This window comes from Ochlerotatus camptorhynchus, unplaced genomic scaffold, assembly GCF_037179485.1.
Source record: "Ochlerotatus camptorhynchus isolate MF236.1 unplaced genomic scaffold, CSIRO-AGI_Acam_v1.1 ptg000313l, whole genome shotgun sequence".
Classification (NCBI taxonomy): Eukaryota; Metazoa; Arthropoda; class Insecta; order Diptera; family Culicidae; genus Ochlerotatus; species Ochlerotatus camptorhynchus.
The window spans coordinates 1,547,230-2,123,945 of record NW_027040801.1 but is presented as its reverse complement, the minus strand read 5'-3'; the positions used below and the strand labels follow the sequence as shown (position 1 = coordinate 2,123,945).

Genomic DNA, 576,716 nt, shown 5'->3' with positions numbered 1-576,716 from the left:
GTTCATTGATTCAATCCAGTGTTAAGAGAGCTTGCCACGGCCTCACTGTCTTCAGGCAGGGGAAGGATAATTAGTTAGATAATCTTTGTACCTAGAGCAAAGGCATCGGATTTCTCTAGATATAACTTTGTAAGCTTCTAATGCGCTTCTGTAGATCAGTTCGGTAAAGAAACTATACTCTTCCAATAGTGGCAGAGGTGTCGGTAGAATCAATACCAAGAATTACCGCCGATACTATATTTTGCCAATCAGGAAAGTCAAAAGGAACTTGAATTGACTGATCTGTTTTTATACGACCACTTTTGATTGAAATAACCTCTCTCGAGCAGGAGGTTTTGCTATACGTGTTGCTTCACCAGTGTTCAAGATAGTCAAGTTGAAATCGTCGAACAAATTATAGAAAATACCCACTCTATTGTCATCCCAACCCGTACCGTGTGAGTTCATATTGCCCAGTATTAGAACTGGAGATGGAAGGATGTTAACTGAACTCCAAAGCTGACGGTGGTTTATAGAAGTCCTTGGAGGGACATATACAGAAGCTATGCAAAGATCTTTGCCCTTCACATTTATTTGGCAAGCGACAATTCCAATGCCTGAATTTGTTGGGATTGAGCTATTATAGAACGGGTAGCACTTTTTGATCCCCAAAAAATACGCCACCATATGAATCATCTCGGTCCAGGCGGATTATGTTAAAATCGTGGAAGTTTCGATCATCTTCAGAAGAAAGCCCTGTTTCACAGAGTGCAAATATATCACAATCAGAATTGTGAATCAAATATTTGAACGAGTCTAATTTAGGTATTAAACTACGACAGTTCCATTGTTATACAGTGATCATATATTGATCATCACTCGACGAATTATCCATCGAAGGATATGAATTCACCAATGTGGGGCCATAATACAGTCAATTGCTTGAAGTAGTTTGTAATGGGCAGCAGAGTAAAAGTAAAACGCGTGTGTTATCTTGAACGGTTAAATCACAAGTGAAAGAATTTATTTTCCCTTCGTAGTAACAGACAGTCATAGGTTGCTTCGATTTACTTCATCACTCCTCCTCAACCCATTGGTGTTTGAATTCCCATCGCTTCACGGCATGCAATCAATTTAGCAGCTGGTAACGGCTTCGTAAGCCCATCAGCAGTCTACTCCTTCGTACTAACATACGCCACGTTGATATCTCCTCTTTCAAAAGCATCGTGAATATGGTGACGTATGCCAATATGTTTTGTCCTCGGGTGGTATCCTCCGTTCTTGGCTACAGCTATGGCACTTTGGTTGTCGCAGTGGATCAAAATCTGCTTTTTGTCCTCGAACAAGCCTTGCAATCGTTTCCACCAGAGCGCCTCCTGTACTGCAGCCGACAGCGCCATGTACTCGGCTTCGCAAGTTGAAAGAGCAACGGTTTGTTGCCGACTGCAGCTCCATGATATAGCTCCTCCTTGAGCGGTGAACACGATGATTTTCTGTCCTCGTGGTCAGATGCCCAATCAGCATCGGAAAAGCCTTGTATCGTCGAATTTTCATTTTTGCGGTACGCCAAACGACATTGCGATGTGCGCAATAAGTGTTTCACCGCGTTCCAGTGCCTGTCAACTGGGTTGGAATTGAAACGGCTCAAAACGTTCACTGCGTAACATAATTTGGGGCGTGTAATTTGGGCCAAGGACATGAGGCATCCGACAGCTTCTCGGTACGGTACATCCTTCATTGCTTCAGTCTCCTCCGCAGTAGACGGACACATGTTCTTCGTCAACTTCTTGCTAACGTTCATCGGTGCGCTCACCGATTTGCAGTTGGTCATGTTGAATCTGCTTAATACTGCCTCAACGTACGACTCTTGATCCAGGGCAACCATCGCGTCGGTCTTTGTGATGCGGATTCCCAAAGCGTGTTTGGCCGGACCCATGTCCTTCATCTTGAACTCCTGGCTCTATCTTGTTTTCATCTCTTTCTTCCAGCGCTTGCAGTTTGTAAAGATGAGAACGTCTTCCACGTACTCCGCCACGAAGAGCACTTTATCTCCGACGATCTTGTAGTATACGCAAGATTCATACACGGTGCACGCGAGTCTAAATTTTCGAAGTGCGGCATCCACCTTCATATTCCAGACCCGGCTAGATTGTTTCAGGCCGTATAGGGCCTTATTGAGACGGCATACCTTGGCTTGATTCTTCCCATCCACGAAGCAAGGGGGTTACTCCATGTATATTTCCTCCGAAAGCTCACCTTGGAGGAAAGCTGTGATAGCATCCATTTGGTCCATCTGCAAATTCCATCGTGCCGCCAAGGCAAACAGATACCGCAAGGAACTATGACGGACAACCGGGGCATAGGTGTCCTCGTAATCCACTCCCTTTCGTTGCGAGTATCCTTTCACGACCAGTCTCGCCTTGTATCGGTCGATGTTACCACTACCGTTTAGTTTCGTTAGCGTCCTTCTGGCAAATCAGCGAGTGTCCAAGTACCGTTGGAGATGAGGGCCTCATACTCCTCCTTCATGGCCTGTTTCCATGGTTCCACATCGTCACAGGATAGTGCTTCCTGATGGGTTGTTGGATCATCCAGGACTGACTGTTGAAAATCGGCACCAGTATCTGAACATTCAACAATATCATTCAAATACTTGCCTTGGGGCAGGCGGCCCCTATTGCAGAGCATCAACCCTCCTTGCATTTCATCGCTAGTAGGTCTTGGATTTGAAGACGACGGGGTGCAGCGGTTTCCTCGGTAATGGGTGCAGGCTGAATTGTATAACGCCTCCGATCATCTGAAAATTTCAAAGACGGCAATCCTTTGGTCTCTAAACGATAATCTTGGTACTTGCCTGCGAGAACGCGCTCCCTACAACTTTGCCTTAACGCCTGTGACTGGGGCGGATTTGAAACTGTGCGCGGTGGGAGCGCAGGATCTGACACGGTGTCAGCAGCATCCACAAAGGATTCATCACTTGAAGTCGTTTCTTCGTTGTCCGTCACGTCGTGTTCATCGTTTGCCGGTACATCTGGGTTGGCTTCGACGTCTACCTCCGAAGTCGTAAAATCCAGCCGAACAAAGCTGCGCTCTGGACCGTTGAACTTCACTGCTACTACCACTTCATGCTCACTGGATACCTCGTCAATGAAAGTTACGTCACGGCTTCTGAAGATTGTGGCTGTCTTCAGATTGTACAAGCGGTACGCTTTCGTTTCGTCGTCGTACCCAGTCAACACGCACTGTTCAACGTGCGCCAGTCAAGCCAAAGATTCTAATGTGGGAAATATTCGGCTTTCGTTTCGTCCACGCTTCCTCTGGTGTCGTATCAATACCCTTGGTTGCCGATCTATAGACTTCTCTGACGTTTGTGAAATGCACAAGTGTTAGTGCAGAACTTTGGGTAAATTCAAAGGATTTCTTGCACTAATACTTACAATTTACCCAAAGTTCTGCACTAATACTTATGCATTTCCCAAATGTCAGAGAAGTCTATTGATGAGGTAGATTGCTGCTGCTACGGCTTCTGCCCAAAACGGTTTTGGCAGCTTCGCTTCGTACCGCATGCACCTCGCTCGCTCCACTACCGTCCGGTTGACACGCTCGGCAAGGCCGTTTCCTAACTGCTTCAGGAAGATTTCGAAGTTTCTGTTTTTGAACTCTCAGCCATTATCCGTCCTAAGTACCTCCAACTTCTTGCCACTCTGTCTCTCGACCATGCAATGGAATTCCTTGAACTTTTGCAGCACTTCCTCCTGTGATTTGGTGCGTAAAAAGTAGACGAAAATTTTTCGGGTCTTATCGTCGGTTAACGACAAGTAATAACGGGCTCCTCCCAACGATATTTCTTCCATCGGACCGCAAATGTCCGAGTGGACCAGCTCCAGTTCTTCATTGGCCCGTGAACCAACATGTTTGAATGGAAATCTCGTTTGCTTCCCGACGGCACAAATTTTGCAGCCTCCGCAGTCCGTGCCATCGTAGTTGACCCCAGTCGCTAGCACATTTTTGAGTTTCGCCAAACTTTCGGAGCTCAGATGTCTCATCCGCTGATGCCACAGCTTCGCTGTTATTCGGGGTGAGCACGCATATGCCTGGGAGCTCTTCTGCTCCAGCTTGTATAACTCATTGGAACGGCTTCCGGTAGCAATAACCTTTCCGCTGGGATTCACCATCTCGCAACCAGTCTTTCTGGAAACAACAGTGTGGCCTTGGTCAGCTATCTAGGTTTACTGCCAGCGCCGGAATCAGCTCGACGTTTTGCACTTCTATCGCATCGGGGTTGCAGGTGGGCTGTAGCTTGGTAGATCCTTGCACTGACAACACGGTGCAAAAGGCGTCTCCTTTCCGATCCGATCCGCTTCGTTTCGATGGTTCTTGATCCCTGGTCCTGGTTTGACAATTCTTCGCAATGTGACCAAATTTCACACACCGCCGGCATTTCGGTCCTTTGCCTTTCGAATTTGTGTTCGCGTTGCTTTGGTAATCATTTGAATTTTTTCTTGCATAAATAAACGCCGGTCCCGTAGTAGGCGCTGATAAATCCGTCTCCTGGAGCAACTTGGTTTTGATGATGTCACCCGTGATTTCGATTCCCAAATTTTCAAGGCCCATCACCATAGAACGATACTTCTGGGGCAAGCCTGGAATCTGATTCCAATTAGCTGATGCGCTGTTGAAACCATCCGATTCACGTACGCTTCCATTGTTCCATTGATGAGCTTGTGTAGAAGTGCCCACTGGCGTGTCAGTCCCGTGTCTTCGAAGGTATTGGTTAGCTTTTTCCACACTTCCGCTGCCGTTTTCACCTCCTCAACGTGAATATAATTCACCCGATCGATCAGCAAAATAATTTTACCTCGTGCAATCCTGTCCTTTCGCGCATCCACCTCAGGGAAAGTTCCGTCGTCATTCGGGGTAGGCTGCACCACATCCCAAAAGTCTCCCACTTCCAGAAAAGTCTTCGCTGCAAACTTCCAAGTTCTCCATTTTTCACGACCAACCAGCCGCTCAATCGCCGGATAGTTCTGTGTGGAATAATTCTGTGTGGCTGCACGCGCTTGAGTTCCCGCCGGGTCTCCGGATCCATTTCCTCCAGGGTTCGCTGGAGGATTCTGCATTTTTCTGGCTTCACAAAACTATCTGGGCCAATAGCCTAATGGGCAGCAGAGTAAAAGTAAAACGCGTGTGTTATCTTGAACGGTTAGATCACAAGTGAAAGAATTTAGTTTCCCTTCGTAGTAACAGACTGTCATGGGTTGCTTCGATTTATTTCATCAGTTTGCAACCGTGGGAACAAGCAGGTCAATAAGCCCTCGGAGTGGCGATTCGTCGGGAAAGCCGAGGGCATTCAAAATATTATCCACAATGTCCTTGAGTTTAATCTTTCCTCGCTTGAACGGGAGACTTTTCTTTGAATTGCGAGTAGACGTGGCGTTTATTTATGGTAACCTCTTACGGTTACCTTTATTAGGTAGCGGCGGGTTGGAATGACTGCAGCAAGGATCAGAAGGAGCAGCAATTACCGATTTGTTCGGCTTTTTCAATGAATCTCCGCTACCTGCAGATTTTTGCAAGCTTTTGAGAGTGGGTTTTATCTAATGAAATGTATTGTTACCATACAATAGAATTTAATGTATTTACAATATATCATATTGTACACAACGATACAATAAACATAGAATTTATTTGAAGATGCTAATTTCAAATAACAGACTGTAGTGGCAGTGGTGGCGGGGGGGGGGGGACACCCCTCACCATCCCTCTCCAAAGGGGGAGTTTGGTAAAGAGAGATGAAAAAACCGATTTGTGCCTTCCTTAAAAGTTGTCCTAGCTCGCTTGTCTAATATCTATATACAATCTTCACACTGCCGTACTCTAACGGAACTATCAACTCTATGCTTTCATCTACTCCATCTATCGTATAAAAATTACCACTACAGTCTGTTATTTGAAATTAGCATCTTCAACTATGTAAATCGTTGACTTCACGTAGAAGTAATACTAAAAACATATAGTCAAAAAAATAGAATTTATTGTTATGTTTCCACAATAGAATCTATGGTAAATGGGGAAACCTTCAAAAGAACAAGGGTTTGTTATGTATCTTAACCGTAAAAAAATCACTTTTTCCCGAACAACCTTGAGCCATTTACCATTAATTTTATTTTTTTCTATTGCTGAAACTTCATACTATACGGAGATTTGAAAAATGGTCAAAATTTTATTGTTTCAATTTCATTCGACAGGAAATTATCGAACTTTCAATAAACCATTGGAAAGCTTCCATCGCTTGGAATTTTATTGAGGGTAATTTTTTGTTTTTTTCCTGATACTAGAAGGAATTTTGAATTCACTGGTTGCAAAAGATCCAAGATCGGTTAAGAAACAACCGAGATCTGGCCATTTCCATGAAATCGGTTTCGGTAATGCGAACAGTAATTTCAATCTCTTGAATAACGTCAACACAGGTATCGATCCTCCCAGAAGCATTTTCAGAATCACGAGTTGCAATGGCCATCTAGAAGCAGGTTCTGGGTCCCCCGGGGAAGTAGCCAATTGGGGTCATGACCGGAACCCGTATCGATATGGATGTCAAACTTCATGATTTTGCTTGCCTATGACAATGGAAGTTCAATCAGATCCACAGCTTGCTCTGGTTATCTTGGTGCGGGTTATGGGTGCCCCGAAGGATGTGGTCAATTTTGACCATGACCGGAACAATATCAATATGGGTGTCATATTTAATGAATTTGCAAACCCAGGCCAATTGAAATTCGATCGGGTATTTGATAGTACTGACAACCAGGACTTGTCACGCATCGGGTCGTCAGGCATCAACATATAGTATCCGGATAGTATCCGCACAATATCGGTTACCGCATCCGGATTATATGCAGTAATAATATATTATTTTATATTGACCGAACATTTAATTAACGAGGCCATTCTGGAGTCCAATATGGCGGCCACCAGGTTACAGAAAAAGTGTCAAATACCCTACATTAGAGTATTTTTGGAACGGGAACAACGCCTAGATGCTGAAAATCGATACTCGACGCCATTTTGGAATTCAAGATAGTGGCCATTGGTTTCATGAAGTGTCAAATACCCTAAGATATGGATATTTTCGGAACGAGAACAACCCGTAGATCAGAGATTCAGAAGTATGGGTATTTTCGGAACGGGGACGACTCGTAGATGCCAAAATCGATATCCGATGCCATTTTGGAATTCAATATGGCAACCATCGGGTTTCACAAAAAGTGTCAAATACTCTAAAATCTGGATATTTTCGGAACGGGTACGACGCGTAGATGCTGAAAATCGATATTCGATGCCATTTGTAGGCTATTTGACGCTTCTTCTGAAATTGCAAGCCACCATATTGAATTTTAAGATGGCGTCGAACATCGATTTCTGGCTTCTAGATGTCACCCCGATTAAAAAAAAAAAACACATTGATCGTTTGACAGTATTTAAATTTTTCTGGACAAAAGCCGCCATCTTGGATTTAAAGACGGCGTGAAATCAATTTTAGGCATCTACGTCTCATACCCATTCTGAAAATAACCATATTTTAGGGTATTTGACACTTTTCCGCAAATCGGAAGCCGCCGTCTTGGATTTCAAAATGGCGTCGGATAGACGTTACCGTGCTTCTAGACGTTACCGTGATTTCAAAAAAACCGTTTGTATGAGAATTTGATAGAATTTACAACTTTCTCTTAAACCGGAAGCCGAGATCATGAATTTTAAAATGGCGTCCGATATTGATTTCCAATCTCCAGACGTCACCCCGATTCCAAAAATACCCATATTGATGGGACAGCATCAGCATTTCCCATTTTTTTTCTGAAGTAGGAAGCCACCATATTGGATTTCAAAATGGCGTCGGAAACCGATTTCCGGCCTCTAGACGCCATCCCGATACCAAAAATACAAATATTGATGGGTATTTGACAATATTTATCACTTATTCTGAAATCGGCAGCCGCCATCTTGGATTTCGAAATAGCGTTGCATATCAATTTTCGATCTGTAGACTTCATACCGATTATAAAAAAAATACCCATATTGATGGGCAAACAAACCACCCGACAATGATTAATTTGACATCCACGTGCACAGATCTAACGGGTGTACAATAAAAAATGAGAATTGTTTCAGTCATACTTACTTACTTGATGGGCTACGAATCGTCAGGTTGATTCAACGCCGAACGAAGTACTCTTCTCCATTGGACTCGGTCCTGAGCCAATCGCTTCCAGTCGCCATGAACGTTTAACGACCTGATGTCCTCCTCAACTGCAAATAGCCAACGTGTCCGAGGTCTACCCCGGAGTCGACGACCTCTACCGGGTTCTCTGCTGAATATAATATTTGCTTGTCGTTCTTCCGGCATCCGCACTACATGCCCAGCCCACCGTAGTCTGCCGTGTTTTATAAGCTTCACTATATCCGTACCGTTATGCACTTGGTACAACTCGTGATTCATGCGACACCGCCAGATGCCATTCTCCTGTTTACCGCCGAGTATTGTTCGCAGCACCTTACGCTCGAAGACACCAAATGCTCTCCGGTCAGACTCTTTTAACGTCCACGATTCGTGGCCGTAGAGGGCTACCGGAAGTATCAGCGTCTTATACAGAGCGAATTTCGTTTTCGTTTGCAGGCTACGGGACTTCAGCTGGCTACGTAATCCGTAAAAGGCCCTGTTTGCAGCTGCAATACGTCTCTTCACCTCGCGGGTAACATCATTATCGCATGTCACTAGTGTTCCAAGATACACAAATTCTTCCACTACCTCAAATTGTTCACCATCTAACAACACTACACTACCAACACCACTATTGCTCCCACGCTGTCTACCGGCTACCATGTACTTCGTTTTGGTAGAACTTATCGTGAGCCCAATCCTCGCCGTCTCCCTCTTAAAAGGCACAAACGCCTCTTCCACTGCTCTACGGTCAATTCCGATGATATCGATGTCGTCCGCAAAGGCAAGGAGCATGTACGATCGTGTGATGATGGTACCGTTCCTCTGCACACCAGCTCTCCTAATCGCTCCTTCAAGAGCAATGTTGAACAGTAAGTTTGAAAGTGCATCACCCTGCTTCAATCCATCTAAGGTCACGAACGAGGTCGAAATCTCATCTGCAACCCTTACACTTGATTTCGATCCATCTAGCGTTGCGCGAATCAGTCTAATTAGTTTCGCCGGAAAACCATGTTCTAGCATAATCTGCCAAAGCTCATTTCTCTTCACTGAATCGTATGCTGCTTTGAAATCAATAAACAGATGGTGAGTCTGCAAGTTGTACTCCCGGAATTTATCAAGGATTTGACGCAGGGTAAACATTTGATCCGTCGTTGATCGGCCCTCACGAAAACCAGCCTGGTATTCACCGACGAAGGACTCCTCAAGCGGTCTCAATCTGTTAAACAGAACGCGTGACAGTATTTTGTACGCCAAATTCAGAAGAGTTATTCCTCGATAATTGGCGCACTCGAGTCTGTGCACTTTTTTGAATAATGGGCAAATGAGGCCATCCAACCAGCTAGCAGGTAGTTCTTCGTCCCCCATATCTTCGTTAGAATACGGTGGATTGCTTGATGCAGCTGCTCACTTCCGTGTTTGAAAAGTTCGGCCGGGAGCTCGTCCTTCCCAGCAGCCTTATTGTTTTTCAGCCCACGTATTGCCTTTTCAACCTCGTCTAGCGTTGGAGGCTCCACAGCTTGATCGTCGTCTGCGATGTTTACTCTGTTCCTCGATACTCCCTCACTCTCTCCATTCAACAATGTCTCAAAATGTTCTTTCCACCTGGCAGCCACCATTGTTTTATCTGTCAGCAAATTCCCCTCAAGGTCATTGCACATGGCGGGAGATGGCGCTGTTTTACTCCGCACACCATTGACAGTCGCGTAGAACCTTCGCATATCGTTCTGTTCCATACTTTCTTGCGCCTCAGCAATCACGCGTTCTTCGTATTGCCTTTTCTTTCTGCGGTGGGTTCGTTTCTCAGCTGCCCTTGCTACCTTGTACCGCTCTCTGTTCAGCCGGGTACCAGACACTAACATCCGGCTTCTGGCAACGTTCTTCTCATCCGTCAACCTCTGGCACTCCTCATCAAACCAGCCATTACGTGGTCGTCTTTGAGCTGTACCTATCACTTCTTGTGCTGTTGTGTTCACCGCTCCGTGGATTGTGTTCCACAGATTGTTGAGGTCCTCGTTCACGTTGATTTCGCTAATCCGCTCATCAAGCTTCTGGCGGTACTCTGCAGCAACACCTTCTACTGACAAGCGATGGATATTGAAACGCATCGATCTCCGGTTCGTTGAATTCGCAACGAATTTTGCAGACAACAAGATAATGATCTGAGTCAATGTTAGGCCCCCTAAAAGTCCTTACATCAATGACATCTGAGAAGTGCCGGCCATCCACCAACATGTGATCGATCTGGGTGCAAGTTTCGCCATTTGGGTGTCTCCAGGTGTGCTTTCGGATATTCTTGCGTGCAAAGTAGGTGCTACTGATGGCCATACCTTTAGCAGCGGCGAAGTTTATCAGTTTCAGGCCGTTATCATTGGTTACTGTATGTAGGCTCTCTGTACCAATGATTGGACGAAAGAAATCTTCCCTCCCGACCTGCGCATTTGCATCTCCGATTACAATCTTCACGTCGTGTTTTGGGCACTCATCATAAGTTTTATCGAGACTGTCATAAAACGCGTCCTTCACGTCATCGGATTTATCGTTGGTTGGCGCATAGATGTTGATCAGGCTGTAGTTGAAGAATTTGCCCCGAATCCTTAATACACATATGCGGTCGCTTACCGGTCTCCACCGCATAACACGCTTCATCTGCTTCCCGATCACTATGAACCCTACTCCATGTTCTGCCCTATCGCCACCGCTGTGATAGATATGATACTTGAAGGAAGTGTTGGCGATGGGATCCACCGCCCGGAATTCACGTTCTCCGGATCTAGGCCACCGTACTTCCTGAGTAGCAGCTACGCTCACATTCACTTTTTGCAGTTCACGAGCCAAAAGGTCTGGCCCGTGGAAGCGTGAGGTAGGAACTTGTGAGGACCAGAGCTGTTGGGACAACACTCCTTCCAGTTTGTCGACTCACCATTTGTTCAGTCATACAGCTAGTAAAAAAAAATTTCAACGAAGTCAGTATTTTTTATTAAAAACATAATGTTTATTCTTCAAAAAAATGTCAATGCATATTGGAGAAGGGGCCCTGGTCGGCCGTACGACGCAACTTAGTCGCGATGCTCTCACAAGAGCGCTGTACGGCACTGAAATCAACCTCATTTTTTATTGAACACCCGTTATGCGCATACGCTTAAATGAACCGGGTGAACAATCAACAAAAGTCATAAAAACGGCGCGAATTTGGATCGAACAGCTTCGCTTCAATGCAAAAGTAAGTTCATTTGACAATGAAAGAAGAAATGAACACGATTTAAGTCAAAACAAACAGCAAAATAAAATTTAAGGCTCGACGTTCTCCGATTTGCATAAAACTTTACATAATTGTGTATTATGGGCAATCATTCCATTTTTTGCAAAAAATTAGCCATTTTGAATTTTGTATTTTTTTTTTCAAAATGGCGAATTTGATATTTTCAATAAAATGTAGCACTAAAACCTCTCTTCTGAACGAAATTACGTCTAAAACAAGGTTGTTTAGAAAAGTAAAGTAATTCTGAAAAAAAAAGTAATTTGTTTTTAGTAATTTTCAATAAAAAATTAAAAAAGTGTTTAAAAATGGGTAGAAAAACCAGCGAGGAAATGGAAACATTAGGCGAAAGAGTATCAATCATAAGACATTTTAGAAGCATTTCGAAGGTTTAAGTTTTTTTTAAATATTCTTAAACATAAAAATCTCTCACAGTACCTTCCTCTGACAGTTCAGCACCAGCAGGTTGATTATTAAAAAATCGGTTTAAATTGGTATAAAATCTCAAAAATCTTTATTCTGAGAAACCTTATCTGTTTATCGGTATCAAGTTAAATAATCGGTATATCTGGCAACGCTGGCCAAGGTTCCAGAGTTTTTGGGCGTATAAAATGTTCCACAAGAACATCTCTAGAAAGTTATCAAATAAACGAAATAAAGAGATTTAGATCATCCTGATATATACAGTTGACTGTAGAACCCAATTTGTTGAACTTTTATCTGAAAAAAGCTCATTTCATGCTGACCATTGCATTAGGTCCTAAGTAACATAAATCGATTCTCTTCATCGACTTTCGTTAATAACTTGAGCACCTAACCGTTTCTTGTTGTGTTTGTGCTTGATGAAAGCTTCTATTATTGATCTGTGTGCTGAAAATACCTGGGACTATCTTTACATTGCCGCTGGGATACAAAGAGAAAGTCGAAGAAGAGAATCTGTCAATGTTACTTAGGACCTAATGCAATGCTCAGCTTGATTTAATTTCCTACACGCTATTTCAAAACTACCCAAATTTGGGTACAATCCACCCAGATCGGTCAAAACTGAACCTGACAAATGAACAACATTGACATTAATCCGATCGACGCTGTTCATTTATCAACTTGTCACTCACAACACAGTTTACGTATTTTTGGGTAGGTTCAGTTTTGACCGATCTGGGTGGAAATTTCTGTTATGTTGTATATTGTAGCCTTCATAAATCCTACAAATTTTACTAACTATACCTCAAGCGCTGATCATTGTTCGGATTTACCAAAGCCAAACCCATTCGGAAACGCCGTCAAGGGAAAGCACCACAACCTGTTTCCAATCGTCATTCAGTCCAAAGCCGTTGATCCAGCAACAAAAATGACACAAAAACATGCACCAACGATAGCGATAAAAAAAAACAGTAAATAGCACAGTTGTTTAGTTCCACGCTGCACTTACCACTTGTCAACTGCTACTACTGGTCTGGTGTAGAGAGCAGGCGGGTCCGACACTTCCAGGCAGGTTACCAACTCTGCTCACCCTCCTTAATGCCCTGTTTACACTTGTGCTGGTGAGTTTGTCATTCACAAAAAAAAGGTTATCAGCATGATGTAAACAGTTTTTCGCAGCTGATTTATGTTGCAGCAAACTTGGCCGGTTTACATCGATTGCGTTGTTTAATTTCGAAAAACATGCCGGTTTTCATACATCATTTAAAAGAGCTTCGTTTTCTGAGCACAACGATATTTTCCGCGATTCCATAGACATTTGTATCGATTTTTAAATCAAGATTTGAATTATTAAGTTTTCACACTAAAGCTATTAGTTCACAGTTCGCTCCCATACAAAGTCCCACCGAGGGGCGCTAAGATGGTGATTTGGGTTTATGTAATCGCATTTATTTAAAATAGTTCCAGTGCACCAAAACGGATGAAATTCTGGATTTTGGTTCTATTTTTAATGCATATTACGAATATGTTGTTATCTCAATACCCCTAAGCAACCCAATTGGGTGGGTATTAAGGTGGGTTGTTTACCCCTTGAGATAAATGCATATCCATAATCTGCATTAAAAATGGAACCGAAACCCAAAATGCCATCAAATTTGGTACACTGGAACTATTTTAAATAAATACGATTACATTAGCAAAAATCACCATCTCGGCACCCCTCGGTGGGACTTTGTATGGGAGCGAGCTGTCAATTTGTAAGTTTAGTGTCAAACAGTGAAGTTATTATTTTGCTTTAAATCTTAATTTTTAAGATCGAGCTGAAAGTCTATGGGATCGAAAAAATATCGTTTTGCTCAGAAAACGAAGTTCTTTGAAATATTATTCAAAATTAAACAAGCCAATTATGGTCAATCAGCATTGTGAGCCAGCACTAGTGTGAGCCAGCAACTAGCATTAACCCAAGCAATGCAGCCACCGATGATGATGATGATGATGTTGGTGATCATATCGGCAGCTGGTTTCCGGTCTCCGCGAACGAGCTGTGCGTGTTTTCTCCCATTTATATCTGCGCTGCCTGTAAACTTGTTTTTCATCCAGTTTTAGCACGGAAACAGGTCGCCCTGGTTTTGATTCATAGTGGATGCCGACGGACACCGATCGGTTCACAGTTCATGCTGGCGATCCGGATGTGTGTGATTTTTTTCCGATCGATTAAACTCGCGGAACGCTATTTTGCACAATGTTGCGCAAAAAGCGACCCCCTCGGTCGCGCCCGTGCGGCGATGATTCGCGATCTTTCTCACTGCGTGTCGCAATGTTGTGCAAACGTGGACATGTTTTCTCCGTCGTCGTCGTCGTCGTTGACGCTTCTTCAGGTGGGTGAAATGTTGATTGGCGCGGTTCTCTTGTGTCCCCGGACCATGAGCGTTGGTGAGTGATGCGACGACGACGACGACGGCGGCGATATCGAATATGATGTACAGTAATCCCTCCAATTATGCGATGGCTGTGCTTCAACCAATTGCGCTGATTTTTTTGCATGTGATTAGTGTGAACCATGAACTAGTTATCTACAGAAAATCAGCTCAATTAGTAAGAGGTCAGCCGAGAAGTAGCATAAATGGATTGATTACTGTAGTGTGGATGATATGGAAATATGGCAGCAGCCTGATGCAGTCATCCTTCACCTCGTCGTTTCGAGATTGAGTGCTGAAGGAACTCAGTTGGACGAGGCTGCTGAGAGGGAATGAATTGTCGCGCAAGAAAGAGAGAGAGAGAGAGTGAGTGCGGTATTCAGTGTTCTTCAGTTAGATAATTGATCATTTGCATTATTTAGTGGGCGAGCCGAGTTTTATTCAAACTTGGCGACCGGGTGATGATATGACCCGAAAGGTTAAATTCGTTACTCAAAAGAGCTGATGGCTCGGTAGGCTGATGACGGATCGTTTGATCGATTGGTTTCAAACAGTTGGGTATTTAATTGCCTACCTAGAAATCATCTTTGAACTTAAAATGCAAACACAATAAAAAGTGTTCGGGGTATCATTCAAATTATTCTTGGAATAGCTGTATCATTCGGGTCATTGTTTGTATGTGGTAACTCTAGATGAACATTTCAAAAGGTCCTATATGTTTTGATCGATTATCTTCGTCGACTCCCTCTTTTGATAACCACGGCTGTGCAAACAGATTTTGTGCTACCTTTGTCACACAGGGGAATTTACGTATTCTCGGCAACCTAAGCAGCGACCTTCTTTCTATAGCCTTTTTCTCTAAGGAACGCACACATATGCAGTATTGGTTTGTTTACAATCTTTTGCTGCCAGCTGCTCTACCAAGTTCAGTCGAAAGAATTGTCAAAAACTGTTTTGAAACGCTTTTACAAAGTTCCAATCTTCGCTACTGAGAGCGAGTATTGTCGGCAACCAGTTTTTCTTCGGCAACCGTTCCATTTGAACTGCATGTAAATCTGCTGTTCTATTATCGGCAACTCAAAATCAGCTACAATTTGTAGTGCGTGTGTTGCATTTCAAGAAAACCTTGCTAGATTGCTTTTTCTCAGTGGTAAAAATATAGTCAAATTGAAGCTGAAAGCATAAAGAATCGTTTGCATGCATTCAGTGAAGTGTTTTCATAAGAAAATCCAGTGAAAATAGTGTTTCAATTTGTGTTGCCGAAAATGGTCTGTTATGCCGAAGCCGTCATTTCCCCTAGTTTGATAAAGGCTGTTCTTATCTATAGCGTCCAAATCATCGATCACAACAAGGAATTATGTTGAAGCTGAGTTATCAATGAATCAAAAATTCAATGAAGAGAACCGATCAAAGCAGATGGGACCTTTTGAAATGTTCATTTACCATATCCAAAATTTGAAAAGATGGACATTTTACGTTTGTTTTAGATAAAAAGGAGGACAATGCCCATATTTTTAATCATCAAAAGAGGACAATGAGATTCAATCAAACGTTTGGAAAATATACGAGCTATCACAAAATTTATGTTTTTCTAAAGGTTCACTTGATTGATTGTTCAATTACGCTGGCCCACAATAATTTTTCAAGGACCAAGCCCTAGATTTGTTATTTTGGGTAAGAAAACCATTCTCTTATAGTTTCAGCACACTCCTACACTTTTCGGTCATAAAAAGGTTTCCTTATTCTCAGATTAAGATTCAGATTTTCTAAACTTGTAGTTCAAACAGTGCTAATAGTAGCTGATCTTAAAGGGGGGCATGCACTTCACTGACGATTGATGAAATTATCTGATTCTGAGGTTCAAATAATTTTGCTAGAGTTCACATAACTCTCTTCAAGTAAGCACATTGCTCTCCAATCCTTGTGTTCTTAATCCCTACCCTGCCATCAATTTGTTACAATTTGTTACCCCTAACCTCGAGATAGCCGCGAGTAATCGGCCCCCGCTTTACTTACGTTAGTTTTAAGAAATCTTGTAATCCAAACAAAGAATATCGGCTCCGCAAAGCTACGGCAAATGAGCCTGGAGCATTATAAAAAAAAACTCTCTTCAAGTACGTGGAACTTACTAGGATGACATTTAAACTCGCAAAAAGTCGCATAAATTTCGAAGTATTTTCCTGAAGTTTGCAGTACTTTTCCTAAAGTTTGAAGAACTTCTCTGGAGTTCGAAGCGTGTCTTGAAAGTAAGCAGAATTTTCCTGAATTTCACAGAGCTTCCCTGAAGTTCAATGAACTTCTCTGCAGGTTGAAATTCTTTGTTTCGCTAGAATTTGCAAGAATTTCCTGGTGTTCGCAGAACTTTATTGAAGTTCACAACATGTTCCTTAACTTCGAAGAATTTAATTGAAGTTCGTAGACCTTTCCTGGAGTTCGTTTAACTTCCATGTGTTTGCAGAAGTTTTCTCAAGTGCGCAGAATTTCCGTGAAGTTTGCAAACATATTCTGTAGTTCACATAACGCCCCTAAAGTATGCAGAACTTTGCTTAAGTTCAGCCTGTTCTCCTGCATCTTGTAGGTTCGTCGGTGGTAGTTCAGCTTCATAGTGACAATCAAACGATTTTTGAACAGAAATTTGTAATGGTTTCGATATCGTCCCTCATGATTTTTTTGAAGCTTTTGCCACCGTCGTTTGCTTCTTGCTCGACCATGACACGGTTGCTCCGAAGACCTTGAACAAGAAGCAGCTAATGAATTTTTGGTCCTGCGTCCCTTGCAGGTAGCGTTAGATCCGCTTCAACGCCTGCCAGTGCTGATCGGCTGGATTCTGCTGAAAACGTCCCATGTAGCTTACCGGTTAGCAAATGTCCGGGCGCACACACAACATGGTGTACATCATGCTTTCCAACAGCTCTATTTACGGTTCGTTCGTCGCTGGTCCGTCCCGCTTCAGTTGGAGCCCTTTTTCCATCGGAGATTTACACGGGTTTCAGATGACCATTCCGAATCGCTGCAGGATCCTCATTGCTGAAGCGTTTCTTCCTCTCGGTTGTACATCAGCTTCATGCCCAAGAAGTAGTTCACCTCGCCGCAGTCAGTCATCTTGAATACGACAGAGAGTTACTTCTTCCTTCCAGCGATAAATAGGTCGTCGACTTAAATGATGATGATCAGCTCATCCCCTGGTGTGCATCTCGTATACAAGCAGTAGTCGTGGCATGACCTGGTGAATCCCATCTTGAGCAACTGTCCATTCAGCCGCTTATTCCAGCAGCGGGGGAGACTGCTTTAATCCGTACAGGGACTTCTGTAGCTTGCACACTATGCCTCGATCAGCTTCTACTCGGTCCGATACCACCACATAGATGTCTTGCTTCAGGTCACCATAAAAGAACGCCGTCTTGACGTCCATCTGGTGGAACAGGAATCGACGCCGACAACTAGAACAGTACGGATGGTGGTCAATTTCGCGACGGGAGCGTAGGTTTCTTCATAATAGATGCCCTGACGCTGCAGGTACCCTTTCACCACCAAACGAGCCTTGTAGCGAACTTCCTTGCCGTTTCCGTTCTGCTTCACACGAAACACCCATTACAAAGCAAAACCATGCTGGAGGTGGCTGAGTTCGATTCCCGGTCCGGTCTAGGAATTTTTCGGGTTGGAAAATTTCTCGACTTCCCTGGGCATAGAAGTATGATTGGACTTGCCACCCAATTATACCAATGCAAAAATGGTACAGGCATCGAAAGCTCTCAATTAATAACTGTGTAAGTGCATCTAGAACACTAAGTTGAGAGCACGCAATATGCTAATATGCGATATGCAATAAGCTTGAAATGCGAAGAAGAAGAAGAAGAAGGTTTGACACCCTGGGGACAACGTTATAGCTTCCATACTCGGTTCGTCTCCATCGAATCCAGTTCCTCTCGAATGGCCAATGGGTACGGTCGTCTCGGTCCTCGATATCGTTGTGGCAGTTTGAAACATCTGTAATGCATGGACCGGCAGCTCCGTAACCAGTAAAGAAATTGACAAACTGTGCCTCAGCAACGGTTGACCCTCATCCTTGAAATCGTGCTGTTATGGTTGTGAAAGGAGCACCCCGGTTTTGGTGGTGTCTACAGTCTCGTCAGTCGCGTCGTGATCGTGATCAGCATCCGGTTCGATTTCCTCGGTGTGGTTGGGTGTTCCATCCTCAGTGCCGTGATCACCTTGGGAGGGAAATACACGACCAGTGAGGAATCCTTCTTCTCGGGACACTTCAGCAGGATTCGTCGCACTTCACGTCACGAGCAATAATAATTTTCCTGCCGTGCCGGTCCCACAGTCGGTAGCCATTTGGAGCAAAGCCAACCATCACAGTCTCCCGGCTTCTCGCGTCAAGCTTTTTGCGCTGCTGATCGGGTATCCGAGCGTAGGTGGAGTTTCTTCAAGCCGAACTTCACCGTCGCCATGGCCTCATATTCCAGGAACATGCTGAAGACCTCGGACTTCGTCCGCATCATGTACAGAACCGAAAAGTAGGTATGGTCATCTATGGAGCTCGTGAAGTATCGGGATCCGTCCCAAGCAGCGGGGTCGATAGGACCACACATGTCCGAGTGGATCCTTTCCAAAAGCCTGGTCGCTCGATCACGAGTTCTGCTAAAAGGGTCGCGGCATTGCTTCCCATGCCATGGCCTTCATTCCTTGCTCGCTCAAGTGTCCGAGCCACCGGTGCCAGAGCTCATCTGTCTCTGACTTGCACAAGTTTGCGGTTAGACCTTTTAGGTTAATCTCCAGCTCATAGAGGCCACATCTCAGCTATGCGGTGGCATTTCCCCGATCTTGCGATCTTACCGACGAAGCTCACCTGCACGTCGGCCGTGACGAGCTTCTTCGCGGAAATCAAATTGTCGCGCAACTCTGGGATGAACAGCACTTCTTTCATGTGCAATGGGAACTTGTTTTTTGCTGTTGCCTTGGATTTCACCGACCGTCTTCGCAAGAATGGATTGACCTTCCTTTGCCACGTTGATCACGATGGGCTGCTTCAGTTTTCGGACTTTCGAAAAACGCTTCGCTATCATTGATAAGGTGCTTACTGGATCCCGAGTCGAGCTTGAACACGAGCTTGTCACTCTTCTTCTTGGCGTTGCCCCGGCTCACCACAAAACTTACCACTTTCTGCTGACTGTCCACCTCGTTGGCCGACGAGTTAGCTTCACCACCGACCTTCGGTCGATTGTCCTTCTTGAGGTGACCACGCTTACCCGGAAACTTGAAGGGTTTCTTCGTTTTGTCACCGGAAAAAGCGACCCCTTCGACCTCGCCAACTTCTCCATTTAACTCTTGACGCTTCATGCCTTGAGCCAACAACCGCTGCTTAACGACTTCGATTTTCATATCTTGCTCCGGAATGTTTTCCAGAGCGGCAACCAGTGGGTCGTAGGAGTCTGGAACAGCAGCACCAGCAGGTCAGTTTCCTCTATCTTCGTCTTCATCTGTCGGACAAAATCGTCAAACGCCAGTAGATGCGAGAGGGGCGACACATCTAAATCTCAATTCTAGATGCTCAAAAAATCTCACACTAGCGAATCAATCTTCGAAAAATCATCTTTCATTTCTCGCATCTACTTGCATCGTGCTTCATCTTTTTGCAGGAAATCTTCAAAATCGACATAAATCTTCCTTCTATCTACTCAGCGTGCGTGCAGCTAGCCATAGTAAAACACAATCTTTTCTGCATCGTAGATAGAGTCGCCCCCCTCGAGTAGATGTGGCTTCATTGGATCACCTTCCTTCAACTTCAATCGGTTGAGTTGCTTCCGGATCAGATGCTGCGATTCTATAGACTTGGTTGTGAATGTAGCTTTGAGGGCTGCCCACATTTCCTTGGCCGTCGACTTCTCCCACATGAGCTCCAAACATTCGTTGGCCAGGAAACTAACGATCAACGCCTTCGCCTTGCGATCTGCCTCTTGAAACTTGACCTTTTCCCTCGCCGCTACTGGTTCGTTCTCCGTCAGATTATTCAGGACGCCGACCGAATCCAAGTGCGTCTTGATCCTGAAGCTCCAGTGTTGGCAATCCGGTCCACCTTTGAACTGCGGAATTCCGCTAGCAGACTGCTGCGATTTAAAACGGTTGTGCCGGGTTGCTCCGTTTTCATTATCTTTAAACAATTATTTTTGACTGCTGATTTCGTGTAGGGGTCATATATGGCCCCGTAGGATTGAATCGGTTAAAGGGAACTTAATCGTGTGTGCATTCCCAAATTAAAATGACAGTCGCTTGAGGATTTGATATGCTCTCAATATACCATGACAGCACTGGCCTAAAGGCCTTTGGTCCAAAAGCGAAACGATTAGCCAATTTTTCTTCTTTTCTACCCACTCGACGAAAAATTAGAATTCATTTCGCAACGAAACCCTGGTCATAAAGTTTAGCATTATGCCAATTTTTATCGTGGTTTTAGATTTTTTAACTTTAAATCATGGTCGTCAAGACTATCTTAAATTGTTACAAGGTCAGCCGATTTTTTGAACCCTCAAAGATTGAAAAGATTATCCTGATGAAAATATCTAAAAACCAATTTTCAAAGTAACTACCAACCGCATACCGTCCTTACGATCAGCCACCTGTGAAAACATATCCGACTGTACATCGGTATTGGTGTGCTCTGTCTTTTCACCGGTCGTGAATGCAACGACCACCTCCAAGCTCGCACGTATTTTCATTCATGATCACTCCGCTTGCATTCTCTCGTGAGTGGCGATCGCTGTGAGAGCCTCTCACTCCGTTCTCTCCATTCTCAACTGCGTGTGTTGTCAACTCGATCGTCCGTCAGCATATAAGCGAGAGTGACACCTGTGTGCTATGTTGTAAACATAATTTTCCACGCTTATGCTCTGGTGAGTGCGGGGTGAGTGCCGTGACGAGTGACCGCGGGTAGGTGGTTCTGCTGAATGCCGTATAGTGGAAAGGAAAATCACGACCAACCCGCAGTCAGTGAGTTGAGCGCCGTCGAGGAGTGAAGATCGTATATCTCACACAGGTAGTCTGCGTTTGTACGTTTCCGACGGGACCGTGAGATAGAAGGAGAGAGGGAGTGTGTTAAATTGCGCGAATCCGGTTTCGGTGGATGGTAGAAACTTGTTATTTTTTTTTCATCTCTGGTGGATCACCGACGGAGTGGATTCGTTCGATCACGGCGAGTGAAAGGAGGACATCCTTACGGCTGGCGATAATTTTACACGGTGTGAAGAGCAATTCATGACTGGATTAACGCGAAAAAGAGTGTGGCGCTGCGGTCGTTGATATTCGTGAAATTGATCATACAAAACAAAAAGTAAGTGGAAACGATGCAAATGAACCGAATGAAGAAGTATATCGAAGCGGGATTCATACTGTAGTGCTTATACCTGTTTTCCGCTTTGGATATGTTGGCGAGGGAGCGAAGTGTTTCCTTCGTTTCTTGTTTGTTCCTATCCGTCTCAGTGGTCGTTGTCTTCGTCGTCGTCGTCGTCGTCGCCTGTTTGCCACTCCGTTCCGATCAGGTTGATCGAGCGAAGGTAGGAACACAGATCAGTGGGCTCACGAGGAGGGGAAGAAAGCTCAACCGGTGTGATGCTCTCCAATAGGAATAGGACAAGAAGGCGCGACGACGATGAGGGTGGCCACGGTGGAGGCGACTGGCTTATTCTATTAACCTATACAAATATGGACGCAGGGGAGTTGGAGTCGTGATCGGTGGGATTGGTACTACTTCTGGCTGGGGAGTGTGGACCAGCATTCTTCCGAGCCCTTCCACGGTGCGCAAAACTGATGGCTTATGTGCGGCGGCAACAATGATGTTCAGTGTGCTGCCAGGCAGAGAACAATCGAAGGGATTATGCTTCGTGTGTGCGACCGACTGTCGAAATGTCGAAAGCATTGCTCAATCCGACACAGGACAAGGTGCTAATGACGGATGAAATCATAATTGTGAAACCTATCTGAGAGATTAGGGCCGTCTGTGTGGTGTTTGGCAGGCCTGATAGCAAGTGCTAATGAGATTCGAACTCTGCGCTCGTCTGCCGCCAACGTGGTGAAGGTGCTAAAGAGGAGGTGGATGAAATTTCGGTGGTGAAAGCGTTTTGATGACACAATAGAATGATAGAAAATTTGTAACTGAAAGTGATGAATATTTGATGAGATGTATTCGAGTGGGTTCGTGTGACACACTTGACACACAGTGTATTATGTAATACATTATCTAGACGTGCTTTGAGTGTTCGGTATCGGTATGTGTTTTATTGATGATTCTTGAAATTTCGTACTTCAGGTATTAGAACACCAACTACTTATAAAATTATTTCAGTCTCAGACTTGTTTATGAATTTTCGTCTATTTTCATAGTGTACGTAAAACCGATTTTATTTTATCTTGATGGGAAAGAAAATTCCATCACTGAACAGAACATCAACAATCCTAATCTCCCTTAAATCAAATCACAGATTTGTTATTTTTGACCCAATTTTTGCTCAGTAAACTGTAATTTTTAACAATTTTCATTGCATCTGCAAGTAGGCATTTAATAGGTTAAGCTGAATGATTAACATTTTATCTACCATAGTAACCTGGGTCTGACAAAGACGTAGTGGTTTTCGAACCAGTTTTCTTGCTGTTGCAAGAAGGAAATAAATGAAAAGTGTTGAATTTTGAGTGAAACGCTAAAAGTTAATTTTCACAAAACCACTTCAAAATAGTTTTCATGGTCATGTGCCGTTTTACCGGTACACTTTGTGTGTGCATGAACACAATCTTCTCGTAGTTTCACAATTTCTATTACCATCGAAAAATCAAGCTCCAGTAGTTGTTACACTGAAAAAGTTCTACACATTTTTATTGACGAAAACATGTGAAATTCCACATGATTTTCATGCTACCACACATAAGCAGAATCCACTCGGAAGTAAACATGAAATGTATGTGTCAAATGAATAGTATGTGTGGTCACATATGACTTTTATGTGTACACATATTAACGTTGTGTCTGACACATAGATATCATTTGTTGATCACATTGCAAAAATTCATGTGTAGGACACATAAAAACAATCTATGAAATTTTCTTAGTGTGCATTGGCCACGCGAGAGTTCCCCATTGATTTGTTTTGTTTATTAATTTGAACTTCATCGCAGCAGTCTGAAGGTGACTGTGATTTGTCTTTGCCAGACCCAGATAGTAAGCATAGTCCAGAGCCTTAGGTTGTGTTCCATTTGCTGAATTTTCACTTAAATTTGACAGATGGAAAATTTTCAAATAAACCTGCTATTATACCAGACTTATTTCTGACAGACAAAGAATCAATTTTCACAAAAATCTTTTCGAAAATCGGATGATCAACAACAGAGGGATTTTCCAACATTATAATTTATTTTCGAAGTGTCAAATTCAAGTGAAAATTCACCAAATGGAACACAGCCTTAATTGGGTTTATTCAGCCTAGTCGGTTAAGGCACGGCATTACCAAGCCAGAGGTGGCGGTGGGTTCGATTCTCGACTTCCTTGGGCATAGAGTATCATTGCTCGTGTAGAGAGCGGAATAGATTCAGCACTGCTAGTGCTAAAATAAACATTTGATCAGCACTGCGAATGCTGACAAGCCTTTAACAGGCATCCACGAAGGTAGAGTTTGTGAGCTGTATTGAGTTGTATCTTTAGATCATTTTCACAAACGCAAACATAGAAGTTCGACAAACATGATTATAGCGATTTAAGGAAATTATTGATGGAGATCTTTTATGAATGAATTTGTGGTAGCACTTCGCATTTTCTCGGGCATGGTGATCTAATTTATGTACGAAGTTTGAAATGCAACTTAGTGATGATCAAATCCACGCCAAATGGCGAGAAAATAAACTTATTTCAAATGTTGCCTCTCAAAATTCCATAAAATTTCGCATAATTGTTTGCTAGCCAATGGCGCAACCAGGTATGAAAAAATGATATAATAAAAAAAAAAATAGTGACATCCTGGGAATCAATTTCCCCTAATTTCTCCAAATTCAATGGAAGCTATTTCGATTTAAAGAGGAAACAGGAAAAATCTAAATATAACATTCCCATTCCTTCACATTATCTCTGTGAAGAATTATCAATAAATAAAAAGAAATTTTGAATGGATGCTGATGAACACTTTTTGGAGAGGTTGAAAAGAGCTTCCAGAGTAAAGGGTGATACGGTCAAAATTTGGTCAAGGGAAAACGCGTGTAAATCGGTGAAATCGTTTATTTAAAAAATCAAATTAAATTTCTTTTTCAAGTTCAATTAGTATAAAATTCAGGAAAAATGTTCAGTTAGGCTTCCGCTTTTCCAAATCCGAATTGCCGGGCCTTACGCTTGACCCCTGCCATCAGATTTTGTACAGCCACCTTGTCCACCTTCTTCGCCGCAGAAAGCCAGTTTGCCTTGAACTGCTGCTCGCCCTTAGCAGTTTTTTTGGTCTTCTTTAGGTTCCGCTTGACAAAAGCCCAGTATTTCTCAATTGGGCGGAGCTCTGGCGTGTTGGGAGGGTTCTTGTCCTTGGGAACCACCTGCACGTTGTTGGCGGCGTACCACTCCATGGCCTTTTTACCGTAATGGCAAGATGCCAAATCCGGCCAAAACAGTACGGAACAACCGTGTTTCTTCAGGAAAGGCAGCAGACGTTTATTCAAACACTCTTTCACGTAAATTTCTTGGTTGACAGTCCCGGAAGCTATGAAAATGCTGCTTTTCAAGCCACAGGTACAGATGGCTTGCCAAACCAGATATTTCTTTGCGAACTTTGACAGTTTCATGTGCTTGAAAACATCTGCTACCTTTCCCCTTCCTTTTGCCGTATAAAACTCCTGTCCCGAAAGCTGCTTGTAGTCGGCTTTGACGTAGGTTTCGTCGTCCATTACCACGCAGTCAAACTTCGTCAGCATCGTCGTGTACAGCCTCGGGGATCGCGCTTTGGCCGTCGTATTTTGTTTATCATCGCGATTTGGAGTCACTACCTTCTTGTAAGTCGATAGTCCGGCTCGTTTTTTGGCTCGATGCACGGTTGTAGACGATACACCCAGCTTATTTGCGGCATCTCGGAGCGAGAGGTTAGGGTTTCGCTTGAAACTACTGGCTAAACTAAATGCAAAATTGAAAGAAATACGTCAAGTTGATATTGACCAAATTTTGACCGTATCACCCTTTAGTCATAAAAAACTTCCGGATAAATTTAGAAGAAACTTCCAGAGGAAGGATGACAGACACCCGACATCCAAGACGGAATAAATTTCCGGAGTAAGTCGGAAGAAACTTTCAGAAAAGTATAGAGAAACTTCCAGAAGAAGTCTGGCAAACTGTTCCGGGGCAAGTCAGCAGGATCTCTGGGGGAACTTGGAAGGAGTATTCAAGATAAATCGTTGGAATTGGCCAATTTAAGTCAGGAGAAAATCGTAAAAAACATCCTAATAAAATTGGAACAAGCTTACGCGGAAAGATGGAAGAAATTTGAGGTAAGAAGAAGATTAGAATAAATTTCCAAGAGTGGCCGAAAGATTCTTTTAGGCGGATATGGAAAATAAACTATCAGGAAAAGTTGGAAGAATTTTCCGGCGAAGCTTTAAAAAAATCCAAAGGTTGTCTGAAAAATCTTTCAAATGAAATCAGAAAAAAAATCCGGAGGTACTTAGAACAAACTCTTGAAGAAAGTCAGACGAAATCTGGGAAATTCTGGAGAAGTCGGATGACACTTCCTGGAGTAGTTGGATTTAACATCTCGAATAAGTTGACTTCCAGAGAAGTCGGACGAAACTTTTAGGGGGAATTCAATAGGTCTTCAAGAGTAAATGAAAATGTTAATATATATTGGTGCTTGTTATAATAAATTCAAACAAAAAAATTAATTCCAAAATCTCCACGGTTTCAAAGAAAACATTTTCCCTGCATTTTGATACATCTACACACAATTTTCATCGGGGATCTTGAGCATGAAAAACATGTTATAGATATTTTTTATACAATAGGATTGAACGAAAAGTGATTCATAGCAAAAATCACTAAAATCGATTTCCATTCTGTGCATATGCAAAAGTTGACCCACATTTTGTATAAAATGACCAATTTTAGGGCTCTGGGGGAGGGGGAGAGTTGAACGCTAGGTGCAATGAACTAAGTTTGAGCAGTAATTTGGCCATTTTGACGCTCGCCTAATTTTCCAAAATGGTGCATTCGGTATTATTCAATAAATCACAGCACAAAACTGGCTCATTGAAATGAGGTCTGAGACAAAGTAGTAGGAAACTGGATTACTTTTCAAAAAAACACACTGAAATTTTTTTTTTAAACTTATGTTTATTTGAAAGCTGATCAAAAATGAAAACGGAATGAAAAATGTAATATGTAAATGTGGTTGAAAACCCACCGAGACAAGGCGGTGGGTAGAACTCAGTGAGTAACGCGTTCTTCGGGGGAAAGCTGTATATCATTTAACAGTAGAGTACTCGCGCGTTGTACTTTGTACAACAGTGTGAGTTTTCCATTGCCATTTTGCAGCCGAGCTACCAATCGATATGAAACTAACGGGTATTCCTTAAAAAACTTGTTTTTAACTAAACAAGCTAAACTTTTATCACAGTTAACCACCAAAAAATGCGGATAATAGAGAAAATGTGAATGGAAACCACGTAAACGGTGTCCGTCCCAACAAACAATTCAAGTTGATCAACAGCTGAATAAGCTATTTTTTAGCTGAAGAAGCATGTTCTTGCCTGAATAAGCTCTTATTCAACGCCCAATGTTTGTTGGGGTACTACGTGGGATTTGACTTAATTGGTTACAACATGGAAAATCTCGAGATCCTGACCAGATAGAAAGTTACTGTCGTGGACAAAGTTGTTGATGAGATCAAAGCCTATTTCTTGGCGCTCAATATTTCAGAATTTGTGAACACGTGAAATTCTCATATAAAATATCTCAAGATTCTGACCAGATAGAAAGTTACTGTCTTGGGCAAAGTTTGGCAGGAAGTCAAGATCTTTTCGTTTGTGGAGTAGTTCAGAAAATTCTCACTACGTGGCGCTAGTATATACGTGCAATTTTTGCATATACAATAGCTCAAGATCCTGAGCAGATAGAAAGTTACTGTCTTCCGCAAACTTGTTCAGGGGGTCAAGTATTTTTGGCTGAAGGACAGTAGTTCAGAATTTTCTTTCTACGCGGCGCTAGTATACACGTGAAATTCTCATATAAAATATCTCGAGATCCTGTCCAGATAGAAAGTTACTTTCTTAGGCAAAGCTGTTCAGGAGATCATAGCATTATTACTAGTGAACGGTAGTTCAGAATCTTCTCACTAGGTAGTGCTCGTATACATTTTAAGTTCTCGCATGTGATATGCGAGTAAATGTCTTTGGCAAAGTTGTTCAGGAAGTCAAGATCTTTTCGTTCGTGGACAGTTGTTCAGAATTTTCTCACTACTCGGTGCTAGTATCCACATGCAATTCTCGCATATTCAATAGCTCGAGATCCTGAGCAGATAGAAACTTACTGTTTCCGGCAAACTTGTTCAGGGGGTCAAGACTTTTTAGCTGGTGGACAGTAGCCCAGAATTTTCTCACCACGTGGCGCTAGTAAACGTGTACAATTCTCGCGTATGCTATAGCTCGAGATTCTGAACAGGTAGAAAATTACTGTCTTCGAAAAAGTTGTTCATTAGGTCAATGTCTATTGCTTGGTACACAATAGTTCAGAATTTTCACACAACGTGGCGCTAGAATACACGTGAAATTCTCGCATGTGGTTTGTTTCGAGATCCTAAGCGGCGCTAGTATACACGTGAAATTTTCACGAGATCCTGACCAAATAGAATGTTACTGTCTTCGGCAAAGTTGTTCAGGGATCCAAGGCCTTTTGGCTGGTGGACAGAAATTCAATTTTTTTTTCTCACATCATTGCGCTTGTATACACGTGCAATTCTCGCATTAGATATATTTCGAGACCTGCTTAACTGTCATCGACAAAGTTGTTCAGGAGATCAAAACTTTTTCGTTGGTCGACAGTACAGAATTTTCTCACTCGCGGCGCTAGGATATACGTGAAATCTTCGCATATATAAGTTACGTCTTTGGCCTTCGGAGGAAGTTTAAAAAAAAATACAAATTGAACTGCACGGGTTGAGAACTAAACTGAGAATGACGATTGTATTCAAAATTAATTATTACAGAGGCCTAGCTAGTGGGGAAAGGAATGCGCCCTAGCTGTGTGTTAGTATCAAAAGTATTATTGTCACTGAAATATGACCGCGCCGTCCGGTGCACTTTGCTGATGTATGCTGTGTAGCTCAGCACATGTTGGTCGGTTGGTAGTCGGTTGCTGGTTGATGGACGTTGGACCTGCTGACTATGGGGTTAAGGTGTTGGATAATGGTGCTGCTGCGGCTGATGGATTTGGCAACCGTTGTAATTGTTGTTGGAGTCGTTGGAGTCTGATAGAAATATCCGCAAGACTATCATCCTCGAGGTTTTGATGGTTGGTTACGTCCGTAACTTATAGTATCTCGAGATCCTGAACAGCTAGAAATTTACTGTATTTCGCAAAGCTGTTAAGGAGATAAATATTGGCTGATAAACCGAAGTTTCTCAAAACTTGGCGGGAAATTCTCGCATATAAAATATTATAAAAAAAAATACAATTTACATTATTATTATTATTTAACTTTATTAATGAGGCTTTCAGCCTTGGGCTGGTTCGCCTCCACAATTTACATCAGCCTAAGTGGGATAAGACAAATAAATTCTGGATTTCTTTTACTGGTGAAGATTTTCATGCAGATTTGTGGATATATAAATTGGGGTGAGTCTTCCACTTGTATACCTCTGATAAATTAGTGATAAAACGTATCTCAGATGGAACACATTATCTCAAAAGATCAATATGGCTGAAACTTCAACTAATTGAATGTTTAGAGTATCCCTTTCATTCGAAGCTAATTTGAAAATGTCTTATCGAGGAGTCTAGAACAAAAAAAATCCCTGTATTTAAGTGTTCACAACAACGAGACTAAATCAGAGAGTAAGGCACTGTTGCTGAGTTGAATGGAGAAATTTATAAAACCGTACACTCCCGATCATAAGTTTAACGACACCCCCTAAAAACGTCCAATGTTCGTTCTTTTTAGAACATTTGAAAGATATTGAATGGAAATACGAAGAGGCAAATTGCTCAATATGGTTTTTAAGTTTTGTATACCAAAGGTTCACCCAAAGTTACACTATTTTTAAAAATTTACTCTGAAGAATCACAACTAATTTTCTAATAATTGAATTGAAAAAAAAATTAAATTAAAGTAGCAGTAAAACCCTTATGCTATACTATTCATACCATTCAAATAACCTAAGAAAATCAAAAATTGGACGTAAAATGAGAGAGCTTTGAACAAAACACATTTGCATGTTCACCATCCGGAAGAACTTTGCCGCATGTACAACTTTGACAATGACAGTTACTTCCTGACCATAAGCTATAGCATATACAAATATTTTACATGCACAATAGCGCCGCATACGTAAAATATTATGAACTATTTACTGTTCACCAGCAAAAAAGCTTTGATCTCCTAAACAACTTTACCTAAGACAGTAATTTTCTAGCTTTCCGGGATCTCGAGCTGTAGCATATATGAGGATTGCACGTGTATACTAGCGCAGCGCAGTGAGAAAATTGTGAAATACTGTTCATCAGCCAAAAGATCTTGACCTTCTGAACCACTTTGCCGAAGACAGTAACTTTCTATTTGGTCAGGATCTCGAGATATTTTATACGTGAAAATTTCACGTGTAAACTAGCGCCGCGTAGTGAGAAAATTCTGAAACTTTGCACCAAAACATAGGCTTCAATCTCCTGAACAACTTTGTTCCAGACAGTATCTTTCTATCTGGTCAGGATCTCGAGATATATCACAGGCGAGAATTTCACATTTCACTAGCGGTAGTAGTGAGAAAATTTTGAACAACTGTCCACGAGCAAACATTTTGTGATATCCTGAACAACTTTGCCGACGACAGTAATTTTCTTTCTGGTCAAGAACTTGAGATATTTTATATGGTAACATTTCACATGTATACTAGCACCATGAAGTGAAAAAATTCTGAACTACTGTCCACCAGCCAGAAGACCTTGACCTCTTGAACAACTCTGTCGTAGACAGTAACTTTCTACCTAATCAGGATCTCGAGATATAGCATATGCGAGAAGTGTACATGTATACTAACGCCACGTGGTGAGAAAATTTCTTAACTACTGTTTACCCAAAGCAAAAAAGCATGATTGACCGCCCACGGTTGCTGCTCTGTTATTACCACATCAGCTGCAATTACACAGAGAACCAACAGATGATGTTTGGGACTAACATTCATCCTCAATGTGTAAGAACTGGTGATCTAATATTTAGCAATACCAGCGCCGGCCGTGTCCGAATGCAGGTCAACTAGGGAATGGGAAGGAATGTGTTGACGTGGTACTACTCGCTGTGAAGGAAACCGAGAAATCCTCTGCGCTTCCACGAGAAATCACTGGGATGTTGGATGTGGGGAAAGGTTGCACACGCACACGCAGGGATCGTTTTTGGTAGAGCGATTATAATACACAAACACACACACACACACACACACCCGCGCGCACTCATCAAATTTCTATTTTTAGATCAGGACCCACACTGTGGTAAGTGATGCGATCGGTGTTAAAGAAGAATTTGTTTTTCATTAAAATCTAGTGGGTATAGAATAAGGCAAAGTGAAAAATTGCAAATAATGGGGACGGGCCTGGGATTGAACTCCCGACCTTCTGCTCAGTAAGCAGAAACGGTAACCACTGAGCTACCGAGCCTCGTTAATTTCTTAACTACTGTTTACCAGCCAAAAAGTCTTGACCCCCTAAACAACTTTGCCGAAGACATGAACTTTCTAGCTGATCAAGATCTCGAGATATTGAATATGCGAGAAGGGCACGTATTTCAGCGCCTTGTAGTGAAAAAATTCTGAACTATTGTCACCCAACAAAAAGATCCTGACTTCCTGAAAAACTTTGTCGGATACATTTACTTTCTATCTGGTCAGGTTCTAGAGATATTTTATATGCAAGAGTTTCATATGTATAGTAGCGCCGCAAAGTGAGAAAACTCTGGCCACCTGCGAAAAAGCCTTGACCTCCTGAACAACTATGCCGAAGACAGTACCTTTCTATCTGGTTGGAAGTCGAGATATTTTATATGAGAATTTCACGTGTATACTAGCGTCGCGTAGTGAGCAAATTCTAAACTATTGAGCGCCAAGAAATAGACTTTGACCTCCTGAAAAACTTTGTCAAGACAGTAACTTTCTATCTGGTCAGGATCTCAAGATATATCACATACGAGAATTTCACATGTATACTAGCGCTACGTAGTGAGAATATTCTGAACTATTATCCGCCAGCGACAAGACTATGATCTCCTGAACAACTTTGTCGGAGACAGTAACTTTCTATCTGGTCAGGATCTCGATATATTCCATGTTGTAATCAATTAAGTCAAATCCCACGTAGTATGGTCACAGTTTACGCAGTTTCCATTTACATTTTCTCTATTATCCGCATTTTTTAGGTGTTTACTGTAATCAATGTTTAGCTTGTATAGATCAAAACAAGTTTTTTGAGGAATACTCGTTGGTTTCAGATCGATTGGTAACTCAGCAACAAAATGGCAATGGAAAACTCATGTGTGTTGTACAAAGTACAACAGCGCGAGTAACGGAGGGTTAAAGAAAAATCTGGCATAACAGGATTGCTCAGTCGTAAAACTGTAATCATATGGATACTGAAGGACTAAGGACTCGTTTGAATGCATTCAGCAAAATGTTTTGATGGGTAAATAGAGCGAAATTAAAGTTTATATTTTAGTTGCCGAAAACAGTCAATGGGTGCCAATGCCAACATTTATAAAATTTATAGAAGAACAACTCAAATGTGAATGATTGACTATAACAAACAATTATGCAAAGTTTCAGGCAAATCGGAGAACATCTGAAAATAATTTTTATTTTGTTATTTGGCATGGCACATCGAATTCTCTGAAGAGGGCAGTTTTTTACTGAGAAAAAATTAGATTCCACATCATACACAACTCATACCAGTTTTTAGTATTTCACTGACACGTAACCAACTAGCCCACTAATTCGGTTTTTCGCAATATAAGGCTAATATAGAGTTATACCCCGGACAGACTATGGCTTATATCATGTAATATAGGCTAGTTTGCAATGAGCACTCATATATAGGATTTCCAGTGAAAACTAGATGTATGAAGGCTCATTGCAAGCCGGCCTATATTACATGATATAAGCCATAGTCTGTCCGGGGTATTAAGACGCCGTATATTAGCCGTGTGTCACCCTTATATTGCAAAAAGGTTGGTTGCTTGGGTAATGTTTAAATTTCAAAAAAGCTAATGGGTAGAAAGTGAATGCAAATTGATCCCGATTTGGGTGGTTCCTTATCAACCGTCCATCGACCACCACCAATACGGTAGGAGTTCAACGATCAAATCAACGTGAAATCATCCAACCAAACCAGCCAATGAATGAATGCACTTGCTGTCGGTATAACAGCAAGGGGGTTTTCGGTCGAAAGAAATAGAAAGAAAAATTTACACTTACAAGGCATCAACGTTAATTTTATGCACGCAGAAAAAAAAATATGTGAACACCCGCAGTAGCACACTCATACACTGGTAACTACTCCAAGGCGGCTGGAAATTCAACGATCGTGAACTTTCTGCTTAGTTGGTTGGCGATCGGGCAAGTGCGAAATTAATTCACGTGATTTGTGCTGCCAACGAAACACAGGGAAAAAGTGAATTGGAATCACCCCGTGTGGAAAAAGAGTGCTATCGGTTTTTATTTATTTATTTATAAGCCTTATTTTGAATGAAGGGGAAATTTCGATGAAAACCAGCGCGCCGTTAAATTGGTGAAGATAACAAACGACGGTGCGAGTACCATATTTTTAGTAATGACGTCCGAATGTCTATCAAGCCAGACCGATCAGAATTGTAATGGTCTCTAATCAAGTTGAGTGTGTGTGCTCTGGGCAGGGATGTTGTGTGCGAGATAATTCGGCGTAATGAGTCTGGAGATTGACGGAATGGCTTTCACGTGTGTCGGTCGTTTCGTGTTTCCCTATTGAAGCTCCCATCATCATTAGAACATTGTAGTTACACTTCATGGAACTCGTTGCCACTGGAATTCCCTGCACTCTCACGATCTACAATCTTGCCACATTTTATCGCTCGGATCATATCTGACCTTTCCCGTCCGAAGCCACAATTCAATGGCAGTTAGATTCCACAAGTCGCAATTGAAAGAAGTACCAATCTGTGCGATCACGTTCCGAAACGCATATTCCTATCCGACCGACCTCCACAAAAGTCTTTCGCTCGCTCAGCAACAAACAACCATAGAGCCATCAATTTTTCTCTTGTACCCCGCGAAATGCTTTCTTTTCTGGCCCGTATTTTTTTTTTTGCTGTTTCAACCTTTCGTTTCTACAAACATACCGAGGTCTCTTGATAGTATAGAGCTTACGAAGACATCTTCTGCGCTGAGTTTGAATTTTACATTCACTCTTGTTGTTGTTGTTGTCGTTGGAGTAAAACTCAGCTGCTGCTTGCTCTCTCTTCTTCTACTTTGACTTGAACAGCTACTAGAGCTTCTATGACTTCACCCGATCGAGTAGGTAGGTACAGGAGCGGAGACACAGTGCGACCGAGTGAGCGCTCCTCCGCGGCGGCTCCACACCGTTCCGTTCCGCGATCCATGACAACATGACTGCAGCGGGAGTGGTACCGTTACCTTAATTAATATTGCCTCAGAGTCTCCAGGTCTCTGGCATTCAGCTTTCACAGTTTGCAGCTCTGTGTCTGCGGCATTCGCTCGGATGGGAACGGGGGGGTGATCTAGGGTTTCCAAGAACGTAGGGATGTGCGGGAATTCTTGGAGCCGTTGGTGAAATGTTCGGGGTTTCACAACGGGAAAATGTTCTAATGCCCATTTTTAATCATTAAGTTCAATAAAATTGCAAAATCCACCCCAAAAAAACAGGCAGATGTGCCAATATTTAAGATGAAATGCTCAATAAAAAAAAATATTGAGGCATCATCGTAACATTCGAAAAGGGCCTATGTCAAAAATGTAAACAATTCGGTTTTGATACCATTCTATAGCGAATGTTCCGCAATATCGATAAAAATCATTCAAGATAACTTGAAACGGCCAATCTACGAAATTTTTTGAATCCGATGGAAAAATGTGTGTTTGTGTTAGCCACCCACTTTTCTCGACAACGGCTGTTCCGATTTGAGTGAAAAATGTCCCAGTTTGTGTGTTTTGGACTCCGGATTATTCCGAACGGATAAATCTAGTTCGTTTATTTGGAAGGCTCAATCGCGTTAGCGTTACGGAGCCGATAATTCATTGTTCATTGTTTGTAACAAAATTAACTTATTTCTATGTCTAGAAGGAGTTGGGCCAAATACTCGCGACTTACCCGAGGATAGAGGGATACATTGTCGGAGGATTTTTTTTTCTTGATTTGTTTTCCGTACTGAGTACCAATGCAACTGACGCCAGGGAGGCAGCTGCCGAAGGATAGAAACAGATAGAGTTCAACCGGCTATGGTGACCAGTGGGTGACGATGAGACTCATCGAGACGGGAGGATACGACAAACAAAAACTAATAAAGATAGATAAAAGACAAAGGAATTAAATTCTTATACTAGACATTTGCAGAAACAAATAAATCGACTGCATAGAGCAGAGATCGCGTTGTTGTCTTCCTTGGGCCTCTCGGGTATTCACTTCCACAGTTATTAATTGAGAGCTTTCGATGTCCGTTGCAATGTTTGCATTAGTATAATTGAGTGGCAAGAACAATCATACTCTATGCTCAGGAAAGTCGAGACATTTTTCAACCCGAAAAAACTACTAGGGACAACCCTATGAGGTTATACGCAATGGTGACGTAGGACTACGTGGTCTTATATAATAAATCCTATTTGTTAACTGCAGCAGGAGCTTGTGTTGAGGTGTTTTGTGTAGAAATAGGAATTTGAGTGGAGTTGTCTCTGTTTATACTCCTTCGTATGACGCGCTTGACATAGATGGCCCACAGCGACTTACAAGGAGCTACTGATTCCGATCAATAGCGGTGCGGCTTCTTCCTCCTTCTATGGATGCTCATGTGGGCTGCAGCTCGCTGCTTGCAGGCAGCTTTTCGTTTTGTAGTGGAGAACACCACCACTCACCACGCGGTGATTGAATAAACACACCGTTTGGTGAGACCGGATGGAATTCAGCTCTGAAATCTGTGTTAGGGAAATCGCTTTTCGTAGGTAATCGGTGATAATTTTAATTATCATAGCAACAGTTGCACATTCGTGCAATTTTCAATGGTGACATTTTGAAAAAATGATAAAGTCTTAATCTTAAGAGATTTATAGAAAAAAATCCTATCGATTGGTGTTTTAAGAATTAAAATCCACCATCTCTGGATCAAAAATTGGACCACTTTCATGTCGCGACCGACTTTGGTTATTGAAATTGCACTCCCAATGTTGCCGTAAAGTACATGATATGTTAGATTTAAACATATCTAGATAGAGCTCAAATTAGGCGTAATAGCTTTTGTAAACAATGACTTTTCTCGATAATTTTTAGGAATTCAAGGCACGCCCACGCAAACCAACAATACCGTCGGGTAGGGAAAGTCTTACCCTACTTGATGGTGATATTGATTTCCGTAGGCAAGCCTTGACTTTCAAGAAATCATCCAATGAAGTCATTGTTTACAAAAGCTGTTACGCCCTAATTCCAGCTCTATCTTGATATCAGAACTGACAACCGATTAATGACCTTGTCAAATGTCAAAAAATTGCTCTTTTACAAATTTATGGTGGTCCTGAAAAGGATCGTTTGTCGTGATGGTTGAGTAATTCTGAGCTATTAGGGTGTTAAACACAGATGACACTGGTGAGCTGTATGTTGTTTGGAATGAGGGTGACGCGCTTGGCATATATGGCCCACAGTGACTCACGAAAAGCTACTGATTCCGATCAATAGCGGTGCGGCTTGTTCCTCCTTCTATGGATGCTCTTGTGGGCTGCAGCTCGCTGCTTGCAGGCAGCCTGTGTACTGGAGAACAATGTTCAACGTCACGCGCCGAAAGCACTGCTGCTGCTGCTGCTGATGATGCTGACGACCGGACACCACTACACACGGTGATTGGAACTGAATCCGATCAGCGGTTTAGACCAGCCTTGATAGCTAGCTAGAACACCACCACTCACCACGCGGTGATTGAATAAACACCGTTCGATGAGACCGAATGGAATCATCTTTGAAATCTGTGTTAGGGAAATCGCTTTTCGCAGGCAATCGGTGATAATTTTAATTATCATAGCAACAGTTGCATATTCGTGCAATTTTCAATATTGAGATGTTGAAAAATGATGAAGTCTTAAATTTAACAGATGCGTAGAAATATTTCTGAATGATTGATGATACAATTATTAAAATTAGTCCAGGGGCAGCTGAGTTATTAACGTTCAAAATCTTTCATAATTTTGTTACATGTTCCATTTTCGGTTTTCACAAAGTGTACTCCCATATAGAAATTACTGACGTAGTCCTACGACAAAAGCCTAGACCAGACTGGGAATCCAGCGACCTCCAGCATGGTCTTGCTTCGTAGCTGCGCCTTTACCGGCTGTGCTAAGGGAGGCCCCTCTCTGGTGGCATCATAATCCTTACATTGCCAAACTGCGTGATCGATGTCATCGTAACCGTTTCCACACCGGCAGATGTTGCTGTCCACGAGATTTATTCTATGGAGATGCGCAACTAGCGAGTAGAGGTTTGACATAAGTCACGACTTAAGCCCAATGCCTGTCATACAATTCGCCTTCCAAATACTCACTCACTTTTCTCGGATATGGCTAAACTGATTTGAGTGCAACTAGTAAAATTCTACTATTTATCATAGAACCCTATCGAATCACTTTTCTCGGAGAGGACTGAATCGATATGAAAGCAATAAGTTCCATTTTGTTGGTATATAACTCCCATAGAATCGTGATTGGATATTTGGTTCCGGAGATATGAAAAATAAATGATATTTTATAATCTCTTTTCGGTCCCGAATATTGCCCCATTATAAAGTTCGACTGGTAGGAAATATCATTTTAAACTGTTACATCTTATCCCGATCGGACGTTTGATTCCAGAGGTATTGAAAAAAAAAACCCTGATTAATCCACCTATCGGTGACAAATACCTTTCTCGTGTAATATTAAATAGCCTTATGTCATATTATGGTCACCGGAATAAGCCGGAGTGCTAAGTAAGTGGTGTAGAACTTAATATGGAGTTCCCACCAAAAAACATCTCCATCCATGGAAATAATTTACATTCATTTCGTGCCTCTAACTTTTTTCATCAACAGTATACCGTAAATTTATTATGAAATTATTCACTGTTTCTCGGCTCTGTAGAGTCTTTTTGGATTTTTCAGCCTAAAGCCTTAAGGCCCAAACGCAATTCCAAACTTATTCTGATGTGAACTCCTAAGGTAATCCTGAGAAGACTTCAGGAGAAATTCTGAAGAATATTCCAGAGAATCCCGAAGACGATTTCTAAAGAAATTCAAGAATAGTCCCAAGAGATTTTGAAAGAGAACACCAAAAGGCAATTCTGAGTATATTTCCAATGAATGTTTGGTGTAAAGAAATTGTGAGGAGAATTACAATGGAATTTTGGAAAAATACCTAGGGACTGTCCACATTCCACGTGGTATTAGGGCCCTCCTCCGCCTGCGTGTACAATCACCCACATACATTTTCTAAAATTTGTATGAACCGTGAACTGTTCACGTTGTATATAGCCCCTTAGAGAATACTGAGGAGAATTCCATGGAAATTTCAGGAGAATATTACGAAGAATCGAAAGGCAATTCGAGCTGAATTCCAAGTGAAATCCTATGAAGAATTGAAAAGATCTTCCAGGGAGAGTTTCTAGAGAGCTGCAAGGGAAGTCTGAGGGTAGTTCCAAGGTAAGCGAGTGTAGCATTCTGAGGCAATTCTATGGAAAATTTTAAGAAAATATTTGAGCCGTGATGAGAAGACTTCTGAAATTTTCAGGAAAATTCTACTGAGAATTATACGATAATTATAAGTTGAATTTCTGAAGAATATTTTTAGAGATTTTTAAATTAAATAACATAGATAAATTTTCCGGAGAATTTTGAAGTGATTTTCGGAAACATGCTGAGGTGAATTACAAGGTAGTTCTGAGCTAAATTAAAAACTACTAGGGACAGCCTTATGGGGTTGTACGCAATGCTGACGTAAGACTACGTGGTCTAATATAATTAATGTTGTTTGTTAACTGTAGCAGGAGCTTGTGTTATTCGTAGGAATAGGAATTTGAGCGGGATTCTCTCTGTTTATGCTCTTTGGTATGACTATGATTGTCCTGAAAAGAACCTTTTGATATGCATTTTTGTTGGGACATGTTCAGAAATTCAACTCTTTTGGAAAATCTTGGTGGCCTTGAAAAGGGTCGATGGTAGTACAGGCTTAAAGCCATTGGAAGATGATGATGACGTGTAGGCAGCCGAATCAGCAAATCGGACCGGACAATCCCATATTCCTCGGTTCAATGTTTCGGCACTCGCAAGAGTTTCGGCCCGCCTGATGCTGGACAGGGGTCGAACTGGTGTCCACCCAGCTAAGCTCCTCCCCTTTTGAGTTTTACTCGTTAAACTCCTTCTCTCAACAAGTTGGTAAATCTTAGCCTTTAGCAGAAAGACGCTTAACACTTTTTTCCGGCGAATTTATGATCCTGTTTCACGTCATGGTTCTTCTCTATGCCTGTTCAGATGAATTAGTACTTTTATTTATTTTCTCTACTGCGCTAAGTCAAACGAGTAGAAATAAGAAAGGGATGTCGGCTACGCGCTCAAATAATTGAAAATTCGATCAATATTTAATCGAATCATGAAAAAATCTTTACGATTAATCGTTAATCGAATAATTGAACTTTTAGGCATCCCTACAAAATAGAGTAATATCATGTTTTTTGGTGGTCCTTCGAAAATTTTGAACAGGAGGATTGCAACCAGCAAGTGTAACCCAAGAACCAAAAGCGGAGCGATGCTAGTTTTCATTGCTATGAAGACGACTGAATTAAGGAGCTTAGAAGCATAGGGGTGAAAGCCAATTCTCTTCATCGATTTCCTCTTTTGATGACCATGGCTTCACTAGCCAATTTCGCACTATTTCTGCTATGCTCTTCGATCATCCAGAACAACAAACGTATCAATGAATGTGATAAGTGTGCAAAATGTAACGCAATTGCACCCTCCCTATTCGCACACGCCCGAAGATCGGATGCGAATGCCACTTCGACTTGTTTCGTTTACTAACGACTCTCTGATGACAGTGTTGGGGAAGCAGCATATGCATGTACGTAATTGGTGGATTTGTTAGCTATTTCGACGGTTTTGGACAATGCTTGACATTTACCACTTTTTCAATTTTGTCAAAAATCAACAGCTACCGATGCGTAGAAATACTTCTGATCGATTGGTGGTAAAATTGTTGAAATTGGTCCAGGGGCAGCTGAGTTATTAACGTTCAAAAGCTTTCATAATTTCGTTACATGTTCCATTTTCGGTTTTCACAAATTGTACTCCATATAGAAATCACAGACGTAGTCCTACGTTAAAAAAAAATCTGGAAATTCAAAGAAAATTTCAGGGAGACTTTCTGGAGAATAACGATCAGCATTTCAAGGAAAAGTCGGGAAGAATCTCAAGGAAGTTCTGAGGAGATTCCCTTTGATTTTTTAGACGAATTCAAAGGAAATTCTGAAGAACACTTCAAAATTCCAAAAAGATTCCAAAAGACATTGTGGGAATACTGAGTGGAATTTCAAAACATTACTGAGATGAATTTCTGGATTTAAAAATTTCTAAAAGTATACCAAATTAATTCTGAGGAATATTCGAAGCGATAATTAATCCAAAATATGGAGAAAAATATAAACGAATTCTAAGGAATTTGAAGGAATTTGAAGAGAAATTTGTTGAGTGAAATCGAACCATTTTAAGGTAATACTATAGAGAACTTCAAGATTACCCAACATTTCCAAGAATAAGGAACCAACATGGTTATTCAGAATTCAAATATAGACAAATTTTAAAGATCACAGACACAAGAACCAGAATTATAAAATAGAATCGGCGAAGTGTTCAAAATGTCATGCAGCAAAAAAATGCCAAGATCCAAAACCAAATCTTCAAGATTCTGGGACTTAAACAAACAAGATCGGAGATAGAAAGACATCAACACGGAGGCATTTAATTCCACTACTTTATTTGCTTATCCTTGACAGATACGCGTATTTCGTCTACAATGTGCAGACTTCGACGGAGGCATTGTCTAGATTATGGGATATGTCAATTTCGCATTCTGGGAGCCGCAATCAGCGATTTTTATCAATTTTCAAATCGCTAATTGGGGCTTGAGACCTTCAGACAATCAGCGATTGTAGGACTGAACGGCACTTCTGATCGAAGTGACATATGAGACAAAGTTGTACCTCAAAATAACGTTTTTTCTGGGAAAAATATACTGTGATTACAAGTAAAAATTAAAAAAAAATGTTAAATACCTAAATACCTCTAAATGTCTTCGTTAAATTTTTAATTTTGACGTAGACTACGTCTTACGGGAAGGTACTGGGGATAAATTGAAAATCTTAAATTACGACCGTCACGAAAAGGTGTAAGGTTTTGAACGCTTATAACTTTGTCATTTATAGATGAAATTAAAATCCAAATACACCAATCGATAGGAAATAACTCTCACAATCTGCTTCAGAAAATGCTTTTCCAATTTTGTAAAAAAAATGTTGAAAATTATGCAAATAATAAGTGATAATTTTTTCACTGTTTCAATGAAATAAACGTACTCCCCAAACTAAGCCGTCATAATCGAGTACCATTTGGTTGCGCATCGTTTTGCTTGAACCTGTAAAACTATATAAGAGCTCTGCTGTCGTTCCTCCGCTCATTAAAGTTTCGGACGGCGTGGCAAGCAGAGGAAGGAGCAAATCAGGAAAAGGTGGAAATTTTCCCTCTGTCTCTGCTGAACATTACCGCAGTCAGGCTAGAGCACTGCTGTTGTGAATCCGCTCAGTTTCGCATCGGACGGACGGTGTGGTAAAATCGCAGCAGTCAGCTTGATGACAACCAACGATGGGGTGGAGAGGATGTGGAATTTGTGGAGATCGAACAATTGGTCCTTTTCAGGACCACACATATTTTACAGAAAGAATTATTGAGACGCTCAAATAATATTAAACGCGACAAATATTATTTTTATATAACAACCCCCCCCCCCCCCATCCTCCTATAACGACAACCTAAAAAGAATTGACGTTATTTTTTTCACCCGCCAAAAGAGCCACAAATTCAAGTGGAGAGAAAATGTGCATGTCATGTATGCTACAAAATAGTGTAATACATGTGCGGTACCTCTTTATATGCAATTAGAATAACATCTGAAGTCCATCCTTTTTTACATATTCTGCACAAAAGATACTTTCTGTCACGCCCCATGCATAAAAAAAACGGCGGGAAATCCCGCCAGGGGTGGGGCTTAGAAAGTAGTTTTTGTGCAGAATATGTATAAAAGGAGGGACTTCCGATGTTGTATACAAATTACAGATGCATTCCTGTAAGAACAGTTACTGTCAAAATTCTATGAATTAACACGCTAGTGTTCGTGAGATTCTGCTTGGCGAACTGAATTTTGATGATTTTGGGCCGTCCCTGTGTTGAAGTGGGATCCAGAGGGACGGTAAAAATTCATTTACATCTTTAAGAAGAGCTTTACATTGTTGTTTGTTACAAAATTTATTCACATGAGTGGTGCTGTGTTTAGTTTGGTCCAACAAAAATTAAACCTCTGAAAATGGGTTGGAGCGTCTTTGTGTAAATGCAGGAATGGGCAAAAGTTTAGAGATATATTTGATCCTGCTTGGATGGACGAATTTTAAATTGCTTGAAGTAGCAAATTATGATTAAATATTGAACATGGACCCAAATTTCTAATTTTGTGAAAGCACAACTCTGAATATAAAATTTTCGATTATGCTGATGGAAAGAAAGTGAGGGGGCAATCCCAAGTAACCAACTTAGTAATAATCCGACTAATAATGCGCCAAAGCCCTGTATTAGTCGTATGTTAGCTTTATATAACAACATCAATCCAAATTAGCGGGCTTATTGGTTACCTCCCAAGTAACAATTAGGGTTTTATAAGGGTACTGTAGACCATTTTTAGACTGGGAGAGTGCTTTAAAACCTCAATAAAACTTACAATGCTACTTGGGCTGGGATGTGCAATACATGCTTGTGAACGATTTCCCACTGCGATCAAGCGTTTGGTTAAACTCCAAGTAACAATTCAGTAACCATTTGGCATCCATTCTGATTTATGATGGTTTTATAACGGCAATGAACAATCCATTGAGTTTATATACAGCATTTCAAAGTGTAAAACATTCCTGCTTAGTAATTCAGTCCGGCAAGAAAGTCAAAAACTGTCTTGTTTAAAAAATAAATTTAAAAAGTTTTCAATCCCTCCTTAAAACTGTTATGTAATTCAAGCATAAACGTCAATAGCAATTGTTTATTGATGTCTTGATCAAATGTTTTATAAACGTGTTCTATCATTATAAAAGCAACCATAAAACCATTAGGTTTTTCATTAGAGCAAAAAGCATTTATTGTTGCCTTTAAGGCTTTTTAAAGTGCATCATTAAACTCCCCCACTTACTCTGTTTGCAAATTGAGCTTAAAAGATGGTTCCTCATAGTTAATAAAAGCCAAATTTATAACAAGGAAATCTCGAAGGATTCGTCTAGGATGAAAAATTCAAGTCGATTTCAGCAAAATTTACTTCTTTAGAAGAATCAACACACCATCAACGACTGACATTGTCGAAAGTTTAAAAACATACCAGCCTTCTTCACATCTTGCGAATAGATGACAATGGAAGTAACAACCGACAGCAAACCACTGAAACTGTTAGTTAGCGAAGATTAGCTGGTTTCCGATCCATAGCAGCGATTTTATTCGGCGAAAGAACCAACTCTTCGTAAATTTCATTCAAGCGTACATCCCGGCATCGTTGGATGGTGCACTTCTATAACCATCCGGTAGAACGGGATCTTTTTCGGGAACGATTGCGCTTCCAGCTGTTAGAAATGCGAAATGTTGTAAAACAGTATCGCAAACTATCTGAGTAACTGCTCCCAATCCATTGGGAGAAAACCGCCTGGAAGAATCCTGGATCCCACAACGCAACTATCGAAAGATAAACAAACTTTGACGTTTAAATTTTTGCAGGCTACTTTGCCTACATAAATGCTGCCATAGACCTGAACGGGTTAGGATAAGGCAAAACGGCTTTAGATAAATACAATTCAGCCTGCAGTTTTTCTTCATAAAAGCCATTTTAAAACCTTATGAATTTGTTAAGGATTTCTTGAAATCAAAACAACTTTTTCACAAATGACCCATGAAAATCAAATTTTTTGCCACCGCCATGTTACAATTAGTTTGCCTGTTTTTTACAATCTTCGATTTTCAATCTGTGTTTCCTTGCATATAACTATATTTTGGTAAATTTTACAATGAGCAAACATTTAAATGCCAAAATCATAAAAAAAATCTCGGCCTAGCTCGATCTGAAGAATTTTTTTTTTCAGTGTTGAATAATTAGTCAAATCGACATTTTACGAGGGCGGACCTATTTTTTCGATGTTTTCACGTACATTTCACATAAAATGTAATAAGACACTTAAAACTATACCCAACAAACAATTGAGAGCTCTTATAAAACACCTGAGTTGATCAAACGTTGAATAATAGCTTCCAGAGTTGAACAAGAATGTAGTTGTATTGCCATTTGATTAAAAGTTTTAAAAGCTGTTGGAGCACTCTTAAATGATTGTTTACGTTCGGTTTAACTATATGCTTTATAAGACCTACGATAACTTTTATAGCACCTTTGTTAAACTGATTGACAAGAGCTATATAGAACGTGACATAAACGCATCAAAACAAACCATTGGGAGCTCTTATACAACACCTGAGTTGATCAAACGTTGAATAATAGCTTCCAGAGTTGTACAAGAATGTAGTTGTATTGCCATTTGGTTAAAAGCTTCAAAAGCTGCTTGGAGCACTCTTAAATGATTGTTTACGTTCGGTTAAACTGTTTGACAGGAGCCATACAGGATGTGGAATAAACGCATCAAAACAAACCATTGGGAGCTCTTATAAAACACCTGAGTTGATCAAACGTTGAATAATAGCTTCCAGAGTTGAACAAGAATGTAGTTGTATTGCCATTTGGTTAAAAGCTTCAAAAGCTGCTTGGAGCACTCTTAAATGATTGTTTACGTTCGGTTAAACTGTTTGACAGGAGCCATACAGGATGTGGAATAAACGCATCAAAACAAACCATTGGGAGCTCTTATAAAACACCTGAGTTGATCAAACGTTGAATAATAGCTTCCAGAGTTGTACAAGAATGTAGTTGTATTGCCTTTTTGGTTAGAAGCTTCAAAAGCTGCTTGGAGCACTCTTAAATGATTGGTTACGTTCGGTTTAACTATATGCTTTATAAGACCTACGATAACTTTTATTGCACCTTTGTTAAACTGATTGACAAGAGCTATATAGAACGTGGAATAAACGCATCAAAACAAACCATTGGGAGTTGATCAAACGTTGAATAATAGCTTCCAGAGTTGAACAAGAATGTAGTTGTATTTCCATTTGGTTAAAAGCTTCAAAAGCTGCTTGGAGCACTCTTAAATGATTGTTTACGTTCGACCAACCACAATTTTGTTGCTAAAAATAGCACAAGTGATAGGCATGTTTATATAACCGTAAGGCAATGATTATTCGACTGCAAGAGAAGTCACTCAAGATGAGCTTGATATACTTCTCTCATATGATCAAAATATGTATTCAAGAATAGAGCAGATGGAAACAGAAGCGGCTGGCAATCCGGGATCATGAGTTCGAATCTTGCTTCGAGAAACCCTCGGTGGAGTAGAGGTTAATTATATATAGGTATTATTAATAAATGCAAACATTTATTTAAGACATAGGGTAAATGACGGCTTCGGCATGACAGACTATTTTCGGCAACCCAAATTGAAACACTATTTTCACTGGATTTTCTTACGAAAACACTTCGCTGAATGCATGCAAACGATTCTTTATGCTTTCAGCTTCAATTTGACTATATTTTTAGCACTGAGAAAAAGCAATCTAGCAGGGTTTTCTTGAAATGAAACACACGCACTACAAATTGTAGCTGATTTCGAGTTGCCGATAATAGAACAGCAGATTTACATGCAGTTCAAATGGAACGGTTGCCGAAGAAAAACTGGTTGCCGACAATACTCGCTCTCACTAGAGAAGATTGGAGCTTTGTAAAAGCGTTTCAAAACAGTTTTTGACAATTCTTTCGACTGAAATTGTTAGAGCAGCTGGCAGCAAAAGATTGTAAACAAACCAATACTGCATATGTGTGCGTTCCATAGAGAAAAAGGCTATAGAAAGAAGGTCGCTGCTTAGGTTGCCGAGAATACGTAAATTCCCCTATATCATATAATCAACGATAACATTTCTAGATAAATTCTCTCAATTAATGATTAGAGAGATTAATTGAAAGAATATCAATCAAAGATTAAACAGATGCTTGTTACTACTTCCTCCATGATCACAGAATGTGAATTATGGCATAATTACATATTTTTTCAATGCGCACAAATAAATTAAATTAATAAAAACTGTACAAGCAATTATTTTGGCGTACCACGACAATTGTTAAACTAATTTTAATCTGTGAATATTGTGAATACTTCCACAACGGTTATTAAGGAGTCATTAAAAAGTGCTATAAACGCTTTTCACCGCTTGCCGTATAGTGATTATTTAGGAGTCATAAAAGAGTGTAACAAACGCCTCTCAGGATCAATCTCTAATACATTTCGAAGCAGCTGTTAGGAGGTGTCAACAAACGTTGTATTAGAGCTTTCACCAAAACAATAAAGCTTGAGTTTAAATATGTATCTATAAACGTTGTATAAAAGTTGCTTCTATCCGGTTGTTAAGGAGTCATTGAAAAGTGCTATAAACGCTTTTCACCGCTTGCTGTACAATGATTATTTAGGAGTCATTAAAGAGTGCAACAAACGCCTCTCAGGTTTACCATCTACTAAATTTCAAAGCAGCTGTCAAGAAGTGTCTACAAACGTTGTATAAGAGCTTTCACCAAAATAATAAAGCTTGAGTTTAAATATGTATCTATAAACGTTGTATAAATGTTGCTTCTACTCCTATACCGCGTATACATATAATGCTGTAGTTGAACAGGTTCTCCAAACCAGTGTAAACAAGAGTTTTACAGAAGTTGTAATAAACAAATTGTACAGTTATTATTCAGCATGCAGTTGAATAAAATCACAATGGAAGCGTTTCTTCAACAAGAAATTGATTTTGGATAAACGTTTACTGAATACGTTAGACAACACCTTTGTGTTGCAGTTGTATAGGTTCTCCAAACCAGTGTAAACAAAGGTTTTAATAAAAGTTGTAGTGAACACATTGTGCAATTATTATTCAACATGCAGCTGAACAAAATCAAAACGAAAGCGTTTCTTCAACTGGAAATTGTTACTTGGGTATATTCAACAAGATTTTTATACCATCTGTTTCTATTTTAATTATTTTGATAAGATCGGATTCATAAATCCTTTTCTATCTTGATTGATGCTTTCCTAGTGGATTTAGCAAGCGGCTAGGGGAACTGGCTCGGAAAAGGTTTTTATTGTTGCTAAATAGCTTTTATTGTAGATTTTAAATGGTTCTCAATGCGCTCGTCATACAACCTTTTGCAGTAATTCAATTTTGAAGAGCTTCGAGAATACACCCTTCAGAACCTTCTATAGGGTTCACACCAAAAAATTCTGAATTTTACTGGCGATGTAAACATCCATGCATGCAAACATTCATACATGTAAACTTCCTTTTCACGTAAACTAGCAGCTTGCAAGAAATGTTGCAAACAAAAGTGGACAGTTGCATACAATATATGAGATATTGCATGACATGTCACATAAATTTACACGATCTATAATCTAAATTTGTATGATATATGACGCTCCATTTATGTGCATCATAGTAACGGAAATTTACACTACTTTTTTTTAGCTGTGTTGGTCAACTAGTCTTAATGAGGTTTTGGTAGATACGTTAATGACAAAATAGCCTTGACCAGGGTTTTATGAATGTTGTTTTATAGTTGCTTTGTAGTATTTCATAAAACTTAAAATGTTACTTGGGACTTGTTATCCATAACATATGTTCAACGGAGATGGGATGGGCATTAGACTGATGCAAAATTTGAAATTTTCGCTCCACAGTGTTCAACCGGTTCCAAATCGGGTCCTGATTAGCCTTCGAAAGTTTAAACTCATTTGATAAGAAACTGACTAGGCACAAACCATTTGAAGTTTATATGGAAATTACTATGGGAAACCAAAACTTTTTGTACATTGTCTTCTAGCCTTTTTACATATTGTACTGTTAACAAATTCTTTTACTATTCTTTTGGGAATTTTTATCAGTTACAACTTTGCAGAAAATCGTTTTTCAGCCAAACGTCAAATTAAATAGTTATTAATTGTTTAAGAGACTGATAATCTTATTGCAAGATTAAGCAACTGTATTGTGGGCAACACTGTAGTCTGCAGTGTGACATAGTAGCCATGATTTTTGTCCTCTATTCTACGCGCCATAAACACCAATGTTGCCTGCTGAACACTTGATTGAGCATAATCATAAGACATCAGTGACTTGAATCATTAATAATTTTTGTTCCTTAAATTTGATCGAAAAGTGGTCTTTAACAATGTTGTAGCTGAGAAAATTTTCAACAAGTTCAGTTATCATTATCTAAAGTAGAGTAAACTGGCGAATTTTGAGGTAGATATGAACAGAAATTATGGTTTCTCCATAGTAAATCCCATATAAACTTCAAATGGTTTGTGCCAAGTCAGTTTCTCACTAAATGAGTTCTAATTTTGGGAGGCTAGTCAGGGCCCAATTTGGAACCGTTTGAGCACTGTGGAGTGAAAATTTCAAATTTTTCATCGTATAATGGGCATTGAAGTGTGCACGGGGAATATATTTTATAACGGAGGATAAAGACAAGTGTTTCATATGCGGAAATATCCCTAACGGAAAGTCCAAAAACAGTCAGAAAAATAACTAATAAGGGTGAGGAAATTGACACGTCAAGGAGAGAAAATGGAGTAAATTGAGCAAAAAAGTTACTTCTACTGTATTTTAAATCAATATCAAGACAAATGCACTAGATTTTTATTGAACATCTCAACGTAGTCTACGTCAACCATTCGGCCGTGTCTTGTACACAACCCCACATTTTTTTTTAATAAACCTTATGAAAACTGCAAACTTTAGATTTTTCAAATTGTGGAAACTTAAAAATCGACAAAATGCGGGGTAATTTTTTTTGAACGCATAGTTTCATACACAAATCGGAGATCCGATTGAAAAAAATCAAATGTTTCTCTTTTTTTTGCTGGAACTGCTCTATGCCTGTTGAAATTTTACTAATAGATCATGAAAGTATATATTATGAACTTCAAAATCACAACAAAAAAACATATAAAAATTGAAGATTGCATTTTGGAAACTTTGGCCACGTCTTTATATGGGGGCCTTTCTTATGTGAAATTGTTCAAATTGTTGCTGGGAACTTTGGTTGCTACAGTTTCAAAAGTTCCTTATTTTAGTTCCATTAACGCCGGAGTGCATAGGCTCAGTTGGATAAATTTTCCTATAAGAATTCCATCGCAGTTGCCACCTGTTCGGCAGCTCGCATTCCACAGGTGACATTTGCAGGTCATCCGCTTTTACTACTCTAGCTTCCTGTCACTACCACAGACAGGTGGCCCTCTGCAGTGTGCCGATGAAGCGAAGGAAAAAAAAAGGTTACCCCCTTTGAAACCCTTCGTACACATGTAAGGCAATACCAACAACATCGCCGATAGATAGGCATTCAGGTAGGCCAACGGTACGTAATTTGTTCTATTCCTCTTTTTGCCCACGAATGGATGCCTATCGATGGACACATGGTTTTTCTGTGTACAGATGTAGTTATCCAGTGTGGTAGCATAACTAATGGTCACCCACCTCAGCACCACCACTGCCGACTGGGTAACTTTCTCCTTTGACCTTCACTCATTCGCTCTGCCTCTCTCGATCTCTTTACCTGCGCATGTTTTGATGGCAATTACGGCGGACGGCCAAATCGGCGTTAGTGCCTCGAACATAGTATATGCTTAGAGGAGAAGAGCAACACGCCGAGTGAGAGGGAGAGAGAGGGTGTGAATCATAATTCATTCTCTGCCTTTCGGTTGATGGATGGGATGGATGGAATGGAAAGAATGAAAGCGAGATTCCTAGAATTGAACGTTCGGAAAAGGGCAGCAAAGTGACTTGGACGTGGCGGCAAGAAGGGAACCCAGCTAGAACCTGTCGAGATGCTGACGATGATGAATGCTTTCTCAGCCTGAAACCGTTAGATTCCCGGCCAGGGTTACGTGATCGGACTCTACGAAAGCCCTTTACGTAACAGCAACAGCAACTGTGGACGCGGGATGACGAATCCAATCAATTCCCAATCCGGACCAATCATTAGCCGGCACGTGGATTTCCTCCACTCGCTGGCGTTGTAACTTTTTTCCGGATCGCAATCAGATGAGACACGCAGCTGCGTTATAATTCTGCTTAATATTTCCCGAGTGAAAGTCCGATTTCGTCGTCGCCGTCGGCGATCATACCGGAAGATCGATTTTTACGAATTTCAAGTCCCGGCTTAGTGGGACGAGGTGGGGGATAACGATTTTCGGAAGTCAAGGTTTACCTGGCGACGAAAACCGTTTTCGGGAAATTAGCATATAAATTTAGTGAATTTTCGAGATTCGGATTTCATCACAGTCGCACAGCTTGACAGCGCTGTTGGAAGTCGAAGAAACGTAGTAAAAAATGTACACAACAACAGGCCACAAGCAGTCGAATTACAAACCGGTTTTCGGCGAAATGAACTGGTCGAAATAACAACAATAAAAAAAACACATATTATCGCGATGCCGTCGGAGAAGTCTTGTAGCAGAAGGGTTTTCGGCAGCAGCTTAGAAAGAGCTAGGCAGTTATGAGTAAACAAGTGAGGTGGCAGCCGTTGGTAGGCAAAGAAGTTGCGATGGTGGATGACGAACGAACCGGGTTGTGTAGGGGCCATTGGCTTTGCACCGTGGTGTCGTTCGTAGTTCGTGAGGATGAAATTTTTGGTCAGCGGAAAAATTTAATGATGAAATGATTTGCGGGTCGAATATCAGCCATCACCGTGGAGCCGTCGCCATTGGGATGGTTGACCTTTTCACGAATAGGAAGATTCGTTAGAGAAGATGGCGCGAACGCTAGAGAGCGTGAGCCCTAAAAAGATATCGATGCTTTATGACCTTTGATTTTATGGGGGTTGGGAAGTCGTAAAGTCTTGTTTACACTCCCTACTGCTGGTGGCAGGCGCTGGGTAATTTTTGGTTCGAAAATAAAGATAGGCCTTGGAGTCTTGTTTATTCACCTGCTTATACTGAATAGAGAAAACAGTTTTGAGGTTACCAAAAATTTATTTTGGAATTCTCGTGAAAGTAGTTGCAGCTGAAAAACTACTTAATACATTACATGAACATACGAAGGTCATTCCCGATAAACCCAGCTAAGCTAGGAAGTTGAATTACTTGAACAATGTATAGTAGCTCGCCTTGATTGAGATTCTCATGACAAAGCTTAAGTACTACAAGGCTACATACAACATTCATAAAACCCAGAGGCAGCTTTGCCTATATTACATCCACTACAACATCATTAAGACTAGAATCTGTCTAGTTGGCCCACGCTGGAGAAGGTTTTGAAGGGTATATTTTCGAGGCACTTCAAGATTGATTTGTAGCACCCTGCGCTTTGGTCAGAGAGCTATGGGGCGTCGTTGTGCGAATTTACTTACTTACTTAAGGGTCCTGTGCACCACCAGCGGTACAAAGGGGCAACGTGAAAGACTTCCATCCTGGGCGACTGCTCGCTTTTGCCTTGACCTGGGCCCAGGTCAGATTCCTATCGACTTGCTTAATTTCCTTATTGAGGCTCTGCCGCCATGAGCCCCTGGGTCTGCCTCTGCTGCGATGTCCTGCCGGATTCCAATCCAGCGCTTGCTTGCAGATTTCGTTTCCGCCCCGTCGAAGTGTGTGGCCGACCCACCTCCATTTTCGCTCTCGAATTTCTGTTGCTATCGGCTTCTGATGACATCGACGATGGAGCTCGGCATTCGAGATCCAGTTGTGAGGCCACCAGGCACGAATTATATACCGCAGGCATCGGTTGATGAAGACCTGCAGCTTTTGAGTGTTCTCCGCTCATACACACCACGTCTCGCTGGCGTATAACAACACAGATTTCACGTACGAGTTGAAAATTCGGATTTTGGTGCGTTGACTTATCTGGTTGGATCTCCATACGCTTCGTAAACTCGCAAAGGCAGCCCTAGCCTTCTTGATTCGGGTACCTATGTCGCTCTTGGTCCCGCCGTCCGACGCTATTTGGCTGCCAAGATATAGGAAACTTTCGACCTTCTCCACTGCTTGCCCCGCTACCGTAAAGTTGGAAGGGTTGCCCGTGTTGAAATCCAACGATTTGGTCTTATTGACGTTGATGGTGAGACCCGCCGCAGAGGAGCGTTTGGCTAGGTCATTGAGCTTACTCTACATATCAGAGCGCCGTTGTGCTAGTAGAGCAACATCATCAGCCAAATCAAAGCCGTTGAGATGTTCCATGGTGATAGCCTGCCAAAGCAGCCCACGGTTCGGTACACGGTCAATTGCACCTACCATGATCTCGTCGATTACGATGAGAAACAGTAGCGGTGATAGTATACATCCTTGTCTCACACCAGCGACTACCCGGATAGGGTCGGACAAGGCTCCGTTATGCAGGACTCTGCACGTGAAAGCCTCATACTGCGCTTCGATGAGGTTGACGATTTTATCCGGGACTCCCTTGCGTCTCAGGGCGCCCCACAGATTCTCGTGATTGAGACGGTCGAAAGCTTTTTCGTAGTCAATGAATACCAAATAAAGGGACTCTTGGAATTCATTGACCTGCTCCAGGATGATGCGGAGCGTGACGATATGGTCCACACAAGATCTTCCGGCACGGAATCCTGCCTGCCGCCGTCGGAGAGTCGCGTCGATCTTCTCCTGTATTCGATTCAGGATAACTTTGCACAGAACTTTGAGAACAATACACAGTAACATGATGCCTCGCCAATTGTCGCACACAGTCAGATCCCCCTTCTTTGGGACCTTCACTAAGATGCCCTGCATCCAGTCGGCCGGAAAAGTCGCGGTGTTCTAGATATTACAGAATAGTTGATGCAACATTTGTGCGGATAGCATGGGGTCAGCTTTGAGCATTTCTGCTGATATGCGATCGACCCCTGGAGCCTTGTTGGATTTCATGCTTCGGATAGTTGCTTCAATCTCCTGCAGTGATGGGGCCTCGGAATTGACGTGAGTGATGCGCCGCACCCTAGGCGGATCATGCCGAGATGTTGATGGCTGGTTGGCCGTCGAAACTTGAAGAAGTTGTTCGAAGTGTACAAACCAACGTTTAAGCTGGTCAGTGGGGTCGGTAAGCAATTATCCAGTCATGTCCTTCACTGGCATCCTCGGGTTCATTCTTGCTCCGCCAGGTTTCATCTGTGCTTCACTCTTTCTTCTGGGTGCGCAGCTCACCCAAGTTGTTCTCGCTTGTTTCTATAAAGATATTCTTGATGGCCGTCGATTGTTCTTCTACGCTGCCACCTTCTGGAACGTCCGCAGCTCGAGTCTCAAGTTCTTCAACAAAAGACCTTTTTACCGCTGGATCTTCAAGTTGGCGTGTGTTGAACCGTCGTCCGAGTCTCCCCTCCCGTCGCTGGATCCGCGCCATGCGTAGGCGGATTTCACCGATTAGAAGGTGATGGTCAGACGCGATGTCGGCGCTGCGTTTATTCCGGACATCAAGAAGGCTCCGGCTCCATTTTCGTCTGATGCAGATGTGGTCGATCTGATTTTCGGTATGTCCATCACGGGAAACCCACGTGACTTTGTGCACTGGCCGATGGGGGAAGAGCGAGCCACCGATCACCATGTCGTTATTGCCACAAAATTCTGCAAACAACTCACCGTTCTCGCTCATTTCGCCGAGACCATGGCGTCCCAAGACACGCTCATAGTCCGTGTTGTCGGAGCCGATCTTCGCATTGAAGTCGCCAGTGTAGATCTTGATGTCACCCTTTGGAACCTTATCCACGACGGCATTCAGTTGACTGTAAAAATTCTCCTTGTCCTGTAGCTCGGCAGCATCGGTTGGCGCATAACATTGGATTATGGTAAGGTTACGAACCCGTGTTCTAAATCTGGCAACAATTATCCTCTCATTAACAGGCTCCCACTTGATGAGCGTAGCACTTGCCTGGACGCTAAGTAGGAGACCAACTCCACGATGGCGGGGAGCGTTTTCACCTCGAATACCAGAGTATAGTAGTACCTGTCCCGACGGCAGTTTGTGTTCTCCAAAGTTTGGCCAACGAACTTCACTCAGTCCCAGGATTTCTAGCTTCATGCGTCACGCCTCGTTGGCGAGTTGTGCCAGTTTACCCTGCTGGGCTAACGTCAATACATTCCATGATCCAATTCGTGTCCGTTGTTTTGCGCTAAAAGTCGTTGCCGTTATATCAGTTCGATGTCTTTCTCTGTTGGTTTCTGTAACAATTGTAAAGGTTTCAGAGACAGTAGGTGGTTGGCCTAAGGTCTCCTATCCGCCGTGATGAGGCTGCCATCTTAGGTGTAGCTTCCGGGGAAGAGCATTTCTTATTCAGCCGCTGGATGCCAGTCAGACGCTGTTTGAGCCGCACCTCCATAGTGAACAGACGCTCGGGTTGGCGAAGCATTTCCTCTATCACCGTGCTATGGTTACTGAGCCAGTGTTCGCGTCGCACCTCCTCACTCTGCTATTGTCGGATTGACAACATTGCCCAGCCTACGCCAACCAGCAGTATCCATGTTTCAGTTGGCAGTCTTTTGTGATCATATGACTCGTGGAGGCGTGAGGTAGGAACTTGTGAGGACCGGAGCTAGGTATATCGCTCCTTCCAGATTGTCACTCACCATTTTGTAGCCCGTCGAGTATGAGAGAGTGATTGCAGTTAGATAAAAAAAAATAAAATGATTCGATGAGCATCTTAAGCATGTTATGTCTGCTTGTCACTATCGCAACTCCGGGTAATCCGCGAAAATGCTTGCATTTTTTTATCTAGAGAGTGATTGCAGTTAGATAAAAAATGCAAGCATTTTTGCGGATTACCCGGAGTTGCGATAGTGACAAGCAGACATGACATGCTTAAGATGCTCATCGAAATTGCTTTTAACGGTCAATTTAGATGTTTCTTAGTTGATATTACCGCCAATTGTGGCGCACATAATCAATTTCCTTGCGTTTGACGTTTACACACTACATCCATGTGTTGAGTGTATTGCCCATACCCAGTGTATACGACAGATAGCGGTAGGGTTTACAATGATAAATGTCCAATGTGTTGTGTCTGTTTGTCTGTAATATAACGTTGAGGTAACGTTAGGATAAAATCAAAACATTGAGAAATATAACGCATCACTTTCAGGAATACTTCACTTCGCAACAGATGAACCATTCTGACGGCCATATGAGTACTCAAATAACCATTTAGTCACAATATAGATTGTATTTACTTACTTGGCTTCTGTATGCATAACCATGGTTAGTTGCACACTTAGAAATAATTAATTTTACACGTGACGGAATCCATCTTTGACATAAAAGATGAGACGTAAACAAACATGTCATGTAATATTAAGTCCTCCGAGACTGAAAAGTTCGTTTCTCGACGGAAATTACGTTTTATTGAGCTATATTTCGCGCCTGTTATGACTCAAACTTATGTCAAAATTGACGCTCGTATATGTCACTCTCAGAGCACCTAAATTTACATGAATTTTTCTAAGTGTGTGGGGAATCTGATGAAACTATCATTTCTTGAAACTAATCCCTTTCGTATTTCATTCATTCTCTTTTCTCACTTTGTATATAACACCATCTCATACTAATCTCTACATAGATTCAATCACTCATTCCGAGAACTCGATTAGAAGCGATTAAAGATGCGAGCCTTATGTCAGATGACCATGGCAATACAGTCACAGATGTTGCACATGAGATCGACCACACCAATCAGCGAGCAAGAGTAAACATCAAACCAATTACGGAAATTAGTGCGGATTTATCTCCCTAGAAACAAGAAAAACCCGGAAAAGGTAGAATCATGTCAGAACGGACCAAGGACGATCTACGAAAGTAAATTGCCGGTGAAGTGCGGAATGAAATGCGAAGCGTTAGAGAAAAAGTACAAGGGATTACGAAAGAAGCAATCATTGGCGCAGATCAGCAGAACATGGTTAGACCGAGCCTATTATTATTTATAAATTAAACATCAAAATTAAACTAAATACGCGCTAGGTTTGAAAAGAATATTTTCAAACCTGGAAGTTTGTATGTAATACTAATATACAATTTATAGAGGTAATACATACATGCGAGGCTTATTTTAAGTGAAAGTAACCTCGAAATGGGCGTGACTCTCCAGATATTCTGAAATGGGTTGCTGGATCTGCAATAGAACTATCACCTTTTACAATTTTTTTTTTAGCATTGAGCATTGACGACCATACATTTCAGTAGTTGTACTCCGTGATTGACCAGATTTTGCGGAAATTAGTACAAAGAACCATATGAATGGGGCTTGGGACTAGCAATCCATTCTCAGTCATATTTTCGAGGTTATTAACGGTGCCGGCCACGTCCTTACGGTCATCGGGGAGGGAAAGAATTGTTATTTCAACAACCGTTGCTACGAGAGACCCAGTATACCTCTGCATCTCTATGGTTGTCATGTGATGAACTAGCCTACGGCTAAAAATCACAAAAATAAAGAAAAAAAAAAAAAAACTCTATGGTTGTCACGGGAAGGACGTTTTTGTTAGTGGGAATGGTAAATTAGATCTGGATTCACATTGGAAAGTGATGCGTTCTTTTAAAACCTGTAAGAGCAAATGACGCGACCCTATAGTACTCAGTAATGTAAAGAGGCTTGGGTTTTAAACCACGATCTTCTGCTCAGTAAGCAAAAACGGTCGCTCTAAGGCCACCGTGCCCTTTACATCACAACAAGCTATGACCGACGATCGTTCATTATCGGTTACAAGAAGCTATTACAATAAAATGAAATCATCCAAAGTAGTTAGCAATGTCTTCCGAACCGATTCAGGCGTACGTCACATTTGTCTAAATATACTTATTACTTTTCTGAGTCTTTCCTCCAATTTCTGTTATTAACGATTTTCGACAATAGAGGCCTGGATATATTAACTTAGTAATGTAATGAGGCTTGGGTTTTAACCCATGATCTTCTACTCATTGAGCAAAAACAGTTGCTCTATAGCCACGCCACCGTGCCCCTTACATTACCACAATCTACGACCGGCTCAACAAAAAGTTATTCAAATGAAGCGACGTCTCTGAAAGCAGCCAACAATGTCTTCCAAACTGGATCACGCACACACCCTTCACTCCGAATACGGTGGGTAAAAAACTTTACGCCCACTACGAAGCCTCCGAAAAGCGTTTAACGGCAAGTTTTTAATGGCATAACTTAGCCATTTCTAGATGAATTAAAAAAAGTGTGGTACGTACCTCTAGAATTCCTAAGGTCTGTGGATTATTTTAATCGTAAAAAGATTGAAAATAGGGTCGTCTACTTTTTTTTGAAAGTGAAAAGGGTCGTTACACGTTTTTTTAAAGGTGTGTTTATGGGTTTTGCAAGTGGCTTAAGATCTATAATTTAGATTATTGGACACAAATGTTCATAATTAGCCAGAATACAGTCATGGTTCCTACATTTGGATCCAGGAGACGACGGAACAGTACTCGAAAGATCCGGAACATATGTAAAAGTGGTAAATTCACGAACCTGATCCTAGAGCTCAGTGTTTTTTTTTTTTTTTAAACATTAGGAACTGTGGTAAGATAAGAAATAATTTGGGTACTGACATAAACATGGACCTGGATAGCCATGGGACCGTCTTCCGGAAGATCCGTAACATTCGGAAAAGTGGTTAATTCATGCAACTGATCCTAGAGCTCCGTGGCTTTTTTAAACATTAGTAACTGTGATATAAGATAGATTTTGGGAACGTAACATAAACATTAGACTGATGCAAAATTTGACTTTTTCGCTCCACAGTGCTTAAATGGTTTCCAATCGGGTCCTGATTAGCCTCCCAAAGCTACAACTCATTTGGTTAGGAACAGACTTCGCACAAGCCATTTGAAGTTTACATGTAAATTACTATGGGAAATCTCAACTTTTTGTTCATTGCCTTCTAGTCTTTTTCCATATTGAGCTGCGAAACAGTTCGATTGCTATTCTTATAGAAAATTTTCACAGCTACAACTTTGCTGAAGATCGTTTCTATGTAAAACGAGACAGGAAAAAGTTATTAATTATTTAAGAGATTGGTAAACTTATGACATGATCAAGCAGCTGCTCTGTAGGCAACACTGTATTTTGCAGTGTGACATAGTAGCCATGATTTTTGTGTCCTATTCAACGCCCCAGAAACACCAATGTTGCCTGCTGAGCAGTTGATTGAGCATGATCATAAGACATCAGCGTATTGAACCATTGATAACTTTCGATCCTTGCATTTAATAAAAAGTGGTCTTCAGAAAAGTTGTAGCTGGGAAAATTTCCTGCAAGTAAAGTTGAAAGCTTTTGAAGCAGACCGATATGGTGAATTATTAGATAGACATGAACAAAAATCTTGGTTTTACCATAGTAATTCCCATACAAACTTCAAATGGTTTGTGCCATCTCAGTTTCTCACCAAATGGGTTCAAATTTTGAGAGGTTAGTCAGGATCCGATTTGGAATCGTTTAAGTATTGTGGAGCGAAAATTTCAAATTTTGCATCACTCTAATAAACATGGACCCAGATGGCCATCAAACCGTCCTTTGGAAGATCCGGAACATCCGTAGAAGTAATCAATCTATGAAAATGATCCTAGAGCTCTGCGGTTTTTTGAAAATAATTGACACTGTCATATATATATATATATATATATATATATATATATATATATATATATATATATATATCAATTGGGGGTTGTAACATAAATATGTATCTAGAACGCCATCAGACCTCCGGAAGATCTGGAACATCCTTAAAAATGGTCAATACACAAAGCTAATCCTAGAGCTCCACGATCAATTTAAGGTCATGAAATAATCAGTCGTCTGGAAGATCTGGAACATCCGTAAAATGGTCAACCCATAAAACTGATCCGAGAGTTCCACGGTTTTTTCAAAAACACGTTGAACTGTGTTATAAGAAATAATTTGGGGTCATTACATAAGCATGGGCCCGTATGACCATGGGAGCGTCCTCCGGAAGATCCGTAAAAACTGGCGCGTTTTTTACGCCGCGGTAGCGGTAGCGAATAAAGGCGCTTTTGCTAGTTTCTTTGCAAGTAGAGGAAAATACGTTGAAGTATTTTGGAAATTTCCTTCATTTTAGTAATATTTGTTTACAGTTTTGTTTGATAATATCACAGATTTCTCACCACTGGTTGTCACAGAAGTTCATGGAAATTTAAAGAAAGGTTGTCAATCTTTAGAAAAAATTACAAAACTCAACTTCCCCTGGAATGCATATCATCAGAAAAATTTGCAGATCTTCGGGAAATTTCATCCGGGAAGTTCGCAGAACTTCAGAGAAATTTGCAAAACTTCAAAGAAAGTTTGTATATCTTTAGATAAATGTGCAGAGCTTCAGGAAAATTCGTAGATCATCAACTTTGCAGAATCTCAAAGAGGTTCACTAAGCTTCAGAAATGTTGATTGATCATCAGAGAAATTTGCAAAACATAAGGGAAGCTCACAGAACTTCAGGAAAGTTCGTAGATCATCAATGAAATTCAAGTTGAAAATTGAAAATTCAAATCTTCCGACGAATTTGTGAAAGTTCAAGGATGTTCATAGAACTTCAGAGAAATGTGAAGAACTTCATACCTGTGACGTATTGAGCTGTAGAATATTTCCAGAAGAATCCGGAACTCACCTTTGAATTCATTTGTCATGCTCCTAAAAAATGTAATGGAATTATTCTCAGAACTGAATTTTTTTCTAAAATCTCTTTGGATTTCTCCTTCCCTTGGAGTTCAACTTACAGTTTCTAAATTTTCCTTATAAATAAATGTAATTCTACTAACATATTCCTTGATTTAGCATAGCATATGCAATTGTACAAATCGTGGGTGGTCAACTATCTTCACAAATACCTTAGATTTCTCCTCCGGAAGCTTCTTTGAAGGGCAGTGAGTTTATAGCAGTTTACCGATCTTTGTACAAGTTGAGCGAATTCCAAGTAGAGCAAGGAATTTTGTAGAATTTCTTGGGACTACATAGAAGCTCTACTAGAATTTGGAGGATTTCGGGGGGATTCAAAGAGTTTTGTAGATGGGAATATTGTAGAAATTCCAATGATAGTCTGATATCTTGATCAAATTTAAGGGACTAGTAAATTAAATTTACAAGTTCAGACATCTTTGAAAAAATAGTTTCAAACCAATTCTATTAAGGTTTCCGTTTTTGGCATTTTTTTATCACCTGAAAATCACTTTCGGTACAAAAACCCCGCTTCTTCGGCGGCAAAAACGCTGCAGACAGCTAATCGAAAGTGCACGCAAAAGAAACGCTGCAAAACGCGTGAACAGCGTCAACTTGCCGCGTTGGTTTGAGCGCTTCCGAAAGCCGTCATGCATTTATAACGCGGAGAATTTTCCACCGCGAATTATTCACTGCCGCCGCGTTAAAAACTGTATTCTGGCTTATTATGAACATTTGTGCCCATTAATCTAAATATAGCCCTTAAGTCACTTGCAAAACCCATAAACACACCTTAAAATAAAACGTGTAACGACTCTTTTCGCTTTGTTTTTTAAAGTAGACGACTCTATTTTCAACGTTTTTATAATCAAAATAACCTACAAACCCTAGGAATTCTAGAGATACCACAATTTTTGAAATTCATCAAGAAATGGCTAAGTAGTGCCATTACAAACTTGCCGTTACACGCATTTTGGAGGCATCGTATCGGAGTGTTAATACCAAGGAAATACTGGAGAACAATAAAATAAAAGCCTGTAAAGTTTTGAGCGAAATTTTCATACGCAAATTGTGAAGACTTCGAACGTGTCGCAAAACCAAAAAGCGGGAAAAACCGGGAAATTGCTAATCGAAATTAGCTGGTCACCATGAATGTGGAGGATTTCGGAGTGAATTTATGCCCTATGGTTGAGTTCGGAAGCAGTTAGAAAAGAACTTCCAAGCATAAGTAAATTGCAATGCCAAGAGCTCTTGTCGTATCATATTTTTCACTGTAAATCATCGTCACTTAAACACTACCGCCATCTATTGAGTACAGTGTCACGTGCAGTACGGTCAACAGATAGCGGTAGTGTGTAAACGTCAAGGAAATGCGTGTTCGATAAAAAAAAACATGCAAGAGGTATGTCTGTTTGTCTGTGGTATACTTTTCAGAATAACCTCAGTAGCCTTCTATAAGTGATATTGAAATTCTACTGAAATTTGCCTTGGTAATACACTCACTTGGAATTCATCCAGAAATTTCTTAATTTAGTTGGAACTTTTCTCTGAATTCCATTGGAACTCTTCTCAAAATTTGATTATCATAGTATTCCTTAGACAACATTTTCTGAATTCCCGTGCAATTCAGCTGAAGTTAGTTAGTTATTTTTATTAAAGAGGCTGTCATCAACCTTTGGCTTGTTCAACTCTGGAATTCATCTCAAATTTCCCATAAAATATCACTCTAATGGGGCCTCCCTTAGCTCAGTCGGTAAAGGCGCAGCTACAAAGCAAGACCATGCTGGAGGTGGCTGGGTTCAATTCCCGGTCCGGTCTAGGAATTTTTCGAATTGGAAAATCTCTCGACTTCCCTGGGCATAGAAGTATGATTGGACTTGCCACCAAATCATATCAATGCAAAAATGGTACAGGCATCGAAAGCTCTCAATTAATAACTGAGGAAGTGCATCTAGAACACTAAGTTGAGAGCACGCAATAAGCTAGTATGCGGTATGCAATAAGCTTGAAATGCGAAGAAGAAGAAGAATCACTCTGAATTACATTAAAGATTTAATAAAATCCTTGGAATTATGCCTAGAACATTGTAGGAAGTCACATTCGTTTTTCCCCCCGAAAAGAAATCCTTCTCCATTTTGAGCTAGTCTCATCGGCCGTGTACGGCGTCTAACGATGTGACAACCAGGTTTCTGCATTTTCGAAACAAAGAAAAGAAAATGAACTCTCCGCAGAATCGCTTCATTTCGAGCAATATCATGTTCGTGTAAGTCATCATGTTTCTTGTCATCGACTCACGATGAACATTCCTCTGTTCAAACATGACTGGACTATTGCTTGTTTCGTTCGTCAAGTGCTTCAGTTCATTTCATTTGAAGCGAAGACTTGTTTCAATTGACGAAATGAATGCCTCGAAAACTGCTTCCTTCGTTTTTTCGTCACATGTCTTTTTCCAATCTCTAGAAACCCCGATTGCAAAAATACATATATTTATGGGTATTTTTCAGTGTTCAGTATTTTGACATATTGTAGACGAAATAAGCGTATGTGTCAAGGATAGGCAAATAAGGTAGTGGAATTAAATGGAAATTAATATTTTCCACTTTTTGTTAAATCGGAAGCTGCCATCCAAGGGGTTGGTCACTCTACACAGTGTGCCAAAATCAAACTTGGGCACCCCCGGGCGTCGTCATTGACGCTGTTTGGCACCCATGGTTACAATTTTTATTATATTTAAAGTTACTGGCAACACTGAACTTTTTCTGCGCTTCAGTGTGCATGTGTCAAAATGTGTTATTGATGTTGCCATAATATAATCAAATTATTTTCAAAACAACCGTGAATCTCCACCAAGTCTCGCCATGGATTCTCAAAATCGTTACACCCGTGACGGCAGTCGCATCCACATTTCCTCCCAGACGAAGAACAGATGACAGCGGTATCTTGACCTGACCGAGGTTTCCGGCCATGGCTAAACGAACTAGCGATGCAGCTCTCACGCCACCGCTACTACACCACCAGCACTTTATGATGGCGTTCACCGCCAGGGCTGCGCTCGGGAACTCCACCAATCCGGAGGAGGAAATTTCCGATATCAGCGGGAACATTCGCACTTGCGCATGCAATCAGCAGCAGATCCTCGGACGGCATACGGGTGGGGTATTGAAGAAGTGGAGAATGCGATTTGTGCTGGCCTGGGAAGTGATTGTTCTTGGAGGCGTTGTAGACCTTGAAGCTGATCGAATTGTGCGGCAGGTTGTACGTTCGACTGGTTCGACAGCGATGGCGTTCCCATCTACCCTCTTTGGTCTTCAGGAACTTTATTCTGACAACATTTCCATACAGGAAGGACAGATTGAACAGCTTATCGGTGTTGGCTGCGTTGTTATCGAGTCCCTAGACCATCATCACTGCGCCAGTGCAATTACTTCTTCTACTTCATGGCACTGCTGATACAGCTGCGGCACACTGAGGTACACTGAGAAAAATGTTGGCGCAAAGTAAGTGTGTACACACAGAGATTATTTTACTGGGGTCAGTAATTTTTTACTGGGTTTTCAAACAGCTGAAAAAGTCAGTAAACTGAAAATAACGGTCACACGTAATGCAACGAACAATTTTAACATATTTTATTTTTATCATCAAATAAATGTAATAAGAACACAGTCTGTATAAATTTCAATAAAAAATCACTTTTATACAATTTTTTACAATTTTTTTAAGTTTACTGACTTTTTCAGCTGTTCAAAAACCCAGTAAAAAATTACCGAACAGGGAGGCCGTGATTTTGTGTGTAGAGTGACCACCCCTTGGGTTGAAAGGGATCTGCTCGAAGAGATGACGGAATGACTTTCAATTGTAAGTGATGGTTGACAGCAGTGGCTTTGTTGGGTCCTGATGACAACCGTCACATCCCCAGGTGATCTGAATCAAAACATACAGGTAAACTCTTTCATAACCTCGCAACCGGCCGTCTCTCTCTGTTCTCTCGATAGTCATAGCAAGTGAGCACGTGAACTTGAACGCGGTTGATTACAGCCTAAAAGCTTGATAAATTTTCAATAGTTTACTAATGATAAATTAGTATGATCTTTATACCAAACAAATCCTACATCAATTCTGAATCAAAGGGTTTGAAAGGAATTTAAATCCATTGATAAATGGCCAAGTTGCAAGCGTTTAAATCCTAGCACTATTTCGTTACATAATTTTTTGATTTGAGCCCAAGTATATTCCACAAAGTACTACGTCAAAATAAGGAGTATTCAAAGTATGTTTCAATGACATTCTCTTAACACTTCAAGCGACCTTAGTTGCTTTTTAGTAATCTATTTTTTTAAAGTTATGACCATTTTAAGCGTCTTCAGGATATAATTAACCTTCTAAAACTGTTTAGTGTAAACCAATAAACACTCCAAAAGAATTCTGATAGCCTGTAAAGATGATTACTATATTTTATATAGCTTACCAAGAGTGTCATTAACATAGCTATTTAACCACATTTTAATATGTTATGAACAATTCTCAAAAATACAATAAACTCAAATACATTTCAGCTTATTGATCATTTATTATTCTTGCAAAGCACAATTTTGGGAAAAAGTACGTTTTGCAGCATTTTGGACGTTTAATTCGCAAACAACACCCAGCCCATTATCTGTCTCACTTAAATCAATACGATTATTGGTTGTCTACCCCTAATGAAGACATTGCGTCCATCTTGTTGAAGATTTTTTTCTAAATACACCTGGCATCCCTGCCGAACGGGTCGGGACAAAAAATGCTCAAGGACAGAAAATGCCCTACACGCTAACTTGAAAGTACCCATTAATGAGTAAAAAAAGACCCATTTTGAAGAAAAGTGGCTTAACTCATTAATGATTAAACAATTTTACCCATTAATGAGTATCTGTTACCCATTAATGATTAACAATTACTCATTAATGGGTAACAGATACTCATTAATGGGTAAAAAATTTACTCATTTAATGAGTTAAGCCACTTTTCTTCAAAATGGGTCTTTTTCAACCACTTTCAAGTTAGCGTGTATAGAACAAGTGTGCTCTGAAAGATCGATAAAGGTATTCCACTATCCTTGAGATCTTCTCTTGAACAGGTGTTCAACATTCATCTTGATAATTCTATGCATTATTTGCAATTTTTTCTCAAATCTTTAAAAAGCCTAATCCACATTCATGGGGCTAGATCCGATCGAAACGGTCGATTATCCTACGCCCAACCAGCATCGCAACCAATTTGCATATTTCATCTTAATTTTACTGCTGCCCATCCCCAATCGCTATAAACTATCTGCTAAATTTATAATTTCCATTCCGTAAGTTCCGCTGCCAGAATCACAGATTCCCAAGCACGTGAGCGCCTTCCTAGAATCCAACCTCGAATTGATGTTTATTAGCAATCTTCCTCCCAGAACCAGCCAATCGTGTATCAAATTTCGCAAAGACAACAACGAAGAACAGCACAAATCCCATCCTCCCTTAAATACATTGTACTAACGTCAAACTGTTTTCTCTTCTCTTCTTTCCAGAAGTCCGACTCCGACGAACCGCAAGCTTGTACGTACCGTTTCGGGTGCGGATGCCCTTCTAGAACCGCTTGGTTGGGTCCGGGAAAACCCTGGGTGTCGTCATGGCAGCTCATTGACGACTGTTGACGATCCAAAGTGGGGGTGAGCAGTTTGAGCCTGTTTTTCAAGTTGGCCAAATTCCCGACAGCACTGTCATCGTCAGTGTGTGAGGGTCGTTTGAATAACAACAACAACAGTACCAAACAGAAGTAGAAGAAGACCAATCTTGATTGCGCTCTAACGTTTGGTCAAGGTGAACCCCAACTCATCAGCACACCGTGGGTTATAATTAGATTTTGTTTTTTTTTTCTTCTTCGCCTTACAAGCTTAAGATTGTGCGCGGTGATTTTTTGCTTTTGATTTCTGCATGTAATATCGATTCTTGATCTGGATTGAAATTGAGATCTCTTCGGCAAAAATTGAAAGTCATTCTGCTGTGATCCACCGTATGTGCACCGCGCGCCGGGTAGGCTCAGTAGCTATTAGGTAGCCGCAAGTGCAGCACGGCAGAAGGTAATAAGGAAGGAATGCTGCCGGAGGTGCTGGCTGCTGCAATTGAAGACGCGAAGGCAACGGCGACGACGACGACGACGACAAAGAAGAAGAATACCGATCGAGTTGAGTGATTTAATGATCATTTTCTGCACTTCAGGTTTTAGGTTGTAAGTTGAGCGAGAAGAAGTGAAACAAAGCAGTGAAGATCAAAAAGAAGGAAGTCCGTGAAGTGTGCAATCGACAACGGGAGCCTGCACCGGGCGCAGTGCGTTTCGAAAAGTGTTATTCTCGACGAGAGTGACCTTAACCTTGCGGGCTGCGTGCGTGAGTGCAGCTGCGAGTGTCTGTTGCTTCCGAGAAAATCGTGAGCGGAAAGCACAAAAAGGATTAAACGTCCGTTTGTCTGTGAGTGTTGTTTGGACGCAAGGGAAACCTTGGACTTGGACACGGTGGACGCCCCTTCGGCGGTGAAGGTTCTTCGGCTGGCTGGTTGCCGCTAGTTCCGGCACACTCCGCTGTGCTTGTCGGTGCAGCATCATGGGGACGCAGGGCCGGAGGAGGGCGCAGGATCATGATCGGTGGAAAACGATGCGCAGTCTGGCCGGTCCGATGCTGCTGACCGGATGGTGGTTCCACGTACTGCTGGTGGCCACGACGGTCCGGGCCGAGTCTAGCAAATTAGAGTTAGGTGAGTAGTACCCACGTCAAGTACCATACTCTGAACCTGTAGCTGTGAATAACCGATTTAGCTATGTTGTTCGCCTGGGAGAAAACCAAAATGCAAATAATTGTAGGTGGCGGGATTGTTTGTGGGACAAACGGCGAGGTCGTTGAACCTCTGTTTTTTTTTCTCAGTGTTGCGTGTTGTGAAATGTTTTGTATTGTTGATTATGTTTATGCTTATTCATGGGCCTCATGAAACATTTTCGCGTTGCAAGTTGGTGGCAAAAGTTGACTTGATATCGCAGCAATTTTTCACGCGCGGAATTAGCAACTAAATTGAGCTATTGTTTGCGCTGCCGGTTCATGTTTTGCTGCCAAAACCTCCGGCTGATGTTGGAAATTATGACAAATTGGACGACCTTGGTACTGTGCCATGATGGAAACAGTTATTTATGAAGGTAGTGGTTTATTCAGAGGCCGGGGGTGTTGCTCAACAATGTTCTGCATATTTAGGCATTTCGTTTGCATTTTTCTACTTTGTATGAGCTTTTCTTGTATTTTTACAGTTGAGATTATGCTTCAAATCGTAGTGTAGACTACGGGAAGGTACAAGGGATAAGTCTAAAATCTAAAATTGCAACCATCACGAAAAGGTGTTAGGTTGTGAACGCGTATAACTTTGTCATTTATGGATGAAATTGAAATCCAAATACACCAATCGATAGGAAATAACTAGGCTTCCAGGAAGCTTTTCTTTTTATTCTCTAACTGAAGTTTCTTTTTAAATCGCTTGGAAGTTTCTCCTACTTTTCCAGAAAACTTCTTTCAAAACCAAATATGGAAAGTGCTCCCATATTTTTTCTGGCTTCCCCTGAAATTTTGTTCGTCTACAATCGAATGTTTTTTACTTCACCCGTAAAATTCTTCCGTTTTCTATTGGTACTTTCTTTTAACTTCCCTCCAAGATATCTACCATTTTTCTGGAACATTTCTCCACAAACCTTCTTGCAGCAATTCCCAGAACTCTTCCACGTCCAGGCAGTATCTGTCTTCTGACATCCTTCCAGAAGATTATTCAGGCTTCTACTGAAGTATCATTCAAACTATCTCAGGAGGGTACTTCTAGCTTCCTTTCTCACCAGTAAATTTGTTCAGCTTCGACTGTAATTTTATTTTGAGTTCTCCCAGAAGTAGTTTTCTACGTCCACTGAAAGTACATTCAGACTTGCTTCCGTATGTTTATCTCAACTTATACTGCAAGCTTCTTCTGGCTTCCCCTGCTTTTAGAATTGCCGAGAAATTGCAGCCGACATTTCTCAAAAGTCTCTATCAACTTCCCTCGGAATATTCTTACAATTTCCTGTGGGATAGTCCTTCAAATACCAAACAGAAGACACACTTCTTTTGGAAGTGTGTCTTCTGACTGTTTCCGGAAGTTCGTCCAGACTTTCCGTAGAAGCTTGTTCAAACTTTCCTCGAAAGCTAGCAGAATTTTTCTGGAGCGCATACAAATTTTCTGTATGTTTCAAAACCTTCCAGAAGTTCGAATAAAATTTGCTTTTGTTCTGTTATATTTTGAAGAATTTATTCAAGTTTTAAAAAGTTCTGCAAATGACGAAGAAGTTTTTACGAGACCGTTGTGGTTCTCCTGCGAAATTTTCAGAATTTGTGGAAACTCTGTTGAAATTCTGGAAACACTTTTTAGAAGTTTTAGATTTTTTCCTAAAATTAATTGAATTTTTCTAAAGTTCTGGGAAGAACTTTCCTGGAGTTCTGGGAAGAACTTTTCGGAAGTTCACCGAAGAACTTTTCCAGAGTTCGTGGATAAACTCTAGATAAACATTTCAAAAGGTCCTATCTGCATTGATCGATTCTCTTCATCGAATTTCTCTTTCATCAATAACTCAGCTGCAAAACCTTTCCCTGTTGTATTTGACGTTTTGGACGCTAGATAAGAAACTCCTCTATCAAACAATGTTGTAGAATTAGCGCTAAATCTGTTTGCATAGCAGTGGTTATGAAAAGAGAAGGTCGGTGAAGAGAATCGATCAAAGCAGTTAGGACCATTTGAAATGTTCATCGAAAACTTACCAGAACTTCAAAAAAGTTCATCTCTGAAGTATTGGGAAGAAGCTCCCTGGAGTACTAAGATGTACTTCTCTCAATTTCTGCGAAGAACTCCCTTCAAGTTCTGGGAAGACCTTACCTAAAATTCTGGGAAGAACATTCTTAAAGTTTCGGGAAGAAGTTTTGGGAGGAGCTTTTCTGAAGTTCTGCGAAGAAGTTTCCCTAGCAGCACACTTGGCGCGAAACGGTTGAGGCTTCTTGCATGTGACTTATTTAAATCCTAATCAAGTTGTTGCAAGATCCTGTCACAGTTTTGTGGTGCTTGGGTTTCTGAAGTTCTAAGATGAACTTCCCTCAGGTTTTGAGAATAAATTGCCTCAAGTTCTGGGATGAACTTTTCTCAATCTCTGAGATGAGCTTCCCTTAAGTTCTGAGAAGAACTGCCCTAATGTTCTGTGAAGAACATCCCTGAAGTCGTGGGAAAGTTTTTCTAAAGTTCTAGCAAGTACATCCTTAGAGCTCCATAAAGAATGTGTTTAAAGTTCTGGGATGCACTTCTTCTCAAGTTCTGGGAAGAACTTCCCTGGAATTGTGGGAAGTAGTTCCCTGAACTCTTAGGAAGGACTTTTCTGAGGTTCTGGGAAGAACTTCCCTAAAGTACTGGGACGAACATCCATTAAGTTCAAGGAAGAAATTCCCTAAGGTTCTGAGATGAAGTTCCATGAAATTTTGAGAAAAACTTCTCTCAAGTTGTGGGAAGATTTTACAGGAGCAGTGCCGGTGGTGTAGTAGTGAGCGTGATTGCCTCTCACCTCAAAGGGCCTGGGTTCAATCTTGGCTTTCTAAAGTTCTGAGAAGAACTTCCCTAAAGTTTTGAGAAGAATTTCCCTAAAGTTCTGAGAAGAAATTCCTTCAAGTTCTGGGATGAACTTTCCTCAAGTTCTGGGATGAGCTTCCCTTATGTTCTGGGAAGAACTTCCCTAAAGTTCTGGGAAGAACATCCCTGAAGTCGTCGGAAAAATTTCCTTAAATTCTAGGATGCACTTGTTTTTCCCCTTGATTTGTTTTCCGTACTGAGTTCCAAAGCTACTGACGCCTGACCAACGCCTTTACTTCCCTTCCGAAGGAAGGCGTGATCAGAGATTTTATGCCTCAGAACATCCCGGCAGCGCCGACTGGGATTGAACCCAAGCCTACTGGGGTGAGAGGCAATCACTGCTGTAGGATACCTTACCTTACCAATCAGACTAAGGCCTTGTTGTCCTTTGCTATCCGAAGAAGTCGTATCCACTCTACTCGATCCATGGCCACACTTCGCCAACCTCGTAGTCTGCGAAGGGTCCGCAAGTCGCCTTCTACTTGGTCGATCCACCTTGCCCGCTGCGCGCCTCTTCTTCTTGTTCCTGTTGGGTCGCTTTCTAGAACCATTTTCACTGGGTCGTCGTGCGGCATTCTTACGACGTGCCCAGCCCACCGTAGTCGCCCAAGCTGGTGCAATTTGTGGTTCATTCGCCTCCTCCACGTTCCGTCATCCATCTGCACTCCACCGTAGATGGTACGCAACACCTTCCGTTCAAAAACACCAAGGGCGCTTTTGTCCTTCACGAGCATAGTCACGGTCTCGTGGCTGTAGAGGGCCACCCGTCTAATCAGCGTCTTGTAGATAGCCTACTTCGTGGTGAATTTTATTCGCCCGGAGCGTTCTCGGGAGTGCAAAGTAGGCACGATTCCCTGCCATAATGCATCTTTGAATTTCTCTGCTGGTATCATTTTCGGCGGTCACCAGTGATCCCAAATACACGAACTCATCGACCACCTCGATTTCGTCACCGTCAATCTGAACTCGGGGTGGGAGACTAACATTGTCTTCCCTAGAACCTCTTCCTGTCATGTATTTTGTCTTCGATGCGTTGATGGCAAGTCCAATCCGCCTAGCTTCAGCCTTCAGTCTGATGTACGTTTCCGCCATCGTCTCAAAGTTCCGTGCCATGATGTCGATGACAAGTTCCATGAAGTTTTGAGAAAATCTTCCCTCAATTTCTGGGAAGATTTTACTGCAGTTCTGAGAAAAACTTTTCTGAAGTTCTAGAAAGAACTTCCCTATAGGTCTGGGTAGAACTTCCCTTAAGTTTTGGGAAGAACTTCCCAGAAGATATGGAATGATTTTTTATTAATTTCTGGAGAAAAAAACTTCCCTAAAGCTCTTGGACGAACTTTCCTATAGTTTTGGAAAGAACGTCCCTAAAGTTCATGGAAAAACTTTCCCGAAGTTTTTTAACGAACTTTATTGAAGTTGTGGAAATAACTTCGCTGGAGCTCTGGGAAGAGCATTTCTGAAATTTTGAGAAGAACTTGTTTGAAGTTCTGGTAAGAATTTCTCTCAAGTTCTGGAGAGAACTTCCCTCAAGTTTTGGGAAGAACATCTCTGAAGTCCTGGATAAAATTTCCCTGGAGTTCTGGGAAGAGCATATCTGAATTTATGAGACGAAATTTTTCGAAGTTCCGGGAATAGTTCTAGTTATAACTTCCCTCATGTTTTTGGGAAGAACATCTCTGAAGTTCTGGAAAAAACTTCCTTAAAGCTCTAGGACGAACTTTCCTATAGTTTTGGAAAGAACGTCCCTAAAGTCCATGGAAAAACTTTCCCGAAGTTTTTTGACGAACTTTATTGAAGTTGTGGAAATAACTTCCGAAGAGCATTTGGGAAAAACATATCTGAAGTTCTGGATAAAATTTCCCTGGAGTTCTGGGAAGAACTTTTCTGCAGTTCTGAGAAGGACTTTTCAGAAATTTTGCTGAACAGTAACTGAAGTTCTGGAAAGAACTTCCTTGGAGCTCTGGGAAGAGCATATCTGAAGTTATGAGAAGAATTTTTATGAAATTCCGGGAATAGTTCTAGCTATAACTTCTCTCATGTTTTTGGGAAGAGCATCTCTGAAGTTCTGGAAAAAAACTTCCTTAAAGCTCTAGGACGAACTTTCCTATAGTTTTGGAAAGAACGTCCCTAAAGTCCATGGAAAAACTTTCCCGAAGTTTTTTGACGAACTTTATTGAAGTTGTGGAAATAACTTCCGAAGAGCATTTGGGAAAAACATATCTGAAGTTCTGGATAAAATTTCCCTGGAGTTCTGGGAAGAACTTTTCTGCAGTTCTGAGAAGGACTTTTCAGAAATTTTGCTGAACAGTAACTGAAGTTCTGGAAAGAACTTCCTTGGAGCTCTGGGAAGAGCATATCTGAAGTTATGAGAAGAATTTTTATGAAATTCCGGGAATAGTTCTAGCTATAACTTCTCTCATGTTTTTGGGAAGAACATCTCTGAAGTTCTGGAAAAAAAACTTCCTTAAAGCTCTAGGACGAACTTTCCTATAGTTTTGGAAAGAACGTCCCTAAAGTCCATGGAAAAACTTTCCCGAAGTTTTTTGACGAACTTTATTGAAGTTGTGGAAATAACTTCCGAAGAGCATTTGGGAAAAACATATCTGAAGTTCTGGATAAAATTTCCCTGGAGTTCTGGGAAGAACTTTTCTGCAGTTCTGAGAAGGACTTTTCAGAAATTTTGCTGAACAGTAACTGAAGTTCTGGAAAGAACTTCCTTGGAGCTCTGGGAAGAGCATATCTGAAGTTATGAGAAGAATTTTTATGAAATTCCGGGAATAGTTCTAGCTATAACTTCTCTCATGTTTTTGGGAAGAACATCTCTGAAGTTCTGGAAAAAAAACTTCCTTAAAGCTCTAGGACGAACTTTCCTATAGTGTTGGAAAGAACGTCCCTAAAGTTCATGGAAAAACTTTCCCGAAGTTTTTCGGCGAACTTTATTGAAGTTGTGGAAATAACTTCGCTGGAGCTCTGGGAAGAGCATTTCTGAAATTCTGAGAAGGACTTTTTTGAAGTTCTGGTAAGAATTTCTCTCAAGTTCTGGAGAGAACTTCCCTCAAGATTTGAGAAGAACATCTTTGAAGTTCTGGATAAAACTTCCCTGGAGTTCTGGGAAGAGCATATCTGAAGTTATGAGACGAAATTTTTCGAAGTTCCGGGAATAGTTCTAGTTATAACTTCCTTCATGTTTTTGGGAAGAACATCTCTGAAGTTCTGGAAAAAAAAACTTCCCTAAAGCTCTTGGACGAACTTTCCTATAGTTTTGGAAAGAACGTCCCTAAAGTTCATGGAAAAACTTTCCCGAAGTTTTTTAACGAACTTTATTGAAGTTGTGGAAATAACTTCGCTGGAGCTCTGGGAAGAGCATTTCTGAAATTTTGAGAAGAACTTTTTTGAAGTTCTGGTAAGAATTTCTCTCAAGTTCTGGAGAGAACTTCCCTCAAGTTTTGGGAAGAACATCTCTGAAGTCCTGGATAAAATTTCCCTGGAGTTCTGGGAAGAGCATATCTGAATTTATGAGACGAAATTTTTCGAAGTTCCGGGAATAGTTCTAGTTATAACTTCCCTCATGTTTTTGGGAAGAACATCTCTGAAGTTCTGGAAAAAACTTCCTTAAAGCTCTAGGACGAACTTTCCTATAGTTTTGAAAAGAACGTCTCTAAAATTCATAGAAAAACTTTCACAAAGTTTTTCGACGAACTTCATTGAAGTTGTGGAAATAACTTCGCTGGAGCTCTGGGAAGAGCATTTCTGAAATTCTGAGAAGGACTTTTTTGAAGTTCTGGTAAGAATTTCTCTCAAGTTCTGGAGAGAGCTTCCCTCAAGTTTTGAGAAGAACATCTCTGAAGTTCTGGATAAAACTTTCCTGGAGTTCTGGGAAGAACTTTTCTGCAGTTCTGAGAAGGAGTTTTCAGAAGTTTTGCGAAGAACATCCCTAAAGTTCTGGGGAGAACTTCTTTGAAGTTTTGGCAAGAGATTTCCTGAAATTTTGGGAAGAACTTGCTTGATATTCTGGGAAGAATACCCCTAAAGTTCTTAGAAAAATTTCCCTTCCCTCCTTTCTTAAATTCTGTGAAGACTTCCCTTCATTTAAGGGAAAAACTGGCCTCAAGTTTTTTTTTTCCCTTGAGTTGTTTTCAGTCGATCTTGTTTTTCTTACTTAGTACGAATGCTACCGACGCCAGGAAGGCAGCTCCCACACCTGGACCTTACCTATCAACCCATAAACTCATGGACCGGGGACAAACGGCTTTACTTCCTTTCCGAAGGAAGGCGTGATCAGAGATTGTATGCCTCAGAAAACCCCGACGGAGCCGACTGGGATTGAACCCAAGCCTTTTGGAGTGAGCTGCAATCGCGCTTACCACTACACTACCGTCGCCGCTTTTGCCTCAAGTTGTGCGTAGACCTTTACTAGAGTTTTGGGAAGAATTTTCCCGAAGTTTATCTCAGGATTTCTTTTTTCAAAGTCTTCAGAATCCTGATGAATGTGGGCGTCTTAGTAGAATACTTGTATAAAGAGAGAGGATTAGTAATTTCCATTTAATTCCACTACCTTATTTGCTTATCCTTGACAGATACGCGTATTTCGTCTACAATGTGCAGACTTCTTCAGTGCCTTGTACTAATACTCGAGTATTGGTGCCGAGAAACGGGCATAAGAAGGCTTGTTTACAGAAAACTTGTATGCCCTTTTCACATGGTGTTCTTGAATCGACCGATTTACTTTACCAGGAAAAAGGACTGATTAAGCTAAAAATTTTAACTAAGCCTCAGGATTGCATAGATGACAAGTAGTAATATGGCGAGGGGGTAGGGTCATGTTTTGGTAACCCTAATGGTGTCTAACGTTAGAAAAATGCTATTTGTTTGTATATACATCTAATTTAAGAAGAAAAATCTCGATAAGTTTCAGTAAGTTTTCTTTGAATGTGTATCTATTTTCAAAACCATTTAAAAACCAAAAATCGGCTGAGAACTTATTGAACAGTCACTTACTCAAAATTGGTTTTTTTTTTAATTTTTGGGGGTGTTATATCAATTCCAAATGTGATTCCATAGTGTACTCGACTAAACTAAAAACTTATAATAGATCACTTGAAAAAAAATGCCGTGTAATACCGTGTAATAGCATTTGGTTTATGGACTTTCGTGAAAATATTCGATGACGGTGACAGAAAACCACCCTGAAATGCATCCCCGCTACTGAAAATTATATTCCGAGGTTATGAATTAAACTGGAGAGTGGTCTTATCGATTGCAAACACTGTTTGCAGAACGAAGCACCCCAATGCAGCATCGACTCCTCTGACTTGAACTTTATAAAAAGTGCTTACTGTTCCGCAGTCCGGTAAGTTGTTTCCATCTGAACAGGATTCGCATGCTGTGCTTTAGAAAAATTGTAAATTCTGAACCGAGTTAAAGACACTTTCAAAATAATTCGGAGAAGAATTCTAGGGAATCTAATTCTGTGAAATTTTCCTAATATTTAAATAATTTATAGCAACTTCTTATGGGAGAACTACAAGTCATTTATGGAGACTTTCCAAGGTATTTTGGATTTTCGAAGAATACTTGAAGAATGCTTTGGAAATCCCAAAGAAATTTCCAGGAAAGTTCTGGCGTGAATTCCCAAATAATTATATGAGAAAGAATTCTGGAATCTGGAAAAAATTTCTAAAACTAAATGAATTTTCTGATTTTTAGGTTCGGAAACTTTTGTTCGTATGGCATTATGCTGTCATTTCATCGGTCTCTAGACAACAGAAACACTTGCAGTCTTACTTTTCGCTGTAAGCTGTTGTTTTAAAGCTGCCCAATTTAAGCGAAAGACTTTGAAGGTACGTCGGCGGACCACCACCGAGTTTCAGTCACTGAATGCATGATCACCGATGGCCATCATCGACAACAACAACAACAACAATAACAGCAACGATGAAAAAGACCAGCGGACGAAAATTAGCATCATGTGACTAATTGGACGTCAAATGTCTATAAAGTCTTGTCAATTCGAATGGATCTACTTTTGAATGTTAAAACTGTGAACCTGTGCAATTGTTTACGATCTCGTTGGAAGTTACCAACGGTGAGTGAGATTTGATAGGTCTTGTTTGATTTACATCATTTCGAAACACGTGACACGTGTTCTCAACGATCAATTTAGATTGCAATTTGGAAAATTCAATTCAGCTTATAGCGCAAATTGGACCAGTCATTCTTCATTCATAAATAGTACATCAAATCACGGGGTGACTGGACAGACAATGGGAACGAGTATGGAAACGTGGTGCCTCTGCAGTCCGTCAGCGGCGGCACGTGGGAATTCTCTGTAAGCTCTCGTATTTGCACCAAGTTACACTTGAGAATGCAGAAATTCAATCGATGACATATATTGTCGTCCCGAAGGTTGTGAGGAATGTGGCAAATCTTTGAATATGTCACGTTCGAACGTCTTCGTTTTTGTCGTCGTCGTCGGCAGTGACCTTTTGGAATGCTACTACCTGATAATGGTCATAACAATCTCAGCAACAAAGTCGTTAACGAGAAATCCTTAATTCAATAAACAAGACACACTTGTGCTAATATGGTGGCCAGCGCAGACAGCAGCTGACTCCGCTGCTGTAGTGATGAAAATAAAACTGAGAGCTTATCTGAGTTTATTTTTAATATCCATTCAACTCTGAACGACCATCCTTTGTCGTTGGATAATAACAGTGACAGTAGTTGGAGTAGTGCGCGCCATTGCGCGGGCGGTCGCTGGTACCACCACAATTTATTGCTCCATTGTGAAACGGTTTAGTTTAGTAGACACCCTGAATGACGGCGGAATGACAGACTCCGGTTGAATAAAGTCAACTCGGTACGGAATGTAGCATATGTGTGTAGCATCATATTATTATCTTCTGTACTGCCGCGCACTGAATCGGAGTCGAAAAAGCTATTTCATTCAATTAGGTAAACAAAGTTTCCGGTCTGGACCGGTGGCGGCGGAGCGGGCTACGTGTGACGACGACGGCAACGAATCAGTTGATATCTGCTCTTAGGGAGAGTCTTGATTGCGACAAGTACAAGTGCAATCAACACATTCTGTTTGGACGTCCAGATTTTGGCGGTTTACTGGAATTCATTTTGAAGTGTATTGTTGCTTTGCTGTAAACTTGATATCTAAACAAATACTTACAAGCCATATTGCAGAACATATAATTTGGTTCTCTCAAACTGACACTGAGATATGAGTAAAAGTTGTCTGCATTCAGCTCACCATAAAACTATCTGAGACGTATTTCTTGGAACTGTGCTGAAGTTCACACAAATGTCCTAAAACATTTTTGAAATTCTCTAGACTTCCTTGAAGTAGTAAGGATTCTCTAACACTCTCTGGACATCCTTGAAGTTCACTGGAAGCCCTTAGAACTTCTTAAAAGCTACACAATTTTGATGAAATTAATGGAACTGCTTGAAGTTCTTCCGAAATTTTCGAAAAAAAACTCTGATTCCCATGGAGGTAACTCTAAGACCAGAAGGTTCCGAAGAAACGAGCTCAACTTTTTGGCTCAGCTCTGGTACTATCTTCGGTCCCAAGATTCACCCCTCGAAACATAGGAAAATCCACGAACCCCTCATTGTATCTGTCAAACTTTCATAGCTAATCAAAACAAACATAGTGTAGTACTGGAATTTATACTAGAATGGGGTACGTTAATCGATTTGCTTGGGACCAATAGGCTAGTCAAGTAGTGAGCCAATTTAAAATCGTTAGTTTTGCATTGATTGTTGGTACTTCCCTTGAAACCTTTATATTTCCCTGAACTTCTCTGGACTTCCGTACAGTTTCCCTATCGATTATATATCATCTTTGAAGTTCCTGAATTTGTTTCTGGAATTCTAGGAACGTCCGAAAGTTTTAACAATTTTCATAAAGTTCTAGCGACTTCTTTATTTTTTTTGTTGCTCCGGCAATTTTCTTAACAGCCCTGAAGATCACGGATCATCTTTTAAAATGTTTTTGCATGCCTCTGATCCCAAGTAGCATTGCAAGTTTTATAGTGGTTTTAAAGCATGCTACAAGTCTAAATCATGGTCTACAGATCCTTGAGCTTGAGCTTGAGCTTGATTGACCGCCCACGGTTGCTACTCTGTTATTGCCAGATCAGCTGTAATTACACAGAGAACCAATAGACGATGGTTGGGACTAGCAATCATCCTCAATGTGTAAAAACTGGTGATCTTAAATTAGGCAATACCAGCGCCGGCCGCGCCCGAACACAGGTCAAGAAAGGAATGGGAAGGATTGTGTTGACATGACACTCGCTTTGATGGAAGCCGAGAACACCTCGGCACTTCCACGAGGAATCACTGGGATGTTGGATAAGAGGGTTGGGTTTGCAGCAGGGTTCGTTTTGGTAAACGATAAGCTGAATTGATGTCCTAACGATCATATAACGCGAAGGAGCTTGGGACTAAACCCACGGTCTTCTGCTCAGTAAGCAAAAACGTTTGCCACTAGGCAGACGAGCACCTTTTTAATCACCGAGTTGCTGTTATTACCATGTAGTCATATTAACAAATAAAACGATTGACGAATCTTGAATGTGGATGGGCCTGAGATTAGACTCATGGTGTTCTGCTCAGTAAGCAAAAACGGTTGCTCTAAGGTCACCGAGCCCCTCATATCACATAATACCGTTGCTCAAATTTTTGTATCCATTCAAACCCGGAACCAACGACAACAACGAGTTTCGCAAAATACACGGTCCCAGGACTTGGGACCGCGTTTTTCTGCTCAGTAAGCAGGCCACTGTAACCGACGATTTTTCAAATCCGAAAACTAAAAACTACGAAAAAGTACTTAGGCCTTCATTAAGTTCCACTTTCACGTGACGTTCAATGTTTTAATTTGCTCTTTACGTATTGTTCAGGCTATAAATAGGCCCTTTTCAAAAGTTACGCGAGAAATACGCACAATCGTCACCTACCTCGCAAAACTGGTTCCAAACGACAACAAAGGCATAAGCAACGATGGATTGTTGAACTTATTTTATCAACTCTTTCCGTTTTAGAATTGTAGGCGTACCCAATTTGTAGTAATCAAGCACAGATGAATTCTCTTCGAACTCTTTACTGAAGTAAGCTTGATGGCCCTGAAAAGGGCCGTTTTATTGAAGAGAACATCCATGGCCACTTACTTTTGGCGTGTTTAGTGAGGACACGGACCTCATTTTCCAGGAACACCTTCAACACACCTCGTAGATCAGACCGGAGATACGTCAGACACCGCCACGGCGAGCCAGACGACGGATGGTGGTTATCTCGAAGAATTTGCGATGACGGTTGGCACCTCTTTTGCCACGACCAGTCAATTGTTGCTTGTTAGGTTATAGAAAAGTGGACTAACCACCTTCCTACTGCTGCTATTGCTGACCACGTCGTCCGAAGCGAAAATTAGCTGATACCAGACAGCAGCGCTGCTCTACATCTTTTCAGGTTAAAGCAGAATGATGTGCAACCAAGTGGTATAAAAGCTACAAAGACTCCTCCCATTATGAGTAGTTTGCTATCAAGTAGCGACACTGGCTATTTTCTTTTTGCGTACACGGCGAATGAGAACGACCCAAATTTGAGTTTAGTTCACTCATAATCGCCAAAAGTGCAGGAACTCAGCGATGAGTAAATTTGTCTCATGGTTTCCTGTGGAAAACCTAAAAAATCTGACAGAAAATGAGGAAATTGACGAAAAATTTTTTCAGTCTCGGAGCAGTACCAATAGACTGAGTGAATCCAATTTTTACTATTCTCAAATTCGGGCTTTTTTCCCTGGAAAATCCTGGGAAAACATGAGGCAAATTACTCATCGCTGAGTTCCTGCACTTTGTTTCTTATTTCTGAGATAACTAAACTCAAATTTGGGTCGTTCTCATTCGCCGTGATAGATATCGGCGCCAGTGGTTAGCGTGATTACCTCTCACCCCAGCAGGCCTGGGTCCAATCTCAGTCGGCGCCACCGGCATGTTCTAAGGCATAACATCTCTGGGAGCTTCCTCCCTGGCGTCGGTAGCATTGGAGCTCAGTACGATTCTCTTCATCGACACTCTCTTTCGTAAATAACTCGGCCTCACAAAATTTGTGTTTTAATGTTTCCTGCCGTCTTCGTCAAATTAGATGCTAGATTGTTGCTGCTTCCATCGAAAATATCCGGCCGTGGCGATTCAAAGTTGATCAAGGTTGATCAAAATAATTTGTACCCCTGCTTCCAGTTTGATTACATGAGCATTTTGTGTGATCGTTGGTTCTGAATATGGACAAACAGGCAGATGAATTCTATTCCTACTCTTTACTGTAATAAGCTTGGTGGCCCTGAAAAGAACCTTTTTGTTTCCAAAGTTGGTTGTGATTTAACCTCCGAAACCAAACAGAGTGCGTCTCAGTCACTTCAAAAACGTAGATGTCATCCATGGCCGCTTACGCTTGGAGTGTTTAGTGTAGGTGACAGCATCACGGATCTCATTTTTTAGGAACACCTTCAGCACACCTCGTAAATCAAACCGGAGATACGTCAGACACCGCCACGGTGAGCCAGACACCGGATGGTGGTTATCTTGAAGAATTTGCGTTTGGTTCTGAATATGGCGATGTGTGTGCAAAATATTACGCAATTCCATCCTCCCTATTCGCACGTGCCCGAGGATCGGAGGCGAATGCCGCTTCGACTTGTTTCGTCTACTTACTACTCCTTGACGACTGTGCTGGGGAAGCAGCATATGCATGTAGGTAATTGGTGGATTTGTTAGTTAATTCGACGCTTTTGGACAATGCTGGACATTTACCAGTTTTTCAATAGTTTCTTGTTGAAAATCAACATTCGGATTGCTATCGATGCGTAGCCATATTTCTGATCGATTGGTGATGAAATTATTGAAATTGGACCAGGGGCAGCTGAGTTATTAACGTTCAAAATCTTTCTTAATTTGTTACATGTTCCATTTTCGGTTTTCACAAAGTGTACCCCCATATAGAAATCAAAGACGTAGTCCTACGTCAAAAACAGCTGTTTCGTGTAAAAGGATAAACATTGTGATGGAATACGAACACCACTAAACTTTTCCATATTTCACTAATACCAATAAGCCGGTTGGGCCAGACTTTGTATAATTGGCATCGGACGATGACAACATTCGACAAGCGCCGTTCGTCCGGGAACGCCAACACGCAGCAAGCAAAGCGAAGACAAAAATGCACACACTCAGAGCACGGCACGAGCTGAACTGCCAGCATTGAAAGCCAAACGCGAACTGGTTTTGGTCATTGGCCACAATGTCCCCAAAAAATGCAGTTCAATGTAATGACAATTGATTTAATATGAATGATATTTGATCAATTATCTTGCACTATGTGGCACTATCGCCCTGAGTCAGGGATGTCAGATTTGAAGACTTTTATTTTCCGCAGATATTTTGAAGACACTTGGAGATTGAAGTAGATTTTGGTTTCATATTTTAAGCAACATCTAAAAAAAATGGTTATTCTGAGCAAGGGTAAAACCAGGTTTTAAAATAGTGATGAAGTGATCACATTAAAAATCATTTCATTGTCTCGGTGTCTTGAATGAAAATTCTTCAAGCCTGAAATTTTAAATGTGTATAAATTTGTAAATATCGGAAATTGTTTTAAATCTCAGATCTAAAAAATTCCCAGTGCCCTAGAGTTTCCAAAAATTGTTTGAGTCCAGTATTTTCAAAATTTAAAAACTGCAAGAGCCCAAAAATGCTAAGAAGTGTTAGCCATTTGATTTATTTTAAATTAGCAATGATAACAAGTTCAGCATTTTGAATATTAAGATATTCATATAAAACGCTGTCCAGACTGGAGAGTTATAACATGTTATAACGGTTGTCAAATAATTGCAACACAGAAACCACCATCAAGATAGCGCTATAACATGTTATAACTCTGTAGTCTGAACGTACTATAAGATCTATTTTTTAAAGTAAAAACCAAATAACCAGTAAATTCCAAGTTAGATTGATCCTGGAACATTTCTCAGAATTTCTTCTGGATTAGATCAAGAACTTTTTTTAAAATATTTTAAGTAATCGTTTTTTTATGCCAACAACATAGTAGAAGCGATTCAAAGCGATTCGATGCGTTGGCAATAAGCGAAGCGCTTGCGTGAAAGCTCCCTCCATGAAAGCGATGCGAAGAGATGTGCAGCGTTCAGCAAAGCGATAGAGCTGTTCGTGTTGTGTTTTGACGCCTGCGAACGCAAGTGGACTGATTATCTTGTTTGTCACTAGATTCAAAATAAGATCGAATGTGAAATGATTCTTGTGTAAGACCGAAACATCTCTGGATATTTACGAAGATCTTCTTACAATCAGAAGAACTCCCCATCTCGCCTCTTATTTCGATTGATCAGCTGAACTGCAAACTCTCTTTCGTTATTTATTACGAAATTAATCGTGCTTAAGGAAGCGAAATATTCCTCATCGGATGAATCCATGCTGAATTGAAACAAATTTGAACAAATATTTTGCACTGCGCGCGAGACTGTAATGTTTTCAAAAAGGCTTTCAGTATGTCATAGGTTGCTTTTCTTGCCGCTTCATTTCGCTTTGCCAATTACTATCGCATCGAATCGCTTGTACTATGTCGTCGGCCTTAGACCTAAAAAGTTTAGTTTGCTATCTCTCTTTAGTAAAGAGTCTTTACCCTTCACCGATGACACGAAGCTACTGCTACCAGCAGTGACGGTAGTTTCGGGCCAGGTTCGGATGTAACGCAAAAATCATAAAAACCAAACTCACTACGATTTGGCTAGAGTTGTAGCTGGTGAGTTTTGTTCGCTTGATATTCGTAGCTACGTAGTTGATTTTTGTCTACGAAAATCAAGCGTGATCTTGACCATTGGTGAAGTTTGATTTTTTTGATATTTTCCCACATGGTTACACCAACATAATTTTCCGCAAAACAGCATAGAAATTATCTATCGAAAACTCTTGAAATTCGCTCTGCAATTCACTTCGAGTTTCTAATAATAACCTCCTTTAGCTCAGTCGGTAAGGCGCAGCTACAAAGCAAGACCATGCTGGAGGTGGCTGGGTTCGATTCCCGGTCCGTTCTAGGACAATTATACTAATGCAAAAATGGTACAGACATCGAAAGCTCTCAATTAACAACTGTGGAAGTGCATCTAGAACACTAAGTTGAGAGCATGCAATAGGCTAATATGTGATAAGCAAAAAGCTTGAAATGCGAGGAAGAAGAAGAAGTTCTTACAATTACCTTAAAATTTACCTCAGTATTCTTCTGATTCTTTTGCAATTTTTGTCTGTATTATCTTAGTATTCATGAAATTATCATAGGAATTGCATTGGAATCTTCCACAGAATTCCTTTCAGTCTATCCTAAGAATTATTTTGGAAATCCCCTCAGAATTCGTTTGGAATACACCTTAAATTAAATTTTGATTTACCCTCAGAGCTTCCATCGAATTCTTCTAAAATTATAGCTAGAACTCCCTTGGGTTTCCCTTCGGAATTCTTTAAAAAAAAAATTCCATAAAATTTACCTGCAACACCCTCTTCACAATTCCTAGCCAATATTTCTAGGCATTCATTTACAGAGTTGCGACCTATCACAATCACGATCGTCAAACAGCTGATGGTAGTACCGCTTTGTACATTCCTATCAATGTGCTCGTCGAAGCTCTCTCTATGACCATCCATCAAGTTGACGAAAGAAGTAAAAAGCAACTGGTGAATGTCGTCTTCTGTTGTGATCCATCACCGATCTGGTCATTCCCGACAATCACGATACTCATCTGTGCTCGTTTTGAAGCAGTTGCTGCTTTGCTTGCTCATGTGAGTGCGTTGGTGAGTGAGCCCAACAGCTTCCGTTTAATGTTGCCTGCTTTGTTTGTAACTCACACACTCGCGCCTGCCGAGACGAACTTGGAATGCGTAGGCATTGTTTTCATTTTCTTCTGTCGTTTCGCTTTTTCTCATGATCGTACTGCAGAAGTCTTCACTGTTTTCGTTGTGCTTTTCATCATCAGCAGCGAGTGTAGCGTTTTACTTGTGAGCAGCGACCATTACTGGTGATTGTTGTTTGCCATGGCTCTAACTCTCACTCCGTGAAAAAACGATCTGTCAGCGATAGTCGGTTGGTGCGAAGACGAGTGTCACGTGAGTGTCATGATATTTTGCATCACTGTTCATTTAGTTTTCTCCTCTTCTATTCCGTTGAATATGTCCTCAGAATTCTCCAGGAATTATTCTCGCATTTACTTAAATAACTTCTCACCTTGGAATTCAACTCTTCTCGTTTGATTTTTTGTCAAAATGACCTAGGAATTCAGCTCATGATCACCACGGACGAATTCCATAGATTTTACTTGAAGTTCTTCTCTAAACAAAAAATGTAATTCCAGTAATTAGACCTGGCTGAATTAGAAGGGCTGAAATCACATACGATTTCAGCAATGACCAAGTCGATCGACCAGATTTCTACGGAAATGTGACGTACCAAATGCGTACTTTACGAATCTGTAATTCATTTTTAACGTACCTCTTATTTTCACCTTGATACTAAACTTGTCAAATCGGTTTATATATGAACTCTGGGCACGGAATTGAATTTCCCGAAAAAAAACTAGCCCGATTTCATATAAAAAACATTATACTTAAGTGCATCCTAGCCAATTTGAGGACCAAAAACAGTTTTTTTTATTTGCATCCCTTAAAAATATACTAACTTCGAACAAAACCGTTAATTTCATGACTAATTATGGAGGCGCATGGTGCTGCTTGGAAAACACCATCATGAGAAATGCCTTGATAATTTTCTTAACGGTCAAGACCAACGTACCTACCTGAGTACCTGATGGGCGACGACTCGTTGAATTCAAATCTGCGCCGAACGAAGTAACCGTCTCCATTGGTCTCGGTCCTGAGCCAATCGCTTCCAGTCGCCTTGGACGTTCAAGGACCTAATGTCCTCCTCAACTGCACAAAGCCAACGCGTGCGTGGACTACCCCGAAGCCGACGTCCTCTTCTGGGTTCCCTGCTGAATATTGACTTCGCCTGACGCTCTTCCGGCATTCGTGCCACATGCCCAGCCCACTGTAGCCTGCCGTGTTTTATACTTGGTACAACTCGTGATTCATGCGACGCCGCCAGATGCCATTTTCCAGTTTACCGCCGAGTATTGTTCGCAGCACTTTACGCTCTCCGATCGGCCTCTTTCAATGCCCACGATTCGTGGCCATAAAGGGCTACTGGCAAAATCAACGTCTTGTACAGCGCGAATTTCGTTTTCGTACGCAAGCTGCGGGACTTCAGCAGGCTACGCAACCCGTAGAAAGCCCTGTTCGCGGCTGCAATACGCCTTTTCACCTCGCGGGTAACATCATTATCGCACGTCACTAAAGTACCAAGATAAACAAATTCGTCCACAACTTCTAATTTTTCGCCATCTAGCACCACTTCACTACCAACACCACTATTGCTCCCACGCTTTCTACCGGCGACAATGTACTTCGTTTTGGTAGAATTTATCGTGATACCAATCCTCGCTGTCTCCCTCTTAAAAGGCGCGAACGCCTCTTCCACTGCTCTACGGTCGATTCCGACGATGTCGATGTCGTCCGCAAAACCAAGGAGCATGTGCGACTTTGTGATGATGGTACCGTTTCTCTGCACGCCAGCTCTCCTAATCCCTCCTTCGAGGGCGATGTTGAATAGCAAGTTCGAAAGAGCATCTCCCTGCTTCAACCCATCTAAGGTCACGAACGAGGCCGAAATCTCGTCTGCAACCCGTACACATGATTTCGAACCATCCAGCGTTGCACGAATCAGCCTAATTAGTTTCGTCGGAAAACCGTTTTCTTGCATTATCTGCCATAGCTCGTTTCTCTTTACTGAATCGTACGCTGCCTTGAAATCTATGAACAGATGATGAGTCTGCAAGTTGTATTCCCGGAACTTCTCAGGGGTTTGACGCAGGGTAAACATTTGATCCGTCGTTGATCGACCCTCACGAAAACCAGCCTGGTATTCGCCGACGAAGGATTCCTCAAGAACACGTGATAATATTTTGTACGCCGAATTCAGGAGCGTGAGTCCTCTGTAATTGGCGCACTCCAGTCTGTGTCCCTTTTTGTAGAGGGGACAAACGAGACCATCCAACCAACTAGCGGGCAATTCTTCCTCCTCCCATATCTTGAGCAGTATACGGTGGATTATCTGGTGCAGCTGCTCACTTCCGTGTTTGAGAAGTTCGGCCGGGAGCTCGTCCTTCCCCGCAGCTTTACTGTTTTTCAGCTCTCGTATCGCCTTTTTCACCTCTTCTAGCGTTGGTAGTTCCACAGCTTGACCATAGTCGTCGATGTGTGTTCTGTTTGTAGATGCTCTCTCGTTCTCTTCAGCAACGTCTCGAAGTACTCCTTCCACCTGGCAGCCACCATCGTTTTATCTGTCAGCAGATTACCTTCACGGTCATAGCACATGGCGGGAGACGGCGCTGTCTTACTCCTCACGCCATTGACAGTTGCGTAAAACCTTCGCATATCATTCTGCTCCATACTTTCTTGCGCCTTAGCAATAACGCGTTCCTCGTACTGCCTTTTTTCCTGCGATGGGTTCGTTTCTCGGCTGAACTTGCTATCCTGTACCGCTCTCTGTTCTGACGGGTACCAGACACCAACATCCGGCTTCTGGCGACGTTCTTCTCCTCTGTCACTCGCTGGCACTCCTCGTCAAACCACCCGTTCCGGGGGCGCCTCTGAGCTGTACCTATCACCTCTCGTGCTGTTGTGCTCACCGCTCCGTGGACAGCTTCCCACAGATTGTTGAGATTCTCGTTCACGTTGATTTCCGCTATCCGCTCATTCAGCTTCTGGTCGTACTCTGCAGCAATACCATCTACTGTCAAACGCTGGATGTTGAAACGCATCGATCTCCGGTTTCTCGAACTCGTAACGGTCGATAGACGCGCTCGAATTTTCGCGACAACGAGGTAGTGATCCGAGTCGATAATAGGACCCCTGAAGGTCCTGACATCTACGACATCCGAGAAATGCCAACCATCCACCAACACGTGGTCGATCTGGGAGCAAGTTTCGTCATTAGGGTGTATCCAGGTGTGCTTTCGGATATCCTTGCGTGCAAAGTGGATGCTACTGATGGCCATATCACGAGCAGCAGCGAAGTTTATCAGCTTCAGGCCATTATCATTCGTTGCAGAGTGAAGGCTCTCTGTTCCAATGATTGGGCGAAAGAATTCCTCTCTTCCGACTTGCGCGTTTGCATCTCCGATGACAATCTTCACGTCGTGTTTAGGGCACTCATCATAGGTTTTATCCAGGCTTTCATAAAACGCGTCCTTCACGTCATCGGATTTATCGTTATTCGGTGCGTAGATGTTGATCAGGCTGTAATTGAAGAATTTGCCACGAATCCTCAAAACGCAGATGCGCTCGCTAACCGGTTTCCACCGCACAACCCGCTTCATCTGTTTCCCAATCACTACGAAACCAACTCCGTGTTCTGCTCTATCGCCACCGCTGTAGTAGATATGGTATTTGAACGATGTGTTGGCGATAGGATCTACCGCCCTGAATTCACGTTCTCCAGATCTAAGCCACCGTACTTCTTGAATAGCAGCCACACTCACATTCACCTTTTGCAGTTCACGGGCCATATATAAACCGTAAGATTCGTAAAGTACACATTTGGTACGTCACATTTCCGTAGAAATCTGGTCGATCGACTTGGTCATTGCTGAAATCGTATGTCTATCCAGCGGGACACGGGTTTTCCGGGAAGCTTTGAGGTACGTTCAAAATCCTTGAAGGTACCCTATGATACGCTATTGGTACATTCCAAAACACGTATCAACTTTGAAATTCGGTAAGTTTGTCCCGCTGGATAGATTGACGTCTGGACCTAAACGTAAAGGATTATCGTTCCTCTGGCTTCGGGTCATCATCACCATGGAGGTCATCGTTCTCGGGCTGAAAGTCCGAAACGCCAAGGAGAATTCCCCTTCCCGGTTCGACAAAGGGCGGCCTAGCCGTCGTCGACCGGCTTTGTCAGAAAGAATAGACGCGCTAGGCCGACCGTCATCTCGCTGTAGTCACCGGTGGACTATTCAGTGGTACCACCATCTTTCCGACAAGGTCAGCCCCGCATCATCCGCCATTGCCTGAATTGTTCCGGAATCTCAGCGAGCAGTGGTACCGCCATCTTGCCGACATGATCAGCCTTTCATCGTCCGCCAATGCCTGAATTATTCCGGAATCTCATGCCATAATACTCCATCATGAATATTTTCTTCAAGCCTATGAATCTTGAAAATTTTCTTAAGATCCATAGAATTTTTTTTTTCAAATCTGGGATCTTCGAAAAAAATTTTGAAGATCCGAAATCTGAATCTTCGTTCTAGAATCTTGAATTTTACTTCAAGCTTGGATTAGCTTGGTCGATTTATTCAAAAAAATTCAGCTCTATGTTTTTTTATTTTTTTTTAGAATCTGAGAAATCTGACACATGATTTTTAAATTCGCATTAAATCTCAAAGGGCTCTTCGATCAATCAATTGTTAAAAATTAGTATCTTTTTTAGCATAACTGTTTTATTTAAAATTATGCGTAAAAATTGTCTTTTACAACTTTTTACTTCTCATTAAATAACAGAATTCTGCGGGGTACTTCTCGTTTGATCCTGTAATAATAAAGTTACGATCAAATTTATCGAAAAATAACGAAATTTTCAATTGCCGATATTTTCCGCTCGAGGAAGTATCCCTCACTTCTTGCAGCAATTGAAAGGTGATCTTTCAATGTACATTTTGTAGGTGAACTGAAAGCGTAATCATGTGAAATACATACATTTATATTTATGTCAATAAACAGCGTTTTTAACAAAATCAAGCCGGTCAGTCGAAAGATAGTATCAATCGGTGGAAACTAACGATTTTAAATTGGCTCACTACTTGACTAGCCCATTGGTCCCAAGTAAATCTATAAGCGTACTCCATTCTAGTCGAAATTCTAAATGACTCACTCACTGATTCAAACATTTTCAGTTCAGTTCTGTTGTATTGGGTATGCTCTCGGTTGAGAACGTTTTTCACATTATCTCAGTTTCTCGTCTGTTTCGTTCAACCTGCTCTCCGCCTCTTCGTGCAGAAGTGGTTGAACGAATTTACACTTCTTCAGCAAGCGGTTAGCAATCAAGGATGGCTAGTTTGTTTCTGTGGTGCTTGTAGGACAGATTAAAACCCCTTCTCCAAGAAGGTCAAGAACTTAAATATTCTCGAGACTTCTTTTTGTGAATTCGTCCAGGTTATCGATAGGAATTTGTAATTTTTTTCAAAAAATAACAGATTGTCACAAAAATTTTCATACTGGTGTCAAACCAAACAGTTTTAAAAAGCACATCGGGATCCTCCTCGGTAAACATTGGCGACCTTTTCAAAAACTACGATTTTGCAGTCATAGAGCAACATTCAATACCACTGAAAAAAATATCAACGTGTATTCTACGAAACCCTACCATCAATCAGCTGTCACACTTTGGGGGGAAACAAAACGATTGACTGACGATTATGAAAGCATCGCAACCGAGCCGCAAGCGTCTGAGGCGGTTAAAAATGCCACAACAGTCACGACCGCCATATCGCCCGGTTGGAATCAGGACAGTCTCTTCTCAGAGTCACGTTCATATTGATCTCGGTTTTCCGAGGGCCAAAAATGGGAATACTATACGCTCGGATGTGTTCTGTTGTTATTTTTCACACAATAGAAAATCATCGGCGTTCACCCAACCATGTGCCGCCTTAACCGTTACCTAATTCAAGGGAAAAGCTCTAACCTCGTCTTGTGCAATCAACATTTCCCCGTACATCAAGACAGTTTTTCCTTCATTAGAGACAGAAAACATTCAACATGTTTTCTTGCATGTCTCCCATGAGGTGGCCGTCAATTTGCGTGGCACAACACTGCCTGCCTTCGCCTTTCTTTGTTTTGGGTGCGCTTCAAACAATAACATTCAACAAAAATGGCGCCGCTCGATGCTAAACATTTTGTAAACATTCAAGCAAAAGCTTCCTTTCTTTTCTTTGCCCCCGAAATGCAGCTCAGTCCAAGAAGAAGTGCAACATTGGTGGAAAAAACGTTCAATTTCTGGTACGGGGGGTTATGCCACTGACGAACTATTACGACGACGACGACGACGACGACGACGAAGCAAGAGGGAGCGGAGAAGGAAAAAATGTTCGACGGAAAATGCGCAGAAAATGTCTGAAAGCGCGCAGAAAGAGATAAGAAAAGAGCGAAAAAAAAACGAAACATACAGCACTCATTGCGCCGCGGAGTAATGAAAGAAAGAGAGAGTTATGTACATACGGGGAGCGAATGAAGAGGAAAAGGTTACTTTGATTGTTAGTTTACAAACTTTCACTCGCTCTATCCATTAGCACGTATTCACGCAAATGAGACGCCACCTTCCTTCCTTCCTTTGGCCGACCACCCCTCGTTCGGCAAATCATGAGATGATGAGACGCTTCAGTTGATGGAGCAGGAGAATGTATTTTTTTTCTGTTTTGGACGCAAATGTGGATGAGAATCGGGTGAGGGATGCGAGGGAGGGGGATCTCCAAAATGTGGGCCGGTGATTGGTTTCGCGGTAAAAGATTCTTCATTAATTCATTACCGCCTCTTTACTCGCAAATTGCGATGCTCTAGCCTGTGTACATGCAAATCAACGCAGTGGATTTTGGCTAATAACACGCTGAGAGACAGAGAGTGGGCGAGAAAGAGCTAATGCTAATGAATCACTTTAACAAGTGAATTCGGATGAAAGTCGTCGGTGATGATTTGTCTTATCACTTCGCATTTTTAGTCGATTGCCAATTGACCGGTTGGGGATTTTTCGGACTGAAATTGGCACTTGTTGTATAGTGAATGTGAGCAAGCAGTTTTCCGGTATTTTGAGTGTTGTATTTCATAAATTATGCCTCCAAAATTTGTTATTTACCAACATTTGGATTTACATTTTGACAGAGATTTCTCTAATGGTGGTAAGCTTCAACCGGTGTTATCCTCGGATTAAATCCCGATCAATCATGTCCGGCTGCTTTGCTGTCGACATCAGAGTTGATCAACACGTAACTTTCAAGAATGTTCTCTAAAACTATACCGTATTGCACCGAATACCGGACGGTTCGTTAATCTAGATATTAGATTTTTAATTAAATATTTTGTCAACTTTGCAACACAGAAACTATGTGTGATGATACTGAACGATACTAAAAGATCATGATACAATTTGTTCGTGCTATTTTGAGCAGTGATATTTAACTTTTAAAAATGTTCGAATTTGTTGACTAGCTGACTAAGTTTCGAGCCATTATGGTTCAATAATCTTATTTGAGACTTTCCTTGATTCTCCTATGAGATTCTGAAAGAATCTCATTTGAATCATTTAAGAATCTCCCGTATCATTCTGCAAGAATGTGTTCTAAAACCTTTCCTTAGAGATTTTGCAAGAATCTCCTCCGAAAAAAAAGCAGGAATCTTCTATGTGATTCTACAAGAATGTTGTCTGGAATTCTGCTAGAATCGCTTTTGAGACACTTAAGATTAAAAAAAATTATCCTCTGTGAGATTCTATGAGAATGTCTTCTAGAAGTTTGCAAGAATATATTTTGAGACATTCTTAGATTCTCCTCTGAGACATTGCAAGAATCTCCTGTGAGATTCTACCGAAATATTCTGCAAGAATTTCATTTGAGACATTTAAAGATTCTGCAAGATTCTCCTCTGATATTCTGAAAGAACCTCCACTAAGATTCTTGATCGTAAACTGTACAACAATCTCACTTGAGACATTCCAAGATTCTCCACTGAGATTCTGCAAGAATATTATCTGAAACATTAAAGAATCTCTTGTATGATTCTACAAGAATGTTGTCTGGAATTCTGCTAGAATCGCTTTTGAGATACTTAAGATTCTGCAATAATCTCCTCTGTGAAATTCTATTAGAATGTCTTATAGAAGTCTGCAAGAATCGATTCTCCTCTGAGACATTGCAAGAATCTCCTGTGAGATTCTACCGAAATATTCTGCAATAATTTCATTTGAGACATTTAAAGATTCTGCAAGATTCTCCTCTGATATTCTGCAAGAACCTCCACTAAGATTCTTGATCGTAAACTGTACAACAATCTCACTTGAGACATTCCAAGATTCTCCACTGAGATTCTGCAAGAATATTATCTGAAACATTAAAGAATCTCCTGTATGATTCTACAAGAATGTTGTCTGGAATTCTGCTAGAATCGCGTTTGAGACACTTAAGATTCTGCAAAAAATTATCCTCTGTGAAATTCTATAAGAATGTCTTCTAGAAGCCTGCAAGAATATCTTTTGAGACATTCTTAGATTCTCCTCTGAGACATTGCAAGAATCTCCTGTGAGATTCTACCGAAATATTCTGCAATAATTTCATTTGAGCCATTTTAAGATTCTGCAAGATTCTCCTCTGATATTTTGCAAGAACCTCCATTAAGATTCTTCATCGTAAACTATACAACAATCTCACTTGAGACATTCCAAGATTCTCCACTGAGATTCTGCAAGAATCTTATCTGAAACATTAAAGAATCTCTTGTATGATTCTACAAGAATGATGTCTGGAATTCTGCTAGAATCGCTTTTGAGACACTTAAGATTCTGCAAAAATCTCCTCTGTTAGATTCTACAAGAATGTCTTCTAGAAGTCTGCAAGAATATCTTTTGACACATTCCTAGATTCTCCTCTGAGACATTGCAAGAATCTCCTGTGAGATTCTACCGAAATATTCTGCAAGAATTTCATTTGAGCCATTTTAAGATTCTGCAAGATTCACCTCTAAAATCTGCCAAAATCGCCTCTGAGGCATTGTAAAAATCTCCTGTGAGATTCTACAAGAATATTCTCTACAAGTCTGCAAAAAATATCTTTTGATACATCTCAAGATTATCCTCTGAGACATTGCAAGAATCTCCTGTGAGATTCTACAGAAACATTCTGCAAGAATTTCATTTGAGACATTCCAAGATTCGCCTCTGAGATTCTGCAAGAATCTTCTGTGAGATTCTCCATCTAAAACTGTAAAAGAATTTCATTTCAGACCTTTCAAGAATCTCATTTGAGACATTCCATCATTCTCCACTGAAACATTAAAGAATCTCTACAAGTCTGCAAAAATATCTTTTGGGACATTCCAAGATTATACACTGAGACATTGGTAGAATCTACTATGAGATTCTACAGAAATATTCTGCAAGAATTTCATTGGAGACATTTCAAGATTTGCCTCTGAGATTCTGCAAGATTCTCCTGTGAGATTCTACACCTGAAACTATGCAAGAATTTAATTCGAGATATTTCAAGAATCTCATTCGAGATGTTCCAAAATTCTACAAGAATGTTGAATGGAATTCTGCTAGAATCGCTTTTGAGACACTTAAGATTGTGCAAAAATCTCCTCTGTGTGATTCTATAAAAATGTCTTGTAGAAGTCTGCAAGAATATCTTTTGAGACTTTCTTAGATTCTCCTCTGAGACGTTGCAAGATTCTCCTGTGAGATTCTACCGAAATATTCTGCAAGAATTTCATTTCAGACATTTAAAGATTCTCCTCTGATATTCTGCAAGAACCTCCACTAAGATTCTTCATCGTAAACTGTATAACAATCTCACTTGAAACATTCCAAGATTCTCCACTAAGATTCTGCAAGAATATTATCTGAAGCATTAAAGAATCTCCTGTATGATTCTATAAGAATGTTGTCTTAAATTCTGCTAGAATCGCTTTTGAGACACTTAAGATTCTGCAAAAATCTCCTCTGTGAGATTCTATAAGAATGTCTTCTAGAAGTCTGCAAGAATATCTTTTGAGACATTCTTAGATTCTCCTCTGAGACATTGCAAGAATCTCCTGTGAGATTCTACCGAAATATTCTGCAAGAATTTCATTTGAGCCATTTAAAGATTCTGCAAGATTCTCCTCTGATATTCTGCAAGAAGCTCCACTAAGATTCTTTATCGTAAACTATACAACAATCTCACTTGAGACATTCCAAGATTCTCCACTGAGATTCTGCAAGAATATTATCTGAAACATTAAAGTATCTCCTGTATGATTCTACAAGAATGTTTTCTGGAATTCTGCTAGAATCGCTTTTGAGACACTTAAGATTCTGCAAAAATCTCCTCTGTGAGATTCTATAAGAATGTCTTCTAGAAGCCTGCAAGAATCGATTCTCCTCTGAGACATTGCAAGAATTTCCTGTGAGATTCAACCGAAATATTCTGCAAGAATTTCATTTGAGACATTTAAAGATTCTACAAGATTCTCCTCTGATATTCTGCAAGAACCTCCACTAAGATTCTTTATCGTAAACTGTACAACAACCTCATTTGAGACATTCCAAGATTCTCCACTGAGATTCTGCAAGAATATTATCTGAAACATTAAAGAATCTCCTGTATGATTCTACAAGAATGTTTTCTGGAATTTTGCTAGAATCGCTTTTGAGACACCCTGTGAGATTCTATAAGAATGTCTTCTAGAAGCCTGCAAGAATCGCTTTTGAGACATTCTTAGATTCTCCTCTGATACATTGCAAGAACTTCTTGTGAGATTCTACCGAAATATTCTGCAAGAATTTAATTTTAAACATTTAAAGATTCTGCAAGATTCTCCTCTGATATTTTGCAAGAACCTCCACTAATATTTTTCATCGTAAACTATACAACAATCTCACTTGAGACATTCCAAGTTTTTCCACTGAGATTCTGCAAGAATATTATCTGAAACATTAACGAATCTCCTGTATGATTCTACATGAATTTTGTCTGGAATTCTGCTAGAATCACTTTTGAGACACTTAAGATTCTGCAAAAATCTCCTCTGTGAGATTCTATAAGAATGTCTTCTAGAAGTCTGCAAGAATCGCTTTTGAGACATTCTTAGATTCTCCTCTGAGACATTGCAAGAATTTCCTGTGAGATTCTACCGAAATATTCTGCAAGAATTTCATTTGAGACATATCAAGATTCTGCAAGATTCTCCTCTCATATTCTGCAAGAACCTCCACTAAGATTCTTCATCGTAAATTATACAACAATCTCACTTGAGACATTCCAAGATTCTCCACTGAGATTCTGCAAGAATATTATCTGAAACATTAAAGAATCTCCTGTATGATTCTACAAGAATGTGTTCTAATACTTTTCCTTTAAATTCTGCAAGTATCTCCTCTGAGACATTGCAGGAATTTCCTATGAGATTCTATAAGAACTTCGTCAGGAATTCTGGTAGTATTTGCTTTTGATACATTACAAGATTCACCTCTAAAATCTGCCAAAATCGCCTCTTAGGCATTGTAAAAATCTCCTGTGAGATTCTACAAGTCTGCAAAAAATATCTTTTGAGACATCCCAAAATTATCCTCTGTGAGATTCTACAGAAACATTCTGCAAGAATTTCATTTAAGAAATTCCAAGATTCGCCTCTGAGCTTCTGCAAGAATCTCCTGTGAGATTCCACCTAAAACTGTAAAAAAATTCATTTCGGACCTTTCAAGAATCTCATTTGAGACATTCCATCATTCTCCAGGAATTCTGGTAGTATTTGCTTTTGATACATTACAAGATTCACCTCTAAAATTTGCCAAAATCGCCTCTTAGGCATTGTAAAAATCTCCTGTGAGATTCTACAAGTCTGCAAAAAATATCTTTTGAGACATCCCAAGATTATCCTCTGTGAGATTCTACAGAAACATTCTGCAAGAATTTCATTTAAGAAATTCCAAGATTCGCCTCTGAGATTGTGCAAGAATCTCCTGTGAGATTCCACCTAAAACTGTAAAAGAATTTCATTTCGGATCTTTCAAGAATCTCATTTGAGACATTCCATCATTCTCCACTGACACATTAAATAATCTCCTGTATGATTCTACAAGAATGTATTTTAATACTTTTCCTTCAAAATTCTGCAAGAATCTACTCTGAGACATTGCAGGAATCTCCTATGAGATTCTATAAGCATTTAGTCAGGAATTCTCGTAGAATTGCCTTTGATACATTACAAGATTCACCTCTAAAATCTGCCAAAATCGCCTCTGAGGCATTGTTAAAATCTCCTGTGAGATTCTACAAGTCTGCAAAAAATATCTTTTGATACATCTCAAGATTATCCTCTGAGACATTGCAAGAATCTCCTGTGAGATTCTACAGAAACATTCTGCAAGAATTTCATTTGAGACATTCCAAGATTCGCCTCTGAGATTCTGCAAGAATCTTCTGTGAGATTCTCCATCTAAAACTGTAAAAGAATTTCATTTCAGACCTTTCAAGAATCTCATTTGAGACATTCCATCATTCTCCACTGAAACATTAAAGAATCTCTACAAGTCTGCAAAAATATCTTTTGGGACATTCCAAGATTATACACTGAGACATTGGTAGAATCTACTATGAGATTCTACAGAAATATTCTGCAAGAATTTCATTGGAGACATTTCAAGATTTGCCTCTGAGATTCTGCAAGATTCTCCTGTGAGATTCTACACCTGAAACTATGCAAGAATTTCATTTGAGATATTTCAAGAATCTCATTCGAGATGTTCCAAAATTCTACAAGAATGTTGAATGGAATTCTGCTAGAATCGCTTTTGAGACACTTAAGATTCTGCAAAAAATCTCCTCTGTGTGATTCTATAAAAATGTCTTCTAGAAGTCTGCAAGAATATCTGTTGAGACTTTCTTAGATTCTCCTCTGAGACGTTGCAAGATTCTCCTGTGAGATTCTACCGAAATATTTTGCAAGAATTTCATTTGAGACGTTTAAAGATTCTGCAAGATTCTCCTCTGATATTCTGCAAGAACCTCCACTAATATTTTTCATCGTAAACTATACAACAATCTCACTTGAGACATTCCAAGATTCTCCACTGAGATTCTGCAAGAATATTATCTGAAACATAAAAGAATCTCTTGTATGATTTTACAAGAATGTGTTTTAATACTTTTCCTTCAAAATTCTGCAAGAATCTTCTCTGAGACATTGCAGGAATCTCCTATGAGATTCTATACGAATTTCGTCAGGAATTCTGGTAGAATTTGCTTTTGATACATTACAAGATTCACCTCTAAAATCTGCCAAAATCACCTCTTAGGCATTGTAAAAATCTCCTGTGAGATTCTACAAGTCTGCAAAAATATCTTTTGAGACATCCCAAGATTATCCTCTGAGACATTGCAAGAATCTCCTGTGAGATTCTACAGAAACATTCTGCAAGAATTTCATTTGAGTCATTCCAAGATTCGCCTCTGAGATTCTGCAAGAATCTTCTATGAGATTCCCCATCTAAAACTGTAAAAGAATTTCATTTCAGACCTTTCAAGAATCTCATTTGAGACATTCCATCATTCTCCACTGACACATTAAAGAATCTCTTGTATGATTCTACAAGAATGTGTTGAATACTTTTCCTTCAAAATACTGCAAGAATCTCCTCTGAGATATTGCAGGAATCTCCTATGAGATTCTACAAGAATTTCGTCAGGAATTCTCGTAGAATTGCTTTTGAGACAATCCCAGATTCACCTCTAAAATTTGCCAAAATCGCCTCTGAGGCATTGTAAAAATCTCCTGTGAGATTCTACAAGAATGTTCTCTACAAGTCTGCAAAAATATCTTTTGAGACATCCCAAGATTATCCTCTGAGACATTGCAAGAATCTCCAGTGAGATTCCACAAAAACATTCTGCAAGAATTTCATTTGAGTCATTCCAAGATTCACCTCTGAGATTCTGCAAGAATCTCCTGTGAGATTCTCCATCTAAAATTGTAAAAGAATTTCATTTCAGATCTTTCACGAATCTCATTTGAGACATTCCATCATTCTCCACTGAAACATTAAAGAATCTCTTGTATGATTCTAGAAGAATGTGTTCTAAAATCTTTCCTTTAAATTCTGCAAGAATCTCCTCTGAGACTTTGCAGGAATCTCCTATGTGATTCTATAAGAATTTCGTCAGGAATTCTCGTAGAATTGCTTTTGAGACAATCCAAGATTCACCTCTAAAATCTACCAAAATCGCCTCTTAGGCATTGTAAAAATCTCCTGTGAGATTCTACAAGTCTGCAAAAAATATCTTTTGAGACATCCCAAGATTATCCTCTCAGACATTGCAAGAATATTCTGTGAGATTCTACAGAAACATTCTGCAAGAATTTCATTTCAGACATTCCAATATTCGCCTCTGAGATTCTGCAATAATCTCCTGTGAGATTCCACCTAAAACTGTAAAATAATTTCATTTCAGACCTATCAAGAATCTCATTTGATACATTCCATCATTCTCCACTGACACATTAAAGAATCTCTTGTATGATTCTACAATTTCGTCAGGAATTCTCGTAGAATTGCTTTTGAGACAATCCAAGATTCACTTCTAAAATCTGCCAAAATCGCCTCTGAGGCATTGTTAAAATCTACTGTCAGATTCTACAGGAATTTTCTCTACAAGTCTGCAAAAATATCTTTTGAGACATTCCAAGATTATACACTGAGACATTGGTAGAATCTACTGTGAGATTCTACAGAAATATTCTGCTAGAATTTTATTGGAGACATTTCAAGATTATCCTCTGAGACATTGCTAGAATCTCCTGTGAGATTCCACAAAAACATTCTGCAAGAATTTCATTTAAGTCATTTCAAGATTCGCCTCTGAGATTCTGCAAGAATCTCCTGTGAGATTCTTCATCCAAAACTGGAAAAGAATTTCATTTCAGACCTTTCAAGAATCTCATTTGAGACATTCCATCATTCTCCACTGAAACATTAAAGAATCTCCTGTATGATTCTAAAATAATGTGTTCTAATACTATTCCTTCAAAATTCTGCAAGAATCTACTCTAAGACATTGTAGGAATCTCCTATGAGATTCTACAAGAATTTTGTCAGGAATTCTGGTAGAATTGCTTTTGAGACCATCCAAGATTCACCTCTAAAATCTGACAACATCGCCTCTGAGACACTATAAAAATCTACTGTCAGATTCTACAGGAGTTTCCTCTACAAGTCTGCAAAAATATCTTTTGGTACATTCCAAAATTATAGACTGAGACATGGCTAGAATCTACTGTAAGATTCTACAGGAATATTCTGCAAGAATTTCATTTGAGACATTTCAAGATTTGCCTCTGAGATTCTGTGAGATTCTACATATGAAACTATGCAATGATTTCATTTGAGATCTTTCAAGAATCTCATTCGTGATGTTCCAAGATTCTCATTTTGCAAGAATCTCATCTGAAACATTCAAAAATCTCTTGTATGATTCTACAAGAATGTGTTCTAAAATCTTTCCTTTACAATTCTGCAAGAATATTTTCCGAGACATTACATTGCAAGAATCTCCTATGAGATTCTACAAGAATGATGGCTGAAATCCTGCTAGAATCGCTTTTGAGACATTCCGAAAGTTACCTCTAAGATTCTGAAAAAAATCTCTTCTGAGACATTGAAAATATCTGCTGTGAGATTCTTTGACAATGTTCTCTAGAAGTCTGCACGAATCTCATATGAAACACTCCAAGATTCTCCTCTGACATTCTGCAGGAATGCCTTCTAACATTCTGATAGTTTCTGCTCTGATGACATTTTGCGGGATTGACCTCTAAGATCGGGTGAAAATCTCTTTTGATATCATACAAGAATCTCTTTTGAGACATTGCAAGAATAAAACTTGAGATGCTACAATAATGGTCTCTGAAATTCTGCAAGAATGACATCTGACATTCTGCCAGAATAGTCTCTGAAATTCTGCAAGCATCTGATTCCGATTATGGATCTGCGATTCTACAAGAAAGCTTTTGCAATGAGCTCTTCTAAGATTCTGAAAGAATTTTTTTATAATTCTGCAAGAATCTTAACTGAGGGAGTTAGACGGGTTAGGGGTGCAAGTGACAAAGCTGAAAAAGTGAGAAAATGGCTCTGTCCATAAATTGCGTAGCGATTTTAAATGGAAAATGAAGAGTGTTAATAAGTGTGTAGATTCTACAAGAATGGTTTCTGAAATTCTACAAGAATAATATCTGAAATTCTGCAAAAAAAGTCTCAGAAATTCTGCAAGAATCTGATTCCGATTATGGTTCTGAGATACTGCATGAAAGCTTTTGCAAGAATTTTCTTTAAAATTCTGCAAGAATCTTAACTGAGGGGGTTACACTGAAAGAGGTGCAAGTGACAAAGCTGAAAAAGTGAGAAATCGCTCTTTTCGATACTTTGAGTGAAATTTCATAAACACCATTCACATCAGGGGTTGTCCGTAAATTGCATAGCGAATTTAAAAGGAAAATGGGTGGATGTTAATAAGTGTATCGATTCTACAAGAAAGGTTTCTGAAATTCTACAAGAATAATATCTGAAATTCTGCAAGAAAAGTGTCTGAAATTCTGCAAGAATCTGATTCCGATTATGGTTCTGAGATACTGCATGAAAGCTTTTGCAAGAACTTTCTTTAAAATTCTGCAATAATCTAAACTGAGCGGGCTGGAAGGAAAGGGATGCAAGTTACAAAGCTGAAAAAAGTGAGAAAATTGCAGTTTTCGTTTCTTTGAGTAATATTTTAGGGATGTTTTTCACATCAGGGGTTGTCCATAAATTGCATAGCGAATTTAAAAGAAAAATGGGAGGGTGTTAATATGTGTGTCGATTCTACAAGAAAGGTTTTTGAAAATCTGTAAGAATAATATGTGAAATTCTGCAAGAATTATCTCTGAAATTCTGCAAGAATAGTCTCTAAAATTCTGGAAGAATCTGATTCCGATTATGGTTCTGAGATTCTGCATGAAAGCTTTTGCAATGATCTCTACTAAGATTCTGCAAGAATTTTCTTTAATGTTCTGCAAGAAGCTAAACTGAGTGGGTTGGACGGAACGGGATGCAAGTGACAAATCTTGAAAAAGTGAGAAATTTCAGTTTTCGTTTCTTTCAGTAAAATTTTATAAACGCTATTCATATTAGGGGTTGTTTATAAATAGCGTAGCAACTTTATGATGAAGATGGGGGTGTTTATAAGTGTGTACGGCTCATTTTATATTACTTAAGTGTCCATATTTGTTTGTAACTTGCATCCCTTTCCTTCTGACTCCATCAACTGAAATATTCCAATATTCTGCTGTGAGATTCTGCATGAATCTCCTTTGATACTGTGCAAGATTCCCATGTCCTCTGTCTTACAAGAATTGCTTTTGAAATATTCCAAGATACTCCTCTGGTATTCTACAAGAATGCCCTCCAAAATCTTAATATTATAGTTATTTTTTCCAATTAATTTATTTTGAAAGTTCAATTGTGTTAGCTTTACGGAGCCAATATTTCATTGCTTGTAATTTAACTAATACTAATACGTCTAATAGGAGTTAAAAAAGGGTAACATTTTTGATGAAAGGATCAAGGAGTTGTCGCCACCACTATAACGTTGTGCAGTGTGACCAGGGTTAGATTGTATTTTCTCTGATATTCTCCTAGAATTACCTCTGAGATTCTGTAAATACAGAAATGATCCGATTTTGTCAGTCCCTCCTCACATCAGTCTTACAAATTTCAATAATTTCACAGTATCGTAATTCCGTATCTTTCTCATTTATCTTCAAGATGGATATTTAAGATATACTTTGGTGCAATAGGAACACTGAAAAAACGCAAGGATTTAAATAAGAAAATATTTTCATTAAGGGGGTTGACAAAATCGGGTCATTACTGTACCTCTTTTGATATAATAAAATAATGTCCTTTGATACATTTTACAACCCAAGTAACATTCCTATTATGGTTCTATTATGGTCTACAATGCCATTTTTGGGTTAACCATCCTTCCAAATCCAACCACGTTTTAGATTTACAAGAATACTCTTTTAAATTCTGAATGAACTCTTTTTGAGATAATTATTGAAACGTGATTCTAAGATTCTGCAGCAACATCATTGGAGCCATTTTCCTTTGTAATTCAACAGGAATGTCTTCTCAGACCATATTTAAAGGTCCATCGTGTTGCGGATGTAAATTAGGGAAATTTCTATCGGAAAAGCAATCCACCCACCGTGGATCGATTGCGATTATAGAAAAGTTATTTCCCAACAAACAGCATTCAATTGGTGATTTCCCACGCGAAAGCCGATATTTCCTCGCCCAGATTGTGTTTCCCAACAACAGGTCGTCATCTCCGTCGTCGTCGACGTCGTAGGAATTGTTTTGCGTTCACATCGCATTGATTGCCATGTGATGTCAGTCATTATAGAGAAGGGGATCCGCAGGCAAGTGGGCAGATTGGTATGCGCTTCGGGATCGGTTTGAGGAATGCGCTTCTTCGCAAAATGTCAGACTAGCAGTCACTGTAATCAAGAATAGCATGATCTGTTTCTCTCTGTCTCTGCTGCCGTGAGCGGATCAGATACATTCAAAATACTAAGCGCTAACATGGGATAGTTCTTGCAAGATTGATCTTTTTTTTTTGCAAGTCTAGTTAGTTTGCGTGTCTAAATCTATTTGATCTACAATCAAATTCTAGCTCGGTGGAGTTTCCGGTTTGTGCAATTAATTTACTCAAACTAAATTCCTTACAGCTAACTCGTATTACTTGTCTCATACTAACTGTTTTCCTTTTTCCTGAAAGATCTGAAGATCAAAACTTCAAAGATGACGACAGATGAGGAATTTTCCAAATCAACCAAAATCTTAAACAATGTCAAACAAGTGCCACTAGCGCTACACATTTTAAAGAAAATTTCATAAATTGAAATTAAATTGATTTAGAGTTGTTTGTATAATTGATGCAAAAGTTGATCCCACTCCAACATCACTGAAATTACAATTATGAAAACAATTCCAACTACGCAAAGCACTTCAATTGAGGAAAATCATCAGACTTTCGCACCTTCGAATCCCTCTATACGACGCTGGCATCATACATCTGCCAGAACTAATCGCTCAATTAAATTAACTCGCATCGAACTTATCTCGGCAGCAACAGCAGCAAGCAGCTTGCGATGCGACGACTTTCAATCGCATGCTTTCCGCTCGCACCCGATCGTGATTCACGGAGTGTGAAAATCAATTTAGCGTTTCTCACTCCACTGTCACTCTCACTCGCTCCGTCCGATCGACGGCGGTGGCGACGGGCGGCGGTAGGGTAAACAAACCATTTGCTGTCGCCGCTGAAGATTGTCTACTTTCCCACGGCGTTGCGGTGCTTCCGGCGAGCCTACACTGAAAAAAAGTTTTCATATAGTTTCCATTGGGCACGCACACGATACTTTTCCAATAACAAAATAAATGATTTGCATCTGAAATGCACATAACATTCATATGATCACATTCAGTGAGATTCCCAATTATGAGATCACATGAAAGTTATGTGAAATTCTAATCCATTGAAAATGTGATTTATTTTTTGAGTGTATGCCTGTCATGATTTCTTTCCCATTGTTTCCATTGTTGGCGACGATGGCGGACGGTTAAATGCTGTAAAGTCGCGTTTATGTATGCTACTGAACTGACCCTTTCGGTTTTTAATAGTCGCCCCATCGGTAGCAAAACGCGAAAACAAAAAAAAAAACGGTTGGTAGGTATGCAACATAATGATGATCGATCTATACACCACACGCATATTTACCATTATCCGATCGCGCATTGTCCGACCAAAGCAGCCTGCAGCAGCGCAGCATTTCGTTTCGTTTTCGATCGTTTCTATCTATCCTCCCCTGATGCCGTCCACGCCCGTCAGACTCCATGAAAGGGTGCAATGACCGGCACGGCGGCAACTGGACACGATCGACCACCGAGGCTTTTGTTGTTTGCTGATCAATCGGCTTGGAGTGATCGTTTGGCGTACCAACTATCTTTACCTTTTACCTGTCAATCGTTGGCATTTCATGGCATTCGATAAATTATTACACTGAACCAAAACATCCTGCTTTTATTGTATGAAAACTTCTTCACTTGCGGCCTTTATAAAATTGGTGGGTCACGAGTGGGTCGTTCGTAACCCAAGCCGTCAAGGGTTTATTTTGGTGCGTTCAAACAATTTGGCGACTTAAGGTCATTTCGGTGATTCTAGGCCATTTTGGCAGTACCCATCAGCAATGCCCCATCCGATGTTGAATAAGTTGAATTTTTATTTAAGGAGAATAGTTAAACTAACTATTCAAACGTAGGTACCGCCCTCTTAGAACCCTCCCCGTTTTTGGGAAATGTAAATATGTCTGTGTTTGTTTGTACTTTATGAACCAGTTTAACCAAATGTTTTAAATTTTCACGCGAATTGGTTGTCCGGGGCATCAAATTATATCAGATAGATAAAATATGATTAGTATGACTGAATTTAGATGTTTCCATAACGTATGGCTACGATATTAGGGAGTCCCGGAAACCGGTTCTGTATAGGACATAGTAATATTTCAGGCAAAAGTATCTTGTTGCATGTCAAATCATGTCAAAAGTGATTGAAGATTATTTGAGATGATTTTGGCCAGTTTGGCATTGGTTCCGGAATCCGGATTTGTGAATTCAGGAGTACGGTTTGTTGGAATATAATTACATTGAGGTTAACATACCATGTGACATGTCAAATGGTTCCAATCAAGACAAAAAGACAAGATACCCAGGAAACAATTTGATTGTTAACAAGTGTTGTTCAATAGATTTTAATTCAGCCTTAGTTAGACCACGTAAACCTTTGTTCAGCTTTTAAACCTCTAAATCTGGTGATTTTATTCAGCCAAAAGCTTGACAGTTATATAAATTATAAGCTTTTCAAGGCATTAAATAACAGTCTTCACCTACCCTTGTTCAGCCTTCTAGTTTTATTTAGAAAAAAAAACTACAAGCGACAGCCCTATGGGGTTGTAAGCAGTGGTGACGCAGGACTACGTGGTCTTATATAATAAATCTTATTTGTTAACTGCAGTAGGAGCTTTTGTTTTGTGTGGGAATAGGGATTTGAGCGGGGTTCTCTCTGTTTATACTCTTTAGTATGACGCACTTGACATAGATGGCACACAGCGACTCACGAAGAGCACTAATAAACACCGTTTGGTGAGACCGGATGGAATTCAACTTTGAAATCTGTGTTAGGGAAATCGCTTTTCGCAGACAATCGATGATAATTTTAATTATCATAGCAACAGTTGCACATGACATTTTGAAAAATGAATTAAATTTCACAGATGTGTAGAAATATTTCTGATCGATTGGTGTTACATTTATTGAAATTGGTTCAGGGGAAGCTGAGTTATTAACGTTCAAAATCTTTCATAATTTTGTTACATGTTCCATTTTTGAAGTTTTCACAAAGTGTACCCCCATATAGAAATCACAGACGTAGTCCTAGGTCAAAAAATAATGGAAGACCGCTTCATATCTTATATATGTGTGGCAAAAGGTATGATCGTTAACTTGAAACACGTCAAATTTAAGTTGAATAACAGCAATGCAGAATTGTAAACAACAGTTGGTGACAGTAAAACATTCCTCTCATTTTCAAGCGTAGTTAACACAATGTGGACACAAGTGCGCGATTTGTTTCGATGGTCATGTGGAAGCTATTTTAGTGCCATAATTGAGTTATATTTTTGGAATTCTGTCTGAAAGTTCAGTGCAATATAGCAGTCAAAACACAGAAATACAAATATTAATACTTCCGACGCCGTCGCAGCCCACGTCTCCCTGAAGCTATTCCTAAAAATCTCCTCTTTTTTGTCTCTACTGCTGCCGCTACTTGGGATTAGAAAAGTAGGCAGGGAATTTAGAAGAACTAAAATGCCTAAGCTAAAGAAAGTCTTGTTCAATCTTTAATTCAATCTTTAGATCAGCTAATTTATTGAGGTTGAATTATGGGGATACAATTAGCTTCATGCACTACTAATCAACTATATATTCAGCCTGCTGTTAATCAGCTTTGTACACCTTAAATCAACCAATAATCAGCTTCTTTTCTTACTGTTCAGCTTGAATTGTTACTTGGGTATGTCTAATGAAAACAGTTTGAGGTGAATCCTGTGACACATGGCTACATTGACATCGGTTCCTGGAACCCTGAAATCCGGTTCGTAAGGTCATAGTCATAATTGAGGCAAATGAGTCATACTGCATGTCAAATCATAGAATATGGCATTGAAAGAATATTTGAGATAATTCACTTGTCAATGGCATCGGTTCCAAGGCTTCCAGTATCTGGTTCAGTAAATTCTTGGAATGATATATTCGAAGGTATTCTATCGCGCGGTACGTAAAATCATACATGTTCAACCGAGCTGAATATTAAAATGCAAACCTAAACCTGAGGTGAGTAGCCACCATCCAGGATCTGATCTAGGTTCTCCGGAAGTGATTATGAACTAACAATCCTAGCTAAAATATTCCATAGAGTGTGACCGTCCGGGATCTGATTTTCCAGACAGACCAATAAAGCAGGGTAAAATATTTGAATATTACAATGCCAATCAAACAGGAAATTGTGGACACTTTCCACCATCCGGGATCTGATCCAGGTTCTCCGGAAGTAAGTTTAAACTAATGGTCCTGGCTTAAATATTCCATAGAGCGCAACATAACAAACCCAAGTGAATATTACAATTCCATTCAAACATGAACCTTAGGACACTGGGATCGGATCCAGGTTCTATGGAAGTCACTTTGAACTAATGGTTCTGACTAAAATATTCGATAGAGTGTGACAGATCAATTCTCTATAGCAGTAAGTAAATATTAAAATGTCAATAAGACATGATCCTGAAGACTATTGGCACCATCCGGGGTCTGATCCAGGTTCGCTGGTAGTAATTATGGACCGTTCAAACATGAATCTGAGGACACTTTCTACCATCTTATCCATGACCGCTGGAAATTATTTTGTACTAAATTATTCCATGGAGCACGACACATCAAATCACCAAGGCAAACCCCAGTGCCATTGCCAATAAAACATGAACATGGGGCACTTGCTATCATTCGGAATCTGATCCCGGTTCTCGGGAAGTTATTCTGGATTTGATCCTAAAGACAAGTGCCATATTTCGGTTCTCATGATTCAGTTGTTATACAGCCATTCCATAGCAAAACGATATATTGATGATTCTCAAAATTTCTTAAAAATTGGTTGTGTTGTTCCTTATCACACAAAATATTAGAGCAGTTTTTTTATTTTTATTTTATCAATAGGGTGACCATTTCCATTTTAAAGTGGCTCAAAAATCAAATTTTTCAAAAATGTCTTTTTTCAAAAAATTATTTGATTTTTTGATCTTTGAAATTGGCCTTCTGGGAATTTCTTTCGAATCGGATTTTTTGAAAAAAAAATCATTTTTGAAAAACAGTTATTTTTGAAAAAAACCGATTTTTGGACCACCATGGAAATGGTCACTAGAACGTAGCAAAATTTGAAATTATCGCTCCACAGTGCTCAAACGATTCCAAATTGGATCCTGATTAGCCTCCCAATATTTGAACTCATTTAGTGAGAAACTGACTTCGCACAAACCATTTGAAATTACTATGGGGAAGCCATAATTTCGCTTCATATATATCTCGAAATTCACCAGTTCACTCTGCTTTAGCAAATGATAGTTGCGCTTGTTGAAAATTGTCTCAGCTACAATTTTGTTGAAGACCATTTTTCGATCAAATGCAAGAAAAAAAATATTATTAATGATTCAAGTCACTGATGTCTTATTATTATGCTCCATCAACTGTTCAGGCAACATTTATGTTTCTGACGCAAAGAATAGAGGACAAAAATCATGGCTACTATGTCATACTGCAGAATACAGTGTTGCCCACAATACAGTTGCTGAATCATGCAATGAGATTATCAATCTCTTAAATAATTAATAACTATTTAGTTTTACGCTTGGCTGAAAAACAATCTTCTGCAAAGTTGAAGCTGAGAAAATTTCTCATAAGAATAGCAATAGAACTTGTTAACAGTATAATATCGAAAAAGAATAGAAGGCAATGAACAAATAGTTTGGTTTTCTCATAGTAATTTCCATATGAACTTCAAATGGTTTGTGCCAAGCCAGTTTCTTATCAAATAAGTTTAAACTTTCGGAAGCTAATCAGGACCCGATTTAGAATCAAACGGTTTCTAATCTGTGCACTGAGCAGGGAAAATTTCAAATTTTGCATCAGTCTAATGGTCACCCTAATGACAAACTAAAAAAATACGGGTCTAATGTTTTGCGATAACGAACAAAACCATAATTTTTTACGAAATTCTGAGAACCACGATCGTTTTGCTATGGAGGTCGAAAAATCATTCCTTACCGAGTTATTGATCTATTAATTTTACATTGCCGAGCAACACAATCACTTTTTGCTCGGGCACTCGCGAATATTACCAAAGCCCACCAGGGAGTAAGCTTTGCTTGGCTACTATGATCGTTCTTAGTTTATTAACCACTCTATTCAATTGGCTCCACAGGCTTATGTACTTTCGGATGGATTTGATCAGGTTCTAACCGCTTAATGTTACATTTACGGTCGTGCAACATTGCATATAAATACCTGTGCAAAATGAGGCACTTTGAATCAGTAGAAAATTTATTGCTCAATAACTCGGTAAGAAATGATTTTTCGACCTACCTTTCCGTACAATTTTTTGCTGCAAATGTGGTCTACTTGCACCTCCTTTCGGGTGTAACACGAATTATCAGTTACTCTGTATGGAGTCTCCATACACAACTATAGGAACCTAACGATTCTAACCGTCTTGAATGAACTTAATTCTCCTCTATCAGGGGAACTGGGTAGATTCTTCTCGTTTCTGGATAGTTTTAGGATAAGGTGTATGTACCCAAAATTCGTAACGTGTGTGTCATTTCAGCTCAAGTGTATACAGAATTTAAAAAAGTTGTGGTCGATGTCACCGATTTGAGACAAACTTTGCCAAAACGCTTATTTTGGCATTCTGAATAAACGACTTTTTCGGTTTTGCTCTTAAATGCCTAGATACGTCTGAGCTACAACCCTGGATTTTGCAGATGGTTAGAAATGTTATTTTTAAGAAGTCACTCCACAACCAACTAAGCTATTTTTGATCTTCTCACGTCATTTTGAAGGTATTTTAATGTAAATTCTTTAGGTATACTGTCATTTTATTTTTGTTATAGCCATTACAGCAAATAGACTGATTACCGGATTGTATCCAAATTATCAAAAATGGGCTATTTTCACCCAGGGCGGGATTCTTTATTTCTTAATATTTTGGGCTCAAATTTCCTCCAAACTTTGAAAAATCCTTATACTTCATATGTGATAAGGGCAAATGATTTGAACCTATAGTTTTCAAGATATGACACGATGACTGACAGCTAGTTTTGAGCTTTTCTGGTGGAAAATCACTGTTATTTAATATTTTTGTATTTTTATTTAATTCCTTCACACCGATAGCACCGATAATATTTGAATAAATAGAGAGAGAAGGATTAGTAAATTACATTTAATTCCACTACCTTATTTCGAAGACTACAAATCAAGAAGACTGGCAACTCTGCCAATAATCAGGAGACAGTAACGGCAACGCCTCTTCTGAGCAAAAGTGGATCCTGTGTATGATGGTGTGTGTTAATTCACGAGTGCATTCTTACACATACACGGTTAGAAAAAAGTACCCAAAATTAAGTTCTTTTCATTAATCTCGGCACTATAGTGCAGGAACCTAAAAATAGGTAAAGCGGGTCAAAGTAATTTTCATTTACTTGTGTCCAGTTCGTATGGAATTTTCCACTTGCTTTTTAACCAAAAGTATGTTAGTTGTATCCAACAGTAGGTAAATATGATTATACTCAACGTTGGGTTGCCACAGTTTACTACCCCTGTTGGGTGGTTTTTGCTTCTCCGTTTTTGACAACATTAGAAGAAGAAAAGTGAACTGGCCGTTGGGTACTTTTTTCTTACCGTGTAGGTAGAAATAATTAGCTGTCAATTATAGAGTTCTCTACCACCGGTTTTGTTATGATTGTCGTAAAAAGTGAAACGTTTCTTTCTTTGCTTTATGCTGACAACGAGTTAAAATCCAGCTGAAATTGAACAGATGCGTAAGTAAATTCGTTTTGAAAATTAAAACTATGGCAATGATGCCATTCACAATGATGGTGGGACCTTCCTCGATCATTAATTTGCTATCTCAGAATTATCTTCCACTTTTCCTAAACCCTTTAGTGATGCATTTATGGGCATTCGTATGATGCATTAGTAAAATGCATGCCCGTTCCGCATGGCTTTGGCACCTGGCCACAACGGGGGCAGTTAAGTTGTGACACTAGGCATCTTGGCACAGTACTCGCTGACCATTTGAATGTCACTGGCCAATCCGACACTGAAGGGGTTGGTCGATTCCAAGAAGTGTTAAAGCATACATAGGATCACTAACCGGTGGTTTCATGTTCTGACAACATCTGAAATGGGAATATATTCTTTATCAATACGTTCCGTTTGGAATTGTGGTTCTTCAACCTTTGGTTTTCATTTTCTCCAACATTAGATACTGCTACCGTTTCCGTTGGATCGTGATGTAGGTACCGAATCTTTCTTCTTTTTGAATCCTTGAATTTTCAGCAGCTTTCGAATGACGGTAGTTCACTCAACGGAGGTGGAAGTCGCCAATTCCTTATAATTGATTGCTTCCAACAGGCAAAGTTAACAATATTTCGGTTCATCGTAAACAAGTAAAAGTTACTTTCACTAGGTATCGATCCGAGATTCAATCCTTTACTTGATCCACCATGACAAGTTTTTCGGTTTGGAGTTGGAAAACCACCGGCTTGCTGTGATTAGGATAAAAATTTCCGTAAAATTTTGTAGAGCAAAACAAAAACAAAAACGAGTACCGTGTTATGATTATTCGTTACGGGGACTTTAGGTCACACTCACAGTCATTGTAAATGAGCAGTATCACTAACACTTGTGCTTCAAAGTTCTACCTTTGATTGTGAGAGGCGCTGTTATCAGTGACGTTTGACATTTGTATGGGAAAAGGGAACAGTTGCCAGCCTTCTTGATTTGTAGTCTTCGCTTATTTGCTTACCCTTGACAGATACGCGTATTTCGTCTACAATGTGCAGACTTATTCAGTGTCTTCTACAAATACTCGACTATTAGTACAAGCCACTGAAGAAGTCTGCACATTGTAGACGAAATACGCGTATCAGTCAAGGATACGCAAATAAGGTAGTGGAATTAAATGGAAATTACTAATCCTTCTCTTTCTCTTTATACAAGTTTTCCACTAAGACGCCCACATTCATCAGGATTCAATATTTGAATGCTATTTTTCACATGAGCTGGACAAGTTTTTCATTAGATGTCTTATATGAAATCATAATTTGTCGAAGACAGACAGAAGACAGTAACATTTTAGCAGATCAAGATCTCGAGTTATTGAATATGCAAGAATTGTATACTAGCGCCGCGTAGTGAAAAGATTCTGACCAACGAAAAAAAAAAAACTTGATCTCCTGAACAACTTTACCGAAGACATTTACTTTCTATCTGGTCAGGATCTAGAAATATTTTATATTAGAGAATTTCACATGTATGCTAGTGCCGCTTACTGAGAAAATTCTGAGCTACTTCCATCAGCCAAAAGGCCTTGGTCTCCCCAACATCTTTGCCGAAGACAATAGTTTTCTATCTGGTCAGGATCTCGAGATATTTTATATGCAAGAATTTTACGTGTATATTGGTTCCGCATAGTGAGAAAATTCTGAACTACTGTCAACCGATGAAAATATCTTGGCCTCCAGAACCATTTTGTCGAAGACAGTAACTTTCTATCTGGTCAGGATCTCGAAACATATCACATGCGAGAATTTCACAAGTATACTAGCGCTACGTAGTGAGAACACTGTCCACCACCCAGAAAGCCATGACCTCCTGAACAACTTTGCCGAAGACAGTAACTATCTGGTCAGGATCTCCAGATATTTTATATGCGAGAATTTCACGGGCATACTAGCGCCGCGTAGTGAGAAAAATCTAAACTATTGTGCATTAAGCAATAGGTTTTGGCCTCCTGAACTATTTTTTTGAAGACAGTAACTTTCTATCTGGTCAGGATCTAGAGATGAATAAATACTAGCGCTACGCAGTGAGAAAATTCTGAACTACTGAGTTAAAAGGTTAATGATCTCCTGAGGGGGCAACCCCGTTGTAGTGGTTAGAATCCATACCTCTCACACACAAGTCACGAATGACCCAAGAGCGTTACGTGACTATAATAATAAAAAACAAAATTATATATAAGGGAAATAGCTCTAATGTTGGCCTATGGATTTAAGATTGGGCCTATCGCTAAAAAGCTGCTGTTAATCAATTTTATCTAGATGAACGCGTCATTGAGACGGTACTAATGGATATTTTTGGACGCTATTGAAAATTTAGTCGATTGCTGAATTTATGTATGGGCCCAAATTAGGAGGATATAGGCCGACATTACATCCATTTTACCTATATGATCTCTAGATCAACTTTACCGAAGACAGTAACTTTCTATCTGGTCAGGATCTCGAGATATTCCATGTTGTAACCAATTAAGTCAAATCTCACGTAGTATGCACACTAGACTGATGCAAAATTTGACTTTTTCGCTCCACAGTGCTTAAATGGTTTCAAATCGGATCCTGATTGGCCTCCCAAAGTTACAACTCATTTGGTTAGAAACAGACTTCGCACAAGCCATTTGAAGTTTACATGTAAATTACTATCGGAAATCTCAACTTTTTGTTCATTGCCTTCTAGTCTTTTTCCATAAAGAGCTTCTCAGCTAAAACTTTGCTGAAGATCGTTTCTTTGTAAACGAGACAGGAAAAAGTTATTAATTATTTAAGAGATTGGTAAACTTATGACATGATCAAGCAGCTGCTCTGTAGGCAACACTGTATTTTGCAGTGTGACATAGTAGCCATGATTTTTGTGTCCTATTCAACGCCCCAGAAACACCAATGTTGCCTGCTGAGCAGTTGATTGAGCATGATCATAAGACATCAGCGCATTGAACCATTGATAACTTTCGATCCTTGCATTTAATCAAAAAGTGGTCTTCAGCAAAGTTGTAGCTGGAAAAATTTCCTACAAGTACAGTTGAAAGATTTTGAAGCAAACCGATATGGTGAATTATAAGATACACATGAACAAAAATCTTGTGTTGGTTGCTATCGTGGATGACATTTTCCATTAAAAACGACAAGGGACAGCCCTATGGGGTTGTACCAACAATCAATACGAAACTAACGATTTTAAATTGGCTCACTACTTGACTAGCCTATTGGTCCCAAGCAAACGATTAACGTACCCCATTCTAGTCGAAATTCCAGTACTACACTATGTTTGTTTTGATTCGCTATGAAAGTTTAACAGATAAAATGAGGGGTTAGTGGATTTTCCTATGTTTCGAGGGGTGAATCGATTAGCTTGGGACCGAAGATAGTACCAGAGCTGAGCCAAAAAGTTGAGCACGTTTCTTCGGGACCTTCTAGTCTTAGAGCTACTTCTATGGTTGTACGCAACGGTGACGTAGGACTACGTGCAGCAGGAGCTTGTGTGTAGAAATAGGAATTAATTTGAGTGGGGTTCTCTCTGTTTATACTCTTTCGTATGACGCGCTTGACATAGATGGCCCACAGCGACTTACGAAGAGCTACTGATTCTGATCAATAGCGGTGCGGCTTCTTCCTCTTTCTATGGATGCTCATGTGGACTGCAGCTCGCTGCTTGCAGGCAGCCTTTCGTTGTTTACTGGAGAACACCACCACTCACCACGTGGTGATTGAATAAACACCGTTTGGTGAGACCGGATGGAATTCAACTTTGAAATCTGTGTTAGGGAAATCGCTTTTCGTAGGCAATCGGTGAAATATTTAATTATCACAGCAACAGTTGCACATTCGTGCAATTTACAATAGTGACATTTTGAAAAATGATAAAGTCTTAATTTTAACAGATTCGTAGAAAAATTCCTATCGATTGGCGTATTAAGAATTAAAATCCATCATCTCTGGATCAAAATCAGACCTCTTTCATGCCGCAACCGACTTTGGTTATTGAAATTGCACCCCCAAAATTGCCTTTAAGAACATGGTATGTTAGGCTTAAACATATCTAGATAGAGCTGAAATTAGGCGTAACAGTTTTTGTAAACAATGACTTCTCTCGTGATATTTAGGAATTCTAAAACCACGCAAACCAACGTTACCAACGCTCTATCTTGATATGGGAACTGACATCCGATTGATGACCTTGACAAATGTCCAAAAAATACTCTTTTACAAATTTATGGTGGTCCTGAAAAGGGCCGTTTTGTCGTGATGGTTGAGTAATGTTGAGCTATTAGGTTTAACACCCACACCCACGGATGAGGCTGGTGAGTTGTATGTCGTTTTTAAAGAGGGTGACGCGCTTGGCATAGATGGTCCACAGCAACTCACGAAGAGCTACTGATTCCGATCAATAGCGGTGCGGCTTCTTCCTCCTTCTATGGATGCTCTTGTGGGCTGCAGCTCGCTGCTTGCAGGCAGCCTTTCGTTGTGTACTGAAGAACAATATTCAACGCCACGGGCTGAAAGCACTACTGCTGCTGCTGATGCCGACGACCGGACACCACCATACACGGTGATTGGACCTGCATCCGATTAGCGGTTCAGGGCAGCCTTGATAGCTAGCTGCTAGCGGGGAGCCTGTCGTTGTGTACTGGAGAACTCAACTTGGAAATCTGTGTTAGGGAAATCAGTTTTCGCAGGCAATCGGTGATAATTTTTCATTATCATAGTAAAAGTTGCACATTCGTGCCGTTTTCAATAGTAACATTTTGAAAAATGATCAAATCTTAATTTTAACAGATGCCTAGAAGTATTTCTGATCGATTGGTGATAAAATTATTGAAATTGGTACAGGGGCAGCTGCGTTATTAACATTCAAAATCTTTCATAATTTTGTTTCATGTTCCATTTTCGGTTTTCACAAAGTGTACCCCCATATAGAAATCGCAGACGTAACGTCAAAATAGACATTTTTTCCAGACTTATTTTGTATAACGGCTTATGTAATATGGGATAATTTTTTTTTGTTCTAAAAATCATAACTTAAAAAAGATGATTTTTACAAAATATGTGGCACAATGGCTTTAATATTTACCGAACTGGCCCAGTGTTGGATCCTTAGGGGGAGCCCCATATTATCTGCTTTCGAAGTTTGAATTTCAAATGCGCGATCGAATTTTTCCTCCTACCATCTTGATATAACAATTTGTTTTAATCAGAAGGAAATCAAATAAAGATACGAAATCTGCATTTCGTCACAAACAAATAAATAAATACAAAATTAGTAACTGCTGTGATCTGGGCGCAAATTGATCACCGGGGTGGTAGATATCAATAGAAATCTTGATAACATTTCATTATGAGTCTTCAATGGTAGCTGTGACGAGTTTCTCTTTGAATAAAAGTAGATATTCTGCATAATTTTCAATTTTATTTTATTTACGTTCAATAGCATTCAATATGTATCAGTTTTCAAACATACGAATCATAGTGTTTAACTTGAAAGTAACATTTTTCATTGAGCTATGTGTTTCCAATGATAGAAATTAATGATTTTTTGTGAAATTACCAGTGTTTAAAAAATGCCTACATTTAGGCGCAACTGCATTAAATTAAAATAATTCCATAATATCTACTGAAAATACATTTCGTACAAGGATCCTCTAAATCACGAAGGATTTCCTTAATAGGAATATCTCATTGAAAGTCACTCGAAAGCCATTTGAGTAAGAATTTATTTAATTATTCAATCAATCAATCAATAATCAATTCGATGAAGTAATGAAATTGGGTTGTTAGTAGAATGCTCAAAAACAGCAAAAAAGGTTATGTTCCATTTAATTCCGTTTAATTAATTTTTTATGGACACTGATGAAGACTGCACATTGTAGTTGAAATACGTAACTGGATCAGGGCTGGCAAATGTCACATAAAAGATCTGACGCGATATTTACAGAGATACTTCTGTCGCTATCATCGAATTTTTTTGTCTTGACAGAACGTGAAAGGGTTGTGTTCATTGTAATTACTAGCTCATTTATTGCTATTAATGTTACAACGAAATCTTAATAATATATTCACTCTACCGATGACATGCGGTTGCTTGCTTTAATTCATCTAAATCAGTTAGAAATGTTGAAGTCAAAACCGCATAAGAATTATTCTCATGAGTGCTTGATCATTGGAAAATGACAAGAAAGCCAATTATAGGTAGTTTCGTCTCGTGATAGTGAGAGGGCCTGTTTTCTCATTGTCACATGACGGCCGTGATATTTACCAGCTCTGAACTCGATACGTATCTGACAGCATACAGTGATCCATTGTTTAAGAAGATTAAGATTATTAAGATCTACACGCTAACCCACTCATTAAATGGGTAATTATTTTTACCCATTGATAAGTTAAGTCACTTTACTTTGAAACGGGTTAAATTCTAAGCATTAATGGGCACTTTCAAGTTAGCGTGTAAGGACCTAAGATTTCGGACTAAATTTCATTTTTTTTACAAGAGCCAAACTAAGAAATTTATGCAAGAATTTGTTTAAGGATTCTTACATTTGATTTTAAAGCATTGAAATCTTATTCTTGTCTTAAGCCGTGATACTGGACGAAGGCAACGATTTAAAATCCCCCATTATGGGAAAAAAATCAAGCAAAGATAAATAATCGGGATAGTACAGCTTGGAAAAATAACTGAGAGATACTATATAAGAAATGATACTAACCAGAGCTGATAATAGAAGAGTTACGCAGAGTAAAGCTTGCAACACTGATGTCGATCAATGGGCATTTTTTGGCAACCTTTGTTTTTGTTTACACCTCGGATGACTTCACCTGGGTTGTGAAAGATTCCTCTAGTTTCGATAACAAAACTTCCCACCAGCGCTGCCATTTATACAGATTTATCTGTATTATACAGATTTTTTAATCTTAATACAGACCCGATACCGAATACAGATTTATCACGGATTTTTAAAATACAATACAGATTTATACAGATTTTTATAAAATGTTTGAGAAAAAAAAAATTCAAAATTTATAAAAACAAAATAACTTGCTCGATTTTATCAGCGTACCCCCTTCTCTCCAAAATTAATTGTTGTGCTAAAAACCATATTTTTTGCAGTGGAATCTGCTCGAGGCGTTGCTGTTTCTTTTATGCTTCTCTCACTCCCTCCAACGGAAAACGCAGTCACGCCCGTCACGGTAGTTTCGTTGTAATACTTAGCTCTCATTTTTGTTCTGTTAGCCATCAACTCCATCAAAATGAAATCAATTTGAGTTATCAGGAATAATGAAAACAACATAATTCTTGTTTTCATTTTGTTCTCACCCTCTGCTCGGGAACCTATCAAATTTCCATCGACAATTAATCATGTTATGGTGTTTTTGACAGCATTCAAAACCAGAGGACCAACCGCTTTCGGATGCATATGGAGCTGGTAGTAAACGATTTGAGATTGTATGGGGATTTACAGTATTAATTGAATATTTCCAATATTAGCATGTATGTTAAATACAAGAAAAGTGCCCGAGCACATTAAAATGGTACAAATACAAGTATTCGTAAACGTTTTACTTGCATTGAAGATGTATTTCGTAAGAAATTGCGGATTTTCTGATATTCTCCATACTGCAAAAATGATTTTACCAGCACTGGCGGGGCGACATCTCTCGACTTTTCGGTGTAACTACCACACAAATGATGTAATTAATTGTATTCATCTAGGGGAATTTACGTATTCTCGTCAATCTAAGCAGCGTCTGCACTTCTACTAGCATTTTCTCAGCGTCACGCACATATATGATGTGTCTGTTTGTTTACATTCATCTGCTGCTTGCTTCTCTATCCATTCCAATCGACAGAATTTTTCAAAACGTTTTGAAAGCGTTTTTACAACGCTCCAAATTTCTCAGGTGAGTGTGACTATTGTCGGCAGTCTCTTTTTCTTCGGCAACCTTCCCATTAGAACTGCGTGTTAACCAGCTGTTCTATTATCGGCAACTCGAAATCAACCTCATTTTGTAGTGCGTATGCTTTAATTGAAGAAAAATATAGCATTACTGGATTGCTCGATCGTTCAAATATAATCAGATTGAAGCTGAAAGGCTAAACAATCGTTTGGACACATTCAGGGAAGTGCGTTGATGGGAAAACATAGTGAAATTAACGTTTAAATTTTGGTTGCCGAAAACAGTCAATGGGTGCCGAAGCCAACATTTACCCTATATTAAAAATATCTAATAGTAATGAACTCGTGCACTTTTTTGCATTTAAAACTGCTTATCAGGAAGATAATGAATAGAAACTAAAATCTCCATACATTTTCAAACGGCTTCATATCACTCTTATAAATAAGTGCGGACGATATCACAAATGGCGCAATTATATCCCGTATGGTTAGTACGATAGCCCGAATAGGTGGTTAAGCACTTTTTATGGTTATTTTGTATGCACTGTATTTGTAAAACAACAAAACATGATTAATTAAGAAAAAATCGTCAATACAGAAAATACAGATTTTTTAATAGAGTGGATACAGATTTTTTATAAAACCACCTGGCAGCTCTGCTTCCCACGCAACAGAGTCAGTTTGTCTACTATGCTCGATAGGTAGACGGTCTGACAGTTCGATAGGTAGATTTTGGTTTCAGTCTGCGTAACTCTTCTGTTATCAACTCTGATAAGAAACACATATATTAAACCGCTCAAAACAGTACCCAAGCAACCGCATCTAACTTGCAGCTGACCTTGCTACAAGTGATGATGCATAATTAAGTTCCACAGAACTCCGGCCTGCATTTGTTCTGGGAATCTTCCGCTCCGCGAATGCAAGCTTACCCTGCACCGTACGACGGAAGAACGGGTTTGGACGTCTCAAGGTCTCCCATTAACTTTCAACCCTATGGCTACATCCACTGTAATCGCCACATGCATCCAGGAAACACAATTAGGATCAATTATTCATCGATCGTTTCGCCTGTGCTAGTTAGTTAGGAGCAATCGTCGTAGCAAAACTGCATGGTGGCGGATGGCCGCTGGCGGCGGCAGTGGAATCAGGAATCGATTTATAGATAGCCCCCATCACAGCAGACGGACTTGATCCTGGTGTTGTCTTCCGTCCCGCCGTTCGGAGTACGTGACATGGATTGAACTTGAATCGACTGGATTTGTTCTGTTTCGATTGAATCGATAGGGGGAAACTCGATACGTGAGCTTAATTTCAATACCCCTTTGGCTAGCGACTCACGGGGAGGGGAGCATGGCTTGTTTACTCGATGGATTGGCAATTTGCGTTACATAGAAGCTTTACACGGCAACTGGTCATTAGAGTCATTGATTTTATGACCTCGTTCTGGATAAGTGGGAAGTAAGCAGAAGTTCAAGTTTTGAACCACCTGGCGGTAGAATTTAGAATCCCCCTTCCAAGTATCCACTAAATTATTCACATCTAGTTGAAGACACCTTCAGCATTTCTACGAACCCAATCATGCCCCGGGAAGTGCAGCAAGTCCGGTCTCGTTGACCAGCAATGGAAACAAATTACACTCTCAATTCAGCGTTGATCCGAGCTGTATCATTTCTACGAATCACGCTCACGTGCTCGTAGTAAAAGCCCAGAGTGACAAACGGCATCCAGAGTAATTTAATCCGATCGAGTTCATGATCCCCGTCGTCCTCTGCGCCGCGTTGTTATCTCATTTCGGTCATCGCCGCCACTATAATTGCACGGGTACCAGTTGCCCAAGGAAGTAGGATCAACCGTCTTGTGTGTGTTTACACGTTGTATTTCATCCACTCGACTCGACTCGACTCGGATGATCCCCGCACATCGTCAAAACTCAGAAACTCTCAGATCCAAAGGCACACTCACTAGCTGCTAGAAGAAGGAAAGTTATCACTCTAAATTGCTCCGTAATTACCGGCTTGCGCGCGTTCGTCGGTTGATGGATCTTTCGGACTTGGTGGTTGGTAGTTGGCAGTGCGGCAAGCTTGTCTTAATTAGTTCCACGACTAGGAAATGCGGATGTTACGGAGAAGTACTACTCGTCCTACACGTCCAGGGCACCAGCAGCAGTAGCAGCTTCTGTGTAATGTGTGCAATTATGATACGGTTGTGGAAAACAACATGACTCGTGGTCGATCGGTGTAGGTAGGATGTGCCCAATGATGTTGCCGCAAATGTCAGACTTGAATGTCTCGATTCCGATTATCCGGCGGTTGGCGGCGGCGGCGGCGGTAAGGTACTTGTTCGGTTTAGTTCCGATTCACGGTCCTCTTTCTCTTTGCTTTGGATGATATGGGGATATGGCGTGACTTGGCGAGCGCGCTATTGGAAGGAAGTTTTCAATTTCGATTACGGCCGGAAAAAAGGTGTTCGACGGAAAGTGTGTGCCTGTTGTTTAGGGGCGTCTGAAAGGGAAAGGAATGTGCGTGGTGCCGGGCAATAGACGGTCTGCGACGATACAATGCAGTCAGCAGGCCATTGAGGAAGAGGCCATCAAGGTGATGTAAGCGTTTTCGCTAATTGGATGGGCGCTTCTGGTGAATTGTTCGCTTTTCGATGAAGTTTTTACGAACTAATTACTGCAGTAAGTTCGGAGGTGTCCCAATTACGTTAGGAGTCCTTGTGCTTCTCTAGCAAGTCCTTCTTTTAGAGTTTCATTATCAATATCCGCTTAAATCAATTGCTACCGAATAAATTTTTAAAGTATGTAGTTTCAAATGGTGCCAATAGAGTTTAAATTTATCAACAAATGGCAAAGCTATGATTTTTTAAACATTGCAAGTTTGCCGTTACTCATTTTACCGGAGGCATTGTGTTCCGAGTGTTAAAAAAACATTCAGGAGCAAGCAACAACTTCCATATCTCTGCCTTATTGTAAGGTTGAAACACAAATAGAGAAAAACAGCTCATGATGATATCAAGTCAACTTGTAGGTATGATCCGATTTAATTAGAATTACTGAAATTTTATTGAATAGATCTTTTTCTATCTATCACACATGTATGAATGGACGGTTTGTATTCCCACTAATTTGTTTCCCTCTTGCTCGCATTAAACGTCAAAAAGTTCTATAATAAGCACTTCGCCAATACGCCTCATTGAAATATAGCGCTTGGCTCGATTTGACGTCCGCGTGAATCGAGCAACTACTTTGTGATGCAAAAAAATAGTTGCACGTTGCACTATCAACGGACGCCCCCATTGCTTACGTACGGTGGAGTCATCTACAATTTGTTGTAAATGGGTACGTGAAACTATAGACTGTTCCAGAAAGTATAAGCACACTTTCAAAATAACAAAAAAGTCATGTTTTTTTAAGTTTTAATAATTTTATTTGGCAAATCATATTTGTATTTGATATTTTACCCTCGTTTGATCAACATATTTAATCATAGCCAAGACTACTAACTTTTCCTCGAACATGACCCACTAGCTTCTGTACAGTGGTACTTCCCACGATTTTGACCACTTTTGGCCAATCTTTTTTGAATTTTTGGATGTCGTCCGCGGGTTTTATTAATTTTCGAAGCTTTGCTTTGGTTAAAGCCCAAAGGGTCTCGATTGGCCGTGGCTCCGGGCAGTTCGGCGGATTCATGTCTTTCGGCACGAAACATACATTTTGACTTTTGTACCATTCTAAAGTGTCCTTTGCGTAAAGACATGGCACCAAATCAGGCCAAAATACTACTTGACCTTCGTGCTGCCTGATCATCGGCAACAATCGCTTCTGGAGACATTCCTTAACGTATTTCTGAGTGTTCATCGTCTCCGTTGTGATGTACGGACTAGATGTTTTACCACACTCGCATATTGCTTGCCAAACCATAACCTTCTTACCGAATTTTTTGGTAAAAATTGCCTTCTCCGTTTCGGAGATGTCCTTGCCTTCGCTTACAGTATAGAATTGTGGTCGGGGAAGCGTTTTGTAATCTAGTCGTCCATTATTATACACCCAGAATTTCGACACAATAACGAATCGTAGAGTTTGCGGGCCCGTGGTTTCACGGACGCGGCCTGTTTTGGGTTCCTTTTGGATTTTTTCTGCTTCCGGTATGTTTTTAGCCCAAGTCTTTCTTTGGCACGCATGACGTTACTCGACGAGGTCCCTAGTTTTTTCGCAACATCCCGAACGGAAGTTGCTGGTTTTCGTTTGTAGGCATCCCTGATCTTTTTATCGATATCCGGACTTACAGGACCGGATTTCCGGCCACTCTTCGGCGCATCTTCAAACATACACTGTTCTCTATATTTTTTAATCGCAGTTCGTACCGCTCCGACGCTTACACCCTCTTCCTTGGCCAATTTTCTCAAGGAGAGTCCGCTCACAGTGCACCATTTGTGCACGATACTTTTTCGTTGTGCCGGAGTAAGACCACGCATTTTGACAGGAAACACAAAACTGAGCACTTTTTTGATGCTATGTCATTCAGAAATGAGCAAACAAAAGGACGCAGTCAAAACATGTTGAAATATTTCATTATATTCAAAGTGACCGTTAAAATAATATATGCTTATACTTTCTGGAACAGTCTATAATGTCGTTTTCGGCTTTAAACCTGGGTCGGAGTCGAACCTCACTTTCAATAAACGAACGAAAATCGATCTGAGTTGGATCCGGGGTCGAGTCAGTATGATGGTGTTAGTGTATTCGTTCAAAGTGTGGAAAGTCATATGACAAAAAACAACCGCACTTTCCTCAATTTTCAGCACTCGATTTCTAAACCATTTAATTTAATTAGCGAACAATGTAAACATTTGATTTTGACAGCTGTGTTTGTGTGTACAGTGGGGGAAATTCGTTTAAACGCAATGTCATTTTTGCGTTTATTTTCAACACAAAAGATCGAGACAAAAAATCAAATATAGTTTGTCATAGCCCATCAGAAGTCTCGTATTTGAGAACACAATTTGAACGGAAGTTCATTGTGGTCTCTGAAAAAATCCAATAAAGGTGATTTTAGAGGGGAAATTCGTTTAAACGCACACTAACGTAAAGCCGCATTGAGCGTACCTATGCTCCTGTTATCTTGCGCATCTGTCATATTTACACTGTATAGCCCTCGTTCGCCATTAACACGAGTTTAAATTTGCGTTGCGCGGTAGTTGTTGCTTGTTTTCGGCAAAATGGGTAAAGGAAAGTATTTAAGCCAGTCGGAGCAAATACTGGTTCGAGAACTCAAAAGTCGCGGTGAGAGCAATCGCAAAATTGCACGTGTGATCCACAGATCGGAAGCAGCAATCAGGAACCTGCTGAAAAAAGGCAAGACGTATGGCGTAAAAAAGAAAACAAAGGGAAATTCGAAGATCACCAACCGTGTCCGAAACCAAATCATACAAATGGGAGACTCTGGAAACTTCTCTGCTGCGCAAATCAAGCAAGAAATGGGGCTTTCCATTTCTAAGAGGCGTGTACGGCAGATTCTACATGGAAGTGGCCACTTAAAGTACACCAAAAAAGCAAAAAAACCCAATCTTCAACCGGCCCACATTAGCGCCAGATTGAATTTCGCTAAAAAATACATGTCTTGGACTACGGAATGGGACAATGTTATTTTTTCTGACGAGAAGAAATTCAATTTGGACGGCCCAGACTGCACCGCATATTATTGGCACGATTTGAGGAAATCTCCGCAGGTTAAGTTGAGCAGGAACTTTGGAGGTGGTACTCTAATGTGTTGGGCCGCTTTTTCGATCCATGGAAAGACCCCTATTGCCACCATTTCAACCAGGATGAATTCGGGAAAGTACTTGGAGCTTCTGGAAGATGTTTTGATCCCGTTTACTGAAGACGTTATGCCGGAAAATTTCGTATTTCAACAGGATAATGCAGCAATTCATGTCAGCAAGCAATCTTTGAAATGGTTTTCTGAACGAGACATCAGTCTTTTGGATTGGCCAGCTCGTAGTCCGGATCTAAATCCTATCGAGAACTTGTGGGCATCCTGGCACGACAGGTTTACAAAGGCGGAAGGCAGTTTAAAACAGTTCGTGAACTTGAGTCAGCCGTAAGAGAAGCCTGGAGCTTGATACCTGATACAACTCTGCAGAAGCTGGTGAAATCAATGCCGAACAGAATTTTCGAAACTATTCAGAAAAACGGAAAGCAAACGAAGTATTAACTATTGTTTATTGTTGATTTTTGAACTGTGAACTCGATTTGATTAATAAAACTAAAAGTGCGTTTAAACGAATTTCCCCCCCAAAATCACCTTTTTTGGGATTTTTTCAAAAGTCATTATGAACTTCCAATCAAATTGTGTTCTCAAATACGAGACTTCTGATGGGCTATGACAAACTATATTTGATTTTTTGTCTCGATCTTTTGTGTTGAAAATAAACGCAAAAATGACATTGCGTTTAAACGAATTTCCCCCACTGTATAGGTGAACTCAGGTTGGATCTCTAAAAATCGGTAGAGCGTTTTAGTCGCCGAGTTTAGTTGGAATCATGACGGATCTGGATCCGACCCTAACGAATAAAAAAAAACGTGTTGACAGTTCTTAAGGCAGATATAGGGTGGAACTATAGGGTGTCCCAAAAAGTATGAGCACACTTTCAACTCACCGCCATTTCTACCCCTATTAAGTTTATCAGCTTTTGATCAATGTGTCTTGTTGTTTACTTATTGCTCAACAAGTTTGTGTGCGCAGAACGAGGGAGGCGACACATCGAAAATGTCGTTTAGCTTCAACTCTATTTACATATGATTTTCTTGTTCAGTGTAGATTTGCAGGATTCCGTTTCCTACCGTTTCCTACTGTTCGCTGGCATCTACTTTTTCGATGCTGCAGTAGATAGAAGTCGATGGTGATAGGTACGGAATGATTTTTCATGAAAAGTAGGTGTGTGGGTCAATTAATTTGCTGCTAAGTAGACACGAGCCTACATATGCTTGAAATCAGTGAGCTTGCAGCACTGAGGTGCCGCGGTCTAGAACAGTATGTTTCTCGGAAAGTGAAATAATCAATTTTATGAGCAGCATACAAACTTTTGTATAGTAAAGGAAATGGATGTAATGTCGGCCTAAATGCTCCTAATTTGGGCCCATACATAAATTCAGCAATCGTCTAAATTTTCAATAGCGACCAAAAATATCCATTTGTACCGTCCCAATGACGTGTTCATCTAGGTAAAATTGATAAATAGCAGATGTTTAGGGATGGAACCAATCTTAGAGCCATTTCCCCTATATGTTTAAAAAATGAATTGGTTTAAACTTTCGGGAAATTTCACTCCTATATTCCTATAGAAATGTGATCTAGAACTTTAATTTCAATAGAAACCCTAAGACATCAAAAATGTTAAAACGTTCATACCTAATTACTCAATTCTTTCAATTTAAATTAAATTTAGGAAGGCATACTTAATGCAGGCGAGTCCTAAGTATTTAGTTTTTAACACTTTTTACAGCTTCTTGCAGAGTGGCTTTGCGAGGCGGGATGTACCATATAGAGAAACATTTATTGTCAATCAGGCTGGTTGGTTTATAAAACACATATGCTATCGATAGGAAACCTTCAAAAACTAGAAAACTTGCGCTTTTCCATGAATAGAGCATTTTACGAGACATTTCTGGTCAAATTCTTGAATGAACGCATAATACTCTTGTAAATCTTTGAAGTAAACCTGCCGACCGAGAGTACGTGCCGCTGACTTTTCTCACTTCATTAGTGACAATAGTCACTTGGACTCTCGGAATAACCCCCGCTGACTGACTTTGACTAGAAATTTGTAGTTTATCATTGTAGAACCCTAAACTGGCAGTGGTTTTCATTGGCCGGTACGGTAAGAACTCACGTTTTGCTTCGCAGTGGGCACTAGCTTCCACAAAGCAATTTCGTAGCGCTGAATTCATTTGCTCTTAAAAGTATAGATTCTTAAAATCTGCAATACCAGAGCTTCCTAAATGACCACCATTTGGCGATACCATCTCTATCTCCGAAAGGACCGCTTAAAACTCACAAATCTATAATTCTGGTGTTACGACGTTGAACAATTATCACTTGACCACAGTCTCACCGAAATGTAAATAAACACCTCCGACTTGCTGCTTCGTCTGCTATGGTCGTTTGTTCGGTGATAGCTCGATCACGAGAAGATTCGAGCATGCGCAAGTAGATGGTAGTAGATGCCACAGATACAAACAGATGGTGTATGATAAATAAATATATAAAAATAGGACAGATTCACGCTGAATATGAGATAATCTGGATGTGTCGCCCCCCTCGGCGCAGAGTGCATTTTTTTACAAAATCATCAAAATGCGAGGCATTTTCCCGGAAAAGCGCAAGCAGATCGTGCACAAATAGTACACCAATCCCAACCTATCAGTAAGGAAGTTGGCGAAAATGGAGGAAGTAAGAATCGGAGCAATCTAAACCGCCATCCGGAAGTTCGGTGAAGAAGTTGCCTTCGAAGACACATCGAAATCTGGCCGTAAAGTGGACCAGAATATCACCAAGCTTTTGTCAATAAGAAAATTACCTCTGTTCGAGATTTGGCCAAAAAACTGAGAACATCGAACATTAACGTCCAACGTGCCAAGGCAAGAAACGGACTGAAAACGTTCAAGAAGCAGAAGAAGCCTTATGATAGCCTGCTGTGTGGAAAATTGGCGTGTGTTATCATGGACGATGAGTACATACGTCAAATTTGACTTCAAGACGCGTCCAGGAGACCAATACTACACAGTCCGTGATGGTCAGGAAGTTGACGATGCCGACAGGTATATTTCTACCGAAAAATTTGGTGAGAAGGCCATGATTTGACAAGCGATATGTGAGTGCAGCAAGTTGTCAAAGCCATTTGTGACTAAGGAGACGATTTCACGTTAGGGAGTGTTTGAATCGGCGTATGCGGCCCATGATCCGTCATCATGATGGCCCAGTACTATTTTGGCTCGATTTGGTGTCAATTCACTACTCGATAGACACGGTAGCTTGGTACAAGGCAAACAATGTGCAATAAGTGCCAAAAGAGATGAATTCTCCGAATTGTCCGAAGGCCCGGTCAATCGAAACTTTTTGGACCCTTTCCAAGGGATATATGTGTGTGTGCGTATTCCTTCTAACCCCCACTAGCCGGCAGTGTTATTATGGAAGAACTCTCTCTACAATGTCGCATTTATGGTCATTGTAGACAGCTTTAGTCCGGAAGTTAAAAAAAGTGATAGCTCTATTGCAGATCCAGCAACCTATTTCAGAAATCTGGAGAGTCACGCCCATTACGAGGATACTTTCACTTACAATAAGCCCCGCATGTATGCATCACCTTTATCAAATGGATATTGGTATTACATGCACGCTTCCAGGTTAGAAAATATTATTTTCAAACCTAGCACGTATTTAGTTTATGTTTTTTTAAGTTGTAAAATGTATTTGGATTGGTCTCACCATGTTAATTTGATCCTCCAATCCATGGGTTCCGTAATTTTGATTTTCACTAAGTTTTGCATCTCATTTCGTGATGCACCTTTGTCGTAATACTTCTTTCAACGAACACACATTTTCTTGCATTGCCATGGTCATCTGGGAGGAGGTTTGCGTCTAGTGCTTTCCCCAGTAACAGTTCGCGGTCACCTACTGCCACCCGTCCAGTCTTGGGCGTATCCAGCGAGGCATCTTTCACATTGCTCGTAATCTCAGACACCGGCCAGAGACCAGCAGCCGAGCACGTTTGCAAGCGGAAAACTTGCTGATTCACGGCAACGTCGGCCACCGAATCACCACCAAAACTCGCAACGGACACAACACGTTCCCTGGCCAATTCACCAACCGGACCGATTTCTCAATAGAACTACAAGCCGAAAGTGTAGCATCCGAACTCGGAGAACCGGACTCCCGGGAGGCAATGAAAACCGGCTCCGAAAAATGGAACTGAAGCTACGCCGTATATTTTGGAGGTTAGATTCAAGGTCAACCGAGCCACTCAAGGCAAACACAGGCAAAACACGATATATCACTAAATGATAACTTTATGAACACATGAAATTATATTTCAGCACACAAACTAACAAATTTAAAGCAAAAAATGTTTAATTAGCTGACGAAAAATGCGCAGTAACAGATAAACACGTCAACTTTTCAGTGCGGCCTACTGCGATCTCTTGGGCCCTTTCCAAGGAATATCTACGTAAACACTTTAAGGCAGCGAATTCAAACGAAGAATTTGAAAAAGACTGTATAAAAGTGGCCAAAATTATCGCCAAGGAATCTGTGCTGCGTCAGATCAAAAGTTCGCTCCTTGGCATACGATTAAAGGAATTGCGGATTATTTTCATCCAATTGAAAGAGAATATAGGGTGTCCCAGAATGTCTAAGCACGATTTACGATTACGATTGTTTACAGCAAATTCTATTTTTATCTCGTATTTATTTTCTCTATAGTATTCTCTTACAGTTTATCGTAGAAAATCCGAGATCCGAGCAGTCGTAAGCCAAGAAGCGGATTTTGGATCTCACGCTACTGATTAACTCCAGCACAGATGCCTTTTCAACAATTTTGGATACTTTTTCCGAGTCTTTCGCAAACTTTGTAAAGGAATTAGCTACCTTGTCATGTTTCCGCAAATATGCTTCGGTCAGGGCCCAATAAGTTTCTATTGGCCTGGCCTGGCGGATTCGTCTTCTTGGGTATGAATTGGATCTTGTTGGATTTATATTAGGCTATCGTGTCCTTGGAGTAATGAACCGGCGCTAAATCCGATCGAAACAGTACTGAGGCGTTGTGTTTGTGGATCATGGGAAACAGACGCTTGTTTAAACACTCATGCACGTAAACATCGGTTGTCACAAACGGTTTGGAAAGCATACCGCACTCACAAATGGCTTGCCAAACCATATCCTTTTGACCGAATTTTTCGGTAAAATCGACTCATGCGCGTCGTCAACACTTCTGCCATCACGAACGGTGCAGTACTGATCACCAGGAAGAGGTTTACAAACAAATTTAACGTATGATTCATCGTTTATAATCACGCACCACGTTTCTCCGCACAGCAATTGGTCGTATAGCTTCCGAGCCCTCGGTTTGACGAATGCCGCTTGTTCTCACTCCGCTTTGACATCTTCTGCTTCTTATACGTCTTTAGACCCATTCTTGCCTTGGTCCGCTGGACGTTACTCTTCGAGGATCCCACTTTTTTAGGCACGTCTCAAACCGAAGCACTTTTCTTGCGAGTGGAAGCTTGCACGATTTTCCGGTCCAGATTTCGGTCAACAGGGTTCGGTTTTCGTCCAGATTTTTGCTTGTCCTGGAAAGTTGCTTGATCACCATACTTCCGAATCGCGTTTAGAACGGCTCCGATGCTTACATCTTCCAATTTCGCTAATTGACTCCGAGAAATGTTGGGGATAGTATACCATTTGTGTACGATCTGTTTGTGCTTTTTCGGAGAAATGCTTCGCATTGTCATGGAAATGTAAAGAACCAACACTTGCGATACACGAAACTGTTGGTCGAAATGTAAACAATGATTCAGCGAGATAATCAGCTGTTTAAACGTCATCTGAAACGAGCAGGGGTATTCCAAATCCGTGCTTAGACATTCTGGGACACCCAATGCAATAACGAACATATAACTATATGAAATAAAAATTTGAGTTCATTAATATGACGTTTTTTTTATTCCTATAATAAACTGTGCTTATACTTCCTGGGACACCCTATAGGTTTGCACTAAGAATAAACGAAAACGACATAAGCTGATCTGCCTAGATGATTGAATTCGCAAACGAAATAGAGGATTCGGAAAGAATTTTAGCAAAGTTTTTGGCGTAGGACTACGTCTTTCGGGAAGGATGTCAACCAAGGAAATGCAACGAAAATTGGTCAGACTTTAAATGCTAATAACTTGGCCAATAATCAATGTATTTTGATGATTTGTATGTCGATAGATTTGGAAGTTTTATAAGATTTGTGTGGTATGTCACACATTATAAATGTTGAATACTGAAATAACTAAAAGTTAAGAAATATGGAAACATTTAAATTTCTCATACATTTTCTTCGACCGAAAGGTGCTCACCCCTAACACAGCCATCAGAAAATTGATCCCAAACGACACAAGCCGAAGCCGCAGAATCATTCAGTGTTGCACGAGCAGAATTATGAGGAAAAGCGAGGAACATATTACTCAGTCATGAATGACCTACATTTTTGAGTCGATCTCATCGGCCGTGCATTAAAATTCTGATTAGATCCCGTCGGACTTTACTTGAGCAACATGTGACAAGGTCCTATGAGCCCAATGTAAATAATGACTTTACACTATTGCTCAACACGTCCGCGCAAACTAACAACACCATTTGATAGAACAAACTTAAGGTACGTTTAGACTATCTGATTTGATGGTCTGATTCGAGCGGACTGCTCGATAATTTTGTCGGATGCAATGTTCGGATGCATTCACACTTTTTCGACAGGATGATTAGATTTGACGGATTTGAACCGCTAAGGAACGCTTGATTTGTGATTTGATGGCATCCAGCAACAACCCTAATATAATGTCATTTACCGTGTGCGTGATAATGTTCGCACCATTGAACAATGTCAAAATTTAAAAAAATCTCAAAAATTTCGTTTTCGAGTTTTTTTTATTTATTTAAAAGGAGGCTGTTTCTCAGAGTCTTAAACTATATCTTAAACTTGCTGCAATTACGGCCTCCACACGCTTCTGGAATAAACGGCAGGTGGTTCTAATAATGTAGTCTGGATCCATTTCTCTCCAGGTACGGGTCAATGTTTGTCTGAGGCTTGCTGTACTCGGGTGGCGTTTAGAACAGGCCTTGGCCTTCATGACGCACCATATTGAGTAATCCAGCGGATTAAGATCGGGGCTGGATGGCGGCCACATATCCTTCGCCCAGAACGGAAGATGTTCCTGCAACCACTTCTGAGTGCGGTTCGAGGTGTGGAACGGAGCCCCATCTTGTTGAAATACAACATTTGGCTTCGGACCGTACTGTTCTTTGATCCACGGAAGAACATACTTACTTAAAATCCCGATGTAGACCTTCGTGTTGACCTTCGTGTTGACCTTGTCGCCTTCTTAAATGAACACCGGGTCCATTTTTTTTGCCATCGGAAGCCACCAATCCAAACACCATAACGCCAGCAGGATGCTTGGTCAGATACTTGTGCTCGTCGGCTACGTCTTTTACCCGAAGAGAACTAATATACCGGTCGGTTCTGGAATTTTATACGGGATCAACGGTAAACATGCTCTCGTCGGTGAACAGGATTACCGGGTTTATTCGCTTAAGGAAGTTCAAGATTTTCTTGCATCGTTCGACTCGTAGCGTCGTAGCTCCCGGATGCGGTTGGTGCCCTCGACTTCGCCCCGCAATCTTCCTTTACGATCTTCCGTGCCGTAAAGTCACTGATCCCATGTTCCTTTGCCATTTTCCTTATTGAACGCACGAATGAATCCACGAATCTTCCTTTTGATAGCAGCGATAACCCTCGGAACCCAAGCTGACCACGGACGACCTGTGGCTACCTTTGCGGATAGTTGTATTTTCTTTTCTCGGTCTAAAACCCTTTTGACGGTCCACCGGGACACTCCCACGGCGATTGAAATGTCTTTTTGCGACATTTGCGCGTGGGACAAATCACGAATACGCTGCCACTTCGTCATGGTGCAACTGTCAAACTAGGTAAATCATTTTCTTTTATACACAGCCTACTACGGTATGAGGAGCTATAGGTTACGTGCATGCAAAGAAAGTGTATGCATTGTATGCACAGGTGAAACGGGAACCTTATTGCAAATGGTGCAAACATTATCACGTATACGGTTTATATTTTGAAACTGATACTACTCGACATAGAAATAAGTGAATTTTGTTACAAACAACGAACAATGAAATATCGGCTCCGTTAAGCTCACGCAGTTGAGCATTCCAGCTAAAAGAACTAGATAAAAACAACTACAGAGGATTAACTTGGTGGTCTCATCAACATCGAGTTAGGAAGAGTTGACTGTATTACATTCGATGTATGGTTCAAATTTTCAACCCACCGTTTCTTGTTAACAATTAGCATTGGGAAATAGCTAACATACAGTCATAATTACAGTAGGCACACTCGAATTACAATTTGGCTATAAAGCAAACCGTTATCAGCAGTAATCTCATCTCGCTTTAGAAACTCCTCCATAGATAAAAAAAAGTATATCTGACGAAAGAAAAAGTAGCACAGGCCATAAAACTCACGTTTCACCGGGCGCACATTTACAACATCATCACGAACCGACACTGAAACAATTGCGCACGCCGCGCCGCATTTAAACTCCATACCCACAATTGTCCCATTAGTGCCCTAGCCTCCCTAGCGTTTCCCGTCGTCTACGGCGTCGAAGATCTCAAACTATCATGTTATTCATATGGAAGGTACCTACCTATGCCCATGCCCCAGTACGATGACCTCGTCTCCCAAACCCCGAAATGTTCGGGCCTTTCTCTTTTTTTTTTATTTTTCGGAATCGGTGATGATCACTGACCACGGTCGTAAGGCTTTTAATTACACAAGCTAGGTGCACCGATCACCAGCAACGCTGGCCAATTTGGGTCAGGAGATCCACACGTGTGTGTGTGTGTGCAAAGGGACCAATTATATTTTTTTTTGTTGATGGAAACCCAAAAAAATATCCCTACTCAACGTGGGAATCGAACTCACTTGTTATGGCACAATCCTCCCTAGCCGTGAAGCCACGCCGCAATAGTTCATCGGTTATTCACATGCATTCCATTTTGCCACACATTTCACCTCCATCCGTACGCATTTTCCTAACCTAATCTGTGTGTTTGTATTTTCTCTATGTTACATGTTACATGTTTGTTACACATCACCGTTCTTCATCCTCATCATCGCTGCTGCTGCTGCTGCTGCTGTAGGTGGAAGTACATTTAGGAATGAATCAGACGTGCCATGTCCGACGGGGACATTTCGATGCTCGGAGGGCAAATGCATCCCTCAGACGTCGGTTTGCAATTACCAGAAAGATTGCGAGAAAGGCGAGGACGAATTCAATCACTGTCGTAAGTAGCTCCACACCCCGCGGCCCCCTTAATTCCGTTTCAGATTCGGCCCACCATTCATCGAGTTCCACAGAAGAATTAGTGTTTTTGTTGTAGAAATAGCAATCGTGTATGGAACAGCTTTGCAGGGCGATAATGAGCCGTAATTGCCGGGCATTATGCGAGTTAGAAGAAGGGATGTTCGCACCCGTCGAACACTTGCCTTGTTGGTTTGATTGAGTCAGAGCAAAGGGGACGGGGGGGAGGGGAAAACAAACCCAAACAATAGCTGGAAAATCAGGAGAAAAATAGCAAACAGCATAGAGTCAAAGCAACAAGAAACACTTGCGGATGCTTTCGAACACGTGATTGAACACGTGTGCGAGGTATGGCGCCCATTAACTAGCCGCACGGCGCGCCGGTTCGATTGGCTGGTAATCGTAAATGCATTTCAGTAGATAGATTTTCTGCAAACCACGTCGATCGGGTGAGGTTCCTTTTTCTTGAACGCACGGCTGCCAATTGGTATGTTTCCGTGTTTTATGAGCTGCGAAGTGGCGCTTGCGTAATTGGGTTGAACGTAACACACTTGGGAATCAGACGTTTGATTTGTCTGTGGTGTGTGTGTGTGTGGAAATTAGGACGGATCAATTTAGCAAATATGATGATTTGAATGATATTATTATGTCTTCATGAATACTTTCAATGAGGACATTTATATATAATTTTAAACGCAGAAACAAAGCAAAATAGGATAATAGGAAGCTGAAGAATTACTCTGAAACGGTCAAATGAAGAGTTAGACAAGTGGAGCAGTTTCAGCAGTTCAATAGCTATAAAAATAATCTCAAACTCTACTTGCTACGATTTGCCTGAAGCTTTGCACAATTGTTTGTTTGTATTCACATTAATGCTATAATTATGCCATTTTAAATCTAGCAAATGCATCCCAAATGCCGTTTGTTTTTAATTTAGTTTTTGTAATACATCATAGCACGAAAACGTCTGTGGTGAGACTGCGTTTCATGATTTTTGCTTTACACCCAAATGCAACCGAAACTTCCATAACGACTGGCAGCAGTCACTTCGTGTCTGCCATCGGTGAAAAGTAAAAAGAGATAGCAAAAGATACTTTCTCTTTCTAAGAAAACGATGTGCAACGGAATCATTTTTGTGTCGAGTCAACTCTCAACTTTGTTTTTTGCAGCTGGGTGACATGCCGCCATGTTATTGAAACCAACAGCTGAAACGTCACAATTCCAGTGTGAACTGCAAAAATGGCGTGACTGAATTTTCTTATTTTTATCATATGAAATTATTTTCCCTTTTATGCCATATAAATGGTTGACTTCGTGGTAGAAAATCAGAAAATAATATTTTATGAGTCCTAGGTTTATTTTTTACAAAATGTAAGCAAAAATATTAAGAATATCCATAATATCAGTCACGCCTTTTTTGAAATTCTGGCTTGAATCTTCTATTTGTTTACAAATTATGAGCTGTCAGTGGGGCCCGCAATTTGGGGCCCGCAGCGATGTTAGCTCTTTTCAAGGCAAGGCAAACAAGATAGGGATGCCACCCAGCTGGATTTTTGAACGTTGTAAATAGTCTCGCAATATCAAAGGAGCTTGTAAAATCAATATCAAGCATCATATTTTGTTCCAATATCACGCGTGATATTGCGAGCGCATGAAAGCGGAAAAATATCAATTGATTGCTGATTTTGCCAACACTGCTTCTAATCTAAATGGCATCAGAGATACAATACAACTTAGATTCAATCCCACGGTAGTTTTCCACATTGCGTTTGTCTCCTTTCTTGAAAACAGGGGACATAGTAGAGCGTTTCCATAGTGCGGGAAATTTCTGCTGACGAAGTGACAGGTTGAATAGCAAGGACAACGGAGCAGCTAAGATATCGGAGCATTTTTTTAGAACACCAGATGGAATGACGTTCGCACCTGGTGAAAATGATGATTTGTTTTTACTACTTGACTAGCCTATTGGTCCCAAGCAAATCGATTAACGTACCCCATTCTAGTCGAAATTCTAGTACAACGATATGTTTGTTTTGATACGCTATGAAAGTTTGAAAGATAAAATGAGGGGTTCCTGGATTTTCCTATGTTACGAGGGGTGCATCGATTAGCTTGGGACCGAAGAGCAAACCAGAGCTGAGCCAAAAAGTTGAGCACGTTTCTTCGGGACCTTCTAGTCTTAGAGTTACTTCTAAGGTTAGACCAAGGCGGTTTTCTTGGAGGTAGGCACTTCGGTACTGAAGCACAAACACAGTCGCGAAAAAGGCAATTATAGCGAGCGACTGCTGTATCGATATCAAGGTCACGTTCCAGTCGATCCGGGACAAGGAACGCCTCAGCAAACGGAAATCGGTCTTCCGGAAATTGAGCCGAGTGGCAGTCAAGGTTTCATCAAAACGAATTTGAGATCCGTTCGCTATAGATATATCCAAAGCAGGGTGGAACTTGTCAAGAGGAACGATGACGTCAGGCGCTTCAGCGACGACACAGTCCAGAAGCGCACTTTCGCTTACAAAAACCTAGTCAAGAAAACAAGACTTGAAATTGGGAATAAGGTTTATCTGGCTCAGTCCATAAAAAGCCGCGCCATCTGCTGCAGTCATGTCAACGTTCAGGGGGAATATACACCGCTCCAATGAGGATGTTCCTCTGTGTGAGGCTGACCTTAACCCAAACCGCTTCAATTGTAGTAAATAGTTCGTCGACGATCACGCAGGAAGCGAATGCGTTGGAAACAGCGATGAGGACACCACCACCGCGAGTACGAATGCTGATGGATGAATTACGGTTAATCTGTAGACAGTAAAAGAGTCACCAAACAGTTGCACTGAATTGATCCTCCCATCGAGCCAAGTTTCCGTGAATACATAAACGTCATATTCCCCGTCAAGCGTAGCCAGATAAACATCGTCCAATTTAGTCATGAGCGCCCTGGTGTTCTGATAGTAGACTCGTAAATCGCTAGAGGGTTCGGTGCGAGCCGTGTCAATGGTAACTTGTCCAGGATCCGAACGAGAGAATGGTAAACTATCAGGTAGTGAAAGATCACCTGGCTTAGAAAGGCTCGAAGTGGTGGCCATAAGCGAAGATGAACTGAAACCAAGTGGTGGATCAACAATTGAATTCACATGGACGAGTTCATACTTGCCGCAAACGAGTGGTTGGAAGACCCCTTCACCAGGCCCGTAAACAGGGCCGGGACGGCTGCAGGTCGCTGGAGGGAATGGCTCGACTGTGGCGGGGGGCTCGGGGGCTTCCAAAATGCCAACGGCAGTGCATCCCAGTAAACAAACAGAAGTTGATTAATCATAATGAGTACGTCGTCAATCTTCGGCAGGACTAGATCAGAGGATCTGGATGCATCCTGTGAATTTTCAGTGGAGCGTCTCGGCTTCTGGTATGGTGGGCTGGTATACTATTAATCAGTGATGCAAAATATCATGACACTCACGTGACACTCGTCTTCGCATCAACCGACTATCGCTGACAGATCGTTTTGTCACGCAGTGAGAGTTAGAGCCATGGCAAACAAAAATCACCAGTAATGGTCGCTGCTCACAAGCAAAACGTTACACTCGCTGCTGATGATGTAAAGCACAACGACGACAGTGAAAACTTCTACAGTACGATCATGAGAAAAAGCGAAACGACAGAAGAAAATGAAAACAATGCCTACGCATTCCAAGTTCGTCTCGGCAGGCACGACTGTGTGAGTTACAAACAAAGCAGGTAACATGAAACGGAAGCTGTTGGGCTCACTGACCAACACACTCACATAAGCAAGCAAAGCAGCAACTGCTTCAAAACGAGCACAGATGAGTATCGTGATTGTCGGAAATGACCAGATCGGTGATGGATCACAACAGATAACGACATTCACCAGTTGCTTTTTACTTCTTTCGTCAACTTTATGGATGGTCATGGAAAGAGCTTCGACGAGCACATTGATAGGAATGTACAAATCGTTACTACCATCAGCTGTTTGGCGATCGTGATTGTGATAGGTCGCAACTCTGCTGTTAATGTCATTTTCAGACCACAATTGTCTAGGAGCAGACATATACAATGGCACTCTGGAAACCAAGAATTTTTCAGGCAGTGCAGTTGTTGCTTGCTGATTGTACTTGCCTACGGTTGGAGTTTGGAAGACCCCCTCTGGGACGACTGTTGAACGCTGGCAGCATAGGCTCGACTGCGATGATAGGATCAGGGGCTTCCACAAGGCTAGTGGCAAGTGTGCGTCCGAATGTCGAGTTGAATAAAACAGTTTGTGCTTTTATCGGAAATAATCGGCTGTTATCATAATACATTTCAGGAAGGATTGTTCGAAATAACGTCGTACTTGCCTGAGATAGGGTTTTGGAAGACTCCTTCTTCAAATCCAAAATATAACATTGTTCGAATATTTAACAGATGCCAGTATGGTATTAAAAAATATAGCCAATGAGTTCAGTCCATGCCAAGAAGAAAAAGGTCCCTCCTATAGTGATAACCACTTCCGATTTCCATGCTCTTTACACGGAACTTTTGAACTCATTAAATTCAAGTGTTCTCTTCAAATTGTCCGTCGGGGTGAATGCCGTGTATTGGCTGAAACCTTGGACGGATTCAAACGTCTTCTCAAGTATCTTACTGAGAAGCAACACAAATGTTTTTCGTACGACATTAAAACTGAACGTCTGTTCAAGGTCGTCTTGAAAGGCCCTCCCCAAAATGAAAATGAAAACCTGTACTGGCGATTCGCGAAACGGGATTTTAGTTCTCTTCAACTCTGGTGAACTAAACAACCTTAATGCCTTAGGAATACTTCAGGAAGACTAAGGGAAATTTTCAAAAGCTCACCCAGTGTCCTAAGTGCCAGGAATGGGGTCACGGAACAAAAAAAAATGCTACATGCCGGCTAAATGCATAAATTGTGGTGATTCCTCTCACGCAAAAGACCACTGTCCTGTGAAGGAAGATCCTAAAATAATGTCAGGGGTATTCCAGAAACATCCTCAGAAGGTTCACGAGAATTTACGGAAAGATTAGAGAACATCAGAGTGGTCCATACAGTTTTTAGAAGCTTAAATTCAGGTCCGAGGAATGAAAGCAAATACCGAGGATTTCGGGGAAGAACAGACTGCGGGATAATAAGGTAAGATTTGGGAACTGCTATGAAACTTTGATCACTGGAGGGAAGCTTCAATGAAACTGCTGGAACTTTAGAAAAAAAAATCTTAGAAATTCAGGGAAGCCATGAAAACTTCAGAGCACTCCACAGAACTTGAGAAAAACTACGAATTCTTTAGAGGTCTCAGGCAAGCTCAGAGATCTTAATATCAGTCCCAATAACTTCAGGACAGCATTTCGGGGAAGTTTAAAGATCTGTAAGGGTTTGTTCCGATTAATCCTGGACAGCTTCATCAGGTCATGAAAATTTCGAGAAACTTTGAGAGTTCTGGGAATTTCTGAAAAGTCCAGATAAATCCTCAGAAATCTAGAAAGCTTTATATATAATTTGGGAACTTCACAGAAGTCCAGAGATTTTATGGGAAAATCTTCAGGTGAATTGCGTGAACTTCCGGGTAGCTTCGGGATCATCACATATGGTGAATAAACCTCAATTCAGTTTAATTAACTTAACTAGAAACTCAGTGAATTTCCGAAAACTACAGTTTCATCCTCAGAGAAGTCTAGAGAACTTGAGAAGTTTTGTAATTTTTAGGCAATTTCGTAATTTTCAGGGTTGTTCCGATTAATTGAAGGATGATCAGAGAATTTCAGACCAGTTCCTTTAATTTGTTGCAGGAATTAGTCCAAGAATTTCCGAGGAATTATTTATTTATTTCTTGCTGTTTCGTCTTCGATTGAATCTTAAAGACTACTCTACCTATTCTTAATTTTATTTTTTTAAACATTCTTAGAAATAGTAAAATCGTAATTAACACCAACGTCGTTGAAGGCTTTCAAGCAGGAATTTAGTGGATTCTGACCATAGATGGTTCTATGTGCCGGTACAGCAGTTGCCGCGGTGGTACATAGAGAGGAATTTCCTGAAGCAATTGAGGGCAATCGATGTTTGCGCCAAGTGGTTGCTGAATCATTTTACGCCATTAATTTAACGTTTCTAAGTTTAACAATGCACAACGAGCGGTGTTGCCAGGAACGTGCCCGGGATCACACCTTGGCATATTACGTAGTGTGAACGTGATGAACAGTCTTTGTATTCGTTCAACTTTTAAAACGAGTGAGGTATAACAACGGAGCCCAGATCGGAGCAATATATTCTAGGAGGCTCCTTACCAGAGTACAATACACCGTCTTCTGGGCGTAGATATCCGTGTACTGCCGAATCAAACCGAGAACATCATATGCCTTCGAAGTAACCACCGCTACATGATTGTTAAACCTCAACTTCGAGTCAATCGTAGGCCCTAGATCAAGAATTGATGACACTCGTTCCAATGGTACAGATTCCAGTGTGTACTAGTGATTGATAGGGACGCAGCGACGGGAATTTCATTTCATTTTCACTACACCATAGCAATAAATTGTCAATATCACGCTGAAGGTGCTATACAGTCGAGGATGGAACCGATGGTTCTGTACATTTTCAGGTCATCGACAAACAGCTGCTTGAATGATGAGATACGTGGACACTAATCATTTACTAACAATACGAAAATCAATGGTCCCAGCACACTGCCTTGTGGTACACCGGAAGTGATTGAAAACGATTCCGAACGAGTAGAGTTTTACGACACGAAAGCATTACAATTCGTCGGGTAAGACCGAATCCAGTCAACCAGCCAAGAAGAGTCCTACAGCGTTCACTTTTTCACAAGCACGTGCGTCAAACGCTTTTGAAAAATCATTGTAGACCGAGTCAACCTGAATGCGAGGTTTGACCTCATCGGAACAGTGTGTTGGTATAGCACCTTGAGACTCGTGGATGTAGAACGATGTTGAACAAACCCATGTTGATACTCCGATATTAAAGCTGGGTTTAGACAGGGCAAGTCAATTGATCAAATCAGTTGAATTCAACTGACTTGAACGCGAATTGAACGTGTAAACCATGCCATTCAACTGACCTGATCAACTCACTTAAATTGAAAAAAGTTAAACCAGGCTCAACTTTTCAAGCCAACTGAATTCAACTGAGTTGATCATTTGACTTGCCTTGTCTAACCCAGCTTAAAGAATGAACAACACTGTAAAGTGCTCCGTGCACTAGGGTTTCGAAAGCCTTGCTAATGCAGTATAGAAATGAAATACCCCGATAGCTGTCAGCGTGATTACGATTACGCAGTTCCATTCCATATGCTGGGGATCGTCCTCTTGGAGAGCAAACGGTTGAATATACAGCAAATCTGGAAAACTAGCGAGCGAGCGCAGTATTTCAGGAAGTACGGATGAATTCCGTCAAATCCGGGGCCTTTGATGCATTAAGATCGTTCAAAACTGTATGGACATCATCTGGCGTGAACCGCCGTATGGGGAAATTCAAGTCATATTCATGTTAATCGTTGACACTGGAAGCGGGAGCTGCCAAGCTTGGGTGCCTTGCACGATAAACACCTTGAAAAAACGTGGCAAACCAATGTGCGATCTCTTCCGGCAATGTTGCGGTTACGCCGTCTAGAACAACTGTGTTGGGTAGGCGATTGCACATCCCTTGCGACTTCACGAATTTCCAGAAATTCGATGGCTTACGTCTCAGGTTTGACTGTGTCAGTGTGAAAAACAGTTTGCGGGAGTTTGTTGCAGAGGTGACGCATTCCGCATTCCTCTGTATTCCACCCGGGGTTCCACGCGGAGTAGCCGGAGAAAGGTCTACGAAGAGGAACACACTCGTGGAAAATTGCGTGCAGTTTTTCGTAGAACTGATTGAAGTGCACATCGAGGTTCAGAAGGAATGGCCTGTGATGGATTTCAACATTATGCAGTGGAAGCGCTGGTTCAAGGAGATACAAAACGTCTGGATTGGTAGTGCATGCCAAATCAAGCAGCTTGCAATTTGTATTTACCTGAAATAGATCATTAGCAACCATTTCTTCGGTAAGAGAGTTTGAAGGCAGATAGGCCGTTCATGTTCTCGTCCAAATTCCAGAGTAAAAGAGGGAGATTATAATCACTCATGATGATATCATCGCTCAAGGACGTCTCTGAAATATTCCGTATAGCTACGGCATGGGACTTGTAGAGCTCCGGACCTGATAAAGGGCGAACGTATATTCCGGAGATGAACAGTGAGCGTTTCTCCAAACTAATTCGGACAATGACCTGCTCGAGCTGACCACAGTTTTCCAACAAAACCAAGGAGCAAGGGTGCACCAATTTGACTGCTAAGGAATATATGGTAGTCCGTCGAAAGTTCACAGTCGGATATGTCCGGTCGAAGCTAGGTTTCTGTTAAAACCACTGCATCGTAATTACAGCTCGGCAGTCTCAATCTGATTGAGTTATGAAGCTAGAGCGAATTGGAAACATGACTTGTTTCAGTGAGGTTTGGAGCTTTCGATATGTTGCTACGTTTTTACACTATTCCTCAACATTGGGCGATTTAATTCCAATAGTTTCTCGTGACTGCTTCAACTTGACTGCTCCTTAAGGATGGTTTAACAGGTCTGCTACCATCTTGTCCGTAATGTAATATTGGATAGTTACAATACAGTTCTCCACAAGGTCCTCCACAAAACAGTATTTTGTGTCAAAGGGTTTTGACTTTTGAGTGGTTCTATCTGCATCGGAAAGAGCAATACAACTCAGATTGTCCTCGTTGACCAGCACAGGTAACTTCAGTTTCTCGCCAAGGTCGTCCATTAATTTGCGAACCCACTGTAGTTCTTGTAGACATTCCGCAAGTGCCATGTATTCTGCTTCTGTGCTGGATAACGAAACTCCAGTCTATTTCCTGCATCTCCCATTGATCAGTCCACCACATAGCTTGAAAATTTAACCGGTATTTGATTTCCGTTCACCGACTTTGCCAGCCCAGTCTGCGTCAGCAAAGCATTCTAGTTTGAAGTGTTTTGTGTATCCCAAAAGTAGTTCGTGGTCTATTGTGCCCTTGAGATACCGCAAAACTCTGTTAGCTTCGTTCCAGTCGGCTTTAGTTGGTTTCGATACCCGCCTTCCAAGTACATAGGTTGCAATCGCCCTATCGGGTCTGGTGTTGACGGCAATATACTACAAAGCATCTACCAAACTCTGGAACTGATATTGGCTTATTCCTCCTTTTGTTGGAGAAAGCCGGTCTTTAAAAACCTTCGCATTTTCCATTTGGAAACGTGACAGCACCTTAGCTATGTAATTCTTTTGATTCAGAAAACAAAATTTCCATCCTTTTCATCATCAGCAGCGAGTGTAACGTTTTGCTTGTGAGCAGCGACCATTACTGTTGATTGTTGTTTGCCATGGCTCTAACTCTCACTGCGTGACAAAACGATCTGTCAGCGATAGTCAGTTGATGCGAAGACGAGTGTCACGTGAGTGTCATGATATTTTGCATCACTGTTTACGTACATACATTTTTGTTCCTTAAAAGACTTGTGCGGATTGCTTCATGTGGGCTATGATGGACCTTTTAGAAACTTTCAAGTTGCTAAGAAGTTCCGCAGGGAATTTTTAAGATACTTTAAAGTTGCTAAGAAGTTCCGGCTGGAATCTGTTTGGAACTTTGTTTTCAGCCTTACTTGAAGTTCCTAAGTGCTCAGGGATGCTTTTTTTGAACTTCAAGTTTGCTAGTAGTACGCATCGGAACTTTTTGGAGCCTGAAATTCCTCGTGTGCTTTCTATAGCTTCTAAAGTAGCCAGAAAGTTGTGTTGAAACTTTATATGCACTTTATAGAACTTGAAAGAAAGTACTTTTGGTTGCTTGCGAAGAAAGTACTGTCGAAACTCTATTTGAACTTTATGGAACTTGAAAGTTCTGTCGGAACTTTATTCGAAGTTTATGGAACTTGAAACTTCTGTCTGAACTTTATTGCAACTTTATGGAACTTGGAAATGAGTTTTATCGTTGAATGCGGAATGGTTTTCTTTCAGCTGGTCACTTAAGCCTACTTTGCGAGTTGAAGTCCTTCCCCTTTGAAACCAGTTTCACCACCTTTGGTTGCACATTGGTTAAGTCGAGACACTCAGTAACAAGTCCCGCAACTGGCTCTCCGAGGATGTTGGATGGAAAGTGGATAAGTAGATCCAGAATAGATCGTCGCTGGGACGACCATCCAGTCGGACAGTTTTGATTGTGTTGGTTGCCTTTGAACCCATGTTAATCGGGACGCTGGGAGTGTCGACAATTTTCCCGTCGGTACCTACGTAGTTTATGAACGGCCCCACAGTTTAGTTAACCAATTTTCGGAAATTATTACATTACAGTTTAGTGAAAGATTGTATTAGCTAGCAAAAGCAACATCAAACGCACTGAGCAATGTTAATCCAGCCGAGTTAATTGAGAAAAGATAAAATCGATGAAGAGCACCGATCATCGCAGTTAGGCCCTTATGATTCTGAACGCTAGAATATCTACTTGTGGAGAGATGACTGTACATACAAAGCTGGAAATATTTTCTAGATAGAAGTTTTCTATCTCCGGCAAAGTTGTTCCGTTGCGCTGCGTTTGTAACGGAATAATTCGAAGATTGCATACTGGCAACTGTCATGTATCTACTTTAACGTTTTTGGTAAAGTTGTTATGAATACTAATAGAAATATAATGCAAAAAAATACAAAGAAAGGGTCTCACCCGAATGATCCTCCTCGTGATTCTTAAGCTTAAGATCCGATCCGATGAACTGCAAAATTAAAAAAACGTCACTTCTTCAGCGCGACCTACTTCGATCTCTCTCTATCTCCGGAAAAATTGTTCAGATTGACAAAGTCTAGTAGATCAATAAACTATTTAATTCGGAAATATCCCACTAGTCAGCGCTAGTATCAATCTAGATCTGAGGGAAAAGATCAATGTTGTAGGTTTTTTACACATGCCACATTAATAATATGCAGTTTTCCTATGGAGAACTGTTACAACCCTAATGAGATAACTATTCTCAACTAATAAATGCGAACTTAAACTAAATGGATTCACATTGTAAAAACGAATGTTTATTTTAAAACAGTACTATACAATCTTGGAAATCATAAACAATTACGACATTTCAAAGTCTCCTCGTTTGTATAACTATCTCTGCCTAATTAAGCAACTAAATCCACCTCACCATGTCAGTGCCATAAATTTTCCAAGCCCACTGAGACATTAAATATCCTAATTTAAATGCAAATTTCCCTCCATTATCATTAAATCTTCCACTCTGATAAAGAAAAGTTGCATTGCTGCTGCCGTTCTCCGATGCAGTTGTATCATTCTGCAAACAGCCGTGCGCGCCATAACATCCATAATCCCGTCTGCAAACAAACGCTTAAACCGGCCTGATTTACCGCAACCAAAGCTGTTCCATAAAATATTTCTATTTCTGCACACACAAATGTAAAATAAAAAAAAATATCCCTCAATCATTACAGCTCCCCCGGAATGCGAGCAGGGCCAGATCAGCTGCGGCCAGTACGTGTTCAACAAGACGTACTGCATACCACCGCACTACAAGTGCGACATGACCGTCGACTGTGTGGACGGAACGGACGAGTCCGACTGCAGTAAGTATCTTGATTAGTATTGGGTTCTGGGGAATGTTCCCGATTTGGGTTCGAGGAATTCCGAACCAGCCTAGACTGGTGTGATGATCATCGTAGTTGCGAGTAACCGGTATCGATGGTTACTTAATTGATGATGATGATGATCAGAGCTCAGAGCGATTGCAATCAAAGCCGAAAGTCGTGACCAGTTCTGCGACTATGGTTAGCGAAAGAAACCCTGCTGGCGGGGAGAGGTTCTAGGTATAGCAGCATCACATCTTCCATCGCATCTTTTCCGCTTTTGCACAAGTACAAAACCACCTTCATCTAGCTAGGCACGTAGTTCAGCCGGAGGAGGAGGAGGTGCAGGGGGTGGAGGTGGAGGGGTAGAGCGAGTTTGTGTGTTCTAAAGTGCGCTGAGCTCAGCGCAATTCAAGGTGATCCACTTTCCACGAGAACCGAACCTACTGACTGGCTCTGACACTAGAAGGCGGCTGGGAACGAATACATGTGGCTTGCTTCAGTGTTTTGTGTTGTGTTGTGTCTCTCTGTGGCTTTTCTGTAGTGTAATATGGATGTCTCTCAGTTTCAGCGACTTGAGACTTAGGCTTAATGTGTTCTAGGCTGCTGGAGGCGCTTGTTTGTGTATATATTTTTTTTCGCGGCCGGCCTTTTCTAGTCTTATTCTGCTACCGTTGCAGCTGCTGGCTGAGGGACCGGCTCATGGTTGCCCCGATAGAGGGGTGTTCAGTTTTGTGCAATTGTAGAAAATTTGACGTAAAATTTGTCGAGACATCGCACAACAACACGAAACTCAAGGAATTCGAATGCTAAATCAGGACAGCATATAAGACGTTGTTGAGCTTTTAGAACTTTTAAAACTTAATTTGGAGAACCTGAAATACTACAAGATTACATCTAAGTATCCCCACAATATCCATCACCAAGCTCTACGGGTACAAACATGTAGTCAGGACATCGGCTGTAGAACTTTAGGATCTAAACTCCAGGCACTTTGTAGAACAAAAGATATTTTGCTAAATCAGCTTTCTCAAAGTTTTACGATTTACCTTTGCAGCGAGAAAGTTATTTGCTTCTTTCTGCAAATATGTGGATTTTCAAAGCATTGATAACTTTGTAGAATATTGAAAAAATAATAATATTCAAACAACAAAGTTATCGCAAATAAACGCTTTTTAAGGGGGTACTACCGTCTGTACTCCATTTTAAGCCTACAACTTCGACCACTTGATGTATAGAAAATTTTCTTCTTGGACAAAGTTTCTTAAAAAGACTTTATCTACAATGTTTCCATAGATGTCGATCAATTTTAACAACACATAAAACAGTTTTTTTATCTGAGTGTATACCCCCCTTAAGCAAAATTTTTCACTACTGAAATAAAGTACTCTAAAATTAAGAAACATTCTAGAAGACATCAAAATGCTACACTCAATAATTTCGTCGCAAATAGCCTTGTCCCACTTTTGTTGATTTCGTCGCGCTTTTTGGCGTACCGATTCGATATTTTTCAACAAATCATGACTTGAAAACTTCACTTTCAATCTAAATGACGTCTGACGCAAAGTTATAGGAAAAAATTACACCCTTTTCAGGAAAAATACATGGCAAAATTTAGAAGTAATTTGAAATAACAAAAAATTACCATATTCAATACTTTTTGAATAGGTATATTAGAAGTCTTATGAAAAATGCTATCTTCTGTGGACTCAAATTGGACTCTTAAAAACTGCCCAAAAAATCCGTACATTTACAATAAATTCCAAAAACTTCCCATCAGCTCAAAGAGCTCTCCAGAAGTTCCATAAACTTTCCAGAAAATTCAAGAATTTCCCAGAGTTTCCGAGAACTTCCCGAGAAGATGCGAGAACTTCCCAACAATTTCGAAAACTTCCTATCAGTTCAGAGAGTTTTCCAGAAGTTCCGAGACCTCTTAGAAGATTTGCGAATTTCCCAGATGATCCGAAAAATTCTGAAGACTTTCAAATAGTTCCGAGTACTGCCCAGAATTTCCGACAGATTCTTACAAGATGCCTGCACTTCGAAGAACATCCGAGAACTACTCACAATTTCTGTGAGCTTCCTAGAAGTTTCTTCCAAGAGCTGTACAGAAGATCCTTGAATTTCCCAAAAATTCCGAGAACTTTTCAAAATTTCCGAGAACTTCCCAGAAGATCCAAGAACTTTTCAGAAGTTGAACTTTTCAGAAATTCTGGAACTTCGCAGTTTCCATTTTTTTTTTCTAGAAATCCCAAGAACTTCTCAGAAGTTCAAAGAACTTGAAAATAATTTAAAAAACGTCCCATAAATTTCAAAATTTTCCCAGAAGATGCCAGAACTTCCCACCAGAGCCGAGTACTTCTCAGAAATTGCAAGGACATCTCCGAAGTAAGAAGCTTTTCCCAGAATGTTCATGTCCTATCTAAAAATTCTTCGTTTTAGAAAATCTGAGAACTTTGCAGTCTGCAGTTTTTCTAGAAATCCCAAGAACTTCTGAGAAGTTCAAAGAACTTGAAAATAACTCAAAGAACGTCCCATGAATGTCCAAATCTTCCCAGAAGATGCGAGAACTTTCAGGAAGATTCGGAAATCACCCAGATTGTAAGATACTAGGAAATTCCGAGAACTTCCCAAATATTTCGAGAACATTCCCCATTCTCCTAGATCTTCCCAGATATTCCAAAATTTTCTCAGAAGTTCCAAGAAGTTCCCACAAGATCCGAGTACTTTTCGGAAATTGCGATAACTACTCGGAAGTTATAAGGTTTTTCCAGAATTTTCAAGACCTTTCTAAAAATCCTCCAATTCCAAGAAGAAGAAGACCGTTGAATTTCCCAGAAATTCCGTGAACTTTCCCAGAAGATCGGTCAATTTAACAGAAATTCCAAGAACTTCTCCGAAGTTCAGAGAACTTGACAATAATTCCGAGAACGTTCCATAAATTTAGAAATCTTCCAGAAGATGCGATAAATTTCCAGAATTTAAGGAAATTACCCAGAATTCCGAGAACATCCCAAACATTCCAAAAACTTTCATTCAAACATTTTCTTAGATCTTCTCAGAGCATCCAAAAATTTCCCAGAAGTTCCGAAAACTTCTTACAAGATTCAAGTACTTCTCAGGAATTGGGTTAACTTCTCAGAAGTTAGAAAGTTGTCCAAGAATTTTCATGACATTTCTAGAAATCCTGAAAACTTTCTTAAAGTGCTTTCCAAGAAGAAGAAGATCATTGAATTTCCCAAAGATTCCGAGAACTTTTCAAAAATTCCGAGAACTTTCCAGAAGACCGGTCAATTTCATAGAGCTTCCTAGAACTTCTCAGAAGTTCAGAGAACTTTCCAGAAATTCTGAAAACTTCGCAGAAGATCTGTAATTTCTCTAGAAATTCTAAGAACTTCTCCGAAGTTCAGAGAACTTGACAATAGTTCCGAGAACATTCCAAAAATTTAGAAATCCTCCAGAAGATGCGATAAATTTCCAGAAGTTAAGGAAATTATCCAGGATTCTGAAAATGTTCCCAAACATTCCAAGAACTTTCCACATTTGTCTTGATCTTCTCAGAGCATCCAAGAATCTCCCAGAAGTTCCAAGAACTTTTCACATGATCCGAGTACGTCTCAGGAATTGCGATAACTTCTCAGAAGCTCCAAAATTTTCATGACATTTCTAAAAATCATGAAAACTTCTTTGAAGTTCCAAGTACTTCAGAAGATCCTTGGATTTCCCAGAAATTTAGAGAACTTTCCAGAAATTCTGAGAAATTTCCAGAAATTCTGAGAAGTTCGCAGAAGATCTGCAATTATTTTAGAAATCCTAAGATCTTCTCAGAAGTTCAGAGAACTTGACAATAATTCAAAAAACGTCCCATAAATTTAGAAATCTTTCCAGAAGATTTGGTAACTTTCCAGAAGATTCGGGAATTACCCAGAATGTAAGACACTAGGAAATTCTGAGAACTTTCCAGACATTCCGAGAATTTTCCACATTTTCCTTGATCTTTCCAGAGTTTCCGAGAACTTCCCACAATATCCGAGTAGTTCTCAAGAATTGCGATAATTTCGCAGAAATTAGAAGGTTTTCACAGAATTTTATGACTTTTCTAAAAATCCTGAAAACTTCCTAAAATGTTCTTCCAAGAACAGTTCAGAAGATCCTTGAATATCCCGAAAATTCCGAGATCTATCCAAAATTGCGAGAACTTCCCAGAAGAACGACGAATTTCACAGAAATTCCGCGAACCCTGCAGAAGTTCAGAGAACTTTCCAGAAATTCTGAGAGCTTCGCAGAAGATCTGCAATTGATCTAGAAATCTCAAAAAGTTCCTTCCAAGAACTGTTAAGAAGATCCTTGAATTTCCCTGAAATTCCGAGAACTTTCCGAAAATTCCGAGAGATTCCCAAAAGACCGGCGGATTTCACCGAAATTCCAAGAACTTCTCAGAAGTTCAGAGAACTTTCCAGAAATAATGAGAATTTTGCAGAAGATCTGTAATTTCTTTAGAAATTCTAAGAACTTCTCAGAAGTTCAGAGATCTTGACAATAATTCAAATATCGTCCCATGAATTTCGAAATCTTTCCAGAAGATACGAAGAATAGGAAATTCCGAGAACTTCCCAAATATTCCGAGAAATTTACACATTTTCCTAGATCTTCTAAGAATTTCCAAGAACTTCTCAGAAGTTCCGAGAACTTTCAGAAGTTCCGAGAACTTTCAGAAGTTCGGAGAACTTTCAGAAGTTCCGAGAACTTTCAGAAATTCCAAGAACTTCCCACGATATCCGAGTACTTCTCAGGAATTGCGATAGCTTCTCAGAAGTTAGAAGGTTTTCCCATAATTTTATGACCTTTCTAAGAATCTTGAAAACGTCTTAGAAGTTCCTTCCAAAAACTGTTCAGAAGATCCTTGAATTTCCCAGACATTCTGAGAACTACCAAACAATTCTGAGGACTTCCCAGAATACCGGCGAATTTCACAGAAATTCCAAGAATTTCTCAGAAGTTCATAAAACTTTCCAAAAATTCTGAGAACTGAACTGCATTTTTTCAAGAAATCCCAAGAACTTTTCAATAATTCAAAGAACGTGCCATAAATTTCAAAATTCCCAGAATTTTCGTGAATTTCTCAGAATGGTAGATACTAGGAGAATTTCCCAATTATTCCGAAAACTTTCCACATTTTCCTAGATCTTCCCAGAGTTTCCAAGATCTTCTCAGAAGTTCCAACAACTTCCCATAAGATCTCAGTACTTCTCAGGAATTGCGATACTTCTCAGAAATTAGAAAGTTTCGCAGAATTATCATGACCTTTCTAAAAATCCTGAAAACTTCCAAGAAGTTCCTTGAATTTCTCAGAAATCCCGAGAACTTTACAAAAAATACGAGAGCTTCTCAGGCAAATTTCACAGACATTTCATGAAGTTATCAGAAGTTCAGATAGCTTTCCAGAAATCTTCCATAATACTCATGTAACTTCCGAGATGTTCATACAGCTTCCGAGCAGTTCTTAGAACTTCCGAGAAGTTATTCGATTCCGAGAAGTTCATAGAGCTTCTGAACAGGTCATAGAACTACCGAGGTGTTCAAAGAACTTTCGAAATGTAATGATCATGGTACATCCGAGATGTTTCGGATTTTCCATGCACTTCATTGAACTTACAAGATGTTCTTATAACTTCGGAGCAGTTCGTAAAACTTCCAAATAGTTCATAGAACTTCCAAGGTGTTCATAGAACTTCAGAGATTCTCATAGCATAGCTTCAAGAAGTTTAGTGGAGGTCCAAGAGCTTCAGCGATGTTTGAAGAACTTGACATAAGTTCCAGAGCTTTTAGCAAAGTTTCATGAATTTAAACGAAGCTCCTACCAAAGATGAATACTAAGATGAAACTGTCCGAAGAAAAACTTTCTATTTTAGTGTCTTCTTTCACCGTCCCTTTCATCCAATGAGAACCCCCCGTATTCAAGGTAATTTTGTGGTTTTGCTGCCCCTCGGAAGAGATGAAATTTTGCGCTCATTTTTATCAAAACAATCACACCAAAATCAGATATGTCCCATTTTTTAATTACTCGATTAACAACTAATCGATTATTTTTTGTTCGCTGTTCTGCCATTTTTCCACCAATGAGAGTGCAGCACATGTTTGAAACGATCGGTGATGATCCTGTGGATATGTTAATGCTTATATCGGCATCTAACCGATTATAAATAGTTTACTTTTCGGTTCGTTAATCGATTAAACGATTATTCGAATGAAAATCGGACATCACTAGATGAATGTGAAACGTCATTTCAAATATAAGGCCGTTCATAAATAATGATACAATTTGAAAGGGACCGGGGCTAATCACAAATTACGTCTCCATGGTAACTGAAATAAACACGAGTGTTCACGGGTTGCTCCTACCAGTTCAGAGACCTTCCTTAGCTCAGTCGGTAAAGGCGCAGCTACAAAGCAAGACCATGCTTCTAGGTGGCTGGGTTCGATTCCCGGTCCGGCCTAGGAATTTATCGGGTTGGAAAATTTCTCGACTTGCCTGGGCAAGACTATGATTGTACTTGCCACACTAATTATACTAATGCAAAAATGTTACAAGCATCGGAAGCTCTCAATTAATAATTGTGGAAGTGCATCTAGATCACTAAGTTGAGAGCACGCAATAAGCTAATATGCGATAAGCAATAAGCTTTAAATGCGTATAAGAATAAGAAGATAAATCATTCAATCGTTTCAGCAAAGTTCAAAACAATTCTGACAGTGCTAACATTTCCAACAAATTTCCAAAAGTTTGATATGAACCCCGAGAACTTCACATAAATTCTGAGAAATTCAGATAATCTCAGAAAATTTCGGAAAAAATACGAAAATTTCAAAAAACTTCTAAGAACTTTGAAGGAGTGCTGAGAACTTCAGACGAATTCCAAGAATTTCGGAGTGGTTCAAGTTCTGAAGATAAGCAAGCAAAGTCCAAAAATTTCAGTGATCTTCCAAAAATGTCAACGAAGTTCCAAAAATGTCAGCGAAGTTCCTAGAACTTCAGTAATATTTTGAAAAATTCAGTAAACATCCAAAAATTTCAGCGAAAATTTAAGAACTTGAGGTAGGCTCCGAGACATTTTGAGAACATTGTAGAGCTTCTTTCCTGCTGACTGTAAAACTTTCGTGAAGTTCTCGGAGTTTCCCTTAAGTTCTAGGAGCTACCCTAAAATTTTCTGGACTTCTATGAAGTTCACGAAGTTTTCCTGATGTTCTCTGGACTCGTGTGTTCTCTAAGATTTCCTGAAAGTTTATAACTTCCCTGGAGTTCTTAGAACTTGCCTGAGATTTTCAGAACTTTTTTAAGGTTCTCGAAATTTTTCTGATGTTAAAACAAAATAATTTACGTACTTCTTAAATTTTCAATGAAGTTCTCTAAATTTTCCTTAAATTGATGGAACTGCCCATCAATCATTGAAAATAATTCTTGGAACTTTCCCAAAAGTCCACTTCCTGATGTTTTATGTGTTTTTCTGATGTTATTTGAACATCCCGAAAGATCTCTGAACTTCTGTAAAGTTCTCTTGACATCCCTGAATTTCTAAGAAATTTATAAAAGTTCTTAGTATTCTTCTAAAGTTAATTGAATTGACAAAAAGCTGCTAGATCGGGGCCTCACTTAGATCAGTCGGTTAAAGGCACAGCTACAAAGCAAGACCATGCTGGAAATTATGGCCCTATTTTTCTAATGTTCTGGAAATTATAATGCTACTCATATAACTCCTCTGAAAATCGTGAAGAGTCCCTGAAGTTTTCGGAACATTCTTGAAATTCTCGTAACATCCCATAATTCCACCGGACTCCTTTGAAAGTTTCTGAATTCTTCCTGAAGTTAATGGGACTTCCTCAAATATAATGAAACTACCCTAGAACCTTGAAAATCTTTGACCTTCTTTGAAATTCTCTAGACTTGTTTTCAGAGATTTCAGAACTTCTTGAAAATTCTCGCAATGTTCATAAAACTAATGAAACTGTCTTGATGTTTTCTAATTTTCGCTGAGGTCTCGATCTTTTTTTTTAGTTCTCGAATCTGTCTTTAAGTTAATTCCTTGAAGAGTCCAAAAATGGCCGCTCTATCACTTCAAGTTTTCTAGATCACAAATTCCGGAGACTGCACTGCAGCAAACGTGGAGTTTCAGTTTCATTGTTCTGTGTCCATCAGAAGCTGATATTTGTGCACCTGAATTTCGAGGTTATAATATGATCAATCAGACTGCAGGTTTCCACAGCGATTTATCTTAAAAATACGGAAGTTTACTTAAAATATGTTGACACTCCCAACAAACAATTTGAGTTGATTAACAGTTGAATAAGCCATTTTGTAGTTGAAGAAGTTTATTTTTGCCTGAATAAGCTTTTATTCAACATTCAATGTTTGTTGGGTTGTCCTGATAGTTGATGTAACTTCCCTAACGTTTCCAAAATGTTCATGAACCTTTTGAGACTTTGCTGAAGTTTTCCTCGCAGAACTTACCTGAAATGTCTGGGGTTATCTAAATTTTACAGAAGTTAATGGAACTGTCTTGAATTTATTGGAACTAACCCTTACAGATTTTTACACTTACACGAATGTAATGACTTTCCTGAAGTTCCTGGAACATCCCTGAGTTATTGGAACCACCCTCTGAAAATCGCTAAAGATCTCAAGACATAGCTTCTTTTTTAAAGATTGAACCATTTTCCTCAAGTTCTCTCTTCTCTGAAGCTCTCTTGATGTCCCTGAAGTTTTCTGGATATGTCTGAAGTTATCATTACTTCTTAAAAGAACCTGCAGTTTTCCTGAAGCTAATGGAATCTTTAAATGGCCTTAAAATTATTGATGCTTCTTAAAATATACTTAAACTTCTCTTCTCTGGACTTCCGTGAAACTTCGGAATCTTCTGTGAAGCTCCCGAAATTTTTCTTAAGTTCCCTAAAGTTTCCTGAAGATCTTTGGACTATCCTTAAATTATCGGAACTTCTTGAAGATTCCCGCTATTTTCCTGAAAACATGTGACCGCGCTGAAATCAAACTGCTTAATGGGTGCAACAAATTTTAATTTTTGTAACCATAAGTAACTACCATGACAGGCCTGTACCCAAGGATCCCACCACCCCTGATGTATTTGCTTATCCGGATTACTGTTCAGATTTTAACAGCGCAAGACTCCCCAAACGGACTTACCGTAAATTGGCCAATAACATTAATCCATTTTCTCGCAATGATTACAAGTTGAACACCCCTATCGGAGCGCGTCCAAGTCGCTCTGCTGACCGCAATAATTACAAGTGGGACATGTTTCATGCGAAAAAATCACAGCCCGGCCGGTCTCCAGCGAAGCGAAGACACAATTCAACGAGACATAATAGCCTTAAATTGTCGCTCAAATTAATTCTCTTACGTATAGCTGCAATTGCAACTAATTTGCTTCCTGTTCCCTTCCCCTGTCTGTTTCTTCCTCTACCTTTTCTCGAGCAGCTTACCGCAAGTGTCAACCGGATGACATCCACTGTGGGACGCCGTCGCAGTCCGTGTCGGTGAATGGACGCGTCGCCGATATCTGTGTGCCAAAGGAGAAGAAGTGCGACGGTTATATGGACTGTCGGACCGGCGTGGACGAGGAGGGCTGCCCGGGCATCGCCTGCCAGCTGGACCAGTTCCGATGTGCCAACGGGCTGCGCTGTATTGAAACGGCGCTCAAGTGCAACCACAAGAACGACTGCAGTGACAACTCGGACGAGCAGAATTGCAGTAAGTATCGTTAATCACGCTCATGACCTTGGTTGATGCGGATCTTCCACGAAGTAGAAGATCATCATCAATCATAACAGCTTGAAGAGGCGCTAAAATCCGCTAATTGCAGAGATAGCTATCGTCCCGAGTAGTTCATTAATCAACCGTTCATTTTCTTCGCAGACTTTCCACCATGTCACGGCGGTCAGTTCCGATGCGCGAATTCGCTCTGTATCCCGGCGAATTTCCATTGCGACGGCTATCACGACTGTTCGGACGAAAGTGACGAAGCCAACTGTACGGCGATCGCCTGCCCGGACAACAAGTTCCTATGCCCTCGGGGTGGACCGGACGGGAAACCGAAGTGTATCGCCAAGACGAAACTGTGCGACGGAAAGCGGGACTGCGAGGACGGAACCGACGAGGAGACTGCTTGCTGTAAGTTCTCAGTTGATATTTTTTTAACTGTACCGGGTCTTCATTGTTTATCTCGTTTCAGCTACGACAACGTGTCCGGCCCTGAATTGCGAGTACAAATGTGGACCATCGCTCACTGGCGGAGTGTGCTACTGTCCACCGGGACGAACTCTGTCCCCGGACAACCGAACCTGTAGCGATCTGGACGAGTGTAACGTTTGGGGTCACTGCGATCAGCTGTGCACCAATACCGATGGGTCGTACTCCTGTGCCTGTGCCAACGGTTACACACTGATGGACAAGTCTCGTTGCGTCGCACCCACGGCTTCGAATCTGGAACTGATATTCGCGTACGATCGAGCGATCGTACGGATGAGCTCGCACGGTCAGGACTTTAGGACCATCGCTAACGCCACCGGAGCTAGCGGATTGGCCTATCACCACAACAAGAACTTGCTTTTCTGGTCCGACATCAAAACCCGCAAGGTACAATCCCAAGTCCTGAAGGACGGAGGTTACGGTGGGCATGATTTCACCCTGCCCGGAACATGGGCTCCGGTGGCAATCGCAATCGACTGGATCGGTGACAAACTGTACGTTGCCGATTTGGTTGGTCAGAAGGTCGACGTTTTCGAACTTGATGGACGATGGCGCGCCGTAGTCCTAGGTTCTAACCTTACCAGCCCTGCCGATCTCGCCTTGGATCCAACTTCAGGCCTGATGTTCGTCGCCGACGGAAGTCATGTCCTGCGAGCCCACATGGATGGAACCCATGCCAAATCGATCGTCTCCGAAGCGGCCTACAAGGCCTCCGGCGTGGCCGTAGACGTGATCGCCAAGCGTGTTTTCTGGTGCGACTCGCTTCTGGACTACATCGAATCCGTGAACTACGATGGCGAATACCGGGTGATGATTCTCCGTGGTCAGCAAGTTCCAAGCCCATCCCGGTTGGCATTGTTCGAAAACCGAGTCTTCTGGACGGACGCCACCAAACAGGGTATCATGTCCGTGGATAAATTCGAAGGTTCCTCCAGCATTCAATCAATCTTCAAGGCAAAGGATATCCGCGAACCGAAAGCGATCATCACGGTGCATCCGATCGCGCAGCCAAAGGTGTCCAATCCCTGCGGTAGCAACAACGGAGGATGCTCGCAAATGTGCGTCGTCACGGCCGTTCAGGGTGCTCCTTCCGGGTTGGGCTACCGTTGCGCCTGTACCACCGGATGGCAGCTGTCTAAGGATCTGATGAACTGCGAACTGGTACGACAGTTCCTGATGTACTCGCAGCAGCGATTCATCAAGGGTAAAGTGCTGGATCCAGTCATCGAGGGATTCAGCGATGCCATTCTACCGGTCGTTTCGCGGCGAGCTCGTTTCGTCGGTCTGGACTTTGATGCCGTCGATGAACACATCTACTATTCGGACGTCCTGCAGGATGTGATCTACCGAGTTCACCGTAACGGAACCGGACGGGAGATTGTACTCGCATCACAGAACGAAGGCGTTGAAGGTTTGGCTGTGGATTGGGTATCGAAGAATCTGTATTACATCGACAGTCGGAAGGGAACGTTGAATGTTCTGTCCACCAGGATAGTCAGCCACAGGAGAACGCTATTAAAGAACCTGAAACGACCACGTGCAATCGTTGTCCACCCGAACAAAGGTTACATCTACTTCTCGGAATGGGACCGACCGGCTAACATCAGCCGTGCAAATTCCGACGGAACCGGGTTGATGGTATTCAAGAACGTAACCTTGGGCTGGCCAAACGGTTTGTCGATCGACTTCAAGGAAGATCGTGTTTATTGGTGTGACGCTCTGTTGGATCACGTGCAGCATTCGAGCCTGGATGGAACGGATGTGAGAACGGTCAATTCGCGACTAATTCGGCATCCGTTTTCGATCGTAATCCACGAAGAATGGATGTACATCACGGACTGGAGGTTGGACGCGATCGTACGGTTGAACAAACTGACGGGTGAACAGGAGGAGATTATGGTTCGGGAACCGCAGACCAACCGGCTGTACGGAGTCAAAGTGTTTAGCAGATCGATTCAGCTGATAGATTCGCACCAACCGTGCGGTATCAATAACGGTGGTTGCGAGAAGTTGTGCTTCGCTGTCCCCAGGAACAGCTCCAGCGGATTGACGGTAAAATGTGGCTGCCCGTACGGTGAGCGTTTGGGAGATGACGGCAGAAGTTGCTTCGCTGATCCGAACGCCGAACCACCGATGCAGTCCTGTCCAAACACCTGGGACTTTACCTGCAACAACCAGCGGTGCATCCCGAAGAGCTGGATCTGCGACGGAGACGATGATTGCTTGGACAACAGCGATGAAGAGCAGAACTGTACAAGTAAGTAGATGAGTGGTGAATTAGTTGAGGTGGTTGATTACTAAACAATTGGATTTCCTTTTCAGAACCAACGTGCGGAACGAACGAATTCCAGTGTAAATCGGGTCGCTGTATTCCTCTGAACTTCCGGTGCGATCACGAGAACGACTGCGGCGATCATTCGGATGAGTTCGAGTGTGGAAACGTGACCTGTGCGGCTTCGCAGTTTGCGTGCGAGAATGGACGGTGCATTCCGAATATCTGGAAGTGCGACAGCGAGAACGATTGCGGCGATGGATCGGACGAGGGTGATTTCTGTGCGGAGAAGACCTGTGCGTACTTCCAGTTTACGTGTCCTCGGACGGGCCACTGTATACCGCAAAGTTGGGTGTGCGACGGGGATGACGATTGCTTCGATAAACAGGACGAGAAAGACTGTCCCCCGATTACGTGCCTGGCGAATCAGTTCAAATGTAACGACCTACGGCAGTGCGTTGAAGAAACGTACAAGTGCGATGGCATACCGGATTGTAACGACGGAAGTGACGAGCTTGGCTGTCCGACGATGGAACCGAATCAGTGCAATCTGGAGAAGCACTTCCGGTGTAAGTCTTCCGGAGTATGCATCCCTGTCGCGTGGCACTGCGATGGATCCAACGACTGCGAGGATCACTCGGATGAAGAAGACTGCGGAAAGATCACCTGCCCGAATAACTTCTACAAATGTAAGAACTCCAAGTGCATCTACAAATCGTACATCTGCGACGGTAAGGATGATTGTGGAGATGGTTCGGATGAGAGTACCGAACATGCTTGCATTACTCCACCGCAGAAGTGCCCGCATGGACAATGGGCCTGCCCAGGAATCACCGAGCGCTGTGTTAACCTCACTTCGGTTTGTGACGACGTTGAAGACTGTCCCAACGGTGCTGACGAAGGCCTTGGATGCGATCTCGCTCAGTGCCTGCATCAAACCGGTCTGTGTTCCAACGGCTGTCAGAAAACTCCACTGGGAGCGCTCTGCATCTGTCCTCCTGGCGAAGAGCTCGCTCCGGACAACTTCACCTGCAAAGATCTGAACGAGTGCGATCCACCAGGTCTTTGCTCGCAGATCTGTACCAACACCAAGGGCTCGTACTTCTGCTCCTGCACGGACGGTTACATCCTGGAACCAAACAAACACACCTGTAAGGCCGTGAACCACTCTTCTGCCTTCCTGATTATTTCCAACCGCCACTCGATCCTGGTTGCGGACTTGAATGAACAAGGCCTGGAGCGGGTACCGATTATCGTGGAAAACGTAGTTGCCACCGCTTCCAACATGCACACCGGAACCATCTTCTGGAGCGACATGAAACTCAAGAAGATATCCCGGTTAGATCGCGGCCAGGAACCTCAGGAGATCATCTCCACCGGTCTGGATCTGGTAGAAGGTCTCGCATACGATTGGATCGGCCAAAACCTATACTGGCTGGACAGCAAACTGAATACGATCGAAGTCTGCAGCGAAAATGGTTCCAATCGGTTGGTGCTGGTTCGGGAGAACATCACCCAACCCCGTGGAATGTGTCTGGACCCCAGCCCGAATGCCAAGTTCCTGTTCTGGACCGACTGGGGTGAGAACCCTCGCATCGAGCGTATCGGTATGGACGGAACGATGCGTGAAACCATCATCAACACCAAAATCTACTGGCCAAACGGGTTAACCCTGGATATTGCTACACAGCGAGTGTATTTCGCCGACTCCAAGCTGGACTTTATCGACTTCTGCTACTACAACGGAACCGGTCGTCAGCAAGTGCTAGCCGCAAGTCACTACCTGCTTCACGCGCACTCTCTGTCGCAGTTCGAGGATACCCTATACTGGACGGATCGCCAGTTGAACCGTGTTCTGTCTGCCAACAAATATCGCGGAACAAACCAAACCGTAGTGAGTCATCTGATTTCGCAGCCCTTGTCCATCCACGTTCATCACCCGTCGCTTCAACCGCTATACGAAAGCCCTTGCAAAACATCCAACTGTCAGCACATCTGTCTGCTCAGTCCTTCGGAGAAATCCGGATACTCTTGCAAGTGCAAACCGGGCTACAAGCTGATCTCCGATGGACGGTGCGTCGAGGAGGAGAACGCATACCTTATGGTCCTGAAGAACAACCAGATCGTGGATGTTCCATTCAACGGCGGTGACATCCGGGCCGGAAGCATGATTCCAGTCGTGGGTATCGAAAGTGGAATAAGCGTAGACTACGATCGGAAGGGTGAGACGCTGTTCTGGGTCCAGGGCAAGGAAGAAGACGACGAGAACTGTACGATCTATACGAGTCCGTACGGAGGCGGTAACAAGACACAGTTCCTGGGAGCAGATAACGGACTGGTCGGAGCAGCCTACACGATCGCGTTCGATTGGATCGGTAGAAATTTGTTCATCGGAAATCGCTTGGCGAGCAACATCGAGGCGATCAAGGTCGACGGAAAGGTCAAATACAGGACGGTTGTACTGGTGAACGACGGCAATAAGACTTCAGTTTCCAAACCGAAGCAAATTGCACTGGATCCAAGCAACGGAAAACTATTTTGGATCGACGAAGGCGGGTATGGAGTACCGACGAAGGTAGCGATGGCAAACATGGACGGTTCGAACCCATCGATCTTGGATGATACGGTTCAGTTCCCGGAGGCAATCACTCTGGACATCGACAAGAAAATAGTCTACTACAGTTCGCAACACCCACCGGCTGTGGTGTCGATCGAGTACGACGGAAGCAACAAGAAGACGATACTGAGCGAAGAAAACGCAATATCCAAACCGAGGGGACTTGGCGTTCTAGAATCGAGGCTCTACTACATGGATCCAACGTACGAGAAGATCGTCCGGGTAGACTTGCCCAACGGAGACAATCCGAAAACGATCATGGACAACGAGCCCGATCTGAAGAATATGATCATCTTCAAGAAGCGATCGATGATTCAGCACCCATGTATGATGAACAACGGCGGCTGCGAGCACATCTGTATTCCTAACGATAACGGAGCTCGCGTTTGCGCTTGCGGAATGGGCTACAAGAAGGACAATGAAGTTTCCTGCAACCCGTACAAGACGTTCGCCGTAGTTTCACAACTGGACATGACCCGAGGATACAGCTTGAAGGACTCGTCGGAGGCTATGGTTCCGATTACTGGCCCAGGACATCACATTCTGCACGTGGACATTCTGTACCGCGAATCGTGGATCTACTGGGTTGAGTACAATCGTGGCCACTGGAACGGAATCTTCCGTATTCGCCCGAACGGCACCGAACTGCAGAACATCATCAAGGACGGTATCGGTAGCAACGGAATCCGGGGAATCGCCATCGATTGGGTTGCCGGAAATATGTACTTCACGAACGTATTCCCACATGAGAACTACGTCGAGGTCAGTTGGCTGGACGGAACGCATCGCAAGATCATCGTAAAGACTACCAACGACGCCCCGCGTGAGTTGGCAGTGAATCCGATCAAACGGCTTCTCTACTGGATCGACTACGGTCAATATCCGAGAATTGGCAAATGTTACCTGGATGGATCCAACTGGACTCCGGTGGTCACCTCGGGAATTTCCAACCCACGTGACCTTACGGTTGACATGCTAACGCACGACGTCTACTGGGTCGATTCGAAGCTGGACATGATCCAGAAGATATCCTACAACGGAGGAAACCGACAGGTCATTCGTCGTAACCTGGCCAACCCCATGGCGATCGCTGTCCACCTCACGGACATCTACTGGGTTGATCGGAACTTGTTGACCGTTTTCAAGGCGACCAAATTCCCCGGAAATAACACACTTCCGGAGAAGGTGCGCACCAATCTTCAGAAACTGCGCGACATCACCATCTACGATATAAACAATCAACCCCCGGACGACAACAATCCTTGTCTCCGATTTGGAAATGGCGGCTGCGATCAGCTGTGTTTCAGCTTCCCACCGGAATACAACCAGAAGCCGAATTTCAAGTGTGACTGCTCCATCGGACGCCTGTCAACGGATGGCCGTCGTTGCGAGTTAGCCGACGAATACGTAGTGTTCTCCACTCGAACCGAAATCCGAGCTATCGAGCTGGACCCGACCTCCACCAACGTGCCTTTCGCTCCGGTCGTCAATCTGACCAACGTCGTTGGACTGGACTTTGACTACGCCGACAACAAACTGTTCTTCACTCAGATCCGCCCATGGGCCAAGATTGCCTACACCAAGGGAGACAAACCGGACACAACCAGTATAAAGTCGGTCATCTCCCGCGGCATCAATCCGGAGGGAATCGCCTACGATTGGACGCAGAAGAAGATCTACTGGACAGATAGCTCGAACAATTCGATCTACGCGATGAATTTGGACGGCTCAGATTTGGTGATGATCACCCGGGTTGAACGACCGCGAGCGATAGTGCTGGATCCATGCAACGGTACGCTGTACTACACGGATTGGGGACGCTTCGGAACGTCGGGTAAGATCTTCCGGACGACGATGGCTGGTTCGCTGAAGCGAGCGATCATCGACAAGGATCTGTCCCAACCGAGTGGATTGGCGATCGATTACGACGAAAGGATGCTGTACTGGACCGATGCGGTGCGAGAGAAGATCGAGCGATCGAAACTGGACGGCAAGGATAGGGAAGTATTGATATCGGCTACAATCTATCCGTTTGCGATTACGGTGTTCCGGAACTATATCTACTGGACGGATCTTCAGCTGCGAGGAGTTTATCGAGCGGAGAAGCATACGGGAGCTAATATGGTTGAGATGGTGAAGAGGTTGGAGGATTCTCCGCGAGATATCCACATCTACAGCCACAGCCGGCAGCAATGTCAAGCAAACCCGTGTCTGCAGAACAATGGTGGCTGTGCGCAGAGTTGTCACCCGGGCTTAAACGGCAAGCCAGAGTGCAAATGTGACGATACGAAGAAACCGGTTAACGAAGGAAGGATGTGCGCTCCGAAGAACCACACGTGCGATTCGAGCAAGTTCTACTGTCAAAACGGGAAGTGTATCTCCAGGATGTGGTCTTGCGATGGAGATGACGATTGCGGAGATAACTCCGATGAAGATGAGAATTACTGTGCGTTCCATTCGTGCGGACCGAACGAGTTCCGGTGCAACAATGGACGGTGTATCTTCAAGTCGTGGAAGTGTGATCACGAGAACGATTGCAAGGATGGATCAGATGAGGAAAATTGTTCGTACCCACCGTGTGTGGATGGAGAGTTTACCTGTTTGAACGGAAGGTGTATTCCGCAGAGTCAGGTGTGCAACGGAGTCAACGATTGCAAGGACAATGCCACGTCGGACGAAACACACGAACGGTGTCCGAAGAATACGACCTGCCCACCGAATCACCTCAAGTGCGACAAGACCAACATCTGCGTGGAGCCTTATTGGCTGTGCGACGGAGATAACGACTGCGGTGACAATTCGGATGAAGATCCGCTGCACTGCGCACAGAGAACGTGTCCACAGAACAGCTTCCGATGCCCGAACCATCGGTGCATTCCGGCTACGTGGTACTGCGATGGAGACGATGACTGCGGAGATGGAGCTGATGAGCCACCGGAGTACTGCAAATCGGAAGGCCGAACGTGCTTCGGCGATCTGTTTACGTGCGACAACGGAAACTGTATTCCTCGGATCTACATCTGCGATGGCGATAATGATTGCTTGGATAACAGCGATGAGGACAACCGGCACCAGTGCAACGATCGGAAATGTGACGAGGAGACTGAATTCACATGCCAGGAGAACAAGGCTTGGGCGAGGGCGCAGTGCATTCCGAAGAAGTGGATCTGTGATGGCGATCCGGACTGTGTGGATGGTGCGGACGAGAATACGACACTGCACAACTGCCCGACGCCACAACCGTGTAGCGATGATCAGTTTGCGTGTGCCAATGGAAGGTGTATCAATCAGGTAGGTTGCAGTGGGAATTGTGTGAAGTCTTACGGGAGTAACTGATGAGGGGATTATTCTAGGGCTGGGTGTGCGATCACGACAACGACTGTGGAGACGGTTCGGACGAAGGCAAGACTTGCAACAGCCAGTACAAGACCTGTTCGACACAGGAATTCACCTGCCAGAACTTCAAGTGTATTCGGAACCAGTATCGCTGCGATGGGGAAGACGACTGCGGAGATCACTCGGACGAGGTTGACTGCAAGAAGGATAACAACACCTGTCCGCAGGGCAAGTTCACCTGCACGAATGGGCAGTGTATTGATAGCCATCTGGTTTGCAATAAGGTTCCGGACTGTTCGGATGAGTCGGACGAGCCGCTGCACTGCAACGTGGACGAATGTGCCAAGGTGGAGATTCACCGGTGCGGTCACAAGTGCGTGGATACTCCGACTGGGTACTTCTGCGATTGTAATGCTGGATACAAGTAAGTAGTTTGCCGTTTAGTGTGGGAGTGAAAAAGAAGATTTCTAACCGAAAAATTATCTTTCTAGACTCTTGGAGGACGGTAAGGCCTGTGCGGACATCGACGAGTGTATCGAAACGCCGGGAGTCTGTTCACAGCACTGCTCCAACACTCCAGGATCGTTCTACTGCAAGTGCGATGATCGTTACTACGAACGTCAAAACGACGAACATACTTGCAAACGTAAGGACTCGACGAAACCGTGGTTGATCTTCAGCAATAAGTACTACGTGCGCAACATGTCCATCGATGGTCACCAGTACAATCTGATCCACCAGGATCTGATGAACGTGGTGGCGATCGACTTCGATATGAAGGAGGAGGAGATGTACTTCTGCGATGTGACGGCCAAGACGATCTTCAAGTCCAAATTTGGCTCCATCCAGGATGACGTGAAGATCGAGAAGGTTCCGGTTATCAAGCACGACTCGCATGGTTTGGAAGGAATAGCCGTGGATTGGGTCGGTCGCAAGCTCTACTGGTTGGATAGGCATTCTAAGAATTTAGACGTTGCCGAACTGGACGGAACGAAGCGAAAGACGCTGAGGAGCGGAGTTGTCGATCCTCGAGCGATTGCCGTTCATCCAGGAATCGGTTACCTGTATTTCACCTCCTGGCACCTGCAGGCCTACATCGCCAAGATGGGTATGGATGGATCGAACTTCACCCGAATTCTAACCTGGGAGCAGGATATTGCTTGGCCAAACGCTCTGACCATCGATTACTTCACCGATCGCATCTACTGGGCCGACGCCCACTTGGACTACATTGCCTTCTCCGATCTGGAAGGTCACCACCGACATGTGGTCCTCTCAGGAAGCAAGGCCCCACACGTCTTCGCTTTGTCAATCTTTGATGACCATCTCTACTGGACGGATTGGAATCTGAAGGCAATTATCCGGGCGAACAAGTTCACCGGACAGAACTTCACCGTTATCAGGAACACCACGCACCGACCTTACGACGTACATATTAGTCATCCGCTGCGGCAGTTGCCGTACAACAATCCTTGCGGAGCGACCAACGGAGGCTGTACCCATCTATGTCTGTTGGCTCCGCCACTGGAATCTACCTACTTGAATGTCGAAGGCTACATCGAAGAGGGAGCTCCGAGCTACAAGTGCGCCTGTCCGAACCAATTCTACCTGGCTCGGGATTCGAAGACCTGTATCGCCAACTGCACCACCGGTCAGCATCGCTGCGGCGGCACGGACGAGAAATGTATTCCATGGTTCTGGAAGTGCGACGGCGAACCGGATTGTAAGGACAAATCGGACGAGCCGGAAACGTGCCCGGCACGGCATTGCCGAGCGGGAACCTTCCAGTGCAGCAACGGCAACTGTACCCCTTCGACGACGATCTGCGACGGTACGGACGATTGCGGAGACGGAAGCGACGAGCAGAACTGCGACCTGCCTTGCCCGGTGTCGGACTTCAAGTGCAAATCAAGTGGAAGATGCATCCTCGATAGCTGGAAGTGCGACGGCGATGCGGACTGCAAGGATGGCAGCGATGAAGATCCAGAAATTTGTCGTAAGTTGAGATTTTGTTGTAGTTTCGGATCAGGATTTGAGAATGCTTGTTGATTTCAGACAAACGCACGTGCGACCCGGAGACGGAGTTCAGCTGCAAGAACGGCCGCTGTATTCCGAAGCTGTGGATGTGTGACTTCGATAACGATTGCGGAGACGATTCGGACGAACCGGCTTACATGTGTCGCCAGAGAAACTGCACCACGGGATGGTCCCGCTGTCCAGGTCAGTCCAACTACCGGTGCATTCCGAAGTGGTTGTTCTGCGATGGTAAGGACGATTGCCGCGACAACAGCGACGAACTGCCGGAGAACTGCCCCAAGTGCAACACGGAGACGGACTTCAAGTGCAACAACAACCGGTGCATTCCGAAGTGAGTTTGACGGATGGAAGGTGGTTTGAAAGGCGGTTGATTAACATGTTTTGTTTCAGACAATGGATGTGTGACTTTGCCGACGACTGCGGCGACGGTAGCGACGAGTCGGACGCTCAGTGCAAGGGTAAATACCGCGAGTGTTCCGAGTCGGAGTTCCGCTGCGGCAACGGTAAGTGCATTTCCAGCCGGTGGCGTTGCGATCACGAAGACGACTGCGGGGACAATAGCGACGAGTTCAACTGCGAAGGCTTCCAGTGCAAGAACGGAACGTTCCAGTGTACCTCTGGGCACTGTATTGCTTCGTACTTCCGGTGCGATGGTGATCGCGATTGTCGGGATATGTCCGATGAGATCGGTTGCCCGCCGAGGTTCCCTGGAGGACGGTACTGTCCGGAATCGAGGTTCCAGTGTGCAAACAATCTGTGCGTCTCGCCGTCGGATCTGTGCGACGGTACGGACGATTGCGGAGACAACTCGGACGAAGCTGCTTCCGTGTGTACGAACTTCAACTGCGACACGCTGCGGAGGTTCCAGTGCACTAACCATAGGTGCGTGGCACGGTACCAGATTTGCGATGGAGTTGACAATTGTGGAGACGGTTCGGACGAGAACAATATGACACTTTGTGCGACTCGGCAGAAGCCTTGCGACCTGTACACACAATATCAGTGTGCGAACAAGAAGTGCATCGATCGGGCCCAGATTTGCGACTTCGCAGATGACTGCGGTGATAGTTCGGACGAACTGGGATGCCATCACACGAGTACGTGTTTGGCGTTGACGAAGGGAGGTTGCGAACATCACTGCCATAATCTGACGGACGGAGGCTTCATCTGCGCGTGCTACCCAGGGTTCATCATAGATGCGGAGAACAAGAAGCACTGCTTAGACATAGACGAGTGTGCAACGGGAACGCACAAGTGTTCGCAGATCTGTACCAACCTGAATGGAACCTACGCTTGCTCGTGTCGGGATGGCTTCCGCCTGGCGGATGCCGTTTCTGGGGTATGCAAGGCACTGAAGGACGATGTCACGATTGTGTTCAGTAGTGGTCCGGAGATTCGGGCGTACGATCTGAAGATCAACGATCAGTTCGATGTGATTGGAGGCGAGAAGAGGATCGAAGCGTTGGATTACAATCCATTGACGCAGATGATCTTCTGGGCCGATAGCTACGACAAGACGATCAAGCGAAGCTACATGGTGAATGCGAAGAATGGGGAAGTCAAGATCGGTTTCGCTCAGGACTTGAACATGAAGGGTAACTCAAAACCAACGGCACTGGCCGTGGATTGGATTGCGGATAATCTGTACTGGGCCGAAACGGACCGTACGGGATCGAAGCCGAGAGGTAGGATTATGGTAGCCAAGACAGACGGACGGTATCGCAGAGCGTTGGCGAACGCTGGACTCGAGTTGCCGACTTCGATTGCCGTGGATCCACAGCTTGGACGTTTGTTCTGGGCCGATGCTGGATCGGCACCAAAGATCGAAGTTTCCTGGATGGACGGTTCGAAGAGACGGCCGTTGATCACGGATGCCATTCGCCATCCGGCTGGATTGACCATCGACTACTCGCAGGACCATATGGTCTACTGGGTGGATACCAAGCTGAACACGATCGAGGTCATGAAACCGGACGGATCGATGCGTCGAGCGATCTTGAAGGGTGAGATGCTGAAGCATCCGGTGTCGCTGGATGTATTTGAATCGTTCCTGTATTGGATTACCCGGGATACTGGAGAGCTGCTACGACAGGACAAGTTTGGCCGGGGAGTGCAAGTAGCGATACAGAGAAGCCTTGCCAATCCGTCTAGTTTGAAGGGTGAGTTGGAAACGTGTTTGATCTTTGTTGATGGTTTAATAACTTCTATGGGTTGCAGTCTACCATGACCTTCGGTACAACACCTCGCTGAATAATCCGTGCTTCAAGAACGTTTGCACCCATCTGTGCTTGTTGGTCCCCGGTGGAAGACGTTGTGCCTGTCCGGACAATACCGTCCAGCAAACGTCCCATCGTAGCACGGCGGAAGTGGTTTGTGATGCACGTAAGTATAGACCAGATCGGACTTAGGTTGTTGCAGTAGTACTCTAGTGTAAACTTCTTCCAAGCAGCTTCCGAGCACACGAGACCTCTGCCACAGATCTGTCCCTGCCAGAATGGAGGGCAATGCCAGGAGGACGACAGCGGCAATGGGTTGATCTGCGTCTGTCTACCGGAGTTCAGTGGACTGCACTGCGATATATACAGTGAACGAATGTTCGGATCGAGCCCCGGAAGTGCCGCTGCGATCTACATCCCCATTTTGGTGGCCATTCTGATAGCGGCCACCGTAGGGTTGTACTTTATCATCAAGAAGAGGCCCTTGTAAGTTATGCCTGGACCAGAGTGGTTCCCAATGTCGTCAGATTTTGATTGAATTTGTTTGTTTACAGCGGCAAACCCAGCCTGACGTCTTCGCAAAGCGTATCGTTCCGACCGGGCACGAACGTCGAGTTCAACTCGCCCGATTTCCCATCGAATCGACCGGCGACCGGTGTGATACCGGCCGGCAGTGGCGTAGCTCCACTCGATGGCTACAGCATGGACACGCTGAGCAACAAGAACACGGACTTCAGCAACCCGATGTACGATGCTGTACAGTTCGGAACGACAGATCCCAGCATCAGCAATGGGTCAGGTAGGTTTCTAACATCCAAATTTCGATCAGAAATTATGAAATTCACCGTCTTGATCCCATTTCTAGGCATCTACGAGGTTCCCATGGAACCCAAGGGTAGCAAACCTGCGATCGGTCCGTTCACGGAACCGGTTTCGGCCATCCTAGCGCCGAGTAGCATAACGCACCGTACGTCACCGCAGCTGAATCTGCGCCCCAAGGAGTTGAGTCCTTCGTTCCATGACACCGGCAAGGACACCCAACTGCTGGTGGAAGAAGAGGACAAATCCGAGTGCTGATAGAGCATCAATATCCCAATCGAAAACGGAAACATACACAAACCACACTCACACATGCATAAGTGTAAGTGAGAACCAATCGTACACACACACACGCGCCAAGCAAGCTCGCACTCACACCACGCGCGCACTGAACACTGAAAGAAAAGCGCAAGTCCAAAGTGTGCAGTAATATTTATGACTTTTTTTTTATTGAATTTTAAACTTTGTTGATTGGAGCCAAGCTCATGTGGAAGAGTGCGAAGTGGCGCAAAACAAAAGGGCAAACACCTTTTACGAACATTCCCATATGGTTGAAAAATTGTCTTATACATATTTATGCATAGCAACAAACAAACAAAAACACACAGACACACACACACACATGCACATGAAAAGCGTGAAAGGGCTTTGTAAATGAAAATGTTTTGACAAAACGTTTGTACATAGGCAATCTAAGTGTAGTATCGTTAAATTTTTAAAAATGATATTTATATACATTTAACAAAAATGTAGTAAAGCAGAGCTGCAAAACATCCCAAGAAAGACACACCCACACACATGGATATGAAAGAACAATTTCAAACGCACACATACAAACAAAATTATACACAATGACAGTGGTCCAAGATATCGAAATTTTTAAGAACAAGATGTTATTGAGCGTTAAAGGTTAGACAGAGAGAGAGAGTGTAGCACTATTGATGACTGATTGTGCAATCGAGAGCGAGAGGAAACAACACGCCAAAAGCACCCATACATACATGCACACACATACACAAGTGCATTGAAATTTCTTCTGGAGAGAAAGAGAGCTGAGAGGTTGTTATTTTATTGCGGTCTATACGAGGAAGAGAGAAAGCGAACACGCGAGAGCGAGATAGATAAATATAGATATTTATCAGACTAAAAACAAAACTAAGCGCGAGAAAGACAGAGAGAGAGAGAGGGAGAGGTGATATTTTCAAATAATTAACGAAGAAACATTCCTTCTAAAAGAAAAAGAAAAGTCAGAACAGAAAGACCACAAGATACAGCTCAAATCCGTCCAAGATACAGCCAAAACCATTCCCAAATTGCGTCAACGATTAAACCTTAAAGCAGAAAAAAAAAATACTGAAGACGGATGGAAACCGACACCGAGACAATAAAAGATAACGAAGGAAAAAATAAATGGTATCACTACTTTTGTTTAAGTTTAAACTATTTCTGTGTAACTAAAGTACTAATTTACCCGTGAGTTCGTGTAACTGAAAGTGAGTGATTTCCTATGATAAATAAGCGAAGAAGAAAAAAAAGATGTTTTTTACACACTTGATTAAGAACCAAGCAAACTTCCCTGCCGCTGCGCGGGTTTCTTTCAAACCAATTCGCAATCAAATGGGGGAAGGAAGTACATAGATACTGCAGTAGGTTTTAATTAGAGCAGAATCAAATAGTCCGACCACGACATATCAGCAGAGAACAATACAAGCAATTCGAAGCAAACCGAATGCTGCGGTTAACACGAAAGCAATACATGGTAACATGTTAACATGGAACCCCTTATTAAGTGAACTGGAATTGTGTGAAAACAGTTGTGAACATTCACGAGAGAGACAGAGATAATTATTTTAAAAACTGTTTTAATAAAAAAAACTATTTTAAAGATATAATTAGCTTCGTACAGGGTGGAAACGTCACCTTTTTAGAAACAGCCGAAATCCTAAAATGAGAGAACGATGGTTGGTGAAATGGATTGCAAACAACTTCTAAAGCGATTCCCGAGGACTTTAAAGCTTAGAACCATAGTCCTAACTACGATGACTACTCCGTAACGTGGGTAGATCACCTTTTCGTGGTACGTTACGGGATGTAAGATCTACCACCGATTCCTTGTCCTGACTACTTCAAACTAGGGGAACAGGATGTTTCAGTGATCAAAGGAGTGCTCCTTGTTACTGTTTATGTCTTGCTACTAGTGATAAGTCCTCGGGTTGCATGTGCCGAGAATGATCTTGAAACAAGGAAAAAATGAGTTAGTTAGTCTTCATCTATGTGTTTCCTAATCTTCTATTCGTTATTCCCTAGTTTGAAGTGGTTCTGAAGTATGGTCATTGTCTGTCGGTCATGTTGCTAAGGAATCCAATTTTGACAGACAAAGGTGCGCGCCTTTGGAGGGTGCTCTAACCCATCGAAGGGTATAAATAGCGGGACCTTTCAATTAGAATCGATTCCTTGCGATAAAGGGAAGCATGACAACTGTATTGTGGCTAGCTGCGCGTACGCTGAGTAGATAGAAAGAAGATTTATCACGATTTTGAAGATTTCCTGCAAAAAGATGATGCGCGATGCAAGTAGATGCGAGAAATGAAAGAAGATTTTTCAAAGATTTATTGGCTAGTGTGAGATTTTTTGAGCATCTAGAATTGAGATTTAGATGTGTCGCCCCCCTCGTCGCAACTCTCCGTACCGACGCAAAGTTCGGTATAAAGGGAGAGAATGCAAACTTAGTATAAAAATGGTTTATGCGTGCCATAGTATAAAATCGAAATATACTTACAATGCATAGGTACGGTTTATTCGAGAGAATGTATTTTTCGCTTCTTTATTTTATTTATGGTAAATATTATTGTTTTCAAATAAAAATAAAAATTGTCTCAGGAAGCTTTTTCAATTAGTTTATTTTTTATGAATATTATTTTAAAAAATACTTACAATTTCGATGCTGCCCAGCAGATTACAGGCGCAGTAGAAATCCGCCGGGACAAAGCTCTTCACCAGCACGAAGCTCCGAAGGGAATCCAGGTGTTCTTTTTCCTGTCATTTTAGTAAACACTGATTGAATTCCACTCCGTTATTCGGACTTAGTATAATTCTGACGAAAATTTTAATCGAACCTATGTATAAATTTTGAAAAAGCATAAAATGCATAAAATTTAATCTATATTCGTTTTGTAATATGTTTGAGTGCACAAGAAATCCGGAAGATATATAACCACTAAGGCACTTTTCTAATTTTCCATTTTTCTCAACAAAAATATTCCTGAACACCAGCAGGATCTTTGCCAAAACCACAAACGAAGTGACAGACGGAGCGGCTCGAAAACTTTGGTGACTAACCTGCTATTGCAATTTTTCAGTGTACCACATGGCAACACCACTACTATTGGATTGTACCACATGGCAAAACTACTACCACAAACGAAGTGACAGACGACTAACTGGCGAAGAAATTAATTCAAATAATGTGGTTCGCTGTAATAGAATTTTCTTAGAAGTTTGTGCCATCATCCACCAGATGGGATAGTATTTTTGTTTTGGTTTTGCACAAAGTTGATTTTGTGTACAACGATTCTTTGACAGTGTGCAAAGAGTGCGCATCATTTTGTCATTTTTTTATGCATTTCAGTTTTGAGTAGAGTGAAAGAGATAGAACCAAAACATTCTAGTACATTTGGTGAAAATGCTAGTTCAATCTAGTAGTAGTACTACGCACTCTTTGCACACTGTCAAAGAATCATTGTACACAAAATCAACTTTCTTCAAATCAAAACAAAAAAACTAACCCATCTGGTGGATGATGCCACAAGCTTCCAAGAAAATTCTATTGGCAAATCAAAGTTGGCACTCGTGGAGAATAGACGAACTATGAAAGTGATGATGGTTTCAAAATTTTCCACGGAAAGGTATACGAGTGCAATCTTAAAATTCTTTTATTTTGAAAATGGAGCATTTTATTTAAATCTGGTAAGTGCTACGTTAGTAGAAAACTGGCGGACTACTCAATAGACATATAATATAAAAATAATAATTTCTTTTCAGATTTTTAGGTGTATACATAGATTTCAGCTTTTCTACAACTGTAGCAGCAACCAGATTTAAAAAAAGGTCCATTTGCAAAATAAAAGCATTTTAACATTGCACTCGTATACCTCCCAGTGGAAAATTTTGAAACCATCATCACTTTCATAGTTCTTCTATTCTCCACGAGTGCCAACTTTGATTTGCCAATTACAGTGAACCACATTATTTAAATGGATTTCTTCGCCAGTTAGTCGTCTGTCACTTCGTTTGTGGTTTAACTTTCCCCCATATTAACTTCAAATGGTTTGTGCCAAGTCAGTTTCTTACCAATTGAGTTTAAAATTTGGAAGGTTAATCAGGACCCGACTTGGAACGGATTGAGCACTGTGGAGCGAAAATTTCAAATTTTGCATCAGTACAGGGTACTTGCCAGTTACAGTGTACTTCCTCATAATTTGTGACATAATTCAGTAAGTGTGGTCCCTTTACGTGAGTCATCCTACCTGTCATAAAATCATCTCGGGCGGGAGCTCACAGTCTCCCAGTGTTGGTGAGTTCTTTGCCGTTAATGTTCACGAAAAGTTCACTATTTTACCATACAGAAATTCAAATAAAAAATTGTATGGGCGGATTTGTTCAGTTTTTGACCTGTTTCATACGACCGGAAGGTGTATGCTGGTCACAAATGCCGTGCCAAACTGATTTCCTACGCAATTAATAAATCTTTGATGTGAATTTCGCTAATAAACACGAGGAGCATTTCTTATAGCAAAACTTGCCATATCAAAATGGACATAGTTCATTTTAGTAAACAAACTAACACTTCTTCCTTGTGTGTCACCTTTGTATTAAGCGCCTAGTACCAGGACGCTTTCACCAGTCAAGCCGTCGGAGTGGGTCGACGTCGGATTGTCATACGCTGCGTTTAACCGGTAGGGTACCGACTTTGATCGAGACGGCTAATACATAGGTGTAACAGTCGGAAGAAGTGTTAGTTTGTTTACTTAAATGAACCATGCCCATTTTGTTATGGCATGTTTGCTATAAGAAATGCGCCTCGTGTTTATTAGCGAATTTCACATCAAAGATCGATTAATTGAGTAGGAAATCAGTTTGGCACGGCATTTGTGACCAGCATACACCTTCCGGTAGTATGAAACAGGTCGAAAACTGTTCAAATCCGCAGATAAAATTTTTGTTTTGAATTTCTGTATAGCAAAATAGTGAACTTTTCGTGAACATTAACGGCAAAGAACTCACCAACACTGGGAGACTGTGAGTTCCTGTCCACCTGTCATTTTCCATCGTGAACTTTGATGACCATCCAGTTTTCTCGGAAGGCAACAAACTGAGGTGCTCGCTAGCCCCAGAAAGAGGACTCCCAGCTTCCTTCGAGTGAGGATGGGGATATGCAACGAGCCAGCGGAACGCCGACTGCAGGGCGAATCCGTACTACAGGGCGACGTGGGCACCGGCACGGCGCTTTTCTAGCACCACGATGGGGACTACCGGCTTTCTTCGGCGATGACGGAGATGTGCACTGGATGGCTGGGCTCTAATCGGGACTGGTAGTTGTTTACCCGGGAAGTGAGTCTGGGCGATTCGCTCTGGCAGTGGCAAGCTTTTCCCAGACAGACCACTCACGGATTGTTACTACCTCATTGTAGGGGGTAGTGATCGCGAGGTCAAACTTCCTTCTTCGAGGACCACGCACTCTGCAACTATTATTAGCCAAACGCAGCCACGAGGTGAAAAATAGTCCGGGATCGCCGCCAGTCTCACCGATAGCACGCGGATCTTAGGTTTTGCATCGTCGGGGTTAACCTCAATCTGATGACAGTTCAGTGGTACTGTTTACGTGGACTTAGTCGATTTTTTCTTGGGTGGATTTTCTCGATAATTTTTCAGACTGCAGTGAGATGTAAACCACACTTCTGCAATGTCCACGAGCAACATCCTTTCAACGCGCTGTTCCTCGACAATTTTCAAGTAAAAAATCGGAAATTTTAGAATATTTTTTTTTTCGAAAAAAAAACGACTAAGTGCTTGTAAACAGTACCACTGAACTGTCAAAAAGGTTCAGCCGATTAACACATAAAATGATTTCGGATAGGCAAAAGTGAAGACAAACACAAAAACACTCTTTAATGAAAAAAAAAAACGTTTTAATTCTCGACCGATTGTTTTGATAATAACATGAGGAATGAAAAACAGTATAGCAACAGTATACAGTTACCACCTCACAGTAGAGTTGCCACGGTTGCCATTCTAACAGCCTCCGTCAACCGCAGCAACTCACCAAACCAACATTAGCCCGGTGACGATGAAGGGCAGACGCTGGAAGACTCTTGGTCATCATGTCCGCCGGTTGTTCCATGGACGAAATGTACCGAATACAAATCCGTCCATTCTTCACCAAATCACGAAGAAAATGAAATTTGACATCCACGTGCTTCAGCCGTCCGTGGTTCTTGCAGTCCTCCGCAATCCTTATTGTGGACTGATTGTCCTCGAAGAAACTCACCGGAAGTTCATCGACCGTTCCCAAATCACGAAGCAGCCAAATTTCGTAACAAGCAGCAGCACACAATGCGTTCAGCTCAGCTTCCGTAGAGGATAGTGAGACCACTTGCTGCTTACGCGTCATCCAACCGGTAGTGCATCCAGCAACTTTGAATACACAACCACTGACGGAACGTCGGTCCACTGGATCATTGGCCCAGTCCGCATCGGAGAAAATCTCGACCATCGGAGCCTTCAAATCAGCACAATACATCAATCCGACATCCTGAGTCCCTTTTATGTATCGCAAGATACGCTTTAAGTACGTCCAATGTTCATCCGTGGGGCAGCTCTGGGATTGACTAAAAAAATTCACTGCCGCTGACAGATCCGGTCTTGTTGTTAGCGAAGCATAAGTTACGCAACCCACAAGCTCTCGATATGGCTTTGACGGCCGCACCCTTCGGTAATTTCAAGCGGCACTCCATGGGCGTAGATCGGCGTAGATGCCGGTTTGCACTCCTCCATACCGAAACGATGCAGTAGGTCCTCCAATTATTGCCGCTGACTGATGTGCAACACTCCTGCTTCCATATCACGATTGATTCGCATCCCTAAGAAACTCTTGATCTCGCCCGCATCGGTCATCTCGAATTCAGAGGCAAGGCAACGCTTCACTACCTCCACCGCTTTCAGCGATGTTCCAGCAACAATGACATCATCCACGTACAGCACGATTATCACCTTCTCGCTCCCGATCATCCTAATGTAGAGGCACTGGTCGTTTGAACTCCTGTTGAAACCCATGCGACCCTCTACGAACCCATGGAAACGATCATTCCACGATTTCGAGGCCTGCTTCAATCCGTAGATTGATTTCTGCAAGCGACAGACTTGATCTTTGCCGTTCTCGAAGCCTTCAGGTTGCACCATAAATATTTCATCCTTGAGCTGGCCGTTGAGGAACGCCGTCTTAACGTCCATCTGGTGGATCGTCATCTTCTTCTTGTTTGCCAGAGCTAACACTGTTCTCAGAGTGTCAAGTTTAGCCACCGGAGAATACGTTTCGCAGTAATCGAAACCGTATGTCTGGCTGAAACCTCTGGCCACCAACCGAGCCTTAAACCGGTCGGGTTCTCCATTCAAGCCACGCTTTATTTCGAAAATCCACTTGCTCGTTATCGGCGTTCGGTTTGCTGGTAGCTGCGTCAGTTTCCAGGTTCCATTCTTCAGCAAGGAATTCATCTCTTCATCGACAGCCTGTTTCCATGTGCACCAATCGTCCCGCTTCTGGGCCTCCGCCAGTGACTTCGGTACATCCTGAAAGTAGTTTACGGCGCTCAAAGCATATGCCGCGTAATCTACATCGTAGTCCTGATGCCAGGAAGGAGGGCGCTTTTCCCGTTGTGGTCTCCCAGATTCCACGTTGATATCCGGCGCCGGGCCAGCATTCTCCTTCGATCCGTCCTCGTCACGAAAACTTCCGAATTCATCATCAGACGCTTCTGAAACGGCTTCGTCTGCACCTTCGGCGGAACCTCCGCTCGCTTCATTGTCAGAATCCTCGCTTTCCTGAACACTGTCCCGATCGCTTTCGTCCGACTCTTCATCACCTACTGGAGGTAACACGAATCCACCAGGTGATTGCTTCTTCTCAACGTCTGTTTGACCTCCCTCTGCTTCAACGAAATCCACATCCCGCGCATGAATGATTCGCTTCGTCTTCGGGTTCCAAATCCGGTGACCGTTATGTGCGTATCCGATGAAAACACCTTTCCAAGCCTTCGGATCCAACTTCTTGCGTAACTCCTTCGGCACGTGAACAAAGACTGCACATCCGAATGCTCGCAACTTTGGGACATTCGGCTTTCGTCCCTCCCACAACTCGTACGGAGTCATACCAGCACCAATCGCATTTGACGGGCTTTTGTTGACCAAGTACGTCGCTGTCTGGATGACAGGTGCCCAGAACCGCTTGTCTACTCCTGAATCCTCCAGCATAGACCGCGTTCGCTCCACGAGTGTGCGGTTCAACCGCTCGCTAACGCCATTCTGCTCGGGCGTATATGGGACCGTCCATTCAACTTGGATTCCCTTACGCTTACAAAAATCATCAAACATCTTGCTACGGTATTCACCTCCGTTGTCGCACCGCAATCGGCTTATTTTTACACCGAACTTTGCGGTAACCAACGCCTCATACTGTTGGAACAAGACTTTTGCGCTCCATCGAGAGGAATGTCTACGGGATCGATAAAAATATCGTTGTGCTCAGAAAACGAAGCTCTATCAGATGATGTATAAAAATCGGTATATTTTTTGAAGTTAAACAACCCAATGAACAACTTTAATTATTGACAAAATTTTATATTTTAATTATTTTCAATAACTTTAAATTATGTTTCATTACATTAAATATCGTTATTTATTTGTTGATTACGTTCAATACCGTACATTTGTTTGAAATAGTTCCAGTTTGTAATGCAGATTACGAATATGCGATGACCTCAATACCCCTAAAGAACCCAATTAAATTACTACGATTTATTTTAAATATCACGCGCACCCCTCGGCAAATCCACTTTTTGCTTAATTGAGTCGAATTCAACTCATTTTTGAGTTGGTCTTACTATCCGTGCACACGCATGCGCACGAACCCAAAACACCAACGGAATGTTTACAAATTGATTTTCACATACTTCTCTAGTGCTAAGAGTTTCGACAAATTGACATTTGAATCTTTGTTTACATAAGAAGATACGTCCCTTTGAAACAAAAGGATTATTATTCTAGCAGACAAAATTTGGATCCTTATTCCTTTGCAACTGTCTCCACAGACGGCTAATGCCAGTGTGGTCCATCTCGCCTAGATCCTTATAAAAGAGATGAACTAGCCTCAGGCTAAAAATCTCTAAAATAAAGACAAAAAAAAAAAAAAAACCTAGATCCTTATTATTACTTAAGTATGTTTCTTCTCTAAACACAATCTAAACTAACGATTTTTCACTGAACCTGTTAATATTTAATAACACAAAAATATCTTCAATCTAATAAAAAAAAATCTTGTTACCATCGACACCGCGATCCAATCCCCAATGAAAACTAAACAAACCTGTTTCTCTCGCTCGCTCGCATTCGCACGCACACAAATCGAACACCTCAGGTAGTAGTGGTGATCTCATTCTCGGTCAACACTACACAACTTTGAACGGTACATCATCATCATCATCATTATCGTCATTGACGGGTTCTCTCGGTGTTGGTGCTTGTGTGACAGCTGCCGCAGCCCGAGACGGCTAATACATAGGTGTAACAGTCGGAAGAAGTGTTAGTTTGTTTACTTAAATGAACCATGCCCATTTTCTTATGGCATGTTTGCTATAAGAAATGCGCCTCGTGTTTATTAGCGAATTTCACATCAAAGATTGATTAATTGAGTAGGAAATCAGTTTGGCACGGCATTTGTGACCAGCATACACCTTCCGGTAGTATGAAACAGGTCAAAAACTGTTCAAATCCGCAGATAAAAATTTTTGTTTTGAATTTCTGTATAGCAAAATAGTGAACTTTTCGTGAACATTAACGGCAAAGAACTCACCAACACTGGGAGACTGTGAGTTCCTGCCCACCTGTCATTTACCATCGTGGCCGCAGCCCACGATGGTAAATGACAGGTGGGCAGGAACTCACAGTCTCCCAGTGTTGGTGAGTTCTTTGCCGTTAATGTTCACGAAAAGTTCACTATTTTGCTATACAGAAATTCAAAACAAAAATTTTTATCTGCGGATTTGAACAGTTTTTGACCTGTTTCATACTACCGGAAGGTGTATGCTGGTCACAAATGCCGTGCCAAACTGATTTCCTACTCAATTAATCAATCTTTGATGTGAAATTCGCTAATAAACACGAGGCGCATTTCTTATAGCAAACATGCCATAAGAAAATGGGCATGGTTCATTTAAGTAAACAAACTAACACTTCTTCCGACTGTTACACCTATGTATTAGCCGTCTCGGCCGCAGCCAACCATGCCGCAGGCCGCAGCACTACAGCGAGTGAAGGAGTCAACCTCTCTTCACTCCTTCGGCTTCAATCTTCAGTCTCGACTGACTCGCGAATCGTTCTAGTTCGGTTTGTTAGAATTTTATGTGTTTTTCCGTGCTTCTGTGAAAGGAAAGGTAGATTTTTTTGAATTTTTGTGTGATAATTTCCCAATGTGCGATGTGCTATTCATAATTTGTGTTAAAAGTAGCCGAAACTAATCCGAAAAGACTGAAATTATTGAGGTCAAAATTAGTGCAACCCGACTGTGATACAAGTATTGGCACCAGAAAATTCCACATCTCCGGATCCAGTCCGGATAATTGGCTAGTTAAAACAATGTCTAAATTCGGAAGTTGGAGGTGACATTATGAAAACGAATCCAATATTTTTTATTCTACGTAAGCACCCAGCACCTAGCACGCAGTTTTGCAAAAGTAGTATCAATAAGAAGTAGCGACTTAAAAGTCTGAGAGGACTCTTGTTATCAGCCTTATCATCGCGTAGAAGATTACGTCTCCAGGCACTCCGAATTGTACGTGCAAAATGTGTAGCAACTGTAAATCATCATCTCGAAAAGCACGATCAGAGGCCCCTGGTGCGATTATGCAATCGAGTAGAAAAAAGCCAGAATCCCTAAATTGTAGTGCGATGCAGTAGAAGTTGAAAAATCGACGAAAAGTGAGAAGATGCACCACACCGTGGGTTGTTGAAGAGAATGCACTTTTTGCGAAGCGACAGGCAATACACAGATGCACCGTTGCTGGTGGCCACTGCACAAATACACTATACTCACACCTTAGTTTCGGTCGGTTAGAACCGGGTGCATGGATGTTATTCAATATAGGTACCTATCCATCCGCAGACGACGACAAAGTAGAAGATTGGCATTTACCCCTTAATTCTTCTGTACACTTGCCAAGTTTGCACCAGAGACAAGCCCCTTATTCCTTTATTTGCTTTCGCTATCTTATCTAAGCATGTAGCATTGCATATTGTTCTTCTCCTAATCAACAAGTCATGCTCGGTCTTGACCTTTTGTGTGCTGTTCTGAATCGCATCCTTAAGTCGATTGTAAACACAAACTTGCATGTTGCTTGACCTATTTTCTTTCCGTTGCTTATTTACCAAGGCGTGCTTTTCTTTCGCTCGCGGTCGCAAACACAACGAGCAGGATGATCAAGGACGCATGGGTGGAAAAGCGTGTCATGAAAATTTCAACACTGAATCAGACGTCGTGGCGCCGTAGGAAAACCGTTTTGTGTTGTTTTGGTTTTCTTTCCCAGAATAAGAAACATATATGGCCTATGTTTATCACAATATATCACTGTTATCAGTGTTGCAGCGATTTACGTAACCGCTTCTGTAAACATTTGCAATTTTGATGGCAACAGATAATAGTGTTTGCACGTTTGTTGAAACGGACAGACACATGATCGCTAATGAAACGAAAAAAAATCTACGCTAACGAGAAGTTTATCCACCTTTTGTAGGATGTTCTACACGGCCGATCAATCTTACCCAGTGACTTAGTAAATTTGTATTGCTAGTAAGTGCTTAGTTTCTATGAAAACTGGGTAATATTTCCGTGAGAAAAAAATAGATTGTAATAAAAATTTACTCAGTTACTGGGTAAGATTGAATGGCCGTGTGCAACGAATCTTTTCCTTTTGTCGATTTACCACTTCAGAAATCCGGTCTGTCTGGTTTGGGTGGATAGAGAGGGTGAAATTTGGCATTAAGAGCGAGTTATTTTTGTTCTCTTATATTTTTCTGACCGTTGTCGCCATGCCTACACATTATTGACGGTCAGTTAAAATCGGAGAAGCAAATTTCGGACGGTAATATTTTAATAGGCCTGGAAAACTTGGCCTCTTGCGGTCATCTTTTAAAACCTCTTGATGATGCTGATTTAAATAAAAATTCACTGTGATGTATGGGAGTTAAATCACCGACAAACCGACATGACACTTAACTCTGAGTAATCCCCGAAAATCGTAAACGGCTGATTGAGATTAAAGAGCCTGGATTTATAAAGAGGTGACATGTCAAAATTGGAACATTCGATTGTCTGTCAAAGTCATAGTTTTTATCATTCCAATCGAGCAGAATACCTGTCAAATGGATAAGATGTCGCCTCTTTATAAATTCAGGCTCTTTAATTGAAATGTGCAGTGATCCGAACTGTCAAAACCATATGATTTTTTTTAACTAGATAAACATAATTTGTCCAGAATAGATCAGACAAGAACCAATTCATAACTTTTACATGCGGGTTCATGGCTTAGCTAAATATTTCCCGCGAACACGGAGCCAGGTGTCAGTAGTGAGCTATATCAATTTTTTTATTGTTTTTGCTATGGTCATTCATGTCGGTTTGTCGGTGGTGAAATCTTAAAATGCTTCTATTTATCAAATACATCTTTAATTATTATTATTTTCTAGGTTTTTTTCGATGATCCTACGGATGATAAAAACTCAAGAACTGTTCAACAGACGTATTATATACGTCGCATACGCATACGTATACGCAGAGGAATGGATTGCACGTTCAACAAAATATTGTTTTTTTTTTTTGCAAGGAGGAAACCTTCCAAAAGGCCGTCATGCCACTGCTTGCTTGTTGGCTGAATGGGCGCACGGTCGCGGTGACACGATGCGTGGGATTCTTACCACAGTAAAACACCTTGCCCGTATTCCCCCGGGACCACTTGTGGTATTACTTCGGAGGGGGCTGTGCATTACGCACCTCACTTTACCTCAGCTTACTGCCGCTTCTAGTTTGCTGATCGTTTCTCCAGTTTGTGAGCCATTTAGCTCTCAGCGTAGTCGCGTTCTACTCGGCAAACCCCTGGCGGTGGATTCAGCCTACGCCGACGGAGAGTTCCCCGGTGATAGAAGATCTCCCGGCTCCGTCTTTCACTGCGCACTGCGCACATTACTGCTGACAGCATTAACGGTGCCCTCCTCTAGACACATTTCTTCGACCACATTCTCCGCGCTAAGGGCGATCATCTCCTCTCGCACAGCATCAAATCTAGGACACTCGAAGACCAAGTGCTCTGGTGATTCTTCAACATTCCCACACTCCGGACAAAAGGGTGACGTTGTGTATCCGAACCGATGCAGGTACTTCCTGAAGCAGCCATGACCAGACAGGAACTGTGTCAAGTGGAAGTTGACTTCTCCATGCTCACCCAGGTTGAAAGAATCTGTATTAGCCTGTGTGTCCATCTACCGTTCTCCGCTGCATCCCACTTCTGCTGCCACTTAGCCATCGACACCGTTCTCACCACTTTTCGTACTTCTCTCCTCATATAGCACTCGTTATCCTCCGCCAGGGTAATGCCGATTGGGATCATACGGGCGATTGCGCATACTGCCTCCGTCGAAATGGTTATGTGCGTACTCACGACTTGCATGGCCATGAGCAGAAACGAACGGCTCAATTTCCTTTGGTTCTGCTTCGTTTCCAGGCTAGACATCCGTACTTTAGTATCGATGAGGACACACTAGCCAGAAGACGCTTCTTGCTGCTGCTTGGACCAGAATTGTTCGGCATGATTCTGGCTATCGCGTTGATGGCCTTCGCCGCCTTATCGCACGCATATTCGACGTGGCTGTTGAAGTTCAGCGGGTCGTCGATCATTACTTCCAGATACTTCAGTACGCACCTCGCAACAATGGCGTGCTCTCCGACGGTGATTTCTGCCCGCTGCACTGTTTTACAGCTACTGACCAAAATCACTTCTTTTTTGTGGTGGGCTATCTGCAGTTTCGCATCTTACATCCAGTAACCTATCGGCAATGGCTTCCCAGCTAGCGCTATTGAATGCATCTCCTCTCCGCTTCTGTTTGGAAGCTTTCTTGGCTCTGTCAACCGCTGTCTGAATTGCATCCACCGTCGATCTCCCTTTCCGGAATCCGCACTACCAATCCGTGTCAGCCTGTTCAAGATGATCTACTCCAAGAGCATTCCGACAGTATTCACCAAGCATATTGGCCTATACGATGCAGAATCCCCTGGCGGTTTTCCGGGCTTCGGCAGCAGCACAAGCTTTTGTACCTTTCACCTGGATCGCCTGGATCGCCGCCTTCAACGCCACGTTGGGAATTCCACCCGGGCCAGGAGCTTTCTTCGGCTTTAACCTCGCCGTATGGTGTTGGTGACCAGGTCGTTGGATAATGCTGTGGGAAAAGTCCCTCCACGATGACTTTCAGCTAGTTTGGGCACATTTCAACCGGCATCGTTGGACCTCTGATCTTCGTTATCGCGACTCAGTATGCATCGGCACAGCTCCTTGAAACTGTTTGACTTGCTCTGTTTTATCTTTCGTTTTAGTGTAGCCCTGGCCGCTCGAAAGACCACCGTGCGCTCCTCTCTGTCTGCTTCAGTTTTTGCTCTCTGAACGCGTCTTCTGGCTAGAAGACAACTAACACGGAGGGTGCTAATTTCCTCGCTCCACCAGTAACCTGGACGCCGCCTGTACGTTGGCTCCAGTATTCTCGGCATAGTTGTGTCACATGCCCATGCTAACGATTCGGTCAACTCGTTCGCGCTTAGGCCCGGGACGCTGCTGTCTACCCATAGTGCTTCGATGAAGGGATCCTTATTGAATGCCTTCCTCTCCCACTTCCGCTCGCTTACTTTCGTGCTTCGCATTTCCACCGGTGTCCGTTCGCCGATACTGTACCGGAAAGCCTGATGGTCACTATGGGTGTACTCTTCGCACACTCTCCACTTCATACTTGCCACTAGCGACGGACTACAAAAAGTGACTTCGATAATGGATTCCCTACCATCTTTGCGAAAGGTGCTGATGGTTCCTAAGTTGGCCAGACTGAAGTTCAACTTTGCCAGAGCTTCCAGCAGGCTACATCTAAAGATTCCATTGATTTTGGCTATCACGAATCCTTCGTATGAGCCCGCCACCACTTGTTGAATGGGATACCTGCCCATGACTTGTATGGCCGCCACTCCTGCTCTATCCACCACCCAGGAAAGGGACTCGATACGGCTCTGCAATGATGGCAACGGCTTACTTTGTTTCCGTTGTCGACTGCCAAAACAGTTGCTGTGCTGTGTTGCAATGATTGAGATTTATTTGGGTTAACTCTATTATGGGTGCACGACGTTAGGCATACGGTCGTTAGGCATACGGACGTTAGGCATACGTACGTTAGGCATACGGACGTTAGGCATAATGTACGATAGGCATAATGGACGTTGGGCATAAAGGACGTTAGGCATAATGGACGTTAGGCATAATCTACCGGATGAATTCCAGAAGGATAATAATGGAGACCGTCTATTGATTGCTGACTTCGGTGACAATAATGAAAGAGCCTTAATTTTTGGAACTCATGAACGACGATCTAAGTAAATATGTATATACGTCACTTATGATATGATAAATAATGGATTCCAAACTGTGCTTATTAAATAAACTATGTTTGTTTAACTTGTATCATTTTTTATTCAACGCTAAGCCTAATTTAAGCATTGTTTACAGGTTTACAGGTTAAGCAGGTTTCTAGAGTTGCACAGCAGCAAGGTATTTTATGCCTAACGTCCATTATGCCTAACGTATATTATGCCTAAAGTCCATTATGCCTAATGACTTTATGCCTAACGTCCATTATGCCTAACGTCCGTATGCCTAACGTATTTATGCCTAATGGGGTACACTCCTCTATTATTGTTGGCCCACCATCACCTTTTTGTACTCTGAGTACCTGAAATTTCATACAGTCTTTTGCAACGTGTCCCTTCTCTCCGCATTTCCTGCACAGCTCAGATCTGTCAGGGCCTTTGTAGTTGCTCGCCTGGTGATCGAAGCCCATGCACTTAAAGCATCTCTCTATTTTCTAAGACACCCGAGGAATACGGACACACTGACCAACCAACGATTCGGCTTGTCTTCAGCAGCTCGTCTGCTTGCCACCATACTCCTTCCCCAACTGAATTGCCATCGGCACGTCTCCCAGGTTGCATTGCACCTTCAGCGCACTTTTCAGCTTGTCTTCCATTGTGATCTCGTACAAATCCCTGCACTCGACCACTGACTCCTGGGATAAAGGGCTCTTACGGTCGCCGTCTCGCAAAGTGATTTTTCGATGAGCTCTTTAAAAGCTGCACTCTTAACCGTAGGGTCCCTTTTCAGCTCAAATGGTATCTCGCCTTTCTGGGTTCGCCTGGTTTTCACAACGTTCTCGCTTAGTTGATTCAACTCCGGATCCTCTCTCACTTTCCGGAGGAGTGCTGCGTAGGAAATTTTGTCCTTCGCCTCAATCAGTGCTGCAAAACCTCGACAATACACGGTAATATTGACAAATCTGCTTTGGTCACTCATTTAAGCTAACAATCATAGTCAAGGCAAACCATGTCAATTGTCAATGACAATGCTGTCAGTGACGAATATGTGTAGATTTTTATATTAACTAAATTTGTAACGAAATTAAATGATTTGAGCAACACGATTACATAGATCTGTTAATGTGAACAAGCATCGAAGTCCTGAACTACTTGGATAACAATAATGTGACGCAGAATGTACGAAATTACACTTTTTGTTACCAAGTGAAGCTTTGTCATTGACGAAAAAATGAATGAGATTTTGACAAAGGTTTTTTTGAGGATCAAGTCTGTCAGTGACTATGTGACGAACAACTTTGTCAATATCGCGCGAAAGTCCGTCAATGACACCTCACTTCCTCTTCGTTCTTCTTCATTTCCTCTTCCTTCTGTTTTTTCCTCTTCTCCTTCTGGTTCTCGACTGACACGAACTGACCACTTTTTGGCACAATAATTTCAACGAGATTAACTATTTTATTTATTGAGGAAAACTTCTTACAAACTTGGAGACAAATCAACGAATCTCTCAATCTCTTTTTCTTTTTTACACCCGCTTGCAACGATGTTTATTTCGTTGTTATGGTTACGCTCAGGGGTGTCCTGACGGTTGACGGCGCGACGACTGCGATACCCGAGTAGCAAAGTTCGGACTGGCAGTATTAGCAACAACAGTGTTGTGAATGGTTGTATTAGCTAGCAAAAGCAACATCAAACGTATCAGGAAATGTTAATCTAGCCGAGTTATTAACAAAAGAGAAAATTGATGAAGATAATTGAATCTAAGGCTGTATTCCATTTGGTGAATTTTCACTTAAATTTGACAGATGGAAAATTTTCAAATTAACCTGCTATTGTACCAGACTTATTTCTGACAGACCAGGAATCAATTTTGACAAACACCTTCTCGAAAAAAGGAAGATAAACAACAGAGGGATTTTCGAACATCTTAATTTATTTTCGAAGTGTCAAATTTAAGTGAAAATTCACCAAATGGAACACAGCCTAAACGCTAGAATATATGAAATCTGTAGTAAAGGGCGAACACGAAATTATTGCGACACCGAAAATGTCATGCCAATTTTCTTATAATGTTTAGAATCAAACCAAAATTTTAGGGTAGTTTTATACATATATTTACTTCAAAATTCAAAAGAAAAGTTAATCGATGGAGCCTTGAGTGTAAAATTGAACGCATTTTCGCTTGATGCCCTCCATCAAAGTCTTTACAGTGTCATCCGGTACCAGTTTCTCAGTTTTTTTTTTTCCATTTTCTTAACATGTCCTTCTCGTCTTTGACGGTCTTCTTGCTCTTCCGAAGTTCCCGCTTCATTATTGCCCAGTACTGCTCCACCGGGCGCAGCTCCGGACAGTTTGGCGGATTCATGTCCTTTGGAACAAAATGGACAGAATTGGCCTCATACCACTCCAGGACACTTTTAGAATAGTGGCATGATGCCAAATCTGGCCAAAATAGCGGAGCTTCGTCGTGCTGCTGCAAGAACGGCAAAAGGCGCTTCTCGAGGCACTCAGATTTGTAGATCTCGCCATTTACTGTGCCCTTTGTCACGAAAGGCTCACTCCTCAGTCCGCAAGAGCAGATGGCCTGCCAAATGAGATATTTGGAGGCGAACTTCGACATTTTCTTCTTCTTAAATTTGTCGTCCACATCAAACTTGCTCTTGCCGGTGAAAAACTCCAACCCCGGAATTTGCTTAAAATCGGCTTTTATATACGTTTCGTCGTCCATCACACAACAGCCATATTTTGTCAGCATCTTCTCGTAGAGCTTCCGTGCCCGAGTTTTAGCCGTCGATTGTTGCCGCTCATCGCGGTTTGGGAAGTTCTGTACCTTGTATGTATGTAGTCCAGCTCTCTTCTTTGCATTCTGGACGTAGCTCTGCGACATGCCGATCTTTTTAGCCAAATCACGGCTTGAGACGTTGGGATTTGCTTTAATCATCCGCTTCACCTTTCCCTCCGTCTTTTTGTTGTCCGGTCCCGGTTTTCTTCCAGCTCCTTTGCCGTGGTCCAACGTCAACCGCTCCTGGAACCGCTTCAACACTCTGGAGACGGTTGAATGGTGAATGTTCAACATTTTTCCCAACTGCCGGTGCGACAGGTCAGGAAATTCCAGGTGTTTGGAAAGAATTTGTTCTCTCAACACGCGTTGGTTCACCTCCATTTTCGTTGAATCGAAAAACACGACTTCGAGTTTGACAGCATGTACACAATACACATCAATGAGAAAGTGTGCAAAATTTGGTTGATTTTTACCCAATGATAAAAAAGTTATGCCCTGTTGAATGTGTCGCAATAATTTCGTGTTCGCCCTTTATAAGGAGGTTTATTAGTTCAAAACCACAAGTATAAAGGAGCTTAAGCAGTGTTCCATTTGGTGCATTACACTAAAATTTGACAGATGGGAAATTTTCAAATAAACCTGCTATTCAACCAGACTTATTTCTGACAGACAAGGAATCAATTTTGACAAACACCTTTTCGAGAATCTAACGATCAACAGCAGAGGAATTTTCGAACATAATAATTTATTTTCGAAGTGTAAAATTTACTCCGACTCCTTAGGCTCAAAACTGCGTCCTACTTCAACTCCTCATCCCTGTTTTTAACTCAAATATGGATAAATTTTAGTCTGATCAAATTAGCATAAAACTGACTCTAAAACTGGGTTATCAAATTTATCTATATTCTGAGCTTGTCCGGCTTATGCCCAATCTGGACATTCTAGGTAAACTGATCTTAGCGTGTCAAATTATTTTTTATTTATAACGGGGGAGAGGTAGCTCATCGATTCTTCCGGTTCGTCTCCTAGCATCGTGCTATAAGGTACCAGGCGATAACCAGGGTAGTTGATCGATAGCTCGATGACGTCATTTCGTTGACGTATGCAATGGGAAATTCAAGCGTTGACGATGGGACGTTGTCGAGTTGTTGAATAGCAACTATCGTGGTAACTCACCAATTACCTGTCGATCTGCCAAATTTGGAAAGACGTCTGCATTGAATTGTCTCATATAATAATATTCCGCCCACTATATCACAAGAAATTGCGAGTAGCTGAGTGGAATGGAGATAAGTTAAGCATTAGGTATAGGACCAAGTCTCCCCTGGGTGGTGCCAAAAGATGAGCGCAATAGAATCATCAAGTTGCCATAAGGCACGGAATGAGACTATTGCATGGCTGGGTAGTCAAAGTCTTCCATTTGTTAGTCATTTCAGGTGGATTAGAACAGATTTAGGTGGGCGTTGGCCAGATTTGGATTTTTCAGATGTAATCCTGGATAGGACCCTGTCATTGAACGTCGCGTGAAAGTGGAACTTAATGAAGGCCTAAGTACTTTTTCGTAGTTTTTAGTTTTCGGATTTGAAAGATCGTCGGTTACAGTGGCCTGCTTACTGAGCAGAAAAACGCTGTCGCAGGTCCTAACATATCAAAGATATTTATGGTAAAATCGCTTGTGTATCGTGTATTTTGCGAAACTCTTTGTTGTCGTTGGTTCCGGGTTTGAATGGATACACAAATTTGAGCAACGGTATTATGTGATATGAGGGGCTCGGTGGCCTTAGAGCAACCGTTTTTGCTTACTGAGCAGAACATCATGAGTCTAATCTCAGGCCCATCCACATTCAAGATTCGTCAATCGTTTTATTTGTTAATATGACTACATGGTAATAACAGCAACTCGGTGATTAAAAAGGTGCTCTTCTGCCTAGTGGCAAACGTTTTTGCTTACTGAGCAGAAGACCGTGGGTTTAGTCCCAAGCTCCTTCGCGTTATATGATCGTTAGGACATCAATTCAGCTTATCGTTTACCAAAACGAACCCTGCTGCAAACCCAACCCTCTTATCCAACATCCCAGTGATTCCTCGTGGAAGTGCATAGGTGTTCTCGGCTTCCATCAAAGCGAGTGTCATGTCAACACAATCCTTCCCATTCCTTTCTTGACCTGTGTTCGGGCGCGGCCGGCGCTGGTATTGCCTAATTTAAGATCACCAGTTTTTACACATTGAGGATGATTGCTAGTCCCAAGCATCGTCTATTGGTTCTCTGTGTAATTACAGCTGCTCTGGCAGTAACAGAGTAGCAACCGTGGGCGGTCAATCAAGCCCAAGCTCAAATTATTTTTTATTTATAACCCAAAAACACACTAAATTGAAAGTACCCATTAATGCGGAAAATTTCCCCCATTTTGTAGAAAAGTGACTCAACTCATTAATGATTAAAAAATTTACCCATTTAATGGATATCTGTTATCCATTAATGAGTAAATTAACCCATTGAATATCAATAATGGGTGATAGTTACTCATTAAATGAGTTAAACCACTTCACTTCAAAGCGGGTGAAATTTTACCCGTTAATGGATACTTTCAAGTTAGCGTGTAGTCATAATCTTCAGGCGGATTGAAATGTTATTTATAAAACAAAATTTGTTTAGATTTTTAAATAGACCAAGATCGTCTTGCTCTAGCTGTCGAGTGAAGGATTAGGTTCCTTGTTTTTGATTTGCGGCTGTGTTTTATTGATGTGCTGTCAATATTGTTGTACGTATACAAACCGATGGAAACATTTATGTCGGTTTCGTTCGTGCAGTGTAGTAATCGACAAACCGACATAAATGAATAAAGGAGATACTTTGAAATTTCTGCTTAAAGCACACTACCCAACTAACAATTTTAGCTGCAGATTAGCTTATACAGCCAAAAATTGGCTTATACAGCTAATTTTTGCCTGTATAAGCTAGTCTGCAACTAAAATTGTTTGTTGGGTATGTCTTAATCTGGGTTTACACAGGGCAGGTTTAATTGATCAAGTCAGTTAAATTCAACTGACTTGAACGCGAATTAAACCATGCCATTCAACTGACTTGATCAACTCACTTGAATTGAAAAAAGTTGAACCAGGCTCAACTTTTCAAGCCAATTGAATTCAACTGAGTTGATCATTTTGACTTGCCTAGTCTAAACCCTTTAGAAAAAAAATCGTTTGATGCACTCAAATACACACATACACACACACGTTTTCCGATCTCGTTAAGCTGAGTCGATTGGTATATGACACTCGGCCTCGGATCGGAAGTCGGTTTTCCAAGTGACATGTATATCCTTATTTGGAAGAAGGGTTAAAAGCCATGATGTCCAGTGTAATTATGCAAAACTTGTCTAATGCGCCAAAATATTGCCAAATTGAATAATAAAACAGTCCAAAAATACTAAAACAGCCAATAAATCGTAATAATGGTAATGCAAACTACCGCAAAATTTGAAAAGAGTCTGTCAGCATTTGCAAACAAAACTTGTAATACCCTTCTCGCAAGAACCGAAGCTCGCCTAAGCAAACCAAGAGCAATCCGATGGTGTTGTTGGTTTGCCTAAACGAGCATCGGTTCGTGCAAAAAGGGCTAGTTTTATTTACAAAAACTGATAGGTCCCATTTAAATGTTACGCGAGGAATGTCGGAATGGCCTTAAAAGAACTAAAAATTAAAAAGTTTTCTATAATTTGTTTTTTTGCCAGTTGTCCCACAGCTGTCTACAGCAGCAGTCGAATTTTTATTTCGGTGTGAACCACGCGATAGCCTGTTTTTGATACTCGCTATTATATAGTTGCTCTTTGTTCGTTGCTATCAGTTTGTGCCTTTTGTTGCTACGGTGCAAGATGTGTGAAGTAAAAAACACCATCAAGTTTAGCTTCAGCCATTATGATGCTAAACCAAACATCGGAGAGATTGTAAATTTCGCCAAAGCACTCGACGCGGATCCGGCTGAAATGGAAGCTGTTTATCGCATTGGTGAGGAAAGGGGAGTCTTCATAAAGTTCAAATCAGAGAAAGCGATGCTCCATGCTCTGACATACAATTCGGAGGATTTAATCTTCCATTATGCGAATGGAACGACGGCAAAGGTACGCATGTCGCATGCTGGTGAATTTATCCAGTATGTGCGTGTGTATGACTTGCCACCAGAGGCACCGGACAACGAGCTGGATAAAGTGCTGGGGAAATATGGAAAAATTAAACGCATCATCCGGGAGAAATTTCCATCTGATCTGTGCTTTGAGGTTTATACAGGGATACGCGGTATATATATGGATGTGAAGAAGGAAATCCCCGCGTCATTGTATTTCTTCAACCGCAAAGGAAATATATTTTATGATGGCAACAAAGATAAATGTTTTCTGTGCAAGGCGGACGGACACCAGAAGCTTTCCTGTCCCAAGAGGAAGGCTCGGAAGGAACCGGAGAAGCAACTAAAGGAAAAAGGAAAGCAAAGTGAAAGAAAACAAAACAGCAGCAGTACGTATGCTGGTGTAGTGGTGGAAGGTGCGTCGTTTGTCATTAGCGACCAGGAAACGGACACGGGGTTGGAGATGTTGAATGAAGATAACGAAATGGACGAGACGACCCCGACGACCGACGAGAGTAGCGGAGAGCATGCAACGGGAAACGATGTTCAGATGCAGCAGCAGCGATCACGTTTCGGGTTCAACGAAAATGAGGAACAAATTCGGGAAAGAAAGAAGTTGCGTGCACGGGAGAAGATCGCTTTGCCGCCGCTTCGATCGCCACCCAGGAAAATCCTTTAATAATATGCATTTGTATATCTTTTGTTTGTATTTTGAGTACCAAAATTGGTATTCCATGTTACTCGGCTCCGCTAAGTTATTCTTTTAACATTTGAGCCTGCCAAATAAACAAAATGAAAAAAAAAAATATATATACAATTTGTTTGAAGATTTCTATGATTTTTATCGAAAATCGACGAAGAGAATCTGTTAACGTTACTTAGGACCTAATCCATTGTTTGGCTTGAAATTGTCTCTTACTATAGTTCAATTATAATAATCTTGAAGTTGTTTTAAATTTAGATCAATTTTCCATAAAATTCTAAACACGTTTAACCAACCTCCTGCGACCCACCGGTGGGCCGTGACTCATAGTTTGAGAAATGCTGACTTAGATCATCCAGTAGTACCTCTAGTAGAGTAATATGAATGGATGGAAACGGATGGATTTCACACCGACAAACCGACATGAATGACCATAGCAAAAACAATAAATTTTCTGATCAAAGAACACTACTGACATCTAGCTCCGTGTTCGCGGGGAATATTTAGTTAATCCATGAATCCGCATGCAGAAGTTATGAATTGGTTCGTGTCTGATCTATTCTGGACAAATTATTTTTATCTAGATCAAAAAATCCTATGGTTTTGACAGTTCGGATTACTGCACATTTAAATTGGCCGTCAGCGATTTTCGGGCATAAGTCAGAACTAAGCGTCATGTCGGTTTGTCGGTGGATTACAGATAAGTTTCCAAATTTATATTTTATATTCGGCATGTTGAATGTCGTTTCAAGCGATAGTGAAATTTTACGCATTACTGGAAACTTAACCATTAATCGAAGACAACATATCAAGAAGACTGGCAACTCTTCCATTTTCTCAAACGACCGGTATGAGAAAGGCACAATCGCGTCATCTGCCGCTCAAAGGTAAATGCTCCGAACGAATTGGATAGCGAAGGTTCCATTACAGACAAACAGACATAACACATTGAATATTTCTCACTGTAAAACATCGTCGCAAAAACATTACCGCCATCTGTTGAGTACACTGTGGTGGGCGCTACACTGAACAGATGTCGGTAGTGTGTGAACGTCAAACGCAAGGGAATTAATTATGCGCGCCACAGGTGGCATTACTACTAACTACGATACTTTTAAATTGTCCGTTAAATGCTTGTTCGATGAACAACTTGCGAGAGTTATGTCTGTTTGTCTGTGGTTCCATCCTCAGAAGAAAGGTTTGTGTATTTGCTAATTTTTCTATGCGTTGCTTCCACCTTCGCTCGAGCGCAGCGCTACTGTGTCTGTCGCTTGGATTCAGGAAAATTTGCCAGTCTTCTTGATATGTTGTCTTCGCATTAATACTATATTGTCGTCTTTTTATGTTGGTCAATATCAACAACCAAGATTTGTCAAGCTAGGAGGTTAAACAGAATCGTCAGTATTTGGGTAAAAGCAGCGCAAGGAGAACGAAGGCAGGGAAATTCGTGAAAGCCAAACTCGACTATTGCTTTAGTGTTATGCATTGGAATGCATTGCTAACGATACTATTTAAAGGGACAAAGCACATAGCATTCCTAGAATGCTTGATAGGCTGCTTGAAGTCGGAAAAAACTTGGTTTCAACCAAGGCTTCTGGAAGATATAGGCTGGTTGGTTTAGTTGCAAAGATAACGAAGTGGTCATTTTGACAGTGTTGTCCCTTTAAATCGTGTCTTTTAACTAAAATGTATTCCAATATAACACCAAAGCGCTAGTCGAGTTTTGTCCCTTTAAATTGGTAACCACGTGTTTTTGTACCTTCCTCATCCCCGCGCTGCTTTAGCCCACAACTGAGCAAGTCGCATAACCTGTACACTGGAAAGATCTTGATCACAACACATCACACAATTTCAATCTTACCCAAAATTAACTGAATTATGGATAAGATTTCAATGAGAGAAAAAGAGATAGCAATACAAAGCTACCCACATTTTGGGTAAGATTGAAAGAGTGTGCACATCACACTCTCCGGCTTTCCACGAAAATACCTATTCATTCATACGTTTCAGTATAGTATTTAAAATTTTCAGCAACATCTCACACCCACAAATCCATTAGGACCACGAATGCGTGTATAGAATCGTATTTCTCACGACTCACCAAAACCCACTCCCCACTGAAAAAAATGCTCTTTAACCCTCTCTTATCATTCTCTCTCTCTCTCTTTCCAAAAATCCTAACAGTAATCTGTGTCATCGTCGATCCAGCAGCGAAGGAGCAGAGGTGATAGTGTTTGTAAACAACAACAACAGCTACGCTCCGCCGTCAAACAACCAACAAAACAACCACGTGATTCTCTCATCCCGCTCCCGAGAGCGACATCAAACGCACACAAACGTATCATCAGACCACAAGGGGCCTTCCACTGCGGAAAATAGCAACCATGTCGCTCAGTCAAGTTCTGAACGTCTGCCCAAAGAGTGCCATCGCTGGACTGGGACTAGTACCAGCCATCGGCAGTGGAACAGCAGTAGCTAGGAGAAGTGTGGGCCGTGTATCAACATTACTGCTATCATCGACCGTCAGCGGCCAGCAGCCAGAAACGCGAAACATGTCGACGTCACCCTGCGTCTACAAACAATGCATCACGCTGGATAACATCAATCCGGCCATCAAGTTGATGGAATACGCCGTCCGTGGTCCGCTCGTGATCCGGGCTGGTGCCATCGAGAAGGAACTGGAGCAGGTATGTACGATTCGTTCCCCCTCCTTACACACACACACACCGTCCCCGTGTCGTATCGATTTTGCTTCTCGTGACGGAAGTTCGTTCGCTGAGGCGTCACAATGGATGCATAAATTTGCTCATCACCTTTTGGGTGTTTCCGTTCCAGGGCGCCAAGAAACCGTTCAAGGAAGTCATCCGAGCCAACATTGGTGATTGCCACGCCATGGGACAACAGCCGATCACATTCCTCCGCCAGGTCAGTGCGCTTAGTTACGTTCTTATTTCGCGAATTTGTCATCTCGCAACTGATAAACCCACCCCGGTCAGTGGAATGCGAATTGTTTATTTTCAAAATTATACGATGTTTAGTGAAGAAAAATTATGTAACGTGATGCGCGCGATTGCTGAATGGGATGCCCCTCCGCGCGGTACCTTCCCACCGCTAGGTGTGTAGTAACCAGTTTACTATCGAGCTAAATGGATCGGGTAAGGGACAGAGCAGGAACGTAACGCGCCTGTGCCCACACCGGTCGACCGAAAATCTACACCAAGAGCCAACATCTTGGTCTTGGATAGCATAGCCACGCAAATTGTGGATTTCAATTGCTGTGTAGCAATAAGATCCCCAATCAGGTCGGTGGTAATTATCGTAATTATCATCATCCTATCCGGACCGATGGCGGTGTTTGCAAGCTATTTACCTTACGAACACTCAAAGCAGCATTTTACGTGTGACAACAGCCGTCAAGTACGAGTAGGGAAACTTTCCGATTGATAAATGGATTGCGCGATTGTGGCCAGAAGAGCAGTGTAGTCATTGGCGTAGCTAATGGGGGTGCCTGGCCCCCTCCAGCATGTTTTGAAGATTTATATTATTAAAATGTCGGTATTAACAATTCTGGAGGGGGCAGGCACCCCGATTAGCCACGCCAATGAATGTAGTTGAAAGTTTGTCGAGCTGCCTGCCCAAGAAAGCATTACTCAATAATCCAAAGGCGTCGATAGTCGTCGCGTTTCGGGTGGCGTGGCATGTAGGTATATGCTCAAGAGCTCAAGAAACGATAGAACATGAATTTCTGGTTTATGCATATGTTTATTAGCATAGCACACGTAGCGTGTATAACAGAGACGTCTGTATTTTGCCCTCTCCGTGCTCGGCATTTACTAGCGTAATTTTGTGTGCTCTTTCCTCGCGGTTCTTTCTTGGGTCAGTGCTGGCAGGAGAATTATGATTTTCTGCCGTAAAAGTGAGAATGGATTTTTTTGAATAATGAGTGGGTTTATCCTAATTATGCTAATTTCTTTAAAAATGTTGGGATTCCAAAATAGAATGTTATTTTGTAGCAGGTTGTGAGGCTACTTAAAAAAAGTTGCCAGTTTTGATGGGATTTAAATGGATTAGGGCCATATCTGATATGATTCCATTGCCTGTATGGGAAAGTGCCATAGTTGGAACACATGCTTTATAATCATCCTACACACTTAGTTTTATCTACCGAGCTCGGCTGTGCAAATCTCGGCAAAAATAGTTTCACTGAGATCTCAGCAATCATTTCATTTGTTTGCTGAGATTCAGCTAAGCATTATCCGAGACTCAGCAATCAAACGTCATTGTTGCTGAGATCTCAGTGAAACTTTTTTTGCCGAGATTTGCACAGCCGAGCTCGGTAGAAAAAACTAAGTGTGTACACATATCCCTGAGGTTCTCTAGGTGTCGTCTGGCCTTATCAATCCTCCAATTAAGCCTGTACTTACCACGATAGAGAAAACGTTTCAAAGTTATTTGCACCCCAACTGTGCCCCAAGTGCTCCTCGGAACAGCATCAGATCTATCAGTGTGAATCCTTCAAGGCCTCAAGCGTCACTGACCGTAGGGAGTTAGTGCAGAAGTCAAGACTGTGCTTCAACTGCCTCAGGCCGTCGCACTCAGTGAAGAATTGTTCATCGAAGTCTTCTTTGATGGTTGCAATCACACGCTCCTCTGTCAACAGGGTGACAGCAAGTTTAGTGCAACCGTTTTTTTTTACGTAGAATTACGTCTTTCGGCAACATATTGGGGGTGAAATTTCAAAAAAACCAAAGCGCGTTACGAAAAGTGGTCAGGTTTTGACCTCTTATAGCTTTGGCAATAGCGGATGAGTTTTAATTCTAAACACGCCAATCGATTGGAAATTTTTCTACGAATCTGCTCAAATGAACATTTTATCCATTTTCAACAGGTCACTATTGAAAATTACACAAATATCCAACTGTTGCAATGGCAATCAAACTTATCACAGATTGCCTGCGAAAAAGTGATTTCCCTAACACAGTCGCCGAATATTGATACCGAGCACGTAATCCTACGTCAAATCTACGGTCGTGTCTTGCATACAACCTCTTCCTTTTTTTTTAAACTGGCAACACTATTTTTCGAGTTCCAAGTCAAAAAATATCAACACCGGAAACGTGAAGTATTCTTCTTCCTAATAGTCCTAATGCTCAAATAAACTACCCTTTTCCCAACCGACAACGATTTGCTGTGGCTATGAAAAGCATATATAACATCATGGTGTTTTACGGGACGGTTTGCAAATATAAGAGGCTGCCACGCGTACGAATAGCGGTGAAAAAATAATCCTAATAAGAAGATACAACTCTCACAAGAAATCATCTCGCTCTTGAGGTGAACACTGTGCGACATCGGAAACCAGATCAAAAGAGAAAAATAAACTAAGGCACCAGCCGGTAATTTCGGATTGTGACGGGTATTTTTGTTTGTTTGTTTGTTTTTTTTTTGCTGTTGTACTGTACGGCATTCTCCGCTGAACTTGGTTCGTAGATTTCCTTTAAATATGTTCATATGTACCGCAAAACGGGGTGACTTTGACCACTGATCTCGTAATTTATTTTATGCTAAGGAGAAGTGTTTTACCATTCGAAATGATCAACCATACCCAGTGAAAGGTCGCAATTAAAAATAAACAACTTTGGAAACATGATTTTTGGATATTACCCTGTATTGTATGCAGAAAATTGTTGGAAGTGAAGAATTTTATCGAACAATATTAAAACGATGAAATGCTCCTTGCATCTTGAAAAAATCCGACTCACGGCTCGGTTTCTGTTTTTTGACGTAGGACTACGTCTTTGATTACTATATGGGGGTACACTTTGTGAAAACCGAAAATGGAACATGTAACAAATTAAGAAAGATTTTGAACGTTAATAACTCAGCTGCCCCTGGTTCAATTTCAATAATTTTATCACCAATCGATCAGAAATATGGCTACGCATCGATAACAATGCTTCCGAATGTTGATTTTAAACAAGAAACTATTGAAAAACGTGTAAATGTCCAGCATTGTCCAAAAGCGTCGAATTAACTAACAAATCCACCAATTACCTACATGCATATGCTGCTTCCCCAGCACAGTCGTCAGAGAGTAGTAAGTAGACGAAACAAGTCGAAGTGGCATTCGTCTCCGATCCTCGGGCACGTGCGAATAGGGAGGATGGAATTGCGTAATATTTTGCACACTCATCGCCATATTCAGAACCAAACGCCGTCTGGCTCGCCGTGGCGGTGTCTGACGTATATCCGGTCTGATTTACGAGGTGTGCTGAAGGTGTTCCTGAAAAATGAGATCCGTGATGCTGTCACCTACACTAAACACGCCAAGCGTAAGCGGCCATGGATGTCATCTACGTTTTGAAGTGACAGAAACGCACTCTGTTTGGTTTCGGAGGTTAAATCATCACCAACTTTGGCAACAAAACGGCTCTTTTCAGGGCCACCAAGCTTATTACAGTAAAGAGTAGGAATAGAATTCAACTGCCTGTTTGTCCATATTCAGAACCAACGACCAAACAAAATGCTCATGTAATCAAACTGGAAGCAGGGGTACAAATTATTTTGATCAACCTTGATCAACTTTGAATCGCCACGGCCGGATATTGTCGATGGAAGAAGCAACAATCCAGCATCTAATTCGACGAAGACGGCAGGAAACATTTGTGAAGTCGAGTTATTTACGAAAGAGAGTGTCGATGAAGCGAATCGATCAATGTAGATAGGACCTATTGAGTGTTTTCCGTACTGAGCTCCAATGCTACCGACGCCAGGGAGGCAGCTCCTACACCTGGACCCTACATATCGACCCATCAACTCATGAACAGGGGACCAACGGCTGTACTTCCCGAAGGAAGGTGGGATCAGATATGTTATGCCTCAGAACATGCCGGTGCGACTGAGATTGAACCCAGGCCTGCTGGGATGAGAGGTAATCACGCTAACCACCGGCGCCGATATCTTTCAAGGTGATATCACGGCGAATGAGAACGACCCAAATTTGAGATTAGTTATCTCCAAAATAAGAAATAAAGTGCAGGAACTCAGCGATGAGTAAATTTGCCTCGTGTTTTCCCAGGTTTTTCTAGGATTTTCCAGGGAAAACTCCCGAATTTGAGAAGTAAAGATTGGATTCACTCAGTCTATTGGTACTACTCCGAGGCTGAATAAAATTTTCGTCAATTTCCTCATTTTCTGGCAGATTTTTTAGGTTTTCCACAGGAAACCATGAAATTTACACATCGCTGAGTTCCTGCACTTTTGGCGATTATGAGTGAACTAAACTCAAATTTGGGTCGTTCTCATTCGCCGTGTACGCAAAAGGAAAAGAGCCAGTGTCGCTACTTGATAGCAAACTACTCATAATGGGAGGAGTCTTTGTAGCTTTTATACCACTTGGTTGCACATCATTCTGCTTTAACCTGAAAAGATATAAAAGAGCGCTGCTGTATGGAATTAGCTCATTTTCGCTTTGGACCGTGGTGAATAGCAATAGGAAGGTGGTGGCTAGTCCACTCCTTTACACCTAACAAGCAACAATTAACTGTGATTGGTCGTGGTAAAGGAGGCGCCAAGCGTCATCGCAAAGTTCTTCGAGATAACCGCCATCGGTCGTCTGGCTCACCGTGGTGGTGTCAAACGTATCTCCGGTCTGATCTACGAGGTGTGCTGAAGGTGTTCCTGGAAAATGAGGTCCATGATGCTGTCACCTATACTAAACACGCCAAGCGTAAGTGGCCATGGATCAAGACGGTTTTATGACAGGTGGGCAGGAACTCACGGTCTCCCAGTGTTGGTGAGTTCTTTGCCGTTAATGTTCACGAAAAGTTCACTATTTTGCTATACAGAAATTCAAAACAAAAATTTTTATCTGCGTATTTGAACAAATTTTGACCTGTTTCATACGACCGGAAGGTGTATGCTGGTACAAATGCCGTGCCAAACTGATTTCCAACTCAATTAATCAATCTTTGATGTGAAATTCGCTAATAAACACGAGGCGCATTTCTTATAGCAAACACGCCATAACAAAATGGGCATGGTTCATTTTAGTAAACAAACTAACACTCCTTCCGACTGTGTCACCTATGTATTAGGCGCCGAGGCCATGGATGTCCTCTTCAATAAAACGGCCCTTTTCAGGGCCATCAGCTTACATCAGTAAAGAGTTGTAATAGAATTTATCTGTGCTTGTTTGTCCATATTCAGAACCACAAGCCCCCAGCGACCACACAAAATGCTCTCCAGAGTTGTAATCTTGTAACCAAACTTGGAAACAGGGGTGCAAGTGATTTTGATTGATTCTCTTAATCAACTTTCTCTTTGAAAAAAAATACTACAAATTTGGTAGGCCTACAATTCAAAAACGGAAAGAGTTGAGGTAATAGATAATTTATCAATTAAAAGAACTTAATGCTCTTCACATTTATTCCGTCCACTAGCGGTCCTACGTCAAGCTTCCGTTCGTGCCCCTAGGCACAGACCCTTCTACTTTTTTTTAAGTCAGTAGAGCAGAGCGACGGGCAAGTCTGAACGCTGATTCTAAAAAAAGCTTCTTAATGATTCATAAGAAAATTCTAAAAGTAGCTTTTGGAAGCTTGTTATAGACGCTTAACCGTCGCTCCGCTCCTCTAACTAAAAAAAAACACGGGCCGGACAGTAAATCTGAAAAGTAAGTTGTATTTCATCGATAATAGCTGCCAAATTGTATCACATATCAAGCTGAACATTGCACATAGGTCCTAAGTAACATTGATCGATTCTCTTCGTCAACTTTCTCTTTCGTTAATAACTTAAGCTCATAACCGTTTCTTGTTGTGATTGTCGTATTACTTCTTCTTTTCTTCTTCTTCTTTTTCTTCTTCTTCTTATTCGCATTTCAAGCTTATTGCATATCGCATATTAGCTTATTGCGTGCTCTCAACTTAGTGTTCTAGATGCACTTCCACAGTTTTTAATTGAAAGCTTTCGATGCCTGTAGCATTTTTGCATTGGTATAATTGTGTGGCAAGTCCAATCCTACTTCTATGCCCAGGGAAGTCGAGACATTTTCCAACCCGAAAAATTCCTAGACCGGACCGGGAATTGAACCCAGCCACCTCCAGCATGGTCTTGCTTTGTAGCTGCGCCTTTACCGACTGAGCTAAGGGAGGCCCCAATTGTCGTATTACATGCTAGATAAAAACTTCTTTTGTCGATCTGTGTGCTAGTTCTATAGCTGTTCTTATGGTAATTTTTGTTTTTGTTTATTAATTTATTTGATAAGGCTCAATCGAATTAACTTTACAGAGCCGAGGATACTTGTTCACGATACAAAACAAAACTATAGCCACAATAAACACTTAATCTTCCGCTATCCAATAAGCCTCCTCTAAGAGAGCGGAATTCGCTTCCAGTGGTTGCATTGTATGGCAGTATCGCCAACGGGGGCAGATCGCTTCCATTGCAGCAATGGACGCGAAACGTGGTCAGCACTCACACACTCATCACGAAACGGTTGCTTTCCAAAGTCGACGTCGCATCGACCGAAAGAACTGCTGATGAAGAACAATGAGGACCACACAATGATTGCTGCCGAGTAAGCAGACGATCGCGTGACACACATTGAGAGTGGCCTGCTTCTGTCGACAGCCGAGTAAATTTTGTCAGCTACAACTTTGCTGAAGTTGTTCAGCCAATCGCCAAATTAAATAGTTATTTATTTAATTAATTAAATCTTCAACATAATGTTGTACAGATATTTTCTAGGCTAGGTGTCGAATTCTATGTCTGTAAGTAGACTTACTAATGTTAAAATCATATACATCAAACGTTTCATTAAACACACGACAGCACAAAGTCCACGGTTCGTTGAAACCATAGTTGGTCCGATGGGTAGGTTACCACAGAAGCGTGTAACTACGTAGAACTCTTTGAGGAGCATTGATGTAGATTTGGCTCACAAGAGAGTTGCAATCCACGTCACCGTTAAGCAATCCAAACACGAAGAGTCGCTGAAGTAGTTTCCTCCTTGCTGCCAACGTGTCCAGGTCAATCAGCCTGCATCGTTCTTCGTAACGCGGCAAATTTACCGAATCGTTCCAGGGCAGAACACGTAAAGCGTATCTTACGCAGTTTCGCTGAATGGCTTCGATTCTGTTAGCTTGAATAGCGTGAAAGGGTGCCCACACAACAACAGCATACTCTAGAAGACTGCGGATGAGAGCACAGTATAGTGATTTCAGCGCGTAGATGTCCTGGAATGCGTTTGTGTTTCGTTTCAAGAAACCTAATGTGGCGAATGCTTTAGCAGTTATCATGGAGATGTGCTCATTGAATCTGACTTTAGAGTCGATGATAACACCCAAATCCTTAACTGAAGAAACGAAGAGCAAACTACTGAGTCCTATCCTATAGTCATGTCGTAAGGGCTCGCGTGAACGGCTAAAAGATATTGCGCAGCATTTTGTGACATTAACCTGCATACCGTTCAATGTACACCAGCGCAAAAGGGAATCAATATCCTTCTGGAGTGCGCAACAGTCAAGTCTTGACTTAATTGTACGAAAGATCTTTAAGTCATCGGCGAACATAAGTTTCGAAGAACACAGTCAACTACACAGATCGTTCACGAACAGGATGAAAATTAAAGGCTCCAAATGGCTACCTTGGGGAACACCAGAGGGTATCTCGAAACTAGGCGAATTAACACCGTTAATGCTCACATAGGCTGAGCGGTCAGTTAAGTAAGACTGTAGCCACTTCGTGGCCCAATTAGGTAATCCCATACACCTCATTTTGTCCACTGCAAGCACATGTTGAACCCTATCGAACGCCTTACTGAAGTCCACGTAGATCGTATCAACTTGTCGTCGTTTTTCAATGGAGTTGATCAGCGAGTTGACAAACACCATTAAGTTGGTTGTTGTAGAGCGTTTCCTCACGAAGCCGTGCTGATGTTCGGTAATTATTGGCCTAACCGCTTGATATACGACCTCATATACGATCTTCTCCAGAGCTTTTGGGAGGCAGCTTAGAATCGAAATTCCGCGATAATTTTCAACGTTGTAGATGTTTCCAGCTTTGTGAATAGGTGTGATGGACGCAACCTTCCACATTGTGGGAAAAACACCACTAACTAGCGAACGATTGAAGATAATCGACACAGGTGAAGCGAGAGATGCAGAAAAATTCTTAATGAACGATGGCGGCAAACAGTCTGGACCAGGGCCTTTAGAAGGATCTACAGATGAAAGAACTTTCATCACCTCTTCAACAGATACATCCAACTGCGGCAAATGCAAGTTGTAATGAGCTATGCTTCTCATCCAGTCACGAAGATCATCCGGAGAATGAGCGGGAGGGGTAGTCGAAAAAACATCCTTGAAGAATTTTGCGAAGAGATCAGAAGCTTCTTCCGCGGAGTCAGCACGAGTTTCTTTATAGGACACATCGAGTGGTATACCGCCATTCCCCCTAAGTTTCTTCACGTAGGTCCAAAAAGACGATGGATCCCGCTTTGCCTCCTCCATGTCGTGAAGTAATCGCCTGTTTTCCTCAGTCCGTTGTTTGAAAAGACGTTTCCTTGCTTTCCGTAACCTGTTTCGGAGGTTCCTAAGTTCCGTGGTCCACCATGGTTGATTGTAGTGAACACTGAGACAATGTCGTCGAATAGGAGTATATTCGTGGATGATATCGAAAATGGCACCATAAAACCGGAAAACAGCATCGTCAACGTCACAATCAGTCAAAAAAAATCCGGGCGTTGATAAGGGGTTCATTGCAGAAGTTGAAATCGTAATAACAGCGGTCCAGCCCAACGTCGTCAGTATTACGAAGGCAGTCAAATTTGATGATAAAAGATTTGTGATGAGCGTCGAGTTTTAAAATTCCACAGGGCGATTCGAAAAGTTTGATTCTGTCAGTATCACTAACGAAAGCCAGGTCAAGTAATCTCTCGTTTAAGTTACGTACATCCTGAACCTGCTGTAATCCACATGCAAGGATCGACTGGGTCAAAGCGATTTCTTGTTCAGATGAAGCGTTGGTCGGGATGTAAGAATTCATGTCGACATCAAATTGCCATGATAGTCTCCCAAAACTATGACTGTATCGGTAGTTTCAGCAAGCTCACACAATTCTTGAACACAAGATGCATGATTGGAGTACTTGGCGCAGTCCGAGTTAGGTCTTAAGTAGACGCAACATATGTAGACCGACTGCATTGGCAACGAAACACACACGGCCACTTGCTCTAAACAGTTGGCATTAACTAGTGGAACCAACTTACAACGTAAATGCTTTTTGACACCGATCAAGTACGCCGCAACCACGTAGCAGTTGAGATGTGGCTGGATTCCGATCGAGACGATAAATCACATAGTCGGACGAGAGTTCAGAGTTTAATATGTCGCTGCCAAGCCACGTTTCGGTCAGCGCAATGACGCCATAGTCACAAGATGATAATTCCAAACGAAGATCGCTAGTTTTAGTTCTCAATCCGCGGACATTCTGGTAAAAAATTGTAAGGGGGAGCGCATCTGGTGGATTCGGACGATGAAGTGCTTGAACCGTTTTTGCGGGACTAGAGCAAGAGCCTACTTGCTCGCATTCGCTGTCTCGGAAGCTGATGATGGTAGTGGGTTCAATAGGACTGGCTTAAAATATAATAAACATAATAAACATTATTAATTATTTAAGAGGTTGACATTTTTGGCATGATAAAGCAGCTGTTTTGTGGGAAAAACTGTATTCTGCAGTGTGACATAGTAGCCATGGTTTTTGTGTTCTATTCTACCGCGCAGACGCCGTTGAGCTTGAGTTCCAATATCTTCAGCGCGCGTTCATTAAACGTGCGTGTTGTCTTTCGAACTCAGGTGTACTCTGCACATCAAACGTGATACTTTGTACCAGTACGCAAGTGTGAACATCGAGGCTTGCTATGTTGCCACAGAAAGGGCCGACGAAATCGATGAACGCTTCTTATACGCCTTTCAGAGTAATTGCAGACGAGTGGTGAGCATGCAGGTCTAATACACTCAAAATTCATGGTTCGAGCCTGACCTGTTCCCACTTATAATGCTTTTTAACATCATTGATTACTTCCTACGCCAACGCATGGTTGCTGCACTTGAGTTCGAACGGTGTTTTAAACAGTGAATCAAACGATGTACGAACATAAACATTGCATTCACGTTGAGCGGTGTGTTCGTTCGATGGAACGCACGCGTGAACGCAGAGTGAATGTTTATGTAAGTTCAAAAGCCTGCTTGCACATCTGTAGGCTGTACCGTGAAGACTGATTCTACGTGCCGAAAACAGCAATTTTGCCTGCTGAACATTTGTAGCTGAGAAAATGTCCTAAGGCTTGTACTCGAAAAAAATGTACCATTTTTATCCGTGGGTAAAAATTGATGAAAATCTGGGTATAACTAGTTTGGAGTGAATTGTTTACATGTGCAAAATTTCATATCAATCGGTCAGTGCTTATTGAGATGTCATCGAAACAAGAAGAAAATCGCCGGAGAATTATGCGCGCCGTCATGGCAAAACCGACTGCGACCATGAGATGGATCGGAAGACAACTTGGAATCACCCATACAACTGTGTCTCGGGTGGTAAAGTCGTTTAAGGAGTACTAGACGACCGAGCGGTGGGCTGGAAGTGGAAGAAAATCGAAGACAGCTGACCGTGTGAAGGCCCGGAAGATGTTGGATTATTTCAAGCGTAATCCGAACCTTTCGATTCGTGACGCGGTTCTGAAGGCAGTGTTCCGCCTGGTTCGTTCAGCAAACCATGAAACGAGCTGGGCTTCGTGTATTCAAGGTCCGGAAGGCACCGAACCGGCGTGATAAACAAAACACGGCGGCCAAATCCCGCGCAAGGAAGCTGTATCGAGAGTGGTTAACGAAACCGATGTGTGTGGTTATGGATTACGGAACCTACATCAAGGCAGACGCAAAGCAGATACCGGGACTGGAGTTCTACGTTGCCAAATCACGGTTTGATGCTCCGGAAGACATAAGGAAGAAGACAGTGGACAAATTCGCCAAAAATATTTGCTCTGGCAGGCCATATGCCAATGCGGTAAACTGAGTAAACCGTACATCACAATGGGTACCATCAACAGCGAAATTTACCGCACCGAGTGCCTCCAGAAGCATCTGTTGCCCTTCCTGTGCTCCCACGGAGGCGAGACATTATTTTGGCCGGACCTGGCATCATGTCATTACACGCGATCGACGTTGGATTGGTACAGAGACAATAACGTTGTTTGTGTACCAAAAACCGCCAAACCCCCAAATTCACCAGGGATTCGTCCGGTGGAAAGATTTTGGCCATAATGAAGGCCAAAGTTCGAATATCGTCCAAGGTGTTTAAGAACGAGCTGGAGTTGAAGAAAGAATGGATGAAAGTGACCAAAAAGGTCGGCTCCACCATTGCACAAAATGTAATGAGGGTTCTTAAGGGAAAGGTGCAGGCTTTCAGCGATAAAAAGGAAATTGAATAAAGTAATTATGCCGAAACATAATCCATATGTATTAGTTCATCCAACTTAAAATAAATTTTTGGCGAACACTTTTGTCTGGTGCATTTTTTTCGAGTCTCTTCTTAAATGCACAGCTATCATTTTGTAAAGCAAAGCGATATGATGAATTGTTAGATGGATATGAACAAAAAGTTTTGTTGTCCCATAGTAATTCCCATATAAACTTAACTACCCCATTTCCGGCCTATTAAGCACAACCCGCACTTAGTCTTTCTTAATCTAGCGCAGTTTAGCACCAAACGGAATGTTATTATTACTGATGCCTTCCAAATTTATTGACCTTTCCGTAAGATTTGATAAAGAGAAATCAATCATTGAGATATTGTCAAAAGTCTAAAACTGCTTCTTGACGCCAAACTCGGCCTACGGATTCTAAACTCGGCCTAACGCATTGAAACGCAGTTGAAACGCCAATGAATTCACTTCGGCCTATCGGATTAAGATACAAATTGATTCGGTCGGAGCGCTTCTTTTATTTTTGGGAATAATGGTTGCAAATCTTCATATCACGCGTTCTCATTGACTTCGTTCGGTAGCTTATTAACTAAAGTATCGTACCAAACGCATAATTGACTTGTTAACTCTGAAATCATGTATTTATTTGAATTTTTCTGGTCGATAGGCTCAAAATGGGCGATTAGGCCGAAGTAGGTCTCTACCTACTACAATATCTTTCATGTATTCAAAATACTAATTGAAATCAAATGGAAAATAATCGCCTTTTTTCGTCCTGTGAGCATTCCAGCAACCAAATTCATAACTTTAAATAGACAAATCATCATAATTTTATAAGTTTTCTCCAACATGTTTGTATTGAAACTGTGTATGTATAAAGCCTGTCTACGTTAAATTTTAGACACTTTTCTTTCAGTGTAGGTTTTGAAATATTTCTCGAACCGCTGAAACGTTTCACTTATGACAGCTGATTATCGGTGTTTATACCGATTTCCAAACTAGATATCGATATACAGATAAGGTTCCTCAGAATACCGATTTTTAAAGTTTTATGCCGATTTATACCGTTTTTTCTAAATATTCAAAATTATTATTGCCTGCCCGCGCTCGCATTTCGGAGAAAATTTTTGTGAGAGACTTGTATTTTTTTAAATACCTAAGGGGTAAGTCACTCAGCACAGTGTGCCATAATTAGATTCGGCACAACTTGAGCACATCCATCGGCACACCTTTGGCACAATCTCGTTAGCATTTGATTGTTGTAAATAAAATGAAAGAACTGCTGGTGACTCAAGTTGTTCAAAACATTACGTGCTGTTTGGTTGTATATTCAGGAACATCCTCTAATGAGATATACCTGAGGAACTCAGACCAGCAGTTCACTTCTTGTTTCACTAATAGATTTAAATCCGAAATGCCGCTATACCGATTTATCCTTGCCATATCAAACCAAAACATTTCAGGTGCCAGAAATAACGGGTTGTCGGGATAAGTATTTTACAAAAAATCGCAGCTTGCTCTATGACCGTCACAATCGGCACACCTGCGGCACACTTGTGGCACACTAAAAAAAGATGACTCAAGATTGGTGTGTGGAGTGACCTACCCCTTGTAAATACCTCATATTGTTTGAGTCTTCAAAATTCTAAACAATCATCTCTAAAGATGCCTTATGCTTGATACTCTTTCGACTAATGTTTGCATTTCCTCACCGTTTTTGGCTACCCATCAATCGAGAAATAGTCAATGGCTCTTTCCGGTAATTCCTAGCGAATCGAGAAATATATTTTAAGCATTATTTAACTTCCGGAAGTTTTTATTAATTTTTAAACTTACTGAAGTTTCATCCAACTTTCCCTGGACTTTTCTTCCACCTTACCTTGGAAACTTCTTCAGCCTTCGCTCGCCAGTTTTTTTTTTTAACTTTTCCGGAGTTTCAAGGATGCTATCAGATTTTAATAGCGGATCCACACTAGCTGCAGATACATTTAAGAAGTTCTGAAACTTCAGAAAAGTCCAGCCTTTTGTGTAAGTTTCGTTAAATTAGAGAGAAAATTTTCATTAACTTCTGTTAAAATTCGAAAACCCGGAAATTTCAGAAAAGTCCAGTGAACTCCAGTGAACTTATGGAAATATCATACATATTTTGGAAACTTCGCAAGTCCAAAGAACTTCAGGGAAATTTAATGGTTGTCAGGAAATTTAGTGAAGCTCAGTGAACATCCGGACAGATCAATTAATTTCATTGAAATTGCTGAAATTATAAAGGCGTGCCGAGAAACTCAGGCAATTTCCGAAAACTTCAGTAATGTCCATGCAAATTTAGGAAACGTAAGGGAAGTGACATGAACATTAGGATCATTTTAAGAACATGTTATGGGAAGTTCTATGCTTTTCAATGGCAGTGTCAATATCTTTTAAAAATTAAAAAAAATCGGGAAGATCAGAGAACTTCAATGCTGATGTTACAATACATTCAAGAAAATTTTGAGAGCACTTAAAAGATTTCGTAATCTTCAAGAAAGTCCAGAGACCTTCTAAGATGATTAGAGATATTCCGGTAGCCTTATTATAACCAGGGAAGTTCCGAGTGCTTCGAGGATGACCAGAGAACTCCAAAACAACACCTAATTTCAGGAAAACTACAAGAACCTTTAAGGAATTTCGAGGAATTATGGAATAATCCTAAGTGCATTTCAGGAGTGTTCCGAAAACTTCAGGGAAATTTCGGAGTCTTCAGGGATGTTTTTTGAACATCAGGAAAATTTTCTAGATCATTAGAACATCCCCCAGAAATCTCTTCCTTCCGGAATTATGTCCTTGTTTCTTTCGACTGTTCCGTAAGCGCTCTGGCTTCCGACTTTATTCAGATGTTTCTTCCAATCTACCTTAGGAAGTTTCTGCCAGCGTCTCCAGAAAGTTTATTTCGTCTTCTCAAGGAAGTTAAATTAATTCTCCCAGAAATTTATTTCGTCTTCTTCTGGAAGCTGGACCATAAGCCAAAGGTTTTTTTTTTTTGTTCGACTTCTATTGGAAGGTTTTTCCGAGCTTCTTCTGGCTTTCCCTGGAAATGGCTACTTCTGGAAATTTACTTCCGGTTTCCGAAACTTTTCTGGCTTCCTTTAGATGTGGTTTCCGATTTTTTTCCGATAGTTTATTTAAATATTCGCCACAAGTTTCTCAATTCGTGTCTCAAAAGTTTCCCGCAGGTTTTCCAGCTTTTCTCGAACTTCATCCAGGAGAGCTTCTTTCGTCTTTCTCTGGATGTTTTTTCAGCTCCATTCAGAAGCTTATTCAAATATTCCCCGGAGGTTTCTTTCGGAATTTTCCGATCATAGTTCAAAAGCTAAAATTTTGCTTTGATCAACGGCTTTCTCAGTCTTAAAACACTACGATGTAATATAAAGATTAGACTGATGCAAAATTTGACTTTTTCGCTCCACAGTGCTTAAATGGTTTCAAATCGGGTCCTGATTAGCCTCCCAAAGTTACAACTCATTTGGTTAGAAACAGACTTCGCACAAGCCATTTGAAGTTCACATGTAAATTACTATGGGACATCTCAACTTTTTGTTCATTGCCTTCTAGTCTTTTTCCATATTAAGCTGCGAAACAGTTCGATAGCCATTCTTATAGAAAATTTTCTCAGTTACAACTTTGCTGAAAATTGTTTCTATGTAAAACGTGACAGGAAAAAGTTATTAATTATTTAAGAGATTGGTAAACTTATGACATGATCAAGCAGCTGCTCTGTAGGCAACACTGTATTTTGCAGTGTGGCATAGTAGCCATGATTTTTGTGTCCTATTCAACGCCCCAGAAACACCAATGTTGCCTGCTGAGCAGTTGATTGAGCTTGATCATAAGACATCAGCACATTGAACCATTGATAACTTTCGATTTAATCAAAAAGTGGTCTTCATTTTAATCAAAAAGTGGTCTTCAGCAAAGTTGTAGCTGGAAAAAATTCCTACAAGTACAGTTGAAAACTTTTGAAGCAGACCGATATGGTGAATTATTAGGGTGATACTCTAAGGAAGCCTTAGCGTGAAAGTTTAAAGGCACAAATGTCAGCTTCCACAAAACATAAAAATTTGAAATTGCTACTCCTTGTTTGCTGTGCTACTACAAACAGAGAGTAGCAATTTCAAATTTGTATGTTTTGTGGAAGCTGACATTTGTGCCTTTAAACTTTCACGCTAAGGCTTCCTTAGAGTATCACCTTAGATAGACGTGAACAAAAATCTTGGTTTTACCATATTTAGTAATTCCCATACAAACTTCAAATGGTTTGTGCCATCTCAGTTTCTCACCAAATGGGTTCAAATTTTGAGAGGTTAGTCAGGATCTGATTTGGAATCGTTTAAGTATTGTGGAGCGAAAATTTCAAATTTTGCATCATTCTAATAAAGATCTTTTCAACAAATTAGGTATAATTACCTACAATTTAGTTTCTTAACCGGCAAAATCTCTTCCTCGTGCGGATGGGCACCCTATTAATTCACTTATATCAAGTTGAATTTTCTAATTAAATGTAGTTTGTAAGATATTATTTATAAATTAGTTAAGATTCAACTAGATATCGATATTTTGAAACATTTAAGGGTCTTTTTTGAGAGTTTACGAGATTTTTAAACTTACTTTCTGCTATGTTCGTATAATCCAACCGCCTCGATTCCCTCGTATAGGTCAGGTCATGAACTCACCTAATTCATAAATATTTATCCTATTTTAACTAGAATTTACTAACGATTTAATTTGTACTTACTAGATTAGCAATAATTTCAATAATATTTAAGATTTAAACAAAGCACTTTTCTCAATTAAGGTAGAATTAATTAAATTTGCTTTATAAATTCGGCCACCAAATGATTGTTCCTTTTTTTTATTTCGCTTTCTATCTTCTGTCTTCTTGTCAGTGCACAGTCTGTCGTGTTGTTGTAAAGAACGAACTACTCCAGTTGATCACTCTGCGGCAGGGACTGCGTTGCGTGCCCTGCTGTTTAAGCCGCAACAGTCAGTTTGGTAAAATGGGAAAGGTCCAAAGTAACCCCGGTTGACGGTGCCTACCTAGTCGGCTGCAGCAAAACACAAACGATTCGCAATATTTTTGTCCCACTGCGTTCTTCGCTCCGAGTTGTTATGTAAGGGGAATTTTCCCTCAGCTTTGGGGTGTAACAAAGAGTGAAAAGTGAGCGAAAAACGATGTAGAATAAGAGTTACGGTTAATGGTTTTCCAACGGTAGCGGGCAAGCAAGCGGGTAGCAATATTTCCGATTTGACTGACCTGGCTGGTGGTGTATACACAGCAAAAAAATAATTTTGATATCACATCAAAGTGGATGCACTACAATCATGTCGAAAATTTCATGTAATTTTTATGACCACATAAATAAACAAATGCAGTAAAAGCAGCGTAATGTCAGTTCATGCATTGTATTAATGATAATTTTGTCCTTTTTAGCAAGTAATATTACACCATATTTTCGACATGATTGTAGTGCATCCACTTTGACGTGATATCAAAATTATTTTTTTGCTGTGTAAAAGAGCTATTTCCGTAGACGTGTTAAACAGGGACGCAAGGGAAAGACGCAGCTAGAAATTGGTGGTATTCAAACGAATCGTAAGCTTGGAACAAAGCAAGCTGCATCCGAAAACAATATTCAGATCGTGCCATATTGAACATTCACAAATATGGCGTTTTGCGATGCACTTATAAGAGGAAATGGCTCTAATGTGGATCTAAGATTGGGCCCATCGCTAAAAATCTGCTATTTATCAATTTTATCTAGATGAACGCGTCATTGGGACGGTACTAATGCATATTTTTGGTCACTATTGAAAATTTAGTCGATTGCTGAATTTATGCATGGGCCCAAATTAGGGGCATTTAGGCCGACATTTCATCCATTTCCCCTACTTGAGCAAAATTGAAAGCTAAGTTCATGTATCAAAAAGTCGGTTGCAATCTATGTCAAACTCAATCTTTCGACACGCATTCCCTGCAAACAGCAAACTGATTTGATTTACCCTTAATTCATCTTGAATCACAAATTGAACCTCACTTAGAGTGTTATATTTCGATTCACCAGGGAATCAATACTATTATAGGCAGTCACTTTCTTCCCAGTCTCAGTGAGAGGGGCTCGTCTCTGGCGAGGGCAAATAAATGTTCGTCTCTCTGACCTTCAGATGTTGGGACGCGCTTCCTAATCAACCGCAATCAAACCCAATTGCTTGGGCAGCATCCATTCTGCCACCCGTGCCAGTCATTCTGCATCATATGATCCAAATTACTGTATCTTTGGGCGCTGTGGTTGGCAAAATAAAACAGCACAAATGCGGTTAATAAAAGCAAATACCTATTAAAATAACAATAACGACCAAACACGCAAAAGTGACGTCAACCGACCGTCGTTGTCGTCGTCGTCGTCGTCGTCGTCGTGCGCCAGTCAGTGGTGGCCGCTATGTCAACCAAGCCCCAGAGCACGTTGTCCTTTGCCGGTACGGTTTGGGGTCGTGTTTGTCACGCGAAGTGTGATAATTCTGTGCGCGCATCGAATTGTTTACCCAACAAGATTGTGCGATGGTTCCGTTTAGCAGTTGACACTTGAAGCGATAATAAGACACTGCATAATTTATTCGGCTGAGAAAGTTTTCCTTGGATACAAGTGCCTACTTAATGGCGGATGAAGTTGTTGATGGTTTTTGTTCGTCCACTAAATTCGATACGTCTTTTTGAAACATTCGAAAATCAACACTTTCTTTCAATCCAATTCCAATGGAAATTTTCTGGTGAAAAAATTTCCAGATGGAAGATTGAAGAGGAAACTTTTCAACCTACAGTTACTTGCACTTGACCCAGATTGAGAACACATAGAAGACGTTTTGCCATAGGTCATGGCATCTAATCCGATTTTCATGCTGTCTTTCAATGACAGACACCAAACATCAGACATCCTATTCGAAAGCGAAAATAGAAAAGCCAGGAAGCACCACTCTCCTTCTGCTGCGCCTTCTTGCTCCAAAGAAGCATCCTTGAGATGAATTCTAAAAACAGAACGGATGGACCAAACCTAGCAACCACCTGCCCTGATATGGAGCTTTAAGAATGAGATACCGCGCGGACGCTAATCAGCAGTTGATTGGGAGAGCTCAGTGGGAATGACAAGAGCAAACACAACCATAGAAGTTGTTTGCCGGTTTTTTTTCTTTTTCGGCTGAACCAATTGATAACTAAACTGCTGGTCATCCACTGAATTTTGTCGATCGGATGATTGCCATTGGAGACGTGACCCCTTTCAGTATATGGAAATATCAACTGCAGCTGATAGTCAGTCGAAGTGAAGCAGAAGTGTATTTCACACACATATGAACAGTGCAACTGCATCCATTTAAATAGATAGATTGTGATTGATTAGTCACGTGCTGGCGTTCACAGACATTATTCCGGTATTTTCGAACACCTTCAGCAATGGACAAAGGCTTCTAATTTCCGCAGACGTGTATCTGCATGATTGAAACAGGGCATAATTAGGGCAATTTTTCAATTGTTGCACAACTAAAGCTGACATCACACTGTTTGACAAAACGTCAAATATTTGGCGAGTTTTGACTAATATATTTGACCAACGTGTTGTGGTATGGCAAATATTTGGTTTATATTTGTCATTTCAATTATTTGGCAATTCTTCAAATAGTGTGATGGCCATTTTTATTTTTTGTCAAACATGTTTGCTGAAAACAGCCAAATCATTTATTTGATACTCTTGAAATTCTTGAGTAGCAAACTGCATCCAATTATCCAGGGAAAAACCTGTTTCAAACAACGTAATTACTCGATGCAGTTTGAGGATGGTTAATCTTTTTAAAGTTTAAATAGAGTTGCGAACTTGATGTTGCATTTTTGCAATTTGAGCAAACATTATTTTGATGATTTTGAACCTAATATAAATTTAGGCCCGGCTGGGTGTTGGCACATTCCTGAGTTTAACTGAGATCCTAAGGGTTGATAAAAATCAATTTCTGTAGGCGCTAGACGTTGTTAGTTGTTGCAAAATGTTAATCTCCAAATGGGTATGTGCGTCTCATAATAGATGTTAGAGCTAATTGCGTCCGAAAAAATTTAACCTTCGAGTAGATTGGTGCGTCTGCTCGATCCAGCTGTGTCCAACAAAAACAATCCTTTGAGCGCATTGGAGCGCCTTTGAGTAAATGCAATAATGGTAAAAAGTTAAGAGAAGAGGATGATTTTGTTCTCCCCTGATCAGCTCAGAGAATCAACTAAATGATAATTTTGAATTATGGTATTGCTTGGATGGATTTTTGACGTAGGATTACGTCTTTCGGCAACATATTGGGGGTGCAATTTCAAACAAACAAAATTGACCGCATCACGAAAAGTGGTCAGATTTTGACCACATATAACACTGCCAATAGCGGATGGATTTTAATTCTAAACAAGAAAATCGATTAGTAATTTTGCTACGAATCTGCTAAATTGAACACACATGAGTTCAGAGATGCTAGATTTTTATTCGGAAGTTGGCGAAAAATGTCTGTGAATTACAGAAATGTCTTTAATTGGGCTGCATAAAATTAACAGAAGTTTTGCGTGTGAGGGGTGGGTGGCTAATCATCTTTTGTCTCGAAATAGTTTGCAAAATTTGAAATTTCAGTAAGTTATGTTCGAGCAGAAAAGACCTGCTTTTAACGAATTAAACCTAATTGGAGTTGGAAATGCATCCATTTACGCAGTACACGTTAAAAGCAGTTAATAAAAAGATAAGTTACGATTACACGACAAATGAGGTGATGATGATGGTCCCACCTCTTACCCCTACAAAGGTTTGAGCTGGACGATTTATCTTTAAGATAATTAAATATAAACATTTTAACCAGGTTAGCAAACAAAAACGAGCTGGTTACAGTTACAGATATAAATTCCCTCTAGACTTTACAGTTGCTTCACAGCAATATACATAAATGTGAAAAAGCTTAGGCGTCCACCTCTTAGTTCGCCTTTTTGTCCACCTAGAATATTCATAAGTATTACAAGCAATCAAGAGTTAATGAACAATCAACAAAGCATCCTATACACTAGCAACCCCGCAATGATGCTATTATAATTTTCAGCAATGTCAGGAATGCTCACGAACCCCCGACATTCAGCCAGAAAACTTAATACTAACTCAAAGTATCTTCCAAATAAGCTTCAAAGTTGCATTTTTTTTTATCAAATGTTAAATTCAGTCCTCTATATCCGTAATACGCGAGCGAGGCTCAAACCTTTGTAGACTACTACTTTTTTTTTTTTTTAACTACTACTAAAAAAATCCATTATCACCATCGTGGCGAACAAAATAGTTTTTGCAGTGCTACAATAATTATTAAAAAGTCGTTATGACAGCTATCCATACAAAATAATCCGTTATAAATAACTTCGTCAAGATACATACTTCGTCCATTCATAAAAAAAAAAAAATAAAAATCACTGGATAACTGTTCAAAAGACAGTTTTAACGTGTGAAATACAATGTCTCTTGAATTCTGCTAATGTTGTTGCACGTTTAATATGTCTAGGCATCGAATTGAAAACATTTACTCCTTTAAAATACAATGAATTCTGTGAAGCGCAAGTCAAGAAATGTGGTGTTCTTATTTCATCCGCGTTTCTAGTATTATATCTATGAAAATCACTTCCTCTTTCAATTCGATCACACAAATATCGAGGCAGCAAACCATTTACTACTTTAAAAATGAACACCATAGTCAAATAAACTATTCTTTGCTTCACTGACAGCCATTTTAAAGCGTCCAGCATCAAAGTTGAGGAAGTGAATCTATTACATCGCAAAATCAAACGCATTATTTTATTCTGCAAACGCTGTAATCTCGATATTTGTGTTTCATTGGCTAGAAATAAAATGGATGGGCAAAAGTCTAGATGAGGAGAGATGATTGATTTGTATAGCTGTATTTTACTGGCAATAGTTAAATCGTTTTTCAGTCGACATAGAATTCCATACTTCTTGGCAATTTTCTTGATGACATTGTCAATGTGAGAGTTGAACTTAAGTTTGTCATCAATAATCACGCCAAGATATTTAATCTCCCGAACGCGATCAATAGCCTCATCATCAATTACCACGGAGACATTATCATTTACTCGGTTCCGCGAAATTACCATGAATTTAGTTTTACTTGTATTTAATTTCAACTGCTTACACTTCAACCATCTACTTAGAGAACGCAAATCTTCATTCAAATGTGAGACGACAACTTCTAAATCCTTAGCTGCAATGAATAACACAGTATCATCTGCAAAAAGATTAATGTCGCAAAATCGTAAAACGCGTCGCAAATCATTAATATACATAATAAATAAAAGAGGCCCTAATACACTTCCCTGGGGCACTCCAAGGTTATTCCCCACGGGACTGGAAACAGAATCATTAAAAACAGTCCGTTGAGTTCTGTCAGATAAATAGCTTTCAAACCATTTATAAGCAGTACTCGTAATTCCAAAGCGCTTGATTGTACTTAACAGTAAGGGCCTAGAAATTGTTTCAAAAGCGCGTTTCAGATCCAAAAAAACAGCAACAGTCGTATCTTTACGCTCCAAGTTGTCTTTCCACTTTGCTAACACCAAATTCAACGCAGTTTCACAGGAATGACCTTCCCGATATCCTGATTGTTCTGGTATCAACAAAGAGTTGCTATTCAAATACTCCAACAGCTGGCCTTTAACAACAAGTTCTAAAATTTTCTCTAATGTGTGCAACATGTTGATGGGACGAAACTCTTCGGCTTTAATCGTTCCAGCAACTTTTTGAATAGGAACCACTAAGGATTCCTTCCAAATTTGTGGCACATGTCCAGTCTGCAAAGATTCATTAATAAGGTCCAGCAAGATGTGGCCAATGACATGAAAGCAATCTTGAATAACTCTAGAATTAACATTATCTACTCCAGCCGATTTTCCTAATGAAAAGCAAATAACTCTAAGTTCATCTAAAGTAATTTGGTGAAAACCTTCAAATCTACAACTACTATTAACTGGCTGTTTTATTTCGTCAGGTTCATCGACCAATTCAATGGATTGATTAATCAATGAAACACTTTCGACAAAATAATCATTAAACATAGATGCAATTACTGGTTCTGACTGTTCTAATGTGCCATTAAAAGTTATGGACCGCGGTTTGCAATTACTAGGTTTTAATAAAGATTTCAAAATTTTCCATAACTCTTTGCTGTTGTTTTGATGCTGATCAATCTTCCTCTGGACATATTCACAACGAGTTTGTTTTATCGATTGTGAATATTTATTACGCGCGATTGTGTACCTATTCCAATGATTATCATTATTTGATCTGCAAAACTTTTTGTACCATTTGTCCCTCTTACGTTTAAGACGCAAAAGTTCCAAATTGTACCAGCTGTTCGAGTTTTTCAAAGAAACAAACTTTTGCTCAACTAATTGATTGGTACACGTTTTCAAAGTGTTAGTTAGAACAGCTGCAGATTCATCTAAATTACCGGCCGCGAATGGAAAATCCACGCTTCTCTCAACAAGATTTGAAACAGCCTGTTTCGAATATTTCCTCCAGCACTTCAATTTGACTAAGTCATCGTTATTATTGATATTATCTAATACATTAATCACTAAGGTCTCATGATCGGTTATTTTCAAATCAGCATCCGGAACTGAACAAATGGAATCAAAATTGGAATAAACGTGGTCAATTAAAGTTCTACTGTGCCTGGAAATACGCGTATACTCATCTACCGTTTGTTTTAAATTGAAAAAATCAGCTAAACGCTTCAAATGATTCGAATTATGGTTGTCACGCCAATTAATATTAAAATCACCAGCTAATATATTTAATTTACTTGAATCAAGGAATGTCTCTAGCTAGTTCTCTAAAACATCAACAAAACGCTGGTCACTAGAACTGGGAGAATGATACAAAACACCATAATTACCCATCTTCATGCCACGCACAACTGTAATGCCCAAGAACCAGTTACCATCGATAACTTCGTTGATTCGAAGGTCGAATTGAATTGATTCTTTGACATAAATAGCAACACCGCCAGTGTGTCTAGAATGTGATAAACAAGCAGCAACAATATATCCCGGAATACTATACTGGTCAAAAGCTTCAGTTTCTACAATATGAGTTTCAGATAATAAAACTAAAAGAGGACGTTTTTCCTCAACAATCTGACGTAATGCTACGTAGTTTGTTGACTACCCCGCAATATTCAAATATAAAAAATCGAATTGATTCACATTCCTGGAACTTGGCTGCTATTTATTGAAACGCAAGCTGCTTTTCTTCTGTTCAAAAAGTCTTTTATAGAGCAAACATTCAGGACTAAATGCGGCATGGTTGACGTCCAAGTTCATTTTACGTTCTTTATTCATTTTCAAACAATTAACACATTTCAATACAGTTGACGTACACTCCGATGTTTTGTGTTGTTGGCTGCACCTAGAGCATCTCTCACAATTTTTGCAATCCATGCTCTTGTGCCCAAATTCTCCACATTTGAAACACCTCAATACATTAATCGCGGGAACTATAGAGCACCGATCAAACCCTACATTTACTTTTTTCGCGCATAACAAACATTTATACGTATCGAAATCGACTTCAATCACAACACTGAACTTGTTGTACGTGAAGCGTGGATTTTCAAACATGTTAACTACTTTTACATCATTTATAGCGATGTCTTCATTTTGACTTTTTAAATAGTCAATGAAGACATCGGAGGAATACTGATCGCTCATGCCCACTATTTTCAATCTCGGCACCGAAGTGGGAACAACAGCACTATAGTTTTCACCCAGATTGCTTTCAATACCATTTTTGACATCACTTACATTTGCTCCTGTTGCACACTCAACAATAATGGAGCCATCTTTACCATTTCTAAAATTACTGATTTTGTGTGTTTTTGGATCCAACTGAGTTTTCAAAAACTTACGAGTGTCTTCGCAAGCTTGTTTGGACTCTTTCGGTTTAATCACAATGACCGGACGAGTCTTACGATTATCTTGTTTGTTACTGTTACTGTTATTTTTACTGTTACTGTTACTAACATGTTTACTTTTACTAGCACGACTGTCTCTTTTTACAACATCCGCAAAACTCGTCGATTCAAAGTTGCGATTCGTTCACTCATATTCTTGAAATATAGTTAACTCATAGACTGAGTAAAACTTTCCGAGCTTTTACAGGAAAAATGTCATTTGACACATAAGGTTCATGTGATTTTGTGGCGCAATATCACATGAAAGTAATGTGAAATTCTAATGAATGTTTTCCATTGGATATGTGATTCATTCTTTGAGTGTATACTTCTACAATGAGTAAAGTTTTCGTCGATTTTCGACATATTAAAAAAAGATTTATGAGGCTCGACAATTTTACAAAGTCTACAAGTAAACTACGTTTTCTAGAGTTTGAGTAATTTAAACTTAAATTTGAGTCGATCTTATATGCCGTGTAGTGTGGAAATCCGTTAGTTACTTAGTACTGGTCCTTTTGCACGCCAGCTGCAGGGGAACGAGCACATCTTAGTGAGATCTTAGTTAGTCCACCACCTTAATATGGAGAAACCGACAATCAAAGAGCAATTTATAAGCATATTAATACGATTCTAGATACTTCATGCTCAAAAAGTGTTGATAAATCAGGATCAGGGTTGCTGAAATGATTCGAAGGAATATCGAAATTAATATCATCGAGAAATGGAAAGTACTGTACAACGAAGCCAAGTACGATGAATTGGCGCTAAACACTAACACTGTTGTAATGATATTACAAATACAGTTTTAAAATAAGATATATCAAGCAACATATTCATTACATTTTGCAAAATAATTACACACTTGGGGTCAGAAAAACTTAGATAAATATATCACAATTTGCTGATACCAACCGCCTTTCTCGTACACCAAGGTGTACCGAAAGGCTATGATATCACTTGAAAAATACAATTTCGTTCCAAGACCCGGAGAGACGAATGGCATATACCAATAGACTGATCTCAACGGGATCGGAAAATGTTTCTGTATGTGTGTATATATGTATGTATGTATGTATGTATGAAAGTTCGTATGAGTGTAACTGACTCATTTTCCGCAGAGACCCTTCCGAAGAAAGGCGTGATCAGAGATGTTATATGCCTCAGAACATCCCGGCGGCGCCGACTGGGATTGAACCCAGGCCTGCTGGGGTGAGAGATAATCACGCTTACCACTACATCACCGGCGCTGCTAACCTTCCCGTCTTCTTCACTTTCTAGAAAATCCATCCAACGCTTAATTCCATTTCTGATATCACTAGACCCCTCTTTGGGGATCCTATCTACTTGAAATGTCATGAATTAGTTCCCAGAAAGTGCTAGCCCAAATTTGAAGAAAGAATTAGTTGATGAGGTCGTGTTTCCAAAAACGGGAAGGCACTGTATATCAAAAACTCATCTTGCGACACCTCAAATCACATAAGAATTTTACTATAAGATCAATGGTGGACATATTCAGACCCAATGATCACAATGGCCTCTTTCAAAAGTACCATCACGACAAAACGGTCGTTTTCAGGGCCACCATAAATTTGATAAAGAATATGTTTTGGACATTTTTCAAGGTCATCAATCGGATGTCAGTTCCCATATGTTTAAATTTAACACACCATATATTTTTAACGCAACATTGGCAGTGCAATTTCAGAATCCAAAGTCGGTCACGGCATAAAAGTGGTCTAATTTTGGTTCAGAGATGATGGATTTTAATTCTGAATCTCGCGTCACTTTTCAAAAGGTCCTGAGTAACAAAGCTTAGCGATACAAACTATTGGTTTTCTATCATTGTATGAGATACAAAAACACGCATCCAAATTTACTTTCATTTATTTAAGATAATCTTATTTCAAAAATTGACCAATGTACAGTTTGAAATGATGGGTACATGATTGTTACTTCGGTCATTTGGACTGCCTAACATGATTGGTGATCATTTTCAAAAGGCGGGGCCAATCTGAAGTTAAGTATTCTATTCTGACATGTAGCATCATGCGTGGATGTAACGTGGCCTTGCCGGAATGCAAGTTGGCGATGGTCTAGAAGGCCGCCAGACTCGTGAAACTGCTTCAGGCGTCGGTTGACCATCCGCTCGAACACCTTTGCCATGCAGCAAGTGAGCGCAATGGGTCGGAACTTCGCCATCGTAGCCACCGGTCAAACTCCGGGACGAACGAGGATTAGAGCCTTCAGCTGCCTGCTGGAAAGAGCATCGGGTCTGCGGACCTTCCATAAAGATCGGTAATCAAGCCATCCCATTGAAGAAAACTGTGAAACTGCTGGGGGTTGTCATTGACCGGTCGCTGAGCTTTGACCAGCACCTTCAAGCAGAACCAACCTCATCCGCACAATCTCCCGTCCCCACCGGTCCAACAACAGAGAAATACGTTTCCGTGTTGCCCGGGTCATCGTAGACAGCCGGCTGATGTATGGACTCGAGCTGACCTGCATCGCCACCGACAAGGCAATGCAAATACTCGCTCCGGTGTACAATAGCTACATGCGAATCTACCCTCGACGCCAGCTGTGTGGAAGCCGGCACTCTCCCTTTCCGGTACCGCATCTACGCAGCCATTGCCAAAAAAGTCACTGCGTTTTCAGCAAATACCGCCGGAAAAGACAGAATCAGTCTCCTCAGCGAGGGCGACAGAGTTCTCCGTACAATTGCCAGCGCAGAGCTCCCCCAGTGGCCAAGATTCATTGGTACCGAGATAAGAGTTGGCAATTTCCCGCACCAAACATCGACAGCCGGATAAAGGAGAAGTTCAGAGCCGGAGACAACTCCGTAGCCCTTAGGAGGTCGGTAGCAGAGCTGACCGGATTGTACCCAAACTACATGCATTGTTACACAGACGAGTCAAAACCGAGAGCTGGAGTCGAAATGGGAATCGCTGGTGACATTTCCCCAACGAGTAGAAGTCTGCCAAAACAATGTTCGGTGTTCTCGGCAGAAGCAGCGGGTGTTCTTCATGCCGTCACGGTTCCTGCGGATCGCCCAATCCTGTTCCTGTCAGACTTCCACAGTGTTATTCAGGCCCTTTCGTCCACCCCTGAATCCAAGGCATCCTGAAGGTTGCGCCACCAAACACTACCTGCGCATGGATTCACGGACACTGTGGGATCCCAGGCCCATCTGGTCCTCGGTACTCGCACAAGGTGCCGTTGCAGGACGTGAAGAGATGGATCACTTGCACAGTGCGGACAGCGTGGGCAACGGAATGGTCCAGTGCCATACTTCCGTTGATTAGAAAAATTAACGGCGACATAGGAAAGACCAGAGGATTTTTTTCCCAGACTGCGGACAGGACACTCCCTAATCTCACGAGATTTTAGCGGAGGAGCCTTTGAATTCTGCCCTATTCTTTCGACGGTGAATCACGTGTTATGCGTATATCCACAATTCGAGCATCTTCGTTGCCTCCACAGTCTGCCTGCCAGCGTACGGGACGCGCTAGCAGACGTGCCCTCAACTCAAGCAGCTGTACCATAGAGGTAACTCTAAGACCAGAAGGTCCCGAAGAAACGTGCTCAACTTTTTGGCTCAGCTCTGGTACTCTCTTCGGTCCCAAGCTAATCGATTCACCCCTCGAAACATAGGAAAATCCACTAACCCCTCATTTTATCTGTCATTTATAGCGAATCAAAACAAACATTGTGTAGTACTAGAATTTTGACTAGAATGGGGTACGTTAATCATTTGCTTGGGACCAATACGCTAGTCAAGTTGTGAGCCAATTTAAAATCGTTAGTTTCATATTGATTGTTGGCTGTACTGCGCTTTTTGAAGACGGCGAACCGAAAGGGACTGCATACGTACAAAGTGCAGAAGGCTCCAAATCGCGACGAACGGCAAAATACGGTGGGAAAGTCACGGGCCCGGAAACCAGGGTTCTGCATTTTCGAAACAAAGAAAAGAAAATGAACTCTTCGCAGAATCGCTTCATTTCGAGCAATATCATGTTCGTGTACACTCCCGAGCATAAGTTTAAGGACACCCCCAAAAAAACATCACAAATTTGTTATGTTCATATCTCTGTCATGTTACGTCCAATTTTCGTTCTCTTTAGATCATTTGAATGGAACTTTCCTCGTAGGCAAATTGTTCAATATAATTTTCAAATTTTGTGTGCTAAAAGTTCACCCAAAGTTACAATATTTTTCAAAACTTACTCTGAAGAATCGTGACTGATTTTCTCAGAATTGGGTTGGCCAAATTTTGAAATAAAAGTAGTAGTAGAACACTTAGGGGGAGGGTGAAACTGTGACGAGCCTTACAAAAAACAATTAAGGTCCATATAAAAAATGTGACAAAGGGGGGGAAGGGGGTGTTGAAAATAGGCCAAATTTGCGTGACATAATTAATAGATCTTCCCTTATGCTATACCATCCATACCATTCAAATAACCTTTGGAGATCGAAAATTGAACAAAACATATTTGCATGGTTTTTTGGGTGTCCTTAAACTTATCATCGGAAACACGATAATTCTTGTTATCGAGTCACGATGAACATTCAATCTGTTCAAACATGACTGGACTATTGCTTGTTTCGTTCGTCAAGTGCTTCAGTTCATTTCATTTGAAGCAAAGACTTGTTTCAATTGACGCAATGAATGACTCGAAAACTGCTTCCTTGGATTTTTTCCACTTTCACTTCAATTCGGGGCTCATTCGACTTGACCTGACGACGCAGGCATCAACATATAGTATCCGGATAGTATCAGAACAATATCGGTTGCCGATAGGGTCAGGGAAAGTCCAAAATGGCGGCCATCGGGTTTCAGAAAAAGTGTTAAATACCCTACAATATGGTATTTTCGGAACGGGGATGGCGCGTAGATGCTAAAAATCGAATCCCGACGGCATTTTGGAATTCAAGATAGTGGCCATTTTTTTAATGAAGTGTCAAATACCCTAAGATATGGGTATTTTCGGAACGGGAACAACGCGTAGATGCCAAAAATCGATATCCGACGCTATGTTTCAATCCAATATGGCGGCCATCAGGATTCAGAAAGCGTCAAATATCCTACAATATGGGTATTTTCAGAACGGAGAGGACGCGTAGATGCCGAAAATCGATATTTGACGCCAATTTGGAATCCAAGATGGTGGCCATTAAGTTTCATAAAACGTGTTAAATACCCTAAGATATGGGTATTTTCGGAACAGGGACAACGCGTAGATGCCGAAAATCGAGATCTATGTTGGACTCCAATACGGCGGCTACAGGGCTTCATAAAAAGTGTCAAATACCCTATAATATGGTTATTTTTGGAACAGGGACAATTGGATGCCATTTTGGAATCCAATATGGTGGCCATCGGGTTTCACAAAAAGTGTCAAATACCCTAAGCTCCGGGTATTTTCGGAACGGGGACGACGCGTAGATGCTGAAAATACACGCAGGCAAAAGAACGTAAGAATTCCATGAGAAACACTTATGAATTTTAGCCACAAGAAATCAGTATGAATTTCATTGATTTGTCTTATGAAAAATAATAATGACAAAAAAATAATAAATCGGAGCAGGCTGGAACCGAACCATGGACGTTGAGAATACGGAGCTCGTGTGTTGACCAATCGTCTTTCAACGCTTGAGAAAATGAAATAGCTAAAGGCGTATAAGAGCTACGTTATGTTAGACGAAAATATTTCATAAGTTGCGCTTATGAAATTCTTAAGTCTATTTGCCTCAGTGTAGATATTCGATGCCATTTGTACACTCAAAAAATTCCACACGTCATCATCATGTGTCTCACACTTAATTTTGCGCATGTTGTGAAACACATCCATTTCATGTGTGAATGTTATGCTATGAACCATGCCCGAACACTGTGGATTTGAATTGTGACACACTTGGATTCTATGTGCCTCATATGGTGATATCAATAGCTTTGCACATCATAGTTCAATATTCTACTTTATCGACTTCTACTTTACCGACTCTAAAAATGAATCGACAAATATATAAACAAAACTGCCAGAGGCCAGGATCTGTCACATATCTTTTTAATGGATCTGATTTGGGATTCGATCATGGACTGTTGGGGTGAGCTGCTGCCGGAGTCTTCGTTCGATCTCACTGTGCCACGGTTGTCATCATATATGAGGCGGGTTGATAGGATAAAGTCACAACTCTTGTTTTCGATGTTTACCTTTCTGAGCAAGCAATTCACTTCGTATTGAAATGCAAAACACTTTAAATCCATCTGTTTTGAACAGTAGTGTGATTCAATGTGCTATACACTTGAATATATAGTGAATGATTTTCAACATTTCAAAGTTTGAAACACCAGAAATTAACGTGTTTAACACATTGAACCAAGGTGAAATACACTTAAAGTAAATGTGATTGTGCATTTAAAAAATCAAGTGTTTAAACACTTCGATCAAACGTGTGCAATTTTTTGAGTGTAGGCTAATTCAAGAGCAAATTTTCATTATGTCGTAAGTAACACTCGCACCAATCCGAGAAAAATAAAGTTTTGTTTTGATGACAGAAAAGTTATTCCTATTTTCAATTAAACTCGTATAATCTCATAGTGATAGCAATGTTTAACATATATAGCAGGGTTCTAATCATACAAATGCAATTCGCTAGCTTTCATGTTAAAAAATACTGGTTTTTAAGTCAAAAGTTATTATACGTCGTTTGGTGGCCCCTATTGTTACTTAAGTCAAAGTGTATTTACCAGGATATTCGGGAGAATTATCAATTACGTCTCCTTACGTGCATCCCATTCATCATTTTAGGACCACCGAAATCATCTTAGCAACAAACAGTTCGATTTATTCACTTTAATAATGAGAAAGCAAAACGACGAAAGTACACTTTTCACGGGTTTCTCAGTGCTGTTACTTAAGGCAAACGGCATCTCCATAGAAATCGGGTGACTTAAGTAACATCGAAAACTATTTTGATCGGAAGGTCATTACGTCAAAAAGCAATTTGACTGGTAAATAAATTTAAAAATGGGATGTGATCCTATATTCGGACAGTATATAGTATATAACAAACAATCACAAAGTCACGAATCGGCTCTGCACAAAAAGCCGTTTGACACTTCTCTCTACCAACCGACGGTGATGAAACGTTTATTTCAACACTACCAACATGAAGAAAATTTCACTTCGCACCACTCAGTATAGTGTAATAGCAGGAGCATCGATTGACACTGATAGCTCGACTTTGTTTACCTTTGTTACTTTCAACGTAATGAAAATTTGCTCTTGAATTGACACTTCTTCTGAAATCTGAAGCCATCATCTTGAATTTCAAGATGGCGTCGGACATCGATTTCTGGCTTCTAGATGTCACATCGATTCCTAAAAAACCCACATTTATCGATATTTGGCAGTATTTCACAGCTTGTCTGAACCTGAGTGGTGCGAAGTGAAATTTTCTTCATGTTGGTAGTGTTGAAATAAACGTTTCATCACCGTCGGTTGGTAGAGAGAAGTGTCAAACGGCTTTTTGTGCAGAGCCGATTCGTGACTTTGTGATTGTTTGTTGACATTGTTCATAGCTGGAGTTTTTACGGAGTGGAATAAAATTCAGAATGAAGTGTTTTGCTCACTTTTGCAATTATAAAGATGGACACGACGAAAAGCGAAGCCTATTCAGGTTTCCCAAGGATTCAGCAGTACGAAAAGAGTGGCTCAGTTTCTGTGAAGTGGATCTCAATTTTCAAATCAAACCCAGTGACCGGTTGTGCAGTATTCATTTTGATAAAAATTGTGTAAAACATCTGAATTCAGTTGCTTATCGTGATAAAAATGCAATCCCTACACTGCGAACATATGATGATGGTCCATTTATCAGTGAAACAATTGACGAAAGTGATAAAGTTGTTAACGATGAAGATTGACGATCGCTGGAACTGAAAAATATTGCAAAGCAAAGGTGAGACATTTTTTAAATTGAATTTGAAATCAACAAACAAAATAGGGTAGAGAGCCTCTGCGGCCTAATTCCCCATTGTTGGTCTATCGTGCAGGAAGAATTAAAAATAGTGTCGGTCAAGTTGGACACCGAAACGATGAAATCTACGACTTCGGCATTAACGAGTCAATTATACGTTTGGTACGATGCCTTCAAGAGGACAACGTATGAATATTTACACCTTTTGTTCGCGAAAACAAAAGAAGCACTCCAAGCGACTCCTTTTTTGCCTTCATTGTGTGCTGAAGTGGGATGCAAAGGCTTATCAATGTGTTTGTGCTGAATAGGGACTCGTATTTGATGGCAAGAAACAGTTTTGTATTCTTAACCAATATAAGTGTAAACAATTTGTGATTCATTATCAAGCTCAAAGTCATCTATTTCCATTTTCTTATGTAAAAATGCACTCGAAAAAGACGTATAAGTTTTGCCACGCAGTATTTTTTAAATCTATTGCACGTGACAATAAATAAATTTAAGTGCTGTTTTATTTTGTTCACTTAAATGTTGAAATTAACACAGTACCCCTGGTATTTGGGAAACCATCCGTGTTTTACTGAGAAGAATGAAACATCGTTGGTTCAAGTTGCAATTGTCACGGCACCGTTTAAGATTATAGCGTACTCTAAAATTGTTAACACCTGCAAATAAAAACTCCAGTATAAAACAACTATTATTCATGAGGGAGTTCGTGGCGTAGTAGGCTACACGTTCGCTTCTCAAGCGGATGGTCATGGGTTCAATTCCCAGACCCCCCCCCCCACCCCCAACTTTGAGCACCGGTGTTGAGTGGTAAGCATAGTTGCCTCTCACCCCAGTATGGCCTGGGTTCAGTCCAAACGGTGCCCTGGGATAAAATCCCTGATCCTCCATTCATCGTGCCCTTGCAAATCAAATTCTTAAGCGTTTGTGAAATAGTGAATTACACTCGATTTATGTTTCTGATCATTTCTAAACAAAGTTAAATGAAATTCTACATGTTCGGTAAATGAATACCGTGCATGTAAATGAAATGGTGACATAGCACGGTGAATGGGGACCATGCTTCTGTCTGCAAAATATACTTTTCATTTCAGGGAAGTCAAGAAAGAATAAAACCCTGACACATCCTCTACCTGACTTGCAATCAAACATAGTAATTTTTATTTGTATAAATTGTTGCAAATCAGATGCAAATTTAATGTGGCCGACGATATCTATGGAAGTGCTGTCGAAATTCCCTGGGACCTCCAATGGCAACGATTTGACTTTCCTCCAAATCGTGTGAAACTCGAACATGAAAACTCTATAGAACCCCCGTAGAACCTCGCTGGCAGCAACTAAAATATCCACTGAAACCTCTTCTGTCGCGGGAAAAATCTGTTGAAATTTCCTGGAACTTTTGTACTATCATCACAAATCTCCTTAGAACGTTCTCCGAAGTCACAGTCGTTCCTGAGCGAAAAAAAATCGGAGGGGTTTTTTTTTCAGCGCAGGAGTCTACTTTGGTCCAAAATACGCAATAATACAGTTATTTTTAATTGTTTGAGTCGTTTCGAATCACGTTTTTAAAAAGATCAAAAACATTACTGAAAAATATTTATTTTTTATTTTGGACGATAACAATACTTCTATCTATTTCAACGAACCACAATGATAAAAAAGTGGTTCGATTTGACAGCTCGAAAGTGGTTCGATTTTAAGGTCCGTCTTCGCACCACTCAGGTCTGAACCAAAGCCGCCACACAGTGGGCAAAAATTGACAAAACCGCGACTAAATTGAATATCTCGGCTGCCAAACGGTTTCAGTCAACATGTTATACATGTTGTTCTCAAAGGAAAAAAATCTGCTGAATCAATTGGTGGTAGTCTCATTGGCCGGAGACTTTTGCGTACCGAGATAGAGGGCCGGGATCAACACGAGTTCCCGGTAAAGTAGGAAATGCCACTATCTATCGACATAATTTTACACTTTACTTAACGTATATTACTGTAAATTGATAGTACTAAATATATATGGTGTAAAGACATCATATACGCCCTTAGGGAAACTCTACTGGCCTAAACGAGGATCCGAAATGACCGATAAAGTGGCCACATTATAAACAATGTCCTAGAACCTTGCGATTTTTTCTATGTTGTTCAGAATCAAGAGATCAAAGTGTATTTAACATGGAAACTATATTTTGGGGTATAGTGGCCATATTCTGGTTCTCCGGATAATCTGGATTGACCGATAAAGTGGCCACATTATAAAAATTGTCCTAGAACCTTGATATTCCAAGTTAAATACGCTTTGTTCTCATGATTCTGAACAAACATAGAAAAAAATCGCAAGGCTCTAGGACAATTTTTATAATGTGGCCACATTATCGGTCAATCCAGATTATCCGGAGAACCAGAAATAATAGATTTTTTTTTCCTTTGAGAATATGTAGAACATGTTGGCTGAAACCGTTTGGCAGCCGAAATATTCAATTTAGTCGCGGTTTTGTCAATGTTTGCCCACTGTGCGCCATCTTGGATTTATAGACCGCGTGACATCAATTTTCGACATCTGAAAATAACCATATTTTAGGGTATTTGACACTTTTTCGCAAATCGGAAGCCGCCGTCTTGGATTACAAACTGGCGTCGGATCCAATCTCCAGACGTCACCCCGATTCCAAAAATAGCCGTATTGATGGAACGGCATCAGCATTTCCCATTTTTTTCTGAAATAGGAAGCCGCCATATTGGATTTAAAAATGGCGTCGGATATCCATTTCCGGCCTCTAGACGCCATCCCGATTCCAATACCATTATTGATGGGCATTTGACAATATTTCCCACTTGTTCTGAAATCGGAAGCCGCCATCTTGGATTTCGAAATGGCGTCGCATATCAATTCTTGATCTGTGTGGCTTCATACCGACTACAAAAATACCAATATTGATGTGTATTTGACTCTATTTCCACTTATTCGTAAATCGCAAGCCGCCATCTTTGATTCCAAAATGGCGTCGAATATCGATGTTAATCCCGCCACGTCTAGTGGCCCGACAAGCCCCAACGACCCCACTGATGCTAACGCTTACGATCAAACACGTCCACACCCAGGCCGTGGACAGGGGATCGCCAAGCGTGTGGAAGGTCAGCGAAAAGGGCAACGTCGATCGATACGATCGACCGATCGTAAACAAAACAGCCATTGAAGAAAGTGCTCAGCCAGTTGCTTACCCTTTTTAAAAATTGCCTAATTCTATCGTTAAACCTAGTGTTAAACTACCTTAAAGCTATTTAATTGCTGCTACTAAACTGGATTAATAGTACTAGATTAGGTACTAGTGAAATTATTGAACTTTATCGAGTAATATGTGTAGATTTTTTTTTTTTTTCTTTATTAAAGAGACTTTCAGCCTTGGGCTGGTTCGTCTCTGTACAATATGTGTAGAATTGAATAAGTGAAAACACAGAAGTTAACCTAAACTACTTTTGTTTACAGCTAATTGCTATTCTATTGGAAGTGCCGATTAATCTAAACCTAAATTTCCTAATTAATTCATACCTTTCTAAACTTACCTAAGGTGAGAATACGCAGAAAACCTAGTGTACTTATTACTAAACATATACGTATACCTCTAATAGTTACCCAGAGCCGAAGAATAGGAAGAAAACCAACTCATCCATCATTGCGGTAACGAATCACCAAAAGTGAGTCTACCATAATTAAATGATTGTTCCCGACCTAAGCTTTACCAATCTTCTCAGGAAATTTTTAATCTTTTCCATTCGTTTGCCGGAATAAAATTAACAAAATCTACGGATTCGTTTATCGCCCAACAATCGATTTTCATCCTCTAGGCATCATCCCGATTCGAAAAATACCTTTATTGATAAGTATTTGACAGCATTTCCCACTTATTCTTAAACTAGAAGCCGCCATCTTCGATTTCAAAATGGCGTCGCATATCAAATTTTTTTTTCTCTAGACGTCACCCGCATATCGGTTTCGATCTTTAGACGTCACTGTGATTCCAAAAATACCCATATTGATGGGCGTCAGCATTTCCCAATTTTTTTTTCTGAAATCGGATGCTGCCATCTTGGATTTCAAAATGGCGTCGGTCATCGATTTCTGACTTGTAGACATCACCCCGATTCAAAAAAATACCCATATTGATGGGTAAATAAACCACCCGACAATGATACATTTGACATCCACGTGCCCAGATCTATGCGCATGAACCGAGTGAACAATCAACAAAAGTCAGAAAAACTGCGCGAATTTGAATCTAACAGCTTCGCTTCAATGGAAAAGTAAGTTCATTTGAACAAAACAAACAGCATGAAAGCTGATCGAAAGTGGTTCTGTTGATGTTGACGGGGATCTGCTCGAAGAGAAGACAGAATGACTTTCAATTGAAAGTGATGGTTGGGTGACAGCTTCATCGTCACTTGACGATTTTCGGTTGAAAGTGAGTTTGTGGGGCCCTGCCGGAAACTGTACACTAGAGTGATGCAAAATTTGAAATTTTCGCTCCACAATACTTAAACGATTCCAAATCGGATCCTGACTAACCTCTCAAAATTTGAACCCATTTGGTGAGAAACTGAAATGGCACAAACCATTTGAAGTTTGTATGGGAATTACTATGGTAAAACCAAGATTTTTGTTCATGTCTATCTAATAATTCACCATATCGGTCCGCTTCAAAAGTTTTCAACTGTACTTGTAGGAAATTTTCCCAGCTACAACTTTGCTCAAGACCACTTTTTGATTAAATGAAAGGATCGAAAGTTATTAATGGTTCAATGCACTGATGTCTTATGATCATGCTCAATCAACTGCTCAGCAGGCAACATTGGTGTTTCTGGGGCGTAGAATAGAGGACAAAAATCATGGCTACTATGTCACACTGCAGAATACAGTGTTGCCTACAGAGCAGCTGCTTGATCATGTCATAAGTTTACCAATCTCGTAAATAATTAATAACTATTTCCTGTCTCGTTTTACATAGAAATGATTTTCAGCAAAGTTGTAGCTGAGAAAATTTTCTATAAGAAGAGCTATCGAGCTGTTTTGCAGCTCAATATGGAAAAAGACTAGAAGGCAATGAACAAAAAGTTGAGATTTCCCATAGTAATTTACATGTAAACTTCAAATGGTTTGTGCGAAGTCTGTTTCTAACCAAATGAGTTGTAACTTTTGGAAGCTAATCACGACCCGATTTGAAATCATTTAAGCACTGTGGAGCGAAAAAGTGAAATTTTGCATCAGTCTACTGTACACCCAGATGCTGACGAAGCCTCATAGTCTCATCATAGATGATGAGACTTACGTCAAGGCGGACTTCAGGCAGTGCTGCAAAATATCAATATCAATACCTACAAAATGCTGAATTTCACTAGCCACCTGATGTCAGTATGAGTTCAGACAGTTAGAATATCAATATCATTCGCCTCAATGTCAGTCCGCAAATGACATTGACACCGTAAAGGGACCACTGATATTAAAAGTTCTACCTTTAATGTTTCTTATATACGCCAGCTAATCGAGTACCAATATTTAGAAAACTCATCAGTAATATCAAAACAATGCAACGGTTAAACAAACAAGTTGATTTATTGAGATAAAAGTAATATTTTCAACTTTCCCCTAGTGATATTCAAATGGATAGTAATAACAAAGCCGTACCACCTGATATCATGCCTACTACGAATATCAGTGTCGGAAGTGAAATTCAGTGCTAGACCAATATTTTAGGCCAATTGACATTGTTGACAGCTCGCAGCACTGACTTCAGGCTGCTTACGGGGCAACTGTTGTTCACCGCGCAGCACAATTTGATGTTCCGGAGGATGTAAGGAAGCAGAAACTTTCAAAGTTTGCCAAGAAATACATGATTTGGCTGGCGATCTGCTCATGTTGCAAACGGAGTGCGCCGTTCGTGACTACCGGGACTGTAAACGGGGAGATCTACCGTCTGCTTCCTCTGTTGAAGCAACTCTATTCAAATTTTGTCCTGGAGTGGTACGAAGTCAACGGGGTCACTTTCGTACGCAAGGACATGAACCCCCCAACGCACCGGAACTAAGGCCCATCGAAAAATACTGGGCTATTATGAAGCAGGCACTACGGAAGCATCCCAAGGAGGTCAAATCTGAGGAAGACATGAAGAAAAAGTGGGTTTCCGTCAAGGGGTGAGACAGGTTTACTCTGAGTTGCTTTTTTTGCAGCAAGTAACTCGCGAGTAACTCAATGTATCTCAATATTTTCTCTGCCTACTCCGTTTGCTCTTTTTAAGCATATACGTCTCATATTAGACGTCTGTTTTGATAGTAACTAAAAATAATACAAAGTGTGTTCCGAGCCTTTCGAATAACTCGAATAAAGGGCGAACACGAAATTATTGCGACACATTCAACAGGGCATAACTTTTTTACCATTGGGTAAAAATCAACCAAATTTTGCACACTTTCTCATTGATGTGTATTGTGTACATGCTGTCAAACTCGAAGTCGTGTTTTTCGATTCAACGAAAATGGAGGTGAACCAACGCGAGTTGAGAGAACAAATTCTTTCCAAACACCTGGAATTTCCTGACTTGTCAACCGTCTCCAGAGTGTTGAAGCGGTTCCAGGAGCGGTTGACGTTGGACCACGGCAAAGGAGCTGGAAGAAAACCGGGACCGGAGAACAAAAAGACGGAGGGAAAGGTGAAGCGGATGATTAAAGCAAATCCCAACGTCTCAAGCCGTGATTTGGCTAAAAAGATCGGCATGTCGCAGAGCTACGTCCAGAATGCAAAGAAGAGAGCTGGACTACATACATACAAGGTACAGAACTTCCCAAACCGCGATGAGCGGCAACAATCGACGGCTAAAACTCGGGCACGGAAGCTATACGAGAAGATGCTGACAAAATATGGCTGCTGTGTGATGGACGACGAAACGTATATAAAAGCCGATTTTAAGCAAATTCCGGGGTTGGAGTTTTTCACCGGCAAGAGCAAGTTCGATGTGGACGACAAATTTAAGAAGAAGAAAATGTCGAAGTTCGCCTCCAAATATCTCATTTGGCAGGCCATCTGCTCTTGCGGACTGAGGAGTGAGCCTTTCGTGAAAAAGGGCACAGTAAATGGCGAGATCTACAAATCTGAGTGCCTCGAGAAGCGCCTTTTACCGTTATTGCAGCAGCACGACGAAGCTCCGCTATTTTGGCCAGATTTGGCATCAAGCCACTATTCTAAAAGTGTCCTGGAGTGGTATGAGGCCAATTCTGTCCATTTTGTTCCAAAGGATATGAATCCGCCAAACTGTCCAGAGCTGCGCCCGGTGGAGCAGTACTGGACAATAATGAAGCGGGAACTTCGGAAGAGCAAGAAGACAGTCAAAGACGAGAAGGGCATGTTATGAAAATGGAAAAAAAAGTAAGAGGTTGTATCCAAGACTCGGCCGTAGATTTGACGTAGAATTACGTGTTCGGTATCAATATTTGGCGACTATGTTAGGGAAACCACTTTTTGCAGGCAATCGGTGATAATTTTGATAACCATTTCAACAGTTGGACATTTGTGTAATTTTCAATAGTAACCTATTGAAAATTGATGAAGTATTGAATTTAGCAGCTTTGAAGAAAAATTACCTATCAATTGGCTTGTTGAGAATTAAAATCCATCCGTTATTGACAGAGTTATAAGTGGTCAACACCTAACCACTTTTGGTAACACGGTCGATTTTGTTTTTTTTTTTTTAATTGCATCCCCAATATGTTGCCAAGAGACGTAATCCTATGTCAAAATGAAAACTTTGCGGGAGACGATGTCATAACACTCAAAAGCAATTTTGTGAAATATGAAGTGAAACAAATCCTCGTTCTGCATGATGATTTTGTTTGATTGTATTTATTTGTAAAGTCGCCGGGAAATACCAGCTGGCGAATTGATTTTTTTTTGTGATAACTCCTCACTCACAAACAGGCTGCTTTTTCATGGTATATAGAGTGCTAATTCAATAATCAATTAATTACATCAACATTATGCCTCTAATTTTGGCTCATACATAAATTCAGCAATCAACTAAATTTTCAAAAGCAACCAAAAATATTCAATAGTACCGTCCCAATGACGCGTTCATCTGGATAAAATTGATAAATAGCAGATTTTTAGCGATGGGCCCAATCTTAGATCCATAGGCCAACATTAGAGCCAATTCCCCTACAAAAAATTCTATAATCCATATTAAATTTCCTATGTAAGCGCCGATCGAAACAAACATTTTGACGTCACTACAAGGTTGATTGAGTAAAAAACGAATCGTGCAAAGCGGAATGAAAGCTGAGGGAAAAACGGATTAATCATTTTGTCAAGCTTCTGCTGTCATGTTCCATCAGATGTCACTGCTGTTGTTGGCGGTGGCATCGATCGGAAACTACACATAATTTGTTTTCCAATAACTGTTCACAGAGGACAGTGCAGTGCAAAACATGTCTGGTACCTCTATATATGCATTTAGATTAACAACTGAAGTCCCTCCTTCTTTACACATTCTGCATTCAAAATAGCTCACCCCTCTCAGGATTTCCTTCCGAATTGTATGAATGGGGCGGGGCAGAAAGTAGCGTTTGAGCAGAATATGTAAAAAAGGAGGGACTTAGAATGTTAATCTAAATGCGGTACCAGACATGTTTTGTACTGTCAGATATTTTGTAATCTATGAAAGGAAATCACAAATTGGGTGTCATAAAAACATGGCAATTGAGAGATTGAGCTCGTGAGAGCTAAGTTTCTCACAAATTTGAATATTTTTTGGCTTTCTGAGGATTGGTAGTAAAGCAGGTAAGACAGTATGAAGAAAAATCATTTATATTAAACAGTATTTTGTCCCTGACTAATAAATTTAACTTGTCGTTCACTTCACTCACCTAAAGCGAATTATTTCCACTTCTTTCAAATTCTATATGTGGATTTTTATCACTTCCTACCAGCGTTAACAGCTCCGTCTCTGGAAAATGGCCGGACGATATGATTAATGTCACCAATACAATCAGGCCTACAATTTCACACCTTCTATAGACAGGCTGAGCTGGTTGCGGGAACTGATGACCTTGACAAATGTCCAAATAATACTCTTTAACAATTTTGTGCTGGTCCTGAAAAGGACCGTTTAGTCGTGATGGTTGAGTAATGCTTAGCTATTAGGGTGTTCAACACGGATGAGGCTGGCGATCTGTTAATTGTTTGGAGCAAGGTTGACGCGCTAGGCATTGATGACCCACAGCTTCTCACGAGGAAACTGATTTCAGCGGCTTCTTCCTCCTTCTATGGGTGCTCATGTGGGCTCTGCAGCTCACTGCTTGCAGGCTGCCTTTCGTGGGGTACGCCACACGCTGATCACTGCTGCTGCTGCTGACGTTGACGATCGGACACCACCACACACGGTGATTGAATGAGCACCGTTCAGTGAGACAGGATCGAATTCGATTTTTAAATCTGTGTTAGGGAATGCGCTGTTTGCAGGTAATCGGTGATAATTTTGATCACCATTGCAACAGTTGGACATTTGTGTATTTTTCAATAGTGACCTATTGAAAATTAATAGTGTTCAATTTAGCAGATTGGTAGATAAATTCCCAATTCTTTGGCTTGTTTAGAATTAAAATTCATCTGCTATTGATAGTGGTATATGTGGTCAAAACCTGACCTATTTTCGTCCCGCGGTCGATTTTGGTTTTTTTTTTAAATTGCACCCCCAATATGTTGCCGAAAGACTTAATCCTACGTCAAAACTGAGAAACTGGTACCGGATGACACTGTAAAGACTTTGATGGAGGGCATCAAGCGAAAATGCGTTCAATTTTACACTCAAGGCCCCATCGATTAACTTTTCTTTTGATTTTTGAAGTAAATATATGTATAAAACTACCCTAAAATTTTGGTTTGTTTCTAAACATTATAAGAAAATTGGCATGACATTTTCGGTGTCGCAATAATTTCGTGTTCGCCCTTTATTATGGAAGAACCTGTGCCGGTGCCTGCTTACTACCAATAACAACCTACACTTCCAACCAGCTTTAAGGGTTGTTCTTCCTCCTCAGCAACCAGTCCCAGTCGTCACTCCGAAAGGATCGACTCTGATCAAAAAAGCTTTCCAATATTCTTCTAAACATCTCAAATTCCACCTATAAAGCAGCGATTCCATCATCTTAGATTTCTCCAGTCGTAACAGCAGTCCTATTGGAAAAGGCATCACTAGCAGTGATGGAAATCAAGCGAGCATGATCCGATTTCCAGTTTGTCGTAAACTGTACAGATCGTGATCTGTACAAACTACGACCAACGATTAGTCCTCTTCCACCTTGAAAATACGTTGTTGCGTAGGCAACTCACAAATAACAAATACATTGTTAGACTGAGTCAAGCTCAGAGAAGTGAGTTACCCTTTTCGCTCATTTTATCCAAAAATCGCAACATGTGCTTTTTTCACGAGACGAGAGTGAGTGTCTCTCTGTGAGTAGCATTCTTTGGCAGTTTGGGGTTACAGAGCAATAGCAAATTTGTTTATTCCCAGGTTGGTATGCACCCCCGGGGTAAAATGGCACCGTGCGGGTTTACGTTGCTTTCCCATTACTAATTCTGTAAACATCATGTGCCAGAATGCTAGTTTAAGCACTGAACTAGCAATACTGATGGTTAAATTGACGAATTGACAATCGGAAAGCTATGAAAAACAGTGCAGGGCCATTTTACCCCAGGGGTGCGTTTTGAACCTTCCTACCCTAACTTTTAACACGAAGGCTGAAACGGGGCGATGTGCGGTTTCTATAGGTGAGGAGGATGCAAACAAGTCGACTCTTTCAATCTCTCGGTTTCGAATGCGCTACGTCACGTCTGTTGCTGTATTAGAACGCGATGAGAATAAAAGCGTCGACTAGCTTCCTTGCACCTCACCTGTAAATAGCGCACATTTGGCTCAGTAGTTCATCGGATAGTTCTGTCAGCACGGTGAACTGTTCCTTTCTTTTTCACTCCACCGAAAGGACCAATGCCGCCAACATAAATACATGCATCTTTTCTAATTCACAGACTGAAAAAAAGCAAAAAAAAAAAAAAATCACGATCATTATGGCAATGATCATGATCTGATCACGGTTGTTCATCAGTTGTACATAATCCGAATAACTTCTTGTACTCAGCTGTACACATTGAGATCTTTAGTTTGTAGCGTGCACTCACAACAAGCCTTGCGTAGTATAAGTAATGTATCGTGAGTGCACACAGCAATGATGTTGTTATCGTCTTGCTCTCTGGAGATCTTGGTTACTCACTTTTCGAAATGCTCTCTGCGTATTTGTGTTTAGAGTCAGAGTTCATCGTTAGCTTATGATGATGCCAAAAAATCTTGCAGCAGATGTGTGCGTATTCATTGATCGCTAGATGCGATTTTTTGACATCACTGATCACTAGTCAATGTGGTAATAACTAACTGCGATCCCGGTTCGACTAACATTCCCGTTGGATAGAATAGTGAGTAATATTTTAGCCATGGCCCCTCCAACGGCACCCGCCGCCACAGTTTCCGGTATAGACAATATCTGCCGGTGGGGCAATAACCGATTAACACCCAATTCCAACTCCGAAGGTAACGCTACAAACCATTACCCCGTGGAATGCTCAGCCACATCAGTGCAGCCGCTGCAACTGCCGACGCCAAAGAGGAGGATGACGATGAATTAGCTGCTGTTTCCGGTGAGTGCGGTCCTCGTTTGAACTTTAACGATCTTAACGAAATTAACGATCTACCGGACGAAACCGAAGTGAAAACCCGTCTGGAAAATGCACAAATCAAGCTGACAGATTCTCTTCGTCGACTTTCTCCTGCGGCCGCAGCAAAATCTCGGTGGTGTATAGCAAAAAACGGGACCGAATCACGACCATCCGGAAGGCCCAGCAAAAGCAATGTCCCCCATCAGCAGAACGGCGCCGTGGTAATTCAGAGTTTTATTTGACAGCAGCTTTTCGGCTTCACATGAAGGTGCACCTTCAAATGTTGCTGTAATGCGAAAAGTGAGAAAGCAAATGACAGCGATCTTGCCTACTGAGCAATGTGAGTTACTCGAGGTGCCTCAAAAGCAACTCTGAAATTGCTCATGATTAGGAGCTTTCTTGCCCCTTGGTTTCCGTACAGAAGAAGCTGCAGCCAGATGTTGTACAGAACCTAATGAGTGGAGTTAAGCGTAAGGTGCGAGCGTACGGTTATGGTATTGAAGTTGAATGAAATAAATATTCCAAAAGCTTACTAATGGGTTATATTTTATTGCCTGAATGTTTGAAAAGGATCGGCCAACTAGGTAATTTTCTACAGCGTTTTTTCCGTGATGCAATTTGATGTGGGACACCCTTTAGAATTTTAAGGTGTCCATTTTAACCCGAAACTGTTTGACCCAGTGTGATACAGAAGAGATAAATAACCTACTGTTTAAAATATACGTCAGTTACCGTAGGTCATGGCATCTAAACCAATTTTCGTGCCGTCCCGCATCGACCACGTGTTCCTACCTATAATAGCTAAGCGTAGGAAGCAAACGCCAAGAAGCATTCAACTCCTCCTCCCACACAGTCCCATCCACTTTTCCTAAAGCAGATCATTACATGTTTCGCATTTGGAAATGACACACAAGAGTCCATCACGATGTCGCGTGGCCGTATTTCCTTCCATGCTGACATCAATCAGTAGGTAAATTGGATCAGCTGTGAATAAGAGCAGTAAACACTCAAATATTGACGGGCGGGGTATTTTTTGTCGAGTCGCCTTAGTGATACCACTCAGCGTTTACGTTGATAACTGCGTTTGCCAAATTTGATTGGCAGTGGAGGTGACCTCCGGCTCGGCAATATTATCTTCCCTTTGGGGAAGATGCAGACAAACAAATACTTAACGTGAATTGCAAATCTGTACGGCGGGATCGGGAGTACTTGTATTCCACTACAAAACCACCACCACACTGCATCCATCAAGATAGATGGTGATGGATGGGTCACGTGGTCCAACCGGCGATCGTTAATATAACGTGTTCACCCCGAGCAATACAGTCGTTGCCTCGACGGCAATCATGACGCATCATCCAATCCCGTCGGGGGTAGGGAGCTTTCCGCTCCCGATCTGCTAAATTTCGCACGTCGTCTCCCTGCTTCCAGCCAGCGGAGATATCAAGCTTGTTATTGCCACAGCATGGTAACACAAAGCGAAGCGGTCATAAACATCTGGTGATCTCGATTGGGGAGTACACACACACACACATATCATGACAACGAATGTAGCGATTCTTGGCTCCATTTCCCGGCTAGATCAAATAAACAAGTCACGCGTTTCGCGAGCAGGCATATAAAATGTGTAATTCTAGATAGAGCTGGAATTAGGGCGTAACAGGTTTTGTAAACAATGACTTCTTGCGATGATTTCTAGGAATTCAAGTCACTCCCACGCAAACCAATCAACCCGTGATGTTGAATTGCGTGAACGAGTCTTGACTTACTAGAAAACATCGAGAGAAGTCATTGTTTTCAAAAGCTGTTACGCCCTAATTTCAGCTCTATCTAGAATTGCGCGAAGAATAATGCAAAACCTACACCCAAGGGGACGCGACAAACAATGTTTGGCTGGCTCGTTTTGAATGGGAAACTGGATACACGTGGGACGCAGTGTTGCCGGTTTCGGTGATGATTTACTACAAGTACTCATCTCTCCCATTATCGGACAAAGTTTATCAGCTGCGAGCAACGCACCATAATTGCACTCCATAAACTAGGTCGTAAATTACACAATAATCTAACGTTTACCTTTCTCTCTCTCTCTGATAGGTTCTCGGACTGGTCTCGTACCCCCCGCTATTCGAGGACAAATCGATCCCAGAAGATGCCAAGCAGCGCGCACGTGATATCCTGTCCGGTTGCAAGGGCCACTCGGTCGGATCGTACACCGATTCCAACGGCATCGAAATCATCCGCAAGCATGTCGCCCAGTACATTCAGGACCGTGACGGTGGAATCCCATCCGACGCGAATAACATCATCCTGTCGACCGGTGCCTCCGGTGGAATCAAAGTGCTAATGTCTCTGATGAGGTGTTCGATCGATGGCAAGACGCCCGGAGTGATGATCCCCATTCCACAGTACCCGCTGTACTCGGCGACGATCGCCGAATTCGAAATGGCGCAGGTCGGTTATTATTTGGACGAAGCGAACAAGTGGGCACTGGACATTGCCGAGCTGGAAAGGTCGTTGCAGGAAGCGAAGAAAACATGTGCCCCGCGGATATTGGTCGTCATCAATCCGGGCAATCCGACTGGACAGGTGCTGTCTCGTGACAACATTGAAAACATCATCCAGTTCGCTTACAAAGAGAAGCTGGTGCTGTTCGCCGACGAAGTCTACCAGGACAACGTCTACGAGAAGGGTTCCAAGTTCCACTCGTTCAAGAAGGTGCTGATGGAAATGGGAGCCCCCTACAACCAGATGGAACTGTGCAGCTTCATGTCCTGCTCGAAGGGCTACATGGGCGAGTGCGGAATCCGCGGTGGCTATGCCGAGGTGGTCAACATGTGCCCGGACGTGAAAGCCATGCTGCTCAAGTGCATTTCCGCCCAGCTCTGCCCGACCACCATCGGACAGGCCTGCATGGACGTGGTGGTGCATCCACCAAAACAGGGTGAGCCATCCTACGAGTTGTTCATTAAGGAGAAGAACGCCGTACTGGCCTCGCTGAAGGAACGGGCCGATATGGTGGCCCAAACGTTCAACTCGATCGAAGGATTCTCGTGCAATCCAGTGCAGGGTGCGATGTACGCGTTCCCGCAAATCCGCCTGCCGGAGAAGGCCATCGAGGCGGCCAAGAAGGCCGGCCAGGCTCCGGACGTTTTCTATGCATTCCAGCTGTTAGAGCAAACCGGTAAGGGTGTTGAAGATTTTGCCATTTCCATTGACCTTAAACTATCCTCTCTTCTTCCACACAGGCATTTGCATCGTCCCGGGCTCCGGATTCGGCCAGCGTCCCGGCACCTACCATTTCCGCACCACCATCCTGCCGCAGCCGGCCAAGCTAAAGGAAATGTTGGACATGTTCCGGGCGTTCCACGAAAAGTTCCTGAAGCAGTACAAGTAAAGGCTACCTGCTCCTCCACTAAACACTGATCAACACCACTCATCTAGAACAGAAAACACACACACACATACACACACGCCGAATTATCAAAGCAAGAGGGGATGATGGGAGATGGCCTCTGCCAAATTGCGAGTCGATCAGCTTCAGTTTATCGAAAGAACAAACCGGTACCAATTTATCAACCCCGGTGACAACGCTGTGAATCGTGCGAGTCCGCCGGATGGTGTCGTGATCTACATACATATACTCCTATACACACATTATAAGCGCGCATCGCATCTATGATCATATTACACTCACATCGCGCATTCGACGAAACGGGCCCCCTCGATGGTTGAGCAAACCAACAGCTAAGCAATCTAATTGCATCGTAGAAATCGACATACCGCAAACGTACGTTAGCCTCTAGATCAGTTAGGCAATAGGGCGACCACTTTTGGGTTCTTTCTTTATTTCTTTTTGGCATTCGACTTCAGTTCTTAGCAAAATTGGCAAAACCGAATATGATGGATGATAAAAGACAATAATTATTTTTGGTCACACCTCTGCGACCATTTGACGAATAATTGGCCAATTGGAAATTTTAGTGTGACTCGGATGGGCGATAGTCATCTTGATATATATGTAGGTATTTGTATTTTAACGTGTTCTACAAAACAAGAGAAAATGTTTATCTGTGTCGAAAGAAAAAAATAATAGTAGAAAGATCCTGTTGAACTGCTGTGTTATTCACCAGGGTTTTTATTAGTCGCTCATTGACCTCCTCCTGCAAAAGCAAAACACAAAAAACAAACTGTGCAAGTATAAATTCTCGTTCGGATTGATTAGGAAGAACGGAAACATGTTATTGTGAATAAAGTTTAAAGAATATATGAAACGAATTGAAACCGCCCGCGTCTTTGTTAGTTCTGCTTCATTTCGTCATTGAAGATGCCCCATTGATTAACCTCTTCTTCTTCTTCTTCTTCTTCTTCTTCTTCTTCTTATTCTTCTTCTTCTTCTTCTTCTTCTGCTTCTTCTTCTTCTTATTTTCAGACTATGAGATGAAATTGTCACGTTGGTATGGTTTAGTTATACGGGTTTATCCATAGATCTACGGAATTTTAGATTTACTAAGGACCGACCATAACATTCTGCGGTTTTTTTTCAGATTTTTAGGGATGTTGACTCACCCCCGCTGATTACAGTCAGGAATCCTTATTGCCGGGGTAACAGGGGCGTGAATAAGGAACCGCGAATAAGGATACGCACAGCTTATGGGATTTTCACTAATAGGGGCTGTGGTGGATTATCTTATTTGTTTCAATATATAAAGCTATACTGTCTTCTTCAAAGTTGTTGTACTCGGATAGACCAACAAGCCTGTGTCATTGGATTCAGGTTTAATTGGGAACTACGCCGCTAGAGGTGCTTCACTTTTATGTTACTTGTGATGGGTGCTATAATATATGGATCATAGGTCCAACATAGAATATTTCGTGATCCTGGCCATATAGAAAGTTACTGTCTTCAGCAAAGTTGTTCAAGTGACCAAGTCCTTTCGAATGGTGGCCATATTAGTTCAGAACTCTCTCACTACGCAGCGCTAGTGTGCACATGAACTTCCTTAATATGTTATGCCTGGAAAGCTTGTCCATATAAGATGTTGCTGTGCAATGTGAGGACACAAAACGGAATAGGGAGGGGGGGGGGGGGGGCTATAGAGAGGCTGATATCGATACCAGACGTAATTTTGGAATCCAATATGGCGGCCATCGGTTCAAGAAATACTGTCAAATACCCTACAATATAAGTATTTTCGGAAAGGGGATGACGTGTAGAGGCCAGCAATCGATGCCAGACGTCATTTTTGAATCCAAGATGGCGGCCATCGGTTCAAGAAAAACTGTCAAATACCCTTCTGTTGCGTACAACGTCACTGGGCAGCTGCAATAAATAAAACTTTCACGAGGGATCGCCGGCAACTTAACTTCGGTCGTGACGTCTATCAAGTTGAAAACGTCAGATAGAAGAATAGGACAGAAGCTAGTCACGATTCGGAATAATTGGTTCAATTTGTTAGAAGCTATCCTAGTTAAACTAAATTTTTCACAGTTTGAATTGAAAATTACTAAATTGTCTTAAAACTAACTGAAGTAAGTAAAACCTTATAATGTGTGAACAACAACAATAAAAATAAACACTAATTTAGGGAAATATCAATATTTAAAGGCTATTTGATTAGCGTCCACGTCGAGCGTTTTTGATTTACAAAATCTAGGTTAGTATCCAATAGAACAAAATCATTTATTCATATACCCAAAATAATTGTAAAATCTAGATTGTCTTGAAGCCGGGTGGACCTAAAAGTAGTACTTGCTGCGCCGATTGCCTGCAGGAGGAAAAGAAGAAACTAAAATTGTAAGATTAAAATTGTAACACTAACACAATACATTAAAAATCTTATCTGATTTCAGCTTCAAGCTGCTAAACGCAAAAGGCTGCTGTGAAGAAGTTTTTCCTACATAGGATCCGAACAAACTTGAAGAATTTTAATCGGACGTAACCTCAAAATGGCTAAAGTAGCAACCACCGATCAGAATTGTATGTTCTCTGACTGCTTGGATGATATGGTCCAGTGCGACAGTTGCGATCTTTAGGCACACTACCGCTGCGCCGGAGTCACGAATGATGTTCAAAATGAGTCTTGGACCTGTTCAAAGTGCAGCAATATGCTAACTTTACCGAAATCCGGCAAAAAGGGAGCCGCTAAAAAATCGGCAACTAAAAAGCCAGGTTCTGGTGCAAAGAGCGATGCGGGCTCGGAAGTTAGCGGAGGAGCTAGTCAGACATCGAATTCGGAAGCTTTCCAATTACTGGAGCAGGAACGAGAGGCTCGAGAACAGGAACTGGAAGATCAGCGAAAAATTGCTGAAAAACGTCTCGAAATGGAATGTGCTTTAATGGAGAATAAGCGGGCCCAGCAGCGAGAGCTGTTGGCGAAGGAACAGTTGTTGCTAAAACAACGTTTGGAGGATGAACGAGCATTTCTAGAAACGCAGCAATCACTCAGAAATCAGTTCCAAAGGTTGAAACTCGATATGGTACGTCAATATGAGACCCCTGAAGACGAGGCGGCTGAGGATGGAGTTGAGACTGGTGATTCATTGGATAGAGTACGTCAGTGGCTGGAACCTACGCTGAAAGATTCGAGAGGGGCCCGTCCGAAAGCGAAAGAACCACAAGTTGGAGCTCCTATTAAGATAAAGCTAGTTGACCGAAAGGCGAAGGATGCTTTCGAAAAAGGTTCAGAAGTCAACCAAGGAGATGCAGAATCAGAAGAAGAAGTAGTAGAAGAAGAAGAAGATGAAAAGGAGCAACCGTTGCAGGAAGAATGGACGGAAGAAGAAATTGCTGCCATCCGTGATATTTTGAACCGTCGAAAGCGAAACAGGTCGGGGTCACCAAGAGAAACACGGATTCAGGCCAGAGGTCCACCTAAGGCACAGTTGGCCGCACGACAAGCGGCCTCGAAACATTTGCCAACCTTTAGGGGAGAACCAGAAGTTTGGCCTCTTTTTATTAGCTGCTATGATTACACCACAGCTGCATGCGGTTTCACCAACACGGATAATTTGAAGAGACTTCAAGACAGTCTACAGGGCCTTGCTAAGGAAGCCGTCCAAAGCCGCTTACTGCTACCTGATTCGGTGCCTGAAGTAATAGATGACTTACGCAAACTCTTTGGCAATCCGGAAAAGCTACTCAAGACGCTAGTTGCGAAGGTCCGTAAGGCACAAGCACCGAGATTAGATAAACTTGAAACCTTTCTATACTTCGGGATCACCGTTAAGCAACTCTGCGACCACCTCGAAGCAGCTGGACTGCAAGACCATTTATGTAACCCAATGCTGGTACAAGAGCTGGTCAGCAAACTTCCGTCGGAGTACAAGCTAGATTGGATACGATTTAAGCGGGGAAAGATTGGAACTCCGCTCAGGATATTTACAGATTTTACTAACGAAATCGTGTCTGAGGTCTCGGAGGTAACAGACTTCATCGGAGCTGAGCCCTCGACTGACCCTGCGAGAAATAAGTCGAAGAAGAAGGAATATGTGCACACTCATGATGCACAAAGTATGCGGCATCAAACTCCGATGACGTATTGCGGCATCTAGGTGAGTCAAGGTTAAATAATATGATTCACCTCAATCAGGACAAGTCCGTCGATCGAGAACGAGTGCTGGGAGTAGTTTGGGATACGCAAGAAGATGTGCTGTCATGCTCGGTTCCATCTCATAACGTAAGGATTTGTAATGGGCTAGAGCGTCCTACCAAAAGAGAAGTTCTCAGTACGGTAATGTCTCTCTTCGATCCGTTGGGTCTGCTGGCACCTTTTACTGTGCTGGGAAAGATGTTGATCCAAGATCTTTGGCGTACGGGATGTGAATGGGATGAAGCTATCGATGAGGAATCGCTGAACAAGTGGAATCTATGGATGAGCATGTTATCGGAAATAGAGCAGGTAAAGATTCCAAGGTCCTACTTCGGGAGTATCCAGTCGGATCGTTTTAGACCGATTCAGCTACACCTGTTTCTGACGCAGGTGAAAATGCATTTGGTTGTGCTGGTTTGCTATGGATTGATGTCGATGAGGAAGTACGATGTTCTTTGGTAATGGCCCGATCCAAGGTAGCCCCGCTGAAACAGCTTACTATTCCTCGTTTAGAACTGCAAGCAGCGGTACTGGCAGCACGCATGTCGAAAAATGTTCGACAAATTCATTCCCTTGAGATTCAGCAAATTTTCTTTTGGAGCGATTCACAAACTGTACTCTCCTGGATCCGTTCAGACCAGCGAAAATATAAACAGTTCGTCGGCTTCAGAATCGGTGAAATATTAAGCCTAACCAACTTGTTAGATTGGCGCTGGATACCCTCTAAACTGAACATTTCTGATTGTCTAACAAAGTGGGGGCGCTATCCTGGACTACATTCCACAAGTCCATGGTTTCGGGGGCCAGAATTTCTGTACATGTCACCACAAACATGGCCGCAACAAGCACTCCCTCCGCCAAACACGAAAACAGAACTGAGAGCCATGTTCTTGTTCCATGACATCGCCCTGGTGAAACCGTTCGTCAACGCTAACAACATTTCGAAATGGAATGTATTTGTGCGAACAGTAGCTTGCCTCTTCAGATTCGTGTCGAATTGTCGGCTGAAGGCTCGTAGACAACCTATCGAAACCTTACAACCTACGGCGTCTCAAGAAAGGTGGCTTATGACCAGAATTCCTTCGGTTAGAATTCTCCTACGACAAGCAGAGTTTCAGAAGGCAGAGGAGGTTTTGTTCAAGATGGCACAAGGCGAATCGTTCGGTGACGAAATCAAGACACTACGGAAGAATCAACAACTGGAATGCAACAATCCCAACATAATGCTTCTATACATGCCACCAAAGATCACGTCTTTGATTCAACCCCTTGATCAAGGCATCATCATAAATTTCAAGCTGCAGTATGTCAAGAGAAGCTACAGTTTTATTCTGGAAACCGCCGAGAATGAAGGCCTTTCACTAGCGGATACACGAAAGTAGTTCAGCATCAAGAATTGTTTCGACTGCTTGGATTTGGTTCTAAAGGACGACTGCTTGAAGAAAGTTCTTCCGTCGTATTTATTTCGCGAATTCACAATGCAATGAAGACGACAGCGAGGATTTGCAGATCATGTCCGAAATTCATCAAATTCACGGAAAATTTAGTGCGCCGGGGATAAGAAATACGATGAAATCAACGAAATCATAAAACATGAACTGGCTACAGCAGCTGAAATTGTTAGCGAACTGGACCCATCTAAAATGAATATGGATTATATTTTCATCCCACCACGGCAGAAATCGAGTTCAAAATAAATCAACTCTCCGAGTTCGAAAGCTTCTGCACATTTGACAGTTATGTCGAACAGAGTGCAAAAATCCAAGATTTGCTGAGGAAAGTCGAAACGTTCTCGTGCTCAATGATACGTTATACACATTATACAAATTATACGCAACATGCTTGGTAAGCATTATTCAGGAAAATTAATGCGAGGCAAGATTTTGAGCTCCAAAATACCCTAAAACATTAATTAGACAAAATTCATCGTCCTAGTGGATTATCGCCAAACCTACCCCGTGCACGGTCCACGTTAACTGTGCTGAATTGATATGAGGCTGTCCATAGCCACTAAATGTACCTTCGAAAGCCAGTTGCCACCATTTTGGATCCCAAAATGGTGGCAGACATCGATTTTGGGCCTATACACGTCGTCCCCATTAAAAGTCTAAAGCAAAGGCCACCATCTTCAATTTCAAAATGGCGTCTGGCATCGATATCTGATCTCTACACGTCATTCCCTATCCAAAATCAATACCCATATTTTGGAATTTGACAGTTTTTATTGAACCGTTGCCCGCTTGCTTCGATTCCAAATTGGGCCTTGAATCCGAGGGGGGCGACACATCTAAATCTCAAGTTTAGATGCTCAACAAATCTCACACTAGCGTATCCATCTTCGAACAATCTTCTTTCATTTGTCGCATCTACTTGCATCGCTCATCAATTTTTTGCAGGAAATCTTCAGAATCGTCATCAATCTTCTTTCTATCTACTCAGCGTGCGCGCAGCTAGCCACAGCAAAACACAATCTTTTTTGCATCGTAGATAGAGTCGTCCCCCTCGCTTGAATCGATATCCAGCCTCTACACGTCATCCCCTCTCCGAAAATACCCATATGTAGGTTATTTTACAGTTTTTCTTGAACCGATCGCCACCATCTTGGATTCCAAAATCGGCATCGGTTTTGGCCTCTACACGTGATATATTTTCTGGAAATACCCATATTGTAGGGTATTTGACAGTATTTCTTGAATTGATGACCGCCATCTTGGATTTTAAAATAGCTTCCGAAATCGACTTACAGCCTCTCTACACGTCATCCCTATTCCGTTTGGTGTCCTCACATTGCAAGGCAACATCTTATATGGACAAGCGTTCCAGGCATAAAATATTAAGGAAGTTCATGTGCGCACTAGCACCGCGTAGTGAGAGAGTTCTTAAATAATATGACCACCATCCGAAAGGACTTGGTCCCCTGAACAACTTTGCTCAAGACAGCATCGTTCTATATGGCCATGTTCTCGAGATACAATTTATATAGGAAGTTCGCATGCGCACTAGCGCTGCGTACTGAGAGATTTCTGAACTAATATGAACACCATACAAAAGAACATGATCACCTGAACAACTTTGCTGAAGACAGAAACTTTCTATATGGGCAGGATCACGAAATATTCTATGTTGGACCTATGATCCATATATTATAGCACCCGTCATAAGTAACATAAAAGTGTAGCGCTTCTAGCGGCGTAGTTCCCAATTAAACTTGAATCCAATTACACAGGCTTGTTGGTCTATCCCAGTACAACAGCTTTGTCGAAGACAGTATAGCTCTATAATCTACACTTCTGACATTCCTCCCCTCGGAGACGATTGCGTGTTCTTCCTGTTCGCAGATGATACCGCAATAACCGTCAAGGGTAGGATAACTCGCGAAATAACAAACAAGCTCCAACGATGTCTTGACGCCTTTGCAGATTATGACACCACGTGGAAAATCAAAATCAATGCCTCCAAAACACAAACAATCGTGTTCCTCCATCGGCAATCACCCAAACTAAAACCGGCTCCCTCTTGTACTGTAATCATGAAAGTCTGCCGAAGTTACCTATTTCGGGATGTTGTTTGACGAAGAGCTCCTATTCCGCTCGCATGTGGAGACAACCGTAGTCAAGTGTTCCGCCTTGGTTAGGTGTATGTATCCGCTGATTTGCCGTACATCCCGCCTCTCAAGGGTGAACAAACTGGCTGTCTACAAACAAATTATAGTAATCATGTGCACAGACTCACAGGAACAAAATCCAGGCGCTCTGAATAGACTGCTTAGGATGATCCTTGATCGTCCCTTTGACACAAGAATTTCAGACCTCCACCAAGAGGCGAACGTTCAAAATTAAGGCCCAAGCGCAATGACAGCGGAAGCGGAACGGCCGCGGCAGCGGAAAAGCCCGATCTGAGTAGGCCTACTTGTCGGATTGAAAACTAGTTAGAACCAAATCGACTTCGGTTAGGCATTTGATGTCATTTGTGACAACTGTCAAACTTTCCGTTTCCGTTCCGCTTGCGCCCATATTGCGCTTGGGCCTTTAGATTTCAAAATTGATGACATTAAGACTACACACTTAGAAAAAATCACGTAAATTTAGGTGCTTTGAGACTGACATATACGAGCGTCAATTTTGACATAAAATTGAGTAATAACAGACGCGAAATTCAACTCAATCAAACGTACTTTTAGTCGAGTAACGAACTTTTCAGTCTCGGGGCCCTTAATTTTACATGACTTATTTGTTTACGTCTGATCCTTTATGTCAAATATGGATTCCGTCACGTGTAAAATTAGTTATTTCTAAGTGTGTAGGTTTGTGCAGAAATAGGTGTATATAGTAGTTATAGGTTAGTTGTAGTTGTAAATAGTAGTTATAAGTAAGTCATCACCCGACAGTCGAGCAAATCGGAGCTCGGTGAACGTCCCGAAGAAATGTGCTCAACTTTTTGGCTCAGCTCTGGTACTATCTTCGGTCCCAAGCTAATCGATGCACCTCTCGAAACATAGGAACCCCTGATTTTATCTGTCAAACTTTCATAGCGAATCAGAACAAACATAGTATAGTACTAGAACGATTTTAAATTGGCTCACTACTTGACTAGCCTATTGGCTCCAAGCAAATCGATTAACGTACCCCATTCCAGTCGAAATTCTAGTACTCATGGATTTTCCTATATTTCGAGGGGTGAATCGATTAGCTTGGGACCGAAGATAGTACCAGAGCTGAGCCAAAAAGTTGAGCACATTATTTCGGGACCTTCTGGTCTTAGAGTTACCTCTATGGTGAAGCTCTAGGATCAGTTCCACACATTGACCACTCTTCCGGATTTTTCGGATCTTCCGGAGGACGGTCTGATGGCCATCTGAGTCCTTGATTATGTCACGATCCCAAATTCATTCTAATATCACAAACATAGTGTAGTACTGAAATTTATACTAGAATGGGGCACGTTAATCGATTTGCTTGGGACCAATAGGCTAGTCAAGTGGTGAGCCAATTTAAAATCTTTAGTTTCGTATTGATTGTTGGCTCCACGGTTTTTTCGAAAACACTTGGAACTGTCATATATAAATTAATTTGCGATCGTGACATAAACATGTACCTAGAAGGCCATGAGACTGTCCTCCGCAAGATCTAGAACATCTTTTATAATGGTCAATCCTCGAAACTGATCCTATTGTTCTACTTTTTTTTTCGAAAGCATGTGGAACATGGACCAAAATGGCCATGGGGCCATCTTCTGGTAAGTCCAGAATTTCCGTAAAAGAGGTCAATCAATGAAACTGATCCTAAAGCTCCGCATTTTTTTTAACAAAAACATTAGGAACTGTGATATTTGTGGTCGTGACAAAAACATGAACCTGGATGGCCATAGGAAGATACGGAAAATCCGTAAAAGTGATCCAGTGGTTTCTCATATCACAGTGTTTAAAAAAGAACTGCAGAGCTCTAGGATCGATTCGCGAATATGAACCCATGAGTCCCGGCTGGTATGATGACCTTCTAGGTACATGTTTATGTCACGACCGCAAATTAATTTATATATGACAGTTCCAAATGTTTTCGAAAAAACCATGGAGCTCTAGGATCAGTTCCATACATTAACCACTTTTACGGATTGTTTGGATCTTCTGGACGACGGTCCGATGGCCATCTGGGTTGATATTTATGTCACGATCCCAAATTCATTCTAATATCACAGTTCCTAACGTTTTCAAGAAAACCACGGAGCTCTAGGATCAGTTTAGTGAATTTTCCACTTTCACGGATGTTTCGGATCTTCCGGAGGACGGTCTCATGGCCATCAGGTCCATGTTTATGGCACGATCCCAAATTAATTCTATCATCTCAGTTCTTAGTGTTTTTCAAAAACTACGGAGCTCTAGGATCAGTTTCATGGATTGACCACTTTCACGGATGTTCCGGATCTTCCGGAAGACGGTCCCATGGACATCCAGTTTCATGTTTATGTCACGACCCCAAATATTTGTTTATAACACAGTTCCTAATGTTTCCAAAAAAAAACGCAGATGTTCCGGATGTTTTGAGGACCGTTCCGTTGTCTCCAGGATCCATATAGGAACCACTTCTGGCTAATTATGAACATTTGTGCCCATTAATCTAAATTACAGATCTTGCGCCACTTGCAAAACCCTACAAACACATTTTTCAAAAAACCGTGTAACAACACTTTTTACTTTTTAAAAAAGTAGACGACTCTATTTTCAGTCTTTTTGCAATCAAAATCATCTAAAAACTCTAGAAATTCTAAAGGTACCACAAGTTTTGAAATTCATTAAGAAATGGCTAAGTTTTATGTCATTGCAAACTTGCCGTTACACGTTTTTCGGACGCATTGTATTCGGAGTGTTAATCGATTTGCTTGGGACCAATAGGCTAGTCAAGTAGTGAGCCAATTTAAAATCTTTGCGTTTCAAGCTTATTGCTTATCGCATATTAGCTTATTGCTTGCTGTCAACTTAGTGTTCTAGATGCACTTCCACATTTATTAATTGAGAGCCTTCGATGCCTGTACTATTTTTGCATTAGTATAATTGTGTGGCAAGTACCATCATACTCTATGCCCAGGGAAGTCGAGAAATTTTCCAGCTCGAAAAATGTCTAGACCGGACCGGGAATTGAACTCAGCCACCTCCAGCATGGTCTTGCTTTGTAGCTGCGCCTTTACCGACTGAGCTTAGGGAGGCCCCATATTACATTGTTCTACAACGTGAAAGTTGGGAAGCATTCAGGACGTTCGGATTAAACGTAAATCGAGGACAAAATTAAAACACCACCGCTTCATGACATCCTGTTTCAACATTGAAGAAGCGAAAATGTGCCCCATTTAATAATTGTTTCTTTATTTGATTTTCTGTTTCATTTACACATTTAAAAACTTCGTTTCTGGCCATTTTTGTTGTTGTTGCGAAAATGCAGATAGTTTCCTCCGCTCTATTTATACATACACAATTATTTACACAGTCAGTTTTCTTTGCATTCTTTGATACCTACTAGTTATGTATATAAAATAAGAATAGTTTGTTCTACCGGTTGGGTTTCACCGTTCATTAAAAAGTGCTTTCAGCGGTGTGACTCCTCTTGCTCGCTTGCTTATTGACACACATCCAGGCGGATTTTGTTTTGTTGGTGGCATTGGCGGTGGTAGCGGTGGTTGCAGCGGCGGCGACGGTTTCCAATTTTTTTTTATAATAATTGTCTCGTTTGCGCGTAAAATTAAACTAAAGCTCGCTCTCGCTGTGCGCTTTTGCAGCACTTGTTTGATTCTCTCCTTCTACTTTTACTATTGTGTTTTGTTTTTTGTTTTTTTAGGTTTAGTTTTACTCCAGTTGTGCTCTAAAACAACACAGCGTTCCGTTTTCGAGAAAGTTCTTGTACGTACTTGCCGCAATCTGGTTGGTTGGTTTCATGAAAAGTCTTCCCCGAAGGGTAGGATCCTCAAAGGATTGCGTCTCGTTAAAAAATTAACCACAGCTAAATTCTCTAATATCACGTTTTACGTTCCTTATTATTGCCATAGTCGTCTTCGTCCTCGTTGTTGTTGTTGTTTTTGTTGTTGTTGTTGTTGATGATGTTGTTATTGTTGAGATTGTACCTTTTCGGTGGATCCTCTTCACGTTTAAGTAGCTCCTTCACCTTGTGCTCCCACATCTCCGGATTGGAGCGAACCTGAAACAATGGAAAGGTGCGTTTAGTATTTAGAGTGCTTCCGTTGGATCTCCAGATGCCCCTCAATTTTGTTTGATAATGTTTCCAACTTAGAAAATAAAAACTTTATTTTTCTTATTACGATATCTTTAAGAACAAATGTTTATGATGCCAACTAAAATTTTATTTTGGTTCATTGTTCTTCAAAAAATATGTATGTAGGGCAAGGTGGGGTAATATGACCAACAACTTCATACACCCTGTACACTAATGGCGGTAAACTCCAACTCGGATTAACTTCTAATACCGTCCCTGTTTGGATGATCTGCGAAGTGTTTGCATAACATCGTGTTGAATAACTCTGATGTCGACATCAAAGCAGCCGGACATTCTTGATCGGGATTTAATCCGAGGATAATACCGATTGGAGCTTACCGCCATAAGTCAATCAAGCCCAAAACTGCATGGTGACCAGCAAATTCTGATTAGAAATTTCCCTGATTTTTCCGGACTTATGGAAATCTTCTCGGTTGTGCCATATACATATAAAATAAGTTTAAAATCGAATGCAATTGCGCCGAAAGGATCACTAGGTTAAATAAGTCGATAGTGATACAGGTTCTAGGACAAAAGATCTAAGGGACAAAAGGTTGAAGGAACAAAAGGTCGAATTGAACTTAGAAGGACAAGATTTCGAATTTATCTTAGAGAGACAAAAAGTCGAAGGACAAAAGGTCAAAAGGACAAAAGTTTGAAGGGACAAATGGTCGAAAGGACAAACTGTCTAAATGGACAAAAAGTCGAACGGACAGGTGGTTGAAATGGACAAAAGGTCGAATTTAACTAAGAAGAAGAAAAGGTCGAATTTAAATTAGAGAGACAAAAAGTCGAAAAGACAATAGTTCGAAAGGACAAAAGGTCGAATTGAACTTAGAGGGACAAAAAGCGGAATTGAACGTATAGAAACAAAATGTCAAAATGGAAAAAATATCGAATGGAAAAAATGTCTAATGAACAACAGGTCGAATGGACAAAAGGTCGAAATGGATGAACTGGTCAAATTGTTGAACGATAAAATGGGTGGCTTTAACCCTGTAATGGAGACCTTTGAAGCAATGTCTTAAGCATTTGATGTCCACTGTCACAGTACCTTTATATTGGATTATTTTAGGTCTTAAATTCGGACTTTACCGAGGGGGGCGACACATCTAAACCTCAATTCTAGATGCTCGAAAAATCTCACACTAGCGAATGAATCTTCGAAAAATCTTCTATCATTTTCCGCATCTACTTGCATCGCGCATCATCTTTTTTGCAGGAAATCTTCAGAATCGTCACCAATCTTCTTTCTATCTACACAGCGTACGCGCAGCTAACGACTGCAAAACAAAATCTTTCCTGCATCGCAGATGGAGTCGCCCCCCTCTGACTTTACGTAGTTGGAAACCCGAGGGGTGGGACAGTAACGAATCTAGAGCTATCTAGAATTACTCTGAGAAACTCTCTTGCCCTCTGAGCAAACTAGTGGATTTTTGCAAAAGGTCTTATTAATTTCTGGACAACAATTCGAGTTTAAGGTTCGTTTAAGGCATTCTGAAATGTTAAGCTTGATATTTAACCTCGTTTGTTTTGAAAATGATGAACAGCAGCAGAAGACTTATATTGCACCGTGGATGATTTTAACTGTCTTGAATACTAAAATCCGAATCGATATGCAGAATAATTTATCGTCGACATCGGAGTCACACTCAGGACCGATGGGAACAGGTCAAATAAACATAATAGCGAATTTGTTTATTATTCAGTTCCAACCTGTATCGAGTATCAAGATCGGCTCTGCTTGTTTTCGGATAAAAGTCAGTTTGATCATTTGTTTTTAAAACCATCCTAAGATTGAGGTAAGCACTGACAAAAAGGTCGGTTTCACGATAATAAACAAATTCGCCAAAGACTTATCTGACGTTTGTGAATTGCACAAGTATTAGTGGAGAACCTTGGGTAAATTTCTTGCACTAATACATATAATTTACCCCGAGTTCTGCACTAATACTTGTGCATTTCACAAACGTCAGAGAAGTCTATAAGAGGAAGAGGAGAGCAGAAACGACTATATCTCGCGTAACGTTTGAAAAGGGCCTTCAACTAAAATGTAAACAAACCAAAAAAATGAATGGTAAATAATCTCTGTCTTTTTCTTGGCCTTTTTAATCATTTTAATTCTTATCTTCCATATCATTTGAAAAGGTCCTATAACCAAAATATTAGCAAACCAGAAAATGGATTGTAAACAATCTGCAATTTTATACGGTATCTCAGCACAGAACACCCAAATAATACATGGTTGGCCGTTTTAGCGTGCGGGCCTTGGCGCGGACCAATGAATGATTCGAAAAATTTCTTGATAGTCCGATTTGAAAATTGAGTTATATATAACGACTTTTCCCGGTTATGCGGAACATTCCTTCACGATTTGTAGCTAACAAGCGGTGCTATAGAATGGTATCAAAAACCGATTTGATGACATTTTGATTATAGGCCCTTTTCAAATGCTACGCGAGGTATACCTTGTTCCTTATTTTTCCCGATGTCAGAGTTACTCTGAGTAACTCTCAGGCAGGCTTGATGGAGCCTCGCTCGCGAGTTTGAAATGAGCCGAGCGTAGCATTTTTCTGAGGAGTAAAATGCCTACTGCCAAATCATTCCATCGAGCTTCAGAGCTTGTAAGCGAAGGGGGATAAAATGAGAGTGAGGTTTGCTGCCCTTCATGTTCATGTTTTCTATCACACGCTCTTACCATAGAGGTAACTCTAAGACTAGTAGGTCCCGAAGAAACGTGCTCAACTTATTGGCTCAGCTCTGGTACTATCTTCGGTCCCAAGCTAATCCATTCACCCCTCGAAACATAGGAAAATCCACTAACCCCTCATTTTATCTGTCAAACTTTCATAGCGAATCAAAACAAACATGGTGTAGTACTGGAATTTTGACTAGAATGGGGTACGTTAATCGTTTGCTTGGGACCAATAGGCTAGTCAAGTAGTAAGCCAATTTCAAATTAATAGTTTCGTATTGATTGTTGCTCTCACTCTGGGTGAACTCTGAGCTTCTTGCGTCGAACAAAAAAGTCATCCGGAGTCTCGAAAAGCGCACCTCACGCCAAATCATCCTCTCGCTGAAGTTCACTCTCCCTCTATTTCGATGAGTATTTGTTTACTTCTTCCATATTCCTGTCGCCGCACACTCGAGGTGAGGGCTGGCTAAACTCGCTGGACAAGATTGTTTTTAAAACCTCCAGTGAGTTTGAGGAGTTTCAGCAAGCCTGCTCTCAGGTAAAGAGACATTCGCATTAAAGCCGTCCTCCCCCTTGTGGAAACCTGGAGTGCGTATGAACACCCCACCATGCAATTTTTCTGTCAGAAGGACGGAGAGAAGGACTGTTGGATGGAGGACAGATAAATTAAAAAATCTCCCGCTAGGCAGCGCTAGTGAGCATCCCACATATTATGCACTGCTGTATCTCAAGATCCTGATCATTTAGACGGGTGATGTTTTCGGCAAATTTGAACAGGAGGCAATATACTACCGGGAGATGGACATATCAAGTCGGATTTCTGCCGCTAGACGGTGCTAGTGTGAATGCAAATATTCTGTACTGCTACACTTCCAGATTCTGATTATATAGAAGGGTGATGTTTTCGGCAAAATCGATCAAGAAGTCAAGGCCTGCTGGGAGGTGAACATATCAAATCGGAATTTTCCCAGTAAGCAGCATTAGTGAGCAAGCAAATATTCTGTAAGTGCTGCTGTAACTCAAGATCCTGATTATTTAGAAGCATGATGTATTCGGCAAAGTTGATCTGGAATTCAAGGGCTGGTGGAAAGTGAACAGATCAATTCGGAATTTTCCTAGTAGGCGGCGCTAGTGAGCATGCAAGTCAATGGTATATGAGCGAATTGAATCTGAAATTTCTTTGACAGATTCGGTTCTAAAGTCACCACGCTTTACTCCGAACCTACGGCCATCAGATCAACCGGTACACAGTGGGAAAAATTCGGCAATGATTACCCTTAATTGATTTTCTCAAAACACAAACGGTCCCAACCTATAGAAGAGCACTTTTCATATGTAAAAATGTCCAGGAAATCAATTCCGCTAGATCTCGTAGACGGCAGTTTTACCCCAATTTTCATACATATAAGGTTAGCTAAGAATTTCAACATTTTCTCAAAACGCAAACGATTGCAACCTTAAAATAGCATTTTTCGAATGCAAAAATTTCCAAGGAATCGGTAACAGTAGGTATAAAATACGGCAGTGGAAAGAGTGGAACCGATATGAGAAACCACTACTTGGAGTTTGATGGACTGGTGAGGAAATTGAAGATGACTGGTGCTACCCTGGTTGAGGCAGATTTGGTGTCGCAACTCTTCTTAACGTTGCTGGAATCGTATGATCCGCTTTTGACGGCCCTGGAAAACGTGACGGAAAAGGATTTACCGTTTGATCTCGTCAAGCCACGGCTATCGGCTGAGGAGACAAAGCGAACGGACCGCCAGGACACAAGCAGTAGAAGTTCACCGGAAAGTTCCATGCATGCGGTAAACGGAGACACCTCAAGAAGGATTGCCTTAAGCAAAGTAAAGGCGAAGCGTATTTCGTGAGTTTTATGGCAGAGGAAACCTTTTCGAAATAGAGCTGGGCCGTTGTGCAAACGTTTGCGATGTGGGAACCGGAAAGCTGTGGCATCGACGCTTAGGCCATATTAGTCAGCATGGGTTGGAAGCGATGGCCCAACAAGGTGTGGCATGAAAAAGGCACCGAAGATCGGCATCTGTGAATCATGTGATGAAGGTAAGCAATGTCGTGAGCCTTTCAACGGCACAAGGAACCGCGCAACTCTCATGGGAATGGGTCTCGATATTTTGTCAGCTTTATCGATGACTACAGTCACTTTGGGATGATGTATCTGCTGAAGAGGAAGTCGCAGGTTTTCGAACGGTTTCAAGGAGTATGAAGCTGCGGTGACAGCAATGATCGGGAACTGGGACAGAAATGCGAGGAAGATAACGATAAGGGATATGAAGCTTGGCGAGTGCTAATTTTCGTACGCTGATGAAGGGTGAAGTCCAACATCAAAGCAGAAATACCGCTGTTAGTCAGGATTTCTTTCGAGCAAGAGGGGGAAGTCGACGATGAAGTGCCACGTGAAGATGAAGATGATGATGAGGATGTCGCTGTTCCTACTGATGAAATCGATGCTCGTGAAAGTGAACCATAACTGGATTGGATAAAACACTCAACGACGCGCTCCCTCAGAAAGACAGGAAGCACTGTCAAGGCACAGCAGATGGGAAGGCAGGTTACCCGGTAGGTTGTTCGATTACTTTACTGGACACAGAGCAACTTCCGGCAGTTCATTTCCACTAGATGTGCCCGAGACGTTTGATGAAATTGAAGACCTGACCGGGATGCGTGGTTGAAAGCTGTTGACGATGAGCTCCGATCTATGAAGAAAAACTCGTGAAAGATCTGGACTATGTTACAAAATTCGAGATGATGTCGACAAAATGCGCCAGAAATTATCTCTACGGGTATCCCGTTAATCGCTATCAATAATTCAAGGCAACATACATGATCATCCTCTCGCCCGGCCAGATCGAGTGGATCGATAGAAAATAGATCGATATCTTTCTCGCACACCGGAGAACAAATGCCCGCAGTGAACAATAGTATAGCTATTGTGATATTGGAAGAAGCCAGCGTGTGGTCGGCCCAGTGCTCGTGGTGAAAATTAATTGTATGAGGTGCGTGGTACTACGAGTGGAAACAATTCGAAAATCGATGGGATTTATTCCACAACTTTTGTTTTGCATGTACTTAGACGGCACAAACGAAGCCATAACCGCCATAGGACGACAAAACAACGTGACTTCGACATTAGCACGGAGTAAATTGTAGCGGGTGAGCGAGAACCACTAGAACTGCGAAGTAGCAAAATGCCTTCATCAGGTAACTCGCCCCCACCAACTCAAAGCCGGATAACTGACCAACTAACGTGGCCTTACCTCGTCAGAGGGTCTTTTATTTGCAGTTCTGGTCCCTCAATTGATCCGCTCCACGGCGATTGTGTGCTGATGGACCCGCCAAGCCGGAGCCAACCACGCTGAGCCACCAACTTCCTTCTTCGACGACGAGAACGTTCTACTACGCCTGATCCCTCGAAGCAGTGCATGCCAGTGGACGCATCCCGAAGATTCTCGATCTTGCGGTTTAGTGCATGTGGGATTGCGGCGAGACGATAGTGCAGTGAGACACGATCTATCGGAGAAGGCTACGGCGGAAGGCTGCATTAACTGTATTGTAGCAACAGACGATCGCAGCTGAGCTGCGGTGCAACGAGAGTGTTGCAGAAGTGCCTCTGTGCAACACTGAACGACGGGACGGTGCATCAGTGCGACCAACGCAACGGCGTTGGATGTCGAGCGACAATCAATGAGCAGCAGAGCAGCTAGAGCAACATCACGGGATCCCCACCGATGCCAGCAGTGAAGATGTGCTTCTGAGATAGGAGATAACTGTATCTATGCTCGAGATAATAGATGTAAGCTTACTATGAATAGAGGTCTAGTGTTATTGAGCAGTACCGTCACTTGCCTTAGTTTTGAGTCAAATTTTCTTGAGTGAAGGTTGCTTCGCTTCCGTATTGGTCCCTCGGTACCTAGCACACTTCATAGACCCAAAGAGGCTGGCCGACCTGACAAAAGAGTTTTGAAGTATCAGGTGTCAACACATGTTGATTTGAAATCGATAGAGTTGATCGAGTTGAGAATATTTTGCGTTCCAACTTTCCGACGATTCCTCGGACTTAAAAGAGGAGTTTGTTACAACTATGACGAGATATTTGCTCCAGTTGCAAAGTTGACCACAATCTGGAGCATTCTGACAGCCAGTATCCATCAGGGTTGCATGGACAATTCAAGGAGAAGATCTTCATGGCCGTTCCGGATGGTGTTATTTCGTCGCCAAACACCGTGCGTAAATTGGTCAAGTCACTGTACGGACTGAAACAGTCCCTTTTTTTTGTTGGAACGAGAAGTTCAACCAGAAGTTGTTGGAGCTAGGTTTCCAACCTTCAATGCACGATTCTTGCCTGTACACGAGGATTCAACCAGGAGATGAGATCTACATCGTACTCTACGTAGACGACTTGCTGATTGCTAGAAGAAAGATATCGTCGATTATCAAAGTGAAAAAGAAGCTGAAGTCCTTTTTCGACATGACGGATTGTGGAGAAGCGGGTCACTTCTTGGGAATCAAACTGGACTATAACGAGGAGAGAAACAGTATGCGATTGTATGTGTGTGTGTAGCGAACATTGAAAAGCTTCTGACACAGTTTCAAATGTCGGAGTACAATCCTGTCACTACCGACGACACTACCATAATGTATTTCATGCTGTGTACCAGACCGGACTTGTGCTTGGACGATTCCAACAAAGTCCACTTTCATCTCACTGTCAGTATTTGACCTGAAGGGAACCAAATCAAGATGTTTGGAATTCACAGTGTGGGCAAAATCCGAAATCAATTGATATTTTTCCGCTCTAATGGGCTCGCAATATCACGCCTGATATTGGAACAAAATATCATACTTGATATTGATTTTACAAGCTCCTTTGATATTGCGAGACTATTCGCAACGTTCAAACATCAAGCTGAGAGTTGACTCGACACAAAATGATTCCATTGCCCATCGTTTTCTTAGAAAGAGAAAGCATAGTTTGCTATCTCTTTTTAATCTTCACCGATGGCAGACACGAAGGGACTGCTGCAAGTCGTTATGGAAGTTTTTGTTGCATTCGGGTGCAAAGCAAAAATCATTAAACTCTATCTCACCACAGTTTGGTGAGATTTGCAGTTGGTGATTTTTGTTAGCTTGATATTCCGAGCTGCGATATCACAGCTTGCAAAATCAACCGCAGTTGCTTGCTTGTTGATTGTTGTCTACGAAAATCAAGCGTGATCTTGGACGTTGGTGAGATTTGATTTTTTGATATTTTCCCAACACTGGGAATTCAAATGGAACGATGAAGCAGAACCATTGATCGGCTATGCAGACGCCGATTGGGCATCGGACACCATGGATAGGCAGCCGGTAGTGGTTATGTTTTAAAGGTCTTTGGAATTCTGGTGTCTTGGACAAGGAATATGGATAGCCGGAGTACTAGAGGACTTGAAACTGAAACAAGAAGAAGAAGCGTTCATCAGTTTCGAGGATAACCAAGGGTGCGGCGGGATGGCATGGAACTTCGAATCAAAGCGTCTAGGTGAGCTTTGCTGCCAGATTGGATTAGCCGATTGAGAGGGGGTGTTAACATAGTAGCAATCGCCCTGCTCCCCTACTGTTACTGGCATAGCCACAATGAACTGTTATTTTTCCTAACAGTTCATCCCTAACCAATACTTCAACCAGTTCAGACGTAATAAACCTTAGTTGTCAATCTACGAACGTGTTCGTGGTTTTATTGAAGTTCATTCTAGTCCCTGAAGTCTCTCAATACATGACTATAATTGAACTTTTATCATCACGTTTGAGTGTAAAAATCATCAACATTTAACACATTTCCGGACAACTTCGAGATTAAGGCGTAATTGCTTTTGTAAACAAACACGTCAATCACCGATTTCTCGCGAATTAAAGCTCAATCTCTAAAAATAACAACACAAACAGGTAGAGGAATAACTCCTCTTTCATTTGGTATAGTTTGTTTGCGAGATTGTGCTTTTATTTGCGAGCAATCAGCGATTGACATGTTTGTTTACAAAATCACTAACTCCCCAAATCTCAAAGTTCTCCGGATTTTAGTGAAAATATCCCGGATAAAAATATCCGATTGTTAGCCGTACAGCTAAGAAAAGCGACCCACTTTTATTTTTTCCTTGATTTGTTTTCCTTCGATCTTGTTTTCCGTGCTGAGCACTGATTCTACCGACGCCAGGGAGGCAGCTCCCATACCTGGACCCTACCTATCGACCCATCAACTTCAGAAACGGGGACCAACGGCTTTACTTTTCGAAGGAAGGCGATCACGCTTAGCACTACACCACCGGCGCCGCCCATTTAAAGATTTAAAAACTAAAATTTTGTCTGTTAACTTAAACATGTTCCTTTATTGAAATACAGCCGCCCAGAGCCCAATTCCGTCAAGTTATCTTACAATTCCCACTAGGGAGCTAGGCCCAAAACTGGCTCACCTACCCTATATGCTAATCAATAGACAGTGGTTTTTGACGGCTAAGGGTCATATATGACCCCGTGGGATCGAATCGGTTAAGTTAAAATGAGGATCACCCTGATCATCATTTTTGTAAAAAAAAGAAGGCCCATTTAATGATATACACAGTGGTGCCGTCAGCCTTAATCTCAAAATATTGCTTGCAATGGATAAAAATCAGTAAAATTAGCAGATTCGGTGCATTTTGCAATTGATTTGAATTTAAAATATTGTTAGATATCACGTTTTCAAATTTAGTGCACAGTGAGGTTACGTGACGCTATATCCAGTGACACTAACTCCCTAAAAGGGTTAGAAACGGAGTACCTAATTAGTTTATTCTCGCTAAATTGTCGTTTCGGGCCACACTCAAAAAATTCCACACGTCTGATCGAAGTGTTTAAACACTTGATTTTTTAAATACACAATTAAATTTATTTTAAGAGTATTTCACCTTGGTTCAATGGGTTATACCTGGGAGGGAGAAGCAGACAGAATACACGGAATTCATTGTATACTTGTTTTTCTTGTCTTGAAAATTTGTGCCATCGAATTCAAATCAAAACAGGCGTAGCAAAACAGCGTGTTTTGCTTTGAGCGTGTAGTGATTGTTTGAGATTGTTCAGTGTGCAGTGAGAAAATAATTGCTTATCTTATGACAGATACGCGTATTTCGTTTACTACTTGCAGACTTCATCTGTCAAAAGATAAGCAATTATAACGGAATTTAAAGGTAATAAACCAACCCACTCAAAGCTCTTCATGTACTTTTCTGTTTGGTATTTTATTATGCCACTAGATGTTTTGACAAAACCTTGGCTAATGGTATCTTTCAATATTGATTCGTGTGTATTTTGAATGAATTAAAAATAAACTGTTGAGTCCGCATCGTGCTCTCTTGCCGTGCGGATCTATTTGCTTTTTGCTGAAGGAAGTGTTACTACTACCTAAAGCTACAACAAATTTAAACAGCACTTTTCAGTGCTCAACCTGTAAAAATTTTCTACCTTGTTCAACTCTTATTCCTCTTCGATCCTTGTTTGGACCCTACCCGAGGTAATCCTTCTTGGATATCGATTTGGAAAATTCCTCTTCGATCCTTCAGATTCTTATAGTAATCTGCTTGGAAATCGATTTGGATAAAAATTTACTGCCGCCATGGCGCCTAAACGCAAAAGAAAGGGGCAAACTCTTGACCCCCCTTCTGATGAAATTAATTTGAGTAATCAATTTGATTTGCTCACGGATGATGAGAATGATCCATCATCCAAGAAAAATTCTAGTAAACTTTCCCGGCTTAATGCCAAGAAGGAAAAGATTCCCCCTATTGTGATAACCACTGCCGATTTCCATGCTCTTCGCATGGAACTTTTGAATTTCGTGAAAGTTAAGTTTTCACTACAAATTGGACGTCGGGGTGAATGCCGTGTATTGGCTGAAACCTTGGACGGATTTAAATGTCTTCTCAAGTATCTTACTGAGAAGAAGCACAAATTTTTTACTTACGACACCAAAACTGAACGTGTGTTCAAGGTTGTCATGAAAGGACTGCCCAGTGGTGAATCCCTGGATCAGATCAAAGATGAACTGGCAAAATTACTTGGAGTTGTGCCACTCCAAGTAATCAAAATGAAAATGAAATCCCGTCCTGGCGATTCGCGCAACGGGATTTCTAATGATTTTTATTTAGTTCACTTCAAGTCTAGTGAACTAAACAACCTTAAGGCCTTAGAAAAAGCTAGCCTTATGCTCCATGTCCGAGTGAAGTGGGAACACTTCAGGAAGACTGGAGGAAATTTCCAAAACCTCACCCAGTGCCGTAAGTGCCAGGGATGGGGTCACGGAACTAAAAATTGCTACATGCCAGCTAAATGCATGAATTGTGGTGATTCCTCTCACGCAAAGGACGACTGTCCTGTGAAGGAAGATCCTAAGAAATTTAAATGTTCAAATTGTGGTGAAAACCACAAATCCAATTTTTGGGAATGTAAGACTCGCAAAGCGATCCTACAATCTCGTTCTAACCGTCAGGTAGGAACAGGTACAAATTCCTCTGCTGTTAACAACGGTCAGCGAGGAACAAATTCTACATTCGTACCCGTAGGTACAAATATCTCCCCTGCTTCAAATGTTTCATCTGTACCTACTCCCCTCGCTGCTAACAATGTTCAGCGAGTTAATGGAGCTACCTATGCTGCTATTGCAGCGGGTAGAAATCAAAATACTAACCAACGTTCTAACGGAAATTTTGACAATTTTGACTTAGGAAGCATTACTGCCCCTAAAATGGAATTTTTACAGAATTCATTAATTGACATGATTTCTGATATGCTTAAATCTAACTCCATGTTTGATGCTATTCAAACTGGAGTAAAATTTGCTAATAATATTGTCATGACTTTAAAATTCAGTAATGGATTTTAAAGCATTAAATATTGTAAATTGGAATGCTCGATCTCTTAAAGATAATGAAGACGAGCTATTTAACTTTTTACGAGTTCATAACGTGCATATTGCCGTTATAACTGAAACGTTCCTTAAACCTGCCCATAAGGTTAAGAAGGACACAAATTACTTGATTTATAGAAATGATCGTCTTGATGGACCCTGTGGTGGCGTTGCCATCATTATTCATAGACAAATCAAACATAAAATTCTTTCTTCTTTTGAAACCAAAGTTTTTGAAACTTTGGGAGTTTCTGTTGAAACAAAATTTGGACAACTTAAGTTTATAGCTGCCTATTTGCCATTCCAATGCTTAGGCCAGCAAAAGAATTTTCTCAAGGGTGACCTCCAGAAACTTACCCGTCATAGGTCTAAATTCTTCATTATTGGTGATTTTAATGCAAAACACCGCTCATGGAATAATGCTCAAAGCAATTCCAATGGTAATATTCTGTTTGATGATTGTTCTGCAGGTTATTACACTATTCAATATCCAAACAGCCCAACATGCTTTTCTTCTGCAAGAAATCCCTCCACTATTGATTTGGTCTTAACTGATTCATGTCAACTTTGTAGCCAATTGGTTACCCATGCTGACTTCGGTTCTGATCACCTTCCAGTAACTTTTGAAATATCCCAAGAAATAATTTGTAATCCCAACAGCTCTACTTTCAATTACCATAGAGCTGATTGGGAGCAGTATCGAACATTTATGGAATATAACTTCGATCCAAACATTCATTTGCAAACCAAAGATGAAATTAATTACGCTCTTGAATCTCTGACTACTTCTATAGTTGAAGCAAGAGCTGCCTCAGTACCAAAATGCGAGGTTAAATTCGATTCAATTATAATAGACGATGATCTTCAGCTCTTGATCCGTCTTAAAAATGTCCGTAGGAGACAATATCAAAGAACACGCGATCCTGTCATGAAAGTTATCTGGCGGGATTTGCAAAAACAAATTAAAAAGCGATTCTCTACCCTGAGGAACAAAACTTTTGAAAATAATATTTCTAAATTAGACCCGAGTTCCAAACCCTTTTGGAAACTCACAAAAATTTTGAAAAAACCTCAAAAGCCTATTCCAGCGCTTAAAGAAGGTGGTAAAATTTTGATCACAAATTTGGAAAAAGCTCAGAAACTTGCTAAGCAATTCGAGAGTTCCCATAATTTCAGTTTGGGTCTTACTAGTCCTATTGAGAATCAGGTTGCTCGGGATTTTCTGAATATTTTCTCTCGGGAAAATATTTTTGATGATTCCTGGGGGACTGATTTGGACGAAGTAAGGTCTATAACTAAAACATTTCAAAATATGAAAGCTCCAGGTGATGATGGAATTTTCTATATCCTCATCAAAAAACTCCCAGAGAGTACCTTGTCTTTCCTGGTAAAATTATTTAACAGATGTTTCCATATGGCATACTTTCCTGATAAATGGAAAAATGCAAAAGTTGTTCCAATTTTGAAGCCGGATAAAAACCCAGCTGAAGCTTCTAGCTACCGTCCAATAAGTTTGCTTTCTTCAATAAGTAAACTTTTTGAAAAGATAATTTTGAATAGAATGATGCTTCACATCAATACGAACTCAATTTTTGCAGATGAGCAGTTTGGATTTCGTCATGGGCATTCAACTACTCATCAACTCTTAAGAGTTACCAATTTAATTCGTTCAAACAAATCTGAAGGCCACTCAACTGGAGTTGCTCTTCTAGACATAGAAAAAGCATTCGACAGTGTTTGGCATGAAGGTTTGATTGCTAAATTGAAAAAGTTTAATTTTCCACTTTATATTATTAAATTAGTTCAAAATTATTTAACTGACAGAACTCTGCAGGTAAATTATCAAAATTCCAAATCTAATCGACTACCTGTTAGAGCAGGAGTTCCTCAGGGTAGCATTCTTGGGCCTATATTGTATAACATTTTCACTTCGGACCTCCCTGATTTGCCTCAGGGTTGCCACAAATCTTTGTTCGCTGATGACACAGGCATTTCCGCTAAAGGAAGAAGTCTTCGTGTTATTTGCAGCAGACTGCAGAAAAGTTTAGATATTTTCTCTTCTTATTTACAAAAATGGAAGATTTCTCCCAACGCTTCCAAAACTCAACTTATAATATTTCCACATAAGCCTAGAGCTTCGTTTTTGAAACCTAGTAGTAGTCACATAGTCACTATGAACGGAGTTCCAATTTCCTGGTCAAACCAAGTGAAATATCTTGGATTAATACTTGACCAAAAATTAACTTTTAAAGATCACATTGAGGGCATTCAAGCTAAATGTAACAAATATATTAAATGTTTGTATCCTCTTATCTATCTATCTATCTTATCCTCCTCTTAAAAAATCGTCAATCGTCAATCAGTGTGGACGCGTTTTTCAGTCGCTCCTAGCCGCGTGCGCTTTAATTTCGTTTTCATTTTATTTTATTTTTTTTGCGTGCGGGTGCCGTTTTGCGTGTGTGTGTTTTTTTTTTAACTTTTGTTGTTGTACGCCGTTAAAATGAGCTGTGAAATTTGTGCTGTGGATTCTTCCACTGACTCAGGCATGTGGAAATGTGCTGGATGCCCGCGTCAATTCCACGCAGCCTGCCTAGGATTATCTGTACCTGTGCCTGTTCAGAGGAGCTCAATTCGCAAGAGAGACAAGACAATCAACATTTTGTCTTATGTATTACCATGCTGTAGCTCATGCCAAACTATGATAACGGCTAGTTTTGAGTTCAACGCGCTTGTGGAGCAACAAGCGCGGCTGGTCGACCAAGTCAACAAAAACACGGAGGTGACTCATCGCTCCACGGTTCACCAAAATAATGCTGACATTGTCCATGAAGCGATCGACCGACTCGATGCTTTACTCGTCGATATAAAAAAACAGCTGACGGCAACTGGAAGCAGTGGTTCTACTGACAACGTTAGTGCTATTAAAAACCACATTACCTCGCTTTTTGACATAGCGATGAAAGCTTCACAAGAAAATTTTGCAAATTCAATGCCAACAATGACAGCAGGAATTTCCGAAGACCTTAACTTTCTCAAGGACGAGCTGAAAAATATCAGCAATATAACTTCTGACCTGTGCTCTACTGTTGCAATGCAACAAAACCCTATACTAGGGTTAGGTATTGTATTAGATGAGCTGAAATCGTTATCGGCTGGTATTGGCAACATCGAAACCCAAATTAACTGTGTCACACTTAATATGCCAGACTCCCCATACGAAGTGATATCACCATCACCTGACCCTCTCCCCAGTTTGCTGGAAGAGTTAAACAATGAGCAAAACGTTGATGACTCAGGGTGGCGTCTTTTGGGCATGAGGAGGGTCTGGAAGGCAGACTGGTCAGATTACGACGCGCGCAAATCACGACGGCTAAATCAACAAAAACATGCTGAAAAAGCTAGAAGGAAAAGGAAACAAAATACAGCACGAAATTATTCTAACGTAAGGAACAACATACACAGCAACAGTTTAAAGCATCGTAATCATCGAAACATGAATTTCGACAACGGTTACAGTACCAATCACAGCAATATTTTCGGTCACCGGAGCATCATTCGACATAACGAACAGGATAACATTAATAGCAATAACAAAAACAACAGTTCCTACGAGTCCCACATCAGAAATCATGGCAACCCCCGTTTTCTTCCACCTGATCGAGAGCTGCTTTCAGCAGCAAAAAATGTCTTCAACAAACCACCGGTTAATTATCAACCTACGATGCAGTTTGAAAAAAGGGAAACTATAAACCCGTACCCAGTAAGCGGTCTTCAGAATTCACATGGTATGGCTCCGGGGAATTCTTCCTCTACATCGTGTCAGCCGTGCACATGTAGACATGCGTGTTTTCGGCACCACTGACGCACTCACCTGAGGTAGAATATGACAACATAGCTGAGTCCGAGGATCATGGCATCTCACATAACTTGAGGGATTTCGGACAGGATGCAGCCACTTCACCCCCTGACCAACACGACGTAAGTGACCATGTCGCTAGTTTATCAAGTAGCTCTTTTTTAAGTGAAACTACAGTCTATTGCCAAAATTTTAACCGTATGCGTAGTGCGTATAAAATAAATGAAATTCAAAATAAAATAAGCGGATGCACATATGATATAATAATTGGAACAGAAACTAGTTGGTCTGATAGCATTAATAGCGAAGAGGTCTTTGGTAGTAAATATTGTGTTTTTCGATGTGACCGCGATTTATCATTATCAGGTAAAAAATCAGGTGGTGGTGTACTTATTGCTGTGAATGCTACATTTCAAGCTGAACAAATTGTTAGTGAAAGCCAAAAAGAATTTGAAGATGTGTGGGTTAAAATTTTAATAAACGACGAAGAACATCTTTTCGCTTCTGTCTACTTTCCTCCACACTTTTCCAAAAAACCAGCTTACGAAAAGTTTTTCACTGCTGCAGAACTGAAAATTCAAAGAGAAGATCCAAGAACCAAAATTCATATTTATGGAGATTTTAACCAGAATACTGTTAGTTTTATACAGGATAGTGATAATGATTCTCTGTTGTTACCAATTGTAGGAGAAAACGATACTTTGCAATTCATCTTTGATAAAAGCAGCCACTTGGGACTTCATCAAATTAACCATGTTCGTAACCAGCTCAATTCCTATTTGGATCTTATGTTTACTAATTGTACAGAAGATTTTTGTATTGTAGAAGCAGCAGTTCCATTATGGAAGAATGAAAAATTTCATACGGCTATTGAATACTCAGTGTTCACAGACTCGCATCGGTCACGCCCAAGCGTTGTTGATTTTGAATTAGTTTATGATTTTAAAAATGCAAATGTTCCTGAATTTAACAACAGACTGAATAACATAAGTTGGCAAAACCTTTTAAAAGATGAAAACAACATGGACAAGGCTGTTGACATATTTTATACTAACTTATACAATATTATTGAAGAATTCGTTCCTAAAAGACAAAAGAGAATAGTGAACAGCACCAAATATCCTGTGTGGTATACACAAGAAATCAGAAATATTAAAAACAGGAAACAAAAAGCACACAAGGCGTATAAAAAGTTTAAAACGTCACAAAATTTAGAAAAATACGTTGAAATTTGCGGAGCACTTGAGGCAGAAATATCGTCAGCATATGAGAATTACAATTCAAGAGTAGAGAACAATATAAAATCAGATCCCAAAACGTTCTTTAACTTCGCGAACGAAAAAATGAAGTCATGTACATTCCCATCACGCATGCAGTTTGAAGAGTGTGATAGCACTGATAGTGAGGATATTTGTAACCTATTTGCTCGTTTTTTCCAAAACACATATAAGAAATCCAGTAATGCTCTCGATTTGAACTATTTTTCTTACCTACATGAAGGGGAAAATGACGTATCAGTTAAAAATATCACTGTTAAAGAAATTTTTATGACTTTTGAAAGTCTCGATGCTGGCAAAGGACCTGGTCCTGATGAAATACCTCCATTTTTATTGAAAAAAATAGCAACAAGTTTTGTTAAACCATTGTTTTGGCTTTACAATTTATCTCTCAAAACAGGTGATTTTCCAAAAATTTGGAAGAAATCATTTTTAGTTCCAATATTTAAATCTGGCAAACGGTCAGATATTAAAAACTGTAGAGGTATTGCAATTATGTCATGCATTCCTAAAATGTTTGAAGCAATTGTTAACCAGAAAATATTTAACCAGGTTAAGCATCGCATTTCAAATAATCAACATGGTTTTTTTAAAGGTCGGTCAACGTCTACTAATCTGTTGGAATTTGTAAACTTTTCTATTGAAGCAATGGATAGAGGTAATACCGTTGAAACCTTATACACTGACTTTAGTAAGGCCTTTGACAGAGTAGACATTCCCTTACTTCTTTTTAAATTAAAACGTTTAGGTATGACAAGTACACTTTTAAAATGGATTGGATCATACTTGACAGAAAGAACACAGATGGTCCGCTTTAAAGGAAAAATATCTTCGCCAGTTAATGTTACCTCGGGAGTTCCACAGGGATCTCATTTAGGTCCTTTATTATTTATTTTATTTGTGGATGACGTGAAGTTTGTGTTAAATCGTTTAAATGTGCTCATATATGCTGACGATATGAAACTGTACATGGAAATCTTTGACAATTCTGATTTGCTACATTTTAAAAATGAAATTGATGTTTTCTACAACTGGTGCGTTAAAAGTCTGCTGGATATTAATGTTAAAAAATGCAATATTATATCATATTCCAGAAAAAACACTACTCTAGATTTTACATGTACTCTAGGAAACCAGCTGGTTGTAAGGTGCGATAAAATTAGGGACTTAGGAGTAATTCTTGACTCGAAGTTGACATTTGTAGATCATGTGAATACCACAATTCACAAAGCAAATAATATGTTGGGATTCATAAAAAGATTTAGTTATCATTTTAAAGACCCATATACCATCAAAACACTTTATATAGCTTACGTGAGATCAATTCTCGAATACTGCAGTGTGGTTTGGGCTCCATACCATGAAACTTATATAAATCGTATGGAATCAGTTCAAAAACAGTTTTTGTTATTTGCTCTTAGGAAACTAGGCTGGACCTCTTTTCCCCTTCCTTCTTATGAGTCCCGTTGCATGTTGATAAACATTGAAACACTTAAGAAACGAAGAGAAATTTCCATGATTTCCTTTGTCAATGATATTATCTCACAACGCGTAAATTCAGAAAAAATATTAGCAAGATTAAATTTTTACGTACCATCACGCATGTTAAGAACTCGAAATGTATTTCAACTGTCACCTCACAGAACGAATTATGGTAAAAATGGACCAATTAATAGAATGATGAGAGTGTATAATAATTATTGTGAGCATATAGATCTAACGATGTCTAAAGATACAGTAAGGAGAACACTAACTGCTAGGATTTCATCTCGTTAAGTTTAAAACAATTTTTATTTTTTTAGATATTTGTATATGCAGTCTACATTTGCTGACAATTTCAAATAAAACGTATGTTTTAAAATAGCATGTAAGGCAACAGCACTATTGTAAAACGGTCTACACTGATTGACGACAAATAAATAAAAAAATAAATAAATAAACAGGAAATCCAAACTTTGCCTGACGAATAAACTTCTAATATTTAAACAAGTTTTTAGACCGGCCATGCTTTACGCTGTGCCAATATGGTCTTGTTGTTGCACTACCAGGAAAAAAGCACTTCAAAGGATTCAGAACAAAATTCTGAAAATGATTTTGAAGTTGCCTCCCTGGTACAGTACAACCGAAGTACATAGAATTTCGAATGTTGAGACTTTAGCACAAATGTCCAACAAAATAATTAATAATTTCAGGCAAAAATCGTTGCAATCCTCAATTGCAACGATTAATTCCCTTTATACTTAGATAAGATTTAGTTTTAGTTTTTAGTTTTAAGATATCAATTGTTATACTGACATGCAGGTTAAAAAACCTGTTTAAAATACTGAATTGCCAAGACATGAACAATGTAAAAACACTTAGATATATATCATAACAATTAAGGCTGGTACGTTACTGCAGTAACTGGAGCACCTAGGTTAAAATGAAATGTAATTTATTTTGAATTTGGAACAAATAAAGAGTTAAAAAAAAAAAAAAAAAAAAAAAAAAATAAACTGTTTCCCATTGAATAAAAAAGCTGGAAATGACGTTTTTTTTCATAAATTACGATACGCAAGATTTCAATACCGCCTTGTGTATTCTTGTTCAACTGTAAGAAAAGCATCATAAAATTGCTTGGCTCCCAATGACAGTTCGTGACAGCAGCCGTCTGGCTGCATTTGCAGCGTTATACACGTTAATTTCTAGTGTTTCAAACTTTGAAATGTTGAAAATCTTTCACTAGCTATTCAAGTGTATTGCACATTGAATCCCACTACTGTTCAAAACAGATGGATTAAAAGTGTTTTGCATTTCAATGCGATGTGAATTGCTTGCTCAGAAAGGTAAACATCGAAAACAAGAGTGACTTCATCCTATTAATCAAGCCAGAACAACCGTGGCACAGCGAGATCGAACGAAGACGACGGCAGCAGCACACGCCAACAGTCCAGGATCAATTCCCAAATCAGGCTTATTTAAAAAAGGCATGTGACTGAAAGCTATGTTTATGCAAAAGGCTGTCCTCTCTGCCAGCTATGTTTATATATTTGTCGATTCAATTTTGGAGTCGGTAAAGTATAAGTCGATAAAGCAGAGAATCGTAGAACATTGAACTATAATGTGCAAAGCAATTGATATCACATAGACTCCAAGTGTGTCACAATTCAAACCAAAAGTGTTGAGGCATGGTTCACAGCATAAGATTTTCAATAGTAAACGGAATATTTTCAGATGCCTTTTAAATTTATTTACCTTTCCGTACGTACCATAAGATTTGATAAAGAGTAACAAGTTGTTGAGATATTTCTAAAAATCTAAAACTCCTTCTGGACCCCAAACTCGGCCTAACTCATTGAAACGCCATTGAATTCACTTCGGCCTATCGGATGAAGTTAAGAATTGATTCGGTCGGAGCACTTCTTTTCTTTTTGAGAATAATGGGTGCAAACATTCATATCACGCGTTATTATTGACTTCGATCGGTACCCGAGCAGCAAATCGAAACCAAATATCAACATCAAACTGGAATCATAATTTGATTTCCGTTTACGCAATAGACAATTCCCGAGCAAAGTCTGAGATCAAGTTGAAAACTAAATTTGATGTTGTGATGTAGCTGAGGATGATTACTCAGGTTGCTGCCGTTTTGATCGTTTTAACGGTTAACATATCAAAATTGACAGCTACAAAATCTTCCTATGTCATCAAATTGAAAATTTATTTTGCTGTCAGTAAGCGCAAACTGAAAACTTAGTTTGATGTACATTGTTCCTGTTGATAACAAAACGATATGCCACAACGACAATACAAACAAAACTGCAGCAAAACGTATTCAATAGAGAGCAAATAAAGAGCAAAGCGAAATGAAAACAACATATCAGGCGTAACATTTGATAACGGCACAAAAGCTTTTGTAAACAAACATTTTAATGCCCTTTACACGCGAACCGAAGTACGCTCACGCAAACCAACAACATCATCAGATAGGGGCAACTCTCACCTTTCCAAAAGTGGTATTGGTTTGCGTGGGCGTACTTTGGTTAGCGTGTAAAGAGCATTAGAAAGATTGTTTAGAAATGCTCTTGTGCCTTTATCAAATGTTACGCCTGATATGTTATCTCATTTGTCAATCGCGTGAACTGAAATCAAATTATGATTTCAAATTGATGTTGATATCAACGTTTGATTTCCATTTGCTACCATTTTGCTGCGGGACTTTGCTTGGGAAATTGTATAGCAAACTTTGTTTTCATTGCCTTAGCAGAAAATTAAATTGAATACTCGTTTTGTTATCATCAGGAAAAATGAACAACAAATTGAGTTTTCAGTTTGCACTCACTGATAGCTGAATTAGTTTTCAATGCGATGTCACAGGAAGAATTTGTTGCTCTCAATTTTTGATATTTTAACCGTTAAAACGACCAAAACGACAGCAATCTGAGTAATCATTATCTGCGACATCACAACATCAAATTTAGTTCTCAATTTGATCTCAAACTTTGCTCGGGTAGCCTATGAACTAAAGCATTGTACGCATAATGGACTAGTTAACGCCGAACTCATGGATGGTTCTGCTGGACCTTCTACCCAACGCCTCCTGATCGAAAATAAGGGGACGCTCAAAGCTTACCTTATAAGTATTCTCCTGCACGTAGGAATCCGGCTTCCCATAGTCCGGCGGGTTGGAGTACGGATCGTACCCCAGCACCGACAGCATCGGTGCAATCTCCGCCATATCTCGTACCACGTCTTCCGGGATTTGGCCAACCCACTTGGAGAGCGCATCGACATTGACCGGTTTGATCACCTGGTCCGATGATCGTTCGACCCTAAAAATGCAATTGGAAAATGGTCACTCAGGATCACCAACCTTCGCGACCGTACACTCCATACTTGGACAACGCCACCCCGTTCTCTTTATTGATGAACTCCTCGTGGTGCAGCACCGAGTCGTTCCAGGAGATGTCCAGGAAGTGCAGGATCTTCCGCATCCACTCCTCCGGGTGCAGCACCAACTGTTCGTAGTAGACGATCATGCAGCGCTCCTTGCCGATCTCCTTGCACTGCTCGTGCATCGTTTGGATCGCCTGGTTCCACTTGGTCATGCACTGCCGGTAGTTGCTCAGATCGAACCCGGTGATGGTGACCTTGCGCGAAATGATGGAATGCACCGTCGCCCGGCCGTCGCGGACCATGAAGAGGAATTTGGCCTGCAAAAATGGTCACGTGATCAAATTGGATTGATTGACGATTGATTCACTTACCTCCGGAAACAGCTCGATCACGTAGGTGCCCATCTTGAGCGTCAGGGGATCCTTGTTGCATAACCGCGGCGCCGGGTCACCATGCTTGGCAATGATCTCCAGACAGAACTGGGCGATCGCACCGTTGAGCACCTCCTTGGTGATGCCGGCTTCGACCAGCCGAACCGACTCCTTCTCCGATTTCATCCAGTGCGACCGGAGCTGCAGGATGCGAGGAATGACGCGTGTTTCCTGGCCACATCTGCAGCATCAGCATCAGTACCAGAACCAGAACCAGAACAAGGTCGTGCGGTTTGTGTTGTTTTCGGTTGATTTTTTTATTGCATTTTAAATTTGCAGTAATGAAGTGCAAATGCAAATCCCACGATGGCGCGGTGGTGAAGGGAGAGACAAAGAAAATACCATTAAGAAAAATGAGCAGTTGTGTAGTAAAATGGAAATATATGGGTATAGTTATGTGTTGTGCAAGCGGGTCGTTATTTTCGCATCTGTGGTCTGTGTGTGCGGGAGGAAAATGGGAGGGGGGGGGGGGGTGGAATTTGGAATAAATGAGCAAACAAACGACGCCGTTTTGCTGGAATTATTCATCAAGCGAAAATGTAAGGGTAAACAAACAACGAACGGCATCCGCATCCATCGAGGAAGACTAACAAATGGGGAACATGTGTGCCAGCCTCAGCAGCATGAAGGTAGCGAGCGGCCCTTGATAAGATGATAACGAATGACTGGAGCTGTGATGGGTTATGGGAGACTGTTACAAATAGACACTCTGCCTATACATCATTACAACATATTGATACAGTTGATGTAATGGCATATACTGCTGTGGGAAATAGAAGCTAAACGGGATGGAATTGAAGTTAAATTAGAGCAGACAAAGGTTGCCATGTTGTCGAATTTCCAGTCAATTTAATCGCAATTTAATGCGTATATGGAGACGCATGGTGGGCGACTTAAGGTCGATATACAAAACGAAACGATTTAAAACTATTCACGATAGAGCATTGCCAGCCCCAAAACGCTAAATGCCACTTCTGTCCCGACTCTTTTATATTTGAATGAAATTTTGGTCAGGGAATTTTCATCTATAAATTCTCGGTTCAATTTCTTAGGATCTTCCTTTACGGGACAGTCGTCTTTTGCGTACGATGAATCACCACAATTCATGCATTTAGCTGGCATGTAGCATTTTTCGGTTCCCTGGCACTTACGGCACTGGGTGAGGTTTTTAAAATGTCCTGTCTACCTGAAGTTTTCCCACTTTACCTGGACATTGAGCATAAGGCTAGCTTTTTCTAATGCCTTGAAGCTATTTAGTTCAGTGGACTTGAAGTGAACTAAATAAAAATCATTGGATATCTCGTTGCGCGAATCGCCAGGACGGGATTTCATTTTCATTTTGATTACTTGGATTGGTTCAACTCCAAGTAATTTGGCCAATTCATCTTTGATCTGATCCAGAGATTCACCCTTGGGCAGACTTTTCAAGACAACCTTGAACAGACGTTCAGTATTGGTATCGTGAATAAAAAAAATTGTGCTGCTTCTCAGTAAGATACTTGAGGAGACGGTTGAATTCGTCCAAGGTTTCAGCCAAGGGGTGAGACATGTTTTTTTTTTCTTATCTGTATCTGTAGATCCTTTTTAACAACTGCGTCCATTACTTAGGAATATTGTTTTGTCTGACCCATTTTATTTTGGTGCTAGTCACATGTCCTCTCACAATTAAGGTGTGATAGACAGGCTGTCCCAATCAGGCACAACTCGTCTTATAAAGTCTAGTACCATTTTGGGATTGCTTTGCCAAACTTCAAAGGGTTCTAATATCCCTTTTCCAAATATTGACATTCTTTGATTGAACAGTGCTCCACAGCTACAGAGTATATGTTCAGCAGTTTCGTTTTCAAATTGACAAAACCGACATCCGCTAGACGGATTTTTTTTTCCTATTTTATATAAGTGATATCTGCTAGGGCAGTGACCAGCCATCAGACCAGTTATTACCCGAAGATCTCTTTTACTAAGATTAAGCAAAATCCGGGCTTTTTCTGCACTTGTTCTTATAAATCTTTTCGCCTGTCTGGATACATCTGTGGCGTTCCAGTTGGATTCTACTATGGACGTTTCCCAACTTTTTAGTTCCATCCTTATAGTACACTCAGGGACTCCACAAAATGGTTCCGGACCGATGAAGTTCGATGCAGAAGCTCGTCTTGCTAGACTGTCGGCATTTTCATTTCCCTCAATGCCACAATGGTCGAGCACCCAGTATAATATGACTTCGTTCCTTTCGGCCAATTGTTTTAAGGAAAGAATACATTCCCACACTAGCTTCGATCGACATGTGAACGCCTTAAGCGCATTAAGAGCAGCTTGGCTATCCGAGAATATACAGATCTTGCCAAACCTGTATTTTCTTGTTAGACAGATGTTTTCACATTCTATGATTGCTTGAAATACTGTGGGACTAGGTTCCATTGGCATAATTTTACTGACTCCAGGGCCAAAGACCCCAGCTCCAGTATCTTCACCCATCTTCGAGCCGTCGGTGTAAAATACAATAGATCCTGGGCGTATGTTTGGCCCACCAGACTCCCATGTATGGCGGCTTGGTTTAACCACTTTGAAGGGAACATCGTAGTTTGTTTTTGTTACCATCCAATCTTCTTTTGATTTAACAGCTGAATTTAACTTGAAATCCTTAAGGAACTTTAGATGTCCTACCAAGTCACCATCTAAAAGTTTAATTTGACGGTTAAACTGTAAAGCACTTTTTGCTGCCTGTAGTTTAACAAATTGGTGTAAGGGCAAAATATTGAGAACGGCATCCAAAGCATCTGATGATGTGCTCCTCATTGCTCCTGCCATTGATATACAAGCAAGTCCTCATGTTTTCCCCACAGCTTTACTACAGACCCATAGCGCATTTGTAGCCTTAGTAATAACCTTGTCAAGATGAGAGTTCCAGTTCAGTTTCCTATCCAAAGTAACACCTAGGTATTTAACTTCATCCGCGAACTGAATTCGAACTCCATCTAGAGTAGGCTGTGTCAACATATTTTTTCCCCCTTTTGGTGAAAGGAACTATGACAGTTTTTGAAGGGTTTACATTTAAGCCCTCTCTCCTACACCAATCCCAAGTAACATTGCAAGCTTTATAGAGGTTTTATAGCAAGCTACAAGTCTAAATTGTGGTCTACAGAACCCTCATAAAACCTGAATTGTTACTTGGGATGGAAGGTCATGTTTAGAGCAGTTTGTAACCGATTTGAAATCGTGTTCTCAAACTTTCCCCGCACTATAATGGCCACATCACATCGTCTGCGTAACCAATCACCTTGAAACCCTGCTCCGCCAAACTTTTAAGGAGTTCGTCCACTACTAAAGACCACAATAAGGGTGATAGTACCCCTCCTTGAGGACAACCCTTCATCGATCTTATAGTTAGTTGCGCACCTCCAAGATCAGCAGAAATTTCTCGATCTGTGAGCATCGCCATTATCCAATCGATAATGCAGTTATCCTAGCCCCTTGCTTCCATAGCTGAACGCCTTGAGCTGTAGGATGCTTTGTCGAATGCTCCTTCAATATCTAGAAAAGCAACCACGGCAATTTCCTTGGCTTCAAGCGATTTCTCGATTTTATCAACCAGCGATTGTAATGCCGTAATTGTAATGCTTATACCTGATTGATAAGCGAATTGAAATTTACTAAGAGGTAACCTTGCTAAATTTGTTGATTTAATGACGTCATCCACAATTTTTTTTGCCATTGTCTTCAACAGAACAGAGGAAAGGCTTATGGGTCTGAAGGCTTTCGAAGTCGTTTGTCGTTATGATTGCCTGAACAATGCGTAAAGAGCAAATCGAAACATTGAACGTCGCGTGATAGTGGAATTTAATCAAGGCCTAAATACTTTTTCGTAGCCTTTTGTTTTCGGATTTGAAAGATCGTCGGTTGCAGTGGCTTGCTTACTGAGCAGAAAAACGCGGTCCCAGGTCCTTTCATATTAAAAATGTATGGTAAGATCGCTTGTTTATCGTGTATTTTGCTAAACCTTTCGTTGTCGTCGGTGCCGGGTTTGAATAGTTATAATAACTTGAGTAACGGTATGATGTGATATGAGGGGCTCGGTGGCCTTAGAGCAACCGTTTTTGCTTACTGAGCAGAACATCCTGAGTCTAATCTCAAGCCCATCCACATCAAGATTCGTCAATCGTTTTATTTGTTAATATGACTACATGGTAATAACAGCAACTCGATGATGAAAAAAAGGGGAAACTATTAACCCTTACCGCACAGAAAAACCTGACCCACCACTCCTAGACCCTATGCGCCCGCCTGTCGTTAGGCTTACGGAACAATCTGCAGCCGGCGACAGACGCTTTTTGAAGGCACGCCTGCGGGACCCTAAAATCATGGATACTGTGCGAACCTATCTGTCTTTCCTGCATAACCAACCGCCTTCAGTATGTGTCCGCGAAATAACGCTAACAAGTTCAACTTTAATGCTAGCAGCCAAAGGATTACCAACGGACACACAACTTTTGCGCGAAATTTTCCTGGACGTCCACGAAGAACTTGGAATCCCACGCATTGACGCCCTGGCAGACCTGGAATCACACCGTGCGTTCTTATCTAGTGAACGCACACAACGACTGCAGCACACACGGGAAGCCGCATATAAATTCTACAGCACCCAAAATATTCATCGACATTGACGCACACTTCGGAAGGAACCTTTTCATCAAACGACACCACTCTTCGGACACTTTCAGAAGAAAATGGAAAGGTAGGTGTAAATAGTAATAATAATGAAAATATTTTATCAACCGACGTACTTCCAACAAACTCAAACAATTTCAAACTCAGAACTCATCATTACACCAAAATTTACAGAATTTGAGCATATTTGGGTGAAATCACACATAGCCGATGAAACGCACGTGTTCGCCTCAGTGTATTTTCCACCAGACCATGCTCATAAAAAGCACTTATGAAGCCTTCTTCCAAAGTGCTGAACAAATTCTATCTGAGCTTCCTCCTGAGGTTAAAGTTCACATCTATGGAAACTTTAATCAACGCCATGCTGACTTCATTCTGGACTCTGAAAATGAATGTGTCTTACTCCCAGTCGTTGGGGATAATGAAACATTGCAGTTCATTTTTGACAAAACTGCTAATTTAGGACTGAACCAAATTAACCACATCAAAAACCAACAAAATTGCTATTTGGACTTTTTACTAACGAATATTTATGAAGATTTCTGTGTGACCGAATCACTAAATCAACTGTGGAAAAATGAAGCGTTTCACACAGCAATTGAATATTCTTTATTTGTGCATGAAAACCAAAGACCCAACGACTGCGAATACGAAGAAGTCTTTGAATACAAATTAGCAGACTACGAAAAAATAAAATTTAAATTAAGCAGTGTCAATTGGCAATTAATTTTAAGGAATGTAGGAAATGTCGAAAAAAAGACGCAACAGAAACACACAAAATCCAGTCTGGTATAAGAGACAAATAAAAAACTTGAAAAATCGGAAGCAAAAAGCACATAAAATTAATAAAAAACACAATAGTAGTAATAATTTATTAATGTATTTGGATATATGCGATCAACTGAATTTAGCTATCAGTACTGCATTTGAAGAATATAATGCAAAAATAGAGCATGAAATAAAGTCCTGTCCAAAGAACTTCTTTAATTACGTAAAAACCAAATTAAAATCAGACAATTTTCCTTCAATAATTCAACTCGACGAAAATGTCGGTGATAGCCCCGAAAAAATTGCAATCTAATTTCAATTTTTTTTCAAGAAGTCTATACGACATTTTCTGAAGAAGATCGCGACACCGATTATTTTGCATTTGCAAAATAGGATATCTTGCAGGCTTTAAAAATTTTAGATGCCTCAAAAGATCCTGGACCTGACGGAATTCCTCCAGTATTTATTAAATGTCTAGCAATGGAACTCACTGCTCCATTGTTCTGGATTTTTAATATGTCCCTGGAATCTGGAACCTTCCCAAAAACTTGTAAAAGCTCATTCCTAGTGCCTATCTTTAAATGTGGCTGAAAATCTGACGTACGTAATTATCGTGGTATAGCCATTATCTCTTGCATTTCTAAACTTTTCGAGGCAATTGTCAACGAAAAATTATTCCTCCAAATCAAAAATAGAATTACTGACATGCAACACGGCTTTTTCAAGGATCGCTCGACCTCGACAAATTTACTTGAATTTATAGGCTATTCATTGAATGCAATGGATAATGGAAACCACGTAGAAGCTCTCAATACAGACTTTAGCAAGGCATTTGACCGCATAGACATACCAATGCTACTTTTTAAATTGCAAAAAATTGGAATTGAGTCAGGGCTCCTAAAATGGCTTGAATCATATTTAACTAACCGCCAATAAATAATTAAATTCAACGGAAATAAATCGAGTCCAATTCAAGTCCCACAAGGCTCTCATTTGGGACCTCTTCTTTTTATTCTATACGTAAACGACATTTCATTCTCAAAAAACTTAAATTGCTTATTTATGCCGACGACATGAAGCTCTTTTTGGAAATAAGAAATGAAGAAGACATCAATATATTCCGGAATGAAATACACATATTCTACATATGGTGCAAAAAAAGTCTACTAGAATTGAATGTAAAAAAATGTAACTTAATATCATTTAGCAGGAAAAGAACAACTTCAAATATTTCAATTGCACCTAGGAAATCAAAATGTAGAAAAATGTGAAAGAGTTAGGGATTTAGGAATTATCTTAGACTCTAAACTAACTTTCATCGACCATTACAACACAATTATTCAAAGGGCAAATAACATGCTAGGCTTTATCAAGCGCTTTTGCTATAACTTTCAGGACCCATACACAATTAAAACACTATATATCGCCTATGTGAGGTCAATACTGGAATATTGCAGCATTGTATAGTCTCCCTTTTCAATCACGCACGAAGAAAGATTAGAATCAGTACAAAAACAATTTCTATTATACGCTCTTCGTAAATTAGGATGGACATCATTTCCTCTTCCATCATATGAAGCACGCTGCATGCTTATAAACATACAAACATTAAAAGAGCGTCGTGAATATGCAATGGTTTCATTTGTAAACGATATCGTTTCGCAACGCATTGACTCCACAGAACTTTTATCAAAATTAAATTTCCATGCACCTACTCGGCAACTCCTAAATCGAAATTTATTTGCCATAAAACATCATCGCACAAATTATGCAAAATATGGGCCATTAAACCGCATGATGGCCTCTTACAATCAATACTGCGAAACCATTGACTTTACAATGTCTCGGCATAAACTAAAACAATATTTTTACTCCATAAGGCATTATAACTCATAAAAAAATAGGAAAGCTGACACTGCTTAATTTTTATTAAAGAAAAAATTATACTTTTAACCTTTAGTCCAAAGTTGACGAAATAAATAAATAAATTTAAGAAAACAAAACTGTATTCTAATATGTACTAGTCTACGTTGGTTGACGAAATAAATAAATAAATAAAAAAGGAGCTCGTTTGCCTAGTAGCAAACGTTTTTGCTTACTGAGCAGAAGACCGTGGGTTCAATCTCAAGCTCCTTCGCGTTATACGATCGTTAGGACAATTCAGCTTATCGTTTACCAAAACGAACCCTGCTGCAAACCCAACCCTCCTACCCAACATCCCTGTGATTCCTCGTGGAAGTGCAGAGAACTCTTCGGCTTCCATCAAAGCGAGTGTCACGTCAACACAACACATTCAAGAGTTGACCTACGAGTTGACGAAGACCCGGTTGCTGAAACACGAATCGAAGCGTTTGGACAGAGTTGAAGCGAGAAGTTTAGCGGAAAATATCTAGCCTGTGACAAAAGGTTGCCGGAAGAAGATCAATGCTAATGTTGCCACCGAATCAAGATCTGTCGTGGAGTTTTGAAAAATTTCAAGAATTTGAAGCAATGTCTACAGCGGCCTGTGGAACGTAAATTTCGAAGCGCACACGAGACCAAGGGGATCCAGATCGAACCAACAGTAGCTTACTCATCGCAGCAAAACGGGGTTGCAGAGAGACTTAGCAGAATTCTGATAGAAAAGGTACCTACAATATTGATAGGATCCAAAGCGCCAGATTGTGCAGCCATGTTGACGGCTGTTTTCCTGTTTTGTGGTACAAAAAGAAACCTAAACTTGAGAAGGTACGTGTTTTCGGATGTCAACCCTATGCTTGGGTACAGAACCAACATCGGAAGATGCTGGACGCGAAGAGCGTGAGCTGCTGATGGTCGGATACGCACCAGTTGGTTATTGATTATGGGACGTGATTGCTCGTGACGTCAAGTTTAACGAAGAATGCTTTCCGTGGACTAACGATACCAGAAACCTTTCTGCAGAGCGTTTGGACTTCCGGCCTACATGGCGAACCGTTAAAGAGGCATAGCGAACGAAAGCGCAAAGTTACTTGACTATCTAACCGGCTTTAGAGCAACTGCTGTTGATTGTCTCTCCACGTCAGATGTTCCCAAAACGTACACTGAAATTGGCATTCGTGACGATCACGACTTGTGGTACCCCACGGTTAACGAAGAGCTCCACTCCATGACAACTCACAATGTATGGAAGCTGATGAAGTGCCCTGTAGGTGCGAAGCCACTCAGAACGAAGAGGGTGTTCCGGCTGAAGTAAGACGAGACTGGACGACAAGTTCGGCACAAGGAGCGACTGGTAGTGAAGGGCTTCCTTCAACGCCCTGGAATCGACTTTGAAGATACATTCGCACCAGTGGCAAGACTAACCACAGTTCGCTTGGTGCTCGCTATTGTCCAGCAGATGGACGTCAAGACAGCTTTCCTACACAGAGAGCTAAAAGAAGATCTCTTTATGGAGGTACCAGAAGGCGTTAAAGCGAAATCTGGAAGCGTATTAAAGCTACAGAAGCCACTGTACGGTCCAGACATGATTACTGCCTCTATGTCGCTTCATGTAAAGATGATGAAATTTACCTGGTGCTTTACGTGGATGATCTATTAATAGTTGGAAGAAACCTTAGAAAAATTGAAGCACTGAAGCACCGTCTTTCTTGGGAATACGTCTCAACTTCAACCCGGAGCGAGGTGTACTGATGCTGTCACAAGAAGTTACTGCCATCCAGATTCTGGAGAAGTTCGGAATGTTGGACTGCAATTCCACCAAAAGCCCAACGGAGAAAGGACTTCAGCTAAGCCGTGAGGGAGACCGTACCACCTAGCCATATCGGGAGCTACTGGGTTGTTTGATGTATCAAATGCTATGTGTTCTACCGGATTTGTGCTACCCAGTCAGCTATATGGGACGGTTTCAGCAAACACCAATGAAGAATCACTGGCAAACACTGAAGCGGATATGCAGATAGGGAACAAGCGCCATGGGTCTACGCTTCAAGGGAATGAAGATATCAGACCACTTGTAGGATTCGTAGATGCGGACTGGGTGTTGAAACCGTTGGGCACAAGATCCGATACCCCTGCCCGAGGTGACAACGACGTACTCTATCAGCAGTGAAGAACGTTGGTTCGTTGACAGCCGGATGAGTGAAGATAGAGAAGAATAAGAAGTCAGATTATTCTTTGATCGCAAATGTTAATGATTTTGATAGTAAATTTGTGAAATCCTGTATAATTCAAATTTGATCGCTACCTGAACCATTCCTGTTTATTCGGTAAGGCCTCTAAATTATAATTTAAATGAAATTGATTGCTAATTGTTTCGGTAATGTAGGTCGATAAAAAAGTCTTGGTACTGGGATTCGGCGCACGCTTTCACGTTGTGAAAAATATATTGAAAAACTAAAATCTGTAAGTGAATATTAAGGTGCTGGAACAACCATACTTATAACAAGATTAAATATTACAGTTTGAGCTGTGACTACACGAGCTGCTACAGAAACTTAGTTTTTTTTTCTACAAGAACTCCGAACAATTTCTCAAAAGATTTTAACCTCACTTTTGAGACGGATCACGGCTGTGGAAAGTGCAACAATCCCGACGACGACGACATGGTTGCTTGCGATATCTGTGAAGTTTGGTATCATTTGGATTGTGTAGGAGAATCTCCGGGAGTGGCAGACCGGAACTTTGTGTGCCCCAAGTGCACCGGCAAGAAGGAGAAAAAAGGAAAAAAGGGAAAAGCTGACGCTACCGTGCCCAACAAATCCGACAAAACTCTAGTGTCGAAAGGTTCAAAGCCATCCGAGCCCGAGAAAAATCCTAATCCCGAGCATGATCCAGAAATTGTTGAACAGGATAATGAAAGCAATGGTGCACCCGAAGAAGACGAAACCGATGAATCACGCAGGCAAGCGGATTTTGACCGTTTGGAGGAGGAAATGTTGCGGAAGGTGAGGCTATTGGAGCATGAAAGGGCACTGAAGGAGAAGCGTTTGGAATTGGAAGCAAAATTGCAGCAAAAAAAGCTGGATCAGGAACGGGAATTGAGGAACAGGAAGTTGGAGCAACAACGCGAAATGTACCGCATTCAGTTGGAGGAAGAAACAGATTTTCTAAACCAGCAGGACGCACTACGGACACAATTCCAAAGGTTAAAACATAAATTGCAGTCCGTTAACCAGAAGGAAACTACTAAAGATAAGAATACTGGTTCTGACGGTGCCCCGGCGACTAGCAGTCAGAAAAATAAAACGGTTTTCGATTGGCAAGAGACACCAAAATGCATTCCGAATTCGAAGCTGAACATAATTCCCGAGAAAAAGGATCCCTTGCCGAGTACTAGTGAGGAAGAGAAATCGGCGGCCGAATCTTCTGTCGAGTCAGATGCTAGCGAGCCTGAGCCAACACCATCGAGCAAGCTGAAGATTAAATCCCATGCGTCCCACGGGTCGGGGCCAACCAAAGCTCAGGTGGCTGCCCGTCAGGTATTGTCAAAGAAACTTCCGATCTTCAGCGGTAAGGTGGAGGAATGGCCGCGTTTCTTCAGTAGCTACGTTAACTCTACGGAGGCATGTGGATTTACGGATTTGGAGAATCTAGTGCGGCTTCAGGAATGCCTCAAAGGTCCTGCCCTGGATTCAGGTAAGAAGCCGGTTACTGCTTCCGAAAGCCGTGCCTCAAGTGGTTGAGACTTTGCGCATGCTGTACGGACGTCCAGAACAGCTCATTCATACTTTGTTGAACAAGGTAAGACGAACGGACCCACCGCGAGTTGATCGTCTCGAGACGTTCATACCCTTCGGAATGGCAGTGCAGGAGTTGGTACATCGTGAGGCTGATGCTGGCCCTCAAGTCAATCGCCTCAACCAAGGACAACTGCATACGCACCTGGATGGAAAGCTACCGGTGCTTTTCAGAAACGTGCCTGTAACACTATATAGTGGACGTAGATCGATCTCCACTTTTGCTTATCTCGACGAAGGATCTTCCATGACGCTCGTCGAAGAGAGCATTGTACGTGAACTGGGTACACGTGGAAACCCACAACCCTTGACGCTGCAATGGACGGGCAATATCGTGCGCCGAGAATCATCGTCGGAGTGCGTATCACTGAAGGTAGCAAGCGAAGCGGGCAATCGTCTGGATCTGAAGGATGCGCATACTGTGAAGAAGCTATATCAGCCGAAACAGCGAGCTGATTTTCGGCAAATCTCCAATCAATACCAGCATTTGCGAGGATTGTATGCGGCTAATCACACCGGGGAGGAACCAAAGGTTTTGATCGGCCTCAACAATGCATTTCTGCTCGCGCCCTTAGAGTCAAGAGTTGAGAATGCCAACGAGCTGATTGCCGTTCGATCACATTTGGGTTGGACAATCTACGGGCCGAGAGGAACTGGACCATCAACGGGGTTTGTTGGTTACCACGATGGATATACTAACCAAGAATTGCACGAAAAGATGCGGGAGTTTTTCATGACGCAAGAACCACGGACTATAGTGAGCAAGCTTCCAGAATCAGCTGAAGATCGAAGAGCACGCGAGTTGCTGGAAAATACTACAGTCAAAGTCGACGGTCGTTATGAAACTGGTCTTCTTTGGAAGGCAGAGGACGTGAATCTGCCGGACAGTTACGGTATGGCATACACACGACTTCAGGGTTTGGAGCGGCGTCTCTCGAAGGACCCAGATCTCTACGAGAAAGTGAAGCAGAAGATCGAAGAATACCAAGCAGAAAGCTACGCGCATAAAGCAACGCCGGAAGAACTGGCAACAGCGGATCCCAGCAGGGTTTGGTACTTACCACTCAGTGTGGTCGTGAACCCGAAAAAACCAGGAAACATTCGGCTGGTGTTCGACGCAGCGGCGCAAGTGGACGGCGTTTCATTAAACTCGATGCTTCTCGTGGGTCCAGATCTGTTAACAGCCCTTGATGCAGTAGTTCAGCAATTTTCGCGAGCGACCGGTGGCATTCGGAAGTGACATTCGCGAAACGTATCACCAATTCCTAATGAAGGCAGAAGATAAGAACGTGCTCCGTTTCTTGTTCCGGTCGAACCCCAAGGTTAATCCCGAAGTATACTTGATGGATGTAGCCATTTTTGCGTCAGCGTGTTCCCCGGCATCTGCACAGTACATTAAAAACCTCAACGCATCCCAATACGCTGATCGATTTCCGGTGGCAGCGAGCGCCATCATTCGGAAGCATTATGTAGACGACTACCTTGACTGCGCGGATACTACGGAGGAAGCAATCGAACGAGCGCAACAAGTTCGATACATCCACAGCCAGGCCGGTCTAGAAATCCGGAACTGGGTTTCAAACTCAACTGCGTTTCTCGAAGCTATGGGAGAATCAATCTCGAAAGAGGGAGTGTCACTGAACAGCGGCAAGGACGAAGCAAGTGAACGAGTTCTGGGGATCATCTGGCGACCAGGCGACGACGTATTTACTTTTTCGACAACAATGCGTAGTGACCTGATGCTGTACATGACGACTGCTAAACGATCCACTAAGCGGATTATCCTGAGTTGCATCATGAGCCTTTTCGATCCTCTGGGACTATTGTCGCCATTCACCGTTCATGGAAAAGGTCTACTGCAAGATACCTGGCGTTCCGGTTGTGCATGGGACGAACAAGTGAATGACGAATGCTACGCAAAATGGTCCCGATTGAGAGCAGCGTTTCCCATCATCGAGAACGTCGAAATTCCCCGCTGCTATCTACGAGGTGCTCCATCATCAGTCTACGAAACATTGGAGGTCCACGTATTTCCAGACGCCAGTCAGGAGTATTACGGCTGCGCAATCTACTTCCGTATCACTCATCTTGGGAAGTCGATATGTTCTCTGGTGGCGGCGAAAACCAAGGTAGGTCCTTTAAAACCATTGTCCATTCCCCGAATGGAACTACTTGCAGCAACGCTCGGTGTTCACCTACTTAATACTACGGTCGCAAATCATAAACTGAAGGTAGGGAGGCGGTTTTTGTGGACGGATTCCTCAACAGTGCTACACTGGTTAGCGGCAGATCCAAGGAAGTACAAACCGTTTGTCGCTCACCGTATTGGTGAAATTATCCAGGATACGAGTCTGAACGAATGGCACTATGTACGCAGTAAACTGAATATTGCTGATATTCTTACGAAATGGAAAAGCGTTACCTTTCTAGAATCTGATGGACCTTGGTTCTGTGGCCCGGAGTTTCTTCAACATCCGGAAGAAGATTGGCCAGCACATAATCGTCCACCACCGAATAGCAACCTAGAGCTGAGAGTTTGTCATCTGTTCCATACAATAGTGGAGAACTTACCGTTCGTCGATGTCACCCGGGTGTCTAAATGGAATATTTTGGTGAGGGGTGTATGCTGTGTCGTACGGTTCATTTCAAACTACCGCCGGAGGGTGCAACGAATGCCGATAGAAACGTTGACTGTTCCGGGACTATCGAAATACGTACAACGCCCAGTTTGTTCCATCGACGCCCCGCTTAAAGAAGAGGAATATGAGATTGCTGAGCAGGTAATCTGGAAGCAGGCACAACGAGAGTGTTACAAGGATGAAGTGGCCACTTTGGAGAAGAATCAGGAACTGCTGCCAGAAGAATGGCTGCGGATCGAGAAGTCAAGTCAGCTATATAAACAAAGTCCGTTCCTTGCGAGTATGGAGTTCTACGTATGGATGGACGGACTAGATTTGCAGAATTCGTACCGTTCGATACCCGTTTTCCCATCATACTTCCAAGGGATCACATCATCACCTATCGTCTCATCGAATCATATCATGAACGTTTTGGGCACGGCAACAAATAAACCGTGTTCAACAAGATACGACAGCGTTTCTCGATCCCGAAGCTAAGGGCATATGTTGCCAAGGTAATGAAGAATTGTCAGTGGTGTAAGGTACGCAGAACCAGATCGGAGATTCCTCGAATGGCTCCACTGCCGGCCGAACGACTCGTACCGTTTGTTAAGCCGTTCAGCTACGTTGGGGTCGATTATTTTGGTCCCATAGAGGTCACTGTCGGTCGAAGAACAGAAAAAAGGTCGATTGTCCTGTTCACATGCCTGAATATTCGGGCAGTCCACCTGGAGGTAGCGTACCGTTTGAACGCTGAATCATACATCATGGCCATCCGTCGGTTCGTGGTGCGGAGGGGACCACCGATTGTTATCTTCTCCGATAACGGTACTAATCTGAAGGCGACAAACAAGGAGCTGCAAGAACAGATTCAGTGCATGAATGTTGCGTGCGCAAACGTCTTCACCAACGCAAAAACTCGGTGGAGCTTCAACCCTCCCTCTGCGCCACACATGGGAGGCGTATGGGAGCGCATGGTTCGCTCAGTAAAGGAGATGATGTCGACGCTTAGCAACGGACAGCGACTGAACGATGAGATATTGCTCACGGTGATCTCGGAAGCGGAGGAGATAGTCAATGCCAGGCCACTTGTCTACGTGTCGCAAGACTCGGATACAGGAGAAGCTATAACACCTAATCATATTCTACGTGGTACTTCGTCAGGACTTAAGGATCCATCCATCGCACCGACAAATGAAGCGGAAGCATTGCGCAACACATATCAACGTTCGCATATCATCGCCGATAAACAATGGAAGAGTTGGCTCAGCGAGTATTTACCATCGTTGAATGTTCGTTCAAAGTGGTTGGAAGAGTCCAGGCCATTAGCACCTGGGGACTTGGTTTTCGTGGTAGACGACCACGGACGCAACGGTTGGATTCGTGGTAAAGTCGAGGAAGTCATCCAAGGCAGAGATGGGCGCATAAGGCAGGCTAAGGTGCGCACATCGACTGGAGTGTACAGAAGACCGGTGAGCAAACTGGCTTTGATCGAGGTGAAGGTGTGCAGTAAATCTCGCCGGGAACCTGGTTCCAGACAAGGTTTTCGGGTCGGGGAATTGTTGAAACCATTGGGCACAAGATCTGATACCCCTGCCCGAGGTGACAACGACGTACTCTATCAGCAGTGAAGAACGTTGGTTCGTTGACAGCCGAATGAGTGAAGATAGAGAAGAAGAAGAAGTAAACGTCAAGAACAAAAACAAAAGTGTGAAAGGACAGAAGTCAGATTATTCTTTGATGGCAAATGTTAATGATTTTGATAGTAAATTTGTGAAATCCTGTATAATTCAAATTTGATCGCTACCTGAACCGTTCCTGTTTATTCGGTAAGGCCTCTAAATTATGATTAAAATTAAATTGATTGCTAATTGTTTCGGTAATGTAGGTCGATAAAAAAGTCTTTGTACTGGGGTTCGGCACACGCTTTCACGTTGTGAAATATATTTTGAAAAACTAAAATCTGTAAGTAAATATTAAGGTGCTGGAACAACAATACTTATAACAAGATTAAATATTACAGTTTGAGCTGTGACTACACGAGCTGCTACAGAAACTTAGTTTTTTTTTCTAGAAGAACTCCGAACACTGGGCAACAGATATAGAAGACCGCAAGTCAGTAACGGGTTTCCTGTTTAAAGTGTATGGCTCAACGGTGTCTTGGGCCAGCCGCAAACAGCCAACTGTTTCTACGTCTTCAAGCGAAGCAGAAGACGTTGCTTTAAGTGGCAACGATATCCGAGGCTGCATAGGACTAGCCAGCGCTGAATCGAAGCGGATTAGGTAAGAAGGAGCCCATAGACATCAAACACCATTTCATCAGGGATCTGGGACTGCTGCTGGGATCATCAAATTAGAACCAATTTCTACCACTGAGCACCAGGCAAATCTCTTTACAAATGCTTTTGATGTTTCACGGTTCCAATACCTCATAAGCAAGATTGGAGTCACCGATTGAGAGAGGATGTTGGTGATCACAAGTCATCGCATTTCAAGATTATTGCTTATTGCTTATTAGCTTATTTAGGCCCTCAACTTAGTGTTCTAGATGCACTTCCACAGTTATTAATAGAGAGCTTTCGATGCCTGTACCATTTTTGCATTAGACTAATTGTGTGGCAAGTACAATCATACTCTACGCCCAGGGAAGTAGAGAAAATTTTCAACCCGAAAAATTCTTAGACCAGACCGTGAATCGAACCCACCACCTCCAGTATGGTCTTGCTTTGTAGCTGCGCCTTTACCGACTGAGCTAAAAGAGGCCCCACAACATCTGCATCAGCCAAAGTCTTCTTAATATCCGGAATAAACACTGCGCTGACATCGCGTCTGGCCATCACCTTCTAATCAGTGAGATCCACCTATGCATTGTGCGAATCCAGCGGCGATTCAACAGACGCCAGTAGTGAAAAGGTGTTCCGTGGAAGAACTTGAGACCAGAGCAGTGGATGCACGCTAAATGACGAATTGGAAAAAAAACTCAACCGGAACAACCGAACGTAAACAACGGCTTTAAACGCAAATTTCTTGAAGGTGGATGAGATAGATTTGGAATTACAGTTATGTGAAATTTTGGAAAGAGACTTGTCACATTTGAGCTATGTCACAAAATGTCAAGGTTTTTTTTAAATTCCCCGCTCCCTAAATGAATGACGTAATTCATGGATGACCCCCTAGTCGTAAATTAAAACAAGTCCAATTTAATCCGATTGCAAATCATAGATAAATTTGTATTTTCGTTCTTCGACGATGGTAATGGCCGGCTGCAAACGGTAGCACTTTGTGTATCTGCCGCGCGATTGCTGGCATAGTATCTCAATCAGCAAAAAAGTGCAAAAGTTTCCACCGACCGCTGCAACCGAGCAGAATTGATAGCTGGAAAAGCTATTAACCTGTCATTTCCACCAGCTTTTGTGTAGGTCATATATATTTTACCACCCAGCTGCGCACATTTTTTTTTTTCAATTATTTTCTTCTACGTTTAACTATGATTTGCTAGTGTCACCCGATCCCGGTATCATTTGTGCGCTCTTCAACTGAAATGAAACAAAATCAGAGCAATTGTTCCCGTCACTTCCGGGAGTCTCTTCCACCCCATCCGGTGGATCGTGCGCAGGGAACCCATGTATCGTCTGCACATCGGGTTTGGAATACATGGAGGAAAATGGAAAACCTAATTGCCCCTCTGAGCAAACTTTCAATGTTATTTGATTCATATTCTATGCTGCTGCTCGAGCTGCTTTCTGTTTCGTACCTTTCCGTCCCCTGCAGACATTTGTTTTCGCATTTTTTTGGGTTCAGTTGGTCAAAAATTGTATTAATTCCAGCAGAGTTCTGCTGCTTATGTAATCCCACCGGAGAGCTTTCCACCCACGCCCTTCGGGTCCACGTGCTCACCGTACCACCTGCTAATTGCCGTTTTAATAAATAAACCAATTTTCCGACCGGTACGTACACCGACCGAGTCCGATTACCATCGCTATTGGACTGGAAGAGAGGGGATTCTCCAGATTTCCACAGGATCCCGGCACAAGGATCGGCCTCACAAAGTAATTAGGTACATATAACTTCAGTTAAAACCAGTTGACTGGGCGTCGAACATTGCCTCCCAATTAATGCAATTGATGTGTGTTTGGCCTCGTTAGGCAATCCGATGCCTGATCTCTCAAATGTGGGTGGGGGGAGGGGGAGGTGTACCGTAACGATGCAAAAACAATTATCCAATAATACTTCCATCATCCGTCGGCGGGCCATTAAAACGAGCCAAAATTCTTCATACACGGCGGAGAAGTACGCAGCGGAGAGGAAGGGTACTTGGATGAGTTATTTATCAGTCAGGCAGGCAACAAACGCACTGGATCGTGATAACCGAAAACACCAAAAATTGACGATAATGATCGCCAAAAGCATTTTAATGGTTTCCAACAAGGGTAGAACTTTTTTGGCATTGATAAAAATCATGTATCAGACGTGTACCTACCGCTATGATACATGTACCGTATGCTGCTGGTGAAAAGGGGGGAGGGGGGGGGGGGGCACTGATTGGTTGTTTTTGTCCGAATCGATTAGCCAGACTGGAAGTCAGCAGCCGGCGCGGGAAAGAAGCGGGCAGATAATTCAATTACGGTTATTTTCGGAGCATTTGTTGTTTTGTCAAGGTACTCTGGGAAAGTGATTTCCGGCTCCGATTGTGGATGGTGGTTAAATTTGAATTAGGAACATCAATGCCTGTCAATAAAGTTGCGGAGGAAACGAGTCCGGTGTAGTTAATTACGATAACACCATGTTCGATTCTGATTTTGGTTGCTTTGGCCCCTCTTATCATTTTCAAGAGCTGACATTTTCGTGGGAACAGTGGGATAAAATTTGGCAGTTTTTATTTGTCTGCAAATTGAAAGATTGGCTTTGGCGTGTTCCGACCACGATGCATTTATTTTGAAGTTTGAATCTAACTAAAAACTAGCAACTAGTTCAAGAAAACATGCGTACAAATGATCAGTTGATAGATGAATATCAATCAAAAGTGGAGGACTGTAGGAATAGAAATGAATATGAAGTAAATTTCAGCAATTGATAGAAACCTGATTTCAAAAATGAATGACAAAATATTGTTTTAGAAGTTTTACAATTGATAGAAGTATTACAATTATGAACGAAAAGTGTAGTTGCAACCGAGCTCTACAAGAACTCACTAGCAGATTGAATGGAGGTCAATGATGCAAATTTGTAAATGAAAGCAAATTTTCTTATTGAAGACGAGAAAAGTTAAATACAGTAATAACACGATTTTGTAAGCTCTCTTTTTGAAAATCTTACAATTTTTATTAACTCTTTATTTGTTCTAATCTGGAACGCGCGAAAATTGGTCAACTTCAAATTGGTGTATTTCTGTTAACAATGCATTAAAAACCTGTAATGCTGCATTTGGAAGTTAAGTGTATATACAATGGTTGCTATGATGAGTTTTCACCGTTTACTATCCAGTTTTCAAAATGACGTTCAAGCACGAGGAGCAGCGTGTCAAAATTTTGCTCGCGCAGCAAGAGAATTCGACGTTCTTCTCACACGCCAAGTTGGCAAAATTGCTGGATATGGCCATATCGACCGTGACAAACGTTTTAAAAGTGTTCGGGGAGCATCTGTCGACCGCCAGGAAGCCTGGAAGCGGCGGCAATCGACGAAGAAGTTGGCGTCTCCCATACTACTGTCCAGGGGTAAGAATCGAACCGGGTTGTCGACGTTTAAGAAGGTGAAGGTGGCGAACCGAGATTACAAACAAAACACATCGGCAAAGCAGCGGTCCCGAAAACTGTATACGAATCTGCTCACAAAGTTCGACTGTGTCGAACTTATGACGAAATGGATGACGAAACTTATGTGAAGGCGGATTTGAAGCAGCTTCCGGGACAGGAGTTTTATACCACATCAGAAAAAGGGGAGGTTGCTGAAATTTTCAAAACCATCAAACTATCGAAGTTCCCGAAAAATATCTCGTCTGGCAGGCGATATACCTGTGTGGTCAATTGGGGCACACACAAACTCTCTTCACTGATAGCCCGTATCAGAGGATCGAAATAAAATCAGTACAATAAAGCTACCGACGAGTGTACATCTGAAACTCTATCGCAGTAAATAAAGTTCCGATTATAGTAGTTCAGTGTACCGCGTTTCATCAATACTTCACATTGTTTGCTACGGTTAAAGCCACACCCGAAAGACACTATCCGCCGCGAGTCCACCACTAGTCCGGAGAACCTGCTCCCCAGCTCCGGATTTGTGCATTTTTAGTGGCCGAAAATCGGCGAACAAAGTGACCTATTGTGTGGTGATTATACCACAAGCGGCATTGGTATCACCTTTGTGTTGCATCAATCCATCAGCGTCGAAGGATAAATCGGCTATTGCGGATCCGGTAGGGCAACCGGATCGGTTGTTACGAACCTGACTGCGACCAGCGACCTGGACACGTCTCATCCAACGAACACGGAGCATTTCGGCGTTTCCAAGGCGCATTTTTACACCTTCTTCCTGTTCGTGGCAAATCTGGCGTGGCTTGGGCTAGCGAACAATAGATGGTAGCGTGAGTACACACAGAATCAAGGTACGAACATTTCGGACGAGAAATATAGTTTGCATGCGAGTTTCACTATAGTACGTAAAGAATTTGTTTGCGATTTACATGATTTTTGGGCAATTGACTACGCTCCGTTTTTTTTTTTAATTTCCATGGGTTTGCGATTTGGAACTATACCTGAAATAGACAACAGCATGGTGTCAACAGCATGGCGCGAACTAAGCAAGACCGAGCGAGGGTACATTGATTTCATGGCCAATATAGAGTCTTTTGTTGCCAATTTCAATGCACAGCGGGATCAAGCGAAAATTGCTTCACGTTTGGTGCATGTGGAAACGTTGTTCAAAGAGTTTCGGGATAATCGGGCAAAACTTGAAGCGAGACAGGAGCAAGACTTAGCACTTACTGCTATTGCTGAAGGCAAGGACGTTCACCTTAAGAAGGACGTGGAATCGGCCAACAGGAAAACTCGGTTGGACTTTGAAAATCAATACTTCGATGTGAAAGATTTCCTCACTTCGCATCGAGTGAATCCAACAGCTGCAGCCTCTTCTTCCTCTCAGCCCTGCCAAACCCCTACTTCCCGAGATCACCTTCCAGTATTCAAAATTCCTTTCTTTGACGGTAGAGTGAAAGATTGGTTGAGTTTCCGTGATGCTTTCCAGAGCATGATCGGCAAAGATGTTTCACTCTCGCCGATTGATGAGTTCAATTATCTTCTCTCGGTGCTCACCAAAGAAGCCAGGACGTTAGGTAGAGTCAATCGAAGTTACGGCTAACAACTTTGAGGTGGCGTGGCAAATGTTGATGGACAGTTTTCTGGACGCCGAGACGATCAAGCGGGATGCCCTAGTTGGTCTCATCAACTCGTATGAACGCAACCTACTGCAGCTGCAGAAAATTGGACTGGAAACAGACGGATGGTCTCATTTGCTGGCTCATATACTTCACACGTCTCGAGTGGCAAAGGCATTGGGAGCGAGCTCACAACTCCCGTGAAGCTCCGAAGTACGATGATCTGTTGAAGTTTCTGCGTGATCATCTTGCAACCTTGCAACCTCTGATGTTCTCGAAACCTCGAGCATCGGAGTCTCGTCAAGACCACGGAAGAACGGCGATTAAGTCCAAATTCGGCTCTACACTCACAACAACCACGACGCAAAAGAAAGCTTGCCCACACTGTCAAAAACCTGTCCACTCTCCTTTCAAATGTGCTTTCTTTAATAACATGAATCCTTCCCAAAGGCTTGAATCAGTCAAGAAAGCTGGTCTATGTTTAAATTGCCTTTCCTCTTCCTATTTGGTACGGGCTTGTCCTAGCTCAGCTTGTCGTGTTTGTGGTCAAAAGCGCCATACGATGCTGTATTTGCGCCCGGCAGGCAACGGTTGTCGGAGCTCGACGAACGCTAAACGAATTCTTGCAGCTGTTCCACACCCAACAGAACCGGATGTTACACGACAGTGCTCCGCTGAGGGCATTCAGTTCTCTTTCATCCCTCCGAGATCACCTCACTTCGAAGGCATCTGGGAAGCAGCAGTAAAATCCCTGAAGACGCACCTCCGTCGCACTCTTACGAACGCTTTGGTCACCACTGAGTAATTCCACATGCTACTTACCCAAATCGAGGCGCTTCTCAATTCCCGGCCTCTAACTCAGCTTAACAATTCTCCCGAGGACTTGTACGTCCTTACGCCAGGCCACTTCTTGGTACACAGACCACTGACCGCAATCCCGGAGTCATCCTATGAAGAACTACCCAGCAACCAACTCTCACAATGGCAGATGATCCAGGAATATCTCCGTCGTCTTTGGAAGCGATGGTCAACTGAATAATTATCGGGACTACAGCTGTGAACCCGATGGACGCGTGAGCGCCACAACATTCGCATCGGAACGATGGTGTTAGTTCGCGAAGACAATCTGCCGCCGCAGAAGTGGCGATTTGTCCGAGTAACTGAAGTGCTTCCTGGAAACGATGGGCTCAACCGAGTCGTCAACATCCGAACCAAGTACGGGATTTATAAGAGGGCAATCACACGTGTTTGCGTTCTGCCTATTCCTGACAATCATCCAACTGACCAAAAGCAGTATAGGTGCATTCGTTCGAGATTCCAGCAACACAAGCGATGTTGGATGGGAGGGGACCGTATGGTCCCCTCACAAGTTAAGTATCTAATTTTTCTTTGCTGGACCTTGCCTTCTCCGACCTAAAGTCACCCGTATCAGCAGGAACCCTGGACCCCCGACTATCCGTGAACGTGACAATCGAGAGGATGAATTCCACCCGGTGTATCTACATCCATTGATCAAAGTTCATCGAGTTTCAACCGATCATCTGTCAACCGTTAATCGAGAAGCTGGAGTCAACGAATGCAGAGTGTTTTTTTTTTTTTTTAATAATTCGTTTATTTTTCCAGGCTCATTTGCTGTAGCTTTGTGGAGCCGATATTCATTGTTTAGATAACAGAATTACTTAAAACTAACGTTAGTAAAGCGGAGGCCGATTACTCGCGGCTATCTCGAGGTTAGGGGTAACAAATTGTAACAAATGGATGGCAGGGTAGGGATTGTGAACACAAGGTTTGAAGAGCAACGTGCTCTTGATCTCGAACTAGGCGACACTCTGATGAAAAAGACAAACATGGGGGTACACCGATGGGTAGCTGACAACTTGGGAGAACACAAGATGACACTAACTTCTAAATCCTCAAATCTATCCGTTTTAAAAACACATAAATTAAATTCAAATAGTCAAGGTCTCGGCTCGCCAAGACATCTCTAACGGGTATCGCGGGTTGTTTTCCTCGGGCCCTGAGGGATGTGGATAACTCAGATCTGGCAACACGGTGTAAGGTACACGACCAAACAACATGCTCGATATCGTGATAACCACTGCCACACGCACATAAATTGCTGCCTGAGAGCCCAATTCGATAGAAGTGCGAGTCTAACGAGCAGTGATTGGACATAAGCCTTGATATAACGCGTATAAAGTCGCGGCTCATGTCCAACCCTTTGAACCATGGTTTGTTCGACACCTGTGGGAGAATAGAATGTAACCATCTTCCCAATTCACCATCATTCCATTTTTGTTGCCAACTGATGAGGACTTGCTGGCGAGCAATGGAGAAAAATTCGTTGAAGGCGATTTGTCGCTCAAAAATATCGCCTTCCATAGCGCCCACCTTAGCCAATGAGTCCGCTTTCTCATTACCCGGGATTGAGCAATGAGATGGGACCCAAGCTAAGGTGATAGTATAGGAGCAGTTAGATAAAGCACTCAGTTTAGATCGTATTTCAGGCAGGAAATACGAGGAGTGCTTCATCGGCCTCATTGAACGAATAGCCTCCAATGAGCTAAGACTATCCGTAAAAATGAAATAATGGTCAGAAGGTAGTGAGGCAATTCGCTCTACTGCGTAAAATATAGCTGCAAGTTCCGCAACGTATACGGAGCATGGTTTCTGCAGTTTATAAGAGGCGCTATGAAATTGATTAAATACACCAAATCCAGTGGAAGCATTTATGGTTGACCCATCTGTGAAAAATCTTTTATCGTTACTTACATGGTGGTACTTGATTGCAAAAATTGAGGGAACAACCATCGACCGATGGTGATCTGGTATTCCATGGATTTCTTGCATCATGGTCAGATCAAAATTTACAGAGGAACTATAGAAGGCTTGAAAGCAATCACGATTGGAGATTAATGAAGAAGGACCAACCTCCAGCGTCATGTACTCATAGTACAAACTCATGAATCTTGTTTGAGGATTTTGGTCGAGCAGCTTCTCAAAGTGTTCTATTACCAAAGGATTCAGTACTTCACAACGGATGAGAAACCGGAAAGACAGCTCAGCGAAACGATCTGTCAGTGGGAGAACACCCGCGAGTACTTCGAGGCTCATCGTATGCGTCGAGTGCATGCAGAATCCGTTGCAGCTTAAGAATGTGTGTTTTTGCTGCGGATTGGAAGCAAAAGCTGCCGTACTCTAAAACCGAAAGGATGGTTGTTCGGTACAACCTGATAAGATCTTCCGGGTGTGCTCCCCACCAAGTTCCGGTAATTGTACGAAGAAAATTAATTCTTTGTTGGCATTTTTGTTTTAGATACGCAATATGTTTTCCCCATGTGCATTTGGAATCGAACCAGACACCTAAATACTTGAAAGATATACTTTGAGTGATTGTTCTACCCTTTAGTTGAAGCTGTAACTGTGCAGGATGATGCTTCCTAGAAAAAACAACCAACTCAGTTTTCTCCGGAGAGAATTCGATACCCAGCTTCATAGCCCAAGTAGCCAAATTGTCTAAGGTATCTTGCAATGGTCCTTGCAGGTCCGGTGCACTTGGCCCTATAAAGGACACAACCCCGTCATGTGCAAGCTGCCTTAGCGAGCAATTTTCATCAAGACAACCATCAATGTCTTTTACGTAGAAATTATAAAGAAAGGGGCTTAAACATGAGCCCTGGGGAGACCCATGTAACTAATTCGTGAAGTTGTCGAGTTTCCATGATAAATAGTTGTTCATAATGGGTGAAAGCCCACTATCGTGGAGTTTATCCGAAAGGACATCGATACAAACAGAATCAAAAGCCCCCTTAATATACAAGAAAACTGAACCCATTTGCTGTTTTTGCGCATAGGCCAGTTCTATTTCAGTTGAAAGCAACGCAAGACAGTCGCTCGTTCCTTTGCCTCTCCGAAATCCAAATTGCGTATCTGAAAGTAAACCATTCGACTCGACCCATTTGTCTAGACGAAAAAGAATCATTTTCTTCAACAATTTCCGTATACAGGACAGCATCGCGATGGGACGGTACGAGTTATAATCCGAAGCGGGTTTATCGGGTTTTCGAATAGCGATAACTCTTACTTGCCTCCAGTCATCCGGAACAATGTTGTGCTCCAGAAATTGATTGAATAAGTTCAACAAGCGTCTCTTCGCGACGTCTGGGAGATTTTTAAGCAAGTTGAACTTGATTCTATCCATTCCTGGAGCTGAGTTGTTACATGAAAGGAGAGCAAGTGAAAATTCCACCATCGAAAACGGGGAATCTATTTCGTTACGACCCGACGGACGATCACGAACGTTGGTTTGGACCGGTACCGAATCCGGGCAAACTTTCCGCGCGAAGCTGAATATCCAACTGTCCGAGTACTCCTTGTCTTCGTTAATCGGTGAAGACGCGTTTCGCATTCTCCTGCCGACATTCCAGAGTGTTCTCATGGAGGTCTCTCGCGACAAACCATCGACGAACCGACGCCAGTAACTGCGTTTTTTGGCTTTAGTCAAGTCCTTAAAGGTTTTCTCTAGGTCGGTGTACCGCTCGAAATCCTCGACCTTACCGTGTTTGCGGAAGCGTTTAAACGCGGCGAACTTCTCGCTGTTCGCGTCGGTGCATTCGCTTGTGAACGGAAACACCCGGAATACGTTTCGTCTGTGCTCGCAGCGCACAATCGATGATGACACGCGCGAGAAAGGAGTACTCGTCCAGCGGAGGAACTACGTCAACCGATTGACTGGCATCAAGAACCGCGGTCGCGAATTTTCGCCAGTCAATGTTTTTCGTAAGATCGTACGCGATGTCGACCGAGCGAGTAGAAGATGAACCATTGGTGATAGAAATTTTGATTGGCAAATGGTCACTACCGTAGGGATCTTGAATTACTTTCCACGAGCAATCCAACGATAGTGAACTCGAGCAAAGTGAGAGGTCTAATCTGCTTATTTTTGCTGGAGGTTTGGCTACTCGTGTTGCTTCCCCGGTGTTCAGAATTGTCATTTTGAAGAAGTCGCACATGTCGTATAACAAGGTTGAGCGGTTGTCGTCGTAAAGTTCCCCCAGCCTGTACCGTGAGAGTTAAAATCTCCCAAGATCAACCGTGGCTCCGGCATAGCCGTGCAGATATCCGCGAAACTTTGACGAGAGATCGCGGTTCTCGTGGAAGATATACTGAGGCATTTACCTCGAATATTAACCTGACATGCAACTTACTTCAATGCCTGTCACCGAAGGCAGATCAATTCTGTAGAAGGAATGGAGCTTGTTGATCCCCAGAAGCACCCCTCCATACGAATCTGCGCGGTCAAGACGAATAATGTTAAAATCGTGGAAAGCAAGATCGTTGTCTCAAGAGAGCCACGTTTCACAAAGGGCAAATGCATCAGAAAGTAAATTGTTAACTAAAAATTTAAATGTGTCAAGTTTTGGCATAAGACTTCTGCAGTTCCACTGAAGAACAAGACCTCATTTGGAGAATTATCCATCAAAGAATATGATCGATGCAAGGAAGGACCACCTAGAAGCTAGTTGCTTCAAAAGAGTTTTCACCATTGGCAGCACTAAATTAATAATGCTCCTCGTTGAGTCAGAGATATTGAATATACAAAAGAAGCTTTCCACAATACCAGAAAACGTGAACATGGGGGCATGTTCTTGCTGATTATTCAGCTGCTTTTCTGGCCGAAAAACTAGGACATCTGGGGTTTTAGATGATCCTGGAAGTGACGGAAAGTTCTTGTCATAATTACAAGGTTTAAAACCCGTTGGAATGGGTTTCGGTGCATTTCCGTTACCTCTTGATTTTTCCAAGGTGGAAGGGTGGTCCGTACGAGTGGCCTTACGAGGCTTTTCGGTGGTGTGTTTTTTTGCTCGTTTTCTCGTATTGCCTTTAAAGACAAAACGGACTACCCTCACCGACCTCTGAGTCAGAGTCTAGATCATCAACTGGCAAAGTGGAGAACGTGTTACTGCTTTTTGGTGTGGTCTGAGAAGATGAAGCGGTAACTTCAAGAGTTCTGCTAGTGTTCTCTTGGAGCGAGCTTGCAGAGACCGCTAAAGTTTTTCTCCCTGCTGTTTATACCTCGGGCAGTCAGTCAGGGTATGCAGGCTTTCCTTGCAGTACACACATTTTGGAGGAGCACCGCAAGGGCCCTCTTGATGTTGCTCGCCACACTGATCGCAGCGTGGTTTGTTCGAGCAGTAGTCCGATGTATGACCAAGTTGTTTACAGTTCGAACAGTTTATTACCCGCGGTACAAACAGACGTACATGCAGCCGAACCTTGCCAATAGCGACGTGGTGAGGTAACGCTGAACCCGAAAAGGTCACACGAAACGAGTTTGACAAGGAATAAGTTTTTTTGGAGCCTACTATGGATACTGACTGCATTTGAAGGCAGCCCAATATCTTCACCTTCGGCAGAGCACGGTTTTTAAAGATTCCGAAGGAATCGGGGCCCATGAAATCATCACTAGTCAAACTCGCTTCGGTGACCACTCCTTCAATTTCTACCTCACTACTGGGTATGTAGACTCGGTATTCCAATGAAAAAAGCTCGCACGCAACAATTTGGTTAGCCTGCTTCCAGTCATCAACGGTAACGCGCAGTATTATTGGTGTTACCTTGAAAATATCGGTAACGGCTGAAAAATGTGTTGTTAGATCCTTAGAGATCCTCGGAATGTTCAAAGGTTTTTGTTTGGGCCGGAAAAAAAAACAACCCATGGGCCTTTCGAGGCTTCTGGGTAAGCCTTTAGGCGGGGGAGCGCAGAGGTTTTCGGGGGCAATGGTGTGGTGGGTGCAGGTGGACGAGGAGGAGATGGTCAGGGAGAGGGTTGTGGGCGATACCTTTTCTTGGGATATGCTCCAGTATTTTTGCTGGAGAGCGAGTCAACTGGAACGTCAAGGGTTTCCATTTCCACAACTTCCTCGAGACTTTCGTGTGAGGTGGAATTAAGAGTTTCGTCGTCTGAGATGGAAAGCGACCATCAGCTGCCTTTATCATTTTCATCCATTTTTTTTGGTCAAGTACAAACTTTCACTTGGTTTGACCAGGAAATTGGAACTCCGTCCATAGTGACTCTGTGATTACTACTAGGTTTCAAAAACCAAGCTCTAGGCTTATGTGTAAATATTATAAGTTGAGTGTTGGAAGCGTTGGGAGAAATCTTCCATGTTTGTAAATAAGAGAAAAAAATATCTAAACTTTTCTGCAGCCTGCTGCAAATAACACGAAAACTTCTTCCTTTGGTGGAAATGCCAAATGTGTCATCAGCGAACAAAGATTTGTGGCAGCTCTGAGGCAAATCAGGGAGGTCTGAAGTGAAAATGTTATACAATATAGGCCCAAGAATGCTACCCAGAGGAACTCCTGCTCTAACAGGTAGTCGTTCAGATATGGAATTTTGATAATTTACCTGCAGAGTTCTGTCAGTTAAATCCCTCCCCTTGGCTAGTTTTTGCACCTTGCTGTTGGTGGGCGGGCTTAATTTCATGCTTTATAGTGGAGTGTTGGAGACGGTTGGCTTAGGTCCGGCATCGTTGGCTCATGCTGAGGCAGAATAGCGTCATAAGCATGCGATGAGGATTACTGAGCTTCCCCTCTCTGATGAACCACTGCATGAGAAAACCAAAGATCTAGTCTAGCAGTGATAGTATCACACTTGTTACTCCTTTGTTTGACAGCCGCGTCGTAGTACGCTTACGTATAGGCACTGACGTTGAGTGCGATACTGCCGGGTTTTGCAGCAAATCACTTCTATTTTTTTACGCAGATAGATTTATTTGGGATTGCAAGGGAATTATACTATTGAAATATTTCAGAAAGTGCCCATCGGTGCTCCTTCTATTTGCGTGACAAGTTTTCATTGTTGTTTTCATTGAAGTATTACTCAGGAAACAGTGTTAAACATCATTTGTGTACATGGTATTGTAACTAATCTTATATGTGCTTCATTTTGATTTGGGATAAGTGTTTGAACTATGGCCTGGGATTTCCACTGTGGCGTGCTTTTATTTGGACATACTCAAACGTATTTTTGTGGTGCGACATAGTGGAAGCGTGTGAGCATAGTTGGAGCATATACACTATATAATTTAAAAATCAGCTAGGAGACTAACTTCAAAGTGAAGCATTTTAGTCACATGAAGGTGTCACTTGGGTCCAACTAAGATATAATAAATAGGTATAGGCCAAATTAAAAAGTACTTGAAACACGTTTAACTTTAGATAACAAGCACAAGTGCAGGTACTTAATAACGCATGGGTTATGATTGATTAAGTGAATTAGAGATTTCAATTATTTAGTAAATTAGGCTAATGCGATATCATAATCATCAAACGAACTTATATAAGAAAATTCAGAAAGTCTTATTAGGTAGATTTACAAAAGAATAAGGATGCGGGGGGTCCGCTTGAGGAAGCAACTAACCTTTAAAGTTGTAGAACAAGTCTTCCTATTTAGTCTTTAACTTCAATAAGAAAACACAAGCAAACCAATAGCATTTAGCAAATTAACAAGGAGAGGAATAGTTTAGGAAATAAGTAAAAGTAGAGGTATGTGACAATTGATAACTTTTAATCTTTTGTAGGTATTGTTTTCCCCTGAGTTTTTTGTACTCGATTACTATATTAATCTCTCAATACGCGACATCTCTGATATATGCGGTTAAAGTATTTGGGTTAACTTATTTCTTAGTGTTCAAGTACTTACATTTGTAAACAACAGTCAATGTTAATCTATGAACTAAACCCTACGGCACTGTAAAATCGATCTTTTCTTATGCATCGATGCATGTTTAACTTTTCGCGGCTGTCGGAATCATCGCGCCTACGTCTACGGAGCTTACGCAGAAGTGATACGCAATTCGGTAGAGCTTATCAAACGCTTTTGAGCTTATGTAGTATAGAATTTGTTCGGTGTGGTCGCGAAATCTTGAAATGATTGATACGTTCTTCAAATTCACTTATTTGATGCAAAGCTCAGTAGTAAATAAGTAGAATATCTAGGGAGGAAACCAAAATAAATCAATTGCCAACATAGGCTATCACATTTATTTTGGTGGCACTCTTTAAACGATAATAAGCCTTTTTTTCTTGCTTCGGTTGTCTCTCACGGCAAGAGTTCTGCCAGTTAAATAATTTTGAAATAATTTCACAATATAGAGTGGAAAATTAAACTTTTTCAATTTAGCAACCAAACCTTCATGCCAAACACTGTAGAATGGTTTTTCTATGTCTAGGAGGGCAACTCCAGTTGAGTGGCCTTCAGATTTGTTCGAACGAATTAAATTGGTAACTCTTAAGAGTTGATGAGTAGTTGAATGCCCATGGCGAAATCCAAACTGCTCATCTGCAAAAATTGAGTTTGTATTGATGTGAAGGAAGCATCATTCTATTTAAAATTATCTTTTCAAAAAGTTTACTTTTTGAAGAAAGCAAGCTTATTGAACCGTAGCTAGAAGCATCAGCTGGGTTTTTATCCGGCTTCAAAATTGAAACTACTATTGCATTTTTCCATTTATCAGGAAAGTATGCCAAATGGAAACATCTGTTAAATAATGTTACCAAGAAAGACAAGGTACTCTCTGGGAGTTTTTTTATGAGGATATGTAAAATTCCATCATCACCTCGAGCTTTCATATTATGAAACTTTTTAGTTATAGACCTTGTCCAAATCAGTCCCCAAGAGATGAACTAGCTAAGGCTAAAATCTCTAAAATAAAGATCTAAAAAAAAAACAAATCAGTCCCCCAGGAATCATCAAAAATATTTTCCCGAGAGAAAAAATTCAGATAATCCCGAGCAACCCGATTCTCAATAGGACTAGTAAGACCCAAACTGAAATTATGGGAACTCTCGAATTGCTTAGCAAGTTTCTGAGCTTTTTCCAAATTTGTGATCAAAATTTTACCACCTTCTTCAAGCGCTGGAATAGGCTTTTGAGGTTTTTTCAAAATTTTGTGAGTTTCCAAAAGAGTTTGGAACTCGGGTCTAATTTAGAAATATTATTTTCAAAAGTTGTGTTCCTCAGGGCAGAGAATCGCTTTTTAATTTGTTTTTGCAAATCCCAACCGATAACTTTCATGGCAGGATCACGTGTTCTTTGATATTGTCTCCTACGGACATTTTTAAGACGAACCAAGAGCTGAAGACCGTCGTCTATTATAATTTAATTGAATTTAACCTCGCATTTTGGTACTGAGGCAGTTCTTGCTTCAACTATAGGAGTAGTCAGAGATTCAAGAGCATAATTAATTTCATCTTTGGTTTGCAAAGGAATGTTTGGATCAAAATTATATTCCATAAATGTTCGATATTGCTCTCAATCAGCTCTATGGTAATTGAAAGTAGAGCTGTTGGGATTACAAATTATTTCTTGGGATATTAAAAAAGTTACTGGAAGGTGATCACAACCGAAGTCAGCATGGGTAACCAATTGGTTAAAAAGTTGACATGAATCAGTTAAGACCAAATCAATAGTTGAGGGATTTCTTGCTGATGAAAAGCATGTTGGGCTGCAGAACAATCATCAAACAGAATATTACCATTGGAATTGCTTTGAGCATTATTCCATGAGCGGTGTTTTGCATTAAAATCACCAATAATAAAGAATTTAGACCTATGACGGGTAAGTTTCTGAAGGTTACCCTTGAGTAAATTCTTTTGCTGGCCTACGCATTGGAATGGCAAATAGGCAGCTATAAACGTAAGTTGTCCAAATTTTGTTTCAACAGAAACTCCCAAAGTTTCAAATGAAGAAAGAATTTTATGTTTGATTCGTCTATGAACAATAATGGCAACGCCACCACAGGGTCCATCAAGACGATCATTTCTATAAACCAAATAATTTGCGTCCTTCTTAACCTTATGGTTAGGTTTAAGGAACGTTTCAGTTACAACGGCAATATGCACGTTATGAACTCTCAAAAAGTTAAATAGCTCGTCTTCATTATCTTTAAGAGATCGAGCATTCCAATTTAGAATATTTAAAGGTTTAAAATCGATTACTGAATTTTAAAGTCATGACAATATTATTAGAAAAATTTACTCCAGTTTGAATAGCATCAAACATGGAGTTAGATTTAAGCATATCAGAAATCATATCAATTAATGAATTCTGTAAAAATTCCATTTTAGGGGCATTCCTAAGTCAAAATTGTCAAAATTTCCGTTAGAACGTTGGTTAGTATTTTGATTTCTCCCCTAGCAGCGAGGGGAGTAGGTACAGATGAAACATTTGAAGCAGGGGTGATATTTGTACCTACGGGTACGAATGTAGAATTTGTTCCTCGCTGATCGTAGTTAACAGCAGAGGAATTTGTACCTGTTCGGAAACGTGGAGCTTTTCCTACCTGTCGCTTAGAACGAGATTGTAGAATCGCTTTGTGAGTCTTACATTCCCAAAAATTGGATTTGTGGTTTTCACCACAATTTGAACATTTAAATTTCTTAGGATCTTCCTTCACAGGGCAGTCGTTCTTTGCGTGAGAGGAATCACCACAATTCATGCATTTAGCTGGCATGTAGCAATTTTTAGTTCCGTGACCCCATCCCTGGCACTTACGGCACTGGGTGAGGTTTTGGAAATTTCTTCCAGTCTTCCTGAAGTGTTCCCACTTCACTCGGACATGGAGCATAAGGCTAGCTTTTTCTAAGGCCTTAAGGTTGTTTAGTTCACTAGACTTGAAGTGAACTAAATAAAAATCATTAGAAATCCCGTTGCGCGAATCGCCAGGACGGGATTTCATTTTCATTTTGATTACTTGGAGTGGTACAACTTTGCCAATCCATCTTTGATCTGATCCAGGGATTCAGCACTGGGCAGTCCTTTCATGACAACCTTGAACACACGTTCAGTTTTGGTGTCGTAAGTGAAAAAAAATTGTAATTGAAACTTAACTTTCGAACGAAGCTCAAAAGTTCCGTGCGAAGAGCATGGAAATCGGAAGTGGTTATCACAATAGGGGGAATCTTTTCCTTCTTGGCATTAAGCCGGGAAAATTTACTAGAATTTTTCTTGGATGATGGATCTTTCTCATCATCCGTGAGCAAATCAAATTGATTGCTCAAATTAATTTCATCAGAAGGGGGATCAAGAGATTGCCCCTTTCCTTTGCGCTTAGGCTTTATCCAAATCGACTTCCCAGCAGATTACTATAAGAATCTGAAAGATCGAAGAGGAATTTTCCAAAAAAAGTGCTGTTTAAATTTGTTGTAGCTTTAGGTAGTTGTAACACTTCCTTCAGCAAAAAGCAAATAGATCCGCACGGCAAGAGAGCACGATGTAGACTGACGTTATAAATGTTCACATTCTTATTTGTAGGGCCATATCAGATCTGAGTTACAAAAAGAAATAAATTCCCAAAATAACCGAGAAATCTCAGGTCTAAACAACACAAATTTACCCTTTCAAGGGCGATTGGAATCCTAGCTAATAGAATAGGCAAAATTAGGCAAAAGTTCGGTATTGAAAGGGATATGTTAAACCCTGGACGAACCAAGTAAAAGTTTTACATAATTATAAGCTGCCAAATGCAACACGTAGACGTAAGAACATTTTGTACAAAATTTTGGAATGAAATTAAGTTTCTTAGGTTACGACAAACTCCGAAAGAACTTTCGGCCTAGAAGTGAAAAATTATCTCCTTAACCAGAGAAAAAAGTTGCTCCTAGAAGAACTATCGACCTAGAAGTGAAAACTTCTCTCCTTAACCGGAGAAAATAGTTGCTCCTAGAATTAAAGTAGTAGCTCCTAGTAAGCGAAAAATTCTCCCCAAGTAGCTTTTGGCCTCGACAGGCCCACACCTGGACCCTACCTATCGACCCATCAACTCATATAGACCGGGGACTAATGACTTTACCTCCCTGATTGATCAGAGATTAAAAAGAAGAAAATCCCGGCGGCAACAGAACTTGGAGCACGCGCAGAAGATGACAGATGATCTTCAAGACAAGGAGGAGATCTGTCGGCTGAAGAACAACAAAGCAACTGGTGTAGATCAACTACTAAGTAAGCTATTAAAATACGGTTATGAAGCACTGACTAGAGCGCTACACTGGGTAATTGCCAAGATTTGGAAGGAGGAGATTCATCGATTTCAAATCCGCATACGACACAATCGATCGAGATCAGTTATAGCAGATTATGCACGAGTACGGATTTCCGGATAAACTGACACGATTGGTCAAGGCGACGATGGATCGAGCGTTGTGCGTTGTTCGAGTATCGGGGACACTCTCGAGTCCCTTTGAATCTCGAAGGGGGTTACGGCAAGGTGATGGACTTTCGTGTCTGCTGTTCAACATCGCGTTAGAAGGTGTGATCAGAAGACCTAGGATGAACACGAGTGGCACGATCTTCAGGAAGTCCATCCAGCTTCCTGGCTTCGCCGATGACATCGACGGAACCTTAAGACGATGGCGGAAATGTACATCAGACTGAAGGCTGAAGCTAGGCGGATTGGACTTGCCATCAACGCATCGAAGACGAAATACATGAGATCACAAGAGGTTCTAGGGAAGACAATGTTTGCCTCCCACCCCGAGTTCAGATTGACGGTGACGAAATCGAGGGACGAGTTCGTGTATTTGTGCTCACTGGTGACCGCCGAAATTGATCCCAGCAGAGAAATTCACAGACGCATTATGGCAGGGAATCGTGCCTACTTTGGACTCCGGAGGACGCTCTGGTCGAATAAATTCGCCGCTGCAAAATTAAGTAAATTAAACCGAACTAGTTAAGCAAATTTTGAAATTTTAATATACGTATAAATTAGAGTCACAATGGCACTTTAGTATAATGAGAAGATATTACGACTTTCACTCTTACTTTAAATTATTATTTTACTGTGCCTATGACAGTTGTGAAAACATTTGCAAAACAGTGTGTTCTGGCAGAAAAAGCATTTTGACCATTTTTGAGTGCATCAATTATTGGAAAATTCATTCATTCAAGCAAGCAGAAAAATAGCCATATACTCAGAATTGACAGCAAGAGAACGAATCAGGCGAGAAACTGAAGGAATATGAAAAACGTTCTCACCGAGTACAAATTCGAAAATTATAGATTAAGGGCTAAACTGAACTGATGGTCTGATTGAAGCTATAAAATCAGCGAGAAATCATGTTTGGCGTGGATTGTCCCCCATTTTGGATTTATTTTATCTGCTAAAACATAGCTAAAATAGTTTACAGCTTGGAAGCAAATGATCAATGATCTACTGAAGAAAAATTTAAAATCTAACAAATTACTGTTCAAGAAATTTGATACATTTCTTTGATTTGTTTTCCGTTGATCTTGTTTTCCGTGCTGAGCACCAATGCTACCGACGCCAGCGAGGCAGCTCCCACACCAGGACTCTACCTATCGACCCATCAATTCATGAACCGGGGACCAACGGTTTTACTTTACTTCCGGCGTGATCAGAGATGTTATGCCTCATTCCGGCGGCGCCGACTGGGACTGGGACCACTACAAAAAAACTGATTTCAAATATTTTACAGCCCAATGACATTTGAAATTCCAGTTTTCCTGATGAAAATAAAACCCCGACTCTTTCCCGGTTTCCTATTACATTTGCCACCCTGACCCTGATGGTGGTTCTAGGAAATTTTCTGAGATTTTGAACCTCTATCAAACATTGTTTGCACAAACGACCATGCAGGTAGCACGCATGTTGACACCGAAAGACGACAACACAACAAAGTCACGGTCGTTTTAAACAATTTACGTGCAACCTTACAAAATCGTAGCGCATCCCGCAGCAACGAATTAATTCCGTTCCGAGAAAATTCATCAAGCTGCGCTCGCGGACTCCAACAAACGTGCATCGCTCCCTTCACGAAGTAAACTTTTTTCAAAAGATAAGCACTTGGTAGCGTAGATAATACACCTATCCGACCTGAGGCGCTTGCAAAACAAATTACATAAATGAAATTTCCAGCTCGCATTTATTTTGAAAAAAAGGCACATGTGCTCCGTTGATAACATTTCACCAGGTTTCACTATTCACGTACTTTTCCAAACAAGCCTATTCATCACGTCAATAATAATTCACGCGGAAAATCACCGTAACATTCCATTCCCTAAAAAGCACCCAAAACCCGCGCATAACAATAACAATTCCGGGCAACTAGGAAGAAGACTCCTAACAAGCTACAACCTACTCACTCACCTCACTTCCGGATGTGCATCCAGCATGGCCCGCATCAGTGTCGTCCCCGAGCGTGGCACTCCGCCGATAAAGATCAGCGGCATATTTCTATGATAGCGGTAGCTTTTGTCACCGGATCCTGCCCCCTCATCGCCGGGTCCACTTCCACCCCGGATCATCGCCCCACCGGATGTCGCCGCCCGTAGGCATCGCGATCCCAGTTCGGTCCTGAGGAACAGAATCAACAGCAGCCCCAGTCCAACTGCTAGCACAATCACCTGCTTCCGATTTCGAATGATGGGGCGCATTTTGCTATAAGGATCTATGGAGCTTCACAGTCTTTGGTTTCGTCGCGGGTAAGAGTTCTCCTGTGGGAGACCTGACTCTTCTAGTTTCTAGTTGTGTGGTTGTGTGCGGTAGATATGTGATTGCTTTTGCGCTACGCGACCAATAAATTCGCTTAGTTTATATGGCGGCTCTCGGTATAACGATTAGCGATTAGCACGCTCGTTGATATTTGCTATCCGCCGGGAAACAGCAGCGGGCTTGGAATTGAAATGGTTGCTCGTTGTGGAATGATTTGTCTGCCGTTGTTTCACCCGAGGGACCTCCATTGGGTCTCCGCAGAGGGCAGACCTGCGGCGTGCTTCGGTTGATTACTTTCCACTCCACGTCTTTCGCTGGTTCGTCGGATTAGTTTCACCTCAATACCCAGAAAATTACCACTGAGCTAAGCTCTCTGCCTGGCACAAAATAACCCACCGGACTCGTGACGAACGTGTAACGTTTTGCCGTCTTCTCTTCTAGTACTGAATGCGATTAACGGGTGTTCTAATAGCGCGCCGAGGTTCTTCACTCTCCATCCCAAAAACGTGCTGCGTTGCCTCTCTCGAAACGAGTGTTAAATCTATTAGCACGCTGCATCCAACCAGAAAAATTCAGAAGCAAGGCGCTTTGTTGATATAACTGAAACTGTAACTCGCTTCTTCCTCCAACCGCCGCTGCCACCACACTGCCAAGTCTTCCTTTATTTTTCCGCTACCAAAATGAGTGTAGAACCCGATTTCATTCCAATTTATATCACCACCGCCTTTGCCGCGCCTTGCCTGCAAATGTAAAGAAAACAGAAAACAACAATCAAACACTCTGTATGCTCACGTCGGCGACGATGACATCGTTGTCGTTTATAGACATATAGGTAGGACACAAACGGGACACGTCACCCGAAGTGAACGACGACGACGACGATGACGACGGAATCCGTTCATTCTTCTCTGAAATAATATGTAGCAGGTACTTTCTAATCAGTTGCGTGTGCAGTTGCCTGGGAAGAGGAGACAAACTGATAGTCCGTGCGAGATCCCAACTAGCATTACCCAAAGGCAGTGGAATAATTTGTGTTTTGAAATGTTTCAAACTGACAAACTGACCACAGTACCATTGGGCGTTCGACAATACTCACCATCCATCGTTCACGAGTTCAAAGGTGAAGATGGTCAGATATGGCGATGCCGTTGCCACGGTAATCGTTAATAGCTCCAAAATCGTTTTGAAACGTTAAAATGGCCTTGAAGAGCCCATAATATACCAAGAAACGGACCACCTATGGTAGATTATGCCCGAATACGGATATTCGGTTAATCGCGATTGGTCAAGGCGATCGATGGATCGAGTGGGGTGGGGTGTCCATGTTTCGGGGACGCTTTCGAGTCCCTTCGAATCTCGAAGAGGATTACGGCAAGCCTTCGTGTCTGTTGTTTACCATCACTTTGGAAGATGCAGGACGTTCAAACATAAATAAAAGTTGTTACAGTACTTAGTTTCTAGTTGGAAGTTCATTAAACTAACGAACGTGATAATATTTGCACCATCACTGAAGGGTATAAAGTGAATACGGAGGTGTATATCGGTTTTCTTAGTAAGTATGTCGTTCCGTGGATTACTGAGCAATATGGATCGGAGCTGATTGTTTGTAAAATACCCATCCTGGCAACCCGGTATTTCTGACACCTTGAATATTTTGGTTTGAAATCGCAAGGATAAATCGAATTGAGGATGACGCGGGAAGTGGCGAGTGTGCGAAATTTCGGTGTTTTATAATGCCCTCAAAGGCAGACCAGAAACCTAGACTTTCGGTCGGAAAGGGTTGGAACCGGTGGGGAGCATTGTTGGAGTCCGACTATAGAGGATGACGAAAAGACTTCTGTAGTTTGTTTTGTGTGAGTTGCAGCATTATTTGAATTAAGGGTACTAATGAGGTCTGATTAACTGCCTCTTCCTCTTGAGTCCACTCTAGAACCTACATTTCGTATTTAGATCTATAAGTGAACTGCTGGTCTGAGTTCCTCTGGTATAAGGCTTGTACTCGGAAAAAATGCACAATTTTTATCCGTGTGTAACTTTTTTATCCGTGGGTAAAAATTGATGAAAATCTGGGTATAACTAGTTTTTAGTGAGTTGTTTACATGTGCTAAATGTCATAACAATTGGTTCAGTGGTTATTGAGATGTCATCGAAACAAGAAGAAAATCGCCGGAGAATTTTGCGCGCCGTCATGGAAAATCCGACTGCGACCATGAGATGTGGCTGGAAGTGGAAGAAAATCGAAGACAGCTGACCCTGTGAAGGCCCGGAAGGTGTTGGATTATTTCAAGCGTAATCCGAACCTTTCGATTCGCGACGCGGCTCTGAAGGCAAAGTGTTCCGCCTGGTTCGTTCAGCAAACCATGAAACGAGCTGGGCTTCGTATATTCAAGGTCCGGAAGGCACCGAACCGGCGTGATCAACAAAACACGGCGGCCAAATCCCGCGCAAGGAAGCTGTATCGAGAGTGGTTAACGATACCGATGTGTGTGGCTATGGATGACGAAACCTACATCAAGGCAGACGCAAAGCAGATACCGGGACTGGAGTTCTACGTTGCCAAATCACGGTTTGATGTTCCGGAAGACATAAGGAAGAAGAAAGTGGACAAATTCGCCAAAAAATATTTGCTCTGGCAGGCCATATGCCAATGCGGTAAACTGAGTAAACCGTACATCACAATGGGTACCATCAACAGCGAAATTTACCGCACCGAGTGCCTCCAGAAGCGTCTGTTGCCCTTCCTGCGGTCCCACGGAGGCGACACATTATTTTGGCCGGACCTGGCATCATGCCATTACGCGCGATCGACGTTGGATTGGTACAGAGACAATAACGTTGTTTTTGTACCAAAAACCGCCAACCCCCCAAATTCACCAGAGATTCGCCCGGTGGAAAGATTTTGGGCCATAATGAAGGCCAAAGTTCGAAAATCGTCCAAGAACGAGCTGGAGTTGAAGAAAGAATGGATGAAAGTGACCAAAAAGGTCGGCTCCACCATTGCACAAAATATAATGAGGGGTCTTAAGGAAGAGGGGTGGGCTTTCAGTGATGGAAAGGAAATTCAATAAAGTAATTATGCCGAAACATAATCCATATGTATTAGTTCATTCCCTGAAAGTTTCAAGAAAATCCGACTTAAAATAAATTTTTAAGAAACATTTTGCCTGGTGCATTTTTTTCGAGTACAGGCCTTATTCAATTAGAAGATGTTCCTGAACATACAATCAAACAGCACGTAATGTTCAGGACAACTTCAATAAAGTTTTCCAGCAGTGCCCATATTTTATTTACAACAATCTAATGAAGAGCTTTGAGTGGGTTGGTTTATTTCCTTTAAATTCCGTTATAATTGCTTATCTTTTGACAGATACGCGTATTTCGTCTACTACTTGCAGACTTCATCAGTGCCAAGTACTCAACAGAACAATCTAATGCCCACGAGATTGTGTCGAAGGTATGCCGAAAATGTGCCGATGGATGTGCCCAAGCTGTGTAGAATATAATTCCGGCACAATGTGCTGAGTGACTTACCCCTTGACTCCAGTACAGTACTCAATAAATGATTTTTTTGACGTACGATTAAGTCTGTGATTTCTATATGAGGGTACACTTTGTGAAAACCGAAAATTAAACATGTAACGAAATTATGAAAGATTTTGAACGTTAATAACTCAGCTGCCCGTGGGCCAATTTTAATTTGACATAGGACTATGTCTTTAATTTCTATACTGCACGCAGAAAAATGGATTTTTGTTTCAGGGCCTAATGTATTTTGTTATTGATTCAAGCATATTATATCACTATTTCAACAAAACATATTTTGGAATCAACAAAATGGTTTTTAGAATCAACAAACAGATTATTGACTCTACAACCGGTTTGTTGATTCAAAAATATTTTTCTTTAAATTAACCGAATAATATATTTTAATCAATACCAAAAATATATTAGGCCCTGAGCCAAACATATATCCATTTGAATTTAAAAATCATTTCTCTGCGTGTGGGGGTCACATTAAAAAAATCTAAATTCAGACATGTAACGAAAAATCCCAAACACGGACGTAACGATAGAGCGCAAATCGAACACACGACACATTGCGCATGCTCTGCTCACATGAACGATCTATCCGCTCGGTTTTACAGCTCACCATTTTACCAATGAATGGAATGGAGGAGAAAGGCAACGGTAATCATTGCCGTGAAATCCGAGCTGAAGTGTAAGGCTGTGCATCTTGTGGGCGTTGAGAGCCTCGAACAAATTGCTGTTCAAGTCGATTTACAACATCAATCGATCTTCCTGTGCTGCATCTATATTCGACCAAACAGTCAGCCCGACATTTACACCAAACACGCTGAGTCCGTACAACAGCTCCTTGGTATGGCGAACCCTCACGATACAACTATAGTTGTGGGCGATTACAATCTGCCAAATCTAGCTTGGGACTTCGATGAGGACGTCAGAGGATGTCTGCCTCTCAATGCTTCATCAGAACAGGAACTCGCTGTAGTGGAGTCCATACTGTCTGCTGGATTGAAGCAAATCAACGATCTGGTGAACACGAATGGTAAGCTTTTTGACCTGGTTCTCGTCAGTGACTCCGATTGCATCGAGCTGTTTGAACCACCCTCTGCAATTATGAAAGTTGATTGTCACCACAAGCCGTTGGTTCTAAAAGTCGACTCCCGTTCGAGAGATCATCCGCTCCCGTACCCAATGCACAATGTGATTTCGATGTTGTTAACACGAGGATTGCCGCCTTGGATTGGGTACAAATACTTGACCAACCCACCATTGATGCCGCCGTCTCCGTATTCTACGACAACATCTATAAAGTAATCCAAGATACTGTTCCGGTGAAGACACGAAAATCTTGTTTGCAATTCCAACAACCTTGGTGGAATCCGCAATTGCGTAATCTGCGTAACCGTCTGCTCGAAAACGTTACTTTCGTTCCCGGACCGCAGCAAACAAGTATACGGTGCAGCTAGTAGAAGCAGAGTATAATAGTTTGCAGGAAGCTCGTTTTCATGAGTACGTCGACAACCTCCAGAGGGGTTTCAAGGAAAATCCATCGTCGGTCTGGTCTTTTATCAAACTCTCGGAAAAGATCAGCTGGTATTCCCGTGGACGTCACCTACAATAGTAGAAGCTCCACCACCGACACCGCTTGTGCTGACCTTTTCGCTGACTTTTTCCGAAGTGTTTTCGAACCCGATCAAACTCCTCCACCGCAGCAATACATTGATCAGCTACCAAGATACGACATTCACCTGCAGCAGCTCATCTTCAGTCAAGACGCTATTCTCAAAGCCCTTTGCTCAGTCGATCCATCGAAAGGTCCAGGCCCGGACCGTATTCCACCGTCTTTCGTGAAGAACTGTGCAGCATCGTTGGCCACTCCCGTTATGTCTATTTCCAATCGATCGCTTAAGGATGGCGTTTTTCCGGATGCCTGGAAGCTCGCCTCAATTACACCAATCTTCAAGTCCGGTAACATGCACAAAGTGGAAAATTACCAACCTATCTCGATCCTGAACTGCTTGGTCAAAGTTCTCGATAGTCTTCTGCATGAGAAGTTGTAACCAGCTGTTCAACCCATAATCTCAGAGTTTCAGCATGGATTCATGAAAAAGCGCTCGACAGTCTCTAACTTGATGACTTACACGAACACTCTTATAGGTAGTATCGAGAAGCGTCAGCAAGTGGATTCCGTTTACATCGACTTCTCTAAGGCTTTTGACAAAGTCCCTCACGACCTAGCCATTATGAAGCTAAACCGCCTTGGTCTTCCACCGTGGATCGTTTGTTGGTTGAAATCATACTTATCATCCAGGAAGGCTTTCGTTAAGGTACGTGATTCCAGATCCGAGGTATTCCATATACCATCGGGGGTTCCACAAGGGTGTCACCTAGGACCTCTCATTTTCATTCTGTTTATTAACGACGTGTGTGATATGCTAAGTTCCTGTAAGTTGCTATATGCGGATGATTTTAAGCTGTACCGTGTGATCAAATCGATCGTGGATTGTTGCGCACTACAAGCTGGTATAGAGCGATTTTGAACCTGGCGTCAGATGAATGGAATGCAAGCCAATGCTGCCAAATGCAAAGTGATTACCCTTACCCGCTCTCACTCTCCGATCATTTTTGATTACTCTATGAATCAATCGCCGCTGGAAAGGGTTAATGCCATCAAGGATCTTGGGCTCATCTTGGACAGCAAACTACGGTTTAACGAGCACATATCCATGACAGTTGCAAAGGCCAACTCCATGCTAGGATTTTTGCGCCGCAATACTGCACAATTCGACGACGTGTACGGCCCTGAAAGCGCTGTACTGCTCTATGGTCCGCAGTGTTCTTGAATATGGAGTACAAATTTGGGCTCCATATCATGCTGTTCATGTACTTCGCATCGTAGCATGACGTCTGCCATGGACAAATCCAGATAGCTTACCTCCGTACGAGCATAGATGTGCGCTTATTGGACTGCACATACTAACAAATCGCCGAGTCTTTCTCCAGAGGATGTTCATTTTTGACATGATTTGTAATCATATTGACTGCAGTTGTTTGCTCGGGAACATCAATTTCCACACTCCAGCTCGCCGTCTCCGCAACTATTACTTTCTGTGGACTCCCGGACATCGTACTGCTTACGGTTATAACAATCCTCTCGATAGATGTTGCAGAGTGTTTAATGATGTGTGTGATGTTTTTGATTTTAATATAAGTAGACCAGTTTTTAAGAATAGGATTAAGTCACTTTAAACAGTCTGTATGGCTAAAATGTCAAAGATGGTGGTTAAATAAATAATAATCGTTTTCTTCGCCATTTACTTTCGAGCAACGGTCGGATAAGCGTTTCAACCAGGAACGCTCCAACCCGTAGTAAAAACATTGCATCACCTCTGATCGACCACAGATGTGTCATGAGATCCACCGCTGTGGGCCATCATCGTTAAGTGCGTTGCGCGTAACAGTGCCACCATTATCGGCGTCGTGAAGCAATGCCATCTATGTACCAACTCCGGGCGAGTGGATTTGCCTTTTCAAGGCCAACAACCAACACGCAAACGGCCCTTTTTAGGGCCACCAACAAGAGGTATTCAACTCTGCACTGTGCCGAACAAGGTTTCAATCAAAGTGTCCCTATCAATGTGTCACTATTCCATGAGTTTGACAACCCCGTGAGTTATGACTTTTATTTTATTGCGTTTAAATTCTTAATTTCTCTGATGGATCAAGGCAAGCATTCAGCTTCTTTTCATTCTAATAAGAGCGTTTGCAGATCGGGAGGTGGAAGAGGAAGTGGAAGCCGTCAAATCTGTACGTAGTTCAACCCGTCCACCAGAATCCGGCTCGATGTCCCGTTGTACTGCTGATTCCTTGCAGATGTACAGAAACGAAGGCGTAACCCAGAACTTTTATGGGCGAGAATATAATCCCACCCTCGTATACGAATCTGGCCGCCCTCTATGATAAGCAGATCCCTGATGCTGTAAGTTAGGCAGAGCGACTCCCCAAGGAACTCCGGGCAATTGCACAGGATGTGTTCGACAGTGTAGGGTACTCCGCAGATGACGCAGCTTCTGCGGAACGGCAGGCCACCATAGTTATAGTAGAGTTTGGTTGATCCCTCAGGTTGCCCTGTTCGCTCCATGCTTCAGTTGACCCTTTGACTTTGCGGATGAAGGCAGTTCTGTTGCGGAACCACTCGGCCTCCCATGGCGCTCGAATGGTCCGCATGATCCACCGTCTGACGTCCTGTAGGGGTACCTTATCGGTGAGTCTGGGACCTGATGTCCCGGCTCCGGCAAGGTGATCAACAGACTCGGCACTCCGCAGTATCCTGGAATCCATGTGTACAAGGTGTTCGGTGGGGCGTACTTGCCTGGATCCATGGGTGTTTTGGTGCTTCCGAGGTGATCGCTTGAACGACGCTATGTGCGTCGGTTAAGTTAAGTATCGGTTTGTTGGCTGGCGTCGTAGCGGCACGGAAGATCGCTGCAGCCTCGGCCTTAGAAAACCGAGCACTGTGGAGGAAGACTGCAGTACCGTCTCCGAAAATTCCGATAACTACTCCTTTTATCGATCAGGAGCCGTCGTAGTTGGACTCAAGTAACTCGGCAACCGATCTACGCAGAATCACGGATGCATCCCCTGCTTTGTAGCGATTTTTGATCCGATTGTCCAATTGGATTCGTGAAGAATGCCAATTTTACTCTCTATGTCAATAGACTTTGGCCAATGGGGGGCGGCCGTGCGGAGGACTCTGTTCCCCTCGTCGAGGAGAAAGATCCTATTGTTTCCGGAGGTCTTGGCGGAAAAGGCGGCGGCTTTTGTGGCAATCTTTGCGTTCAAGCAGAACCGGAAAGGAAGAAGATCCGCTTGGATGCATGCGGCATCTGCTGGAGTGGATGGCAGGAGACCAGATATGATGCGGATGTAGCTGTTGTAGACCGGTGCTAGGGTTCTAACCAGCTTCTCGGAGGCAATACAAGTAATTTCCGTCCCGTAAAGCAACCTACTGTCGATGATGGCTCGCGCCACCCGGAACCGAACATCGCGGTTGTTGGATCGGTGAGGCCGAGAGATCGTTTTAACGAGTTTGAGTCTACTGCGGCAGAAAGAGAGCGTTCGTTCGATTAGTACGCCGAGGACACGAACCTAGGGGCGTCTCACTTTTGGAATACAGATTCAATAGGCATTTCAAGACCAAAATTGAAAAGGCCTCAACTCCATTTTAAAAAAAAAAGCCTTGCAAGGCCATTTTCTCGCGAACCGAAACCTACATTTGCAAAACTAAAACACAATCGGCTAGAGGAGAATTTACCCTACCTTTTTATTTTGTTGGTTTGCGTTGGCGGACTTCGGTTCGCGACAAAATGGCCTTACAAGATTTGTTTACAAAATGGATTTGAGGCCTTTTCAATTGTTGGTCTTGATTAAATAAAAAAATGCATTCAATTTCCATCATTTGCATCAACCATTCTGTGGGATGTGAACATCAAAACAAAGCATGCGCTTTTTTTGGTAACACCTCTACATGCATCGATGTGAAGAGAAACAAATACAACAGGAAACGAAAACTCGTCACTCTGCACGATTTCGGTGGAGTAGAGAATTCACGAGAAATTGCCTGCAACCTCCTCCGGCAGCAGCGAAAATCTCCAACGAAATCCTGCAGAAGCTCCCTTCAGAACTTCCCCTGCCAACATCGATATCACGCAAAACCTGCTCCGCCGAGAACGCGGGACAACTCCGTCGAAATTCCGTAGAACTTCCGTAGGCATCGTCGTAAATCTCCACCGGAAACATGCGGAAGCTCCACCACCGAAAACACGAGATAATACCGTAGAGATTTCCTGAAACTTCCGTTGGCACACCACCGCGAATGCGAGAAAATTCCGTTGAAATTGGTACCTCCACTGCCAGAATCGGAAACATCCATCAACATTGTGTAGAACCTCTTCCGTTGAGAACTCATACTTTATGTATTTTTAATTTATTTATTTGTCAACATCAACAGGCTCAATGTAGCCCCAATGTAATTCATTTTGTCAAACCGAGTCAAACGTAATCCTGGTGGATGAACCCTTTATCAAGACAAACAAAAATCCTAGAAACTTCGTTGGAAGCACGTAAAATCTTCGTCGAAATTATGCAGAACCTCATCCACCGAGAAGGCAAGGAAAATCCGTTGGAATTTTCAAGAACTCCCGCTGGCGGCATCCAAAATCACCGAAATCACGTGGAACCTCGTCCGCCGAGAACGCGAGAAAACGCCGTCGATATTCCCTGGAACTTCTGTCAGCAGCATCTAATCCCTTCCATGCTATCGTGCAGAAGCTCCTTCGCCGACAATTCTGGGAAACTCCGTCGAAAGTCTCTGGGAACCTCCGTTGGCAGCATCTTTCACCTGTTCATGGCGGCGAGGGTTCCGGTTAATTTCAGTGGAGATTTTCGGTGCTGCCAACGGAGGTTCCAGGGAGCTTCAACTGAGTTTTCTCGCGTTTTCGGTGGAGGAGGTTTTGCACGATTCCGGTGGAGATCTCTGATCCTCGAGGAGCTTCTGAAATAATTTTCTCGAGTCAGGAGTGTGGATTTGAGCGAACCGAGGCAAACAACAAAACAGGACAAAACTTTTCATGCATGGGTGCATGTATTACACCTCAAGTGATCTCCCCCTAGACGCAAACTGTTTTCCTGGTTGGAATGGCTTGGTCGTGGATCGTAATTGGGGTGCTATTAACTCGGTGATGAGACGAACATACGTGGCATAGGATGCTCTTCCTGGTGAACAGCTGGAAACCCATCGAGTCGATCCATTTGACGACGGCAGAGACTGCCGCTTGCGCTTGCCGTAGGGTTCGGATCTATGTGGGATCGGTGGCCACAATCAGCACATCGTCAGCGTAAACAAATATGTAAATGCGCCCATGTAGCCGCTGAAATACCCCGTTTATTGCCGCCAGAAACAACGTGACTTCGATAACGGAACCTTAAGGGACGAATGACCGGTCGGCCAAGAAGTTTCGTATGAAAAACAGCATATACCCCTTCAAACCCCAGTTTGTAAGTTTTTCCAGTACAGCTGGCGTCCACGTCCGGTTGAAGGCCTTGGAGATGTCCAATGAGATGATTTCAACGTGGTGTTCCTGGTGGTAAGCTTCCTTGAGGACGTCCCCCAAAATGGCAAAGTACGTGGACGTACCGAAGCCTTGTCGAAAAGCATGTTGTCGGTGGTCGAGTAAGCTGTTGATCTCAAGGAACATCTTGAACTATTGAAAAAGTGGTAAATGTCAAGCATTGTCCAAAAGCGTCGAAATAACTAACAAATACACCAATTACGTACATGCATATGCTGCTTCCCCAACACTGTCATCAGAGAGTCGTTAGTAGACGAAACAAGTCGAAGTAGCATTCGCCTCCGATCTTCGGGCGTGTGCGAATTGGGAGGATGCAATTGCGTAACATTTTGCACACTCATCGCCATATTCAGAACCACACGCCTCCAATGACCACACAAAATGCTCTCCCGAGTTGTAATCTTGTAACCAAACTTGGAAGCAGGGGTACAAGTGATTTTGATCGACTTTCTGTTTCGTTAATAGCTAGACGGCAAACACATTCATTGATACGTAACCGACATCCCTTTCTTATTCCAACTCGTTTGATTTAACGCAGTAGAGAAAATAAATAAATAAAAGCACTAATTTCAGCGGCGCCGGTGGTGGTGTAGTGGTAGGCCACGACTTATAATTATGAGCTTTAGACTAGAAATCTCCCACTGTCGAATTTGGAAAACATCGAAGCAATCCACCCTCTCTCACATACCCCTCCCTGTGCACACGACTGATGCCACCCCGTACAAGTGACACTCGGATTCATTGCTTCTTCCATGTTCACACATTCGGTGATGGGTAGGTTGCTATATACGATCCTAGCAGAATCTGACTGGCAGCAGGTTGAGCAAAAGATTTTCCTTCCGCCGTTCTTCTCCTTCCGGCGAGTGGTAGTAGATGTTCATATGTAGTTCCGGTACAGCGCGAATGAATGATACGACCGACGACGGTGCTTGATGTCAGTCACCATATTATTCCCATACACTCGCTGTTCGCCGTATATCCTGGTACAGTTGATGCTTTCTTCTGTGATACATTTCCCCCCTTTGTTGATCCGAAGTGGGTGTGGCGCAGTGCAGGAAGGGGCTGCAAAATCATCATCAGCACCACCACCACCACCACCCCCACTAGACTTCTTTTACCGACATTTGTCGGTTGTTGAAAGGCACACATTCGGATTGACGCTTTGTCCCTCTGGTTTAGCATACCTGAGTACAAGATTCTCTAAATAGGCGAGCTGCCAACAACGACGAGAGGAGACGGTTGAGAGAAAATTGTTTCTGTTTGGAGAAGCAACTGGTCGTTTATCATATCCCGGTTTGTATGTAGCGTTCATTTCGAGGTTGGGGTTGGAAAATTGGCCTCTCGGCTTTCGATACCTGCTGGCTGGGTTGATATGTATGTGTGTGTGTGTATGGGTATTGGATAATGTGGAAAGTTTTTCTTGAAATTTGCATAATCCTATCGGACACAGATTCAGGCGATATCCTTCTTGGAAAACCGTAATTTTCAACGTCAAACTGATTTGGCCTAGCAGATTATGCGAAGCAGAGTTTGATTAATCTGCATATTGATGGAGGGCACGTTTGGATTAAATTAAATTGAAACTTTACTATTGCTGTGCCGTGGAGATCAAATTAAGCTATGTGAGATCTTGAAGCCGAATTGACACCAATTAGAAAAATAGGGTTTAGGGAGAACTTATTCCCGATGGCTTCGCCAGATTGGAATTATAACAATGTGAATTAAAGCGATTTCAATGGAGCATTTTGTGGGCAGAAGGCGTGCCTTTTATACCGATCAATTTCCTAACACAGACTTCAAATTCAAGCACCAAAACCTGTTTCAAGACCAACTGCTCGAATTGGAATAGAGCCTGCCACCAGAAATTTGATAAGCTCTAGACCCACCCACCCTCTCGGCGTGATAAAAGACAAGGAAAGACAATTGACACGTTTTGGCGTTTAAAGAATTTTTGGCGTTAAAATTACTATTAGGGTGTTTTTAAAGTATTTTGAAGCTGGAAACTGAATTTCCATTACGAAATTCCTTGTTTTTTTCCAGGTTTTCGTCGACAAAATAAAAAAAATTAAAGGGTTGTGTCCTAGACACGACCGCAGTATGTTGTAGAACCATACAAAATTGATGTTTTTCATGCATTTTTGACTATTATACTTAATCTTAATATCACTTTTTTCAATTTTCAAGTATTACAATGTTTCGGTTATGGTTCACTCAAAACAATTTACACATTTTTCTTGACAAATATCCATGTGAAATTCCACATGATTTTCATTTGACCACACATAAACAGAGTCCACTCAGAAGTACACATGAAATTTATACGCAAATGAATAGTATGTGTGGTCACTAGACTGATGCAAAATTTTACTTTTTCGCTCCACAGTGCTTAAATGGTTTCAAATCGGGTCCTGATTAGCCTCCCAAAGTTACAACTCATTTGGTTAGAAACAGACTTCACACAAGCCATTTGAAGTTTACATGTAAATTACTATGGGAAATCTCAACTTTTTGTTCATTGCCTTCTAGTCTTTTTTCCATATTGAGCTGCGAAACAGTTCGATTGCTATTCTTATAGAAAATTTTCACAGCTACAACTTTGCTGAAGATCGTTTCTATGTAAAACGAGACAGGAAAAAGTTATTAATTATTTAAGAGATAGGTAAACTTATGACATGATCAAGCAGCTGCTCTGTAGGTAACACTGTATTTTGCAGTGTGACATAGTAGCCATGATTTTTGTGTCCTATTCAACGTCCAAGAAACACCAATGTTGCCTGCTGAGCAGTTGATTGAGCATGATCATAAGACATCAGTGCATTGAACCATTAATAACTTTCGATCCTTGCATTTAATCAAAAAGGTGTCTTCAGCAAAGTTGTAGCCTACAAGTAGAGTTGAATTTTTTTGAAGCGGACCGATATGGTGGATATTTAGATAGACATGAAAAAAATCGTGGATTTACCATAGTAATTCCCATACAAACTTCAAATTGTTTGTGCCATCTCAGTTGCTCACCAAATGGGTTCAAATTTTGAGAGGTTAGTCAGGATCCGATTTGGAATCGTTTAAGTATTGTGGAGCGAAAATTCAAAATTTTGCATCACTCTAGTGGTCACGCATGGCTTTTATATGTACACATATAAAGCATGTGGCCGACACATAGATATCATTTGTTGATCACGTTGCAACAATTCATGTGTGGGACACATAAAAACCATATTGTTAGTGTTAGTGTTCAATGTTGGTTCAAGTATTTTTCCTGGAATGTAATAAATTATGAAAATTCAACTTTAGGAACACAACAAGCCTATTCAATTTTCATACTGCCGTACTCTAACGGAACTATCCACCTACCCTCTTCTAAAGATCATTCTCTAGCTAATAAATCATCACACTAAAGCTTCATGTTAGCATTTCCAACCAACTCTGAAAATCGTTAACTTCGCGTATGAAGTAACATAAAAAACACTTTGAGAGCACAACAAGCCGTTATATTATTGGCGTAGACACTGGTAACTGTTTGAATTTCCATTATATGCAATTACATTCTAAAATCAACTCTTTTAATTTTATTTGTGGCCCTTAAAAGGGCCGTTTGCTGTTGATTGAAGAAGTTCTTGAGGTCCTTGATTTGTATTCCGTCGATCTTGTTTTCCGTGCTGAGCACCAATGCTACCGACGCCAGGAAGGCAGCTCCCACACCTGGACCTTACCTATCGATCCATCAAACTCATGAACCGGGGACCAAAGGCTTTACTTCCCTTCCGAAGGAAGGCGTGATCAGAGATGTTTTGCCTCAGAACATCCCGGCGGCGCCGACTGGGATTGAACCCAGGCCTGCTGGGGTGAGAGATAATCACGCTTACCACTACACCACCGGCGCCGCTTAGTGGAAGTTCTTGAGGTATCAAGTATATGCCATGATGAAGTCACACGATGATCTTCTAATCATCGGTTGGATGAGGTCTTGTCGTAGAAGAGTAGTCAAATTAATATTAGTAGAGTTTGGTTTTGTAAAACGCACTATGTTCAAATCTTCAGTATTGAAAGTATTGGTCTGTGGTATGAGAAATATGAAGAGTATCTCTTGCATTCTGCACTGCAGTTTGTTTAAAATTTATTTCCCGGAAAAAAAGTGATCGTCAAAGGGGGAGAGGGTTTACATACATTGCTTTTTCAAGTCTCATTCCTCATTGTGGTTGTCACGCCGTGATCTACCTTTAGCTGCTGACTTGGTCCTGCTTGCTGCAGGTCCTTGTGCCACGCCGTCCAAAGTGGTAATGAGCAGAGACAGGAGAGCAGCGCTGATTTATATCTTTTCAGGTTCAAGCAGAATGATGTGCAACCAAGTGGTATTCCTTTATGATGACTGGGTTTGGGGAAAACGTTTAGTTCATGAAAACAGTTACCAAAATTGTCATTTGCGCATTTTTCAAAAGTTGTTTGATTAAAAATTGATTTTTTTTTTATTTCAGAAGATTCGTTAAGTAATATCCTATCGATTGGCGTATTTGGATTTTAATTTCATCTATAAATGACAAAGTAACAATTTAACACTATTTCACGACACATATTTTTTGATTTGTACCCCAGTATAGTCGACAAAGACGTAGTTCTTGCTAAAACGTAGTTTCTCCTTAAAACGTGAAAAACAAGGCGTCTTGACTTTCCCTCAGAATTCCGTTGGAATTATTTTTGAAATTCCATGGAATTAGCCCCAGCATCATTTTGGAATCACCATCACAATTCAATAACCTCTAAGTACTTCCCGAAATTTCCTCGAAATCCTGCTCAGAACTCTCTTGACGTTCTTCTCAAAAATTTTATGGAATATTATATTGGACCTGGAATCCACCTCACAATCATTATGGAATTCTCCTCAGAGCTATCTGAAAATTTCCCTAAGCATTATTATCACAATTGCCTGGGAGTTCTAATAAAAAAATCCCTCCGGATTTTTAACAGAAGTCTTCTGGGATATTTCTTTGAAATACATTGATTCCTTGTACGTATCTTACGCCTCCGACGTTTTGCTGATTCGACGCCCCCAGCGGCCCTCATCTTCCCTTCGGTTTAGTAGAACATCAGCTCTCTGTCAGGTAACTTAGACTGGTATACTGCGAAGCCGCCAGTGATAATGTGCCTCTAATTGTTTGTCCAACAAATGGATCCAGATCCGCAATATCTGCTTCCTACTGACCTTGCTAGCTTGACATCTTACGCTTCCGACGTTTAGCGGTCGCCACTTAGACCGGCGCCAGCTAGACTGGTACATGTCTGGCCCAAGTCACCAGTGATGCTGCGCCCCTAATTGTTTGTCCTACAAATGATTCCAGATCCGAAATAAATATCTGCTTCCCAGTGACCTTGCTAGCTTGACAACTTACGCTTCCGACGTTTATCTGAATCAACGGCCCCTGTGGCCTTTAGCTGCCCTTCGGTCTTCAACTTTTACTAGCATGGCATCCTACGCTTCCGACGCTAGCGGATTCGACGCCCTCAGCAACCCTCATGTACCCACCACTCTGGTAGAACACCAGCTCCCTTTCACGTAACTTAGACTGGTACATGTCTCACCAAAGCCACCATCGTTGGCACCATCTGAAATCTCCATCGAAATCGTCTGGAACCTCCTCGTCAGCAAACCCCGTTGAAATTGACTTAATGCTTCTAGCAGGCTGCATTGGATTGCCCCGCACCCGTAGGTATTGAAGATTCCGGGTTTTGAATGCGTTTTGTCGGTACGGCAGAAGTGCAATAAATGCATTTTGGGTGATGCGGGACCACGGACCAAATTTTCGCGATTCGGCAGGTTCTGCAGAAATGCCGCGAATACAACGTGCCCACACATCATTTGTTCATCGATTTCAAATCCGCATACGACACAATCGATCGAGATCAGCTATGGCAGGTTATGCACGAGTACGAGATCCGAACAAACTGACGCGATTGGTCAAGGGTGACGATGGATCGAGTGATGTGCGTTGTTCGAGTATCGGGGACACTCTCGAGTCCCTTTGAATCTCGAAGGGGGTTACGGCAAGGTGATGGACTTTCGTGTCTGCTGTTCAACATCGCGTTAGAAGGTGTGATCAGAAGAGCTGGGATAGACACGAGTGGCACGATATTCAGGAAGACCATCCAGCTCCTTGGCTTCGCCGATGACATTGACATTATGGCACGAAACTTTGAGATGATGGCGGAAACGTACATCAGACTGAAGACTGAAGCTAGACGGATTGGACTTGCTATCGACGCATCAAAGACAAAATACATGAAAGGAAGAGGATCTAGGGAAGACAATGTTAGCCTCCCACCCCGAGTTCAGATTGACGGTGACGAAATCGAGGTGGTCGATGAGTTCGTGTGTTTGGGCTCACTGGTGACCGCCGAAAATGATACCAACAGAAAAATTCAAAGACGCATTATGGCAGGGAATCGTGCCTACTTTGGACTCCGGAGGACGCTCCGGACTGTTGACTGTCTACAAGACGCTGATTAGACCGGTGGTCCTTTACGGCCACGAGACCTGGACTATGCTCGTGGAGGACCAACGCGCTCTTGGTGTTTTCGAACGGAAGGTGTTGCGTACCATCTACGGTGGAGTGTAGATGGATGACGGAACGTGGAGGAGGCGAATGAACCACGAATTGCACCAGCTGCTGGAAGAACCATCCATCGTCCACATTGCAAAAATTGGGCGACTACGGTGGGCTGGGCACGTCGTAAGAATGCCGCACGACGACCCAGTGAAAATGGTTCTAGAAAGCGAGCCAACAGGAACAAGAAGAAGAGGCGCGCAGCGGGCAAGGTGGATCGACCAAGTAGAAGGTGACCTGCGGACCCTTCACAGACTACGAGGTTGGCGTACTGTGGCCATGGATCGAGTAGAGTGGAGACGACTTCTTCGGACAGCAGAGGACAACAAGGCCTTAGCCTGATTGGTAAGGTAAGGTAAGGGAATCATCAAAATGGCATTGTTTGACCGTTCAAATCCACTTTTAATGGTTCTAGCAGGCTGCATTGGATTGCCCCGTACCCGTAGTTGTCGAAGATTCCGGACTTTGAATGCGTTTAGAATGCTTTTGTGTACCACCCGAAGTGCACTAAATGCAGTTTTGGGCGATGTGGGGATGATCAAAATGGCATTGTTTGATCATTCAAATCCACTTTTGATGCTTCTAGCAGGCTGCAATGGATTGCCCCGTCTCGTCTGAAATCTCCGTCGGAATCGTCTGGAATCTCTTTCTTCGGAATCACCTGCAAACTTCATTATCAGCATCTGGAATCTCACATGAAATAGTCTGTGAATGTCAGTCAAATCCGTCGAAATCGCCTGGAATATAGCTCGCAGTCATCTGGAACGTTTTCCATCGAAAACATCTGGAACCTTCATTGACAGCATTTAAATCTAGACCAAAATCGTCAGGAAGCTCATCCGTCGAAAACGGCAGCAAACTCCGTTGAAATTACTTGGAAAACATGTCGAAATCTCCGTTCGCTGGAATCATCTGAAACCTCCTCCGTTGGAATCGTCTGGAATCTTCGTTGGCTGCATCTGACATACTCCGCACGCTACGTCTGAAGGCACTTTTTTTGCAACATTCATGTTCCTCAGATTTTCCTTGACAGGATGTTAGTATTGATCCTAACAATCAAATCTGTGATGGTTTTAAAATATTTCATCTTGGGTTTTTTGAGATAAAGTGTTTTGAAGTTTACAAAGCCGATTATTAAGGCATATATGGACTATTGACGATACAAAACTATTACGAATTGAACAAATGCAGTTAAACAAGGTTCAAATGATGATTGCATTAATCAAAATGGCATTAAAGAGTTCTCTTTGACTCTCAAGTAAGATCCGTATTGATTATGTCGACTTTGACCAAAGTCAATTAATATTTTTTGCTAGAACAACTTCTTAATTAATTTCTCTTTCCTCATAAGAATAAAAAAGAAAGAAACGAGCAGGACAGTCTGAGGCAGCCACGTAATCGTAGTAGGCATTGATTTTCGTCCTGTTTCGAGTGTTTTTGTTTTTATTTGAGGTATCGTGTAGAAAATCTGGAGAAAAAAATTAAAAAAAATTGCATGAAGAAAATAGAGAGTTCGCTTGTTGTGCTTCGAAAAAGCGACTCTGTAAAAAAAAATCAAGCCACTTTAGTAGCGACGATCGTTGAAAGATTTTTACTGGAGTTCAATAAAGGAGATAGTGAGTATCAGAAAGTTTTGTGTCCCGTACTCAGCAGGTGTTGAAGTTAAATTTGCTTGGATTTAAAAAAATAAATATATATGTTTGACTTAATGGCGAGATCGAAAAAAAATTCTGGCAACAATGACGAATTGGTTCGAAAATCGTCTTTTCGATAATACAGAAATGAAACTCACATGAGGTTAGCTACGTTTGCCCAGTGAGTTTAGGTAGTACTAACCTTGAATTACTACAGAATTGCTAGAGCTTCATTGCAATTCCCATATTTTGAATAAGGAAACATTCAGGAAGGTTCAGCGACTTTCTAGGAAATTCTGCGAACTATAGGGAACTATAGTGAATTTTAGGAAAGTTCGGCAAACTTTAAATAAGTTCCTCCAAAGAAGCAGAGAAATTCAATAACTTTCAGAGAAGTTCATTGAACTTCAGGAAAGACTTCAGGAAAATTCTTCAAACTTTAAGGGTGTGCTTCGCTCTCCAGATCTGCCAACTTCAGGGACATTTTGTGAGCTTCAGAGGAGTTGAATGTCCTCCTGGTAAGTTCTACGAACTTCAAGAGAGTTCTGTGAACTATAGAAACATTATATGAATTTCAATGATGTTCTGCAAACAGTTCTTTAAACGTGAGGAAATTTTTGCAAACTTTAGGATGGTCTGTGAACCACAGGGAAAATTTAATAATATTAGGAAAGTACTATGATTTTTTTTAAATATCTGAGAATTCCAGGAAAAAAAATCGAGAACATCAAAGAAAATCATGAAAGTTTGAAGAATTTCATCGAAGTTCAACGAAATCAAGGAAAAACTTATGAACAGGGATTTGAATTTGAATGTAACTTCTATAAGCTGTATCATCGGGTCGTTGGTGGAACAACTCCCACCCCATGTCTTAGAAAACAGGTAAAATAGTGAGAATTGGTTGCGATATCTCTTTCTCTTTTACGCTTCGCATCGCTTACGCATGTCATAATGTGATCGAAGGCATGAGCAGGGTGGAAGGGCGTAAAAATGAGAGTTTATCAACTAAAAAAATCGTGAGTACGGCTCACGCATGTTACATTGCCGTTTACCGGTATAAAAAAGGGAGCAGTTTATAAAATTGAGGTTCACAAATATCCAGAAGAAAGATGTTAACAAGAAGTTCAAACCAAACTCGACAGTCAAAGTTGTGCGGGTGTGAAGATATTTGTAGGAAAAAAAACACCACAGAAAAAAGGAATTCATAAAAAATTTCAAATTATGTTCAACGCAGGTTTCTCCTGAGAAACGTCATGCATATAGTGAACACCGGAACTTCAGAATCTTTCCAAATTGGAAGATGAAAACATCACTTTGTTGCCAAAAGCATTAGATAGTTAGCATGTAAAAAACTAGCCTAGGTTAGTTTTTCAAACGTAGGGTTTAAATTTGAAACAGTCAGGAAAAAACCTAAGATTTCTCACGAAGATTTACTCAGCTTTAAGAAAGATCTTAATCTGAGTGTTAATAAAGTTAGTATGTAACAGTTATCTTTATAACTTTATATTTTACATGACTTCAAACTATACTTTTGTTATATTTCAGACGCTAAAATTGGCTAAATATATGAGACATACCGACCGTCAAACTATCCAGCCCGGCCTCAAACCAGCTATGAGGAAAGACAACGCGACCAAGAATGATCCCAATAACGCAATATGGTGGCTGCCACAGATGCGACTCAGCATACGCAATTTGGATTCGCTGGTCGCCATTGTAGGTGCTTGATAAACGCCATTGCCTGATTGATAATCGTGCAGTTTTTGAAGGATGAAATTTAATCATCAGCTAATGAAAAACAACACATCGCTGATTTTTTGATATGTTGTGTAAAAAAGCCTAAATTTTTTAAGAAAAATATAAAAAAACCCTCTATCTACAACCATGAAAACCATAATAAACGAAAACAATCAATGTTTTCAAATATAAAATCGATATTTTTTAATATCATTATATTTCATCATTAAAAGTACTTTTAATAACCTTTCATTTGATATTTTGATCTTTGAAATTGGACCTGTTGTTCAAAAGTTATAAATTTTTGAAAAAAGTCATTTTTGAAAAAAAAATAAAAAATAAACGATTTTTTGGACTACCCTAACGTTGAAATAGTCACCCTAATGACAAAATAAAAAAAAAATATTTTGCGATAGGGATCAAAACTACCATTTCCTACCAAATTCTGAGAACCACTATATCGTTTTGCAATGGAATGGCTCAATAATAGTAAATTTAGAGACTAAATAAACCATTGTTTAATTATTTTATTAATTTAAACATTCTGACATTGTTACGATATCTGACGGTACCGAAGAGCGAATCTTACTGTATCATTGAAACTTAGTGTTTTGACAACTGTAATCCCCTTTTGAATCATTTTCAGCTGAATTTGTTTCGATCCGTAACAGTTTTGTATAATCAATAGTCCGTATACGCCTTTGTTAACAGCTAAGTAAACTTCAAAACACTTTTTTCTCAAAAAACCCAAGATGAAATATTTTAAAACCTTCGCAGATTTGATTGTTAGGATCAATACTAACTTTCTATGAAGATAAAACTGAAGTACATGAATGTTGCAAAAAAAGTGCCTTCAGACATAGCGTGCTCCGTCAGGAACGACAGCAAACTCCGTTGAAATGGTCTGGAAATCATGTCGAAATCACCTGGAATCTCTTCCACCGGAATCTTGTAGAGCCTTCGTTGGCAAATGCTGAAATCTCCACCTCCTCCGTCGGAAACGTCAGCAAGCTCCGTTGAAACTGCCTGGAAAACATGTCGAAATCACCTTAACTCTCCGTTCGTTGGAATCGTCTGAAACCTCCTCCGTTGGAATCGTCTGGAAACATCGTTGGCTGCATCTGAAATACTCCGTCAGGAACGTCAGCAAACTCTGTTCAAATTTACTGGAAATCATGTCGAAATCAACATGAATTTCCGTCCATTGGAATCGTCTGGAACGTTGGTTGGCTGCATCTTAAATACTCCGTCGGAAACGTCAGCAAACTCCGTTAAAATTGCCTGGAAATCATGTCAAAATCGCCTTAAATATCCGTTTGTTGGAATTGCCCGGACCTCCTCCGTTGGAATCGTCTGCAACCTTCGTTGGCTGCATCTGAAATACTCCGTCGGAAACGTCAGCGAACTCCGTAAAAATTGCCTGGAAAACATGTTGAAATCACCTTAAATCTCCGTTGGAATTGTCCGGACCTCCTCCTTTGGAATCGTCTGGAACCTTCGTTGGCTGCATCTGAAATATTCCGCCAGCAAATGCCGTTGAAATTGTCTGGAAATCATCCCTAGTAGCACGCTTGTCACAAATCAATTGTAGAAACTTATATACGACTTATTTCAGTCATAAACAAGTTGCTGTAACTTATTGTGATGAAAGTGTGCTACTCGGGATGACGAAATCTTCGTCCGTTGGAATCGTCTGGAACGTTTATTGGCAGCATTTGAAATTTCCACTGAAATCGTCAGGAAAATCCTCAGTCAGGAACGTTAGCAACGCTGTCGAAATCGCTTGAAATATTTATCGTTGTCTGGAACCTTCGTTAAAAAGCATCGTAAATCATTCCAGCAATTATTTTTTATTGTGCGAACAGCTTAATGGATATATAAACTGGAAAATTCTATTTCATAGCACTACGTCATAGTTTTCTACTGCATAGCCTACTATTACGTGATAGCTGAGATTTCTTCAAAAAATTTTCCCGTATCTCATAGAACTATAACATAGAGACCTATACTACCCATAATCGCATATCAGTCCCACCTTTGCTTGATTTCCTATCCATATGGGACTGATATGCGATTATGGGCAGTATAACAGCTATACCATAAATATCATGCACCGTACTTGTTCAGAGTTCCCAAAATGTGTTGAGGGGTTTTGCTGGACCTAAGTGACCAGAACATTAGTCACGAACATAAATAATATTTTTCACATCTCTTTAGTCAATTCGTAGAAGAACACGCATTAATTCACGATAGTTAGTATTTTTGGAATCAGGACATCTTTAAGGAATACTCTAATCATCCTCGAAATGATATTCTGGAAGAACTAAAAAGTTATACTACTCAAATTAATTCATTGCTGAACGAACGGCGATGGAGATTCGCAGAACAAAGTGTTGGCATTACTTCAATTAGTCCACGGCGTAGAAATTCTAACCTAAAGCAGAGAAACTTAAGTAATATTTCGGATGAACCAAACAGGACAACAATTAGCTATGCTGAAGCCTTCGGATTATCCAGAACAGCTTGGACCATCATGCCATTATATTTTAGGCCACATTTCTCAAACTTACAACTCTTCGCACAGGCGATTTGTTCCTTGATCCTATCCAAGGATGCATCTCCAGTAGCCAGTAGCTTCGATCTTCTTTTCTACTTGTTAATGTTTGCCTTGAACAGAAGCTCTTACGCCGTTTCTTCAATGCACATATGGAGCATTTATTTTTAAAGCCGCCGTAAAACAATACCTTCCTCCCACATGAACTTGACACATGCGGATTTTTCCTCTGCCACCTTTCCGGCGCCAATGATCGCACAAATTGAAATTATCAAGCTGAACGATTCCCGGAAAGTGATTGCATTCCACCAAGTTCAAAAAGGGGCGCAAATAACATCAAAGCCCGGGTGTGTCGCTTCGTGGAATTCACACCAAAATTTCGCCGATTGCCCCCCGCTCCCCGATTGGCACAGTCATTAGTTATTCCAAGGAAACCATTAATAGCCCAAGTAAATTATGCGCGATTATGCAAAATATGAGAAGCTTGCGATTCATTCCTGTCGCAGCTCATTACGATATCAAAAGGACGGGTTGTGGGTGGTGGGTAAATTTCACCCTTTCTTCTGCCTCCGCTTGGCCTAAATGGATGGATGGAATACCCATTATTCATTCGCTGCAAACGGCGACTTCCGCTCTCCGTTTATTTTTTCGATTTTCATTTGATTTTACCAGAGGTTCATACTTGCGGAACCGCTGCTGTCACAGCATGTTTATTTGAGGAGGGTTGGATTTAAAGGAAAACGAGGTCACTGAGTGTTTTGATGGGAACATTTTTCGTCCCCGGATCAAGCGTGTGCACATGAATTCTGGAATAAGGGTGTATTTTCGCAATTTCATTTTTTCATCTCTGGCGGGATTACCGTGCATAATCTACTTGGGTTGCCGAAGAAACAACGACCGACAGAGACCATTCATGCGTTGTTGAGCAGTAGCCAGCTGCAGGCATTATTTAGGGAGATTTCCATCCACCTACGATGGAACATGTACCTGTAGATGCACTGCTTCTGTCAGTCTTGTGTTCAAAGAAAAGGAAACAATGGCTTATCATGATCCGATGCTTGAACGGGAGAATCGTTCCACAATGTTGCATATGCTTCAATAATGGACTTTGCTTTCTTTGGAAAATTGATAATCCATTTTCCAATAAGACACTGATTGAATGGAATCTGCTGAAGTCTTGAGATAACATTATTTCTTATTTACTACATATGGCAGCGTTTCTCAATCTGGCTATCTGATCGATTACAGGAATTCAGACAACATTGTCATACGATTTTAAAACTTTATGTAACATTTATCTGTATTTCAAATCAAAATTTAGTTGGGATAATCTTGTTTAAGGTTTAAATTTTAAATTATAAAAATAAAATACTTAAATTTGCAATAAATTTTGGGATATTGTAATATTTATAAGTGGATTCGTACATCAAATCGAAAGACCGTGGACGATATTGTTGATGCTGTAGACCTTCAACATCTAAACTCCAGGCACATTGAAGAACCTAAGATACTTTGCTGATACACCGTAGCGCACAAGGTGTTCCACGAACCGTTACGGATTTATATAATAAATCAGGACATCGTACAGTACTTGTTTAAGCCTGTAGAACATCAAGATCTTATCTCCAGAATAATTTGGAGAACCCCAAATAATTCCTAATCATGCCGCATGACATTATGGGGCTCCACGAAGCTCTACGGATTTTGAATCAGTAGAACATCAAGGTCTAAACTCTAAACTCCAGGAAGATTTGGAGAATCAAAGATATTTTGTTAACACAACTGCACAATGATGTTATAAGGTCCCACGGAGCTCTATGGATTCACACATTCAGCTGAAAAATTGAGCATGCAGAACTTCAAGATAATTTTTGCAGGACGATTTGTAGAATGGATTAAAACGTGTACATATTTGTTGTTTTGTATTTCATATGATGTATCTTTTTTTTTCCACTGCGTCCTAGCAAGAAGTACGGTCGACTTAGTTCGCGCTCCGCTATTTTGGAAGTTTTCTCGCTATTCGCTTGATTTAAATTGTCAGTTTTTTCTCGCTTAGAGTTCCCAGCTAAATAATTAACTAAAAGTGAGTTTTTTCTGAGAAGAAAGTGTGTTTTCGGCATCATCGGAAGGAAAATTGTTTTTACGATTGCCAATTCGCCAACCATTTTGCGCACCATCGGTGCGTGGTAACGCATACCTGCACACGGATCATCGTCATCGAGTGTCAGCATCTGCTTCCGCATTTACACCGCTCATCTATCATCGTGTGTTCAGCTGAGTGCCGACCCTCACATAAGCACACACCAACGAAGACCGCCCGCACACGCTGATCGAAGATCATCCACGCTGCGCGTCGCTCCGCTGCTGCCGTTTATACGCTCGGTGGTAGTAGTATAGGATTATCAGATAAGTTTTTGTTCTTGTTTCTCTCTTTCGCCCACAGTTAAATTTTAAGTTTGTGTTCTGTGTTTGTAGTTTTTTTTTTGTGTATTGTGTCCGAGTGATTATCGTTTCAGTGGTAGAGCGTTTTTCGCTCCCACTAGTACGGCAAAATGGACATTTTGTCGCAAGACGAAATGGACGTTTTGTCGGAAGATGACACCACTTTGCCACGCGATGGCAAGAAGGGTCGAAAACGTACGTCATCTCTCCCTGGTTCATCGTCTCAGTCTGGCAAAGCACAGGCTCAGATAAACCCCCGATCGCGAGCCTATCCAGATGACTCGACTGGCCCATGGGTTGTCTACTTTCAGCCCAGAAACAAACCTTTGAATGTAATGCAAATTACTAATGATCTGACGAAGCGATACTCGGCCGTGACTGAAATCACGAAGGTTAGGCACAATAAACTTCGTGTCTCCGTCTCTAACCTGAAGCAGGCTAACGAGATTGCTGCCTCCCAGCTCTTCACGCTCGAGTACAGAGTTTACATCCCAGCTCGTGATGTGGAGATCGAAGGTGTGGTCACCGAAGCGAGTCTGACCCCCGAGATCTTGGAGAAGCAGGCGGTTGGCCGTTTCAAGAACCGTTTGCTCCCCCCGGTGAAGATACTGGATGTCCAAAAACAGGGCTCAGTATCTGTCAGCGAGGGTAAAAAGAGTTTTACCCCCACAGACTCGTTCCGTGTGACCTTTTCTGGTTCAGCCCTTCCTCACTACATCGAGCTGGGAAAACTTCGACTACCTGTGCGTTTGTTCGTTCCCCGGGTCATGAACTGCCAAAACTGTAAGCAGTTGGGACATACGGCCTCCCACTGTGGCAGCAAGGCACGCTGTTCCAAATGCGGAGAGAAGCATGGGGATGACACCTGTGCAGCTACCGCACCAAAATGCGTGTACTGTAAGGGAACTCCTCATGGTATCTCGTCATGCCCGGTGTACAAACAACGCGGGGAGAAATTACAACGCTCACTTAAGGAACGTTCCCGGCAGTCTTTTGCAGAAATGCTGAAGACGGCCACGCCATCGACCAACGACAAAAATCCCTTTTCTCTTTTGTCAGATGACGAGACTGACTCTGACTTGGCTGAGGAGGGAACTTCTTTCTGTTTTTCAGCACGGAAACGAAAACGCATCCGTTCGCGGAAAGTTGAGAATGAAGAACCCCAAATCAGCTTGCCCAAATCAAGGAGTGGTGGAAAAAAGGAAGTTTCTACTCCTCCTGGATTCAGAAGAACTGACTATACCCAGGATTTTCCACCTCTCCCGGGGACATCCAAAACCCCTGATGTCCCATTTTTAAGAACAGAAGCCCCTTCTTCATCTGGGTTGTTCTCATTTGATAAAATTATGGACGATATTCTCAAGTACCTGAATATTTCTGATCCTCTCAAAAGCATTGTTCTGGCAATGCTTCCTACTGTGAAGACCCTCTTGAAGCAATTGACATTGAAGTGGCCCCTCATTGCAGCAATCATTTCCTTCGATGGATAATTTTCCAAACGAGGTCGGGGATTTGATCACAATTCTACAGTGGAATTGTCGAAGTCTTATTCCTAAATTAGACTCTTTTAAGTTTTTAGTTCACAATAATCATTGTGATGCATTTGCTCTTTGTGAAACTTGGCTCTCTTCAGATATAGATCTTCCTTTTTATGATTTTAACATTATTCGACTGGATCGTGAGGATTCGCGTGGAGGAGGGGTACTTTTGGGGATCAAAAAGTGCCATTCTTTCTATAGAGTGAATCTTCCACAATTTACAGGTATTGAAGTTGTTGCATGTCAGGCTATTTTTAAAGGTAAGAGCCTTTGTATTGCTTCTGTTTATATTCCTCCTAGAGCCGTTGTTAATCGAAAACAACTTTCAGATATATGTTCAGTACTTCCTGCTCCACGGTTGATTATGGGAGATTTTAATTCCCACGGTACAGGCTGGGGGGAACTGTATGATGACAACCGTTCTACTTTTATATATGACCTCTGTGATAACTTCAATATGACAATTCTTAACAATGGAGAAGTAACACGTTTGGCTGGACCATCCTCGAATGGAAGTAAATTAGACCTCACACTTTGCTCTAACTCATTATCGTTGGATTGCACGTGGAATGTGATCCAGGATCCCCACGGTAGTGATCACTTGCCGATCAAAATTTCGATTGCCAGTGGGTTCAATCCGTCGGAACCCGTTAACGTCGCGTACGACCTCACCCGTAATATCGATTGGACAACGTTCAAGACCGCGATAGAGGAAGCCGTGTCGTCGGTAGAAGGGCTTCCACCGTTGGAGGAATATAACTTCCTCTCCAATCTGATCTTGGACAGCGCGCTTCGAGCTCAAACTCGGCCGGTTCCTGGAACGTCTTTCCGTAGGAAACCTCCTTCCCCTTGGTGGGACCACCAATGCACTGAGGTTTATCGTAAAAAGTCCGACGCGTTTAAGCTTTTCCGGAAACGTGGAACACCCGGGTATTTCGAAGCGTACTCGGCTCTTGAACGCGAACTCAAGAGCCTCATCAAAGCCAAGAAACGCGGATACTGGCGGCAATTCGTGGACGGATTATCGCGCGAAACGTCGATGAATACGCTTTGGAACGCGGCGCGAAGGATGCGTAACCGGTCTTCGAACAACGAGAGCGAGGAGTACTCAGATCGTTGGATTCTCAAGTTCGCGCGAAAAGTATGTCCTGATTCCGTGCCGGCACAGATGATTCCTCGCGAAACGACGAATTCTGTAGACGAGATCAGCCAGCCTTTTTCAATGCTGGAACTCTCACTCGCGCTCCTTTCGTGCGGCAATTCGGCTCCGGGGGCTGATAGAATCAAGTTCAACTTGTTGAAGAACCTCCCAGACGTTGCTAAGAGGCGCATGTTGAACTTGTTTTGTCAGTTCCTGGAGCTCAATATTGTTCCGGATGATTGGAGGCAAGTGAGAGTTATAGCCATTAAAAAGCCTGGAAAACCCGCTTCAGATCATAACTCGTATCGTCCCATCGCGATGTTATCGTGCATTCGAAAATTGTTGGAGAAAATGATCCTTTTTCGCTTGGACAAATGGGTTGAGACGAACCACCTACTCTCAGATACTCAATTTGGATTCCGTAGGGGCAAGGGAACGAACGACTGTCTCGCGTTGCTTTCCACAGAAATTCAGTTGGCTTTTGCTAAAAAAGAGCAAATGGCTTCTGTATTCTTGGATATCAAGGGGGCTTTTGATTCAGTATCCGTTGAAGTCCTTTCAGACAAACTCCACGCTTGTGGCCTTTCTCCATTAATAAATAACTTTTTGTACAATTTGCTGTCAGAGAAACATATGAGCTTTTCTCATGGAAACTCTAAAGCTTCTCGATTTAGTTACATGGGTCTCCCCCAGGGCTCATGTTTAAGCCCCCTTTTGTATAATTTCTACGTCAGAGAAATTGACAATTGTCTAAGTGACAACTGCACGTTGAGACAACTTGCAGATGACGGCGTAGTGTCTATGACAGGGCCCAAAGGGGTCGACCTGCAAGGACCCTTACAGGATACCTTAGACAATTTGTCTACTTGGGCTATTCAGCTAGGTATCGAATTCTCCACGGAGAAAACTGAGTTGGTCGTTTTTTTCTAGGAAGCATAGCCCAGCACAACCAAAGCTTCAACTTTTGGGTAAACCGATCACTCATTCTATGTCCTTCAAATATCTTGGGGTCTGGTTCGATTCAAAATGCACCTGGAGATCCCACATTGAGTATCTGAGACGAAAATGCCAACAAAGGATCAATTTTCTCCGAACAATTACCGGAACGTGGTGGGGAGCCCATCCGCAAGATCTTCTAACGTTGTACCGGACAACGATTTTATCGGTTTTAGAATACGGTAGTTTTTGTTTCCAGTCGGCGGCTAAAACTCACATCATCAAACTGGAACGTATCCAGTATCGTTGTCTTCGTATCGCGTTAGGATGCATGCACTCGACTCATACGATGAGTCTCGAAGTGTTGGCGGGCATGTTGCCACTATCGGATCGGTTCTCGGAATTGTCCCTCAGGCTCCTCACCCGTTGCGAAGTTATGAACCCACTGGTAATCGAAAACTTTGAAAAGCTTCTTGAGCTGAACCCTCAAACTCGTTTTATGTCATTGTACTACGTGTACATAACACAGGATGTCAGCCCTTCACAGCATAATCCTCATCGTGTATGCTTCTCCGACTTCGGCAATTCAGTTAGTTTTGATTTATCTATGACGCGGGAGATTCATGGGATCCCAGAACATCATCGTTCCATGATTGTTCCGTCAATTTACGCTGCAAAGTTTGGCCAAGTTGATTCCGCAAGATCGTTCTTCACAGATGGATCACTAATAGAGTCGTCCGCTGGTTTTGGTATTTTTAACGAATTTCATAGCGCCTCTCGAATGCTTCAAGCTCCTTGTTCCGTATATGTTGCTGAGCTGGCGGCAATACATTATACGCTAGAAACGATCGCCTCACTTGCACCAGATCATTATTTTATTTTTACGGATAGTCTCAGCTCTGTCGAGGCTATTCGCTCTATGAGGCCGGTAAAGCACTCCTCGTATTTTCTCATGAAAATACGAGAGCTTTTAAGTGCTTTATCTTTAAGATCTTTTGTCATCACCTTTGCATGGGTCCCATCTCATTGCTCGATTCCGGGCAATGAGATGGCTGACTCACTTGCTAAGGTGGGCGCTATGGAAGGCGATATTTACGATCGACAAATCGCCTACGATGAATTTTTCTTCATTTATCGTCAACAGTCACTCGTCAGCTGGCAGAATAAGTGGAGTGAAGGGAGTTTGGGACGATGGCTATATTCGATCATCCCTAAGGTGTCGAAGAGTTCTTGGTTCAAGGGGTTGGATGTGGGTCGAGACTTCATTCGTATGATGTCTCGCCTCATGTCCAATCACTACTCGTTAAACGCTCACTTGTTCCGTGTTGGGCTGAAGGACAGCAATCTCTGTGAATGTGGACAAGGTTACCAGAACGCTGATCACATCCTTTGGTCTTGTGTGGAGTATCGTGGAGTCAGATCACATTTTTATGATTCCCTTCGGGCTCGAGGTAGACAACCATATGTTCCAGTTCGGGATATTTTGGCTAGACGCGATCTGGAGTTTATGAAACTCATATATGTTTACTTTAAGAATATTAACATTAGATTGTAAGTTTTATTAACCTTGTGTTTAGTTTGTATTTTGTACGTGTGGGTTTTTTTATGTTTGTTTTCAAGATGAATAGAAATTAGTTCATGTTTTAGGATTAATTAAATATTTGTATCGTAAACCACATTTCAAACCTCCCTTTCCCTTTTCCCATCCAAAAAAAATTGTAAATCCCCACTAACCTCGAGACAACCGCGAGTATCCGGTCCAGCTCCTTTAACTTTAAATATAAGAAATCAATAATGTATAACAAAAATGATAACTCGGCTCTGTAAAGTTTATTCGATTGAGCCTGTACAAATAAAGTAATTAATAAAAAAAAAAAAAAATTTCATATGATGTATTTCACCTTTACGAGCATTCTTGTTCTTGATTACAATTCAGTCGATAGCCTAACCCACTTGTAAAAATGAAGATCAGAACTCCAGTTATACCAGGAACCGCTCAATTTCTCCGAGCATGGGCCAGAATCTCGTCTGGCGACTCATTTTCCCGAGTAGGGGCCCGGAACTGGTCCGGCAGCTTTGTTTCCCGAGCGAGGGCCTTCGTCCAACGACGATGTAGCAGGATTACCGATGGTTTGAACCACATTCGACGATACGGTGGCAGAATCAATCTGATCTTCACTGTGGCGACCCACACTCGGGTGAATGCTGATCACGCACCCGAGAGGCCATTTTTGTGGCGGGAAATTCTCGACCTTCAGGGCGGTTTTGCTGATACTGCTTGTGCCAACGGGAGCAGAAATGTTGGGTGAGCTACTGTACTCGTCTCTACCGGGACAAGCGGGATTCCGGAATGTCTTGCTGGTCAGGATCGGACACTGCGTTCAGTGGTTTTCCGATCAGGAAGTGTCCTGGAGTGAGAGCAAACTCACCATCATCTGGTAGCGGAGTTTGCAGTTCAGACTCAGTGAGGTGTGCATTGCCGAGAATCTTGCGGAGCAGAGTCTTGACGGAGTTCATGCAGGCCTAACAGATTCCACCAAACGAAGGAGAACGTGGTGGGAAGAAGTGAAATGAAGTGAATCGTCGAAGGCTGGGAGGTCAGACACAAGGTCGAGATGAGCGGCTTTGGTTAAAGAGACATACAGGGGTTACTCAAAATAACTAGGATAGGCAAATTTTTAGTCAACTTTGGAGTGTTGTAACTTCGTCAAATATGATCCAATTTTAAATCTTCTAAGAGCATTTGACTGGAAAACTAATATTGTTCTACGGTGTAGCCACGAAAATAATCCTGGTCACCGGATACCGGAGATATTCCGGGTTTCCAGAAGGCTTGTCTAACGTGCTAAATTTGTGGTGAAATTTTATATATGATGCTGGTTAAATATATTTATTTTTAGTAAATACAACAAACGAAGAACCATTTCTTAAGCGAATCATATGCCAAGAACTAACATCGGCCTATAATCAACCGAGATATGGCCATTTCCCTGGAATCGGTTCTGGTGAAGGGTTCTGAATGCGGGCTGATCATTTAATCACTCAAAACATGCCGTGCGACAGCTCATTCTTCATGGTTTTTCATAAATAGGCATTCATTAAACTTCAAATGGCCACATTGGCAGCTCTCGGAATCACTGGATACCCCCGGGGGGAACCTGTAGTAGGGGGCAATTGCTATTTTACTCACATGGATTTTCATGAATATTCTTTCTATATATTTAAAGTGAATCATTGACCACATTGGCCGGTCTCGGAACCACTGGATACCCCCGGGGGAACCTGTAGCAGGGGACAATTGCAATTTTACTCTAAAAACCATACCGTGCGACAGCTCTTTCTTCATGGATTTTCATGAATATGCTTTCTATAAAATTGAAGTGGATCATTGACCACATTGACCTTTCCTGGGATGACCACATTGACTGAAAGGCCCTGGGGGGAACCTATATTGCGGAACACGACGAGGACTTTATACTCTGGTTGTAGACCAATAAAAGTATCTCTCTTGTATTAATGTAAGGTGTAGCAAGAGCACAACAACAACTCTTTAATGAACAAAATGACTGTCGACGTCAGCTCTGGAAATGTTCGCCAGCACTTTTGTGCTCGCTAGTGACCATCAGTTAGTGCCATTTCCTGCATTTCAAATAAACAATAGTGACAGTGCGAATAAACCATTCTTATTTGAAAAGTTTTCCAAAGCTTTTTGCTATTTGCAAAGCTATGTATTATTAATGAATTATTATTTATAAATTAAGAATGCCATTTAAAATTGTAGGAAAATGTTATAATGAAACCGTCTAATGTGATGTTGGACCACTATTTGCTTCAATAACAGCTTGGATTCGTCTGGGAATTGATTCATAAAGTTTTTGGATGGCTTCTAGTGGAATATTGTACCATTCTTGGATCAGAAGATGTTCAAGCGTTTTCAACGACGATGGAGGAGGAAAAACGCTTCGAATACGGCATGTTTTTGAGTAAAAACGCAATTGTCCCCTGCTACAGGTTCCCCCGGGGGTGTTCAGTGGTTCCGACAGCGGCCAATGTAGTCAATGATTCACTTTAAGTCTATAGAAAGAATATTCATGAAAATCCATGAAGAAAGAGCTGTCGCACGGCACGTTTTTGAGTTAAAACGAAATTGTCCCCTGCTACAGGATCCCTCGGGGTATCCCGTGATTCCAAGAGCGGCCAATGTGGTCAATGATTCATTTGAAGTTTAATGAATACCTATTCATGAAAAACCACGAAGAATGAGCTGTCGCACGGCATGTTTTAGAGTAAAAACGCAATTGTCCCCTGCTACAGGTTCCCCCGGTGGCATACCGGAGGTCCCGAGAGCGGCCAATAAGGTAAATGATTCACTTTAAGTCTTTAGAAAGAATATTCATGAAAATCCATGAAGAAAGAGCTGTCGCACGGCACTTTTTTGAGTTAAAACGAAATTGTCCCCTGCTACAGGATCCCTCGGGGATATCCCGTGATTCCAAGAGCGGCCAATGTGGTCAATGATTCATTTGAAGTTTATGGAAAGCCTATTCTTGAAAAACCATGAAGAATGAGCTGTCGCACGGCATGTTTTGGTGTAAAAATGCAATTGTCCCCTGCTCCAGGTTCCCCCGGGGGCAGACTGGATGTTCCGAGAGTGGCCAATGTGGTCAATAATGCATTTAAAGTTTATCGAAAGTCTATTGACGAGAAACCATGAAGAAAGAGCTGTCGCACGGAATGTTTTGAGTGATTTTGTGATCTGCCCGCATTCAGAACCCTTCACCCGAAACGATTCCAGGGAAATGGCCATATCTCGGTTGATCATAGGCCGATTTTAGTTCTTGGTATATGATTCGCTTAAGAAATGGTTCTTCTTTCGTTGTATATATATATTTAACCAGCATCATATATAAAATTTCACCGAAAATATAGCACGTTAGACAAACCCTCCGGAAACCCGGAATATCTCCGGTATCCGGGGACCAGGATTATTTTCGTGGCTACACCGTAGAACAATCCAGTCAAATGCTCTTAGAAGATTTAAAATCGGATCATATTTGACGAAGTTACAACACTCCAAAGTTGACCAAAAATTTGTCTATCCTAGTTATTTTGAGTAACCCCTGTACGTAGATCACTATGTATGCCTTGAAGAACGGAGCGCGCCTGTTTCTCAACGATGTGTGCACGTAGATTGGGCCGGCAAGGTCTCTGCCGACGCACAGTGGGACGAAGTCAAAAATAATGGGACATGGCTATTTGCAACGAAACTATTGAGTGTAGCATTTTCATGTCTTTTAGAATGTTTCTTAATTTTTTAAGTTCTACACTCAAAATAATCTACACGTTAAAGCTACGTGAAAAATCACGTAAGTTCTCAATTTTTCCTCTCCTCTCAGTTTTACGTTGCTCACATAGAATGTACGTGATGTCCCTTGAATTTCACAGGGAGTTCCTGTTTAACACACCTACATTATCAATAAAAATGTACGTGATTTTCACATAACACTGAGTCTATGTGCGTTTCACGTAAAGCTTGAGATGTCCACATGTAAACAAAAGAGTGGTACGTACACTCAGAGCAGTGCAAATCATGGCAGCATAATAATGGGCTTCGGTATTTTTTAAAGAATGTGGCAAGATGTAAGTACAACATTATGGATTATTTGATTCTGTTTGACAAAAACAAACTGACTGTTTCATCGTACTCAACAGAATGATGTCAAGCTGTCCAGCAGTTTCTTCATCAAGTAAGAAAAGCATCAGGCCCATCTCCATGATCTTCCAGATTTGTGCTGCGCTTCGAATAAAAAAAAATGCTGATGTAGTTTATTTAGTAAATTTTAATAAATTAAAGGAATATTACTATTATTACTTATAATACCGCGAAGATTATTTGTATAAACAGTGTCAAATATTGACCTAGAATCATCCAATGAATGTCACCGACCAAAACACGTAACTTCTATGTGATAATCCTATGGCGGTTAAGTTTCATAAAATAAGTACCCCTACATGAGAATCACATAGCTCTTATGTGAAAAAGTACGATGGAAAAAATCTACGTATGTTTTCACGTAGCATTAATGTGAAAATTATTCTGAGTGTATAATTAAGTAGTGAACTTAAGGGTGGTATACACTAAGATAAAAAATAACTTTTTTTATGTCTTGTTGAAATTGATGAACATTTATGGAAACATTGTAGATAAATCAATTTTAAGAAACTTTATCCAACACGTCAATTTTCTATCTCTCAAGTGGACAAAGTTATAGGGTGAAAATGGAGTACAAACGCTAGTACCCCCTTAAAAAGCGGGTTTTTACCATAACTTTTAAGTTTGAATTTTTAATTTTTTTTCAATGTTCTACAAAGTTGTAAGCGCCCTAAAAATGCACATTTTTGCTTAGTGAAGCAAATCGCTATCTTTTTAGGTAAAGAATTTACATCCGTATTTATAATGTTTCAACACTAACTTTAAAGAGGCGTATCTTGTAGGTTAGTAGGTATTAGCAGCTAATCTCAACGTAATTTCGTTCAGCAACTTATACCCTACTGTTACAAACACAATTCATTGGGGGATCCAAGGGGATGCCTAATGAATTTTCTAATAAAATACCTCAATGTTTTTTACGTTTTGCTGTTTTCATGACAATTTTTCCAAGTATGTACATTAGAGTGGGTTGCAGCTTCGACAAAGTTGTTTGGTATAGTATACTCAATCTTATTCCGAGTTTTGGTTAAATTTGAGCAATATTTGGATTTTTATAAGCATACAAAATTTAAAATTCTCCAAATCACAAATCGAGATTATAAACAAATTCGTTCAAATTTTGCCCAGTTGTTGGGGACCAGGATATCATTGGAACCCACAATAATTTTTAATTCTTGGAAAAATGGTCATGAAAACAACAAAACGTAACAAAATTTATTATGAATCCCCCTATAAATTGTATATGAAACAGTAGAGTAGAAGATGCTGAACAAAATAGCGTTGAGATTAGCTGCCAATACTTACTAACCTGCACGAACACCCTCTTACAGATAGCGTTAAAAAATATAAAAAGGGACTTAAATCCTTAAAACAAAGAGATAAAAATTAGTTGTTTGTACCGAACATGTGCAGTTTTAAAGGACTTACAACTTTGTAGAACATTGAAAAAATTGTAATATTCAAACTAAAAAGTTATGGTAAAAAACGGTTTTAAGGGGGTACTTCCGTTTGTTCTTCATTTTCACCCTGTAACTTCGTCCAATTGTGAGATAGAAAATTGTCGTGTTCGACAAAGTTTCTTAAAATAATACCATCTACAATGTTTCAATTCTTTGAGCAATTGAAAGTACAAGAAATTGCAATAAAATGGTGAAGAAACGAAAAGGAAACTGTAAGCGCTCTTTGAGATTCGTACAATTTGAATCGGAACTTAATAAACATTAAACATGAATGATTTTGGAATTGTTTATTGACAAAATTGAAAAATATTTAAAGTACATAAGCGATTCAGTCAAGGGTTTTGAGCCCGAGTCATTTTGTTAGTCACTAGTTGCTTGGTCATCCATTTGTATGCCTCTTTTCACACCTATTCGATAGCAGTCCCGTGGTTTCACAAAATCTCCATTTCAAATTCTGAAAAGTGACAAGTTACAATGCAAGTATTTCGGTTAAGGGTCACGTGGGGGTAGTCTGGTTTCTTCACCATTTTATTGTAATTTCTTGTACTTTCAATTGCTCAAAGAATGGCCTGCTCGTTTTTGCCCGTTTAGAAGTTATTGGTATTGGAAATTGGGTAATTTTCAACCAAAGAATGTAACTAACTTTTCATATACTAATTATAGCAATTTGCAGTCTTCTGAAAAGATATGTAATTTAATATTTCTAACATCTTTGTAGAACATGCGAAACATGTAGAAATATTGTAGAAAAAGTTACAGATACAAAACTGATTTTAACTATGTCTCCGAAAAACAAACCTTTATATCTCAGCAGTTATAAGAACTAGAAAGTTATAGTCTTCAGAAAAGTTGTTCACAGTAATATTCTCTACAGCTTTGCCAAAGACAATTATTTTGTATCTCCTCATATTAAAAAAATAAATTTTGCATCTCACTTTAAGGTGGATTAATCTTTAATTTTCTTTTACCATAAGAAGGAGTGTTGTAACCTGAAAAACTTCTCAGAAGAAATCTAGTACCTTCATTCAACCATTTCAGCGTAAATAAAAAACGCGTGTTTTGATACCCTTGGCACCACTGTGCGGTGGCGTCGACTATTCTCGGCAAACCGTCCTATGAGAGAGCCTGGAGTAGCGGTAGACTACATCATTGGTCGTTTCATCTTCGACGGCTGGAAGTACGACGATATTGCGAGCTTCGCATTTCTCCGACGGTAACGATTTTGTTGGAGAGTACTTAACAGGCCATGATATAGCTAACGTGCTAAGCCACAGTGAATTCCTTTCGAGTTCGAGAGATAAAGCCCGCTGGATTGTCTTTGGACGGTGATTCCAGACAGCATGAGTGGTGAGCTCCTGAATCTCAGCCACACGATTGGCCGCAAACGTCTTCCACGTAGACGGTGTTGTGGAGAGCCAATTTAAGACAATCGTGGTATCAGTCCACAGATAGGTCGTGGCGGAAATATCGAAGCAGTCCAAAAGTTTGTACAGGAGCTGAGCAGCACACAACTCGAGTCGAGGGATGCTTTTGGTATCTATAGGAGCGACCTTTGATGTTGACATCAAGAGGCGAACTGTGCGGGATACAGCAGAGGTTGTCAAACGGAGGTACAGACAGGCACCGTATGCAGCTTCTGATGCATTGCTGAAGCCGTGAACTTCCAGTCGTGCGTAACCTGGACTGAGAAAGATGAGCTTTTACTGGAATTCCGGCCAGTTGCCTACAACTGCTGATGGGACTGCCGCGTCTCAGTCGAGTTGGAGTTTCCTTAATCCTTGGAGCAAAATCTTCGCCTTCGAAATGATCGGTCGTGACGCAGGCTTTGTGCTCCAAGTCGAGTAAAGTTTCTTTCTCCCGAAGCTCATGTGGAATGGCATCCTGAACGGTCTGGCTATTAGAAGACCATTGCCGGAGTCGAAGTCCTGCAGAAGCAAGGAGCATACTACGATAGGCTCTTTGCAGGTAACGGCGAGAGATTCAGCGTCGTTGGAGCCAGTCAGCAGATTATCGACGTAGAAATCGCGACGAAGCTCTAAGGCTGCAAGTGGGAATTGATGTTCTTCGTTACCAGCAAGTTTCTTCAATACCCTGATCGCCAGAAACGGTTGGTCAAGTAGGAACACAAGGATCTGCCGGTACATTTTCTCGATATCCGCAAAAACGACGAATTCGAAGCTTCGGAAGCGAATAACAATCGTGACCAGGGTCTCTTGAATGGTGGGACCAGCAAGCAGAACATCGTTCAATGAAAGGCCAGATTTCGATTGACGCGAGGCGTCGAAGACTGTTCGAAGCTTGGTCGTTGTGCTGTCCATCTTGATCACTGCATGGTGGAGAAGGAAGTAGCCTGGTGCTCGAAGAGTTAAGAAAGCAAGGGATATGAATGCAAAGGAGTCTGGAATTGAACTCCAAATATTCTGCTCAGCAAGCAAAAATGGTCACCATAAGGTCTCTTAGCCTCTTGCATTATAGCACACCGCAAGGGGTACTCAACTCTGCACATCTCAATCTGTGCCGAGTATTTTATCTGCGCCAAAAGCTGTGCCCATCGTTGTGCCGTATATGCCGAAGATGCATATGGCGGTCTCAGTACCCCATGAGTTTGGCAACCCTGCAGTTACACTCCTGATCATAAGTTTAAGGACACCCCCAAAAACATGACAAATTTGTTATGTTCATATCTCTGTCATGTTACGTCCAATTTTCGTTCTCTTTAGATCATTTGAAAGGTATTGAATGGAACTTTCCTCGTAGGCAAATTGTTTAATATAATTTTCAAATTTTGTGTGCTAAAAGTTCACCCAAAGTTACAATATTTTTAAAAATTTACTCTGAAGAATCGTGACTAATTTTCTCAGAATTGGGTTGGCCAAATTTTGAAATAAAAGTAGTAGCAGAACACTTTTGCTATACCATTCATACCATTCAAATAACCTTTGGAGATCAAAAATTGAACGTAAAATGAGAGATCATTGAACAAAACATATTTGCATGGTTTTTTTGGGGTGTCCTTAAACTTATGATCGATAGTGTATGACTTTTGAGATTATTTGTTTGCCTTGTCAAGTTCTCACGGATGATAAAACGAGCTTTTTGTGTGCATATTGCATAGTATATACGAGGGTAATCACTGTGCCTGTCCTGTTTATAAGTAAAATGAGCATCAAATAACACGCATGTGAATCTTTTTTTGTAGAACATTCATTCCTCTTGGTGCTAGATCGTCGGCCACTGCTGGAATTGTTAGCCAGTATACGCTGACCGTTTCCAACCTCGAAGTTCTACCCCTCCACGAGCAGGAGAAGGGTGACTGATGGCAGAAGTTGTCCACCCATGAGAAGAAACGTCTGTACCGGGTGTCATTATGACATACGTTCACCGAATCCTGTATCATCAGTACTCAACCGGCAAGTGGAAGATGTGCCGTTACATGTGTTATGTGCTACTCGGGCAACGCTACAACCTAGAAATCAGGAAGAATTCGACCTAAAAGCCCCACCGGCGATAGTAGCTTACTTATGTCAGCAGTCGCTGTTGGATACTGAATTCGTCTAACTGAGCTATACAATTTTTGGTGAGATAGTCAAACGACTGCGATTTTCCATGGCTTTGAACTTTTGAACATACATAAACAGGAGACCGCTGGGATTTTTCATCCAAATGCTGGTCCAGGATCTTGATACCGGTTGCCAACGTTTGATCGGCTTTGTCATATTTTTATCCTTGTTTCGCCTTGCCTATTTATAGCCCTGAAACTGCTGGCGGTTCGTATTGCGCTCATTAATACCGGGGTTCAGATTGGCTTCGTTACCTCCGGTGTGGTTGCCTTTACAATTCTGCAATTAGGATTAATGTTCCTAATACAAGATCCAGTAACTCCACCAACCTCCACAGTCAATCGAAACTAACTGATTGATGAACCGTCAATCGTACCGAGTGGATCTCCGGGAGGAACTGCTGCGATTGCAGACGCATCTACAGAATGGCAGGACCGTTCTGCACCGGATTCTTGTTGACACCATGCATAAATGCTGCAATTGAAACTGGATTCTGCAATTCTCTTTACCTATACAATTTGCATTCAGTACGGATCCTATGGCCATTCGGGGTTAAGCAGGCCTATTCTACGCGGCATGGGGACTCTGACTAATTTGTTTGGGTTTCCCCCAAAACATAAATCCTTTCGAAACTATGGACATCCTTCAAATACCCTGTAGACATTCTTTCCGGATCCTCGTGTGTTGATGCAACATCCTCGTATATATTGAATGAGCGAAAGGGAATCCGGTTACAATTCCGGAGCCTATTGAGTATACGTTTGCATTGGCGTTTGCATACCGGCAACGGTAGCGCCTTTGTAATCATGCAGGGCTGGTAGTGCTGATGCGATATCATAGTAGTGACTTTAGTGACTAAAATTTTGGAAATAGTGACCAAATAGTGACTTGTAAATACTAAATAAGTAACCATTTATATGATAACTTAGAAATTCAAATACGGTTTGATATTGAAATAAACTTTTTTATGTCATGGAACTTAAAATCAAATTTCATAAACTTCTTTAATTAAATCGAATCTCACAACGGAATCTCCTGTGAAGAGCAGTTGAAGTGATTTGAATAATTTACTTTTGCTTACGTTATACATGATGACTAGCAAATAGTAATTCCCACTTTTTTATGATCTTGAATTTGATTCTGCTTTCGAAATATTTAAATATTTGATATATCTAGGTAGATAACTTTGCTAATATGCTATGAAATTTTCACAGAATTTCTTCAGAATGATCTCAAGAACTTTTTTAGAATAATTTCCCTTCTCTTAAACTTAGAGACAAATAAACTTTTACAAAAATAATATTGCATTCTTGAAATTATTTGCAGAGCAATCAACAACATTCTTGGAAATCGATTATTTTCGTAGTTGGAAATGCTTAACATCAAATTTCAGAATAAAAGTGGACATTTTATACGATAGATGAGGAGATGAAGATAAAGCGTTGATAGTTCCGTTATAGTGTGACAGTGTGAAATTTGTATATAGAAAGTATAAAGCGAACAAAGGACAATTTTGAGGAAGATACGAATAGGGTGGAGCATCCCTTTACCAAGCTCATCCGTTAATGAGGGATGGTTAGGGATGTTTCCCTCTACCAGCACTGGCAAAGGGGATGATCGCCGACTTGCTCATGTACCTCTGATGTGCGGAAACAGTTCTATCGATTGTTTCACACTCAAGTCGCCATCTGACATAAACAAATACCCGATTCGTACCTTCCTCAAAATTGTCCTTTGCTCGCTTTTTACTTTATACATACAATTTTCACACTGCCGTACTAAAACGGAATTATCAACCATATAAATGAATCTCCTCATCTATCGTAAAAAAAAACTCCATGATATTTGACGTTAAGCATCTCCGACTATGTAAATCGTTAAATTCACGCATGAAGTAATAAGAAATGATTAGTTAGAGTAGATTATTTTCGATTTTTTATTGATTCTTCTAGAAACTCCCTGAAAGGCTCATTCCATAAATCCATCCATTGAATTTCCATGCAATTAACCCCAGAAATTCCATAAATTTCTGCTTAGAATAATCTTGGACTTCTCCCTTGCATTCAATTGGAAATTCAATTCATCTTCTCCTTAGAATCCGCATAGTACTTCCTTAGAATTCTCAAAACAAAAATCCATCACAACGCTTCTCAGAATTTCTTTGAGATTGAACCCTCAAAATTCGATTCCATTGGAATTCTTCTCGGCATTGATTTCAAACTCTTTAGAATTATCTTGGAAGTATCGTCAGAAAACACCAAAGAATTCTTCTAGAACTATCCGCAGAGACCATCTTTGGAGTTCACGGGATTTAGCTAAATTTCAGAACAAATTTTGAATTAGAATTAGACCTAGAATCCTCATCCAATCATCATAGAATTCTTCTCAGAACTCTCGTTAAAATGCACTCTCAATTATATTAAAATTATTTCCAAAATTGTTTTGGAGCTGAATTTTGCGTCTCTAATAATTTAAACAATAATCAAAAGCGACACTCGAGCGTGTTTAACTATATAAGAAAAGCTGGCTTAAAATTTAAGCGGCGAAGAAGAAATCGGTCCTCTGAGCACTTAATTTTACATGAAACTTTCGTAGTCTGTACTTTGGTATTCTTCTATGATACATCTTGGTGTCATCCCTAGAATCCTTTTTAAATTCTTTTAAAATTTAATTTAGATTTTTTAAAGTTCTTATTCATCCTTGATCACTTTTGAGAACCTATCACAGACAAACACCTTTGGAAACTTTCCAAGGTTTTCAATTTATTTTCTGGGAAAGGAGGTATATTTTTCCCGGTTTTTAATTGAAATTGTAGGCATTTCTCAATAGTTTTTCTGGTGTTCTAAAGTTTTGCGGTTCACTGGTCACTGGTTATTTTTTTAAGTTTTGTTAAATCTACTGTAGACTTTCTTAGAGCCAAGTACTCAATTTAAAAATTTTGTTGATATTTTTAAATTTCACTCTATCTTAGTAGTGAAAAAGTGACATTAGTGACTATTTTTAGCGAAATAGTGACTTTAGTGACTTTTTGGTGTAAAAAGTGACTTTTTAGTGACTGGCTTCAAAATAGTGACCAAGTCACTAAAAAGTGACCTGCTACCAGCCCTGAATCATGGCAACATGAATCCTTTTCTTTGAGAAGCCAACAAGAGATATCGGAAGAGTTTTCTTTTCTGTTTTACAGTCACACTAGAGAGATATGGTTGGACAGGCTGGTAGAGCATGGTATTAAATTGCTGTGTCGATATTCTCTTCTTGGACCTTGACCCCAGGACGCGGAGAGTCTCATCAATTGTGCATTTTTTTTTATTATGATTTTGGACAACCTCGCTGGACAAAAAAATGCAACTGTAAAAGCAAACTTCCCCCTTATTTTGAAGTAAACAACGTTGTAAACCTTAGCAACGCTTGGCAAAATGTCAACACAAAGCAGTGATGCTGTTTTACATTATATTCTGTGCCATACTTGCCATCGTGTACCCTAACGTGCCGATCACTGTGCTACGATGTGCTTCGGTACAGTGTGCAGAGTTGATTACCCCTCGGCACACCGCTTATCATCGAGTCGCTTTGATAACATTCACACCGACCGGCGATGATGGCGCCGGCGACGGCGCGCAACTGTTACCAAATATATTATATTAACAATATGATCCACTCTTTCGCTTAGCTGGCGAACCGAATTTTTAGCGATGAAAGCACCTCTGTGGCTAAAAAGGCTACCAATGTATTTGTTTATCGTCACGAGGGGTAAACCAAATGAAAATTTGTTTAATATTTCAAATGAATGTATTTCAGCATTTTATTTTATTTGATGACAACAGTGACATGTCAGACAAATTTTAAAGTAATATACACAATGTAATTAACGAAAATAATTTGACTAAGTGCTATAATCGCTGACCTTTTTCAACGCTAGATGGTGCGTGAAGCAATATTTTGCGGGTCGCCATTGCAACATTTGAAAAAGGCATGAATGGATCATATTGTTAATATGATATATTTGCTGTTACGCAAAACTTAACAGCAGAAAAACGGTCAAGAAGCCCAAATTCTACCTGAGATCTGATCGAGAACCTAATTAAACCTAATTTTTCATGATTAGCATCCGGGCGTCAGAGCATAGAAAACAAACAAAGGAGCGCGACATTTCATACCGCTGTAAACACGAATATTCGAGCGGCTATCAGTACAACTGAGCTATCCTTCTCTCATTAATTCCAGTCTCTCAATCAAAAATGCGCTCTTCTTTGTGCTTGCGACACCGATGCATCCACAAGAGCATTTTCAGATGAAATCTGCCAGAAAAACCCGAAATTTGGCACGACTCTTTCCGACTTTCAACATGTTTTCAGCATTGGAAATTATAATTTTTCCACAAATCACGCATCCTATTTCCTCTTCCTCTCTACTTCAAATCGGAAGTGATGGAGGAAAGCAAAACGGTAGGAAACGGATCAACATAATTAATGCATAAAATAACAATCTCACCGACACTGTAGTAGCTACATGAAATGGCCTTGCAAGCATGTTATTCGTGACTTTCAAAGGCTATTAAACAGATTTTATGCACCAAAACCGAAACAATGGAACGAAATGCTACAACCGACGGAAATTCAACAAAAAACACTGACAAACCGAGACCCAGATCAGACACACGTGTCCATCTGTGATGGAATTACAAACCGAAATGAAAAATCATACCGCACCATATACAGGAGCGCTTAAAAGTTATCTGAAAAATTTACATTTTAATTTTGGACAGATATTTTCCTGTTCAAGCTTTTTGATTTTGGTTTTCGGTCCAAATTGGAGCTTATCCAATTAGCGAGTTTTCGCTCAATACTCCTATGCGACTACACTACCATGCGTCGTGACCATTCTACAGTCGCTATAAATCAATGAAGACGCATGGTAGTCAATTGTTGTTTATTAATTTATTTGATAAGGCTCAAACGAATTAACTTCACAGAGCCGAGGATTCTTTATCACTATACAATACTGTTGAAGATCAGTAAGCTGCGTCTACATCGGTAGGCTAGTTATTATATGCGACAATAAATTTTCATTCTACTTCTAACCGTCAACCGAACCAGACGTTCTCATTGGCTCATACCAATAGGTTATGGGCCGTACGCGAACGGTCTGTTAGGAAGATTCTAGAAGATCAAGAAAAAAATTTCACCGAAAAGTAGAGAAGATGTCTTCAAGCGGAGCTGGTAGTTACGTCCAGTCAATTTCAATCTTACCCGCAATTGAACGCCCATCGGTCGGGAGAATTGGGCCACCTGGAAGTTTGCGGTGCAAACGTATCTGGAGCTCGAAGACCTGTGGAGTGCGGTGAAGCCGAAGCGGAAAGCGGACGGTACATACGAAGCAGTAGACGCTGGGAAAGATCGGAAGGCGCGTGCGAAGGTCATCATACTACTGGACCCGGTGAATTACGTCCACGTTCGGGAAGCAGAAACAACGCAGCAAGTATGGTCCAAGCTGGAGACCGCCTTCGAGGATTCGGGCCTAACCAGACGACTCGGGCTTCTCCACAAGCTGATCAAGACGGAGCTGTCATCGTGTGACTACGTCATCCAAATCGTGTCGACAGCGCACCAGCTGGATGGCATTGGTTTTGCGATTTCTGCGAAAGGGGTAGGAACATTGTTGCTGGCCGGGCTTCCTGCTGAGTATCGTCCCATGATTATGGCCCTCGAGAACTCGGGAACGCCCATCACCGGAGATGCCATCAAAACGAAGCTTCTTCAAGAGATCCAGGTTTCATTTTTAGACTCGGCGTTGGCCACAAGCAAAGGAGCAAATCGCAGTGGAAGGCACGAGGGTAAGCATACGAAAAAACTCGACCCCCCCCCCCCCCCCCCCCGAAAGGACCAAAGCGTCGGAAATGCCACAATGCCACTGCAAAAGTGCACAAAAAAGAAACCGAAGCTCAGTGCAAACCTGCTGTCCGTGAGCCAAATTGTGAACAAGGGACACACCGTTATTTTCACCAACGACGGAGGCAAAGTGGTCGATATGGACGGCGACGTGATTGCAACAGGTATCCATGACAACAATCTTTTCAAATTGCAACAGCATCGGAAAGACACGAAAAGCGTGCTAGCTTGTTCGTCTTCCGTGAGCTTAGATGTTTGGCATCGAAGTTTGGGCCACTTGAACGTCAAGAGCATTCGGCGGCTCAACAGCGGTAACCATGGAAAGTGCAAAGTTTGTGCCATGGGTAAGCAGTATCGTCATCCGTTCAGCAAACAAGGCTCTCGTGCTCCCGAGAAGCTCGACGTCGTTCACTCCGAGTTGGTGAGGTGAGTTTCCTAGGAGGAAGTCGTTATTATATTGTCTTCGTAGACGACAAATCCCAGCGCATGTGGGTGTACTTCCTCAAGTCGAAGTCTGAAGCGGACGTCTTGAAGGCATTCAAGGAATTCCACGTGATGGCTGAGCGGCAATCTGGAATGAAGCTAAAGATGTTACGAACCGACAACGGGAAGGAGTATGTGAACCGTGGTTTCGAAGGCTATTTGAAACAGCACGGCATACGGCATCAGAAGACGAACGACTACACTCCGGAGCAGAACGGCATGGCAGAACGAGCGAACCGATCGATTGTGCCATGTTTCGAAGCAGTACTGTCGAAAGTTTTTTGGACGGAAGCTGTCTCAACGGCCGTATATCTGTTAAATCGATCTCCAACGCATGGCCACGATGTCACTCCCGAAGAAGCTTGGACTGGGAAAAGGCCGAACCTGTCCCACGTTCGAGTATTTGGAACCAAAACGATGGCGTTCATTCCGAAGCCGAAGCGGAAGAAGTGGGATCCGAAATCCCGCGAGTGTATCCTGACTGGTTTCGACGAGGACACCAAAGGGTACAGGCTGAACGATCCAAAATCCAGGAACATCATCAAGAGGCGAGAAGTCACATTCATCGATGAAATTAATCGTGAAGGTAACGAAGCGAAGCAAGAAGTCTCCCGACGTCCCACACTGGTACAGCTTGACATCGAGGATGTCATTTCGCTGTCTCTAGACGAAGCCCCGTTGCAACCGCAGCCAGATGAGTCCGAAGAAGAATTTTTCACCGATGAAGACAGCAGCAGTGAGAGCGACTTGTCTACAGATTCCGAGATCAACGTGACTTCCGTGCTCCCACCGCGACAATCTTCAAATCCACCTCAGTCACAGGTGTTGAGGTGCAGTGGTCGGGAGCACAGGCTACCAAGCAAAGTATGATGATTTTCAACTGTCACACAAAGGTCTGCCGCATATTATTCCCCAACAGAGCACCACCCGTAATACCAATCTCGACGGCGATGGGCCGTTAATGAGCACTGACAACCAGGGTCAGTTCAGAGGAATGGCGGAATCTGCAATTCAAGCCGACGCTAGGAGGATGGATGATGATCCGGTGACACACCAGAAGGCATTGTCCAGAGACGACTTCGTACGCTGGGAGGCGGCGATGAAAGAGAAGTACGACGCGCTGATCAACAACAAAACCTGGACGTTGACGGAGCTACCGAAAGGCAGGACGACCATCAAATGTAAATGGGTTTACAAGACGAAGCACGACGCTAGTGGTAATGTTGACCGCTACAAAGCTCGGTTGGTGATCAAGGGATACTCGCAGCGAAAGGGGGTGAACTACGACGAAACTTGCTCTCCTGTCGTTCGTCTTAGTTCACTGCGGTACCTGTTTGAATTGGCCGCAAAGTACGATCTGCAGGTGGACCAGATGGATGCCATCACCGCGTTCCCGCAGGTAGATCTGCAAGAGGAGATTTTCATGGAACAACCGCCTTGTGTCATGAACACCGGAAGACGATAACTGGTATGTCGTTTGAACAAAGCGCTGTATGGTCTCAAGCAATCCAGTAGGGTCTGGAACATTAAACTGGACGCCGCGCTGAAGAAGCTGGGACTCATCCAATCGGAGTACGATCTGTGCCTGTAGTATTGGATCGAAGATGGGAAGATTTTGTTCGTTGCGGTGTGCATTGACGACGTGCTAATATTTTCCAACGATGTCGCCGAAGACTGTCACCGAAGACTGTGGAAGAAGCCGAGCGGATGAAGAATGTTCCGTACCAGGAAGCCGTCGGATGCTTGATGTACCTTGCACAGTGTACGCGTCCAGACATACTATTCGCCGTGAACTTTTTGAGTCCTTTGAACAACTGCCCCGGACCGAAGCACTGGGAGGCAGTGAAGCACCTTCTCCGTTTCCTGAAAGGAAGATCAAAAATGAAGTTAATGTATTCTGCGACCGGCGACTCGAAGCTCGTTGGTTATTCTGATGCGAACTGGGCGTCCGATCTTGACGACAGAAGGTCAACGAGTGGATACGTATTCCTGCTGCAAGGAGGAGCAGTATCCTGGTGCTGTAAGCGACAGACCACCGTCATGGTGACGAGGACTGGTGTCGCAGTTTGGCCAACAAGATCCAATCGAGTTGCTCTGTGACAACCAGAGTACAATTTGTATCGCACGGAACGGCAGATAACCACCCCGGACAAAACACATAGATATCCGGCACCATTACATCCGTGATGCGTTGGACCGGAAAACTATCAAACTCAACTACGTCAAAACCGAAGACCAATTTGCAGATGGTTTGACGAAGCCACTTCAGCGAGTCAAGCTTGAACGCAATCAAAGAGCAATTGGATTGCATATTTGAAGACGCCAGCTTATGGAGGAGTGTTGAAGATCAGTAAGCTGCGTCTACATCAGTAGGCTACTTATTATATACGACAATAAATTTTCATTCTACTTCTAATCGTCAACCGAACCAGACGTTCTCATTGCCTACTCCCAATAAATACATCTTAAAACTATAGTCAAAAGGTACAACACAATAAACACTTTATCTTCCGCTATCCAAAAAGCCTCCTCCATCGGAACTGGAGCCGCTTCCAGTGGTTTCATTGTATGGCAGTTACGCCAACGGGGATCAGAGCGCTTCCATTGCAGCACTCAGCAGCAGCGTGGTCAGCACTCACACACTCATCACTAAACGGTTGCTTTCCAAAGTCGACGACGCATCGACCGAAAGAACTGCTGAAGAAGAACAATGAGGAGGACCACACAATGGTTGCTTTCGAGAAAACAGACGATCGCGTGGCACACATCGAGAGTGGCCTGCTTCTTTCGACAGCCGAGTGAACTGTGTGGGTAAGTGTGCTCGTGTATTTCATTGCAAATACACTATACTTACGAGAACTCAGGCAAAGCTTATCAAGGACAATGCAAATGTTCTGTTCAAGTGTGATAATTTCAGATCAGAGTTGTGACGAGCAGAATGATCTGATTTCGCGCAAAAACATATCGCTGAAGCCTAAATTTTCAAGGAAAATATAAAACCTTATTGCGCCTTCTGTCTACAAACTATGAAAACCATAAAAACAAATACAAGTAAAGTTTTTCAATACAAAATCCCATTTTGTTTATATTTTTTAATCACCTTTAATTTGATAGGGGAAAGGGATGTAATGTCAGCCTAAATGCCCCTAATTTGGGCCCATACATAAATTCTGCAATCGAATAAATTTTCAATAGGGACCAAAAATATCCATTAGTACCGTCCTAATGACGCGTTCATCTAGATAAAATTTATAAATAACTGATTTTTAGCGATGGGCCCAATCTTAGATCCATAGGCCAACATTAGAGCCATTTCCTCTATATTGATTTTTGAAATCGGCCCAGTGCTCATTTTTGAAAAAAAAAATCGAAAAAATCGATTTTTTGATAAATTTAACATGGAAATGGTCACCCTAATCCCAAAAAAATACGGGTCTAATATTTTACGACAAGGACTATATCGTTTTGCTATGGAATAGCTGAATATAAATACTTGTCAACTTCCGAGAGGTACTTGTGAATGGTTTTACAAATTACAATTCGCCTCCATAAAGTTTTTATAGAGCACATTGGTAAACTTTTCCGCATAATTCTGGAAAGTGCTTAGTGGTATTAATTGAGGATTTTAAACGATCGAGTAAACTACAGTTCCGAACTGCGGATAAACATTCAGATTTTTAAATCTATTTCATTCGATTTCATTTGAAAGTGAGGTGTTGATTTGGATTTGATTCTATAGAAAATACCGATTACGAAATCTTCCTAAAAGTATAAACAATATTAGCATTCCCATCGAACGTCTGCCGAGTGCCGTATCAAAGTCAAAGAAACACGTCAACAGTGTGGAGGTATCTCTTATCAAAACATGGAATGGTAATTTCCAGAATAACACCGAGCTCGAGCAGTGTACTAAACACTCTACTTGACAACACAGTTGCTGTCTATTTTGTCGAGTGTACCCCATTAGGCATAAATACGTTAGGCATACGGACGTTAGGCATACGGACGTTAAGCATAATGGACGTTAGGCATAAAGTCATTAGGCATAATGGACGTTAGGCATAATATACGTTAGGCATAATGGACGTTAGGCATAAAATATCTTGCTGCTGTGCAACTCTAGAAACCTGCTTAACCTGTAAACCTGTAAACAGTGCTTAAATTAGGCTTAGCGTTGAATAAAAAATGATACAAGTTAAACAAACATAGTTTATTTAATAAGCACAGTTTGGAATCCATTATTTATCATATCATAAGTGACGTATCTACATATTTACTTAGATCCATGATTAGTAGCGATAGTGGTTAAGTAATCTTACAATGAAAACTCAGCTTAGTTTTGAACTATGTCTTGAAATCAATCGCATCTAGAAATAAAAAAAAATCACACATTTGTTGTAATATATTCTTACACACATATTGCAAAAGTCAAAGAAGAAAAGGTTTTCCTCAAAGAACAGCTCATGAAATAAAGAATGGTGAATTCTGTGATTTTTCATTCAATAACAAAAAAACAGCCAAGGTTGAACAAAATATGATGCCAAAGAACAGCTCATGAAATCAAGAATGGTTAATTCTGTGGTTTTTCATTCAATAACAAAAAAAACATACCTGCTGCTTCCAGGATTTCCTGCCATACTTTTCGATACAACGATTCTGATTTTGTTGTCATCAGAATGAAAACTAGCGGAACCGTCTGCTGATGTGAGGGAGCGATACTTCCATGAACAGTGACGAGTTGCCGAAACTAACAAGGAACTGTGGCAAACGTACCATCTGTAACCCAATACTTTGCCTGTCCAAGACGTCGTTCATGAGTCGGTAGATTATGCCTAACGTCCATTATGCTTAACGTCCTTTATGCCCAACGTCCATTATGCCTATCGTACATTATGCCTAACGTCCGTATGCCTAACGTACGTATGCCTAACGTCCGTATGCCTAACGATCGTATGCCTAACGTCGTGCACCCCTATTTTGTCAACTGCCATCGAAACAACAAGGCCGGGAAATTTGACACTGCTTTATATTTCCAGCTCAACACGGATCACCAAAATCAGCGTCACAGCGCGCAAATTTGCACTTCACTGAATTAATGTGCGCGGCGATTTGCTATGCATCATCGTGTACAAATATTCATACATAATTCGAACAACAGAGCAGCAGAGGAATACCATAATTTCGACGTCAAACTGTGCCGGAACACAATAATGTCCCAAGAAAAGCGAAGCGCACACACACGCGCACGCACTTGGTGTAGTTGGTAAACAAGTGCCATTTTCCGTGCAATTAATTATGCTTCGCATCACTCACCACGCGCCAACAGGGATCGAACAACGAATAGTCAGACAAATTATAGGAGGGGGAGGGGGTCGGTCGAGCAAGTATTCATATACAACATTCACCCATCGGAACCCACCGCGCATACAATCGACATTAACACATAGCGAAGTGCCATTAATTAACATCGGGGGCAAACTTAATACTTCGCTCATATTCTGGTGTCGCTGGCGCCACACACTTCGGACGAACCCTAGGCCTTAGACTGGTTTAAATAATTTGGAAAAAAAATGATGCAATCGCTTTTAGTGGAAATTGTTTTTTAAGCACTGTGTCTCTGGATGAAATTTAAAAAAAAATCAGTATCGCTTAAACACCCACCAAACGAAAGCTTAGGGTTACCCCTTTTATAAATCACTTCCAACAATTACCTCGAATGAAAGAGTAGCACCTAAGATCAGGGTTGCTTCCACTCACTTGCTATAAAAAAATATTTTTTGGAATTATGCAATCATTTGATGTTATAATGATATGTTGTACTTGTAAGTAACAAGAAGAGGGTGTAAAGTATGTGTTTGACTGATAAAACCTGTCAATTCCGCTTTCAGAGCGTAACAATCAGCGATCTTATGATTCGTGAGCGTTCACTCAGAGTGAGCGCTCACGAATCGTAAAATCGGTTATTGTGACGCACTGGAAGCAATATTGACAGATTTTATGTGTCAAACATATACTTCATGACCTCTTCTTGTAACTTACAAGCACTAATTAGCATTATAATATTTCATGATTTCATAATTCCGAAAAACATTTTTTTATAGCAAGTGAGTGGAAGTAACCCTGCCTAAGATTTCGTTTGGTGGGTGTTTCAGCGATACTGATTTTTTTATAATAAGGCCGGAACAAATTTCAAGTTTTTCTTTTGTCACCCTCCCCTCCCCCATTCAAAATTTTTGAAATATCACAAAGGGGGAAATAAATAAAAAACTTTCAGTGTATATTATTTTTCGAGTATCGCAAATTCATTTGGGTGTGGATACTCGCTTTGCTAGATTTTTTTATGTTGTAGAATATCCAATACATAAATTGGTACTAGACCAGTACGACATGCCAGGTCCTTGAAATCGGATCAGTCGGTTTCAGTTGTTGAAAACGAATTTCATCGAACATCATTCCTATTCTTGTTTGGCAACTCACTAGGTAAGCCACCTTCAATCTGATCGATCAAGGGTGCTCAGTGAACAAGGGGGTTCGCTGCGCACATCTTCACCTTGTTCCAGTCAGGTCGCTACCGAGAACCATTTTCTTTGGGTCGTTATCCGACATTGTAACGATGTGACCAGCCCACCGTAGTCACCAGATTTTTGCATTCGATCTAAATTTTTTAACTTACAAACCTGCTGCAATGATACTTAATGATTCAATTCTTGTCTAAAGGGTGATACGGTCAAAATTTGGTCAAGGGAAAACGCGTGTAAATCGGTGAAATCGTTTATTTAAAAAATCAAATTAAATTTCTTTTTCAAGTTCAATTAGTATAAAATTCAGGAAAAATATTCAGTTAGGCTTCCGCTTTTCCAAATCCGAATTGCCGGGCCTTACGCTTGACCCCTGCCATCAGATTTTGTACAGCCACCTTGTCCACCTTCTTCGCCGCAGAAAGCCAGTTTGCCTTGAACTGCTGCTCGCCCTTAGCAGTTTTTTTGGTCTTCTTTAGGTTCCGCTTGACAATAGCCCAGTATTTCTCAATTGGGCGGAGCTCTGGCGTGTTGGGAGGGTTCTTGTCCTTGAGAACCACCTGCACGTTGTTGGCGGCGTACAACTCCATGGCCTTTTTACCGTAATGGCAAGATGCCAAATCCGGCCAAAACAGTACGGAACAACCGTGTTTCTTCAGGAAAGGCAGCAGACGTTTATTCAAACACTCTTTCACGTAAATTTCTTGGTTGACAGTCCCGGAAGCTATGAAAATGCTGCTTTTCAAGCCACAGGTACAGATGGCTTGCCAAACCAGATATTTCTTTGCGAACTTTGACAGTTTCATGTGCTTGAAAACATCTGCTACCTTTCCCCTTCCTTTTGCCGTATAAAACTCCTGTCCCGGAAGCTGCTTGTAGTCGGCTTTGACGTAGGTTTCGTCGTCCATTACCACGCAGTCAAACTTCGTCAGCATCGTCGTGTACAGCCTCCGGGATCGCGCTTTGGCCGTCGTATTTTGTTTATCATCGCGATTTGGAGTCACTACCTTCTTGTAAGTCGATAGTCCGGCTCGTTTTTTGGCTCGATGCACGGTTGTAGACGATACACCCAGCTTATTTGCGGCATCTCGGAGAGAGAGGTTAGGGTTTCGCTTGAAACTACCGGCAACTCTCTTTGTCGTCTCAGCGGCTTCCGGTTTTCGATTTCCCCCCGATCCAGACTTCCTGGCTGTCGACAAACGTTCCCCAAACACTTTAATTACATTTGTAACGGTTGATTTGGCAACTTTTAGCGATTTTGCCAACTATGCGTGCGGGTAGCTCGGATTTTCGCGATGCGCGAGCAAAATTTTGATACGCTGCTCTTCTTGCTTGGACGGCATTTTGAGAACTGAAGAGTGAATTCCAAAATCAAAATAGGAGCAACATTCTACACACACACACCTTCAAAATGAGGGGTGTTCAGGTTTTTTAAATGCAAAATTGAAAGAAATACGTCAAGTTGATATTGACCAAATTTTGACCGTATCACCCTTTACAGTGATTCAACAATTTCCGAGCTATATCCAATCTTTTCCAAATTGGTTTAACATTTTTAGAAGCGAGACCAAATCAGAAACGATTCAGAAAACTCCTAACTGAGGTGACAATTTTTAAAGCAGATTCAAAATTGAATCTGAACTTTTTTGAAGTGGGTTCAAACATTCGAATAAGTCATCAACATTTTTCTAACTGAGTCTAATCTTTTCTGTTGTGTTATTCAATCCTTTTTAAAGTTGTCAAAGCTTTCCTGAAGTGTTTCAACATATCCCGAATCCAAGCTTTAAAGAATTGGTTTCACGTTTTCTGCAGTGAGGCAACATTAGCTTATTTAATCCCATTCCTAAATGAATCCAAGGTTTCCTGCATTGATTCAACTTTTTCCGAACTGAAACCAAACTTGTCAGAGCGGGTTTGACATTGTCCTAGGTGAGCTCCAGATTATTTTTAACTGCTTTGACATTTGGCAAGGACACAATCTTGCTTAGGTCATCTAGCTTTCCTAAAAGTGTAGTAAGTTTTCCGTTTTTATAACTTTTTTTTTTGGAGTACAACCTTTTCTGAAGTGGTTCAATACCTTCCTTAGGGAGTCCAAACTTTTCTGTTGAGTGATTGAATTATATTTAATGTTAGTTTGAGCTTTCCTGAAGTGATTTAACTAACTTTTAACGTAGATTCCGCTCCATTAGACCCGTTTCTCGTTCATGTGAGATTCACATCTTTTGAAAATTAGGCTGAGATTTTAAAGAATGGACCTTCGTGTGTTCATACCTGATGGTAGATTTTTTAAGCAAGCACAATTGTTGAGAAAACTAGGTTTACATCCACAAAAGTACGTATTTTTATAGAAATTTGGGAAATGAGCCAAGTTGGATTTTGGCTCCGTCCTTTGTTACCGGTCAATCACCGCCAACAATGGCTTTGAAGTCGATTGGCTATGTACAGTTTTTGCGAATATGATAGTTAACTGTAGGTAGCTAGTTTTGTTATAAATTCAAAACAAGGTAGGCTCATCGGTTAGTTAAGTTTCTGTGTTTATTATTATATTATTTTTACCAGTTTATATTGTTTTTGTTTGTTAATTTATGTTTAACATAAATATTTAAACCCAGTTAATTAGTTGACCAGTAAATGTATATAATTATTTGTAAGGCTTTGCATGTAGTCATAAGCATTAATTCCAAAAGAAAGCCATTGGACAAGCATAAACCACGCTTGCGTCATTTGTCCTTTGTGCTCCCTGTAAATAAAAACAAAAGACGGCAAAGTCCACACTAAATTTTAAACCAAAAAAAAAACACTACTAATCAACCCACCGTGGGCAAACGCAAAGCACAGTTGACATCTCTAACGGGCGAAATCGGAACGTTTGTCTATTTCCGCTTGTCAACGAGAAAGTGAGAGAGAAAGAGGGAGAGAGTGTAACGAGAGAAAGAAGGAGATATGGCCTAGGAAAAGCGGAGGTCGGGACTCGGGAGAAAGTACGCGACAATCAAACGAAGTAGACGCTTTTTGAGAAGTTTGATTAGTGCAAGACCAACAATTGAAATGGCCTTAACTCCATTTTGTAAACAAACCTTGTAAGGCCATTTTCTCGCGAACCGAAGTCCGCAAAGGCAAAGCAACATAATGAACAGGTAGGGGAAATTCTTCTCTACCCGATTGTGGTTTAGGTTTGGGAATGAAGGTTTCGGTTCGCGAGAAAATGGCCTTCCAAGGTTTGTTTACAAAATTGAGTTAAGGCCATTTCAGTTGTTGGTCTTGAGTGGAAAAAAACCAAACGTTCGGGTGGTGTGATCGGAGTCGATTGACGTGAAAGTGTCCGGAAAAAGGCCAACGGGTCGTGACGGCCGAGCCAGGTTCGTGGAGCCGGAAGAGTAGTGCCAAGCCCAGATTGGGCTGAAGTTTTGCCACGCGGGAAGTGCCAGTGTAGCCGCAAGCCTCTGTCGGCCGAAGCAACCTGTGGGAGGAGCCAGTGAAGCCCGGAACTTTGTCTGGCCGAAAAGACCACGTGGGACTATCTGGACCGTGGCGGAAACGTATCTACCAGACGGAAAGCAGATCGATCGGAGAAGTCGAGATCAAGGTTGCCCTTGGTCGGACCGTTGACGTTCCTTTGAGTGGACCACGTGAGAACTCCAACCTCGAAGAGCCTCACCATCGACAGACGGGCTACAGGACTTTGGTTAAGGTCAAGCAAGCCTCCTTTTCCTGGAATAGACGCCTTTCTGGTTATCAGTTCGGATCAAACCCCAAGTGCAGATAGCCATCCGAGTCCCTTTCGCCATTTCGGTGGTTACACACGGTCGTGGAGCGGAGAAACGGACGCCAAGGAGGTTACCAGCCTGGTGAGGACCGGCGGTTCCACCCCCGCTTTCCAGTGCTTGGAACTGATGTGTTCCCCCCCATTCCGTGAGCACCCCTCCAACAAGCAAGCCGGGTCAGGTATGTCAGCAGAAACACTCTCTCTCTCTCTCGCACTTCAAGCATGTGAAGGGCCCCACCAGTAGCTGAACGGTCGCACCGATAACCTCTCCCTACAATTCCCTCCTTCCCTCGCCTCTCATATGTCCTAAATAAAATGTTAAAATAAATTTGTGACGTTTATTCTTTAATACTAGAGCCTTAGGTTTGCATGCGAGTCCTCTTCTAGTCGTGATTGGTTTGGTTGGTTGTCCGCTTTGTTCCCCAAAAGTCTGCCTGAAGTACGTGGGAAGCCGACCCAGGATTAAGAGTAGCCCTGAGCTAGCCGTTACTTACACCTTTGAAAAACAGGCTTGGATGTTATAGAATAGCCCTTTGTGAGTTCATACGTGATGGTAGACTTTTTTGAAGGCAGGTTGGAATTCGGTTCTATCGTTTGAAATTTGTGCTTGGATTTTATAGAATGGAACTTGATGAATCCATACGTCAAGGACGAACCTGGTTAATGTTCACAAAAGTAGGTATTTTCATAGAAATTAGATTTTTCTGTTTTGCCGAACTGAATTTTGGCTCCTATCTTTGAAAAATAGGCTTGTATTTTATAGAATAGAAGTTGCTGAATCCACACGTGAGGGTTGAATTTCTTCAATTTTTGAGAATACCGAGTTTAAATTCACAAAAGTACGTATTTTCATAAAAACTTTGGTTTTCTGTTCTGTCAAGTTGAATTTCGGCTCCGATCTTTGAAAATAGACTTGGATTTTATATAGTAGACCTTTCTAAATTCGTACGTGATGGTACATTTTTTTAAGCATGAACAATTTTTCAGAAAACAAGGTTTAAATTCTCAAAAGTACGTATTTTTATAGAAATTTGGGTTTCTTGTTCAGCTAAGTTGAATTTCGGGTCCTTCCTTTGAAAAATAGCCGTGGATTTTACAGAATTGCTGAATCCATACGTATTTTCAAAGAAATTTGGTTTGTCGGTTCTGCCACATTGAATTTCGGCTCATATTATAGACTTTTACCCAAGTAACCAACAGTTCTGATAAAAGACTATTTGTAGCTTAAGCAGCTTGTTTGAAGGTGGTCTATACACGCAAACCAAAAATTCATTACAATTAATGTTAGTTCCATTTCCTATCATCCTCTGTTCATGAACATCGCAGCAAATGTTAGAAGTTGACCTTGCAGGCGATGTAATGGTTTTTTGCCTTTTTTATTTCGTGTTCTGTCTGTGCTTTCATCTACACAAGCAAGCATTTGCCTTGATTTTTATGTATAACATGGCAGAACGACACACACACTTGCCTCGAATCTCTCCAGCATAAAAAGCATACGAAGTCAAGTGTGAGAGGAAATGAGCGCTTCTTGTTTGCTTTTAGGCTATCCATATTCAGAAGCATGGAGAAATCAGTGGAGAAAGCACAGGTCTGATAATCACAACGTTCGTGGTTCGAGTCCCAGTCGGCAACCTTTTTCCATTTTTTTTTTCGAAATAATTCATTTCACTCACTAATACACTCCACATTTTTCGGTCTCCAATTCTCTTGCATTGGACCGCAGCTAGGTATATTGCATCCTAGGTTCATGCGGTCTCCACTTACATCCTCTGATGATGAATCCCACATAATTGTAAGCGAATCTTACATCCACCGGTTGGGTGTAGAATTATAAGCAGCCTTATTTTTAAGTCGTTATAAGAACTTGAAAGTTCCGGTACCATAATTGAAGAGCATTCTAAGCAGCTTCTGACAGAACTTGAACTTGAATTTGAGTGAGCGGAATGCAAATTTGATTTGAATTCTACGGCCGTGCGGCAGTAATAATATTTGAAGATACAATCGCATTGCATGCAATGTGGTAGATGTGTATTTTTAGTTGATACCTGACAAAGAAATCGATTGGTGTATGATGATATGTTAAACGCTATACTTACCACAATTTTTTTCGCTGTTTTGAAATGTTGAATTCAATTTGAAGAAAGCTAAGATGCATATTTACTCATGAATGAACTTTGACAGGAGGCAGTTAACTAACGACTGTAAGAAGCAACATCAATAGCATCGTTTTACTACATTTTACAAGGCCTACTTTGATCAAATTTACGCAGCAATAAATTTTACGGATTTTCCGTATTTTCTGGACCACCTGGTGATAACTCGAAGCCAATGACCAGCGAATATATAAAAAATCACCATTTTACTACATTCCATTTAGTTGCAGGGAACAAGCAAGGCCTGCTTTGATAAAATTTACACATAAATCAATTTTACGGATGTTCCGGATCTTCTCACGGACCATCTGGTGACTACTCAGAGCCATTGAACAGCTAATGTATCTAAAATCACCATTTTACTACACTCCACATAGTTGCAGAGTAAAATCAAGGCCTACTTTGATCAAATTTACACAGCAATAAATTTATCAGATTTTCCGGATCTTCCAGCGAGCTATGTCGTGACCACTCGGAACAATTGAACAGCTAATATAACAAAAATCACCATTTTACTACATTTCACGTAGTTGCAGAGCAAAATCAAGGCCTACTTTAATCAAATTTACGCAGCAATAAATTTTACGGATGTTCCGGATCTTTCGGCGAGCCACTTGGAGCCAGTGAACAGCTCTTCGCATGGAACTTTTGAATTTCGTGAAAGTTAAGTTTTCACTACAAATTGGACGTCGGGGTGAATGCCGTGTATTGGCTGAAACCTTGGACGGATTCAAATGCAGGGCTGGTAGCGATCACTGCTGTCAAAAATAGTGGTTTTAGTGACCATGTTGAAGAAATAAGTGACCAAATAGTGACTTATAGTTGTAAAAATAGTGACTAAAAAGTGACCTAAGAGAAGAAAAGTGTTATGTTTTAGACTTATTCAATAAATATCTCATAAACACTTATGTACGATATTAACCTTTAAACCGAAAGATTCAATAGAAAGTTTATGACCAAACCCAGAGTGTCTAATAACTGCAAAAACCTGGAAAACCGGGAATCCTCATGAAACTTTATTTATCCTTAAAATACCTGGAAGGCTCAAAGAATTTAATGATTTTATTACTAAGGATAATTTAAAGAAAATAATTAGTTTTAAAATACAAGCATTTAATTTTTCTCCTTATTTTCATTCACACTTTGAACATTATAGATAGAGTGGATTAATCTTCAGTAACAAATAAACAAATAAAAAAAATCTAGACTTGAAATGTTTTTTGATTTTTGTTTTTTGAACATGTTTATTTCGTAGAAATTTTAAATTTGAACTAGTTCTGGACTTAAAAGCGATAATACTTCAAGAAATTTGCAAGAATCTGGAGTCAAATTCCATACACAGTTTTAAAAGCTCGTGAAATTTTATTAAAATTTCTTAAGACCGCATTTCGAGGATGTTCTGGGGAAAAAATCTTCCAGAAAAATATAATAAATTCAATCTGCTTGCTAGGTAGTTCTGAAGGATTGAACATTTCTTGTGAAGCCTGATAGTTTTGAGTAGAATTTCAAGAAACCCTGAATTGAATTGAAAGCAAATTTTAATGAAAACGCTTAGTAATTTCTGAGGAGCAACTCCTTCAGAGCAAAATTCCAAGGCTCTTCTAAGGATAATTTCTAAAAGAATGTGGGAGAAAACTAATCCGGGAATCTTTTTGAAAATACCAAAATGAGGATTACAATTAAATCTCAACTAACTCAGTAACATTTTCAAAGAAATTCGGAAAATAAATTCAGGAGAGTTTGCCAAACAAATTATGAGAAGAATCTAAAAAATGTGTGAGGAGAAATGCCAATGAATTCTTAGGAGACTTTCAATGTGAGTAGAATTCCAATGGAAGAAGTGAGATTCAAAAAGAAATCTGAAATGAATGCAATGAATATTCCGGTTGCTTTCGACCCTTCCACGAGGACTTGACAATCAATGACGATGCTGCACTGTTGCTGACACACTTTTATGACACTGACCGCATTTTAACGTTTTTAATTTACACTGTAGTAATTATTGTATTTTGCATTGTTTTTGCTGTGAACTGTGTAATTGTTAATGTTTAGTTTCTGTTTCTATGTACTTAATTTAAGAAAAGAAACAGGGTTTTTATGCCAATTTGAGTTCACCATGACTCAATTTGGCTTTTCCCTGTCCAACTTCATTAAGACAACCTTGTCAGATGGAGGAATACAAATAAACAAACAAATCATCAATATTCGGAGAATCTTTCCAAAGGGTTTCTTATTGTGGTAAATTTGAAGATATTTCCGGGGAAAACGAAAAGAAAATTGAATTCTAAGCTATAGAGGTATATTTCAATGGAAATCAGAATGGACTATTCTGAGGTCTTAAGAACTACTTGGAAGTTCCCAAATTTGTCTTGAAGTTAATGAAACTGCTTTGCAGTTCTTTTTTGTTTGAGAAACTAGCCTGCTGCTCATAATACTTCTCATTAAATTCTTAAACTTCTCTGAACTTGATAGGACTTCCTCCATTTTTTAACGATCATAGATATCTTCTAAAGGTTTAAAAATTCGCTGAAGTTCTCTAAACTTCTTTAAAATTTATGTAACCGTCTAATGTTAACGGAACTGCTCTGAGGTTCTCTGTTCTTTTCTGAAATTTTCAAAACTTCTCCAAGGTTTTTGCAGTTTTCATGAAGCTTGTTGTACTGCGCTGAAATTAATTGAACCATCCTAAAAATGTTTAAGCTTCACTGAACTTCTAATCTCATGGGAAGACCTTAATTAAATTTTTAACGTATGTGAAGTTATCTGAAAATTTTGGAACTGCCTTAAATTTTCACTAATTTTTCTGAAACTAATGGAACTGACCTCCCCACAACTTCTTTAAAATGCTCCCGCATTCTACTGAAGTTCGCGGATCTCCTCTTAAGCTTTATAGATTTCTATGAAGTTCTCGAAATGTTTCTGAAAATCACTGTCCTTCTGTGAAGATTTTAAAGTTTTGCTAAACTTCTGGAACTTTTGTGCTCCCGCAATTTTCGTGGAATTAGAGCGACATAATTAATATAGTTCTATGATTATCTCTGAAGTTCTCAAGATTTTTCTGAGGTTCATGAAACTTTCCGTAAATTGTAGGCACGAATTTGAAACTTTTTCAATAGTCTAGACTTTCCTGGTGGTATTAAAAGTGCCTAAACGATTATTGAATCTCTTCAAAGTTCTCTAGACTGCCCTGGATTTATCAGTATTTTTTAAGAACCCGCAACTTTACTGAAATTAAATGATTTGCCTTGATGTTTCGACACTTTTCCTTAAGTATTATAATAATTATAAACACTCACTAATTTTCCCTGAACTTATCGATGCTTACCTGAAGTTCTCTAAATTTGTATGATAATCCTTCAAATTTGCTTAAGTTAATGGGATTATTCTGAAGCTATCTGATAGTCCTCGAAGTACTCGGAACTTCACTGAAACAGATCCATCTTAGTGAACAGGTCAAATACATATGAGTTGTATTGGATGCCAAGTTGAATTGGAATGCTCAGATTGATTCTGTGATCAACAAAGCAACCAGTGCCCCGTGGTAGTGCTCCAAAACTATTGGTAGAAAATGGGATATGAAACCAACAATGACAATGAAAATTATCATGATTGACCACCCACCGTTGCTACTCTGTTACTGCCAGATCAGCTGTAATTACACAGAAAACATTCTTGGGACCAGAACTCATCCTTAATGTGTAAAAACTGATGATCTCGAATTAGGCAATACCAGCGCCGGCCGCGCTCGAACGCAAGTCAAGAAAGGAATGGATAGGAATGTGTTGACGTGACACTCGCTTTGATGGAAGCTGAGGAGTCCTCTGCACTTCCACGAAGAATCACTGGAATGTTGGGTAGGAGGGTTGGGTTTGCAGCAGGGTTCGTTTTGGTAAACGATAAGCTGAATTAATGTCCTAACGATCATATAACGCGAAGGAGCTTAGGATTGAACCCACGATCTTTTGCTCAGTAAGCAAAAACGTTTGCTACTAGCCAAATGAGCTTCTGAGGGCCTGAGATTAGACTCATGATGTTCTGTAAGCAAAAATAGTCGCTCTAAGGCCACCGATCCTCTCATATCACATCATACTGTTAATCGAGTTGTTGTAACCATTCAAACTCAACACCGACAACGAAGACGACAAACTTTGCCTAATACACGATAACCAAGTGATTTGAACATAAATCACTTTAATATGAATGAAGCTGGGATCACGTTTTCCTGTTTAGTAAACAAGCCACTGCAACCGACGATCTTTCAAATCCGAAAACTAAAAGCTACGAAAAAGCACTTAGGCCTTCATTAAGTTCCACTTTCACGCGACGTTCAATGTTTCGATTTGCTTTGAAGGCATGGTTCAGGCTATCAAAACAAGCTATGACCGACGTGAAGATTGTTTAGGCCCTGGTTAAACAAACTATTCAAATGTAATTACGATCTCGAAAGCAGTCAATAATGTATCCCAAACTGGATAATGAGCGCGCCCTATTTTTTTTAACATTCCGAAGCGTTCAGCTGAATATCTATCAGTTACGATTTTCTACAATAGCAGCCTGGGATAAATCGTAATGTCTTTCCCACCCCCCCCCACAAGACTCAGCTATGTTCGTGCACACCTTACCGACAGTATCGCTTTTCTTATGTTCTAACTAAAACCGCAAAATAGATCACGCGCGATCGAGGTTATCCTTCCAGGAAACAAACAGATTGCTTTAAACTGGAACAAGCTCACCAAATACAATCACTGTGACAGCCTTAAACCTTTAACAAGTTTTGGAAAATTTCGAAAAGGAATAAAAAAAGCTTGACGTAGGACCGCAAATATGTTAGCCTTTAGTTCTTTCAATTGATCGATAATCTATTATCTTAACTCTTTCCGTTTTTTTTTAAATTGGTAGCCCTGAAAAGGGCCTTTTGTTTTTCAAATTGTGACCCTGAAAAGGACCGATTATTGTTTTTTTTCTGGTGTCCATCGAAAGGGTTGCTGGAGTTGGACGGAACGAATATGTATTAATCACTGTTGGCTTTTGGCGCTCCTTTTATGTTGGTGCTATTTGTTGTTGTATTTACTTCAGTGGATGGACAACTAACACGAAATGCATAAACGTGCTACCAATTGACGTCTGCAGGAAGGTTTAGAGCTGGATGATTTACGCAAGTTTATTCTCTCATGGCGACTCAATGACCCAAAGCTGATAGTGATTTTTCGAACACTGCTATTGGCACTGATTGATGATGCTTTGCTGTTATTTGTCTCCATGGTTCAAACACATTTTATTTATTTATTATGTCAACCTGTTTTACCCACCATCTACAGATGTTAAAAGAAGGCCATTTTAGATCCAACATATTTACATGCCGGTACTTTCGGGATGGCGTGCTTACACCATTGCACAGCGGTTGAAATTGTGCAGGTGATCAATGTTGTAGTCAACCTAACGGAACGACTGCAGTGGAACGTCCAAAAAATGGTGAAGCTACTCAGAGAGCCTTCGATGGCCACGTCCTTCAGGGTCTTACCAAATTTGTGGTGACCATCTCCGTCGCAAATTAAACTGCCATTTTGGATCGAAGCGAACAAACTGGTGTACTTGGGTATCTCCAGAGACAGCGTGCTCAGTTGACTTTCCTGGCAGCAGCATTACGCAGGTGATCATTGTAGTCAAACTCAGCTGTGTAACGTTCGACGGATGTCGTTGCCGTTGGTAATGCTTCTCATTTCGATGTTCGCGTCCACTTTCTGGGTCTTTCAAGTTAGTTGTGACGACTGTTCCCACAGCTAATGAAATTGCAACTGATCACGTTCACTGAATTACAGTCTGTTTTATACTTGCAAAACAGCTAATTAGGCCCCTCCTTTTTGGAGTATTTTTCGTCAGAACGTTCCTAGTTGCAAGTGTATGGCAGCATTCACATCATACCAAGACGTGGTCCGATCAGCATTGAATTGGATTGTTGTGAAAGAACAACTAGCGCTAGTTGACTCCTTCACACCAGTGCAAGTCGATGCCGACCGGATGACGGCGGCCCAGTCATACTGCCTATTGCGGGAAGCCTTCGATGTGGGTGCATTCTTCGTCGTCCGGTCGATTTGGGTGCATTCGTCGTCTTCGTATTGGTGCGATGCGTGCTGTTCCACTCATACGTCGTGTCCGACGCTTATCCGTCCATTGTTCGAAAGTAAATGACGAAGAAAACGATTTGACAAGCGTTTTCATTACCGCTGCTTTTCTCCTCCCTTCCATTCATTGGTGAAATGGTGAGCGGTCAACCGAGAGGGGAACTCGCTTATGTGAGCATGCGCAATGTGTCATGTGTTCGATTTGCGCTCTATCGTTACGTCCGTGTTTGGGATTTTTCGTTACATGTCTGAATTTTGAATTTTTAATGTGACCCCCAGTTAGAAATTAAAGACATAGTCCTACGTCAAAACACATAAACAGGGAACATGGCTCTCTTTCTAATGCAAAACCCACCACCATAAAACCTCAATCGGACTCTTTAAATCACAACACATTATCTGCAAGCATCAAATTTATGGTACAACTTTTGTTTGTCGTCCCGTACGCGTACATAGCATTTTATAAAATACGATTATGCACAAGTCTATTTGATAAGCAACTTGCCACCGAGTTCATTAAGATATATGTATCAGCAACAACCACTTTTACATAGCACTATAGTAGATAGGCACTGAGCAATTTACCCAGTGAAGCTTTTCCAAAAGTATCCCCTGACTACTTTTCCGAGTTACGTCACTATTAAAAAGGCATACAAAGTAACAAGGACTAAAATGTGTTCCTTTGCTTAATGAAAAATTCTGCTCGTCTAGTTTGAAGTTTTCATAACAAGGATTCGGAGGTAGATCTTATACCAGAAACGCACCACGAAAAGGACCAGCGTTACTGGTTTGGGGTTTGAAACCAACAATGGCAGTATGGATTTACACATCAGTAATCCGTTCAAAAGTAACTTATGCTTCGTTAGTGTGATGGTCAAAAACGAAAGAGGCTACCGCACAGAGGAAGTTGGCAAAACTACAACGTCTAGCATGTATTGCTATAACGGGTGCGATGCGAAGCACCCCATTTAAAGCGTTAGATGCAATCCTCAATCTACTGCCGATGCATGAATACGTGCAACTAGATGCGGAAAGAAGTGCTCTGAGGCTCAAAAGGTCTAAAAAAAAGTCATGCCAGGTGAACCTAAGCAGTTTACAATACTTCCAAAGAGGATCAGTGATGAATATTAAGATGTTCCGGATCTTCCACAGGGCTAGACTTGTGACCTACCGGAAACTGATTATTCACAAAAAGGTGGCCAACTATCTGCTTAACAACTTCTCCAAAGACATCAGCAAGTTATCTCTTCACATTACCGGACAATCTGCTCAAATCCTATATGGTACGTATATTCGTTAATGCCGGATCGACCATACTATAGGAATCCAGCGGCAACAGTACTATAGGAATCTTGACTGTATTTTGTACTAAAACTAAACTCTACTTGCATATTTGCCATCGTCTTCATTGTTCTGAAGCTAACAACGTTCCCCTGCATTTCAAGTTATGTGTGAGATTGAAAACATACTAAACATATCAACCGGAGCTGCTGAGATGCAGTATTCTGGTTGTTATGACTGTGCATAAAGAACCACAATTCCATTTCTCAAAGGACGACCGAAACCAGTCTAAACACACACACACACACGCTCTTCTTTCATTTCGTTTGTGCTCTCATATCATAGCAAATCGAAACAAGCAGCTTTGGGAAGCCACATCCGATCCGATTAACGTCAAATTTTGTCCGAACCCAAAGCTATTGTTTCGATAGTATGGCTGGAAGAGCAACCCCCTTCCAACCGACAGCCGTGGGGGCTACAGTATCCTTTTGTGCTCCCTCGGCCTGGTGGGGCTCTCATCTCATTTCGCTCGCATCTTCCGCCGGGTGGGAAGGGAGCTCTGACGGGCAGCGTTGATATAATGACATGACACTCTGTTTGCCGCCACCCACCCATTCCACCATTGACCCAGCACAAGGATTCAATATACCCACCACCACCACCACCCTAATGAAAATGCGATACACATTCATTCCGCCCCGCTACTGCCAGTCCCCGCTGCCCTCGTGTCCTCAATCAACATCCCCGGAGGGGTGGGCATCGGAATGGGGCTCCAGTCCCTGAAAGAAAGCGAGCAAAACTTGCTGCTGGACCAAGTCGTGCATTCTTTGTTGGAGTATAATCACATGGCAGTCGGTGGGAGGACTGCCTTTTTGGTATCCTTTTGCTCTAGTGCCTAACCCGGATCGGAGAAAAAGATGAGAATCTTTAAACGCTCCTCTTCACATTCTACGCCACGGGTTCGGTTGCAGATAAAACTCCAGCAGACCCGAGTGTATTGGGCTCTGCTCTGCTGTACGAGAGGTACGAGGAGAACCTTCACTTTTGTTGACAGGCTCTCCACATCGCGCTTTAGTGAAGTGCTTCTTCTGCTCAATATCGGGTGAAAGGGCATAGGCGGAGCTGGGTCAATTAACTCGATAAGGATCAGCGTCTTACATCACGGTTTATAATGCCTTTAAGTATTTAGTAATAGTGTTTACAAGGCATTTTTCGCATTAAGTGCTTGAAGCACTGAAAAGTGCAAAGTGCATAAGTAGTTCCAGTGCGCGAAAGCATCTATTAATGCAGATTTGCAGTACACCCAACCGGGAAACGTAAGATTCTCTTGCAGTATTGTGTAGGAAGATATTTATTTATTTATTTATTATTTTATTAAAGAGGTTTTAAATTTTAACACATTCATTCGCCTCTAATGAATAGGAAATATAAAAGGTGCTACGTTCAGTTCGAGGTCGAATATTATAAATCACAAAGAGGTTATATTTTATCAACTAGTTGACTTTCTCTCAGGAATAACAACAATTTTTCTTCAGCGTTGGAATCATTGCCTAGGATTTCTCGTATGGATCCAGGTAAGTCGACGGTTTTCCGACTGTTTTTGTAGACTGGGCAGAAAACGAGCAGATGTTCCACAGTTAGGCGACACTGACATACTTCGCATTGGGAGGGGTTGCGGGTACTTCCTATGTAATGAGTGTGCGTGAGTTTGGTATGTCCGACTCTCAATCGGGATAAGATCCTTTGATCTTTCCGCTTTTCCCTGTCGTTCCATTTCTCTATGTTTCCTTTCACTTTTCTCAAAAATAGTTCGGTTTCGTTTGACCACGTAATGTTCCAGGCATATTTTATAGATGACACTATGTGTTTTCGAATATCGCCGCCGGGAACTTTAGTCCTTTGTCGCTGACTGGTTCTACCGTAAGCTGCAAGTCTGTCGGCTTCTTCGTTGCCGGTGATTCCCTTGTGTCCAGGAATCCAGCAGAATGTTACGTTGGGGTTGTTATGCATATCTATAGACTGTATCCAAGGGTGCCGCGATTTTCCACTTTCAATAGATTTCAGAGCACTAGCGGAATCGGTGAAAATCACTGCGGCGGTATTCAACGGGGATATTGATTCTAGGGCTATCTTCAATGCGGCTGTTTCTGCAGAGAAAACAGAACATCGGTTGGGTAGTCGGAGTGATATACTTATATCTGGACCATGTAGGCCAAAACCCACTCTGTTTCCGGCTTTTGAGCCATCTGTATATATTTTAATGTGGGATCCATAGTTTCTTGCAACAAGTAAATTAAATTCTGCTTGTATTTTCGATGGGGGATCAGCCGTTGAAAGTATGTGCTTAAGTCGCCAATCAATTCGGGGGATGGGGTCATTCCATCTGCGATCACTTACTCGCATCAATGGTAAGGCTGTTGCGAGTTGATTTCCAGTAAGAGTGTGGTACAGATTTTTAGCTACCGTAATTAAGAGGTTTTTAGAAGGTTTGGAATTTCGCTCATTGTAGAATATTGAGCGTTTACTAATAACGAGTGCAACCAGATAATCGAAAGGCAGGACTCCTGCCTCAGCGCACGCTGATTTTGATGGTGATAAAGGAAGAAGACCGGAGGCTTCACGAACCATTTTGTTGTAAAATGGTGCAAGCGACTTAATCAATTGGGTGGAATTTCGGCATGTGATTTCTACACCATAGAAGATTTTTGCCAAAATTAAGCTGCTTCCCACGTTCATGATTGTGTTTCGATTACTGGTGGACTGGCATCTACCAATAGTTTGCAGTAAGCAAATTCTCTTTTTTAAATCAGCTCTTAGCTGTTCAAAGTGGTGATTAAGCGAAAGATGTCGATCGAGATACACGCCAAGTATTTTAACGACTTTTCGGTACGGGATGCGCACGTTGTTCATCGTGACTTCACGTGACCAAGGGATATGTCTATGGTTACATATATGGGAGATTGAGCATTTCTCTGCTGCCATTTCGAATCCGCTAGAGTTAGCCCATCTAGCAACTGCTCTAATAGCTGCTTGCAGTTTAATACGGACTCGGGTAGCATTTGTCCCTACAACGACTAAGACTATATCGTCTGCATACACGAATATCTGAACATCTTTGGGAAGACATTTGAAGAGGGGCTCCATGGCGATCAAGAACAGTGATACGGCCAAAACCGATCCTTGAGGGACTCCATTTTCCTCTATATGAGAGCACGACGACTGATTTCCGACAGCAACTTGGAAAGTACGATCGGACAAAAAGGATTGGATGAACTTTGGTAAGCTACCATTCAATCCCCATTCCTTAAGCTGGCGGAGAACGCCTTCACGCCACACCCGATTGTAAGCTTTTGAAAGATCGAGAGTCGCTATGTCGATGTGCATGTTTTCACTCATAGCTTGGTCGAGTGCACTTCCTAGGTCCGCCAAGTATGTTGATGGTCCACGACCGCGGCGAAAAGCATGTTGACCGGGATTCAGGAGGTTTTTTTCTTCAAGGTATGTTATCAAACGACGATTCACCATTCGTTCCATAATTTTTCCGTTGCAGCTAGTTAAGCTGATTGGTCGAAAATCACGTGATTCTTTGCATCTTGCTCCGGTTTTTGGAATTGGGATAACGGTACTATGTTTCCATTCTTCCGGGAAGAGTCCGGTGATCCAGAGCTGATTATAGCTGTTAAGAAGTTTTCGTTTCACATGAACAGGAAGTCTCTTTAGCATTGGGTATGCAACCAGGTCTGGGCCACAGGATTTTCCGTTGGCGTGGTCTAGAGCCCACAGTAGTTCTGACATAGAGAAAGTCGTGTTGTATGGTTCATTAGTGGTCGGTGAGGTGAGCGAAAAGTTTGTTGGATGTTGTTCTACTTTTGCTTTTTTGGCCAAAAAGGATTCTGAATACAAGACTGACGACGAAATAGAGCTGAAATATTTTCCAAGTTCATTGGCAATAAGCTCAGGGTCATCAGTTTGATTTGATCCAATAGTAAGTTGAAAACCGGAGAGGCGTCTTTTTCCTCTTAGTGCATTCAATCGCTGCCAGACTTCTTGAGTGGTTGACTGTGGGCTAATGCCATCGACGAATTGTTGCCACGAGGTCTGCTTAACGTTTCGTATTGTTGATCTACATTCTCTTCTTGCTGCTCGCCATTGTTCCATTTTTGATTTGCGGTTCGGGTCATCTGGTGTTGTACGCTTCCACGCTCGTAAAGCCTTCCGCCGTGATTTTATTGCTTTTTTAACCTCATCGTTCCACCACGAGACAGCAAGCTGCCCTGGTGTGCTTGAGGTTCTTGGTATGTGTTCCTTGGCCGTTGCGGTAATGATCTTTCCCAACTCCACGGCTGTGTATTCACGATCGATAAATATGCGGCTGTCGATATCTGCCTCGAAAGCTGACCAATTTGCACGATCGAATAACCAGCGTCGCCTTCGTCCTGTCCTTGGAGGGCTGTCATTTCCGAGAATATAGATAGGGTAATGATCGCTACCAGCTGGGTCGCGATGAACATGCCAACGGAGTTGACCGATAATACTACTCGAACATAGTGACAAATCCTCTGTCCACTGGTGTAGGTGTCGCTCCCATCGTTCAGAACTATGAGATCGTATTTTGCGCAGATACGAATGATAGCCGTACCTCTCGGGTCATCACGGGGTGATCCCCAAGCTACATGATGTGCATTGAAGTCGCCAAGAATCAGGAAAGGTGGTTCTAACTGGGATATTAAATGATCGAAGTCATGTTCCAGATTTGGGTAGGGTTGTACTGGAATATAAAGGCTGACGACTGTGCAGCGAATTCGTTGCTCAAGTCTAGTTGCCAGTGCAAGCATAGGTGTGTTTAGCGGTACGTCAACATGCTGTGCATCTACTTGTACAGCGAGGGCCGTTCCTTGGTATATGTTGCTACCGGTCAGCGTACGCCACGTATATCGGCCCCGGAGCAAAGAATCCAGATTACGTGTAGCGTGCGGTCGAAGGTGGTGTTCTTGTATGGCCAAGACTGTTGGTGCATTATCGCCGTTGATCATGATGTCCAAGTCACTCAGGTTTCGGTATAAGCCATTGATATTCCACAGAAAAGCAATTCGGCGGCGATTTTCTGGTATTCCATCGGAAGTATTGTGCGCATATACTGGAGATAATGGTAAAGGAGGTCTTCTATCTTGTGAAGAGATGTCAGATGTCCGGGACGCGTTCTTGTGAGGACTTGCTATGTCGGAGTTTCGGCAAGTTTGGATTTCTTCCGGGGTGGAGTTGTCGTGGTAAGATAGATTTAGATTGGTTTCTAAAAGGTGGCATTTTCGAGTAGGTTGCAATGGATAACAGCTTATTAGATGTTGAGAAATACTTGCCCTTGGAAAGGGGTGATCCACGTCGACTGCCGCCAGAGGCTCGTCGAGCAGACTCGGAACATCCCTGGTCAGGGTCGACGTGGAAGGCCTCGTGCTTGGCGAATCAGATGTTTCGGCAACAGTTCTGTTTGATAACGTGCAAAGTCGAGCTCTGTGGTGGTATTGTTGATCGTAAGTGGTTGAATAAGGTACAACTGCTATCAGCGGCACAGTTTCTGAAACGTAACATTTAGAAGTAGTTTGCGATGGATAACAGCTTATTACTGGTTGAGAAATACTTGCCCTTGATGAGGGGCTGTCCACGTCGACTGCCGCCAGAGGCTCATCGAGCGGGCTCGGTACATCTCTGGTCAGGGTCGACGTAGAGAGCCTCGCGCTTGGCGAATTCGGTGTTTCTGCGACTGTTCCTTTTGACGACGTATCAGGTTCCACTTGCTGATTAGTCAGTTGATCATAGAAGGTAGAATTAGTCAATGCTGCGATTGGTAAAGATTTCCTTGAGAAAAAAGTCGGAAGAATTTTTCCATCCAGTCCTGCTTCCTTTTCTGAGTGTTGACATCGATGATCGATACTCCGAGGATGAGTAATTGCTGGTGCTGAGATGCTTTGATGGGGTTCCAAATCATTTTGCACTTCTTGGTTCATTGTAGAGCGAGCTCTGTTTAGCCTGGCGTAGCTATGGTTTCGTTGGGTGTCCATTGTCTTGTCCGTGTGCATTGCAGGGTCTGTCATGTTGAAATACATTTTGATACAATTGGTCAAAGGTTGGGTCGGTAAATTGGTCACTCGTCCCAATCAATCGTATGTGTTTCAGCATCGGGTGGCAAAGAAGGACGCTTGACATGACTATGACTGGAATCTGTTAAAGCTATTTCCATCACGTGTTTCCTATTTTTCCTGCGCGTTCGCATATCGTACTCGTTGAATGAATTGTTCGCATTTTTCATCATGGTGCTACGTGTTGCTGGTGGGACATTGTTGGTTCGGTCTTTCCGCGACAGTCGTTGTGAATTCTGGCATGATCCTGACGAGTTTTCTGTTGAAGTCACTGGTTTTGATGGTGTTTCCTGCTGAGATTTCCTTTGCGAATCGCTACGAGTCTGATTTCTGTCATTCAAGATAGTGTTGAGTTTAGATTTCAATGATTCCACTTCAGCACGCAATTCTGCGATAATTTTATCTTTTGTAGATTCAGCCTGATCTAGCCTTTTTTGTATTTTACTGGCCATGGTGCTTTTCGTAGTCTCCTCAAAATAAATTTTACGAGCTTCGGCGGTTGAAATTTTGCAGTCAACTTGCATACGGATAATGTTCTCTTCGTCCTTGTACTTCTGGCATGTACGTGAGGTGCACGAATGAGAGCCCTTACAATGTTTGCAGTAAGGTGCGTTCTTGCATTGTTCTCCATCTGCTAGGTCGTGTGTCTCAGAGCATTGCAGACAAATACTCGTTTGATCGCAAAATTTGCGGGGATGACCGTAAAAGCCACACTTAAAACAAATCATCGGTGCAGGGTAATAAGCACGCACAGGGACACGAAGCCTACCAAATAGTACAAATTTTGGAAGGATAGTTCCAGTAAATGTTAACACTATAAGTGGAGTGTTTCTTACAGCATTATTAATCCGCTTAGTAATACGCCGGACAGATTTTATACCTTGGGGCATAAGGTACTTTCGAAGCGAGTCATCATCAACGTCTGTAGAATCTGGTTCGTAGACCACTCCTTGCACGACGTTCAGCGTAGGGTGGGGGATTACTTCGACCATGGTACCATCGGTGAGTTGGGTGATCTGGCACAATTTGTTGAACGCTGCCTTTGAGCTAGTGCAGAGTAAATAACGAGTTCCACGACCTTCCTTACTCATCGTTACTTTCGTTGCCTCATTCAAGCCTACCGCTAAATCTGTCGATGCACTGATGATGAAAGGATTGGGCAACGGTATCTGCTTTTTGTTTATGCCGCTTGCGGTATCCGAAGCAGTATCATCCAATTTGCGACGCATCAGTAGCACCATTGTTTGGCCTATCTCATCTGCACTTAGCATCCAGTCTGGTAGTTTTGTTGCTCCTACTGTCCCCCGGGGTCACCTGGTTGACCCCCTGAGGAGCCAGATTGATTCCCGGCCATCAGGCCAGGATGCTAAGATAACCTAGCACACAGTTGATTTTTCTTCTCCGACACTTCACTATTCCGATAGGTACCGTTTTCGGTATTGACTTCGACTCGGGCTATCAACAGTATACGATATGCACTATTCACAGAACAATGGTAGGCAAACTAAACAAACGAAGCCACGCTTGTTTGTGATTCACACTCTCAGCAATAATGTTTTTGGGGTTTTTAAGTATTATTTTGCACTAATAGTCACATATATTTGGCAGTAATCGTTCGGCGATCCGTATATCACTACTTGGTCCAACTTTTAGATATATATTCGAAAAGTTAGTCAGAAAAAATAGTGAAAAAAGACTAAGCACCACAGAGACGCGTATTGACGATTATAGTATCCCGAACTCGATGAGTAGGAAGATATATATATATGGAATGTTACAAATTTTTGGAACCCTTCTCGAACGCCAAATGCCAATTTATCCCCCAGCATGGAGTCACCCAATTACCCGGATCACCAAGACAACACCATGACATAATAAGTGACAAATCCCATCGCTGCACAGAGCTCGTCAACCAACCTGCCGGTTTCGTCATTGCCATCTTCTTTGACACATGTTTCACTTGTCTCTACCGAACTTCATCCAAACTCTTTGCCAGTCCAGCAAATTCCATTTGGCTTTTCTTATCAGCCACAGTTAGGCAGCTGTACATTGGGACGCACCGAAGTTGGCCTCATGAAAGCCCTTGTACTTCCCACAGCCAGCGCTCAGCAGTCGTCCCGGCCCTGCGTGTGGGAGTAGTGCAGGGGTCTTCCAACTCGACAGCATAGGCAAGTCAACTTCTGTTATCGATTCAACGACTCCTGATCCGCTCGTTGCTTCCAGCCAATATTCGCCTGCACCATCAAGGCATCCTGCGCAAGTTGCTCAGATTCTAGGACGTATTGAAACTATACCTGCTCCTTCAGACTTGCTGCTGTATTATCAGAACGTCGGTGGTATCAACTGTGATGTCGACGATTTTCGCGTAGCTACCTCGGATCTTTGCTACGACATCATTATTCTCACGGAGACATGGTTGGATTCACGGACGCTCTCTCGTCAGGTGTTCGGCGACGATTATGAAGTTTTCCGTTGCGATAGGAATGCTGCTAATAGTCGGAAAGTTAAAGGTGGAGGTGTTTTAGTGGCTATAAATTCTAGGTTTAGAGCGAGGATACTAGAAAATAATGCTTGGACATGCTTAGAGCAGGTGGGGACGTCGATTAAACTGGGCGATCGTACCTTGTTTCTCTGTGCGGTTTACTTTCCTCCCGACCGTATACGGGAGCGTGACCTCATCGAAACCCATTGCCAATCGGTTTTCTCTGTTCTGGAGCAACCGATGAAGTTATTGTGTTTGGTCCTCTATCCTGACATGGATCACTCTGTCATCCATTCCTACGCTTCGCTCCTTCTAGACAATTACAGCTCAGCCACTCTTTCTCAAATCAACCATGTTATTAACCAGAACAACCGCAGTTTGGATCTTTGTTTTGTAAGCGCCCAGGACATGGCTCCTTTCTTATGCGAGGCGCCCACTCCTCGGGTGAGACTGGATCGTCACCACCCGCCGCTACTGGTGACGTTAAGTACTAAGCTGATGCATGATTTTAATATTTCACCTGCCACCGTTTCCTACGATTTTCGCAACGCCGACCATGGTAGTATCGCCGAGTTACGCTCCAATTTAGATTGGGGCGACTTATTGGACACCGTTGACATTGAGTCCGCCGCTCAAACTATTTCCAATGTCTTGGCATATATCATTGACAGACACGTTCCGAAAAAGATTCATCATCATACGACCCATCCACCATGGCATACGAGCGAATTTCGTCGACTGAAATCCTTAGGAAGTTCACCAAGCACCGCACCCTATCCCTTCAACGTCACTATGTCAGAATCAATCACGCATACAAACGAGTTGCGAAACGGTGCTTTCTTCAGTATCGACGTGGATTGCAGAGAAAGCTTAAGTCACGTCCCAAGCAGTTTTGGAAGTTTGTCAACGAACAACGCCATGAAGCTGGTCTGCCGTCGTCTATGACACATAATGGTAACGTGGCCTCATCTACGCAAGATATCTGTCAGCTGTTCTCTAAAAAATTTGCTAGTGTCTTCACGGACGAGAGACTGAGTGACGACCATGCCCGACTGGCTGCCAGTTACGTACCACTCTCTGGCCAAACCATGAGCAGAATTGACATCAATCCCGAGATGTTTTTCAGGGCTTCCTCGAAACTCAAGTCGTCGTACAATCCGGGTCCTGACGGAATTCCATCGGCGTTCCTCAAAACGCACTTGGACAGTTTGTTGTCTCCACTGCTGCACGTTTTTCAACGGTCTGTGGACGTCGGAGTTTTCCCATCCTGTTGGAAGCTAGCGCACATGGCAACAAACAGGACGTTGGCAACTACCGTGGCATCACTTCGCTTAGCACTGTTGCTAAATTGTTCGAACTCGTTGTTATGTAACCGTTACTCGCTCCCTGTAAGCCGTATATGAGTATCGACCAGCATGTTTTCATGGCTAGTCACTCCACTGCCACTAACTTTTTATTTTTTTTTATATTAATTTATTTGTACAGGCTCAATCGAATAAACTTTACAGAGCCGAGTTATCATTTGCATTATACATGAATAATGTCTTAAATCTAGAGTTAAAGGAATTGAACCGATTACTCGCGGTCGTCTCGAGGTTAGTGGAGATTTACAATTTTTTGGATGGGGAAAGGGAGAAGGAGGTTTGAAATATGATTTATTATACAAATATTTAATTAATCCTAAAACATGAACTTATTTCTATTCATCTTGAAAACAAACATTAAAAAAAAACTACACGCACAATACACAAACTAAACACAAGGTTAATCAAACTTACAATCTAAGGTTAGTATTCTTAAAGTAAACATATATGAGTTTCATAAACTCCAGATCACGTCTAGCCAAAATATCCCGAACTGGAACATTAGGTTGTCTACCTCGAGCCCGAAGGGAATCGCACAGCTCAGATCTGACTCCACGATGCTCAGCACAAGACCAAAGGATGTGATCGGCGTCTTGGTAACCTTGTCCACATTCACAGAGATTGCTGTCTCCCAGCCCAACACGAAACAAGTGAGCGTTTAACGAATAGTGATTGGACATGAGGCGAGACATCATACGAATGAAGTCTCGACCCACATCCAACCCCTTGAACCAAGGACTCTTCGACACCTTAGGGATGATCGAGAATAGCCATCGTCCCAAACTTCCTTCACTCCATTTATTTTGCCAGCTGGCGAGCGACTGTTGACGATAAATGAAGAAAAATTCATTGTAGACGATTTGTCGATCGTAAATATCGCCTTGCATAGCGCCCACCTTAGCAAGTGAGTCCGCCTTCTCATTGCCCGGAATCGAGCAATGAGATGGGACCCATGCAAAGGTGATGACAAAAGATCTTAAAGATAAAGCACTCAGAAGCTCTCGTATTTTCATGAGAAAATACGAGGAGTGCTTTACCGGCCTCATGGATCGAATAGCCTCGACAGAACTGAGACTATCCGTAAAAATAAAATAGTGATCTGGTGCAAGTGAGGCGATCGTTTCTAGCGTATAGTGTATTGCCGCCAGTTCAGCAACATATACGGAACAAGGAGCTTGAAGCATTCGAGAGGCGCTATGAAATTCGTTAAAAATACCAAAACCAGCGGACGACTCTATTAGTGATCCATCTGTGAAGAACGATCTTGCGGAATCAACTTGGCCAAACTTTGCAGCGTAAATTGACGGAACAATCATGGAACGATGATGTTCTGGGATTCCACGAATCTCCCGCGTCATAGATAAATCAAAACTAACTGAATTGCCGAAGTCGGAGAAGCATACACGATGGGGATTATGCTGTGAAGGGCTGACATCCTGAGTTATGTACACGTAGTACAATGACATACAACGAGTTTGAGGGTTTAGCTCAAGAAGCTTCTCAAAGTTTTCGATTACCAGTGGGTTCATAGCTTCACAACGGGTGAGGAGCCTGAGGGACAATTCCGAAAACCGATCCGATAGTGGCAACATGCCCGCCAACACTTCGAGACTCATCGTATGAGTCGAGTGCATGCATCCTAACGCGATACGAAGACAACGATACTGGATACGTTCCAGTTTGATGATGTGAGTTTTAGCCACCGACTGGAAGCAAAAACTACCGTACTCTAAAACCGATAAAATCGTTGTCCGGTACAACGTTAGAAGATCTTGCGGATGAGCTCCCCACCACGTTCCGGTAATTGTTCGGAGAAAATTGATCCTTTGTTGGCATTTTCGTCTCAGATACTCAATGTGGGATCTCCAGGTGCATTTGGAATCGAACCAGACCCCAAGATATTTGAAAGACATGGAATGAGTGATCGGCTTACCCAAAAGTTGAAGCTTCGGTTGTGCTGGGCTATGCTTCCTAGAAAAAACGACCAACTCAGTTTTCTCCGTGGAGAATTCGATACCTAGCTGAATAGCCCATGTAGACAAATTGTCCAAGGTATCCTGTAAAGGTCCTTGCAGGTTGACCCCTGTTGGCCCTGTCATAGACACTACGCCATCATCTGCAAGTTGTCTCAACGTGCAGTTGTCACTTAGACAATTGTCAATTTCTCTGACATAGAAATTGTACAAAAGGGGGCTTAAACATGAGCCCTGGGGGAGACCCATGTAACTAAATCGAGAAGCTGTAGAGTTTCCATGAGAAAAGCTCATATGTTTCTCTGACAGCAAATTGTACAAAAAGTTATTAATTAATGGGGAAAGGCCACAAGCGTGGAGTTTGTCTGAAAGGACTTCAACCGATACTGAATCAAAAGCCCCCTTAATATCCAAGAACACAGAAGCCATTTGCTCTTTTTTAGCAAAAGCCAACTGGATTTCTGTGGAAATTGAGGAAACCAAATTGAGTATCTGAGAGTAGGTGGTTCGTCTCAACCCATTTGTCGAGGCGAAAAAGGATCATTTTCTCCAACAATTTTCGAATGCACGATAACATCGCGATGGGACGATACGAGTTATGATCTGACGCGGGTTTTCCAGGCTTTTTAATGGCTATAACTCTCACTCGCCTCCAATCATCTGGAACAATATTGAACTCCAGGAACTGACAAAACAAGTTCAACATGCGCCTCTTAGCGACGTCTGGGAGGTTCTTCAACAAGTCGAACTTGATCCTATCAGCCCCCGGAGCCGAATTGCGACACGAAAGGAGCGCGAGTGAGAGCTCCAGCATTGAAAAAGGCTGGCTGATCTCGTCTACCGAATTCGTCGTTTCGCGAGGAATCATCTGTGCCGGCACGGAATCAGGACATACTTTTCGCGCGAACTTGAGAATCCACCGATCCGAGTACTCCTCGCTCTCGTTGTTTGAAGACCGGTTACGCATCCTTCGCGCCGTGTTCCAAAGCGTATTCATCGACGTTTCGCGCGATAAACCGTCCACGAATTGCCGCCAGTATCCACGTTTCTTGGCTTTGATGAGGCTCTTGAGTTCGTGTTCAAGAGTCGAGTACGCTTCGAAATACTCGGGTGTTCCGCGTTTCCGGAAAAGCTTAAACGCGTCGGACTTTTTACGATAAACCTCAGTGCATTGCTGGTCCCACCAAGGGGTAGGAGGTTTCCTACGAAAAGACGTTCCTGGAACCGGCCGAGTTTGAGCTCGAAGCGCGCTGTCCAAGATCAGATTGGAGAGGAAGTTATATTCCTCCAACGGTGGAAGCTCTTCTACCGACGACACGGCTTCATCTATCGCGGTCTTGAACGTTGTCCAATCGATATTACGGGTGAGGTCGTACGCGACGTTAACGGATTCCGACGAATTGAACCCACTGGCAATCGAAATTTTGATCGACAAGTGATCACTACCGTGGGGATCCTGGATCACATTCCACGTGCAATCCAACGATAATGAATTAGAGCAAAGTGTGAGGTCTAATCTACTTCCATTTGAGGATGGACCAGCCAGACGTGTTACTTCTCCATTGTTAAGAATTGTCATATTGAAGTTATCACAGAGGTCATATATCAAAGTAGAACGGTTGTCATCATACAGTTCCCCCCAGCCTGTACCATGGGAATTCAAATCTCCCATAATCAACCGTGGAGCAGGAAGTACTGAACAGATATCTGAAAGTTGTTTTTGACTAATCGAAACTCGGGGAGGAATATACACAGAAGCAATACAAAGGCTCTTGCCTTTAACAAAAGCCTGACATGCGACAACTTCAATACCTGGAAATTGTGGAAGATTCACTCTATAGAAGGAATGGCACTTTTTGATCCCCAAAAGTACTCCTCCTCCACGCGAATCCTCACGATCCAGTCGAATAATGATAAAATCATGAAAAGGAAGATCGATATCTGAAGAGAGCCAAGTTTCACACAGAGCAAATGCATCACAATCATTATTGTGAACCAAAAACTTAAACGATTCTATCTTAGGAATAAGACTTCGACAATTCCACTGTAGAACAGTGATCAAATCCCCGACCTCGTTTGGAAAATTATCCATCGAAGGAGATGATTGCTGCAAGGAGGGGCCACTTCAATGTCAACTGCTTCAAGAGGGTTTTCACAGTAGGAAGCATTGCCAGAACAATGCTTTTCAGAGGATCAGAAATATCGAGGTAATTGAGGATACTGTCCACAATGTTATCAAATGAGAACAACCCAGATGAAGAAGGGGCTTGTGTTCTGAAAATTGGGGCATCGGGGGTTTTGGATGTCCCCGGGAGAGGTGGAAAATCCTGGGTATAATCAGTTCTGCGGAATCCAGGAGGAGTAGAAGTCTCCTTTTTTCCACCACTCCTTGATTTGTGCAAGCTGATTTGGGGTTCTTGATCTGCAACTTTCCGCGAACGGATGCGTTTTCGTTTCCGGGCAGAACCTTCCGGAAAACTGAAAGAAACTCCCTCCTCAGCCAAGTCAGAGCCAGACTCGTCATCTGACAAAAGAGCGAAGGGATTTGTTTCGTTGGTCGATGGCTTGGCTGTCTTAAGCATTTCTGCAAAAGACCGCCTGGAACGTTCTTTAAGAGAGCGCTCTAGTTTTTCCCCGCGTTGTTTGTACACCGGACACGACGAGAGACCATGAGGAGGAGATCCTTTGCAGTACACGCATTTTGGTGCTGTGACTGTGCAGGCGCCATCCTCGTGCTTCTCCCCGCATTTGGAACAGCGTGCCTTGCTGCCATAGTGGGACGCCGTATGTCCCAACTGCTTACAATTTTGGCAGTTCATGACCCGGGGAACGAACAAGCGCACAGGTAGTCGAAGTTTTCCCAGCTCGATATACTGAGGAAGGGCTGAACCAGAAAAGGTCACGCGAAACGAGTCTGTGGGGGTAAAACTCTTTTTACCCTCGCTGACAGATACTGAGCCCAGTTTTTGGACATCCAGTATCTTCACCGGGGGGAGCAAGGGGTTCTTGAAACGGCCAACCACCTGCTTCTCCAAGATCTCGGGGGTCAGACTCGCTTCGGTGACCACACCTTCGATCTCCACATCACGAGCTGGTATGTAAACCCTGTACTCAATCGTAAAGAGCTGGGAGGCAGCAATCTCGTTAGCCTGCTTCAGGTTAGAAACGACAACACGAAGTTTATTATGCCTAACCTTCGTGATTTCGGTCACGGCCGAGTATCGCTTCGTCAGATCAGTGGAAATTTGCATCAAGTTCAAAGGTTTGTTTTTGGGCTGAAAGTAGACAACCCATGGCCCAGTCGAGTCATCTGGATAGGCTCGCGATCGGGGGCTTTTCTGAGACGAACCATGAATGATAGGACGTTTTCGTCTTTTCTTGCCATCGAGTGGCAAACTGGTGTCATCTTCCGACAAAATGTCCATATCGTCTTCTGACGAGACGTCCATTTTGCCGTACTAGTGGGAGCGGTAAACGCTCTACCACTGAAACGATGCTTAAAACCACACAGACACAATAAACAGAAAAAAACTACAAACACAGAAACACAAAATTAAATTTAACTGATGGGCGAGAGAAAGAAACAGGAAAAAAAACTTATCTGCTATACTACTACCACCGAGTGATTACACAGCAGCAGCGGAGCGACGCGCAGCGTGGGTGACCTTCGATGCGCGTGTGCGGGCGATCTTTGTAGTGGTGTGCTTGTATGAGGTTCGGCACTCAGCTGGACACACGATGATGGATGACCGGTATAAATGCGGAGGCAGATGCTGACACTCGATGACGATGATCTGTGTGCAGGTATGCGTGACCACGCACCGATGGCAAAATGGTTGGCGAATTGGCAATCGCAAAAACAATTTTCCTTCCGATGATGCCGAAAACACACTTTCTTCTCAGAAAAAAAACTCACTTTCAGATAATTGTTTAGCCGGGTACTATGCCAGTAATCACTAAGCGAGAAAAAACTGATAATTTAAACCAACCGAATACCGAGAAAACTTCCGAAATACCGGAGCGCGAAACAAGTCGACTGTACTTCTTGCTAGTTCGCAGTGGGAGGTGACTGCCACTAACTTGCTGTGCATTACTTCCTACATCTCTAACAGTATGTCGGATCGTGCTCAGACGGATGTCATTTATCCTGACTTATCTGCAGCCTTCGATTAATTGAATCACCGCATATCAATCGCAATACTGGACAGGCTTGGTATCCACAGCTGCCTTTTGCAATGGTTTCAGTCGTACCTCATCGATCGCTATCTTACTGTTGTCATTGGTGATCACTAGTCCCGTACGTTCGCTGCCACATCCGGCATACCTCAGGGTAGTCACCTGGGACCGCTGATTTTCCTGATTTATTTCAACGAAGTGAATCTGGTAATTGAGGGACCACGATTATCTTACGCAGATGACCTTAAACTCTACCTCCGAATTCACTCAATTGAAGACTGTTGCTTCCTTCAACGACACCTGAATGCTTTTGCTGATCGGTGTATTCTGAATCGTATGGAGGTTAACCCGTCCAAATGCTCGGTTATCTCTTTTTCGCGCAAGAAAGAGACTATTATGTTCAAGTATGTTTTGTTAGGCACTGAAATTGAGCGCGTCAGCCAAATTAAGGACCTAGGTCTGGATACAAAACTCTCTTTCAAGCAGCACATCTCGCACGCCGTCGACAGAGCTTCCAGAATTCTAGGGTTTATCTTCAGGATTGCCAAAGACTTCACAGATATCTACTGCCTTAAATCGTTGTACTGCTCCTTGTCTCGCTCCATATTAGAATACTGCTCGGTTGTCTGGACTCCTCACTACAACAACGGTGTCGAAAGAGTTGAGTCTGTTCAGCGACGGTTCCTGAGATATGCGCTACGTAAACTGCCGTGGACGGATCCCTTCCGATTGCCTAGCTACGAAAGTCGTTTGCAACTGATCCATCTGGAGCGCCTGTCGGTCCGAAGAGATACAGCAAGGGCATTGCTAATATATATTTTGCAAGGACGCACCGAATGCCCTGTCCTCAAATTGACATCAATGTACAACCCCGAGCCCTACGGAATAATTCAATGCTGCGCCTGCCCATACAGCGAACTAATTATAGCATGTTCGGTGCAATCGGTGGTTTACAGAGACTTTTCAATAGGGTCTCCGCACTGTTTGATTTTGACCTGACTCGCCAGCTGCTTCGCTGAAAAACGGCCTGCTGGAAACCATCCGGACACACCCACCCGGCTGAGTCGGTCCGGAGTTCACACTACCATCGATATCTTCATCGGCAACATGGGCAACAACATCGCTCAACCTATCACCTACCAGAAACTCAGCTCGGACCACCATCCGGTGGTGGCAGAAGTTGGTTCCTCGGTGAACCCATTCGAAGCTTCCCGGCGCAACTACCATCGTGTCAACTGGGATCAATATCCAACCATCGACTACGATGTCCAACCGAAGACGTCCGAAGACGTTGATCGGTGTCTGCAATCTATCGAGGAAGCAATATCCCGGGCCAGGGAACAACACGTGCCAGTATCCAGACAGGTGAGTAACACTCTGAACCTTGACAGCCCTACCAAAGATCTCATTAGACTCCTTAAAACCATTCGAAGGCAGTACCAGCGTTCTGGTCTGCCTAACTTGAAGATTAATTGTAATCGATTAACAAAGATCATTCAGGCCATCTCAGACATAACGATTTTGCCAATAAGATCCTTACAAAAATCCTTAAAAATAAGCCAAGGCCCATTCCACCACTTGTGCCGTTGAATCAATCCAATGATTTAGTCGTCCATCACCTCTGAAGAGAAGGCTTATGCTATAGGTCAACACTTCGTCAGCTCTCATAATCTCGGATTGAACATGGTCTCGAAACTGCGTCCATACGTCCATACGAAACTGCGGTTGCTGAAGTTGACCTATGTCAAATCATCTAAAAACGATGTTCACAACGCTGTCGACAGAAGCAGGCCACTCTCGATGTGTGTCACACGATCGTCTGCTTACTCGGCAGCAACTATTGTGTGGTCCTTCTCATTGTTCTTCGTCAGCAGTTCTTTCGGTCGATGCGACGTCGACTTTGGAAAGCAACCGTTTAGTGATGAGTGTGTGAGTGATGACCACGTTTTGCGTCCATTGCTGCAATGGAAGCGCTCTGCTCCTCGTTGGCGATACTGCCATACAATTAAACCACTGGAAGCGGATCCCGTTCTGATGCCTTTTGACTATAGTTTTACGATGAATCCTCGGCGCTGTAAAGTTAATTCGATTGAGCCTTATCAAATTGATAAATAAACAAGCAAATCATCTAAAAACATGAAGGCCTCAGGTTTCGCCCAAATTCTGAATCGGGAACTCAAACACTTCAGTTCCAGATTCTCCAACCAACTGGTTCCATTAGACTTGGCTACTTCGCCTCGTGCTGGAAGTCAGCTATAGTCATCCCCATCCGGAAGCCTGGGAAAGATCCGTCCTCTCCTTCAAGTTACCGACCCATCAGCCTTCTCTCGGGGTTATCTAAGCTGTTCGAAAGGGCAGTCTACCACCGGCTTCTAGCATCTGCCGATGAAAACAACTTGTTGCTCGAAGAACAGTTTGACATCCGTAAAGGTCGCTCGCCAGCTGTTCACCAGCTGACTCCAGCATTCTCAGACGGAACAAAAGCGTCCGATAATGTCTGACACGATAGCTTGGTCTACAAATTGCAGCGATACGGTCTTTTGAAGATCATAAAAAAACTATCCCTCGGACAGGACATTCCGAGTCTCTCTGAATGGGATCACATTGAGAACCAGTCCAGAGATCATCGGGAAGGTGTAGAACACCTCAGGTAGTACAGTTCTGAGATCTTTAGGCCAGTTCAGACAAATCAAGATCATCAAGATAATTTCGAGTATTTCAGAGATGTTTCGAGAGCTTTGGGGGGAAATCAAAGAACATCAGGGCGGTTCGATTGACCCAAGTAACCATGTGCACGTTACTTCGCCTTTTTGGCTATATTCGGGCCTCATCAGAAATTACAAACACTGGTATAGCCGTTGTTCAGCTGCATATAGCAAAAAGACGAAATAGAGTGCCTAAGGTTACTTGGGAACTTCAGGAAAATTGCAGGAGCCTTGAAAGAAGTTCTGACAACTTTGGGGAAATTTCGAAAACTTCAGAGAAGTTCCGTGGTACATCAGGAAAATTTCGTAAAATTCATAGAAATTCTGAGACCTTCAGCAAAGTTCAGAGAAGTTTAGGGGTTTTTAGAGATTTTAAGGGCAGATCCGTGAACTTCAGGCAGTTTCGACAACTTCAGGAATATAGCGAAAAACTTTTAAAAAGTTCCGGAAATTTCATTACATTTTCAGAACATTCGAGAACTTCAGGGAAATCCAGCGAAGTTCTGGACCTTGAAACTAAGAGATTTTAAACGGTGTTTCAAGAACTTCAGGGCTCACTTGAGAACTTCAGGAAATTTTCGGGAATCTTAACAATACAATAATATCAGGGAAGTCCAGAGAACTTCAGGAAAGTGTCAAAAACTTCAGGAAAATTTCTGGAACTTCACATAAGTTTCGAGAACTTCATGTGAGGCAAGTAAAGTTCAGAGATCATTAGGACAGTTCAGGGCAGTATCAAGAACTTCAGGGATGATTCTACTGAAAATCAAAGATCTTCAGGGTAGTTCCATGACCGTCAGGAAAATTGCAGGAACTTGAAAGCAGTTCGGAGAACTTCAAGGAGCAGAGGCTGCAGAGAAGTTCCATGTACATCAGGAAAATTTCGTGAACCCTAAAGGAATTGTGAGACCTTCACCCAAGTCCAGAGAAGTTCGGGATCTTTGGAGATTTTAAGGGAAGTTCTGTGAACTTCAGGCCAGGTTCGAAAACCTCAGGAGGGATTGAGGGAACTTTTAAGAAGTTCCGAAAGCTTCAGGAAACTCCAGTTAAATTCAGGGTTGTTTAGAGATCTTAAAGGCAGTTCAAATAACTTCAGGAAAATTGAGGAAACTTCAGAGAAGTTCCATGATCATCGGTAAAATATCGAGATCTTCAGGGAAATCCAGACAAGTTCTGAACCTTGAAGTTCAGGGAAGTTAAGGGATTTTAAACGATGCTCCGTGAATCTCAGGGCACGCTTAAGAACTTAAGGGAAATTGCGGGAATCTTAAAAAATCTAAGAATTTCAGGAAAGTCCAGAGAGCTTCAGGAAAGTGTAGAAGACTTCAGGAAAATTTCTGGAACTTCACATAAACTTCATGTAAGGCAAGAAAGGTTCAGAGATCAGTAGCAGTTCAGGGTAGCATCAAGAACTTCAGGGATGATTCTACTGAAAATCAAAGATCTTCAGGGTAGTTCCATGACCTTCAAGAAAATTGCAGGAACAGAGGTTGCAGAGAAGTTCCATGTACATCAGGAAAATTTCCTGAACCCTAAAGCAATTGTTAGACCTTCAGTCAAGTCCAGAGAAGTTCGGGATCTTTGGAGACTTTAAGGGAAGTTCCGTGAACTTCAGGTCAGGTTCGAAAACCTAAGGAAAATTGAGGGAACTTTTAAGAAGTTCCAAAAGCTTCAGGAAACTCCAGACAACTTCAGGGTTGTTCAGAGATCTTAAAGGCAGATCAAATAACTTCAGGAAAATTGAGGAAACTTCAGAGAAATTCCATGATCTTCGGGAAAATATCGAGATCTTCAGGGAAATCCAGGGAAGTTCTGAACCTTGAAGTTCAGGGAAGTTAAGGGATTTTAAACGATGCTCCGTGAATCTCAGGGCACGCTTAAGAACTTAAGGGAAATTGCGGGAATCTTAAAAAAATCTAAGAATTTCAGGGAAGTCCAGATAGCTTCAGGAAAGTGTAGAAGACTTCAGGAAAATTTCTGGAACTTCACATAAACTTCATGTAAGGCAAGTAAAGTTCAGAGATCAGTGGCAGTTCAGGGCAGCATCAAGAACTTCAGGGATGATACTACTGAAAATCAAAGATCTTCAGGGTAGTTCCATGACCGTCAGGAAAATTGCAGGAACAGAGGTTGCAGAGAAGTTCCATTAACATCAGGAAAATTTCGTGAACCCTAAAGCAATTGTGAGACCTTCACCCAAGTCCAGAGAAGTTCGGGATCTTTGGAGACTTTAAGGGAAGTTCCGTGAACTTCAGGTCTAAGGAAAATTCGTGAACTAAGGAAAATTGAGGGAACTTTTAAGAAGTTCCAAAAGCTTCAGGAAACTCCAGACAACTTCAGGGTTGTTCAGAGATCTTAAAGGCAGTTCAAATAACTTCAGGAAAATTGAGGAAACTTCAGAGAAGTTCCATGATCATCGGGAAAATATCGAGATCTTCAGGGAAATCCAGGGAAGTTCTGAACCTTGAAGTTCAAGGAAGTTAAGGGATTTTAAACGATGCTCCGTGAATCTCAGGGCACGCTTAAGAACTTAAGGGAAATTGCGGGAATCTTAAAAAATCTAAGAATTTCAGGGAAGTCCAGAGAGCTTCAGGAAAGTGTAGAAGACTTCAGGAAAATTTTCGGAACATCACATAAGTTCCGAGAACTTCAGGTAGTAAATTTTAGAGATCTTAAGGGCAGTTAAGGGCAGTATCAAGAACTACAAGATAATTTTGAAAACTTCAGGGATGTTTCGAGAACTTTGGGAAAAAATCAAAGGCAGGACAGTTCCATTATCTTCAGGAAATTTCAACTTGAAGGGGGGTGGGGGAATTGTGGGAGTTTCGAGAGTCCAGAGAAGTTCAGGGATATTTAGAGATTTCAAGCGAAGTTCCGCGAACTTCAGGCAGTTTCATAAACTTCAGGAAAATAGCAAGAATGTTTAGACCTTGATGGAAGTTCAAAGAAGTCCAGGCAAGTTTAGAGACTGTACGGGAAGTTCCGTGGAGGTCAGGTTCAAAAACATCAGGAAAGTTGAGGGAAATTTTAAGAAGTTTTGAGAACTTCAGGAAACTCCAGACATCAGGGTTGTTCAGAGATCAGCAGTGTGAATAACTTCAGGAAAATTCAGGAAAATTCAAAGAAATCCAACGGAGTTCTGGACCTTGAAGTTCAGGGAAGTTAAGAGATTTAAACGATATTTTGTGAACTACAAAGCAGGCTTGATAACTTCAGGAAAAATGCAGGAACTTTAAAAAATCCTAGAATTTCAGGAAAGCCCAAAGAACATCAGGAAAGTGTAAAAGCCTTCAGGAAAGTTTCAGGAACTATACATAACTTCCGAGTATTTCATGGAAGTCCTGTAAAGTTCAGAGATCTTTAGGTCAGTTCAGGGCAACATCAAGAACTTCACGAGAATTTCGAGAACTCAGGGATCGAGAATTTAAAAGACGATCAATGAACATCAAGGCAGTTTCATTAACTTCAGGAAAATTGCAGGAACATGAAAGAAGTTCTGAGAACTTCAGGGAAAATCCAAAAACTTCAGGAAAATTTGTGGGAGCTTCAGATATGTTCCATGTAGTTTAAGAAAATTTCATGAACTTCATCAAAAGCTCTGATGTCTTCAGCAGAGTCCAGAGTTATGTTTAAGGGTGTTATGAGATTTTAGGGGAAGTTCCGCGAACTTCAGGCAGTTTCATAAACTTCAGGAAAATAGTAATGACTTTTAAAGACTTCCGAAAATTTCAGGTAGTTCATGATAATTTTAGATTTTTGGACCATGAGGGAAGCCCAAAGAATCCCAGGGAAGTTTAGAGACTGTAAGGGAAGTTCCGTGGAGGTCAGGTTCGGAAAATTGAGGGAAATTTTAAGAAGTTTTGAGAACTTAAGGAAACTTCAGACATCAGGGTTGTTCAGACATCTTAAAGGCAGTGTAAATAACTTCAAGAAAATTCAGGAAACTTCAAAGAAATCCAACGGAGTTCTGCAAATTTAAACGATGTTTTGTGAACTACAGAGCAAGCTTGATAACTTCAGGAAAAATTGCAGGAACTTTAAAAAATCCTAGAATTTCAGGGAAGTCCAAAGAACATCAGGAAAGAGTAGAAGACTTCAGGAAAGTTTCAGGAACTATACACAACTTCCGAGTACTTCATGGAAGTCCTGTAAAGTTCAGAGATCTTTAGGTCACTTCAGGGCAACATCAAGAACTTCACGAGAATTTCGAGAACTCTAGGGATCATTCGAGAATTTAAAAGACGATCAATGAACATCAAGGCAGTTTCATTAACTTCAGGAAAATTGCAGGAACTTGAAAGAAGTTCAGGGAAAATCAAAAAAATCCAGGAAAATTGTGGGAGCTTCAGATAAGTTCCATGTAGATCAGGAAAATTTCATGAACTTCATCAAAAGTTCTGATGTCTTCAGCAGAGTCCAGAGTTAAGTTTAAGGGTGTTATGAGATTTTAAGGGAAGTTCCGCGAACTTCAGGCAGTTTCATAAACTTCAGGAAAATAGCAGGAACTTTTGAAAAGTTTCTAAAATTTCATTAATTTAAAGATAATTTTAGATAATCAGGAAAGTTCAGGGAAGTTTTGAGATTTTAAGGGAAGTTCCGTAAACGTCAGGGCAGGTTCAAGAACCTCAGGAAAAATGAGGCAACCCAGAACTTCAGGAAACTCTCGATTACTTGTGAGTTGTTCAGAGATTTTAGGACAATTGCAATCACTTCAGGAAAATCGAGGAAACTTCAGAGAAGTTCCATAAACATTAGAAAAATTTGAAGATCTTCAGGAAAATTCAAGGAAGTTCTAGACCTTGAAGTTCAGGTAAGTTTAGAGATTTTAAGCGATGTTTCGTGTACTTCAGGGTAGGCTTGAGAACATCTGGAGGATTGCGGAAACTTTATAAAGAATTTCAGGGAGGTCCAGAGAACTTCAGGAAAGTGTAGTAGACTTCAAGAAAATTTCTGGAACTTCACATACGTTCCAAGAAGAGATCTTTAGGGCAGTTCAGTGTAGTATGAAGAACATTAGGGAAGATCAAATAACTTCAGGGCAGTTCCATTAACTTCAGAAAAATTGTATGGACTTGAAAGAAGTTCTGAGAACTCCAGGGCAAGGCCAAAAACTTCACGAAAATTGGGGAAGTTTCAGAGAAGTTCTATGAACATCAGAGCTTCGGTAAATTCTGAGACCCTTCAGGAAAGTTCAGAGAAGTTTAGGGATTTTAAGGGAGGCTCCGCGAACTTCACGGCAGGCTTGAGAATTTCATGAAAACTGCGGAAACTTTAAATAAGTTCCGAAAGTTTCAGGAAAGTCCAGAGGAAACTTAAGATTTCTAGACTTTCATGAAAGTTTATTGATTTTAATGGAAGTTCCGAGAACTTCAGGGCAAGTTTGAGAACCTCAGGAAAATTGGGAAACTGAGGAGAACTTCAACTTGAGACGTTCAACGAAATTAAGGGAATTTTAAATAAGATCCGAACATTTAACGGAAGTTCAGACAACTGAAGATTTCCAAACTTTCAGGAAAGTCTAGAGAAGTTTAGGGAAGTTTTGCGATTCGTGAACTTCACGAAAATTGAGGAAACTTCTGTTCAGTTTAAATAAGTCCTGATATCTTCAGGGAAGTCCAGATAACCTCTGGGATGTGCAGAGATCTTAAAAATTTCTCAATAACTTCAAGAAAATTGAGGAAACTGTAAGTTCCATGAGCTTCCAATATCTTCGGAATGTTTCGAGACATTTAGAAAAGTCCAGACTTTTGGATAAGTTTACAGACCTTAAATGGTATGTTCATGAAACTTCTGAAAAATTGAAACTTTACAGAAATTTTGACATTTCAGCGCAGTTCAGAAACCTTCAGGGTAGTTTAGAGATCTCTAAAGAACTTTGGGTCACTGCCGATAATTCATAGGCAGTTCCATAAACATCAGGGAAATTCTCAGATATTCAGGAAAATTACAAGAACAAGAACAGGAAACTCCAAGAAGTTTAGAGAACTTCAGATAAATTTAGAGAATTCCTGGAAAATTTTGTAAGCTTCCCTAAAGTTTCGAAAACTTTTTGGAAGTCTAGAGAAGATCACACAAGAACTTTTCACCATCAATTTCAGGACAGTTCCAAAAACATCAGGAGAAATGCAAGAGTGGGGAAGTTTCGAGAGCTTCAGAAAAGAGCATAGGCCTTAAAAGAAATCTGTAGGAACTTTAAAGGATTTAAGATAAGTTCTTAGAGTTTCCTGCAAGTTCAAAGCAAGAAAATTACTGATATTATTTAGGGAAATTCTAATAAATGGAATGTTTCGGAAAGTTCATACAAGTTCAGTCATGTTTAGAGATTTTAAGGGAAGTTCCGCTGACTTCTGAACAGTTTCTAGAACTTCCGCAAAATTTCGAAAACTTCATGGAATATCACAGAACTTCCAGACAATTCCATCAACTTCAGAAAAATTTCGGGAAGTTTTAAAAAGTTTTGAAAACTTTAAGGAAGTGCAGAGAGTGAGACCATTGTGGTCATTATGTTCAGCCCTTGAGTCTAGCCAACAATCCTGTCCCACTGCTTGCAATGGACGTGGCCAGGACAGTTTTCGATCGCTGAAGGGGATGAATCCAACAGGCAGTAATTGATCCCAAAATGCTTCCTAAGAGAAATTTTCGAGACAACATAGGGGAAATGACGGCTTCGGCATGACAGACTATTTTCGGCAACCCAAATTGAAACACTATTTTCACTGGATTTTCTTACGAAAACACTTCGCTGTATGCATGCAAACGATTCTTTATGCTTTCAGCTTCAATTTGACTATATTTTTACCACTGAGAAAAAGCAATCTAGCAGGGTTTTCTTGAAATGAAACACACGCACTACAAATTGTAGCTGATTTCGAGTTGCCGATAATAGAACAGCAGATTTACATGCAGTTCAAATGGAACGGTTGCCGAAGAAAAACTGGTTGCCGACAATACTCGCTCTCACTAGAGAAGATTGGAGCTTTGTAAAAGCGTTTCAAAACAGTTTTTGACAATTCTTTCGACTGAAATTGTTAGAGCAGCTGGCAGCAAAAGATTGTAAACAAACCAATACTGCATATGTGTGCGTTCCATAGAGAAAAAGGCTATAGAAAGAAGGTCGCTGCTTAGGTTGCCGAGAATACGTAAATTCCTCTATTTAGATATACAAATTTAAGTCACCCGAGGTTAAGACATTTCTTAAACATTAAAATATCAGACTTAGAAAAACTCTCGAGATCTCGGACTACGACCGACAAGACCTCGAAATAAAACAAAACTTCAATTCTTGACCAATTCACCATTATGAGATGTACAAAAATGTACCAAATTTCCACAGAACTACTTCTAAAGCACCTGCATTACATCTGGGTAAAGTTTAGTAAAATCAATCCCAACAAACAAACACAAATTTAATATTCCTCGAGTGTAGATAACCTGTGCTACTAATCAATTCCATAATTGGATTACGCGAGTCTTATCGCATTTCTTCTCCGTCCCGGGGTCCAACCCCTGCCTGCGTACATGAAATTACACTTATTTCTGTGCCTTATTCGTCTTTACTAACCCTCGCCCGGCAGTTCATTCAAAGTCTTCCTTTGGCGTGAGGTCTTTGGAATTTAGTACACCTCCCCCACCCGTACTCGCACGTGGACATTTTTCTTCCTATCAGCCCGATTAAATCTCGGCCCGAATCCTCCTATCGCGTTACCAGCTGCCATTCGACGTAGCAGCGCTGTAATGTGTAGGCTATGTGTATGCAAATCACCTATTTTTATGCCTTTTTCATTCCCTTTTCCAACTCCCCCCTTGGGCTGACTTCCTCCCCAGCCCGAACCGTCGTACCTACCTTCGGGTGTACTTTGTATAAACTGCTACTATACGTAGGTACTGAGCTGCTACCAAGGCGCCCAGCGCTAAAGGGCCATAAAGCTCCACCCTGTGCGGCACCCGCGCTGGCTTTCGGGTGGCAACCAACCCTTCCTCTTCTCTCGTAGTTGACGATGGCCAACCAAACAGCAGCAACAGCAGAAGCACTCACTGACGGCAAGGTTCTTTCTGAATTTATGATAAAGCACCACTTGAGAAAACAATAAGATTTTTTCCGACTCTCTTGACGATTCACCTTCTCTAAGACGCGCACAAGAAAAAAAAACTGAAAACAACTTCTTCAAGGTAAGCCCTCTCCGGTACACCAAACACTCTTCGGCCAGAACAGGCACACAAAACTACACAAACACACCATCCGACCCGGACCAGACTCACAATTTCCCACCTATATTGACATTATGCTGTGGCTGGCTGAATCCGGAAGAATTTCCTCACAACGTGTAAGAATTTTTCAATCCACAATCCAACGATGATAATCCCAACCAACAACGCGTTAAGGTCAGTCCGGAACACTGTCCCGTTTCTTTCTTCCGTATTTTACTGTTCCGGATCTGCTGGTGATATGCGCGTTTGTATTCTTTCACTGCACACAGTATTTTTTTTCCTTCACTAAAGGCAGGAACCGAGCACCCGAACCGTTCGTCGTCGCCGCGATCCGTCACTAGTCCAATCCAATATGTTACAGAGGCGAAAAATGAACGGGGAGTCGGGCTTTATTAGAAACCACACGACTTCGCGAAGCAGATGAGCTGCACACGTACAACAAGAATCTGCTCTGTCCTATGGCTGGGAGCTGGTCGGTTGGTAATCGGCAAATAATCTCTCTTCTCCCGTTTTTTCCGTCGGGTTCGATTCTGATGTTTTCATTCAATGAACTTACGTTTGTGGGTGTGCGATCCCGAATGGAATCATTGAAAAGTGACAGACGCTGATGGTTTTTTCTAGCTACGGTTCACGCTCGGCAATCTCGGAGAATCGTATCCGGAGAAAACATAACGGGGTTTGTCGTATATGTGTATGTGTGGCTACGGAACGGGTATCTAGAATCAAAACACGGACAATCCGAAGTGAAAAAAAACGGTAATCGTAGTAGTGTGCTATGTAAACAGAAAGTTGAAACGCGAGAGTGTTATCTTCTGTCAAATGCCTGGGTGTCAGAGACCAATAAGGTACAGAGAGAGGTGAAGCAGATCGTGAAATATGGTTGTATTAGTGAACCAAAAAATCAACGTAAACGCAAGTAGTGACGTCACTAATTGCTTGTATCGTACAGGGGTTTTACTCACACAACTTAACCGATTGCTTCACCTCGGTAATCCAGCTCATTGGTCAGAGACGAGGAACGGTGCTGGTGCACGGCAAAGGAAAATAAATTAAATTTGGAGTTTAGAGGTTGGTATACCGGTACCCAGGCGAGTAAGAGAGGTGCCACAGTCGGAAGAAGTGTTAGTTTGTTTACTTAAATGAACCATGCTCATTTTGTTATGGCATGTTTGCTATAAGAAATGCTCCTCGTGTTTATTAGCGAATTTCACATCAAAGATTGATTAATTGAGTAGGAAATCAGTTTGGCACGGCATTTGTGACCAGCATACACCTTCCGGTAGTATGAAACAGGTCAAAAACTGTCCAAATCCGCAGATAAAAATTTTTGTTTTGAATTTCTGTATAGAAAAATAGTGAACTTTTCGTGAACATTAACGGCAAAGAACTCACCAACACTGGGAGACTGTGAGTTCCTGCCCACCTGTCATTTCCCATCTCGTACCGGTACCGAGATGTTTTTAAGACAGGTGGGCAGGAACTCACAGTCTCCCAGTGTGTATTGCATATTCATTTATGCTTCTACAACCGACATTCAATACGAAACTAACGATTTTTAATTAATCATGTTTTGTTGTTTTTTACATCATCCACGTCCAGAGGGCCAGTCACTTCGAATGTATGGGAATGGTAGGAAACCATTTGGAAATGCATGAAATTTTTCAGTTTTAATTCATTATCGTCTTTATGGGCAGTTTTAGGTGCACAAAAATTGCACGAGTACATTACTATGGTGATAAGGTAAACACTCGTTTATTTATTTCCTTCTGTGAAAGCATGTTTAGTCACAAATCGTGGATTTTCTGATATTCTCCATACTGCAAAAATGATTTTCCTACCACTGAAGGGGCGACATCTCTCGGATCTTCAGTATAGCTACTACTCAAATCATATAATTAATTGGCTCACTACTTGACTAGCCTATTGGTCCCAAGCAAACGATTAACGTATCCCATTCTAGTCAAAATTCTAGTACTACACAATGTTTGTTTTGATTCGCTATGAAAGTTTGACAGACAAAATGAGGGGTTCGTGGATTTTCCTATGTTTCGAGGGGTGAATCGATTAGCTTGGGACCGAAGAGAGTACCAGAGCTGAGCCAAAAAGTTAAGCACGTTTCTTCGGGACCTTCTAGTCTTAGAGTTACCTCTATGGTACAACCAACAATCAATACGAAACTAACGATTTTAAATTGGCTTACTACCCGACTAGCCTATTGGTCCCAAACAAAACAACTAACGTACCCCATTCTTGTATAAATTCCAGTACTACATGAAACGAAAATCAATTATTTTATTCATGTGTTTCACTTATACATTTTTGCCAAATCATCAGCCTTATACATTCCATAAGACAAACCACATAGGTCCTATAAGAATGCAAAAAAAGGTATGTGTGACCGATTATACATTTCATTTGACACATGATTTTCATTAACTTTTTGCAGGGCGTCTGCTTATTAATTGACTTATACATTTTATGAATAATCAGCAATAGAAATTTGCCAAAAGGTATACGAAAATTTATATCCGTGTTCACTATGTTTGTTTTGATTCGCTATGAAAGTTTGACAGATAAAATGAGGGGTTCGTGGATTTTCCTTACCGCCTTAGAGGGAAGCAATCAGGTGAAAAATATCAGCTCAGAATCCCGACGAGCAGCTTCAGTTGGAAGGTACTTCTGGCCTCGCTTCTGGCTGCTCCAATGTTTTGGTTTTGCCATTGACCTTGCGGAAATTAGTCCACAATCAGTAGTTCGTAATGTACGGAACGGATATAGCTCAAATAAGGAAATGTGGACGGGTTTGTAGCTCTGGGTAACGATTTTGACTACGGAGCTGGAGAGTATCAAGCATCCGGAAGGGATAAGATAACATCAAATCACAACCGGTGCTGCCTGTGATCACATAACATATGTGGAACTGCATGCAAAATAACTTTCTAAAAGTTGACCCCTTTTTTGTGTTGCCTCAGTGGTATAACTGGTATAGTTGGGCATCGATCTGTCAAACAAAATTGTCGGGATATCGACACTGTGCATTCATAAGGACCAATGTCGAAAACGTAAACAATGGCTTCTTTCGTATATTTCTTGTAGTTCAAAGTCATTCCATGTAAGCCATCAATTTCATCGGATAGGGGGAGTCTCCCTCTACACAGTTTACGTTCAGTTGACTTGAGTGGTTTTTCATTCTCGGGAAATTCGCAGAAAAAGTTTACGTTTGCGACATTCGCTCTTATGAAAGAAAAGCAGATATATGGTTGCATGCTGAGTAGGCATTGACGTTGACGACGACCCTGCAACTCTTTACTCCTTGGAAAAAAAATCCATATGCATCTGAAAATATGTGCATAAAATCTAGTGGACATTGTCTTTCTCTTCACTCCACCAAAGAACCAGCGAGCCACAATCTCTTCACACAAAGCTTGAGAGTATCCTATGCGATTTTCATAGGAGTTAAAAGGTAAAGAAATGTCCACCAGGTTTCACGCACAGACTGACGATTGCGGATGGGATTTTACCATAAGAGTAAAGAGATATAGAGTGAAGGCGAATTGTAAATTGCCGAGTAAATTGCCAGGGTAATGCGCGATGTCAATCATACAATGTCTGGCCCAACTGACTTATTGGTATTACACAGTTGAAGGTGGTGTTCGTATTTCAACTAAGAGTTTATCTTTTTACACGAAACAGCGGTTGCCTGTGATGTCACGACTGCTGTTCGCAGTATGGAATGTTGTGCTGACGTAACGTCGTCATTCGCATGCGCAGCAATGTTTACAACATTTCTTCTCTTAACACCAACAAGCTGCCTGCTGTTACAGACCTTGTATGATTGACATCGGATATGCGGCCTTTCTTTTTTCGACCAGCTCTACAGCGGGCTTATCAAAGATTTTTTTTAAACTAGCATTTTCAAGCCGGTCAGAAGCCAATCAAGAGCGTTATTAACCAGTAATATTGCATATTTACAGATGCAATATTTCTTAGTCTCTTTGACCAGATTGAATTCCATTCGATTCATTGCGATAGTTGAATGTAATTGAATGCAAACAATTAGAAGATTTTATGTTTGCGTTGAATAGGTGTAATTAAACATTTTATATGAATAATATTGTTCACTGTGCTATTAGCACAAACGAAGTGACAGACGACTAACTGGCGAAGAAATCTATTAAAATAATGTGGTTCACTGTAATAGAATTTTCTTGGAAGCTTGTGCCATCATCCACCAGATGGGTTAGTTTTTTTGTTTTTATTTGAACAAAGTTGATTTTGTGTACAATGATTCTTTGACAGTGTGCAAAGAGTGTATCATTTTGTCATTTTTTATGCATTTCAGTTTTGAGTAGAGTGAAAGAGATAGAACCAAAACATTCTAATACATTTGGTGAAGATGCTAGTACAATCCAGTAGTAGTGTTGCCATGTGGTACAATTCAGTAGTAGTGGTGTTGCCATGTGGTACACTGAAAAATTGAAATAACAGGTTAGTCACCAAAGTTTTCGAGCCGCTCCGTCTGTCACTTCGTTTGTGCTATTAGTAAGTCGATTTATGAGTGTCATGAAATATTCTGTTGACATTTATAAAAAGTTTAAATTTTTCTAAGAAATCTAGAAACATAGCTAGGGTATGTGTACCAGTTTTAGGCCCTAGTGGTCGTCGAATTGACCTTATCTTAAATTTCACATTTTAAAATTATTTCTAAATTTGTTTCGATACAAGGTAAAGACATATGTTTTGGAAGAAATCTACGCAAATAAAGCCATTAAATTTATTTCAAATATGGCCCTAGGACCAAAAACTGGACCACTAGTGCCAATACTGGTACACTTATCCTATGTAAAATAGATTCAAACGATTACTTTCGTTTGTAAATAGTGCTTATTGTTGCTAGAAAATATAGCCGTTCCCTTCCTTTGCCTTTTCGATCAATCTTTCCACGTTTTTAGTGCAAAATAATTGGAGTAGATCTTTTGGTCAAAACATTTTCAATTGGCCGCAGCTTCGGCCGCAGCTGAGAAGCATATGGAGGATTGAATCCTTGGGTATTAAAGATAAGCACTCAATTTGATTTATCGTTCTGCTTGCGAATGGAACGATGGTCAGCTCAAAACACTGCATAATTTCCGCATAAACCGGGACACTTGTTGCAAAATGATGCTGCTTCTCTTTGGACTTCAAAATGTATGCAGTTAACTCCTAATTTGCGGGGTCGTATTTTTTCTCCTACGAATCCAAAATGAAATCCAAGGTTGATGCAATTGGCTCCAAACATTTAAAAAAAGTTTAACGAAAAAAAATAGTACATGCATTTTTCTTCTAAGTATACAAAAATATTTAAGATTAGAAGAAGTATTGGCGTGGAGTTTCCCCACTTTTTTGCCAGAACCACAGGAAAACAATACGTATGGTTTACAATGACATTTCAGGATTAATCGTTGGGTGGCAGGTCATTGCATACAAAACCAGCGAAAAATTTATACTTTTTAGATTGCAAACGTTAATATATTTGTTTACTGTGTGACGCGAGGTGAGGAGCGAGCTATATAGTTATAAATAAAGGACGTAAATAGTTAAGGAAAAACCAAGACATAAGTTCAAAAGTTCTAAAAAGACAAAGAATTATAAACCACGCTATAATTATTTTAATAGAATTGACTACCCCCTTGATCCCCTTTCTCATTTTAAAGCTGGTATAATAAATTTGACAGATCGATGCCTTTCTATACCACTTGAAATCACTAAAATGGGGTCGATTTTTTATTATCGAGTTCCACATATGCTATGTGCTGTGATGCTGTTTGGAATATGAGATTGATTGAGTGGAGTGTTGCTATCGTTCTTATACATGCGATGTTGATAATATACAGCACAGTAGCGATTGTCCAAGTTACTACGGGAACCATCTGTTCCTCGAACAAATTGCACTACACTAGCTCAAGCTGTAATATTTATTTCTTGTTTAGTGTGTGCACGTTTTAACTAATTAAGGTAGATCAACTTACAATTTAGTGTAGGCTTCGTAGTTTTAGATTATATCCAATTTGATTTCCACTAGTAGGGTATAGTTTAAGATTTAGCAACTAATTAAGTTCGAACGCTACGAGAATCCGTACAATCACCATGATTCAATAATTGCCTGTTTGGATCAATTTTAGGTTAAGTTCAGCATAGAAATAGAATAATCAATTTATTGCTTACGTTTAGAGATTAGGTAGTTCTGTATGTAAATAATAACTAGTATTAGGAATTCACTTGTTGAATAATTAATTTTAACAAATTTTAGAGGTATTTTTCCAATTAAATTAACGTTTTTGTATATGAGACACCAGTCCAGCAGTGAATCTACTTCAGTTCGCCGTTCACACGAGCTTTTTCCTTTACCTCCTTTTACCTGTCATTCGTCACTCCTGTCATCGGCCGCCACTGTCAAGTTTCACCGGTGCTATCGGTTAGATGACCAGCGTTGCTAGTTAGCGTAGCAACACATCAATCAAGAGATCTACGTCCAGGAGTGTCTGGAAAAGTGGCTTCTACCATTCCTAAAGCAACATAATAGACCTGTGCTGTTCTGGCCGGACTTGGTGGGCTGCCACTATGGGAAAAACTCGGGGAAAAACGCAATCGAGTGGTACGATGCGAACAACGTGGTTGTGGTACCCAAAGACCACAACCCTCCCAACAGCCCAGAACTACACCCTATCGAACGGTACTGGGCCTTGGTCAAACGGAATCTCAAAAAAAAAAACTAATAAATCCATGGAAAACGAGCAGCAGTTTAAATCTAACTGGCGTTCGGCGGCGAATAAGTTCCATGAGACCACTGTGCAAAATTTAATGGAAGGTGTTAAGCGGAAGGCACGGCAGTTCGGATTTGGCAAACCAAAGGAATAAACGAACATTTTTCCTTTAAATAGGTCGTATGAATAAAAGCGTTTACTTTACTTTCCCCGTAAGAAAAGCACGGGAAAGTAAAGTAAACTCTTTTTATTCATACGGCCCAATATATGAATTGAACTACACACAAAAAATAAAAATTGTTTTAGTAAAAATATCACATTTTTAATATAAAAGTTTCCCGAATTTAGTGATATTAACTATGAAAATATTCACCGCAAATGTTGTTCTTTTAGTTTAAAAGTTGATCTTTCACATTCTACTTGCTATTTTTAAAGTGTGATCTTTCAAAAGAAAAGTTGTTGTACTGTCAAAATAACCTCTGTATGTTTTCTATCATCCGACAGTTTTGCGCCAAAATTAACTTTGTATGACATTTCTGTATTTGATTTGCTCCAAGCGGTATTATCATTGGATTAGAATCCTTTCAAGCTTTTCTTAATATATGATATCGGATGATGGAGTGATACTACCCGACTCTGTTCAAACATTTAACAGAGCTCTTAAGCAGGGGCAGTTAATAAGATTATAGTTAAATCAAGTGTTAAATGGAATCTGTACTTCATCCGAGTGTGCAGAAGTTGTCATTGCATCTCGTGAAATGGTGAAATATACCCAGCTTATCCGTTATATACGAACGCCCAACGTTTCCAAGAGACCATGAGCCTATAATGTACCCGGATTCAACCATTACAGTAAGTGTTAAGACCTCTAAATCGAAATGAAAGTAAACACCACAGCACCAACCATGCAAATATGCTTTCTGCTTTTAGGTCTGCACCGTAAGGATGGCGATGCGAAGATGAGGAAACCCAAAGAATGAGCTCAGTTTTCACATCACCCGGGAATGCTAATGAACATACCATTTCCCTCGCCATTTCCATAGTTTATTCCTAGTTAATTTCAAGATAGGTTTCTGAACATTTTGATAGTACTAAAATACTAAATTCACTATAATTATTCACTTCCAGGTACGACGAATATAAGCATATTCAAAAAAATAATATCATAGCACTGGCACTACGTATACGCTTGGAATATTCTATTTTGAAGGCGCAGATTGCTGCCCTTTGTACAACGCCCGGGCATCGTCATGACCACCTGCTAGGATTTCCATAATGCACAGGTTCTCTCTGTGGGAATACTTTCTTGCTGTTCTGTTCGGACCAAAAGGGTTTTCGGGATGACGACCGTCTTCGGTGCTTCCTCCTTCGTTTTATGCTAACTAACCATGTCAAGAAAGTCAACCGTGCCACTGCCGAGAACGACAGAAACTGCTCAACAAACTCTGACTCTTAAGCTGGGTTTAGACTAGGCAAGTCAAATGATCAACTCAGTTGAATCAACAATCAATACGAAACTAACGATTTTAAATTGGCTCACCACTTTAGAAGCCTATTGGTCCCAAGCAAACGATTAACGTACCCTATTCTAGTCGAAATTCTAGTACTACACAATGTTTGTTTTGATTCGCTATGAAAGTTTGACAGATAAAATGAGGGGTTATTGGTTTTTCCTATGTTTCGAGGGGTGATTCGACAAGCTTGGGACCGAAGATAGTACCAGAGGTGAGCCAAAAAGTTGAGCACGTTTCTTCGGAACCTACTTGTCTTAGAGTTACCTCTATGGTTGAAATCAATTGGCTTGAAAAGTTGAGCCTGGTTCAACTTTTTTCAATTCAAGTGAGTTGATCAAGTCAGTTGAATGGCATGGTTTACACGTTCAATTCGCGTTCAAGTCAGTTGAATTCAACTGACTTGATCAATTGACTTGCCTTGTCTAAACTTAGCTTTACTGGCAGACAGCTCTGGAGTAGCATCATAGCATAGGTACGATATAAAATGTAAAATAACAACTATTGATGTTAATAAACATGTATATGGATCTGTTGTTAAAAACTTTCAAGAAATATTTAAAGGCATATAAAATCGAGTATAAAATGAAAATGGAAGCTTTAATATTAAACATACTTGTTTTTGAAATAAAATCGTTCAAGTATCACCTCGACAGTCCTACATTTTTAGTTTGACATTTCTACAATTCGGTTTAAAAGTTTCGACTTTTAAAAATATGAATAAGTGACGTTTTTGATTTAAGAACTTGCAAGCTTTTACTTTAAAATATTTCCGCTTTCTACCAAAAAGAACCAATGCAAACTTTTAATTCCACCAACGACTTTTTTAATTTAACTAATGAATTTTCTTTGTGTGTACCAAAAGAACTCGAGATTTTGTTTTGTTTTGTTTCGTTGTTGGGTTTTTTCAGCAAAACAAACCGATTTAGTTCCTCGATTTTCTAAGAAACGTGGGCGGAACAATCGACTGCTGTTGACATTGGTGTAGTTCCAGCTCTATCGCGCTATCGGTGCTGCTGTTGCTGCCGGCCCTGTCATCGCAGCTGTGAAAGGATCACAAGGGAAACATCCGGACGCTTCTGTTCTGCAGGATTTTCCCGGCATGTTCTGGAAACTTCCAGGGAAGTGGCCAGTTTCTGACTTTGTCCAAAGCTCATCATGTGACACATCAAATCACATTAGATTTCAAAAGCAATATCAATGGTAGTCAAATATAGTGCACAGAATCATGTTGACCCCTATCGGATATGTTCCGGGCACCTAAAAGGAAATGGCCAGTTTCTGATTTAATCCAAAACCCATCATGCGCCACATAGCAAATCACATAAGATTTCAAAACCAAGATCAATGGAAGTCAAATAATGTGCCCAGGACCACCTTTCTTACTTCCAAGCATCTTTCAGAAACCCCTAGGGAAGTGACTAGTTTCTGATATGATCCAAATCCTGTGATTTGACACATAAAATCTCACAGAAATTGAAAAACAAGATCAGTTTAAGTCAAATATAGTGTCCAGATCCACATTGGCCACATTCTGGTATGTTCCGGGTACCCCCAGGGAATTGTCCAGTTTCTGACTTGGGCCAAAACCCAACACGCAACAATACCAGACAAATTTCAATAAATACATGTTTTTATTATTCTTTGACTGGGAAGCACGAGGAGCAGGAGGACGAGCAGTTCAAGGCTTTTTGATAAAGCCGCACATTAATCCCGGAGGCAGCCATCGGAGGTCAATTTCACGGTAATTGCCGGATAAAAACCATGTATGAATGAGTACGAGATTAAAAAATGGCTGACCACGAAATCAGGGTGTGAGTTGGTTTTGACGTTTGAAATAGGACGGCCAAACATAGACTAACCTGTGCGTACGCACACAGTTTGATCTATTTTGGCTTGATCCTTTTAATTTTAGCTGGTTCAAATGTGACATAAATTTCGATCTAGATCAGACCACCGCTATAGATGCCCTAACCCACTTGTTCTATTGTTGATTTCCAAATTTACCATTGATTCTATTATGTAAATAATAAATTCTATGGGTTTTTATCGTTGTGGACTATCGATGTATTGTAAATACAATAAATTCTATTGTATGGTTACAACACATTTCATTGGTGCAGTACCTCTATGGTTTATTTTTACGGGTAGTAAATTAGATCTGAACCGAGATCTGTCCTCTATCTGCGTTTTAACTAAAAAAGAATAGGTTTAGTTTAGTATGCACCTGGAACCCCTCTTTTCCAACAGCGCCACTGCTCCTTCCTCATTTGCTTTTATCTTTTTCATCCTCCCTCCTTCTCATGCACAGAAAAAAAAACTATTCGTTCGTTTGCCCGTTCATCGCCGTCGTCGTTCGTCAGTTCTTCGTCGCGTATTTTGGAATGTAGTTCGTCGGTTCGGTTCGGAGGAGAGCAGCCATCGGCAGCCAGCAAGCAAATCGAAGAAGAGAGCAATTTTTTTTCTTCAACCCCAAAAATCAACTTGGTGTGTGTCGTGTGTCCGTGTCATCATCGTCGACAGAGGCAGCCATCCAGTTCCCAACAATATTCCTCCGTCAGATTTTAGTGCAAAAAAGTGCGAAGCAATAGGACTTCCAGGGACGGATTCGTTGCCGTTCCGAGTGTAGAAAGTAGTGCCACGGTGAAATCCAACAGTGTTCAATCGAAAAATTGAAGAAGTGAACCAATCGCGGAAGTAGCCTCCCATCAGAGCTAATAGGTGAAAAAAGCACATCGGGAGAGGAAAACGGCAAGCGAGCGAGCGAGGAGGATGGCCAGGGAACCTCCTTCGTTGTACAATTCGTGCCTGGTGGCTTACGTGAAAAATCTGAACTACAAAGTCACCAGCATGGACAGGACCTACGTGGATCTGCGGATGCTTCCGACCGCAGTGCTTGCCAGCGTCTACGAACAGGTGAGTGAACTTCCTGGTTTTCGTCGCTGATGGTGACGATGGTACTCAATGGTGATGCAGGATTGTCAACTCATCCCATTCGGAACGGCTGGTGGGGATGGCCATTCGGGGGGAGTAGATTCCATCCCTAGACGGATTTGTTATTGCGAAAATAGATTTTCCGTCGCCACGATCAAGGACATCCCAAAGGTGACAAATTTTCCTCTCCCGATTTTTGCCACCCGTCAACTGTTGTTGTTTTTGTTCGACATCCATCTGGTTGAACGACGGGGAAAGTCTTAAGAAAAGTCTGTGGTGGTTGGAAATCGCAAATTTTGCTGTCCCCATACACACAGTCTCATGAAGGTGGTGCACGATGAAGGCAATGCTACCTGTACTGCATGTACACATGCATAGTCTCAGCTCAGCTCTCGGTACGGATCGTCGGATTGATCACTGACTGTACGAACGAGGAGGGAGACCCTAATAAAAAATTATCATAGAAATTCACTCTACAGCACCTCAATTGTTACAATGCAGTAAAACCTATTGTTTACACCATAAAATCGATGGTGAAAAATGCATTTAAATATATTGTTTTCTACCATAAAATTGATTGTAAATTTGCATTAATTCATTGTTTTTGTATGGTAAAATCTTGCAATGTATAGGATTGTATATTGTAAATATATTGTTGTTGTAGCCTCTTAAGAGATAAACTTACTATAAGATGAATTGTGAATCTTATCTCAAACAATAGAGTTTATAATATATTTATCTTTTTTAGGGTTTGCTTATGCTATTATTTTTTATCCGGGGACTAAGCAGCTGATGGTGTTTGCAGTTTGGTGGTCGAAGATGCGAGAGGGTTTCTCTGCGCGGGCAGAGACCAGGTATCTCTGTTTGTGTTCGATGAGAGTGTGGTTGTGATTTGCACTCTGAAAAATCATGCACGGAAGATTATCGGATTAGGTAGCTCTGTTGGTTTGCTTGATAAGGAAATTGATCCGTTCAGCGAACGAAGACTAGAAGAGACATTTCTATTCGGTTGGAATGGAGCAAATTGTGCACTGTTGTTGCTCAAAACTCTGAAACACGTTGTAAGTTACCTTCTTCCAGTAAGTTAGTTTCAAACATGACCAGGATGATCAATCAACTTCCCATGTCTTGGACGTCATCCGTCCTAAGTACTCAGAACAATATAGCGTGTAAATCATTCTAGAATCTAGAATTTCCGTAATTTCCCAAGAAGTTGTTAGCCTCTGGACATATTCTGGAAATGCTTGGTAAAGATCTTGTATGCATGGTCTGAATGTTTTCTAGGCTTGCACGGGGAATGTCCCTTAACATGTACTGTCGAGAGAAGCGACTCTATCTAAGATGCAGGACAAATTTTGCTTTGCTGTTGTGAGATGCGCTCACACTTATTAGATAGAAGGAAGATTGATGTAGATTTAAGATTTCCTGGTGGAGAGCAATGCAAGTAAATGAATTTAGATGCAAGAGATGGAATAAGATTTTTCGTAGATTGATTCGGTATCGTGAGATTTTTTTGACGATCTTAAATTGAAATTCAAATGTGTCGCACTCCACGTGGACTAATCTCTTAATTTCCATAGATTCTTTGAATTTTACACTTGTTTCTTTGAATATACTTTACTGAACTAAACATCCAGCTTTATAAGGTCTCTGTGACTCTCCTCGAAGTAATTACCGAACGTATCCTGAAAACCACTTATTTGTAAAGATTGTACTCGAAAAACAATGCAACACTTTCTTTTGTCTATAACTTTTTATTGCATGGGTAAAAATTTATGACATTATGACAAGTTTAGAGTGTAATGTTTATATGTGCAAAATCTAGTCACAATCTGTCAAGTGGTTATCGAGATGACTTCCAAGCAAGAAGTGCTTCGACAAAAAAAAAAACCGGAGCGGTCGTGGAAAATCCAGGCCAATCCCACAGGTGGATCGCGAAACAGCTTGGAATCGACAATTCGACCATTTCCCGTGTGGTAAAATCGTTCAAGGAGACCCAGACGACCCAGCGGTGAGCTGGCAGCGGAAGAAAAGCGAAGAAGGCAAGGAAGGTGAGGGTTTACTTCAAGCGCAATCCGAATTTTTCGATTCGAGCCAAGAAGGTCCATTCTTCCGTCAGCAGACAATGAAGCGTCATCAAGGTAAGGAAGGCGCCTAACCGAACCGATAAACAGAATACGGTGACCAAATCCCGCGCCAAGAAGTTGTACCGCGAGTGGCTGGTGCAGCCGAAATGCATCGTAATGGACGATGAGGCGTACATTAAAGCGGACGCCAAGCAAATCCCCGGCCTGGAGTTTTTCGTTGGCAAGTCCCGCCTGGATGTTCCGGAGAAGTTCCGGAAGAAGAAGATCGACAGATTTGCCAAGAAGTACTTAGTGTGGCAGGCGATCTGTGGGTGCGGCAAATTCAGCAAGCCTTACATAACGACCGGTACCATCAACGGCCAAATATATAAAGAAGAATGCCTCCAGAAGCAGCTGGTGTCCTTCCTCCGGTTCCACGAAAGTGATACTCTGTTTTGGCATCGTCTTCTTCTTCTTCGCATTTCAAGCTTATTGCATATCGCATATTAGCTTATTCCGTGCTCTCAACTTAGTGTTCTAGATGCACTTCCACAGTTATTAATTGAGAGCTTTCGATGCCTGTACCATTTTTGCATTAGAATAATTGTGTGGCAAGTCCAATCATACTTCTATGCCCAGGGAAGTCGAGAAATTTTCCAACCCGAAAAATTCCTAGACCGAACCGGGAATTGAACCCAGCCACCTCCAGCATGGTCTTGCTTTGTAGCTGCGCCTTTACCGGCTGAGCTAAGGGAGGCCCCGATGGCATCGTGCCATTTCGCGAAACCTGCGATGGAGTGGTACGAAGCCAACGATGTTGTTTCTGTGCCGAAGGAGGCAAATTCGCCAAACTCGCCAGAGCCCAATGGAAAAATTGTGGGCGATTATGAAGGGCAAGCTCCGGAAAACAGGGAAGGTCTTCAAAATCGACAACGATTTGAAGAAAGAGTGGATGAAAGTGTGTAAGAATGATGGCGCAAGTGTTGCACAGGATTTGATGGGTAGCGTTAAGTCCAAGGTGTGGGCATTTAGCCTAGGAGAGGAGTTTGAAAAAACCAACTTTGCAATAACAGAGCTAATATGTGTTACCCTGAGAGTTTCAAAAATATCCGACTTAAAATTAATGTTTGGTGATTATGTTTGTCAAGCAGTACAGTTCGGTTTCTACTTGCGCTCTCGAGATGTTAGCTACGTGCACCATGCGCATGTGCACTGAAGCTGGCTCCAGCGATGAACCACTACAACGCCGTCGAGACATTGCTGAAACAGAAAAATGTGGAGTATTTCTAACATGATATTGAGGCAACCCAGCCGCTCAAGGTGGTCTTGCGTGACCTTCCCGACATGGAAACTGTCGGGTCAATTGAAGCAACACGGACTACAGTCGATCCAAATCTCATGACGCTTCACGTAAGTACCGTGACCAGCTGTATCTGCTCCACTTGGAAAGGAATTCAACATGCTTGAAGAACCTCCAGAGCACCCGGTCCCTCTTCCACATCGTGGTGATTTGGGAACAGTACAAGCCAGTCCACCGTGGCTTTCCGCTGCAACAATGGCATGCAGCACGCACCTTTCTGCGAATTATTGAAGAGTGCCACAAAATTACGGGCAGAACTTTCCTGACATCTTCCACTCATCACCATTTTGCTGGTGCTGCATCGGTCCCGCCAACAGCTGGGGTGAATAACCGGTAAACTCAAGTCGTCGGTCATATGCGGCAACCGCTGCATCCAGAAGCACCTCTCCCCCTCCGGGGCTATCGTGGCAGCATTTAGGTGCTCACCTGCGATCGAGAATGCAGACACTCTCCTTACATCGGCGGAACTTGTTACACTCGTGACAGAAATCAACAAGATCCAGCGCACATGCAGGACCCGAACAGAACAGCTTCATGCTGCCGTATCCCTCATCAATAAATGTGAACCGTGAAGCGATCAAAATTGCCAACTGGAACGCTTGCTCGCTCAGGAGCAAGGACATCGAGTTCGTTGATATCCTCAACGAACGAAACATCGATGTCGCCATCATTACCCAAACACACGTCCTCCTTCCCGATTTTCGGCTTGTGAGGCTGGATCGAACCAGCTCCGGGGAGAAGGAGTGGCTATCGCTCTAAGGAGAAGATTATCGAAGCCGTAGGGGTGGAAGTTTTTACTCCTGTCGGTCCCATCACCATCGTTGCGGCATACTGCCCCAAACAAGTCAACATCAGAGATGGATCGGTAGCAGACCTGCGAAGAGATATTGTGAAGCTAACACGACGGCGGGACAACTTCATCATCGCTGGCGACCTGAACGCCAAACATCAAGCTTTGGGCAACAGTCGGCGCAATCAAAAAGGCACCATCTTGAACAACGACCTGCAGGAAGCGCAGTACAACAACTTGAGTCCGGACACTCCCACCCGGTTGAGTCGGTCCGGTAGTCACGCTAGCATCGATATTTTCATCAGCAACATAGGCAACAACATCGCTCAATCTACCACCTACCAGGAACTCAGCTCAGACCACTATCCGGTGGTGGCTGAAGTGGTTTCCTCAGTCAACAGGTAAAAAGAGCTTTACCCCCATAGACTCGTTTCGGGTGACCTTTTCTGGTTCAGCCCTCACTGCATTGAGCTGGGAAAACTTCGACTACACGTGCGCTTGTTCGTTCACCGGGTCATGAACTACCAAAACTGTAAGCAGTTGGAACATACGGCCTCCCACTGTGACAGCAAGGCACGCTGTTCTACATGCGGGGAGAAGCATGAAAATGGCGGCTGTGCAGCTACTGCACTAAAATCCGTGTACTGCAAAGGAACTCCTCCTCATGGTCTCTCGTCATGCCCGGTGTACAAACAACGTGGGGGAGAAACTTAAGGAACGTTCCAGCCAGCCAGCCAGACCAACGACAAAAATCCCTTTTCTCTTTTGTCAGATTACGAGTCGGACCCTGACTTGGCTGAGGAGGGAACTCCTTTCAATTCTTCACGGAAACGAAAACGCATCCGTTCGCGGAAAGTTTGCAGAACAGGAACCCCAAATCAGCTTGCCCAAATCAAAGAGTGGTGGAAAACAGGAGGCTTCTACTCTTCCTAGATTCCGCAGAACTGACTGTACCCAGGATTTTCCTCCTCTCCCGGGGACATCCAAAATCCCTGATGTCCCAATTTTAAGAACAGAAGCCCCTTCTTCAGCTGGGTTGTTCTCTTTTGATAGCATTGTGGACGGTATCCTCAAGTACCTCGGCATTTCTGATCCTCTCCAACGCATTGTTCTGGCAATGCTTCCTAGTGTGTTGAGACAATTGACATTGAAGTGGCCCCTCCTTGCAGCAATCATTTCCTTCGATGGATAATTTTCCAAAAGAGGTCGGAGATTTGATCACTGTTCTACAGTGGAATTGTCGAAGTCTTATTCCTAAATTAGACTAATTTAAGTTTTTAGTTCACAATAATTATTGTGATGCTTTTGCTCTTTGTGAAACTTGGCTCTCTTGAGATATCGATCTTCCTTTTTATGATTTTAACATTATTCGACTGGATCGTGAGGATTCGCGTGGAGGAGGGGTACTTTTGGGGATCAAAAAGTGCCATTCCTTCTATAGAGTGAATCTTCCCGAATTCCCCGGTATTGAAGTTGTCGCATGTCAGCTATTATTAAAGGTAAGAGCCTTTGTATTGCTTCTGTTTATATTCCTCCTAGATCCGTTATTAATCGAAATCAACTTTCAGATATCTGTTCGGTACTTCCTGCTCCACCGTTGATTATGGGAGATTTTAATTCCCACGGTACCCGTTAACGTCGCGTATGATCTTACCCGTAATATCGACTGTGCAAAGTTCAAGACTGTGATACATGAAGTCCTAACGTCGGTAGAAGAGCTTCCACCGTTGAAGGAATATAACTTCCTCTCCAAGCTGATCTTGGACAGCGCGCTTCAAGCTCAAACTCGGCCGGTTCCAGGAACGTCTTTCCGTAGGAAACCTCCTTCCCCTTGGTGGGACCAGCAATGCACTGAAGTTTATCGCAAAAAGTCCGACGCGTTTAAGCTTTTTTTGGAAACGTGAAACACCCGTGCATTTCGAAGCGTACTCGTCTCTTGAACGCGAACTCAAGAGTTTCATTAAAGATACCGGTGGTAATTCGTGGACAGATTATTGCGTCTAACGTCGACGAATACGCTTTGGAACGCAGCGCGAAGGATGCGTAACCGATCTTCCAACAACGAGAGCGAGGAGTACTCGGATCGTTGGATTTTCGAGTTCGCGCCAAAAGTATGTCCTGATTCCGTGCCGGCACAGATGATTCTTCGCGAAACGACGAATTCAGTAGACGAGATCAACCAGCCTTTTACAATGCTGGAGCTCTCACTCGCGCTATTTTCGTGTGGCAATTCGGCTCCGGAGGCTGATAGGATCAAGTTCAACTTGTTGAAGAACCTCCCAGATGTCGCCAATAGGCGCATGTTGAACTTGTTTGGTCAGTTCCTTGTTCCGGATGATTGAACGCGGGTGAGTTATAGCCATTAAAAAGCATGGCAAACCCGCGTCAGATTACAACTCGTACCGACCCATCACGATGTTGTCATGTATACGAAAATTGTTGGAGAAAATGATCCGTTTTGCCGGGATAGGATACCTTAGACAATTTGGCTACTTGGGCTATTCAGCTAGGTATTGAATTCTCTACGGAGAAAACTGAGTTGGTTGTTGTTTCTATGAAGCACAGCCCAACACAACCGAAGCTTCAACTTTTGGGTAAAACGATTCACTAAGCGCTCACTTGTGTCGTGTTGGGCTGGGGGACAGCAATCTCTGTGAATATGGACAAGGGACGCAGATCATATTATTTGGCCATGTGCTGAGCATCGTGAAGTCAGATCTGAGCTATACGATTTCCTTCGGGCTCGAGGTAGACAACCTAATGTTCCAGTTTTTCTTTATCGACTTGGACTCACCATTACCCATACTCAGGTTTCAACTTACAGAACCACTCAACATCCTCATTGTCTGCGTTAATTGTCATGTGAACGAATCGGGAACCTCAACTATCAACTCAGCGAGACCCTAGTGAAATTACCTGAACCATGCAGTCGGGGATGTCAACGCGCACCACTCTAATTGAGGTTGCCCTCGGTCGGACCTTCGCGGCACGGACCTCGTGGACATATTCAAGAAGGAAGATATGGTAGTCTTGAACGATGGTGCTCCAACGTATTTCAACGGGAGATACACATCCGCTATCGACGTAACAGTCGCCAGTCCCCATATCGCTGGTAAAACGCTGTGCAGCGTTATCTCTGACCTGTAGTGACCACTACCCCATACAAATTCAACTCTCGGCGATCTTCGTCCCGGCTGTAACCCGGAGGCCGCGATGGCGGTATGAACAAGCGGACTGGGAAAGCTACGGTGTCACTGTGGAGACTCTACTACATCAGCGAAATCGGGACAGTATCGAGGAGCTCTCGGACGCCATATACGAAGCAGCAACGGCCACCATCCCCAAGACCAGCAGCGTACCGGGGAGAAGAGCCCTCCGCTGGTGGAAAGAAGATACGAAGAAGGCAGTCAAAGCCCGGCACAAGGCACTTCGACGTGTAAAGCGGCTCCCCATCGGACACCACGATAGAGAGGAGGCCCTTTGTCGCTACCGTGAACTACACAACCAATGCCGACTAGAAATCCGTGATGCCAAGCAATCCAGCTGGATGGAGTTTCTGGAAGGGATGAACGCATCGCAATCCTCGGCCGACCTCTGGCAGCGAATCAACGCCCTCAGTAGGAAACGACGCACGACACCACTTCCAGGTTAACGGTTCCACGGTTTCCGATCCGGAAACGGTAGCTGATGAAATCGATGCCTGCTTCGCCAACCTCGCAGCCATCGACAAGTGCGACAACAAGTTCAAGCAATCGATCGTAGACTTCATAGTACCCCCCGACACTGCCAGTACCGGTATTAACCAAGCCTTCTCTTGGCAGGAACTGCAGCATGCCCTTCGCTGCAGTAACGAGAAGTCGGATATCCTGTACTCAAGAGGCTACCAGCACCAGGACGGCTACGGATGCTAGACATCTTCAACAAGCTCTGGCTCACCAACGGGTACTTAGCAGTATGGAAGGAAAGCTTGGTAGTTCCCATCCCGAAAGCCGGGGTAGCCACCCGCGAAGTCAGCATGTTCCGTCCAATAGCGCTAACATGTTGTATGTCCAAAATCCTGGAGCGTATGGTCAATCGGTGACTGAAGCAATACCTCGAAACTGAAAATTTTCTTGATCACCGACAGCACGCTTTCCAACAAGGTTTCGGAACGTCTACCTATTTCACAACCCTAGGGGAAGTTCCCCCGCCCGGCAGAGATGTACCGTCAGCCAAAAGAAAGTCAAAAGGACCTAAATGTTGTTGTATAGCCCAGCGTCCTTGAGGAAATAAATAACTGCCGCTAAAGTGGAAGGTTCGTCACCCAGTATGTCCCTAATGCTGTTGGGAAGTGCGTACTGCTCCCGTAGTTGTTGGTATTGCAGACACAGGCATAGGATGTGTTCCACCGATGCAGTGGTTCCGCAAACGTAGCACATTCTGTGGAAGTGCGTCCCACCAAAACTATGTGAGATCCTTGTATGGCCTGTCCTAAGACGAGAAACCACCTTCTGGTCCCGTAGTTTCGACATATCCGTCCGCTTGCTCGTCGTTCCTTTGATTCTTCGGATGAAGAGGGGTTGGAATTGGCACCACTCTGCTTCCCAGGCTTCCTACATTTTGCTGACTATCCATCGCTTTATGTCCTGTAGTGGCAGTTCGTCGGTGTAACGGGTGCCAACTGGTCCAGACCCTGCCAGGCTGTCGGCTTAGCTGTTTCCTGGGATACCGCAGGGATCCAGGAAAACACCGTGTTCCGAGGTGTGGTCTACATAATATCCTGTATCCAGGGGTGAGTCAGAGTCTCAGATGTAAGGGCTTGTATCACGCTGTACGATTCGGATAGCACCAGTATGGGCCGGTCCGAGAGTGTTGTAACGGTAACAAAGATAGCCGCAGCTTCGGCGGAGAAAACCGAGCATTATGGCGGTAGGCTGCTACTCATCGGTGCTGAAATTCCGGCTACTCCAATTCCGGCGGAAAGCGATCCGTCCGTGTATATGCGGGCATTGGTTGGGTAGTCCGAGCCTAGCCGTTCAGCTACTGTTCTCTTCAGCGCTGCAGGGTTATCTCCAGCCTTGAACTTGCTCCTTATCCGGCTCTCGATTTTTGGTGGAGGTATGCGCCAACTTTTGTCTCCGTACCAGTGGGGGTTATACGATGGCGGAAGGGCAGAATACCCACTCCGATGCATGCGGCATCGACGGGCGTTGACGGAAGAAGACCGGGGACAATCCGAATGTAGGTGTTAAAAGTTGGTGCTTGAGATGCACGTCATCTCAAGACCGTACAGTAAGCGACTATCGATGACGGTTCTTGCAACCGGGAAACGAGTGTCGCGATTGTTAGACCGGTGGGGGCGAGATATGGTGCAGATCAAGTTGATCCTACTGCGGCAGTCGTTCTTGATCGCCTTAAAGTGCTGCTCGAAGTTGAGGGACCGGTCAACAAGTACCCCCAGAATACGGACCGTCTTTTTCAGTGGTATGGGCTGGCTTTGAACTTTAATAGGTGGCCCGCTGACACAATGCCGGGATGGACACACGTGGCACCTGACGCTTTTGGTGGCCGAAAGCTGGAAACCTACCGCGCTGGCCCACCTGGCTACAGCGGAGACTGCTGCCTGGGCCTTGATCCTGTTACGTGCTGCTGTTGGGCCGGCAGTTACGATAAGTACATCGTCAGCATACACGAAAATGTAAACATTTTTCGGCAGGTCTCCGAAAACTCCGTTCATGGCCAAAAGGAAGAGGGTAACGGCGATAACTGAACCTTGTGAAAAGCTGGGACCTCGTGTTGCCAACTGCGACTCTGAAAGAGCGATCGGTCCGGAAATTTTTGATGAAGTGGACCATGGGTCCACACAGCCCCCAGTTGACAAGCTGCTCTAAGACGAGGGGCGTTCACGTCCTGTTGAAGGCCTTCGATATATCCAGCGAGACCATCTCGGTGTGGAGACCGCTATCGTTGGCACTCTTGAGGACCTCCTCTAATGTTGCGAAATAAGTTGACGTTCCGTACCCTTGACGGAAGGCGTGCTGTCGGTGGTCTAGCAGGTTTTCGGCTTCAAGGAAATGCTTTAGCCTCCTGTTGACCATTCGCTCCAGGACCTTCGCCATACAGCATGTCAAGGCTATTGGCCGGAACTTGCTAGCTTCACGGGTTGTTTCATTGGCTTTTGGGATGGGAATGACTAAGCTCTCTTTCCACGACACTAGATACGAGTTGGTGAGCCAGAGCTTGTTGAAAAGCTCCAGCATCCATCTTGAGTAGAGGGTATCCGATTTCGTCGTGACCCGCCGAATTTCCGTTGCTGCAGCGGAGGGCATGCTGCAATTCCTACCAGGAGAATGCCTGGTTGATGTCCGAGTTCCCAGCGTCAGGAGAAACAGAGAAACTTGCAATGGATGACGTCGAAGTAGTTCTCGATGGCTCGACATATCGAAGGTTTTCAACAGAACGTGGACGCTAGGATTGGGCGATCTTCAGATAAAGATCGATCTTGACGGATCGATCTTATATTTGGCTCTAGAATCGATCCACTGATTAAATCGATACCAAAGAATCGATCTTATGGTTTTATTTTAATTTACCTTTCTTGACGTTTATAACTTGCACACTCCCTTTTTCAAGTGCTTAGTTTCCCAAGTTTTTATAGTGGTTTTAAAGCATGCTACACGTCAAAATCATGGTCAGAACCTTCATAAAACAAAAAATTGTTATTTGGGTTGCTATCCTCTCTTTCGCTTTAGCCAAAAATGTTGGTTTGTTATTGTTATCCTCAGTTTCAGAGCTTGAGCTTGAGCTTGAGCTTGATTGACCGCCCACGGTTGCTACTCTGTTACTGCCAGATCAGCTGTAATTACACAGAGAACCAATAGACGATGCTTGGGACCAGCAATCATCCTCAATGTGTAAAAACTGGTGATCTTAAATTAGGAAATACCAGCGCCGGCCGCGCCCGAACACAGGTCAAGAAAGGAATGGGAAGGATTGTGTTGACATGACACTCGCTTTGATGGAAGCCGAGAACACCTCTGCACTTCCACGAGGAATCACTGGGATGTTGGATAAGAGGGTTGGGTTTGCAGCAGGGTTCGTTTTGGTAAACGATAAGCTGAATTGATGTCCTAACGATCATATAACGCGAAGGAGCTTGGGACTAAACCCACGGTCTTCTGCTCAGTAAGCAAAAACGTTTGCCACTAGGCAGACGAGCACCTTTTTAATCACCGAGTTGCTGTTATTACCATGCAGTCATATTAACAAATAAAACGTTTGAAGAATCTTGAATGTGGATGGGCCTGAGATTAGACTCATGATGTTCTGCTCAGTAAGCAAAAACGGTTGCTCTAAGGCCACCGAACCCCTCATATCACATAATACCGTTGCTCAAATTTGTGTATCCATTCAAACCCGGAACCAACGACAACAACGAGTTTCGCAAAATACACGATACACAAGCGATTTTACCATAAATCTCTTTGATATGTAAGGACCTGGGACCGCGTTTTTCTGCTCAGTAAGCAGGCCACTGTAACCGACGATCTTTCAAATCCGAAAACTAAAAACTACGAAAAAGTACTTAGGCCTTCATTAAGTTCCACTTTCACGCGACGTTCAATGATAGGGTCCTATCCAGGATTACATCTGAAAAATCCAAATCTGGCCAACGCCCACCCTAAACCTAAACCTGCTCTAATCCACCTGAAATGACTAACGAATGGAAGACTTTGACTACCCAGCCATGCAATAGTCTCATTCCGTGCCTTATGGCAACTTGATGATTCTATTGCGCTCATCTTTTGGCACCACCCAGGGGAGACTTGGTCCTGTACCCAATGCTTAACTTATCTCCATTCCACTCAGCTACTCGCAATTTCTTGTGATATAGTGGGCGGAATATTATTATATGAGACAATTCAATGCAGACGTCTTTCCAAATTTGGCAGATCGACAGGTAATCGGTGAGTTACCACGATAGTTGCTATTCAACAACTCGACAACGTCCCATCGTTAACGCCTGCTATGATAATTTCCCATTGCATACGCCAACGAAATGACGTCATCGAGCTATCGATCAACTACCTTGGTTATCGCCTGGTACCTTATAGCACGATGCTAGGAGGCGAACCGGAATAATCGATGAGCTACCTCTCCCCCTGTTATTGTTATCCTCAGTTTCAGACCATCAACACTCTTACATATAGGATGGACTAACGCTTGTTTACGTTGGTACCCCAAGAAATTCTTTCCTTTATAATATTCAATTAAATGTTGTCGTGATGGTAAAGAGCAATGAGCACAGAGGGAGGGAGGAAGTGAAAACCTTCAAATGTTGCAGTATTCGTAAATATCGGAAACGCAAATAGTGACGTCATTGTCAATCCTAGTGGACGCCCCTCCGGCTGGAGTCTTAACGGACCCATCGTTCACTTCATCCAGAACCGCTCATTCCGAGTCGCAGTCGGCAACACCAAATCCCGGCTCTTCCCCTGAGTCTTCCGTCAACTACCGAAAAACATATATGTGTTCTTCTACGCCGACGACATACTCATCGCCACCACCGAACTCACGCCAGTACGTACAAGGATGAGAGGCCAAGCGGCAGTTTCCGCTGTCGCCAGATGGGCACGCTCAGTAAGTTTCGAATTATCAGCCTCTAAAAGCATCAGGTGCCATGTCTGCCCTTCTCGACGCAGAATTAGCGGACCACCGATCAAAATCGACAAACAGTCCTTACCGCTGAAGAAGACCGTCCGTGTTCTGGGAGTTCTCGTTAACCGTTTCCTCAACTTTGAACAGCATTTCAGTGCTGCCAAGAAAAATTGCTGCAGCCGAGTGAATCTCATTCGGACCATTTTCCGACAGCACAGATCCGTTTTCACGTTGCGAGTGCAATTATCGACAGTCGCCTTCTATACGGGCTGGAGATGACCTGCATCGCAACGGATAAGCTTTTAGCTACGTTAGCACCAGTCTACAACACCTACGTCTGAGTTGTCTCTAACCTGCTGCCATCCACGCCCGCTGGCGCTGCGTGCATCCGATTCCATACAACCGCAGCTATCGCAACCAAAGCCGCTGCTTTCATCTCAAAAACATCCGGAAATCAAAAGATCATCCTCCTTAACGAGGGGAACAGACTCCTCCGCACGGCTGCCAACGAAGACCTCCCCCCCCCCCCCTCGCCTTGGGTTGTCTACTTTCGGCAGAAAGAAAAAGCCCTAAACTTCTTAGGGATTAAAAGAACGTTGATGCGTCGTTTCCCGGGGACCGAATTTCATCAGGTCAATCGGAACAAACTGCGTATAGCTGCGCCCACATATAAAATCGCAAATGAGACTGCTGACGACGAGGGTTACAATGAAGAGTATTACGTCTACATCCCATCTCGAGATGTGGAGATTGACTGCGTAGTCTCTGCAGTGAGCCTGACGTGTGATGACGTCATGGAAGGTATGGGGCGCCTTCAAAATGCTGCTACATCTACCGTGGACGTTCTGGGTTGCAGGATATTGTATTCAGCGACCACGGTAGATGGTCAAAAGACTTATTCCCCTTCAGGCTCACTACAGGTGTCTTTCGCTGGATCGGTTCTCCCAAAGTTTTTAGAAATTGAAAATGTTTTTTTCCCTGTGCGACTTTTTGTACCAAGGGTATATAATTGTACCAACTGCAAAAAGTTGGGACACACAGCTGCATTTTGTGACAACAAGCCCCGTTGTGGCAAATGTAGCCAAGACCACATGGAGGGTGCTTGCCAACAGGAAGCAACTAAATGTGCTTACTGTGGCAAAGAACCTCTTCATGCTTTGCAGGACTGCCCCGCGTACAAGAAGCGTACTAACAATGTGAAGCGTTCCATAAAAGAACGCTCCAAGCTGACGTTTGCAGAAATGGTTAAGTTGCAAAATGGAACCTCTGCTTCGTTGGCATCAGCCGCACAAAATGGAAACACTTATGAGATTTCGTCATACGATGAACTGGACTCTGATATAGCAGACGAGAGTGAGTCTCCGGAGGTATACGCCCCGGGTAAAAGGAAGCCGACTAGCTCCCCGGCAGTGCGCCGGAAAATAATAAAACCACTTTCAAAAGCTTGCAAAAATCTGAAGGTAGCGGGGATTCATTGAAAAAGCCGAACAAATCGGTAATTGCTGCTCCATCTGATCCTTGCTGCTGCTTTTCCACCCCGCCGCTACCTAATAAAGGTAATCGTAAGAGGTTACCAAAAATAAACACCACGTCTACTCGCAATTCAAAGAAAACTCCCCCGTCCAAGCGAGGAAAGATTAAATTTAAGGACATTGTGGATAATATTTTGAATGCCCTCGGCCTTCCCGACGAATCGCCACTTCGAGGGCTTATTGTCCTGCGTGTTCCCACGGTTGCAAACTACTTCAAGCAATTGACTGTATCATGGCCCCTCATTGGTGAATTCATATCTTTCGATGGATAATTCGTCGAGTGAGGATCAAGATATGATCACTTTATTACAATGGAACTGTCGTAGTTTAATACCTAAATTAGACTCGTTCAAGTATTTGATTCACAATTCTGATTGTGATATATTTGCACTCTGTGAAACTTGGCTTTCTTCTGAAGATGAACTAAACTTCCACGATTTTAACATTATCCGCCTGTACCGAGATTATTCATATGGTGGCGTACTTTTGAGGATCAAAAAGTGCTACTCCTTCTATAAAATCTCAATCCCAATAATTTCAGACATTGAAATTGTCGCTTGCCAAATAAATGTGAAGAACAAAGATCTTTGCATAGCTTCTGTATATGTCCCTCCAAGGACTTCCATAAACCGCCGTCAGCTTTGGAGTTCAGTTAACATCCTTCCATCTCCAGTTCTAATACTGGGCGATATGAACTCACACGGTATTGGTTGGGGCGAATCATACGATGACAATAGAGCAACACGTATAGAAAACCCTCCTGCTCGAGAGAGCCGTCTTGACATATCTTTGTGCTCTAACTCACTATCATTAGATTGTCTGTGGAAGGTTATCAATGATCCCCATGATAGTGATCACTTACCAATTATTATTTCAATCAAAAGTGGTCGTCTAAAAACGGATCAGTCAATTCAAGTTCCTTTTGACCTCACGAGGAACATTGATTGGCAAAAATTTGTATCGGCGGTTACTCTTGGTATTGATTCTACCGATCCTCTACCACCATTGGACGAGTATGGTTTCTTTACCGAACTAATCTACAAAAGCGCATTAGAAGCTCAGAAACGACGTGTTCCAAGTGCATCCTTCAAAAGAAGACCCGCCACCCCTGGATGGGATGACGAATGCACAAAGTTGTATCTTGAGAAATCCGATACCTTCAAAGATTATCGTAGACATGAAAGATCTGAGCTTTTTGAAAAGTATCTAAAGCTTGAAAAAAAGCTTAAAAACTTACTAAAAGCAAAGAAACGAAATTACTGGCTTACTTTTATCGAGGGACTTTCTAGAGAAACCTCGATGACAGCGCTTTGGAAAAAGGCTCGCTATATGCGTAACCGCTCATCTTCCAATGAGAGTGAAGAATACTCCTCCCAATGGATATTCGACTTCGCAAAAAAGGTTTGTCCAGACTCTGTACCAGCACAACCAGCTTTACGGGATACAGCCCGAAGTAACGGTTCTCTGGACGAACCATTCACAATACTGGAATTTTCAATGGCACTTCTTTCATCGAATAACTCTGCTCCGGGAAGCGATATGATCAAATTTGACCTTCTAAAAAACCTCCCCGATATCGCTTAAAAACGATTAGTTAACCTATATGGAATTCAATATAGTTCCACCAGTATGGAGACAGGTTAAAGTAATAGCTATTCAAAAGCCTGGGAAACCAGCGTCTGTTCACAATTCTTACCGTCCGATCTCTATGTTATCATGCCTGAGGAAATTATTAGAAAAAATGATCCTATCAATACTTGACCATTGGGTTGAATCAAACAACCTACTTTCAAATACGCAGTTTGGTTTCCGAAAGAGTAAAGGAACAAACGATTGTCTAGCGATGCTTTCATCTGATTTTCAACTGGCCTTTGCGCACAAGGAGCAATTGGCTTCAGTCTTTTTGGATATTAAGGGCGCATTTGATTCAGTTTCCATAGACATACTGTCAGACAGTCTGCACAGTAGTGGATTACCCGGTATTTTAAATAATTTCTTGTAAAAACAAATGACCTTCAATCTAGGTTAACTGACAACTTCTAGAATTAGCTACATGGGCTTACCCCAAGGTTCATGTTTAAGTCCCTTACTTTATAAATTCTATATAAAAGATATGGATAACTGCTTAGATAATCGATGTACGCTTGCAGACGATGCCGTGGTTTCCCTTAGAGGTCCACGTGTGGAAATCTTGCAAAGACCATTGCAAAATTCCCTAAATAATCTGTCTTTCTGGGCAAGAAATTTAGGGATCGAGTTTTCACCGCAAAAAACTGAATTGGTAGTTTTTACAAGGAAGCGGTTTTCAACTGCGTCTAAATCTTTTGAGCAGAGACATTACCCGGGTAATGACGCCTCCACAGCACGACTGTTGTATACCCTTGTGGCCCGAGGTAGACAACCCTTCCGTGAAGTAAAAGATGTATTGGGAACCCGTGATCTTCCTGCATGTATCTACGAATTCCTTTGTTTGTCTGATGTTAGAGTTTGATGTGACCATCCCCTCCTTTCCAAACAATTTCCAGCCATTGTGTCCCAGTCTTATTATCCTTCTGTTTCTGTGCTACTTGCCCCTGTCCAGCCAGGATTTGGTCAACCGTCCGAGAGTTCTGAAGGAGGCTTCAGAGACCAGTTTCCTACCTAGCTCCTTCCAATCGAAATTGTTACCCGTTAACCTCGAGCCCGCCACGAGTAATTGGTACCCAATACTAACATATGCTGTTTAAAATTTAAATTCAAGCATTACTGATATTTGGCTCCGCAAAGTGTCACACACGACTGAGCCTAGTAAATAAATGAACTATGTAAAAAAACCTCTGAAACTGACTTTCTGGCTGGGGCAGGACCATCTGCCTCTCGCTATACCAACGAAGTGCCGTTACACGATGTCAAGCGCTGGATCGTGAGCAAAGTATGGGAAGCTTGAGACGCGGAGTGGGCCCAGAGCCGCTCCCTCTTCATCAGACGGATAAAAAGGACGACGAGGAAGTGGACAGAACCGTCAAAATCAAAAGATAGCGTTGCGTTTGAGGATCGGTCACAGCAAGATCTCGCACAATTTCGGTGGAACGCCGTTCCACAAGACTAGCGTCGGTTGTAGAACCCTAGCCTCAATCGAGCACATTCTATGCGTATGCCCTCTGTATCAGCGCCTGCGGGAACTTCACGAGCTACCAAATAGCATACGCGACATACTGGGTGATGAACCCTCCACACTGGCAGCAGTAATGCGCTTTTTAAAGAATGCTGCATTGTATTTTAAAGTTTAGTATTTTTTAAATTCGGGGGCCCTGCCGGTTTCCCCGGTGTGGAGCTCTGTCTTATTCATACTTTAATGTTTGTGTTCTTAATATGTTGTGTAAATGTACGATCGAGCCAGAAGTCAATTTTCGGTTGAAGTCAACACTGTAAAAACTACAAGGGACAGCCCTATGGGGTTGTACGCAATTCCGGCGTAGGACTATGTTGTCTTATATAATAAATCTTATTTTTTAACTGCAGCAGGAGCATATGTTTTGTGTAGGAATAGGAATTTGAGCGGGGTTATCTCTGTTTATACTCTTTACTATGACGCGCTTGACATAGATGGCCCACAGAAACTCACGAAGAGCTATTGATTCTGATCAATAGCGGTGCGGCTTCTTCTTCCTTCTATGGATGCTCATATGGGCTGCAGCTCGCTGCTTGCAGGCAGCTTTTAGTTGTGTACTGGAGAACAATGTTCAACGCCACGTGCCGAAAGCACTGCTGCTGCTGCTGATGCCGACGACCGGATATCACCACACACGATAATTGGAACTGAATCCGATCTCCGGTCCGATCCGGTTGAGGTCAGCCTTGATCGCTAGCAGTTTGCGGGGAGCCTTTCGTTGTGTATCGGGGAACACCACCACTCACCACGCGGTGATTGAATAAAGGGTGATACGGTCAAAATTTGGTCAATATCAACTTGACGTATTTCTTTCAATTTTGCATTTAAAAAACCTGAACACCCCTCATTTTGAAGGTGTGTGTGTGTAGAATGTTGCTCCTATTTTGATTTTGGAATTCACTCTTCAGTTGTCAAAATGCCGTCCAAGCAAGAAGAACAGCGTATCAAAATTTTGCTCGCGCATCGCGAAAATCCGAGCTACTCGCACGCAAAGTTGGTGTTCGTGTGCGAATATACTAGCGCTACCTTGTTGTCGATTCGGTGCATCACCCTTCGGAAAGATCCCTTGTTCGTCGATCAACGAGCTGTCAACCTAACGCAGTCGTCCTAACGGTTACATGGTATGTACAAAGATGGAGTTGACGTTTGTTTACTTCCTTCTTCCGTCACCGAAGGGAACCCTCCACTGTATATCCACATGGATATAACTCTCTTGTTTTTCGGCTGCTAACACGGAAAGAATAGTTTGCGAAGACTTTCGAAGAGTGAACCGCTAGTGAAGAAAAGTTAATTGAATGTTGTAGTTAAGCTAGAATAAAGTTAAGTAGTAGTTAAGCTGAAATAAAAGTGAATTAAATTATGAACCTGTAAATAAAGTGAAATTAATAACATGAACTGTAAATAAAGTGGACTTAATGAACTAGTGATCTGTGGAAGAAAGTACTGCGAAGGTGATTAAACTGCTGCTGCTTTCCGCTGACATCGACAGTTGGCAAAATCGCTAAAAGTTGCCAAATCAACCGTTACAAATGTAATTAAAGTGTTTGGGGAACGTTTGTCGACAGCCAGGAAGTCTGGATCGGGGGGAAATCGAAAACCGGAAGCGGCTGAGACGACAAAGAGAGTTGCCGGTAGTTTCAAGCGAAACCCTAACCTCTCTCTCCGAGATGCCGCAAATAAGCTGGGTGTATCGTCTACAACCGTGCATCGAGCCAAAAAACGAGCCGGACTATCGACTTACAAGAAGGTAGTGACTCCAAATCGCGATGATAAACAAAATACGACGGCCAAAGCGCGATCCCGGAGGCTGTACACGACGATGCTGACGAAGTTTGACTGCGTGGTAATGGACGACGAAACCTACGTCAAAGCCGACTACAAGCAGCTTCCGGGACAGGAGTTTTATACGGCAAAAGGAAGGGGAAAGGTAGCAGATGTTTTCAAGCACATGAAACTGTCAAAGTTCGCAAAGAAATATCTGGTTTGGCAAGCCATCTGTACCTGTGGCTTTAAAAGCAGCATTTTCATAGCTTCCGGGACTGTCAACCAAGAAATTTACGTGAAAGAGTGTTTGAATAAACGTCTGCTGCCTTTCCTGAAGAAACACGGTTGTTCCGTACTGTTTTGGCCGGATTTGGCATCTTGCCATTACGGTAAAAAGGCCATGGAGTGGTACGCCGCCAACAACGTGCAGGTGGTTCCCAAGAACAAGAACCCTCCCAACACGCCAGAGCTCCGCCCAATTGAGAAATACTGGGCTATTGTCAAGCGGAACCTAAAGAAGACCAAAAAAACTGCTAAGGGCGAGCAGCAGTTCAAGGCAAACTGGCTTTCTGCGGCGAAGAAGGTGGACAAGGTGGCTGTACAAAATCTGATGGCAGGGGTCAAGCGTAAGGCCCGGCAATTCTGATTTGGAAAAGCGGAAGCCTAACTGAATATTTTTCCTGAATTTTATACTAATTGAACTTGAAAAAGAAATTTAATTTAATTTTTTAAATAAACGGTTTCACCGATTTACACGCGTTTTCCCTTGACCAAATTTTGACCGTATCACCCTTTAAACACCGTTTGGTGAGACCGGATGCAATTCAACTTTGAAATCTGTGTTAGGGAAATCGCTTTTCACAGGTAATCGGTGACAATTTTAATTATCATAGCAACAGTTTCACATTCGTGCATTTTTCATGAGTGACATTTAAAAAAAATGATAAAGTCTTAAATTTGACAGATGCGTAGGAATATTTCTGATCGATTGGTGATAAAATTATTGAAATTGGTCCAGGGGCAGCTGAGTTATTAACGTTCAAAATCTTTCATAATTTTGTTACATGTTCCATTTTCGGTTTTCACAAAGTGTACCCCCATATAGAAATCAAAGACGTAGTCCTACGTCAAAAACTACTCTCCTTCTGAGGCCCCACCATTCAAGGACGAGATAAACTAGCCTACGGCTAAAAATCTAAAAAATAAAGTTAAAAAAACATCTTTTAAAAAAGCGATACAGTGACTGAATAGCAAGCATAGATCACATTATTTGTTCCAATTTCTGATCCATATTTTTAGTATAGCGTAGAAAGTCCAAAATGAGCGATACCAAGCGGATACCAATGCAAACCCATGACAATCATTTCGTATCACAAAGTAACGCCGCTCTAAATATTCCTCTGTAAATTCGTAGCGTACATACAGAAAAAAAGTACCTTGAAACCGAAACAGTGATGATATTGATGCAGATAACTTAATCTGAAACACAATGCAAATATTTAGTTTTGCCAAAACCTAGTCCCCGTCGCCACCGTGAGTCAAATTTCGGATATTTCGATCGGTCGAATGAATGATCCTGTCCTGCAAACTATGCTCTCACGATTTCATCTTATCGAAGTGTTAATTACTTCCCAAACTTTGTCGTCACCCCTCACACACAAATAAGGTGAAGGAATCGTGAAAAATTAACACTTAATTTCCGCATACAGGCGAGATGCGTCACACTATGTACTGGACGAAGCCTGGTGGCGATCGTTATCAGCAGGAGGATGAGTTTCATGTTATTGCATTGCAATCACCAAGGCGCGACCAGTGTACTTAATACTGCCAAAACCGTGAAAATATGACAATCATCCTGTTGCGAGCATCTTATCAGGTTGTTGTTAATAGCTAGTTGGTCAACTGATTAATGCCGCACATCTTATCCAACGTGGCTCGCGACAGTATTCCTCGTAGTACCTAGTATTGTTTACTGCCTCAAAAGCTCAAGCTATGAGAAAGAACATGACCAGTTTATTTGCACTTGGCGCGACCAACACGAGGTGTTAATATGCTTCGGATGCGCAGTTGATTGTGACGTCACAAAGAAAGGTAAACTGCTCTCTGAAATCCCACTGTCTGGCGGCAATCTACAGAATCCATTCGATTACGTTTTAAACCTTGAACCATCACTGATTGTTCACTTTCCTTGTGTTTCCAGATGTGCAACCATGACTCCCTCAAGGAGATCCTGCTGACCCAACTGACCGACCTGAACACATTTAACAAAGTAATCCGCCAGGCCTCGCTCAAGCAGATCATGTTCAAGTGCGTCCAAACGCTGATGACGTCCCGTCGACCCGTCGTCACCGAACTGCGAACCACGTTCTGCCGCACCACCAGCGTCTACTACCTGCAGAACGAGAACGTCTCCATGGTTAAGGATGCCCGATTGGAGGACTTTCTCGGTTCCCATGGGGAAGTATCGCACGAGGGTGTGGAATCGGCCGGTGGGCACAGTACTGGAACCACAGCGCAGGACAGTCGCCTGTTCGTCGGCGCCTTTATCGAGCAGGTCGACAACGGCATTCGGCTGGGCTCGTTCCTGTGCGAGTCCGGCTGGCTGGAGGAATCGCTGCACGTCTTCAACATCACGCTGTCCATGGTTCAGCTGCTTCAGGCCAGCTACTTGCGATCGCTGATCGAGTTAAATTGTCTTCAAAAGTACGATCTGTTAGCCCGTGTTGCCAGTAGCTGTGAAATGTAATTGATTTGTTTCTCCCTCTCCTTGTGTAGACTGCTTTGCGCCCAAACGGCATTCTGCTGCTTCAAGGAGGCGAACATAACCTGTGCACAAGCGCTCAACATCATCGACAAGCTGACGCAGCAGCGTCAGCGGGAGATGCGGCTGCAGAAATCCAAATTGGCCGGTAGGGCCGGAAGTGATGCCAGACACAGGGGTAGCTGTTGTAGCGGCAGCAGTAGGAGCTTCCTAGCGAGTAGCGGCAGCTGTGCCCTAGCCGGCGGTGATAACGATAAGCTTAGTAGTATACCAAACAGTTTGCTGGCTAACATCTACCAACAGATTTCGGTGCTGCATTTCTACCGAAGCGAGTACGATCTGAGCTATCGGTGGAGCATCCGGGCGTTGAAGCATATCAACAAGAATACACCCGATAAGTGAGTAGTTATACGTCGAATGGGAAGGAACCTCAATTGAGTGATGCTTTTATTTTATTTTCAGAATCATCGTGGACGTCCTGCGGCAGGTGGCCAAATCCTGCGTCGTGAAACGGCAATTCCAACTAGCCAGTATGCTCATCAAACAGGCCGTCTGCCGGGCGCGGTCCAGCTTCGGTACCAACCACCAAAAGTACGCCGATGCCCTGTTGGATTACGGTTTCTTCCTGCTGAACGTAGACTCGATAGCCAATAGCGTAGCCGTCTATACCGAAGCGCACGAAATCCTCTGCCGAATTTTCGGCCCTCGAAATCTGCACGTGGCAGTGGCCCACGAAGACCTAGCATACTGCCTGTACGTGCTTGAATACAGCTCCGGTAAGTTCGATACGGCTACGGCCAACGTGGAGCGAGCGATCGACATCATGAAGGAACTGGTGCCATGCAACCATCTGATGTTGGCTTCGGCCAAGAGGGTGAAAGCGTTGATCCTGGAGGAGATCGCCCTCGACACGATGGCTTCCACAATCGATTACAACAAATGCAAAGGTCTGCTGCTTCAATCCGAAGAACTGCATCAGTCGGCGTTGCACCTCTCGCTGGAGGCCTTCGGGGAGATTAACGTGCAAACGGCGAAACATTACGGGAACCTGGGACGGTTGTACCAATCGATGTCCAAATTTGATGCCGCCGAGCAGATGCATAAGCGTGCAATCAAAATCAAAACGCACATACTGGGGCCGTACGACTACGAGGTGGGCCTGTCGATAGGGCACTTGGCGTCGCTGTACAACTATCACATGCAGAAGCACCAGGAAGCGGAGGAGCTGTACTTGAAGAGCATCGAGATTAGCCTCCGGCTGTTTGGGGAATCATACTCCGGACTGGAGTACGACTACCGGGGGTTGATCCACATCTACGACATCATCGGGGATCAGACGCGTTACGATCAGTATTCGAACATACTGGACGAGTGGCGACTGCTGCGGGAGGAGAACCAAGCTGTGAGGGTAAGTCTTTTCAAAAAAAAATGTTGATGTCCACACAAAACTAACCGCCTCCATCCAGAACAACTACCCGGCGGCGGAGATCTCCGAGGACACCACGATGGAGGAGGTGACGCGGAAGTTCTTCGAAATGTGCAGCAACTGCATCACCGGTAGTGTCCCACTGAACGAAAGCGACGGCAGCATCAATCACAACCTGCTGGAAGCGGACGGCGTACGGCCGGAGTGCGTCTGCGGTAACGATTGCACCGGCGAGGAGGACAGCGAAGAGCTGGCGGCGGCAGCGGTACCTGCGGCGCCTGTAGGCCCTTCCGTGGCTGATGAAATCCTTCGAAGTGCATGAAAATCTCATTTTGGATCGTTTCCAAATTCCGTTAATAGTGAGAGAGAGAGAGGTAAGATTTTGTATGAATCTCTCGAAATTATTTCGCTGATTTGCGCAGTTGACGGCAAAGCACAACAGAAACGGAGATATCTAACCAACATCTGCGGCGTAAGCTTAAAAGAATCGCACATTCGGGCAGAAGAGGAATTATTTTTAGTAATTTGAATTTTTGTGCCTATTTTTGAAACAAAAGACAGAGAGTATGAAAGACCCAGAGCCGATGTCAAAAATGTCATCGACTCTGGGAGCATCGATTGAAGAAGAGGGAAACAAAAGCCCCCCTCTCGATTTCAACAACGTATGTACTTTAGTAGATTTAATGAACGTTAAATGTTTGTCGACAGCAGATTTTCAACTATTTGGATAAGCGAAAATAGAAATTAACAGTGCAGCTTGTGTTGATTCAGAATCGACTGCTTTTTAATCATTTTGCTTTGTTTTTTTTTGCGAAGCTGCTAGATAGTTTCTTCCATTGAGATGGTGACGATGATTTTTTTTTTTTCGTGGAAACAGTAGTAGCAACTGATTGCATCGCTTTGCTAGTTCGTGATAAAGATGGTAAACTCGAATCTAATGCAATGGATATCGGGAGATTAGTTTTTTTTTTTTAATTTATGCGGATTTTAGAAGGAAGCTCAAATTGAATCGCTTTGTATGGAGGAGTATGTACGATGCGGCTTTCTGAAGGCATTTCGGATTGTCCAGGCAGAATTATATTAGTAGTAATAGAAGCAAATTTTAATCAGTTGAGTAATATCCGTGAGTTTGTGTTTCTACAAACGTATCCGAAAGCATTATTGTGTGAAAAATACGGTTCGAACGGAAATAACTTACCTTACCAATCAGACCAAGGCCTTGTTGTCCTCTGCTGTCCGAAGAAGTCGTCTCCCCTCTACTCGATCCATGGCCACAGTTCGCCAGCCTCGTAGTTTGCGAAGGGTCCGCAGGTCGCCTTCTACTTGGTCGATCCACCTTGCCCACTGTGCGTCTCTTCTTCTTGTTCCTGTTGGGTTGCTTTCGAGAACCTTTTTCATTGGGTCGTCGTGCGGCATTCTTACGACGTGCCCAGCCCACCGTAGTCGCCCATTTTTTGCAATGTGGACGATGGATGGGTCTCCTAGCAGCTGGTGCAATTCGTGGTTCATTCGCCTCCTCCACGTGCCGTCATCCATCTGCACTCCACCGTAGATGGTACGCAAAATCTTCCGTTCGAAAACACCAAGGTGTTGGTCCTCCACGAGCAGTTACTCAGTTACTCCTGCCGGCGAAAAACAGAAGAAAACTTTCGACGTAGCGCATCACGGGAGAGATGAAACTCGAAAACAGATGCAACTCTGTTCAATGTTTTCTGCAGTCCGCAAATCGCACCGTACGCTCCATAATTTGTGCGACGTAGAGGCAGTCTTAGCATAAGCAAGAACAGCAGATCGCTCAGCTATCGAAACGAATCGCATTGACAACTCCGACAAACTCCGATTTCATGCGTCAACCGCCATTAAAACGGCGCCGCGATGAAGGCTCGCTCACTAGCAAACCACTTGTTGGTGGTTCTAAAGCAGTAACAGGCGACAATGCCTTTACCGAGGTCCTTACTGTCCCTGAACCCAGCGAGCTGTTTTGGCTGTACCTTTCTCGTATTCATCCTAGCGTGAAATCTGAATCAATCGAGAAGCTGGTCAAAGGTTGTGTACAGTGTGAAGATCCGATTAAGGTTGTGCCACTAGTCAAAAAAGGATCCGACATCAGCCGTATGAGCTTCATCTCGTACATAGTCGGAATGGATCCCAAACTACGCGAAGCTGCTCTTAGATCGGATACATGGCCGAAAGGAATTTTGTTCCGTGAATTTGAAGACGGTTCAAAAAACATGTGGTTGCCTCGTTTGAACACGCCTGCCATCACGATCTCTCCTATTCCGGGACCTTCCGAGTTCTCAACTCCCATTTCCGGACTAGACCCAGTCTGCTGATTCAGAATTGGATTTTGCGTTGTGAATTGGAGCGCTGTAGACCAGAACGCACTGCCTGTCGCATTATGGGAGACCTCGAACCACTCGATCCAGTCGCGCTAGTTGTTTCCCGCCATCAAAGCCGTTCTATTTCCTGCCATCAGAGTCGTTCTGGCCCTGCGGTCGAGTTCGGTGGTGAGGTCTCCCGAGCATCGTCGTCAGGCAAGTATGCATACATTAGTTACAGTCATTTGCCTGATCAGTTTCCGTGTTCCAGTGCAACGCTTCATGATGTTTACACGATTTCCAAGAATAATGCTGCTACCTTTATTGCTTCTGGACCACCACCATCACCACCGAGACGCATCGTGGATAGTACTGTGGAAGCCCCTGATTTCTCTGCCTCAGTCGCGCTTATTCCAGCCAGCGCTCTGCATAGTCGTCTTGGCCCTGAGTGTAGATGTAGGTCGGGGGTCTTCCAACCAGCTATTACTGGCAAGTATATTGACGATTCAGCTTCTCCTTTGCCTGATACCGCTTCAACTTCTAGCTGTGTTTCCGGTTCTGCGATCTCCACACTAGCCACATCATGTCCATGCATCCGTCCTGCCAACTACCAGCAGGTTTATGCCGCCACCTGCTCTTCCTCGGATCCGGGACACCCTAAAACAGGCACTGAGGAAGCTTCCGAACCTCCCGACCCAGTCGCGCTTGCTGCAGACATCCGCCATCGTCATCGTCCCGGTCCTGTGGTCGGTGATGGTATCGGGGGCTTCCGGCCTGCAACCTCAGGCGAGTATGTTAGTGATTCCTAACTTTCGGTACCTGATGTCCTTTCGATTTCTAGTGCCCGTGATTGCTCCTCGAATGGTCTCCGGATTTACTACCAAAACGTGCGTGGGCTGAGGACTAAAATCGACTCGTTTTTCCTGGCTGTTGCGGAGGCCGAATATGATTTGATTGTGCTGACGGAAACGTGGCTGGACGACCGAATTTACTCATCGCAACTTTTCGGGTCACTCTATTCCGTCTTTAGAACTGACCGGTCTGCCATAAACAGTCAAAAATCGCGCGGTGGCGAAGTCCTGATTGCAGTATCTACTAGACTAGCCAGCTACATAAGTACGTCACCCATTTCCAGTCAACTGGAACAGCTGTGGATTGTCGTAGAACTTCCACAAAGCAAGCTTAGTGTAGGCGCAATCTACCTGCCTCCCGACCGCAAAAACGACTGCACGATCATCCGTGAGCATGTGGAATCGTTAGGGTCAATTTCGTCACAATTAAGTCCCTGCTCTCCCGCTTTCGTATTTGGTGACTACAATCAAGCTGGTCTACAGTGGCGCTTTACAGACAGTGGCACACCATTAATTGATCCACTGCTTTCGCATATGCCGGTTGCTTGCTGTGCTCTTTTGGACGGTTTTAACTTTTACGTGTTCACACAAGTGAATACTTTTCCGAACCGAAATGGACGTTTGCTAGATCTTGTCCTGGCAAATGATTCCGCACTACCGGGCACTTCTGTTTCCTTGCCCGTCGAGCCACTGATTGATCTAGATGCCGATCATCCCGTTCTCGTCGTGTCATTTAGTTTACCTGCGCCGATTCTTTTTACGCCGTCATCTGAGTGCTACTCTTTGGACTTTCGCCGGGCCGATTATGTTGCATTGAACAATGCGCTTGCGGAAATTGATTGGCAATTTATCGAAACTGCCGCTAGCGTGAATGATGCAGTGGATTTTTTCAGTGCTGCACTGGAAGATGCTATTTTCCGCATTGTCCCAGCTCGACGACCTCCGCTAAAGCCTGCATGGTCTAACCCACGCCTACGCGTGCTAAAACGTCAACGCTCTGCCGCCCTCCGAAAGTATTGTAACTCTCGCTCGCCGTACTACAAACGACTGTTCAATTTTGCGAGTCGTAGTTATCGAAATTACAATCGTTTTCTCTACAATCGACACGTGAGACGCACGGAAGCGAACCTTTGCACGAATCCGAAAAGTTTTTGGTCGTTTGTCAACTCAAAACGGAAGGAATCCGGATTGCCTTGTTCCATGTTTCTCGGGAATGACTCGGCTAATAGTGAAAGAGAAAAATGCGACTTGTTTGCTCGTCATTTCAAGCAAGTGTTCAACGATTTCTCCGCTTCGCCAACACAAGTGCTGGATGCTGCTGTTGGGATGCCACGTGATGTGTTTAGTTTCGTTATTCCGCGCATTTCAGAAGACATGGTGATAGCCGCAACACGCAGACTGAAGCTATCGTTCGCCTCCGGACCTGACGGCATTCCGTCATCAGTTCTAAAACGTTGTGTAGCCAATCTCTGCCTTCCACTTGCGAGGCTATTCAATCTCTCGGCACAGCAATGTGAGTTCCCCTGCCGCTGGAAACTTTCTTATCTGTCCCCAGTGCACAAAAAAGGAGATAAACGGAATGTCATAAATTATCGTGGAATCACCTCCCTGCGTGCCTGATGCTCAAAACTGTTCGAGATTATCACAAATGGTGCTCTGTTCGCACGCTGCAAAAATTATATCGATACAGAACAACACGGTTTCTACCCGAAGCGCTCCGTGTCCACGAACCTGGTGCAGTTCACTTCTAACTGCCTGCGATGCATGGATTCAGGATGGCAAGTCGATACTGCGTATATGGATCTAAAAGCTGCATTTGACACGGTGGACCATAATATCCTGCTGGTCAAGCTGGAGATACTTGGCATCTCGTCAACTGCTGTGGATTGGTTCAGATCTTACTTGGTGAATCGCTATGTACATGTCAAGATTGGCGCGTCGGAATCGGATGTTTTCTCAAACAACTCGGGAGTCCCGCAAGGCAGTAACCTAGGACCGCTACTATTTTCGATCTTTTTAAACGATGTCGCCTTGCTGATACCATTTGGATGCCGCGTTTTCTATCAGACGATACGAAAATCTACAAAATTATTAAAAGCCTCTCGGACTGCTGGGATCTCCAGAATATGTTAGGTATTTTTGCTGACTGGTGCTCAAGAAATTTGATGAGTCTAAGCATAGAAAAATGTAACATTATTTCATATCACCGAAAAATTGAACCAATCATGTTTGACTATGTTCTCTACGGACGCTGTCTTGCTCGTGTAGAGCACATAAAGGATCTCGGCGTTACCTTGGACTGCAGACTCACTTTCAGAATCCACTACAATGACATCATCTCCAGAGCTAATCGACAATTGGGCTTTATTTTCAAAGTTGCCGACGAGTTTCGTGACCCGCTATGTCTCAGGTCACTTTACTGCTCGCTTGTGCGATCCTTATTGGAGTCAAGTTCAGTTGTTTGGTGCCCTTTCCATGCTAGCTGGATCACTAGAATTGAATCCGTTCAACGCAAGTTTGTGAGATATGCTCTTCGTTTCCTCAACTGGCGTGACCCAACGAACTTGCCACCGTACGAGGAGCGTTGCCGTCTCCTGGGAATCGAGCCATTAGAGATGAGACGGACGGTCGCTCAAGCTATGTTCGCCGGAAAGCTGCTTACAGGTGACATTGACTGCCCAACACTGCTGTCACAACTAAATATGTATGGCCCTGAGAGGTTTCTTCGTCAACGCGACTTTCTGTTTTTGGAACCACGGAGCCGGAATTATGCACAACACGAGCCAATTCGAGCAATCAGCCGGCAATTCAACAACTTTTTTTATATGTTCGACTTCAATGTATCAGCTGACGTGTTTCGTCATCGGCTACTTGGCCTTTTCCGTACCGTTGACCGTAACTATTTAGTTTAAGTTTTATTCATTTAGACAGTATTTGTCAGTTGAATTTTTCAATTAACAATAAGGTTATTACGAAGCGGTCGGGGTTGAACATTCAGGTAAATTTGCCTCAGGATAGCCTCGCAATATGTCCTTCCTTGCAGGATATCGACCACGGTTAGAGCTCTGCTTGTGTCTCTTCTAGTCTGGAGAAGTTCTAGGTCGATAAGTTGACAACGGCTTTCGTAACTGGGTAATCGAAACGGATCATTCCAAGGCAATCTACGCAACGCAAAACGAAGAAAGCGACGTTGAACAGATTCAATTCTCTCGGCACCGTTGTTGTAGTTTGGGTTCCAAACCGCTGAACAATACTCAAGCGTCGATCGAACAAGCGAACAGTGGAGAGATTTTAGACAGTAGATATCAGTGAAGTTGAAAATGAACCCTAAAGTTCTTGACGCCTTATCAACAACATATGCAATGTGTTGCTTGAATGAAAGCTGCAAATCACACCCAAGTCTTTCACCTGATTCACGCGTTCGATTGTCGAGCCAAGCAGGTCATAGCTAAATATTATCGGTTGTTGTTTTCGTGAGAACGTAATAGCGGAGCATTTGGCTGGGTTCACTATACCATTCTGTTTAACCTGCACCAACTAGCGAATTCATTCAGTTGACGTTGAAGAAAGTGACAGTCAGCAATGGAGCAGATTCGTAGGAAGATTTTGAGGTCATCTGCATATGATAACCGAGGAGCTTCGAGGACCAGATGCACGTCGTTGAAGTACAGTATAAAAATTAACGGTCCCATGTGGCTTCCCTGAGGTATACCTGATGTGGCGAAGAAGCTAGCTGATCTGCAATCTCCTATGGCAACCTTTAGATCGAAACCAACTCAGAAGATTATCGCATACACCGAGCCTGCCGAGTTTAACAATCGCAATAGCATGGTTCAACTTGTCGAATGCTGCGGATAGGTCTGAATAAGTAACGTCCGTTTGAACCCGATCCGACATGCTTTCGGTTATATACGATGTGAGACACAGCAGATTGATGGATGTAGAGCGGCCGACAGTAAACCCATGTTGATCAGCACTCAAATACTGCTTGCAATGGGACAGCAACGGTTCCATAATCACTAGCTCGAATAGCTTCGAAACGGCACTTAACGATGTAATTCCTCGATAGTTATCCACAGCTCGTTTCCTTCCTTTTTTGTGGACGGGAAACATGTGCGCAAATTTCCAGCAAGATGGAAATATGCCACTGGAGAGAGACATTCGGAACAAGCGAAGAAGCGGAATTAACAAGCTAGCAATATGTCTCTTCAAAAATACAGATGGAACTCCATCAGGTCCAGGATTGAAGGATGACTTGAGCAGAGTCGCGGCCGTAGAAATCATTTCTGCATTAACATTAACAATTGCACGTTTGATCGTTTACTGGAACGTTCCTGGCAGCCAGGTTAATATGGTCGTCAGTTAGTATCTCATTAGTGAATACACTGGCAAACTTTTCGGAAAAAAGGTGGCATATATCCTGAACGATGGCAGCAACGTTGAATTCCATAGACGGATGGGATGCGAGGCCGGATTCCCTGCGTTGCTCGTTCTCGTAGTTCCAAAAGGATTTCGGGTGTAGCTTAAGTTTGCGCTGGATGCCTCGTTGGAAACTTGAAAAGCATTCACGACTGACTCGCTGGTACATGTGATTCAGCATCACATAATGTAGTTTCAGAGGAAGCGTGCGATACTTCGTAAATCTTCTCAATGGTGCTCTCTTGATTGACTTCAACCTACGAGGCTCTTTCGTCTGCCAGGGAGGGCGAGACACTTTGTGGTGAGTTCTTTTCGGGACGTGTCTGTCAATGACATATGCTGAGACATGTGAAAAGGTTGCGCTGCAACCTCAACGTCATCTGGATCAAGGATGTTCTCCCATACCATGCTAGACAATACATCTGTGATGCTACGGTGGTTAGCTTTACGGAAGACATAAGAAACCGTAGCAGGATAGTCGTCGAAATCACGCACGAGTTTGTCCTCAACAGTGACAATTAGAGGAGGGTGATGTGGAACTAGCTTAGTTAATGCACAAGGAGCCGAGGAAAATGATGGAGCCCTGTCCTGTGTGCTAACGAAGCAGAGGTCCAAACTACGACCATTTTCGTTAACTACATGGCTAATTTGAGAAAGCGTTGCTGCGCTGTAGTTGTCGAGAAGGCTAATAGCTCCTGCGTGAAATGTAGAGCTATCAGGATCTGGGTACAGGAATCCGCTATGAGATGAACTCCACGAAACGCCTGCAAATTGAAGTCACCAAAAATGAATATCTCATCAACTGGAGTGGCACTTTCGATAACTGTGAAAACTGACCGACAGTGAGTATCGATGAGTTCATTGCCGCGGACTAGATCAGGTGGAATGTACAGAGCGCATAGGAATAGTGTGGGATTACCCAGATTTACGGCTGTTGTTAGGATTCCGATCACAACGAAAGACCTCGTAGTCGGAACTGAAGATGTACCGAGCGTTCGGTAATCGAGCCACGTTTCGCACAGGACAATTATATCGTAGCAACGATCCGATACAGCTAGGCGGTACTCTTCAACATCAGAATTCATTCCACCGGCGTTTTGGTAGAAGAACACGACGTCCTGCTTGCGGCAAGAAATCGAACGACTGCTCTCCCTGGAAATCACAAATACTTCAGGCAATAACTGACCATCATCAAGTCTCATTGGATACTCGCCATAGTGAGTGGGTTGGAAGACCCCCTCTCCACATCCGACAGCAGGTCTGGAACGAGTATGCTGAGACGGAGGCTGCTGATGGCAGGACTAAGACGGAGGGATTGGGGGCTTTCTAAGGCGCGTTCCGGGTTTCCAGGATTTGGAGTTACAGAGGCATCATCACAATGACTAACATAGTCAGAATTGCTGAAAATTTGGTCTAGGAAAGTGTTCAAGCTCTTGACATTTTTTCAAAGGTCAGACATTTGAATAATCTCTGACACCCGGTAGCTTCAGCATTTGTCCAAGCACCGAGAAAAAATCATGTCACAGAATCAGGAGTTCCCTTTAAAGTCCATTAAATTGTATTGCATTGTACTAATAATCCGGTATTACGAAAACAAACTTCCAGGTCCAGGTTTTAGAAAAACGAAATATGTCCATGATCATAACATATTTTCTATGTTTCAGAAGTATTTCAATTGTTCAAGGACTGTTAACTTACATTCTATATGTACAATATATAGAAAATTATTTCAGGCCTTACCATTTTCTCAATTTGGTTGTCTTAGAGATCTTGAGTTTTTAAGCCCAGCAATAAAAAAATGGTCCAAAACTCTAAAATGCATCCCTAAATCCCTAATTTTGTACGATCGAGACACATTCAAATTTTGTTCGGTAAGATCCTTCCATTGCATTATTTTATGATTCTTCAATATTGTACAAATATTTACACATTACACACAACTACACATAGTAACTCGGAGCGTTTGGTAATTCCGGTATTCATCGGACGAGACTTCAATGCTAGGGCAGTGAAGTGGGGAAGCAGATGTTCCAATGCAAGAGGGCACAGTCTGCTGGAAGCTCTGGCAAAGCTTGAAGTTATGCTGTCTAACGAAGGCACCAGCAGCACTTTTCGCCGAGCTCGCAGGGAATCCATTACCGACGTCAGTTTCTGCAGTCCGTCGCTGGAGGCAAACATGAATTGGAGAGTGTGCGAAGAATATACCCATAGCGAGCGACCATCAGGCGATCCGCAATGGCATCGGCCAACGGAATACCGTGGCAGTATGGAGGACGAAGACTTTCGACAAGGATCTTTTCGTTGAAGCACTCCGTGTGGAAAGGGGCCCCGCGGATATGAACGCGGACGAGCTGACAGAAACGCTAGTGAGAGCATGTGACACGACCAGCTTACTGGTGGAACCAGGCACTTAGCACCCTCCGCGCTAGTTGTCTCAGAGCCAGAAGATGTGTCCAGAGAGCAAGAACAGAAGCAGGCAGAGATGAACGAAGAGAAGTGTTTCGAGCGGCCTGGACCGCACTTAAGGTGGTTCGCTGTGAGATCCTTATTCTCGCTACCACTTCGAAACTTTAAGTGCACAAATATCAGCTTCCACGACACGTACTATAATGAAACTGTTACTCCACGTTTGCTGCGCTGCAGCATACATGCAGTAGCAATTTCAGGTGAAATGGAACTCTAATTTCCGAGATGTGTGTAATTGAAAATTCTAGGTGGAAATGCATTTATAGCCTACGTGGTGGAAATTTGTGGACTCTACAAGGAATCACCTTAAACGAGACATAAAGCAGAGCAAGTCAAACTGTTTTAAGGTGCTGTGTCGAAACGCTGAGGCCAACTTCCTGAAATGTGCCCACAGAAGATGAAAGTCATCGTGGAAGGACGACCCAACGACTTGCCCACCTACACCGTACGGAGAGGGAGAGGGAGATAACGTCGAAGTCCCCAACGAGAAACTCGTAGCAATGGCGAGAGGATTGAAGGTGAAGAAAGCTCCCGGTTCGTATGGAATCCCCAACGTAGCGTTGAAAACGGTGATCCAGGCGTCCCCAGATGTGTTCAGGATGGTACTGCAGAAATGCCTGGACGAGGGACACTTCCCTGACAGGTGGAAGATACAGAAGCTAGTTTTGCTGCCGAAACCCGGAAAACCGCCGGGGGATCCAGCATCGTATAGGCCTCTATGCCTGCTGGACACACTCGGAAAACTCTTGGAGAGGATCATCCTAAACACCCTGACGAAATGCACGGATTGTCGGAGAGGCAGATCGGATTCCGGAAATGGAGATCAACGGTGCATGCAATTCGGACAGTGGTCTAGAGAGCCAAGAAGGCATCCAAACAGAAGTGGAGAGAAGATCGATATTGCACCGTGATAACGATCGACGTCAAGAATGCCGGGAGGCCATCGCTGAAGCGCTGCATAGAATGCGGGTCCCTGACTACCTGTGCAGGATACCGAGGAGTTATTTCCAGAACAGGGCTCTGGTCTACGAGACAGACATTGGAGTTCCACAAGGCTCCATCCTTGGTCCAATACTGTGGAACGGGATGTACAACAGCCCCGCATAAACAATAACCATAAGAAGCGCCTAACCACCAATTCGGGAATCCCAATTTTATGTGGTATGGTCGCACCATCTAAGATATCGTCAGTATATGGTACACGTGTATTAGGGGCGTGCTAACGCTGAAGCTGCCCAAAGGAGTTGAGATCGATGGCTTTGCGGATGACGTCGTCTTGACGGTAACACCGTAGAGGTAACTCTAAGACTAGAAGGTCCCCAAGAAACGTGCTCAACTTTTTGGCTCAGCTTTGGTACTCTCTTCGGTCCCAAGCTAATCGATGTACCCCTCGAAACATAGGAAAATCCACGAACCCCTCATTTTATCTGTCAAACTTTCATAGCGAATCAAAACAAACATAGTGTAGTACTAGAATTTCGACTAGAATGGGATGCGTTAATCGATTTGCTTGGGACCAATAGGCTAGTCAAGCAGTGAGCCAATTTAAAGTCATTAGTTTCTGACGGTTGGTGGAAGTGTTGGCAACCGAGGTGATCGACATGATTGGTATAGTAACTGGATGCAAGGAGCGAAGCTGCAGATAGCCCACCACAGAACGGAAGTGTTATTGGTCAGTAACTGTAAAGCGTAAATCACCGTCGGTGAGCACGCCATAGCCTCGAAGCGCGTGTTGAAATACCTGGAAGTGATGATCGATGACCGGCTAAACTTCAACAGCCACGTCGAATATGCCTGTGAGAAGGCTTCGAAGGCCATCAATGCGATAGCTAGAATCATGCTGAACAACTCTGGTCTCAGCAGTAACAAGAGGCGTCTTCTGGCCAGTGCAATGGGAACCAAAGGAAACTGATCAGAGCGTTCCGGCACAAACGAAGTGACAGACGACTAACTGGCGAAGAAATCCATTTAAATAATGTGGTTCACTGTAATAGAATTTTCTTGGAAGCTTGTGCCATCATCCACCAGATGGGTTAGTTTTTTTGTTTTCATTTGAACAAAGTTGATTTTGTGTACAATGATTCTTTGACAGTGTGCAAAGAGTGCGTATCATTTTGTCATTTTTTTATGCATTTCAGTTTTGAATAGACTGAAAGAGATAGAACCAAAACATTCTAATACATTTGGTTAAAATGCTAGTACAATCCAGTAGTAGTGTTGCCATGTGGTACAATCCAGTAGTAGTGGTGTTGCCATGTGGTACACTGAAAAATTGAAATAGCAGGTTAGTCACCAAAGTTTTCGAGCCGCTCCGTCTGTCACTTCGTTTGTGGTTCCGGTTCATGGCGAGTCGTGAGTGCGTACAGAACCATCTAGTCGGAAGCCGTAAACTACTCTTCATTATTGGAAAAAATAATGAACATATCAATACAGCGGTACGGTGTGGCTTTGTCATGATATGTCAAAAAGAGTATTGTACACATTTTGTATCGATTTGTCGAATACATCTCTTGATGTTATCAGTTATTTGGATACAATCAATAGCTCCCGAATGTTCTGTTGCACGACTTTAAGAAAATTTCATTTAATGTTTTCAACTGCAAAAAACGCAAAGTTGGCAACACTGGAGAAAAATTCACATTTTTGCATTCGGTTTGATTGAAAGTTGAAAGGTTCAGATTTCGTCGTTTTTAACGGTTTTCATGAAGAGACCAACTTTCTACGTCGAAGCGATTCGGAGTAAACAAAAAAAAACATGTTATTTTTACAATTGAGGGGGTTAGAAGGAAAGGTGTGTAAATGACTTAGAATCGATTCTCTTCATCGACTTTCTCTTTCGTAAATAATTCAGCTGCAAACACATTCCTTACTTCGTGTGCCATTCTGGATGCTAGATGAAAACCTCCTTTATCAAACTATGTGGCAGAAATAGCGCAAAATCTGTTTATAAAGCTGTGGCTAAAGGGTGATACGGTCAAAATTTGGTCAAGGGAAAACGCGTGTAAATCGGTGAAATCGTTTATTTAAAAAATCAAATTAAATTTCTTTTTCAAGTTCAATTAGTATAAAATTCAGGAAAAATATTCAGTTAGGCTTCCGCTTTTCCAAATCCAAATTGCCGGGCCTTACGCTTGACCCCTGCCATCAGATTTTGTACAGCCACCTTGTCCACCTTCTTCGCCGCAGAAAGCCAGTTTGCCTTGAACTGCTGCTCGCCCTTAGCAGTTTTTTTGGTCTTCTTTAGGTTCCGCTTGACAATAGCCCAGTATTTCTCAATTGGGCGGAGCTCTGGCGTGTTGGGAGGGTTCTTGTCCTTGGGAACCACCTGCACGTTGTTGGCGGCGTACAACTCCATGGCCTTTTTACCGTAATGGCAAGATGCCAAATCCGGCCAAAACAGTACGGAACAACCGTGTTTCTTCAGGAAAGGCAGCAGACGTTTATTCAAACACTCTTTCACGTAAATTTCTTGGTTGACAGTCCCGGAAGCTATGAAAATGCTGCTTTTCAAGCCACAGGTACAGATGGCTTGCCAAACCAGATATCCTTTGCGAACTTTGACAGTTTCATGTGCTTGAAAACATCTGCTACCTTTCCCCTTCCTTTTGCCGTATAAAACTCCTGTCCCGGAAGCTGCTTGTAGTCGGCTTTGACGTAGGTTTCGTCGTCCATTACCACGCAGTCAAACTTCGTCAGCATCGTCGTGTACAGCCTCCGGGATCGCGCTTTGGCCGTCGTATTTTGTTTATCATCGCGATTTGGAGTCACTACCTTCTTGTAAGTCGATAGTCCGGCTCGTTTTTTGGCTCGATGCACGGTTGTAGACGATACACCCAGCTTATTTGCGGCATCTCGGAGAGAGAGGTTAGGGTTTCGCTTGAAACTACCGGCAACTCTCTTTGTCGTCTCAGCGGCTTCCGGTTTTCGATTTCCCCCCGATCCAGACTTCCTGGCTGTCGACAAACGTTCCCCAAACACTTTAATTACATTTGTAACGGTTGATTTGGCAACTTTTAGCGATTTTGCCAACTTTGCAAAAATTTTGATACGCTGCTCTTCTTGCTTGGACGGCATTTTGACAACTGAAGAGTGAATTCCAAAATCAAAATAGGAGCAACATTCTACACACACACACCTTCAAAATGAGGGGTGTTCAGGTTTTTTAAATGCAAAATGGAAAGAAATACGTCAAGTCGATATTGACCAAATTTTGACCGTATCACCCTTTATCAAAAGAGAAAGTCGATGAAGAGAATCGATCAAAGTCACTTACACCCCTTTCCTTCTAAGCCCCTGAAATAAATATCTCCTAAATGGAAAATGCTGTTTTTTTCGATAGGTGATTCTTTTGTAAAAACTCCGCTGAACATTTTGGCGTACCCAATGCCGTCTGTATCTTTAATTATTGCAGAGCTATGTATATAACATTGAAAACTGGTGTTTATTAGAAATCGGCAAAAAAGGGGATGGTCTCCAGCGGCAGGGGGTAGGCCGATTGGTTTAAGACTTTAGATTTTTCAATATTCTCTGTAATAAGGGTAAACATTGCCAGTATTGATTTTCGATAAACGTGTTGGCAATCAATTTAAATTATACTGACTGCTTACAAGTATAATTCCTTAATTACTAAAAGTCATGATACGCAAAAGTCAGAATGGCTCTGCAGTAGGTTGGTGCGCGAATGAATGGAAATACAAACTACTCGAATTCGAATGGTAGTTGGTCATCAGTTGTATATTTTAATGCTGTCTATCCTATTGTCTACCGTAAGGCGTAAACCATTAATGCTTTGACACCTCTGTTCAAAGAAGGTGACTCGGGCTTGGGCCAGCTGAAGTGATAAGAATTTAATTTTATTTCGACAATACACAGAAGATCTTGGCGTTTTAAGATCATTTCGTCTTCATAAAACAATTTTGAGATATGCCTTAACATCGCCAAAATCATTTTTTCGTCCGCATAGAAGCACATCAGAATAAGTCGAACGACTGTATACTATACAGTGTAAAGGAATAGAAGCGCGCAATTGAATGCTCACCAACCAGGATAGAATTATCAGTACGGTTAACAACCGTCTCCGAGGGGAGGGATGGAAGTGTAGATGCTGTAAAGCAAAGGAGCCAACAGACTTCCTTGCGGAACACCTGCTAGGATGGAAAACGTGTCTGAAAGACAACCATTCAACGATGCCTTAAACGAGCTTTGCTTGAGGTAGTTACGGGTGAGTTTAACCAGATGTAATGGGAAGATGAAGTTACAAAGCTTGTCCGTCATGCCCGACATTGTCAAATGCATTTTCTATGTCTAGGAAGGCCATGGCTGTGGACTTGGATACAGCTTTGTTACTTTGGATGTTATTCATCACCCGTACCAGCTGGTGATTGGTGGAGTGCCCCTTCCTGAACCCAAACTGCTCCAAAAGGAGAATGTTTTTTTCCTCGACAAACTTGAGCAAACGATTGAGAATGAGTTTTTCAAACAATTAGCTCAGCGCTGAAAGGAGACCGCTTGGTCTGTAGCTGGAAGACAATGTTGGATCCTTACCGGGTTTGCTTATTGGTATAATTTTTGCTACCTTCCAAATGCTTGGAAAGTAGAGCAGCTCCAAGCATCTGTTGAAGATAGCGGTCAAAAGAGACTGCACTTTCATGCTGAGCTCTTCAAGATTAAGTTGAAGATGCCGTCAAACCCAGGAGCCTTCATCTTCTTGGAGTATTTCAGCGCTGAGCAAATCTTTTGTACTGTAATCATATCTGCCGGACGCACGACACAAGGCGAGGCAACTAGGTTTTGAACCTGATCTTCGATTGCTTTCTCTTGTGGGGTGATTAAGAGCCTGTACAGACCGGCCATTTCACGTTTTTTTTTCCCAGATGTCCAGTCCTCTGAAACTGGCGTCTACGAACATTGTGTGTGGGAATCAATAGCCACAAACTGACCCCTCACAGAAACTTGTCGAACACATGCCTCGTTAGCCACGGATGTGGCCTGTTGGAGTCCTTCCAACGCCCGGTTTATGTCATCTACGGTGTCGAGCGGTGGATGTTCTTCGATGTTTGTGTCCACCCAGTTCACATGGTGGTAGTCTTTGCGCAGGCTTGGAGCAGGAGCCACGTTGATGCTGACTTCACCCATCACCAGATTGGTGGTCGAAACTGAGACCGTTATGGACCTCCGACTTGGGACTATTGTTCGACAGGAAAAGTCCTGGGTGGAAGGATTACCCGCCGACACGAACCCACGTGTAATCTATATTGCCTTGGTTTGCGTCTCACCTCGTTTGACAGATCTGATCACCCGTTTGAAAGTTCGAATCGCTCGTTTGACAATTCAAATTGTGGACAAACCAAATGCTCCTGTGACATGTCGGTTCGTCGGTGCGGAAACTGCACAGAGTACAGTCCATGTTGTGCGTGGTTCCGGAGCCGCTGGTAGTTCTGCCAAGCTTCATGGCGGGCATTGAGGACGCCACCAACGTTGAATCGGGAGCTAGTACGAGTGATGGCGGTCAGGTCCTTCTTGAATTGGCTTGCTAATGCGTTGATGGTGGCACACTGCCGAGGGCAGTAAACAGCGATGAACCGGACATTTCCAGTTGACGATGTCACCTCCACACGAAGGGCCTCAATGATAGAAGTGCGGGTGTGGGGCAGAGTGCAGAACTAGATTCCGTTCTTGATGACGACTGCAACACCACCCCCTGGAGCTGGTGCGGTCAAACCGGATAAAGTTGTGGTCAGGCAACCAGAAGCTTTCGCCGGACTTTAGGTGGGTCTCGGTTAGAAGGCCCACGTCGATGCTGTGTTTGCGGAGGAAGTCGACAAGCTCAAGCTTTTTTGTTCTTATAGAGCAAGCATTCCAGGTGACCATAGCTAGCGGTTTAGACGCCGTACTGGATGATGAACTTACCAAAAACATGGATCTGCTCGGGGTTATTGCGGTACTTACGAAGAGCACCGGTCATGTTGACATCCCAAACTCCCTTCACTCCATTTATTTTGCCAGCTGGCGAGCGACTGTTGACGATAAATGAAGAAAACATCATTGTAGGCGATTTGTCGATCGTAAATATCGCCTTGCATAGCGCCCACCTTAGCAAGTGAGTCCGCCTTCTCATTGCCCGGAATTGAGCAATGAGATGGGACCCATACAAAGGTGATGACAAAAGATCTTAAAGATAAAGCACTCAGAAGCTCTCGTATTTTCATGAGAAAATACGAGGAGTGCTTTACCGGCCTCATGGAGCGAATAGCCTCGACAGAACTGAGACTATCCGTAAAAATAAAATAATGATCTGGTGCAAGTGAGGCGATCGTTTCTAGCGTACAATGTATTGCCGCCAGCTCAGCAACATATACGGAACAAGGAGCTTGAAGCATTCGAGAGGCGCTATGAAATTCGTTATAAATACCAAAACCAGCGGACGCCTCTATTAGTGATCCATCTGTGAAGAACGATCTTGCGGAATCAACTTGGCCAAACTTTGCAGCGTAAATTGACGGAGCAATCATGGAACGATGATGCTCTGGGATTCCGCGAATCTCTTGCGTCATTGATAAATCAAAATGAACAGAACTGTCGAAGTCGGAGAAGCAAACACGATAGGGATTATGCTGCGAAGGGCTGACATCCTGTGTTATGTACACGTAGTACAATGACATAAAACGAGTTTGAGGGTTTAGCTCAAGAAGCTTCTCAAAGTTTGCAATCACCAGTGGGTTCAAAATTTCACAACGGGTGAGGAGCCTGAGGGACAATTCCGAAAACCGGTCCGATAGTGGCAACATGCCCGCCAACACTTCGAGACTCATCGTATGAGTCGAGTGCATGCATCCTAACGCGATACGAAGACAACGATACTGTATACGTTCCAGTTTGATGATGTGAGTTTCAGCCGCCGATTGGAAGCAAAAACTACCGTACTCTAAAACCGATAAAATCGTTGTCCGGTACAACGTTAGAAGATCTTGCGGATGAGCTCCCCACCACGTTCCGGTAATTGTTCGGAGAAAATTGATCCTTTGTTGACATTTTCGTCTCAGATACTCAATGTGGGATCTCCAGGTGCATTTGGAATCGAACCAGATCCCAAGATATTTGAAAGACATGGAATGAGTCATCGGTCTACCCAAAAGTTGAAGCTTCGGTTGTGCTGGGCTATGCTTCCTAGAAAAAATGACCAACTCAGTTTTCTCCGTGGAGAATTCGATACCTAGCTGGATAGCCCAAGTAGACAAAAGGTATCCTGTAAGGGTCCTTGCAGGTTGACCCCTTTGGGCCCTGTCATAGACACTACGCCATCATCTGCAAGTTGTCTCAACGTGCAATTGTCACTAAGACAATTGTCAATTTCTCTAACGTAGAAATTGTACAAAAGGGGGCTTAAACATGAGCCCTGGGGGAGACCCATGAAACTAAATCGAGAAGCTGTAGAGTTTCCATGAGAAAAGCTCATATGTTTCTCTGACAGCAAATTGTACAAAAAGTTATTAATTAATGGAGAAAGGCCACAAGCGTGGAGTTTGTCTGAAAGGACTTCAACCGATACTGAATCAAAAGCCCCCTTGATATCCAAGAAGACAGAAGCCATTTGCTCTTTTTTAGCAAAAGCTAACTGAATTTCAGTGGAAAGCAACGCGAGACAGTCGTTCGTTCCCTTACCCCTACGGAAACCAAATTGAGTATCTCCAACAATTTTCGAATGCACGATAACATCGCGATGAGACGATACGAGTTGTGATCTGAGGCGGGTTTTCCAGGCTTTTTAATGGCTATAACTCTCACCCGCCTCCAATCATCCGGAACAATATTAAGCTCCAGGAACTGACAAAACAAGTTCAACATGCGCCTCTTAGCGACGTCTGGGAGGTTCTTCAACAAGTTGAACTTGATTCTATCAGCCCCCGGAGCCGAATTTCCACACGAAAGGAGCGCGAGTGAGAGCTCCAGCATTGAAAAAGGCTGGCTGATCTCGTCTACCGAATTCGTCGTTTCGCGAGGAATCATCTGTGTCGCCACAGAATCAGGACATAAAGGGCGAACACGAAATTATTGCGACACCGAAAATTTCATGCCAATTTTCTTATAATGTTTAGAATCAAACCAAAATTTTAGGGTAGTTTTATAAATATATTTACTTCAAAAATCAAAAGAAAAGTTAATCGATGGAGCCTTGAGTGTAAAATTGAACGCATTTTCGCTTGATGCCCTCCATCAAAGTCTTTACAGTGTCATCCGGTACCAGTTTCTCAGTTTTTTTTTTTCCATTTTCTTAACATGTCCTTCTCGTCTTTGACTGTCTTCTTGCTCTTCCGAAGTTCCCGCTTCATTATTGCCCAGTACTGCTCCACCGGGCGCAGCTCTGGACAGTTTGGCGGATTCATGTCCTTTGGAACAAAATGGACAGAATTGGCCTCATACCACTCCAGGACACTTTTAGAATAGTGGCATGATGCCAAATCTGGCCAAAATAGCGGAGCTTCGTCGTGCTGCTGCAAGAACGGCAAAAGGCGCTTCTCGAGGTACTCAGATTTGTAGATCTCGTCATTTACTGTGCCCTTTGTCACGAAAGGCTCACTCCTCAGTCCGCAAGAGCAGATGGCCTGCCAAATGAGATATTTGGAGGCGAACTTCGACATTTTCTTCTTCTTAAATTTGTCGTCCACATCGAACTTGCTCTTGCCGGTGAAAAACTCCAACCCCGGAATTTGCTTAAAATCGGCTTTTATATACGTTTCGTCGTCCATCACACAGCAGCCATATTTTGTCAGCATCTTCTCGTAGAGCTTCCGTGCCCGAGTTTTAGCCGTCGATTGTTGCCGCTCATCGCGGTTTGGGAAGTTATGTACCTTGTATGTATGTAGTCCAGCTCTCTTCTTTGCATTCTGGACGTAGCTCTGCGACATGCCGATCTTTTTAGCCAAATCACGGCTTGAGACGTTGGGATTTGCTTTAATCATCCGCTTCACCTTTCCCTCCGTCTTTTTGTTCTCCGGTCCCGGTTTTCTTCCAGCTCGTTTGCCGTGGTCCAACGTCAACCGCTCCTGGAACCGCTTCAACACTCTGGAGACGGTTGAATGGTGAATGTTCAACATTTTTCCCAACTGCCGGTGCGACAGATCAGGAAATTCCAGGTGTTTGGAAAGAATTTGTTCTCTCAACTCGCGTTGGTTCACCTCCATTTTCGTTGAATCGAAAAACACGACTTCGAGTTTGACAGCATGTACACAATACACATCAATGAGAAAGTGTGCAAAATTTGGTTGATTTTTACCCAATGGTAAAAAAGTTATGCCCTGTTGAATGTATCGCAATAATTTCGTGTTCGCCGTTTACTTTTCGGGCGAACTTGAGAATCCAACTATCCGAGTACTCCTCACTCTCGTTGTTCGAAGACCGATTACGCATCCTTCGCGCTGCATTCCAAAGCGTATTCATCGACGTTTCGCGCGATAATCCGTCCACGAATTGCCGCCAGTATCCGCGTTTCTTGGCTTTGATGAGGCCCTTGAGTTCGCGTTCAAGAGCCGAGTACGCTTCGAAATGTACGGGTGTTCCACGTTTCCGGAAAGCTTAAACGCGTCGGACTTTTTACGATAAACCTCAGTGCATTGCTGGTTCCACCAAAGGGAAGGAGGTTTCCTACCGAAAGACGTTCCTGGAACCGGCCGAGTTTGAGCTTGAAGCGCGCTGTCTAAGATCAGATTGGAGAGGAAGTTATATTCCTCCAACGGTGGAAGCTCTTCTACCGACGTTAGAGCATCTTCTATCACATTTTTGAACTTTGTCCAATCGATATTACGTGTAAGATCGTACACTGGTTACTGAAACTTTGATCGGCAAGTGATCACTACCGTGGGGATCTTCGATCACATTCCACGTGAAATCCAACGATAATGAGTTAGAGCAAAGCGTGTGGTCTAATCTTCTTCCATTCGAGGATGGGCCAGCCAAACGTGTTACTTCTCCATTGTTTAGAATTGTCATATTAAAGCTGTCGCAGAGGTCATATATCAAAGTAGAACGGTTGTCATCATACAGTTCCCCCCAGCCTGTACCGTGGGAATTCAAATCTCCCATAATCAACTGTGGAGCAGGAAGTACCGAACAGATATCTGAAAGTTGTTTGCGATTAACAACGGCTCTAGCAGGAATATAAACAGAAGCAATACAAAGGCTCTTACCTTTAATAATAGCCTGACATGCGACAACTTCAATACCGGGGAATTCGGGAAGATTCACTCTATAGAAGGAATGGCACTTTTTGATCCCCAAAAGTACCCCTCCTCCACGCGAATCCTCACGATCCAGTCGAATAATGTTAAAATCATGAAAAGGAAGATCTATATCTGAAGAGAGCCAAGTCTCACAAAGAGCAAATGCATCACAATCATTATTGTGAACTAAAAACTTAAAAGAATCTAATTTAGGAATGAGACTTCGACAATTCCACTGTAGAACAATGATCGAATCCCCGACCTCGTTTGGAAAATTATCCATCGAAGGAAATGATTGCTGCAATGAGGGGCCACTTCAATGTCAATTGCTTCAAGAGGGTCTTCACAGTAGGAAGCATTGCCAGAACAATGCTTTTAAGAGGATCAGAAATATTCAGGTACTTGAGAATATCGTCCACAATTTTATCAAATGAGAACAACCCAGATGAAGAAGGGGCTTCTGTTCTTAAAAATGGGCCATCAGGGGTTTTTGATTTCCCCGGGAGAGATGGAAAATTCTGGTTATAGTCAGTTCTGCGGAAACCAGGAGGAGTTGAAACTTCCTTTTTCCATCACTCCTTGATTTGGGTAAGCTGATTTGGGGTTCCTTATCTGCAACTTTCCGTGCAGAACCTTCCGGAAAACTGAAAGAAACTCCCTCCTCAGCCAAGTCAGAGTCAGACTCGTCATCAGACAAAACAGCAAAGGGATTTTTGTCGTTGGTTGATGGTGTGGCTGTTTTTAGCATTGCTGCAAAAGACTGCCTGGAACGCTCCTTAAGAGAGCGTTCTAGTTTCTCCCCGCGTTGTTTGTACGCCGGGCATGACGAGAGACCATGAGGAGTTCCCTTACAGTACACCCATTTTGGTGCAGTGACTGTGCAGGCGCCATCCTCGTGCTTCTCTCCGCATTTGGAACAGCGTGCCTTGCTGCCACAGTGAGAGGCCGTATGTCCCAACTCTTTGCAGTTTTGGCAGTTCATGACCCGAGGAACAAACAAGCGCACAGGTAGCCGAAGCTTTCCCCACTCGATGTAGTGAGAAAGGGTTGAACCAGAAAAGGTCACCCGAAACGAGTCTGTGGGGGTAAAGTTCTTTTTACCCTCGCTGAAAGATACTGAGTTCATCTTCTGGACTTCCAGTATCTCAACCGTGGGAAGCAAGGGGTTCTTGAAACGGCCAACCACTTGCTTCGCTAAGATTTCGGGGGTCAGACTCGCTTCGGTGACCACAAAAACTTTGAATTGAATCTTTGTTTAATTTAGGATAAAATTTATAAATCTATAATTTTGTAATTAATAATTAAATTAGTAAGAAAAAAATATTTGGGCTTGTTTTGGTTCGTGTTAAACAATCATCAAATGAGAAGGAAATTTCTTGAAAATCAATGTAATTAGAGAAAGTATTCTAAATATCAATATTCACTTAGTGTATCGTGGAAATAGTATATAGTTTTGGTTCAATTTCTCTAAGGTCGTACCCCGTCGACCCCTATCAGCTTCACAGGGAGAATTTCTTTCCTAAAAACTTACTCACTTTTGTTCCTACGAACGATCACAACGTGTAATAATAAATACTTGAACTATAAATACTTAAAGTTAAGCAACCATTGAGCAGCTTGTTTTACGTATGATTATTATTGCTCCAACAAGTTCATTTGTCTTTCCTGGGGAAAAAAACAACCACTAATACTATACATTTGTTCCGCTTCTTTTTCACGTTCAGGTTGGTGCGCCGTAAATGTAAATAAAATTGATTCCTAAATTCTAACAATTTCCTCATTTTTTTTTAATCATTCGAACAATTCTCTGTACCATTGCTAGCGAAAAGCGAAAATTTCACTTGAATTAAATGTGACGCTATCTCGCTATACCTTTGCACGAATGCACACATTTTAGGTGACTCTCACAATACCGTTTGAACGCGAGGTGCGTGTATTAATTCATGGGAAATTGCCGGCTCAAGAAATATGAATGGGCAGTATCGTTTCGAAGCTTGCGAAAATGCCGATATTTTAATTACGCAACTCAGCGTTGGAAACTGCTAGATGAAAAACAAATCCCACCTTTTCCGATTCTCTCCCCGTTCTCTTAACTTACACATTCTTCGAATAAAGAAAATTGCTAAACGATTACTTTAATCACAAGGGCGCTTGTTCTTTGTTTCTTCGACCTTTTGTTTGTTTGCTTTAATTGTACCGCTCTGTTTTAAAAAGAAAAATAAAGCAGCACGAATAATGACAGCAGGGTTGCCAAACCCTACTTTTTAGGCACTTCTTGTTCATAACTACTGTTGCTGCTGCTGCTGCTGCGCTTTAGAAGCCTTCGCGAGCCTTCCGGAACTTCATTCCCTTTGGGGTATCCTCAACGCAGGGCACCTGCACCAAATTGAAGTAGATCGATCCTGCGGAGGAAATGAGAAAAGCAAAATACAAATAGTTGCAAAGTCTGCCGGCAAGAGTCGCGACAATGACACTGTTAGGTGTGAATTTCGCACAGTCTATTCAACGTCTAGAAACATGCTCATTATCTACGCCAGAGGTGCTATTCGCTTGGTGGAGTAGACACGAAGCGAAGGTACGTTCAACCTACCCATGACCTGCGCCGCCGACGTGTTGGTCTTCTTGAGACAGTCATACAGCATGTCGTCGCACTTGCAGTGAGACCTGGAAGATAGATTCAAACGAATTGAGGTTAGGTAAATCCATGAGGCTTCAAATCATTGTACATGCATTCGACCCATTACTTACTTGGTATAGATCGAATTATTGCTAAGATTGTACCGCTTCTGGTACGCTCGGACCTTCAACGGACAGAGATCGTGCGTCCGGCAGCACCGGTCCATCGTGGCGTCTTCACCCAGGTCGTAGTAGGTATCCGCAATGTCCCCGGTTCCGCACCACTTGGTCCCGGGGATGATGCCACTGAACAGCGAAAACGGACTGGTGTAGAAGATGCCCCGCTTGCTGCTGCCCTGATCTCGCACTCCGTTGGTTATCAGCTGGAAAATTCCTACCGCCGTTGTGGTGGAATCCGCTCCATCTTGGTTGTCGTCGCCGTCGCCGTCGTCGTCATCGTTCATGCGGTAACCGACGGCGTCCATGGCGGCCGACGCCGGTGGAGAGCTCGTTGCGCGGAATTTGTTCTTCGCGTTAATTCGGTCCACTTGTTCGCACTGGTCCATCAGTTTGATCATGTCCCGGAACGATATCTCCAGCGGCCGGTTGATGGCCGAGAGGTTTCGGAGCAGAGCATGGCCTTCGGAGTCTTTGCTGTGGGTGGGGTTTGGAATTACGGAGATAGGTTGTAGTGAACTACGGTTTAAAAATAGTTTTTGGATTTTTTATAAACACATTCAATTAGCTAACTTTTAACTCAATTTTAAATGATGTAAAGCCACGAATAGTAATTCAAAGTATAGTTGAAGATGCTAATTTCAAATAACAGACTGTAGTGGTAATTTGTATACGATCGATGGAGTAGATGAAAGCATAGAGTTGATAGTTCCGTTAGAGTACGGCAGTGTGAAGATTGCATATAGACATTAGAATAGCGAGCTAGGACAACTTTTAAGGAAGGTACAAATCGGTTTTTTCATCTCTCTTCACCAAACTCCCCCTTTGGAGAGGGATGGTGAGGGGTCCCCCCCCCCCCGCCACCACTGGCAAAAAGAGATGAAAACCGACCCGCTCAAGTACCAACTGTGTGTTTGAAACAGTTCTACCGATTTTTTACCGCACTTCAGTTGTTATTTGAAGGAAGGCATCCAGTCGTAGGTTTGGAAATTGCAACTATTGTTTACCCCTACCACGATATGTGCTCCTGTCATCGTCGACTTGACGATCTCGAGGGGAGCATACCATCAATTACTCAGCTTTTGTTCTTACTGTTCAGCTTGAATTGTTACTTGGGTAGTCAGTGCCACTCGTTGCATTTTCGGCATTTTAGTTCTTCTAAAATGACAGCCTACCTTTCTAATCCCAAGCAGCGGCAGAAGTAGAGACAAGGTAGAGGAGCTTTTGAGGAATAGCTCCAGGTAGAAGTGGGCTGTGACGACATAGGAAGTATTAACATTTGTATTTCTGTGTTTTAATTGCTATATTGCGCTGCATTTTCAAACAGCATTTCAAATATATAACTCAATTATGGCACTTAAATAGCTTCCACATGAACATCGAAATAAATCGGGCACTTGTGTCCACATTGTGTTAACTACACTTAAAAATGAGAGGAATATTATACTGTCACCAATTGTTGTTTACAATAATGATCATACCTTTTGCCACACATATGCTTGAGTGGTCCAGTAGGTATGATTAATGCCTGTGAATCAACGACTGCCGGTTCGAATCCCGAAATGCAAAGGTAATTTTTAGATTTATAATAATAATATAAATATGTACATCCAATTAATCAGCACCTTGCTGAACAAATGTTTGAAAAGACTGTTATTTAATGCCTTAAAAAGCTTATAATTTATATAACTGTTAAGCTTTCAGCTGATTAAAATCACCAGATTTGGATGTTTAAAAGCTGAACAAAGGTTAACGTGGTCTATGTACAACAATTATTCAAACTAAGGCTGAACTAAAATCGGTTGAACAACACTTGTTAAGCATCAAATTGTTACTTGGGTACATTTAACCAATTAGGCTATCAAAATGTTTGTAGTGCATGGCTGATTTGTGGAGTAGTGTTAAGCTAAAATAAGGCTTGTTCAATCTTTAGATCAGCTAACTTATTGAGGTTGAATTATGCGAATACAACATGCACTACTAATCAACTATATATTCAGCCTGCTGTTAATCAGCTTTGTACACCTTAAATTAACCAATAATCAGCTTTTGTTCTTACTGTTCAGCTTGAATTGTTACTTGGGTTATGCTCCGGTTTCGTTTTCTCCAAAAAAATGCATGAAATTATTCTCAGGATGCCCTTGGAATTATCCTCTGAATTTCACGGAGGTTATACCAACAATCAATACGAAACTAACGATTTTAAATTGGCTCACTACTTGACTAGCCTGTTGGTCCCAAGCAAGCGATTAACGTACCCCATTCTAGTCAAAATTCTAGTACTACACAATGTTTGTTTTGATTCGCTATGAAAGTTTGAGATATAAAATGAGGGGTTAGTTGATTTTTTTTATGTTTCGAGGGGTGCATCGATTAGCCTGGGACCGAAGAAAGTACCAGAGCTGAGCCAAAATGTTGAGCACGTTTCTTCGGGAACTTCTAGTCTTAGAGTTACCTCTATGGTACTTCCATAGAGGTAACTCTAAGACTATAAGGTCCCGAAGAAACGTGCTCAACTTTTTGGTATTATCTTCGGTCCCAAGCTTATCGATGCACCCCTCGAAACATATGAAAATCCACGAACCCCTCATTTTATCTGTCAAACTTTCATAGCAAATCAAAACAAGCATAGTGTAGTACTAGAATTTCGACTAGAATGGGGTACGTTAATCGATTTGCTTGGAACCAATAGGCTAGTCAAGTAATGAGCCATTTTAAAATCGTTAGTTTCGAATTGATTGTTGGTTATACTCCTCTTTGAAATTCTACTTAAAACTCTCAGGCTTTACATGAAATCTAAAATTCCTCAGTACCAGGGCTCTGCATATTCGAAGCTCCAAACTCAAGTTTTGTTTTAAATAAAAATATCAACAGAATAAACTTGAAAATTCCGGTACCATAATTGAAGAGCATTCTAAGCAGCTTCTGCTCCAAAATGCATTTTAGAATTTGATTTCAAAATATTCAAATCTGGAGGGCAGAGATACAAATAATAATACTTTCCCAGGGCTGGTAGCGAGTCAGTTTTTAGTGACGGTCTCCTTTTTTAAGACCAAGTCAATAAAGTCACTTTTTCTTAACATTAAACATTTTTTAACGTGAATTTTCAATCAATTTTCAAGATTGATCATTCTTCTTGCAGTGTGTAGGATAGGACCACATTTTGTTCTAATTTTTGAACAATTCAAAGTTGACGACCTTATTGTGGCATACCGGCGCATTTATCACAGCGTCAAGCTGTCAAGTGACGCTGCGATGTTTTGTTTACGCCCAACTGGCAGCACTGCTGGCAGCATAAAAAGATAAACAAAATATACGGAAGAGTTCAGTTGACTCGTGAGCTTAAAGCAAACTAGTCTATTTTCATTATACGGTCCGGTAGTTTCTCCTCTATTCCCAGTGAAATTAATACTTGCCATACGAACATAAAAGTGGCGACGGGTAGGAAACGATTCCCTTCACCTTTTTGTTTTCGCGTGCGATTTGGTGAAAAGTGAAACCGCAGTGCTATTCGTGCAGAAAAAAAAAAAGTACGCCAGCAGCATCGAGTGTGTACAACATCGGCGGGTGCATACGGAGGCATAGTGGTCATCAAGCGGAGAGATATTTTCTTTCCCAGGAGGGACTAGTTTAGCCGAGGTAAAAGCCGCCGGTATTTTTCGGGTTTTAGCGGAGGCAAAAGAACCGTAAGTAGAGTGAAAAGTGGACAAACTGAAGTGTGAAAACCTTTTGTCGGCGGGAATCGCCATTGTTCACAGCGTGCCGGTGACTGCCGGGAGAGAGACAGGATTTGCTAGACGCGCTTTTGTTTAGGTGTTTTTCTTTATACGGTTTTATAAATAGGGTGACCAGAAGTGGTTTGGAAGAGTTTTTTTTTGTGTTGATCAAAATTATAAGAGAGTTTTTTTTTCTTTCATTTGATAAAGGTTCGGCAGGTAAATTAAAACTGGATAGTGGCCGCTAAATCCATCCGGAGTGACCATATCACGAGACTTGCCGGAACGGAGGGTGAGTTTCCCTTACGGGGCCAGTGATAAAACACTTCTCCAAGGCGGAAGAGGATTCTCAGCGTAGGCAAAGAACTGCATAGCCGGTGACTCTACTCCGGTGCCAGGATATCCGGCGCTTGTTTGAAAAGGTCGGCTGAAGGTCGGCAAAGACATTTTGTTTTCGGTCGGTGAGTGGAAAACCTTTTGTTTCTTTATCCTTTGTTGGAAGTACCTTTCAATTAGGTTCCATTTTTTTCTCCTTTCCTTTCTGGTATTGGGTAATGACCATATTGTGCTGACTGCAGTCATTTTCTTTTTAGCCATTTTATTGGGGAACGAATAGTGTGCTTTTAAAAACTTTCCTTACATATAAAAAAAAAAAGAAAAAGAAAAATGAGTTCTTCTAACGTGGCCTTTACGATTGAACCATATCGTCGTGGAACCTCCTTCAACGATTGGTTTACTCGTTTGAAATATTTCTTCCGGGTAAACAAAGTGAAGGATGAAGACAGGATGGCCTATTTCGTTACGTTGAGCGGGCCAGTCATGTTCGAAGAAATCAAGCTTCTTTATCCGGCGGGAAATTTTGAACAGGCGGCTTTTGACGATTTGGTTGCCAAACTCAAAAGTCGTCTAGATAAAATAGATCCTGATTTAGTACAAAGGTATAAATTTAGCACCAGGGTTCAAAATCCAGACGAGACCACGGAAGATTTCGTTTTGTCCCTTAAATTGCAGGCCGAATTTTGCGGCTTTGAAAATTTTAAAAATGTCGCCATACTGGATCGCATTATAGCAGGGATAAAGGACAAAAGCCTTAGACAAAGGCTGTTAAGCGAGGAAAAATTATCCTTAGCAAATGCTGAAAAGTTAATAGCCACGTGGGAGGTGGCTAAGGCAAATGCCGGAACGGCGGATGGTCTTAAAAATGAGGGTTTGGTAGGAGCCATTGGCAAGGGATACGCGCAAAGGAAATGGGAAAGGACATACGAGTTAGCGCACCAGGAGGCAGGCAACAGCAGGGGGCCGGTAAGAAGCCGTTTGGGTTACACGCCTTACCATACGACGCCGCAAAGGAACGGAGGGAGAAATCCTACAACGAGTTCCGGTGAATTCAGATATGGGCAAAGGTTCAAGCAGGGGCATCGGCCGGATTATTCAGAGACGATATGCCATTTTTGTGGTATGAAAGGTCACATCAAGAAAAAGTGTTTCAAACTGAAAAACCTTCACAGAGATGCGGTGAATCTGGTCGATTCATATAGGCCGGGACCTTCAGCGGATAGGCACATCACAGAGCTGCTCGAACGGATGCGCACGGACGAGTCGGAGGAAGAGGAAAGCGATTCAGGTGATTTACAATGCTTGTTGGTTTCGTCCATTAATAAAATAAGTAATCCTTGTTTAGTACAAGTGAATGTGGAAGGTAAAGACCTGGAAATGGAAGTAGATTGTGGTTCTTCCGTTTCTGTTATTAGTAGGAGGAGATATTTGGCTAAATTTGACAATCCTTTGAGTGGATATGGGAAACAGCTTATTGTTGTAAACGGAGCTAAACTGAAAATCATGGGGGAAGCAATGGTCGAGGTAGAATTCAATGGAAAGAAGAAGTCTATGCCTTTGTTAGTGCTGGACTGTGAAAACGATTTTTTTCCGTTATTGGGTCGAACTTGGCTTGATGTTTTTTATCCCAATTGGAGGAATTTCTTCACTGAATCGTTGATAATCAACAATTTAAATCAGGAGTATGGTGGTAATGGTGTGACAGATTTAAGGAAACGTTTCTTTAATGTGTTTGAGAAAGATTTCTGTAAACCAATTAAGGGTTTTAAAGCAGAATTAGTGCTCAGGGATGAGGCACCCATTTTTAAAAAGGCTTATGAGGTGCCATATAGATTAAGGGACAGGGTGGATGAATATCTGGACAAATTAGAAAAAGAAAGGGTCATTACACCTATAGATACCAGTGATTGGGCATCACCCATTATTATTGTGATGAAGAAAAATAATGATATACGACTGGTTATTGATTGCAAAGTATCGATTAATAAGTCTATCGTACCGAACACTTATCCGTTACCAACAGCACAAGACATTTTTGCGAATTTGGCGGGATGCAATTTTTTCTGTGCACTTGATTTGGAAGGTGCTTATACTCAATTAGAACTGACAGAAAGATCCAAAAAGTTTGTGGTGATTAATACTATGAAAGGCTTGTATACTTACAATAGATTACCGCAAGGTGCGTCTTCCAGTGCGTCTATTTTTCAGCAGGTAATGGATAAAGTGTTGGAAGGGATTGCAAATGTGTCATGCTACCTAGATGATGTCTTGATTGCAGGAAAAACACTGGAGGAATGCAAGAGCAAGCTTATAATGGTTTTGGAGAGGTTAGCAAAAGCTAACATTAAGGTAAATTTTGAAAAATGCAAGTTTTTTGTGACAGAACTCACATATCTGGGGCACATCATAAGTGAGAGGGGGCTGATGCCCTGTCCAGACAAAATTTCCACCATTGAAAAAGCAAAGGCGCCGGGAAATGAATCTGAATTAAAATCTTTCCTGGGTTTAATTAATTATTATCATAAATTCATTCCACATTTATCATCTAAACTATACCATTTATACAATTTATTGAAGAGCAACGTGAAGTACATCTGGGATGACAACTGCCAAAGGGCATTTGAGGACGGTAAAGCGTCATTGTTGAAGGCAAACCTTTTAGAATTTTATGACCCAAAGAAACCAATAGTGGTTGTCACGGATGCGTCAAGCTATGGTCTAGGGGGTTAATAGCTCACGTGGTGGATGAAATTGAGAAACCAATAAGTTTCACATCTTTTTCACTAAATCAGGCACAAAAGAAATATCCTATTTTGCATTTGGAGGCGTTAGCGCTAGTATGTACCATCAAAAAGTTTCATAAGTATCTTTATGGGCAACCTTTTACGGTTTACACAGATCATAAGCCATTGGTTGGAATTTTTGGCAAGGCGGGTAAAAACTCGATTTATGTTACCAGACTCCAGAGGTTTATTTTGGACTTAGCAATATATGATTTCAACATCATTTATAGACCTTCAAATAAGCTGGGAAATGCAGACTTTTGTTCAAGATTCCCCTTACAGCAGAATGTTCCTGAAGATTTGGATGCAGCTGCGATTAAAAGCATAAATTTTGGGAAGGATATACCCATGGATTCGAAAATGATAGCAGAAAGTACTAAGGATGACGAATTTTTGCAGAAAATTAAATGGTTTATGCTCAATGGTTGGCCTGATAGAGTGGACAAGCGTTTTGCGGATGTTTACGCAAATCAGCAGGACCTGGAATTAGTGGATGGATGCCTACTTTATGCAGATAGGGTGATTATACCGAAAGTGCATCAAAGGCAAATACTGGTACTTTTGCATAACAACCATGCTGGTATAGTGAAAATGAAACAGTTAGCGAGACGCATGGTCTATTGGTTCGGCATCAATAGCGACATTGAAAGATATGTGACAGGCTGTGATGCCTGCAATGGCATGGCTGCTTACAAGGAAACGAAGGATAAGTCTAAATGGACACCGACAACAAGGCCTTTCAGTAGAATCCATGTGGATTTCTTCTTTTTTGAGCATCGTACTTATCTGTTGATAGTTGACAGTTTTTCTAAGTGGATTGAAGTGGAGTGGATGAAGCAAGGAACAGATTGTAATAGGGTATTAAAAAAACTAGTGGCGTTTTTTGCGCGTTTCGGTTTACCTGATGTTTTAGTGTCGGACAACGGTCCTCCTTTCAATTCGCATGGTTTTATAAGTTTTCTTGAGAGGCAAGGTGTCAGGGTAATGAAAAGTCCCCCTTACCACCCTTCGAGCAATGGACAAGCTGAGAGATTAGTGAGAACAGTAAAGGAAGTACTTAAGACATTCCTATTGGAACCAAATATTGCACTATTAGATATGGAGGATCAGATAAACCTTTTTTTTGTTTAACTTCAGAAATTACAACCTGACTAGCGACGGGCATTTTCCGTCTGAAAGAATATTTTCATATACGCCAAAGACTCTTTTGGACTTGGTAAACCCAAAAAAACATTACAAGAAGCAACTAGCTTTACCACAGCCTGCGGATGAAATCATCCAACAAGAGTTGGTCGGGACAATCCCGAGGCATTCACAGGATGCTATTGATAAACTGAAGGCTGGAGATGAAGTGTGGTATAAGAACCACAATCCTTCCCTTCATTCAAGATGGTTAAAAGCAATCTTTATTAAAAAGTACTCTCACAATGTATTCCAGGTACAAATTGGAAGCGTAGGCGCGATGGCGCATCGTTCACAAATTAGGCCTTACCGAGAGGTCGTCTGGGAGTACCCGAATATTATTGTCACTGTGAAAACGCCTAGGACAGTTACGAACTGCGAGCCGGACAGTACCACGAGGGTGGATGTTAGTGACAGTGGAGCAGACGACATCGGTAGTGAGGAGTTGAAGGCCCCGAGTGGGGGAAGAAAAAGGAAACATCAGGAAGTGACAGTGACGGAGGAACCCAGAAGGTCGAAGAGAAATAAGAAGGAGAAGAAACTTGAAGACTTCTGTTATGATTATTAATATGAGTATTTTGAATTGATTGTGGTTGACGAAGGTCAAATTTTGAATTGATAGCCTGTTTAAAAGGGGAAGAATTGTGGCATACCGGCGCATTTATCACAGCGTCAAGCTGTCAAGTGACGCTGCGATGTTTTGTTTACGCCCAACTGGCAGCACTGCTGGCAGCATAAAAAGATAAACAAAATATACGGAAGAGTTCAGTTGACTCGTGAGCTTAAAGCAAACTAGTCTATTTTCATTATACGGTCCGGTAGTTTCTCCTCTATTCCCAGTGAAATTAATACTTGCCATACGAACATAAAACTTATATAGAGTCTTTTGACGTTTAATCGTCTTTCTCTATCTACAGGGTGTCCACTCATTTGGCTAAATAAAGTTCCCTGAGTTCTCCAGGTTTTTTTTTTCCATAACTTTGGCGGATAATTTCCAGGATTATAATAAGAACGCTATTTATAAAATGCGTTGAAAATATGTACTTTTTGTAAAACAACAACAACAAAAATTAACGCAAACGTTTTTTAGACATGACAACCAGTTTTAAAGAAACAGCTTTACTTCATTTTAAGATCACAACATTTTTAATGTCTTGAAGTTTCGTACTAGCAAAATTGTGGAAACTTTTAAGAAGTACTATTTATCTCAGAAAACTAGATCTAGAGATCTTTCGGGAATTCCAGAGATCTTAAGCGGAAGGCCCCGAGAGGTCGGTTAATGCTGGGTAATGCGCAATACAGATCCCATTGAGATCACTAGCCTCTTCCCAGCAACTCCTATCCCTACCTCCCCGTGGTACCGGCCGGGAACTGTGAGCAGCCTTAGGGAAGATCGGGTAACCAACCCCGGTGGGAACTTTGGTCATAGGCTGACAGGGAAGGGGGGGTTCGGCAAGCCTGACCGTCTGTTCTCCAGGAGGAGCGGCTCACAACAGCGTCTGTTCCCATGTTAGGGGCGGCTGATCTACGTCCGAGTGCCAGTGAAGGACTCTAAGCACAACTGTGCACCCTGGTCCTCCGGAAAGTTAGGGAGTTGGTGTCAGGCCCTGCGAGCCAGCCGTAAAAAAAGCATTGCAACGGAAAATCAGCAACAGAGGAATACGAACCGAGACCAACGGCAATGACCCCAGCGACGAAATAGGACTTGCGATTGGAAACTCGGCACGTGGAACTGTCGATCTCTAAATTTCATCGGGAGCACCCGAATACTCGCCAATCTACTGAAGGACCGTGGATTCGGCATCGTAGCGCTGCAGGAGGTGTGTTGGACAGGATCTATGGTGCGAATGTTCAGAGGTAATCATACCATGTACCAGAGTTGCGGCAACACACGCGAGCTGGGCACAGCTTTCATCGTGATGGGCGAAATGCAGAAGCGCGTGATCGGTTGGTGGCCGATCGACGAAAGAATGTGCAGGTTGAGGATCAAGGGCCGATTCTTCAACTTAAGCATAATCAACGTGCACAGCCCTCACTCCGGAAGCACTGATGATGACAAGGACGCATTTTACGCGCAGCTCGACCGCGAGTACGATCGCTGCCCAAGCCACGACGTCAAGATCATCATAGGAGACCTAAACGCTCAGGTAGGCCAGGAGGAGGAATTCAGACCGACGATTGGAAAGTTCAGCGCCCACCAGCTGACGAACGGGAACGACCCATCGATTTCGCCGCCTCCAAGAACATGGCCATACGTAGCACCTTCTTCCAACACCACCTCCCCTATCGTTACACCTGGAGATCACCACAGCAGACGGAATCACAAATCGACCACGTTCTGATTGATGGACGGCACTTCTCCGACATTATCGACGTCAGGACCTATCGTGGCGCTAACATCGACTCTGACCACTACCTGGGGATGGTCAAACTGCGCCCAAAAATTTCCGTCATCAACAATGTACGGTACCGACGCCCGCCACGGTACAACCTAGAGCGACTGAAGCAACCGGATGTCGCCTTAGCATACGCGCAGAATCTCGAGGCAGCGTTGCCAGAGGAGGGCGAACTCGATGTACCCCCTCTAGAGGACTGCTGGAGTACAGTAAAAGCAGCCATCAACGACGCAGCCGAGAGCACCATCGGGTACGTGGAAAGAAGTCGATGGAATGAATGGTTCGACGAGGAGTGCAGAGCGATTTTGGAGGAGAAGAACGCAGCGCGGGCGGTAATGCTGCAGCATGGAACCCGACAGAACGTGGAACGGTATAAACAGAAGCGGAAACAGCAGACCCGCATCTTTCGGGAGAAAAAACGCCGCCTGGAAGAAGCGGAGTGCGAGGAAATGGAACTGCTGTGCCGTTCCCAAGAAACACGGAAGTTCTACCAGAAGCTCAACGCATGCCGCGAGCCGAAATGTGCAAGGATAAGGACGGGAGCCTCTTGACGGACGGACGTGAGGTGATTGAAAGGTGGAAGCAGCACTTCGGTGCGCACGTGAATGGCGAGGAGAACGTAGGCACGGGAGACCAGCGCAATGGAGGAAACGACTACGTCAGTGCAGCAGAGGACAGAACTGATCCAACTCCCACGCTGAGGGAAGTTATGGGCTCCATTCAGTAGCTCAAAAACAACAAAGCAGCTGGTAAGGATGGTATCGCAGCCGAACTCATCAAGATGGGCCCAGAAAAGTTGGCCACCTGCCTGCACCGGATGATAGTCAGGATCTGGGAAACAGAACAGCTACCGGAGAAGTGGAAGGAGTGCGTCAAAAACAAAGTACATGCTAGTAGGCGGAACCGAACATGACAGGATTCGTCTAGGAAGTAATGTCACGATAGACTGGGATACTTTCGAGGTAGTGGAGGAATTAGTTTATCTTGGATCCTTACTGACAACTGACAACAATGTGAGTCGTGAAATACGAAGGCGCATCATCAGTGGAAGTCGTGCCTACTACGGGCTCCAGAAGAAACTACGGTCAAAAAAGATTCACCCCCGCACCAAATGTACCATGTACAGAACGCTAATAAGACCGGTGGTCCTCTATGGACACGAGACATGGACTATGCTCGAGGAGGACCTGCAAGCACTCGGAGTTTTCGAGCGACGTGTGCTAAGGACGATCTTCGGTGGTGTGCAGGAGAACGGTGAGTGGCGGCGAAGAATGAACCACGAGCTCGCAGCACTCTATGGCGAACCCAGCATCCAGAAGGTGGCCAAAGCCGAAAGGATGCGGTGGGCAGGGCATGTTGCAAGAATGCCGGACAACAACCCTGCAAAGCTGGTGTTCGCTACTGATCCGGTTGGCACAAGAAGACACAGAGAGCACGATGGGCGGACCAGGTAGAGCGTGATCTAGCGAGCATTGGGCATGACCGAGGATGGAGAGCGGCAGCCGCAAACCGAGTATTGTGGCGTACTATTGTTGATTATGTCTTATCTTAAATGTGATGTTGTACAAATAAATGTATGTATGTATGCCCCGAAATTTAAGTCCAGACTATTGGATTGGTTTAAAAATCTATAAGCGTGAAATTCAGGATAATTCCATAATGTGCTGAAATAAAATCGAGAACCCTTAAGATATTCCGAGAAATTCAGTACAGAGATCTTCAGAAAATTTATGAAAACTTCAGAAATATTTCAGGAACTTCACGAAAATCCAGAGAATTCCAGGGAAGTTTAAAGGTGTTTCCGAGAATTCCATTTATTTTAAAAGCAGAACCGAGATCTTCATTAGAATTGCGAGCTTTAGGGAAGCTCCAAGAACATCAAAACAGATCATAGAATTAAAGGGGAATTTTCGGAAGCTTCAGTTTTTTTTCAGAGAAAATTTCTGGAACGCAATACAAATTATATTAACATCCGGAAAATGTGAGAGTATTTCAAGGGTGGAAATTTCAAGATCTAAAAAATTTCAAAAATTAAACTAAGTGGATTAGAGTTTCAACGAAGTTCCAGTAAGTATTGCAAGCACCGATATTTTCATGAAATTCCAGAGAAATTTAGATACTTTTAAATGGTTTCATTATATTCGGTGAAGTTCCGAGTACTTCGAGGACGATCAGGGCAGTATAGAGAATTTTAAGGAAATTGTGAAATATTTTTGGCAGTTTTAAAAACATCAGGAAACTCTAGACTATTGAAGAAGTTATGAATTAGTTTCGATGATTTGAACTTCAGGCAAATCTTGACAACTTCAGCGAAAATCATAGAACTATATTAATTATTTCGCTGCGGAAGCCTAAAGAGGTTCCTGAAATTTCTGATTAACTTCGAAAACTTCACAGAGAACTTCATAAAAGTCTATGGAACTTAAGGGAAGATCCGAGAACTTCAGAAACTTATATGGACAGTTCGGTAGCATTTCAATTAAGTTAAGTAAAGTTACAGAAACAAGGGAAATTTCAGGGGAGTTTAGTTCCATTAGTTTCACGAAATTAGCGAAAAATTTCAAAAAGTTCCCAGCGAGTGTCGGAGATTGTGAGTAAGCTGAAGGATGCCTCGCTGGATACGCCCAAGACTGGACGGGCGGTAGCTGGTGGACGGTTCTTGGGGAAAGCACTAGATGTGACCCTCCTCCCAGATGACCATGACAATGCAGGAAGTATTACAACAAAGGTAATTGCTATTAGATATTTTTGCAAACAGTGACAGATAGCGGACATGAAGAACCAGTGGAGATGCCGGGCAAAGGTGTTTATCCTAGACAAATGGTAAGTTACAAATTCGCTGTTGTCGTTGTCGTAGGCGCCGTCGTAGTCGCTGTCGTAGTCGGTCATAGCTTGTTATGATTGCCTGAACCATGCGTGAAAGTGGATCTTAATGAAGGCATAAGTACTCTTTCGCAGCTTTTAGTTTTAGGATTTCAAAGGTCGTCGGTTGCAGTGGCGTGCTTACCGAGCAGAAAAACGCGGTTCCAGGTCCTTTCATATTAACAATGTATGGTAAGATCGCTTGTTTGTCGTGTATTTTGTAAAACTTTTCGTTGTCGTCGGTGCCGGGTTTGAATAGTTATAAAAGCTTGAGTAACGCTACAATGTGATATGAGGGGCTTGGTGGCCTTAGAGCAACCGGTTTTGCTTACTGAGCAGAACATCATGAGTTTAATCTCAAGCCCATCCACATTCAAGATTCGTCAATCGTTTTATTTGTTAACATGACTACATGGTAATAACAGCAACTCGATGATTAAAAAGGAGCTCGTCTGCCTAGTGGCAAACGTTTTTGCTTACTGAGCAGAAGACCGTGGGTTCAATGCCAAGCTTCTTCGCGTTATATGATTGTTAGGACATCAATTCAGCTTATCGTTTACCAAAACGAATCCTGCTGCAAACCCAACCTTATTACCCAATATCCCAGTGATTCCTCGTGGAAGTGCAGAGGTGTTCTCGGCTTCCATTGAAGCGAGTGTCACGTCAACACATTCCTACCCCTTCCTTTCTTGACTTGTGTTCGGGCGCGGCCGGCGCTGGTATTGCCTAGTTTGAGATCACCAGTTTTTACACATTGATGATGATTGCTAGTCCCAAGCATCGTCTATTGGTTCTCTGTGTAATTACAGCTGGTCTGGTAATAACAGAGTAGCAACCGTGGGCGGTCAATCATGCTCATGCTCATGCTCAATATTGCGAATCCTATTCCATCGCAACGGCCCATTCCTCCTTAAGTGCAGTTTCGACCAAGGGCCTGACAAGCCGCCTTCTTTTCGTAGCTAGCATAAAAACGTGATCACATATCAATCTAAGCGGGCCTAGAGCGTGGGATGGCCTATGCTCGCTATGGCTACTTGTTATTAGTAGAGCTAGAGGTGCCACCTCATTGGTTTCGACCTATTCGGTTTGGCACCGTTTTCTACACTTGAGCTTAGGTTAATATTGTTGCAGCAGATGTTTCACCTTGGACACATATCCTCTTCGCGATCAGACTCGTATCCCTCTGAAAATTTGTAATACGCCTCACACAGGGCTGGTAGCCCGAGCAAAGTAAAATATCAAATTGATAACAAGTTCTATTACCCGGTTATCACTTTTTGATAACTGAATATGTTATCATTATGGTTGAATTAACAGCCAACATAACAAAAACAATAACAAAAATTGCTCGTTGGATATCACAAAAAAAACTTATTTTGTTATCATTGATAATATCTTGATAACAAATTCCATACAAATTTATTCCATAAATTTCAAATCATTTTTTCATTTTGATATCAAAGCCTTATGCTGATAACTGAAATATGATTAGGGATTAAAAGCACTGTTTTTTATTGTTTCAATGCGAACAATATTTAAAGTTTTGAACTAACCTTGCATCGTTAATAAATATATAGTGAATTTTTCATGATAACAACTGATAGCAAAATTGATCAAGGCTGATAACTAAATAAGTTATGCGATAACAATTGAAAACAAAATGATATCTGGGATAACAAGACTTGTTATCTAGATGATATCGGGTTGTTATTCTACTTTGTTTTGGAGCTTTGTCACTATTTTGAATTTAGTCACTAAAAAGTCACTTTGCACACCAAAAAGTCACTGAAGTTACTATTTCCCTAAAAATAGTTACTAAAGTCACTTTTTCACAACTAAAATAAAGTGAAATGGAAAAATATCAACACTATTTTTAAATTGAGTGCTTGGCACTAAGGAAGTAGTTATGACAAAATATGCATATCTGTTGTTGTCCTCCTATCTTTAAAAATAAATTCTAAATCTAGGAAACTTTTCAAGGGTATTTGTCTGTGCTAGATTTTCAGAAGTCTTTGAAGAATTATCAACAACTTAAAAAAGCGAAGACTACAAACCAAGAAGACTGGCAACTCTGCCAAAAATCAGGAGACAGTAACGGCAACGCCTCTTCTGAGCAAAAGTGGAACCAGTGTATGATGGTGTGTGTTAATTCACAAGTGCATTCACACACATAGGTAGAAATCAATAGCTGTGAATTATTGGTTTTGTTATGATTGTCGAAATAAATTGAAACGTTTCTTTCTTTGCTTTATGCTGACGAGTAAAATTCCAGCTGAAATTGATCAGATGCGCAAGTAAATTTGTTTTGCAAATTAAAACTATGGCAATGATGCCATTCAAAATTATGGAGGGACCTTCCGCGATCATTATCTTCCATTTTTCCTAAGCCCTTTAGTGATGCATTTATGGGCATTCGTATAGTGCATTAGTAAATTGCATACACGTTCCGCACGGATTTGGCACCTGGCCACAGTGGGGGTTTTAAGTTGTGTCGCTCGGCAACTTGGCACGGTTCTCGCTGACCATTTGAATGTCACTGGCCAATCTGATACTGTTATCATTCTATGAAAGGGGTCGGTCGATTCTAAGAATTAGTTAAGGATACAGATTATCACTATCAAGAGGTTTCATGTTCTGACAACATCTAAAATCGAAATATATTCTTTATCAATGCGTACCGTTTGGAATTGTAGTTCTTCAACCTTTCATTTTCAGTTTTCTCCAACATTAGATCCTGCTCTGCCTTCCGTTGGATCGTGATGTAGGTACCGGATATTTCTTCTTTTTGAATCCTTGAATTTTCAGCAGCTTCCGAATGACGGTAGTTACCTCAATGGTGGTGGAAGCTGCCAATTCCTTATAATTGATTGCTTCCAACAGGCAAAATAAACAATATTTCGGTTCTTCGTTCACAAGTAAAAGTTAGTTTCACTAGGTATCGATCCGAATTTCAATCCTCTACTTGATCCACCATGACAAGTTTTTCGGTTTGGAGTTGGAAAACCACCGGTTTGCTGGGATTGCCATAAAATTGTGTAGAGCAAAAAAAAAGAACAACGAGTACCGTGTTATGATTATTCGTTTCGGGGACATTAGGTCACACACACAGTCACTGTTTATGAACAGTCTCACTAACACTTCTGCTTCAAAGCTCCACCTTTGATTGACAGAGGCGCTGTTATCAGTGACGTTTGGCATTTGTATGGGAGAAGGGAACAGTTGCCAGTCTTCTTGATTTGTAGTCTTCGAAAAAAGTCAAATGACATCTTAAAACAATTTTAAATGAATTCGTGGAATGACACCAAGCCATTTGAGAGAAGAATACCAAAGTACAGACTACGAAAGTCTCATGTAAAATTAAGTGCTCTGAGGGTCGATTTCTTCACCTCCGCTGAAATCTTAAACCAGGTTTATCAATATAGTTAAACCTGGTTGCAGGCTTGAGCGGAGGTGAAAAATCCAGCCCTGAGACTGACACATACGAGCGTTGCTTTTGATTATTGTTTAAACTATTAAAGATGCAAAATTCAGCTCTGAAACAATTCTGGAAATAATTCCAATATAATTGAGAGAATTCTATGATGATTGGATGAGTCCGGGAAAATCTGGAAATTGCTATTCGTATAACGTAATCAAAAGGAAATTATTCAAATCGCTTCAAGTGCTCTTCATAGGAGATTCCGTAAAGAATTTCGATATAATTAGAGGAATTGTCACTATTGGTTACTTATTTAATATTTAAAAGTCACTATTTGGTCACTATTTCCGTAATTTTAGTCACTAAAGTCACTACTATTATATCGCATCAGCACTACCAGCTCTGCTCACATCCAATCCATTCCCTGATCCATTCCCATCTATTTAATCTATCTTTGCAAACTCAAAAAAATCCCATTAGTTATGTTTTCCCCAAAAATCCCAAGTAATTACTAGACTGAAAAAATGCATTCAAATGACGTTCCCTCTGATCATGAAAAACCATGAAGAAAGCCCAAGGCTTCCTTTGATGTAACAATGCAATTGTCCCCAACATTCCTGTGGTTCTGAGAGTGACCAATGTGGCCAATGATCCATTTAAAGCCAATCGAAAGCCAAGGGGTGGTCACTCTACACACTTATTTTGCGCACACATTTTTCTCAGTGTACCTCAGTGTGCCGCAGCTGTACGGGCAGTGCCAAGAAGTCATTGAACTGACTTTTATTTGCTTGTGAATAATGACTTGTTTGGCAACCCGGTATTTTAACAGCTCTTGTTTTTGTTTTGTTTTTCAATGTTTTCAAAAACGACACGGACTCCCGTTGGGACTACACACTGGATGCATCCGTCTCCAAGGATGCCTGCAACGGACGAGCTCCGTTGCTACACGATCCTTCCATCTTCGACGGAAGGCCGACCCCGCACAACGAACGTCAATCATAAGTCAACCAGCCCTTCTAGGAGCCGGCAAAGAAAACGGATTTGCACCGCCCGAGTATCATCCGTCGGAAAACTGGAAACCAACACCGGCCGGAATACACGTCGGACTGATGAAGGACGCACCGCTGACCCGAAACGGACCAGTCAACTTCATTCAACCGACACAGCAACAGGGCGCAATGATGATGGTCTACGGACTCAATAACAACACACCCAACACCGATAAGCTGTTCAATCTGTTCTGCCTGTATGGAAATGTTGTCAGGATCTCGGTCAGGATAAAGTTCCTGAAGATCACCGAGGGTACCGCCATGGTCCAGATGGTAGACTGGACACCCGTATGCCGTCCGAGGATCTGCTGCTGACTGCATTCACCACCAAGGACTGCCACCCGTCGCAAGTGCGAATGTTCCCGCTGAAATCGGAAGTTCCTCCTCCGGATTGGTCGAGTTCTCAAGCAACCCTGGCGAACGCCATCATGAAGTGCAACCACAGCTAGGTCGATCACAAACGAACAAAATTCCCGTTCATTATGAGATTGTCCTGACGATGTTGATACGGCTACGACAGTTTTCTTTCACCGATCTGAAGTGCTGGTCGAAACTTAGAGTCCGATCCAGAACTACCCCCAGAACACGTACTGTTTTCTTAAGGAAGCCTTAGCGTGAAACTTTAAAGGCACAAATGTCAATTTCCACAAAACATACAAATTTGAAATTGCTACTCCTTGTTTGCTGTGCTACTACAAACAGAGAGTAGCAATTTCAAATTTGTATGTTTTGTGGAAGCTGACATTTGTGCCTTTGAAGTTTCACGCTAAGGCTTCCTTAGAGTATCACCTTAAGCGGAATTGGATGGTCCTGGATGGTGATCGGTGGTCCCCGAATCAGATGGCAGATATGGCACCGTACACTCTTTGGAGCGGAGAGCTGGAAACCAACAGAAAGCGCCCACCTGCAGACGGCGGAGACAGCTGCTTGGGCAATATTCCTGGTCCGTTTAGTCGTTCGTCCCGTTACGACGATGAGTATGTCATCGGCATAGACGATTACGTGCACGTTCTTGGGCAGTCGGCTGAACACCCCGTTCATTGCCACCAGGAATAGCGTAACCGCTATGACGGATCCCTGGGGCACTCCAGTTTCCTCGGGGAACGGATCCGATCGAGTGTTCCCGACACCTGGAAGGTACGATCAAGGAGGAAATTCCGTACAAAGTGCGTGATGTGGCCTTTCAGGCCCCAGCCGATGAGCTGCCTGATGACGCCAGGCGTCCACGTCCTGTTGAACGCCTTAGAAATATCAAGGGATACTAACTCCGCATGGTGACCGTTGTCCTGGGCTTCCTTGAGTACATTCCCGAGGGCTGCAAAGTAAGTGGAGGAGCCATGTCCTTGCCGGAATGCATGCTGCCGTTCGTCAAGGAGACTGTTAGACTCCAGGAACTGCCTAAGTCGACGATTTACCATTCTCTCCATCACTTTTGCCGCGCAGCAAGTGAGCGCAATCGGCCTAAAGGAGGAGGCTTCTCCACTCGCCGCGTTGTTCTTCGGAATGGGCACTACCAGGCTTTGTTTCCAGAGGTCCGGATACGAGTCAGTGAGCCATAGGTCGTTGAAGAGGGCGAGTAGCCTCGTTTTTCCGTCGAGGGAGAGGTTTTTTAACACCGGGTATCCAATCTCGTCCGGCCCGGCTGATTTACCTGTACTGCTGCTGAGGGCAAACTGAAGCTCCCGGAAGGTAAGAGCATCGTTGATCTGGAGGGAAGGGACATCGGGTGGAATTCGCAGGTCACGAATGCTGCTTGTGGAAGGTTTGACGCGCTGGACGAAATCGCTGTTGTAGCCACTGACAGTGGACAGGCCGGCAAAATAGTTCCCTAAATTGTCAGCGATGTCCTTCGGTTCTGAGATCGTGGTGCCATGAGCTTGGATAGTAGGTGGAGTAGACCGCCGCTTGCCACTCAGAGCGTTGACGCGATTCTACAAGTCGCTCGACGATTGGGATTCGTCGATTGAATCCAGGAAATCCATCCAGCTGGATCGCTTTGCGTCACGGATCACCTGTCTGCACGAGAGATGGCGTTCTCGGTAGACCTTCAGTGCTTCCTCCCTACCAGGATCGTCTAAGGCTAGGCGCTTAAGCCGGCGTAAGGCTTTGTGTCGCGCTTTTACCGCACATTTGGTATCCTCGTTCCACCAACGTAGGGCTTTTCGCCCGGGTACGCTACTAGTCCTTGGGATGGATAGTGTTGCAGCGTCGTAGAGTACTTCCGTGAAGCTGGAGATGTCGTTCGGTTCGCGTTGCTTAAAGAGAGCGTCGGCTTCCTCGAAGCGCCACCTGGGTCTCCGTGTCGTTGGGGGAATCGCACCTACGGAAAGCTGTATGCGGATCGGGTAGTGGTCACTACCGTGCATGTCGGTACTGATATTCCATTGTGCCCTGTCCACTATAGATCGGCTGGCAGTGGCAATGTCGATCGCGGTGGTGTGCCGTCCATTAAAAAAGGTGGGAGCGCCATCGTTCAGCACCACCAAGTCCTCTCTCTCAAAAATGCTCGCCAGGATAGAACCTCTGGGATCTGGGCGAGGGCTGCCCCAGTCCGGATGGTGCCCGTTGATGTCGCCGACGAAAAGCCGCGGTTCCGGAAACTTGGAAATAACTGCACTTAAGTCTCTATCCAGATTGGCTATCCGTCCGCAGGGCAGGTACGCACAGCCGATATCTAAGTTAGTGGCGTTCTTAAGGCGGACGCCGACGATTGGCAGGTCAGTTTGGAGGTCAAGAACTTCGTGTGGAATGCTCCTAAGCACCCCGATGGCCACGGAGTGCCTGAAATTGGCGCAGCGCTTGTAACTCCAATCGTATCTCCCGCCCAGCGAACGATTGAGTTGGTCGGTTGTGACTTTGTTGACCCCTTGTAGAGCGATTATCCAGGGGGCATCGCTTTGGCAGAGGAGCTCCAATTCCCCTAGGGGGCCATGGAATCCGTTTATATTCCACTGGAGAACAAGGTTCACCGGCTTGGGCAGTGCAGGCGTGGGGTACAAGATGGTAGACTCGGCGTTGTCACGGTTTTGACTGCCACTCGGGTTAACAGGCTGGTCAATATCGTGCTGGAGAAACCCATTAATGTTCCATTGAGTCAGAGAGTTGACGGGCTCCGGTAAAGCTGGCTTCGGAAAGGCGGTTGCCGAGTCGACACTTTCGTGACTCAGATTAGCGGAGTGCCGGATATCATAACGATCCGAGGCGTCGAAGCCGTCCGCGTCGCCCGCTGCGTCGCTCGTGGTGTCCATGTCAGACGGAGATCCGCGGTATCCAGGCGGGGGGGATCCAATAGTCCAGGGCGTTGATGTAGCGATTTATATTTTAACTCATTAGTACTGTTTTTACACAGGCCCTGTTGGAAAAGTAGTCGTGACCCGATATGAAGAATTTATAACATAAAATTACATTTTTACTAAAAAGGAATGACTGTGCTAAATTTCAGCTAAATTGGAAACGATAGTTCACTCATAATCGCCAAAACAGCAGAAATTAATTTTGACCAGGTTCGTGTCTTAGTTACTCCTCTGTGCGCCGCATTGATTGAAATAAAAATATCAACAGAATACATTCATTTGGGAATTTGGATTCAAAATATTCATAGGGTAGAGCGCTATTTCGTCGTAATCGCTCATGTCCGTTCTATCGATCAGAAAAGATCAATAATATCCATGATTTCACCGTGCAAAAATCAATAATAGGATTGTTCCGATGCGTTAGTTCATTAGCTACAACATAAATCCTATTAGAGCGCATTGTATGAATATGTATGCTCATTGTTCCCTAAACAAAAGAAGCGCTCCCCCTTTTCTACGTTTATCCGTAGGACGAAGAAAATCTAATGGCGTTTCAATGGGTTAGGACGGAATTGAAACTCGTAGGACGAATTTAGAATCAAGAAGCAGTATTGGATTTTAAACAATAGCTCAACAATTTGTGACTCTTTATCAAATTCAACGGTACGTATGGAAAGGTGAATAAATTTAGAATCTTTGACAGAAATATTCCCCTTTTTTGATCAAACCCGTTCATCTGCTTTGTAAAACGGAAATTAGATCAAAAACCCTATCTGGAGTGCAGAGATAAAAAAAAACAATAACGCTTTCCATACAACAATAAGCAACGAACCTCAAATGGGCATTATTGAAAAATAAAACATCAAGACAGAAACTGAACAAGTGATATTCAATCAAAACACAACCACCATACTCACTAGATTTCAATCAACTCGCATCCGATCAGTTTCTTCTCCGGTCCCAGCTCGACGACGGCCACCGTCTGATCGTGGAAGTAGACCATCCGCAACGACGCCACATCCAGACGTCGCTTGCTGAAAGAAATAAACAAAGAAAAAAAATAAAAATAATCGGACATAGAGATAGGAAAGTAATCAACACACAAACAAGATCTTGTAAGTTTATGAAGCAAGGTCAGCAAAATTAATCAATCGCATAGATCGGCGAGAAAATACACCAGTGCAGAGTGAAAAAGTTCAAAACCCAACGGGGCAAAGAAAACAGGCCAAAGCTTCATCATAAACATGTGCCAATTATTGTTTTTTTGTTTTGCTTTCAGCAACTCCATTTGGGAATCCGACATTTCACTTGGGAGGTTCACCTCCGCGAAAATGAGGTTCATTAATGTTGCCTCCCGTTCGGCCACACGTACACATTTTGTTGACTGCATTGGTGCATTGGTGGTAGATAACACGTTTTGGTCGTTGTCCGTACAATGGCCTGTAGCAACAACTCTGTGAACAATGTTATGTTATTGTTTGTTTTTGTGTTTTTGTATGTGTTAAAGTGAGGCCATGTGCGTGTGCATTTTCGTTTAATGCATTGCTTCATTTGTTGTATGACTACTAGGTACTCAACACATATTGGTCTTTGCACGTAATAATAACGACAGCCGATGAGCTTTTTTTTCGAGTGCTGTCCGTACGTCTCGGCCGCCGTTCCACCGCCACCCGCCCAATAGCGAATCAATTTGAATGGGGTGTACGTTGGTGAGTGGACAACAACCTGCGGTCTACGGTCAGAGTTGATGGTGACTGGCAATGAGAGTGACACGCTGTCGCCACCGCGCTGCCGTATGGATATTGATTGTAATTTCGAAAACTCGTTCTCCAATGACATGAATACCAATTATGGTCAGAGGAGCACACAGCACTGTTGGTGGTGGCGGTAATCTAGGCATGGAATACGAGACTGGTTTTCGCAAGGTTTTGAATGGACTTGTTTTTAGTTTATTCATAATCTTTCGAAAGAGGATTTCGTCTGGTAAAAACAGCGAATCAAGTCTGCTTGTTTAATAGACTCTGAATTTATCGCTCATGGCAGAATCGACTGTAAATCCCTTTTGCGTAGACGTGGAGTCAAGGAATCGGACTCGGAAGAAGTTTAACGAGCTGAGGAGTCAGAGTCGGAGTCGCTGTATGACTTAAACTCCGACTTCTAGATAAATGGTTGAAATTAATGATCCTTTAAAATTATCATTTTATGAGCTTAATACTATGGTCAGACTGAAAAGTTGAGCTAAAATATGGCCATTTTGGATCCCGCAGAACGTTTCAAATATGACGTATTCGATATTTTTCAACAAATCTTAAGGCTTTTTCCTACATCACTCAAATAGACCGACTTAACTCGGAAACGGCAGGCCTCGTATCGCAGAATCTTGAGTCCTTTTCTAAGACCATTAAATAGTATTGTATTTTTCCCGGACTTGTAATCCAGATTTTAAAACAATTTCCACTTCCAAGATCATAAAATGTTCTCTATGTTTCAGAAGCATTTCAATTTTTTTAGGACTGTGATAATACATTCTACTTCTACATGTTCAAAATATCGAAAATTATTTCAGGGTGCACAATTTTCTTAATTTGTTTGTCTTAAAGATCTTGAAATCAAAGACTCAGGATTAAAAAAAATCGTGAAAAATCTCTAAGGCTTTAAGGCCTAGAGGGCTGCAAAATTATACATGTCCGTTAATATTCCATCTTGGAAAATTTTCCTCGTTCCAGAACAATAAGATTTTTCTTAGTTTTCTAGGTCCTAGGGTTATGTTTTTTTCTATTCATGAGGTGTTACAGAAGTGTCAATATCCTAGATCTTAAGAATTGATTATCTTAAAATTCACAAAATTTGTCTAAGGACAATTGTTCAGTCCTCTCATGTTTGTCAATCTATCATTAAGGCTGTTCAAATAGTATTTTAATTTTATATCCGATATCACTCAAATAGATCAACGAGAGGGGGGGAGGGGGCAAAGTAAATAACAAGGGACGAAAAAACAAATAGTTTCATAAAATGATTAGGGTGGGTGAGCCAGTAGTGGAGGTACTAAGCCAATTTATCAATTAAAAAGTAAATATACGATGTACACACAGTTTTTATACGTCAATCTATAGCTTTCAACTTCCATTTTGATAGAAAAATATTACAATGTAATAAAATTGCATAAAATTTTAGAAAGATTGTCCTCCATTAATAGGAACACTGTTCCAGTACGTGGGGCTTGCTAGCTTTGGTTCCTATAATAGTGGAATGCGTTGGTTTCTCATGGGTTCCACTATTAAAGGGCGAACACGAAATTATTGCGACACATTCAACAGGGCATAACTTTTTTACCATTGGGTAAAAATCAACCAAATTTTGCACACTTTCTCATTGATGTGTATTGTATACATGCTGTCAAACTCGAAGTCGTGTTTTTCGATTCAACGAAAATGGAGGTGAACCAACGCGAGTTTCCAAACACCTGGAATTTCCTGACCTGTCGCACCGGCAGTTGGGAAAAATGTTGAACATTCACCATTCAACCGTCTCCAGAGTGTTGAAGCGGCTCCAGGAGCGGTTGACGTTGGACCACGGCAAAGGAGCTGGAAGAAAACCGGGACCGGAGGACAAAAAGACGGAGGGAAAGGTGAAGCGGATGATTAAAGCAAATCCCAACGTCTCAATCCGTGATTTGGCTAAAAAGATCGGCATGTCGCAGAGCTACGTCCAGAATGCAAAAAAGATAGCTGGACTACATACATACAAGGTACAGAACTTCCCAAACCGCGATGAGCGGCAACAATCGACGGCTAAAACTCGGGCACGGAAGCTCTACGAGAAGATGCTGACAAAATATGGCTGTTGTGTGATGGACGACGAAACGTATATAAAAGCCGATTTCAAGCAAATTCCGGGGTTGGAGTTTTTCACCGGCAAGAGCAAGTTCGATGTGGACGACAAATTTAAGAAGAAGAAAATGTCGAAGTTCGCCTCCAAATATCTCATTTGGCAGGCCATCTGCTCTTGCGGACTGAAGAGTGAGCCTTTCGTGACAAAGGGCACAGTAAATGGCGAGATCTACAAATCTGAGTGCCTCGAGAATCGCCTTTTGCCGTTTTTGCAGCAGCACGACGAAGCTCCGCTATTTTGGCCAGATTTGGCATCATGCCACTATTCTAAAAGTGTCCTGGAGTGGTATGAGGCCAATTCTGTCCATTTTGTTCCAAAGGACATGAATCCGCCAAACTGTCCGGAGCTGCGCCCGGTAAAGCAGTACTGGGCAATAATGAAGCGGAAACTTCGGAAGAGCAAGAAGACAGTCAAAGACGAGAAGGACATGTTAAGAAAATGGGAAAAAAAAACTGAGAAACTGGTACCGGATGACACTGTAAAGACTTTGATAGAGGGCATCAAGCGAAAATGCGTTCAATTTTACACTCAAGGCTCCATCGATTAACTTTTCTTTTGATTTTTGAAGTAAATATATGTATAAAACTACCCTAAAATTTTGGTTTGATTCTAAACATTATAAGAAAATTGGCATGACATTTTCGGTGTCGCAATAATTTTGTGTTCGCCCTTTATAGGAACACTAACGTAACTATAGGTGCAAAGGAGTGAAAATCTTAAGGAAAATTAATTATTTGCCGTCACTTTTGGGCATATTTTAAGTTTGAAATATGCAAATATGCTTTATTTTAGGAGAGCTACAGATGAAAAATAATCTTATCCGGGTCCTCCTCACTATTCCGGCACAACCTTCATACCGCAGCGCACCACTGTTACTGGAACACCTACCCTATTAATCAATAATTTAAAACAAATAATTTGTGCTGCCTTAAAAAAAGCGCCCTTTCAATATTTTGTAATGAAACGATACTAGAAGGCAAGAACATGTATTTATGTGGTGAGATATGTTGCGAAAATGGTGAAAAACATCCACTGCCTACAAGTGGGAATCGAAACCACACCTCCCAGTACGCTAGAAGGGCGTTCTACCACTATGCTACCGTAGAATCTCATTCCATTTTTGTTGCCAGTTGGTGAGGCCTGCTGACGGGTAATTGATAAAAATTCCGCAAAAGCGATTTGTCGATCAAAAATATCGCCTTCTATAGCGCCAATTTAGCCAACGAGTCCGCGTTGTCGTTACCCGGAATAGAGCAATGTGATGGTATAGGAGCAGTTAGATAAAGTACTCAATTTGTGATCAGAGGGTAGTGAGGCAATTTGCTCTACTGCGTAGATATGGCTACTAGCGCCGCAATGTATATGGAACAGGGTTTTTTTTCAGTTGATATGATAGGTTTCAGGGCTGGAAAGCGCCTCAGAGCGTTTGCAGAGCAAATTTTTACATGCATCGTACAAAATTCGGCAAAGAGTTATTCCATTTGCTTCGCACATCATTTTCCAACTTATATTCGAGAAAACAATCCACACAAAGAGCGGTGATAAAAATCACACTCCATGCGGTGCAGAGAGCTAATGAAATACTACAGGCAACTCATGTCTACTTTGCCGTCTTTGATTACCACGATAGCATACGTAGGAGAAGATGAATAAGCGGAGGACCAAGAAGAACATAGTTTCTGCAGGATTTCTTATTTGCATTCTTACACTTAGTGCGCTCTTTGTGTCGGTGCGATGGCTACACTTTACGTTTTCGTTATTTCTGAGTGTGTGTGTCTTTCTTCGCTGCTTACAGCAGAGAGAAAGGCTACCAAACTTGTCTGTTTTTAACTTTGTGGATTCCAGAAAATCTGTGCAATACTGCAGTGCAGTAAAAACATTCACTGCTATTATATCACATACTCACTATCAGCCCTGCCCTGATCACTTCCAATCGAAATGATGTAAATTTGACGTCTAAGATAAAGTTGAAAAAAAGTAGAAGAAAAATACACGGCAAATAAAATCAAGTAATTATGTGTAAAAAAAAACAAAAAAAGTGTTTAAAACATAAATATTAAAAATTACACTCTTCAATATTGTTTGAATGTTGTTCATCAAAAACCTTATAAAAAATTAAATCTTCTGCAAATGTTTTTGAAATAACAGAAATCAAAGAGTAACAACAGTGCGTCATTTTTTTAAATTTTTTTGTTTATACATATTTTTGCAAATTTTTGCTTAGAAAACGATATTGCACGTCAAGAAATGGTTTTCTTTACACAATTTCACAAAAATAATAATCAGAAAGTTCATAAACTTGTCCAAAAGACTGTTTTTTTTAAGTGGTAATCAACTCTGCACACTGTGCCGAAACACATTGTGACACTGATTGGCACGTCATGCATGGCACACGATGGTAAGTACGACACAAAATATAATATAAAACGGCATCACTGTTTTGCGTTAAAATTTTGCCAATCGTTGCTAAGGTTTACTACTTTGTTTACTTCAAAGTAAGGGGGAAAGGGAAATTTTGTTCACAGTGCCGTTGCTATTTTGTTGTCGATTTTCCAGCGAAATAGTCCTCAATAATAATAAGATATTGTATAATTGACGAGACAGTCCATGTCTTTATGCCTTTTGCGGAATGAACCTCTACAGAAAGTCTACACGGCTTTTGAGAGATGTTCATAGCTTCGAAAGAATTTCTGTTTTTGAGGAAGTCCAAACGAATTCGTCAGAGTCACCACGCCACGTGAAATGGGCTTGAATACGTGTTACCTCCAGATGGCCATAGAATCCGGACCGAGAGCCAATTGTATGGGTAAGGAGAATTGTGGAATGCAGGTACGATTGCAGGGCTCATGTACGATATCAACAACAGCCTGGTGCCAAACGATCCTGCCGAACTGTGGAGGTGGTGCACAGTGGTCCAGGAGGGTGTTTTTCAGGTAAAAACTAAAAAAGTGCATAAAGATGCAGTTTAATCAAGTTGGGTCGTTCATATTTTAGATTCCTTAGGACAAAAAATAAAATTTCTAACTATTTTTCTATGCGATTTAGAAAAATAAAATGTTCCACAAAGTTGTAGATCTTATCATTTTCACAAACTTTGCTCAAAACATCAATGGTTTAAATCGTCGTTTTCATTGAGATATGAAGTATTTTTTAAGGAAGGTCCCTTCAAATCGTTTTTTCAACCATAACTTTTTTATTTGATTTTTTCATGGCATACTATGTTAGAAAGAGTTTTTTTCATTTACCAAAACAAGCAAATTTCTACAATACTTCAACACGCTACCTAACAAATGCAACATGTTAAGAGCGCTTATGTGTTAAAAACATACAATATTCTGGTAGATAATTTGCAAATTGGGGCAATCAGTTTTTTTTTTAACGAATGACGTGATCAAATTCTACATGCTTTGATGAATATTTTCATGTAAAAATATTAGAGGGGAAGTTATTTTTCATTACAGGACAGCTAATTTAAAATCATGATTTTTAGCTCAATTTTACTTGAAATTGGCTCTTTTCTGAACTAACTTCTTTTATTTCAAAGTTTAATCATCTCTTTCGTTAAAAATATAATTTTTGTAGAAAACCACACAGCTTGACAGATAAAAATCACACTACAATATTATCATTCTGCTAATTTTAAGAGATGTGTTCCATATCATGTTATTGGCTTTATCGAAGTTATTAAAAAAAGATAGGGTTTGTGTATAGTGTAAACCCGCATTATTGACGTAGGATTACACGATTATTGTTGTTCCTCCATTCAATAATATTCAATAGATTATTAACACATAAACTGAATTCCCAAATCAACAATGTTTCAATTCATTATTCAAATATTTGAAATTAGGTGACACTCAATATCTTAAAATGAAGAATAAATTTTTAGCACTCAATATTTAGTTCTTATCCCATTTGAGATAAGTTCCAAACATGGACACTAAACGTTCTCTAACTGAATAATAATTAAAACTTATCGTAAGCGGTGTAGTGTGGTGTAGTGGTAGCCCCAAAAGGCTTGGGGTCAATCCCAGTCGGTGACGCCCGATTTTCTGATGCATAAAATCCATGATCACGGCTTCTTTCGGAAGGGAAGTAAAGCCGTTGGTCCCCGGTCCATGAGTTAATAGGTTGATAGGTAGGGTCCAGGAAATAGGAGCTGCCTTCCTGGTGTCGGTAGCATTGGTACTCAGTACAGAAAACAAGATCGACGTAAAACAAATAAAAACAAATCAATCGTAAGTTAAAATGCATTCCATATAACATTCCAGTTTATAATATATTGCAGTGCATCTGACATCATATAACATTTTTATATTGCATTTAATATGTATTGTCCACCTGCACAACTCTTCCGAAGACACCAACTTTCTATCAAATCAGGATGTCAAGTGAAGTTTACTATTGATAAACAGCAATAATATTTACACCGAACAAATCTTACATCAAATTTCAATCAAGTGGTGTAATAAGATTCGAAATCCATCCATAATTGGTCAAGTTATAAGCGTTCAAAACCTGACACTATTTCGTCACACTGTTTTTTCGATTTGCACCCCAGTTTATTCCACAAAGACGTAGTTCATACGTCAATATTAACCATCAGCATGAACTACCTCTCACAATATTTGAACGAAGTTATCTATGCATTTGGATTTAGTTGGTTCGGAGAGTATCAAAACTGACATTATGATCAGAACTATTCAAGACCTTCAATACTGTGGATCGTTAACCGAAAATAATCTGATGAAGCGAATTTCAATCGAATCTCTAGAATCCAGCCTTGTAGTATCGATACTCTCTAGTTTCGCCAGTTGTGAATCAGTCGAAGTTTTCATTATTCAGTATTTTACAGTATTATTATTCAGTATTTTACAAGAAAACTGCACGTGCTGAAGCTTAAGGGTTTCGAAGATGACGGAAAGTAAATGTATTTTCACAAGTATTGTAGGTCTTTTATTAGTCATAAGTATTTACAGGAATATTCATTGCAAACAAGGAGGTGGTTTTCCTTTTAATGGAAGGGAAAGTTGTGACCGTGTACAAAAAAAATCTGGTAGTGTTTTGAATATCATTGGGGAATATTTGAAAAACTCTATTCGAACTGGTTGAAGGGAAAACTAATTTTTGAGACGCTGAACGTTCTCATAGTCGAGCACAAGAACCAAACAAAATAGGACGCGTGAATTGCGGGAGCATTTTTCTCCAAAGGAACTGATGTTTGCCGCAGCATCTAGTGTTGAACCGCCAGGTGTTAAGCTTGATGATATTTGTAATTAATGTCAAATGCATTACCTTATTCTACGTAACAGGAAACAAGAATGCCGAGATTGTATAGAACATCATGAAAGCACCAAGTTCAATGGAAACCTCAGAAACCAAAATCTAATTATGTTTGCATATAAACGCAAGAGCTTCTTCTGGGGAATACGGCCAGAAGAATATCTTGCGTTTATATGTAAACATAATTTCTCGAAAGCGCAATACACGAGTATTCGACTTACTATTCTTCAAAACGGCGCAGATATGTATCCAGTAGACTGATGCAAAATTTTAAATTTTCGCTCCACAGTGTTCAAACGGTTTCAAGTCGGGTCCTGATTAGCCTCCGAAAGTTTAAACTCATTTGATAAGAAACTGACTTGGCACAAACCATTTGAAGTTTATATGGAAATTACTATGGGAAAACAAAAAAAAATTGTTCATTGTCTTCTAGCATTTTTACATATTGTACTGTTAACAAATTCTATTACTATTCTTATAGGAACTTTTATCAGCTACAACTTTGCAGAAAATCGTTTTTCAGCCAAACGTCAAATTAAATAGTAATTAATTGTTTAAGAGGTTGATAATCTTATGGCATGATTAAGCAACTGTATTGTGGGCAACACTGTATTCTGCAGTTGGACTTAGTAGCCATGATTTTTGTCCTCTATTCTACGCGCCATAAACACCAATGTTGCCTGCTGAACAGTTGATTGAGCATAATCATAAGACATCTGTGACTTGAATCATTAATAATTTTTGTTCCTTACATTTGATCGAAAAGTGGTCTTCAACAAAGTTTAAGATGAGAAAATTTTCAATAAGCTCAGCTATCATTTTCTAAAGTAGAGTGAACTGGTGAATTTTGAGATAGATATGAACCGAAATTATGGTTTCTCCATAGTAATTCCCATATAAATTTCAAATGGTTTGTGCCAAGTCAGTTTCTCACTAAATGAGTTCAAATTTTGGGAGGCTAATTTGGAACCGTTTGAGCACTGTGGAGCGAAAATTTCAAATTTTGCATCAGTGTAGTATCCAGCGTATGGCAAAATTCTCGAAACAAAGGAAATGTATTATCCATCTGGTAAATTTTAAAAGGGAATAAAGGATGAACTAAAACTGTAATTACACTGTCTGCTTGTCTGTCAATGTGTTTTTACATTGAGATAACGTTAGGATAAATTCAAAACATTGAGAAATATTACGCATACCTTTACAGAAATACTTCACTTCGCAACCGATGAACCATTCTGACGGCCATATGAGTACCCAAGTAACCATATAGCCGCAATATAGCTTGTATATTCTTACTTTGCTTGAGTATGGTTAGTTGGGGAATCTGATGAAACTGTCACTTCCTGAAACTGATCCCTTTCGCAAACGGAGCGCTCGATGGACCAGTGACTTTGGACGTGAGCCTCGTCCCAGATCACCATGGCAATTCAATATGGTGGACATCAAACCGACCGAAAAAGGCGGAATCAAATTAGAACCAACCAACCAAGGACGGTCTACGGAAGGAAATTGCCGGTGAAGCACGGAATGGAATACGAAGCGTTAGAGAAAAAGTCCAAGGGATTCCAAAAGAAGCAAATAACGACGGCGGAAGAGCAGAATATGGTGAGAGCTTTCCATTTATTAAAAAAAAATATTCAAAATTACACTAAATACATGCGAGGGTTGAAAAGAATATTTTCGAACCTGGAAGTGTGTATGTATCACCAATATCCATTTGATAACGGTGATGCATACATGCGGGGCTTATTGTGAGTGAAAGTAACCTCGGAATGGGCGTGACTCTCCAGACATTCTGAAATGGGTTGCTGGATCTGCAATAGAGCTATCAGCGTATAACTCCCGGACTAAAGCTGTCTACAATGACCATAAATGCGACGTTGTAGAGAGAGTTCTTCCGTAATAACACTGCCGGCCAGTGGGGGTTAGAGGGAATACACACACACACACACACACACACACACACACACACACACACACACACACACACACACACACACACACACACACACACACACACACACACACACACACACACACACACACACACACACACACACACACACACACACACACACACACACACACACACATACACACGCACACACACACACACACACACACACACACACACACACACACACACACACACACACACACAGACACACACACACACACACACACACACACACACACACACACACACACACACACACACACACACACACACACACACACACACACACACAAACACACACACACACACACACACACACACAGGGCTACAAATGGTGAGTTGACAACCTAGCTCTGGTTCTCACAAGTTCCTACCTCACGCCTCCCCGTGGTGTAGCCTGGGCAATGTTGTCCTTCTGACAATAGCAAAGTGAGGGGGTGCGACGCGAACACTGGCGCGGTAACCATAACACGGCGATAGAGGAAATGCTTCGTCAACCCGCAGGAGTGCCAACCGGCACATTAGGATCGACGCCAGTAAGATCCTTATTACGGCATACTGGATACGGCATGGAACTATGGACACGACACGATTGGATACCACGCTACAGGGCTGACAGTCGTGCTATTCTGCTCCCTAAGTAAAGAAGGGTGACACCTTCTTGAAATGGCGAGTGGGCTAATAGTGCGGCTGCCCCCGTCCCGGTAAAACCTTGGCAGGCCTCCGGATACGTTCAAAACTCGTCACCAATTGGTGATTGGTGAGTAGTAGACTCAGATGTAACATTCCTGACTTACGCCGATCTGGCTCTGAACACGGCCCCCATGAAGGACCGTGTCAACCCTAGCATGGCCTCCCTGCTTGCATAGATAACCATGGGATCACGATAGGAGACTACATACAACGAGTGGAGATAGCGGCCCGAAGGGGGGACCCATCAGAATGGATAAAATTGGAGAAAAAAATAAAAATGAAGAAAATGAAAAAACCAAAAAAAATATGAAGAACGACGGCAATACGCCAGACAGTGAAAACGGAGGAGCAAACGTGTTCGCAAGGAGTGGGATATTGCAGAGATCACCAGTGTCGAACCTGGGGATCACTGCGAGTTCCAGCAGCAGCAGTAAGTTTCAAGAAGAGCAGCCAGGCGTTGAGCTAAGCCAGATATTCACACCGATATCCAGCAGTAGCAAATCTCAAGAACTGCAGCTCGGGAGAACCAAAATGACGGAGGTCAGGAGGAAGATCGATGATCTCTATGTGTTCGTGAAGGATAAAAACAACGTACACAAAGAGATCAAGCAACTTGTGACCGGTATCAAATCCGGCATAACAGTGGCAGATCGGGAATGTCAAGAGTGGAGAAAAAGGGCCGAAAATGCTGAAAAGGCTCTGCTGGAGGCCAAGGAGAACATAAGACTGGCTCAAGCACATGAGACTCCGAAGGGACCCACAAATCCACGTCCTGAAAAGAGAGGGACACGCCAGGAGATGAGGAGGAGCCCAAAAAACGCAGGGACGACGAGGAAGGCATCAAGGAGATGGGAGAAAATGGTGCGTGGCGTAAAGTCGAGAACCAGAAGGAGAGGAAGAAAAAACAGAAGGAAGATGAAGTGAGGAAGAAGGAAGAGGAAGCGAGGAGGAAGGAAGAAGAAGCGAGGAAGAAGGAAGAGAAGAAGAAGGAAGACAGGAAGAATAAGGAGAAGCCTAGGCCTCGTAGGGAGAGAAGCAAGGGTGACGCTCTGGTTGTTGAGGCGAAGGACAAAACGTCCTACGCAGCACTCCTCCGGAAAGTGAGAGACGATCCGGAGTTGAAACAACTAGGCGAGAATGTGGTGAAAACCAGGCGAACCCAGAAAGGCGAGATGCTATTCGAGCTGAAAAGGGACCCTACGGTTAAGAGCTCAGCTTTTAAGGAGCTCGTCGAAAAATCTCTTGGCGAGACGGCGAACGTAAGAGCCTTATCCCAGCAGTCAGTGGTCGAGTGCAGGGATCTGGACGAGATCACAACAGAAGACGAGTTAAAAAGTGCGCTGAAGGTGCAATGCAACCTGGGAGACGTACCGATGGCAATTCGGTTGAGAAAGGCGTATGGTGGCACGCAGACGGCGTTGATACGACTTTCTTCGGACGCAGCTAACGAGCTGCTGAAGACTGGCCGAATCAAGGTTGGGTGGTCAGTGTGCCCGTTGAAAGCTATTCCTCGGGTATCTAAGAAAATGGAGAGATGCTACAAATGCATGGGCTTCGGTCACCAGGCGAGACACTGCAAAGGCCCTGACAGATCTGATCTGTGCAGGAAATGCGGAGAGAAGGGGCACGTTGCAAAAGACTGTACAAAGCAACCGAGGTGCATGCTCTGCAAAAAGGAGGACGGAAATGGCCATGTGACGGGAAGTTTCAGGTGCCCTGAGTTCAAGAAGGCGATGGTGGGCCAGCAATAATGAAGGTAACCCAAATAAATCTCAATCATTGTAACACAGCACAGCAACTGTTGTGGCAGTCAACAACGGAAACAAAGTGCGACGTTGCAATCATTGCAGAGCCATACCGAGTCCCTCTCGATAATGGTAACTGGGTGGCGGATAGAGCAGGAATGGCGGCCATACAAGTCATGGGCAGGTATCCCATACAACAAGTGGTGGCAAGCTCATATGAAGGTTTCGTGATCGCCAAAATCAATGGAATCTTTGTATGTAGTTGCTACGCACCCCCGAGATGGACAATTGAGCAGTTCCACCAGATGCTAGATGGGCTCACCGAAGAGCTCATTGGACGGAGACCAGTCGTCATCGCAGGAGACTTCAATGCTTGGGCAGTGGATTGGGGGAGCAGATGTACCAACGCAAGAGGGTATAGCCTGCTGGAAGCTCTGGCAAAGTTGAACGTCAGTCTGGCCAACGAAGGAACCATCAGCACCTTCCGCAAAGATGGTAGGGAATCCATTATCGACGTTACTTTCTGCAGTACGTCGCTAATGGCAAATATGAACTGGACAGTGTGCGAGGAGTACACCCATAGTGACCATCAGGCGATCCGGTACAGTATCGGCGAACGAACACCGGTGGAAATGCGGAGGACGAAAGTAAGCGAGCGGAAGTGGAAGACGAAGGCATTCAATAAGGATCTCTTCATCGAAGCTCTAAGGGTAGACAACAGCGTCCCGGGCCTAAGTGCGAATGAGTTGACCGAATTATTAGCAAGGGCATGTGACACAACTATGCCGAGAAAACTGGAGCCAACGAACAGGCGGCGTCCAGCCTACTGGTGGAACGAGGAAATTAGCACCCTCCGTGCTACTTGTCTTCTAGCCAGAAGGCGTGCTCAGAGAGCAAGAACAGAAGCAGACAGAGAGGAGCGCAGGGTGGTGTTCCGAGAGGCCAGGGCTGCACTGAAACGAAAGATAAAGCTGAGCAAGTCAAATAGTTTCAAGGAGTTGTGCCGCGATGCCGATGCCAACCCCTGGGGCAACGCATACCGAGTTGCGATGGCGAAGATCAGAGGCCCAACGATGCCGGTTGAAATGTGTCACAACAAGCTGAAAGGCATCGTGGAGGGACTTTTCCCACAGCATGACCCAACGAACTGGCCACCTACACCATATGGCGAGGTAGATGAAGACAACGTTGAACAAGTCTCCAACGAGGAACTCGAAGCAGCAGCGAAAGGCTTGAAAGCGAATAAAGCTCCCGGCCCGGATGGAATTCCCAACGTGGCGTTGAAGGCGGCGATCCAGACGTTCCCGGACATGTTCAGGATGGTGCTGCAGAAATGTCTGGACGATGGTCAGTTCCCTGATAGGTGGAAGGTACAAAAGCTTGTGCTGTTGCAGAAGCCCGGAAAACCGCCGGGGGATCCTGCATCGTATAGGCCAATATGCTTGCTGGATACTGTAGGAAAGCTCTTAGAGAGGATCATCCTCAACAGGCTGACGAAATGCACGGAGAGTGAACACGGATTGTCGGAGAGACAGTTTGGATTCCGGAAAGGGAGATCGACGGTGGATGCAATTCGGACAGTGATTGACAGAGCCGAGAGAGCTTCCAAACAGAAGCGGAGAGGAAATCGATACTGCGCCGTGATTACGATCGATGTCAAGAATGCATTCAATAGCGCCAGCTGGGAGGCCATCGCCAAGGCGCTCCATAGAATGAGGGTTCCGGGCTACCTCTGCAGGATTCTAAGTAGTTATTTCCAGAACCGGGTCCTTGTCTACGTGACAGACACGGGGCAGAAATCGCTTAGAATCACGGTGGGGGTTCCCCAAGGCTCCATTCTAGGTCCTACGCTGTGGAACGGAATGTACAATGGCGTGCTGACGCTCAAGCTGCCCAAAGGAGTTGAGATCGTTGGCTTTGCGGACGATGTCGTCTTGACGGTAACCGGTGAGACGCTGGAAGAAGTGGAAATGTTGGCGGCTGAGGCGATAGATACGATTGGTAACTGGATGCAAGGAGCGAAGCTGCAGATAGCCCACCACAAAACAGAAGTGATGTTGGTCAGTAACTGCAAAGCAGTGCAGCGGGCAGAGATTACCGTTGGAGAGCACACCATTGCTTCGAAGCGCATGCTTAAGTATCTGGGAGTGATGATCGACGACCGGCTAAACTTTAATAGCCACATCGAATATGCTTGCGAGAAGGCGACGAAGGTCATCAACGCAATAGCCAGAATCATGCCGAACAATTCTGGTCCAAGCAGCAGCAAGAGACGTCTTCTGGCTAGTGTTTCCTCATCAATACTAAGGTACGGAGGTCCAGCCTGGATTGAAGCGCTGAAAACGAAGCAGAACCAAAGGAAATTGAGCAGTACGTTCCGGCTCATGGCCATGCGAGTCGTGAGTGCGTACAGAACCATTTCGATGGAGGCAGTATGCGTTATCGCCGGTATGATCCCAATCGGCATCACCTTGGCGGAGGACTACGAGTGCTATATGACGAGAGAAACCAGAGGAGTACGAAAAATGGTGAGAACGGAGTCGATGGCTAAGTGGCAGCAGGAGTGGGATGCAGCAGAGAACGGTAGATGGACACACAGGCTAATACCGACTCTTTCGACCTGGGTGAACAGGAAGCATGGAGAAGTCAACTTCCACTTGACGCAGTTCCTGTCTGGTCATGGCTGCTTCAGGAAGTACCTGCATCGGTTCGGACACACAACGTCACCCTTCTGTCCGGAGTGTGGGAATGTGGAAGAATCACCAGAGCACGTGGTCTTCGAATGTCCTAGATTTGATGATGTGCGAGAGGATATGCTCGCCCTTAGCACGGAGAATGTCGTCGAAGAAATGTGTCGAGAGGAGGGCACCTTTAACGCCGTCAGCAGAGCAGTAACGCAGATCATGTCAGCGCTGCAGCGAAAATGGCGGGAAGACCAACTAGAAAGTAGTAATGTGCTCACACAAGTGCGAACTGAAAGCCGAAGCCGGGAGAACTCTCCGTCAGAGTAGGCTGTATCCACCACCAGGGATAACCGAGTAGAACGTGACGCTGGGAGATAAATGGCTCACAAATTGGAGAGACGATCAGCGAACTGGAAGCGCCAATTAGCTGAGGTAAAGTGAGGTGCGTAATGCACGGCCCCCTCCGAAGTAATACGACAAGTGGTTCCGGGGGAAAAGGGCAAGGCGTCTAAGGAGGTTTTAGTGCGGTAAGAATCCCACACACCGTGTCACCGCGACTGTGCGCCCAGTCGTCAAGCGGTGGTACGATGGCCTTTTTGAAGGTTTCCTCCTTGCCAAAAAAAAAAAAAAAAAAAAAAAAAAAAAAAAAAAAAAAAAAAAAAACACACACACACACACACACACACACACACACACACACACACACACACACACACACACACACACACGCGCACACACACACACACACACACACACACACACACACAACTAAAACTGTAATTACACTTATGCCTTATACAGAAATATCGATTTGTGGCAGTAGTTAGGCTTCAAGAACTTCTGGACCACACTGCGACCCGCTTAATAAGCAGTCAGGTTCCTGTTGAAAAACTGCAACAGTTCTGTGGTAGCTATGAACTAACAAGTGGGTGTGTGATGGCAGAAGTAATCTCCCCAAATATAAGCAAGGTTTAAGTGACGAGCTCAAAGACGGTGAAGTTAAGGAGTATTCGTATTCTCGACCCCTCTGCGTATAGTAGCAAAGAAAACTGGGTCAGCTACGGAGGAAATTGTTTTGGTCAATACTCTACCATCATCAGTTACTTTATGTCGCCCAATAAAATTACTGTTCTCCAAAGAAAATGCACAATTAACGTCACAAGAAGTTGAGCATATGGAAAGGCAAATCGGTCTGCTGAATCCAACCATATACCGATCAAATGGTATCGAGCTTCCAGTTGTTCCAAAACTGTATTTCAGTATGGTCGATACAAAAGTTGTGAATTATGTTAGCGGTACCAATACCCAATCCTATTTATTGTCGTGCGGGTAAAAATCTAAACGCTGTCAACAGAGAAGATGACCTGAACGAAACTGACACGTCAAAATACACCAAAATTCAACAACAAGATCAATGGTGTCCATATTAAGCATCTATGACCACATTAGTCACTTCCAGGCATTTCCCGGATGCCCCCGGGGAAGTGACCAGAACCGAACTTGATCCAAAACCCACCATGTATAAAAGTTAGTTCAGAAAAGAGCCAATTTTAAGTAAAATAGAGCTAAAAACATGACTTTAAATTAGCTGTCCTGTAATAAAAAATAACTTCCCCTCTATTATTTTTGCATGAAAATATTCATCAAAGCACGTCAAATTTAATCACGTCATTCGTTAAAAAAAAAGGTTGCCCCAATTTGCAAATTCTTCATCAGAAAATCGTATGTTTTTAACACATCAGCGCTCTTAACATGTTGTATTTGTGAGGTAGCGTGTTGAAGTATTGTAGAAATTTGCTTGTTTTGGTAAATGAAAAAAACTCTTTCTAACATAGTATGCCATGAAAAATCAAATAAAAAAGTTATGGTTGAAAAAACGATTTGAAGGGACCTTCCTTAAAAAATACTTCATATCTCAATGAAAATGACGATTTAAACCATTGATGTTTGGAGCAAAGTTTGTGGAAATGATAAGATCTACAACTTTGTGGAACATTTTATTTTTCTAAATCGCATAGACAAAACGTTAGAAATTTTATTTTTTGTCCTAAGGAATCTAAAATATGAACGACCCCTTCATCAGATGCGCCTTTTTTTTATCTAAACTTGTCTCAATACACCAACTTGATTAAACTGCATCTTTATGCACTTTCATAGTTTTTACCTGAAAAACACCCTCCTGGACCACTGTGTATTTGGTCACTTATTTCTTCAACGTGGGCACTAAAATCACTATTTTCGACAGCATTGATCGCTACCTGATTCACGAAGGATTCGGGCCACTTCCCAATAAGGCGAATAAAGTCAGGTTTTTGTCGATTGCATTACACGATCTATAAGTGCGGTAATCCAGTGTTGCCTTGACCCATCGTTCTTATAAAATTGCAAGGGTATTTTCCCGTTGAGCGAAGTCAATAATGTTAAGCTGCTATAAGTGTATATCTAGATTTACTATCTCATCTGCTGTAAGCTTGATCTTGACACAATCCAGCAAATTGAATGCAATAAAAGTTTGAAAGACTTGATCCGCTCGGCCATTAAATTGATTAGTCAAGTGTTTCGAAGCATCCCAACAGCTGATCTTATCTATAATTTTACACCTCGCACTTCGTTCGTCTAATCCGTATCGTGTATACGCCCTATCGCAAACGACAAAATCACTGCATGGCTTGTTTTTTTTTTACGTTTACAACCGAGTTCGTCGCTTGTATCGCCATCCATGTCTCCCATCTACTTCAACGCCTAAGTTGGCTGGCATGAAAGAGAAAAGCAAACCTGCCTACCAACGAGCAGAAATTAAGTAATCACACACGCCACCCTGCCGTGTCAGAGACCAAAGCCCCAACCACTCCGGACCTACCCGGTGGGACGATCGCGATCGCATTTGTCTCAATAGCCTTATTGATCATTTCTCCTCGACATCCGACCGTTAGGCTACCTACTATCTAGTAAAAATCGCGTGATCAATGAACCTCGACTCGCACGCTGCCAGCTTTCACCCTCTCTCGCACTCCGTCGTCCATTCGTTTTTTTTTCAGCTAATCTACCTACGCGGGTTGTTTATGGCTTTTTTTCGCGTTTCTTCCCCGTAAGCTACGTAAGTTAATTTGTGCCCCCATCTCTACCACCTCTCTACTTCCTTCTGTAACTTTTTTCTTTCTTTCGATTTTACCTCATCCGTGTCCAACATCCGCCCGGAGAAGGCGGCGGCGCATCACAGGCGCGAAAAATAACGTAAAGCAGAAGAAAACTGTAACAGCAATTAGGAAAACCCATCATCGGTGCATTGTTTGCCACTTGTAGCCTGCTTTTGTTTTGTTCAATCTCTGCAGCCACCGCTGCACCGCAAACTGCATTTGTTTTGATGGCTTTTGAATTGTTTTTTTTTCCTTCGCCACCCAACACTTTCAGTTTTATGCCACTTCTCTTTCTCCATCGTCATCTAGGGGGTGATGTGATGATGGAGTTGCTCGCATGAACGGAAAAGATCGCGAACTTACTGAGATGCACAATCTTCGACAGTCATCAAGAAAAAAAAAACAAATACTAACAACCCTCGTAAACTATTAAGCGGATGGTTTTATGCGATGTTTGAACTCTAGGCCCCGTTGGGTCGAGGAAGTGGAGATTCCCTGAGGGGGTCTTTAAAGGGAAGCGAAATGTTATGGTTTTTTTTACAACAACTCACGACCGACCGGTGTATTTCTCCGATTTCTATTCAGCCGGTTAATAGATTTGAGTTATGGGAAAGATTGAGAGGTTGTGAACATTTATTGGGTGTCGTGAATCAAGCAGGAAATTGGAGGATAACATTATAGTCCGAACATGACATTCAAATAATAAAGAAAATTCAGCTTTGTCGTTGACCAACCGTATCAATCAGATTGTTGTACTTTCTCGTAGATAGTTCAAAGTTAATTTTTGGGTTGTCGACTGGAGATCTGAAAATTCACAAAGGTTAATATAGTAAATACTCATTTTTTGATCCCATGGAGCAGATTCATGGAAACATGGATTGAGCAAGCGCATTTTCAGGGCTGTTACAACAGGCGCGGATTTAGCGAATTTCATGGATTTGAACTTTCAGTCGCGAAAATCGCGGAAACATTAAATGATGTCGCGAAAATCGCAAAGGGACTGATGTGCTGTTACAAAAATTGTGGAATTCAATTTTGTTGTTCATTTGGCTCTCAATTTTTTACCGGTTCAAACCAAACACCCTGCAAATAATCGAGAAATGATCTCAATTCCATAAGTCACACCGGATTTACACGGAAATTCCCTGAGGTCTGTCCAATATGAGACATTTTCCTTTTTTTTTTCCTATATGAACATACCATTTTTCGTTGTCAAATCATAAACGAATCGTATATATGCGAGTAATTGCCATGTATACCGGATATTCTAGGTTCTCCAAATCGTCCTTGAGTGCAGTTGATTTGTTCTACTATATCAACCAAGACTGCAATAATGTATGTAGTACCGAAATATGTCCAAACAGATTCAAAATGTCTATGTGGATTGTACCCGACCTATTGCTACGTATACAAGATGTTAGAGGTTCTGAAATCATCCTGAAAATCAGATTATTTTTCTATTAGATCACCTAAGACTAATTAGATATCTGTAGTATTGAAATATGCCCAAACAAATGTGCAGTGTCTATGTGGATCATGCCAACCTATTTTCGTGTTTGCCAAATGTTCTAGGATTTCCAAATCGATATTTCGATACTACAGGTATTATCCTAGTCTTTGTTGATCTAGTAAAATAAATCATCTGAACTGCAGGACGATTTGGAGAACCTAGATCATCTGGTATACGTGGAAACAATTAAACATTATCCTTATAGACATTATGAATCTGTTTGGACCTATTTCGATACTACAGACTTTATCCTAGTTATGGTTGATCTAATAGAATGAATCATCTGAACTCCAGAACGATTTCTTCTTCTTCTTATTCACATTTCAAGCTCATTGCTTAGAGCATATTAGCTTATATTGCGTGCTCTCAACTTAGTGTTATTACAGTTATTAATTGAGAGCTTTCGATGCCAATACCAATGCATGAATTCGTATATTGTGTGGCTAGCACAATGCTACTCTATGCCCAGGGAAGTCGAGAAAATTTCCAGCCCGAAAGATTCGCTCGACCGGACCGGGAATCGACACTGCCGCCTCCGGCTTGGTAATACCGTGCCTTTACTGACTAGGCTATGAGACCCAGAACGATTTGGAGAACTTGAAACATCTGGTATACATGACAACAGTTCATGCATGATCCACATAGACACTGTGCATCTGTCTGGACATATTTTGATACTAAAGCCATTGTCCTAATCTCGGTTGATCTAGTAGATCAAATTATCTGAACCTCAGAACGATTAGAAGAACCTTAAACATCTGGATTACTCGGAAATAGATCATGCATGATACACATATACACTTTGAATCTTATTGGACATTTTTCGATACTACAGACATTATTGCAGTCTTGGATGATCTAGGACAATAAAAGTGAGGAAACTTTTGGAAATGATTATAATGTTTTCAGAGATGATCGTGACTTACTCGAAACTCAAAGAATGTCAGGTGGTGGAGTTCTTATTGCTATTTCTTCAAAATTTATTTCAGAACTTATAGTAAAGTAAAAAAATTGAGCATGTGTGGGTAAAGACAAATATTGTTGATTGCACGAATTTTTAGACTTCTGCGAGAAGATTTCAGTGACAGTTATGCTTGCGCACTCACTAATACTACTTAATCCTTATGTCAGACAGTGTTATACAAACATTTTATTTGTATTTATCTCGTTCTCAAAGATTTATCTGACAGTGCAACGCCCCACTTGCCAATTTCCCGTCCAGATGAATGTCCCTTAAAATCCCGAACAGCAACAAGCAGCCAGCAACCGTACAGCCCTTCTGGAAGTTTCTCTTGTGAAAACGTACCACCAGCAACTTCTTCACCGACGAACGATGAATCACCCGATTTCTCCAGATCCAGCTCATAGTCCACTTGCTGAGCACCTCCGATCGGATCTTCGGTTTGTCACTTCCCCGGTGGTGATTATTTCCTGGTTCGGATCCCATTTCAGAATCGATTTCTGTTGAAAAAACACAAATAAAATTAATTCGAGTACGGAAACCAAATGCGATCATTTACCAACCAGAGTAGATTCCACATTAATTAATTTCCTCGATCGAAAATTCACAATTCAAAACAGCAGCAGCAAACCATCAAAACCAAAACAAAACAAAATAAAATTTCTCACGATCTGTCAAATCACAAGCCAACTAGGCTATCCAAGACAAGGAGAGGAGGTCTGGCAATGTGCAGATTGTTGTTTTTTCCTTCGCTCGCATTCGAATGGAACAGTGAGTTTGACGTCACACTTGTTGTTAAATGGTAACAGTAGGGGAATGAAAGAGACTATAAAATTAGCATTGCCCGATCTTTCTCTTTGACATAGCTAGGCTACGTTTGTGTGAGTAAGAGATAGGTGTACGCTGGGTGTGCGAAAATATTCACTGTGCAGAAATTTTCTGCACAGTTGTCTAAGAAGGTGCAAAATGCGCAATATAGCTGGTGAAACTCATATTTTTGCCACAGTCTAGTATGAAAACTTTTTCCAAATAGCTTGGTTCAATAATCATATCATTAACTTGAAAAATCGTAAACAAAAAGCTCACACAGAAAACATAAAAATCGTGATAATCTCGAAAAGTATTTAAGTATTTGTGATCAGCCTAATGATGCAATTTCTTTGGCACTGTCTGAGTATAACATAACAACTGAGAATGAAATTAAATCATGTACAAGAAACTTCTTCAATTACGTCAAAACTAAAATGAAATCGTGCAGCTTTCCATCAAAAATGACATTGGATGAAAAAGAAGGCAATAATTCTGATGATATGTGTAATCTTTTCGCCACTTTTTTTCAAGAAACATACACGAAGTTTTCAGATAATGATCGTGATTATGAATATTTTTCTTATTTTCCTGACTTTTCCACTAAAGGGTGATACGGTCAAAATTTGGTCAATATCAACTTGACGTATTTCTTTCAATTTTGCATTTAAAAAACCCTGAACACCCCTCATTTTGAAGGTGTGTGTGTGTAGAATGTTGCTCCTATTTTGATTTTGGAATTCACTCTTCAGTTGTCAAAATGCCGTCCAAGCAAGAAGAGCAGCGTATCAAAATTTTACTCTCGCATCGCGAAAATCCGAGCTATTCGCACGCAAAGTTGGCAAAATCGCTAAAAGTTGCCAAATCAACCGTTACAAATGTAATTAAAGTGTTTGGGGAACGTTTGTCGACAGCCAGGAAGTCTGGATCGGGAGGAAATCGAAAACCGGAAGCCGCTGAGACGACAAAGAGAGTTGCCGGTAGTTTTAAGCGAAACCCTAACCTCTCTCTCCGAGATGCCGCAAATAAGCTGGGTGTATCGTCTACAACCGTGCATCGAGCCAAAAAACGAGCCGGACTATCGACTTACAAGAAGGTAGTGACTCCAAATCGCGATGATAAACAAAATACGACGGCCAAAGCGCGATCCCGGAGGCTGTACACGACGATGCTGACGAAGTTTGACTGCGTGGTAATGGATGACGAAACGTACGTCAAAGCCGACTACAAGCAGCTTCCGGGACAGGAGTTTTATACGGCAAAAGGAAGGGGAAAGGTAGCAGATGTTTTCAAGCACATGAAACTGTCAAAGTTCGCAAAGAAATATCTGGTTTGGCAAGCCATCTGTACCTGTGGCTTGAAAAGCAGCATTTTCATAGCTTCCGGGACTGTCAACCAAGAAATTTACGTGAAAGAGTGTTTGAATAAACGTCTGCTGCCTTTCCTGAAGAAACACGGTTGTTCCGTACTGTTTTGGCCGGATTTGGCATCTTGCCATTACGGTAAAAAGGCCATGGAGTGGTACGCCGCCAACAACGTGCAGGTGGTTCCCAAGGACAAGAACCCTCCCAACACGCCAGAGCTCCGCCCAATTGAGAAATACTGGGCTATTGTCAAGCGGAACCTAAAGAAGACCAAAAAAACTGCTAAGGGCGAGCAGCAGTTCAAGGCAAACTGGCTTTCTGCGGCGAAGAAGGTGGACAAGGTGGCTGTACAAAATCTGATGGCAGGGGTCAAGCGTAAGGCCCGGCAATTCGGATTTGGAAAAGCGGAAGCCTAACTGAATATTTTCCTGAATTTTATACTAATTGAACTTGAAAAAGAAATTTAATTTGATTTTTTAAATAAACGATTTCACCGATTTACACGCGTTTTCCCTTGACCAAATTTTGACCGTATCACCCTTTACTGTTGGCGTTAATAACATTTCGCTTCATGATATTTGGAATTGCCTACGAGATTTGGATGCCACTAAAGGTTCAGGACCAGATGGAATCCCACCTATTTTTATAAAAAATTAACAACTGAACTCACAACCGCTTTATTCTGGCTGTTTAATATGTCGCTTGAATCCGGTATACTCCCGAGGGAATGGAAAAAAATCTTACTTAATACCCATATATGAATCAGGTAAAAAATCCGATATTCGAAATTATCGTTGGATTGCTATCATTTCGTGCATTCCAAAACTCTTCGAACCAATTATAAATAAAAACATTTTTGGCCAAATAAAACAAAGAATAACTAGTGCACAACACGGCTTTTTTAAAGGCCGTTCAACCACCATAAACCTTTTGGAATTAGTGGACTTCGTATTAAGGGGGTATTCCCGATCTTTTTTTTTTTTTTCAAAAAATCAAATTTTTTTTTCACGTTTTTTTGTACTTTAGACTATATACTTTCATCCCCCCAAGCCGTTTTCCGATCAGCGAATTCGGTGTCCAGGCATAGCTGACTAATGGTAAGAACCCCCAAATGGTTTTAACTAAAGTCAAAACTTTAAACACGTTTTTCTCGAAACCACATTTTTTTTATCGGGCGAAGATTTTTCTCAGAAACTATAAGAGATATTGACTTGAATCTTTGCGCATTTTGTTCCTTATTAAATTTTTTTGAGCTTCTCCCACTTTCAGCCAAAAATATTAACATTTAACATTGTTTGAAGCACCTTAAAGCTGCAAAAAAGCGGGCTAAAAATCGCCTGTTTTTTCATATGGCCGCCATTTTGTTAATTTGCAAGATTTTTTGCTGCCAACGGGAGAAGCTCCAGAGAATCTTATGCAGATTATTAATTTTATCACGAAATCTGTTTCAGATGAAGCCGTTCCAGAGAAAAGTCTTCGCCCGTCCAGGCGTTTGCGGCGAACAGGGGTCTGTTTGCCGCCATTTTGTGACGTCAATAATGTCTTTTTTATGTCGAAAAAATTTATTTGTTAACTTTAATGTTCAATAAACAAGAATCCCAAAGAGTTAGGCGCATTACTATTCATTTTCCTTGAAAAAAAATTAATTGAAAAACAGGCCGAAAAAAGGCAAAAGATTGGGAATACCCCCTTAAATGCAATGGACAGAGGTAACCAAGTAGAAGCTCTATATACAGACTTCAGCAAAGCGTTTGACAGAATTGATATCCCAATGCTGATTTTTAAATTAGAAAAAATGGGAATTGAGTGGGAGCTCCTCACCTGGATTAAATCGTATTTAGTTTATCGTTAGCAAATTGAAAGATTCAATGAGAAAACATCTAAGCCAATTCATGTCACGTCAGGGGTTTCCCAGGGCTCGCACCTAGGTCCCCTTCTTTTTATTTTGTACATTAATGACGTCTCTCTTATTTTAAAAAATATCAGGGTACTTATATACGCTGATGACATGAAGTTATTTTTAGAAATAGGAAGCGATAACGATATGAATGTGTTTCAGAATTAATTCATGTTTTTTTTACAGATGGTGCAGCAAAAGTCTATTGAAATTAAATATTAAAAAATGTAATCTTATAACGTACAGTAGAAAACTAAACAAACAAAATCTTTGTATTACATTAGGTAATGAAAATGTTCAAAAATGTGAAAATGTAAGAGATTTAGGTGTTATTCTAGATTCTAAATTGACATTTGTGGACCATTATAACACAATAGTACATAGAGCAGGCAATATGCTTAATTTTATAAAACGTTTCGGTCTCCACTTTAAAGATCCTTATACAATTAAATCACTTTGCGTTGCTTATGTGAGGTCAATTTAAGAATATTGTAGCGTTGTTTGGTCACCCTATATGAAAAAGTATGAAGAACAAATAGAGTTAATCCAAAAGCAATTTTAAATTTTTATAAAAACGTCAATAACTCTTGATCGACAAAAGATATTGACAAACTTTGTGCAGCAAAAATTTGCGCCTTCTTAAGATCTAAAAGTTATCTCAAGACATCTTTGCTGAGAAATTCGAAAAAAAGAAAACTAGAGCAAAAAAATTGCTTTTTTAAGAGCCACCCTAACTCAATTTAAGAAAATAGCTCTAAATCGGCCAATTTAAGAGATACAAAAAAGTCATTTCGGACAAAGTTGCTTGAAATTAGCTCAGCTATAACTTTGTCCAAGAATGTACACCTTAATTGATTCAAACAAAAAAGTTAGATTTTTGATTTTAATGATAATAGGAACCACCCTAGAATTCATTGTCATAAAAATGAGGGCCTAACTATAAGGAACAACTTTGTAGAAGAGACTTTTAGTCTAAAGTTTCAATTTCAGGCTCAAAACATATCATTCCACTTAAATCTGCATTCTGGACCACTGTGAATTGTCTCAGTCTTCCCTCTTACCAGAGGCCATTGCTCAAAGACGGCCCATCATTTTTTTCACGAGCCCTGTTCCCACTGTTGGGCTGCCAAATTCAATTTCCGTTTGAAATCCTTCGCGTCAATTGCAGTCCCACCCTTTTTCTTCCGTATGTGCTTCACAATTGACCAGTATTCCTCAATTGGCCTTAGTTCCGGACTTTTGGCCGGATTCATCTCCTTGGGAGCCACTGTGACGTCATTTTCCCTGTACCACTGTTTGGTGGAATTTGATTAGTGGCAGCTTGCCAAGTCCGGCCAGAATAGGCAATCCACCTCATGCTGCTCCAGAAAAGACAGTAGTCTCTTCCGTAGGCACTCCTCCTGGTAAATTTTCTGGTTCATGATTGCTTGCCAGACATTTCGACTGCTTTTTGATTTTCCGGGGCACTCTTCCGGTCAACCGAGGTATAAAACTCCCTCCCAGGAATTTTATCGAAAACTGACAGGAGCGGATAGACCGGGATTTTCGTTTCGCGCGTGCAGGATCGAATCGCGACGTGTTTGCTCCGGTGCAGCCATGATGTAAACAAATGAACTTATCCTGACAACCAATGCCTACACGGAGATGAAAAACTACCCAAAATTAAGAACTTTTCCCTCAATTCCGGGGTTCAGCCCAATAACCCAAATTTCAGGGCTGGTAGCGAGTCACTTTTTAGTGACTTGGTCACTTTTTTTCAAGTCAGTCACTAAAAAGTCCCTTTTCTTAAGGCCAGGTCACTAAAGTCACTTTTTCTTGTAGTAAGTCACTATTTTCAACCTTTTTAGCGTGAATTTATTTCAGGATGTCTACTCATTTTTCTGGATAAAATTACCTTAGTTTTCCAAGTAAGTAAGTCCAAGATCTAAAAATATTCAATATCTTGAAGTTTCGTATTCCATGTACAAGTTCAAGATATTGAAAATATTCAAAGTGCGAGAATTAAGCAAGGTTGCAAAGACTCATTTCAGCTAAAATAATGTTTTTCGGAATAATAAAACCAAAAGATGGTATGATGGCATGTTTTACTTGTATCTTACAAGAAGAGGTTACAAAGTATGCGTTGGAAACATAAAACCTGTAAATTTTGCTTTCTATGAGTCACAATCAGCGATTTGCTGATCGCTGAGTGAGTGAGTGAGTGAGTGAGTGAGTTTGTGAAAAATCGCTGATTGTGACTCTCATGAAGTGAAATAAACAGGTTTAATATGTCAAACACATTCTTTGCAACCTCTTCTTGTATCCTACCAATTCAAAATTTGATCATGGCATCTAATTATTTCATAATTTAGAAAAACATTGTTTTATCTGAAATGAGTCTTTGCAACCTTGGAATTAAGTAAAAAAATAAATGATTTATTTCAATTTCGTAATTAACTTTATGAAAGAATAGAGATCTTCATTGTAGTCCCATTAACTTCACAACAATTGTAGGAACTTTGGAGAAGGAAATGCTGAGAATTTCAGTGAAGCTGCAGGAACATAAGGGAAGTTACCACGCTGAAAATATGGGAAACTTACTGGAAGCTGTAAGAACCGCAAAGCGGTTCTTTTAGCATCCGAGAACTTTTATGAAGTTCCTATAATTTCAGAGAACTTAACAGGTGTCAAACGAACTTGAGAAATTTAAGAAAACTTAAGGGGTATAGTGCAAATTTTTAAGAAGTTCTAAGCACCTCAGATAGCTGGATCTAGAAATCTTTGGGGAATTTCAGATCTTAAGAGCAGTTCCCGTAACTATAGTCTAGAGTTTTGGAGCAGTTTAAAATCTATAATCGTAAATTTAGATAAATTCAAGATAGCTCCATGGTGTACTGAAAAACAAATCGAGAACCCTTAATATGTTCCGCAAATTTCAGGGAAGTACAGAGACCTTCAGAGAATTTATGAAAACTTCAAAAATATTTCAAAAACTTCAGGAGTCCAGAGAATTTCAGGGAAATTTAAAGGTGTTTACGGGAATTCTATATTTATTTTCGAGCAGAACCGAGATCTTCAATAGAACTAAGAGCTTTATGTAAGCTTCGAGAACATCAAGACAGGTCAGAGAATCAAAGGGCAGTTCAAATAATTTCGAGGAAATATTAGAAAACTTAAAGAAGTTTCGAGAAACTCAGTGAATTTCCGAAAACTTCAGCAAAGCTCCAAGAGAATTCCTGGAACGTGATACAAATTTTATGAACATCCGGAAAACGTGAGAGTATTTTAAGGTTGTTATATCATGAAGATTTCAAGAACTTAAAAAAATGCGAAAATTTTGCTAAGTGATTAGAGAACATCAAAAAAAGTGAGAACTTTTAGCAAGCAGCGATATCTTCAAGAAATTCCAGAGAACTAATTAACTAAGAATTAAGATTATTTTAGATAGCTTAATGATATTCAGCGAAGTTTCCAGTACTTCGAGAACGATCAGATAGCTTCAGAATAATCCCATTAAATTCCAGAAATTTAGAAAAACTTCGGAAACTTCACAGAAGGACAGTGGTCTTCAGAAGCATTACGTCATAGAAATCTATGGAGGTTAAGATGAGATTCGTGAACTTCAGGAAATTTTATGAACATTAGCAAAATGCGGGAGCTTTTGATAGAAGTTTAGTAAGCTCCGAAAATTTGAAAAATTTCAGGGGCAAGTCAGTTCCATTAGTTTAAGAAGTAGGGAATTTAAAGCAGTTCCCAGATTTTCAGATAACTACAGAGACGTTAAATAATTATTTGAGATCTTCGCATAAATTCAGAAGTTCACTGAAGCATTTTTAGGACGATTTAATTAAATTCAGCGCAGTACAACAAGCTTCATGAGAACTGCAAAAACTTTAAACAAGTTTTGAGAATTTCAGAAAAGAACAGAGAACCTCCGAGCAGTTCCGTCAACATTAGAGAAGTCATATAAATTTTAAAGAAGTTTAAAGAACTTAAGTGAATTTTTAAAACCTTTAAAGAAGATCCATGATCGTTAGAAAAATTGAGGCAGTTTCATTAACTTCAGGAAAAATTTGAGAATTCTCAAGTAGTTCTGAAGACCTCAAAATAGTCCATCCCATATTCAACGGAGATTCCCCAAAATTTCGATGAAGCTATCGTCAGAATTAAATTTTCTTTAAGTTTTCCTCGGAATTACCTTGAAATTCTCCACAATTTGAAATCCTTTGGAAAGATTCTCCGAGTATTCATTGAATTCATTTCAGATTTGCTTTTCAATCTCACTCCTTCTCTTGGAATTCTACTCACATTGAAAGTCTCCTAACAATTCATTGGCATTTCTCCTCAGAAATTCCTTAGATTTCCTCTCCTGAATTTATTTTCCGAATTCCTCTGAAGATGTTCTGGAGTTATTCTCACAATTAATTGTAATCCTCCTATTAGTATTTTCATACAAATTCCAAAGACTTGTGCTCCGTATTCATTTTTTCCCACAAACTTTATGAAATTATCCTCAGAATGCGTTTGGAATTTTCCGGTGAAGTTCACAAGAGTTGTGCTCCTCAGAAATTCTTAAGATTTTTCATTGAAATTTACTTTTAACTCAATTCAGGTTTTATTGTAATTCTACTCAAAACTAAGACTTCGCATGAAATCTAAAAATTCCTCAGAACTACATTGAAAGCAGATTGCATTTGATGTTTTTCTGAGTGTTTTTTTTTTCCAGAGCTCTCATGGAATGAGGTCCTTAGAAATTATATTAAAATTCCTCGAGTCTTTAAAACTACGCATAGAATTTAACTCCTGATTCTTGAAAATTCTTGAAGTATTATAGCTGTTAAATTCAGAACTAGTTCAAATTATTTTTTTTAGGAAATATGTATGTTCCAAAACCAAAGTTTTTTTACTGAGGATTAATTCAGTGTGAATCTTTAAAGTTCAAAGTGTTGAAAGAAAATAGCGAGAAAAATTAAATGGTTTTTTTTTAAATTCATTATTTTCTTTAAAATATCCTTAGTAAGATTTTTTTTAATTCTCTGAGACTTCCAGGTAGTTTAAGGAAACATAACATTTCCTGAGGATTCCCGGTTTGATTATAAACTTTCTATTGAATCATTCGCTTTAAAGGTTCATATCGTACATAAGTACTTATGAGCTAATAATTGAATAAGTCTAAAACATCAAATTTTTATTTGATGTGCCTTCTCTTAGGTCACTTTTAGTCACTATTTTTACAACTATAAGTCACTATTTATATTGCGTATCTGAAACAAAAATGCCAGCAAACAATTAATTTTCTTCGTACAATTACTGGAACTTGGTGGGGAGCACACCCGGAAGATCTGATCAGGTTGTATCGAACAACCATCTTGTCGGTTCTAGAGTACGGTAGCTTCTGCTTTCAATCCGCGGCAAAAACACACATTCTTAAGCTGCAACGGATTCAATACCGTTGCCTTCGTATTGCGCTAGGCTGCATGCACTCGACTCATACGATGAGCCTCGAAGTACTCGCGGGTGTTCTCCCACTGACAGATCGTTTCGCTGAGCTGTCTTTCCGGTTTCTCATCCGTTGTGAAGTACTGAATCCTTTGGTAATAGAACACTTTGAGAAGCTGCTCGACCAAAATCCTCAAACAAGATTCATGAGTTTGTACTATGAGTACATGACGCTGGAGGTTGGTCCTTCTTCATTAATCTCCAATCGTGATTGCTTTCAAGCCTTCTATAGTTCCTCTGTAAATTTTGATCTGACCATGATGCAAGAAATCCATGGAATACCAGATCATCATCGGTCGATGGTTGTTCCCTCCATTTTTGCAATCAATTACCACCATGTAAGTAACGATAAAAGATTTTTCACAGATGGGTCAACCATAAATGCTTCCACTGGATTTGGTGTATTTAATCAATTTCATAGCGCCTCTTATAAAGTGCAGAAACCATGCTCAGTATACGTTGCGGAACTCGCAGCTATATTTTACGCAGTAGAGCGAATTGCCTCACTACCTTCTGACCATTATTTCATTTTTACGGATAGTCTTAGCTCATTGGAGGCTATTCGTTCAATGAGGCCGATGAAGCACTCCTCGTATTTCCTGCCTGAAATACGATCTAAACTGAGTGCTTTATCTAACTGCTCCTATACTATCACCTTAGCTTGGGTCCCATCTCATTGCTCAATCCCGGGTAATGAGAAAGCGGACTCATTGGCTAAGGTGGGCGCTATGGAAGGCGATATTTTTGAGCGACAAATCGCCTTCAACGAATTTTTCTCCATTGCTCGTCAGCAAGTCCTCATCAGTTGGCAACACAAATGGAATGATGGTGAATTGGGAAGATGGTTACATTCTATTCTCCCACAGGTGTTGAACAAACCATGGTTCAAAGGGTTGGACATGGGCCGCGACTTTATACGCGTTATATCAAGGCTTATGTCCAATCACTGCTCGTTAGACTCGCACTTCTATCGAATTGGGCTCTCAGGCAGCAATTTATGTGTGTGTGGCAGTGGTTATCACGATATCGAGCATGTTGTTTGATCGTGTAATTTACACCGTGTTGCCAGATCTGAGTTATCCACATCCCTCAGGGCCCGAGGAAAACAACCCGCGATACCCGTTAGAGATGTCTTGGCGAGCCGAGATCTCGACTATTTGAATTTAATTTATGTGTTTTTAAAACGGATAGATCTGAGAATTTAGTAGTTAGTGTCATCTTGTGTTCTCCCAAGTTGTTAGCTGCCCATCGGTGTACCCCCATGTTTGTCTTTTTCATCAGAGTGTCGCTTAGTTCGAGATCAAGAGCACATTGCTCTCCAAACCTTGTGTTCACAATCCCTTCCCTGCCATCCATTTGTTACAATTTGTCACCCCTAACCTCGAGATAGCCGCGAGTAATCGGCCCCCGCTTTACTAACGTTAGTTTTAAGTAATTTTGTAATCTAATCAATGAATATTGGCTCCGCAAAGCTATAGCAAATGAGCCTGGAAAAATAAACGCATTATAAAAAAAAGTCACTATTTGGTTACAACATGGTCACTAAAATCACTATTTCTGACAGCAGTGATCGCTTCCAGCCCTAAAATTTGGGTACATCGCATATAGTAGTTTCCATTTAAGGTTCAATTTACTTTGATGCTTTTTCGAAAAATTCAAGAGCAGTTTTTTTCGACGCATTAGTTCAGATTGCAAAATGCTCGCACTATTCGATTCCTTTTGCTATTCTACACAAAATGACGCGAGCTTTTAGCAATCTGAAATAATGCGTCGAAAAAAACTGCTTTCGATTTTTTCGAAAATGCATCAAAGTAAATTGAACCTTAACACCAGCAAAAAAATTACTTACTCGTAAGTATATTCTACCCAAAATTAAGTTTAATTCACGTCAATTTGAGAATATGCAATTTACCCAAAAGTAAATTATTGGGCTGAACTATATCGTTGGGTAGAACCTCTCGTTCCTTTTTTGACATCAATAAAGAGTGCAAGTGAGAGGCTGAACTCAATATTAAGCAAAAAGAATTCAAATTTTGGGTAATATTTTTTCTCCGTGTACTGTGATTCTATACACTCTTAGCTTGATTCATTAAATTTTGAAAAAAATTACTCAAAAAAGGCCTTAATGGCAGTGTTTTTAATGAGTCCGGATTTTTTCGTGTCGTGACAAACACGTCGCTGAAAAAATGCTACCAGACGTAAGTTTCCCTATTACAATTTTTCTTTTTGATATCATTAACCTATTTGTTTAAAGATTCTAAATTCCAATGACCGAGATCAAAATTCATCCACGCAAGTCATCGGATGTTGGAATATTTCTTTAACCATATAAGTGTCAAAAGAAGCAAGATCCTATGTCAAGTCTGTTTTAAGTTTTGCGTGACGTAAAAGATCGGATGATTGGACATATATTAGGTATGGTTTGCGTAGACACCAAATATTAAAGCAATACAAAAATGTCAACTCACAGCGTTTTATTATGCCACCGTAACTAGATTGACGCAATAGATCTAGCACCAGTCGTGCTTTTATTACCAAGTACTAGCTTCTTGCTTCACAGAGGAGGAAGTGACGAATGTTTCCATTCTAATGGAATTGGTAGTTCAATGATCCTAGCCACAGTTAATGCCGCCGTTTCTGTGTTTAGTGATAACATTAATCCATGATATTATTCCGGATACGTAGAAATGCTAGGAATTTACAACATTCACAATGCATAGTGATGGCAATATCATGAATTTTTCACATGAGTATCGCCCACAATCCTACAATTTAAAAAAAATTATCATGGCCTACTATGAAAATAGTGAAAAGAGTATTGAGGAATGACACTTATATTTAAAGTTTTCCAGCTGTTATGTAACGTGTATTTTTCAGGTTAGTTCACTCGAAACGCTGAATCGGTAAAGCTCAGCTATTTGAGTTTCTATCCTAATATAATTTCTAGGACGTTCCAACCTTGCCGACACTTGCAGCCCCTACTGACCTTGACCCCAAACTCGTACTGCCACCCAAAAGCAAACAACCAACTCACCTGTAACTCTTCATCGCATCCTGCAGCCTCCGTTCGACGATCTGCGTGAATCCGGGAATCTTGGACAGCTCGAAGTTGAGCGTTGGTTTCGCCTTCGCCGTCGTCAGCAGCGTCAGCACCCCACTCAGCAGGATCAGCAGCAGCTTGGTCAACTTCTTGGACGAACTCCACCGCAGCAGGGGCATCGTGCTGGCAATCAGTGATTCCACCGACTTCGATCGCTTACTTCGGGCACCTTTCCTCGACCGCCGTCAAGATTTACACGATCTTCGTGAGTCCTATATTGGAACAACGATCGGAGCATTACTTCACTTTTGCTGGGGACAGATTTTTATTTATCTCACATCTGCAGATGCACAAGTACCACCACCACTTAATTTCTCGTTAACCTTCGGATTTCAAGTTTGCACCACCGAAATGTGTGCTTCCATAAATAACCACGACGAGCTTGGATGGAGCAGATTGCTGCCCACTGACAAAGTAGCCTGCACCGGCATCGTTCAAGGACGGGTCGGGTGCACCAATCACAGAAAATGAACGTTTTTTCTTCGTTTATCCGGTTTACTTAGCACAGTCCGCGGTGTCAATCCAGTACCCTCTAGGTGTGAGTGTTTATCTCGTCATCGTCGTCGAAAAAATAAAACTAGTCAATACCTAAATTATGAAACCAGTGTACGCGCACCCGTGGGTATTGTGCAATTATTCACGACAGCGATCCTCCTGTCAGTGTGATTCATACCATCATCGATCGTGGGTCTCCACCGAAAATCAATGCTGTAGGAACGGGTTAACTATTACCGCATAAGGAAGTGGGTATAGAAGGAGATGTTTGGTTAATCGATTGCGTGGCCCTACAGTCGCTGTCGATCGGGGGTCAATTTTGCAAGCAATGGCCGAGAGGTGAGGTGGGAAAAGGTGTGTTATTTGAGTTAATTTTCGGGTACTTTGTGTGGATGGGTCTGAAACGAGCAGGTAGGTATATGGAGGAAATTATGTCCGTACCTTCACTATGTGGCGTGATGAGTAGTAATCACGGCGAGTAAATAGCGTGTAATTTGAACGATTCATTGGGGGAACACTTTGTTGCATGGAAAACGGGTTGTTGATTGCTGGGTTATGTCAATATCCGGAAGATTATCACATTCACATCCAAGGTATTTGGAGTTTGTTTTTATGATGAGCCCGTCACCCAATGGTTTAGTTACAACTAGACATCGCTCTGTCTATCAAATTACAAATGTTCGCGTAAATCGCTCAATACGAGTGTTAAATTTTGGTAAACTGTGAATTTCCGGTTCAATTTGAATATGCAACGAGAAATTTCCAGAATGAAGATCGATTTAGGAAGTTTTCGAATAATTGCTGCCATGATCATTCGAAACCGGAAATTAGTGCATTGGCTTTTCTGCAATCATCATATTTAAGCGACGATAGCGATGTGGAAACGGAGGTGGTGGTTTTTGCGGGTTTGATCTGGACGGCAAGCAGTTCAGTATCAAACAAAGATGAACTGAAACAGTTTTTCGACAAGACTACTGAATCACCTATTACGGGGGAGGTAGCTCATCGATTCTTCCGGTTCGCCTCCTAGCATCGTGCTATAAGGTACCAGGCGATAACCAGGGTAGTTGATCGATAGCTCGATGACGTCATTTCGTTGGCGTCTGCAATGGGAAATTTTCATAGCAGGCGTTGACGATGGGACGTTGTCGAGTTGTTGAATAGCAACTATCGTGGTAACTCACCGATTACCTGTCGATCTGCCAAATTTGGAAAGACGTCTGCATTGAATTGTCTCATATAATAATATTCCGCCCACTATATCACAAGAAATTGCGAGTAGCTGAGTGGAATGGAGATAAGTTAAGCATTGGGTACAAGACCAAGTCTCCCCTGGGTGGTGCCAGAAGATGAGCGCAATAGAATCATCAAGTTGCCATAAGGTACGGAATGAGACTATTGCATGGCTGGGTAGTCAAAGTCTTCCATTCGTTAGTCATTTCAGGTGGATTAGAACAGGTTTAGGTGTAGGATGGGCGTTGGCCTGATTTGGATTTTTCAGATATAATCCTAAATAGAACCTAGATTATTTAATAAACTAGTAACCTAAACTTGTGTCACAATGTTTCAATGGGATGCTAGAGTTATTCAAGATTGCTTTCATGTCATTGGCCGCATCTTTCTGGACCTTATTAATGAATCATTGCAGAATGGACATGTGCCACAAATTTGGAAGGAATCCTTAGTGATTCCTATTCAAAAAGTTGCTGGAACGATTAAAGCCGAAGAGTTTCGCCCCATCAACATGTTGCACACATTAGAGAAAATCTTAGAACTTGTTGTTAAAGGCCAGCTGTTGGAGTATTTGAATAGCAACTCTTTGTTGATACCAGAACAATCGGGATATCGGGAAGGTCATTCTTGTGAAACTGCATTGAATTTGGTGTTAGCAAAGTGGAAAGACAACTTGGAGCGTAAAGATACGATTGTTGTTGTTTTTTTGGATCTGAAACGCGCTTTTGAAACAATTTCTAGGCCCTTACTGTTAAGTACAATCAAGCGCTTTGGAATTACGAGTACTGCATATAAATGGTTTGAAAGCTATTTGTCTGACAGAACTCAACGGACTGTTTTTAATGATTCTGTTTCCAGTCCCGTGGGGAACAACCTTGGAGTGCCCCAGGGAAGTGTATTAGGGCCCCTTTTATTTATTATGTATATTAATGACTTGCGACGTGTTTTACGGTTTTGCGACATTAACCTTTTTGCAGATGATACTGTGTTATTCATTGCAGCTAAGGATTTAGAAGTTGCCGTCTCACACTTGAATGAAGATTTGCAGTATCTAAGTAGATGGTTGAAGTGTAAGCAGTTAAAATTGAATACAAGTAAAACTAAATTTATGGTAATTTCGCGGAATCGATTAAATGAGAACGTCTCTGTTGTAATTGATGATGAGACTATTGATCGCGTTCAGGAGATTAAATATCTTGGCGTGATTATTGATGACAAACTTAAGTTCAACTCTCACATTGACAATGTCATCAAGAAAATTGCCAAGAAGTATGGAATTCTATGTCGATTGAAAAACGATTTAACTATTGCCAGTAAAATAAAGCTATACAAATCAATCATCTCTCCTCATCTAGACTTTTGCCCATCCATTTTATTTCTGTCCAATGCAACACAAATATCGAGATTACAGCGCTTGCAGAATAAAATAATGCGTTTGATTTTGAGACGTAATAGATTCACTTCCTCAACTTTGATGCTAGACACCTTACAATGGTTGTCGGTGAAGCAAAGAATTGTATATTTGACTATGGTGTTCATTTTTAAAGTAGGGTATACGTCCCTAACCTCGGTCTAATATGTAGCCATAGATTACGTTTTTAATCAAAACTCATCAATTAATTTACCTGCAAACGATATTCTACTGCTAAATGGTATGCTTAGATATGCTTATCATGCCGTTTGCTATCAGGAACCACAAAAAGTTGAAGAACTTACTTTTTTTAAGACAAAAACTCACCAGGGAAATGTATGTAATATCGGTCTATTGTCCCCAAATTGGGTCTATTTATGGATGCAACTTCGTCCTATCCTGTTTGATCCTCAAAAAAACGCTCTTGGTAACGTTTTCTTATGTATTTTTTTTATCACTATCAGTGTTAACTTAATGCTCTTCATTCCTCAAAATATTTCTTAGAGAAAATTTTACGAAAACTACATTAAATCACTCAAATTAAAAATTAAAAATTAAAAATTTCGCTTATCGTCTTTTGACCGCAGAATATCTAAATCAAAACATTGTGATGTTCATTATACAGGTTTGGCAGAAAAAATCTCCCTTCCTGATCGTTCCTTATCATCCAAATGCAAAACAACATTGTTGACGTTACTCTTATTGCTATATGCTGTCAAATTAATTTCATGGGCCATAGTTAGGAACATACAAAAGAAATGTGTCCCTAAAGTTGGGTCCATGATTTACTTGTGAAAACGTTGTTAAACAAATAAAATAAACATAAAATATTCAAACAGTAACTGTGAGTTTTACGTCTAGTGTGTATTATCAGGTAATTTCATTCAATAAATGCCATAATCAGGCCATTTGATGATCGTCAGTCAACCTTCCCATCTTAACCTTATAAGTCATGGCGGCTAAAAACTCCGAACAGAGTGATATTCTCAACCAGTTTTATTACTTACGAGAGCTGAAAATGTATTGAAATGTTGTGATATAAATTGATTTGTGTGTGGTACACATTTATCAATCATCAGTGATCAATATTTTCCTTATTTTTTGTGTAATATTCCTTAATTAATTATTTATTTGCGTGATAGGCCGAATGAAAGGACTAGACCCACATTACATACCGTAACCCTATTTAACTGTTTGCTGCCTCGATATTTGTGTGATCGAATTGAAAGAGGAAGTGACTATCATAGATATAATACTAGAAACGCGGATGAAATAAGAACACCACATTTCTTGACTTGTGCTTCACAGAATTCATTATTTTTTAAAGGAATAAATGTTTTCAATTCGATGCCTAGACACATTAAACGTTCAACAACATTAGCAGAATATAAGAGACATTGCATTTCACACGTTAAAACTGTCTTTTGAACGGTTATCCAGTGATTTTTTTTTATGAATTGACAAATTATGTATCTTGACGAAGTTATTTTTAACGGATTACTTTGTATGGATAGCTGTTATAACGACTTTTTAATAATTATTGTAGCACTGCAAAAACTATTTTGTTCGCCACGATGGTGATGATGGATTTTTGATATATGATTTAATAGTAGTAGTAAAAAAAAATTAGTAGTCTACAAAGGTTTGAGCCTCGCGCGCGTACTACGGATATAGAGGACTGAATTTAAAATTTGATAAAAAAAAAATGCAATTTTGAAGCTTATTTGGAAGATACCTTGAGTTAGTTATAAGTTTTCTGGCAAATGTTAGGGGTTCGTGAGCATTCCTGACATTGCTGAAAATTATGATAGCATCAGATTGCGGGGTTACTAGTGTAATAGGATGCTTTGTTGATTGTTCATTAACTCTTGATTGCTTGTAATACTTATGAATATTTTAGGTGGACAAAAAGGCGAACTAAGAGGTGGACGCCTGAGCTTTTCAACATTTATATCGCTGTGAAGCAACTGTAAACTCTAGAGGGAATTTATATCTGTAACTGAAACCAGTTCGATTTTGTTTGCCAACCTGGTTAAAATGTCATATTTAATTATCTTAAAGATAAATCGTCCAGCTCAAACCTTTGCAGGGGTAAGAGGTGGGACCATCATCATCATCATCATTTCATTGTGACTAATCAACACTCAATGGGTAAAATATCAAATTTGCGGTAAATTTGAAAAAAGAGAACTTGGAATGTATAGCGCACTGCCCACTGGACGATTCTGAAGCCTGACCAAGTGAGTGGGTTACGAGTTTATTTGATTGTACGTCATTTCCAAGTTATATATAGATACATTCATACCATTGGCATTTTGTATTTGAGATAAGACAGAGACAGGATGCGGAGGGCCCGCTTAGGGGGAGCGTAACCCATGTTATGGCTTCCATTTATTAAATAGTTCAGATAGGCTGGAAATGAAAGGTTCATGGTGAGAAAATGTACCATATGGTGCCCGTTCACTGATCAAAATTAGATTCAAATCGTCAGGCCCTGCCCTGGAATAATGGGATTGACGATGATTTGTCAAGTTTCATTTTGCATTTGCATATAATTGTAAGTTTAGGTTTGCTTTTGTAATTGTAAGATAGATAGTTTGCCTCAATTGAAACATTTAGTTGTATAAACTTGACGAATCATACCTCTAAAATAGTAGTAGTTACAGTGCCGCATTATCTAACAACCACTACCTGCAACTAATGTTGGAGGGGTCGGCAGGGCAGATTACGGATCAAAACTAACATAACTCTAACACTGAAATGATCCCGAAACTAACGCTCATTCATTGCACTTTGAGTCATAAAGTAGTTTTATTTATTTTCCTACTAATCTATCTACACACTTAGTTTTTTCTACCGAGCTCGGCTGTGTGGGTCTCGGCGGAGAGGGGGTTTCGCTGAGATCTCGGCGAGAGTGACATTTGATTGCCGAGTCTCGGATACTGCCTTTTCTAATAATCTGCCTACGTTTCTTTTATTTGTTATCTACTTCATCCCTTTTTTATTTGTCTGCTCTTCTTTCCTCTTCTCTTCTTTTGTTTTGTTTGTTTACGTATAACTAATACTAATACTCAAGTTATAAAAATGAACATCTTCTATTATACATTTATACATATTGTAAAATAAACGTATAAGATTAACACATTTATCACAAATTTAACACTAACTAGAATCACAACGTACTCCTCTTTTTATATATGGCTTTAAAATGCAGTATTGTATTCTCTATAAGGGTAAGTCAAATATATATATATATGTATATATTCTATAAAATTACTCGCTATAAATTTCATGCATTGTTTCTTCTCATTGTAGACAGCGAATAACGAATAGCGAGCAAGGGCGCTATAACCTAGGCGAATACAGCATTCCCTCCATATGGGTTACGTCCGCACACCGCTCTCTGTTGTCCTTCGACTGAGGTCGGCTGGATCGATGGCAGTGGGTGGGCGGTGCCGTCCACGCTTGTACGGAGGGAGGACTGTACGCTCGAACACAAGGGGTAAATACCTGTGTTCCATCCCAGGAGATCGGACAACCAAGGAGTGTACATTAACTTTCTTAGCTCTGTCACTCCCAACGATTTATATAGCCTATTTTCAAATCCTGCATACGGAGCGGTTGGTACGGTATGTCCCCACTCTTTGATTACCTGTGGATTAAATGTTAACCACTGTCTATACTTATTAAGTAGACATGGTAAACATTCACTTCCACAAAAATTTACTAAACGCTACACAGTAGGCCTGGCCGCTTTATTGTTTGTTCCACATCCTTGATGTGCAGCAGGCATTAATAATGACAAGAAAATGATAGATGTATTTCTATCATTTCCAGGATTCTTTCAAGTACTGGCTGTGTATGTGTAGACTAGACTAGACTAGACTAGACTACTGAATCACCTATTACGATTCCTGGTGATTTGACTAAATATACCATGGGAAATACTGAGGTCGTTCTGGAACCTTAGTGAAGTGGACCAGAGCAACTTTATGCAAAAGTACGTGCATCCTGCTATTGCCGAAAAGCGATGCAAACGCCGATGATTCTAGCAAAGCACACACATTGAGTTGCAGCCTAACGATTTCACATTACCGTCGAGAGCACGCTTCTAACAGAAGCTATCTACCATCAGACTTATCGCAAAGGGCAAGCATTACCAGGATACGCATACTAGCCATGTTAGCTATCCACTCTACTCACGAGTCCTTAACGAAATCAATATTTCGGAAAATCAGTCCGCATCGTGCTCTCTTGCCGTGCGGATCTATTAGCTTTTTGTTGAAGGAAGTGTTACTACTACCTAAAGCTACAACAAATTCAAACAGCACTTTTCAGTGCCAACCTATAAAAAAAATGTCTACCTTGTTCAACTCTTATTGCTCTTCGATCCTTGTTTGAACTCTACCCGAGGTAATCCTTCTTGGATATCGATTTGGAAAATTCCTCTTCGATCCTTCAGATTCTTATAGTAATCTGCTTGGAAGTCGATTTGGATAAAAATTTACTGCCGCCATGGCGCCTAAACGCAAAAGAAAGGGGCAAACTCTTAACCCCCCTTCTGATGAAATTAATTTGAGTAATCAATTTGATTTGCTCACGGATGATGAGAATGATCCATCATCCAAGAAAAATTCTAGTAAACTTTCCCGGCTTAATGCCAAGAAGGAAAAGATTCCCCCTATTGTGATAACCACTACCGATTTCTCTAAAAATCTCTAAAATAAAGATTTAAAAAAAAAAAACTACCGATTTCCATGCTCTTCGGAACTTTTGGAACTTTTGAATTTCGTGAAAGTTAAGTTTTCACTATTGGACGTCGGGGTGAATGTCGTGTATTGGCTGAAATCTTGGACGGATTCAAATGTCTTCTGCACAAATTTTTTACTTACTACACCAAAACTGAACGTGTGTTCAAGGTTGTCATGAAAGGACTGCCCAGTGGTGAATCCCTGGATCAGATCAAAGATGAACTGGCAAAATTACTGGGGGTTGTGCCACTCCAAGTAATCAAAATGAAAATGAAATCCCGTCCTGGCGATTCGCGCAACGGGATTTCTAATGATTTTTATTTAGTTCACTTCAAGTCTAGTGAACTAAACAACCTTAAGGCCTTAGAAAAAGCTAGTCTTATGCTTCATGTCCGAGTGAAGTGGGAACACTTCAGGAAGACTGGAGGAAATTTCCAAAACCTCACCCAGTGCCGTAAGTGCCAGGGATGGGGTCACGGAACTAAAAATTGCTACATGCCAGCTAAATGCATGAATTGTGGTGATTCCTCTCACGCAAAGGACGACTGTCCTGTGAAGGTAAGACTCGCAAAGCGATCTTACAATCACGTTCTAACCGTCAGGTAGGAAACGCTCCACGTTTCCGACCAGGTACAAATTCCTCTGCTGTTAACAACGGTCAGCGAGGAACAAATTCTACATTCGTACCCGTAGGTACAAATATCACCCCTGCTTCAAATGTTTCATCTGTACCTACTCCCCTCGCTGCTAACAATGCGAGTTAATGGAGCTACCTATGCTGCTATTGCAGCAGGTAGAAATCAAAATACTAACCAACGTAATTTTAACGGAAATTTTGACAATTTTGACTTAGGAAGCATTACTGCCCCTAAAATGGAATTTTTACAGAAATCATTAATTGACATGATTTCTGATATGCTTAAATCTAACTCCATGTTTGATGCTATTCAAACTGGAGTAAAATTTGCAAATAATATTGTCATGACTTTAAAATTCAGCAATGGATTTTAAAGCATTAAATATTTTAAATTGGAATGCTCGATCTCTTAAAGATAATGAAGACGAGCTATTTAACTTTTTGAGAGTTCATAACGTGCATATTGCCGTTATAACTGAAACGTTCCTTAAACCTGACCATAAGGTTAAGAAGGACTCAAATTACTTGATTTATAGAAATGATCGTCTTGATGGACCCTGTGGTGGCGTTGCCATCATTGTTCATAGACGAATCAAACACAAAATACTTTCTTCATTTGAAACCAAAGTTTTTGAAACTTTGGGAGTTTCTGTTGAAACAAAATTTGGACAACTTACGTTTATAGCTGCCTATTTGCCATTCCAATGCGTAGGCCAGCAAAAGAATTTTCTCAAGGGTGACCTTCAGAAACTTACCCGTCATTGGTCTAAATTCTTTATTATTGGTGATTTTAATGCAAAACACCGCACATGGAATAATGCTCAAAGCAATTCCAATGGTAATATTCTGTTTGATGATTGTTCTGCAGGTTATTACACTATTCAATATCCAAACAGCCCAACATGCTTTTCTTCTGCAAGAAATCCCTCCACTATTGATTTGGTCTTGACATGAATCAGTCAATTTTGTAGCCAATTGGTTACCCATGCTGACTTCGGTTCTGACCACCTTCCAGTAACTTTTGAAATATCCCAAGAAATAATTTGTAATCCCAACAGCTCTACTTTCAATTACCATAGAGCTGATTGGGAGCAATATCGAACATTTATGAAATATAACTTCGATCCAAACATTCCTTTGCAAACCAAAGATGAAATTAATTATGCTCATGAATCTCTGACTACTTCTATAGTTGAAGCAAGAGCTGCCTCAGTAGCAAAATGCGAGGTTAAATTCGATTCAATTATAATAGACGACGATCTTCAGCTCTTGATCCGTCTGAAAAATGTCCGTAGGAGACAACATCAAAGAACACGTGATCCTGCCATGAAAGTTATCGGTCGGGATTTGCAAAAATAAATTAAAAAGCGATTCTCTGCCCTGAGGAACAAATTTAATACTTTCCTGATTAATGGAAAATGCAAAAGTTGTTCCAATTTTGAAGCCGGATAAAAATCCAGCTGAAGCTTCTAGCTACCGTCCAATAAGTTTGCTTTCTTCAATAAGTAAACCTTTTGAAAAGATAATTTCGAATATAATGATGCTTACCATCAATACGAACTCAATTTTTACAGAAGAGCAGTTTGGATTTCGCCATGGGCATTCAACTACTCATCAACTCTTAAGAGTTACCAATTTAATTCGTTCAAACAAATCTGAAGGCCACTCAACTGGAGTTGCTCTTCTAGACATAGAAAAAGCATTCGACAGTGTTTGGCATGAAGGTTTGATTGCTAAATTGAAAAAGTTTAATTTTCCACTTTATATTATTAAATTAGTTCAGAATTATTTAACTGACAGAACTCTGGAGGTAAATTACAAAAATTCCAAATCCAATCGACTACCTGTTAGTGCAGGAGTTCCTCAGGGTAACATTCTTGGGCCTATATTGTATAACATTTTCACTTCGGACCTCCCTGATTTGCCTCAGGGTTGCCACAAATCTTTGTTCGCTGATGACACAGGCATTTCCGCTAAAGGAAGAAGTCTTCGTGTTATTTGCAGCAGACTGCAGAAAAGTTTAGATATTTTCTCTTCTTATTTACAAAAATGGAAGATTTCTCCCAACGCTTCCAAAACTCAACTTATAATATTTCCACATAAGCCTAGAGCTTCCTTTTTGAAACCTAGTAGTAGTCACATAGTCACTATGAACGGAGTTCCAATTTCCTGGTCAAACCAAGTGAAATATCTTGGATTAATACTTAACCAAAAATTAACTTTCAAAGATCACATTGAGGGCATTCAAGCCAAATGTAACAAATATATTAAATGTTTGTATCCTCTTATAAACAGGAAATCCAAACTTTGCCTGACGAATAAACTTCTAATATTTATACAAGTTTTTAGACCAACCATGCTTTACGCTGTGCCAATATGGTCTTGTTGTTGCACTACCAGGAAAAAAGCACTTCAAAGGATTCAGAACAAAGTTCTGAAAATGATTTTGAAGTTGCCTCCCTGGTACAGTACTACCGAAGTACATAGAATTTCGAATGTTGAGACTTTAGAACAAATGTCCAACAAAATAATTAATAACTTCAGGCAAAAATCGTTGCAATCAGGGTGCCTTCCATTCATTTTGACTAAAAAAATGTTTTAAGAAATTATGGAATAATAAGATATTATGAAAATATTTTGATTATGTAAACAACAAGAAAAGATTGTTAAGTTTGTGTTTGACACATAATACCTGCCAATTTTGCTACATGAGAGACGCAATAAGCGATTTTGTAATTTATCTCATCCACTCTTCGCTCTTCACTCTTCGCGAAGAGGCGATCAGAAAAACGCTCATTGTGACTCTGTCAAAGCTAAATTTGCAGGTTTTATGGGTGAAACACCAACTTTACAATCTTTTCTTATTACTTACATATACAAAATATCATCATAATATCTTATTATTCCATAATTTCATAAAACATTGTTTTAGTCAAAATGAATGGAAGGCACCCTGGTTGCAATCCTCAATTGCAACGGTTAATTCTCTTTATACTTAGATAAGATTTAGTTTTAGTTTTTAGTTTTAAGATATCAATTATTATACTGACATGCAGGTTTAAAAAACCTGTTTAAAATACTGAATTGCCAAGGCAGGATCAATGTAAAAACAATTAGATATATATCATAACAATTAAGGCTGGTAAGTTACTGTAGTAACTGGAGCACCTAGGTTTTTTTTTATCTAGTTCGTTTATTTGGAAGGCTCAATCGCGTTAGCTTTACGGAGCCTATAATTCATTGTTCACTGTGTGTAACAAAATTCACTTAATTCTATGTCTAGTAGGAGTTGGGCCGATTACTCGCGGCTTACTCGAGGTTAGAAGGGTACATTTTCGAAGGATAGGATCAGGGGAGGAGCTTGGGGTAGGGTTTCGTTGTCTCATCAGAGCGTTGTCGCCAGTATGAACGGTAGTGCTGTTCTAGCTTCGTCCGGAGTTCGACCGGTTATGGTGGGTGACCAGTGGGCGACGATGAGACTCATCGAGACGGGGGGACAAGACAAACAAAAACTAATAAAGAGAGACAAAAGACAAAAGGAATTAAATTCTTATACTAGACATTTGAAGAAAAACATAAACGGACTGCATATAGCAGAGATCACGGGTTGCCAACACGTCTCTGATAGGAACATAGGGTTGTCTTCCTTGGGCCTCGAGGGTATTCAAAAGTCGCTCTCTGGCGGCGTCATTATCCGTACATTGCCAAACTGCGTGTTCGATGTCATCGTAACCGTTTCCACACCGACAGATGTTGCTGTCCACGAGGTTTATTCTATTGAGATGAGCATCTAGCGAGTAGTGGTTGGACATAAGTCTACTCATCACGCGAATGAAGTCACGACTTAAGCCCAAGCCTTTAAACCACGCTCTCGAAGAAACATTAGGAATAATTGAATGTAACCACCGTCCAAGATTTCCAGTGTCCCAATCGGTTTGCCAGCTCGAAAAGGTACTCTGACGCACTAAATGGTAAAATTCATCGTGTGAAATTTGCCTGTCATACAATTCGCCTTCCTGCGCGCCCACCTTTGCGAGAGAGTCCGCCTTCTCATTGCCTGGGATTGAGCAATGTGAGGGGACCCATACAAAGGTAATCATATATGATCTTTCGACCAGCACACACATCTGCTCCCTTACCTTTGAAAGGAAATAAGATGAGTGCCTACCTTGTTTCATCGACCGAATAGCCTCAATCGAACTGAGACTATCCGAGAAGATGAAGTAATGGTCTGCGGGCATGTTGGAAATCATCCCCAATGCGAAGTTGATTGCTGCCAGCTCAGCAACAAAAACGGAACAAGGTTCCTGGAGTTTGCGGAAGGCGCTAGAGTTTTCATTGAAGACACCGAAGCCAGTGGATCCACTGAGACGAGACCCGTCTGTAAAATATCTTTTGATGCAATTGACTTGTTGGTACTTTTCAGTAAAAATACGCGGAATAATAATAGGTCGAAGTTGATCGGGAATCCCATGAGTTGCTTGTTTCATGGTCAGATCATATTCAATTGAGGAACTGCGATTGGTGAAGTGAACACGGTCTGGAGTATAACAAGGAAGACACATATCTGATGATATGTAGTGGTGGTAGATTCTCATAAATCGAGATTGTGTGTTCAGCTCAAGAATTTCTTCAAAATTAGCAATTATAAATGTGTTTGTCACTCCGCATTTGATTAGTATTCTGAGAGAGAGCTCCCAGAAACGGTTCTGGAGGGGTGTTACTCCTGCCAGAACCTTGAGACTCATGTTATGCGTTGAGTGCATACAGCCTAGAGCAATACGCAGACAACGATATTGAATTCGTTCCAATTTTGTTAGGTGACTTTTTCTTGCCGAGAGAAAGCAGAAAGAGCCGTACTCTAGAACAGAGAGAATTGTTGTGTTATAAAGCGTTATGAGGTCTCCCGGATGAGCACCCCACCATGTGCCGCAAATTGAACGGAGAAAGTTGATCCTCTGCTGACATTTTTGCTTCAAATACGTAATATGGGCATTCCAAGTGCACTTTGAATCAAACCAGACCCCAAGGTACTTGAAAGACAATGGGTAATGTTTCTGCCCAAAAGATTAAGCTGCATTTGGGCTGGGTACCGCTTTCGAGTATACACTACCAGTTCAGTTTTCTGCGGCGAGAATTCGATCCCTAGATTCATAGCCCAAGAAGACAAGTTATCTAAGGAATTTTGCAATGGTCCTTGCAAGTCCACGGCATGTGGACCTCTTACGGAAACCACACCGTCATCTGCAAGTTGTCTTAGCGTGCATTGTTCTGCCAAACAGTTGTCGATATCTTTGACATAAAAGTTATAAAGAAGAGGGCTGAGACATGAGCCTTGGGGCAGGCCCATGTAACTAATTCTGGAAGTTGTCAGTTGTCCAAGAGAAAAGTTCATTTGCTTTTCTGACAACAAATTGTACAAGAAATTATTTAAAATTCCAGAAAGTCCACATCTGTGCAGATTGTCTAACAGAATTTCAATGGAAACTGAATCAAAAGCCCCCTTAATGTCCAAGAATACTGAAGCCAATTGCTCCTTGTGCGCAAAGGCCAGTTGAATATCTGTGGAAAGCAGCGCTAGACAATCGTTTGTTCCTTTGCTCTTGCGGAACCCAAACTGTGTATTTGATAGCAAGTTATTTGATTCGACCCACTGATCGAGTCTCCGAAGGATCATTTTCTCCAACAATTTCCTAATGCACGAAAGCATAGCAATCGGACGGTATGAGTTATGGTCAGACGCTGATTTGCCAGGTTTTTTAATGGCTATTACTTTGACCTGTCTCCATTCAGGCGGTACAATGTTGTTTTCTAGCAAGGAATTGAATAAATCTAGCAAGCGTCTTTTAGCGATATCTGGGAGATTTTTCAGAAGATTGAATTTAATCATATCGCTTCCCGGTGAGGAGTTGTTCGATGAAAGAAGAGCCATAGAGAAATCCAGCATTGAGAATGGTCTATCCAGAGAGCCGCCGCTAGGAGACGCTTCTCGAAGAATATTTTGTGCTGGAACTGAGTCCGGACAGACCTTTTTAGCGAAATCGAATATCCATCAGTTGGAGTATTCTTCATTCTCATTGAAAGATGAGCGGTTACGCATGTTGCGAGCCACCCTCCACAAGGTGTTCATTGAGGTTTCTCGTGAGAGTCCCTCGACGAAATTGCGCCAATAACCGCGTTTTTTTGCTTTGATTAATTGTTTCAGCTTTGTCTCAAGCTTTGAATATTCCTCGAAGTAAGTGGAGGTTTTGTGTCTTCGAAAAGCTTTGAAAGCATCAGATTTTTCTACATACAATTTTGTGCATTCTTCGTCCCAACCAGGTGTGGCTGGTCTCCTCTTAAAGGGTGCACTTGGAACTTTTCTTTTTTGTGCTTCCAGTGAGCTTTTGTAAATCAAATCGGCTAGGAATCGATATTCTTCCAATGGTGGAAGCGCATCTATTGATTCGACACCGATTGTCACCGCCGTTGCATATTTCTGCCAGTCGATGTTCCTTGTAAGATCAAATGGAACCCGAGATGGTTCTGCAGAGTGAGGGCCACACTTTATTGAAATGATGATTGGCAAATGATCGCTACCATGGGGATCATTGATAACCTTCCACTGACAATCCAATGATAGCGATCTTGAACACAAAGATAGGTCGAGTCGGCTTTCTCGAGCCGGAGGTTTTGCTATACGTGTCGCTTCACCAGTGTTCAAAATAGTCAAATTGAAATCGTCACATAAATCGTAAAAAATAGCCGCTCTATTGTCGTCATATAGATCGCCCCACCCAGTACCATGGGAGTTCATATCACCCAGAATTAATACTGGGGATGGAAGAATCGAAACTAGATTCCAGAGTTGACTACGGCTAATGGAGGTTCTTGGTGGAACGTATACTGAAGCTATGCAAAGATCTTTGTTCTTCACATTTATTTGGCAAGCGACGATTTCGACGCCGGATAGAGCAGGAAGGGAAATTTTGTACAAAGGGTAGCACTTTTTGATCCCTAAAAGTACTCCTCCATAAGAATCGTCTCTATCCAGGCGTATAATGTTAAAATCGTGGAAGTTGAGTTCTTTATCGGAAGAAAGCCATGTTTCACAGAGAGCAAATATATCACAATCAGAATTGTGAAGTAAAAATTTGAACGAGTCTAGTTTAGGCACTAGACTACGGCAGTTCCACTGTAGCACCGTGATCATATCTTCAACCTCGTTCGACGAATTATCCATCGAAAGATATGATTGATGCAAGGAAGGGCCATGAAACAGTCAATTGCTTAAGATATGATTCTAATTTCCAACAGAGGCAAGGCAGAAACTAAGCTTCTAAGTATGTTGAACATATTTAATATGAATTCCACAATGTCCGAAAAAGCTAGCAAACCTCGTTCGGACTTGGATTTCTTTTGAGAAGTTTGAGGAGCAGCTTTTTTATTTTTTTTATCTTTGTTGGGCAATGCCGGAAAATTCTTGCTGCATCCAGGGATTGGATCAACAGGAGCCTTCGGTTTTGTTTTTTCATCCCCATTACCCTGGGAATTTGGCAATCGTCTGGAGGTGACTTTAGTTTTCTTACGGCGCACTTTCGGGGAGGGGCATTTTCTTTTTGAGGAACCGTCTATTTTTGAAGGTGCGTGTACCACCGTAGAATCACCTTCATCGGATGAGTCAGAGTCCGATTCTTCAACTGACAAAACCGAAAATTGGTTTGCATCTTGGACGGCTGATGCAGCCTTCAACATTTGAGCATATGTCTGCTTGGAGCGTCCAGAGATTGAACGCTGCACTTTATCGGAGTGCTGTTTGTACATCGGGCACTCCTGCAAGGGGTGAGGATTCTCGCCACAGTAAGCGCATTTTACTGATTCTTTGTGGCAAGAATCCTCTTTGTGGTTTTCACCACAATTGCCACAACGAGTTTTGTTGCCGCAATGGCTGGCCGAGTGTCCCAGCCTTTTGCAGTTGGGAGCACCTAGGTTAAAATGATATGTAATTTATTTTGAATTTGAAACAAATAAAGAGTTTAAAAAAAAGAAGCAAATTTCTCAATTATTCAAAATAAAGATGATTTGTCATCTAGCACCATTTTATAGCATGGTGCGTGTTGAGTAAATCAAGTTCCGTTGCGTTTTCCGTCGAAAATTGTGAGTATCAATATGTTTCCCTAAAAAAGGCTAAAATGAACATTTATTGAATATTGGCGTCCTATACAACCATTTCTCCATTATCACCAGCATGATGCAATTTTTCCTAAGTAAATTCACTTAATTTCCACTTTCATCCTAGTGGTAATAGCACATATTCACCATTTTCCGAAAAATGCAGTGGCGCAGGAGGTAGCCTCTACCTGTGGGTGCGAACTTGTTATGCATATCCTGATGAATGTGGGCGTCTTAGTGGAATACCTGTATAATGAGAGAGAGAAGGATTAGTATTTTCCATTTAATTCCACTACTTTATTTGCGTATCCTTGACAGATACGCGTATTTCGTCTACAATGTGCAGACTTCTTCAGTGTCTTGTACTAATACTCGACATCGACAGTCGAGTATTAGTACAAGACACTGAAGAAGTCTGCACATTGTAGACGAAATACGCGTATCTGTCAAGGATAAGCAAATAAAGTAGTGGAATTAAATGGAAAATACTAATCCTTCTCTCTCTCATTATATTGTTATGCATAATTTTCCATGAAAACATCTCCGATCCATACCGAAATAATAACAGTTAGTTTGCAAACACGTTTTCTTACACGATTCAAGCAAAAGTTTCCACCGGAAATTATTGGTTTTTTTTATGTACCGATTTGCCCCAAAAATCGTCTGTTTTACTTGGAGAATTTGGAAACTATCCTCCTTCTAGTAGTTCTCACTTCTAAATGTAGGTGGCGAAAGCTTGGAAATCGATCCACCGATTAAATTGGTATCAAAGAATCGATCTTTGGTTGATGGATCTTTTGATTTTTTGTAATACGCTTGTTTACGTTGGTACATAATATTCAGAAATTTTTCTTTGAATAAAATGCACGCAGAGCAACGAGCAAACGAAAACAAAGAGTCACACTTACTCTCTGTCAATGCGTGTGTCATTTCAGCTTTTTTTTTCAAACAATTGAACATCTATTTTTTTAAAGATTGAAAAGATCGAAAGAAACTTGAACAAAGAATTGATCCGAAAAATCAGAAATCGGAATGAAAAAGATCTATCTTCCAAAGATCGATCCAAGATCGCCCAATGCTAGACACAAAACGACGCAGAAAGTTTTTTATCGATTTCAACTTGGATTTGGTAGCCGGCGCGGTGGTGTAGTGGTAAGCGTGACTGCTTTCTCAGAGCAACCGTAACGGTACGCTGCTAAACTCATTTTTTCAGCCCTCATCATATCGCAGCTACCGTATCGGGGGTTGCCATACGAGTAACTAAAATAGCAGCCGGCTTCTCGGTGAGAAGCGCGTTACCAAATTTAGCAGCGCGGGAGAAAGGTTGCTATTCGTAGAATTGTCAAAATGCTCACTACCGGTACGGACTACGGCGAGTAAATTGAGAACCGCGATAGCAGCGACCGGTGTGGAGGAGAAGAGTGACTAAACTAAAATGAGAGCGCTGTGCGCTGTTAAAATAGTCGCGCAAATGACAACGACCGTTACGATTGCTCTCACACCTCAATGGGTCTGGGTTCAATCCCAGCCGAGGTCGGAGGGATTTTTCTGAGGCATAAAAATCTCTGGTCACGTCTTCCTTCGGAAGGGAGGTAAAGCCGTTGGTCCCGGCCCATGTGTGTTGAATGGGTGCGATATCATACGCAGGTGTGCAAGCTGCCTTCCTGCACATTCGATTGCCGTCAATGGATGGCAATCGATGTCCGTCGGTGATTGGCACTAGATTGCGGAACAGAGACCGACGTTAAATAAAGGAATGAAGATGAAGAACTTGGATTTGGAGAACACGGCACCATCCGGAAATGCGCCTAATCTGTCAGAACAAGTTTCAAAATACGCAGAGTACGAATTCTCGATGAGGCATTTGCTCACCCAGAGGGATTTGGTTTCCAAAGCATTTCTCAATGTGAAATAAGCATTTCCGACGCTAATGACACGTCTAACAGCTGCTCCAGTTCTTGAACTGGCGCTCAGAAACGAGAAAGCGACAAGAGGTAATTGAGATTAAAGTTTTTTTTTATTCACTTTGACTTCACACTTGTTTATTGATCCTTTATCACAGGGTTATCAAACGGTACCAGAATGAGAACAACAAGCTTAAACGGAAGCGTGCAATTGTTGAGAACACTCCGGAAGTCATAGACATGCGCGAAAAAATGGGCGACGATCAATACAACTTGATAACATCAGGAGCCGTCAAATCGCGGAGTGTTCGAATGAAAGTATAGTGAAAGGATTGAAAACAAAATTTTCTTGCGGAACGAAGACGTACGAAGTTGAGAGAATAAAAAGAAAGCTACCAAGTGCAAGAACATTGTGCGAACGGTTGCAAGGCCTTCAGTTTGACACTGGTTGTTTGCACGAAGTTTTCAATTTTCTAAGTCTCAAAATCATGGAACTACCAAATGACAAAAGAGACTGTGTTTTGGTTTTCGATGAAATGGCCCTACAGCCCGGAACCAATTGCTGCTCCATCTTGAAAAAGTTTATTAGACGCTGACAGAACACACAGGTGTTGCAAATCATGTGCTTGTCTTCATGCTTATGAGAGTGAAAACTCACTGGAAGCAGGTGATTGGATATCAGCTAAGGGGAGGTCCCATCAAGCGTGGGTGTCTCAAAAGCATAATTTTTGAACTGATCCGAAAAGTCGAAGAAGTCGGGTTCGGCGTATACGCTGCTATTAATGACTCTGGAGGTAATCATTTAATTCATTATTTATGATCGAAAATGTTTCAATTATTTTATTTGTTTTTAGGAAACAATAAACATCTCTGGAATGACGTTGGCATCGAACATTCACAAAATGTGGTTATGACAAATAAGCCAATTCAGCACTATTGCAATGATAGCCGAACTTTGAAAATCATTCCAGATAGAGTACATGTTTGTAAAACCATATACAAAAGCGATATACATCGCCTGAATAACCTTGTTTCTGTGATTTAAAAATGGCATTTGGTTTGACCAAAGAAGACGTAAATTTCCCGAAAGCTATATCGAACTTCGAAAAAATGAAGGTGAAAAATTCAAAGAATTATATCAGTTACACAGTCGCAGCTGCATTGAGACTTTATGCAAGGGAGAGCGGAAGAACCGATGTCCTGAATACTGCCAACCTGATTGAAAAATGGTTTGCGCTTAAGAAATAAAAAAAGACAAAAAACCATTACATCGCCTGCATGGTCAATTTCTAACATTCGTTGCGATGTTCATGAACAGAGGATGATAGGAAACGGAACTAACATTCATTGTAATAGATTTTTGGTTTGCGTGTAGAGTCAGTAACAACCTTGTGATTGAAAACTTCGAAAAAATGCTCGAATTGAGCATCCAGTCTAGATTCGTGCGAAACTATCTTAACTATATGTCATCGGATATTGGCCTTCCGTACTATAACCCCCCTCGTGTATGCTTTACTAACTACAGCTCCCTTTCATTGACTATGATCTCTCCATGAAACAGGATATTCAAGGAGTTCCAGATCAACTTCGACCTATCTCAATTCCCCGTATTTTTGCTGAAAAGTACCAACAAGTCAGTTGCAATTTGTTGGATCCACTGGCTTCGACGTCTTCAATGAATACTCAACCGCCTTTCGGAAACTTCAGGAACCTTGTTCCGTTTATGTTGCTGAGCTAGCAGCAATCAACTTCGCATTGGGGATGATTTCCGATATGCCCATAGACCATTACTTCATCTTCTCGGATAGTCTCAGTTCGATTGAGGCTATTCGGTCGATGAAACAAGGTAGGCACTCATCTTATTTCCTTTCAAAGGTAAGGGAGCAGATGATTGTGCTGGTCGAAAGATCATATATGATTACCTTTGTATGGGTCCCCTCACATTGCTCAATCCCAGGCAATGAGAAGGCAGACTCTCTCGCAAAGGTGGGCGCACAACAAGGCGAAATTTATGATAGAAGAATTTCACATGATGAATTTTTCCCATTAGTACGTTAGAGTTCTCTTTTAAGTTTGCAAAACGATTGGACAAGTAATTCTCTTGGGCGGTGTTTACATTCCATTATTCCAAATGTTTCTTCGAGAGCGTGGTTCAAAGGTCTGGATGTAAGTCGGGGATTCATTCGAGTGATGTCAAGACTTATGTCCAACCACTACTCGCTAGACGCACATCTCTATAGAATAAACCTCGTTGACAGCAATATATGTAGGTGTAGAACCGGTTATGATGACATCGATCACGCAATTTGGTATTGCCCGGGTAATGACGCCTCCAGAGCACAACTGTTGCATACCCTATTGGCCCGAGGGAGACAACCCTTCCGTGAAGTAAGATATGTATTGGGAACCCGTTATCTTCCCTACATGCAGGCGATCTACGAATTCCTTTGTTTGTCTGATGTTAGAGTTTGATGTGACCATCCCCTCCTTTCCAAACAATTTCCAGCCATTGTGTTCCAGTCTTATTATCCTCCTGTTTCTGTGCTACTTGCCCCTGCCCAGCCAGGATTTGGTCAACCGTCCGAGAGTAGTATCTGAAGGAGGCTTCAGAAACCAGTTTCCTACCGAGCTCCTTACAATCGAAATTGTTACCCATTAACCTCGAGCCCGCCACGAGTAATTGGTACCCAATACTAACCTAGAACTACTGCTGTTTAACATGTAAATTCAAACATTACTGGTTTTTGGCTCTGCAAAGAGTCACACACGACTGAGCCTTGTAAATAAACGAACCAGTTGAAAAAATCTTGCGTAGTAGGTTCACGCAAGATTGTCTCGAGAATATATTTTCTCATATGAGGCATCGCCAAGGATAGTTTGAGATTGCCCACGGTTTCTCAATATATGGAAGATGTCAGCAATAATTCCTACACTTGGGACCAGCGAGAATGTAGGCAACATCGAAGATGAAGATTCTTGCATAAAACTATGTAATAATTTGTGTAATCGGTCATCGGAACAAAATGTGGTATACACATTCCTCGCAAACATCATTCCTGTGTAGAATTTATTTTAGAACCATGCCGGCTTTGTAGTATACTACAAAGCCGGCATGGTTCTAAAATAAATTCTACACAGGAATGATGTTTGCGAGGAATGTGTCGATAGTTGCACAACTGAAAGATTTCACCAAAAGCGCCCTCGTTTGCGTCAATGTACTGACTTAATTTTTTTTTCTTGAATTGGAGGAAATTTTTAAGAAGAATATCGACACACTATAAATTCTACCAAGATATAGAAAACGTCCTTTTCTTGTTGATGTTAGGTGTACCAGCCCGACATATGCTTGATTGCCATAATATTAAAACGAAAATCATGAAGAAGTTTATTCAGTTTCGCTATAAAGTTAGTCGAGAAAAGCACCAACGTGATAAGCGCTATGAGAGCAAGTCAATGGCTATTTAGAGATTGTTAATTAAAACTGTGTCCTTTAAGAAATTGTTAATAATTTTTTGGAAAAACCTTCGTGGTCTGGACCTAAACTTGCAAAAGTGTTAGGTTTTCCCAGATATACTGTGTGGCGTGTACTGAAAAAAGTTCAGAGAAACCATTTCAACGGATCGCAAGCCACAAAGCAAGCGTCGGGCGGTTAAGCTAAGTTTAGACAGGGCAAGTCAATTAATCAAGTCAGTTGAATTCAACTGACTTGAACGCGAATTGAACGTGTAAACTATGCCATTCAACTGACTTGATCAACTCACTTGAATTGAAAAAAGTTGAACCAGGTGCAACTTTTCAAGCCAATTGAATTCAACTGAGTTGATCATTTGACTTGCCTAGTCTAAACCCAGCTTTACTGTCAACCGTCAACTGCGGAATAATGACATCAAGCCAATTAAGTCTAACCCTAAGATGAAGAGGAGCGTCTGATTGGTCGGGCGAACGTATAGAAACGCGAGAATTTTTACAACAGGGAATCTATTTTCTTGTATTTTGATAGTCGACTGCGTCGCCCATAATGCAATAGTTTTTCACGGTCGTTTCCGCGAGAGAAGAAGAACACGTCACTGACAAAAAGAAGCCAGTTGTCTCCACTTTCTCTTAGGTCTAACCCTAGGTCTAATCCAAACATCTCGGATCGCGATTTGACCAAAAAGTTCGGTGTCGCAACGAATTCGTCTTCGGGAAGGCTTCAAGTCATACCGTGCCTGCAGACAACCAGATCAGATCGATGATGAAGCCTACGTGAAGGTCGATTTCAATTAGCTACCGGGACAGGAGAGAATTATTCCTGCCAAATTCAAGATTGTGATTGCAGACCTAACACGTCGTTAAGCTCTCTTTAATGGACATGTTTATTAGAGAGGGCATCTGTAGCTGTGGTAGGAAGACATAGGTTTTCATCACGGATAAGACATTCAATTCAGAACTTTACAGCACGGAATGTCTCCGAAAAGCGAAAATTGCCATTCATCCGATCCCACAAGCAACCTGTCATTTTTGGCCAGATCTTGCGAGCTGTCATTACAGTAAAATGGTAAAACTGTGCTACAGTGGTAAGAATCGAACGGGATTCAGTGTATTCCAAACGAACTCAACCCACCTAATTGTCCTCAGCTCAGACCAAAAAGAGATTTTGGGCTATTATACAGAGGAAGCTGAAGGTGAATGGCAGTGTCGGCAAAAAATCAATGAATTGAAAACCAAATGAAATAAGCTTGCCAAAACGATGGATGAGAATAATGTGCGCGTATTCCGGGGAAAATCCGAAAATTTCTTCGAAAAATCCAACATTTAAGTTGAAACAGGTTTTCTACAATGTTAATCTATATCCGAAATATGTGCAATTGTTTATGTTCCAATTCTAAATGGGCCACACTTTACATTGTGCGACCAGCACAACTTTTGTGTCTAGAAAATTTAAGAAATAGCGATGTCTTTCTGCATAACTGCGCCTTTACCGACTGAGCTAAGAGAGGCCCTTTAGATTGTAATAGGCTACGTTTACGCTTTCCCACTAACTCCAACCGGACTTGAAGCATCTCAAATCGCACAGAAAACGATCGTCGTCTCTCTAGGCTATACGATTATTTAAGAAAAATCATCTACAGTTATGCTCGCAGCTTTCCAACTCAAACGACACAGTTTGCAGTTTTCCATATAGCAAGTAGAGTCCACGTCCATCAAACAATTAACAACGGTTCGGGTCATTAGTGGAAACTTAATCACGTTGTCAAATCACCGGCCCTGGTAAACTGCTTTTGCCTTGCGGACAATCCGTCACTGCACAGCACCACATAGACAGTAGGTAGACGCCGTCGGTTTATTTGTGACGCATCGCAAAGTCCCGGAATCCCAGTATGTACGGGTATTTTCCTCGTAATCGCACGCATGCAGCTCAGGTTGAGACATTAGATTATAGAGGGTTCCCCTGTAATTAACCTAGAAGTCCAGGTTCGACCCCGAACGTACATACAAAGGCATTGTTTCCCGCATTCGCAGTGGAATTTGTCGCTGATGTTGATCTGCAATTCAGTAAGTTATGGATTTGGCAGAACAACGCGTGACCTTTCACGTGGTATCAGCTCTCGCCCTCCCTCCCTCCGTCTCCAGACCGAACACAACAAGACAAGGCGTCAGACGTCTTGGCAAAATTGCAAAATAGCTATCTCTCATATAACATCTTATAAGAGCTTATAAGTTGGGGTAGACGATGTTGCTGTTGTTGTTGTTTTTGTTATGGTTGATGTTGTTACATATGCAAATCGTGACTGCGCGCGGCTGCCGTCACTGACGCTATCATCACCCGCCGAGGTTCGTATCTTACGCGCGAAAGGAACTGGTTTTGTGAAAGTTTGTGTTTTCATTTTTCGCTACATCGCACCAACCCACGACGACTGCAATACTTGTTTGGTTTGGCGATCCGGAGATGAGTCAGTTTTCTGTCTAGTTCACCCGTCTGTGATTAGCTATCGATTTCCCATAAACAGCATTTACACGATTTCAGATTCTCATCTTTTATTCAGCAGATTGTGACACACGCTATGCAGCTCTCGATAACTGATGGTCAACATTTCACTTTTTCCCACCGCAATTAAATAGTAATGCCAATCAATCGATAGGCCAAACACAGATATGACACACACAAACACACCTTTTGTTCGCTCTGGAACGCACTGCCGGCTTCTCCCATAAAGTGACCTTTCCGGAGCGACTCCCGCGTATTTCCGTGTCTCACCAACAACACAAAGCAAACAGTACACAAATATTGCACTTTTCTTCTGGAAATTCGAAACTCAACTCGCGCGCGCCTTCAACCACGATCGGTGTCCAATGTGTGAACGAACATACGTTGTTTCCCGCACAAAAGCTCCCTATCGACTGACGATGGCTGGTCGGTGGGTTTTCTGTTTTCCAAAGCTCTCTCCATCCTCATCGCATCGGTTCAGCTGAGCGGCAGCCGCAGCAGGCTAGGAACCACCTCACTCTACCACCCAACGCGCGTGCTACGACAACCGAGACAACGACGGCGACGTTCGTTCGGCAACTTTAGCTTCGTAGATAACATCGAACCACCGCGTGGTTGGTGAGCTAGTTGATGTGTTTCTATTGGTCACTCTTACCGCCAGTAGGAGTCTCAAGATGCAACTGACCACGCGTGATGCCTACTTTATTATTTGTTGACACTGCAATCGATGTTGATGCAGTCGTGCAGTTTTCTATTGATTTACGATCACGCGTCGCTGCTCGAGATTAAGAGATGTGGATAGGGTCACCAAAACAGGCGATTAAAGCAACTTGCCTCTAATTTGAAAGCAATATGACCCAAAGCCTAATTGACATGCCGGAGCCCTGTGTGCGGTTCCAAATGAATAAACTTGGAGAGAGTGAGTACGTTTAGCTGGTTTGTGGTTCAATATTTGAACTATTTAATAGTATTGATACTACTAGAAATAGGCATTGGCGGAGCTAATGGTGCAGCCAAGGGGTCCATTCCGAAGAATAACGCGGCGAGCAGATAATCCTCCTTTATGAGGTGTTTACATCTCTTCTCTAATTACTTTGCGGCTCTAGGTACTTAAGGAATTCCATGGTGACTGTCGGGAACACTCGCTCGGATCCATTCCCCGAAGAAACTGGAGTGCCCCAGGGATCCGTCATAGCGGTAACGCTATTCCTAGTGACAATGAACGGGGTGTTCACCAGCCGACTGCCGAGAACGAGTAAGTGGAACTCGAATACAGCCCAACAAGCAGTCTCCACCGCTTTCGGTTGGTTTCCAGCTCTGGGCGCCGAAGAGTGTACGGTGCCATATCTGCCACTCGAGCCTTCTGATTCGGGGACCATCGATCACCACCCAAAACCATTCGATTCCTCTCAAGAAAACAGTGTGTGTTCTGGGGGTAGTTCTAGATCATACCTTAAGCTTCGACCAGCACTTCAGGACGATGAAAGAAAACTGTTGAAGCCGCTACAGCAACCGTGATATCCGCCTTCGTGCCGCCCGGGCTGTTATCGATAGTCGACTTTTCGACGGCCTCGAAATTACCTGCTCGCTCCGGCATCAATACCTACGTACGCATCGTATCCGGCCTTATCCCTTCCACGCATGCAGATGTCGCTTGTGTGAAAATCGTAATTTTCCCTTTCCGCTATCGATCAACTGCAGCAATTGCTACGAAAGCCGCTGCCCTCGCTGCTAAGACATCCGGGAATTATAGGGTCTTTCTCCTCAACGAGGGGAACAAAGCTCTCCTCACTGCAGCTAACCTTGACCTCCCCCCAGTGTCCAGGGTTCACTGGAATAGAGAGAAGAGTTGGCGATCACAGCCACAGCTATTCTCGATACAATCACTCATCACTCTGGTAGATCTACCGATCCTTGTGCTAATGGACTCACACAACCAGGGGTTGAAACGGTTGATGAAGGCGAAGAAAGCTCCCGGCCCGGATGGAATTCCCAACGTGGTGTTGAAGGCGGCGATCCAGACGTTTCCGGGCATGTTCAGGATGGTGCTGCAGAAATATCTGGACGAGGGTCAGTTCCCTGATAGGTCGAAGCTACAAAAGCTTGTACCGAAGCCCGGAAAACCGCCGGGGGATCCTGCATCGTATAGGCCAATATGCTTGCTGGATACTGTCGGAAAGCTCTTGGAGAGGATTATCCTGAACAGGCTGACGAAATGCACGGAGAGTGAACACGGGTTGTCGGAGAGGTAATTCGGATTCTGGAAAGGGAGATCGACGGTGGATGCAATTCGGACAGTGATTGACAGAGCCGGGAAAGCTTCCAAACAGAAGCGGAGAGGAGATCGATACTGCGCCGTGATTACGATTGATGTGAAGAATGCATTCAATAGTGCCAGCTGGGAAGCCATCGCCAAGGCGCTCCATAGAATGAGGGTTCCAGACTACCTCTGCAGGATTCTAAGTAGTTACTACCAGAACCGGGTCCTGGTCTACTAGACAGACACGAGGCAAAAATCGCTTCGAATCACGGCGGGAGTTCCACAAGGCTCCATTCTTCCATCACGAAGCTGGAGATAGCCCACTACAAAACAGAACTGATGTCAGTAGCTGTAAAGCAGTGCAGCGGGCAGAAATCACCGTTGGAGGGCACACCATTGTTTCGAAGCGCGTGCTGAAGTATCTGGGAGTGATGATCGACGACCGGCTAAACTTTAACAGCCACATAGAATATGCTTTCGAGAAGGCGGCGTAAGTAATGAACGTCAAGTAATCAATAGCCAGAATCATACCGAACAGTTATGGTCCAAGCAGCAGCAAGAGGTGTCTTCTGACTAGTGTGTCCTTATCGATACTACGATACGGAGGTCCAGCCTGGATTGAAGCGCTGAAAACGAAGCAGAACCAAAGGACATTGAGCACTACGTTCCGCCTCATGGCCATGCGAGTCGTGAGTGCGTACAGAACCATTTCGATGAGGCAGTATGCGTTATCCCCGGTATGAATGATCCCAATCGGTATAACCTTGGCGGAGGACTACGAGTGCTATATGACGAAAGAAGTACGAAAAATTGTGAGAACGGTATCGATGGCTAAGTGGCAGCAGGAGTGGGATGCAGCGGAGAAGGGTAGCTGGACACACAGGCTAATACCGATTGTTTCGACTTGGGTGAACAGGAAGCATAGAGAAGTCAACTTCCACTTGACGCAGTTCTTGTCTGGTCATGGCTGCTTCAGGACACACAACGGTTCGGAGACACAACGTCACCCTTTTGTCCGCAGTGTGGAAATGTGGAGGAATCACCAGACCACGTGGTCTTCGAATGTCCTAGATTTGATGCTGTGCGAGAGGAGATGCTCGCCCTTAGCGCGGAGTATGTCGTTGAAGAAATGTTTCGAGGGGAGGGCACCTTTAACGCCGTCAGCTGAGCAGCTACGCAGTGGCGAGAAGACCAGCTAGAAAGTAGTACACAAGTGCGAAGTGAAAGCCGGGAGAACTCTCCGTCAGAGTAGGTTGAATCCACCACCGGGGTTAACCGAATAGAACGCGATGCTGGGAGCTAAATAGCTCACAAATTGGAGAGGTGATCAGCGAAGTGGAAGCGCCAGTTAGCTGAGGTAAAGTGAGGTGCGTAATGCACAGCCCCCTGAGATGAGTCTATTGATATGTGCCATTCGTCTCTCCGGGTCTTGGAACGAAATTGTGTTTTTCAAGTCATATCATAGCCTTTCGGTACACCTTGGTGTACACACTTAGAAATAACTAAGTTTACACGTGACGGAATCCATCTTTGACATAAAAGATTGACATAAAAAATGTTCAAACTTACTCCTACGTTGTGTCTCAATCCTACGTTGTGTCTCAATCCTACGTTGTGTCTCAATCCTACGTTGTGTCTCAATCCTACGTTGTGTCTCAACTTTGCGAATTGTGGCCACAGCACGGCCCCAGTGTGCGCACAGGGAAGAAAGTGATACACACACTTGCAATTTTCGGTTCCACCAAACTAAGAACAAGAGTTCTTCCACACCTTTTATTTAACTACAGAAATATTTAGTTTAAATTTTAGGTTTATTCACTTTGAGCTACTACTAATGACTTGTAATATTAAGTGCTCCGAGACTGAAAAATTCTTTGCACGACGAAAAGTACGTTTGATTGAGCTATATTTCGCGTCTGTTATGACTCAAATTTATGTCAAAATCGACATAAAGGTTGGTATCAGCAAATTGTGTTATATTTAGCCAAGTTTTTCTCCCCCAGGTGTTATTTTGCAAAATGTAATGAATATGTTGTTTGATAGGGGAAATGGCTCTAATGTTGGCCTATGGATCTAAGATTGGGCCCATCGCTAAAAATCTGCTATTTATCAATTTTATCTACATGAACGCGTCATTACAACGGTACTAATGGATATTTTTGGTCGCTATTGAAAATTTGGTCGTTTGCTGAATTTATGTATGGGCCCAAATTAAGAGCCGACGTTACATCCATTTCCCCTATATCTTATTTCAAAACTGTGTTAGTGTTTAGCGCCAATTAATCGTACTCGGCTTCGTTGTAGAGTACTCTACATTGCTCGATGTTCTTTATTTCTATATTCCTTCCTATCTGAATCGTTTCAGCAACCCTGATTCTGATTCATCAACACTTTTTGAGCACGAAATGTTTAGAATCGTATTAATAACCTTATACATTTCTCTTTTGATTGTCGATTTCTCCATATTTAGGTGGTGAAAAGTTGAATCTCTCACTTAGATGAGCTCGTTCCCCCGCTGCTGGCCTGCAAAAAGGACCAGTACATACTAAGTAACTAACGGGTTTCCTCAATACATGGCATGCCCTCTAGAAGACGCAGTTTACTTGTAGACAGAGTAAAATTTTTTGAGCTTTTATAATTTTTTTCAAATATGAGAATAATCGACGAAAAATTTACTCATTCTAGAAGTAAACACTCTAAGAATAAATCACATATAAGGAATGCACCACAAAATCACATGAACCGTATGTGTAAAATAAAATTTAAGTGATTTAACATATAGAGCTCATGAATGCTACGTGAAATTCAGATAGATATAATTGGTTTTGTTAATGCAAAAATATTATGTGCATTCCCAATGGAAACTACACGAAAACTTTATTCCGTGTACTAATTTCATATGTACATCGAGATGTTTCTCATGTTAGAAAAAGCATTTTACTCAGTCTATGCGTTAACTACGTTTTCAAAAATATGAGGGAACTAATCTCAACTTGTCGCATAATCGTAATTGTTATTTTTATTAATTGCTGACAATCAATTGCTGTTAACGATTCCCAACTCCAATTAGGTTCAATTAATTAAAAGCTCGTCTTTTTTGCTCGAAGAACATGACTATTTCACAACTCTCCCGTGACACCGCATACGCAAAACTTCTGCTAATTTTATGCAGCCCAATTACAGACATTTCTGAAATTCACAGACATTTTTCGTAGGCTTCTGAAAAAAATCTGGCATCTCTAGTCCTAGGTAGTAATTTGAAAAAACATGTGTGCCCGTTTCCTCGATCCCTGTTGAGTAAAGTTGAATTCCGTTGTTTGTTGATCTCGAGGCTCTCTGCAACATCCAATTTCCGTGGTGTAGATATGGTTCGTAAAATCGTGTTGTCCTTCGTCGATAGTTGGTCGAGCTCCTCTGTGAAGATGTGTTCTGTAACCATTGATTTGAAATCGTATTGTTAGTTAGTTCGTTTAGGTCAAATTCTTAATTCTATATTTGTTTAAATACCATTGCTTAAAAGTAAACTTATAACTAGATACATGCACTTAAAAGTATTTATATTAAAATCCTACTCCTAAAGTAAATTATATATAATCGTTTTCGCACCACCCTAATACCTGTAAATCGATGTCGGCCTTTGCCTTATATACTTTCACTGACCCTGGACTATCACAATAGCCTATTCTGTGATAGCCGACCAACACCAGCTTCTCTGGCTCTCTGGATAGTAGGTAGTGATCGAGTAGAGTAGAGTAGTAGCCGAGATCTGAATATAGTTCAGTTGATCTCCACCCGGTCACCGATCTGGACGTGCACACGTTGCTATCGGTCGAATAAAAACACAATCATATCGTTTCAAAGAAAACAGATTAAGATCATTCTCGGTGGAAGAAAGTTTGACTTCTCTCGTTGCCTACAATATTGCCGTGTCGGTGGAGTCGCGAGTTCCCCGCGAGTGTCCGCAAGTTTATTCAATTCTCGTTTCGAACATGGTCCTTCGAGCCGGATTCTGGACCAAAGTGCTAGTGCCAAAGTGACGCTGAGAAAAGCCATTTTGCGGCTGGCCTGTGACCAGTAAATGGAACAATAGTTCACCGGTAATAGTGAGCAAGCAAAGAAGCCAAACGGGCTTTGTGGCCGAGAAAATTGAACGCTGGAAAACGGTTGTGAAAGCGCCAAGAACGTGCTAGTGAATTTGTTCGCTTTTGGACGATTGTGACATTGTGAAAATTCTCCGAACCATCTCGAGCGATTTTTCTTGCTACGTGCAACAAGTGCCATGATTAATTACCACCACGTGGTGAAGAATATTTGCTTCTGGTGATTAATCACGTGGCCAACTATTGGCGAAGAACGAAGTGCTGTGAAAAGGGCTAACGAGCAGAAGATAATAGTTGCTGATCGAGCCAGCGATAGTAGATTCATCGGCTGGTGCAAACTGGCGAAAATTCTGCACATCGTCTGCTGATTTCTGATTCCTGCATCTTCGCAAGGAAGCCCAGAGTAGTGCCGTCGGCTTTTCGCTAGTATTTTCATCGCTCTCAAAAACCAGGTGGGTTCGTTCCTTTTGTATTCCGTTGATCTTTTGTGGCGGTGGGTGTCGATTGGTGGTCTCTTGAGCTATGGCCAAGTCGGAGGAAGCTATGGAGGCCAAGAGGTTGGAATACGATGTCCGAGGAAACTACCTCATCTCTTCGGTGGCTGCGATCGAAGCTTTTCTCGAATCGTACGATGCCGATTTGCATGCGGGTCAGGTACAGGTCAGGTTGGATAAATTGGAGTGCTTCTACAATCAGTACGTTGAGGTGATCATTCAGCTCCAGCTACTACCGTCCCCGGATCCAGCAGTCGAGTACGAGACGCAGCTGTTCAGGTTTGAATCCCAGTACTACGATCTGAAGGCGCAGTTGGCTAGTTTGTTGGAACGGAAGCCGCTTAATGTTCCGTCTACGTCTCGGAGAAATACTCCCCTCACCAACCACATCAAGTACCCCGAATTGAAGCTTCCAGAATTTTCAGGAAATCCTCTCGGATGGCGCTCATTTCATGATTTGTACAACGCTGCTGTTCATTCGTCTGGCGAATTGAGTTCTTCGGAGAAATTTCAGTACCTGAAGAGTATTCTACGAGGTGAAGCAGCGGGTCTAATTGCGGAAATTCCCATCAGTGACGAGAATTACGCTGAAGCCTGGAAGCGTTTAGTCAACCGATACGACAACAAGCGGATACTGGTGAAATGTCATCTCGCGGAGCTCTTCGACACTCCTCCGATGAAGCAAGAATCGGCAGAGGGACTGCTGAACCTTGTCGACAGCTTCGATCGGAACATCGCCATCCTCAAAAAGCTTGGGGAACCAACTGGCACCTGGAGTACAATCCTCGTCTATCAGCTCAGCCTCCGCTTAGACCAAAACACACTCCGTGAATGGGAAAACCATATTGTTCGCAATGTGATTGCGAAGGAAGAGCCGCAGAACAACCAGATGCCAAAGTACTCGGATATGGTAACGTTTCTGCAAGGTCATGCTCGCGTTCTTCAAGCCCTCGCTCCAAATCTTGGTCGTTCCCGTGAAGTCAAGGCAAGGTCTTTACCGAAGCATTCAACGTTGCATGTTGCTCAATCGTCGTCTGGGGAAACAGCAGCCGGTCGCAAGTGTTTGCAGTGCGGAAGCGATCATTTTCTGTACCAGTGCTTCAAGTTTCGAAAACTTTCTCCAAGACAACGATTCGATTTTGTGAAACAGCATCACCTGTGTTTGAATTGCATGAAAACCACTTCGCATGGTTGCAAAGACTGCTCTTCGGATGGCTGTAGAAAATGCAAGAAACGTCATCATACGCTCATCCATCTGCAACCGTTGGAGTCGAATTGTTCAGCATCGTCGTCCAACACCAACAGCGGTCAGCAGTCTATGGCTCCCTCCACCTGTCCACCTGATTCCGCTTCGACCCATCCTACACCTGGCCCTAGTGGATCAAACTCTACCTCAACTCTTGTGTCCGTCCATCAGTCTGCATTAGTACCAGTCGCACCCCTGTCCACTTCGTCTCAGCCACAATCGAACCCACCTGCGGCGCTGGTGGCACACTCGGCGAAGCTTCCCAACGAAACAGTTCTACTGTGCACGGCGCTGGTCAACTTTGAGGACAACTGTGGAGCTCGGGTCGTTGCTAGGGTTCTTTTAGATAGCTGTTCGCAATTCAATCTGATGACAGAATCCCTTCATCAACGTCTAAATTTACAAGTTTCTCCAGAACACGTCAACCTTGGTGGCGTAGGGCAGCTTGTGACTCCAATTACGAAGGCAGTTGAAACTACAATCTCGTCTCGGATTTCTGCGTTCGAAAAGAAGCTGAAATTTCTCGTATTGAAGACTATTTCTTGTGACCAACCGGTACACACGATTACGACGGTAGATTGGGAGATTCCCAATTGGATAACGTTGGCCGATCCTACATTCTGTACTCCAGGACCGGTGGATGCGCTCCTGGGCGCCGGAACTTTCTTTGAGCTCTTGCGTTACGGTAGGATAACTCTCGGTGAACGCTTACCCCTCCTTCAAAGCACTATCCTGGGCTGGATTGTATCCGGTGAATGCTCGAATCGATCTGCTTCGCCAGTCCAAAGCTGTTTTCTCACCCAAAATCAAAAACTGGAACAGTTGGTGGCACGCTTTTGGGACTTGGAACAGTGTTCGCCGACTAATTGCTGGTCTCCATCAGAGAAGGAATGTGAGCGTCACTTCGTAGCCAACGTATTTCGCAACGAAGAGGGTCGATATCAAGTTCGTCTACCAGTGAAAGAAGAACTCCTGCTTCGTCTTCAGAACAACAAACACAACGCAGTGCGTCGGTTTCTCGTTCTTGAGCGGAAACTGAACGCGAACCCCGCACTACGTGCTCAATACGAAGAGTTCATCAACGAATATCTGCGTTTGGGCCATATGCGGGAGATACCACAGGCAGAATTGGCAGCAGAAAACGACGATGTTCCGCAGTTCTACCTACCGCATCACGCCATTCTTCGCCCTGACAGCACGACCACGAAGCTTCGCATTGTTTTTGATGCTTCCTGCAAGAGTGGCTCCGGATTATCGTTGAATGACGTCCTCCTGACTGGTCCAACTATCCAGGACACGATCAACGCAATCGTACTCCGTTTTCGGATGCCAGCTTTCGTCATCATGGGCGATCTCTGCAAGATGTATCGCCAGATCCTCAAGCATCCTCTCGACCAACGACTTCTCCGGATCTACTGGCGAAAGAACAGCGCGGAGCCGATGAAGGTGTTTCAACTCCTGACCGTTACATACGGTACCAGTTCTGCTCCATTCCTCGCTACACGTGTCCTGCAGCAGCTCGCGGAGGATGAACAGGATCGATTTCCTTTGGCGGCGGTGGTTATCCGCAAGGACATGTATATGGATGATCTACTCACGGGATGCGATGATCTGGAGAAGCTGAAGCAACTCTGCTCCCAACTTCTCGGAATATTCGAGAGTGCTGGGATGCAACTCCGCAAAATATCCTCGAATCACCAGGAAATTCTTAACGAAATTCCAGAAGAGTGTCGAGAGACAAAATCGCTCATTGAGTTTGACTCCGAAGCTCCTGTCAAGGCCCTTGGGCTTCTGTGGGAGCCGGCAACTGATTCGCTTCTCTACAAGATGCCGAAGTTCTCCAAGTGTGAGCAATACACGAAGCGAATCATTCTATCACAGACATCCAGTTGCTTCGATCCTCTAGGACTGCTTGGTCCAGCCGTCGTGAAGGCCAAAATCATCCTGCAAACGCTATGGAAGCTGGACTACGACTGGGATCATCCGCTGCCTAGGGCATTCGCAACCGAATGGGACGAGTACCAGAGTCACTTCAGCCGATTGCAAACTTTTCGATTTCCTCGGCATGTTCAGTCGCTGCGTCGCCCTTCCGTTGTTGAAATTCACGGGTTCAGCGATGCATCGGAACACGCCTACGGAGCGTGCCTGTATCTACGAACGATCGCAGCGGATGGATACGTCACCATTCGACTTTTGGCAGCTAAATCACGAGTCGCTCCACTAAACAACAAATCCATAGCACGATTGGAACTATGTGCAGCGCTGCTCTTATCCCGGTTGCTTCTTTCCGTCTGCAGCAGCATTGGAATCAAGGAAAGCATATTTCTGTGGACCGATTCCACAATTGTGCTCCACTGGTTGTCTGGAAGTCCATCCACCTGGCAAACGTTCGTGGCGAACCGTGTCGCTGAAATTCAGGAGTTAACAATCAACTGCACCTGGAACCATGTGCCCGGCGAAGAAAATCCCGCTGATATCATCTCACGGGGCATGGATGTGAGTCAACTTTTGGACGATTCACTTTGGTGGAATGGACCACTGTGGCTCGGTGCTCCTAACCTTCCTTGGCCGCAGCCACCAGAAGATCTCGGCCGACTGAAGGAAAAGGACCTTGAAGCTAAAAAGGGAATAGCGCTTCCTATCACGGAATCGCAAGTAAGCGATATCATAACTCGGTTTTCGTCATTTACCGTATTCCTACGGATTGGTGCACTCTGCAGGCGTTTTGCTAATAACTGTCGCAGCCTTGCAGACCGTCGCAATCAGCCAACCATTGCTCCTGCGAAAACCTATCAGTACGGTCCGATCACTGTACAAGAGCAAAATCAAGCTCTGCTCGGAGTGCTTCGCGTGATCCAACAGGAACACTTCCCGTCCGAAATTGCCGCTCTTCAAGCCGACAGAACTGTCCCGCACTCGTCAAAGCTACGCTACCTCAATCCGGAGCTCCGTGCTGGTCTTATTCGAGTTGGTGGCCGGCTCGAACACGCCGGAGTCACTAGTGACGGGAAAAACCCTTACGTACTACCGTACAAGCATCCGCTAACCTGGTTGATTGCTGATTCTTTACACCGGCAGCAGCTACATTGTGGCCCGCAACTCTTGTTGGCAGTCATTCGTCAAAAATTCTGGCCGTTGAGCGGCCGGAACCTCGTTCGAGATGTAGTACATTCGTGTGTCACCTGCGTGAAGGCCCGGCCACGCAATCTTGTACAGCTGATGGGGTCGCTGCCAGCGGTTCGTGTCACACAGTCCTTCGCCTTTGAAAACGTTGGAGTCGACTTTGCTGGCCCATTCTATCTCCAACGACCAAGCCCTCGATCTGCACCGACGAAAAGTTACGTGGCTGTCTTCGTCTGCATGGCCACAAAAGCATCGCATCTGGAGCTGGTCAGCGAGCTAACGACAGCAGCATTCATCGGCAGCCTTCGTCGCTTCATAGCCAGGAGGGGTCGGCCACAGCACATTTATTGCGACAATGCGACTAATTTTGTGGGCGCTGGACGGGAACTTCGCGATCTATTTCGCTCGCAAGGGCATCGCCATGCCGTTTCCAACGAGACCACCTCCCAATCGATCCAGTTCCACTACATCCCGGCCAAATCACCCAATTTTGGCGGGCTATGGGAAGCTTGTGTCAAGTCGATGAAACATCATCTACGAAGAGTCATTGGAAACGCTTTCTTGCCACGCGAAATCTTTAGCACCATCCTAGCGCAAGTCGAAAGCTGCCTCAACTCCAGGCCCATCACACCGCTTTCCAGTGACCCAAACGATCTGCAAGCCCTAACACCAGGGCATTTCTTAATTGGGCGGCCTCTGGATGCCTTGCCCGACCCCGATTACACCAGCCTTCCTGAGAATCGTCTACGCTTGTGGGAACGAGCTCAACGGCACACGCAGCACTTCTGGCAAAGGTGGCACCGTGAGTACCTAACAACCCTACAACAACGGTACAAGTGGTCATCCGTAACCCGCAATCTGGCTGTCGGGTCGATGGTCATGATCCAGGAAGAGTCCCTCCCAGTCCTGAAATGGTCCCTGGGGCGAGTGGTAGACATTCATCCGGGCGCAGATGGAATGGTGCGCGTAGCCTCTGTCAGGTTGCCATCCGGAACCGTGACGAAACGCTCCATTTCCAAGCTGTGTATCCTGCCAATCGAGGTTGATCCAGCACTACTTCCCGATCCAAGCGCAGGTCCCTCGGTCGCACCGGAAAACTCCACAGGATCAACAGGTGATCCTGGTAACCTCAAGGCCTCTGCAGGTGCAGGAGGCCCAGCTATAGACGCAGTCTTAAGTGAAGACGAAGAATAAATGTTTAATGTTGAAATGTAATTCAAGGTGGCCGGTGTGTTAGTTAGTTCGTTTAGGTCAAATTCTTAATTCTATATTTGTTTAAATACCATTGCTTAAAAGTAAACTTATAACTAGATACATGCACTTAAAAGTATTTATATTAAAATCCTACTCCTAAAGTAAATTATATATAATCGTTTTCGCACCACCCTAATACCTGTAAATCGATGTCGGCCTTTGCCTTATATACTTTCACTGACCCTGGACTATCACAATAGCCTATTCTGTGATAGCCGACCAACACCAGCTTCTCTGGCTCTCTGGATAGTAGGTAGTGATCGAGTAGAGTAGAGTAGTAGCCGAGATCTGAATATAGTTCAGTTGATCTCCACCCGGTCACCGATCTGGACGTGCACACGTTGCTATCGGTCGAATAAAAACACAATCATATCGTTTCAAAGAAAACAGATTAAGATCATTCTCGGTGGAAGAAAGTTTGACTTCTCTCGTTGCCTACAATATTGCCGTGTCGGTGGAGTCGCGAGTTCCCCGCGAGTGTCCGCAAGTTTATTCAATTCTCGTTTCGAACACGTATGTTAGACCTTTTTCCTCTTCCGAATAAAAAAAATACCACACCCGAATGATAACACAAATGATTGAACTATTCCTCAAATGATTTGGATGATACCCGAACACGTCGTTAAGCAAAATAACCATACAAATTTTATCAGGGCTTGCCCTTCGGCCCTATTAACCTCCGCTGATTGAGCTTATGGACAAGTGATTAACGCTGGGTTTACCGTTAGCAGATTCATCTGCTATCGGCTCGTTGCTATATGCAGCAATGTTTTTGTTATGTAGGATTACGTCTTTCGGAAACATATTGGGGGTGCAATTACAAACCAAAAAACCAAAATCGATCGGGTTACGGAAAGTGGTCAGGATTTGACCACTTATAACTCTGTCAGTAGCTGATGGATATTAATTCTAAACAACCCAGTCGATTGGAATATCATGTACGAATCTGCTAAAATGAACACTTTATCAATTTTCAAAAGGTCACTATTGAAAATTGCACGAATGTGCAACTATAATGAAAATTATCACCGATTGATTGAGAAAAACGCTTTCCCTAACACAGATTTCGAACTCGAATTCACTCCGGTCTTACCGAACGGTGTTTATTCAATCACCGCGTGTGGTGAGTGGTAGTGTCATGGTCATGCCATGGTCATCAAAAGCAGCAGCAGCAGTGCTTTCGACACGTGGCGTTGTAGATTGTTCTACAGTACACGCAGAAAGACTACCCAAAAGCGTGAGCTGCAGCCCACTGAGCGGTCCATTCACCGAAGAAGAAGAAAGAAGTTGCACCGCTACTGATCGGATTTCAGTTGGTCGTCCTGAGCCGCTGTGCGTCATCAATGTCAAGCACGTCACCGTTCCAAAAAAACATACAGTTCGCCAGCATTATCTGTGTAAAACATCTTAAAAGCTCAGAATTACTCAATCGTCACGTCAAAACGGTCCTTTTCAGGACCAACATAAATTTGTTAAAGAGTATTTTCTGGACACTTCTCGCGTTAAGTTTCAAATTGACCAATCTACATTGATCGATTCTCTTCATCGACTCTCTCTTTTAATACCGAATCTTTAATAGCATGGCATCCTACACCCCGACATGTAACTGATTCGGTGCTCCTAGCCGCCATCTTCTTCGGTCTGGTTGAACACCAGTTCTCTGTCAGGTAACTTAGACTGGTACTATTATGTCTGGCCGAAGCCAGTGATATTACGCCCCTAATGGTACGAACAACAAATAGTTCCAGATCCGCAATATCCGCTTCTCGGTGACATCGCTAACTTGGAATCAATTGGTTTGAACATCAGCTCTCTGTCAGCATAATTGATAGCATGGCATCCTACGCCCCGACATGTAAATGTCAGGTAACTTAGACTGGTATATGTCTGGCTGAAGCCGCCAGTGATACTGCGCCCCTAATTCTTTGTACAACAAATGGTTCCAGATCCGCAATGCTTGACATCCTTTGTTCCTGACGTTTAGCTGTTCCAATGCTCCCAGCGATCAGCATCTGCCTTTCAGTCTGATTGATCACCAACTCTATGTCAGCATGGTATTTTTTTTTATACAGGGGGGAACTGCTCACAGACACCTGAGAAGGAACTCAGGGTGTGGGGATGGGAGAATTTCACTCCCGACCCACTAAACCTTACCCTGTGCGCTTGTCCCTTGACCTCCCCGGAACCGCCCGAAGGCATTACTTCGTGGGAGGGGCCGCTGTAGCGCTATGGCGCCTCTCTAGCAATACTCTATCGATCTAATCGGGCAGTAGGCAACTGCTGCTCGGCACGCCACTGTCGTTGTAATTCCGAAACTATGTGGGTGACCGCAGTCACCACCGCGCTCCAGTTCTCGGTGGTACCACACATCATAGGAACGATGTTATCCGGACTGGTATCCGCTCCGCATATCGCCCGCATAGCGCTCGATACTGGCTCGAAGCGTGGACAGGCGAACACAACGTGTTCGGTGATCTCCTCGACGCCAGCACACGTGGGGCAGATGGGAGTACTTGCATGTCTGAACCTATGCAGGTAGCTCCTAAAGCAGCCATGGCCTGACAGGAACTGTGTCAAGTGGAAGTTTTCCCACTCCGATTGCCATCTCGCGGTCGACACAACTCGCGCGTTGTTGCGCACCCCTCGAACGGTCCTCGCGTCATAGCACACCACATCCTCCTTAATGATAAGGCTGATTGGCATCATCCCTGCTATGACACAGACGGCCTCTCTCGAGATAGTGCGGTATGCACTGGCCACCCTCAAGCACATTAGCCTGTGTGTGCCCTCTAATTTCCGCCTGTGGCAGTCAATATCCAGTACCGCAGCCCACGCAGGGTCGCCGTATCTGAGGATAGATACTACGACCCCAGCGAGGAGCCTGCGCTTACTGGCATTCACTGCCGAGCTGTTTGACATCATACGGGATAATGCCCCCACAGCCATAGACGCTCTCTTGCAGGCGTACTCGACGTGGCAGCCGAAGCTGAGCTTATCATCGAGCATAACCCCCAAGAGTTTCAGAGAGCGCACAGACCTAATTGTGCTTCCGCCGACTGTCAACGTCGCATGCTGTACTGACATGCGATTGTTGACTACGACCTCTTCCGTCTTGTGATGGGCGAGCTCCAGTTTCCTGGATCTCATCCATTCCTCCACAAGCTTGACGCAGTGAGCCGCTGTCAGCTCTACCTCCTCGAGGGATTCCCCGTAGACTACCAGCGTGACATCGTCGGCAAAACCTACAATTTTCACGCCTACCGGGAATTTTATCCTCAACAGTCCATCGTACATGACGTTCCATAGCACCGGGCCCAGAATGGAGCCTTGTGGCACTCCTGCGGTGACTCTAACGCATTTTTCGCCATCTTCTGTGTCGTACGTCCACACACAATTCTGGAAGTAGCTTTCCAGAATCTTATACAGCCCTCCGGGAATTTGGAGCTGGTGTAGCGAGCGGGCTATCGCCCCCCGCGCTGTTGAACGCGTTCTTCACATCTAAGGTTAGCACCGTGCAGTAACGAATGCCCCTTCGTTTCCGGTGGACCACCTCTGCCGTCTGGATGACGTCGCGGATGGCATCCACCGTGGATCTGCCCTTACGGAACCCATACTGGCTGCTTGACAGGCCGTCTACATCTTCGGTGTAGGCCGACAACCTGTTGAGGATGACCCTCTCAAGCAGTTTCCCAGTGGTGTCCAGCAAACCAATGGGCCTGTATGCTGACGGGTCCCCAGGGGGTTTTCCTGGCTTCGGGAGCAGCACCAGCTTCTGCCACTTCCACGCATCTGGGAAGATGCCTACGTCCAGACAGGTCTGAAAAACAGAACGAAACATGTCTGGATTTTCCGCAACGGCCGCCCTCAGAGCCACAACCAGGTTCCCATCTGGGCCCGGGGCCTTGCCCACCACCAGCGACTTGGCAATACCGCCAAGTTCACTGTTCGTCACTCTAGACACTTCTCCCTGATCCGCGCCTGGGATCCGCGGCCAGGAGTCTACGTCCCTACGTGGGAACAGGAACCCAACGATCGGAGCCAGTCGTACGAGCTCGTTGCATCCTCCTTCTCGCCCGGAGGCAAGACGCCCTGAGGATAACAATCGACTCGCTCCACCAGTACACCGGTCTATGGCCATGCCTGGGATAGGCTCTCCTAGGTATGGTTGTATCGCACGCCCTTGTCAGCGCTGCTACCAGTTCTTCCCCCGTCAGATCCGGGGTTATTCGCTCCCGCCTCAGTGCTTCGCTGAAGACCTCTTCCTCGAAGAACGACGTCCGCCAGCCTCGAGCGCAGGAAGGATTTCCTCCTGCCACTCGCCTCTCACCTGGCCCCACACTGTACCGGATCGCCTGATGGTCACTATGGGTGTAACCCTCATCGACCCTCCTGTGTAGGTTGCCCTCCAAACTCGCGCTGCAGTATGTCACGTCGATGACGGATTCTGCACCATTCCTTCTGTAGGTACTGACCGAGCCGGTGTTGGATAGTACAACATCCAGTTTGGCCATTGCCTCCAGTAGGATGCATCCTCTCTGGTTGATGTGGTGGCTGCCCCACTCCACCGCCTATGCGTTAAAGATGTCAGCATGGTATGCTAAGCTTCCAATGTCTAGCTGAGTGGACGCTCCCACCGGCCCTGCTTCACTACGACATCTTTAGCTTGGCATCATATACCTTCGACGTCTGGCCGATTCATCTCTGTCGACTGTCCACCTTCATCTGTTGAACTGTGCACCGACAATCGTCCTTAGATACTACCTAACTGCTTATCTGTATAAATATTAGAAAAGCTTTCATAACCTCATCTCCTTAAAAGAGTGCAAACTCACTGGAGATGTCTCGTGTCATGTGAAAATATCATTGAACTTATTTTTGTAATTTAAGAAAAGATGAGGAGGTTTTATGTCTGCTGGAGGATGGGCTATATTGTAATGCTCTACTCCCTGCACGATGAAAATAAATAAATAAATAACATCTCTCTGAATAACTCGGCTCCAAAAACATGTTCAGCTTTTATTATCGTCTAATACGGTTAATAATAGATTCTGTTAATATACTATGCAGATAAATTAGCCTGAAATATAAATGCAGCCAAGCTATCAACGAAAAAAAGGGTCAATGAAGAAAATCGATCAATGTAGATTGGTCTATTTGAAAAGTTACGCGAGACTTGTCAAGGTCATCATTCGGATGTCAGTTCCCATAAGTTTAAATCCAACATACTATGTATTTTTAAGGCAACATTGGAGGTGCAATTTCTAAAATCAAAGGCGGTTGCGGCATGAAAGTGGTATGATTTTGGTCCAGTAATTTTGGATTTTGATTTTTAATACACCAATCGATAGGAATTTGTCTATGAATCTGTTAAAATTAGGACTTTATCACTTTTCAAAATGTGCGAATTAAAATTATCACCGATTGCCTGCGAAAAGTGCTTTCCCTAACACAGATTTCAAAATTGAATTCCATCCGGTCTCACCGAACGGTCTTCATTCAATCACCGTGTGTGGTGAGCGGTGATGTTCTCCAGTACACAACGAAAGGCTCCCCGCAAGCAGCTAGCTATCAAGGCTGCCCTGTGTCGCTGTGGGCCATCTATTGTCAAGCGCGTCACCCGCGTTTCAAACAACATACAGCTCGCCAGCCTCATCCGTGTTGAACACCCTATTAGCTCAGCATTACCCAATCATGACGACAAAACGGTTCTTTTCAGGACCACCATAAATTATTGTTAATTTTCATTGAACGTTCGCTCACCTTGCTGCCAGCCACATCATCCCCGGAACTCTTTGATAATGTACCCAGTAAACAAACGTTTGTAGTCAAATGCGTCTAGTATTGAAGTGGTACATACAAATTCTCGCAATGAACGAATACCACGTGACCATGTCAATTAATCATTTTGTCAAGCTTCTGCATTCATGTTCCATCAGATGTCACTGCTGTTGTTTGCAGTAACATGTATCAGAAACTACAGACAATCTGTGTTCCGTTAATTGTTCACAGAGGACACTGCAGTGCAAAACATGTCTGGTACCTCTATACATGCATTTAGATTAATATTCGAAGTTCCTCCTTTTCTACACACTCTGCACACAAAATAGCTCACCCCTCACAGAATTTCCCGCCGATTTTTATGAATGGAGCGAGGCATAAAGTATCTTTTGCGCAGAATATGTAAAAAATGAGGGACTTCAAATGTTAAAGTAAATGCATATAGTGGTACCAGACATGTTTTTTAGTGTCAGGTACTCTATTTTGAAATCTGTGAAAGGGAAATCACAAATCGAGTGTCATCAAAATATATGTAATGTTGAGAGATTGAGCTCGTGAGAGCAAATTTTCTCTCTCAAATTTGAATTTGTTGGCTCTCTGGGGACTGGTAGCAAAGCAGGTAAAACTGTATGGGGAAAAATCGTTTTTATTTAATTGTAGCTGGTTTAACAATATTTAATTTCCAGGAAAAAAGTGAATGGCAAATTCCTTGACTAATTTTTTTACATTGTCGTTCACTTTTTTGACCTGAATATACACCGAAAGCGAATTATTCCCACTTCTCTCAATTTCTATATGGGGATTTTTAGCACTTCCTACCAGTGGAACAGCGCCATCTCTGTTGACAATGGTCGGACGAAATGATTAGTTAGCCAGAAACACTTCAAATTAAGGTAAGGCTTTCTCTAGGACGGTAGAAAAAAGCCAAAAAGAGCTCGAATTTATATGGTTAATCGCTAATATCTTCCGTGCGTTTTGTGCACGAAAATGTCATCAGAAAACGAGGCGTTTCCGTGATGGGAAAAGTGGTTTCCCTAACACAGTCGCCGAATATTGATACCAAGCACTGAGCATGCCAGACCGTACCTAACTTTATGCCTTTTGATGCAAATTTTAAGCCCCTCCTATTAAGAGAATTGTGCAAAAAAAATAATCTTGCCAAACTATCTTAATAGAAGGGGCTTCAAATTTGCTTTAATAAGCATAAACGTAGGTACCGTTCGGTATGCTCAGTTTCTGCGATTGATGTGTTTTTCCTAATACATATTTCATTTTCGCACCGGTATCGTCTCCAAGAACATCGATGTAAAAAATTCCACAGCATTGTTCTAAACTGGTTTTCAAGCTTCCAACCCATCGGACCACAAATGACTGATAAAGGAGTTAACTAAAGAGTTCAAGTAAGAGCTTGTATCCAAGACATATCGTCCAGGGCACCAACAGAGCACCTCAAAAACAGAACTCTCAAATTGCTTCCGAATTTAAACCTATCGAACTGATAACGAGTTAAGAAACAAATTTAATATTTATTATAAAGCCCGATTCAAAGTAAATTTGGACGCATTCAAGTGATGATAACTCAAGAATTAAACAACATAAACGGTTGATCAAAACGTCAAACAAAAGGGTATTTTCAAACTAGCTTTCAAACGATATATAACAAGTTATTACATTTCACCGTTCCCAACAAACTGTCGCACTTTACTTGTTATCGATGCCATCATGATCTGCACAGTCGCTGGTGACACGGTGACACTGTACCGACGAACTTATTCCACTTTAAACGCATTTGTTGTGCATTTGTCACTTCTTTACCGCATCCTCGAAGTTTTCGCTTGACAATTGCTCAATGTTTTTCGATCGGTCTGAACGAAGGGCAATTCGGAGGATTAATCTCTTTGGCGACGAAATTAACATTGTTTGCAGCATACCATTCTAGTACCTCCTTTAGAGTAGTGGCAGCTGGCTAGATCCGGCCAAAACATAACGTTGGTCTTGTGTTGCCGCTTTTTCAGACACTCTTTAATGTAAACCTTCGACGTCATTGTGTGAGATGTGATGAAAACCTTGGTTTTAAGGCCACAACTGCAGATTCCTTGCCAAATCATTAGTTTCCGAGCAAACTTATCAGCAAAAACAAATTTATACCTGGAAGGGAAATCCCCACGACCAGTTGCCAGGTAAAATTTTCGTTCGGGGATTTGTTTATAATCCATTTTGACACATGTTTCGTCATTCATTAAAATACAGCCATCAAATTTCGTCAAAACTCGTTCGTATAGTAATCGTGCTCGATTTTTGGCCACTAAATTTTGTTTCAGGGAGCGATTCGGATGTTTACTGGCACAAAAAGACTTATATCCTTCTCTTGAAAGGATGTTACGCACGGTGGTTGCTTTTCACGTACCTCAACACCTTTCTCCTCAGCCCTTTGTCCCTATTGCCACTTTTACGATAGATGCGCTGTGCTCTATCCACACTCAGAGTATCCTTGTAACGTTTGATTACAAGAATCACCGTTGACTTTGGGAATTTTAACACATTTGCAAATTTTTGAGGCAGACCACGAAGGGTTCTCTAGATGTTTGTGCACAATTAATTTTCTTTTCTTAACTTCCATGATCCGTAATTTCGGGACGCGTCGATCAATCGAGAAAAACTTTTCACCAATTTCAATGAAACATCAACAAATGCCTGTCAAGCGTGTTTTGTTCCAACCACCAGGGGCGCGGTGGTGTATTAAACCGTGCGTCCAGATTTACTTTGAATCGAGCTTTACTTTTGCTGTGGCATCAAAACTACCTTTCGTAACCGTACGTCAAATGTACGGTCGTGTCTTGGATACAATCTCTTACTTTTTTTATAAAGTTTGTAGTTAAAATTGTATCTATCTTAATCTTTGGTATTTTCATTAAACTCAACAACTGCAATATCGTTGATACTCGTTGTTCCCAGCTTGATAGTATCGATTCAATTTGTCCCCGCTTGGCAAATATCGATTACCTGTTTTTAATCATTTCACATGGGTCCGGCTCCCCACAGCCCATCAATTCAAGCGACCACGCCTGAATAAAAAATCACAATGGGCGCTCGTTAGACGGGAGCTTCGAGCTTCCCGCTAATAGCATAGAGAGATTTGTTCCATTCCCTCCCATATTGATGGGGCTCGTAACTCGTATAAATGCATTCGCCAAGACCGGCCGCGACAAGCGAGAGTGGCCCGGTAATAACTGCACTGGCCATATACATCTCTTCTACGTAGGTAGGTACGTACATTCATTGTGCTATTCCGACTGGTGGTGATGGAAACGGATGAATATTCCAAACATGGAGTCCAACCATCATCGGCCGACGTGCGCCCCTACCGAGTGAGTGATACGCAAAGATGAGGTGCTTTTTCGCAACGCTTGCTGTTTGAAAAAAAATGTGAAAATCGTGAACAGAATTAATTACATCGATCTATCGGATCGATGGTAGAGCTTCCATGGCTGTGGCCATCAGAACGGATGAGGTTAAACTGTGCTTGCTAGTCAGTTTTCACTTTCTTCCACGATGCTGAAGAGGTACACAGTTCTTTGGCGCACACAACAAACGTGCTCCGGATTTTCTGCTTTATAGTAACACACTATCTGCGAACAGACTTCTTCCGCTGCTTCCCCATCACAACACCACAAGCATTTGAAGAATTGGTCCATTGGATAGCGGTTCCTACACACACTTACACCGACGAGTATAAATCACCCGCGAGTGGGGTAGCGCTAACTGGTGCACATCCCGTCCGCGATTCAGCCTCCAACATCTCACCGGTATCTGATTGTTCGACAAATCAGACAACACCAGCAAAAAGTCGAACTTACTTTCACTGATCTTGGGCGGCCCATTAGCGCTTCGTTGAATCATTACCGCCTTCTTCACGTCGTCCTATTCCGTGCCGTGTCGTGCTCGACAAGACAAGAAAAGCGATCGATCGACGCGACCGAAAACGTGATATATTGAGATAGCATGGTGTAATAGAAAATGTAAAACACAAGCGAAAACCAGTTCGGTTTGCGAAAGCGCTATTGGCGACTTTTCAGGCGGATTGTGGTCTGTTGCAAGTCTGTGCTAAGTGTTTGAATTAACCCTCTGCCAGCCGATATAAATATATTTGTAAATCAATATGTAGTGCTGATCGATATAGTAGCGGCGTCGGTCGATATTGATACTAAACAGCTAGGGTAGATGTACCAATTATGGTTATAGTTTGTCAATCGAAATCAATTAATTAGATCAATCGTGTGCATTAATTTGTAAGACTCCATATATCATACAAATAAGTGGAACCGGAAGACTTCTCTGACGTTCCCTAGACACTTTTCAGGCCACTTATTTGACCTCTTTGGTAACTTCTCTGAGGTTCCTCGGACACTACTCGCAACACCCCCGGAACACCTCTCTTCCAAACCTTCATGGAATGTTTTTGAATGTCTTTACAGTCCCGCATTTCTCTCGATAGTTCTCCTGAGTTCCGACCTTCTCTGAAGTTCTATGGACACTTTTGTTAATTCTGTGAATCTCTCTTAAGATATTTCTGAAGTTCTCTACTCACTTGCCACTTCTTTGACATTCCCTGGTCACTTTTATGAATATCCCTGAATACTTCGTACAGGGTTGTTACGACTACACTGATTTGGCGTGAATTAGCATCTCAGATTTGGTTGGGTGCGAAGTTGACGCGGATTAGATCCATTTAGTTTGAATTCTACTTCGAAGACTCATTTCAAGGATATTTTTTAAAATATATATTAGGGCTTTTGTAAACAATCGACAATGTGTCGCTCGCCCACAGATAGTTCTGAAATCATTAAATGCTCTCATTGTTTAAGATCAAAGTGTTGGATGAATCTCCGGAAGGCCAATTTTCAGAACGTTTCTATAGTTATCAGAACGTGTTTCAGAATTTGAAACCTTCAAAACTCTGACAGCTCTAAAAGATATCTGAACTTTCACGAACTTTTCAGCTCCCTGAACATCAATTGAAATGTAGGCATGTACTCGTCCGGTGCTCGTTGGACATGTCTGAACCTCTCCAAAGTCACTTTTAAGATCTTCGAAATTAGCTGAATCTTTGCGAAGATCTCAAAGCTTCACATATTTTCATTGGGTCCCAGGTCCTCTCAGAAGTTTTCTGCAAAGTTCAGATCATTTCAAAGAAGTTTAGTGATCTACAGAGACATCCTGAATAATTTCAAAGAAGATCAGTGGATTTCAGACATGGTCAGCGAAATTCAGAGGACCACTGGAAACTTTATTGTAGTTTAAGGATTATCAAAATGACTCAGAGATGTTTGGGAGAACTTCAAAGATGGTTAATAAGTTCAGGAAAATTCTTCAGAGAAGCTAAGGTCAAGATTAGAGGAGGTCAAATCAACCACAGTGTAGTTTAGGTGTTGTCAGAAACGACCAAAGAACTTAAAAAATATTTAGGATTTTGATAATCTTTTGGAAACCTTTTTAAGATTAGAGAACCTCTTAGCGCAGTCGGTAAAACCGCAGCTACAAAGCAAGACCATGCTGGAGGTGACTGGGTTCGATTCCCGGTCCAGTTTTTGACTTCCCTGGGTAATAGATTATACTTGCCACACAATTATACTAATCAAAACATGGTACAGGCATCGAAAGCTCTCAATTAATAACTGAGGAAATGCATCTTGAACACTAAGTCACACAATTAGCTTGAAATGCTAAGAAGAAGAATAACATAAGAAAAGTCGTCAGCGAGTTCAAAGAAACACAGGAAACATTATTGTAGTATAAGGATTATCAACAATACTCAGTGATCGCCTCAGAAATGTTTGGGAGAACTTCAGAGATGCTTAATAAGTCCCGAAAGACTCTTCGAAGAAGCTTAAGGGAACCTTAGGGTCCCTATTAACAAGATTAGAGAAGATTATACCAACCACAGAGTAGACTAGGTGCTTTCAGAAACGTTAAGAGAACTTAAAAAAAATGTTTTGTTTTTTGAAAATCGTTTGGCAACATTTATTAAGATTCAGGAACCTCAGAAAAAGTCAGGAATTCAAGAAATTCAGGGTACTTGAAAGTTGTTCAGAGAACCTAAACAACATTCAAGACACCTCAGAAAAGCTTTGAGCTTTAAAAGTAGTTCAGGAAACCTCATCAAAATTTAAGGAATCTCATGGAAGCATAAGGCGTTTCGTGGATGCTCAGAAAATTCTGGAGGAGTTCAAGGGTGGCTCATTTGCTAAATTTATAAGGTAAGTGAGCCAGTATTTGGTCCAAGTGGTCCTCTAATCTAATATATCTTAATTTTCGATTTTATGACGTTGAGGAGGCGAATGAACCACGAATTGGACCAGCTGCTGGGAGAACCATTCATTGTCCACACTGCGTAAGAATGCCAGACTACGAGGCTGGCGACGTGTGGCCATGGATCGAGTAGAGTGGAGACGACTTCTTCGGACAGCAGGGGACAATAAGGCCTTAGCCTGATTGGTAAGGTAGGTAGCAGCAGAATCGATATAATGAAGGCACATTTCCTCTATACTGGTTGCATGGAATTTATAAAAAATGCGGATCTCTAGGTCTACTTTCAGGAATTAACCATTTACCCGATGAATCAGAATTTCCGCAGACCCACCTCTACCAGGTTTTCTCGTTCCGACTGGCCAACGACAAGTCTTATCGGTTGCCTGTCAGTTCCGTTCGAAAGAAGGTAGCCATAGCATTCAAATAGTGACTTAATCTTGAAATTCGGTACCCAAATTTTTGACACGCATGTTGCTTGGGCCTCTTCCGAGTTTTCCGTTCCGGCTGGCCAACCACAGGTCCAATCGGATTTGCAGCCATGTCAACCATTAATCGACTCACTGTGTTCATCCTTGGTACTTTGAGGAAGTTTTAATCGAGGTTTTGATGGCTTGAGGTTCTGTCAGTTAATTGAGAGCTTTCTAAGCCTGTGTGGAACGATGTGGATCGGAATCGGAAATCGCGAAAGGAAGAACACAAACTTATTACGTTACTGATTGTATTAAATAGCGACCGTCTCTCTCGATAGTTTAGGTTTGATCGATAAAGAAAACAAAACACCGTGCCAACTTGTACACGTTTTGTTGTTAGCTGTTGGCAGTACTGACACTGATGTGCGCTGTCACTTCACTGTACCATCCTTACATTGGTATATATTGTGTGGCAAGCACAATCATACTCAGGGAAGTCGAGAAATGTTTCAACTCAAAAAATCTTAGACCGGACTGGGAATCGAACCCAGCCTCCTCCAGTATGGTCGTGCTTTATAGCTGCGTCTTTACAGACTGAGCTATGAAAGACCCCACAATTTCTCTTTTGCAAATTTTAAGGTAAGGAATCACCCAGAGTTCACAAATGGCCGCCACGTAAGCTATACATGCATGTTCGGACCAGTTCTCGAAATAAATTTCCACAGCAGTATGGTTTGTTGCACAGGTCTGCCATACAGCATCTTCAGAGTGTCGATTATCTGCGGTACTGCCTTCGGCAGAAGCAGCCTACTGCGTACCGCCTCTAGTGCTGAACCCTTCAAGCACTCTTGAAGTCGAGCCAAATTCTCGACGTCGGAAAATCCGCATGCATCATTGGATGTTTCATACGCGCTAATGAACATCGGCCATTCCTCTAGCCGTCCGGAAAATATCGGCAACTTCTTCGACAGGAATTGTCGTGCTGATAATTGTCTCTTTGTTGGATGACGGTGACGGTTCTTCGGACGACGCTTCTCTTCTACTTCCTCTTCTTCCGACGAAGTTTCTTCCTTTTCCGACCGACTTTCTTCCTCCATTTCCGACGAACCTTCATCCGATCCTGATTCCTCCGAATCCTCTTTCTCTTCCTCTGATCCGGACTCCTCTTCACTTTCCTCTTTTTCTTCTTCGCTACCGCTGGAACTGCTTTCCATATAAACTATCGGTTGCTTCTTGCTCTTCTTCTTCGTTGGCAGATCTGGATGCCTAAGCGGAGATTTATCCTTACTGGAGCTTGGAATCAATACAGGTACACCACCGACCTTTTTGGGAGTAGAAAACTTACGGTACGCTCCTTTGCTTGCATCCCTTGGATCAGCTTTCTCCAGATGTTTCTCCGACTTTTTCTTCTCGGACTTTCCTCTTCCTGGCTTTTCCTTCTCCATTGTAGCTTGCTCCGGGTGTACCGTCTTCTTCGTTTTCTTCGTGTGCCCATCTTCGCCTTTCGATGCTTTTCTTTCTTCATCTTGTTTTCTTCCTTGTCCTACATCCTTCTTCGTAGCCGGATCAATCCTCACTTGCTTCAGCTTATCCTGCACCTGCTTCAGAACTTGATCCCGTTTCTTCCGATGCGCTTCTTTTTCGGCCAACTCCTTTTCCAGCTGCATCTTCTCGAATTCCAACTCCATCTCGCGTTTGTCCTTTTGAACATGCTGTTGTCAAAGGTCAGGAATGCTCCTGCTCCGAGAGCCGATAAGTTGGCTACATTTATCCAGTTCGGTGTAGTCGTTCAGCAGTTAGCGGATCATCTAGAAGCTACCGATCTCACTACACATCTAATGAATCCGATGCTGATCCAGGAGTTGACGGAGAAGCTGCCGGCTAATACACAGTTGGAGTGGGTTCGCTATCGTAGAAAGGCTCGCGTGATTACCCTACGAACGTTGGCTGACTTTCTCTCGTGTATAGCCAGGGACGCAAGTGAGATTACCCCGTATGGCGATTCAACTATTTCGGCAGCCGATCAAGGATTCCGGAAAGGAAAAGGCAGAAAGGAAAATGAGGGATTCCTGCACACTCACAGTGCTGAAGCAAACAGCGAACGAAGCCAGTCATCGAGCTCATGGCAGAGGGAGAAGAAACCATGCAGGATATGCGAACAGTTCGATCATCGGATCCGAAATTGTGAGACCTTTAGGAGACTTCGGATCGCGGAAAGATGGGAGGCAGTACGAAAGTGGAAGTTATGCTATCTGTGCTTGAATGAGCATGGAAATGCCCGTTGCAAACTCAATTTTCGATGCAGCGTGGGTCAATGTAGTGAGCCCCACAATCCTCTGCTGCATTTCGAGCAGCCTCAAGCCAACTCAAACTGCAACGTCCATACCATCCAGCGCCAACAGTCGGTGATATTTCGAATGATTCCCGTAACCCTGTACAAAGGGAACTACGCCGTAGACACCATAGCATTTTTGGACGAAGGTTCATCGTACACGTTGATCGAGAAGTCACTGGCAACCATCCTGCAAGCAAAGGGAGATGTACAACCGCTTCGCGTGACATGGACAGCAGGAGTAACCCGTTTGGAGAAGGATTCACGGAGGGTGGAGCTCTGTATTTCTGCCCTAGGATCGTTACACCGCTTCCGCATCATGGCTGCCCATACGGTCGAGAGTCTGAAGCTACCACAACAAACAGTAGCTATGTCAGAAGTGATCAACGAACATCCTCACCTTCGAGGAATACCGGTATCCGATTTCCGCAGAGGAGTTCCTCAAATTCTCATCGGCTTGAAAGACATCCACCTGTACGCTCCCATCGAATCTAGGATCGGTAGACCGGATGAACCAATCGCCGTGAGGATCGGAAACCGTTTCGAAACGGGTCTTTTGTGGAGCGAGGATGACCCAAGATTCCCAGACAGCTATCCGATGGCGGTCAAGAGATTCCGATGTCTGGAGAGACGGTTGGTCAAAGATAGTAACCTGTATGATAAGGTAAGGGAGTTAATTGCCGATTATACGAAGAAGGGGTATATCCATGTAGCTTCGAAGTCTGAGTTAGCTGAGTTTCAACCGGATAAGGTGTGGTATTTGCCACTGAGTGTAGTAGTGCATCCGAAGAAGCCAGGGAAAGTCCGATTAGTATGGGACGCTGCGGCTGCAGTAAATGGGGTGTCGCTGAACTCAAAGTTGCTTAAGGGTCCGGACATGCTAACTCCACTCCCGAGCGTATTATCGAAGTTCCGTGAGCGAGAAGTGGGTTTTGGAGGTGACCTTCAAATGATGGTCCGTAAAGCCGACAAGCGTGCACGATTCGTCTTCCGAGGAAATTCAGCAGAGGAATTCAAGGTCTACATCATAGACGTGACGATGTTTGGTGCGACGAGCTCGCCATGCTCCGCCCAATTCGTTAAAAACCTCAACGCGAAGGAGTATGCAGTACAGTTCCCGGAAGCGGCGAAGGCGATTGTGGAGTACCATTACGTCGATGATTATTTCGACAGCATGGATACAGTAGAGCAGGCGGTTAAGCGAGCCCAGGAGGTGAAGTACGTGCACTCGAAGGCTGGTTTCGAAATCCGCAACTGGGTGGCCAACTCCGACGAATTTCTGCAGAGCATGGGGGAGCAGAAAAGTAACAAATGCGTTCAGCTCACCGAAGACATGGGTACGAGTTTGGAACGAGTCTTGGGCATAGCTTGGTGCCCGCTAGGGGATGAATTCACGTTTCTAGTGAAGCTACGGGATGAACTGATGACGTATCTGTCAGGAGAGCAAAGGCCGACAAAAAGGGTGATCATGAGCTGTGTCATGAGCCTTTTCGATCCCCTTGGGATGCAAGCAACGTTCACTATCCACGGAAAAATACTAATTCAAGATTTATGGCGTAGTGGCTGCGACTGGGATCAACCTATTGATGACGAATGCTGTGATAAGTGGAACCGATGGATCAGTTGGCTTCCGGAGATTGAAAATGTGAAGATTCCACCCCACTATTTTCGAAGGTTCAGTTCAGTCGACTACAGCACTCTACAGCTCCATGTCCTCGTTCATGCCAGCAAAGATGCATATGGTGCTGCTGCATATTTCCGTGTGTTAACAGATGAAGGCCCATTGTGTTCACTGGTGATGGCGAGATCGAAGGTCGCTCCGTTAAAAATGCTGTCAATACCTCGTCTTGAGCTGCAAGCGGCAGTCATAGGATCCAGGTTGATGAATTCGGTGATCGAGGCTCATTCATTGGTGGTGAAGAAGCGGTTCATTTGGTCCGATTCCAGAACGGTGATTTCTTGGATTCAGTCAGAGCAACGCAAATACAAGCCATTCGTCGCTTTCCGGATTGGCGAGATTCTGAGCCTCACGAAGCATAGTGAGTGGCGATGGATTTCAACGGCGAGTAACATTGCGGACGACTTAACGAAGTGGAAAAAGGGCAGCAGTCTAGATTCGAACGGTCCGTGGTTCCAGGGCCCACGATTCTTGTACCAGCCAGAAGAGGAATGGTCGCAGCAAGACACCGTAGAACCGAATACCCCAGAGGAAGCCCGAATATGCCATTTGTTCCATGATATTTCGATAGTCGAGACGGTAATCGATGCCACGCGTTTCTCTCGTTGGAAGGTTCTCGTCCGAACAGTAGCCTGCATCTACAGGTTCAAATCCAACTGTATCAGGAAACGGGAAGGCTTGGCGATCGAGGTGATTTCAGCACCACCAAGGGTGCAACGGTTGGTGAAGAGGTCTATACTAACTGTGTTGGTTCCACTGAAGCGAGAGGAGTTTCAACGTGCTGAAGCCTACCTTTGGCGGTCGGCGCAGGCAGAGGCCTACGAAGATGAAATAAAGATCCTTGTGAAGAACCGTGACCTTCCGTACAGCGAGTGGCATCCGTTGGAGAAGAATAGCAATTTGTACGACGTCAGCCCGTTTTTAGACGAGCAAGGTGTTCTCCGGATGGAAGGCAGAACCGCACAGGGTTCATTCCTTCCTTTTGAACTCCGATTCCCGGTAATCTTGCCTAAGAAGCACCCAATCACGACGAAGTTGCTGGAATATCATCACCAACAAGCGGCCCACGCAAATGGGGAAACTGTGCAACAAACCATACTGCTGTGGAAATTTATTTCGAGAACTGGTCCGAACAATGCACTTCCACTTAGAATTTTCAATTACACAAATCTCGATGCTCTATTTCACCTGAAAGTGCAACTACATGTATGCTGTAGTGCAGCAAACGTGGAGTGACAATTTGAATGTTGCGCGTGTCGTAGAAGCTGATATGTGTGTACTCAAAGTTTCGAAGTGGTTCCGAGAAAAAGGAAGTCACAGCGATTCACATTAAAATTTTCCCACAAATCCAGATCGTAACCAAATTCGTTGACATTTTGCTCTTTTTTTCTGGACCTCATTACAAATCGAAAGAGCAGGGACTTGTGATCCGCCATACCAACGTGACCCACCCTAGTGACTTAAATTAAAAAAAATCAAACACCGTCGTGGTTGGATTGGAGAATGGAATAAGTAAAACCACCTTTGAGGAAATCGAGCAAATGATGTTGAGTTCAAATTCAATCTCCTCTATAATGCAATAGGTGATGACTTTACCATTCGTTGTTTGATTAGTTCCAATTCATTTTTGCCAATTCACTCTTCAAAAGCAATTAGCAGAGAACTCAGTATTTAATGCGATTCAAGATCATCAGAGCGCACAACTCGTTGGATTGTGTGCCTAATTATTGTATTTCCTCATTTTTTTTAGATTTTGAATCAAGAATAACGAACTTATGGAACTTAAGATTTCTACATCGAATCTAATTTAATAGGCGATCATGTAGGTACTTTTCCCAACCGCAAAGTTATGGCTACTATAAAACTCGTAATTGTCCGTAAAAGTGCTGATTATACAATATTTACTATCGGATCGCGGTAGAAACAAGGCAAAACAAATTGGCAAAAGCCGCGGTCTTGGGCACCCCTCGTTCGCTCATCCGCCGCCAGGCATTTAGTTCCAGTAGCGACTTTCAACTTAACGCCCATAAAACAGGCGATAGCGAGAGCGAAAAAGAACAACGCGCGTGGTTTTTCGCAGCTCATTCATTCAAATTAGCTAATAAACCATAGCCGTACAAGGAAAGTCGTCTCTACGCAAATTCAAACCAACGACGACGACGACGCGTCCATGCATAAATAAAGCATTAGGCAGTCACTCTTCTAGGCTTTATACGCTTCTGTAGCGAGCGTTATGGCCAGCTTTCAACTTCTAGATGCACTTCCACACAGTGAGAGGTTCCCATGCCAACACCAATGCATGAATTTGTACATTATGAGGCAAGCACAATCGAGAGCATTTCCAACTGGGAATCGAACCCGCCGCGTCCTTCTTGGCAATACGGTGCCTTTACGGACTAGACTATCTGAGGCCCCATTAACCATGCATGCAAACATACATTTGAAGGCGCGCGTCGTCGTCGTCGCTTGAATGGGTAATGACAGATATCGGAGTTTTGGACGATCAAGTGACGTGACGGATTTTGGTTTGCCTTACGATTAGTTCTATAACGCAAATATAATTTCATGCATGATTGGCTTCGGAGAGTCGAACATCATCAACGACACAATCGATTAGTATAGTTTCAATGTCGCCATTATGAATCAATGTTTCATTCCGTTGATGAAGGTTCCGTGAGAAGGGTGGGGGTTCCCCGGCTGTGGCGGTTGGTCTTAATCAGGCCAGTGACAAGACCTATACTAACATAAGCGTTTGACAGTAGGCAGCATGTCCCGGGCTCAAATCGTTTATTTTGCTGTGCTGGGCCCACTATCACGGTATAACATGTTGCCTACGTGCCTGCCACTGGGCTGGTCTTAATAACTTCACGCTGGGCAGCAGCTGTGATGGGGGCAA

General features: G+C 42.1%; 6 protein-coding genes across 9 annotated transcripts in view; 4 read left to right on the top strand and 2 right to left on the bottom strand.

The window, feature by feature from the left end:
* Positions 1-168,567, top strand: part of mgl (megalin) — a 208,828-nt gene extending 40,261 nt beyond the window's left edge. For 2 of the 4 annotated variants that reach the window (XM_065229285.1, XM_065229286.1), the window contains exons 2-15: positions 66,079-66,609; positions 132,586-132,729; positions 144,255-144,386; positions 153,877-154,149; positions 154,315-154,569; positions 154,631-156,904; positions 156,970-162,827; positions 162,890-163,296; positions 163,364-164,868; positions 164,928-165,240; positions 165,300-167,068; positions 167,127-167,291; positions 167,359-167,611; positions 167,680-168,567. In XM_065229285.1, coding sequence (XP_065085357.1) covers positions 66,459-66,609; positions 132,586-132,729; positions 144,255-144,386; positions 153,877-154,149; positions 154,315-154,569; positions 154,631-156,904; positions 156,970-162,827; positions 162,890-163,296; positions 163,364-164,868; positions 164,928-165,240; positions 165,300-167,068; positions 167,127-167,291; positions 167,359-167,611; positions 167,680-168,202 — 14,022 coding nt within the window. In that variant the 5' untranslated portion in view covers positions 66,079-66,458 and the 3' untranslated portion in view covers positions 168,203-168,567. Of the gene's footprint in view, positions 1-21,295; positions 21,627-65,387; positions 66,610-132,585; positions 132,730-144,254; positions 144,387-153,876; positions 154,150-154,314; positions 154,570-154,630; positions 156,905-156,969; positions 162,828-162,889; positions 163,297-163,363; positions 164,869-164,927; positions 165,241-165,299; positions 167,069-167,126; positions 167,292-167,358; positions 167,612-167,679 lie in introns of those variants that run through there. The other 2 variants (XM_065229287.1, XM_065229284.1) reach the window with 2 other exon arrangements.
* A 9,997-nt stretch (positions 168,568-178,564) lies between these two features.
* On the top strand, positions 178,565-243,019 carry LOC135707484 (alanine aminotransferase 1). Its single transcript, XM_065229326.1, has 5 exons — positions 178,565-178,647; positions 193,677-194,179; positions 194,328-194,417; positions 240,839-241,925; positions 241,990-243,019. Exons 2-5 carry the CDS (start codon positions 193,877-193,879, stop codon positions 242,136-242,138), a joined length of 1,629 nt encoding a protein of 542 aa, XP_065085398.1. The 5' UTR covers positions 178,565-178,647; positions 193,677-193,876; the 3' UTR covers positions 242,139-243,019.
* Positions 243,020-253,366: 10,347 nt separating this feature from the next.
* On the bottom strand, positions 253,367-406,479 carry Tpst (tyrosylprotein sulfotransferase). The gene is made up of 6 exons (XM_065229340.1): positions 405,642-406,479; positions 312,443-313,527; positions 276,097-276,337; positions 275,726-276,042; positions 275,463-275,661; positions 253,367-254,015 (listed from the first exon to the last, which is right to left on the bottom strand). Exons 2-6 carry the CDS (start codon positions 312,727-312,729, stop codon positions 253,836-253,838), a joined length of 1,224 nt encoding a protein of 407 aa, XP_065085412.1. The 5' UTR covers positions 312,730-313,527; positions 405,642-406,479; the 3' UTR covers positions 253,367-253,835.
* Positions 406,480-416,614: 10,135 nt separating this feature from the next.
* Positions 416,615-441,799, top strand: Pat1 (Protein interacting with APP tail-1). The gene is made up of 5 exons (XM_065229312.1): positions 416,615-417,176; positions 438,695-439,197; positions 439,270-439,653; positions 439,718-440,663; positions 440,722-441,799. The coding sequence occupies exons 1-5, from the start codon at positions 417,033-417,035 to the stop codon at positions 441,001-441,003; spliced, it is 2,259 nt and encodes a 752-aa protein (XP_065085384.1). The 5' UTR covers positions 416,615-417,032; the 3' UTR covers positions 441,004-441,799.
* A 21,705-nt stretch (positions 441,800-463,504) lies between these two features.
* On the bottom strand, positions 463,505-545,232 carry LOC135707499 (group 3 secretory phospholipase A2). The gene is made up of 6 exons (XM_065229344.1): positions 545,023-545,232; positions 520,221-520,498; positions 486,697-486,813; positions 464,700-465,221; positions 464,542-464,615; positions 463,505-464,353 (listed from the first exon to the last, which is right to left on the bottom strand). The coding sequence occupies exons 2-6, from the start codon at positions 520,403-520,405 to the stop codon at positions 464,265-464,267; spliced, it is 987 nt and encodes a 328-aa protein (XP_065085416.1). The 5' UTR covers positions 520,406-520,498; positions 545,023-545,232; the 3' UTR covers positions 463,505-464,264.
* A 6,486-nt stretch (positions 545,233-551,718) lies between these two features.
* Positions 551,719-557,253, top strand: LOC135707518 (uncharacterized). Its single transcript, XM_065229361.1, has one exon. The coding sequence runs from the start codon at positions 551,719-551,721 to the stop codon at positions 557,251-557,253; it is 5,535 nt and encodes a 1,844-aa protein (XP_065085433.1).
* Positions 557,254-576,716: the final 19,463 nt, after the last annotated feature.

Excerpts from the sequence above, each read along its gene's own strand:
- LOC135707484 (XM_065229326.1), top strand. The coding sequence starts at position 193,877 with ATGTCGCTCAGTCAAGTTCTGAACGTCTGCCCAAAGAGTGCCATCGCT. Across the intron at positions 194,418-240,838 it reads CGATCACATTCCTCCGCCAG|GTTCTCGGACTGGTCTCGTA; the intron begins GTCAGTGCGCTT and ends TCTCTCTGATAG. Across the intron at positions 241,926-241,989 it reads CCAGCTGTTAGAGCAAACCG|GCATTTGCATCGTCCCGGGC; the intron begins GTAAGGGTGTTG and ends TCTTCCACACAG.
- Tpst (XM_065229340.1), bottom strand. The coding sequence starts at position 312,729 with ATGCGCCCCATCATTCGAAATCGGAAGCAGGTGATTGTGCTAGCAGTT. Across the intron at positions 275,662-275,725 it reads AACGGGGTGGCGTTGTCCAA|GGTCGAACGATCATCGGACC; the intron begins GTATGGAGTGTA and ends TTGCATTTTTAG. Across the intron at positions 254,016-275,462 it reads TGCAGGAGAATACTTATAAG|GTTCGCTCCAATCCGGAGAT; the intron begins GTAAGCTTTGAG and ends CCATTGTTTCAG.
- Pat1 (XM_065229312.1), top strand. The coding sequence starts at position 417,033 with ATGGCCAGGGAACCTCCTTCGTTGTACAATTCGTGCCTGGTGGCTTAC. Across the intron at positions 417,177-438,694 it reads TTGCCAGCGTCTACGAACAG|ATGTGCAACCATGACTCCCT; the intron begins GTGAGTGAACTT and ends TTGTGTTTCCAG. Across the intron at positions 439,654-439,717 it reads AACAAGAATACACCCGATAA|AATCATCGTGGACGTCCTGC; the intron begins GTGAGTAGTTAT and ends TTTTATTTTCAG.
- LOC135707499 (XM_065229344.1), bottom strand. The coding sequence starts at position 520,405 with ATGCCCCTGCTGCGGTGGAGTTCGTCCAAGAAGTTGACCAAGCTGCTG. Across the intron at positions 486,814-520,220 it reads GATGCGATGAAGAGTTACAG|CAAGCGACGTCTGGATGTGG; the intron begins GTGAGTTGGTTG and ends TATTTCTTTCAG. Across the intron at positions 465,222-486,696 it reads TGCGAGTTGATTGAAATCTA|CAAAGACTCCGAAGGCCATG; the intron begins GTGAGTATGGTG and ends CCCCACCCACAG.
- LOC135707518 (XM_065229361.1), top strand. The coding sequence starts at position 551,719 with ATGGCCAAGTCGGAGGAAGCTATGGAGGCCAAGAGGTTGGAATACGAT.